At 46.4% G+C, this 576,716-nt stretch overlaps 11 protein-coding genes and 4 long non-coding RNA genes across 21 annotated transcripts; 7 read left to right on the plus strand and 8 right to left on the minus strand.

Moving 5' to 3' along the window:
• Positions 1-36,146: 36,146 nt before the first annotated feature.
• Positions 36,147-40,415, minus strand: fzd10 (frizzled class receptor 10). 3 transcript variants are annotated; one of them, XM_048994340.1, is made up of 2 exons: positions 40,171-40,415; positions 36,147-39,301 (listed from the first exon to the last, which is right to left on the minus strand). In XM_048994340.1, the coding sequence occupies exon 2, from the start codon at positions 38,717-38,719 to the stop codon at positions 36,941-36,943; it is 1,779 nt and encodes a 592-aa protein (XP_048850297.1). In that variant the 5' UTR covers positions 38,720-39,301; positions 40,171-40,415; the 3' UTR covers positions 36,147-36,940. The 3 variants fall into 3 exon arrangements, with proteins under 3 accessions (XP_048850297.1, XP_048850308.1, XP_048850317.1); XM_048994351.1 differs by having other exon boundaries at positions 36,147-39,833; XM_048994360.1 differs by having other exon boundaries at positions 36,147-38,750; positions 39,053-40,415.
• Positions 40,416-58,078: 17,663 nt separating this feature from the next.
• Positions 58,079-58,619, plus strand: LOC125719518 (uncharacterized). The gene is made up of 3 exons (XR_007385102.1): positions 58,079-58,180; positions 58,289-58,449; positions 58,541-58,619. It is a non-coding gene; the product is annotated as an uncharacterized LOC125719518 (long non-coding RNA).
• Positions 58,620-163,265: 104,646 nt separating this feature from the next.
• Positions 163,266-184,497, minus strand: glt1d1 (glycosyltransferase 1 domain containing 1). Its single transcript, XM_048989865.1, has 12 exons — positions 183,939-184,497; positions 183,346-183,497; positions 181,967-182,072; positions 180,738-180,789; positions 179,412-179,448; positions 177,863-177,919; positions 170,769-170,864; positions 170,545-170,594; positions 166,082-166,125; positions 165,657-165,777; positions 165,220-165,318; positions 163,266-164,120 (listed from the first exon to the last, which is right to left on the minus strand). Exons 1-12 carry the CDS (start codon positions 184,004-184,006, stop codon positions 163,884-163,886), a joined length of 1,119 nt encoding a protein of 372 aa, XP_048845822.1. The 5' UTR covers positions 184,007-184,497; the 3' UTR covers positions 163,266-163,883.
• Positions 184,498-184,579: 82 nt separating this feature from the next.
• Positions 184,580-211,999, plus strand: slc15a4 (solute carrier family 15 member 4). Its single transcript, XM_048989852.1, is given in 10 exon segments — positions 184,580-184,770; positions 185,349-185,968; positions 188,005-188,300; positions 189,188-189,329; positions 189,548-189,637; positions 193,723-193,903; positions 197,244-197,402; positions 202,596-202,621; positions 202,623-202,755; positions 211,579-211,999. Coding segments are annotated over 9 exon segments (1,758 nt in total). The 5' UTR covers positions 184,580-184,770; positions 185,349-185,392; the 3' UTR covers positions 211,734-211,999.
• Positions 212,000-212,027: 28 nt separating this feature from the next.
• On the plus strand, positions 212,028-216,870 carry LOC125716977 (uncharacterized). Its single transcript, XR_007384446.1, has 4 exons — positions 212,028-214,322; positions 214,526-214,788; positions 214,858-215,214; positions 215,251-216,870. It is a non-coding gene; the product is annotated as an uncharacterized LOC125716977 (long non-coding RNA).
• An 8,935-nt stretch (positions 216,871-225,805) lies between these two features.
• Positions 225,806-399,313, minus strand: LOC125727716 (transmembrane protein 132C-like). The gene is given in 10 exon segments (XM_049004630.1): positions 225,806-227,308; positions 227,310-228,187; positions 231,314-231,505; positions 236,187-236,460; positions 238,832-239,040; positions 254,167-254,310; positions 270,652-270,838; positions 305,745-305,888; positions 349,812-350,691; positions 398,360-399,313. Coding segments are annotated over 10 exon segments (3,228 nt in total). The 5' UTR covers positions 398,439-399,313; the 3' UTR covers positions 225,806-227,067.
• A 25,524-nt stretch (positions 399,314-424,837) lies between these two features.
• On the plus strand, positions 424,838-425,548 carry LOC125710308 (uncharacterized). The gene is made up of 3 exons (XR_007382958.1): positions 424,838-424,965; positions 425,260-425,353; positions 425,454-425,548. It is a non-coding gene; the product is annotated as an uncharacterized LOC125710308 (long non-coding RNA).
• Positions 425,549-429,784: 4,236 nt separating this feature from the next.
• LOC125720315 (uncharacterized) lies at positions 429,785-435,733 on the minus strand. Its single transcript, XR_007385414.1, has 3 exons — positions 435,675-435,733; positions 430,528-430,596; positions 429,785-429,916 (listed from the first exon to the last, which is right to left on the minus strand). It is a non-coding gene; the product is annotated as an uncharacterized LOC125720315 (long non-coding RNA).
• An 18,360-nt stretch (positions 435,734-454,093) lies between these two features.
• On the plus strand, positions 454,094-465,383 carry klhl22 (kelch-like family member 22). 3 transcript variants are annotated; one of them, XM_048998555.1, is made up of 8 exons: positions 454,094-454,128; positions 454,910-455,165; positions 455,423-455,588; positions 458,461-458,772; positions 459,922-460,328; positions 460,446-460,638; positions 461,795-462,028; positions 462,766-465,383. In XM_048998555.1, exons 2-8 carry the CDS (start codon positions 454,966-454,968, stop codon positions 463,105-463,107), a joined length of 1,854 nt encoding a protein of 617 aa, XP_048854512.1. In that variant the 5' UTR covers positions 454,094-454,128; positions 454,910-454,965; the 3' UTR covers positions 463,108-465,383. The 3 variants fall into 3 exon arrangements, with proteins under 3 accessions (XP_048854512.1, XP_048854506.1, XP_048854507.1); XM_048998549.1 differs by having other exon boundaries at positions 454,107-454,351; XM_048998550.1 differs by having other exon boundaries at positions 454,107-454,222.
• Positions 465,384-469,247: 3,864 nt separating this feature from the next.
• Positions 469,248-478,014, plus strand: LOC125719248 (crk-like protein). Its single transcript, XM_048993845.1, has 3 exons — positions 469,248-469,689; positions 471,513-471,966; positions 476,181-478,014. Exons 1-3 carry the CDS (start codon positions 469,379-469,381, stop codon positions 476,313-476,315), a joined length of 900 nt encoding a protein of 299 aa, XP_048849802.1. The 5' UTR covers positions 469,248-469,378; the 3' UTR covers positions 476,316-478,014.
• Positions 478,015-488,659: 10,645 nt separating this feature from the next.
• tbx16 (T-box transcription factor 16) lies at positions 488,660-492,174 on the minus strand. The gene is made up of 9 exons (XM_048999057.1): positions 492,053-492,174; positions 491,720-491,879; positions 491,452-491,554; positions 490,819-490,983; positions 490,441-490,587; positions 489,975-490,045; positions 489,803-489,891; positions 489,465-489,693; positions 488,660-489,086 (listed from the first exon to the last, which is right to left on the minus strand). The coding sequence occupies exons 1-9, from the start codon at positions 492,066-492,068 to the stop codon at positions 488,660-488,662; spliced, it is 1,407 nt and encodes a 468-aa protein (XP_048855014.1). The 5' UTR covers positions 492,069-492,174.
• A 9,095-nt stretch (positions 492,175-501,269) lies between these two features.
• cabin1 (calcineurin binding protein 1) lies at positions 501,270-552,779 on the minus strand. The gene is given in 39 exon segments (XM_048989839.1): positions 501,270-501,450; positions 502,186-502,403; positions 502,490-502,648; positions 504,162-504,363; positions 508,636-508,710; positions 510,363-510,881; positions 511,526-511,622; positions 511,930-512,093; positions 521,184-521,297; positions 523,078-523,508; positions 524,318-524,500; positions 531,203-531,423; positions 531,932-532,095; positions 532,412-532,501; positions 532,743-532,913; positions 534,079-534,340; positions 535,268-535,413; positions 536,805-537,011; positions 540,355-540,516; positions 541,738-541,853; positions 541,943-542,096; positions 542,233-542,484; positions 543,061-543,252; positions 543,650-543,799; positions 544,320-544,501; positions 545,385-545,457; positions 545,902-546,119; positions 546,418-546,554; positions 547,381-547,552; positions 547,691-547,881; positions 547,883-547,996; positions 548,450-548,602; positions 548,722-548,851; positions 549,526-549,706; positions 549,819-549,953; positions 550,321-550,434; positions 551,284-551,376; positions 552,129-552,186; positions 552,707-552,779. Coding segments are annotated over 38 exon segments (6,489 nt in total). The 5' UTR covers positions 552,132-552,186; positions 552,707-552,779; the 3' UTR covers positions 501,270-501,306.
• On the minus strand, positions 512,057-514,000 carry LOC125716941 (translation initiation factor IF-2-like). 3 transcript variants are annotated; one of them, XM_048989826.1, is made up of 5 exons: positions 513,935-514,000; positions 513,275-513,319; positions 512,990-513,094; positions 512,840-512,884; positions 512,057-512,749 (listed from the first exon to the last, which is right to left on the minus strand). In XM_048989826.1, exons 1-5 carry the CDS (start codon positions 513,987-513,989, stop codon positions 512,115-512,117), a joined length of 885 nt encoding a protein of 294 aa, XP_048845783.1. In that variant the 5' UTR covers positions 513,990-514,000; the 3' UTR covers positions 512,057-512,114. The 3 variants fall into 3 exon arrangements, with proteins under 3 accessions (XP_048845783.1, XP_048845764.1, XP_048845773.1); XM_048989807.1 differs by lacking the exon at positions 513,275-513,319 and having other exon boundaries at positions 513,470-514,000; XM_048989816.1 differs by lacking the exons at positions 512,840-512,884; positions 512,990-513,094; positions 513,275-513,319 and having other exon boundaries at positions 512,057-512,449; positions 513,395-514,000.
• Positions 552,780-554,368: 1,589 nt separating the features above from the next.
• Positions 554,369-562,752, minus strand: ddx51 (DEAD (Asp-Glu-Ala-Asp) box polypeptide 51). Its single transcript, XM_049001205.1, has 16 exons — positions 562,472-562,752; positions 561,939-562,264; positions 561,476-561,696; positions 561,242-561,392; positions 559,494-559,639; positions 559,334-559,405; positions 559,080-559,186; positions 558,176-558,284; positions 557,946-558,082; positions 556,997-557,183; positions 556,313-556,428; positions 556,033-556,149; positions 555,827-555,928; positions 555,455-555,518; positions 555,208-555,342; positions 554,369-554,506 (listed from the first exon to the last, which is right to left on the minus strand). Exons 1-16 carry the CDS (start codon positions 562,492-562,494, stop codon positions 554,477-554,479), a joined length of 2,043 nt encoding a protein of 680 aa, XP_048857162.1. The 5' UTR covers positions 562,495-562,752; the 3' UTR covers positions 554,369-554,476.
• Positions 562,753-563,007: 255 nt separating this feature from the next.
• LOC125727213 (plectin-like) lies at positions 563,008-573,150 on the plus strand. Its single transcript, XM_049003979.1, has 21 exons — positions 563,008-563,174; positions 563,861-563,955; positions 564,280-564,379; positions 564,460-564,592; positions 565,100-565,156; positions 565,258-565,425; positions 565,790-565,864; positions 566,032-566,100; positions 566,551-566,682; positions 566,771-566,948; positions 567,117-567,463; positions 567,677-567,763; positions 568,485-568,559; positions 568,761-568,832; positions 568,934-569,035; positions 569,507-569,677; positions 569,883-569,971; positions 571,794-571,867; positions 571,993-572,110; positions 572,575-572,828; positions 572,951-573,150. The coding sequence occupies exons 1-21, from the start codon at positions 563,119-563,121 to the stop codon at positions 573,031-573,033; spliced, it is 2,535 nt and encodes an 844-aa protein (XP_048859936.1). The 5' UTR covers positions 563,008-563,118; the 3' UTR covers positions 573,034-573,150.
• The last annotated feature ends 3,566 nt before the right edge of the window (positions 573,151-576,716 follow it).

The following is a 576,716-nucleotide window of genomic DNA, read 5'->3' on the forward strand; positions in this document are numbered from 1 at the left end:
GGATTTGTTTATCCACATGGTTTCCATCTCATTACGTTTGCTAATTTTCTTCAGTACATTTCATATTAAATCCAACGTCGGCTGACACTAGCTGGTTATGAAGGAGCAGTTCATATTAGAAATAAATATTGGCGTGCTCCTCATTGATCGACTAGTAAAAGCCTCGCTGGTAACGGTTGCTTTTAGTTATGAAGAGGAAGTAGAAATATGACCTAACAAAAAGTAAAAATTTTCGTGAAAAGCACTTCCTTCTGGGAATAGAATTAAGCACCAAATTTCCCTTAAATACGTACTCAATTTCTCGAAATTTGTTACGTTTTAAGAAGCAGTTTTAACCTTAAAATAAAGTTATTTTGTTTTAAAGTTTTTGTGTGTGTGTGTGTGTGTGTGTGTGTGTTCACTGTCGCAACATTTCCGGCAGTTTCGATGCGGCTTGCGTGTATGTGAGTATGAGACCGGGGTCGAGTCTCGCTTCGGTGGGCACCTATCGAAAGTGCTGCAGCACTTGCGGAAGCTCTTGTTAAATATTATAAACATTTCAGAAATAGGATTAGTTAAAATAAATGTTCCTAATTTTTTTGTGTAATAAAGCAATAAATAATATGATGCGTAACATCTTTTACATTCTTACATTACATTTTGCATACGATTTTGTCCAAAGCGATGTTCAAGTGAAGTCAATATCACAGAGTGGCATCAGGCTAGTAGAGGACTTACTGGAACAGGTGGGTCTTCAGGCGTTTCTTAAAGGTGCAGAGGGAATCTGAGGTGTTTCTCAATACCAAGAACACAAAGATCGGACTTGTGGTTTTGAAAAGACCGTTCTTGTTAACTTGTCTTTAAAGAACGAACTTGGGGCACAATGAATCATGGGATCAGTCTCGTTAGGCAGGTGCAACTGTGTCCTTGATATCTGAGAAGAGGCAAGAATGACATCCGGGGATTTTTGCCATTCTCATGTACTTGTATTCTTAGTAGCGGAACTGGTCTTGGGCAATAGAAGATGATGTAAAAGGGGTACAAGAGAACACAAGTACGGTCAAATACACATATTGAGAAACCCTCCTGATCACTAGGTGTGGGCCAGCAGCTCAATTCCCCATTTGGGGACCATACAAGAGAAACGTCTGGAGTCCTCACGTGATGGAGAAATCATTAAAACAGCATTGTCTTGTTGACCGAAGAAGGTGAAATGGGATGTAGGTCTAAAGGAGCCTCTTGATGGAGATGGGTTCCTGTTCATTAATGTATCTGAAGGCCAGTACTAAGGACTTGAACTTGATGTGAGCACCTGTATGGAGTCAATGGAAAGGGACAAGGAGGGGTGTAAGATCAGAACAAGCAGGCTGATTGAATACCAGAAGTGCTGCTGCATTTTGCATCATCTGCAGTAGAACTAGGCCTGTTGGGGATCGGGCTATTGTGGTGTTGAGGCGTCGCCTACTGCATGGCGTCTCTCGGGTCCCAGGTTGAGGTGACCCATCCAGGTAGGCACGTGGAACGTCTTGACTCTCTGGCAAGATGACCATCATCCTCTGCTGTTGGGGGAGCTTCGTAAACTCTGTATTTCAGTGACATTACTCTCTGAGGTACGCAGACCGGGGAGTGGTCTGATCTCTAGGTGGGTATACCTACTTTTGGTCTGGTTGGTCTGATGACTGCCATACTCAGGGAGTAGCCGTTACTGTAGTGGATTGACAGTGGTGTCTGATGTCACTCCTTTCAACAAGTATATCATGAGACTCAGACTAAGGCATCCCTTGGGTGTCTTGTCTGTTGTCTCAGTGTTTGCTCCGACTGCGGTGAGTGATGTGTCGTTGAGGAAGACATTTCACTCGCAACTTCACTCAGTGGTAGAAGGTTGCCCATGAAGTGACACTCCTCTGGTGGGTGACTTCATTGCGACCACTGGCACTGACAGGGCTGGCTATGAGGATTGTATTAGTCCCCATGGGTCTGATGACTGGGGTGAAAGTGGCTCCATGTTCCTTGACTTTGCAAAAGGTCAGGGACTGCAGGTCGCTGGATCCTGGTTCCAACGTCCAGAGCCGCATCGTTGGACTTGGTACTCCAATACTGGTGGTGCAGCGGAGGAGATCAATCACATCCTCATGGGCAGACTCTGGAGGCTCCTGCAGAACTGCAGGGTCTACAGAAGTGCCCAGTTTGTGAATTCTGACCACAGACTTGTTGTTGCTATTCTGAAGATTCAGCTTAGATCCAGTAGCAGACTTAGGTGCGATTGCTGACTCTAATGGGATGTGGGAGACCTTCTCTGATAAGACCCTGAAGGTTGCAGAGGGCTGTGTTGGTGTTGTCAGTGTTCCCAGAAGGAGGTGATTTATCTCGCAGGGCACCCTGGACATTATCAAGAGGAGTCGCAGCGCATGACTTGGTGGCAACTCCAGTCTGTACCGGGAACTGAGAAGGACGGCTGTGAAGGCACTGAGGGCAGATAAGGAGGCGTTTGTTAGATGAATTTGTGAGCAGGTGACACACCATCTATGGTCTAGTGACCGACATCCTGCTTACAGAGGAATTGAAGCATTACGCACATCTGAATCTGTTCCTCGGAGACTTGCAGTCAGGGCAGGTGATGGGACGGTCCTTACGGATGACACTGCAGTTGTGACCTGTTGGGCTGGCTACTTTGAGTGAATCAGTTGGGTGCAGGGAAAGCTTCAGGGATCTGTGGTATCCAGGGTGAACTTCTCCATGCTGGTGGTAAGGCTGTCCTCCTGGCATTGCAGGCACTCTTTACTTTATTTGGGAGTCAGGCGTCATCCCAACTGGCTGGAAAACAGGACTTGTTGTCCCTATCTGGAAAGGGAAGGGTGATCGCCTGGATTGAGGTATCTACAGGGTGATAACACTGCTTTCAGTGCCGGGTGAGGTCCTTGCTAGGATCATCCTTAACAGGATCCGTGATCATTTGCTTGTCTGTCAGCAACCAGAGCAGTCTGGCATTTAACCATCTCTCTTATTTGACTCTCCCTGCCGGCCCCTGGAGGTTGGGCTCCCCTTTTGAGTCTGGTCCCTCCCAAGGTTTCTTCCTTCTAGGGAGTTTTTCCTTGCCACTGTCGCCTTTGGCTTACTCACTGGGGGCTTTGGGTGGGGATGCTGTAAAGCGCCTTGAGACAATGTAATGTCGTGATGCTGCGCTATATAAAAATAAATTTGTTTGTTGTTGTTGTAGCTGTTCTGTACCAGAGCTGCACAGGACACAAATACTTCTATGGGCACCGCATTGTGAGGGAGTGTCAGTTACTTAAGGCAGCTGATTTCATTTGTGCACAGATCCTACTGTCTGACAAAAAGAGTGAATCTCAATACCAAGAACACAAAGACCGTACTTGTGGTCTTTTTGCCTTCCATGAAAAATGAATAATGGGATTGGTCTCATTCGACGAGGATGTAACCAATGTACTTGTATTGGTAGAGGAGCAAAACCAACATCCGGGCATTTTTACCGTCCTCTGTAGTTAGTATTGGAACTGATCCCCAGCAATTGAAGGTGATGCAAAACAGGTGCATGAGAATACGAGTAAGGTGAAGTACGCGTTCACCCAAAGTGAAATTGGTTTGTAAAGGCCCTTAAAACTTATGGCACCCAGTGGACCGGTTTACACTGTACAAAAATTTCTCGGACCGGCAAGGGGTGGGTGGGGGGGGGGGGTGTTTGCCAACAGATCCAGTAAAACCCCTAGTGTTCTATGGCTTGGTGGGATACTGGACGCGAGCCACTAGCCTATGGATTTCACCTGCCTTGGATTACCCGCGAGGAACATCAACACGGGTGTACTATTTTTTATTGACCACCAGGTGGCAGAAGGGGCAAAGACTTGAGATCTTAAAAACGCATTTTCTTTGCTTAACTGACTACGGTAATATAAAGATAAAGGTGAAACGCACAGAAGTCAGGGACGTACGGGGGACAGGGAGACCTTCTATATTTAATTTCGATTCATTGATCCCCCCGCAATAAATAGCCCCTAGCATTTAAATGATAGATTTAAACTGATTGTTGGTGGTTCGTGTTATATATATATTATGTGACTGGCTTCGCAAATGAAAGTTCATAATGTCTTTACGCAAATGTATTTTTGGCTTACTTGGATTTGGACTTGATCAGTTCAACAAGAGAATTAATCTAAGAGTGCTTGCAGATATCGTTTAGTGAATCTAGATATGATATACATATGTAGACCTCTGCATATTTATAGCGAGGTGTCTGGATGAACAGCGATTAGAACTCGATAAGAAATTAGTCATGACGTTCAGGATGTGAGTGAAGAAAAATCAGAATGAGGAACGGCTGGTGCGTGTTCTTAGGTCGTCACTGCGTTATGAAGAACTCTAGACTGACCCCAGTATCAGCCTCATTTAAACAATATATGCATAGATGAGCTGTGATTTACTGAAACAACTTATATTAAGTACTTTCTCGAAATATCTGTACTTATGCAGTTTGATGCAATTCCCTCTCTGACCGCTAGGAGTGGAGTGGAGCGTGCCGGTACTAGACGTATTATTTTTTCAGTAGGCCTCATTACAGTATGCGTTTAAACTGCATAAATTTTCCTCTAGTAAAAACTTGTACCATTGCTGACCAGTGGCACATTTTTCTACGTTGTGTCGTGCCGAAGGTCACTAATCCACCTCCTTTCATTAACTTATGACCCTGAAATATTAATAAACACAAACTTGGACGGAGTTCAGCATGTTGAACGTTTCTCACCACATCTTTAGTTAATGTATTGAAATCTGAAATATAAATTATTTTTCTAGTCCGCAATAATATGCAGAGCAATACCATGCGTCCGTGACACATAGGTGTATAATTTCCCCAGTTTTGTGAGTTAACCATCTTCACATTTTGTCTGAGTCAAACCCAGGAAAGAAGAGTTTACATTAGTCTAGTCATAGCCAGTTCAGAGCGTACATATTTTATTTATCTCTCTGTGACTCGGAGACAGATGGAGACGATTTACAATTTTTTTGCAATAACTCTGTTTCTTTCACATTGTTTGTCAATAAGTTTAGGTTTCGTCAGACTTAAAGAACGTTACTAAATGTCGCCGTTTTGTCTTAGATGAAAAAAAAATCTTTTTCATTAACGTTTCTCCAGGTCGTTGCGGTGGCTGGTCGGCACCGCTGTGAACCTCTCGGCCCGCCAGAGCGCGTCCTTGGCCGCTCAGGGGCGGACGGATATCCGATCTTTACTCCAAGGCCTCTCTCTCGTTTCGTCACTCTTTCACACTTTGATGAAAGATTAATGATTCAGATGTCGAGCCGCAGAGTCGCATTCACCCCAACGTCTTCCGCGCCGTATTACGCGGTCTAGATTATAAAAAACCGTTTAATCCCCCACCCCCTCTCTCCGGCCGACCCTCACACTGCCTGAACCTTCGTCCAAAAAAAGAAAAAGACCAAAAAGGCTCCTGGCACCTCGGAGGGCATTCTGGGGAAGATGTGCGCAAGTCTTTCATGTCTGAGATCTAAGACTGATTACAGAGACAGACCTTAAGGGACAAGACTGAAAGGAGACGCACCCGTCGCTGTTTGCTGTATCTTCCCAGAAGGGGGGGGGGACGACGACGACGGCAGTTATTGTAATCAGAGGCTCTGCTGGATATTCAGCAAAAATCGTCTGATTTTCTTAAAAGCACTTTAATAAAAGAGTTAATTCCTTTCTATTATTGTTATTGTTATTATTATTATTATTATTATTATTATTATTATAATTATTCGCTGTGCCGGGTTGAAGCCCCATCCTGGGTTGTTTCCACCTTGTGTCTGTGATAGTCTCCAAACCCCCCACTATCCTGACAAGCTATTACAGAATAGGGATTATTATTATTATTATTATCCATCCATCCATCCATTTTCCAAACCGCTTATCCTACTGGGTCGCGGGGGGTCCGGAGCCTGTCCCGGAAGCAATGGGCACGAGGTCTGCATATTTAATGTTACAATATTTTACACAGCATTTTTCTCCTGCCTGATCAGTTAACAGGAATTGATTGATTACATATACTTCTATTGAAAATGATCTTCACAGTGGATGTTGCATATCAGTCTCACCACATATATATGTCGCGCGGGACTTTCAAGCTAAAACTATGCTGCAAGATACCTGCGTGGACTGAGTTTTGATCCTTTTTGCAGAGACGTCTCCCTTAATGGCGCCGACGCGTTTATGACACGGCGATAAAATGCAAATGTGAAAATAAATGCCCCATAGAATGTGCTAATGCAACAGCTGGAGCTGTGAACCCTCAGCCTGTGCCCCGCCCACTTGTGATGATGTCATAAACAACTTTCCCAAATCCTGATTTTATAATAGGGCCCTGTTGTTTTATACTGGAAAAGACTTTTATGACTGCTGACATTAAATTACTGTCGGATAACCAGCAGAGTGAGTGTGTGTGTGTGTGTGTGTGTGTGTGTGTGTGTGTGTGTGTGTGTGTGTGTGTGTGCGTGCGAGCGGGTATACCTATCCTTATGGGGACACAATGTCCCCATAACGCGATAAATATTCCTGGTCTCCATAAGGGAAAACTCTATTTTATAAAAATCAGTGACTGCTATGAAAAAAATAAAAATGCAAAAACTCTTGTATTTTGCTTGGTTATTTATGGTTAGGGCAGGGTGGGGGTTAAGGTTGTCTTAATTAGCATTAGCATTTTTCCCATAGAAGTGAATGAGCAGGCCCCATAAGGATAGGTATACCCTACATGTGCATGTTTGTGTGTGTGTGTGTGTGTGTGTGTGTGTGTGTGTGCACGCGTGCAGGGGGAATACCTCTTCTGTTATCTTGAGTCCCAAACGGGCTCTGGATGGATAACCAGGAAAAATCATCAAATTAGGCATTGTCATTCTCTTTGAGGCTCTCGAGGGCCTTGTGGCCTCATTCCTAGTGGCCCCTCATTTTAATGGCCCTCGACTGAGTGTAAAAAAATGGCGGTTCGGTAGAAGGGTCTCATTATGATGTTCTTTTGCCATTCGTAAGGCCCAGCATGACCTTACTGGAATCCCCAGCATAGGATTCAACCTCCCAGTTTGCGCAGTTAATTCACAGGCCTTCATGAGAGTTGCTGTCTTAGTCTGGCTGATTGGCTTGTGGGGGTATTAAATTACACAAAAATGTACTGAGGGAAAACGATTGATTCAGAGAGAGAAACAATCAGATTATAGAGGAAGTAGATCCAAGCAAGTAGAAGAAGCAGGACCAAGACATCCCACCCACCCCAGCCCCACCATTCGCCACTATTGCTCTCTTCCACCAGCTATAGAACTGACTTTGCCTGTCAGCTACTACTGAAGTCATTAATTATCTGGTTTGAAGGCTGGCTGGGGGGGAGGACCTAAAGAATGCTGTACTAAGGGTGACAGTGACGGGGTCGCCCCCTTTGTATTAACCAGTAACCCTGGGGTTGCAAATCACCATCTTTAACCATCGGCCTACCTAGCTGTAGGGGTACTACGAACCTGTCATTGCACACCTGTACCGTCCTCAGGCGTTCTCTAGAATCTGGAATGTTGCAGAGGAAGGATTTGACAGACGCCGGGTGGCCGTAACCTTCGACCTGAGAGTTGCCTGAGAGGCAAAAATGACTTTTTTGTATTTTTTTTTATTAGAATATTACAATATGGCAAGGTGGTTATTTATCTGCTAATCATGCTGTATCCTAAGGAGCATGTACAGAGTTGATGAATGACGTCCATTTATTTTAAAGCGATGTGTGTATCAGTCACAGAGAGGCTCAATGGGTAGCGCTGTGGCCCCATGCTTCCAGGGAGGGGGGAATGCCGTGCCGGCAATGTCAGTATGCTGCTGCTATCTTCTCTCTGGGGTTTTTTTTGGTCTCCTTCAACAGTCAGATGACATGCATTCAGGCTAACAGGCGTCGCTAAATCACCCATAGTGTATGGATGTGTGTCTGCCCTGCTTTGTGCTCTATGGCAATGGAGGGACCGATGAAACAAATGTTTCTTAAAGCGTATCTAACATTAGGTTTCAATTATTTTACACTTTGTAATATATAGTATAGTTCCAGGATTATGCAACTACATATATAACTATATACAGTAAAACTGCAATGAAAATGAGGTCTTTGAAGTTAGTGATTTCAGACTCTCAGTTGAATTTAACCACTTTCCCATAATCCTCCAGTTTAGAATCTAGCTGATCCCACACAGCGTCTGGCCCTATCACGTCCTGCGATTCTGTGTCACTGTAATGCTGTTCTTCTGCCTCTCTGTACCACTGCATGCTAATTGCCGCGATACGGTGTTTAAACCATCCCCTTAATCTTTTATTAAAGAGCAAAGCGTCACATTATCGGGTCAGAAAAGCCTCGGTCCGAAAAACCATTTGCAGCCTTTCTATCTCTGTGTAGCGCCAGGAGAAACACGAAAGGGTCTTTAAAACAGAAATGAAAGGATTGCTTAGATTGTTTTGTGCACAGATTTAGGCCAGCTGGGTTGTATCTTGTGAAAGATTCCTATCGACGTAGCCTGGACCGTAATTAAAGTAATTACCACAAGTACGATACTGTGTGAAGTGCCTTCAAATGGGAGCTTAGGGGAGGGTCTCACAGTCCCATTTTCCTCTGTCCTGCCTTCAAACTCCTCTTCGCCCCCCTCCCTCCTCCCACCAGTGGGATTTCTCAAGGGCCCCGTTTCCACCTGAACAAGTCCACCATCTTTGTGTCCTGACTGTAAAATTAACAGAACCTCCCCCAGTTCCGCTGCCTAAGTGGATGGAGTCGTACACCACCTTGCCATGCCTGGGTTGATACATACCAAATCCTTGTATTGTGGGGAGGGGGGGGGTGATTGAGTACCAGATACCTGGTCATGGAATCAGTTCAGGCCCTGGGGGAGAGGGATGCAATTTCTCAGCCGATATAATCGAAGTCCTGCATGAGGAAATCAGCACTTATTGATTAATAATAAGCTGGTATTGTCGTTACCAGCAAGAGATACATAAAAGCCCCAGCAAAGGTAAAGAGAGACAGTTACAATGCTAAAAGACCAGAGGAATACACAAGAGCCCTGATTTTTTTTTCTTTGCCTTCCTTTATTTGTCTTCATGCTTTTTATTAAAAGGACGACCCATTAGATACATGACAACCTCTTTGAAAAAGTTTCTTTCTGATGTCCCTGCCATCCCCCTCCAAAAAACACAAAGACAAAGACCCCCTTCTAAAAAAATAAAGAAAGACAGCAAAGGGAAGAATGAATAGAGGAGGGGGTGGGCATGGAGGAAAAGCGAGGCAGCAGTGTGTGGGACGTGGCATAGGGAAGGAGGCCCCCTGCTGGGGCAGATCGGGTTCTACGCTCGTATCACCCAGCTGGCCGAATGCCTCCTGAGCCCATGGGGGCTGTGAGAGGACCAGCCCTCTAGCAAACACACACACACACAGACACACGCATACATACTCACACACACACATACGCAGACAGACAAACAGGCACACTGAGACAGACACACATACACAGATAGACAAACAGACACACACTCACACACACAAGGACAGATAGACAGACAGTCATGCACACACAGACACACTCATACGCACAGACATACACACACAGACAGACACACACAAACACACATATACACACACACACAGACACACTCATACGCACAGACAGACACACATACACCCACATACACACAGACAGACAGACACACAGAAACACACACAAACAGACACAGACATACACACACACACACAGACATACATTTGCACCGCTACACACACACATATTCACATCTTTGTGGAGACTGTCCATTCATTTCTTTGGGCAAAACCCGACCCCCACCCAGCCCAAACCATAACCATAAATAATTTGTTGATGGCATTCATAAATATTTTGTAAAATTGAGTTTCCCCTTGTGAGGACCCAAAAAAAATGTCCCCACAACGTCACAATAACAGGTTTTTATCACATCGTGGGGAATTTGGTCCCCACAAGGTAATATATACCCCTCTCTCTCTCTCTCTCTCTCTCTCTCACACAGACACACACACACACACACACACAGAAAATGGCCCATTCCCCCTCCCGTCCCACCCTGTTTGTGTCTGTTGATGGGGTTGAAGCATTACTTAAGCAAAATCTTATTAATAATCATCACTTATAATCCCCAGTTCAGTAAGTGGCCTGGGAAAGGGTGATCCACATTGGCCTATGAGCGGCAGTTCATCCATTGTTTAATGAAAACAAGTTACTTATTTCTGCATGTTGAAATTGCCGGAATGTGGCATTTATTTCCGGGCTGTTTGTTTCTGGTCTGTGTTTGCCTTTAAATTTTCAGTTTTCCTAGAAAACGGAGAAAAAAAAACCTGGTTTATCTGGAAGTATTGAATGCGGTTATGTTTCACTCCACACTTCTGGGTAAGGTTATGATTCAAAATCAGAAATCCTGGCATTGAGGACACCTTTGGTGGGCCTTGATTTTCACATGTAGCGACAGCGGGCAAACCCAAATAGCCTTGGAATGGCGGGGTTTGTCGGACACCTATGTATGGCTGCGAAAATAGGACAAGCAATTCTGCAGTAAGCCTGAGATGGAGATGAGATTATTCTGGTGCCTGCTGTGGATCACCAAGATCCTTCTGGAAGGGTGCACACTGCTCGCTTTTTCTGCCTGGGTGCTAAAAGTATGGCAGCCTTTGCTTTGCATGGGTAATATATAGCACTGGCTTAACACCGGTTACATGCATATTAGTCACATGAGACTATGTGCTTACCATCAGGCATCAAGGGAGACCAGGTTTCGCCATCAACAGTAGAATACATTCTCTGTTGCCGGGACCCTGATCTCAGATTGATTACAAGCCAATCATGGTTTATTTTGTTGGCATCAGTCGCCAGTTCACACAAGAAGCTGAAAGTCCAGCCTCACAATTAATTTTATTTTATTGATTCGGCTCTTATATGTGTGAAAGTTGTAGCCAAGTAGGTGGTAAATGTTCCAGTCTGGTGGAGTGTGTAGTATGGACAGGTAGTATGTCCTAGTATGGAGAATTCAGCCCCCCCACACACACACACACACACATACACAGTCACACACACAGGTATGTAATTATATCTTTGTGGGGACTCTCCATTCATTTCTATGGGAAAAACTCTAATCACAACATGATGACTTTAACCCCTACCTTTGGCGTTTTTAGTCTTTGTATTCACAGATCTTTGTGGGGACCTGAAAAATGGTCCCCACAATGACAAAATAACAGGTTTTTATTACATTGTGGGGAACATTTGTTCCACACAGACACACACACACAGAAAAAGTATAACGTAATAAAATTCCAAAGTACTTTAAGATGCTGAGATGAGGAAAGTCCATGGAAATGGATCTATCTCCACTGATAAAGTGAATGGTTTCTGCCTTTAATCTTTAAAGACCCTAAATAGTGCCATTATCTCCATTAGTGTAGAGTTGGCCAAAATTAAGGATCTTCTTTGAACTAATAAGTGGAAACAAATGGCCTCTGAGATAAAGATCCTTTTCGGAGGCTGAAGACCATTCTTCGAAAGCCTGTGTGCCCCAGGCGCTCCAACACGCACACGCACATGCGCGGCTACGCTAAGACTTCCCTCCAAGTACTTCCGGTCACTCGCTAATCGCAGTGTCCTCTGCCGACGCTCAGAGCGAAATCGCACAGCGGCTCGGATTTTTAACAAATTAATGGGAACATGAGGGGACCGAAACGATAAGAGATTATTCAAAGGGGTTTCTTTAAAAGGACTGTCAGCCTCGATCTCTACCATCCGATAGCTACAGATCGTTACTGGAATATTCTATAAACATTTTGCTAATGTACGTCACAGACAGTGGGGAAGATGCGTGTACTTATTTACTTCACGGCTATCAAAGCCGGTATCCATGGACAGTCATTACAACCCGAAGGTCAAGGAAGTATTGTTACATTTAGTCATCTCCGAGGAAGAGATTAGGAAGCCATTTTCAAATACGATGTACTTATTCAGAGTCCTATTCAATTAATTCTCTAACATGAAGGGAGGCTTTGAAGTTGGGGCGTTTGAAGGCGCGAATGGGAGCTTGACACTTTTTAATAAAGACACGGCGATGGATTTGGGCACGGTTTTAGTAGGCTCAGGTCAGATTAGCTGAGTTTTTAGCGGTGCTGGGTGTTGCTGGCAGATCACCCCTCTAGCTGGGAAATTTGGGCCAGCCTGACAAAGGAGAAAGTAATGGCATGAGGATGCACCCATCAGCGGATAGAGGGGTATATATGGAAATAACTGATCTGTATAAATGGGTAGCAGTGAGTTCTGAGGCAGAGGAGTGTGACATCATGAAATCATATGAATACGATGATGTCATGACCTTTACCTCTTGCCAGCATTTGAGGACAGACAGTCCCCCCCCCCCCTAAATGGCATGTTAGCTTTCTAATTGAACAGAGAGTTTTGTCACAGCTGGGATGTGGATGCACAGGGGGCCTCCAGATAGGTGGGTCACAAGCTATGCCCCCTCCCATAACCCCGCCCCTTAACTCCACACCTTTCAGGGGGCGACGGCACTCCTTTAAACCCGCCCCCCCCCCTTTTATAGGGAGATGAGACGAGCCCAGCGAGGGATCAACGAGGTATTAGGTTTCAGTTGGTAGGTCATAGCTAAGGATGATGCCTCAGGATTTTCTCATACACCCCTAACTCCTCCCCCCACACACACACACACACAGATACCTTGAATTACATTCTGTCCTGGGTTTTAAGTCAAGGATGTTGTTTACTCTCATTTATGTATTGTATAAAGTTTGTTGCAGTTCATCCCATTTCCCACTTCCCCGGGTCCACTGAAGCACTACCTCTAATGAGCAGTGGGGGCAGGGGGGCAGTCAGCAAGAGAAAGCAAGCATCAAAGGCACAGTGCACGCAGCGGGACAGCCGCGCTCCGCACCCCCACCCCGAGCCACACAGCGGGTTCCTCTGCGATGCCCCCGCCCTGTGGGCCTTCGCTCAAGCACATCCAGCATCTCATTAGATCACGGCATCCTCTCCTTTCAGGTCCCCCCACCACATGTCCGGCGGCTGCCTCGCATCACCGGAGGGGGCCCTAAACTAGACAAAATTTGGCCACATCATGGGGGCATTTAGCACATTTGGTGTCTGGCAGGAGACTTTATCGGAGCAGCTGCCCGCAAACTCAGGGCAAAAAGTCAGCAATGAAAAAAAACAAAAAAGATCCTTGTAGAGGGGGGGTTTCTGGCAGAAACTGAAGACGGGCGACGTGGCGTCTCACCGCACCTGATCGCTGGGCCTCCCTGCAGCCGCTATCGGCATTCAAAGCCTCACAGACGCCGCTTCAAGTTGGCGATCGCCAGCACGTCACAACCAGAATCACACGAGACACACGCCTACATCTCAGCTGAGTCCTGGATGCACCTGTGAGCCTCTTTGCTGCCTCACAGACTCTTTCTGGAGCCTGGGAAGCTTTCTGGCACCGGAAAACTGGCTTGGACAGTGCCGGAACATAAGGAATTGTCAGGTTTGTCTACCTGGATAAATAAAATCAAACAAAAAAAAACGTCTTTCTACGCTCGGTGTGTTACAAACCACTCCCAAGCTCGGCCTAGCGACTGTGCTGGAGGCTCCAGTTTCCATGGCCATACCTCCCCCCATTCGCTACCACCACAGAAATTTTCACGCGGACCATTTGGGCCACCAGTCATGCGTGCATATAGCTGTGATGAAACCTTAATCCGCTGCATGGTATTAACCTACTTGACATAACTGCCAAGCTGTTTGACTGCCTTCAAATGACAACCAGAAAAGGGGGAGGGGTGCCGGGGGGAGGGGGGTGCTAAGGAGCAGACCGTTAGTTTCTGCACTTGCTTCATGTTGCAGGTCACGGTCAAAAACAAGGAGCATTGAAAGGCGGACACCTTAAAAGGGGGTGGTGTGTATCGTCCCGGCCGTCCTCGGCACCTGCCACTCGAGGATCTTATGTGCTGCTGTTGTTTTCTTTTTTGGCTTAATAAAACACACGCTGCATATTCAGTTCCTGTCTTCAGACATGCGGCTGACAGGCTGCTGTCACTACCTGTCATCCAAGCTCGCCGCACTCAGCTCCTTCCCGTCTCCGGATCATGGTGGGTCGCACTGCGTCCTGCAGGATCGGCTAGAGGAATCACCTGGAGAACCATTAGGCTGGACACGCATTCCACGTCGCTCAACTGGCCAAAAAGTTGTCTGTGAAAAGCACTCTGTGGGCAAAGAGAAATGGACTGCATGGTGGGATTGGGAGAGATAGCTTCATGGGGGGGGGGGGGGGGGTAGGAAATATCCTGTTAGGGTTGGGGAGACACAGTAGGGAGGGCATAAAGGTGAGGAAAACCTTCAATAGGCATGTCGATGAGCAAGAATAGTGGCTTCAAATTCACAGCCCAAGTTACCAGGGGAGATAAGAGACACTTCAGTCCAATGTATGTTATCTAGTAGTATGTTATTTATCACACGCAGGGGGTGTGTTTGATGATCTGATGATAGAGAGTGACTCGTGTGGCAGCCACGTGATTGATGACGTCGTTTAGAAGTCACCGTCGGCCCTGTTCCTTTCTTCACGCCGGGGTCAGGAGGTCGCCAGTGCTTTTGTGTGTGCAGAACTTCAGCGGGGACGATCGGACCCCATTCAGGTGCCGGGTAAATGATTACCTCACAAGAGCATTGATTCAACCCGGGGAATCTGGGCTTTTTATTAGTGGAAATATTCAAACGACCAGCCCTCCCCCAAAACATCACAGACACACGGGGGTGCCACAGGATGGTCACTTCCGGGCCGGTCCCTCGCAGCGCCACTAAAGGTGAAGAATCTGGACTGTGGTTGTTGCCATGTGCTGCGCTGCCCCCCCACGGCTAACATAAGGCTACACCACACGTCCCGCTACCTGCCCATCCTCACTGGCTCCGCAACAAAGCGAAGGCTTGATCTGCCTCCTATCTGACCGGCGCAGGTGTGGTCAGATTAAGCAACTCCCCTGTTGCTCCTATCAGCAAAACTAAGCCTGAGATTTCATTTTTTTCCCCCTCCGCCTGGCAGTAACGTACGGCTTCTGCCTACCAGTACTGTGACTTATTCGATTTGCATTTTTAATGATGCAGCGTGGCGGCGATTCAAAAAAAAAAAATGGCGAAACAACCAACTGCCTCCGAATTCCTCTCTCGGCAGAAATCGAGAGCATGCAGTCACATATCAAGCATAAACATGACAATCCCCCCCCGCCCCCGCCAGTCGCCCCACCCCCGCCTCACACGCATGCACGCACACACAAAAGATAAATGGCACCCCGGCTGCGACGAGATGAAAGAGCTTGCGCGGCTCGATGTCGTGAAGAGACACCCGGAGAAGTTCCAGCCCATGTCTCGGTGCAGGCCTGACCGTCGAGACAGAGCTAATTGAAAGCTCCCTCACTTCACTTATGTTGTTTGTTTAACCCTTGTTTTGCTTCTGTACCTTTTATTTTTTTTACCAAGTAGTTCCGCCCTTCCTGAAACCGCGTCGTCCCGGCCTCGGATTTCCTCACCCCCATTACGAGTCAAACAGAATTCAGGCTGAACCACAAGCTGGTATCCAGCCAAATGGTGTTAACTGACTCTCCCTCTCTCTCACGTCTTCTCGGGGAACCCTTTGATGTCAGCAGGGGGCCTTGTGCTCTTGCAGCGATGGTAACGAATGATACTTTAAGCGATTCTTTTTTATCCGGCTACCTTAATGAAAGATTAATGGGTTTGATATTTTTCCTTGTTTATGTTTTATTTAAAAAGTAAGCCGCGGTCCTTGGAACCTGTTAAAAGCTGCTCCGTAACGATTTTACGGATCAGCGGCGTCCTGTTCTCCCCTTGGCCTGTTTAAAAACAAACAAACAAACAAAAAAAAACAAAAAGATACGTTTCGATTGTCTTCTTTGCAGCTGCATGGCCTGTTTTCTCCACGCGCATCAGCGAGGGCCACCAGTCTGTTTGCACACTGCAGGCCGGATCCGCGCGGCTCTGATTCCAAGCACCTTCCCTTGCTATCTTTGGCTGATTTAGTCATTCAATCCGACATGCAGTAGCAGCCAACGACTTCTGAGCAAGAGAAATCTGAAGAATAGACACTTTGGATTGATATGGGAAAGATACCCTTATCCTGAGTAATGTATTGTTAATGGTATTAATAATGTAGGTGAACTTCTCCGATACCATAGAAGGGAGACCTGACAGTATGCAAACTACACACCACTGTATGTCTCTCATATTACATGCCAGTAAGATTATGATTGAGGTCATTCACTGCAGATGGGAGTCCTATGTAGAAACTGAATTGCCTGATGTAAAAGATAGGAAGGCTGAGGAACCTCAATGGGAGACCATGATAGGTAATCAGGGAAAAAAAAGGAAGGAAGGAAGTCAATAGGTGCTTCATTGCATTTCAACTGGGCCTTTTGTTGCATTGACCATGTGAAACTATGGAACGTTCCAGGAAAAATGGCTGCACCTAAGCATCTCAAATCCTCAAGAAATGCTGCTGAAGACAAAATGTAGAGAAACCAAGTGCTTCCTGATTGGTGAACAACTTGGAGAGGGATGCATATCATCGACATGCCTGTTCATATAATAAGAAGCCAGCTAGTGGAAGAAATACGAACAAGCTTCAATATGCTGGCAGCGCAATCAGAAATTAGGTGGAAAATAAGTAAATACTGGTAAAGAATGATACTGAACAGAGTGACTGTAGAAAAATGTGGGGGGGGAACTAAAGGCCATAATTAGAGAAACAGCAGTTAACTGCAGCGTGGAGAGTGATGACAGCGAGGTCATAAACAGCTTTTGAAACCATCATGAAAAGCAGAGGGGTCCCGCAGTGAAAAGTACGTCGCAGACTGGCGGCTGCCAGAGCTGCCATGAAGGCCCGAGAAAAAAGCCTTCAAGAGCACCGACGCATCTCTAAGAACTAAAATCAGAATTGTTTAGAATATGATATATTCCGCGGCTTTTTATGGATGTGAAAGCCGGACAATGGAGAAGCGTGACTGGAAGAGTATTGAGGCCTTTGAACTTTGGCGCTGGTGAGGACTTTTAAGAATAAAGCAAATAAGTGGATTTTTGATCAAATCGGGCCTGAACTTTCCTTTTGAAGCACAAAAAGAGCAGATTAAACCCAATTTTATATGGGCATGTGATTAGAAGACCTAGTGAACTGAAACCAAGACTGTGACACTTGGAAAGGCTGAAGATAAAAGAGGAGGAGGTAACAAGATGGATGAACTCAATCGTGACAATGAGGAACATTGGGGAATTTTGTAGGAATGCCATCTGCGTAGTTCTTAGGACTCAACATTAATAGTACCTATAAGAATGATTATAAAAATAGGTGAATTTAATGTTGGAAACAAAGTCCTCTGTGAAATATCTGGAGGATATATACATCCAGGTGTGAAAAAAATGAATAAATGTTGTCGCTTCTTAAGACACTCAAAGCACTTCACAGAACCAATGGGGAACCTTTTCATCCACCACCGCTGTGTAGCCCCCACCTGGATGATGCCACAGCAGCCATTCTGCACCAGTACGCCCCCCACAGTAGCTGAGGTGGTGAAGGGGCAGGAGAGAATTCACCAGTTGGATACGGGGGATGATTGGGAGGCCAGATTTGATAAGGCCACAGTGGGCGATTTAAGCCAGGACATCAAGGTACCACCCCAACTTTTCTGAAGGCTACCCAGGGATCTTTCATGACTTCAGAGAGACCTTGGTTTTGCGTCTCATCTAAAGGACAGCTCCACTTTTACAGCACCAGGGCATTGGGATCAGCACAGACTACAGGATGGACTAAGCTACTGGCCACGTCAACACCTCTTCCAGCAGCATCCCAACTTTCCCAGTTGGTTTCCCATCCAAGTATTGCCCAGGCCCAAACCTGTGTAACTTCAGGTAGGTTAATAAAACATCAATAAAACATCACAGCATCTCCTCCTGACATCTTCTATAATGTGTTATGCCTTTTTTATAAATATTTATAACCATGTTTATGATGCTTTATGAATGCATTATAATGTGCTATGAATGTGTTCATAGACTCTTATACACATGGCATTCATAGAAAGCGTTACCAGTCAGGCCTCATCAAATGTTACAGTACTGGGTACCAAAACTCACTCAGTCCTCATTTAATCCAATGCAGAACTTTTGTTATATTGCCAGTACTCACTAAGTCCATAGACCTTTTCTTAAAAATGTTTCCTGTGCACTCTACGAATTTTGGAAATTTGCTCTCCGATTGGCAGTTACTAATGAAATAAAATGATCTACTGTTTTCCCTCTCAGCCCCCGGACACCATAGGCACTGTACCCAGGTTCTGTGTCCTGATTTGAAGACCTGACAGCTGTCTTGTATCCCTTGCCCGTCGTTCCCTCCTTTGCTGAAGCTGAAGTGATTCTCTTTTGTGTTTGCGCCCAACTCCCAAAGCTGCAGTACTGTATCCATTCCACCCTCTCATGCCGGTGTCACATGTATCTGTTTGCCACTACAAGTGAAACAAATGTTACCGGCATGTTAAATGAATTGCTGTTGCTGCTAAATTCAGACCAGAGCACTGCTGCGTCCACCCAGATGTGTCCTGGATTTCATCCGATAAAGTCCGTACATGCTCTGTAAAATTCCGAGGGTGGTTACGGACAGATCCATTTTATCTTTGACAGGCAGCAGAGAATTTCACTGAAATTCTGGATCCTTCATGGCTTAACCATTAGAAAAACTCAAGAACAGGGAGGCTTCCATAGCTTAGACTTCAGCTGTGATTGAATGGACTGGGGCGAGGGAGTGTAATTTAGTCAACAGGGGGTGCTGGGCTTGATGCTGTCTTGCCGCTTTGTGACATAATGTCCTTGTGTCGACTTTGTCAGAAAATTGACGGCTGCCCTTGTCGGCAGTGAAAGTTGTACAGCTCCGGTCAGTGCTGATTTTCCTTCGCAGTGGGGTGAGCACTGGGGCATGTAAAGAAGCAGGCAGTTTAGCCACAACCCGCGCAGTGTAAGTAAGAGTGTCGAAGGTGACTTGAAGTATCTGGAGCAAGTAAGAAGTGTACACCGAGGAGTACTGGGGGTGGTATAAAAATGGAAACAGCTATGAATATATTATAGTGAACCTGGGAGCCATTACAAAAATGAACAAATGGTTACCTTTGTTAAACATGGCACAAATGGACCTGGTAGCTATCACTGGATAAACATGAATGTTTAATCACATGTAAATCACGTGCAACAGCCAAAACCTCTGCAGAACAACCAGTATGACATAACAGTTACCTACTATAATAAAACGATTAGATGTAACCATGGACTTATATTGTGGGGGGAGGGATGGGGAGGCCAATAATGAAAACAAGCCAATACAACCCTATGGACCCCCTTAAATGGGTGGGGACCTAAACCCCTTCAATCCCCAACTCAGAGTTATGCCCTGGGATGTGACTAATAAATAGACCGAGCAAACAACACACAAAGTGAACATTCCATTGGGCACACTGCAAAGCATGCTGGGATGGGTATCTAGGAATCACAGCATTCCGGAATGCTGAAACACTACAACATTCATATCTAGGACCTAAAAAGGAGTTGGGCCACGCTTTACCTTCAGGCATTCGTAAAATGCTGACATACAAGTCTTGAATAGCATGTAGTGGGAAAAGAGACCTTTCTTCAGAAAGAAAAGCCTCCATCTCTTTGAAGGGAATGAAGGCAGCGCTCCTGTACTTCCTATGAAGGTTCGATGATGTTTGGATCTGGCAATTGTAGAGGCAACCTAAAACGGGGAAATGAAGGAGGCAGATGGGTACTTTGCACTTCAGGACTTCCCATAAAGCTTCGATAATGTTTTGAGTCCATCCAAGGTGTTCATGAAGCTGCTCTTGAGCTTCTTTGACAGGGTGCATGGGGACATTATCATACTGTAATATGGGAACATCATGAGGGAACCACATTGGCACCATAAGTTGTACCTTGGCTTGTAAAATCACCTCATTTCATGGCTGCCATATGACCATGCAGAAAAAGTACAAGATGGCTGCCTGTACCAACAGACATCGTAGGCGGAAGACATTCTTTGTTTTTTTACTAATGTATGGATGTAAGAGAATGGGTAAAAAATGACTCTTAAGGGGCCCAGGTTTTGTGGATTGGGCTTGGTTACAAACATTAGCGCCCCCCCCCCCTCCCCACCTCAAACATTCCAGCTTTGTGAAAGTCATGACACACAGTTTTGGTTAAAGCTCGGTCACAGAGGCGTGGACTGAGTTCTGTGGCAGGATTTCAGCCTGAAGTTTTGTGGCATTTTGCAACTATCCTGTTAAGCATCCGTCTCTCTCTGTCAGCGAGTATCAGCCTGCGACCACTGTCTCTCTTTGCCAGGGCAGTTAGTCTGTTTGCCACATGCTGATATGGTTTTTTGATTGTTCCCCTTGACAAAATTAGGTAGTCTTGTAGTTTTTGCACCTGCAATTCAAACACTCATGGAAGTCTGTTGAGTACTTTGAAAACTCACATATCAAAGTTGTGATTGTCAGAACTCTTTTATAGTGCATATACTATAAAAGTAAATGCAATGTAAATGGCTAATTGGCATTCAGCCTAATATGACCATTGTCATTATGGATTCGATTTTTTTATTTAGTTTTATGTGTATTATTTTCACTTGAAAACCAGATTAGTTTTAGTTATCACTGTGGTTTTATTGGTTTTTTAAAAGGTATATTTAGTTTTTATATGTTGTAATTGCAGTTTAAGTTTTAGCAATATTATTTATAGGGATCAAATGACTAGTAAATTGTAGATTAATATTTGCAACTGTATTTACAAGTCATTACTCAAATTTTGTTTTTTTCTGTTATTCTGTCCACCTCCTGTAGTGTGTAAATAAAGCAGGCAGGTCTTCAGTGACCTGTAGTGTGTCGAGAAAATAAACGGTTTGGCAGTGGCCTGTAGTGTACAGTGAAAGTAAAAAGTTTGGCGGTGACCAGTAGCATGTCAAGAAAATAAACAGTTTGGCAGTGACCTGTAGCATGTCAAGAAAATAAACAGTTTGGCAGTGACCTGTAGCATGTCAAGAAAATAAACAGTTTGGCAGTGACCTGTAGCATGTCAAGAAAATAAACAGTTTGGCAGTGACCTGTAGCATGTCAAGAAAATAAACAGTTTGGCAGTGACCTGTAGCATGTCAAGAAAATAAACAGTTTGGCAGTGACCTGTAATGTGTCAAGAAAGTAAATAGTTTGGCAGTGACCTGTAGTATGTCAAGAAAGTAAACAGTTTGGCAGTGACCTGTAGTATGTAGAGAAAATTAACAGTTTAGCAGTGACCTGTAGTGTGTCAAGAAAGTAAACAATTTGGCAATAATCTGTAATGTGTTAAGAATGCAAGTGGTTTATCGAGAAATGTATGAATGGTAAACACCTTTTGAGACATTACATCAGGTGTAGAGACAAGTCCAGACATCCCAAACGCCTTGTAACTGAAAATGATTCTCTCTCCCACAGGAAGGTTTGTGGAGGTTCGACATCGTGCTGTTTCTTGGTCTTTTGTGAAGACATGCCCTCAGAGGAATGGAACATCTTGCATGAAACTTTTAGATATACATGCAAGGGGATATACATAAGCTTTGTAAGAGCCATGTATATCTTTTGTATAATATCTCACAGCATTTTGCCTGCATTGGATGTGTTGATTGTTATAAGACATTAAGGCTGACAGTCTACAGATATCCCTGCTTTTTTTCTTAATTTTTTTTAAGGTTATGCTGATACTGCAGCTCACAATCTGTCAAAGATGGTATTTGAGCCAAAATCTAATAGTATTTAATTATTATATACATCTGCCCATTTTACATAGCTTCTTGATGGCGATGGTGAGCCTGGAGCCTATCCTAGAAGAGACAGGGCCCTGAACAGTGTATCCGTCCATCATACTGTATTTTTCTGTATAATGCATCATATAGTATGCTACCCATGCTCTTGCCGGTCCAGATATGTTCCAACATTGATGATATATGTACATACATATGTATTGAAACTGCTGTACCAGAATTGCGTTAATGCAACAAGAATGCAAGTCGCTTCTGTTCCTCTCAGGATCAGCTCAGCGCATTGATTCCTCAGCACACGACGGGAATACTCTGTACATCCCATATGCACAGTGTGGTTAAGGGACAACGTGGCACCAAATTTTCAATTTCACGGTGGGATTATCGCTTGCAAAAGAAAAAGTACCATGCCTCTCTCTCCCTCTCTCTTTTTCCTTCGCTCTCCCTCTCTGTGGTGATACTAATCATGAGCCCCCATCCGGTTGCCCATCCAGCATTTTCAAGCGATTAGGGAAAAAGGGGGGTGGGACAAGACCGCCATCCCACACTGACAGTTCGACCCCCAAGATTTAGTCCTGTGAGCCTTTTCCAATATAAGTGAAAATAAATGGTTGTCAGGGCCTGTTTAGAGAGGCAGAAGTACAGCTGTAGTACTTATCACCCACAATGCAGTTGCGGATAAGCACAGCCAGGGGACCGGCACACGACCTTGGCTAATATCAAAGGAGGCGATAGTACGGGTCTCACGTTCTGCTTCTGCTTACTCTACGTTTCTGCAGCTACCCTGAAGAATGTGCCGATAAGATTGGATACTTAATTTGAGAGAATGTTAAAGAAAAAACAAAAGAAGGACAAAATGGATTCGAGACTTTGTTATTGCGAAAGATTACGCACTTAACCATTTTGGAGCCTGATAATACCCTCTTTCTAAACTATGTTGCACTATTTATCGGAGTAAGTGGCATTTCCTCTGACACGGGAAAGACCATACGGCTCCTGATGAGGATGGTGGTACGAAAGGAGCTTGAAACGTGACTGATGCATCAGATTTGGAGACAACACACACTAGGGGAGAGAAAGAGGGAGCAAGAGTGGGACTGCAAGAGAATCGCTGAGATCATGTAATGAAGGTTCTGAGAATGGCCTGCTTGTGCGCGTGTGCCGTACATGTGCACCAGGGTGGGGTCTGTGAGGTCCACACTCTTCTCCGCTCATAGGCTGGCTATTGGGCACCCATGTTGGCTTCCTGTTCTGCCATGTCTCTGCTGAGAGTGACCTCCCTTTGCTTGAGGGAGCATGTGGTAGCACGGGGAATGCGTTAACGTGGGGAAGGCGCTGCGTGGCTGCCAGGCGATGCCATCACTCCCAGACTGCAGCGGAGCAGCAGATACTGTGGTAGGGTGGCTTCCTAGGGAGCTGGCACTGGGAAAATGGGTCAGTTCTGCTGGGAGATACCTCAGGCCAGCCTGCATGGTGCCATGGGATTGGGGGGGAAGACATACGTATGCAGCACTACCCTGTCTCAGTATCACTTCATCAGCACTCTGTACCATTATGAGTATCATTATTACTCTCTCTCACTATACCTACTCAACATCGCTCTCTGTGTCATATGAGTACCTTATAGTCCATAATTATGCAACACCTCTAGCAGTTAATGGGGGTTTAGGTTGGGAGTCCTCTGAAGCCAGACGGGATGTTGGTATGGCTGTGTCATGGATGAGGCCATTAAGTACACTATATTGCCAAAAGTATTGGGACACCTTTACACACACATGAACTTTAATAACATCCCATTCTTCATATATGGCCTATAATATGGACTTGGCCTACCCACAGCTTCTGGTAAGGCTGTCCACAAGGTTTAGGAGTGTGCTTATGGGAATTTTTGACCATTCTTCCAGGACAGCATTTGTGAGGTCAGGCATTGATATTAGATGAGAAGGCCTGGCTCGCAGTCTTCACACTAATTCATCCCAAAGGTGTTTTATCGGGTCGAGGCCATGGCTCTGTGTGGGCCAGTCAAGTTCCTCCACACCAGACTCGCTCATCCATATCCTTATGGACCTTGCTTTGTGCACTAATGCGCAGTCATGCTGGAACAGGAAGGGGCCATCCCCAAACTGTTCCCACAAAGTTGGGAGCATGAAACTGTCAAAAATGGCTTTGAATGCTGCAGTATTGAGAGTTCACCGGAACTATTTACACTTGGCACAATGCAGTCAGGGAAGTACCGTTCTCCTGGCAACCGCCAAACCCAGACTCATGCATTGGATTGCCAGACAGAGAAGCGTGATTCATCACTACAGAGAGCACGTCTCCACTGCTCTAGAGTCCAGTGGTGGCATGCTTTGCACCAGTGCATCTGACGCTTTGCATGTCATGCATTGGGTGAGGTAAGGCTTGGATGCAGTTGCTCGGCCATGGAACCCCATTTCATGAAGTTCTCTGTGCACTGTTCTTGAGCTAATCTGAAGGCCACACAAAGCTTGGCGGTCTGTAGCTATTGTCTCTGCAGAGAGTTGGCACCTTCTGCACACTGTGCGCCTCAGCCTGCGTTGTCCCCGCTCTGGTTTTTTCATGGCCTCCCACTTTGTGGCTGAGTTGCTGTTGTTCCCAATTGCTTCCACTTTGTTATAACACCACTAACAGTTGACCGTGGAATATTTAGTAGTGAGGAAATTTCACAAATGGACTTATTGCACAGGTGGCATCCTATCATGGTACCAAGCTTGAATTCACTGAGCTCCTGAGAGTGACCCATTCTTTCACAAATGTTTGTAGAAGCAGTCTAGGTGCGTGATTTTATATACCTGTCGTTATGGACGTGATTGGAACACCTGAATTCAATTATTTGTAGGGGTGTTCCAATACTTCTGGCAAAGTAGGGTATGTCTTAAGACAGAACAGCATGGAAAGTATTTAAGAGGGACTGAAATTGGCGGACTGTGGGCCACACATATGCAGGGGGTGTTTAACAAAGCAGGGCACAGATGCCTGTTTGTGAATAAAGCAAGATATAATGTACAGGATCTAACCGACAATGTATTTCAGTTATACAGACTATACTTGACGAGAGAAGTTTAAACCAAAACTATGCACTTAAGCCAAAGTTAAACCAAAACCATGTGCTTATTGAAACTTGAAAAACAATTATCATGTGCCTCGTTTCCACCAACATGGAGCTGGGTGCCTTTTGAGAACCGGTCTGCTTTTCCACTGATTTAAATAAAGAACGGAACAGAAATGTTATGTAGCGGAAGTGAACGTAAAGTAAAGGTCAATCTGTATTTCATATATTTGATTTATTTTGCTGAACCGAAAAAGGTTTCCAAACTATGACTTTTTACTCCTTTTTCTATTGCCTGTATCCACTTTACTCCGTAAAGGGTCCCTGTCTGTGTCCACGTGAGTTTATTCTTTATTCTCGCTCGTTTGTGTTACCACTATCCTTTTAAGGATCACGCAATAAAAGAATATGCTAAAAACTAAACTTTGCAGCACGCCTCATGATCTCTTCGCCCCAATATTTTATTTATTCTAACTGTGACATAATTATACTTTATTGTTAAACATATCTATACTTCATTATTAAATCTGGCCAGCAGATCGATCTTTCGTTTTCACAGATTAAAAGGCGATGTAACCTTATTGTGCTAATAAGCTCTTTCACTGCGAGCACCACCAATATTAGACTAAAGTATATCGGATATAGACTGAATTTTCCGACTGTACGGAAGGTTTGGACGCCGTAGCCCGTCCCACTTTCACTGACATCACGCTAACACATCCTGAGGCCAGCTTTCCATGGTGCCATGCTTAAGCCATGTTTCTCCTGGCCCAGGGCCATTTTCGCGGTGGAAACAGTGCTGGATTGGGAATTAGTCCAGTACCACATTGGTGGAAACGAGTTTCTAGAGCCAGTTAGTATAGGACGCCATATAATGGCACAGCACATGCTCTAAGTAAGTGGGAGACACCAGATGCTTTGTAATGCATTTGAAAGTATGTATAGCGCATTATAGATGAGAACTTATGAAGCTTATGAAGAATTATAATAAACACTGCAATACCTTATGACTGTCAATAGAAGATGCTGTAATAAGTTATTAGTTCTTATACCAGGTTTCCATCATCATCTGTTCCTAGAGGCGAACCTTTGTGTAACTGTAGTGGATTAATGGCAGCAAGGCTGCATGGAGTCTCTGGGTGGAACCAGGCCACGTGGAAAGGCTGTGGGTGAAGCCAGACAGTGTGGAGAGGCCCTGGGCAGAGCCAAGCCATATAGTGAGACTTTGAGTGGAGCCGGGCCGCATGTAGGGGCTGTGGGTGGAGCCAAGCTACATGCCGAGAGGGCCATAGGAGGAGCAGGACTAAGAAGGGAGGCTATAGGTCTGTGATGTCAGTGAAAGTTGGATGGGCTATGGCGTCCAAACCTTCCGTATAGTCAGAAAATTCAGTGTATAACCGATATACTTTAGTCTGATGGGTGGGGCCAGGCCCCATGCACAGGCCATGGGTGGAGCCAATTCATTTGGAAAGATTGTGGATGGAGCCAGGCTGCTGGATAGACCGTGGGTTGAGCCGTGTTGCATTGAGGGGTTGTGGGTGGAACTAGGCTGAGAAGAGAGGCTGTAGGTGGAGCCAGGCTGTGTGGGAAGGCTGTGGGTGGAGCTCTTTAAAGCCCTGTGGCATGCTGGGATTTCCACTCTTGGAGTTTGATGAACCAAAAAGAATCACTATGTATAAAATATATCAGAAATCCATTACATACAAGATACTCTCATACTATACTTCATGTTTATGTCTTATTTTATCAATCTAGTCATCCGTCTACCTTCCATACTGCTTATCCAGTACTTGATTGAGATGCATTATACATTTCCTAATAAATATTCCTCTGCTTACTGGAAATGGTGGTTCAGTGGTTAACAGTGTAATCTCGCTCCTTCAGAGCTGTCCAGCTACTCCAGTTTTACTCCCTAAATAGTGTCTCACTGCCCTGTGATGAGCTGGCATCCCACCTAGGGTGCCTCCCTGGGACCGGCTCCAGGTTCATAACAACGCCGTGCGCCTGAGTTTTGGGGCCCTCAGGTCCATGTAAACCTCAGATGGAAGACCAAGGACTCCTGGTCTCTCCCTCCCACCAGCGAGCGGATACAGGGCCTGGCATGAGAGCCCCCCCCCCCCCCCCCCACCATGACTGTGACAAAGCGCTACCCGCCTGACGTGCTCTCCATGACAACCGGGGTGTGTGTGTTCTGTGAGGCCCCCCCCACACACACACACCACACAATGAGGACAGCAGAGGCCACTCTGACCTCTGTGGCATCCCTGTTGTCACTGGGTCAAATCCCTGAATATCAATGAACTGACTCTCACCCTCCCTCGTCGCCACCCCCACGCCGAGCTGGGCGGCCCCCTGGCTCACGCGTGAGCTCCTCCCCATCCCGCGTGACCTCTCCTGACAAGTTCCTTCCACCAACTTCATTCGGCTGAAAAGGAGGAGGCATTTTCTTTAGAGAATAAGGAACCCTGCATGTGTGCACCTCATACCCCACCCCCCACCCCCCCTCCATGGGCCACAGGAATGGACCCCGCTCTGCGCCCAGCTGTCCCGACGCCTCCCTGTCCCACAGATTCAGTCGTCTCGAAAGTGCTTTCTTCTCCTCTCTTGCTTTGATTAAGCTCCCACCGAGAGCTGTCCGCACGGCTAGACGGCGCCCCCGGCGATGTGCTTTTTTTTTTTTTTAAGTCATGCATGTGAGAGGGAATTATGGGAATTAAGGAGCATCCTCAGCAAACAGATGCATTTCAGAAGGTGAAGTGGCTGTATCGACATCTTCACTGGACGTTTTGAGGGAGGTACTCTGGCTTGCGGAGCCGAGGGAGACTTTGCCGTGTCACACACTGGCGGGGGGGAGATGGCTCGTTCACCCACGAAGGTTCAGGGGGTCCAGATTCCTCACTCCAAGACTAAGAGTAACAGGAGTTATGAGCCTCCAGGAGAGACCAAACAGAGTGGGCATGTGCAAACCGTCGCTGACCTGATAGCCGACTCACTTCCAGGCCTCATTCTGATGTCGCGTTCCGAAGGCTTGCTGCTGCACTTCGTCACAAGATGGCGATGTGTTGGCGTCTCGCACCTGCATCACCATGGATCCCGATGTCATCCTCACCAGGAGATGATGTGAATCGGTCTTGGGTAGCTGCCAGTCTGTGTGAAGAGGACCCACACGCGCTTGCGGGCCGCTTTTCAGCATGATGCATGGCTGAGTGTCCCCTTTGCTGCTCTTCATTTCAACTGCGGAGTTGCTCCAGCTCGCACTAAACATCTGACAGGCGGACCTGTCAATCATACAGGAGGCCCTGCCCACCCACCAACATCACGTTCATGCTGAAAAATGTATCACTTATGAAGCTGCTGGCTTTTTCAGAGCTAGTTCAGTTCAAGGGCCTTGCCTAAGGGTTTATCAGCAGTTTAACTCTTGGGCCTCCTGGGGTAGCCTTTTCAGTAATGGGTTACATCCCACAAAGGATTCAAAGCCCTGGGCTCCACCTCAAATGCCATCAATGGATTTTTTTTAACTCATAAAAAGTAAATTCACACAGGCAAGACAAAAGCCCCTTATCAAAACTGGCGGAGGCAGAGGTGGCTCTTCTGGGCAGACCTGCTGGGGGTGTCGCATTAGTGAGCTTGCGCACGTGTGTGCCCAGGAGTAAGTGTGTGTGCGTGAGAGAGGAGGGGGTGCGTGTGCAGGCCTGCCCCCCCTCCCCCACCAGGCGGTAATGAGATCCCAGCCGCTGGAATCCTGATGGGTATTATTACCTCGGCCCCGCGCTGTGCGGATTAGCACCGCGGCCAATGAGAGAGCCACAATCTGGTGCCGCTGGGTAACCACGGCGATCGCCCAGCTTCCAGATCTGACACAGGCCCATTCACCAACCCCCCCCCACACCACCACCAACACCCCGATCACTCTTTTCTTTGTGGTCTCAGCTAACCCACTTCAGCGCTCGGACCCCCCTGGGTGCCGTTCGCAATCCCATCTCATTTCTTCACGTCACTGTTGTCAATGTAACTTCTAAGCTTACCTTTCAGGCTCGGCACCGGCATCACTGCCGTTTTACCGTCGGCTGGCTGATTCTACGGATTTCATTTAACACACTGAAACGAGCAAGTTTCGCCGCGATTCTCGATCAGGGGAAAACAAACAGGAATCAAACGAAATAAAAAACACGACGGCAGCACCGAAAAGGAAATGAAAATGATCAGCTTTTCCCAAAGCAAAATTTAAGGGGGTTGGGGGTAAAGTCAACGTTGGGGCTGTACCTGTAACACAAAATGCTGCGGCACAGGTTAGCCTGTGCATTAAACCGGTCTTGTCCCTTCCCCTTCAAAAATGGCAAGTGAATAACGCTGCTGTGTGCCCAGGAAAGGGGGCAAATGTGTGCATGTAGAGCACATTAAAAAGTCCTGATGGACAGCAGCAGCTGAGTCTCTGTGGAGCAGAGTGAGACATCAGTCCAGCGTTGGCGGATGGTGGCCTGACTGTGAGCTTGGCGTAGGTGTGTGAAGGTGCGTATTAACTGCTGACCGGGGGGGTGGGTTTCGGCACGCAGCATGCAGGTAACCAGGCGGGCCGTTTACAGGCGTCACTGTCCCTTTCTTATGCCGCTACCTCCCAGCCACCTGCCAATAGTGAGGCTCCCATGAACCTGCCTCGTCTCATCGCCAGCGTGTTTACCCCTTCACTGAAGACAGAGTAATAAACACACCCATCCCTTAAGGGCCAAGCCTAAGCCAGGAATGCGGGGAGAACCCCCTGCCCCCCCCCCTCCACACACACACACACACACACACACACACACACAAAACCTTGTCATCTGTGGCATGTACCTATTGTCACTGGCCAAAGGATCAGATTCTTATGTAATTACTGTCAGCCCTGACAGCCAGAAAAGCACATACAGATCTAACAGCTTAAACGTGAAGGGGGAGTGGCTGTGTGTGTGTGTGTTGGTGGTGGGGGGGGGCACTGGAGGCGGGGCGTTCTGTACAAGCCTGCAGCCAATTGAGGTCATTATCTGATGGGTCTGTTTGTCATTTGCACAGTCCCAGTTTGTCCATGCCTCACTTTTAGCCCAGTCGGCCGGAGATGAATCTTCTCAGATTCAACTTCTTTGGCCGCAGTTCTTGTGCCCTTAAAGGCTCCTTAAAATCTGCGCATATGTGATCCATAACTATTCACTCTTACTGTCCCGCATCAAACAGTGCAGGAAGACTCAAAGTACCTTTGTTATTTTATCCCCCTTCTCCGCCACCCCTGCGACATCAACCTGGATGTCGCTCATTTGCTCGTTCACAGGAGCTCGTACACAGAGCCATGTGGTCAGGATGGGTGTCCGTCTGCACCAGAAGTATGCGAATACACTAGTGATCGCCACCTTGCGTGGTCAAACCCGAGTCCACCTGAGGGTTTTGGGCCTGGTGCCGTGCATTTCTGATTGTCACCTGCGACCCGCGTCGTCGCTAAGAATGGCCGTCTCATAATTTCTAATTTAGATTTTTTTTTTTTCTTTTGCAGATTATTTTATTGGATACGTCTCAGTTCGCACAGGGATGGGAAGGGAGCTGCTTGTCTTGTGTGTGTGATCATGTGACCGTGCCCCATCTTCAGGCTCCTCCACGCTTCCTGGAACTATAATCTTTTGATCTCCAGGATATCAGGAGCCTGATGCCTGGGGGGAGGGGAGAATGGGACTTATATGGCCACTGTGATGTGTGCTTCGTACAGATCGCTGCTTGGTGCCATTAACAGGGCAGGAATAACTTTCTTCCATATTAAACTGTTACCCGAGAGAAGGAGAGGCCTGTTTTGAATCATTTATATGGAATCCACCACTATATGCTACATTTGTTAAACTGATTCATTTTCACTGATCACTAATGCGGGGCGGCATGGTGGTGCAGTGGTTAGCACTGTTGCCTCACACCTCTGGGACCCGGGTTCGAGTCTCCGCCTGGGTCACATGTGTGTGCAGTTTGCATGTTCTCCCCATGTCGTCATGGGGTTTCCTCCGGTTTCCCCCCACAGTCCAAAAAACATGCTGAGGCTAATTGGAGTTACTAAATTGCCCGTAGGTGTGCATGTGTGAGTGAATGGTGTGTGAGTGTGCCCTGCGATGGGCTGGCTCCCCATCTTGGGTTGTTCCCTGCCTTGTGCCCATTGATTCCGGGATAGGCTCCGGACCCCCCGCGACCCAATAGGATAAGCGGTTTGGAAAATGGATGGATGGATGATCACTAATGCCTGTATGTATAGCTTCATCTTTATGTCGAGGGCTTTATAGAATCACTGTGTCGTTGTACGACAGTGTGCGAGAGGTTACTGTCCAGTAAAGGCATCAGCACTGCACTCAGTCACTGCGCCGTTGGCTCCCTGTCGCCTGTTACGTGCACTGAGCCATGCATCGCATGGGGAGAAGCCTCTGCCAAAAAAACCCGTGTTTGGGGACCTGTGCATGCAGTGTGGCTGCAGTGTTGTATCAGGGGACCCATGCACGTGGTGCAGTTGCACTGTTTTTGCGTTAGTGGACCCTAGCAGGCACTGAGGCAACATCGTGTTTGCATCAGGGAACTCGGCATGCAGTGCGGCATTTGCATCAGGGGACCCACGCATGCGGCACAGCTGCACTGTGTTTGCATCACTTTTTGCGTCAGGGAAACCCGTGCATGGCGCCTGCCTTATCTGTGTTTTATGAGCTTGGAGCCATGTGAGCTTGATTGGTGCTGCTGTCAGGGACGTTCTTAGTCATTTCTCACAGCCTGCGCCCCCCGCCATTCATGGAGATGCATGTGGGAGGGGCCACGTGCCTGTGTCACATGCTAAAGAGCAAACAGTCGCAGGGTGGCTGAGACCAGTGTGAGGGGGCAGGGCTCTGGTTCACAAGAGAGGGATGTGGACTCATTCCAGGAGCTAGGAGATGTGACACTTTGCCATTTGTCCTTCTCTGCAGACCCAAAAACTTCCCCAGGTCTGGTGGGAGGTGGGTGGCTGGAGAACAGAGATGGTGGAAGGCTGGACAGTATATGAACAGCAGCAGGGAATTCTGGGAGGATGCAGGGGGACTGGGGGGGACCTACGGAGCAGAGCACTGGGACGTACGGACGGGCAGGCCCAGGCTTGCAAGCAGGTGCTGCCGGCGGAGCCTCAGAAGGGCATGGGCCGTCCTCGCAGGCTCTGATCAAAGCTCCCAGTCGCAGCCAGCTGCCAGTCTGCTCGCCGGCTGATTTGTTACCCCCGGCGGCCCATTTCACAGGCCCCAGAGATGCGCCGGGGAGAGTCGGCGCTCACGCGGCGCACACCCCGCCCCCTGCCAGCCACCCACAGCCAGTAGGACTGCAGATCCTCTTTGCAGTTTCTTCATATTCGTTGCACATGTAAACACACGCTGCATGGAGGAGGTTCCAGGCTGTGGGGGGGGGGGGGGGCATTTCGCCCTCAGTTAAAATCAAACGGAACGAGAACCAGCAGAGCGGGCCTGCCTGCACCCAGATGTTCGAACTGGGATGGCCTTTCATTTTAATGAACCGAGCTGGGGGGGCGGGACAAGGGGGGGTGGCACACTGTGAGAGTGACGGCAGTAGCAGAGTGCAGCAGAAATGGGTGCCCCCAGAAGGACATGAGTCCCGGGTCTCGTCTCCTAAACCCCCGACTGATCTAGGAACAGTCAGTGCCGGATGCTCTCCCAGAGTAAACTAAAAACACAACACCTCCCATGAAGGTGTCATCGGGGTCGCGTTCAACGAGCTCCGTTACCGTCGCCCCGCTTGTGAGACAGGGAGCGAAAAGGTGCAGACACACTATGGCCTGACGATGCTGAGGGACGCGGAAGAGCCAGCGAGAGTCGTGTCGTATCCAGAGCCTCGTCGTTCGCCCCGGTGCCCCTTGGTCTTACACGGGCCGCTCCTTTGCCGCATGCGGTGTCTGCGGTCGCAGCTCGACTTTGATTCAGCCGCGCCGAGTTCCACACACCCGGCTGTTAAAACACGTCGAGCTGATGTTGGGACTTGAACGCCCCGTGGGGAAGAGTGGAGCCTACGGATAGGACACGCCCCCCCCCCCCCCCAATCCCTGCCGCAATGCTGTAAACACAACACCATTTTGCAAGACCCGCACGAGGCACTAAACTTGGTTTCAAAGCATGAGGGATGAGGATCTTCGTCCGAGTTTGGCTATACGCTAGAATACGATTTTGAGTCTCCTTATTACACTTCGGATATCCTTACACCATTCTGATGTTTTACATAGTGCTCGCAGGGTGTCACACTAGCCTCCAGGGGGCGTTAGGAAACTTTTTCAGTTTCAATTACTGAAAATGAATTGTCAAAGAGCTCAACAAAGTCCCCAGAAAACATTACTGAAATGATTCAATATGCCAGTATTTTATAAATGAGTGGGGATTGTTAAGACAGGGTGCCATGTATGAGTACAGGAATAATGCTAGTTAGGCTTTTAAAAATTCAACACGGAGATCTTCATTTGCCTCATTCCTTGGAACAAGTTTTTCCAATTCGTATAACCAATGAAAGGAATTTTAACACATTTAATATGTGATACGTTTATGGACTCTAACGACTTGAGAAGCCCTATATATAAAGATAAAACTCAGTGTTTAGCAATGAGAATATGAGAGATAAAATCATAATGACTCTGATAATGAATTTAGCAAACATAGCATAGAATTAAAAGATTGTGTTTTACATAGCAACAGATACAAAAATGAAGGACGTAAAAAGACAATTTCCTGCTTTGAGTTTGTAGTTAAGTAAGTCTGTAGTGTATTTGCTGTTGAATGCAAATGATTTTTTTTATAAATTTAAATACGGGTAAATACTTTTCGCAGCTTGAGATGAAGTGTGTATGAACCGTGACGAATAGGGGGCCATTACTGCAGAGGCGGCTGGGAAAGATCGCATTAGTGCGCTGTTTCCGCGCCTCTTTGAACAACTGTCAAACTTCACCATTTGCTGTCGGTGTCTTTAGTGTAATAGCGAGGTGTTTGCAGTGTATGAAAGGTATTTTTCTTTGAAATAAAAGCGCGACTGACAGTGAAACCACGGGCTTTGGAGCGCCTTTTCGGAAACTGGTGAAAACAAGCGTGCAAATATCTGAGCAGCGCAGGTGTTTAACAGCAAAGCCCGAAATCTCGTCCGACCCCACGGGACGGACGTGTACATTAAAGCCGGGCTCCCGCACAAGACTGGGCATGTACTTCCCGAGAGCTTCACAGTCCCACGTCGTATGTATATATAACTTTCCAAGGGCTTAGCCCGCTATACAAAATTACCTTTAGTCACATTTCAAAGGCTGCTTCAAAAAGCACGCCCAAATGCATCTTTAGAAACGTCCAACGACGGCAAAGAAAAGGGAGACAAAATAATAGAAATTTCTTTGTAAGTGTCTCAATCTCAAAGCCAGAGATTCAGAAAAGCACCGTAATCCCTTCGTGAATGAGTGCAGGGAATAAATCCACGGAATAAATCCACGCATACGCCCTGTTTTATTTACTGCAGGTAGCAAAGGCATATGTGCCGTTGCGGGACAATGAGAGTCACCCCGGACATCCTAATATCACTGTGTACCTTGGGTGATGCACAAAAAGTCTGTCTCAGTCACGTTTTTTAACATTTGTGTTCATTACATTATATTAGATTGTGAACAAATGCTGTATATATGATGAAGTTCGCCGGTGTATCATGTCAGTGTATCATTATTATTATTAGCTATATTTGAAAAGAGATCGAAAGGTAAAATAAGTTTTTAAATATTACAAGCCTGTCAAACTACAACGATATGGTCGATTGAGGCACAAAAGAGGCCGCTTTCAAGTTGAGCTCTGATATATGACTATTTACTGCTTTCACCCGTCCAAAAGTTATACTAGACTGTTTAGCAAGAAAAACCAAATCACAATATTTTACTGACTGACCAAGGTTATACTTGGTCTAAAACCAACTGCGGCAAGTACGTTCTGCGAAATAGATTTATGTGAACAAGTCGGTAAATGGTGGCTTTCAACACATTTTCAATCTAGACTTAAATCAAATGCTGCGCATCAAATCAGCGCTGTTTTGAAGTCACAAACACATGGGAAGCCTGGAAATCGAAACGCAACTCCAAAGGCTGAGTTTCCGTATTGTTTATATATGGAACATGGAAGTGAATAGATTAATTTTAATAGCAGTGAAATATGAAAGCCCAGTTCTCAAAAGTGGCCTGTTCTAAAATAACAATAAAAAAATCCGCTTTGTTCATAATCTCTTTGATGTCATCAAACTTTTATTAGTCATCTCCCCTCTCACTAATAAACAAGCTGTTTGAGAGGCAGATGCAGTGCTCCCAGAGAGGTGCCCCCACCCCCTACACACACTGAACAATTAAACGCAGCTTTCGGTGATTCGGTCTGCTGTGATCCCGTGTGCGTGCCCTTTTCTGCCTCAAGAGAACTGTGCCCTTACATACACTGACACACAAGCACAAGGACATATACTTTCTCAAACAGGCGCAAGCACAATGGGGACGCCTTTAGACACACAAGCCCCCATCTCCACGACACACCCGCTTTGAACTCTGGCACAGAGGCTCGGGCACACGCATTCGCAAGCGCGCACACGCAGGCACATGCATGCACTCTCGGCGCACCCGATTTCATCCTGCATACTATTTTAAACCGTCCTTCTTCAGAATCGCGTCCCCAAAGCATTTCTCCCTATCGCTTAAGGGAAAAAAAAGAAACAAACAGAAACACGCACTGGGAAAATGACATTTCAGGGCATTTTCACGCTCAACTAGTCACTATTTTTAGGATAACGTCGTGCCTGAAGCTGTTTACGGATTTGTGCTACATTTCCGCTCCTTGTTAAGAACATCAATTTCTCATGATCTATACTGGTTAAGCTGTTTAACAAAGCATCTTAAAGGTTAATGCCACATTTAAAAAATGTGTTAAGTATGTCCTCCTGTTTTTTAAGGACATTTAAAATATTTTACTCCAATATTTCTTGTTATTGAAATAAATGCTCTTCTCGCTTTGTGTTACACGATACTGTCAGCCAGCAAACGGATTAATACATTACATTTAAATATATAAAAATATTCTTAAGCTAATAGGACACGGATTGATATTTGCATTTGGCGCGTAAACGAGCAAAACAACAACAAAAAACGGTCATTCAAGTACCACATTCTTAACACCGTTTAAAACTAGAATGTTTTATTTATTTTCTTTATAAAATAATGAACTTTTGCTTTAGAAATATATACAAATGTTTCATTGTGCTACAAAAGGCACAGGGAAAAAATAAAATACAAAAGCAGAGGAACTGGCCGTACAAATACGTTTTGCCATATATATAGTGCTTGTTGATTTATGGATGGCCAGAGATTCTTTTCTTCCCCACGGGTCGTCCATACACTTTCGGGTCCTTTTCAACTGCAGGCTCTTTCTAAGAATGAGTCCCAGCATGTATGACACTGACTTAATTTCCATTAAAAAGCCAAGGGACGCGTCACTAAAAGGCGTCCGGTCTCACGGGGCCATTCCCCCGCACAGTTTGTGGGATACTCTCATTGTCTTTTTTATCTGCCTCTACAGTACTCGTGTCTCGTTTTTTTATGTAACTAAGGAAAACATCTATTGCACGTCATTTAGCAACCCAGTGGCGCACAGAAGCTGTTCACCCCGTCATCCTCGTCTCGAAACTTCCCCCCCCCCCCACTGTAGTGTTTTTTTTCACTCCGTCAAGTACCGTTTTCAGCGCTGATATCAGTGCTTGACATAAATTGAAATGGGGAAAAAAAGAGTGTTATGTGAACACATTGCATTTTCTTTGTCAATTAAGCTTGCATAAAAAAATAAATATAAACCTTTAACATTTCCTGTCCGCTGTCGATGCGGCTCATGAGTCTGGTTGGTGTTAAGTGTTCGTAGGAGAGAGGGAAAAGTAAACACAAGAGTTTGGGATTTGAGTCAGGGGAGCATGCAGGTCCCTCAGACGCAGGTCGGAGGGGATCCTGCAAGCTCATACTTGGTGCTGTGGCTTTTTACGGGGGGGTGAGGTTTGATGTAGGCCCCGCCACTGCCACCGGTAAACACACTGGCTGGCTTTCTCCTGGCACGCTTCTTCAACTTCCTGCTGAAGACATTCTGCCAGGACTGCAGGGTTTTGGAGGTCCAGATCCACATGCCGCTGGTGATGCCCACCACCAACAGCATGAATATCTTCACCATGAAGATCTCCATGGCTGGGATGGAGCTCTTCATGATGCAGGACTCGGGTTCCAAGCCTCCGTCCTCCACGCACTTCTGCTCGCGGGCCTTGATCTCCCAGTAGCTCATGTTGAGCCTCTCGTAGAAGTAGCAGGCAATGACGCAGGTGGCCGGTACGGTGTAGAGCACAGAGAAGACGCCAATGCGCACCATGAGCTTTTCCAGCTTGTCCGTGTTCTCGCCCTCTGTCTTCATGACCCTGCGGATATGGAAGAGGGCCACGAAACCAGAAAGCAGGAAGGACGTGCCGATGACTAAATAGCATGACAGAGGGATGAGCACAAAGCCTGTGAGGGCCTTCACATCCATGCTGCCCACGTAGCAGACCCCTGTGAGCTCGTCGCCAGCCACCTTCCTCATCACTAGGATCATGATGGTCTTCACGGCCGGTATGGCCCAGGCTGCCAGGTGGAAATAGCTACTGTTGGCCTCAATGGCCTCGTGACCCCACTTCTTCCCTGCAGCCAGGAACCAGGTGAGTGTGAGGACCACCCACCATAGCGAGCTGGCCATGCCGAAGTAGTAGAGGATGAGGAAGACGATGGTGCAACCTGTGCTCTCCAGGCCCTCCTGGATGATGTACTGGACGCCGCTGTCACGGTCACAGGCGATGTTGTGCGCCCCCACGAACAGGCGGATGAGGTAACCCATGGAGTAAACACAGTAGGACATGGACAGGAAGATGATTGGCCTCTCGGGGTAGCGGAAGCGCTGGGGGTCAACCAGGAAGGTGAGGACCGTGAAAGAACTGGACACGAAGCAGAGGATGGACCAGACAGACATCCAGACGAGGGAGAAGCGTTTGTCCGCCTGGCTCCAGTACACATCCACCTGGGGGTAGCAACGAGGCGCACATGACTCGCTCTTCTGCACGTAGTGGAACTTGTCTGGGTTGCTGCATGTCCGGCGACCACTGCTACCAGTGCCAGCTCCACCCCCGCCATCCTTTAGCTGCAGCTCCTGGCCGCCGTTGGGCCGGTGGAGCCGGAAGTCCGGGGCCTGAGTGTGAGGGCCCTTGGGGGACTCGTCGGAGCCATTGCTGGGGGCCTCCATGCATAGGTTGTTGGGGTCGTTCTTGCTGGGCAGCCGGGAACAATCGAGCGAGTCGGGCCAGCGGAAGCTGAACTGCTCCATGATGGGTGAGCAGCGCAGCCGGGCCTGCTCGCACATCACCTTGCAGGCGGGGATGGGCGTGGACACCTGCTCGGTGCACATGGGCGCGTACAGCGAGCACAGGAAGAAGCGCAGGTGACCGTGGCAGCCGTACTCGATCAGCGGCGCAAACTCGTGCAGTTTTATGGCTGCCTCACCCTGGTCCATGTGCCCCATGAGGTTAGGCATCCGCGTCATGTTGTAGCCAATGTCCTTGCACAGCGGGATTTCGATGGGCTGGCACCGCCCGTCATTGGGGCGGTCGGGGTCCATGGAGCTGATGGCGGTGCAGCCAGCAATCACCAAGGTGAGGAGCCATAGCGATCTCGGTGCGGAGGGGCAAGGCATCCCGTCAGCTTTCTCTCATGTAGCACAGCGGCTCAAAACACAAACACAGCAACGTCCGCTTTTAAAATAATTATTATTATCCTCAGATATGCGTTGCGTTTCTTGCAGGCACAACAGCGACTGTGTTCGTGTTCATCTATATGTCCCAGGAGAGCCACGGGGGGTTAAGGGCGAAAGAGATCAAACTCCCAAAACAGTCCATCAAAGTAGCGCAGCGTCCCCCTTTATTCGCCTTATCTGCCGCGTCTGGTAAAAGCACATTAATTCCTGCGGGACTTCGGGGGGGAAAACCGCTCATTCAGACCAGTTTCGTTTAAAAGATCATGCGCTTACCATGTGGGACCATGAAGTGAGATGTGCTCGGACATCCGAGCCTGACGCCGGGAAGGCTCCGATAAAAGTCTCTCTCATTAGGCGGACGATCCGCTCCCCGGGCTGTAGCTTTGGTGCATGGGAGATCGGACTCCGAGGAGCGGCGGGGAAAACGGAGCCTGTCCCAGAGCAGCACGCAAAAACGGACGGAGACTTATCTCTCCCCAAAATCCCGCTATGGTCATACAGTCGGAACGCTGGAAAGCGGTCCTACGAAAAAAAAAATTATAAATAAATTAAAAAAAAACTCACGCAAAGCTTTTAGTCTTTTAGATGCTTGAGCGATTTTTTCTCCATCCCTCTATGCACGTCCGTTTCTTAAATCTTTCTTAGATGTACTGCATCGGGAAACGTTAACTTGTCCCCGGTTACACTCCGCAAGACGACTTGTCGGTTGCGCTGCAGATCTGAGTCTGTCTTCGCCACCGTCCTGGACTAACCTGCCAAATGACCCTCCTTCAAAGACACCTCGTTTGCATAAGAAAGGTAAAACTGACACGGTGATTATTTTCAAATCGTGCGGAACAGCCCGCAGACCTCCTTAAAAAAAACTCGCAGCTTTTTCTTCCTCCCTCATTGTTGATCGCGCTACTCATCGGCCATTTGTCCTCTTTTCCGACTTTTAAAGAAAAGTTTCCAGTGATCACCAAGTGTTAAACTTTAGCGTGTTTCACTCGCAGGTAGGAGCCAAATGTTATCCAAGGCGGCCAAACGGACTGAAAGGCTGATTTATTTTCCTCCTCTGATTCAATTGTTCATTTTCACGGTCCGGGGGTAATAGAAAAAAAAGTTTATTGTTGGGATCCCCGTCTTTCCCACTTCTGTTTAATTATGACAGAACCAAATGAATGAAACGTGAGGTCAAAGTATTATGTATTTGAATGACATATGACTTACAATAAATTAATATTATGAATTCCGTGAAAATATAGGCTATAATGTGGATCATACATTTCAGATGTATGAGTTTCTGTAGACTAGACTGATTTCAAAACGACAGTGCGTGTTATGATATTGCTCATCGTGCAATCAATAAATCAAGTATTAAAAAAAGCTTAAAAATTGTTAAATATTCAAACCTGATTTGCAGGAGAGTCTTTGAAGTGCTTCTGAGTGGGTAATTACACAGGATACTGCTTTGCCGATGTGTTTCATTCCCCGAGTCAAAAAAAGTCGGAAAAAATAACGGTTGGGCGGGGCAACATTTTAAAAGAGCAATCTCTCGTCTAAGAGCTCTTGGGAGTTCGCCAGCTTAGTTTAAGCTCTTAGGATTTCCTTTTCTGTAAAATAAAAGCAGCAAAATTAGATCCTCATCCTGTCCTTTGATTTTCCCCCCTTTTTTGCAGTAGATTTTTTGTTGCTGGCTGTATTGATGCAAGATTGAGATATATATATATATATATTTTTTTTTTTTTGCTTTTAATATTTTCTTTTATAAAATATCAGAAAATATTAATCCCAGTCTAATTGCTAAGGCTGTTCCCTATGCATACGCCTTTGTGGTGAATGGTTACACTCAATCAGCGGAGTCCCCTGTTAATTATGGTTAAAAAAAAAAAAACCCGCTGTCTTCTGTCACGCGGCTGAAAATGTCACCCTTTCTTTTGAAACAGACGGATTCTTGTTTTAGCCTCTCCCTGTGAGACTTACACACTCCTCAGCTGCGAGGAGTGACTCACCATGCGTATTTACCGTTTCCTCCAATATTAATCCGCTAAGCACTTTACATATATCACATTACTCTTCAAAGCTGCGATTTGTTCAGCCTGTAATTTCACCACAATTAAATCCGCCTAGAGTCGGTAGAGACACTATCGGCCCTTGCAGTAACACCGCACCAGGCACTCTGCCGCTGTGCCGATCCTGGAGGGTTGGGTGGGGGGTCCTTACCTGTTTGCAACAGGGAATCCTAGACCCAAAATACTGTTTTGTGTTCATCCAACACAATTTTAACTTATACAGTGCTACGTGAATCTCAAATTTTTTGTAGCGTTAGTTGAACCAGACCCCAGACAGAAGGTTGTTGATTTGAATCCTGGCTTCTGCAAAATGACCTTTTGTAGAATGTCTAGCTGTGTAAAGGTTAAAATTATAATTATGGTCCAGAAAGACTGTTAAATCAAGATTTTCAATTTGTGATGTTTTTGTAATACCCCACAACCCCGACCAGGATAAGAAATGAGAAGATTTATTCACTGATATTTCTTGAAAAGCAGCATAATCTGTATGGTTGGTGTAGTCATGAATAAAATTTTTTGTTTTTCAAATGAGAGGTGTTTTGTGGCATGCGTTATTAGTGGATGATTTGTATAACCTAGTAGTCTAGGTTATATAACTGGTCATTTCAGTTCAGATGGTAGATGGTCATTTCAGTTCATTTCAGGCTAACTGATAAGGCCTCATCTACTGCTGCTGTCAATACTGATTTCTCTGCCTTATACACCCCTGCCTCTTAGACACCAATGCCTCTTATACTTATATACCCCAGCCTCTTATACTTATACACCCCAGCCTCTTATACTCGTACACCCCTGCCTCTTAGACACCAATGCCTCTTATACTTATACACCCCTGCCTCTAATACTTATATACCCCAGGCTCTTATACTCGTACTCCCCTGCCTCTTATACTTATACACCACTGCCTCTTATACTTATTCACCCCTGCCTCTTATACTTATTCACCCCTGCCTCTTATACTTATATACCACTGCCTCTTATACTCGTACACCCCTTGCCTCTTATACTTATACACCACTGCCTCTTATACTTATTCACCCCTGCCTCTTATACTTATACACCACTGCCTCTTATATGTATTCTCCCCTGCCTCTTAAACATCCCTGCCTCACATACTTACTTACCCCTGCCTCATACTTATGCAACCCTGCCTCTTATACTTATATACCCCTGCCTTATTCCAAACAAATGCTGTAATGCTAATTAGCATGATAGCTATTCCATGTGCCTCAGTTTAGATGTCTCCAGTGTGGGGCTAGGGCATAGCTAGATGTTCAGGGCTGATTCCCCAGCCTTTGGGTGACTTGTTTTGGTTTTTGGGCTGGAGTACAAAGATATTTTTGAGGGGACAGAGTGGTAAACAGGAAGCACTTCTGGCCTGGCGTGGTCCAAGATGTGCTGTCACACTGCTGACATGACTATGGGTTCCACCAGCGCACAGAGAAAGGCTTTTCAGTGCCCAGTGGTCGAGGCCTTGTCTCAGCCTGGTGAAGATGTGTCACCTTGCTTATGCACTCTCTCTCTCTCTCTCTGTGTCTCTCTCTCTCTCTCTCTCTCTCTCTCTCTCTCTCTCTGCTTTCTGAAGGCTCTGGGATGATGAGGGTGCTTCCACACAGTTTCCTCGTATGCCCTGGGGGGTAAAGAGCAGGCAGGTGGGGTCGGTGCTTCCAGTGCCTTTGCATAACTGCCGACTTCTGTGTGATTAATATGTTTGTCTTTGTGAAGTGAGCAGCGCCGGGGCCGTGTTTGCGGGTTCCAGGTCTGTCACATCCAGTGCAGCAGATGGTGTCCTGACCCACACACACATTTGTTTTCTTCTTTTCTGTCCCTTTCAATGGGAAGCTGATATACTGAGGTTTGGATTTATCAGCCTACTGGCCTTATCTCTCTCTCACTCTCTCTCACTCTTTCTCTCTCTCTCTCTCTCTCTCTCTGATATCTGCTATTTGCATTGAAAAAGTCAGACCCACCAAGTGAAACAGGGTCATACTATGTGTCTGACTGAGAACATGTTCATGTTCATGAGGTCCATCTGTTCCTCTTCCTGGTCAAAAAGCCACGTACTGGGATTTTTCCACATTCCACATTCAAGCTCGCAACTGTCCAGATCGCATTTGGGAATGTCCCAGCGGTGCCCCCTGCTCCTCCCCACAGGTAGATAGAACCGGCCCCCATGAAGCAGCCTGTGATGTGAGCTTCAGATTATCTCCCTTGGGCTGTGCTCTGCTGTGGCTCTGCAAGTAATATCACAGGCCACACTTCCTCGATTTGCCTCGTAAAAGCCCCCCCCCTTGGGATGATTTATCCCCCCCCTGCTGGCTGGGCTCCTCACAGATGCCGAAACAGGGATCGTGGGTAAACGGAATGCTTTTAGCACGTTTTTACGACTCGAGCCAAATCGCTCCACCAAACATTCCCAAGGTGTGGCTCGATAGGAGAGCAGGTCTGCAGCGATGCAGGGGTGCATTATCTGCAATGTCTCTCAAAAACGTCACATAAGAGGTTGCCGCTTCAGGCCCCCCAGAGAGGTTACTGTGATATTTTAACTTCAATTTAAGAAGACCACTCACAAGCATAACTAGGTAAAAATGCAGAATTATTGTTTCTTTGGATAAGCATGATTGAAACTCAGGTTAACATCCAAGTATTAAATGAGTCTGCAGAAGGCTTCACCCTTCACTGTCACAAAACTTAAATGTCTTCAGGACTCGGTGAACAACTACCCCTCTCCCCCCCACTACTTCCTTAACAATAGTTCCTTCCTGTAACACAGGCTATTTACAGTCTTCAAAAGTGCGACTGCAGATGGATCGTCCCAATGCTGACGCAGTAGAGGGGTGCTGGGCTGGTGTGGAAGCCATTGACTCTCACCATTCCTTCCGCGAATCCATAGTGCTTACTACTCCCCACCCGCCACACCCCATTGTCCAATCACTCCCTGGCTTTTAGGAAACTCCGCCTGACACCTTTAAACACCACACACCCGCCCCCATTATCAGCCTGATTGCTCGTTTAATAAAATGTGCAGAATAATATTGTCACTCTGTCTAATAAAAATACCCAGGCTGTTAGATGTTCCGCCCGAATGCCTTTGTTCTAGTTTCCTGCCTTCGACTTTTTTCCCATCTCTCCCTTCCACTCTTTTTACGGTTGTTTTGCTGGTCGTGATGATCTCTCTTTGAAAAGGAGAAGAAAGAGCAGAAATCATTGCAGCTCAATCTTTAGCATCACTGGCCTCTGTAGCTACTACTGTCTCTTTTATCTGTTTTTTTCTGCCCCCCCCCCCCCCATTTATCACACACCCCCACCTTTGTCCCCCTACCCACCCAGACACACACTCACACACACACAAATCAACTTTATCTCATCTTTCCAACCACAACAACAACGCTATAAATGGAGGGGGTGGGGGTTGCGGGGGGAGGGGGACTGCGCCATCTCTGAGAAATCAGCAACTGTGAGATAATTCTGTAACTAATAAAGTGAAAGGGACCCTTTGATGGCTCGAACTGAAAAGATATTTTATTTTTGTGTGTGGGATTTGAGATGTGCGGCTCTATGGAGCCCGTCGGCTCCCCCGCTGTTCGGCTCTGGCTGGAAGCTGGCCCCCTCTGGTTAATGTTATGGAGAATCGCAGGAATTTTATGGCTGTCTTCTCCCTCAGCCCTCTTTTTTCTTTTGTTCCCCTTTGAAGAATGACTTTAGACATTTTATTTACATATTTAACCATGGATGAAAGAAAAGAGGGATGAAGAAGGAAAAGCACCCAGAGCCCTTGTGGGAATTTTGATAAGTTTAAATTAATGGAAATCTTATTAGCTATTTTCCAAAGCATTTTTCTTAAGCCCGTGTTTTCTGTTTGCTAAATTTTTATTATTATAATTTTTTAAAATGTGTTTAAAGATGGACGTCAAAGTGAGTAAAGACAATGGAGATCATTGTGTAAAGGGGTCCTTTATCCTGCCAGTTTTGAAACTCACCCACATTGGGGCGTCTTTTTCCAAGGGTGTGGGCTGCACCGAACGATTCCCCCCCCCCCCCCCCCAGAAAATGGATCCGGCGTTCTCACAGCAGAGCACATGCCACAATTGCCGCGTCTCAGGCTGCAACAACCGACCACATGGAATGGACTGCTGGAGGAGAGGGCTCCACTCACACTTACAGATGACGGGATGAAAAGGGACGGTCAGTGGGGGGAGGGGGGTCAGCGGGGGTGGGGGGTGCATTTCGGGGACGTATTTGCATTGTTGGTGAAAAAATAAAAGGGCACGTCGACTGAACGGACGGGGCGGGGCGGAGCTATAATCTACTTACAGGAGAGACTCCCTCTGTGACTCAATCATGACCCTCAATGACAAGAAACAACACGCTCGGCTGGGGGCCAGTGTGTTTATACAGATGCGTCCCGCCTCGGCCGGGGCCCCCGCTCCGGCCCCCGCTTTGGCTTATTTAGTCATTTCCCACTGATCATTTGTCAGGGAAATCAGGGGCGATTGGGCTCGGCGATAGCAACACTGTGCATTAGAAGACTCGTTTGTTGCCATTTCTGCTTGTTTCTCGGCCGGCCCAGAGAGCGGTCAGGACGAGTGGGGCGGTTCTGATCACATCCCCGTCGGGCCAATTAAAGCCAGATTTCAAAAACAGGTTTTGGGGGGGAGTTTGATGGGAGGAGTCACAAAAGGGGCGGCACAAACCACCTCTGAGACCATCAGGTGGGGAACACCCACCACGCGATGTGACCATGGCGACCGGGGACATGGAAACCCCGATGTCCGCACCCCCCAGGGCCGTGGTCGGGCATAGCTGTCTGCCAGCAGCGACTCTGAGTCCTGTCACTTAAAAAAAAAAAAATCACCGGTTTTAGCAAACGGTCCGGCAGTTTGAGGAAATGCATATGAACATCCGTGTGAATTATTTAGGGGGGCCTTGCAACATCAAAGACTCCAGTATCCTCGGCACATAAGGTTTTAACAGTTCAATAAAAAATAATTTATTAATAAGTACTAATTGTCTGCTGGTCTGCTTTCTTTCTCATATGACGAAAAAATTGAAGAGAGTGAAATTTAATCCCGGTAACTTTAAAGCCAGAGACCTTTCATGAATGACGTGCGATAGGTACAGGCAAACGAACCCAACACCTGCTGGGGTTGCAGGGGCATCACAGCATCTCCCTGACACTATGAGGTGCCCGCTTTGCAGATCGAGCCAGATCGCAAGCGTGGTGCTTCCTGTAAATGCATAAGATTAGATTAGATTAGATTAGATTAGATTTATTGATCCCAGAGGGAAACCCTTGAGAACAGGTGAACATTCATATACTGCAAAACAAGCAAAGTGCAAAGACAATACACACAGTGCAAAGTAAACAGTGCAAACAAGTTAAAAAGTATACAGAAGCTAAAGACAGTCATGAAAAAGCTAAATATTCTGCAATATTCATGAAATAATAAATGGGGATGGTAACGTGCAATTAGAAACAGACAGTATCAGACTTGTTCTATTGCACAAATGTTACTTGGGATAAAGCCATCTTCTGACTGTTCGCCAAAAAGCAGGGCCACACCCCAGACAAAATTCTCAAAAGTCCAACAAAAGATGGCCGACATTCCACTATCAAGCCCCAGGTTTTCTCAGGGCAGTTGTGTTGGATGCGCGGTACTCGGTCTACGTGCATCACTCCAGATACATAAATAATCCCTCCTATGCAGACCAATCACTCTAGACTCATAACTCTGAAACTGCACCTATTTATTTATTGCATATTCTGCTTCCATAAGAATGTGCGCAATGTTTCTCCATTGCTTAGGTGGTGAAATGTATTTCTTGTCTTATCTTAATGTCCGTGTCTTAAAATTACATGTGTCTGTATTTCAGAATTTATATTATATTTCTTATTTTCTCATGGGCACCGTGACCAGTGAGAACAACCCCATGTATCATGTATCTGAAGCTGACAATAACTGATACTTTGACTTTTGACTTTGGCTATTTAGCGCGGAGAGGTGTCTCTTCACGTGGGGAGAGGAGACTGAGACTGAGTCTTGGATGATGGCAATCAACCTGCATTGTAAATTCGAGTCTGGAGGGGTCATTCAAGGCTCTAGGTGCGGAAGAATGAGATGAGAGGGTCTCCTTTGTTTGGTGCATATTAAATGATTGGGAGTTTTTCTTTCTGTACTAGATTTATTATAGTGAAGAGAGAAAAGGAAGGACAGATGGGAAGGAGAAAACAAGCATTGTCCACCAGTGGAAGGGTACATTTATTGAAATATTACCCAGGGTGCTTGTGGGGGCGCTTCAGTGTGAATAGCAAATCAGGAAGGACTCTCTCTAATTCCCCTTTGAGTGGCCGGCCTTGGATCACGGCGTCTGGGGGGGAGACTTCCCACTGGCTCTGGCTACAGAGGCGCCATTCCCACAGTCCTCCCCCGCCCCCACCGGCGTGGCCCAGTCACGCTCAGAGGCACCCTCCAACCAAATTAGATTAGGCCCCCTGCCTTTCTCCACAGCCCAGCACTGGCCTTTTCTGTGCCAGTGCCATTCCTCAGGGCCTCGGTGACAAGGCAGAGGAAGGGAGACCGTGCAACCTGCAGGAGATGGGGGGTGGGGCAGAGGGTCATTTTAAAATGAAAACAGTCTGATTAATCAAGAGAAATTTCATAATTTAACCCCCCCCCCTCCTCTCCCAAGTCAACCCTGTTGTCACGGTGATGGACAGTCTACAGAGAAGGGCCGGATAGGACCCTGTGAGAACGGGACCAGCTGTGCCGCATGTCAGGCTGCTGCTTTCCCCTGGCTATATGGGAATGTCTTTATATGGGGCCGTCAATCAAGGCGGAAGACCCCGCCCTCCTGCCAGACCCCTGATGCTCCTACAGACAGTGGCCCGCCCTACTGGCCCGCTGGGGCTGTGACTGCGCACTCACCCCGATTGCTGTTAAACTCCACACCTCGCCCCCATGGAGGGAGCAGAACTGCATCTGTGTACCTTCTTATATTTTGCATATATCTGTCCCTAAAGCCAGCATTTTATAAATTAATGCCTTTTTTTAATCTCTAGGTTAAAAAAACAAAAGGACAAAAGAAAAACAACAGGGATTCACATCAAATATATCCTCGCATCTGTAAAAAAAAAAAAAAAAAAAACCTTTTTAAGCTCCAAAGTCACTTACCAGCCTTCAAGGTGGAAGATTGGGGTTCAAATCTCTCGGAGAGTTCATCCCACAGAAGATCGACACAGTACTGCATAACAGGTAGCAGGTGGGATGGTGGTTAAGGACACAGGCTTCAAGCCTTGAGATTGTTAGGCTTTGAAGATGCTCCCTCTTGCATTACCCTTAAGCAAGCCACTTAACCTGAAATGCTTCAGTAAATTATCCAGCTGTAGAGCCCCCAAGTCGCTCTAGACAGAAGCATCAGTTAAGGACTGAAATAGCTATGTTTCATTAGCTCAGTGGACATGCTTACACAGCTGCTGTACTTGTCAGTCCAAGCCGTTCAGGTTAAGCACCTTGTCAAAGGGTGTAACAGCTGTTCCCCTCAGGGAATCTGTAACCAAAGAGTTTCGAAGTCGGGTCCAGATCCTCACCTGACATGCTGATGCTGGGAAAGTGTCTGCACGGTTGCTGCGTGTGAGTGCTGAAACCGCAAAACATGCTCCATTAGTCCCTGGTAGCTAATGCGCAACAATACATTTATCTGTGTAGCAAACGCTGTTGTTGAAAGCAAGGCACACGCAAGGTAGAGAGTGCAGTACAAGCATATGACTGTCAGGCAGCCGACTAGATGCGAGTGCAGCCAGGCCGAGCTTCCAGTGAATGTCCATCATTTGCAAGTTTGCATCAAAGCACAAGCTTCACAATATGTGACAAAAACACTGTGAGAATCTAATGAGAGAGATATTCAGGATCCGGAATATATAAAAATACTGGATACGCAAGCGACCAACCAAGGGACCAAAGATGAAGACAACAAGCCAGCGTTTGGATGAGCTATTTCAGGTGTTCCCAGAATAGATGGGTCTTGAGGTGTTTCTTGAAGGTTGACAGGGATCCTGATGAGTAGATTTTGATGTCCATAGAGCAGGTGGTCACCAACAAAGTCGTTACATCCACCGCAACCCAAGAAGTAACTGATCGATACACCATTCTGCAGGTATCAACGTCTGCTCTCTTAAAGCTTTTCCCGTTTGCCTTGTTCGTTCTGTATTGCATCTTCCATTGTGTCTACTTGAATAACCTGTTTGTTGTTCACGTTTATTATTCAAAAATATATATATTTATTTACCAAAAGCCTTAACTGAAATGCTTATTTAAACATTTAGTGACTGATATCTATCTGCCAGCTTCCAAATACTAAGTCAGTAGGAGGGACTGAAATCTGCTTGTGAGTATTTTCCTGCCATATGTCCTGTGCTGTCTGGAATAGTGATTGATTTCACTTCAACCCGTCAAAACTGACGCGTTATTTATTGGTACTGCTTTGGAAAATTGCCAGATTAGTTAGCTATTCCTTTAAGTCATACCTGTATGGATTGTTGCTTGGTTGTTTTAAACGGTGCTGTAAAAAAAGAACAGCGAAAACATTCACTTGAATTCAATGAAAATTTAACGATAGAATTGATTCTACCAGACAACAGACATTTTAACATGTAAGGCTAATGGCCTAGTAACTTCACTGTAACACTGGACTAATAGCGCCCGTTGCAGGCAGATGGACACTGGAGCCGAAATGCAGGAAGATCTAAGCCATGTTCACGAATCCCAATTGACATGTTATATAGCAGAAGCTCTTGAAGTCCATCCCTAGGCTTTCTCTGCTGCCTTTTTTTTGTCACAGTAGAGATGCAGTTGAGCTTGTTTTGTAGTGAACTTCGCCTGAGCTCTATATACACAACTTTATCTGCTGATGAAATGAGGACATCAGTAGCTCTTTGAAGTTCAGTTGAACATGTCTCTGCGTCATGGCCTAAAGTGGCATCTCCCAGAATGGATCCGGGCCAAAACCTACTGACTTTGTTATCTTTTACCGTAACGTAGCGTTGCCTAATTTCTGGTCATACGTGTAGTTTTCACTCATCGGTTCAAACTAGTTGCTGTAGACTGCAATTAATTGTTTGGAGAAGAGCTGTCAGTGTTTAATAATCCAGTCCTTACCTCTCCCTATTTTTGTGGATGGGTTACTAAACGCTATACTGCAATTAACAGGGCCTTCAGTTCACAGAATCTCCCTGCCTCGTACTCTGAGGTGGCCTGCCTTTAGAAACTGAGGTGGCCTGCCTTCAGACTCTCTGCAGTCCTGTACTGAGTACGTGGGTGGGAGGAATATATGATCCCTAAACACATCCCAGTGATGGTATTTCAGACCGTATTCGAAACGAGTGCTTAGTTCAGCACCTGCAAAAAGACTTTAAAAAACAAATTTTCCTGAAGTTAGCAGTCTGTCCCAGAGTTTAACAGGTTATCTTTGTGAGTCTTTGGGTTGCAATGAATAGGAGATTACACCTAATACATAAATACAAAAATACTTATTACCTGTATTGGCAAGTTCACTTTGCTGTTCAAATCTTATATCACGTGCATTCAGTTAGTCTGCATTGGATTATTATCTAGTGACTGCTCTGTTAATGAAGTCTAATCTATCAGTCCTTCTTTTTAATCAACTGCTTCCTTTACAGAAATCCCTGAGACAGACAAACCTAAATGATCCAGTCCTGTAAATTTGTAATGCAGAATGCCACATGCATACGAGCGTCAGTTATGCAGTTAAGTATGTGTAAGAAGCAGTGGGGAATCTTTCCTGAGAGCCACAAAGTGTCAGATCTCTGTAAAGTATCTAAAGTGGACCGTTTTCCAGCTGTTGGGGCCTTGGTGTTAATGACTTTGTTCCTCTGGCTCCTGAGTGCTTCCTCTTGTCATTTTATGGCCACTGTCAGAAGGACATTCTATCACTAAGCTCACAGATACTCCTCCATATTCATGACTGTCACCCCCCTGGGTTTGTGTAGTGAGCACCAGCGGACGGGCTGAGGAGCCTCCTGACTTTGGACCCACAAAGGTTTTTACCCCCCAGTAATGCTCTATATGAATAAATTTGATTGAATTGAACCGTTTTCCACATGATAAACAAAAATGCAGATCATGTGCTACAGTTCAGAAGAATAATTTTAAAGTAATTTTGGTAACAATTTACTAAAAGCAGCCATCATGCATTGATAAAGTATTATAAACACAGTTATAATTATTTATAAATAAATAAATAAATAATCTATAATACACTATAAATATGGCTATAATATGTTATGCCTTTTTATAAATGGTTATAGCCGTTTTTATAATGCTTTATGAATGCATTCTAATGCCTTATGAAGGTATCTATATTGCATTATTCATGAGTGCTTTAAATACAGTGCTACCATCCATCCCTCCATTTTCCAAACCGCTTATCCTACTGGGTCGTGGGGGGTCCGGAGCCTATCCCGGAAGCAATGGGCACGAGGCAGGGAACAACCCAGGATGGGGGGCCAGCCCATCGCAGGGCACACTCACACACCATGCATTCACACATGCACACCTATGGGCAATTTAGCAACTCCAATTAGCCTCAGCATGTTTTTGGAATGTGGGGGGAAACCGGAGTACCCGGAGGAAACCCCACGACGATATGGGGAGAACATGCAGACTCCACACACATGTGACCCAGGCAGAGACTCGAACCCGGGTCCCAGAGTGCTAACCACTGCACCACCATGCCGCCCCCTACAGTGCTACCATAATTTTTTATTTAAAATGAAAGCTCTCGTGAACTTTCATTAAAAGGATGAGAAGAGCACTTAGTATGAAGGACAGTGTAATGGTCTAAAACTCTAGCTCTTCCTCAAGATGTGTAAACATCTCCCACGTTTACCACCCAGTGACATGCCTTTGCAGCTCTTTGGATCATCCTCTCCCCCGGGATGTTTCCTAACCCTGCTTGACTGATTCCCTTTTCGTGGATAATGGAGTCTAAAATGGAAGGTTCTTTGCCACTGATGTGTATCTCGGGTCCCGAAGCACGAACTCCAGACCAAGGTTTTGCTTCTACCAACCAGGTGAGTAACGCTGTGATTCTTTACGCTCAACTGGTTGGTAGAGAAAAATCTTGGTCTGGATTTATTGCATCTGGAGCTGAAATTCCCAGCACTGCCTATTGCTCTTCAGGATTTACAACATGTTGAAAGATTCCCAGGATGACTGAACTGAAGCAACAATTAGCAGGAGAAGTGACTGTTTCATCGTGAATGTGACCATTGTCTTGTCTTAACTTTGTGTGTATCTGCAGTTTGTGTGTGAGTCACTGACAACTGGAGACAGATTTCCTGCATGTGTAGGTACAAGTTAGCCAAAAGGTACAAATTAGCCAAATTAACCTCATTCTGATTGTAAATTTATCATCGACACAACCAAGCAGAAGTCAGTACACCTAATAGCTGAAACCCAACCGACGAATCCATACGTTACTTCGGCAGGTGAACGTGTACAGTGGATGAACATTGTTGTTTTTCCACCACCGTCCTGCCTTGGCTAAATGGAACAGAAGATCGATGGATGGATGGAATATGAACACCCCGATGGCCCCTGGCTCTGTGCATGTGCCGTTATCTCCCCTCCTTTGTACAGGTTTCCTCTGCGTACTCCAGTTCCTCCCACAATCCAAAAACATATGGCTAGGCTTGATTGTGTGGGCGTGAGCTCCGTGACGGGCTGGCATCCTGTCCAGGGTGTTTCCCGGCTTCGTAGCCTGTGCTGAGACCCAGTCTGGGATAAGCGCTATGGCAGATCGATGAATAAACGTCCTACTGTAATACTTGCCTGAAATAATCTTGGTCGAGCAGGCGATGCTGTTCCCAACCCAGTTATGTATCCCTGCGGAGTAAAACACCCAGCCGTAATGGAAGGCTACGTACGTCTTGTTCTGCTAAGCAGCTGATTAAACCCACTTATGTAAATAATACATAATCCATTAATGCAGAGATTGAATTGGGCCAGACCCTCGTGCTACGCCTTTCACGTGTTATAAACAATGCTAGTCTAACTCTCAGGTAGTATCTTTGTGTGACGTGAGCCTTCCACTGCAGAGACAAGGTTCTGCTACATTCTGGTCCATTCGGCTCTGGTCGGCTGCATCCCCCCCCCCCCCCAAGACTCCCCTGCAGGACACCCCGGCAGCAGATTCGAGCCCCCCTCCCTGGTTTTTCTCCAGCATGTTTGGGCATTTGGAGCATGGTGCCTTCAAAAGGGAGACCAGAGAGGGTGGAGAGGGAGTAGATTAAAAGGAAGTGATTTAGCTGACACCAATGCTAAGCTGCTGTCAACTTAGCCTTGGTCTGAGCGGCGTGTGATATGTCTTCGGGGGGGGGGGGGGGGGGGGGGGGTCGCTCGGAGCATAGCACAAGGTCAGCGCCGAGCCGAAAACCCCTGAGTCTGAGAACCATTACAAAAATGTGACGTTCTGAGACGAAAGAGAATGCTGGAGGTCATCAGTTTTATATTGTGAACTATCACCGCAGTCTGTGCGTTTGCTGTTACTTGTGGTCATAACTGTACTCATCCAGCCATTTCCCGTAACCGCTTATCTGGTACGAGGCCTTGGTGAGCTTGGAGCTCGTCGTAGGAAGCACAGGGCAGTAGGCAGGGGACGCCCTGGATGGGCCATCAGCCCCTCACAGGGCACACACACAATGGGCAATTTAGAGATGCCAAAATATCAGACCATGTGCTTTTAGGCTGTGGGAAAAAACCCATCAGAATAGAGGAAAAATATGCAAACTCTACACATACAGGGGTGGGACTCGCATCCCCGAAGCTGGCTGTGGTACATTCCCACATTGTTACTATGCTGCCAGCTGTACCCTCTCTAGTGGTGCTTTTCCCCTGCCACCAAGAACTGAGCTGTTATCAAGCTTTACCCAAGCTGTGCCCGAGCCGTACCGCTTAGATGGGCGGCTGAAAGCGTGACCAAACCAAACTGGTTGCATCACCATCATCTGATTGGTGATTTGTGTTGATATGCATAAATTATCTGAAAGAAAGAAGCATATACCTATATATTATTCAGTATTATATGTATCGCACATTGCTTCCGTGATAACTTGGAATTTCCAGCCTTCTACGTAAAAAAGCACTAGAGAACAGCTGAACAGAATTGCTTCGTAATGAAAATTTACACAAGCAAATGCTAATTCTGCTACCATGTGATGCTAACATAACATGGTGATTCTCATAGACGTGCTACCAGAAATTAGCATATAGTAAATCATTGTACACCGTGGTGAACAGTAAATAAGATTCTCTTTGGCTTTACTTCACTGTAGCTCTCCAAACCTAGGAACACTTTTACCGAAAACTGAAGCGAATTGCTACTAACTAGCGTCTCTTTGTGGTACGGGTTGGGTCCGGCCTGGTTCCTGTGTGTCAGTGGAAAAGCGTCATAAATGATTAGGTTGGAGCTGCGGTCACATGGTACAAAGGCTGCCTTGTTTTTGTTTACGCATCGGTCCATGTTCACCCCTCCTCCCCTCACACATGCCCCTCCGAGGTCCGACCCAGGCCCAGATTCCCACAGAGAGTCCCGGCACAGGGCGGTATTGCTAGGCGCCCACGTGTGTGGGATCGAGCGAGGGATCCGAATACGCAGCACATGCTAGAAATTGAGACGAAAGGTAAATTAGAGCAGACACACTCAGAGCGTGCCGCAAAGCGCCCGCAGCACTGATTGCAGTATCGATTCCCTCCATTTCCAGCACATCTCCCCAGGCATGCCAAACCTCTCTGTGCTCTCAGGTAGACCGCTGGTACGCCAAGGTGGCAGGACCCTCCCCAGAGCTCGCTGACAAAAACTGTGCAGTAGGTAGTGGGAAGAGAGGCCTCCTTTCTCATTGGCTGCTCCATGACATGTGCTCCATGCTCTGGATGACACCAGGTATTGCACACACAGCTACAGATCTTTGTAATTCCATTCATATTACCATTGTGAGACTAATATGCACCAATGTCTTTCATTGATTTGTTATCTGTGAATTGATTGGTCACAAAGGATACCTTTACACTTCCCCTGCACTCAAAAAAAGAACTTTTCTGCCTGCAGACCTCTTGCTTACCTACCTAACAATCTACCTAGATGGTAAACTAGATCAGTTAGAGAGAATATAAATTAAATTTAAGTCTCTTGCAAGATTTCTGTTTTTCTCTTTGTTTATTTGCTTACTCAAAGCATGCAGATAAATTACACTTTTTCCTCTACTGGACTCCAGTTTCAAGTTGGGCTCCTAACAAAATGTTCAAAGTATGAGCTAAAAGGTAGCGCTCTGTCGTTTGCTGCAAGGAAATAAAATTGGAGGGGGGGGGGGGGTGGCTGGAAGGGTGTCCGGGTGTCTTTTCACTGGAGTCACGGGGGCCGTCTTCTGAGGAACCACATGTGGAGTGTCCTTTATTGAAGTTTGTTTGGATTAGCGAAGAGGCTGAAGTGTGTGCGTGTGTTTCAACATTTTCCTTGGCAGTCGTTATTCACTTAAGCTGCAGCAGAACAAAGAAACCGGTCTTGCGTCAGGTCTTTCTGACAGCCCAGAGATAGGTAATTTTCAAAATGTCACTTTTAATTAAAAAAAAAAAAAAAAAAAAAAAAACTTAAACTTCAAGTTCTAGGAATAGCAGAAAAACAAAACAACAGGCTCCTTTCACCGAGCTGCAATCTGGATAATTACGCGCAATTACGGGCTTTTGCAGAGCTGGGGCAGCCGTGTGTGGGGGGTGGAGGGGGCACAGCATCCTCGTCAGAAGTCCACCGGTGACTGACATGCCCACAGGTGTTCTGTGAACGCCTCTGCTCCGCATAGGGAGGCAAGCTGGAATACGCGGAGTCCCATAATCATCACTGTCGTGCCTGTTGTCCTCCTTCCATTTAGTGGCCTGCAGCAGAGTGTCCCTGGGTACGGAAGAGGCAGAGCTTGAGGTCGGGGACGGGGTCTCAGTGACCATCTTGCCGCCATTTGAGATAGATAGTTTGCATTTGTTTAGCATCATTAATGTTGCTTATGCTGTCCCGGGTCTCTAGTGCTTTGTGCCCTAAGCAGGGGGGGCTCTAAGGGGAGGGGAGGGGGATTAAGAATGATCCCAATGGTCCCTGAGTGCTAGTGGCCTCAAAAGTTCAGAAAATAAACGGATTGGTCTGGCTTGGGAACCAAATATTATATGCTTTCATGGGGCCCGAAATATCTAGCAGTGCCCCTTGGCATTATGCTGCCGGGGAAGGGTTCCACCCCCCCCCGTTTGGTTGGAAGATGGATGGATGGATGTATGGATGGATGAATGGATGGATGGATAATGTTGCTGCTTAGAGACTTCCAGGTCTGTCGTTGGATTTTTTTTTCCATGAGTCATTCATGCAAGGGATCCTATAGTCCAAAAGTATAACCCTCCTTTGGGCTCAATGTAGCACCTTCTAAGTTTCCCTGTTTGTGTGATTTACCACTGTGCTGCACCCTAACAGAGTGACAGTATGAAAGCTCATAACTTTGCAGTCAATTATACAGCGAAATACGAAGGTAAAACTACTTTTTCACAGAAATGAAAGTTCAAAAGCTGCAGACAGGGTCCCTGAGTTTTTCGCTCACACACGCAGACACACGCATACCAGGGGAGATTTAACACCTGGACGAGCTGGAAGGTATACAAATCAAACGAGGGAAAGGGTCTTTTAATCTGCTGCAGGTATTGTTTCGTAGCTGTGAGCGTTTTTGCCTCCGTTATGAAACTTCCTCCTCGGACTGAAGGATTACTGTATCCTTTAGGGCATCTCCATGCTCAGGTTTCAAAACAGTCTCCGAATAAGTTGTCATTCTCCCTACCCAGCATGCAACGCGTTACACATGTTGGAGCGTGTGAGTCATTCTTCACAAAACAAAGGAACAAAACAAGGTGTCCTGACTACCTTTCTTTACGACTCTTTAAAATAAACGGTAATTTAAGCAAAAAGGAAACATTTATTTTCCTTAGAATAGAATATACAAAAATGTTTAAATTTGTTAAGTTGGCCTCATAGCTAAGGTCTTTGTGAAACGGACACCCAATATTTACACCCCAGTCCGTACGGTAAATGCCCCCCCCTCTCTGATGTTCCCAGAGGGAGACCATCCGGTGCTTCCAGAAATGCCAAGAACATGCCGGAAAACTATCTTTTGTTTCCAGTAGCCACACCTCCAGATTCACAGTCAGCTATGTCATATATCTGGAGAAGCTTCTGGAAGATGGACGGAAGGATGGATTCTTCTTCTCAGTGTCTTCCTCAGCCTTTTTCAAATCTTGGTGGCAGGAGGCGGGGGGGGGGGGAGGGGGGGTTGAGCATTCAGAGTCATGATATCAAAAACAAGCCCCCATTCAAACAATCATCAGAGAAGTGTTTTCATTGCTGAGTAGTGGGGTGCTTTCTGGACCAGCCGCGTTGTCATCTTCCCCTCAGTGATTAAATTGCATAACAGAGCAATGTGCACTCATCCATTCCTTCCCCTCATTTATTTCCTCTCCTCTGCTTCTCAAAAGCCCCCACCCCCTTTTTTTTTTGTGGCTGTGATTTCAGCGGCTTCTCCACGAGGACAGCAGAGCGCAGCCCTGTCCTAGTGGGTAACAAGGATTCGAAGGCAGTTTTAAAGATGGAAGACTGTATGAAGTCACGGGGCATGGGGGCGGGCGGGTCAAACTAAATCACAATGCATATTTAAACAACATGTCTGTCATTTGGGGGGGGGGGGACCATTTAAAATAATGAAGTGGTTTGGTGCTGTGGAGTAGAGGCTAGCCGTTGACATCTCTTGCATGACGACCTCTCTGAGATCATGAGAATTACCGGCGTTTGAAATGCTGACAGTGGAATACGCATTCAGTGCGGCAGATTAGTGTCTGCAGTTTGAGGGACAGCAGGGATGCTTTCGTTGCCAGGGTGTTTAATGAAAAAAGGCAGGGATCCTGAAAGCCAGTGTGCGGCATACCTGCTTGCTGTGCCGGCGCCTTGTGGGTCAACTCCCATCAGAGCCCTGGGTAATCACCCTCCATTGAACGTCCGGCTGTTTCTCAAGGCCCCACTCATCAAATCACAATTGCTCTCAGCCCTCTGTGTGTCTGCACTAGTGTGTACGCGTGTGTGTCTTATAAAGACACCAACTTTCAAGTGATTGAACCCAATTACTATTCTGTTTCATCTCCTCTGCAGATGTTGAGGAAACGTGCACTTTCAAGAGCAAGCGAGAGGCCGAACGGGGTAAACAAGCCTCACTGGTGCCCTCTTTGAAAGCTGGTGTCAATTGCTGTTGATCTTCCAGGTACGTGTGGCTGCAGCAGAGCGCTGGGTGTCTGGACGAGGAGAGAGGAGGCCATTGAGGTTAAAACGAGTGAAAGATGACACCTGTCCCCCAAACTGCTTCCTGCAGAATGGAACTGCGCCTAAACACACGTCTGGCGGCGTCCTGGACAAGCACAACAGCTGTGGGAGATGAGTGGGGGTTAGGTGGAGAGTTTTGGTTGGCACCTTTTGGCGTGAGACTTTCATGTGGCAGTTTCGTACGTCCGCTAAGATCCGCACCCGCGACAGGTGAACACCAAAGTGCTGTGATGACACAACAAGCAAGAGGATGTTAAGGGAAGCTGCTCTCGGCATTAATCGATGTTTGTTGTCTTCGTAGTGCTAGCGACATGTGCCTCAAAGCGACCAAGAGGCTCCTGTTACTATAAAGCCACCACCTCCCTCACCAAGAAAATAAAGCCTCAGTACCGAGACTTCAGCACTGCATTCTGGTGTTTCCAATGCCAGGTGAAGATCGGCGGCGAGCGTCACCTGCGAGCGGTCATGCTTTGGTCAGCCTACAATGGGGATTACCATACCATGGCCGATCCAGGAATTAGGCCCATGGATAAACGCAATGCATACTGGGGCCTGCAAAGTCAACACGCCAAAGAGCCATGAATAATTTAACTGATTTAAATTCTGCCTGGTTTTCATGCAGTGCGCTTCGCAAACACGACTTCCCCAGAGTGCCTAATATTGATGTAAGAACAACATAGTAAATCATCTCAAATAAACATTCGCAACATTATTACAAACATAGTAGAAAGCCAACCGGTTGTACGGTTTAATAACCCCTTGGCGATAGAGGAGATCCTGCCCAACATCTCTGCATGAATGTGGCAGGGGGAGGGGGCCAACCAGGCCCTTGAGGCATATTCCCCGAGACCCTAGGGGCTCCGTATGAAGTCATAATCAAGAGTCTACACAAAGTTTAGCCCAGATAGGTATTGCTGTTGTACCTTTGAAAACATGACCCACTAGCCAGCCACACAAATGAGTTCTGCTCTGGACAAAGTGCCAGCTAAACCAAACACACTGCCATGATTCATTTGCTTTCCTTCCTCCCTTTTACTATTCGGTCTTTAACAGTTCCGCCTTTTTAATCCCGTTCTGTTTGCTTTTTGCGTTACCCCTGGTCGACCCTCTCCGGGGCAGGCGCACCTCCCTCATGTTGATGCACACCGTCCCTAACAATTAATGCCATCCTGTTTATCTGAGAGAAAGCCAACCCACCCCCCCCCCCAGCCTGGTGCAGATGTGGCTTGTCAAAACCAAGGCCCGTTACAGCAAGGGAGGGCAGACCAATGGGGAGCCTCAAACAACTAGGAATAGAACAATGTCCCCCCCCCCACTAACATCAACACACACACAGACGGACACACTCCCAGCACAGGCCGAACCCGTGGCTGATGTCACGGGAAATAGCAGGGGCCTCCACTAGGGCGGCGCCGTGCGCTATTACACCCACCACATTCTGTTTATTGCCAGGCTCCTGGGTCAAACCAGCTGGACAGCACACATGGCAAAAGCACCAACCAGCACGTCATTTACAAAGTTTGCACTGGAATGGTGAAAAACACACTACTGTCTGTGTCACGTCTCTGTGACAGGGGCAGGGTATTGGGGTAATGTTACAGCAGGTGTGGCACTTCACGGAGTCACCTGCGAGTGGCGCCAGAGGTTCAAGGGGACCTCAGCATCTAAGGTCACATGACAAGAAGAAGAGCAGCGCTTTCTGGAAAGGGACACCCCTGTTTTACACACTGCCATACGTCAGTAATTTGTGCGCATGGTTCTCTGTTGCCATTAAAACAATGCAAAAAATTTTGAATTCAAAATAGGATCTTTTTTTATTTATTTCTGCAGCAGTCCTGGATCTTGCATTCGAGACATAAAATTAAAACATGATTAAAGACCTTCAGTGACCACAATAAGCATTCCTCCACTATATTTCCAGTGCGGTTCTAACAAACAAACTGGGAGAACAATGTGTGCTGGCTGAATTCCCCTTCAAAATATTTTGTTGGTTTGTTTTCGTTTTTTTTTTTTTTTTTTTTTTTTTAATTTCGTCCCTGTAGGTTTTTGAAGCCAGTCACACTGGCTTAAACTCCACGCTTGGAGCCTCGGGGTGTTAGGATCTGACAGTCGCTCTTGAAGGATGATGTTTCCCGCAGAATGGCCCTTTCTTCCCGCTCGGAGATCCGTGTGCGTGGAACAACCAGCGGCTTCCCACTTTTGCACCGGGGAGCTGTACAATTCAGATACATTTATATACACGTCACCATTTGCTGTGCTTCAGGTATGGCTTCATGCCATTTTTATTTAAATTCACTGCATATTGCAGTGTTTTCCAAGCGATCTCCTCCGCTGAATACGCCTACGCACGGGTGATGGGCAGACAGAACCACCCACCGAATCGCAGAATCGTGTAGAATCTCAAAGAGTATCAGCATCGTCGTATAATTTTAAAAATGAGACGACCGTAAGGCTGACATAATGTGTCTCCTTTCTAGCGCTGAGCTGCGGTCTGCGTGTCATGGCCTGTTCGAGGGATCGCATCCAGGTCTCGTGATCTGCTATGAGCAAAGGTCCTGTTCAGCCGGCCTGATGGGAGAACCGGGGAGCGGAATCCTCTGTACACATTCGGAAGCTTCTGAAGCATATTCCGGGGTGAGGCTGACATGGAAAGACAACATTATGAAATGAATTTAAGTAGCAGATTTTCTCATTCAGGGCAACAGTCTGTATAATGTAACAAAGCGATACAAGAGTAATACACTTATGCACCATTTTGACATTGCCCAGTATAATGTGCTTGCGTTTCGGGTGTTCGACCATTCCCTGCCCCTGACACTTGTCATTCCCAGTGTCATTCTTCATCTGTCTTCTGAGTTGCACGCTAAATCACAATGCGTTCACACGTGACCGTGTGAGTTTCACTCGCGTGCCCAGCTCAGTTGGAGCACCTGGATTAGAGATGAAAAGGACCCAAAATGGGCACCTAACCATGGAAGGAAGAAACAGGGTCCAGCCTCCCGGAGGCTGTATACGGATGGATGAGGCAATATTGTCCATTAGATGTTTGCAGATCATGTGTAACTGTTGCATATAAAAATACTACACAAGTGGATTAAAGGGGAAGTATGTCATCTGAATACACCACATTCGATTACTTAGTAACATCTTCAAATATTTAAATCTAGTTTTTCTCCATTCTTACTCCGAACAAAATGACTCTCCCCACTTATTCAGAACCAGATGTTAATTAGTCCTCCCCAAAACTGAAATTAACAGTCTGACGTAACGCTCATGTGGAGCACAGCTGTGTTAAACTGTGTCGTCGCGTTCGAGAGCACATCTTGCTGCATTTTCAGAAATCCAGCTTTGGCCTACAGGTTTCATGATGCTTGGTGTATTATTTTGTCGTTCTGCGTATCCTGGGGTCAGATCTAAGCCATTCGCTGTCGCCGCCCTACAGGCCAACCTGCTGAAATATTGCCTAATGCTGCCTGGACATCATATTTTTTTTATGATTGAATCCCCTTGCTTGACATCTCAGCATCGGGATCTTTGAACCTGGGGCTGGAGAGATGCCAGGCTGCTGACCACCAGCCTGTCTGTGCCCCCCCCCCCTTTCCCAGCCACGGTGGTGGGGGGGAAGGTTACTGGACGTGAATGAATCAGTCCTGTGTGCGCTAAGTGAGAATGGGACAAAAGATGGCTGTGCACCGGTGGGGGGGCTCCACAAGCTGTGCTCACCGTGCAGTCAACAGTGATAGAAAAGAATGGGTGAGCGAGCGAGTGAGAGAAAACAAAATTGGAAGGCAGCGGGGGAGGGGGGCTGGGGGGGACACGGGTTCCTCTGTAATTAGTACATGGTCTTAAAAACCAAATACCAAGCCCTAGCAACCTCCACGAGGGGGCTGAGAAAAGAGGAGGCGAGACCGACGCAGAGAAAAGGGGAAAAGGGTCTGAGCCTCGCCGTGGAGAGTGACCCCGAGCTGACCCCGGACCCCAAACAATCGGCCACAGCCAGCTGGAGATGGGGGCGCGGGGGGCGGGGGCGGCTGATTCCGCCAGGGCAGTTGGGGCTTGCGGGGAGCCCCTCCGATGAATTAGCGGCTACGAGGCATGTGAAAGAAACCCAATCAGATAGGATTCCCGGCCAGTGGGACGTCCCGTCCCGTGCCGCAGAAAGGGGGTGCTGGAAGGCAGGGTCAGGGGCGGGTGGGCCCAGCCGAGGGGCCGCGCATAATATCATTACCAGGGGACAGGAGGGGTACCGAGCGCGCCAGCCCTGTTACAAAGATATCACCACGGTTACGACACCAAATTCACCATGCTCCACCGCTGATCAGAAAGGTGACTCTTATAAGCTCTGTGATGGGTTTGCACCCCCTCCTGGATTATTCCCTGCCTTGTGCCTATTACTTCTGGGATTGGTTCCGGATCCCCACGACCCTGCGGAGTACAAGTGGGTAATGATGGATGGATGGATAGATGGATGGATGGATGGACTGCGTTATAAATCAGAGGCCAGTTTTGATGTGTAGCAGGCATGGTGAACAGGTCTTGTGTGTGTATGGGGAAGGGGGATTTAGCGGGGGCGGGGGGACTGGAGGCAGCTGTCTATTTTAAGCAGGGTGGGGCACGCTGGGAGCTACTCCCGCTGCTGCATTTACATATCACAATTACCCCCCTACTCCACCCACCTCTATGCTACAAGGTAGCACGTCTGAGGACCCTGCCTCTTGAAAGTGCCAGTAGAGCGGTGGGGAGAGGGGGGGGGCGGCTCGCGCCTCTCTCGCGCGTTTGAAAACCTTAAGACAACTCCGAGTTCCAGAAAATTCTGGTGGAACAGAAGAAAAGCGGGGGGATTCGAGAGAAGAAAGTTCCGTGTTTCTCCCCATCTCTCCCTTTTTTTTTTTGCGGGAGACACAGATTCTCTGAAGCTATTTGAAGCTCGGTCGCTTAATAATTCACCGTGAGGCGCGTGGGCCCGGACGCCACCGCTATCGCTTTGTGCCGCGCTGTTTCGTACTGCCGGCGCGGATAAACCGCCATCACTCACGAGACTGGGAAAAGCGTGTTCCCCAAAACGGACCACCAAGACCCAAAGGTTTCGTCCTACCGATGACCCATCTTACCCGGCATTTTTTTATCCATCCATCCATCCATCCACCTAATTCCTATACCCGCATGTCCACCCTCAACATCTTGCATCTTTCATTGTATTTTTCTGTAAGAAGAAAAAAGAACAGACACCTAAAAAGCACTGCTGGTGTAATTAATAAACGTTGACACTTGATTTGCGACGGCTAACTTGATCGCATAGGTCACATGTGGAGGATCTGAGCTCATCGATCTCAGCACTGTTGGCTACCTGACAGACTCACAGGACTCTTAAGAAATATTAAGCTCTATTAGCCAAAACACACGTCAACCTTTGTGGCATTAAACAGCAGGGAGGATGAGATGGCACACAGGTCTTTACCCATCTGTTACGGGGCAGCCTTCTTGTACCGTGACATTCACCATAGTAACACGAATCCACAATTGTAGGCAGAAGAACGATCTATTAACTGCCGTGAAAAAAAACATCCTGGTCCGATACCAGTTTTGTCGCTGGCTACGAATGCGGTAGGCGGAGGGAACTACACATCCCCCGCTTAGCGGAGACGCCAAACTTTGTCTGGATGCCATCATGCGAAACTGACACTATGAGGTAAACAGAGTGCGCTTCTTTATTTCTTCATCGGGGAGTTTTTATTCAGAACAAGTGTCGCCCTGCCAGTCGCTAGGCAAAACAGCACCGACCCCTTCCAGGGCAGGTATTGATGGTTCCATAATTTGGGCACAGTTGCACAAAGGCTTGCCGCCACCCCCCCCCCCCCCAACCCCCACCCCCAGCGACCCCCGCTGTGCACAGCAGGATAGCAGAGTCAGCAGGGAGGCCTGCATTCATTAGCCCAGGAAGCGGGTGGGGGGCAGGGGCGGCTAGGGGGAGCAGGGTCTCATGAGAAATGGGAGCATATTTGCCCATGGCTCTGATCCCGGCGCCGCACATCGCAGCCCCCCCCCCACACACACACACAAGCCCGCCCCCCCCCCACACACGGGACAGGCTGTTCCTCAACACTTTTGGAGAGAACACCGCAAGTGGGGTGGGGGGGGGGGGGGTATAGCAGGTGATTATCCCACCTTCACCAAAGGCTCTGGCGATACATTACTCTATTTGGCTACACACATCCTGGATTCTTTCATTCCAAGCCAGATTGAAACCACTTTCTCTTTTTTTTAATGCTTTGAAGAAAAAAAATCCTCTTAAGTGCCATCCTGCACTTGGGGGAAAAGAGTGCCATCGCAGGCTTTGACCGGCAGCCTTATGTCTGTGGATGCTGCGGCTTAGCTACTGCATGCCCTGGTCGCCCACCTGACTGGGAACGGAGGAAGGGACAGTGTCCCCTAGCCATCGCACAGATCCAGCTCCTTCCTGGGCCAAGTCCACTCTCTGAATGAAGGCCCAGGTATTTATAGGTATTTATAGGTCGCTTTGGCTGCAGGGTGGATCCCGCACAGGTACCGACATGCACCTTGCTGACATCCTCCCAGGCCCTGTGAAGAACTGGGCAGTCCCAGGGCCCTCGCACCCTGCGTTAGGAACCCAGGCCTTCAGACAGACTTCTTTCATATCTTCTTCATGTGGCCACAGATTCTACACCAAAACTGGTATACTGAGAACACAGTGGTGTATAATGGAAGGACTGGAACTGGTATACAGAGCACATGCTGATTTATAATGGTAGGACAGGAACTGGTATATATAGCACATGCTGATTTATAATGGTAGGACAGGAACTGGTATACGGGGTACACAGTGGTGTATAATGGAACGACAGGAACGGGTATACTGAGAACACAGTGGTGCATAATGGAAGGACAGGAACTGGTATACAGAGCACATGCTGATTTATAATGGTAGGACAGGAACTGGTATACGGGGTACACAGTGGTGTATAATGGAAGGACAGGAACTGGTATACTGAGAACACAGTGGTGCATAATGGAAGGACAGGAACTGGTATACAGAGCACATGCTGATTTATAATGGTAGGACAGGAACTGGTATACGGGGTACACAGTGGTGTATAATGGAAGGACAGGAACTGGTATACTGAGGACACAGTGGTGCATAATAGAAGGACAGGATCTGGTATACAGGGAACATACTGGTTTATATTGGAAGGACAGGAACTGCTATACAGGGCACTTGCTATTTTACAATGGAAGGACAGGAACTGGTATACTGGGTACACAATGGTATATAATGGAAGGACAGGAACTGGTATACAGGGCACATGTTGGTTTATAATGGTAGGACAGGAACTGGTACACTGGGTACACAGTAGTGTATAATGGAAGGACAGGAACTGGTATACAGGGCACATGCTACTTTACAATAGAAGGACAGGAACTGGTATACAGGGCACATGCTGATTTATAATAGAAGGACAGGAACTCGTATACTGGGTACACAGTGGTGTCCAATGATAGGACAGGAACTGGTATACTGGCAACACGGTGGTGTATAATGGAAGGACAGGAACTGGTATACTGGGAACACTGTGGTGTATAATGGTAGGACTGGAACAAGTATACTGGATACACAGTGGTGTATAATGGAAGTACAGGAACTGGTATACTGGGAACATTGTGCTGTATAATGGTAGGACTGGAACTGGTATACTGGTAACACAGTGGTGTATAATGGTGTGACAGGAATTGGTATATTGGGAACACAGTGGCAGTCAATAATGGATGGCCTGGAAGTGGTATATATGAGCCTGGAGAAGTGCTACCATGGCAACAGGCTCACAGACGCTCTCCGGTGTAAGTGACCAGGGACCCCATTCTCCTGCCCTCATTGGAAGTCTTTGTGCAGCACCATCTTTGCTCAATGGGAGGCGCTGTGCCATGAGACAGCACCTCACGATACAGGCTTGGTCGCATTTCAGAGATTCTGTGATGAGGATGTCTTTAATATTTACACCACCAACCCCGACAAAAAAAAGACAAGAGAGGGTCTTGACTGACCAGCATTTTTTGATCATTTAGCATGTGGCTTTAGCTAATAGCAAACCGATGTGGCCCCATTTGTCATTTCAATCACAGCTCGCAAACGTAATTCTGTTGCTCTCTGTGAACTTTATGTTCCTCTACACAGGACTTCCTTTAATCTATTCTTACTCGGGAAGCCTTTCAAACATCTTACATAAATTATGCTCTCAGTATTAAAATCAAAGGCCAGCGCTCACCGTTCTTAGCGCCACGCTAAAACTCTGTGATAGACGGCTGCGGACGGGCCCATGTGGCGGCCGCCGCTGCGAATCTAGGTCTTGGTTGTGCCTTAAAGAGCCGCGATGAACACAGCGGCAGGGCAGCCACTCCGCCACCAATTTTGACTCGTCTTGTTTGCAGCGCCTCCTTGTGGCCCACAGTGGAATGTTGAATTGAGAGCACATGGTTGAGCCCCCTACTCAACAGTGCCTAATCGTGAAGGCCAGTGGCCAGGCGTCCACCTCTCTTCCTTACCACTCCCATAATTCTTTGCTGCTTGTATATACCCAGATTGCGAAGGACCATTCCGCAAACAGTTTGTTTTTCGACCGCCAGCCTTCCCCATTCTTACGATCAGAATTTATATGCAAGCCCCCCCCCCCCCCATTGTGTTCACCTAGCATTGACATTTTCAGTCGTACACTGTGACCATTTTTACGTCTACCTGTGATCATCCCATCAAACCTGTCGGTTTAGTGTCAAGTCGCAATACGGTCGCTAAAGGATGTGTTTGGTTTGTTGCGACCGCAAAGTGACGGACGCAATATGAAAATAAAGAGAATGAAAAGGCGATCAGAACTGAAGGGTGTGTGTGAAGATGAAAGCCCTCCGTTTCAGGAGGGTTAACTGCAGTCGTCTCTCTTCCGCTCAACAGAAGCATTGCCAAAAGTCTATAATCCGGTTCTGCATGGCCTAATTTAGGGTTTTTCAAAGAAAAAATAAAAATCCTATTATTAATGAAACCTTACAGTGAGGCTCGAGGAAGACTCAGTTAATAGCCTGTCTTTCACAGGGAAATCAAAGAAATTTCGATTTTGTTCAAAGTTTTTTTTTTTGGGCGGGGGGGGGGGGGGGTTTACAATGTATCCATGTGAACTTTTTTGTGTCCTCTTGCGAGGATGTCCTAAGCTGCCAGTTGCAGACTTAAATTGTGTGAATGATAAATAGATCACAAGTCGACAAACTGGTCTAACTGTCGTAAGTGTAGCCATTAGGGGGGGTTTGTAAGGAGGACTTGTACCAGGACAGCTGAGTGGGCAAGATGTTGGACAAAAGATATAACGCAGTATTACCCAACCCAGTCCTCGAGGAACCCCGGACAGTTCACATTCTTGCTTCCTCTGAGCTCCTAGCCAATCAGGAACACCAAATACTTGGTAGAGGTGCACTGGGAGCTGAGAGGAAGCAAAAACGTGGTCTGTCCGAGGTTCCCCAAGAACAGGGTTGGGAAACGCTGATCTAATGGACATGTCTGCGCGGATTCAAATCCCACTCTTCTTCATTGCCTTTAGGAGAAAATATGTTTGGACCATTTTTTTGGTCTTGTGTGTGAATTGTCCCTATAATACAATGAGCTTAACGGTGGTGTGTGACTCCAGGTAAACCCCTACACCCATGATCAGTAGATCATTGGTTCAAATCCTGTGGTCAGCAAAGCAAGTTTACTGTTTGGCCCTGCAGGGGCTGCCTGATCCTACCTTCTCAATTGTTTGTCACTTTAGATAAACATGCACACTAAAGAAATGTAACGCAAACGTTTATATATCACTTACACCTACTGTACTAACTGCTTGGCTCCATAAGTCCTGAGATAAAAGTCAGAAGGTCAGTGCAGCTTTCATGGTCGGGGGCGTTACCTGCGAGGCAGGCCAGTCCTGTTTGTCAAAAAGGAGCAGAACTTTATTGCAGTGCAAACACCCCTGGCATGTTATGATGACTGCACAAAGGCAGAGCGGAAACAGAACGCAGGTATGAGATAATGGCAAGGTTAAGTACACTCTCAGATCCTCGGAGCAGGGGCTGCGGGGGGAGGGGGGGTATACAGGGGGCATGACACCTCTCCTCCCAGGTTCATGTCTTGGGGAGGGCAGGGGGGGGGGTGAACTCAGCGGGAGGGTGGCAGTGATTGTACACCAAAGATGCCGGGTAGAGGAAGGGAGAGGCAGCTTTCAGGATGCTCGAGGGAAGAAGGCAGTCATGTGACTCCTGGAGAGGTTATCCGCAGTCTCATCTGCCTCTGTACTTCTTTCAGAAGAAGTGTGCAGTGCGTTACTTTGCATCTGAAAGAATTAAATTCAGGATAACTTTTTTTTTCTGGCGAGAGCCGCGCAGTGAGAATCACTGTCTTCTATCTCCAGGGTTTGGGGGGTTTGAATTCCGTCTCACAAGAAGTTTCTGTGTTTTACCTGAGTTTGCGTGGTTTTTCTCCCAAAGACGAACAATTTAGGTGAACCGGTGACTGTAATTTGCCCTGTGATGCACTGGCATCCCATCCAAGACATTTCATTTTTTTATTTAGCAGATGCTTTTGGATTTACTCAAGGGCCCCAACAGTAAAATTACTCTACTGACAATGGGATCTGAACCAGTAACAGCACCTTAAACTGCGGGGTGATACAAGGCCCTCAAAAAAAAAGGGTATCTGCCTTGTACCCTGTGCTTCCTAGCATAGGGTGCAAACTCACTCTTATTCTGCACTGAGTGGCACATGGCTTTGCAGGTTAGGATTCTGCACCTGAAATGCATTCACCCAAAAAATCTAACTCCCCAAAGCCAAAAAATACCGCTATTGTATTCTGTAACTGCCCATGAAAGGGTATGGAGAAGGAGAGAGCCTCTCAAACAGCTCTGCCATGCATCTGACAACAATGCAGCAATGCTGTGGTCACAGTGCTCTACAGTGCTCTGGGGAAATTATAATGATTTCATTGCTGCAACGCTCCTGTGAAATAGACCCCCAGTGTTTTGGCACAGAACATCAGGGTTAGATACACATTAGGGCTACATCATGAAACAAACATAACCATATTCAACACAGCACAGTGACACAGATACCTATGCTAAACACAGCACAGTGAAATAAATAATTCTCCTCCCTAGCTGACTCTGAGATAAGGCAGCGCAACTGGAAACATTTTTAGTTATTGAAACAGATAACAGCTTCACCATACTGTCCTCAAATTTGAAGAGGAGCCAGCACTTAAGGCTCTGTTTCTTGGTGCAGTGCATGATGGGAAGGGTCTTGTTCGCCAGAATTACCAGGATTGGTTCGTGTAGGAGACACCAGATGATGGAGATATGTAAATTGTGACCACAGCCTTAAACGTCACAAGTCTTCCAGGTTCTCTGCTTTTACAGACTTAAGCACAAAAGGAATAATGACTTCTAAAATATCCGGCTATATGGGTATTTATATGGCTATAAGTATCCAAATGTGATGTGTGGATTGTTTTAGGTATTCAAATCAGTCAACCAAGTCAAAAATATCTCCACACCCGCATACCGTCCCATCTCAGACTCAGCTGGGGACTTTGGTCTGCTTGACAGGGAGAAGAGAATTTAATTAAATCAAGATGATGGGGAATTAGGTTTAACAATTGTTCTAGGGGCCTTAGATGGACCCTGCAAGACAGCCTGGCTAGCAGAAAAAGGGTGAACGTTTCACAATGTAAATACTTTGTATCATTAACAGCTGATCCAGATTAACTTAGAATATAGGAGAACAAACCGATTGGAAACAAGTTGTTCCTCTGGGATGGACCCCTTTGTTAATCGTGTAATACATTTGAGGAATGAATTCCCAGTAAGAATCACCAGCCCTGGTGTCCCCCTCAAGCTGGGAACCGGCTGAAGTAATCTAAGTCTCCTGCCCAAGGCTTGCAACTGGTAAATTCCAACTAGGAACTGAACTGACAGATTTTTTAGATGTGCTTTGCTACCTACGTATCAGTCACAATATGTACTACCTGCTAGACCCAAACCTCCTCCGTAACACAGCTGATCCTGATCTTTCTACATCACATATGCAGTAAAATTTTTAAAATACAGAATCAATCGTCAGCTTTTTTCAGTACCTGCCTTGAACTTGAAATGACATCACTGTGTCAATACCAAATCTGCCTATATTCCAGTACAGTTAGTCACGGTTCCGTGAGTCTGAATTCAGACTGGAAGATCGAGAAGTCCGTTTAGAATATTTGCGTTAATCGTACGCTGTGTATATTTCCTTTTGCTTGTCCGCCATCTGGTGGCTGCACTTATGTATGACCATTTGCAACGTCAGCTAAAGAACGAATTCACTCGGTACTAAAAGGGCTTCGAAACTTCAGGTAGCCCCAGGACTCCAACCATCTGAGCGATGTTAATCTAATCGAAAGGTAAAGGTCTTTGTCATTTCGTTTCAAATTCACAAGAAAATAACTTGCTGGGGAACAAAGCTCATAGGGTGGATCTGCGGATTTTATTCCAGACGGAGACGGTTCACACAGCCTGAACGGATCCTTGGGCGGGAGTCCGGCCCTCCAATAAATAATTTCCTCGGTGGCAATAACCGGTCGCTTCCCAGTTTGCCTCTGCAATCCATCTTCACCTCCTTCCCATATGGTCTGCAGTCTGACTCATAAATTGAGATACCGTTGTGAAGTTGTTCTTCCACTGGCGGAGAACATCGGTGCAATCAGTTCCGGAGAATGTTTTCCCCTCGCTGTTTTCTCTCCTGCAGCCAGGCATGAACCCCCCCTCACACCTCATATCCGTCCCGTATGTGCGGAATTAATCATGCACAGTGCCAGTGATTGGGGTAAGCCGAGGATGAACTCCATAAATCAACACCGGCCGCTTCTCACAGAACCAAATTGACCTGCTTGTGTCGGTGCTCGTGTCGGGGCTCCGAGAGAATAAATCCCAGCAGATGAGCCGTATGTACCCATTAGAAGCGCCGAGGTCGACTCCTCTCCATTCCCACGCGCACCCCCTTCCCCTGGCCGTTCCATTATGCATAGCATTTCCCCCCGAATCACCTAGTAGTACTAAAAAAACTATAAACACGTTAAATTGATAAAGACGTTGCTTTGGAAAAGTAATTAATTCTGCAGGTGTTTTTGCTAACATTACCCATAAGGCCTGTTAAATCTACTGCATTAGTAGCAGAGAAAACCAAATCGGTTTTAAAATTTTCAATTCTATCAGTTCATTCGTTACGTCGGCGGACCCATGGGCCGGCTTTTGCGTTGCAAACAGCGGGATTGCATTACAATCCAGATTTATGGTGCGTTTCACTTTGCAATCCTCGGGCCTCGAACTCAGCAGATGTCCCTAAATTAGGTGTTTGGGAGCTGGCTAAGATCAGTGCGGTCTCGTGTGCTTTCTGGCCCTTTTGAAAGTAATCGACTGAAATAGCAGTTTCCCTTCTTCCAAGGGACATCATTCCTCTCATTACAGTATTTCCTACACTGACTGCTGATTAAACGGTTATTAAAGTGACTTCCTTTGGGGCACAGAAACAATGCGGGATTTTGAATATATGAACATATAACCATGGATTCCTAAAGGACAAACTCTTCGGGAGGATCGAGCGTATGAGACGAACCCCGTGTTGCGGGGGTCAGATCTATACATCAGTCCCTGTTGCTTCTTGAATAACTGATGGGTAAGACCTTCCGGGGGGGGATGCCTGTACTCGATTTGCATGCCATGTCTCGCCTGTATTTTACTTAAAAAGTGTAATAAATTTCAAATGAATCTTTTTCAGGTAACACGCTGAGAGCATAACAAGAGCTTTGATAAGGTGGGTAATGTAATTTTAATTAAGTGGGTTGAGAGAAAATCGTTAATGAATTGAGCAGCAGTATGAACACGCCCCCCTCGGCCCTCTCACTCATTATGCTCTTAGAGATTATTGGTGCCACTATTTTTTAGCGGCGGCGTGGATGATTGCTTCCACTTCTTGGTATCGTTCCTCCGTTATTGTATGTCCTAATCGTTCATCCAGGAAATGGGCAATTAAAGGCGTGCGGCTGCAAATCGAGCCGCTGGAGACATGTTTTGTGAACCTGCCTGTCGACGGCGTTCGGCGGTCTGCAAAAAATGGTTTCTGTTACAGATAATCGGTTGTGTTGTTCTATGCAAGGGCGTAACTTTGGCTGGAACATTGAGGGGGGTTGAGGCCTTCAGCCATTACGGGAGAAACATGATTGGGGGGGGGGGTCTGACTGGACAGGTGGTATTTATTCGTGTGCGCCTGACTGGTCAAGACTAACTACACAGCTAAATAAAAAATAACCCAAGACAAAATTTAGTGCATTAAAACTCCAGGATTCAAAACGTTTTGAATATTTTTATTAATAATCTTTTACTTAGACGAAGACAATGCGCACATAGCAAAAAGCATAAGCTTCTTCGTATTTTTGCAGACAGTGCAGTACCGTGTTTCTTTACTAATTTCTTATGCATTTATGTCCCCTATATTATGTATAGCACTTCATAACTCATCAATAGTTATGACGTAGTGCTTACGCGCATCTGTTTAAAGATGACGTAATCAGTAGCAGAGTTGTGTCAGATCGAAGTTACAAAATTGACCCCCACATAATGGATGAAGAACAGCGCTGCGTGTTGTGTTAGTGATTCACCAGGAGATGGCAGCAGTGACTAGAGTGTTAGGATTACGTGCATATCCCTGATGAAAAGAAACGTGCTATTTCAGTACAAAGACGGACTGCCAGTCCCAGAGGCAAAGATTTGCAGAAAATTAAAAAAAAATAAAATATAGCTTCTTTGACCTGCATATGATCAAGATCTTTAGCTTTTCAGAGCCCACAAGTGTGGTCAGCACTCACCCAAGTGCCTTTGAACACCTTCCCTCAAAAAGTTGCTGCATGTCAAGTGCGTGATTAAAAAAATAGCAGGTTGCCCTTTGCACTACGCTGACTTCACTACAGCCCCTACGAGAGCCGTTACATTTACATGATACGTTGGACTGATACTACAGTTTTTGCTGATGGTAATGGAGCATACATCTTTTTCTTTGGGTTTAATTGTATATGCTTTATTAGGGACAATCACACGCTCAGAACGTTTTCATAGTTTTAAAGAGAGTTTAATAAGTCTGTTAATTTTTATTTGAACCACACCTCCATGGATTCCTGTGGTACCCTACAACACTTCCACCCTGCGCACTGTGCTTACAGCTTAGTCCTTACACGCACGCTACAGGCCACATCCCTTAGACTGTCACTATAGTAACACTGCAATCACTTCTGCCACAGTCATGTCGCTAAAGCGTGTCTCCTTACAGGAGGGACTCCTGTACTTCACCGTATTCGTGAGGCAAACTCGTGCCACTTCTCTTCCAACCCTCCAAAACAGCACCTGGACATATCACAGGGGTCAACGCCCTGGCACGTTCTGATGGTCATTGTGCTCAAAATGCATTTTACACAAACATAGCTTCCATATTTTTCTTCTTTTGAATCGGTCCTTTATTTTTGAGTATGCTAGAATATCTTTCTTTTCATAGCCCACATTACCCCTCCTGTTGGGACACGTGGTTCTGAGAGAAGCTGGTGGTCTGGGTACAGGGTCCAGCCATTTTTCTGGCACCCCTGGGGAATGCAACTCTTCTACAGAGGCTTGAACCAACGACCTTCCGATCACCGGCACAGAGGCTTAACTCGCTGAGCTGCACCCCTCACAGACATGCATGATGCTTGCCAGGGACGTGTTTGTCTGTCTAGGGACAGGCTGATGATCTCTGCATATGAAGCTGCAGGAGATTGAGACCAGGCTGATAAACAGCGACCACGGTTCTTTCCTCTCTGCTTCTACAGTCCATCCTGGAGCAGAAATTCTGTCCAAATGATGATGGATGCCTTCAAAGTCATACAGCTGCCGGGTCCTTCTAGAAACAGTGATGCGTAATTCAAAGACTCAATGACTATCGATCGCGGCTCCAGCCCCTTTACGCTACAGCGTATTGGCTCCCATTTGGGCCCTGCGCATCTGTCAGAGGGCGGGAGGCGTGTGCCAAAGGCCCCTGTCATCCATCTGCTCTCTGCTAGAAGATTTAAGGTCTTTAGTTTTTGCCATAGTGATCAGCCCTGTGATGGACACTGAAACACAGTGCCTTCTGTCTAGGGATTATGACAGGCTGCTCATTAAAAGCCCACATGCTTCCTAACACAGCTCACATTGATGTGTGATATGAGGCACTTCCAGCTTCCGCCATAAATCACTGACTCTTATCTAGAACTACCAACGAACGCAAGGTAATGGCCTGGAGGCCAATTGTACACCCAGTAACCTATACTAATCCATCCGTTGTCTGTGCCTGTTCTGCAGTATGGGGTCACTAAGATCCAAAAGCCCATTCACTTAAACGTCATGTATTTGGACTGTGTGAGATGACTGGAGATCCCAGCGGAGATCCATGTGAGCGCGAGAAGAACATTCAAACTTGACCTACTCTATTGATTTAAAAAAAAAAAAATTCCATTCCCTGCAAGCAAGCAAAGCCCCATTTAAAATGATCCATTTTCCTCTTCCCTGGTTATTAGTACTGCGATTGCAGTTTCACTCATGAGCCATGAAGACTGACTGTGCTCTAGAACGCCGCTTACTTGACGTCTTATGGCATGGCAGCATTCTTTATGATGCTCCAATAGACCTTGTTGCCTTCGAGGGGCCGACCCGTATTGGTGTTATTCCCGCTGTAGTCACCTCAATTTTGAGTTGGCTCTCTATCACCCCCTAGGGCATGAAATAGGCAGCTGCACTATATGTTTGACTTATGGTAAAACTTACAAGCATAAGGCGGGGTTTAAATCCTGGGTATTGCCTAGGGGGATTAAAAAAAGAAAACAGATCGACAGGAAAGAGGATTGAATTGAAGAACCAAAAATGTGTTTACTTTTAATCATGATATCAGTGCGGCAAACTCAAACAGAAAATATAATCTTTATTTGATTTGCTTTTTCTGTGGGCAGGGAGGAGTTTTTTTTGATGTGTCTGTTTCTCCGGCTGACAGTCCTCCCTCCCATATTGAGTCAGGCTCTATCTGCCTTGAGACTGCAGAGGATGGCAATTCGCTCTTTCAGTTGAGACGCAAGCCCTCCAGTCTGCCTTAATGATCCCTACCAGCTGTGTGTGTGTGCTTTGCAGGGGGGGGGGGGGATTAAGTACCTACCCAAAACACTGAACTTTACTGTATGAATGAGTAAACTCTAGTTTAAAAATCTGCCATCATCCGCGGGGGCAGCCACACCAATGAGGCAGACAGGGGTCTCCGCCATTCACACACAGAAACATTGGCGGACCTGTGCCACCACAGGAACGGCCATAGAGGGCAGCATTCAAAGCATTCTGACACTGATAGGTACACATGCGTGTGACTGTTCAGACACACAGACACTCGGGTGACGGTGCAAAGGCACATGGACACTTGTGAGTCTTTGTGTCTGTAATCAGACGATTACTGGTTTGAGCTCCGGCCTCAATGGAACATTCTATGCAGCCTTGAGCAAAGCCCCTATCCCACAGCTTTTGAATGCTTATGTTTTTTGTGCCCACATGTTGGCTGACCCTTCCTTGTAACCCCAATGCTATGGAGAGTGAGAGAGCTCGGTGAAGAGAAGCATTCCAATGTACCTGTGCAAATGACCAAGTAAGAGTTTATCACACTTGTGCGATGGAATGCAGACCCACTCATACGTTGGTACTGGCATGCTGACTGAAACACAGGCACCGACGCCCAAACGATCACATGCACGGATATACGTTCCCTTCTTTTACAAGTTTCTTTTATCCAAAGTGACAGCAGGGTCATTCACTTCCTGGAGAAACTGAGGATTAAGGGCCTTGCTCACAGGCCCAATGGTGACATCAATGGGGCTCAAACCGGCAACCTTCTGATCACAGGCAAGGTAGCCTATCCTGCTGAGCGACACACCACCCCTGCTTAAAAGGGCCCCACACAATGCAAAGACAGATTCAGCTACTGTACAGCTCGTGCCGCGTGCTTGTCACCCACGGCCTGGAGGGGGGCGGGATGGGGCGGGACGGGGGGAGTTCGCTTGGGCTCCATATTGCAGAATTCCCTGCTTGGGTTTCCCGTGTTCAGCCACCATTTCCATCCCTTTCCCACGTCCCATACTGGCTTAAAAGGGGAGAGGCAGGGCGGCTTCTCCCCCACATTGACATTCCCCCATTGGACATCACTTCTGTGCTCCGCGTGGGGACGCTCCGCGCCGTGTGTCGAACACAGCCCCATATCTAGCGCTGCCTCAACACCCGCACAGCTGTCACAGCTCAGCAGCGAAAATAAACACAGACTCTGGCCCAAAATACAAAGACGTCTTTGATCCTTTGTCTCTGCATAACTTTTTCTTTCCTGCAACTGCTGACCTGCACAATTCTTTTGCAAAAATACTCCAGTGGAAATCAGTCCTGAATCTTACATTAAAACAAGTCAGCGGTGACAGAACAGAGGCAACTGGTGGCAATGAGAAATGTTTGCAGGTTTATTACGGGAAATCTGAGGCCATGTTAAAAAAAAAAAAAAAAAAGCATCCCACAGTGACAAACCCACAGTAGGCAGGATTAAAAGTGCTCTGTCAATCAAAGCTCCATTCCTCCCAATGGGAACCAATAAACTAATGAATAAGAAGTGGGATAAACCAATCAGTGACTGCCGTATGAGATAATCCCGCCTGCTGTTGCTTCCAAAGCCTCGCTCTTCTCTTTCAATAATAGTTCATATAACTGACTGCTGCTAATTTTGTATGAATCATGCAGAAGGTTCTAGATGTACAAGGGTTAGAAAAAGTACTTCAGATATGGCTTGCAGGGGCCAGGAAGTGCAGCTGAGATGCTCATAAGTGTAGTGAAGCTGACCTTCTCAAACCACAGAATGTTTCTCACCGGAGTTTCATATCACACAGCGCGTGACTTTTCAATTAAGGGGCTGATGTTCTCTATTTCATCTTACCTGGTGCTGCACCCTTGAGCAGAAATCTATACCATCACTGTCTTTTTGCCAATGTTGCCCACATGCGTGAAACTGAGTGAGCTTCTCCAGTAATAAACCACAATATGAAATATAAATGCATCTTTGGGGGGGGGGGGGGGGGGGGGGGGTTTGCTGTGATCTCTCTCTTAAATGCAACCTGAATCCATCTTGGTAGACCAGTGCTGGATTGATATCTCAAATATAATAGGTTCTAATCCCAAGTGAGGCCCTGCTGATGTCATCCTAAGCAAGACTTCACATGGTTCTAAGAATATCCAGCCGGACACCGCGATCCTGCATGGGATACGTGGTGGGAAAACATGGATAAGTGCATATTCAGATTTATAAATATGTGAAGTAACGTGGTACTGAACAAAGCCTTCTGCCAAACAGTAGAAATAACAGTAATATTAATATCTATGTTGACAGCGACACTGGGCTGGCTCTACATTTTGAAGGACCCCCCAGGCAAAGCTTTAGGCCGCCCTACCTAGAAAACGATCCTTTCACTTTTTCCACAGGGTAGGTAATTAAGGTACGCTAGACAGCTGCCTATTAGCCTATAGGAAGAGTCGACCCTGCAGTGATGACCAGTCAAAGGCAGCCATCTTCAGTCCACTAACACACTTAATTGCAACTGAGTGGAATTCATGGCGTAGAAGCTGCCTCTTTCACCGTTTTACCGATCCAATCAGCCCCTGTGATGATTATGCCACCTCAGTGCCTCAGGCAGAATCACTTCTGATGGGGGCTGTTTTTTTGAGTTTTTTTTTCCCTCCCCCCCGCTTGTGACTTAACTTCCGCCAAACGACGCGAACCTCTGTGGGCTCCTGCACTCTCATATTATTCCCACTCCTGTCAGGGGAAAGAATGAAACACGGTGAGGAGACGCCCCCCCCACTTCAGAGCGGAGCTTCCATCTATCATCCTCTTGCCGACTCTGTTTGCATCACCAAAGATTCCTGTTTAACATCCATCACTGACAGCCTTGTTTTCTTAACTGGCAAATCCTGCTGTCTTTTCGGTCTCTATTTCACCCCCCTCCCATTCTCTCTGACCCCCCCCAGTCCCCCTCCTTCTGGTATGTGATGCTTGAAGCGGTAAATATGTAACTCAGTATAGCCGGCCCACGTCACATATGAAAATGTCACATTCCAGGGGTGTTGGTCACGCACCCCATGCCTCATTTTGTCTCGAAACACGCCGGTATGCGTTTATTTCACATTCTCATATTGCCCCCATTTTATTTAGATTTATTGATTCCCACCCACACCTGAAAGCTGGAATAAATCAGGGAATATCGAGTGTTTTTAATATCCACCTAAAACAGGCACTGCAGCAGAAGGTATTAAGTCCCTGATTGGTTGCTACCAAGATTGATGTAAGCGGTTGGTAAATATGTGAGAAAGCAATGATGTTAAGGGGTATGTTGTAAAATTAGGCGAGCAAGCTACATTTGGCGTAAAAACGACGGATGTAACTATCATCATTGGTTGGGGGGAGCTAACTTTGTGGCCCCCGGAGACTGGTGCCACATTGGTTCAGCCCGTGGCGCTAATCAGGCTAGCATTCTATTAGCTTACTGGCTTCTTATCTGCACTCTTCCCAGAGCAACCTGGAGAGCCGCTGTGTGGGCTGCTGTGGTCAGTCCCCCTCCCGCAGGCCGTGACGTTCGGTTCCACGTTCCAGGTCCTTAATCGCTGCTTGCACAGCAGCTGTTTACAAATAATCAGATTAGGTGAGGAGTGCCCAGTTCATGCCCCCTTCCCTCTCCTCTGCAGTCAGCTGAGAAGTCCGGACCGCCTACCCTTGCTGCTTGTTGGCAGCTCTTGGACATATTTAATATTGATGGGTTCTGGAATCCCCCCCCCACTCCCAGTTTTACCTGTCTCTCTAATTAAGGGCTCACCCACAGGCCTCCCTCGCTGTGCTCCCTTTAAGCAGAACCGCCATCTTGCCAAAAGCTGACATTGGTGTGAATTTGTAAGTGCCGTACATTCAGGGCTGGAATGTAAGAATTTTTCCTACTAGCCAATTGGGATAGTTCAGTTTTAAAAAAATGTAGTCGGATGTATTTTTTTTTTTCTAGTCAGTGGATCCCCCTCCACCCCCCCCCCGATGTGAAACTGTACTTCATACTTCAACACTAACGATTATACTGCGGTCCCCTTGAAGAAATCAGGAACAGGATGCTGTTCCAAAAAGCCAGTAGATCCATAATGGCTGATGCCGTACAGGGTCAGTGAGGCTGAACCAGCGATGTTGCTGGGATCTGGTGACAGGGGCTTAGCCAAGGGACCAAATCCATCTGAGAGTCGTCATATTAAACTCTCTCTCTCTTAAGTTATGATAATCGTGGTACTATAAAGCTTTTGGGAAATGTGCCCATGGACTGGGACTCTTGTGATGTATGAGATTCTCAAACTGTGAGTGAGGTTGTTAAAACATCTGAGCTAAACCAATCATTTTGGGCTCATTTGTATTCATTTGGGGCTTCAGACCCAAATGCCCCAGGCTTGTTATACTGTATATCTGAGTTAAAATGCATGTTTTTGGGCTGTTGCCAGGACGCAGAAAGCCCATACGGGCAGGTCTGGCGGCAGGAATGAGACCCACAACCTTTTCCCAAGATCCCGTTGTGCATCCTGCTCACCTAAAACCCCAGACAGACCCCCCCCCTCCCCTCCCACCTTCCAAACTTGCAGGTTGCGACAGCTTTGTCTTTATGAGGGACTTTAATTCCTGTGGCATCAGCAGAGTGACACTTCGTACTGGCCCGGAATGTTCCTGGGGGTGCCGCTGTCATTAGGATTGCAGCGCTAGTAAAACGCCTCACATGGGAGGCTGTGCCGAGTTTACTTTTCCCCTCTGGGCCAGTGATTCTGCTGAGGGAGTCTGGCGGCCCAGTAAGGGCACAGCAGCCAAACGCTGACTGCACACTCACAGCCGGCCGGACCTGAGTGTCCCATTTAATGAGAAAGTTATCCAGAGTTGCGGTGATGTTCCATGCAGGGATAGTGGAATTTTCCCAGGGATCCGACTCTTTCCTCACCGGCCTGTTGCCATGGTATACGCTCTATAATGGGTATATGCACCGGTCACACAGAGGTCAGAGTGAGGTGTTACATTCCTGTCTGTGGTACAGCGCTTCCATCTGGGGTACCCTGGGTGAGACACGTTTTCCATTACAGAGAAGCGAAAGTGCTGCATTCGTTTGTTTCAGGGTCACGGTGGGCCAATCTCGAGTAGCAGCATACAGAGGGAGTCGAGGAGCCGCTCAGAGCGGTCCGGCTGAAATTTTCCTTACCATGCACCCTGCCTTACTGTCCCACCAGCAATGGTGATGTTCTGGGACCACATCGGCTCTGTAAACACAAGGAAAACTCTAACCCGAAACCGCTGACTTACAGTACATTTTTAATAAGGATTGTTTAAATGGTCAAGGGGGCGACATGGTGGTGCAGTGGTTAGCACTGTTGCCTCACACCTTTGGGTCCCAGGTTCGAGTCTCTGCCTGGGTCACATGTGTGTGGAGTTTGCATGTTCTCCCCATATCATTCCTCCCGGTGCTCCGGTTTCCCCCCCACAGTCCAATAACATGCTGAGGCTAATTGGACTTGCTAAATTGCCCGTAGGAGTGAATGTGTGCATGAATGGTGTGTGAGTGTGCCCTGCGATGGGCTGGCCATTACTTCCGGGATAGGCTCTGGACCCCCCGCGACCCAGTAGGATAACGGTTTGGAAAATGGATGGATGGATAAATGGTCAAGACTCTTGAAATCTGATGGCAGCAAATGGACTCTCTAATTCCCAGCTCTTTGCGTCATCTCTCACTTCAGTGATCCAGGTTGAACCATCCTGCCCAAAAAACATTCATCACCCAGTATAAGACTTTGCAGATGTTATGTTTGCTTTTTGCTTCTACTGGGGCCACCTGCAAGCTTGCCAGAAGGTTCTTAGAGATTGTATCACCAGAGTAGCTGGGTCCAGGAATGGCGGTCCAGACCTCCCTAACCCTTATCACAAAGCACAAGAGGTCTCCGGGTGGCCTGGGTGCAATCCCCCCCCCCCACATCACTCCCCCACTTCTGAAGTCCAGCTCCTCAATCCTTTGGCATGGCAACCAGGAAACATTCTTCTGATTGGCGCTGAAGCCGCCTCCCCTCTCCCCTCATCTATTTGGGCTGCACGGGCTCCCCAGTGAGAGTACGGTACTGTTCTGGAACAATCCAAATCCGACCTGGATGCAGGCGAGACGGAAAAACCGTCACCATAACAGTGTAGCATGGCAAGTGTCGCAGGTGATTAGCATGTGAATAACAGGCTGAGTGATCAGGTGCTTGATGGTGCACTTTTCTGTGACCCATCATCAGTGATCCATCACCAACAATCATCTCGCAGGCACCTCACACATTTAAAGAGCGAGCCTCAAATTGCACAGCTCGTCAAGGATCAATTTCATTGTCTGGGTCCTGCAAGTTTGCTGCAGTCAGACTATTCTGGAAATATCCCCACATTAATTTCATACAGCCAACTAACATTGTACGTAACATTATATAATATCAATGATTTCACTTTCAGTTCTTAGCCGATGACGCCTATCAAGCGATCTGTGTGCCTCCGGGCTGTGTGAGGCCACCTAGCGCTCCAGGAGTAACGCTGCCCGGCTTGTTCACATCCCCTGCGCTTAGGTGACACTTCCACATTCCTATATGCTCCTGCCCCCGGTATCCGGGTATAGTGCGCTCAGCGAGGCGTCTCCACAAATACTTGGGCTCTCTCCTGCGCTACAAATGAATCCCGCGTCTGGACGACTAGCATAACCGTCCAAGTTTCGGCCGTACCGGAACACCGGTACGCGAATTTATTTTTCTAAAAAGAAAAAGTGCAAATCGGCAAGTAGATGTATAACGCAGAGAAGCAAATCAGCTTGATATTTAATGTGCTACACTAGATCGATTGAGAGTCCTTGCAAAATCCACAGTAAGCATGCAGATGAAGAAGGGGGCACGGCCTTCGGTAGGGGGCGCCGGCGCTCCACCGCATCGGGGCATTGGCTTCTCACTGTTCAAAGCAAGTTGTACTGCAGCGCCAAATCACTTTCGGATGATATTTCTTAGCAGCCCAGCCCCTCTGCGTGCTTTCATTTAGATTCAGACTGCGAAAGGGTTGTTTTTATACGATGAGAGGGATTAAAAGAAGGAAATTATTGAAATCCTCCATACAAGCATATTTCCCTGTCGTGAGCGCCGCATAGACCTAATCTACTTATGCACAGTTTAAACAACATGGCTTTTATATTTTAACAAATTAAGTATTTAATACACTTTAATAACATGTTGCCTCACGTGAATGGTTGAAATGTTATGATTATGATCGACTGCGTATCAGTAAGAATAAACTAGGCTAATTTACAAATATTACTAAACCAAGTGCATTTCTGTCAGCTCTCGGTTTCCATTTTAATAAAGAAGGTGTAAAATTTCCATTATTTATTACTCACCTTCTAGCGACACGGGAAGCCTTTGTAAGCAGAATTGGTGATACTTGTTCGTTGAGTCTCCGGAACTCGCACATTTTGGACAAGTGATACCTGCGGCTTGGCTATTATATATAGTGTAATAGTATATTTAGTATATAGCATATATAGTATAGTAGAGGACAGTTTGATAACAAATATATTGTTTACGTCATTAAATGGCGCAGTTTTTATTTGATTATTATTATGGCTAAAATATATCTGGTGCTTTTCTCACGAGGTTATTGCTGTATTGCTGCGATGTTCAGATAGGCCTATTAATTGTAAGTGATAGTTCCCACATTGGCTGATTGTATTGTTAAAATGGGCCACTTTCTGAATATTTGCTTTCTGGAAAAAAATTACAGAATGATCTCAGTGTCTTGAATTCCAACTTGATAACATCCTAAACACATTAATGCCCCTTGAACTCTATATAGAAGACAAAGTAAAGTATTACTAAACACATAAAAAGTTTAACTGTCCCAGTTTGCCAGGTGTCCCATTTTAACAATACTCACCATAGGTTAAGTTTCAATGAAAATCAGTGTGACATTGCATAATGAACACCTTTAAGTGAAAATATTGCTATTTCTGGTTAAAAAAATATAAACGGGTGTTTCTTTTTATCTTATACCTGCCACTCCTCCCTGTCGCAGAGAAGTCCGATGCCGGTGTTCTGACGAGTTGAACTACCTAACGAGACGTGCTATCGAGCCTCTCTGCGCATGTGCAGTTTTGGAATTAGCATTAGGTTTTAGGGGTTAGGATGCGGGTTTTAGAGGATTTAGGGGGGTTAGGGCTGTTGATTAGCACTACAGTAGCCTATCTCGACAAAGTAGCTCAACTCGTCAGAACACCAGCCTCTAGTTGGTAATATTTGCTTATAGCAGCAAATCAGTTTCAGATCTGACGGTAGATTGACGGGCGGCATGCTACGGTATGCATGCTCTCATCCTCAAGTCCAGTTACCAGAGTTCAAAAAAGACTTCCTTCGAAGCTTAATTGATTGTGAATATCAATTTCTTTATTGTTCAAGCACCCTCTGCATAGTGCTTTTTCTGTTTTAATAACAGTGCCTACATAGATGAACTGCAAGCGATGCTGAAAACGCGACTCGTCTTGCTCGTAATACAGCTGTAACATCTGTCTGGGGAAACTGCGATGTCTGACGCGCTCCAAAGGACTGTGGCAGAAAGCGCTTTTCGGCGGCTGCTCGGAAAGGTTGGTCACCCCCAGAAACATGCCTGGAATAATCTGGAGGCCGTTCCGACAGCGAAAATGGATTTATACTGCATTTTCCTGGGGGATTGTGCAAATATGCGTTGCGATGATTCTTGAAATAGTCGTAGAGTTTTTCGAAGAAATGTATACTGTTAGGCAGCGTGGTGGAGCAGTGGTTAGCGCTGTTGCTTCACACCTCTGGGACCCGGGTTCGCTTGGGTTACATGTGTGTGGAGTTTGCATGTTCTCCCCATGTCGTCGTGGGGTTTCTACCGGGTACTCCGGTTTCCCCCCACAGTCCAAAGACATGCTGAGGCTAATTTGAGTTGCTAAATTGCCCGTAGGAGTGCATGTGTGAGTGAATGGTGTGTGAGTGTGCCCTGCGATGGGCTGCCCCCCCCATCCTGGGTTGTTCCCTGCCTCGTGCCCCTAGCTGCTGGACCCCCCCCCCCCCCCCCCCCCCCCCCCCCCCGTGACCCAGCAGGATAAGTGGTTTGGAAAATGTATGGATGGATGTATACTGTTAGAATGAATTATTAGAATATATGTAATTAATTATATAACTGAGTCAGTTTAAGACTTGCAAAACAACTCCATATAAACTGCGTTGGAGCCACAAATAGATTTCTTTGTATAAATGTATGTTCATTTCAATGATATTAAACATAGCAACAGTTCACTTACTTTTCAGTATAAAATAGCATGGTGTCTGTACTCCCTGTATGTACATTGCACATTTATACAGTGTTTTTAAAAGCAGTTTAAGCGGACTGTCGTAGATGAAAGGAAATCACTTTACCATGTTATAAATTGTATTTTGGTCGTGTTGATGAAGAACGCTGCAGTTAGTAACATTTTGTTTTTTAGTTTTGTGAATGCGGGGGTGCCATGAAGGGGGAGGGGGATGATTTCAAGGGGCCCTGAGTGACAGGGGCCCTAAGCAAATTGGAATGTAATTGGATTGGTCTGGGTTTGGGGCCTCGAATGATTTGTTTTCATGGGCCCCAAAATGTCTAGCAGCACCCCTGGGTGAATAATACATATTCTTTGAAACTATTTCATTCATAATATGTGTGGCAAGTTCATTTTGAGGTCCGTCTGCTGCTTACTTTCACATGAGCCACCCTCTCGCGTCCATAACACTCTGAGAGATTGCCAGCGCCAGGCCAGTCTGCTCGTGTTAATTGTCCCATTCTATATCTGCACGGAATCACTCGGTGGCGGCCTGAATTGGGTCTTCGGAAGCCCGGGTCTCCGTGTCTGAGCTGCAGCCTTGCCGTCGGTCAGTGGTGATGCAGTGACCAGTCCTTGGGCCGCAGTGCCTCTTGGCGGATCGCCCAGAGCTGGCAGTGATGGCTTTGCTTCATAATCAGCGCTGTCCTCCCACTGCAGCCGTGTAAAGAAACGGTGCACAGGGTGAGGGAGCCGATGAAATCTGCAACTGGAGGCACTTAAACAGCTTTAGGTGGATCCCCAGCAGGCCTTAGCAGGTTATCGAAGGGTGACACCGAAACAGGGATTTGAAACTCACTTACGTACCAGTCCATTTCCTGAGAATAATTAGTGGTTTGTTTGTTTATTGATGCCATTTAGACCTCTACGTTTCTCCAAAACACTCCCTGAATTAAAGAGTTGCGTTTTTTGAACATTGCTATCTTCAGATGCAGGTTATCATTGGATGGAAACAAATACTAGACCAAAGGGTCAATGGGAACGCTTGTAAAGGTTGGACCTGCTTGGACACCATGGCTTGCAGGTGAGACGATGCTTGATTTTATTTGTGGGTCCAGAAGTCTGACGAGGGACCTGTCACACTCACGCTGGGGTCGGCCATTAACGCTGGAGCATGTCGGCACAAGCACCCAGAAATAAAAGCAGATGATGTCATCAGGGTAGCTTCGCTAACCTGAATTCTACGCTCTGGTAGCGCTAGCCATAGTAACATCAGGTCAGGCAGAGTTTAATGTGCTGCTAAGAGTATGTCTGGAATACTCTGGGTGTTGAAAGCCAGCACAGTTCCGCATGGCCTCAGATGGATCGGCGGGGGGGGGGTTTGGGGTGCTCAGAAAGGCCCCCGTGACATTAAGGAGCGAAAGGGACTCAGAGCTGTGGCTTCTTCAGCCATAGTTTATCTGTTGGGCCCCAGCTTTTCGGGCAATTTAAAAGTTATGTATACTTACTCAGAGTCTCATGTGGTGGCAGGATTGATTTCGGCATCGATATTATTTTTTGTACTCCCCATTCCCCCCCCCCCCCTTTGTTCTAGAAAGGGAATATCTCAGAAGCCGGTATCACAGAGTTGGCTGTTTGTGTGAACGTGCATGGCTGATGTCACCCCCCCTCCCCCACCCGGTGTGCTCAAATAGAAGCATATAAAAGGCTCTGCCCCCTTTTATAAAATGGGGGCTGTCTTGTTGGATTCTCCCCAGCCGAACCCCATGCTCACACATACACACACACACACACACACAAACACGGCGAAGTTTATCCAAAGCGGCAACATGGCGGAATGCCAGTGGGTGACATTTTCTGACATAATATTTGCTTAATATTTACTTAAATGCCTTAAACTGCATCCCAGAGAGCTGTTTCCCGGCGATGTGGCCGCCATGAATCACAATAAAACCACTGGATTATAAGATAGTAAGGGAGAGGATCCTGATCAAACGTGGAACAGCAATCCCTGCAAGGGCCTCGGCGGAATGATTAGAAGGAGATTAAGGGTACAGGTTAAGTTGTATTTTTTTTGTAGACGTGAACCCTCATTGTCTCCCCCCCCCCCCAAGTGCAATCCTTGTAAAAAAGAGGTAGTTGGGGTGGAGTTTCACACCTAGGAGGTGCTTCGGGCATAAGCCGGAGAGTCACCAGCCCCTGTCTGCATCGGCTCTGCTCCTCTGAGAGGCCGCGGTGACGCATTCATGCAGCCTGTGCCCCGCTTAGCAGATGTAACTTTAATACTCTGCTATGCCGGCGCCTGGCTTCCGTCTCGGTGTGTCTCGGATGTCGAACCTCCCCCGATTTCCACGGCGACGCCGTTAAAATATCTGTGCTTGTTTCCATTTGTTGTTATCAAAACAAAGACCTGTTTTCGGGGGACTCTAATCTGCCCGTTGTTCTCAGTGCTGTCCTACAGGGTGTATTTCCCTGATGCTTAGATTATGTGGTGGCGATGGGGTTTATATCATCTGGCGTGTTGTGCTGCTTTGTTATGAAAGTCTGAACTCCAAAACAGGAGCTTGATGTGCTCAGCCTGTTAACGGGCATTGGTTAGGCCCCACCCCTGAGGTGCTTGTCTATGTTAGTAGAGAAGGTCCCGTTGACTGTACTGGTGACGCGTCATAGTGGAGGCAGAACAGGCTGTAAGCCAAGGTTGCCTGAGTCACAGCGAGGGACGTTTAGTGGGCGCTAGCAAATTCCCGGTTCAGCTTGAGTTCGTGCCACTTGGACCAGCCTGAGTGAGTATGTTGGGTGGGAAGGGCTTTTCCGAGGTTCCGGTTGGCGGGAAGTGCGACGACGGCGTTCACGGCATCTGTGTGCTCATGGCGCCCCCTGGGGGTCCAGTAACACTCTGCGGTAGCATTTAGTGAAGGTTGATGGTGGGACTGATGCTGCGGAGAAGAGCGATAGGGCGGGAATTCCACAGAGCTCCACTAGGAGACTAATAATGGACCCGGGCAAGAGAGAAGTCAAATAGTGAGCACCAGAAAACGAGAGACACATCATTATTTTCTGTTGTCCTTGGCAACGGCGGTAAAAATCAGTCAATTCAACCATTGCTAAGACCATGATGTAAGTTAATTACAGTACATTGTTTACACAAAAGACATTGGCCCATGGTAATAAGAGGGATAAACTCATGTTTTTTTTATACATAACCAGGGCCTGTAATACTTCAGGGATTTTGGATAAGTATATCTCCCAGTCACCATGGCGTCTATTTTCCGAGTGTATGTGAAGTTATTTTGGAGTCACACTTTGTGATTTTCCTATTTCATGGGGGTTAGGGGGGAGATCGTTAGAGAATGTTAATCAAGCGAACCTGGAGAATCCTGATGTGCTTTAACCCCCCACATGCACGCCTTAACGTCAAGCAGACAGAGTCTGTGCTGGATTTTTAATGAAGTCTATTCTTATTTTTAAATAGTTCCCCCATAACTGAGTGTCTATGTAAAGATGGGGCCCACGCACTCCAGTACACTAGCGCCTGACGTCTTGCAGTCTAGTAAAAAACCCTGTTTCCTTACTGCGAGACACCGAGAGCCTTCTGCCCCTTAAGGGTATCTCTTTGGCCCACATCTCGACGGCACCTCTTTAAGAGCTGTCCCGGCAGCCCGTGGCCCTGGCTGGGGGCGAGCCGTCCTATCCGGAGCGTGCTGATTGCTCACAGCCTCCCCGGGCTTTCTCTGGGGCTCTGTCGATTTAACCGATCCACCTCGCAGCGGTGCCTGTCATTCACCGCTGCTCCTGCTCTTTAGATAACCAGTTTAGTGACTGTGTGCTTAAGGGACCCGAGAGGTTCCTCTGAGCCAAAGGACGCTTCACGTTAGAGATGCTCCCTCCAAGGAAGGGCTCCCCTAGCTTCTCATTCATGCCGTACCTACCTCCAGAATGGAGACGTGCCGATCCTGTTTGTTTATAAGCTGCGAATCTAGGCCAAAATGTCTCTCAGTTTGCCCTTCAGGGTTTGTCGAGAGGTTGTATCATTAGCATTGGGGGATTTTGTTTTTACAGTGAGTTAGCCATATGTCTGCTTTAATCGTGCTTCATGGTGAGCAGTGCCAAACAGCCAAATGCAGAAAAATACTGGGGAGGAAATGAATTCTCCGAATGAATCAGACGTTCTGTGATTCTGCTCCACTGCACTTCCCAGCACTGCGAAATGATGTTGCTGTTTGTATCCCACCAGACCCAGCCGCACAAAAGCAAACGTTATCACATTATAGTTGCAAACGGCTTAAATGAAATGATCAATATTAACAGTGGCTGATTTTTATCCATCCATCTTCCATAGTCGCTAATCCAGTTTAGGGTTTTGGAGAGCCTGGAGCCTATCCCAGAATGCACAGGGCACTGGACACCTGGGACAGGATGCCAGTCCTTCACATGGCACATACATACACTCAGAGCAATTTCACCTAATGTCATTTTATTGGAGTACTCCTGGGAGTTTTACTTACATAAAAATGTTCTGAGGGCAGAACGAAAAATGACTGGTTCAGAGAGATAACCAATCAGATTGTAGAGGAGGTGAGTCCAAGCAACTAGAGGAAGCGCCACCAACCAATCAGATGTCTTTATCCCGCTTCCTCTATATGCTTGGAGGAGGACATACAAAGACAAAAAGCAGACATGTGATTCAAACCCACAACCTTGGACCTTAGTGTGAGTGAACAACAATGTCCTGTGCATCTATTTATCAGATAAACTTCAAACTTCCAAGTCCTATCAGATTCTAGCAGATGCTAGTACTAGTATTTTGAATCCCATGCCTGTCTGTTGTCTTTGTATGAACTTTCAGCCCACTATTACAGCCTCCTGCCACTTGGGGGTGTGGGCATTGTGGGGTTTTGTCTTCCAGGGAAGGACACCGGACATGCCCTTCCCATCATGCCTTGGTCCAGTCAATCTATCTATGACACCTGTTTCCACCTGGTTATAAAGCCTGGACCAGCTTTAGTGCTGTGGTGATGTAGGCTGCATGCTCAAACCCGAGTTTGGCTTGGTGTTTATTGGCTTATGTTTCTGGTCCTTTTGCCTATTTAGCACTTTGTATTTTTGTTGTCCTCTATTTTCTCATGTTTTCTTAGTCAGGGAAGCAAGTGTTGCAAGTTACGTCAGGGTTTTGGTACATAAGCTGATGTTGATTTCTGTTTGTTTTGTTGTCCTGGATTCGACCAGAGGGTATGTACAGTGCTTTTAGCGTATAACCTGTGTACGTGTTGTAAATATCTCACTGTAAATGAAACGACTTTTGCTTCATGTTGTTGCAGTCTTGACTTCCCATTGCTGGGCCACTGAGTCTTGTAACACCCACACCAATCCAACACTCGATGCGGTGATTAGATCGCATGTCATGCTTGCCATTCTGCAGGTAGCATGCCGCAACAATTCCATCCAGTCGAGCCAGATGCAGGAAGTGAACCACGAAAATATTCTGCAAATAATTCTTCAACAACTTGGCCATTCTTACAAGGTATCCTAGGAGAATCAAAAATGTATTTTATTTAGTCACTGTATAAGCGGTTTGAAGATTGATAGATACATGAATATTTTTAGGCTTTACGATGCTGTTTCAGCCTACTGAAACTAGCTAAACTTTTTATCGACTAAGAACATATTCAGTTACTTTGTCATAGTGGTGGTGTGTTTTTCTCAAAGTTAAATTGCTATACAGGCAGCTAACTAGGTCAGACTCGCAGCAACGTAGGCAGAGTTGTATAAAATAGATGTATTCCGCTACCGTTCGTAGCTGGTGCTTCGCTGTCCAGTGCAGACATATTTACTCGGCCAAAAACAATATTTTATCCTTAAGCCTCTCATTAAATCACAAGCAAAATTAAAATACAAAACTAAGTCAACAAACATGGCATATCAGTTTTAGCCAATTAATTAAAAAACAGCTCAAACATTTTCTCTCGTTGTGAGCTCGACTTCAGAGGGGTCTTGCCGCTCGGACTTGCGGATCTGGAAAAGACGGCTGCTTAATTTCTGGCGTTTGCGTTTCCATGCATTGTTGACTGTTGATGATTTTGTGACTGCTCCAAGCAACATCACGCTAGATCTGTAATAATGTCCACCTCTCCCATTGTACTACCATTCAAACACCAATCAGGTTTAATGTATCCATCCATCCCTCTTACAACTGCTTATCTTATACAGGGTCACATGGGGGGTCTGACGTCTGTCCCAGGCACAAGGAATTGGAACACCTTTGATGGGAATGCCAGTCCATCACAGAGCCCAGAGAGTCACATTAGTGACATGAGTCACTAAGGAGAAGTTAGACTCATCAGCTGCATATTTTTGGACTCTGAAAACCGGAGGGCACAGGGGAGACCCACATGACCAGGGCAGAACGTGTAAACTCCACCCACAAAGAACAGGGCAGAGGTGTGAAACATCATCTCCGAAAGAACCATTTTAAAGTTAAAAAAAATGCAGGAAGAAACTGGCATGATCACTTGCTATTTGTACTGTCAAAAAATAAATTGTACCGAATACAGCCGAAAAGCAATTCTTGATATCCAGCCGTCCATCCATCCATTTTCTATACCCACTTGTGCTATTCACGGTTGTGGGGTCGGGTGGTCTAAGGCAGTATGGTAGAAAATAAATTCTCAGATTTTTTTTTTTACACCCCTGGAAATGGATTCACTTTCTGAGACATTGGCCCCGTCGGCTTGAAGGTGACGTTCGGCAAAGAGGCTTGCATCAGTCCCGGTAAGTAAGTCCCAACTTGTCTATCTTGTCATTTACTACATTTCGTAATAACATATGCTGCTTTTTACCATTGTGTACATATTTATGCCTGCATGCCACAACAGCAGTTAAAACAGCAGTAAAATTAATTCAGGACTTTAACATCATTCTTACCAAAGATGTGGAGCAAAAGCTGCTTTTACTACCAGTGATTCAGGAACATCGACAGATCTGTCCAGACTCCTGTAAGGGACTTTATTAATGACAAAATGGCTGAAGTTGCTTGCTGTTCAAGTTGTTAATGCCATGATTGATTACCAAAGAGGAATTATTTGTAAATTTAATTATGCATTGTCTGAAGACTGATTGTGAAACTTTTAAAGTACTGACTGGAAGTATTAAGTGTTTTTTATGTTTATTTGCCATAAATGTTTTAACTGCACAATACTGCCATTTGCTTTATTGTGTGTTCATTGCATCATTTTCTAATTTAAATTGCCTCGCACAGCTGACTGCTATAATATAAGGAAAGCTGCAACTTCTCATAGCCTTTGTTTGCAAGATAACCTACTTAAATAGTTTGATGGTGGTGGACTAAACTGCATGTAACAGTAGGTTTTAAACTGGAGACATATCGATTTCATGTTCATTGTGCCACCCTTAAATATTAACCAATTTGCTTCAGGTTTTGTAATCCAGTGAAGTAAGAAACCCTGGAAACCCTGTTGCGGGCAACTAAACAAAAATGGGGCACCAATCCATCCCAGGGCACACACAGCATTCAGACACCTGGGGGGAATTTGGCGTGTTTTTAGACTTGGGGGGGAAAACCGGCAATGACACGGGGAGCACATGTAAACTCAACACAGATGGAGCTGGGCGGAGACTCGAACCCTTGTAATACTACGATATGTTAACAGGCCAGCAGAGTCTGTTCCACCGCACAGCCGGCCCCATTCTGGCACTGTTCGGGATCTGTGAGGTTCTGTCCAAGCCCATAAAATGCCCACATAAGACTTCAATGATCCCACTTGCTGGCCATCTGTTTTGGGAGGTTGATGAGCAATAAATGCAGCGGCACGTCGAGGGGGTGGGAAGCGCACCTCCACCAGCATGGGCACAAAAGCCACTTGCGGGGGAACTGCCTGACGCATGGCAACGTGCAGTAACAGCACATGAAGCGCGTTCCCGCTCAACAGTCGTGTCGGGCGCATCTCGTAATTACTACACTGGGGGATTCTGTGCGTTCGTCACGGACATCTGCTATGTGAGCTGCAGTCCTGACTCCGAATTCCCACTGACTCCCCAACACCGTGAAGTTATGTGTCATATATATATATATATATATATATATATATAAAAACTCTATCTAGCTTCCCTCGCGAGAGGGGTTGAACAGTTTTTTTGGTGAAGATCTACTTTAAAATGTATTGCGGCAAATACCAAACTTCTTCCATCTGTGTTTTCACCAACTGCCTGTGAAGTTTGTGAACGATTGACTTCATTTTTAAATAACACCCTGTCTGTCACAGCAGGCCCAAGTTCTTAGCAAAGGTTTGACAACAAAGCAGCAAAACGGATTGACACATTGAACATTTATGTTGCGAAGAATGACAGTTAATGTAGTAGAGGAGCCTGAGCAGGAAAAAGAATCGGAATGCTGCAGAGAAAGGGAAACAACTGCAGTGGCATTTATGGAAGAGAAACAGTACAAAGGGCTTGCTCTATGGAAATTACTGGAGCGCATGGAAAAAAAATCAATTTAATTTAGTTAATTAAATCTTTGCTGCACATACTTTATGATTGAATGAAGTAAAATGCATAGGCAAAGACCTTTGTTTCTTTCTAATATTTTGGCCTGAATCTGATTCCATTATCTTGCCATTTTATGCATGACTGAAAAAGTCTCTCTCTATGTGTAAAATCTGAGAGATGCAGGACACATTGCGATCACCCCTGCGTCCCCAAAACTCGATTTGACTTGGTAGCTGCCTTTATTTAAAGTCACTAGCACATATTCATCTTTCAAACTCATCCCCTCTGACATTTGGATGTACGATATTTCCCTCATGCAGCATAAGATACAAATCTGGGAGCTACACTGCTTCAGTCGCACGTCCGATTTCATAAACGCTGTGCTGCTTTGTCGTGTTTTGGGAATTACTAGGGTTTCTTTTTTATATATATATATGAGTAAAATTCAGCCTGCTGCGGATGGTTATGAAGTTCGTAAAGCACCGCAATGTAAAAGTCGCATTGCTCCAGTGGGTAGGAACGGAGAACAGAGTCTGGCTCTTCATCTCAGCCTGACGGATGCATGTGCCGTCAATATCAGGCATAGTTTGTAACAGTGAGAGTATGTGCCAGTGGTCCAGCCAGTATCATCATAAGTACCTGACAGTCATATCTAACACATATTTAATTTCACATGTACCTACTCTGCCCTTATAGCAGCTTCACGCGTTCGGCTTTCCAGCCTTATAGTCTCATCATGTCCTTTCACAATGGCTCTTCACCACCATGCCACCTAGCTGCAGCTTCCTGGAAATGGCAGACAAATGACTGAGTCAGGTGTTAATCTGGAGAGGACCTGAGTAAACCTGAGTAAAATAATGTGTTTACTCTCCCTCAAACGCAATGCAGTCATAGTTGTGCTTGAGTCATATTTTTGATATGTGAAGGAGATGGGACTGATGTTCATTTGAACGTCTTTGGATCTATCATTTCCCTCTGGGGGTCTCTGCTAAACCTCAAAACATATTTTTGGCCCAAGAAACTGAGTTTCTGATATTTATTGAAAAGAGAAAATTCTTTTTATTTATTTTGAGTCCTCTTGAGCCCGGACACCGATGGCATTTGCGCAGGTACAGCATGTAAGTGCCCACGCTCGCTTCCTGATTGCTTTTATTTAAGATTTATTCCATTCTTCCGCATTGTATATAAACAGCCGCCACAGTACCTTAAGGATTTATGGGAAAGCTGGGGGTCAGTATATCCAGCTGTAAAGGCACCGGGAGTTCATCCATTTTTAATAACCACTTATCCAGTTTGGGTCACAGTGATCTAAAGCCAATCTGCAGAAATGCGGCGTGCGAGTCGCCAATCACCCGCGCAGCATGTCCCACGATTAGGCGGGGTGACATCAGCACTGACCCCCGGGCCAAACCCACACATGGGAGGGGGGAGCTAAAAAACCCAGCCCAGATAGGATCTGAATCATGGGTGATTCTATTATGTTTTAAGGTGGTGGGCATAAAAGGGGTCATAATTCTTACAGAGGGACCAACCTTTGCATTAGCCAATGATGCATTTTGAGTCGGTGACTGACGGGGGAGGGGCACAGTGGGGGCCAATCAGCTTTCATCTGGGGCCAGTACCCCTGTGGCCACGCCCCTATAATATGTGACTGATGTCACTTCCTTTGAGGAGACAAAGATAACCACGTGGCCACTGGACTGTCAGTAAAATGACAGTAAGTAAATTCTTCTAATGTATAACAACATTTTACTTTTATTTGTACAATGCATATATTTTTCATTCGCACTATATCCCTGCTGATACTGTCGAGATCTGTGGAGTCACAGGCCTGGTATGGTGGTTACGTCATCACCTTTACACATACACAAAAGGCATTCATTAGCAATGCTACACGCGCTACGTTCACCTCGCTACTGTAAGAGTGTTTGATAAGTGAATGAAAGGTAACATAAATGGAAATGGCCGTTATTTGGGCCCTTTTTTCATTCCATCCCTGCGGCTCATTGTCTTTATCGGGCCTCAATGCGTTTTTTTTCAGCCCGCCGGACTCTCCCAGAGCCAGTACTGAGGCTTATCGCGTTTCCCGCGGTATCAACTCTGCCCAACTTTTTTTTTTCTTTTTTTTGTCTGAGCTGCAGTGAAATATTCAGCGTGGCGAACGACGCACACCTCAAACTTACAGCCGTTCGGCGAGAATTTAAATCCATTTACCGAGTTGTTTGTTCTAAGTTCGGTGTAACACAGTCCTGCAGAAGATAACCGCTCCTTATTATTTGTCTGTTTAATCTTATTCATGTGTTCCTTTTTTGTTCAATTCAAAGACTCATTCTATTAAAAAAGTCCTCCGTTAGTGCAGACGCCCGTTTTGGTTAGATGTAAGCCACCGGCGAGTTAATAACTTGGCATGTTTACCCGCAGTGCCTCTTAAAAGGCCGCACACCCTGGTCTGGCAGTGCTGCCCTCACCGGCGAGATGTTTATTCTTGCTGCTCGATTCCCAGGAGCACAGAGGGAGCAGAGGCACTTTAAAGAGGGACGCGGCGGGATGGCGGTTCCGACACGCCACGCTCTGGCTTTCAGTCATTTCATCACCATTGCAGCACCATCTAATCCCGCCGAGCTAAACTTGCCACTCCGCTACTTGAGGAGGCTTTGAATGTGCTGACATGCTTAAGTCTTTTTTAATTATGGTGTTGTTTAATATTGAAAGGTAGTGGCTGTTTAGTAATTGTCCAAAGAAACCCTTTGGGGGGGGGGGGGGAGGTGTTAACTGTCCTGTAGAGCAGATTCCAAATCTGTTGTGCATGGAAAGATGAGGGGGCGGTGACAGCTGCTGGACGGGGTCGTGGTAGAGGCTGCAATTGTGGTGGGGGGGGTGGGGTGGGGGGGTCACCGCTGTTTGGTGATGGGCGGTGTCCCCAACGGCAGCTTCCAAGGGGGTTAGCGACGTGCTAACGCTAATAGGGACATGGAATGGCACAGAATGGGTCGCTGTGGGGGGCAGGGGGGTGACTGACAGCTCACAGAAGCGTCACATGCAGACATGCTGCCTTTCTGCGTCCCCAGGGCGGCTCAGTACAGATGCTAACTGACGATGTCGCCCGGTCGCCGGGTGTCGCGTCTCGGTGGCTCCCCGTGGTTCTCTTCCCAGGCCCGCTGACAGATGGCGGCCGTGAATCGGACACGGTCAAACAGGTCCAGGCACACAACTGTTTGGAAAATTTTAAACACTACAAATTCACGCTTTGTGAAGATGGCCGACATTTGTACCACGACCACGACGTTTTGGGAAACAGGAAGAAACCGGAGTCGGCTTATAAATAAACTCCCCACGGTGTCTCCCCCCCTCGCACCTCTACAGCTGACCGTTATCCATCACACTCATTATGGAGAGCAGCTCCAGCTGTTAGCGACCAGCTAATTGGTAAGACACAGGCAGACAGCAGGTGGATGTCACGGTCCTCGTCCACCACCACCCCCCCCCCCGAAACATATTCCTTTTATTTTAAAAGATGCCTTTTAAAAGCTCCATTTGTCTACACATTAATTTGTCACAATTCCCTATGGCTGTTTTTAACCTGTGGTTGTGTTTAGGTTCTGTTTACACAAATACCACGCAGGCCCGAATCAGCCATCCTTAAGGGTTAATGAGATGATGAGAAAAAAAGACTTAAAAAAGGTAAACAGATGTCATCTGTTGCTGCTTATGATTCTGCTGTGCTGTTCAGATATGCCCTCCTTGCTCTCTCTCTGTCTCTCTCTCTCACTCTCTCTCTCTCGCCAAATGCCATTGTGCAGGATTGTTCCTTGCACCTAATTGAGCTTTGATTCATCCCAGCCACCTGGGGGCGCTGTGGGCTGCATCCAAAACATGCGCACACTGCAGAGCGGCACTCAATTCAAAGGGCAGTTTAATATTCGCTCCTGAGCCGTGTGACCCCGGTCATCCTTTGCTTAGCGTTGATGACAGGCGGTTCAGTAATCTTTAGGCCTCTTGACCGTGCACTTTGTCACAGACATAACCGTAGGCTAGCCAGTCAGGGACATTTTCTGTGGATTAGCGTGGGGTATTTTTGGCTGCTCGGATTCTCCATGGTGCTTTGTTACACAAGCTCTGGGAGGGTCTTGCGTAAGTGCCGATTGTACCTGAATGAATTCACATATTTATTTGATATCATTTGTTCAGTGATTAGTCCCTCTCCACTTGTGGTGAGTATTACACCAATTGATGTCAGGAGTTCTGCCAGGTGCCTGTCTTTGAAACGCCAGAGGCAGGATTATCAATTGAGGCACTGCAGGTTTTTAAAGCTGGGATTGAAATAGCAGATCTTCCGTGACCTAATTACACGAGGTTTTTTTTTTTTTTAACATACACAGGTGTTTTCATAATTAGGCTCCGATATATATTTTTCATGAATTCACTGCCAGATAAGCTAATATGCAGCGTGGCAGCAATAATGTGCATTTAGTTGGGTCAGAATGCACAGGTCGCTTCCAGCTACTATGCAATTTATACTGTGACGATGTGGAGAGGTGATGCGGTGGCAGTGTGACATCTGTGTACCTGATATGGTCAGGTGATACGGTGGCAGTGTGACATCTGTGTCCCTAATGTGGCCAGATGATGTGGTGGCAGTGTGACATCTGTGTCCCTGATATGGCCAGATGATGTGGTGGCAGTATGACATCTGTGTCTCTGATATGGCCAGATGATGTGGTGGCAGTGTGACATCTGTGTCCCTGATATGGTCAGGTGATGTGGTGGCAGTATGACATCTGTGTCCCTGATATGGCCAGATGATGTGGTGGCAGTGTGACATCTGTGTCCCTGATATGGCCAGATGATATGGTGGCAGTGTGACATCTGTGTCCCTGATATGGCCAGATGATGTGGTGGCAGTGTGACATCTGTGTCCCTGATATGGCCAGATGATGTGGTGGCAGTGTGACATCTGTGTCCCAGATATGGCCAGATGATGTGGTGGCAGTGTGACATCTGTGTCCCTGATATGGTCAGGTGATGTGGTGGCAGTATGACATCTGTGTCCCTGATATGGTCAGGTGATGTAGAGGCAGTATGACATCTGTGTCCCTGATATGGCCAGATGATGTGGTGGCAGTGTGACATCTGTGTCCCTGATATGGCCAGATGATGTGGTGGCAGTGTGACATCTGCGTCCCTGATATGGCCAGATGATGTGGTGGCAGTGTGACATCTGTGTCCCTGATATGGCCAGATGATGTGGTGGCAGTGTGACATCTGTGTCCCTGATATGGCCAGATGATGTGGTGGCAGTGTGACATCTGTGTCCCTGATATGGCCAGATGATGTGGTGGCAGTGTGACATCTGTGTCCCTGATATGGCCAGATGATGTGGTGGCAGTGTGACATCTGTGTCCCAGATATGGCCAGATGATGTGGTGGCAGTGTGACATCTGTGTCCCTGATATGGCCAGATGATGTGGTGGCAGTATGACATCTGTGTCCCTGATATGGCCAGATGATGTGGTGGCAGTGTGACATCTGTGTCCCTGATATGGCCAGATGATGTGGTGGCAGTGTGACATCTGTGTCCCTGATATGGTCAGGTGATGTGGTGGCAGTATGACATCTGTGTCCCTGATATGGCCAGATGATGTGGTGGCAGTGTGACATCTGTGTCCCTGATATGGCCAGATGATGTGGTGGCAGTGTGACATCTGTGTCCCTGATATGGCCAGATGATGTGGTGGCAGTGTGACATCTGTGTCCCTGATATGGCCAGATGATGTGGTGGCAGTGTGACATTTGTGTCCCTGATATGGCCAGATGATGTGGTGGCAGTGTGACATCTGTGTCCCAGATATGGCCAGATGATGTGGTGGCAGTGTGACATCTGTGTCCCTGATATGGTCAGGTGATGTGGTGGCAGTATGACATCTGTGTCCCTGATATGGTCAGGTGATGTGGTGGCAGTGTGACATCTGTGTCCCTGATATGGCCAGATGATGTGGTGGCAGTGTGACATCTGTGTCCCTGATATGGCCAGATGATGTGGTGGCAGTGTGACATCTGTGTCCCTGATATGGCCAGATGATGTGGTGGCAGTATGACATCTGTGTCCCTGATATGGCCAGATGATGTGGTGGCAGTGTGACATCTGTGTCCCTGATATGGCCAGATGATGTGGTGGCAGTGTGACATCTGTGTCCCTGATATGGTCAGGTGATGTGGTGGCAGTATGACATCTGTGTCCCTGATATGGCCAGATGATGTGGTGGCAGTGTGACATCTGTGTCCCTGATATGGCCAGATGATGTGGTGGCAGTGTGACATCTGTGTCCCTGATATGGCCAGATGATGTGGTGGCAGTGTGACATCTGTGTCGCAGATATGGCCAGATGATGTGGTGGCAGTGTGACATCTGTGTCCCAGATGTGGTCAGATGATGTGGTGGCAGTGTGACATCTGTGTCGCAGATATGGTCAGGTGATGTGGTGGCAGTGTGACATCTGTGTCCCAGATGTGGTCAGATGATGTGGTGGCAGTGTGACATCTGTGTCGCAGATATGGTCAGGTGATACGGTGGCAGTGTGACATCTGTGTCCCTGATAAGGCCAGATGATGTGGTAGCAGTGTGACATCTGTGTCCCAGATGTGGTCAGATGATGCGGTAGCAGTGTGACATCTGTGTCCCAGATGTGGTCAAATGATGTGGTGGCAGTGTGACATCTGTGTCGCAGATATGGTCAGGTGATGTGGTGGCAGTGTGACATCTGTGTCCCAGATGTGGTCAGATGATGTGGTGGCAGTATGACATCTGTGTCCCAGATGTGGTCAGATGATGTGGTGGCAGTGTGACATCTGTGTCCCTGATATGGCCAGATGATGTGGTGGCAGTGTGACATCTGTGTCCCTGATATGGCCAGATGATGTGGTGGCAGTGTGACATCTGTGTTCCTGATATGGCCAGATGATGTGGTGGCAGTGTGACATCTGTGTCCCTGATATGGTCAGGTGATGTGGTGGCAGTGTGACATCTGTGTCCCAGATGTGGTCAAATGATGCGGTGGCAGTGTGACATCTGTGTCCCAGATGTGGTCAAATGATGTGGTGGCAGTGTGACATCTGTGTCCCAGATGTGGTCAGATGATGCGGTGGCAGTGTGACATCTGTAGGAAAAATTAGAATAAGTAAATTTTAATGTATCCACCAATGTGCAGGGAAATCAATTAAATCTTAATTAATTATTATTTAGCGATGATTATTAACTAATTGTTATGCTGAATGGTTGGTTCCTCCAAACTCAATTACAGAATTCCTGTGAGTCTGTTAATGTGAGACTTAAATGGGATTCACTAATTACCAGTATGGCTTAGTAACCTGGGTTAAAATGCTCGTCCGCCGAGCTACTTCACCAGATAATGTAAACAATCAGTAACGAAGTTCTTCTCATGGTCATTGTGAGAGAGTATAACGATATTTCATGTGAGCTTGAGGTTTCAGAGCTTAGGGCCCAGTTCGCACAGAGGCAGTGACTATTGTGAGCACTCAGTGAACGAAGGCTGAAGTTGTATGAAAGGTATGCATTTATTTCTAAGTAACACTCTAATAGCATAAGACAGACATTCCACTTAACATAAACAACAAAGGCAAAATAAAAGAACAGAACCAAACAGAATGTAATATGAAAATGCAGTGACCAGATTTAAATGGGTAACCTTAAAAGGGAAATACTGTTCTGCAAAGCAAGCACAGTTTGTGGAAACACGACCCTAAAGTCATAAAGCAGGCTAACAGAACAGTTTAGGTTGTTAGAAGGAATAGAAGCTGGTTTACTTGGTTGCAGAGTGGGGGGGACTTGGCAGTAGGTTGCAGAGGTGATGAGCTGTGGGAATGGTGGCACTCAGGAAGGCGCAGCGTTGGAGCGGTTGTTGGAGTGGAGCCCCTTGGATTCTCTCTCCTTTTGAAGCTTTAAGGTGAAAGGCTTCGTCTTAGTGCTGCAGTTCTCTGCTGGGTGGCAGGCCTTCAACGGCAGACTTCAGGACGGGCTCCTTTGCTGGGCTTCGCGGTGGTCTGCTGATTCTTTTTTGGAGGGCTTCTCGTGCAGTCAGTCTGAGGTACCAGGTTTTATGGTTTAGAGCAGGGATGACCAGGAACCCGACATATGAACCAATGGCTGGCCATCTCCTTTCGGAGGAGTGTCTGCAGCAGACCATTTTGGTATTTACAACTAGACTAATGCCACTTTACTGATGATTTTCATTAATCTGGTGTAACTTTTGATACATACACTTTCATGATAATCACTGATTTTAATTCAGGAGTGATTTTCCATCAGTTTGACACCAAACATGCCATACCAGCCGGGAGATTCTCACCTCATGCCATCTTTATTAATTAATTAGCAATTTCTTACATTGTGTATGTTTCTGACTCACATCAGTATACAGTATAGGTGTTTGCACATCAAGAGATGTTGCCACTTTGGGTAAATTGTACAGACACTACATTGCATACTCACATCCAAATAGCACATCTTAAGCTGAGAGAGGCGTGGCTGTAAGTTTGTTGTAATATCAATTTCAATTAAACATCTGTAAACGATATATTATGGTTGGTGCGGCTTATTCCAATGATCTGCTCTCCCGGATTGATAATATACACATTGATTCAGTCTTTTAACACAGAGTAGTAGAGGACAAAGAAGTGCTAACGGACCACAAAGATAAGATAAGGGCCGACAAAGGGATGTGAAAAGCGGGTGTTAAAGAAAGGAAGAACCTCTGTTAGTTAGGAGACCCATTGAGATACCTGGTTACATTATTTAACTTTCACGATTCCTCTGGGATAATCATGAGATCATGGATGCAGGGGTAGCTATACATATATATTTATCCATATTTATATAATGGTTCAAGTGAGAAGGGTAACATAGGTGATATTCTGTGAAGACACGGTTATAAGGGTGGCAGACAAAACACTAAGATTGTTTAAGGCAGGAGTCTCCAACTCCGGTCCTGGAAAGCTATTATCCAGTAGGTTTTCTATCCTACCTGGCTGCTGATGAATCACACTAGTTTTCAGGTAAATACCAGGAGCAGGTGTGACTCATCAGAAACCAGGTAGGATAGAAAACTTACTGGATAGTAGCTCTCCAGGACCGGAGTTGGAGACCCCTGATCTAAGGACACAAACACCTATATGGATATTGAGGCTAGCACTAATAAGTAAGCACATATACAGGATATACACAGGCCAAAGTTAAAAGAGAGCTTTCTTTAGGGTGTTGGTGAGTCTGTGGTTTGTATGACAGAACTGAAAGGGGGGGAGGGATGCATGCCAAGTTGAGGGAATCTTTGGGCCATAAAAACTGGAACGCTGGCCTGCCTTGTTGTCTGTGTGTGTGTCTGGGGGGGGGTTTGCATAGATCACATTTGGGGATTAGGGTTTTCCCGATAGAGATGAATGGACGGTCCCCATTTAGATAGGAAGACCAACTTGTTTGTATGTGTGTGTGTGTGTGTGGGAGGGGGGACTTTTGTGCCTAAGCCAATGAGTACCTCTCATACCAGGCTGGGCCTTGTCTCAGGCAACCTTGAATCTCAGCCCTGTCAATTGCATGTATGATCCTACACATCTGTATCCCAGATGTGGTCAGGTGACATGGTGGCAGTGTGATACCTGTATCCCAGATGTGGTCAGGTGACATGGTGGCAGTGTGACACCTGTATCCCAGATGTGGTCATGTGACAGGGACCTGAAAGATCTGTATTCCAGGTCTCCTGTTACTTAAGATAAGATACAATAAACTTTATTGATCCTGGGAGAAATTCTGGTGCATGCAGCAGCAAAAGTACATAATGTGCAGACGAAGAGGACACAGTGCAATGACAGCACACATAGTACAGACACATTTTAAGAAGTACACAGCATACGGACAGAACACTGTAAAAAGAAAGAAAAAGGTTGATTCAGGTCAGCTGGACCAGTGGTGACCTCTGTGATAATGATCCATTCTGGCATGGCCCTGAGCAGCTCGAGTCTCTCCTGAATGTCTGTTTTTGATGTTAGCGAATCTACGTCTAACAACTACAGAAATGGAGACTCCTGCACAGTGACTGTGGAATGCAGCAAAGGGCATTCCTGGGCTTTTTAGAGTAAGAAAATGGACGACATGTCAGCCGTGACTGAGAGCAGGAGGAATGCAGCAACCGCAGCCCCAGGAAACACCCACCTTGTACCAGTGACGTCCAGCGCTATCAGTTCCTAATAGCACATATATCATCCGAAAATGTATTGTTATTATCTTTGAGTATTTATTTACCAATCCATCACAGACTCCCAGCCTTCCTCAGTAAATGATTGTAAAACTTATGACAGGCAAGAATATTCCTACAGATTCCCTAACAACAAGCCACTTACCATGAATGCTGTGAAGAACTTTTTGGAGAAAAAGAGGAGGGAATTTTGTTCTGGAAATAGGGAACTGCGGAACATAGAGCTGAGGAGGGACCATGCAAACGTGCCGGCAGGGCCTGATTGGATAAACCCTGAGATGCTTCAGCCCTGTACCAATCAGCTGTATGGATTCCTCCAGCCTGCTCTTCACTCTCTCCTTTAATCTACACCCAGCTCCCATGCCGTGGAAGGCATCCTGTGTACGCCGGCATGCCCCAGTTACACGACGGATTACAGGCTAGTAGCTCTCAGTTCACACATCATGATGACTGGTACTGAAGCTACCCTGTCCTCTGATGAGTGACCACAGGTCAGTTTGCCTACCAGAGTCGCATAAGGGTAGATGCTATTATCCTTTACATGCTCCACAAGACTTCCTCACACCTGAAAAGGACTGAAAGCACTGCGAGGATTATGTTCTTTGATTTCCCCAGTGCCTTCACCAAAATCCAGCATTACCCATTGGGAGATAAGCACAGGAACATGCCCTTATGGTGTCCTGGATCCCCTGTTATCTGATTGGCAGACGACAGTTTGTGAGAGAACAGAATTGCCTCTCAGATACGGTTATCAGCAGCCTCAGAAGTAACTGTCCTGCCCCCCTTCCTGTTTACCCCCCCCGGCACCTTAGGTTTGAAATACAACTCTCAAGCCCGTCATCTGCAGAAGTTTCCGGATGACTCGTCCATTGCGGACCCAGAGTAAAGGAACTTTGTTGCATGTCGCTGTGACAACCACCTGCAACAAAACATATGGAAGACTAAGGAAATATCCTACTGCTCTGCCAGTAAAGCCCTCTGCCCAGTCACTGTACTAGCGGAAGTGATGGAGATGGTGCAGACCTACAAAAACCATCTGTCACCACAGCTACAAAAGGGACACAAAACTCAGAGGCACCCTACAGGAGAGGACAGAGCAGATTATCTCCTCAGGAGAGTTCTGGTCCTGCACTTCAACAAACTTTCCGCAACATCTCACCGTTTTCCATGGTGGTCCGAGAACATCATGTCAGCTCTGGGAATGTCTTTTGACTGAATTCGAAAGGCTGAATCAGTGTTGAGGCTGTCCTTAGACATGCTGGAGATGCAGGCAGAAACGAAGGCACGGGGAAAGCTGGACATCATTACAAACAACGACATTCACCCTCTCCACCATGCAGCCCTCCTCCCGGTGATCTGACTCCAACCCAATCAAAGATTTTTCTGACCTAATCCTGTTCATCACAATGAATTATACCTTTAGTTTTCCCTGATCACAGGTGTTATTTATTGAGTAACTGACATGGAGAAAATTATCATTTTTAAAACTGATCAGATATCTCGGTTTTCATAGCACTGTATATCAAAGGCGCCTCCCCCACAATATGAAGTATCGGGATGACTTATGCCTGTAGCATTGCCTGCTAGCGTTACAATTTTAATCAATGGACTCTCAAAGAGCTCTGGAATGACTAAAATGCTAAACTGAGTAATTCAACGCAAAATACACACAGGATTTGAAAAATCCCTAAATCCCCAAACTAATATTTTGATAAAGAATGTACAAAATTTGATTTTTCTGGTAAAAGAAGGATTTAGAGAAATGGTTCTCCACCGTTATGACAAGCTGCTAACGCGAGCTTTCACTTTGCGTTTTAAATTATGACGGTTAGAGATTTTAGGGCTTTTATAAAATTAAACTCCGTAGGCAAAGGGGTATATTGAGTCGCAAACTCGTCTTTAAGACATTAAGTTTGTTTTTCCTTTCCCAACAACAGCAACACAGATCTGTACATAACAGAATTTGAATTGACAGAAAATCAGTTATATATGCAAAAAGATGTAACGGAGGCAGCCCATTTATTGAAGCGTTTATTAAAAATTGCATTGTCTCTTTGTATTTAAAACAAAACTCAAGTTGTGATCGGATACCTGTATATGTTTTTAAACATGTATACTGTATTATAAATAGGTGCTTTCTGACAAACACTAGTTTGTCATTACAACACTGCTACATTAAAATTTTTTTTTAGCAGATGGTTTTACCCAGAGCTACGTATATTGTGAGAGAGCAGATTAAGGGGACCCTGGAGCAGTTGGGGGTTAAAGGCCCAATCATGAAATCACTCAGCTGACTCTGAGAATTGAACCAGTAATCTTATCATCGCTGACACAACAGCTGAACCCACTAAGCCATACCCCCCCCCCAACTAGTTGCTAGGCTGTTTTAATCAAAAATTGTACGTACAAGCATAGTCACAGAATCAAAATTAAACACTTGGTTTAGGCCACAGTTTGGTCAGAGCATTGCTTTCTTTTTGTGATAACAGCATTGTTGGGTATCAGTTTGCAATTACATGATGTTATAAGGTTATTGTACAATACAACTGCTCAGTTATTTTCACCATTCTCATTTAAGCCAAGACCTTGCTTATAGCCAAGAAACACTCAAACAAAAAAAATAGAACACCTCAACAATGTATAATAAATGCATAAAATTCACATTTTTAAATAAGATAAAAAAAAGAAGATAATTGTGGGATCTACTGCCATTCAGTTTGGATACTGATGGCGAGTGACCAAGTCCTTTTCTGTGAGCTTGTGCAGCCGACCACCTCACACCTGAATGTAATCGGTCCCAGATGTTTCCACTTTTCAGTTACCTCACTTGCAGTTGGCCAGCGCAGCTCTAGCAAGGCAGAAATGTGGCGAACTAACTTTTTGGAAAGATGGCTTTCCTGTGTGAGTGCCATGGGGAGGTCACTCACCTCTTCAGTACAGCCATCCATTCTGCTGCCGGTGTTTGTAGCTAAAGATTGCATGGCTGCATGCTGAATTTCACACCTGTCTCAGCAGTGGGCGTGGCTTAATTACAGTGGAGGCCTAATGGTTAGGAAAGCGCACTTGTAATTGAAAGATTGCTGGTTTGAATCCCTGACCAGCAAGGCACCGCTGAGGTGCCCTGAGCAAGGTACCACGCCCGAGTGCTGCTTGTTATGGTACGAGCCGGGGAATCAGGCACAGGAGTCACGACGTCGGGTAAACACAAGGTTTAATACAGACAAACACACTTAGAAACATTCAGCGTTAATGAGCAGATGGGGAAACATGCTCGAACAAAGACTTAAATATACAGGACTAATTAACAAGACAGGAAACAGCTGGTGACATCGGGATTCCACACGAGGTAAATGAGGGGGCGTGGCACATGGGAGGAGCGGACAGAACCCCCCCCCCCCCCCCCAAAGGCGTACACTTCAGGTACACCCAAAGGGGAGCGACAGACGAGACCAGGAACCGCGCAAGACCTGGGGAAACAAAACCAAGAACATCAATGGGACACCGGGAACAGGACCTACACACTGAACAGGTACAGGAACAACAAGCCGGACAACGACTGACAAACCCCAGGGAAGGCAAACAGGCACAGGGGCACCAAGAAAGGAGATACAGGGGGTACACCAATGGGAGAAACGAAGGGACCAAGCGTGAACACAGGAGAAACAGAGGGATGCGAAGCTGACATAGGAGGCCGGAAGGTAAAGGATGGGGGACAATGGGGAGCCCGAGGGAACCCCAGTGAGTGAGAGGCCGCAGGGGCAGCAGGCAACCACGTGGTGGAAGCCAGAGGGAGCAGGAGGGGTGAGGAGGAAGGCGGAGGGACTGGCAAAAGAGACGAGAAGGGAGATGAAGGGGAGACTGGCGGAGGGGATGAGGGAGCATCGCCAGAGCCGGCAAAGGCGTAGGCAACTGACGAGTCGGAGTGGGGAAACCTGCAGGCGACCATGGAGGCGGCGGAGGCTGGACCGTAGCCAAAGCCAGGGGGACTGCAGGAGCCAGGGGAACCGAGGGTGAGCCAGGGCGGGAGGCACCCAAACCTGGTGCAGGTGTCCCCTCCCTTTCTGGGAGACCGAGAGGCGGGGACCTGGATGGGATCTGCCCTGCTGTGGTGGTGGCGGAGGAGTCACTCCCCCGGAGGGGTCTAGTGGTGCCATCAGGGAGATCCCCGAGGGGTCTCATTCGAGCTCCTCCACCCCCAAGGGGATAGAAGCGGTGATTGAGCAGTCCCAGACCTTCTCGGGGACATTAACTGGGTTCATGGGAGCTGGTGTTGTGGGAGCAGGGTCAGGAACCGGGGGTACTGGAGGCGGAGGGTCAAGATCAGGATCCGGGGGAACTGGAGGCGGAGGGTCAGGATCAAGGATCACGGGCAGAGCAGGAATCATGGACTGAGCAGGGACTGGCAGAGCAGAAGCCTTAGGGATGGGCAGAGCAGGAGCCACGGGTGGAGCATCAACTGTCGGCACAGGAACCACGGGGGATGGAGTCGGAGCCGCCAGGGTGGGAAACATGGAGGGCGGAGCTTCCACCATCGGCGCCGGAACTTGGGAGGGTGTAGCTGGGGATTGTATCTTGGCAACGGGCACTGTCCGTTTGGGGATCTTGGGGACCTACGGGATAGCATTCCTAACTGACCTGGCCTCTTTAAGAGCCAGGCGCGTCCCGGAAATGGTGCAAGCTGCTGATCGCAGCGGGGATGCAGACGTTGGGCGCACATGAAGCAGCAGGCAGGTGCGCGTCGGGTGCAGGTGAAGTGAATACCGCTGGGTCGAGTATCGGGTGGGGCTCCACCCGACACGCTGTAGTGGAAACAGTGGAGACAAAGATGGAGCCCAGGAAAATGCCTTGCATGTCCTTCTGTCTACAGTCTCTCCGCTTCGTACGAGCTGATGCTGCGGGGGCAGCAGACACATCAGGCAGGAAGGTGAGGCATGAGGCATCCCACAGCCCACATGCACCTGCCTCATCATAGCCTCCACGAATCCGCCTCTCAGCTGCCATAAGTTTTCCGTGCACCTCCCCCGCGAGGTGCAAGTCCTCGGACAGGGACATCCCCTCCAGGATGTCCCTCGATCAGTGAGCGAGAGCGCTAGCTGCAGGGTCCTCCCAAACCTCAGGCTGAGGCAGCCAGCACATCACCTCATCGGTAAGGTCGACCTACTCCACCTCACTAATGGAAGCCGTATTCTTCTTGGTTCCGGTCATTCTGTTACTGTACGAGCCGGGGAATCAGGCACAGGAGTCACGACGTCGGGTAAACACAAGGTTTAATACAGACAAATACACTTAGAAACATTCATCATTAATGACCGGAACAAACTGGAACGCGGACTTAAACAAACAGGACTAATTAACAAGACAGGAAACAGCCGGTGACATCGGGATTCCACACGATGAGGGGGCGTGGCACAGGGGAGGAGCGGACGATTGGTTCATGACACTGCTCCCCTGGCGCTGAACTAGCTGCCCCCTGCTATGTCACATATGGGTTAAATGCAGAGGACACATTTCATTATGGTGTGTCAACAATGACCACTGATCATCAAATTTTATTCAATTCCTCTAACTAGTAGGGGTGTCCACATTCTGCTGGCCATATAGCGTATGTACAAAGCACGCACAATCACTTATTATTACTGCATGTATGGGTAGATTCTGAAGCAGCACTCCTCTTTCCCCTTTGAGACTCCAGCAAGCCCACACTCCCGAGGGTACTAGCAGACTGAACATAGGGTGAGACCCTAAAAATACATCCTCCTTTAAAGCGGGGAGATCCCTGACCTACGAACAAAACTGGGTGGCTTTAGAACATGCTGGTGGAATTTGGAAAATAAGCACATTTCATGTATCAACGCAGGAGCTGGGTCTAAGGAGAGCTTGCAAATTAAGCAAATAAATTAAAATCCTTCATGTTACCCACAGTTACAAACTCCTTATCTGATTGGCCCTTGCCTCCAGCCTCAGTCGCCTGCCAAACAAACAACTTTGTTCTTCCTGATTCTGCCTTGTGAACATCCATTGAAAACCCATGTAACAGAATGCTGACATAATTGAAATACAATAATGAATAATAAATAAAAAATAATGTCTTTTGGAGAAGCATGAGCCAACAATGGCCGTGCAACAATGCAAGTTATTTAAAATATAATGAGTTGGACACAAGAAACCAAAGAGTCCTTAAACAAGCCTGGCTCCATGGGGGTGGAGGAGGGGGCAGCTGGAGGGCAAGGTCAGCCTGGCTTACCCAATCATAAGCTTTGCCCACCCAGTGGTGAGCTTTCCCCACCCATTCGTAAGCTAAGCTCACCCAATCATAAGCTTGGCCAGCCCAGGTATAAGCTAGGCTCACCCAATCATATAAGCTAGGCTCACCCAATCATATAAGCTAGGCTCACCCAATCATAAGCTTGCCCCATCCATTCATAAGCTAGTCTCACCCAATCATAAGCTTGCCCCAACCATTCATAAGCTAGTCTCACCCAATCATAAGCTTGCCCCAACCATTCATAAGCTAGGCTCACCCAATCATAAGTTTTGCCTGCCCTGTTTTGGGAAAAATATAACAGTCTAACTTATTACATCTAGTCTGCAGATTGATCCACCAGCACCCCACGCCCTACTGCTCGGCAAACTTTACCACACTTTACCCCCCCCCCCCAAGTAATTCCATAGCCCACCCAGCAACTCGAAGCTGGTCTCCTGTAAACATTTTCCTCATCACTGCCACACAACACGTTCTACCTGGTTTTTTGGACCAGTTTTGTCTGGTCTGTATTTTACGTAACCAACACTGGTGGCTTGTAGACCTCGGAATAACAATGAACTATTGTTATATGACAGATGAGATGGTACTTTATTGATCTCCAGGGAGAAATAAAGATTCAGATTCACATAGTGACAATGGAGATAGATATAGTGAAAGGGGCAGAATGAATAACAATATAAATAAAGCACTACGAAAAATGTACAAACATGAATAATGTACAAATACAAAAACAAAACCAGATGTAAGTGAATAAAATCTAAAGATATAAGCAAATATAATGAACAAATGTGCAATCTTCTTAATCTTTGCCACAAAGTGCATAAAAGGCCTCAAATAGTCACACATTTTCCGTATTAATGTGGGATATGTAAGTGCAGAGCAGAGAAAACGGAAGCCGTCGCAGACGTCAGGCCCGCTCACACAGGGCGGCAGCGAACCCCTGGACACTAAACGCCCTCTTTTATTTGCAGATTTCGTGCTCTTATGTCACTTTAAACGATCACAATACTCAAAACCTCCAGGTTCTCACCTTGCAGCAAAATCTTATCCATCTTTCTTACATTTTCTCAATTGCTTTGGCACATCACACCTAACATTCTCAAGTCTATAAGAGCATTTCTCAAAACAGTTCATGTATGTAGCACAGAACTATGGTTTAGCTGCAAAAGCCTGTTACCCAAAACTATTAACTGACGAGTCAAAAAAAAACCCACCAATGAATTAGTCAGTGCCACCAAAATGAAAAGTACAGTCAGCATCGTTTCAACCACGAGCATCAAAATGCTTAGATATACTGTCAGTATGTCAGTGTAAGTCTGCTCCTGAACTCCACAATGCCGAATCATAGTCGGTTCCCACTTTCTCATTGTCACTGACTGATCATTCTTCTTTACAAACTGATACTTATTCATGTCAAAGACACCAGTTTCATCTTTGCCAGCTCCATATTACAGTATGTACAGTGCACTGTTGAAAGAAAGCACTCGCACGTATTTCTCAGATCTCAAGACACAGTGCAATAGCAAACAAAGAAGTCACACAGCATCGTATAGCACAAAGTCAACGAAATGGGAATACAAGAAAAACAAGACGACGAGAAAATGTTATACTGTGGGAAGCAAAAACACAACAGCACCATATCACTGCAATTATGGAATATATTTTCAAATCATTCTGAAAGCTTGGTGAACTGTTCTGCATGCGGTGGTCACATACATATATTGCAAAATTATTACAGTGGGAAACTGCAAAATCTATTTTGATCAATGACACTGCAACAATTGAAAATTGTGCCGAATGATGACAATTGTACAAAACCATTTACATATATGTACTAAAACGTTTGGAAGTTTGTGTGAAGCGATGAGAAATGGTGTTCTGCCATGCAGAAGTGACATTGTGGTGCGGGGATTACACTTCTTGTTTTGCCAATGTAAATTGTCATTTGTGAAATGCTCCAAAGCAATTGTGAAAAACTGTAAGTTATGGTCAGAGTGAATATTTCCATTTCGGAATCTCTTGCATACAACATTTTGCTCAATTGCTCGTCGTATGACGAAATTCTCCAGAAGGTTGGACTGGTCTTCTGATATAAAGTACTTCTTTCTAGTCAAGAGGCCAATTATTACAGTTTTTCTCCATTGCTTTTTAGCTCTTTGCCAAACAGCGTTACTGTATGCAGCATGCCGTGGTAAATAATCACATCCTTTTAGGTTTGAAAGCTTACAAAAATAATATTAATTCCATCCGTCCATCCATCCATCCATCCATCCATTTTCTATACCTGCTTGTCCTTTGCAGAGTCATGGGGCTTGGATCCCATCCCGGAAGCTACAGGCAGATGGCAGGGAATAACTCAGGATGGGGCGCCAGCTATCCCGGAAAATTCATTTCACATTACGTAAAATATTTTAAAGTCCTTAAAAAAATACAATTTAAATAGTTACCTAAAATATATAATATGTTGTAAATGCGGTGTTATGTGTATATGTTATATAACTACAATGAGTAGAAGATTAGTTCACTACAGAAATTTATCAGACTGTCACTTTTTATCTGTGGTGTGGAGGTGCAACGGTATGGTATATGGAAGACTGTGAACATGTCACCTTAACATAAGCCAAGTCAAGGTGTTCATAAGTTACCAATAAAATCTATAAAAAAAACTCTCAACACTTCACATGAACCACAAACGTGCACTCATCCACCGTAATACCTAAGCTCAGCTTAAAATAGCATCAAGATGTGCAATGTTTGTCTGAATATGAAAGGAACAGTAGAGAATAGATACTCCGATTTAACCAAAGCAGGTATTGCAAAGGTCAAGTTGTTAGATTTAAATCTGGGTTATTTTTTCATGGTGAAAAGCTCTCATGTTTGTTCAAGGGCTGTGTTTGTGTGTCCCCCAGAAGGATGACAGTACAAGCAAGGCTCTGAAATCTTAACCCATCATTGCATGATCCCAGAATCACAGCAGGGAGATATTTGTTATCCTACACCCAGGAAAGTCCAGACCACAAAAAATAAACATACAAAATTACTGGTTCCAGAGCAGAGTAAATTCTTTTATTGTCATAGAGAAGATGGTAAAGATCCACAAGGCCATCCAGGTGAGTGTCCCTGTGACCTCCATGTCCCATGCTGGCTAATTCTAATTCTATTCCCCTCGGTCCTTACATCAGCTTAGAAAACCCTGGGGACAAACACCATGGTGGTCTGTACCTGTTAGCTATAGCATTTCATGCATTATTCATGGTGTTTTAAATTACAGCCAAATATGCAGAAATAATCACAACATTTGTGCTACAGCCTTTTTGTTGTGGTTTTTGATGGTTTAGCACACAATGTCCAGTGAATCAGGGGAATTAGAATCATCAGTCAATCTGTTTATTCTATTAAAATGCAGTTTTTCTAGTAACGTTATTTCATGAACATTCAGTCCAGAAAATAACCTGCATTTCGTATGCACGTTGTTTGATACAGGCGCTGTATAATATTCTACAGCTATTGTATTCACGGTTATTATCTCCAGACCTATGTTCATCCAGGCTCGTGAGCATCCAGAACCTACAGCAGGAACCTCACGGTAGAAGGCCTGCACATATCCAGGGTGACAGCAGCCTTCTGCAGGTCACTCACCCATGACACATATACGTGGATAAAAAAATAAAGTCTGATTTATCCAGCAATCCATGCATTTCCAAGTTTTGAGTTTTTGTTAAATACAGCGGCATCCTTGTCCCACAGTTATGGGGGATGCGTGGGGGAGCACAGGACACAGAGCAGTGTAACACAGGACAAACAGCAGCACAGTCAAAGAACAGGCTGCATTGTAAGAATAAAACAGTAAAAATAAGTAAATAATAGTTTGATATTGGAATGACGTGGGATGTGCAAATTGACAATAACACAGTATTAAGTGTTGAAAAAGTGCAGGAAGTACTTTTCGTGTCCATCCATTTCTAATAAGTGGCAGTGGCATCCCATCCAGGGTGTGCTGTAGCCTTGTGCACCCTGCTTCCTGGGATAGGCCCAAGACCCCCATGACCTTGACCATCTATCCATCCATCCATCCATTTTCCAAACCACTTATCCTTCTAGGTCATGGGGGGTCCAGAGCCTATCCCGGAAGCAATGGGCACGAGGCAGGGAACAACCCAGGATGGGGGGCCAGCCCATCGCAGGGCACACTCACACACCAGTCACTCACACATGCACTCCTATGGGCAATTTAGCAACTCCAATTAGCCTCAGCATGTCTTTGGACTGTGGGGGGAAACCGGAGTACCTGGAGGAAACCCCACGACGACATGGGGAGAACATGCAAACTCCACATACATGTTACCCAAGCAGAGACTCGAACCTGGGACCCAGAGGTGTGACGCAACAGTGCTAACCACTGCACCACCATGCCGCCCCATACAGTGCTAACCACTGCACCACCATGCCGCCCCATACAGTGCTAACCACTGCAGCACCATGCCGCCCCATACAGTACTAACCACTGCTGCACCATGCCGCCCCATACAGTGCTAACCACTGCACCACCATGCCGCCCTATACAGTGCTAACCACTGCACCACCATGCCTCCCTGACCCTGATATTCAGTGCAGGGCTGAAATAAGCTTAGACCCAAAAAGCACAGGCTAGGGGAAATCCTGGACGAGTTGCCGCTCAATTACAGTTTGTACACTTACACTATGAGAATTCAATAGACCCGATTCACCTAAAATGCCTTTAGACTGGGGGTATAATCCCTTGTGAATATGGAGCACATTCGAACTTCCGAGACACAGAAACAAGCATGTGAATGAAACCCACAACCCCAGAGAGATGAAACCACAGTAGTACCCACTGAGTCACCACACTATGCAAAGCCAATTTCGAGTCATCAATTTGTGATTTTATTCAGCTCGGATCAGTGAGCTGAACTAACGTTTTGTTTATATTGTTATAAATGGCTACATATATTCAGAGGAGAAATTAATTAAGAGACTCAAATGACTTTTAAAGTGGCCAGAGAGCAACTAAATCTTTGACAAATGAACCAAATGATACGGTGCGATACATTCCCATATTTCTTTTAAGTCAGCACAATGGATCTTGTTTTGACAGTACTTTAAAAAGACGATTTGACTTTTCTTTAATGGCTCCTCTGCAAACTGATGGATCACTTGAACTTCGACGCAGGTTATATGATATTTGAAATGTCAGTTTACATCACAGCTCCTGTCTTTTATGAATCGGATATGTTCATTAAATGTTGAATATTTGTTCACACTAAAGAGTCTCCGAAGAAGTGAAAGAAATGAATGGCATTCAAGAAATCTGAAATGGAAAGACATGTAAACTGAAATGAATGTTGTCTTCGGCCGGCGAGGATTAATCCAGTAATATGCCAGATAGCATTCAATCTCCTCTCAGGGCTGAGTGCTACGCATTTTCCTATCGTGACCTTAAAATGAAACTCCGCATAGTAATATTATGGTGTAATATTTTACCTGATCAACAAGGCCTCACAGTGGTCTAGTGGGTAAACATTGGCGTGTCACACTTCTGAGGCTGTGTGTGTGTGTGTGTGTGTGTGTGCATGCAAGTGGGTATACCTTACCTTATGGGGACACAATGTACCTACAATGTGATAAATATCTGTTTTTTTCCCTTATGGGGACCAATTTCCCCATAAGGATAAGTTTACCCGACATGTGTGTGTGTGTGTGTGTGTGTGTGTGTGTGTGTGTGTGTGTGTCTGATTTCATGGGTCTCCTCTGTGGGGTTCTGAATTCTCCCTCAGCTTAATGACATGCCCTTCAGAGGCTGAGCACGCGTGGGACAGAGATCTGCAATGGATTAATGTTCTGTCCAGAATGTACCTCATGTTTCTCCCTCTACCTCTAGGAACTGACTCTATCCATCCATTTTCCAAACCGCTTATCCTACTGGGTCAAGAGGGTCCGGATCCTATCCTGGAAGCAATGGGCACGAGGCAGGGAACAACCCAGGATGGGGGGCCAGCCCATCGCAGGGTACACTCACACACTATTCACTCACACATGCACCCACCTATGGGCAATTTAGCAAGTCCAATTATCTCAGCATGTCTTTGGACTGTAGGGGGAAACCGGAGTACCCGGAGGAAACCCCATGACGACATGGGGAGAACATGCAAACTCCACACACATGTGACCCAGGCGGAGAGGAACTGACTCTCCATTGGTGATTGAAAATACAGTAAACGAGATTAAGTTGTATATGAATTTCCTCTGAAGTCTGCCAACTGATTTTGGACTTTCAACCCTTAAAATGGACCAGTTAAGCCTGGTTCATTGAATTCAGGATTCAGGCTGATCTCAGCTCATACCCTGATCTCCCTGTGATGGGCTGCAGGCTCACTGCAACCGAGCAGCACTGAAAACAGGCAGATGGATGTTCAACGTTTACACTGAGAAATAAATGTGTTTTAGAAACCCCACTTGATCGTATTGGCAGAAAATGTTTTTCTTTATGCACTCATAGAACATTCAGTGCATCTTCATAATGTATTCATACTGCATTCATAGAAACATTCATAAGCTGCATGTAAGTACACCTTAACATCATAACATACCTTAAAAGGTTTAATATACATTAATAACAAACATTATGTGATAGTAACAAACATTATAATCGTATAATCATATAATTTTATGGGGCTACTTTTGCATTTGCAGTCTGTTGTTGACATAATTATTTTTCATTATACAATGCATGAGTGTAATTAGATTGCATGTAAAAAAAGCCCATTGCACAAATACCCGTGACATCACAGGAAATCCTGCACAGTTGAGCATGCAACAGCACATGCAGAACCAGGCAGAACAGGAGGGGGAATGACCCAAACTGCCGGCTTTTCGGATCACATGGTTTTGAAGGGGAATTTAAAGGTGAACGCAAATTGAGATGTGCCTTAATGTGCCTAAATCAAATAGCAATCAGACAGAGGATTTATTATTCTCTCTGCATGCTTCCAGATCATTCCAGCCTCTCAATATGAAGACTCACGTCACCTAGCATGTTCTCTGTGTTAGAAATGTAATAAGGAAAAAAATTGTAGTGGGACTTCTTTTATTGTCACTTGAATGGTCACAACAAATGTGTCATCATGTAATGCTGCAGACATCTTGTATCTTATATTATCCTCACACTGTGCTCCATTTACCCCTCCTCTGTGCATGTGGGGCTTGCGTGTTCCCCCGTGCTACACGGTTTTATTCTGCAACCTTCATTTTCCTCTCGCAGTCTAAGCATATATGTGCAGGAAAATTACCATCTCGACCATCTCTCAAAATTGTCCACCGCGTGTAATTTGTGTGTGTAATGGAGTGGTGTCCCATTCAGGATCTTCCCTGCATTGTGCATGTGGTTGGAAAGTGGATGGATGGATGAATGGATGCGACTGCTCTGACACTGACATCATCTCAGACAATAAAAATGTGCAAGAAGGAGACAACAGGAAAAAGAAACAAAAAAAAGCAATTGTGCTCAAGCCATATATGAAAGTCTGGTAACCATAACAGACGAGTTTAACGGCAGTGTTTTTATTGCACTGGGAAATCAGGGAGCTTGCTACTCTGGTCCAAATACCACAACATCAAAAGAGCAAACAGCGGTGGTTTTTTATTTAAATCCATTTGAGATCTCTCCTGAACTCACAGTCTTCAAAAAACAAATCAGTCAAATAAATAATCAACAGAATTCAATATCCGTCCAAACAGTGAAGTTGTTAACAACGGATTAATCTTTCGATGCGCATCATGCTGGAGGTGGGGTTGATAGTGCAATGAGAGAGGCCGGGGGAAGCGACAGATGTGACACACTATCAGAATCTCGCCCGCCCATTTGGAAAATGGATGGATGGATGAGTGTGCCCTGTGAGGCACCAGGACCTTGGAGGGAACAGCTTATTTTGCTTCATCATTCAAACCAACAACTTTATCGATCGTCTCCCATGACCTTACGCAGTGTAGGGTCCCGTGAGCCTGTCCTCAGAAGCAAGGCAGAGGGACTCTGTGGATGGGATGCCAGTCAGTCACAGATCATACACTCACATACGGTGGACAATTTACAGGCACTAGTTCATATGACTGCACCTGACTGTTTTAGAACTGTGGGAGAAAACTGAAGTTTTTCAGAGGAGAACGAGCAAATTCCACATATACAGAGCTAGGGGCAGGATTCAAACACCCAACCCTGGAGGTGCAAGACTAAGGGGCACGTCACTGCATTCAAGCTTCATAAAAGAGCTGTAGGCTTTTGGCTTCTGACCCAGACTCCAGGCACAATAAGTGGACAATGTTTCTCAATATATTTGAAATGCAAAAGTAAAGGATTTCGCAGTTGTTTGGGCGTGACGAGGAGAGTATTGCCTGGGATGGCCAGGTGATGCGTGAATCTCAGAAGTGGCCTGCAGGAGGCGTGACAGAACCGCACTCTGGCTATCAAACGGGGCTCGTTTCAGCAGCCGCCCGTTTGGCTGGCTGTGATGAGCGATGAGGCATTATTGTTGCTCTCCGTACTTACATGTGAACCGCCCCCCGCCACCCCCCCCAGCCCGCAGCTGACTGATGTTTATGATAAAAGGCACCCCCTCATGTGTAATCTGCTCAGACGTGTGGGAAAAGCCACCACTGACCTCTCCACTTTAATGATTCCGTCGTCTTATCCGCGGCATGTCTACCATTATGCCTATTGTTTTTTGCTATCTGTAATGCAAATTGTTCTAGAAACCGCTGCGGCTCCTGATGTTTGTGCTCACAGCTGGAACCTTCACATCACCAGAAAGCTGTTCGGTTTTGCAGAATTTTTCCAGAAGGTTGAGTGTAATTCCTGGCTGGTGGTGGTGCTGCTGCAGCCCACCTAGGTCATTTCCTTCCAGCTGGGCGGTACAGACCTTCTCACTGGCCTGTCCTTGGTGCCCTTCTATTGGGGGGGCATGGGTCAGGCCCACAAAGGACCAGGCCCCCATGATGAGAAACCTCTCCGGCCTGCCCCCCTCCCCTCCCTGGAGTCGAGTCCAGGACGACTTCCCCAGTAATCCCCTCAAGATGGCAGAGCAGCTAAGAACTGGGCCTTCCCTATGCTCTGTCGGGCGAGCAGGGCACCTGCATGGCGAAGCTGGACCCCCCAGCCAGTAGGTTCAGTCCCCAGCCAGGGATGGAGAGCCACGAACAGGCAGAGGATAATTCCCTGGAGCTGTACTACCACACGGAGTCATGCTCCAGTCCAGGTGGGGTCTCAGCAGATTGTGGGGGGGGGACACTTCCTATTCAGCATGCGGGCACCGTCTGTCTCCTCCAGCTTCCAGCTCAAACTGGACGACCCCGTCATCATCAAGGTGCTGGAAAATTCCAGATTGCTGTCCATAGTGTTTGGCTGTGCCTCCCTGGATAGGTTCACCTTAAGGTGAGCTTCAGACCAGCTACGTCTGTTCAGACAGCCTCAGATTTACCGATAGCTCATCAAAAGCCCATCAGAACAACAGCCCACGTATTTTGTGCTATTATTTATTGATAATATGTCTAGTATAATTCATAAGTAGAGTGATGTGCTATGTAATAGGGCTCCACAAAACAAATCTGTCCTGTTATTTAGAGCTATCATCACCATCATTCCTCAGACGATATGGGATGGATTGGTGATGCCTTGCTCACATGCAACTAGTAATGCTTTGCACACTTAACTCAGGGACACAGCTGTTGTGTTTTTGGGCCCGTTGGATCCGCATCCCCTGAGCTGTGTGTGTTTGCTCCTAAATCCTGCCCCATCCCACTACAGCACGGAATCAAAACAAGCAAATGGAATTCAGACCGGATTACAGCAGTGCCCTGAAAATGCGATAAAAACTTTCTGGGAATTTCAACGGATTGTCCATCTTAAAATGAAAAAGACACAGGGATAGGTGGATGGCAAGAGGATTTCAAGGCTGCTATTTCATCGTGAAAAGCCGCAGCAGCCCCTTGCCGGAAAGCCAGTGGCATAAACCCCCTTTTTGCACCAGATGAGGTCCACCCACGGCCCAAGATGGCCGCCGCCAGGCCGTGTCACAGTGCTCACCTGCGGTAGGCCTGGACGAGTGGAGATACGGGCCCTTTTGCATTGCCTGCCTTCCGAGGACTTAATCTGACTTGCAGCTCTGAGGAAGAGCACGTTTCAGCTTAGCAGGGTTTAGCTTTGCCATTTGCCTTCGGCTTCAGACGTCAACCCACTTTCTGCGCCGTTTCGCAGTGTTTGTTTAGTTAATGCTTTATTTAAACTGGATTACGTCGCTCACTGTCTTACACATTTACTCAGGAATTTCACATGCAGTCGGTTACTGTATGTGGGGCTTACACTGCCTTATACCAGCACACCTTCTGCTGTTAAGTTAGTTTTCCAAAAAACGTTAGTCAAATTAATGTTATATGTTAGACAAATTTCTGAAACTCGGTTTCTCTTTGCTGTTTTTGAGATGAAACCACCAATGAGCTAAAGTTAGGCTTCCTCATCTTATAGGCACCAAATCTCAGCCAGTCCTCATGTAATCCAATGAAGAACTTTCATAAAATTTCCACAAGTGGTGTTAAATTCTTAAAATTTCCAAAAGTCCATAGAATTTTTTTTTTTTGGAAACATAATCTGTGGACTGAACAAGCATTGCAAAATTGCTCTTCAATTATGTGTGTACAACACACATTTCAGGAGATGGGGAAAAAAATGAACACTCAGAACCACATGCCTTTCTGGAGCCTGTTGGATCTGTTAGGAAGCGGGTTCTGGTTCGAGATCGTGGTCCAAACAAACACGGAATACGCTGACACATGGTGGCACTTGGAAAGAGGAACGGAAGAATGAAACTGCAGACAGTAGTCACCTGACTTCCTAATTCCCAATCCAGTTGAACCCCCTCACCCTTAACTCTTTACAAGGGTAGTCCATACTTCAATGAGTGTGTAGCTAGCTGTGTGAAAAATAAGTAAGATATCTTTCATTTGGTAATGAAAGCCCGGCTGTATCTGTACCGCACAGCACATTAGAAGATAATAAAAGTGAGATTAAATCGGCTGGCCTCTTGCCCCGAGCATATTGTTCGAATAAGATGCAGACTCAGAAAAGTCAGAAAGGAGCAATCGGATGTCAGAGTGATGCAGTGCTGGAAGCCGTGGTCTCTAATGCCCCCAAAGGTCTGCGATGAAAGCAGCGCGCCAAGGAATGCAGACTCCGCTCCAGGATGGCATATTGAGTGTGACACCTCACCTGAAGTGCTTCAGGAAATTTCAGCTGCATAAATCGACAGTAGCATAAGTCTGCCGAGAGCCTAAGCCAAAGTGTTATCTTTTGATAAATGAGGAAAACTTGGCAGAGTACAACCGCATTTTACTTTTTATAATCTTACCTCATGCACATAGCAGGCTTTTTTTAAATGCTTACAGTTAGCTTAGTATTGAGTGGTGTTCACTGGAAAAACAGTGGGATTTACAGTTAACGCAGTGTTAAGTAGTGTTCAGCGGATAAACAAACATACTTTAATTTCCATTTGCATAAGTATGGCAGAATGCTTCTCTTCACCAACCCTATCTTGCTCTTCATAGCTTGGGGGTAACAGCACAGGGTCAGCTATTGTGCAGTGCCCCTGGAGCTGGGGGGGGGGGTTTAAAGGCTTTGCTCAAGGGCCCACAGACACATCAGGGGCTTCAACCAGCAAAATTCTGATAGGATGCACAGAGACGCAGTGCGCTGAACCACTCACCAGTTTACAGTGCACATAGTTTTAAGTATTGTTTAATGGACTAACAAGACTTACAGTTAAGCTGTGTTCAGTGGAAAAAACAGTGGGTTCTATATCTCCTGCAATGTTAAGTAGAACTTGAATAATGAACAAACAGAGCTTATAGTTAAAACGGTGTTAAGAATTGTTCAGTGGTGTTCAACAGGAAAACAGCAAGGTTTACCTCTAACACAGTGTTAAGTAGCATTCAGTGGACAAGTAGGATTTTCAGTTAACACAGTATTGAGTGGTGTTCAGTAGATCAGTGAGGTTTACATCTTATATAGTGTTAAGCAGCATTGCATGAACAAACAGAGCTTATAATTAACACAGTGTTGAGTAATGTTCAGCAGAAAATAGGCCTCACAGTTAAGAGTGCTGAGTGGTGGTCAGTGGAAAAACAGCAAGGTTCACATCTAACACAGTGTTAAGTGGACTCAGGTGACCAGCTCCCTGCTGCTTCACTGACCTCGTCGTCACATAAATACCACTTGGATGATGAACAGAGAGGGCGTTGGGAGGCATGGCACCCGGACAGGCCGCCCCCACACCAGCTGATCCGAATCGCTAATCAGTGACCTGATTACCGAATCGAGCCCCAAGGGGTTGAAGAGGAGGGAAGAGCTGTGTCCTTCCTTTGACTCAACTGTGCTGTGCTTTTCAAGGTCAGGGGTCATATTTTGTTTTTCTAGCAGAGTCAGGCATGGTAAGTTATAGTGAACCACTGTAAAATGCCATCGCAATCTCACCACAACCAATTACAAATTATGCATAGACTTAAATTGATGCTATAAAAAAAACATGCTTTTTATCAATACCAACATATTGCTATGTTTTTTACACTACATAGTCACGTCGGGGCAATAGACACATTCAATATTAAGAAAGCAAATGATGTAGCTTCTGTGTATATTTACTGCAGTGAGTTTCCTGAGTATTCAAGTTGTTTTACGCTAATGTCTTAACTATTGCTTCCGCTGATTCCAGTGCTGGCTACTGGCACTTCTTCAGTTCACAATGAATATTCAACTGACCTGATCCAATTATGTAGGGACCGTTCGTGGCACTCTGCAATTAGTGGTGGAAATTTGAAACCGTATTTATTCATTAAATTTTAATTACGAACGTCTTTATGGTGTTTGTATGAATAACCAGATGCCGCCTTTGAAGAAGTGTAATGTCTGCGTGAAATGTGGGTCCTACTGCCAGGAGGAATGACCTCAGTCTCCAGAGTTACCTTCTAAACAGCAGCGTGTTAAATCTATGTTAATGGGCTATTCAACCATTATCCTTTTCAAAACATTCCTGTCATTTTCGCCAATATTTTGCCACTATTATGGCTCATATTCACTTTGTTCATACTAGACTGCTTTTATCTGCATAAAGGATTTTGCTGGATAATTGTTAACGAGCGATTAACGCTTAACACGTCTAAAAGAGAACTCTTGGAGCACATTTAAGATGTTTATATTGCAATTGGCGTACATCATGCGCAAATTAAAACCTTGTGATCTGGCTGAAAATGCACAATGCAGTTAATATGTGCAGCCAGTTGTAAGTTATTTCCTCTCAGGAAATTTTCTTTAAAACATGGAAAGTCTAGGGCATTACGTTTGGGGTGGGAGGGCTGAGGTCTTCACCCATTGAAGGGGATTTAGGGGGGTTGTATTGCATTACAACCCCCTACCCCCTATAATTTATGCTCATGCATAACCTGATCATGTGATGGACCTGTAATTTAAAGAATTATTGCAGTATCTACAGTCTAAATACTCTGGAGACATGTACTCCGGTCATTCATGCATTCATTCTCTACCTCCTCCGACTCCTCCTGGAATATTAAATATATTTATCAGTTTTTCGCATTTAGAAAATCTTAATGGCACTTATTTTAACGGTCATTCAAATTATTTGAAAATTGTCTGTACTAATTTGTTTGCATTTTATGTAATCTTTGCAGTTTTATTTTTTTCTGAATGAAATGTAATTTTATTATAAATATCACAAAGTTTTAATAATTGATCCCCTTGGCCGTATTTAAGATAAGCAGTTAGGTGTTCAATGGATGTGTTTATTTATCTATGGGCGAATGAATAGATGGATATAACTTTAATTGTTCTGCGAAAAATATTTGCCATTAATATCGACTGTTGTATGCTTTCATCTAGTTAAAGTTATCAATCAAGACAAAAATATATAAATGCGAAAGCCTGGTATTGATTAACTTCAAAACTTTTATTTCTGATATTCATTGTCAAGACCATTATTTTGATCTGTGTGTATAACAATATTTCACGGCAACAGATAATTAAGGATATTTAATTTAATGACAGGACTGAATGGTTCAACTCACTGAGCCAATGACATTCATCACTGCATAACTCTGGGATTGGGTAACAAAAATATGAAGTGGACCGGTGGTCCTCCAGCACCAGCAGGGGGCGAACAAGGTTTACAAAGGATTTCTCCTTTCTTCCAGTCTGGAATCTCATAATGTGGAATATAATGTGTGTGTTTAGCTGAATAATATACTGTAACACAAACTGTACATGCATTCCTCATATTCATGAAATCAGAGTGTAGCAGATAGTCTGGATATTTTGAAGGAGGATAACAGAAATAGATAATTGAAACATTAATGTAAAAGATTTAATTAAGATTCTGAAGACTCATAATATCATAATGACATTTCAATTTGCTGGTAGGAAAAAGAAAGCTAACCTCCCAGGTCCCCGAATCTATCAGCACAGAATTTTACTTTTTATGATTGCACCAATGAACAAATATTTCGAGGGAAGAGCTACAAGTCGCTTGTCAGAGGAGAGATTCTTGGGCTGAGACCGCCAACAGTGAGCCTCGAGATTCTTGCAGCCATATGGGTCTGGCCCGCTGCACAAGCCTGGGCCCTTTCGCAAGCTGAAGACTGGCAGCTAAAACCCAGGGATGCATTATTCATCCATTCAGTGCGGCCCTTGTTCCTTTATTCATTCACATATCCGTCTGGGGATGTGCAAGCCGGCCCCTGCAATGAGCATTTATTGCATCGCACCGCACTTCCTATGGGAAAATATAAAATTCATGGCCGAGCTGGAAGCCACACTTTGCCAATTTCATTCCTCTGCTTGACAGAATCTGTCGTCTCTGTGCAAGGCTTGGGGTGGCAATCCAGCTTCTACGCAGAAGCCATGGAAGTTAATGAAGTTCCAGAACTCACCATGATGCTTCCCCAGGATAGTGGGTAAAGTCCCCTCTCCTCAACTGTGTTAGTCTATTCTTTAATCTGACCATATGATTGGAGATGTGGGGACAGTTTCTCATGGCTTCAGATCAGCCTGTTTCCTGTCAGGATCTGCAAATGTCTCCCTGCGACATCCTCCTGACTTTGCGTGTCTCCAATGTGTTGGCCAACCTACATTCGGAACTCGAACATACACCCTTTCACACTTATTTGCAAAAGGGGATTTATTCAGTCCAGCTATCCCGGTGTGGATCCCCCGTCACACCCCCGACCAGGCATGCTTAGACAGCCTGTGGTTATTTAGACAACAAATCCAAAAAATGAGCCTTTTCCACACTCGTATCCGAGTTCCTCTCCATCTACAGTGCCCATGTCCTTAATCACTGTGAGTTTAAATCTGTTTCTGTTGAGCTACCCTGGCGGACACAGAGGATCTCTTCAAAGAAAAAGATGCAGGATGGGAGGAAGGAATGGAGAAGGCCAGCTCCCCCACCCTGCTGGAGCTAGCCTGGAAGGGATCCAAGGCTTGCTGGAGTTTTTATAGAAGACCAGACCTCTTTTGGTTTATCTTCTCCATACTGCCACGGTATGCATGAGCCCAAACTCAATATTCTACAACCATGAACTGCAGCAGAGAAGCTTTATGTGTAACGCTGGGTCTGTTTCACTTGGAGTGATTTATTTCCAATGACGAACTGACTTTTTGGTGAGTTTTAGCAGTGCCTCTCTCCATCAGCTTGGTTAAGTGCGTATGGCGATGTTCGGTTCCTGCAACGGGCACCACTAACGCCTTGTTGGCACGCCTCATTTGGTCAACCCAGCTCCCTCCCTGGCATCATTAGGCTTCCCTTCCAGATGGCAACGCGGGTGCCAGTTTGTGCCGGATGACAGTTTGCCTCTCGTCACAGGCGGGTGATCATCTGGCTTTTATTTGGGTCTCAGTCATCATCGACTCCATCAGCCTCGTTGACAGAAATAAAAAATAACACCAGAGTTTGTAAATACAGAACAATAGTACTGGAAAGTAATTATACACCCATGCTGGAAATGACTGGCTTGCTCTGGAGCGTCACAGAATTATACACATATTTATGCACTTATTAATGTGGGGAATTAATACTGACTCCTACTTTAATATTATGTATATTTAATGTATAACTCCTGAAGTGAAAGTCCAAAAAAACTCAAACACAAATGAAAGTATGACAGACAAAACTACTTCAGAACGAGCGAACTGTCATGCAATGGGAGAACAAGAATAACTCATTTTTATTTACGCCCATAGCCGATAAAATATGACGGAACACACTGAACCGGACCATTCAACTGCAGTGCCAGGTTTTCTGGTCCCTGAACCCATCGTACAGAACACGGCAAGAAATGGTCAACCATCAGAACCTGAGTCCACAGACAAGAAGACTGACTGCAGGATGAAGCACAGCAGAAGCAGGACTCAAATGCAGACACCCGGAAGAATGAAGATGAGAAACCTGGACACAGGGACCAAGGAACAGGGATGAAAAGCCTGGATCTTCGAAAGCGAAGCTTGGTGTTCTGTCTAAATAGACCTTGGAGTCCCTTACTTCTGGTTCAGAGCGAAGTCACACAGACAAGTTTCCTTGTGAGAACATTCCCAAAAGTTTGGATATTTTCGCTATAAAAATAAGTGCAAAATCCCACAAAAATGTCCCCAGTTCAGAAGACATGTACATATGCACATACACCCACAATATCTGTGACAATGTGCTTGAGCTTATCTGAATCGGGTAAGACAATGTCACGTGATCTAGACTTAAGGTTGTCTTGTAAGGTATCAAGGCTTGGGCTTGACACACAACCGTCACCTATTTGCGTTTGACACCAGGTCAAGCCGTAGCTGTTAAGTTAAAAATTAGTTGTTTTTTATTGGACTAAGGGATTTGGGTAATGTTAGTGTGGAACCCTCCTGTGACAGAAAAGTAAGTGAACGTCGAGTGAGGTCATTAGCATGCTGGGTCTGAGGTGTTTCTGGAGTGAACATCATTAGCAAGATCGACAAGCTGTCCTGTCTAATACCTATGCAAATCACAGCCTTTTCTCTGTCGCAAAACAATGATTAGGCCATGATGGTGCTTAATAGGATCCCTTAGTCATTAAAGGCAAATTTGTTGTTTATAATGAACCCTGTGAGATATGTTAGCTTTAGTTAAACAAAGTGAGGCTTTGGCTTTAAAGTAGGTGAACTCAGCTTACAGCATGATTTCACATTGTGGGATGGCTCCATTGATCTCTAGGATTGGCCTGCTGACCTCTGAGGTTTCCCTGCTGATCTCTGGGATGACTCCTCTGTTCTCTGGGATGGGCCCACTGATCTCTGGGATGGGCCCACTGATTTCTGGGATGGGCCCACTGATCTCTGGGATGGCCCCACTGATCTCTGGGATGGGCCCACTGATCTCTGGGATGGGCCCCCTGATATCTGGGATGGGCCCACTGATCTCTGGGATGGCCCCCCTGATATCTGGGATGGGCCCACTGATCTCTGGGATGACTCCTCTGTTCTCTGGGATGGGCCCACTGATCTCTGGGATGACTCCTCTGTTCTCTGGGATGGGCCCACTGATCTCTGGGATGGCCCCACTGATCTCTGGGTTGGGCCCCCTGATATCTGGGATGGGCCCACTGATCTCTGGGATGGCCCCACTGATCTCTGGGATGGGCCCCCTGATATCTGGGATGGGCCCACTGATCTCTGGGATGGCCCCACTGATCTCTGGGATGGGCCCCCTGATATCTGGGATGGGCCCACTGATCTCTGGGATGGCCCCACTGATCTCTGGGATGGGCCCCCTGATATCTGGGATGGGCCCACTGATCTCTGGGATGGGCCCCCTGATATCTGGGATGGGCCCACTGATCTCTGGGATGGCCCCACTGATCTCTGGGATGGGACCCCTGATATCTGGGATGGGGACACTGATCTCTGGGATGGGCCCACTGATCTCTGGGATGGCCCCACTGATCTCTGGGATGGGCCCCCTGATATCTGGGATGGCCCCAGTAATTTCTGGGATTGTCCCGCGATCTCTGCAATGGCCCCCTGAGCTCTATACATCATTTGCAACAGCATCTTTATTTCATGCCTATTACCTTTGCTCCCAAAATTACCCATCTGGCCTAGAAGCTACCAAAAACATCTAACAGATTTCTGGGTGAATACAAAAATATCTATGTTGCCCTTAACAGCATCAGTGATATAAAAAAACACAAGATGAGCAGTGAGGATAGCTAATGGATGCTTCTGTTTGCAGAGATGACGAATTTGGAAAACTGGAGTTTGGAAAATCTTATATGACATACAGAAATTGGGATTTTGGTAACTCATTTCTCTAAGCCTGTCAATTTCCTGAGAACCATACATGAATATTTGCTATTTACAAATCTGGATCTGAAGATATGAGACTAGCTGTTGAGCATGAGGCTTGAACACTCGGTGTTTCAACACCTGCTGTCAACATCTGATGCAGCAGTAAATCTGAGATCCTCACACAGGCAGAGCCATGTTTAGGGAGGTGTGGCCGTTGCAACTGCATCAGGCCCCGCACTCCAGGGGCCGCCACACTCCAGGGGCCCCCACACTTTGGGGGACCCCACTCAAAAGGGAAAACTTTCTAGGTAATGATACCTAGGCCAAATAATGATAAGTAATACATTTTTTTCATAGATTGCATATATCATCTGAATACATTATTTTGCCGAAATATTATAGCGGTAGCACTATACATATTTGTCATGTACAGTTCGTACATAATTTTCTGTTCAGTACACAGAATAAAACAAATTAATACATTTATTGACATGTAGAGAACTTAAATTCAGAAGTAGATGTTCCACATGGGGGGTGGCATGTGGTGCAGTGGTTAGCACTGTTTCCTCACACCTCTGGGACCCAGGTTCGAGTCTCCACCTGGGTCACATGTGTGTGGAGTTTGCATGTTCTCCCCATGTCGTCGTGGGGTTTCCTCCGGGTACTCCGGTTTCCCCCCACAGTCCAAAAACATGCTGAGGCTAATTGGAGTTGCTAAATTGCCCGTAGGTGTGCATGTGTGAGTGACTGGTGTGTGAGTGTGCCCTGCGATGGGCTGGCCCCCCATCCTGGGTTGTTCCCTGCCTCGTGCCCATTGCTTCCGGGATAGGCTCCGGATCCCCCGCAACCCAGTAGGATAAGCGGTTTGGAAAATGGATGGATGGATGGATGTTCCACATGGAACATATTATGCTAATTCTGGCTGTGAATTGGTTATGGCTAATGCTGAAATGCACCAGCGATGGAGGGAGAGTAGTTAAGACTAAGAATGGCTTTCGCTCCTGTTATACCGAATTTGGCTATGCTGCTGAAAACACATCCAACGTGCCAACGCATTTGGTACGACGTCATCCAGCTGCATTCATGACCAGAGCAATTATGAAACAGAAAGTTATTCTCTCCATGGTGTTTAAAGGCCTCTTTTCAAGGAAATTGTACATCTACAGATATGAGACCATACTCAGTAGCAGAGAGCATGCAATTTATTTGTGATAGATATTATATTATTATTATTATTTTTCTATTATTATAGATTGCTATAATATTAGATTTTGAAATTTAGATTTTATTTTGCATAGTTGTTTTTACAATGTGCAAAGAAGCATCTCTTAGATTTTGTTATTCAGACACATCAACAGACACAAAGCCTTTTGGGGGCTTTACAACTGTTCCCAATAGTGTTTGCAGTTTGCGTGAACCCAAAACTGAGATTTTTACTGAAACGTGAGTTTTACTGATCCGTTCCTTCTAAATACATACCGGAAATACGCTTAATCTAAATCTTGTCTTGGACATGTGATCCCCTGTGTGGCAGGGTGACAGCGTAGACTGTCAGCAACCGGTGGGTTAATATCCTGAGTTATCGTTGCATCTGTATTACAATGACCAACAAGCAGGCACAGTGACTTCCATTACTTGGTTTATGTTGGTCTCAGCTGGGACCCCGGATAAGCTGAATCACCCTGAGCCCTGTCCCTCCTCAGAAACAGGCCTGCACTCGCTTGTTTTAGAATGGTGAAGGATGGAAAAGGCCTTGAAGGAAACTGCATGCTTGAGGCATTTACATTTGTTCTATTTTTAATTGATGACCAATAATGCAGTTGCAGTTCTAGGCCGTTCCGACTGAAGGGCCACACTGGAGCCAGTCGTCCTGTTAGAGGGGGGCAGATGCTTTATACCTTAATGCCCACCAAGTATTATTTATGCAATTCAGTTATTAGTACAAATATGTAACTCATTCTGATTTCTAGTTTAGACTGTCTTGCTTCCACGAGCTTGATTATTTCTTTCGTTCGTTAACTTTGCTTTTCAGGAACTGAAGTGACTCGACCACCGGGGCACCTGCGTTAAGAGTCCGTCGAGAAAATGTGCTTACGTTTGTTTCGCCTGTTACCACCGCACCCACATATATCAATGTAAATAATAATAATAATAATAATTCATTTATTTCAGACCCAAGTAGCACACGTATTTAGGGGGGGTCATGCCAGTTGACATGGAGGCACTGCCCCCCCCCCCACCCCCACCCCCCCAGACCTGCCCCTGCAAAAATAACAAACTAAACACAAACCTAAACGTAAAAGCAAGCAAAATGTGTACAGTGTGATACTAAGCAAAACACAGTGGCATTTACCAGAGCTTACACCATCTACCAAGGTGTTTATTCCCTGCTTCTCGTTAGTTGCTGGGAGGTCTCACCCCATGTCATCCGAGCAGCTGTAATTAGAGATATGATCGTCATTAATCAGAAGTGAGATGTGCAGGTACAGGTGGTGGCAAAAGCTCACCCTCACCTCTCTCTGTGACCTTTCCCTGATTCACAAGAACAACAGGGGAACTTGAATCGGAAACAGCAGACACATGCAAGAGTGCATCACGCGGAGAACCTGCAGCCAAGGCTGGTCATTGTCTAGGTGTAGGAGAAAATGATCGAATTTAAATTCAAAGAACCTAGTGCAGTAAGGTCACTCAGAAGCACTACTGGGCACTTCCTCCAAGTGCAAATCCATAATATAACACCATAGTCAAGACTTACTGTTTCCTCATACTCAGCACTTAGGACAATGTAATTTTTCATGTCTTCATTGAGCACATTGATCCAACATTCACTGTCTCTGTTGTTGAAAGTATCTGACCCTCTAGGATAATAAGCTTTATTGATGGGGCAATTTGAGTCAGATATTCCAGTCAATTAGATGACAGTCGGGAGTGAGTTTTATTGTACCATCCCAATAAAAAAAAATGTAACTGGTTGTCGATATCTGGGTCCACTCTTCACAACATTGTTTTGTGGTAGTTAATCATGTTCTGATTAGAAGAGTTTCTGATGACCTCAGAAAAAGAATTGCTGAGACTCATAAGTCTAGAATGGGGTGCAGATGTAAAATACCATATCTAAGGACCATAGTCTCCATCAGCCATTGTCAGCAAGAAAGTAAAATAATGAAGAAAATCCAATACCATTATTAATCCTTACAGAAATCACTGCAAAAGCAAGGCAATACAACACTACGAGAGCAGAAGACTCAAAAGTAATATCTGTGGGTTTGGTTAATGTCAGGATTCATGAGTTGACTGTAAAGAAAACACTAAAGAAACAACATGGTACGCAAGGGGAGGCCTTAGCTTTCTAAAAAGCACATTTCGGAACATCTCAAATTTTCAGAAGACCACTTCATTAATAGGTGGTAACTTGTTGCAAGGTACAACCTGACATTTCCCCTCTATCCTTAAAGACCCCTGGTCTCCATCTCCACCTACAGCTAAATGTGCTATTATGACTTACATGAGAATCACATTTAGTCTTAGAACAATTCAGGTATACAGATTGTAGATGATTCGCAAGCATTCTCACACCGCTCTCTGGAATGAAGGGTCATTTTCATCTAGGAAGGATGTAATCGCGCTCCTGGCCATATGGACTGTGGATGCCTTTCAAAGAACTCTTTTGTCAATGTCTTGGACCTGTCTACAAATCTCATTTACGTGGAAATGGCAGCTCTGGGACACCTGCATAGAACCTGTGACTTTATTCTAGAAAGGTTAATGGAGGTTGATCTCCTGCTATTGTGGCTGCTCATTTAACTTAAAAGGTTATAATCTTTATGTTAGCACAAGGTAAACTTAAAAGCAGAACTGAGGGAAAATAAAACTGTACTGTAGTTATCCTGGGTAGGGCTGCAGGGGGCCTAAAGTCTGTTCCAGATAGCAGAAGGTAGATGGATGGGAAGCCAGTCCATAGCAGGGCACAGAGACACTAAATCATACATTATATGCAATTTAGAGACACCAATTAACCTAACCACATGTCTTTGTACTGCAGATGGAAGTTAGAGTGTCCAGGGGAAATCCTGGGTGTGTTTCCATTAAACTCCCATTAGCAGCTACATGGTTGGGCCCATTCAGTTGCATGGTTCCAACTATGAAAGCGTTGTAAGCAACTATGCTTTTGGAAAACGCACCCGCCGGGAATGTAACTGCAAGCTCCCCATACACAGAACAGGGGTGAGCCTCAAGTCCCCAGTCCTGAAGGTGTGAGGCAACAGCACTGCTCACTGAGTCAACATACTTCTCCATAAATATACAAATTCCAGAGCAGCACTTCATCATGACAAGTATCTGAGGGCATCAGTTACTTTAAATATTGTATCCATTTTAGCTTCTACCTAAGAATTCAAACTACATGAACAAAAACCAAGACTATGAAAGGGGGGGGGGGAAGGAGTAAGATTATGTCAGGTTTGTGGAGATAGGTATGGGGAGCCCAGGGCTACCCATGACAGGGGTCAGCAGTTGGCCTTCAGGCGTGTACCCCACCACCACCACCACCACCACCACCTCCGATCGGACGGAGCAGCATGTGAGACGGATGGCAGGTGTAGTGGAGCCAAGGAACGAAGAGCCTCACAAGCTGCCAGATCCACTCACCATCCGTCACCTCCATCTCGGTGCTCTCGTCCAGCGGAAGCCGAGCCATTAGCCGAACGTGAAAAGACTTCACCTTGTCAGGACAGCCTGGCCTTATTTCTCCCCTCCACCTTGCCATCCAGGTCACCCCAGGGATGGCCCCGTAAACAGCTTGACACAGAATGACCCAGAACATCGCTCCTCTTACATTTTACGCTCAACAGTGTTGCGTTTCCCTCCCTCTCAACAAGATACTGGCTGAGCATTTAGATTGTTCTTTTTAAAATGGTTTCATTATTAAAAATCACAGTTTATTGTTCAGAATTATAGTGTGTGTAATGTCCTGCCTGTCTTGTCCGCCTAACCCTCCTGTCTCCTCCTTGATGTGAGCCTGATGAGCCATGCCTGTTACCCCTCAGTAGTCTTACAGTAGTCTGTATTTAAGTGCCTGTCTGTCTCGTCAGTCCCAGTTGGATCACTGACATCTACCTTCCTCTTATCTGTGCCCTTCCCTGTATCAGTCTTTCCGCCTTGACCCCTCATGGTCCCATTTGTTTTCCAGCCCCTGTTTAGTTTTGATTTAATAAAGCCCCTTTCATTCATCTTACACCTGCCTTGGAGTCCTTCATCTCACCAACCATGACAGAATGACCGGACTCCTGACAAAACCTCGTGGCTTGTACTTCAGTCCTGGCTTTCAGGCTGCTCTGCATCCAATGGACTGGATACCCCAATTTCCCCCAGATCCAGATACCACTAAGGTCACCAGAGCCATGGGACCCGTCAGAGTCATCCTGCCTGTGACCCAAGGACTTCTCTCTCCCTCCTGGATGTCCTCGTAGAGTTGAGGCAAAATCCCGTCGTGTAGAAAGTGCCTGAGGCCAGAGCGCTCTTCATGCAAGCTGGGAAGATACTGGCTTGGCTCACCCCAGGGCAGGGAAGGTCTGGCACTGTATGTGGGAGATGCAGTGGCCAATCAAGTGTGAACCCACTCTTCGCACCGCTTCCCCACAGCATGAAGCTGCTCTGCCCACCGCTTCCCACAACTAGGCACAGCTCCGCCCTCTATCTCCAGTCACAGGAGAACAACGAGGAGGGATCCCCACCTGAGCCGGGGCATCAAGAACGCTGCTTTTGAATGAACCTGCTCTTCCCGCCGTGACCATGGTTGGTGTGGTGTGTGTGTGTGGTGTCTATCCCATGTACCCTGTCGGTCCTGCTGTGCCCTATCCTATCCGGTGCCCTATCTGTCCCTGGCTGTGTCTGCCCCGGTGCCCGGTCCCCTTGGTCCCCTTTCCTGTTTGTCCCTCGTGCCTGGAGGACATGCTTTTGGGGGGGGGGGGGGGGGGGGGTACATTAATGTCCTTCCCATCATGTCCACCTGAGCCTCCGTGATGTGACCCTGATGACCCAAGTCTGTTACTTGTTGCCTCTCATTGGTCCTTAAGTAACTATTTTTTTTGTCAGTCCCAGTTCAATCCTTAACGTCTACCTTTGGTTCAATAAAGCCCTTTTCTGTTTTTCTTTGACCTGCCTTTGAGTCCTTTGTCTCGTATATCATGACAGTGTGTCTATAATTATTATATATAAGTACGGCAAAAGTTCTTGGTGAGCCAATGTGCAGATTATAGCCTAATACCCAGATAAATCTGCATTCCTTGCACTAACTAAATTCCCCGGTGCCATTTACATGTTAATCACCGACTGTCTTCAGGGAGGGACCCAGCCGCATCTTGCCAAACCCAATCCAAGTCTGAGGCCAAATATCCCATAACCCCGCATTGCTCCTAAAAGGGACGTCGTGAGTGCAGATTATTTAAAAATTTTGACATATTGCTTTATTGATCAAAGCTTGAAAAATATTTTTCTTCAATAATCGGTACCTATTTATGAGCATGCGGTAGCAGCGCATACGTTTCCACGGCTACTTGTATGATGCGTGAAAACACTTAGGTTGCGAATTTTTATTTCATTTAGCTTAACCCACTGGCTCCTGTCTCGCGTCCATTGTGTGCAGGAGCCTTGGAGTTTTTCTGCAGTTGCTAAGCATCCTTTCAACCAATCAGACTACACATGGTTTATCCTGGTCACTGTAGGAAGGTTTCTGTTGCACAGGGACTGAAACGAACGTCTTCTCTCGCCCTGACCTTATCTCACACGTGTCACAGCTGAATGTCCCTGGCCAGCGGGCTGCTCCATGCCATGACAGTGAGGGACTGTGGGAAAGAAACGTCTTGGTAACTACGGGTCCTACCAAACCTCTGGGGTAGTATGGCTGAAAAAAACTTGAAGGGGCTGTCTGTGAAGATGTTTGTGTGTGGGGGGGGGGGGGGATATACTCCAACAATTCAAACTACCTCTCAGACCTCGGAAGACTTTTTAAAATATGCGATTTCAGAATGTGTTGATCCATCCATCCATTTTCCAAACCGCTTATCCTACTGGGTCGCGGGGGGTCCGGAGCCTATCCCGGAAGCAACGGGCACGAGGCAGGGAACAACCCAGGATGGGGGGGCCCAGCCCATCGCAGTAATCTGCTTGACGCTCTAACATTTTATTGAGATAAACTAACCCACAGTTTGGAGTGATTAAATGGGAAATGCTATCCTAACACTGTTTTCCGCTTCTGGGTACTTGTGATACTGTATATCACCGTGTTCTTCAGAGCATTTCAAGGAGCGTTCATCTCTCTTAATTGCCCTGGAACTGTCCTGATGCAGATTGCTGTATGCCATTGCTGTGACAGGTGTATATTAGTGGCAGGAGGATATAAGAATTACACTATTGAGACAATTCTAGAAAAGTCTCCATTCTCAGGGCCACCAGAGAACAGCTGCCATTTACCGTATTCAACAGAAATGAGACCTGTTGGTGACTACAAGCCCAAGTGACTGACACCTCCATTTGACCCTGCCGACACCAGATAACGGGGGTTATCTGGGGTTAACACTGAAGTGCATTCTGAAGGACGGGGGGAGCTCCAATGTCCAGTCGCTCTTGCCTCGATTGCACCCTCTCCTTCTGAAGTGTCCTGATTGGCTGTAGAGGAAGTAGGTGAGGCTTTATTGGACTTAAAACACTTTAGCATCCTCCTGTTCCCCTTAGGGCTGTGCTCCAGTCAGGTTTTTTCACAGTTCACCTTTGGAGGCTAATAGTCATTAGCCGCTACTGCTGCTTCTCGCGGGAGCAGCCCAGCAGCATAATGCCGGCAGGGCGGCCAATCATTAGCGTAAATAAATTGTCTTTGTGACAAGAAACAAAGAAGGGCAACCTGTGTAATGAATACCAAGAGATGTTCTCAAAGAGCTTACTTTTTTCCCCCTCCCCCCCATCTTTGCATCCTTCATGGATCTGGTCTATAACGAGCAGAGGTCTGCGATTTATCCTGGTAGCTCTTTTAACACAGTCACGTCCATGGGGGATTTGTGACAGGCTTCCATGGAGCCTGCCGGAACTGCTGATTGCCTTTACCGCAGAGAGCGGTCTGTCCGTTGTTGCGGTGTTTCTGCCAGGATCTTGTCACCTGGCCATATGAATATGGGCCCAACTGATGCTGGTGCACAAGGCCTTCAAAGTGAGCCCCGCAGATTGGCGGCCTCAGCCATGACCGCATCAAGGTTTATATGTCAGTGCCTCACCCCCTGCAGCTCAGCCGCAAGAGGGTGATCGGTCCATGCCAGCTAGTTGTCACCTCAGCACAACTGCCCCTTTTAGGTACTTCTCATCCGCATGGTGCCTTGTCCATATTGACCTACCTTGCCACTGCTGACTGTTCAGTGCATGTCACCATGAAGAGATGACATGAAGAAGCACAGCTGCAGGGGGCTTTCCTCATTGGCTGAGAGGAATCCCGTGCAGAATCTGGTGCAGAAAGCAGCAGAGCACCTAGTTTGGTGCCACGTCTTCGTTATCGAAATTGTTAGCGTCAGCATTTAGGCTGCAGGATTATCTGCAGGCATTGTTTGTTGACGTGGAGAAAAGCTTACCACCGTGCTTAGTACATCACATGACGCAAAGAAAAGCTACCCCAAAGGGAGAATGCTCAATGAGAGGGGACGCCATGCCTGCGATTAGATGTTCACAACTTCGGATCCCAGCATTAACTGCGCGGTTTTGCTGAGAAAAGCCCTTAACTTGTAATTTTGCTCCAGGGACTGACCCTTTGTTCAATTGTATGGTGCTTTGGGAAAAATAATCAGCCAAAGAAATAAAAAGTAAGGCTTCAGCTTCAGCCAGATTCGAATCAGTTTCTTCTGTGCTTTGGTTTAAAGGTGATTTTTAATCAGACAAGTGTCCCTTAAAGTGTGACTGTTTGTGTGCGTGTGCATGTATGTGTGTGTGTGTAGGTGAGATATACATTACATTGTGGGGACCATTTTTTTCAGTCCCCACAAGGGGAAATTCACTAAAAATGTTAAAAGTCTTGTATTTTGTTTGGTTAGAGTTTTCCCCATACAAATAATTGGAGAGTTTCCACAAAGGTATAGATACCTAATCTCTGTGTGTGTGTGTGTGTGTGTGTGCATTTTTTGATGGACCTGATGGAATGTTCACCTGCCTTGTGCCCTTTTTCCTAGGATAAGATCCAGGCCCCCGGTAATCAGTTCTGGGATAATTGCGGGTTGGTAACCGAGTATGTCTGAAAGGTGTAACCAGGAAATAAAGCAGAAAGGGGTGACACTTTTTGACTATCCTCCCATCCAGCTATTCATTTCCATATTTTACCCATATGTGTGATTAAGGTGGGTGCAACAGCTTGCTTGGCTGTTCCGATGTCTTTTGGTAATATGGTCTGACATTTGCTGGGTCGGGATGCACAGCTTTCTTCTTAGAAGTGTATTTAGCCTGAGGGCTTGACTTTGGACTTTTCATTCTTTTTTTTGCAGGGTGAGATAAAAGTGACCATTAATAATTTATAATTAAGCCATTTAGCAAGCAATTGTGATGAATGAATTCCTTTTAGTTAACCGTACAATTATTTGGCAGTACATGGCTTTTCTGAGTTTTTAGCATATTATTTTATTTGTAACTTGCTTAAATTTTCCTACAGTTCTTCATGGCTCAGTGTGACATTATTGTTTAACCCTAACTCTAACCCCGCCCCTGATTTTTCAACAGGACCGTTGAATTGGGGGTGTGTCTGTCTGCTTAGCCACATCCAACAAACTGTGCGACCCCATGTATTGGGAGGGGCCCCCAGACCGAGAAACGGCAGGTGTCCTGGAGCAAACCAGAAACGATAAACTTCACCTCTGCACATATCTGAAATGACATCGCTTATATTTTATAGCCATATACATTTCAGGAGCAGCACAGTAACTCAGTGGGCAGTACCCTTGCTTCACACCACCCAGGTGGGCTTGTGGAGTTTGCATGTTTTTCCTGTGTTGGCTTTTCCTCTGGCTATTTCAGTGTCCTCCTGCAGTACAAGGACATGCACTTAAGCTAATGGGTGTCTGAGAATTATATGTGTGAATGTATATGAGTTTGTGTCCTACAATGGAATGGCATCCTGTCCAAAAGGTACCCCGCCTCAAGCCCTACGCTCAGGGTCCCTTCTAGATGGTCCACATTTTTGCTCCCTCCCAGCACCCAACATACCTGTAGCAGGTATTCAGTGGTCTTCCTTGGCTGGGAGCAAAAATGTAGCCTATATCGGGGTCCCTGAGGACCCGGTTGTGAAACACTGGTCTAACCTCCCCACAACCCTGATCTGGGTAAGTGGTTGAAATGGAAGATGGACATACATGTCATTTTATTAGACATTTCTGTAAGTCTACATAGTTGCTGTCATCTGCTTTTCTGCCATGCCCAACCTACTCAATATGTGAATGTGTGTGTGTGTGTGTGTGTTTGTGGAGTTTGCATGTTCTTCCCATGACGCATGCGTTTTCTCCAAAGGGTCCATGCATTTCCTTCTGGACATTGTACAATATATTCCACTCAGAATTGCCACATTATGCCCTGCAAAGGAATCCGGTGCAGGGTGTCACCTGCCTTGTGCTCTGTGCTTAATGGGATACGCTCCAGGCCAGCACCAGTGTCTCTGTACTGGGTAACTGGTGGGAAGATGGATGGATGAATTTCATGTTTGACAGCAAATGCACCGCAGCTAATGTACCTGGGAGAAAAAAGCTGATTGCGATTTAGTTGCATAGGTGATATTTTTTTTGTCCAGGGACATGAACAGTTTCATTTCTTTTAAAAGTTGGATGATTTTCTTTCTTTTTTTTTTTTTTTTTTGCTGAGGCTGTGCGGGCCAAATATTTATGGGTTTTAACAGCAGGGTTTAAACTTTTACCACCAGCTGTGTAGTCGGGTGTGTTGCGCAGTCAGACATCTGCCTGCAGCTGGCCAGATGGACTCACAGGCGGAGAGGTAGAAGCAATTTGTTATCCAGCTGTCAGCATATGGGTTCTGGACAGGCAGAAAGTGTTTCAGACATGCTGTCGGGGTCTCTCGAGTTCTGGATTGGGCCTCTTGCTACAGATAACTATCCTTTTTTCCCCCGGAAGCTTCACAAGAGGCAGTTTGGTGTGAATAGCCAACCAGTGGTTGCGGAAATCAGTGTTAGCGGCCTAGATGTGTGAATGTGGCTGTGTCATCAAAGAATGTGAATGCCAGAATAAAACGCCAGGGATAATCCTGTTATGGCTTGCTCAACTTGGTTGTTCTTTTAATATCTGAGGAAAGCTATTTGAGGGAAGGATCCTGACAGAGGTCCACAGGGAGGGATCTGCGATTCAGGGCTTAACCTGAGCCACATCCACACGTTTTACCACGAGTCCCAGGTGGGGCATCTATGAGTAAGTGCAGGGGTCCTGCTGTGGGAGACCTCCCCCTAGTGCCGCTGGGAGATTTGGGCTCCATTCGGCGGCATCGGAGGAGAAAAAATCCGGATTTGGTGACATAAGCGTCGGAACGGTAATGTAAGAAAATAAATGACGAAATTGACATCAGTCCGCAACGAAAAGCACACGCATAACCTTAAGTTTAACGACAAATGACTGCACAAACACCAAAATGGCGTTCCGTCTCCTCCCTGTTTGGTTTCAGGTATAAACTGCATGATCCATTACAAGGCTCAATTATCTTATTTCTTAAATTATTTTTCTGGGAATGCCTGCCATTCTCAGTACCTCAGTTGGGGGTGTCACCCTCTGTCACATTGTTTATTCCTGAGTCATCCGTGCTGATTCCTAGATCCACTCCGCATACGTCAAGAGAGCCATGTGTTGAAGATGCAACAGGTGTTGCATACAGTGGCGATTAGAGTAAAAATAAAGTAAATCAGAACCGAACAAAACCAAACGTGAAAAAAGGGACGGATTTGTAAAAAGAATTTGTTAACTCGTCGCAATTGCGCATTGTGTGCATGTTCTGGTTGGGCTGCTGTTATGCACCTGTTGTTAGCATATAGACTGCTGGGTTATGTGGATACTTGCATCGATAGTAAAATTGTTTCGTTTAAGTATTAATGGCATCCTTTTTCAGTTTAGTACTTTCCTATTTGACGCAGTTTTCATCTGACATGCGTTATAGGATTGGCAATCGTATTATTTTCTTTAATCCAGATCACACACACCCACATTCAGGTGTTACCTGGCTCAGTGCTGTTTTGGAGAGTTGTCTGATTCATGCATCCTCAGAGGAGTTCTCTCTCTATGTTGGTCTGTTCCTTGTGCTATGACTGGTATCCCAGGTTGAACATGACCCACATCCATCCAGACCAACATAGTCCGCACCGCAGCTCGCCAACAAAAACCAAAAACACACTGGCAGTTATGTAGGTGGATAAATTTTACCCCATAATTGCTTTATAACTCTCATTTTGATCTCACAGTTTTACAGCACATCCCGCCAGTGTTTGTCTATGGACAATTTGGAACATTATGTTGTCAATACGTTTTCCTTTTACAGAAACATGGGCAACATAAAACAGGAAACACAAAACTTACATTTTTCGGGAAGCTGAAAATGTGGCACGTTTGACAAAAAAAAAATGCATCAAAATTATGCTGTAGAAGTATTTTCCCTCCAAATTGCTTTGATAAACTATGCATACTGATTAGTGGCTAAAATGCACTCTTTGCAGATGACAGAGAATCACTCAGAACATTCTGGTAACATTGTCTCATTAAATCCAAAAAATATTTCTCTCAGATGACAGGATTTCATCATAAACCCAGATGCAGGAATTTGTTACTGGCAAGTATGACATACAGCCAGTTTTGTATTCTTGACATCTAATACCTAATTCTGAATGCGATACAGTAAAAATTGTTTGGCATGCTTTGAATTAATTCTCCAATTACACAAGGCCCCAGTGAATCGTTTTTTTTTTTTGAGGTCCTTGGCAAATTAAAAAATGCAACATTTGCATTAATGTGGTTTAAATTCTTTGTATAAGCCATGCTCTGTTTAGTGGTACTTGTTCTACATGATTGTTAACCGGTAGAAAGAAAAAAGTAATTAGATTGCCAGTCTAACTACCATGACCACGGATTTGTTATTTTTTTCTGAAGCACTGAAGCCTCTTTCAGTTTCAAGGGCAGAAAAACAAGTGGCTTGCGAGTCTGTGTTAAAGTGTAAGCGCCGGGTTAAATAAAGCCATTTAATATGTTGCTTTTCCAGACATATTTGAAGATTTATGACAGCAATTTTTGTTGTTACCTGGTATCCACCCCCCCCCCCCCCCCCCCCGCCATGGGCCGTCCTCTTCGAGGGTCATTCAGCTGGCTGTGGCCACATAGCAGGTCACATGACTCAATGGGGGGAGAGGTTGGAGATGACACGCCGGTTTTGGTGGGAGGGGTGTATCACAAAATATTTCGGTTTCCCCCTTCGTTCTAGATGTATCCTTTTCGTGTGACCCTTTCCATTTACAGTCAAGAGCCAAGATAAGAACAAGAACAGAAGCAGCTGGGATGATCACTTGGCATAACAATAGTGCCCCCCCCCCCCCCCCCCCCCCCCCCCCAGAGGTGCTATTGTTCACCTAAAACAGTCCGTAAAGCATCTGAAGGGAGAATCTGGATGAAACCTGACAATTTTTACAGAATGGCTTATTTGTTTAGCAATTCTTTGTATATAACATTTACGGTATTTTTTTTATTGTTTGTTATTCCCTTTGCCTCTTTATTGACTTCATAAACACCTGTGACGTGACTGGCGGACATAAATGATTTTGTTGGCAGGCTCCCTGGCTGAGATTAACGGCTGGCCAGGCGGTGGCAGATCTAACGCCGGCCTGCGTATCGCTGCGTGGAAATCGCTGTGTTCTCCCGGTGCTGCATTCACGGTGAGCGGCACGGAAACCGAGCGCAGAAACTCGGCGAACATCAGACTTCAGTTCGCATTATTCGGGACCGTGCATGCAGATGCTTCCTCTGATGTTATTTCTAAGCACACAAAACAGAAAAGGACAGGCATGAAAAGAGAAGCAGAGACAGCTGTAAAACTATGAATCGCACAGACAGTAGATATTGTCCAGTTAGCCTGTTGTTCACAATTTACAGTAATTATTACTTTTTCCCTAATCAGAATGACATTGCATAATTCCGTCCAAATAATTAATCTTTTAAAAAAACCAGTAAAATGTACTGGGCTTCCCATCACACCGAATGCAATGTAATTCTGAAACGGCATATCAGCCATTCTTGCTGAATCCTAAGGCCCCATCTGCAGCCACAAGGGACTGACTCTCACAGCAGTTATGAGGCCAGCAGGAGCGGTTTTCTGGCACATTGCGGGGCAAAATCTTTAAACCAGGAGGGACAGCAACCAGCCCATTTAGCCAGACGCTTATTCTAACGATGTCTCGGTGGGATAACGAGAAAACTAATATTTGTTTATTGAAATGAAATAAATGGGTAAGATTGAGAGCGTGTCGCTGCGGCTGGGATCTGAGCGGCAGGTGAAACGTGCAGCTTGTCTGGTTTCACGCCGCGGATACCGATGCGAGGCGCCTCGCAACACGATTCCAGGCTTTTGGAGATAAATCCTGGGGCTTTACCCCAGCAGATGTAGTTGTAAGACACCGACAGCAGGAGCCGCAACACGGCAACTCGTGAGAGGGGGCTCAGATAGGCTGTTTATTGCGGGAGAGAAAGCGGGCGTTTTTGTGTAGCTGTGCCGAAGCGCAGGAAGCCGGCACAGCATCCACGATCGCGCAGGCAGGGGGACGCGGCCGCCAAGCAGACGGATAATTCGCCGACCGATTTGCTTGCACCGCACGTACGTCTCTCTGCACTGCTGCGTGTGGCTTCCAGGCAGCGCTGCGACGCTGCTCTGATCCCGCCGACACATGTCAGTGGTCGCAGTTAGTACTGTGACCCACACTTTCTCCCTCTCTCAGAAATGAGATGTTTTAGGTTAATAAACCCAACAGGTTGGCAGAAACTATGAGCTAGAATGGGCCGTCGATTGGACCTGCATGTTTATGCTTTTGTAAATCCATCCATTTTATAACCTCTTACCCCGATCGGTGGGCTGGAGCCCACCAGATAAAATAAGACATAAGGCTGGGGTATTCCCTGGGTGGGGATGCCAGTATATCACAGGGCACAACTAAGGGACACCTGTTAACCTAATTGCATGCCTTGGATTGCCCAGGGAATCCCATGTGACATAGGGAGGGCACACAGACACCAAACAAGGTGGTCCTCAAATCCCTCCAGCCCTGGGGGCGCGAGGCATCAGCACTGGCCACCAAGTCACCCTGCTTCTGCTTTTGCCTCCACTTAGGTACTCTCGCAGCCGCTCATTTTAAATGCTGCTTAATCCACATGCATTTTTGCTCGAAGTCCTGCATCTGGATGGGAGATTAGATAATAAACTCTGGCTGGGGAAGCTTTGAGTCTGATCCCTCAAATCAGTCCCAGAAAATGCATGCTTAATCTCCTCCCTGTCGAAGATGAGACAATACTTTGGTAACAGTTACTGGAAATCATGAATATATACTAAGTAAAAGCAGTGTGGGGGGTGGTTATAATGATCGAAAGGGAAAATATCTGAATTATCTGCACCGCTAACATACTGAAATGGTAACAGTATTCATTTCTGATTTGGACTAATTACATTTAGCATTATAGGAGTGTCTGTTTTGAGCCACTCTTCACTGGTAAACAGACATGTGACTGGCTAATCCTACCCCACCACCTAACGGGCCTGGTGGCTGCACTGGAGAGCAAAGACACTGTGTGTCAACTGGAGCCACACTGGCGCCCTGGGGGCAGTATATGGATAAACGCCAGCCAAAGGGATGTTGTGGGCCAGTTTCCCATGGTCAGTAACGGTCCTAGCCGATGAGGTGCCCTAGACGAGCATCAGCGCCGGCACCCTCCCTCCCAGGCATAGAGAAATTGGCTGCCAAGTCGGCGTCCTCTAAGAAGTTGGCGCCCTAAGCGGCCGCCTATGTCTCCTGTAAGATCGACCGCCCTTGAGTTTAATTAATTTAAGTATAAGAATAATTTAAACATAACTGAAATAACAGCATTACTTGATTTTAATGAAGAATTTAGCAATTAACATAATTATAATTAAAAGCATATGTTTGTAAGGATCTTTCTAGTATTTCTATGGCGGAACTAATCTTGCGTTTGGGTTGGGGTTTGTTCAGTTTTGTTGGTAACATTTTCGTTTTGCTCAGTTGAGTGCAGCACTTGTTATGCGGCTGAGAAAGTGTTTTAATTTATAAATGTCAATATGCATGGAGATTGGAGTTATTGTATAAGCTGCAGTCATAAGTTTTCTTCAACTCCTCCTGAATTAACGCGGCCAATGAGGTACGAGATTTTATGTCCATTTTGCAATTTGAAAGTTAATGGCGTAAGCGAGCTGTATTTATGTTTGTGTTTGGTTATTTTTAGGAAAATGCCTGTTTTTACCGATTCATTTTATGATTTATGTGCTTTATTTCATCTAGTTCTCACGGCATGCTAGACCGGATGGATATGCGAATAAATGCCAGTGATCGGAGATCAATCTTGTGTTCGTGTTCGTTATTGAGGGGAGTTACAAGGGGGGCGGCGCGGTGGCCTCATAAGAAAGTTACTTATCATTATTATTACTACTACCACTACTACGTAATAGGCTTTGCTGAGCAGGTAAATTCATGTAGACTTGTTCTTTTCATATTAAGACACATTAATACCAACTAGTTTTAAGAATAGTGGAATGTTACACTTTTTTTTCTTCCTCCGTTTGTGGCGTCCCCAGAATGGATGGATGATTGGCGCCCTTAGCATTTGCCTAGATTGCCTATGCCACGGGCTGGTTACAGTAGCTTCCTCTGTGTCTCTGCTGTTAGGACACATGTTGTTAGCATCCATCCATTGCCTAATGCACAGTCTGTTGTACTTACATCTTATATGCATTCCTACAGTTAGTGTGCATATGGTGAAGATATATGCTTCAATGCACATATGTCAGCCTACTTATGCATGTAGTTTTCATGCGTACAATTAACGTACAAATGGAGAGCTCATGTATTATTAGCGTTTAACGTTTAACTGCATCCTCAAACACAGTGGGATTGACCCGTTTGCCAAATCAGTAGCTTAATTTAGCAGGGGTCTGTTTGCAATACCCCATTTGGTTCAAATAGCATGCCGCGTCACTGCCCTTTTACTCGACGCTTCCACGATTGGCCTGATCAATTCCTGTTTATTTTTATTGCTTTATTTTATTTGGTAGCCTATATCAGTATGTGAAATAATCTTAGCTGCTAAGAAAAAAATGTGCTACATTAGCCACCTCTGAAACACCGCAAATTGGTTTATTGAACACGGAAAACAGATGCATTTGAAATATTGGGTATTATGGGAATTCAGTAGTATAATATGCTCCTTATTTATTACAAGAATAATCTATAAAGTAGAAAGCTCGTGCTTTCGCATTTTGTCTTCTGTTTCTGCCGTTTCAATTAAAGCACGTAAATTGTAATTTTATGCGGTTTCCAGTGTCTCACGTAGATACCATTCTCCTTTTCAGAGCACAAACTGAAAATTGGGTACCTCATCTTTTCAGGCAAATTTCACAATGTCGAAAGAGTTGTTTTGAAGAAAGAAACTGGGTGACAGATAGGAGGCGATCAGCACACACGGGCGCAGACGCGCAGCTGCTGCTGACAATAAGAAGGAAAAAATGCGGATGTTTTTCGGAGCACATTCATTTCACTCGCTGTCTGGGACAAAATGAAAAACAGGAAGGTTTCAGCTTCAAGATGTCTGTTCATGCTACATGTATAACAATTTTCCTTTAGGATGGGTATCCAGTACAATTTTTTTTCCACAGAATTATCTCTTAACATGGTTTTATCTTTTAATATTTCCATTTTCTATCTAGATTCCATTTTCCATTTTATGTATTTACATTTCTTATTTTTAAGATATGCTTTCACATGCGGTAGCCCCGCACCGGGGTCCTGCCCCCTCTGTGTGTGTGTGCAGCTTGCATGTCTTCGCTATATGAGTTTCCTTCTCCCATAGTGGTTACGTGTTCAAGGGTGACGCCAGAGATTTTTGTTTGTTGGTGCTATGGGGCCTCTTGACTTTACAGCTTGTGGGAGTTTTACTTACACAAATGTCCTGAGGGCAGAAAGAAAAACGATTGGTTCAGAGAGATGACTAATCAGATTGTAGAAGAGGTGGGCCCAAACAAAACAGGATGTGTGACAAGCCAATCAGATGTCTGGTTCCCACCTCCTCTAGTTGCTTAGGCCCACCTCCTCTACAATCTGATTGGTTATCTCTGAACCAATATTTTTTCCTTCTGCCCTCAGAACATTTTTATGTAATTAAAACTCCCATTATAGGGCTCTGAAATTTAGGGTTTCCCTTTAATGTGCCAGTTGCCACAGTTTCATTTCTATTGCAACATCCGCTGACACACACATGTTTTATCAATGTATTTATTTTTCATAGTATAAATATAGTATTCACACATGAAGAAAAAATAAGTCAAAATAAACCACAGAAATTTCTTAGGGATGCTAAAGGGGTACTATAGCTACTATAGGGGCAGCTAAAGCACCCCAAAACCCCTCCCCAGTGTCACCTCTGGGTGTGGTTTATAGTGATCCCTATACAGGAAGGGATACCATTAAAGGAGGAAGCTAGGATGTTTCTAAGGGTCCTTGAGTGACAGGGCCCCTAAAATATTTGGAACATAACTGGATTGTTCTGAGTTGGGGTCCCAATCTGATTTGCTTTCAAGGGGGGCAAAATTTGTATCAGCGCACCTCTGTACAGATGAGAACAAAGCTTAGGATCAGAGCACAGGGTCGACCATTTATCCAGTATCCCTGGGGCTTTGTTTGGGGGTTAATTAAGGACCAAAGGATTCAAACTGCCGACCTTCTGATCACAGGCATAGAGCCGTGCATCACCACCTGGAGGGAATGAGTCTGTGCGCTGATGGACACGCACCCTATGAAGATTCAATCCTCTATTGTTTTAATACACAACAGCATGATGAGTTGAGTTAGCAACTCCCTGAAAACACAAGAAAAAGCATGTAATATGGAAATAACATGTACAAATTGTCAATAAAAATGTGCAAACCGCAATGATAATAGTATAGTGTGAGGAGTGCTGACTTTTTGCTTTTCTCACTAACGAAGGAAGCCTGTACCCGCGATTGCAAAGATGACTTAATCTTTCTAGCTAATAATATCCACATGGCCAAAAAAGAAAGATTGCAACTGGTAAAACAGGGAAATACAATTAACGCCGCATTTTGAGACTCCTGAGGTAATAAGAGCAAGGTCATGAGAAAATCAAAATTACCATCATCAGTGTCGGGCATTTCAGGTCCCGACAGATTTTGTTTATACGAAACCAGATGAGCATTAAGAGTCACAGTCACAGATGCCCTTTGGTCCATCATCCATCGTGAGCAAATGTCCGTTCTGGTGCCCAAGGGTCACCAGCACTACTGGGTGTGGTTGGGCACCAATGCAGACCTGCTGCTGCTGGCCTGGTGAGCCACCACTTTTGTTGGCATCAGAAAAGTGGTGGATGGTTTAGTGGTTCAGGGCAAGAAGGTCAGCCGCCCATTCGGGAGCGTGTCTTCCACAGGATCTCCAGAGACACCCCGTAACCTGTCCTAGGATCCCCCACCAGTAGGGGGAAGAGAGTACACCTCGGCTTCTGGTCCATCCAAGCAGAGCAGTGATCCGGACCCAACTCCGGCGGGACAGAATGGGAGTTCTGCAGAAGCCGAAGTGACTGTCAGAAAATTTCTGGATCATCTGTGCACCTTCTTCTTCTGCATCTGTAGTACAACCCACCGATGTGGTTAAATTTAGGGTTAGGGTTAGGCTTTAGTGGTAGGGTTAGGGTTAAGGTTAGACTTTAGTGGTAGGGTTAGCTGTCACAAATCCTATACTAAGAAATGTCCAACACTGACCATCATATGTTAGAAAGGTCAGAAGGGTGTATAACTAGCCAATGGAAATAAAATAAAACAACCAAGGGAGATTGTGGAGAAAGCAGCCGCCTGACAAAAACTGTCGTAAGTGTGTATAAATGAGGGAGTGCCCTTCTCTCTTTTGGAGATACTTGATGACTTGTCTGAATGTGCTCTCTGGTAACTGCAGTATCGATTAATAATGAAGCAGAGCCTCTCACTGGTGTAAGTCTCGTATCTTTAGCTTGCACTCCCTGTGAAGACAATGAGAGTTATAGATTTCATGCATGGAAGCTAGCAGAGTGCCAGCAATCTTCCCTGCATTCCTCGTGATTTGCTGCAGAGTAGTATTATCTGACACAGGGCACTTTCCAAAGCAGGTGGTGCAGTTATAAGTCGAAACGCTCTTGATGGAGCAACGATAAGGACACTAATAGCGGGAAGTATGGAGTCCGTTGAGCTTTCTGGTCAGTGCTCTGGTGTTATTGGCCCATCAGAGATCTTCCGTGATATGAGTCCCTAGGAGTTTGAAACTTTCCACTGTGACATCGTTGCTATAGAAGAGAGTGGGCTTGGTGCATCTTCTCCTGAAGTCGATAACGAGCTCTTTGGTCTTGTATGTGTTTAGAGCCGCATCGTTCTATGATCGCCGTGTCAGCCTATGGACCCCGTCTCAGTGATGAGTGCCACCACTGTTGTGCTGTCTGAAGACTTCATAATGGTGTCTGTGACATGGGCTGCATATCAGTGTTGGGTGCAGAGGGCATAGAGGAGGGAGCTACACTGGTGCCATTCGTGAGGGTGGATGAAAGGCGGGGGCACTGTGTCACTGTCTGGGGGCGGTTGGTTAAAAAGTCATAGATCCATGCACAGATGGTCTGGATAAGACCCAAGTCACAGAGCTTGGTGTAGATCCGGTAGGGTATAGTGGTGTTATAATCATGAAAAGCGTCCGCATGTGTCCCTGAGTGCTCGAGGTGGGTGAGAGCAGTGTGTAGTATGGTTGTATGGTTGTGATGGCATCTTTTGTACCACCTTGTTCTATTCAGGGTCTATTCAGGAACCTATCCTGGAAGCAATGGGCACAAGGCAGGGAACAACCCAGGACCAACCATCAAGCACATACACGTACCAATTGATTGTTTATTGTTGGTTCCATGAAATAAATGACAGCAATTTTAAAACATATTACCTATTTGATCTCAAAACTGCTCATGGTAATGAAGTTTTAGGCTACGTATTTGGGGGAAATTGTTCAAAAAAATTATTAAATCAAAACAACAAACCACATAATTTTAGCATAACTAAAAAGTTAAAGTGATGTCAATTGCTTTGCACGACAAACAAACAATATTCTAGTGTAACTTTTTTTTTTTTTAATTCTCAAGTTTGTGAGAATGACCCATATATTCACACAAACAATCAAACTGTGAGCAATTTGGTGGCACTAATGAAACTAAGTGCATGTCTTTGGACTGCAGGGGCCAACCAAGGTACTTGTAGAACACCCGCAGAAACTGCAGGGAGAAAATGCAAACTGCGCACACACACACACACACACACACACACACACACACACACACACACATTTGTATTCATGCCTTTTTGTGGATTTTCCATTCATTTCTATGAGAAAAATCCTTATCCCAACAATGACAACCTTAACCCCTAACCAGCCCTAACCTTAAGCAACCAAATAAAATACAATTCTTTTAGAATTTTAATTTTTTTTGATTGCAGTCACAGAATTTTATACAATTGACTTTCCCCAAGTGGGGACTGGAAAAATGGTCCTCACAAAGTCAAAGTCATAATATTTTGGAGACATTTAGTTCCCACAATGTAATGTGTACCAGGACCACACCTGCACACTGACACACACACATGCGTACACACAAAGAGTGGAGGAAGAGATCAAACCACAGCCCTAGAGGTGACATGCAACAGTGCTGCACTTGTTTACAGTATATTCATACAGTCTTGAATCTGCAGGAAGACAGGTTATGAACTGATCATAAACCGGTGCTGTGGAATGGCTGTCATCTCCTGCGTTCAGTATAGTTTTCTCACCTGAAGGACCTGTGATACTTTTTCATACCTGAGTATTTAATCTGGGAATAGATAAGAAATTCTTCCATTTGTATTTACTTCATTGTGTGTATTGCAATGCCCATTTTCTGAAGGAAATTTTGATTCACGACAGGCTCTTTGGACGAGCTGCTAATCTTCATCTTCAGAATCTACATTTACTTGATTTGTTGAATTGTATGTCTATAAGAGCACTTGGCTGGACAGAATTCAGGGTGGGACCTTCCACGGAACTTTCCTCCAGAACTCTGGGATCGGTTCCTTTCTCAATAAACACTGAAATCTTTCTGAAGGAAAGCGTTTTATTTGCCTCCCTAATTTGTATTCAGTTATATATTTCAAACTCATTTACAGATTGTGCTGATGCATCCATCAAAATATAGTATCCGAGCACCACGCAGAATGCTTCTCGCGCCCTTTCCAGGTGTCATTCGTCAAGGTATACCGTGAAAGAGAAAGTAAAATATATATATCATCAAAATAGAACTATATAAATAACAGGAAATATACAATTAATTTATTGCTGATATATTTGTGGATTAATGAGATTCTAGTTTATTTATGGATCATTTCCCTTAATGTATTACTTTGAAAACATTTTTCGTTTGTTCCCATTGTCTCTTTATCATAATATTCATTTTTATATGCGGCAAAATACATTTATTTGTTAAAGGTTAACTCTGGCAAATAGCGGTAAATCTTTCGTATAGCACGTTGAATCTTTTAAGAAATAACTGTCGCGCGTAATTGTAGTTCTCTTGATATTTTAATTAGTTGGTTGTTGCAGTGCATGTTTGCAACATTCCTCGGTTAAGCTACCATGGACCTCGGGGGATATTAGAAAACGTTCACGGGCAGCCTGGAACAGGAGCCTTTCATCCGTTTGTCCAACTGCTAAACCAGAACAAATATTTCTGCTCGAATGTTAATGTGTTCTGCTCTGTGCCGGAAGAAAATGACTCACTCAAATCAATAGAAACATCTATCCATTCATTTTCGGCTTCTTTTATCCAGCTGCGAGTCACTGACAGCTAAAATATAGCTGTTCGTGAAACATGAATATACAATATAACAACAGGAATACATTCACCCCTGTGATGCGGAGACGCAGTGGGACAGAAGCTCACTTTTAGCAGGAAGCTATTTGCGAAATTGGGAATCTGCATAATGTGGTGACCTTAAGGTAAATGTGCTGCATTGTGTACTTCAATGTTGTCATGCGAGATACTGAAAGCCAGCAGTTTACCTGATTATGATAAGTAAAGTTGGTGAGCATCAACGCAGCTTAGGGGCCTCCTACCTCAAGGCTGTGACCTATTAATACTCCCTCCCCACATTGCGTGGGCTACTCTGGCTTCCTCCCAGTCTAAAGACATGCAGTTAGGTAAATTCATGTCTCTAAATTGCCTGTTTTGTGTCTTTCTGCCAGGGCTGAGGCAGGGCAATGGATTCCCTGGAGATTCGGGGGGGGCAGCACATTGTAGGGGCCCTCGAATACAAATCATATGCAAAATTGCGTGGCAGGTGACATTTTATGAGAGGGTCCAGAATTACTCGCTACGCCCGGACGGATGGTTGGATGGAAAGGTTGTGCTAATTTTTCTTTTCAACAAATAGCACTGGTTTGATTGCAGCTCTGATTGTTGAAGACTTATCTATGGATCTGAGGTTACCGCTCAGTGCCCGGCCACTCACATGGGGTTGTTTCAGCCTAGTGAAGAATGCGGATGTTTTGGGAACGTTCCAGGGTGTGTCTAGAGATCCCTCATGCTGGAAAACCGCCATGCCCTCTGCAGGACATGACGGTGCTCACTGGGAAGAGGGTCGCAGTGCCAGTGAGGACGGTGGAACGGCTTCATCAGCAATGTTTTCCATTTCACAGACTGCTGATCCATGGATGAGGATGTACTAAAGGTAAGCCTCATTCATTTTCAGTGGTCACATTGTGACGAGCGCCCTAGACACCTTATTAGCGCCACCTTGAGACATGGAAGACCAAATGCAGGCCAACTGTGACAGGGCCTTGTGATAAACTTTGCTGTCATGCTGAGGTTCATAATCCTGGGTAGATCTACGAGGAACGTCTGCTGAAACCTCCAGGCTGTCATCCTCTGAAGATCTTATGGCTGAGTGCACGTTATGATAGAAACCCACTGGGACAGGCGGGGTTATGGGTCGGGGGGGGGGGGGGGGGGGGGGCTTGTATCTGAAAGCACAGATGGGAGGGTGCTTGAAAACCTTCACAGCAGAACGTCGCAAGCACGCAAGTGTCTGACAAATTGTCCCCCCCCCTGCTCCCCCGCCCATGGGGCTATGAGAGTGCAGGTTAATTGCATTCTCTGACGATTCATCAGGAATGGCTGCATCAGAGACAGTATGTGGGTTTGGTCAGGCTGCAAAAAAATTTTAAGCTAAACAGCTGACCCATCACTGTGCGTAAATAATATAGACTAATCATGTGGTTTATGCATGTTCCTGTGTGATTCCAATAAATTCCACAGCTGGCAGTTCACTTTCAACATTATTAATATTTTTATAAAATGCACCAGATGTGATGTGCACTAATGCATATAATTTATGTCACTGCTGCAACTTCAGAGTTATTAATGTGGATTGAGGAGCAACAATGTTTGTTAAAACAACAAGGGTGGCATTTTGAGGCTGGGAACCTACCGTTTGCTTGAGTCCAGGCTCCAAAAGAGGTAGCTGTCTGGGAAAACGTGGCACGGAGCTCTGATGCCTGATGTCCGCCTGCTTAGACCTGTGCTCTGAATGTCTTGGGTTTTTTTTTTTAACAACTGACTAAGGGTTACTTCTATGCGTTCAAGAGCTTTTATGGGTGGTCAGTAACTTTAAAGAGGTTTATTGTGACTGTTTGATACTGAAAATGTTGACCTTCCAACCCTGTTCTACTTCCTGGACACATTTGCTGTTCAGAGTGATGTTTTCTTTCTTTTACATCATCAAGAGTAGTATGTTTGCAAAGCAACGTGGTTTTTTGTAAATAAAAATGCAAATTAGATCACTGTAATCCGAAAAAGCATCTAATAAATAAATAAATGGAATTTATGTACAGTTACATTCAAATATGAATAAAGTGAAAACCAAGTTTTCTGGTTCTTGTTGAGGGGTTTAGTTTTGAATTCTGTCAGGGACATAAAAGCGCTTAGGTTTGTGAAGGCAGATCTGTTAGCTGTTACTGATAAGGCTTTTTGGAGAGGCAAGCGGGGGCAGGGGGACCCACCAAGTGTGATGAATGGGGAGCAGCTCAGAAGCGCGTTTACTGGCAGGGCAGCATGGGAGTCGAAGGTGAGCGCTCTGAATCGATAAAGACCAGCCACATCACGAGTGACCATCAGGGAAACAGAGAGGGGGCGTGGCTTCTGGGTGTGTGCACATGGAGCGCTGATGTTGTGTGTTTGCCTGTTTATAGTATATTTGCATGAGTTTGTGGGGTTTTTGGGATTTAGGTGTGTGTGATCCAGGTATACCTTACCTTGTGGAGACCAAATGTCCCCACAAAGTGATGAATAACCATAACAGGAATAACAGGAAACTCCTGTGTGGGAAACTCTATTTTATAAAAATCCGTGACTGCAATGAAAAAACTAAAAATGCAAAAACTGTATTTTCCCTGGTTGCTTATGGTTATGTTTAGGGCTGGGTAGGGGTTAAGTTTGTCATAGTTAGCATTAGCCTTTTTCCCAAAGAAATGAATGAGAGGTCCCCAAAATGATATGATTACACGACTGTGTGTGTGTGTGTGTGTGTGTGCACGCAGGTCCACATGCTATTCTCAGGATAACAAGCTCTGGAGAAACACTTATTGGTCTTTAATCAGTGATACAGCCAGGGCACAACAATACTCAAGAGCCCCCCCCCCCAGGTTTTTGGCTGTAGGAAAGCTGAGTAATGAGCCGTCCACACCGTGGGACCAAGCGAGACAGGTGCTAACTCTTCGATAGGGAAACTGACTCTACGATAAGTGGCGTGATTGCACCCTAAGCAGTTCCCACAGCCTTGTGCTGCAGAGTAATTATCCAGGCACTTTTTCCCCAACAGATGGGACAGTCATTGCTTGCGCACAGTGTCTTTGTTCAAATTTCGTACATTTACAAATAGTTGCTTGGCTGGCACTTTTGTAAAGCGTGACTGCCCATTTGCAGAACTGGGGCAATTCAGGTTAAGCACCCTGATCAGGGGTACTACTAAAAAGTCCACTTCTGGGACTTGAATGGGCGACCGTCAGACTGCATGCATACATCTGCTGCTCCATGTGACTCTAAGTTCCATTTTTAAAAGGACAGAGTAATGAAGGTGTAATTTCATCACTGCAATGCAGCCCAGTGATACTGGCAGCCAAAGGGAAACACTCAAACAATCACAGGCAGGGGGGAATTAAATAACTCTGGCTCACCAGTCCCTCATCTTTGCCTCACGGCACCCTCTCGGTCGCAAAAGGACCAGACTTCCCACTCTCGAACACCTCTATGTAATCGAGACGCAGTCACTTTATTAAGATTTTTAACCAAAGCACTTCTCTACAATAGCAGAATGTGAAATTGTGAAATAGATATCGACAGTTTTAAAAATATGTCATATTAGGCATCGATGAATGGTGATAGGCTGTATGGTTAGTGCAGGAATGCCAGCTAAATGTAAAGGGAATTCACTCTGGGAGATACTGAACCAAACATGGAGGCCCGATCCCAAACCGGTCCCTACACACTCCGCCTCACCACTCTGCCTTCGTTTGCGCCTGCCCGAGACCCGTCGCCATGTTGAAGTGTGTCTCAAAGCAACAATGGCTAAGGGGGAGTGGTCCATTATACCACCATGAAGCTCACATAATTCCACTACCGCTTTCATATCCCACAATGCTTTGCACATTGGAAACAGACCAGGGCAAAGCAAATTAATGAATACAATTTTTTTGATTTTCTTAACTCATATCATCCATCCATCCATTTTCCAAACCGCTTATCCTACTGGGTCGCGGGGGGTCCGGAGCCCATCCTGGAAGCATCCTGGAGGCAGGGTAACTCATATCATTCATACATTATTAAATAAAGGACAATGTGGCTTCTTTCAGTAGCCATTTCGTCATGTCACAACATGACTAATTTAATTTCCTGTACAGAAGACTGAACAAGGCCGAGCGAGTCTTAAATCTTTCTTGCATATGTTCCCTGGTTGCATATTTACCTGGTTGGGATGTTGCTGGTGATCTCAAGCATTAGGCTTATCTGCTAGGCTCTGCGCACGTGTGCCTGAAACCAGAAAGCCTGCAGGACAGGGAAGAGGGTGACCGTGCCGGTGAGGAGGGCGGCTGCGCAGCAGAATCGGTCCATCACCAAAGCTTCTCATTTTGCAGACTGTCAATCCTCAGATGACGCCCTAAAGATAAGTCTCAGTAGAAGCCTCACGCATTATGAGCGCCACCTTTGGACATGGAGGACCAAGTGCAGATGAGGGTTTCACATGAGCTTCCAAAAGACAATGTGGAGGAGTGTGCTTTATACCCTGACCAGCTAGAGCGTCCCTCTCCAGGAGGGCGTATGGGAGACCCTGTAGCAGAAAGTGTCAGAATTCACAGTGAAACCGCATCCACTTTCACTCACACATTGTATGATCACTTTAAAGAGCTCTTCTTCCCAAACCCCCACTGAGAATAAATTTTTTTTTATAAGCAGGTCAGCCCCAGGAACGAGGCGATCTGGGAGAATCATAATTGTATCCCCAGTACAACATCAGCTGTCAGGGAAGCACCATAATGAGGGTCCCAAGTGACAGGCCATTTTTAGGGTGACGTTAAGCCCGCTGCGGAGCTCTCCTTCCGGAGTCCTCTGTCAGTGTCGCGGCCGGTTCATTGCCGTGCTTAAGGACGGCCACGGGAGCCGAGAGCCAGCGGTCCGTAAATTATCATATTGATTAAGTGGCGGAGCGCGGAGAGGCCAAGGCAGAGTCGCACGCAGCCCGTCAAAAAAATAAAGAAATAAAACAGCCTGAAACTCCGCAAGGTTACATTAGAAATTCAAATGTGCAGAACGATCTTGGAAGTCACAGCGAAGGATTGATGCTTAATGTGGCGCGGTTGCTTATTAAATTAACATAAATTTGCTAAGCTATAACTCATTATGGAGGATTAGCCTTGCATTCAATGCCTTCCAGTTTATTATGCCTCTTTGACTGTGTTTCCGCACTTATCTGTCAGCGGTGGAGCCATTCGTTAAGTATATTAAAACATTTAGGACTATTTGTCCAGTCGTGAGTTACAAAACAGTTTAGCATTGCCAATTTTTTTTTTATTTTATAGCAGATTCATATCTCCTGGACTAAATTCTGTGCATTATTTGAAGGTCGCAATCATTTTGTTAAAACTTGCCAGCAGTGCAATTTACAGACATAACTGTCTAATTTTAGAATATAGGCAGATGTGCCAATAAAACATTCATTAGTGGCACAGATTTAGAGTATGAAATGCTTTTTTAAACACTGAAATCACCTTGCATATTAGACACAGATATTACATTTGATCTGCTTGGCGCAGGCGTCAGACAAGTAAGTCTGAAGGGCGGGGTGGAGATGGTCATGAATTCAGGGGTGGGGGCTCGGTAAAATTGGCCGACCTAACGAGGGGGTGTTGTTAGTAAGTTGTTGCGATTTTTTTCTGTTATTAATGGGGGCATTCAGAAACATTTTCTGGCTGAGGGGGGTCCACTTGGTAAATTTTGCAGTGGGCCCCCCGCCATGATGGGGGCTTGGGGCCCAGGGCCAGATGCTCCTCCACCAGCCTCCTCCGCCACTGCATGAACTTCACTTGCAGCCACCTGAGTGCTCAGCTGGATATTACTGTGCGTCTGGCGCATTAACATGGTCAGAGGCTTCTTTGACTCATCAGAGGCCCCCCTACTACTTTGACAATGTTAAAAGTTGGAGGGGGGGGGGGGGGAGCAGTAAAATGTGTTTACCGGGGAGATGTGGCCACAGTAGAAGTCTGCTCCCTTTTTGAAGCCCTGTTTTAGCAGAGGACACTGGATTCAGCCTTTATAAAGCCGTGTATTAAAGGGCTTCCACCCCCAGCTGACCCTGCAGATCGTGGTGTCCGACACCGAGCTCAGCCAGACCACCTGGAGAATGACCGCCATCTCCCCAGCCTCTCCCTGCCCCTTCCCCTTAGGCGAAGCAGCCTACTTTTCACAAGGAACACAGTATCAGTTACACATGTTTGTCCTGAAACCCTGTTAAAAAGGGATTTATTAGATGAAAACTTTGAAAGTCGTGGGTGTTAAAAAGTTATGCCATATCATTTTCCATAAAGCAGAATTCAACTCATGATCCATGTATTTATAAGATCCCTCCTTTTAACTTTATCTTTATGTTTTTAGCTGCTTTGCTACTTTACCCAAGAGGACTCTGACAGAGTTTTAGGATAGAGCTGGTCCAAGCTGAATGCTGCTGCGCCAGCCCGCCATATTGCTTTTTTTTACTCAAGCAGGCGGGCAAACCGGGCCAGCCGGCCTACTTTCTGTGAACAGACTGGCAGGTTGGCATCACCTTGCAGGGGCACTACTGGTAGAAGCTGGAAGACCCACATGTAACCACGCTTCACCTGGAGAGGGGGCTGGTAGGCAGGGATGTCACGGCCGTCCAGGTTAGCGCCTAAAATGCACAGCACCCATCAATCCTGCTGATTGGGGTCATAGCTGTCCAGGTCAGTGCCTGAATGCACAGCACCAGTCAGTCCTGCTGATTGGAGTCACGGCCGTCCAGGTCAGTGCCTGAATGCACAGCACTAGTCAGTCCTGCTGATTGGAGTCATGGCCGTCCAGGTCAGTGCCTGAATGCACAGCACTAGTCAGTCCTGCTGATTGGAGCCATGGCTGTCCCGGTCAGTGCCTGAATTCACAGCACTAGTCAGTCCCGCTGATTGGAGTCAGCCGCCCAGATCAGTGCCTGAAACTGTTAGTCCCACTGATTGGTTGCACTTAGATTTGTTGCCCTGCCAACATGCCACAGCTATATCAGCATAAGTTACTGATGTGGCAATGCAGTTAGACACTAATAATTATCCCAGCTACAAGTTTTCTCAAAGCTCAGCTTGTGGAGGCATGCGGGAAATGAAAATGGACAGGACGTAATCTTCAGCATGAGTAAGCTAGCGAGAAAGCCATGGGGCGTGCGTCACGGACCAGATTGGGTATTTATCCAGAGATCACATGGTGAGTCACCGCCCAGGAAATACGGGGAGCAAAGCTCCAGGGTTCCACTATCTCGCGGTGACCAGACGCTAATTCACAGAGACACGTTTGCGGGGGCAGTGTCCGGACGGTGCCATACCACTGAGCGACGCTCCCTCAATCGTACCGTGACGAGTCTTGGTTCGCTGACACCGTGACAGAGGGGTATGCCCGTCACATGGCATCAGCGCTGCACGACAATGATTCCCACCCACCCCCCTTGCCCCGGCAGCCTAGTGTGACCAAGCGGGTGCTTTTACCCCCCAGCGGAGAAGACGGTGATGGTGCTGGAGGACAAGGTGACCATCACGGAGCTGGACATGCAACTTGTCACAGGGCTTCTCCCTCTCCCTGCATCTCAGCCTTGGGAATAATAGGACCACCTGCGCCATGGCAACCGCACAGGAAGTACTTTAGGGTCCCAAGCAGGTACTTCCCCAGCGATTCACCCATATATATTTGTTAAATGGAAAACGTTAAAAATATTCTAAAATAAATGGGATGTTTCATAAGCAGATAATGTTAATGTAAATATAAATGTAGCTAGAAGGACTGCTCTTCATGAGCATTTTGGGTGCTAATCAGCACTGGGGCTCTTCACTGTACCAACACATAGGGTCTCTTCTTTTTTTCTTCTAGAACATCCTGATATTGATCGTTACCATTTAAGTAGCCCTGGTGCTCTCAAAAAGCCATGAAGTTGCATGATGTCCTGGAAATGTATTAAAGGTGCTCATTTTTAAGAAGCAATTATGCTGTAGAGTCTGCTGCTGCTTCCCTGTGAACACAAGGAGAAGGTCAAGCGGCGGGGTCTAAGAGACTGTCTGTTATGAAAGGGGCTTTTAAGACCCTTGAGTCACACGCTCCTCCTGCTCCCACTTCAGTCTGATGCGCTTCCTGTCATTTAGGAAGCTGTGATAAGCTTCTATATCCAGTTTAGCAATGGTTCTCCTGACACTCCTGGACATGTGTGACCCTGACCATTACCCCCTGACTACAACATTCCGTGGTGTCCGTCTGGATGTCTCCAGCCACTGTAGTGGCAGAGGGCAAGAGCCGTGGGGAGCTGGACGAGGTAGAGGTGACAGTCCGCAAGGAGAGCCTGAAGTCCTTAAGGTGGTGGTTCTGGGTTGAAGTCCGGCAGACTTGTGGGGCTGCAGCCAGCAGATGGCGCCATGGACATCATCGAAGACAGCAGCAAGGTGGGCAGCAGCACTGACCATGGCAATGACTGGGGGGACCTGAGGGACTGAGCGCAAAATACTGATCCTACGGTGGGTGCTGACCAGCAACTTTACACCTAACTATGAGCAGGGTGCCACACACGAGTTCTCCACAGTCGAAACCACCATGCAGGATAAGATGGCACCTGGTATCTCACGGGCAGAAGCACCAGGGATCTGATGCACAAAAATGCCCCAGGACTGGGCACTGTGACAGTCTGTCGCAGGCCTCCTGTCCCCTCAGGGAAATGGAGGTGGTTGTGTATGTCCTACTGTCCATCATCCATCGTGAGCAAATGTCCGTCCTGGTGCCCAAGGGTCACCAGCACTGCTTTTGTTGGCATCAGAAAAGTGATGGATGGTTTTGTGGTTCAGAGCTAGATGGTCAGCTTCGCATTCAGGAGCATTTCTTCGACAGGATCTCCAGAGATCCCCCACAAGGACCCTCCTCTGGCAGGACAGAAACCAAAAGTGCTGTCACAGAATCGTTGAGTCCTGTGATGCTTGTTGTTCTGCATCTGTAGTACAACCAGTCGATGTGGTTAAGTTTAGGGTTAGTCCTATGTTAGGGTTAGTCCTATGTTAGGGTTAGTCATATGCTGGCTGAAGTTGCAACCTGTGGAGAGGAAGTCATAGGATCATTCAAGCAAGAACTTCTGCTGAATTGAAGAGACGAACCCCAAGGAAAAACCTCCAAGCTGTTAACACTGGTAAGAAGGACAAAAATGGATGAGCCAGTGAGTGGTGAGATGGATTCTGCCAAGCCCTGAGCAGGAGTCTGGAAGCAAAAGCCCAGGAAAAACACTCATGCTAATGGATGAGCATATTTAGACATCCGCGGGCTTAAGGCCAAATTCCGGTGTCATCCGGTGTTTTGTTCTGCTGGGTTTAATAAGATTTTGTGGCGTGTCTACCCTGGAGAATGCAGGATACCAGAGGGAGGGTCAAGGGTAATGACTGTGTGAGCTGTGTTCCTGCTGTCTTACCGCACACAGGAAACACACAGCCAGGTCCTGGAGAAATTTGGCACATTGAAGCAGTGGGAGGAGTCAGTCGGCTGTCAATCAAACAGCAACAAGAAACCAGGGAGCTTGAGGATCATTTGATTGCTCATAAAAATAAACTGGAGAAAAGATCCTTTTGTAAGGATACACTGGAGCATACCTAGAAATATCACTTTAGCCCCCCTGCCCAATTTTACAAATATATTTACATATTTAAGGCTCCCTGGCAACTGCTGGCCCCCTAGAATCCGCCAGGTTATTGAAGACATATTGTACATTACTCTGCTGATTTCACGTCCTCTATATTGTCGCTCTTTTGAATCTCATCTTTGATATACTGTCAGATTTCCCCCCTAAAGTCAGGACTTTGTAATGCTGATTGTTTCCTTTTTCCCCCCGATTTTGCAACACGGGTTGTGCACTCTTGAAACAAGACAAGAAATGTAACACGACCCAAAGCCTTCCTCGGGGCCTTCGGAGATGCATCGGAGTTTTGCTGAGTTTCGCTTCACCAAAGATTAGCTGGATATGAACGGGAGGCGCGAGGATGTTCATGCGCTGAAGACACCGGGGCGGAACTCTGCAGAACACCCAGCAAAGGCTGATCTCTCAGCTCCATTTTAACCAGCAGACCTTCATGAGCGGTGTGGAGGAGGTGGCTGAGCATATCCAGTTTTCCCAAGTCTTCAGTGAGGCAGTGACAGCACTCAGTGACATGAGCGCCAGGGACGAGCTCACTGGCAACTGTAATGCCTTAAACTCCTTTTTCATTACACATTCAGGCCAGGCAATTACCACACATTTCATTTTGTCATTTTTTTAATAGACAGCTTCTTTATGAGCCATTTTATGAAGCCACCGCTAAGTGAATTATCACGGGCGCCCCCCCCAGAGCTATGGGGGCAGGCTGAAGCACAGGACCGCCTAGGGGGAGGGGCTGCTGGAGGGATGGCCCCGATTGGCCCCTAATCTAATCGCGAATCACGTGTTTGTTGGTGGTTGATGACTCGTGAAGCCTTGCCTTTTCCTTCATCGATGCGTGTGAGTGCATCTCTGTGAACACTGTGCCACTGGCATCGAATTTGACCACGAGTCCAATGAGAGACCGTTGCAGTGATGATGCTCACGTTTGGATCCAACATAAAACCGTGATTGGTCCTCAGAGCTGAGCCTCAGCAAGGACATCCAATGCCTGCCCTGATTTTAGGCCGTGACCTCCAAGGTTCTAGGTGTGATCCGCAGTCACGCAACATTTACTGCACAGGTGTGCTGGAGTCATGAATTAGCTACCATGTCGCATTCGAAATTGAGTCATTTGTCGCCGGGTAAAATCAACCCTCCCAAAGAGACTGAGGCAGACTCGCTCAAGTTTGTAATCACATCTTTTAAAAAAGCCAATCTCCACAATCTACTCACTCCTGTGCGTCAACAAACAGATCTAATTAAATCTGTGAATGTGAGGAATATTTCTCAGACTTAAAAAATCATATGCCAGTGAAATGGCCTGGGAGACCTAAAATATTTAGCATTATAAACGGCGAGATGCGGTCCATATCACTCCAAGGTGAGGCCACATCCATCCCAGAATCCTCCTTTCACAGCAGACCTCATTGCTTTCGCATGTCATTACAAAAGAAGCCAGAATTAGATTATTAACAAATAAATAAAATAACATGAAAAAGGACGTGAGCAGGAGAGGAATATAAGCATAAGGGTTAACCATGGGGGGCTGTTTTTAGCTGGAGAAAATGCAGAGTTTTCTCATGTGCATGGAAGAACAGAGGGGGAGTAGCAGAATATGAAACAGCACGCAGTACGGAACGCTACAGGTTCTCATCTCTTTGGTATATTCTGCTGTCCCATGCCTTGCCGTTCGTCTGATTTACCCCCCCAGTGTCCGGTCCTTCTCACAGCTAGTAAGCGGTCTGTCATTTCACTCCCCCCCCGAGCCCCCCAGCCAGGCTTAGACCCTGCGTATCGCTTGTCATTCGTTTGATTCCAACACACAGTAACATAAAAGTTCTGATGTCGGTCCATTCTGCCAGTTAGAGAGACCATCATGAAGGCTTCATTCTTAATTAACCCGGGTGCTCTTTGATGTAGAAGCGTAAAGGTTTTTCGTTTTTTAAAATAATGTATTTCTTCATCTTCCAGAGCATCCTGATATCGATCATTACCATTTAAGACGCCACGCTGCCCTCAAAATGTCACAAAGTTGCGTGGTGTACTAATGTGCTCCTTTTTAATGAAAAGAAAACATAGAATGGAATCAGGAAGCATCCAATATCACAGGCTATTGTCACACCATGACCTGGATAATGGTATGAATGGATGGATGGATGGATGGATGGATGGACCGACGGACCTTTCCTTCACCTTACATGGCTGCTGGTGTGAATGCTGTTCTCATCCATCCAGCCCAAACAGCAAACGCATGATGGACCACTTTAAATCTGGACACCACTGGTATTTCTGATCCATATAAACGCACGTACTGTGTAAGAACAACCGAACACAAGAAATCCCTGCACACGATCTAGTCGATTTAAACATTTATAAACTGCAGAATAGAAATAGCTGATAAACCATGAAGACCGAATAACGAAGTTCAGTTCAAAATAAGGAAAAGAGTGATTCACCAGAGTGTCACTTAAATCTGCTGTTTAAAAGTAAACAGTGATATCTTGATGTCTGCAAAAATATACACATACTCCCTAGTTCTGTAGAGATGTTCGTAATCATTAAAATCGCCACTGTCCAATTCCCCTCCCTGCTGTTCAGATTTATATGCTATAGTAGCATTCCATTTTCCAAACTGAAATATCATTTTGAGTTGCTCAGTGGAAAATGTGTATAACAGATCAAATTTATTAGGGGGTGGGGTGGGTGTCATTAATGTTGCTACAGAGTCCCCCTGAGATAAGATAACCTTCAGGATGAAGTCGTCACAGTTTAGCGATCCCGTGTGTGTGTGCATCCAATCTTCTCATGTTGGACCTTAAGGTTTAGATGCTCTTTGTGTGTGTAAACTCTTCCCAAGATTAAACAAAACAGCTGGACAATCAGCAGTCAGGCCCCCACCCTAAGTAAGGCTTGGCTTAAGGAGACTGGGGATTTTGGGGGGGGGGGGGGTGGGAGGGTTAAATGAGGTTAAAAGGTCAGTCATATGGGCAGCTGATTTTCCCACACTCCTGTAGCTCTGGGTCTTGATGGCCAATGGGCAAGGGGGGGTCGTCGGTGTCTCTGACTCGGTGGAGAAGGTCCACCAGCCTCCGGTAGGCCTTCCTCTCGGCGAGCGAGCTGTGGCACTCCGCCACGTAATGCTTCGCGTTCCGCACCATGTGCTCCGCCAGCCGCCGGTCTCCCAGAAGCCTCCGCGACAGGGCCACAAACTCCTGGGGAGGAAGGAAGTGCAGAGCAACAGGTATCCTGCATCACAGACGGCCTGCGTGTGCTGATGTGCATTGCTCGGCCCTCAGGGACCCACGGAGAGTCCAACATTTTGCTCACACCAGGCTCCCTGCCACACAGTCCACATTTTTTGCTTCCTCGCCACTCCTGCAAAAACATGGACTGTCTGTGGGGTCCCCGAGGACCGGATTAGGATTCTCTACAGGAAGCACATGTCCGTTGTCAGGCAGCTCACTTGCCCCGCATTCTGGCTCGGGGCCCTTCCCCTACCCTGGGCCTGCTGCTGTACACGAGGAAGCATCACGCAGGCTAAATGAGCTAAATGCAACCCCTGGAGAACATTTACATTAGCAGTCGGGATGGCACAGTGAGTAGGGCACGTCAGACGAAAGGCTTCTGGATATAAATCGCAAGTGAGCGACCAGCTGCTCCCTGGGGTGGGTGCCAAATCACTTCAGTGATTGTCAGGGTGTATGAATGCTGTAAGTGTAAGGATGACAGATGCAGGGCTTACTGAGGGCAAACTCGCCTGTCAGTATACACACACAAACTGACCGTGATGTCCAGGGCAAATTCAGGGGTTTACCTGGAGTCTATCATGTGACAGATGCTGCCTCTGAAGCGTCTAGATAGTTAAAGCCACAAAAGGAAGTTGTTCTCTTGAAGTTTTTAGGCTTTATTTTAGTATTCAGGCTTTATACAGTCCTGCAATCACATAAATCCGGAGTATTGTATAACCCGACAAAATTTGGCAAAGGATGTTCCCTGAATCTGAGGCGTGTCAAAAAATAAACTCTGAGTCTCAGTGGTACAAAACTGATGACAGACTGCACGAGTCACTGCAGTGTAAAAATGAAGACTCAGACTACATGAGTCACAGCAGCAAAAAATAGACAGAGACTGTGTGAGTCACAGCAGCATAAAAACGAAGGCTATGTGAGGCACAACAATGTGAAAATGAAGCGCAAGTCAATAAGCCCCGATGATGCATGTTCATTGTCCTGCAGAATGGTATAGGTTGTCTCCTCTCGCGTGTGGGTGTCAGAGGCTGGTAGTACGTGACACACAGGACACCCATCATACCTGGGGGGTGGAGTAAAGCAGGCCGGTGTCCTCATGGCGCACGATGGTGGCGTTTCCCGGCACGTCCCTGGCTACCACGGGCACCTCCAGGTCCATGGCCTAGAGGGGACAGCACAGGACGTGGTACGGGAGGCGCCTCAGATACCCGCGGCATCAAACACGCGCCAGGGCTGATAAACCCGAACAGAAAGGCTCACTGGCTGCTAATTCCCATAATAAACAACGACCAGACAGTGGGGACGTGGCTCAAGTAGAGCGCATTTCCCATCAGCCCCGGGGACGTCCGCGGCAAAGGATTTAGACCAAACCGATAAGACCCTTTCTGGGCAGCTTTGAGGACACGTAGGGGCTGCTGATATGAGAGGGCGTCGGCACATCTCCCTCAAGGCAGTATGAGAAAAAGAGGCGAGAAAAACGAACAGCGAGAGAGAAGGAACCTCCAAGATGACTGCCGACATTCCCTCGGAGACGGAGCTGTTGACCAGGGCGAAGGATCTCCTCATGGCGGCATGCAGCTCCTCCTGACTCCTCTCCTCAGCCAGGAAGACGCCCGTGGGCCTGAGACATGTGTGACGTCAGAGACACGGGTGTTTCTGTGTGCGTGGGGGCTGGGGGGGGCGGCTCTGGCTATTGTTACCCATGAGCTCGCGACTCTATAACGAAATCGAGGCCAAACACCGAATGCTGTTCCATATCTGCCTCGCCACCCACGGAACGGAGCTCGCGGTAAGCCGGCATGGTGCCTCCCCTGGTGGATCTCACACAGCCTAAAAATACACCCTGCTGGGAACATGGACTTTCTCTCGGACCGGCAACCTTTGGTGGCGCAAACCGATGAAGAGAACAAATGGGGTGTGCTTACCTCCTGAGGCTCTCTTCTACTTCCCCAGCAAACACAGGATCGACCTGAAAGGAGATGGGGGGGGGGGTCACTTATCACACATGTGGCTGGTGTGACTTTCATCTCTGGCCCCCTGTGACTCGGCACCTCAGGGGGGATGTGACCCATCAGGCTGTGATTTTTCCTAACTCCCATGCCCCCCCCCCCCCATTCTTCCGGGTGCAATTTCCGCTCTCTGCAGCAGTGGCAGTCGAAGTCCAACCAAGTATCACTTCCGGCGATAGTAATCAAACAATTATCAATTGCAGGAGGGGGCTTCTTTGCTAGGTCAGGGCCCCCACAGAAGATGCCACCCCAGGCATCTGTCCTTGCCAGGAACCGCCACTCCTCTGGTGTCTCCCAGGACCACGTCACCCACCGCGGTGCTACCTGCAGATCTGCGGGTCGCCCGCAGGGAGGCGGGTGGTTGTGAGAGACAGTACCACGCCCGCAAGCCAGCGGTTTCCTTCACTAATTTACTCAGCTGGGGCACAAACCTCAGCCAAGGGAACATCCGACGCTGCACACTGAGTAACATTCACCCTTGCATAGATGCATAGATGACCATTAGATCCTGGACTTCCTGTGGCTGCCAGGAGGTGCTGTGATTGCAGTGGTAAATAAAACCTGCCAGCCGGGCCGCCTGAGAAACGCGCAGGCAGCACAGGGACGTTCAGCCCACCAGGCTGCTGTTTCTCACTTCCGGTCGATGGCGCCCTGTGCTATGCGGCTTGTTAAAACAGCAGAGATCTGCCTCCAAGCCTCGGTAATGCCACTGTATGTCGACGCGCGGCAATCCAGTTACCTCCCCTGATCTATTATCATTCACGAGCCGCAACCTCTGCGGCGTTGCCGTTCCAGTCACATGCCCAGATCTGCACTCGCCGAGCCGACAAAAGGGCCGTCAGCATAGCCACACCCCCAAAGCCCACATCCACCCACTCGCCCCTGCTGGACATTAACAAAAATCGCTGCGACGATGATATGATTTTTTCCCACTTACGTGTAATTTTGATCTTCGCTGAATGTCCCACGCATGCCGTTTTCAGTCTTAAAATGTGTGAAAAGGTTTTCTTTCCGCCTATTATTTTAGCAGATAATACCTGATACCTTTGACTGCACTTAAAGATCACGGCTCGGCTATTTTTTCTTGTTAAAGCCTCTCAGAAAAGCTAAGCAGGCTGAGAGGGAAATGTTACAAAAGGTAATTCTCAGAAAAATACTAAAAAAAAAAAAACGGCAGCATGACCTGTGGGGGTCTGAATCATGTAAATTTGCAGCAGAGGAAAATGCCACGACTTCTTCAGAAGAGTTTGCCGTTAGTGATTTTTAGGTTTTTTTTTTTTAAACCGTTGATGTTACACCTTTGTAAACCATCCGCCGCTGCACTTTGGGGTCAATCATCCTCCCTGTCTCGCCTTGGGGGGGGGAGGCGGAGGGCATCTTTCCTGCTTCCCCCCCCCAAGTCTCTATTCTCAAAAATTAGGGTCAGGGAGCTGCTTCCCAATCAGATTCATTGCAGTGCGAGATTTCCATCCTTTAACAGAAAAGCCCTATCTGTGCTCCTTGCTGGGTTTATCTGGACTTTCTCTGCACTGTGTAATCTGACATCACACTGCACACTGCACAGCTCAGCTCCTGTATTACTATGGTGTTTTACAACACAACCATGGTTATAAATGGCCAGACACCCACACCTGGGAAAAGGCTCAGAAAGATGATTTCATTTCAACCAGAAATAAACAGTATTTTTTTTCCAGATAACAAAACATTAAAATGAGCATGAGGAAAAAATGGACTAAAAATATCATTAAAAACTGAAATAGTTACATGCCCTTTTATACATTCAGTTACATATATTCTGAAATTGTATATGTAGATTTTTATTGGCAATATGGTGGTTCACTGGGTAGCACTGCCCCCCCCCCCCGCCGCCATGAGCTCCTCACACAGAGCAAATATATCCAAGTGGGAAAACTGGAGTCTGTAACACCAAGCAGGATTTGTTGCTTAGCTGGATAACTTGTCGGATTTCAGGTAGTCCAGGTTAAATGTAAGTGAAGAAAAATAAATCCCACTGAAACTGGGGTACCTTAAATCTGACAAGTTATCCAGCTAAGTAACAAATCCTGCTTCGTGATATATGCCCCTGGTGTCTCTCTATCTGTGTCTTTGGTTGTGTGTGTGTGTGTGTGTCCTGTGATGCACTGACATCACATCAGTAGATCCTAGACCTGATTTCTATGAATGGTCACCTTCTCTGGACAGAGGAATTATACCAACGTAGCACTGGAGGGGGACCCATGGGAGATGATGTCAGTTTGGCATCGTCATGGCGACGAGCAGCACAGAATGCAGTGAGCACAGAAAGAGTGGGGAGACGCAGACATAGCGTGGGGATGAGGCATGGGGTGGGTGTGTGTCCCATATTCCTGAATTCACAGACAGTAAATAAAAAGACGCTACTCCAAACGAAAGAATCAATCTAAGTAAACAAATAAACAAAAAAAGCCATGCATTAACGAAAGTGCAGAGGGAGCAGCACAGACCCAGAGTCTCCGCTCAGACGAACTCCCACCCTGCATCGGAGCCATTTGGGGGATCGATGTGTAAGCAGGAAAGGCGAATCCAATACTTTAAATGGAAAGCAGGCTGTTTCTCCGAGTGCTCAGCATGCAGAAGCCATCATTCCGGCAGGCGCGGCATCTGTCTCCTTCGTTTTTTTGTCCAGTTACTTTGGAAGGTTTTTTTTTTTTATGGGGCAGGGTGGGGGAATCATATACAAGAAAGAATCTGGGAAAGGGATCTCGGGACACACCGAGGAATCAGAGCATGCCGGGCCTCCGGGTTTTTCCGAGGAGCGAGTTGAATTCGTGACCTACGCAAAAACGCCGGGGAAATTCACAAACTCCTTGTCATTCTGGGCGAGCTGTAAGTCAGCGTTTGTGAAAGGGCCGTTTCAGGCCTCGGTGACAGGCCCCGACAACGTCTCTGCTTTCCCGGTGGTTTGTTGATCTTTTCCACTCAAGGCATCAAAAGCGATTCACCGGTTTTCAACACCCATCCATACCCCCCCAGAACAGCTAAAGGGAGATATTCTCCATATTCCACTGATCTCACTATCACCTGCATCACCTGCCGGTTGAAAATGATATAAAACAGTCGTGTGTTTTATCCTTTACTCTTATGCCAGGCAGGGGCCTGGTGTGTGACTCAGCAAGTTGGGATGCTGGCTGGGATCAGAAGGTCGTCGGCTTAAATCTCATTGTTGGCAGAGTGATTTCACCACGGGGTCCTTAAGCAAGGCCCATAACCCCCAACTGCTCAAGGGACTGACCGACCCTACCTTCTCAAACGTACAACAGGTTGCTAAATAAGCATAATTGCCCCAGCCTCAGTTGTTACGACCCATTTGCAGACCCGATTCGTGCTGTTTCCCACCTGCTGTCCTCTCTGTTTGTTAAAGCACAAAAAAGTCCTTGTTCCACCCCCCATCCCTGTATCATGTGGATCTGTGCCGGCCAAATTAAATACAAATATATAACCCTATTATAATAGTGCCTTATGCATTACTTGGGGCGGTGTGTGTCTCAGTGGGGAGACCCACTGTTCCTGTGATCAGAAGGTCACTGGCCCTTAACCCCTAACTACTGCAGTGCTGTCTAAAAAAAAGCACAAAAGTGTTAGCTAAATAAATACAAATGTAAAATGAAGAATGTACATGTGTTCTAAACTAGCGTTTCTCAAACAAGTCCTTGGGGACCACCAGCCGGTGCAGGTTTTTGCTCCCTCCTAACTCCCAGGGAATTGGGGGAGAGCAAAAACCTAGAACTTCTGGAGGTCCCTGAGGACCGGTTTGAGAAACACTGCTCTAAATGACAGTGTCAGCTTAGCAAACAGAAAGCAGCGTGATCATTTGTTCCTGTTCCAGCCACTTATTCTGGTCAGGGTCGCTGTGGGGGGGCAGGGGAGGGGGGGGGGGATCTGGAGCCTGTCCCAGACAGCACACATCACAGGGCCAGGGTTACACCCTGGACCGGATGACAGTGTGAACATGCTTTGATCAAACACAGAGCTGGCAGACATGTGCCCGTTCTCTGCTTTCCCCTGACCCGTCTAGAGCGTGGAAATCATGCAGCAGTGTGGGCCAGCCACACAGGCCTGAAACAGCCCTTGCAGGCCCCACCTCCTCGTTATCGTTGACCAGCAGGCCACCGGGATCCGCCCGTGGCCTTTCCGGGGAGGTGGGGGCCGCGTGCGTCGGCGCTTCGCTGGACCGGCTCTCCCAGATGCGCCGAGGCCTCGTTATCGTGCGCAAACATCTGCCGCGCGTAAGAATCGCGCCACCCTTCTGCCCTCCCACCCACGTCGGGCCCAGTCCAATAAGCACGCCCCATGTTTGGACCACACCCCCAGGTGGGAGACGGCCTTCGACTGCGGCTCACCTTTGGTCCGATGATGATGAGGATCACCGACTGATCCTGGGCGTGCCACTCTGTGAAAGAAAAAGAAAAAAAATAATGAATAAAAATGAAATCCAGAGCCTGTGGGAGCCTCAGGTCCATTTCAGGCCTCCTCATCAGGCCATCTGTTCCTCATACGATCACAGGCTACCCAGGCACGGCCAAGGGACCCCTGCAGACCTACACCGCTGGGATGGCGACCTCACCGGAGAAGGCTTCCAGCAGGTAGAGTGGGTCCTTCACCCTCCGCAGGCCGCAGACGAGCAGGAAGACATGCAGGTCCTCGGCGATGGCGTTCACCCCTGAACACAGCGGGGAAGCAAACTCAGCGGCAGCAGATGGAGCATCGCCTCTGCTATGCAGGGGAGGGCGATAACTACATCCTGTATGTAAATGAAGCCGCTTATCAGCCACGCTCACAGCGAGGAAGTTACAGCGATCGTCGTTTTTTAGCGTGCCCCTTCAGACACCTGGGCGACTGAAAAATACGCGTGCAGCAGATGGGCTCTACCGGGATTCAAAACCAGCGATTTTCCAGGCATATCACTGGCGCAGTGTGGCACGGTGGCTCCGAGGGTGTCACTGCAGTTGTATGTGTCCAGGACCGGCGATTCGCACACTGCGTGTGTGCAGTTTGCATATTCTTTGTGCAAATTACATGGGCCTCCATCGACAGTCCAGCAATACCGTGTGCGAGTGCACTGGAGAGCTGCCCTCTTTCCCCAGCTCCAAGCTCATTGTAACCCCTGGATAAACAGTTATGAAAAATGGTTAAAAGGATGAATGGATGGAATGACAAACTCCTTAAACATACCGCCCGCTTCTATCTGCCAAAAGTAATTAACTTTTTGTACCTTGGGGGTAGCCCCCTGTATCACAAACGAATGCACAGTTCCCGCTGATTCACGGCAAAATTCTCGCAGCAGACCGAGAAATGCTCCTCACAAACAGCCTCGATCTCAACTCGCTGGACCACTGACAGAGAAATATGCACTTTTACCGATCATCCGGTTCTGTGTGAAATCCCTTCCTGGATGAGGCGGGACCCTGGGTGGGCCCCTACGTGGCCCCTGCAGCCAGTCACGTCTGCCAAGCAGATAAGACCCTGTCACTAACAGCTTCAGCAGGGGTACGATTTAGAGGGTCAAGGCCGCTTAGGGGCCCGATCCTCTTTCCGGGGGGATTATCAGAAACAGAGCTGCATGCCCTGTAGCTCCAAATGCACCAAAAATGTAAGAAAAATGGAGTGGAAGTGCTGCCGGATATGGAGAGTACCGACTACCGGCCGAACATCAGGTGAGTTCACCTCTAACATCGCTCATGAGCCCATTAGAGGAGAAAGGCACATCTTTCAGCAGGACATCCTGATTTTATGGAGTTCCATGTGTCCCTAGATCAACAAGGGAGAGGCATGCGTTTCACTTCTTTAACCAATCACAGTCTTCATTGTATGACGTCACCACATCGGCGTATTTTGAAGTTACGGCCCCTGCACGGAGGGGGAGTGGGATTCGAACCCACAACCCCAGTGGAATGAGGCAATGTGCTGCCCACCACATAAGGACCGTGACAATCATTCTCTTATGACGCAGACATGGATGTCGCACTTAGCACCAAAATGCCGCGCTGGCAGGTGGGTGACGTGTGAAACAGCGCATTTAAAGACCACTTAAGGAGAGAGATGGACTAAACGGCTAGATGCGAACACAGGAGACAGGAAGCACACAGGGCTGACGGTGTGAATTACCAGCCCCACTCTCACTGGCCTCGTCAACTGATCCATTTTCTAAAGCCTTTTCTGGTGACACTTTCTATTGCTCTTTGAGAGGCGCTGTTTCGGTATAATTTACTACTCAGCCAGTTTAAGTTCTGCAGCACTGTTAATACAACAGTATTGGCGGGACAGAGATGCACCTTTCCTTGTTTTTCAGGGGACTGTATTGGACATCCGTCACCCCAAGATCCAATCCCACTTTTCCCCTATGCGGTGACTGAGGGCATGAACCTACAGAACTACTGATGCTTATCTGAGCAGAGGCACCTTAGGCTTGAATTAGTTCCGCAAAAACACACTGTAACACCTTAGGGCTGTCAGACTGTCAGGATGAAAGTTTGGTAAACAAGTCAAATTTAGAAACATTCTCTAAAAGTAGACTGAGCTATGGACTGGACACATGGTGTTCATGAGGGGGCGGGGCAAATGATGTCATATTTTTAATAGGTCCACCTGTTATGAGGGCCAGCTGGGCCTAACGGCCATTCCCAATGCCTTCACCGTCACACACAAAGTTCAGCTCCCATTCCGACCCGCAGGCTAACTCACGACAGCCACACACTAACGCTAGCGAAGCGAAAACTGGCTTTCTCGAAAGGACAAGAGTAGGCGTAGCAATAAGGAGCCATGTTTAAAATTCTGGATGTATCCCAACTGCACCAGTCAGCTCACATGCGTTTAATCTCATTACCGGTCTATTAAACTATATGCTGCTTGCGGGGATCTTCAGCAAGGGCCTGCAGAGCAGCGCTGACTCATGCTCAGCCCAGAACGGCCGACGGTGGTCAAACGATGATCCGTAAGGCCTGGTTTGTCACAGACCGCTTTGGAGACAGATATACCTGTGTGTATAATGGCGACCATTATAGAGATTAATTTGGCTAAATACCTTTCGTTCCAGAAATCAAAGAGCTTTTGTTTTCTAACAATGCAAAGCAGCCAAAAATGTCAGGAAAGAGATTATAATACGCAGCTTGAACTGATCTGACAGTTGCTTTCATATACGCGTAAAGCCGAAGTTATTAAAACCATCATGTTTTACATTGTATCCTTCCTAAAATGACTAAAAAAGGAATTTTGTCTGCTAATAAATCAAATGGTGATACATAGTAACAACTGGCTTGTAGTATTTAATTAGTACCGAGTCATCAACTAGGTATGTACACCGTATCAGCACAGATGAGTCCAGTCATCAATGGGCAGATATTGTGTCAGTAGCGAAACGGGAAGTTCTATTACCGATACAAGAAGTAATGTTTTTGCGGTGATACATGCATCATGAATGAGCCACAGAGCCCATTCTTCGTAATGTCAAGAGGAATGGGGCCCGGAGTCATGTGCTAGGTTTCATGTCTGTGTCCCACAGTAGAGCTGCACAATACACATCGTTTCAGCATCGTCGTCACCATGTCTGCACGTGCAATAATCACATGGTAGGACGCATGATGTTAAGTAAGGCAAATTAAATCTGACACATAATGCTACAACTTTTTTGCTGCTTGATACAAAAGAAAAAATGTCACGTGGTTCTCATTTTTCATCACTGATCCGCAAGCAGAGTCTGTCTGATATTTACTCTGATTTAAGGGGTTTTGGATACATGGAGTTTGTTGCCAGTGCATCCAGCTTCCAACCCAGCACAGGATAGGAGCCCATGAAGCACAGGCCACAAGGCAGGAGTAAGACTGCAAGCAGGATGCCAGTCTGTCACATGACACCACCTCAGCATGACCCACCTTGGGCATTTCAGAGCATGCTTTCCTGCCTGTCTCTGGATTGAGGCATAAATTGCACAGCATAGGGAGAACATGCATGGCTACAAAGCGTGAGCTGGCATGCAAACAGCACTGCCCACCACCCATAAATTAATCATATAGGTGGTAATCATATTAATGACCCCCAAAGCCTTGTAATACCGAGTGGATAAGGATGCTCAAGTGAATAATCTCACACCGTCAAGCCGGCACCTTGAGTAGGGAGTGGAAAATCCTGCAAAAAGCCAAAGACTCAGCTTCCCACCGAGGTCTCCTGTTTCATTCAGTTACGACGTGGTTCCTGCAGTTCCTGTTCTCTCCATTTATGCCAGCATGTCAGACTCGGTTTCCTGGCAACCTTGCATCATACGCACACATTTCTACTGTAATCTTCCCTCCTAATTTCTTACTCTACCTAATCACTTTTTATGCCAAAGCATGCCTTTAGATTGCAGCTACTCTGGCTAACTTTCGAACAGATACTACAGTACTTTAGAGAAACGTAGGAATAAAGTGCATTAAATAACTGGGCCACTTAAGCAAAGGGCAGTGCTTTGCAGTGGGGAGGGGGAGTGGTCCATGAGTGACATGGATCCTAAAAAATTGGAAATGAAGACTGATCTGTGTTGGGGATCTGAGTGGCAACCCCCACATAAGTGAAATAAGCAGCTGCTTAGGACCCAGTGGTCATCAGGCCCCCACCCTCCGATTAGCCGGTCAATGTGAAGAAAGATAAATGACAGCTAGGTTAATAAAATTTTGATTAGCCCCCCAAAAAGGGTTGGGCTCTACACTGGCAGGTCACAAGATCCTGGCTTGGTTGCTTATCCCAAGGACTCTTAAAAAAAAAAAATAGCCCCCTGGATTACAAACTCCTGAAAACTTTTGAGATTCTTTTTCTTCCGCAATTTTTTTGGAGAATGGATGGGTGCTCGTAAATGCAATAGTATTATTCGATATGTATAAAGAGAAAGTGAAAATTCACCTGAAAGGGAGCGACATGCAGCGTAATTCGGGGTGAGTAATTACCAATGCTCTGCCTTACATCCAAAAGCTATGAACATAAAGCCCATCAAAGGGGCTGAGAAATCCAGAACGAATGGAATAGGAGAGCAAGGACAAAGGAGAGAGCGAGCGAGCTGGAAATGATACCCCTCTGTCTGCTGAAAAACTTGATTGGGACGAAGTACCCTTCCCTCCCACACCCCCGTATACCACCAACCTCTCTTTTGTTCCTGAATGTTTGATCTCAGAGAGGCACGTCTCCTGAACTAACAAGAACACCACCCTCCACCGGTGTGTCCGCCTCAGCACGCCCACCGGGCGTTTTCCCATCATCCCCGGTGTCTCGCCCACGCCCTGAGGAACAAACCATGAGCACCAGGGCGGGGGGACGCCAGCCCTCACCAAGCTGGCATTACTAATAATTAGCTAATTAATGTGACCTGTCACTGTTCGGAAGAATTCTCAAGGAATTGAAATAGACCAGACTTGCAAGCAGTAGCCGTTTGTTTAAAATGGGGGACAAAAGATGTGCGACAAGATAACCAGGGTCCTTTGTGTTTTAAGAGAGAAACTGTAAACCTCTTTAGTTTTTCTTAAAAAAAAAAAAACAAATTATATTATTGTAATTAGATAATAAATCAGGACACTCGGGACGCAATCCCTGCCAGAAATAAATGAATAAATGAATACTAAAACACAAAGGCCCGTAAATAATTAACAACAAAAATAACCACGCCTTGAGCAAAACAGACGTGAGTATGTGTGCGAGTCCGTGCCCTCCGTGACCTGCGGTCGGAAATGGGATCCTGGCCCGGATCCTGTGGTGCCCCGAAGACTGAAAATCCGGGACGAATCCCTGATGCGTGTGGGAAGGAGAGCGGCCGAGGACAGCGGGCAAATCGGGGAGCGGAAGTTCAGTATCTGGCGATGGAGGGGCCATTGCATGCGCGGTGTTTTCGCGAACATGAAGCAAAAGTTAAATGGAAGCTGTGAGTGCTGTCGCAGTGACTGACAGGCAGACAGCAACAGGGCAAATTGCTTCAACTCTGTGGTGATGTGACACGAAGCAGCCTGCCTTTGACCCTGTCCACCAGCTTCAGTGATCATTATTACGTGCGATAAACGTGGCATACGCACATCCACGCGTCGGTCTCCAGCTGAGAGCTTCCTGAGAAACAGCTGAACAGCTGGCGGTTGTTGCTGTGACAATGATTGTGCATCGCCCTGCCAACCTGGTCCTGCTCGGCACGATTTGCAAACCCCAAATGATCTGTCTCACATCCTTTCAGAGGATTTTGGTGTGCCTGTATACCTACACATCCTAATGGAAGGAATTCCTAATCAAACAACTAGCTCAGGTGCTGGTGGTTGTCACAGTAGATAGAAAAATATTACAAACATGACACAACGGGGTCAAATTACAGGCTTATTTTTCCACCTGCAGTCTTGCAAAGAGAGCTTCTTAATTTCATGGTCTCTGGAGTCAAATTCTTAAAAATTACTATGCATTACCCAACTTGCACACATTACCTTCTAGTCAAGACAGAACCTCTGGCAACGACAGCCTCATTTGAAATATGATTGGTTCAACTGTGTAATTCCCTGCAGGGTTCTGTCCTGGAACTCAATCAGTCGTCAACCTTATAGTTACCGTGGTAATGCAGGGTCCCCCATGCACTCAGCCACTGCAGGACAAGCAAGTACACATTGTGGACAAATCTGCAGCTGTCATTAGTCAATCGTGCCTGGGGGGGGCGATTCAAAAAAGATTTACGACAGAGTGGCAGACGGAATAAACAACAAAAATATAAAGGAGAGCAGCTCTACTGCAATTAAAGAAATGGTTTTGTTAAAAAAAAAAAAAAAAAAAAGGTATAAGGCAGGTGGAAGACTACATAGTGAACCACGAAATAAAGGAACCTGGGGAAGAGGTCGCTGTTCATCATGCCTGCCGACAAGGCCGACACGCGTAAAGAAAGCAACTCAAAGGGGGCTGAATATTAACAATTTCTGCCCGGCTGGGTGGGTGGCTGGCTCACTGGCTGGCTTGGGGGGGGGGTCTCTGCTTTGGGGCCATTCTCGACAGTAAATACCGCAACTAATCTGGAGAGCGATACAGAACGTCAGCCACCAATAAAAACTAATCATGTAAGACTGGATAAAAAGCTCTGTCTCTGTCTGGGGAAGCGGAAAGAACGCGATGGAAGACGATGTCGTCAGCACTCTGTCCCGCCAAATCCTCACTTGTGATTCCAAAGAGGAAGTGGAAGGTCTGCCAGTTCCCACGGTGAATTATTTTACACTTTTTCTATGAAACCAGAACAATAACAAAGTGAGTGTGTCTGGTGGGGGGGGGGGGGGGGGAGCATTTTTAAGGCCCCATCACAAAGAGCTTTTTATCATGGGGTGTCTGTCCACAGGCAGAGATGAGAATTATTTGCACTGGGAAGACGGACGTTCCAGCATTAATCCCAGGATTCTCTGCACTTTCACGCTGTGATATAACGACACCTCTTTGGTGCTCGATTCAATAATCAAAGATGAGGGAGGTTTTTGAATGATGAACCGGGACATGTGTCGACATCCAAGTCTAACAAGGAAATTATACATCCCAGAAAAGAGCTGCTGGTATGGATCCCAACAGCAGCATCTGATCAAGACACAGGTCAGCAGGCCATCTGCATTCCAACCCATCAGTGGGGGAGTGTGGCAGACCAGCCTGAACTGGATGGTACACCCAACAGACGGCGTGATGGCCTCATGGTACCTGCACTCCTCAGGAAGTCGTCCCAGTCGAACCCCATGGCCACCCTGGTCTCCACCCCTGGAACGACGAGAGAAACAGGGTTTAGCAGGTGGTGTCCTCGGCCACAAGCCACGAGTCCCATCATGCAGCTGGGGTCGCACCACCACCGGGGCACCATCACGTCAGCTGATGGAATAGACACACCACCAGAATGGGGCAGTTTATGCAATTACCATGTCCTGACATTTCTAGATCTCGCCAGAAGGTCATCCCATCTATCATCTGTGACCCCGACCTTGAGGAGAAGCAAATGGGCCCTATTGCCCCGGGGCAGTATCAGATCTACCCCATGGGGGGCAACTGGATCATGCATTCAGTCGCACATTTCCCGGAACACAGCCCAGCTTAGTGTTAGGATTAGTGTGCAAAGGGCTGCCATCATCATGGTAGGTGTCATGCCCATCACTGATGTACCCAATTAACTGCACTAAAAACGTGCAGCTAGACCAGCACCCCACATAACCAAGGCCCCTGCGTGCACTGGGTCTGAGACCCCATTTTAAAGAGCTTATTGCTCCATGCCCATGAAGTGCCTTAGCCTGCCTCCTGTCTTTGGGTGTTTCTCAATATGTGTACTTGCCTGTACTTGTTTTACGTCATTTTCCATTGCCAAGGACCAGTTCCAATACTAAGAACAGAAGTACAGAGGACGGTAAAAATCCCCAGATGTTATTCTTGCTCTGCCCCAAATATCAAGGATACATCGGTTGCAGTCTCTCCGAAAGAGACCAATCCCATGATTCATTGTGCCCCAAGTTCGTTCATATGAGGCAATTTAGTAAGATCGGTCTTGCTAAGACCACAAGTACAATGTTTGTGTTCTGGGTATTGAGAAACACCCACTATGTTGACTCGCCAGCATCTCTATGTTGGAACGGTTTCAGCTCAAAGGGCACCAGTTCGTGATGCTCACACAGCACTCCGTGGTCAAGGACTGTTGTCCTTGGACTGTTGTCCATGTGACATCCAAGACCCAAGCACAAAGGCAAGCAGCTTCAGGTCTTCCTACGACCAGTGTAGAGGTAAGCAAGCAGAGGTCTAAAGCAGTGGGCAGCAGTGGCACAGAGGTGTGCAGGTCAAAATGTCCTCCGCACAGGTAGGGGGCAGCACCGAGACACAGTAGGCTGACAAGAAAATGTCAGCAAGCCAAGTGGGATTATTTACATTCCATTTCATTCAATTCAATTTTAAATAGCGCTTTTCACCCCAAGGCACTTTACATGGGTGTGATGCAACACGTTACATCATTATTACATGCATACAATATTTACATGCTTGTTACACGAGGACCTTCGTCCACATGCTCGCCCACTGCCTTTAAGAACCACTTGCAATGCTGCAGTCCCCCAGCCAGCAATACAGTGAATCACATCAATATCGCAAACTACAAAGCGGTTTCAGACCCTGCCCTGCTCCCCCCCCCCCATACCACAGCAGAAAGACCCCCATGCAGAGACTCGGTCATTCCCAGCCAGAGGCGAGCAGCAGAAACAGCAGTTGATGTGGTTACCTTGTGGGTGGACATGGACTTTACTGCTCTGGGTTGGCTTGAAAGATACAAGACGGTTGCAAAACAGTGGTTAACATTCCCATGGTGCACACTGCAAGGGGCAGAGGCTTTCCTTCTCTGCACTTTCACGAAAAGTACGGAGCTTTTTAAAACTCAACTGTACAATCCTTAAAGTCTGTCTATCAATTCTTTGTCTAGGGCTGAAAAGTAAGCCCTTAGAAAAATCCCTTTCCACTTGTCCATGTTATATCAGCTGACGTATTTATACTCTATTAGAAAATATATTTACAAAATCACTGTCTTGAACGCCGAGTGCCACACACACTTAAATATGTGAAAATAGTCTTAGAGATTTACGATATGCTTTACTTCCCCACAATAAAAGTATATTGGGCGAGGTAAACGGCTCCTGTTTTATTGATACTATTAAACGATTACCCACAAAATAATTGTTTAAATCAATTTAAGTTGGTCGTATTTTATAGATTCACTACTGCACTGCTATCTTTGGAGAGAATATTGAATAACGGTCCGTTTTTCTTGCAAAGTGTACTTTATTTTTCCAGAAACTTCTCCGAGGAAATGACACTGCAACTTGCTCATACAGATGCTCTTTAATAAGTAAAATCTGACTGACGGAATGACTGAAAGATCGTTTGATCAAATAAAAGCGCCGGCGTGGTGACAGCGGAGATGGACGGGAAGCGATTCCCTCGAGCGCAGAAATGTGATCGGCACCATTTTAATGCCTCGCTGTTATGGGACTTAGCGGGACGTAGCGATTTCCGATGCGGTGCCCGTCCACGCTGTTTACAGCCGCCGCCGCAGCCTGCTGTCTTTACATGCCGCCGCCGTGTCTTCACGGCCTCGCATGACCGAGCCGCCACTCGGTTTGCAATCATATTTCCATCTGAAGGACTTCCCGCTCTCCTTAAAGCACTTTCCCGGCTCGTTTTCCAGTTTGTCAGGGGATGCTTCAACAGATCCAACTGCAATTTTCTTAAATTGCTGGAATAACCGATTGATTTTTAGATCAGAGCTTAGTGCAAAATCTAAGGCTGGGATTTTTATTTCCTTTTGGTCAGGTTCACAAGTCCACAATTTCTGTTCCACTCTGAATGAACTTATTAACTGGCGCAATTTGTTGGCGGGCTGCAAGACTTAAATGAAGAGGATGCTACCAAGACCTACTGTGATATTTTAATCGATCGTTTGGTTGTGAATAAAACTAAGAATGTTTGCCTTGAGCTAGCAATCGAAATGTTTACAGTGCTCAGCATTAACGTTATCACAGAAATGTCACAAAAAAAGATAAACAGGTCCTACCCAAAGCAATTCAGCCACTTCTTTTAGCTTGTGAGAGAATGCAACAGCAAACCTGCATTTAAAAACAGAAAAAGGGTCTGAAAATGGGGCACAGCAGCTGGGTGACCCCCGCCCCCCCCCCCTCCTCCACCATTCAGGCAAGCTGTGATTCTGCGACACAGACAGCATCTGAGTCTGGTGGCCTGCTTTCTCACCCAAACAACTACGGCAACAAGATGGGAATCGGTGCAGAAAATCAAAAGACAGATGAAAGGTGGTTTCACTGGGTCCTCACTGCAGTCTGATATTTGGATGTGTTTGTGGTGGGGGGGGGGGGGTGGTGGTGGTGGTGGGGGGGGTGACAGATTTCTCAGAGGTTGAGATTTTGAGGCAAGTTGGAGTCCTGAATGAAAAAGTGAGTGAACCCCCCCCCCCCCCCCCCCAGCCTACAGTGAGGGTGGACAAGATGCACATTCTGAGGACAGATTTCAGGTATGTGCTGAAGATATGGGGGGGTAGAGCTGGGGGGAGATGACAGCCATTTGATGTTAAGACACCATACCCAAAGACCTCTTCCCAGTTATACTCGAAGACATGGACATGTGCCCATGACTGGCTGGAAACAGTGCTAACACACTGGCGGGCTAGGAAACGGGATGGGGAGCTCAGTGCAGACCTGTCTGGAGAAAGGCCCCAATGCCAGAATGGCTGCAGGAGGGCAGGGCTTGGCCAGGACAGAGTCATGGATGGCGGTGGCATTGACGGTATCACTACCTCATTCCATTTCACGCTGTGTAATCCGGCCACCGTGAGACCCATTCGCGGAGGTTCCCTTTAATCCGCCGTTTTCATCTTCCCAGCAATACCCTGTGCCTCTAGGACACTCCTTCACCCTGCATACAGCAGCTACCCAAGCTCTGCTTTTTATTAATGTCAACACAGGCATTACTGTTTGAGGGGATCGTACTACTGACAAAAAGGACCCCAGTGTGCAACACATCTAGAAATCTAGAGGAATCTGTGCTTTGTTATCATCAATTAAAAAAAATAAAAACAATACCATCCACCCATTTATCTCGTATCCAGTACAATGTTCCAAAATAATGATGTGGAGAATCGTGGCAGGATGTTCCATGTATTTACATGTGATTTGTTTATGCTTGAATTCTTTTCCCATATCATCCTTTTAAATGAATGGTTGTGGGTATATCGAGTCATAACAAGCATGGTGGGATGGCTGGTATCATCACCTGGCATTTTTCAGAACCTGCTCCATAACAGCTAGCTTCTTCTTGTCCTTTACGTCCTCGTTGAGGTCCGTCCCACCAAAAATGACCCCGTAGGGCGCCCGGCATCCTGGTGTGACAGGAACAGGCCGTGAGTTCACATGACTGCCCTCTAGCTGCCAGTAAAAGAGCTGTAACACTGGCATCAGAAGATGAATAGTGTGAATCACATATATTTTTCTTCCGGACTGAATCATCATTATTTAGCAGAAGTTTTTATCTGAAGTGACACACAATTGCAAAATCGCAGTCAGCAGGTCTCTGGAGCTATGGGATTGGTTCAAGGACCCAATCACTCTGCCGGCCATGGGATTTGAACCAGCGACCTTCCGATTATGGGCACGAATTCCTAACCCACCGAGTGACACACTGTCCCAATCATTGTAATGTTATACAGGGGACCAGATGGAAACATCACCCAATCTACTCACAATGTCCCGATTTACTTTCTGGAAAAGGAGGCATCGAACTGACACAGCCTCCTTTGCCAAAGGGTGCTTGCTTTTCCTATTCTACGCAGCACAGTTTAACCCCCCCCCCCCCCACACTCCCAGCTGAATTCAGTCAGGCTTCACAGCGACAGAGACACATCGTCATAGTACCATCACCATCAAGGGCGTCGATTTGGTTTCAAGATTGACAGACACCAAATCAGTCCCAACCCCCCCCCCCCCTATATATCTGTGTGTGTGTGTGTGACTATACTCACTCCTAGACATATACACACATACCTGGCCAGTGACATGGGAAGAAGTTCATATATTTGCATTGTCTGAATCCTGATATATTGCACTTGTTGTTTATTCTGGAAGAGTCATGGTCATGGATATTTCAGCATCTTATTATTATGATGCTGCTAGTTTTCCCGCATTAATTCTACTGCTTATGAGAGTTTCTGACTTACAACAAGCCAACATTTTATATGAGAATGGTGTAAACATGGAATATGTATGAGGCACTGCTTACTGCTAAGAGCTTTTTATCCCTTTGTTGAACACAGAACTTAATATCGTGCAAGTTTCTTTCATTAGAAGAGTTTGCTGAGTTGTTGCTAATGACTCATATTCATATGATATCCATACAAATAAAAGTCTTTCTGAAAATGAAAACAAAATATTGCTAGAACATCACAAATTGGCATGCAAATGACTTACACTGGTTGAAACTTCACATACCGCCCAATGTTTTTTTACAATCGTAAAAAATTAAAACACAGCACACTAAAATAAGGGGATTAAGCATAAGAAGTACGAAGTTGCAAAGGTGTCTGTTTTGCCTCTGAGAGCGTAAAGATCAAACGGCTGAAGAGGAGATGAAGTGAAGGGGACGGGGCGAGATTTCACCTAAGAGAAGCTGGCCTCCTTTATACAGGTGAATGGCCAGCACGCCCTCGCAAGGTGGCTCCCGTTTCATCAGCGCCGCCACATCGCCCGGGGACTTGAAATCTGCGACATCTCGCAGAACACAGGTGTGCCCTGCCGACTCTATGTGTCCTCTGAAATGCAGATATGAGTTACGAAGAGATTTAAATAAAAATGCGAATGGTTCAGAGTCAGTGTCACAGACGCTCTACCTCTGCCCTACCCCCACAAATCGACAGACACAACTGATGCGTCGCTCATTTGCTTTTGATCTCTCTGTTTGCTTTCAGGCTCCACGGATCTGAATAACTTAATCTGTCAGTAGTATTCCGGCCATCAGTCAGGACCAAAAGCTGTAGCCGAACCAGACTTTAATTACTGTTGAAGGCACATACATCCTGCAAAATTTGCCTTGTCTAATACGAATCGATGTACAATATTTCATATCGATTTATGGGATATATCTTAGTTGGGGTGGTGCGGGGGCATTAAGCTTTAAGATAACGCAAACAGGATAGGATTTTATAAGTCCAACTACTCAACGACAATCTATAAGAAACGATTACTGTTCGTACCTGATCCTTTCCGCAGTGGTACAGTTTCCCGTTTGTGGACTAAGACAGGCCAGAAAAAGCAGTTTCATATCGATACACACAGAAAGAATTAAAAGCAGCTAATATGCCTTCAATCTGTTTAAAGGTATGTGAATTAATGCGGTTCTGAGCGACCACCGGTAACTTTCGCCCTCATGATGTTTGCTTTGCGACGTTAAAAGTCCTCCCCAGGAAACATGGACGGAGCAAGTAGCATTTCCTTCAAATATCGTTTCTGCTTTCCGACTAGTGCACATATTACTTAGAAACAACAGCAGCTGAATCTGAATGCAGCTGTACCATAGCACATTACTGGGTACCGCCACTGTTAAGCCGATTCTGTGGAGTTATTGTTGTACAGCTACAGGCATTTACCTAGTAATATGGCAAAAACGCATCTACTTAACGTGTTAAAATTAATAAACAATGCTTAATCTAAAATCATGCAAAACACAAGGCTTGTCGGTTCAGATTGTTAGCTATATACACAATTCATGCCATTCCTTTTGTAATTGTCAATGTTGTTGGTCTATCCAGGAAGTATTCGCAATGGCTGATTGACTTATGATTTGCCCAATTGAAACCATCGATGTAGGCGCCTCTGTCCAATCGGATGCCAGGAGGATAGGGGCTGTTATCGAAGTCACGCGGCAGTACTGTGACTAACTGTAAGTTTTTATTTCAGGAGTGTGTTGTGTGGAAGTGAGGAAACTTTGCTTTGACTTCTGGAGGATAAGCTGATAATTATTCCCGTACCCTCAGGAATGGTCGGGAAACGACGGTGAATAGCTGAGGAGGAGACGCTGAATAAAAGGTAACCAACCTTCGGTGTTTATTTAGTAGATTAGCCTGTCTGCTTTTGGTAGCTTACAAGCTAACATCAACGTTTTAGTTAATATATATACTTTGTCAGCATGCGTTACTTTTGCGGGCATGTTTATATTAAACTTTGGCAATACCCTGCACACTAGATGTTCAGTTGTTGCATTAAACATTCATGAAGCGTTATGATCAACTGTTTGTACCTGTCAGACATCATATGCCTCTTGAAAATGGATCTGTTTACTATTACCATATAATATCACTTAAAAGGCAAGTCACATACGTAATTAAAGCTATATGTGCGGTATCGCTCCATTATGGAAATGTTTTATTTTATTTTATTTTGAATTTTCAACAATTAAGACGGGGAAAGTAAAGGGGGGGGGGCGGGAATATTGGCTCCCAAGGTACATCACAAACGCGTTATCGAAATGTTTTGAGTTTTGTGGACCATCATTGAAGTTTTCCGCTGGGTGGAAAGGGTTGTTGAAATTAAATGACTGACTTAGTTTTGTGTGTTTTTTTTCCTCATTTAGACAATACCATTGCTAATCCTTCTCTCTTTTGTAGGGTTTAATATTCTCCTCAGGGTTGTTGCATAAGCCTGGTTTCTCATGGCAAGTAGGGAGGTGGGCGAGACGACTCCCCTCTTGGAGAGTTCAGGGACTGCCAGCAGAGCTCCTGTGTCCATTTTCCAAGGCAGGAGGCTGGCCTGTGCTGCCATCCTGCTGGCTGAGTCCCTGGAGCGTGTGGCCTTCTACAGCATCACCTCAAACTTGGTGCTCTTCCTAAACAGCAAGCCCTTCTACTGGGAGGGTACGCAAGCGAGCCAGGCACCCCTAGTCTTCATGGGGGTCACCTATCTGATCTCTCCGTTTGGGGGTTGGTTGGCGGATGCCTGCCTCAGCAAGTTTTGGACCATTGCAGTCAGCCTGGTTCTGTACCTGGCTGGCATCCTCTTCTTCCCCTTTGTGGCGGATGAAGGATCCCAGACTGCCCTGTGCGGGGAAGAAATGGCCTTCCCTGTGCAGCCCCCGGAGTGCCTGAGTTTCAACAGCACGCCACCCAGCAATGTGTCATGTCCCACTCGCGTTCCTTACTGTGGGACCGTGATATACAGCAGCCTGGCCCTCATCGCCTTGGGCGTTGGAACGGTGAAATCCAACATCACTCCATTTGGGGCTGATCAGGTAGGACTTCTCCCTCATTGGGGGGTGGGTGGGTTTGTGAGTGAGTGAGTGAGTGAGTGGGGGGGGGGACACTTGTACCTATAATGGTTCAGGGTTGATGATTAAGGATGCAGACTTGAAGATTTCAGTTCCTGGACTGGGTACTGTTCTTATTCCTTTGAGAAATACTTTAACATTAAAATATTGGACTGTGACTATGTAAAGTCTCTTGGTCAAAAGCAGCATCTAAACACCAAAATAACAACAACAATAAAAGAGGACTGGACGTACAGCTGCTGTGGCTCAGATTGTATAACTGCAGGCTCTCACTACCTGCACTTCCAGGCTTTTAGTATGATTGAGGCCTTGAGTTTTTGTTTTTATTTATCAATGTAGTGAAGAAGCCCCAGAAAGACTTGCACCAAACCTTGTGTATGACATACAGCAGATTGAAGAGACAAACGACTATGGCTTTAATATACTAATATACCGTTTTAGGGAAATCTAGGCCTGATGGCTATTTTTTTGGGCCTGTGCGTGTGGACTTTTGTACTTGAGTGTTTGAATATAGTATACATTTCCCTAACTGGATTTGATTGGCCTTATATTGCTGTACTTGGGTCACTGTACTTTCAGTAACCCGACATTGCCAGGATGGGGCATCTGTCGTCTTCTGTTCTGCTTCACAAGGCAGATGATACTATCTCTGGAAATGAAATTTAATTCAGAATGGGTGTAGAAGTGACGTAAATTTTATAAATTACTTCTGTCCAAAGGCTTGCAGGAATCTATTGATTTGACAGTTCTTAGAAACACAATAATGGTCCACAACTTAGTCATGCTTTGTTCCATATGGGTCTTGGGGCCTAGATGATAACCCAGTCTGTGAATTCATGAAAGCTGTCAATAAAAGGGCATCTGCCTCCACCGCAGAACTCGCTGCATCCGGCTCTCGTTTCAGTGGGCATGCTTCAGAACCTCAATCTCACACTTTTAAATGAAGAACAAGTCAGTGTTGATCTCCATATTTGACACTCTGAGAACTTTGCTTCACATTTGTTGCAGCTAACATATTTTCAGAAGGCTTATGTTAAACTAAATCACAAATATGCCAGGCTTTGTTAATTAGGGGGCATTTTGAAAGCCCTCTGTGTTTTTTGATGAGTCAGAAAGCATTAGGAGAGATGATGACTCGTTTGTTATTTAACCCCACAAGATGTCAGAATTACCCATCCATCTTCCAACCACTTATCTAAGACAGGATTTGATGTCTGTGGGAGGGAGTCTATGCAACACTAGGAAAACATTCAACATGCACAAGTTAAGCTGTGTCCTAATCTGCAGAATTTGCTTTAAACTGTTGTTATGTATTTGCAAACTGAAATTTTCAGAATTCAGTATTTGCTTGAAGTTTTTCCAGAATTTGAGGTAATTACAGACAGTATAGGGAAGGACAATAAGGGCCTAGGTTGTCAAATTCTTTTACTGAGAATTGGTTAACTCAAAATCATCCTCTTGATTACTGTTGAGTTTACTCCTGGGTCGGAAATTTTTTGCATGTCTTTGTCCATCTCGTGGTCCTATTTTTAAAGCAGTCTTTTACTTTGCAGTACAATACGATGAGATGAGTTCTTTGTGAACATTCTTCATCTAAGTCATATTTTTCTGATTAATTATTTGTCATTATTGATAGTAACTGTAAACATTTGATTCCCTTGTGCCTTTTTTCCCCCAGGATTGTACATTGTTGGCATTTGAACCATATTTAATAGCTGAATCAGTCGATCATTCCCAGTTAATTGCAACATCTTCTGTTGCAGGGACATCCCCACCTCGTCCCTCAGAAATTTACCAAGCTCCCCCCCCCCACCACCACCACCTTGACTTGTTGTAACAGTAACTTGAATCTAAAAATGATTGGAGACCTGTGATGTACTGGGTTTGTTCAAATAACAGTTTTGGGGGCTGTGGCATTAGAAATCATGCCATAGATGATGCTGATGGTGGTGGTGATGATGATGATGATGATGATGGTGGTAATCTTTGTGGACTGGCAGGTAAAAGACAGAGGACCGGAGGCAACACGGCGGTTCTTCAACTGGTTCTACTGGTGCATCAACCTGGGGGCCATCATGGCTCTGGGTGGCGTGGCCTACATCCAGCAAAACATTAGTTTCAAGTTGGGCTATGTCATCCCAGCTGTATGTTTGGGCGTGTCCCTCCTAGTCTTCCTCCTGGGGCGCACCGTCTTCATCACCAAGCCGGCTGACGGCAGTGCCTTCACCGACATGTTCAAGATCCTCAGTTTCGTTTGCTGCTCCTCCCGCAGGCCCAAGGAGCCACATCTACTCCGGTGCGTAAGATAATCCAGCCCCAGGCTTGTCGCATCAGTTACCCTGGGCCACCATTAAAGATACTGTTATAATAATTTTACTGTCGATTTGAACTTAACTCTGTGTAGCACAGTTTTTTTTTTATATCATTATACCTGGTATATGCTGTTTCATGTTTTGTGTGGTACCTTATTTTTTGGAAATGTTCTTTCATATATATCCTATTAGTTGTTAGTGTCATCCTCAGACAGGAATACAGGAGGATCAGAGCATGTAACTAGGTGGGCCATGAGCTGTAGACTGTCAGACACGTAGCAGGGAGCGAGAGGAGTTGCCTGAAAGTGTGGCTTTTGCCACATCTCTTCTATGACTCTATGATCTTATGCCCCTGAAACTGAACGGAGATTAAGTGGGACACATTTTCACTAGTTAGCTGGGCATTGCCAGTAGGCTTTGAATGTTCCACAGGTTTAGCTCCCACCTTGACCCCTTTGCTGTGTTCTGCGTTTGGTTCCCCCTCCCCCAACTCAGAAAGTAAGTTATTTTTGAGTGTCATTGTTTGACTCTGAACCTGAGTAACTGAACTCTTTTGAAAACCTGACTTTGAATACTTTAACTTGTCCAATCCTGGAACCGATTGAATAGGCTTTTCCTCCAGAGAGGAGACTTTGACACAGAGTTTTTGTGCTGGGGCCGAGGGTGCATATTTTAAAGTCAGGGCTTTCTGAAACACATAGATTAAATCGATCATTTTATCTTGCTGCACGGTCTAAAATGGCTGTATTTTTTAGCGGAAGCACACAGACTTTTATTACCCCCAATTACAACTGCAGCAGGGGGCTGCAGCTCAATCACAGTTGCTGGGTGGAGGAAATGACATTGATTTGCTACTTTCATCCACATGAAGTCCTAGACCACGGCTACTGGACACTGCTAAAGTGACCTACGGGGGGGCATTCTCGGAGGAGAAGGTGGAGGAGTTTAAGGCCCTGGTAAAAATCATCCCCGTCTTCTTGGCACTCATTCCCTACTGGACTGTGTACTTCCAGGTGAGTTTCCATTAGGCATGTGCTGTGTGCACTTGCAGGGAGCAAGCTTACAAAGCTGAAATGACTGTGTGCCTAGGAGAGCTGCATGTGTCCGGCTGATGGCTTAAAAGCATATGATTCATAGTTGGAGGGGGGGAAGTGAAAAGGTTTTTTGGAGTCTGTTGAAAGGACTGATGTGATGGCCCTTTAATTTTTTTATCCCATTCTTGCATCTACAGATGCAGACAACGTATATCCTCCAAAGCCTGCACTTGAGAATCCCAGAGTTTTCCTGGAATGTTTCATCGAACAGCAGTACCCCAAACCAGGTAGGAGGCGATCAGCTTTTCTGATCTACTCCAGGACTTCTGTGACTCGGGTAGCTGCTCGCACACTACCTCCCTGTCCCCCTCTTCCCTAGATTGTGCTTTACAAGCTTTCGTTTTTTTTTTTTTTTTTGCCGTGGTGACTCCAGCCGGCGCGACAGCTGGAAGGAGGGGCGTAAACCTGAGGGATTAAAGCTTTATCCTGCCTTGCAGATTGTGCCAATAATCACAGGTCAGAAACCTGCTGCTGATTGTCCTGCTTCTGTGTGGGTTAGGGTGGGTAAGATTCACAGATTTGCATCGGTGCACCTGCATAAAAGTTCGCTATGCGATTTCACTGATTTAAAAACGTGTGCACCAGATATTATTTGGGATGAACACAAAATCCATCGTTTATGACATCTTTGCGTCATTAAAATCTGATTTAAAAATTATTAGTAGAGGCCCTGTTCCTTTATTATTTAGAAATTTCTCTGAAGCATTTCTCAAGCGCGCTCTGTCATCTCCGGTTCTCCACTGCTGTTAGTGGCCAGTTCTCATAACGTCTCACCGCCAAATCTCGCGTGAGTTAGAGGTGTGTGCATCATATCGCATTGAATCAAACTGAGTCAAATGGGCTGAATCATACACTATCTGGACTGAAGTACTGGTTATTATACCTGGCTATTCCAGGAACTCTTTTATGACATGTCATTCTAAAGCCATAGGCATCAATATAAGTTGGTCATCCTTTTGTAGCTATAACAGCTGCCTGTCTTCTGGAAAGGCTTTCCACATGATTTTGGAGTGTCTGTGGGAATTTTTGCCCATTCATCCAGAAGAGCATTTTTGAGGTCACAGTTTCCGTTCTTGTCCATCCTAAAGGTCTTCAGTGGAGTTGATGTCAGAGCTCTGTGTGGGCCGGTGAAGTTCTTCCCCACGAAATTTACCCATCCATGTCTTTATGGACCTTTCATGCTGGAACAAGAAACAGCCTTCTCTAAACTGTTGTCAGAAGCATAGAATTGACCAAAAATGTCTTGGTGTGCTGAAGCATTAAGAGTACCCTTCATTGGAGCTAAGGGCCCCAGCCCAACCCCTGATAAATAACCCCATACCGTTAACCCTCCTCCATCAAACTTTACACTTGGCACAAAGCAGGCAGGCAGGTAGGTAACGTTCTCCTGGCATCCGCCAAACCCAGACTCATCCATCAGACTGCTAGACAGAGAAGCGTGATTCGTCACTCCACAGAACACGTTTCCACTGCTCCAGAGTCCAGTGGTGGCGTGCTTTACACCACTCCATCTGACTTTTGGAATGGCGCTTGGTGATGTGAGGCTTGTACGCAGCTGCTCGGCCATGGAAGCCCATTCCATGAAGCTCCCGGCGGCCAGTTTGTGTTGGGGTTAATGGCAGAGGAAGTTTGGAACTCTGCAGTTATTGAGTCAACAACAGAGCGTTGGAGATTTTTATTTTTTTTTTTTACACTATGCGCCTCAGCACTCTGTAACCCCACTTTATTTTATGTGGTCTGCCACTTCGTAGCTGAGTTTCTGTTATTCCTAAACGCTTCCACTTTTCAATAATACCGCTTATTGTCTGTGGAATATCCAGGAGGGAAGAAATTTTACAAACCCCACTTAAATCTGCTGAGCTTTTCAGAATGTCCAATTCTTTCACAAATGTTTATAAACCTGACTGCATGGCTGGGTACTTGATTTTATACATCTGTGCCAATGGGTCTGAATGAAATACCTGAATTCAGTGATCAGGAGGTATGTCCCAATAATTTTGTACATATGGTTTATTTGGTTATTAGTTTCTTCATCTGTATTTCTAATGTATCGGATCGTAGGCAGTGCATCGAGATGTGTGTCGTGTCGCCTCAGTGATGGAAATGCACATCATTAGTGCGTGTGCGTAAAAGCTTATATGTGTGCAGTTTGTAAAGGAAGTGACCAGTTTTGAAAGTGAACCGAAACATTCTCACTTTTGCCCCATCACTTTTCTATAGAACTCTTACTTCTCTTTGTCTAGTTAACATTTTGTGCTCAATTTAAAAAAAATTAATAAAAAAATTGGCTCATGTATTCCCGTTGAAAATGATGCTCGTGCTCACATGAGCCCAACGGCTTCAACGTATGCGCTGCAGCCATAGCTGTGTTACGCCGACCCCCCCTCCCCCATATCTTCTTCCTCAAATGTGTAATTTGCTCGCCTGATTTCTGCCGCTAGGGATTTTATTTCTCTCAGTCCGTGAAGACCTCTTGGGTGCCACCCCAAAGGCACTCGCTCAGCATTAGCTGCTGCAGCGTAGTGATCTTCAGTGTGTGGAAACTCACACAAGCCCCTTTTATCTATTTGTTTTAATCGCTTTGCCTGCTGTAATGCTGGACAGTGCTGTTTTTTTTTTTTCTTTTTTTATTTCTTCCTAGTGGCTTTGTAGTTTTTCCGAATCACTCAGCTCAAGGACAAAGCAGAACCCAGAATAGGTATTCCGCATTTTGGTAAAGGTCTCCGCTGTAATCCGTAAAGCCACATTTTAGTTCTAGCCAAAAATACTTTAAGCAGAAACTGTAAAAAAGTGAAGTCAGTCATTGCTCAGTGCCGTGAAAGGGCAATGTTCAATCACACACAGAGTGATGCCAAGGGTAGCCGAAGTGTGTTTTTTAGAGTGGGTTTCAAATTAAGACTGGTTTGTCTGGATTTTAACTTTGTTAATTTAGTAGATTCTTTTATCCAGAGCAAAATACAGTTTTTGTGAAGACAGGGTCAAACAGTCTCTGGAGCAATTTAAGGTTCATGGCTTTAATCAAAGGCCCAGTGGTGAGTTCCTTATGCTGATCCTGGGATTCAAACCCGCGACCTTTCGATCAAAGGCACAGCGCACTAACCCGCACTAACAAAGTCTATGACGGGAACTGCATGGTAACCTGGAGTCTGTTTTCTGTGCTGTGCTGTTCTAGAAACACACACTAAATGCTGTCCCACTCGCTGCTCACACTCACCATTTCACTCACGATTTCTTCAGTGCCGCCTTCGGCATTGTCACTTAACTCGTGATGTCACCCCGGCTGACTGTGCCTCTGAGGCAGTGTAATCTGGCCTCCCTTCAGAGCACTGTGTCCGGTTCGCTCTGTTGGAGGTTGATAATAAATCACGTCATCATCCTTCTATTTCTGGTTCTCTCATCATTAGTGCTGTAAGTGGGGTGCACTTTAATTTCCCTGACCCCCGTCTGCTCACCAGCTGTGATTATGGTTTGAAAAGACTAGTGCCTAGTCAGCCTTCACCTACCTCCACAAGGCTGTGGGATCTGTGCTGTAATACAACCAAACCTAAACATTATCTGCAGATCTGCTCAGTTATGAGTTTTTTTTAACCCAGTTTTGCATTTTGCAGTTGGGGGGGGGGATTGGCCCCCCTCTGCTCATTCAGCCCATTCAGCTCATCAAGTGGGGGCCTGGATATTTTCAACTCTTGAATTATAAAATTAACTCTGTGCGTTGAAAAGTTTAATTCTCTCGGCTCGAGATTGTGAACTCACACATGGCATTTTAAACTTTGAATTACAAGAGTGGATTGAGTTAAAGAGATGTACAGCCTGAAATTGCTATTTTGTTTTTCTCGTGTTGAAATGGAAAGCCTTAATTTTAAACATCGCTGCATTTCAAAAAGAATCATGGAAGTAATTTGGCATCCTTTAAGTTGAAATTCAGTTCATTTTGCTTCTCATCTCATTCCATAAAGTATTTATCAACCAGTTTTTATTCATTAGTGAATTACCTCCAGTGCTTTTAATTGGATGTTTATAATATTCATTTAGTTTATGAGTGACTTTCAGAATAAGAGCTGCAATCCTTCTTGTTACTCCATTGTTTAGTGTTTGTTTGTATATCACAGTTGGCTTTTTCCTCTCCCTGGATATATCAGGCTTTGACCAGAGGTGGCGCTAGCATTGTGCTTAGTTCAGTGAGGTCACCCGCTCGTCTTCTGTCTGAATCTCATGTGCCAGGCCTCTCCCTGCCCTCTTTGTGCCCCACTCACAGTGGCACCCTCTTGCCGTTTGACCAGCTTGGTAATCTGTCTTCCCATCCGTCTCACAGGTGTCGTTCCGCTTCCCGGCAGCCTGGCTCACCATGTTCGACGCCGTGCTCATCCTCCTGCTGATCCCACTGAAGGACAAGGTGGTGGACCCCATGCTGCGCCGTCGGGGTCTGCTGCCCTCCCCGCTCAAGAGAATTTCCGTGGGAATGTTCTTCGTCATGGGGTCCGCCGTGGCAGCTGGTAGGCCGGCCGTCTATACGGAACAGAGCTGACTCCGGCTGGGCCTTGTCCATGCTGATGTAGCCGCAGCGAGCGCCGCATCAGTGTTGTGTTGCCAAAACTGATATTATTTTTAGAGCTCTTTTAGGTGCCGAGTTTGAATCGAAACCATTTCCGCTTTGGACTGGTGTCGTAGCAGTCATGCTGTGTTGTGTGTCAGAAGGGGGTATGTGAGCTGCCAAATTATATATTATTATATATTATTAGCAAATATTTAAGAAGTCGACAACTTGTTGCAAAGAAGAATTGTCAGGTGGGTGTAAGATCTTGGCTGTGCTGGATAAGCAGTGATGGAGGGGTGGAGAACCTTGGGTTTGTTCCAAAACTGAGTGCTGGCAGTCAGCCCTGTGGTCCTTGGTAGAGCTGAGCGGACCTTCTCGCCTTACACTGAGCTTCAACACTCTCCACAAAGACATTAATATTCTGTACATCAGAAAAGGTCCAGCTCATAAGTGACATCTGGCACAACACCTCCAAAACAAGGGTGTTTGTTTTGTATTCTGACGATCCATGGGGATCTGTGAGAGGAACTCTGCATCGTTTGGATAAATGCCAAGGGTTTTAAAATGTCAGGGAGCATAGTGACCCCTCACCGCCTGGGCTGATACAGGAGCGATTTGAGAAGTGAAAGGGGAAGGTCGACAGTGTGGAAACCTCAGTGCGCTCCTGCTGTTTGGCTATGAGGCTGTTTTTGAATCACCGCCTCCATCTGTGCAACCGGAGCATGGTACAGCATGTGTGGTCTTCACTGAGCAGGTCTAAGCCCCCCCCCCCAGCTGTTGGGGAATCCCAGACTTCACTTCAAGAAGAAGTGAGAAAAAGGGGTTGTAGCTTGAAATCTGCACTTCCTGTGCCTGGTAGGGCTGTGTGGCTCCACAGCTGTGAACTTCATGCAGTGGTCTGGGACCCAGATCTGCCTCCCTGTAATTCGCTGTGCAGCAGACCCAACAAACCCTTTTTCTGGAGGTTGCTTTGTTTAATTTTCCGCTTTCTTCCGGTACTGGTTGTCCCCTCCCTCCTACCCTGTCCCTCCTGGGATTGGTTCCAGGTGGAAGATGAATGAACCTGTGAAATACCAGTCAAAGCAGAACCAACTACAACAAGCATTCTCATATACACAAGCAGACATGACTGCATACGGAGATGTGTAGTGCTTTGTATGTATGTATATATTGTGATCTATCTTTGCTGAATAGGAATTTATCTGTACTGCTGCCTTAGGTGTAAATGAGCTACGAATGGGTGGTCAGTATGACAGAGTCCAGGTTAATGTTTGCACCAGGCTCTCATCCTTCATTAGTATGAATGAAGATGCTAAATGAATGTAGTGAAGGTGTAAGCGGTCTGCTGTGTCATGTCATGTTCCCGGTGTCATTGGACCTTGTGAGCTGACCTTTGGGCTGTTTGCATCTGGGGACCTCCTGGTTGGTGAGGCTGCCCGCTTTGCTGCAGGAACGCTATCGGTCATATTTAAACGTCGGATGAGAATAGCCGCGGTGTTTCAGGGCTTCAGCCATGCCACAGCCACTGATTCGCACAGGAAGCCATCCCTCAGAGAATGTCATACATCATCATTACACTTATTATGCTTCTCGTTGTTGTCCTTTTATAGGTTTTATTTTCCCTGGGAAAAAAAAAATCCCAATTAGCACTTTTTCTCTGCTGGCTACAATATTAATATGAGTTTGTTCCCAAGAACAGAAATGACAGAGAAGCCATATTTTATTTTCAATGTTTTATTTATTAGAAGGTGACAGGCTTATAAAGGCAGTGAGAGTGAAAGTGGAATATTGCATGAAGCAGTAGGAAATCACAGTGGTGGAGAGGAAATGTTTTACAGCTGAGGTTTGCTGCTGTGGGTCACGGGGTGGGGGTGGGGTGGGGGGGTCACCAGGTGCTCCTCTCTCGCAGGTGAAATCGGGACACCCCAGCAGCAGCTGGGACAGGGCGCTCATGCTGCCACCCTACTGACGCCCCCCCCCCCCCAACCTTGTCTTGGGTGACCGTTCAAAGTCATACTACGATTAATTTAACAGCTGGGAATTTTTTTTTAAAACACAGTTGTTCAGGTTCCCGGCTCAAGGGTACAGCAGCTGAATACCTCCATGGATTTGCAGCTGTAGCCTTTTATAGCTCGGTGCTGGTAAGCGGCTGCCAATATGTGATTATTCTTATATCTAGCTTTGGTTGGTCACTAGTCTGGGTCAGTCTGTGTGGGGTCATGTGCCTTCCTGTGAAATTATATGGACCAGGTCACGTCCCAGTTTGGACTTCCCGATTGCTGTCTGCTAATGTGTGCCGGAACGTTGTCGGGACTCACTCCATCTGCCTTCAGGTCAGCGCTCTTTTAAAGGATACATGAATAAGTACAGTACAGCTTAAAGCAGTATGTTGTCAGTAAGGGGACAAACAGCCCAGCTGAGCTTGTTCCTTGGATCTTGGGTGTTGTGAGAGGGGCTTATTTTGTTCCCCTTGGTCACTTGGTGCTTTTGCCAGAGCCGTGGTGTTGCTAGGTGATTTCTTTATCTATCTTATCTATTTTTGTCATAGTTCTGGGTCCTTTATAAATGATCTGTTATCCATGATTGTTTTTGGTACTGTTTTTTGTCCTTTACAACATATAAATCACAGAAGCATTACTAATAAGTAGCTTAGGAAAACTGGCATTTAATTCAGTGCACAGGTCAGAGATAGCGTAACATTTTGGGGTGCAGCACAAATTTGTACTGGATACACACCCCCCGCTCCCACCGCCGGAATAATGCCTGTCTGTCGTTTGCGTCTTTTTTGTTCTGGGTCCCTCCGGTCTTGAATGTCTAATAATCCTTCTAGTGTGCCTTTGATCTTAAGGATGGTGCTAGAGGGCTTTGGGTCTGTGTGGGTCTGTGTATGTGTGTGTGTGTCTGGGGGGGGGGTCCATTGGGTCTTCTTCTTGGGAGCTTAGTTGCATTAGTTGCAAGTGCAGTACAAATTTTGATCAGTGAGCCCTGCTCACTGGTATTTTCTATTTAAAAAAGAAGCCCTGGAGGTAGCTAAATGCAGGCCGCCTCCCTGATCGAGAAGTTTGCATGGCCGGAGATTGGTGCATTGCTATGGGACCGGTGCCTTCTGAATGAACCGTGTGTGCCTTTTCCCTTGAGGGGCAGGTGGGGTGGGATTTAGCTGACTTTCCTCCCTGGACTTTCCTCCCTGGACTTTCCTCCCTGGACTTTCCTCCCTGGACGCACCGTATGAATGCCGCCTGGGACAGACTGCTGCCATGTGGGTGGCTGGGTTCTGACCACGTACGCTTTTATTGTAGGCATCCTGGAGACCAAGAGACTGGAGGACATCAGAGTTCATGGCACCATTGACCAGATAATCAGTGGGGTGACCTTCCATGCCTCTGGCCTGCCTGTGTGGTGGCAGGTACCCCAGTACGTCTTAATTGGCATCAGCGAGATCTTCGCCAGCATCGCGGGTGAGTGCTGCATGACTGGGCCTGGGCGAAGGGGTGGGCATCCCATGTAACCTGGCGCGTTACCCGTTTGTCTCCTTGACCTGGTGTATGTCTTCTTTGGTAGAAATAGCCATCAATGTATAGGGATAAAACCCATCTGGGGTGTTTCCTGCCTTGTGCCGTGTGCTTCCTGGGATAGACTCCAACCCACCCGTGAGCCTGTACTGGATAAGTGGGTGGATGGGTGGATGTGTATGGAGGACCGGGAAGGGGAAGCAAACGCTGGCTGTGAGATTTTATTACCGTAGAAGCAGGTAAAGCCGAGCTGGAGTGGCAGGAGAGGTCTGGAGGAGCCACAGAGCGTACATCTCCTTGGCAGTACAGAGCCGCTCCGTGGTTTTATTTGTGGTTTAAAGGGAGCGAGGCAGGCAGGCAGGCAGGCAGGTAGGCCTCTGGCGGTGAGGACCCCCTCCGGAATAACCCGGGGCTCTCCGCAGCATGAGCCTCAGGCAGGAAGGAGTGCCAGTCATCTTCTGAATTTTTCCTGTATTTAGACACGATGCCCCTCACCCCAGCTCGGTCCGATGTTCCAGAATCAGGGAAAATGCTGACTCTGAACTTGAGGGGAGGGGGTGGCCAATATGGCCTATTGAGAACAGAGCGAGTCAGCTCCTATGTGTAACACCCTTCAAAAAATAATAATAACGATGATGATGATGATGATCTTCAGCTACCTTAATAATAAACCACAGGCATAATAATTATCATTATAATTGTGAGAGCTGCTCTGAGTGTACCTTTCATTGGATTTCAGTTTCTGTTTGTACTCTGCAAAGCCCCCTGATTTGTAGCCCCGCGTTCTGAAGCCTTCTCACATGCAAGCTCCTGTCTCTTGCCTTGCCTACTGCCTAAGAAAAGGGGAGAGATCTAGGGCAGAGTGGCAGGCGCAAGAGCATTCACTGGAGAGGCTGCCACAAAACAGCTACTTGTGTGTGTCCGCGCGTGTGCCCTTCACAGCGCTACCAGATCACCCGTGTGGAAGAGCACGATTTCCCTTTCCTGTCTGCATTGCTTTTGCCTTACTGCTCCGCCCCTGTCTGTGTCTGTACATTCCCTTTCATTATCCATGTCACCCTCCTGATCTGGGCCCCACCTGTTGTTCCCCGTCCTGCCACTGGGTCTCCCTGTTGTTCAGCGAGCGGCGCCTTGGAGGGCAACAAAAGGCTTGGAATATGTTCCGCCGTGTTCGTACGCGGCTCGTCTGGCACTAATAAGTGTCTTGTGGCAGCACCAGTGGCCGCGGGCTGCACACGTTTTACTCCCCCAGACAGGGTGACTGATTACTGTGGTTTCCTCCACTGTAATTCTCCGGGACACTGGCAGCAAGGTCATTGCGGGAGACCTTTAAAAAAAAAAACTCATTGTCTGTGTGAGCTTTTAACCTCACTTGTGGTGAGGATGAGTGTGGTCTAATCGACGGTCCTGTCTGCCACGACCCCTGACACAGTTTGGGCCGCCAAACTTTTTAATGGACAAACGAGAGATGTCTTAAACTGCTCAAATAATACCAGCACCCCACTTTCATCGTTATATCCTGTCAATGTTGTGGTTGCTAGGCTACCTTGGTTCTTATGCAGGGTTTTGCAATCTCTGCTTTCTGCCCAATGGTTTGGCTCTTCTTGACCTTTGACGTGACATATTTTTACAATCGTGTGCTTCCATGTGTGTTTGATTTTCCAAAAGCAAATTTACTCTCTTCTGGAATGTAGGCAGAATCTCTCCTAAATAAAACACCTGTAGTACTATATATTACAGTATGCGAATGCATAATGTATATATATAATATATATGACATACATATGCAGGTTGTCATAAAGTGTATAACAGTGATGTCGCAGCCACCCCCGTCTCTATGTGTGAGACAGTTCCTCGTGACACATTAAGCAATTTCAGCCGCTTCCGTTACGGGCCCTGTGAACCACAGTCTGACAGACGTTCGGATTTGGGAAGCAATGACACCCCCACCACCTGCACAGGCGCAGAAGGGGAAGGGAGACTGGCTGCTTTTCCCTGCGAATGCGTCCGCGGAGGTTCTTGTCAGAGGAGGGTATCTGTGAAGGTCACGGCGAGTGGCCGGCCTTGCTGCCCCCAGTGCCCTTAGAGAAGTAGGCAATGTAGCAGAGGGTCACTCTGCTCCGCCTGCTGGCTTTAGCAGTCTCCTGTCTTTCTATGTTCTATTTTTATTTTTTAATGCTATTCTGTCCATACAGTTGCACAGTCTTTGTTGATCGCTGTGTTAAAATACAGTGGATTGTATTGAAAGGGACAGCTGTATAAATGGGAGGCGATGTTTACGTAAGTACCGGAGCAGTTCCGAGGGTACATGTGAATTTCAGGCGTGACTGCCAGTGTTGGTATATTTACCCCGTACTGATGAGAAGTGTTTCTGTCCTGGTTTTACCTCTGTCAGCACATTTGTGCCTCTGGGTCCTTGCGACAGAGTGGAAATAATGGCACTGAGGTACCCAGGATGAAGCCTCCCTCGCTCTCCGTCTCCAGCCCAAGTCTCGCAGCACTTCGATCGCCGGCTAACAGGTTGTAAGTGCCGCTCTGAGAAGGCTGACGAGGCAGGGGGTGCCACCCGGAGACTGCGGGCTCGTTACAGGTCTGGGCCGCACCAGGCCGGCCAGTTTGTCTGGGATACTGAAGCCCTTCTTTGATGCTCTGGGGTTGTGTGGGACCTTATCTGTCACATGCCTCCAAGGTGGCTGACATTTCGTGGCTGGATCTGGTGCCTCTTCCTCCTGTTGACTTTGACAGTGACACGCACCATGGAGGAAGTGGACTGAGACTGCTGGTTGTGGGGGAGGGAGGGGTATAATTTTGTTGTTTTTTTTTTTTTTTTGTTTTTTTTTAAGAAAATGTACATTGACTCAGGGCGGCATGGTGGTGCAGTGGTTAGCACTGTTGCCTTGCATCTCTGGGACCCGGGTTCAAGTCTCCGCCTGGGTCACGTGTGTGGAGTTTGTGTGTTCTCCTCATGTCGTTGTGGGGTTTCCTCCGGGTACTCCGGTTTTCCCCCACAGTCCAAAAACATGCTAAGGCTAATTGGACTTGCTAAATTGCCTGTAGGTGTGCATGTGTGAGTGACTGGTGTGTGAGTGTGCCCTGCGATGGGCTGGCCCCCCATCCTGGGTTGTTCCCTGCCTCGTGCCCATAGGCTCCGGACCCCCCCGCGACCCAATAGGATAAGCGGTTTGGAAATTGGATGGATGGATGTACATTGACTCCCCACTGGGTCCCTTGAAGTGAGAGTAGTACTCTTGAAGTAGTGGTGTCAAACAGAAAGTGCCAAACAACATTGAATCAGCGCAAAAAATAGACACTTCCTCTGGTCTTCTGCACACCCTGATGGAAACGAGGTGACAGACATGTGATCAGGACTGTGCTGAGAGGGGCTGTGCAGGCTGTGCCCTGGCTCCCTGGGAGCACACCGCCGTGTGTATCACTGACCCCCCCAAGGAGCTTTTACTTATATATATTGCTCTTTTGCAAGCGTTAAAGGCTAGTGTTATATCCAGGGAAAGAAAAATCACATCCTCGCACTCACTGGGGAGTGAGAGAGAGGGGAAAATTAAATATTTCAGCTGCTAGCTCTAAATAATTCACTGTCGTGGGTGGGGAAAGGTCACCTCCCCTCCTTCCCCATGTTTTATTAGACTGCTACAGTCACTTCAGGGCCCTTTGGGCCCCAGTCTCTACTGGACTTGCCCCGTGTACCAGTATCCAGAGGAAAGGTCTGCTTGTCAGCCTAATCGCGTCACCTGCATCAGCCTCTCTGCGGGCTCCCAGTGGGCCCCCGGCCTATAGCAGCCAGACCATTGGACCGTGACTGTGAACCTACCAGTTATTATCAGCTGGGTCCTTTACCATGGTGTTTGTGATTTGATCTGTAGTTATATATTTTCTAGGTGTTATTTTCCAGGGGTGCTACTTGATCACCTTCTCTGAAGCGATCAAGAAACAATTATCAGCTTCCCCTTTCCTGGAAAAACTGGCACTTCTGTGTTTTGTTTGGTCTGTGCGTATATGCTGTATGATTTCTGCCTTTAGTCGTGCGAGTTGAGTCCAGTGTGATGGCGAGATCAGTCTCAGTGTCTCAGATGGGTCCTGCTTTGGAGTTCATTGGCTGTGTTTTTAAGGGGGTTGGCCAGAAGGATCGGAGATGAAGATCTCATACTGTTTGGTCACCCGGCAGGTACCTTTATCCAAAATGGTTTCTCTGCCTAACGTTCAGAGCTCTTTACGTAAAATCCCTCTTGGTCTCCAGACACTGAGTAGTCTAGTTAATTCATTTTACCGAGGGTCCTTCCCGGTTATATGCAGAGGTCAAAAGTCACAGTGGCAGCTGAGTGCAAACTGCAGACGCAAGAGCTGGGTCAGGAGGAGGGGCAGCCCTGTGTGTGTTCTCTCCCCCTCCCCGCTTTTCCCTGTGCAGGTGCTCGCGAATGTCGCGCTAATTCATGGTAATATTCTCTTGTGAGAAATGAGTCCGGAAGCTTCCATACCCGATGTGCCTCAGTAATCTGTCTTAACAGCTGTGGCTGCGACTGGACAGCAGAGTGGCATAACGTTGAAATACCGTGAAGCTGCCAGTGTCTGGCAGCAGGCAGATGATTGGCCGGGGGGGGGGGTCATCTGTTTATTAATTTTATTGATTTATTGCATTTATAGCATATTTGAAGAGTCTGGAGACCAGAAAATGTTCTTGGTCCACCCCCCCCCCCCCCCACCGTCACCTCCCTTCGTCTTCCCAACCAAATCAGTGGGTTGGAACTTCATAGATTAATTATGGTCCAGCCCAACCTGGAAAAAAACCCCTTCTGACCCAAACACCCACTAAATGCATTAGCCGAGACTGAGGACAGCAAACTCGGGGAATAATACGCTCTCTTCTGCCCTCCTTCTGACTTCTGCTGTCTGACACTCACTACTTTAGATGATGCGTCATGGAAACCCCCCCCCCCCCCCCCCCCCAACGCCAGCCTTGCCAATGTGCACAGTTCCTGTGTGTGGGTTATGTATATATTACAATGTCCCCACAAGGGGAATTTTTAGGTTCCCACGAGGGGAAGCTCAGTTTTATAAAAATCTATGACTACGATTGCAAAGCTACAAATTTCAAAATGCCTCTCCTGCCGTCGCCCCCTACAGGTCTGGAGTTTGCTTACTCTGCTGCCCCCCAAGTCCATGCAGAGCGCCATCATGGGACTCTTCTTCTTCTTCTCCGGGATTGGCTCCTTTGTGGGCTCCGGCCTGCTGGCCCTCGTCTCGCTCAGGGGTATTGGCTGGATGTCTTCACACAAGGATTTCGGTAAGGCCCATGGCGCTTGGGGGCGAGGGCACGACCACATTCGTCTTATTTATCTGGCAAACACTTTTGCAGTATGAATGGATAAGAACTAAGGAGGGTGTTTTTTTATTAGTATCACTTTTGTTCTTCTGGCCATTGTGCTTAATTGGTTTTATACTGTATCATGCCACATAGCTTCTTACTGGTTAATTATTCTGTCCTCTGAATTGTATTATTAATCTGAATTAGATGCCAAGGAAGCGTTACACTGATCCCCCCCTTTATGACCAGGCTTTCTGGACATACGGCATTGGGCAAAATGGATGGCACCCCCCTCCCTACCCCCCATGATAAGCAGCCTGTCTGTTTTATTGGCCCTCCACTGCTTACCTGTCCCGCCTTCACAGGGGAGACCACAAACTACCAGACGGGTGTGTGAGGGCACGTCAGCATGGAGTTGGCTAGGAGGGAATGGTTATGAGAACCGCGAGTCTCAGTACAGATCGTGAGTCCCTCCGGCCCAGGATAGACTCATGGCCTTGTGAGCAAAGGAAAAGGCCTCTGTCTGTCTACAGGGAAGGCCTTTATAATCCCCCATTCCCAAATATCACCCAAGCTGTTGGTCTTATCTTGCATCCAGAGAGTTTGTGAGTAGGCAGTTTTAATTGTCCTGGGTTCCTGACAGCACCAGGCATTTAAGGAGTTAATGTTTGACAATCTGTCATCTGTATTGACTTTTGATTTAAATTCCACTTAAGTTTATACAGTTTATCTGGCTGTTGTGAACAGGCCGGGAAAAACCTGAACAGAAATGCCTCTAGCAGTCAGTTTTGTTTTAAGAGTAAGTACTGATAAATAGTGCTGTCAAGCTAAGGACGCAGGTGTGTGTAAATCTGTCCGAGCGGTGAACGGTGGGCTTTCCGGCGTCAGACGGATGGCTCTCGCCTGCTGAGCTTGGGATGGGGGCTCTGATTCCCCGTACGGCGGGTGTGTGGTAAGTACTGGTGCTTCTCTGTCGCGCCCCTAATGGCTCGTTAATGCACCACGCCATTGGACCCTTGGCGGTTTTTTATTAGCTGGGAGAAGCTCGATGCGGCTCCATTACTCTGCTCATCGGGCCCAAGGGAGCATTTTGTTTACTAAATGTTGCCAGCTTGTTTATTCCCCTTGGCGGGGGGGGGGGGGGGGGGGGGTTTTAAGCACCCAGATGTGCTGATGATCAGTGTTTTGGACCTGTCACTCCTGTTTCATCCTTTTGACCCAGTCCATAGATTCCAGTACAGCAAAATCATTTGATAGTCTGTCAGATTTGGAGTGAAAGCATTTATCCATCCGCTTTTTTGTAAGCGCTAATAGAGCTGTCTGTTTTCACGGGGCCCCTAGCAGCCTCCCCCTTCATATACCTGAGCGCTTGCAGTCCATGGTCGGGCTCCTGTTTGTGGAGGGGAACAGCAGAGGGAAACTGCAGGCCCCCAGCAGTAGCCTCTTCTCGGCGCCAGTAAAGGGGTGTCCTTGGGTCTGGGGTCTCTGCATTTTGCATTGTCATTAGCTGGCGTATTTGTTCCACTACATTTGAGAGATCGCCAGTACCTGGAGTAATTGGGGTTAAGGGCCTCAACAATAAAACAGTAAAAACTCTGCCGATAATGGGATTTGAAACAGCATCCTTCCTATCACGGGCACAGAGCCCTGACCCGCCGAGCCAAACACTGTCTGCCTTCCTGTTCGTGCTCTTAGGGCAAAACATTGTCCGAGGCCGAATGAACCTGACTCTATGGTTCAGGCACCATGGAATGCCTTAGCCCTCAGTCACATTCCAGCAATATCATTAAATTCATTTTTAGTAAAATGTAGCTGCTTTCTTTTCCTGTGTGTTTTTAGGAATAATTCCACACTGACTTTTTATAGAAAATACATTTGTGTATTTGGACAAACAAGTTCTGCCTTTACAAACGTATAACAGAAAACTCCTTATGGAAATGAGCATTAAGCTATGGGGTCTCGGATCTACAGTAATTTCCATGATGGCTGCTGCTGTTATTTATTACCTAGGGTTAGGTGCCTTACTACTACACTTCCATAAAACTCAATCCGGGTTTCTTTTTTTAAAATTACATGGCTTCACGACTAGTACTACATTCAGTATAAATGATTTATCCAAAATGGCTCCTCTAAGGATTTAGCCTCCTAACCACTGGACAGGATGATTAAAATTTTGTAATGCCTCTACTACTTACATTTACCAGGATCGATGTGTTTTAGTTTCTTTGTAAATCCGGATCTAGTAGCTGATAGACTTCAGTTGTGCTTGTTTTAGTATATACTTGATTTCCCTCGAGTAAGGAATGCCAAACGCAGTAGCAGCAAGTAAACATGAGATTATCTACATGGCTGCTGTACAGTTATGCTACACTGGTCATACAGTTGATTGCAGAGTCTTGTATAAAGGGTCATGAAATGCATTTTATGCCTCCTTTATTAATATCACTGCCGTAATTCCTGTATGTTTACCAGACGTCCTGATATGCTTCTGATGTCTGAGTGAGCCTTTGACATCAAGGGTGTAACTTTGGTTTGAACTTTGGTGAGGTTGACGTCTCTACCCATTTAAGGGGAGACATGATTACTGGGGGGTTGTATTGGTGGGTTTTGATTATTGGGCAGGTTACAACCCCCCTCACCACCCCCTGTAATTTATGCCCATGCTTGACATGCAGATTGTTTTACTGTTGTTTTATGTTTATCTGTTTGGACAGTGAGTGGGAGGCTTTTCCACCGCACAATGTACGGTACTTTTAGTACTTTCGCGTTTCAGTTGACTTACGGTAGAGTACCAGTACCAAAATTTCAGTACCCAAAGTGCCAAACTAGCTGAGGTACTTCTTTGGTACTTTGGGGTGGGACTGGGAAACGTATTTGCTGTTGATTGGTTATGCAAATAGCCTGCCTTAGAAAAACAAACTACAACCGGCATCTTTTGAAACACACAGCGAACAGCGAGAAACAAAATAAAAAGCAGTAGAAACACAAAGATCAAAAAAGTAAAATGGAAGGATGGACAAACACAGGCTGGTCGGACGAACAGATCCAGCGGGATTTGGACGGCACGACTCGAAATAAAAAATTGCTATTTGCCGTAATAGCAAGCCGCTTGGAAGAAATGGGGCTCACATGAAACACCGAACAATGCCGCTTGAAAATCAAAAAACTTAAGCAGGACTACGGTAAAGTGAAGGACCATAATAACAGGAGTGGCGCCGGCAGGAAAACCAACACATACCGGTACCAGTTTTTAACGCTGGTGGAAAACCGACACAAAAGAAGTACCATACTTTTGGTACTTTATGGAAGTACTGAAAGTACAATACCTGTTGTGGTGGAAAAGTGCCCTAATTCATAAAACTCTTTAGCTTTAGCAGTTCTGATGTGCTATTATATGGAGAGCAAAAAGACTAATATGGTCAGCTTATTTAGACCTGCATAGCTATTAGTTACTGCACAAGCCGAGACAGTATGTCCAATATCTCATTTTTCATACCATCATACAATCTAAAAATCATACCATGATATTTTATCGCCAAGATTTCAAAATACCACGGTATACCGTAATGCAGCGGCATACCATAATGCAGCCTCATACCGTAATGCAGCGGCATACCTTAATGCAGCCGCATACCGTAATGCAGCCTCATACAATAATGCAGCGGCATGCCGTAATGCAGCCTCATACCATGATACAGCAGCATATTGTAGTGCAGCAGCATACCGTAATGCAACCTCATACCATAATACAGCGGCGTACCATAATGCAGCCTCATACTGTAATGCAGTGGCATACCATAATGCAGCCTCATACCGTAATGCAGCCTCATACTGTAATGCAGTGGCATACCATAATGCAGCCTCATACTGTAATGCAGTGGCATACTGTAATGCAGCCTCATACCGTAATGCAGCCTCATACCGTAATGCAGCCTCATACCGTAATGCAGCCTCATACCGTAATGCACTGCTCAAGCCTGGGGGTGTTTCAGCGACAGCTCCTCATGTGCTTTGGGCTGAGCTGCATTGTAAATTTTTAAGGCTCATATATTTTACATCCAGCGGACACAGCAGATATATAATGGTCTTGTCAGTGGGGCGCCCACAACAGCTTCCGCTAAATGCCAAGGTGTGACGAGAGGCTGTTATGGAGCTTATTAATGGTCCTGGCGCTCATTCAGCTGCCCCCCCCCCCCCCAGGGTTATGTGGGCGGGCTGTGCCAGGCTGAATCCACATAGAGGTACCGCCCAGCGCTGCTGCTCTGGGGATTAATTCCCTCTCGACCCCCAGTGATGCACATTCGCAGGTCTGACACGGGTCAAAGGAAGGTGACACGGGGAGAAAATAAGATTCTTCCTCTCACCCCCATCTGTACGCCACACTCTCCTGTATTGATTCAGTTCTGCCGCCCCCCCCCCCCTTCCTCCAGCATTTGCCTCTTAAATACTTGCCACATATTTATGGGCTCCTTTAATGGATTTTATAGCAAGTCCTCGTTATGCCTTTCGGGGTTGTTAAGTGGGTGAGGAGGGGCTCCAAACAGTCGTGCAGCCCCCGCCGCTAAAATGTAATGAGCTCGGTAGTGAGCGGCCGGCCGCTCCGCATGCTCCCCCAGCCCTGTTCCTCAGCGCCGCTCGTGATGCTGCCTCGCTTCTTAATTGTCTTGCTGCCATTTGGGGTCTGCGCCGGGCGATTACCAAGCAGTTATGGCCGCTGCCTGTTTCTCACAATTTTTCTCCGTACCACTAAATCGCGGTTAAGCAGTAACAGTCCCACCCTCCATCCCCGAATCTGCGTCCTCCCTGTTAATTAAGACCACCACGGCGCTCTCCCCTGCGACACACCAGTTTCAGGGCGTTATCGATTTGAAATACAAGCAGGCCCGCGGCGTGTTTATCGGCGTCCCGCTGAGCACGCTGTTTTATTCCTTATGCATTATTCAGGTGGTAGAGGGGGGGTGGGGGGGGGGTCCTTCACATTTTTGCTTTGGTCTCCTACTTAAATCTTAATCATATCCTGGTTATGGGAGATGAATTTGAAGTGGCGTAGTGAGCTTGCCAGGCGTGTCGGGAAATTGGATAAAATATTTCCGGGTCCATGTTAATCGGGCCCCGTAGCACGTGGCGGCCCCGCATGTGGCGTGTGTCGGGGCCCTGGGGGAGCGCACACCTGCTGCCACGTGAGCCCAGGCTGCATTTGATGTGCGCCTGACGCATGTATGCAGCATATTTCCCAGTTGACAAGCAGCCTCCTCAAGAGAAATCTTTCATATTATTATTCATTTATAAGCAGCAGTCGTAAAAACATATGAGCATCTGATATCAATCCTTCCCATCACATCCATTTTCAGACCAACTCAACAGCTACTTTCCTTGTCATTTTTATCATTATCGTTATTATTTTTCGGCAGTTTAATAAGCTCGTATTTGTCTTTGCAGACATGTTAGACGTTATAGCCGGATTCCTGTACAGACAAGACTCGGCTGTCACAGTGTAATAAAGTTATTGGATTCTTAAGCGGTTGTCCTCTATGACACTTTTCCAGGGCAGAGGGTGTTTTTCCCCACCATATATCACTCTTTATAGGATTCACAAAAAACCTGTAGGATAGTGACACCCGCCCTGTTGCTGTACGTGGCCCAGGTTGCTAACAGAGCAGCCAGGGTGACTTTTATCACTGTCAGTCATCGGTTGTTGCGTCAATGCTGTAGTTACACCAGTGTTTCTGTAACGCAGCTCATGCCTCCACAGTCCCGCCAGGGACCAAGGACCTGTGGACGTTTTGAAGACGAAAATCAAATCCTTTCTGGTGCGGTCCGATAAAACAGGTTTATCCCTCAGAGAGGCCTATATAAATATATATGCGTGCTTCTCTGGGGGCTTCGTGGCTGTTTTTTCTTTTCTTCACTGAGGAAGCAGCGAGCCGTGGAGTCGTCCTGCGAAATAAGGCTTTATTGAGGAGGTAATTATGGTAGCGCTGTGGCGGAGTGCCTGCTGTAGACAGCAGCCCAAGGATTATGCAGATGAACTTTTCATCGTTTCAGAGTGCATTGTTTCTCAGAGTGTCCAGATATCATTTCAGGCCGCAAGTCCGCTGGCTCTACACTGAATCAAATTAGCGTACAAGTGAGCGGCCAGTAGTGTGACATTAAGGTTTATTAGTGATGCATGTTAGCGTTAGCTTATGGGGCGTACCCTGAGGGGGTATTAGTGACTCCTCCTGGAAAGTGCTTTGTTACATAAAGGGTTTGTCTCAGTCCAGTGCTTCCTCGGATTCCTGGGTGCCCTGTGAGCATTGTGGTTCTGCTGTGGGATTCTATGCCTGTCCTTAACTGGAGTCTCTTTGGCCAAATATAGAATGGAAAAGAGCAGATTGTCTCTAAGGCTACGACCATGTTGAGTTACTCGCTGCATTAATAAAGAGCAAAAATTAAGTATAATTATTTTGGGGGGGGGGGGGGGGGGTGATAGGTCACCATCGTCATAAGAACCTAAAAAGCTTTGTGACCTGAAGGAGAGAGCCTGCAGAACTAAATGAGTGGCCTGATTTAGAATGTCCTGGTACTGCCTGAACGGTGCTAGTCTGGGTCATGGGGACAGTCTTTGTTTGACTGTGATGCTCGCTGGGACATGAGCATGTGGCACAGTCCCCGGGTAGGGCACACTGTGAGGGTGGGGGGTGTTATTAGTGAAGGGTCCATCCTGAGTTGCCTCTCCTGCGGTGATTAGGTATAATTAGGAATTAGAAAAAGCATAATTAACAATTGCGAATTTTTGATCCCCTTCTTGCCAGCCGGGCGATTCCATTCCTTCTCTGGGGATTGCCAATTAAACCACCCCCCCAGTATGCTGCACGCAGGCTTGCTAATCCCTTGAGTGGGCTTTAATAGACAGGCCCTGTTGACAGTGTGCTTCTCGAGCTTCTCATCATTTTGAAGGCTCCTACTGCACCTGCAAACAAATGCTTCTTTTTCCCTGTTCTACTTTAAGGTGTGATGGGTCCCTCTACCTTCTAGATGGAGCCCTTCAGTAAAACACAGCATCAGCTCTGTGATGGACCAGTCACCCTGTTCCTAGACTCCGCTTCAGTAAAACTGAGAGTAAACATGGTGACGGCTGAGTGATGGAGTAGTGGATCTGTTCCTAAACTCTGCTTCAGTAAAACTGAGAGTAAACACGGCGACGGCTGAGTGATGGAGTAGTGGATCTGTTCCTAAACTCCGCTTCAGTAAAACTGAGAGTAAATGCGATGACGGCTGAGTGATGGAGTAGTGGATCTGTTCCTAAACTCCGCTTCAGTAAAACTGAGAGTAAACACGGCGACGGCTGAGTGATGGAGTAGTGGATCTGTTCCTAAACTCTGCTTCAGTAAAACTGAGAGTAAATGTGATGACGGCTGAGTGATGGAGTAGTGGATCTGTTCCTAAACTCCGCTTCAGTAAAACTGAGAGTAAACACGGCGACGGCTGAGTGATGGAGTAGTGGATCTGTTCCTAAACTCTGCTTCAGTAAAACTGAGAGTAAATGCGATAACGGATGAGTGATGGAGTAGTGGATCTGTTCCTAAACTTCGCTTCAGTAAAACTGAGAGTAAACACGGTGACGGCTGAGTGATGGAGTAGTGGATCTGTTCCTAAACTCTGCTTCAGTAAAACTGAGAGTAAACACGGCGACGGCTGAGTGATGGAGTAGTGGATCTGTTCCTAAACTCCGCTTCAGTAAAACTGAGAGTAAACACGGCGACGGCTGAGTGATGGAGTAGTGGATCTGTTCCTAAACTCTGCTTCAGTAAAACTGAGAGTAATGCGATGACGGCTGAGTGATGGAGTAGTGGATCTGTTCCTAAACTCCGCTTCAGTAAAACTGAGAGTAAACACGGCGACGGCTGAGTGATGGAGTAGTGGATCTGTTCCTAAACTCCGCTTCAGTAAAACTGAGAGTAAACACGGGCGACGGCTGAGTGATGGAGTAGTGGATCTGTTCCTAAACTTCGCTTCAGTAAAACTGAGAGTAAACGCGATGACGGCTGAGTGATGAACTAGTGGATCTGTTCCTAAACTCTGCTTCAGTAAAACTGAGAGTAAATGCTATGACGGCTGAGTGATGGAGTAGTGGATCTGTTCCTAAACTTCGCTTTGGTTCCAGTTTCAAGGGACTCGGACATGCAATCACAACAACAAATCCAGCCGTAGCTCTCTGCGTGTCTGGCATCTTATGGTGGGAGATTCAGCTCCGCCCACATTTTAAATTCTGTTCAGGGCAAGGAAGGATAGCACTGCTAGCTTTAAAATTCAATACCAGCGTGGCAGGACTCTCTCATCCACCCTCCACCTTCAGTCTAATGAAGGCCTGTCTTGTCGGGGCCAAATCCGCACACTTAAGGATTTCTTGCACTGTTGCTTCACTGGAGCATTTTTTTTTTGTATTCCAAAAGCATGGAAAAGGTGTTTGCTGGGATGACGGTCCTTTTTGGAGTCTGAATGTTATTGAGGCTTTTGGGGCGGATGCCATAAAGTGCTCGCTGTCACTCCGACATGCAATAAATATCACAAAATGAGAGGAGGCTCTTAATCCGTCATGGCTCTTGAGATGTTTGGGCGCTTGAAGCATTTATACATGTTTCTGTTAGTGAACCCCCATAGTTTTCTGTGAAGTCTTAATTTCTCAAGACGGGCTTATGGTACTTTCCCCTTCCTAGTGTTAGAACCCAGCTCAGTCTGACACCGACGCCCGGTTCGTTGATTTGACTGAAGCTGCTCAGCCCCCTTCATTTACCCTCTTATCTCTTCTTCCTCCCTCAGGCAACATCAACGACTGCTCCCTGCATTACTATTTCTTCCTGCTGGCTGGCATCCAGGGGGTGACGCTGCTCCTCTTCTTCATCGTGTCTGTGAGGTATGAGCAGCAGAGAGCTCGTTCCGGAAGCCTGAGGCATGGAGCAGCCACGCCCTCCTGACCCAGCCAAACATCTCCCTCGCGGATTGGGGGCTTCCACTGTGCTTTTTTTTTCTCCTGTTGTTTTTTTTTTTTTTTTTTGGGGGGGGGGGGGGGGGTGGATTCTTCGGTACTTCAGTTTTTGTTTCTTTTACGCTTCTCCTGCAGTCCTGCTTCTTTGTGTAACACCAGAATTAATGATTAAGGTATGACTATTTATCCTGAGAGCAAATATGAGAACAGCGTGATTTATGTTCTTGAATATTATACATATTACGAGTATGAATACCTCATTTTATATTACGAGTATGAATACCTCATTTTAGGATGGCTCCCCTAAATTTTACTCTTGGCTTTTAATGAATTACAGAATTTTAGATAATTCGTTTTACCATATTAATTCTTGGAGAACAGGCATCTTAAATATTATTGCACACTTGATGTATTTTTTAATGAGATTTTTTATATTTATATGTATTATTTAAGAATATGGGGCCTGGATTTTCTCATATTAATGTAGGTGGGTGTGACAGTGTGTAACGCTGGCGGTGGGTTAGACCACTCCTTTGGTAAATCTCATGGTTTGTTGTGTGTCCCTGGTCTCCTCTGATAAATTAAGCACTGCGACTGAAGGGTACCTTAGTTTGTACAACTAATACACTTAAGTATCTGCTTCCTTTCTCAGTTAACACAATCAAAACAGCCAAATACCACCTATCTTATGTAATTTAATCGTAGATGGTGGTTTACCATGGAATACCTGTAACTTTTTGTGTAAAGAAATGTTTTGTGTATATATACGATTTTATTTAAGGGGAATATGTTTTATTTCATGCTACTAGTGGCTTATACAGAGTGTGTGTTCAGGAAAGTGGATACCCTGACATCTAATGTCAGAACTAGCCTGACTGGTTTTTTTTTTTGTACAGTTTTTGCATATGTTCGATTTTGTGTACATCATCTCCGTTCTGTTTGAATTGAGCTGCTTTTAAGGACATCGGAGGACTTGGTTCTTGTTGCTGTTCCTCAGTGCAGCACCAACACGCAGCTTTGATCTGCTAGATGGCTTTTCCTTTTCTTCCGCTCCTGCCTGCATCTGCCTGGTGGTTTTTCATGCACCTGAGTTCAGGGCTTTAACAAATGAATGTGTCACCATAGTGATAATCAGCACTGTTTACAATGGAGACACCTGCACTTTGTAAAGGATTAATTATCTGTCTAAAAAGCCCGGTCTGGATAGAGCGTTTAAAATGCAAACATTAATAGCAGAATAAAAAAACTATAATTTCAAGGTTAAAAATTTTAATTATGAAAGCAGATAATGATCTAACATAAGTACATTAATGGTGGAATTTGTCGTTTAACATTATTCATTGTCAGTCATCATCAGCATCGTATGAGTCATTCTTGCTTGTCAGTAGGAATAGGGTCTATTGAGTTTGTGAACTCATTACATCTTCATTGTTTTGGCACTTTAGCCTGTGGTTTGTAGTATGACTCAAGGGAGAGTCCCATACTTTTATGCATCTTCTAATAAAGGTGTTAATGTTGTGATTGATCACAATATAGACTTTCTAGTGGGGCGTTTGAATTTGAACAGTGACTGTGTGGAGAGTGTGCTCAGATTTACTTGCATCCCCAAGATCAGAAGCTCATCTTCTGTTTGCACATTAGTCCAGAAGCTTAGCACTCCGCAAGTGAGAGGGGTCATGGCACCTGCACGGTGCTTGACATTAAATACAGAGCACGGCTGTGTTTGCCAGTAAGCATTTATTTTTCCCTAAGCAGGTGTGGCTCTATTAATCTATGCTGAATTGGCATGTACTCATGAAGCTGAAAAGCCCCATTTATATGCAGACGTCAGTTGGGGCAGACTCTTCAGTTACTGTGATTCTCATGTAACCACTGAAGCCTGCGTGTCTTCCACGGTTTACAGAAGCTCAGGGCCTTGTTACAGGAGCCCCGTGTGGGAGTTCTGATCATGCCTGTGAGCAGTGGGACGCGTCTGGCTCTTAACCGTCAAATAGGGTGATCTCCAGCTGAAGCCTTCCTAAGATTTCTCAAGTGCGTCTTTCACAGCATCCACATTTACATCCTTGTGACAGCCATGGCCATAAACGCTCCATGTCTGTAATTTGCAGTGGCATTAATGTTTTTGCGATGCTTCTGAGATAACTGCTGAAGTGATTGACATTTGTATTGTATCCTTTTCTATTAAAATGCAATCCGTGCCTTTAATATCTGGAATGTTTTGTATTCCTTGGATTTTAACCTTTAATTTTACAGTTTTTTCAGTCCCGATTGTAGATCTTTAACCATGCTGTTTATGATGATTTTTGGTTAGCATTTGTTTGTGTGGATGTGGGGGGGGGGGATTAAAGTCAGAGTGACACTTGCCCTAAGTTGGTGTTACAACTATAACAAGCCTAGTAAACATCTAACAGGCCCTCAGCCTAGAAAATGGCACTACAGTCTGGAAATGTAGCTGGCAAATGGTCCCAACAGGCCAGGGATGTAGTTGGCAAATGGTTCCAACAGGCCAGGGATGTAGTTGGCAAACGGGTCCAACAGGCCAGGGATGTAGCTGGCAAATGGTCCTGCCAGGCCAGAGGTGTAGCTGGCAAACGGTCCTGCCAAGCCAGAGGTGGTAGCTGGCAAACGGTCCCTGCCAGGCCAGAGGGTGTAGCTGGCAAACGTTCCTGCCAAGGCCGGAGGTGTAGCTGGCAAACGTTCCTGCCAGGCCGGAGGTGTAGCCTGGCAAACGTTCCTGCCAGGACGGTGGTGTAGCTGGCAAACGGTCCTGCCAAGCCAGAGGTGTAGCTGGCAAACGGTCCTGCCAAGCCAGAGGTGTAGCTGGCAAACGGTCCTGCCAGGCCAGAGGTGTAGCTGGCAAACGTTCCTGCCAGGCCGGAGATGTAGCTGGAAAACGGTCCTGCCAGACCGGAGGTGTAGTTGGCAAGCGGTCCTTCCAGACCGGAGGTGTAGCTGACAACCGGTCCTTCAGACCGGAGGTGTAGCTGGCAAACGGTCCTGCCAGGCCGGAGGTGTAGCTGGCAAACGGTCCTGCCAGGCCGCAGGTGTAGCTGGGCAAACGGTCCTACAAGGCCGCAGGTGTAGCTGGCAAACGGTCCCTGCCAGGGCCGCAGGTGTAGCTGGCAAACGGTCCTTCAGACCGGAGGTGTAGCTGGAAAACGGTCCTGCCAGACCGGAGGTGTAGCTGGCAAGCGGTCCTTCCAGACCGGAGGTGTAGCTGGCAAGCGGTCCTGCCAGGGCGAGAGGTGTAGCTGGCAAACGGTCATACGGGCGAGAGGTGTAGCTGGCAAACGGTCATACGGGCCGGAGGCGTAGCTGGCAAGCGGTCATACGGGCCGGAGGTGTAGCTGGCAAGCGGTCATACGGGCGGACGAGTGTAGCTGGCAAGCGGTCATACGGGCCGGAGGTGTAGCTGGCAAGCGGTCATACGGGCCGGAGGTGTAGCTGGCAAGCGGTCATACGGGCCGGAGGTGTAGCTGGGCAAACTCGGTCCCTACGGGCCAGAGGTGTAGCTGGCAAATGGTCCTACAGGCCAGGTCCCAACATATAACATCATGGATGAGCATTTTAGATGAAAGAACTTGACCTGTGAGTTGAATCCCCTGTCCATTACTCTAAATTGCATCTTCGGGGAAAAAAGTGATTCACACACTTCTTAAACCTGCGAGCCCCCCACCCCCCCATACTGAGAGAGCCTGCAAAACCGATTCCAGCTTGACCTTGATCTCCTGGCGTCCTGCTTCAGATGGCAGCAGTTCATCCATGAACAAGGTCGCTGTGGGGGGGCCTTGTGTCGATTAGGCCCCGCAGGGTAGCTGGCAGCCCCGCAACAGGGCACTCGCCTGTCCGAACCGCGCTCCAAGCGTCTGGGCTGACAGCCTGCGGCATGACAGCGAGTCTCTCACATTATTGCCGATTTTCAGGCTGACTGGGAGTGCTTATAAATGGGGGGGCGGCGGGAAGCGACCCAGAGCCTCTGCCTTGAACTTGGTGAAGCTTCCGGAAGAGCTTTGCCTGATGGGGGAGCCTTAAGCAGGACTGCCGAAAAAAGGTAACATTAACTCACTTCTATGAAAATCTTTTAAAAAAAAAAAAAATAACAGGGCACTTGTAACCTAAGTAATAGTTACCATGGTACCTTTTAGCTATTCGCAAACCATATATTCTTTAAAGGTTACAAAGCTAATTTATCCTCATATGTAATCAGAAGAATAAGAATCAGGATGGTGTCCTGGTGGACTGTCTTCAGGGGGGCAGTACATAGTACCAGTTTTGGAGTTTTTGGAGCTTAATTATTAAGAGATATAAATGTAGACCATTAATGCCTATATGTTCCTTCTGTCTTCCCCAGGCTAGTGGGTGGAGTTTGCATGATCTCCCTGTGCCTGGTATATTTCCTCCACAACTCTGTTTTCCCCCTGCTGTCCAAAACACTCTTAGGTTAGAATGCCGTCTCTAAATTGTCCATAGAGTATGATTGTGTGTGAGAGTGTGTTCCTGTGGCCTGTGGTGGACTGACATCCTGAATGTACCTGGGATAGACTCTGGGCCTTAACCAAGATATTTGGTTTGATGATGGGAGATGTATACATATTACTTTGTATGAAACTTCCTCTGTATGCTTATTATTTTCTGTCTCTCTTTTGTTGTTAGGTGGAAGTCTTGAAAAGGGCCAGAACTAACTGGTACACAGTGCCGGCACCTCATAGTTTTTCTCTTCAGGGTACCATGAATGTTTCATGCTTACCGGCACCTCTAATAATCTGCCGGTACTGAATAACGAGGGGGGGGCGATAGACACCTGCTTTTCTCACTTCAGGCACTGCTAGACGCTCCCTGTACTTGGGACCCCTGCAACATGATGCTGTATTCATGCTAATTAAAAGAAAAGAAAAGAGAGAGAGAAAGAAAGAAAGTAGAACTAAGAAAGGACCACAGACACACATGGAAGAATAATTGAAAAGTCAAACGTTGCTAATTACCAGGCAGAGGCCGGCTTATCCCTTGTCCTGCCGGCTGATGTTAATTTAGATAAGCCTCGCTACTGTCTGCTTAGTCACCCCCTCGGCCGTTTTGTCAGCGCCGTCCTGCCGACTTGCCGATGTTACATGCCAATCGATTTGCGAGCGGGGGTTTGTTTTCGCGTCGGGTGTGAGTGGCAGGGGTCTCGATTAGTTTGTTTATCTCTGATAGAGAGGAGGTTAGAGTGTGAGAGTGTGCTGCCTGTCCTTTCTTCTCCTCCCCTTCCACTTTTCCTACACCCACACACACACACAAACGCTTACGCGCGCCCATGCATGCACGGTCACCATAGCTCAGGGGTGAGGAGGGGCCTCCACTACGAACTTTCCGCTGTGTGTTAATGGCAGAATGAGCCCTGGAGGAATTTACACCCCCATGACCCTGCGTGGCCTGTCACTCCTAATCGCCCACCTGCTTTAATGCAACACCAAGTTACTTTTTCTGCTGTAATTAGAGCCACATCAGTGCCATACCGGGCAGCCGTGCTGACGACTCCCTGTGGGCACTCACTCCCTGTGCATTCTGGGGGCAAAAAAATCCTCCTGCCGTACTCCGTCATTCTCTGACATTAGTTTCATGTATGGTACTCATACATAAAATACTTAAGAAATCCAGACGGATCACACGATAGGAGCACTGGGGTCACGTAGAAGCCATGAACCGTTAACCCCTGGAGGTCACAGATTTGAATCCCTGGGAGGGACCCTAGTGTTGAAAACGAGGTAAACTGAAGCAATTCTTTTGAAATCTGAATTGCTCCAGTTTATCCAGTCAAAAGTGCTAAAGCAAAGTAATTGTGAATAACTAAATATAAGCTGGTGATTCAGATTGCAAAGCTAAGGGAGGCCGCTATCTGCAGGTAAGGTGAATGTGAAACCAGTGGTATAGCATCAAGGACTATGAGCATGTCAGTCCACACCTTGAGGTGGTAGCTCTGTCCTCCCCCCCAAAATAACCGATCCTTCCTACATGGACGATTCCGCCCTGGATGCCTGGGATGTTCGTTATGTGTGATTAAAGAGACAGGTGCCTTAAAGGAACAAAATGTATCACGGTACTCCAGATGGTCATTGTTTTGCAGTTCTCGGGGGCGGGGGAATTCAGAACATCACAGCCTGGTGATACTCTTACCCCACCTCCGAAGCCCCAGCATTGATTATGTCTGTTCACAGCGCTCAGGTGTGATGAGAGGATCGGGCAAAAAGCATGAGTCATCTGGGCAGCAAGGTCACATGGTTCCTGTGCCACCACTCCCCGCTGCATCGGTGGGGAAGGTCCTCCGGGGGGCAGCCAGCCATGTCTATTTCTTAAATTCTTCGCACGTTTTTGTACACCACCATCTGCTGGAGGTCTCAGACGACACCTTGTCAGCACCCTGAGAGCAGCGCTGCTGAAATGAGCTCCGGTGCGTTATACGCTAGCAAAGAAAGGGTAGCGTTTCAATGCACTTTATTACGAATTAAAAAATGTGCGTCCCATGTGTGATGCCCTTTTCGCCAAACTGGCTCCTTCGGAGGGTCAAAAAAGCCCAGTCGATTAGTGTAGATTTCAGCGGGGATTCCAAGAACTACATTATGAATCACGGGGGGAGGGAATGTGTTGACAATTACTCGTCTCACAACGTGACACGCAACAGCATGAAAAGCAGCATCAGTGTTAACATGAGTTAATTCACAAAGGGCAACTTAATTATAGTAGCTTAATAACCATTCCCTTGGTGGCAGCGCTACTAATATAATTTTTAATGAACAAAACTATGCAGAGAAAATAATATTTTAATATTCTTTGAATGAAAGGCCAGCAGATCGCAGACATGCAGCATGTTTGAGTTCAGACTGACCAGATGATTGGAAGTAATGCGTTTTACTCCATTGTTCTGGTTCTAACAAGTTTCATCAGAAGCTGTTTCTGCATGAGGACAGATCACAGGACACCTACGGATGGTGCTCTCTGTGTTTCCAGGTAAGAACGGAGGTTGTGAGTCTGGCTGTCAGACTCTCAGTTCTGTGTTAATTACAGCTGGGACCCATCAATCAAGGCCTCTTCCAGTGGCTGACAGTTAAGTTCCTTCCAGGCCAGTAACCCCCTCCATATCCTTCACAGTTCATCGGCTCCTCATACAGCTCATAGTCCTCCTTCCAGAGTCCGTCTCCCCCCCCCCCCCCACAACACCCAATCTCTATCCAATGGCATCACTCCCTCTCCGACTCGAAATAAGCAATGTAGCCAGCATCACATGATCATGGAGGAAGAAAACGAACAAACAAAAAGCTAAAGATCATTTATCAGGATGGACAATGGCATAAACTCAGGAAGAAGGGAAGAAACGAAAGTCAGGCTGGGGCGGGCAGTACAAGGCAGAGAGACTTTTATTTAATCTGCTGTTTTCATTAAACATAAAGCTAGGGATCAATAGGATAACAGTGGGGGCACCAGCAACCATGTAGACAAGCAGTTTGGGCTGATTAATAAGGAAACGGCCAGGCTGCTGCGCTTAGCTAGGCTGGCAGAGGAAATCATTCCCTAGTGCTCAGCTCAGAGGACATGGCCACTTCGGGCCGCCCCACGTCACATCCTCCCCATTCCAGCTTCAAGCTGGACCTTACTCCGGGAAACTCCGAGTTTATATCCCGAATCCCTGAAGCCCTCCAGGGGGCCAAAAAACTCCCAGTGAGCCAAGCAGAGAGACCACCAAAATATTATACTTTAGTGATTTAGTGGAACTTTTAAGTTACGGGTGAAAAAAGGCCCTTTCTGCTTTACACTGACTAAACATGACTTCACTTTTATGGCTTTATCCTACAGTTCCACACATACCTTAGGCGATTCAGCTATTGTTCTTCCACAACAAAAAGGCCTTTATCCCTCCTTTGGTACCTCCAATCATGAATAGGAAATATCATTTTCGAAAGAGGAAATGAAAATATCAGCAGCGCTATCTTCAAAAAAACCCCCTTTGTCTGCATGTGATCTGCCAGCTAATGAGCCCATAATTGGCATTTTACTTGTAAAAGCTGGCAATATATTTTTTCGACAGGTTACAGAGGAAATGTCACATTAACATTAATGTTGTAAAATCATTATTTAATTATTAAATTAATCTGGCCTTTTCACTCAGCTTACTGTGTGTGTCATCCCTTCCCAGTGGCTTGCGGGGCGCTTGCGAGCAGAAGGTGCGAGTCGAGATCCAATCTCTCGCCGCAGTCTGTTCGCATCCCATTCGTCCTGAGGATAATGTGCCCCATCATCTTTAGGAAATGACACAATATTATGCACTAAGAGCCATTTTCATTCTGCTCTGCTGTCATTTAGTGACAAACGCTTTAATGTAATTACTGCTTTAGCCTTCTGCTTCCCCTAAGATTTAGTTGTTCCATCTTTCTGATATATAGTTTGATGCCCCGAATTTGCAAGCTATGGTTTAAGGTCCAGGTACCATCTCTTTGCCCCAAGATGGTGCTCAGTGGTGGTTGAGGATTGGTGCCTCTGGTAGTTGGATGAGATGTTTGCCTCTTAACGAGTGGCCCTTCACTGACAATCACATAATATGACAAAGCAGATATCTACAGAGGACAAAAATGACTGCCGCCAGTCAAACACTATAGCAATGCACGTTTGCCATTAAAGTGGAGCTCAAGAATCACATGACGTAAAGGGGATGTCACAGCTGGAGCTTATGAATTCCGACATAGAAGGTCTAGAGAAACCTCATCTCACTCATGTTTCTATGGAAATTACTTGGAGGGGGTCACAGCATCCACTAGGTTCACTATGATTTGCTTATTTCTTTGGACAAGTGTTTTGCTGTTTTTTCTCCTTCATTGAAGTAACCTTTTGTCTTGAAATTCCTTGTTTTGCTTTTTGTATTTAATTATTCAATGTAAACATGAATACTCTACTACTTCCTCAAAGCAATATCCTGCTATTTGTGAATTAATATTATAAACTGTATACTTTTATCTCCAGTATCTGTCGGGATCGCCAGTTGGCGAACAGGTGGGAAGCAGGGAAGGACGAGGCAGGCAGGCGAGGATGCTGGATACGAGGGTTTATTAAGACGAACAGGGCAGACGGCGACGAACATCAATGACAGATCAGGGCAACAGAGGAAGACGTGGACTGATATACACAAGACTAGCCGAAATAACAGGACACAGGTGATCACAATCGGGAATTCACATGAGGTAATTGAGGGGGCATGGCACACATGAGGATCAGACGAGCGGATCATGACAGAACACACCCCCCCCCCCCCAAGGTGCGCACTCCGGGCACGCCTCAGGGGAGGCGAAGGACGAGTCAGAACTGGGGAAACAGGACCTAAAAGACAAAAGCAAGACCATCAACGGGGAACAGGAAATAGAACGGAAACACAAAACAGCAACCAAGACAACACCTGACAGAGGACAGGGAACGCCGACAGACAGACCAGAAAAGGAGGTGACACAGAGGGAACAGAGAACGGAGGAACAAAAGGACCAGGAGTGAACAGAGGAAGCACAGGGAGATGAGGAGCAGAGACAGGAAGGACAGAGGGCCGAGGAGCAAACACAGGAGGGACAGAGGGACAAGGAGGAAACAGAGGAGGCCAGAAGGAAAAGGCCAGGGTGACAAAGGGGAGCCCGAGGGAGCCGCAGCGGGCGACGGACGGCAGCTTGAAGGGCCACAGGCGACCGGGAGGCCTGAGCCGGAGGGGACCACACAGGGGACGAGGAGGCAGATGAAGGGAGCGCCGAAGGAGGCGAGGAAGAAGATGGAGGGGGCAGTGGGAGAGGCGAAGAGGAAGGCGGAGGGGACCACGGCACAGGTGAGAAGGAGGGGGAAGCCACAGCAGGTGACGGCGCAGCCAAAGCCGAGCCGCAGTGGGGGGACCCGCAGGCCACCTAGGAGTCGAGGCAGGGGAACCCGGAGGCAGCCGACGAGGCATCAGAGGAGGGACCGTCAGCAAACGACGAGCCCCCAGAATGAGACCCGTAGGCGACAGCCAGACCGGAGCCAGAGGACCAGCAGGCAGCCACCGAGCCACAGCCGGGGAGAGCGAGAGCGAACCGGGGGGCAGGGCGGGCCTGACCCCTGCGGAGGTGTCCCCTGCCCTTTTGGGACACTGAAAGTTGGGTTCAGGCCGGGATGAGGGCAGAGGAGTCATGAGGGAGGTCCCTGAGGGGTCCCACTCGAGCTCCTCCAAGAAGGAAAGAGTGGTGGTCAGACTGTCTGGAATCTACTCGGGGACTGGGACCAGTGCTGGGGGGACTGAAGCAGGGTCAGGGCCCGGGACTGGCAGAGCCTAAGGGATGGGCGGAGCAAGGACGGGCGGAGGCAGCGCCTCAGGCGGTGCAGCAGGCAGAGGTGGCGCCTCGGGCAGTGCAGCAGGCGGAGGCGTAGCAGGAGGCGAGGCTGTAGCAGGCTAGAACGCGGGTGGTGCTGTAGCAGGGACCGCAGCCGTAGCTGGGACCATTGGCGTGGGCGGAGCTGCAGGTGGAAGTGGTGCCGGGACCTCGGGCGGTGCAGCAGGTGGTGCCATAGCAGGCGTCGGCGGGAAAAGCACGTCATGCGCCTCAGGTGTGGGAATCGTGGGGAGCGTTGCAAGGACCACAGGACTGGGAACCTCGGGGAGCACTGTCGAGGGGGTCCGCTTTGTCCTCAACAGAAGCAGTTACTTTAAGGACATGGCGATCTTGTCCAACTCGTGCGGAGATGAAATTGGGGTGAATGCTGCGAAGGCAACCTGGAGCTACGTGCACAGTTGGGCAGCTTCTGGGGCCTTGCACGCCGTTGGGTCCTCCATCACCCTCCAGAAGAGACCCTGGACGCTGAAATACGTCCCAGCTAGGGACGACGCGGCAGGCACCTGTGGAAGCTGGTCCGGAACCTCAGGAACCGGCTGCACAGGAACTGACAGGACTAGAACAGGCTGGTCAAGAACAGGCAGGGCTGGAACAGGCTGGTCAGGAATATAAGGTGAGTTAGGGACAGTAGAAGTACTAGTGCAAACCCCACGTGGCCGGGAGCCGGGGTGAGTGTCTCCCCAGCCAGTGCTACCCCTTTAAGGATCCGTGGGGCCCGCGGGATCATGTCCCAAACTGACCTGGCCCCTTTAAGGGCCAGGTGTGTTACCGGGAAGGGGCAGGTCGTGGGTGTGGGCTGGAAAGCAGCTGCGAGGCGAGAGTCAGGCTGTTGCTGTGCAGAAGTGGTGGTTGTGCAGGGGGAAAACACCGGCGGATCCAGGATAGGAAGAGGTTCCTTCCAGTATCCCTTGGGGAGTGAAGCGCTGGAGAGGGAGATGGCTCCTAAGGAGATCGCCGGTTCCGCTGTCGATCTCTTGTTCCATCTGCCGCTTCTCTGCATTTTTTTTCCTTCTTCTTGTGAAGGTGAGGGCAGCGCAGGGATTTCGGAGGCCAAATCCAGAGCTACCAGCGGGGTCCGTACCTCCCTCAGTCTCCATCGCAGCTGCTGATGATTATCACGCACCTTCTTCGCGAGGTACGCGTCCTCTTTTAGGGGACGTCCCGGCTCTCGATCGAGAGATCCCATGCCAGGGGATCTTTCCGGACGTCGGGTTGGGCAATCCAGTGAAGCACCGCGTCAATGAGACCGAGGTAACACTCCTCGGTCACGGGGGGTGCTTTGTTCGGGAGATCTGTCATTTTGTCGGGATCGCCGGTCGGCGAACAGGTGGGAAGCAGGGAAGGACGAGGCAGGCAGGTGAGGATGCTGGATACGAGGCTTTATTAAGACGAACAGGGCAGATGGCGACGAACATCAATGACAGATCGGGGCAACAGAGGAAGACGTGGACTGATATACAAAAGACTAGCCGAAATAACAGGACACAGGTGATAACAATCAGGAATTCACGAGGTAAATGAGGGGGGCGTGGCACACATGAGGATCGGACGAGTGGATCATAACAGAATCATATCAGTTGTGCTAGAAAAGCTATTTACACCAGGTGTCTTGAATAGAAAGGCAATACAATAGTAAAGCAAAATTAAGGAATGTGTAAGGAGTTTGGCCAGCTCCCTCGATGCTACTACAGGTGGCTACCCTTCACAGACAACTTACTCTACAAAAAAAGAGCAAGTTGAGGGAGACATAAAGACAATTTCCCCACAGGGATCAATAAAGTATCGCTTATTATTATTAAGACTATGATTTGCCCGTACTTTGACTGTGTCAGTGCACTGTCCAGTTAATCTCAAGCTGTCTGATCGATATATACTTCGAATCCTAGCAAGCCTTCCTTGGAGCTCTATACCCATGGACCTCTGCGGAGCACAGATCCATGAATCACAGCCCAGGCCAGATCAGTCATAGGGATATGTCTGACACATCACTAGTGAACAGAAAGAATTGCCAACTTCCGGTTCTCGAGGTAATAGCACGTTTGCCGTTGGCTTCATAAGATGACACTAGTGAGCCCAGGATCATCGTTGTGAAGAGCGTTATTACCTCTGAGTGCTTCGCTGTGTCAACAGGACCCACCCTGTACTACCCGCCGCGTTGACAGTGACACTTTGCCAGGTCAAGTTTGACAAGGAGAGTCCTTGAGATGGGTGCTGTGCCTCCAAACAGCCTCAGGGAACATCCAGCCGTACAGCTGCATCAAATGACAAACATTTCGAAAGTGCCTCTGAAGCCTTTGCACCCTCCTGAGATCCCATCAGCATGGGTGGACCAGGGGCTGGTGGGGTTCAGGCTGTTCTCAGAGCCCTGATCCAACACTGGTATTCAGTCAATGATCCAGTCTGCTAACAAATCAATATCCACAAATCGGTACGGTCACAGTCAGCGGCGGGGGGGGGGGGGGGGGGGGGGGTGTAAACGTCTGCTGTAAACGTGGCAAACGTCCTGTAAATTGCCAACCTGAGGGTGTCACTGAGCTCCAAAATGATGCCCCAGAGAAAGCAAAGCTGAGCAGAGGTCCAAGACAGAGCAATATTACATACAGAGAGAACAAAGTTGTGGACAGGGGGCCCTGGAGAGACCAAAGTCATGTACTGGGGTCCTGGAGAGACCAAAGTCAGATATAAGGGCCCCTGACAGAACAAAACCGCACACAAAGAGAACAAAGTCATGTGCAGAGGCCCCAGAGAGAGTAACGCCACGGAAAAGGGCCCCTGACAGAGCCAAGTTACAGAGAAAGACAATAAAGTTTAGGGCAGGAGGCGCCAGGGAGAGCAAAGTCTGATTACAGTGGCCCCAGAGAGGGCAAAGTCACATACAGGGCCCCCAGAAAGAGCACAGCTGCACACAGGGGCCCTGACAGAGCAAAACTACATATATAGAGAACAAAGTTGTTGACGGAGGGCCCCAAAGAGACCAAAGTCAAGTACAGTGGGTCCCAGAGAGAGCAAAGTCACATACAGGGGCCCCAGAGAGAGCAGAGTCACGTATAGGGGCCCCACAGAGAGCAGAGTCACGTATAGGGGCCCCAGAGAGAGCAAAATCACGTATAGGGGGCCCCAGAGAGAGCAAAGTCACGTATAGGGGGCCCCAGAGAGAGCAGAGTCACGTATAGGGGCCCCAGAGAGAGCAAAATCACGTATAGGGGGCCCCAGAGAGAGCAAAGTCACGTACAGGGGGCCCCAGAGAGAGCAAAGTCACGTACAGGGGCCCCAGAGAGAGCAGAGTCACGTATAGGGGCCCCAGAGAGAGCAAAATCACGTATAGGGGGCCCCAGAGAGAGCAAAGTCACGTACAGGGGGCCCCAGAGAGAGCAAAGTCACGTACAGGGGCCCCAGAGAGAGCAAAGTCACGTACAGGGGGCCCCAGAGAGCAAAGTCACGTACAGGGGGCCCCAGAGAGAGCAAAGTCACATGTAGGGGCCCCAGAGAGTGCAAAGTCGCACACAGCGGGCCCCAGAGAGTGCAAAGTCACACACAGCGGGCCCCAGAGAGAGCAAAGTTGAGTACAGGGGCCCGAGAGAGACCAGGGAGCAAATCTTCATTAAATGGCACTGAAGCACTGTGTGAACATTAACTGCACACCAAGTTAATAACCTCGAAACGCTGGACTCATAATGAAAATAGTAATGTTTAATGAACACTGTCAGAGTCTGAGCCAGTACACCATTTTCTCTCTGTCTTCCCCTGAACAGGTTAAATTTTGAAAATTGTATCACATTGTGGAATTTACTATATATGTATCCAGCCATCTTTCATAAAAGCTTCTCTGGAACCAGGGCACAGAGGGCCTGGAGCACGGAGGAAGCACGGGGCACGAGGCTGGGGAGGAAGGGTACATATACACACTCACACACTGAGGGTCATTTAGACTCTCCAGTCCACCTAAGTGCATGTCTGTGGGCTGCGGGGGGAACCTGCACAAACTCCACATAAGGAGCTGGAACTCACACAAATACCGCATTTATACTGCATAGACCCATTGTCTTTATGATAGTCAAATACAGGTGGCATCTTAATTGAAAATAATGGGTACCACAAGAAGCCAAGGATGTCAAGACGGGGCTGAATTAACGCCTCCTGTTGACATATTTCCTTTAAATGTTGCATATGAAAATACAATTTACAGCACATCAATGCAGTGTCATTTTGTATTCTGTCCCTGCACCCCAATCCCCCCCACCCCCCATCTGCGATCTTGAGACACTGCTGGATACTATTTACAGAGCTGTGGGCTGGATTGTTTCTCCAGTTATAATGAGACCTGTGACTTCTGCTTTTCTCTTCAGCAGCATGCAAGAAGAACAGCTTTTATGGGAGAAAAACAGCTTTGAAAAAGCAGATAACCAGAGGGGTAAAAAACAGAATATAAATATGAAAAAAAAAATCTGAATGCTACAAAACGTGGAAACATTCCCAAACCATTCTATGTGCATTTTATTTACAACTCAAATATTCATCAATATTACATTCTTAATTCTACAAGGTCTGCTGCACATTGTTAGACAGTACATACTGAAATGTTGGAATAGGGACACAAAAAAGAATATTAATAAAATCAAAATGTCATTAAAAAACATACTCAAACATTAAAAGAAAAAAAGTACTATTGGAACAGAAAAATAGACATCCTTACTCCTGTTTGTCATTTCCCTTCTGGTAACTGTATGTTCCTTAATAACAGTTTTAGTCCTCTGTGGGATTCAGTGGGATATTTTCCTTTTCTTTTAAATTATGATGAATGGCCTTTTTGTAGTTCCCATGACAACAAGTCACAATGAAGATTCCGTCCCGTTGTCATGACAAGGCGCCGCCTGTACGAGGTCCAGCAGGACCGTGTTGCTGTTCTCTCGGAAAGGCATAAGGGTGAGTGTTCCGCCAGTCTGCCAGCAGGGGGCGTTACGCGGCATCCTTCAGGGCGTTGCCGTTTAGTCTCTCCATGTAATCCCGCAGCTCCTTGGAATCCGCGAGCTCGATGTCCTGGCAGACCCACTTGATGTCGTCGCTGTGACCAGCGACGACGGGGCTAAGGGATGGGCAGCCGTTGTCCAGCGGGATGGTGGTGAATGTGGTGAACTTGACGCGCTTGCGCCTGCTGGTGGGCGAGTCGCCCTTGTGGGCCACGCCGCCGGGACCCCCCCCCCGCCTCCCGGTGCACCTGGCCCTGCACGTTCTTCCTGCTCGAACCGCCGTTCAGCAGGTGGCTGCCTTCCTCGAAGGCCACGCCCGCGTCCGTCACCGAGCCACGCTCTTCCTGCTGTGGGGAGGAGCAGGAGTGACCCTCCGAAGGCTCCGCCTCATGGCCCAGCCACACCCAGTCGTGGGCGTGGCCCAGGGTCTCCGGACCCTCCTCAGATAGCTCCTTATGCCGATACTTGAGAGCATAAGAGACGCAGTTGATGAGAAAGACCAGGATGGCCAGGCAGAAGACCCCCAGCAGGGCATACATGCCGATCTCCAGATCGGAGAGCCCACGATGCGCCTGGACCAGGTCGTCCTCCGTGTCCCCGGGCAGGTCCACCTGGGCTGGGAAATCAGAGAAGTCAATGGGGCCATTCTGGCCCAGCCCACCATCGTCCGTGAGCCTCCCTCCCCCTGGCCGCCTGAGGATGGCGCTCCTGGTGGTGGTGGACCGCCGTGCGACGCCGTCCTCCATGCCGGCAACAGAGCTGCCGTAGAAATGGCCGTCGGGCCGCGGCTGGCGCCGGTCGCCGGGATGGTTCTCCAGCTCCTCCCCTGAGCCGAAACGGACCCTGATGATGCCGCTGCCGGCCACCAGCACGCTGCGCCGCTTCGACTTCTGGCATGTCTCGCTGACAGTGATCTCTGCCCTCAGCAGCGCCCCCTGGCCCTCAGCCTGTGCCACGACGATGGGCCACCTCCAAGCCGGGTCCTGCCGCACAGTGACCACGCCTTCGTCCAGAGAGGTGACTGACAGCACGAAGAGGCCCGGCTCATACAGATCCAGGGGCACGATGGAGCCATCGCTGAACTGGAGCCACGCACTGATCGGCGCCTCCTAGTAGGGAAACAGACAAGGGCTGTGACTTAAAGAAAGACACACATATCATCCCTATCTGCTCTTTATCTCTACCAAAAAAGCGGACTTCAAACAAGTTACAAGAGAAGCATTAACCATGGGAAAATACATTTTATAAATATATAAATGAACACCAGGGGCTGACAAAAACATGAAAACCACGGCATACATTAGATTCCTATTCATGGCAAAAATATAAAACCCATATTAATAATTGTACCTTGTTTACAATGAAATAGGGGAGCAGCCCAGACTGCTGAATTTGTTAGTTTCATTCACCCTGATGAGCTGAGATGGTTTTTGTTACATTATTTCATCAAGCAAATCAGGCTTCACAAAAAGCGCTTGCAGGGCAGAAGATACCAAGAATCCTGAATCGGGGGGGGCGGGGGGGGGGGGGGGGGGTAACCTGAATCCGGCATAATTGTCAGCAGCATAAAGAACCTCTTTCACTCCCATCGTGGGACCATTAATCACTAAATTATTACACATTTAGATAACGAGGATACAGCAAAGGGCCGTCATCCAGCTGGGATGATCGGAAGCATGAGCTGCATTGATGGCGAATCCGCAGTCAGAGAGACGCGTCAGGTCTTTGGGCGAGGATACGGAACGCTGGGACTCCATTCCCGCACGAAGTCACGGTGTCCAGCAAAATACTGCGCGAGATCTTACACTAGACGCACACTACAATTGAGAATACAGATATTCTTTTCCCTATTTCACGACCAGCCATCCATCTTCCGTAACTTTTTCCAGTACTGTGTTGTAGTGAGCCTGGAGCCTACCCCAGGAAGCACGTGGAACATTCCGGACGGGATACCAGTCCATCACGCAATCCCACAAGCCGCAGCCCCGGTTGGTGTGAGGCTGGTGTTACCCAATGAGCCGCTGCGCCTCCCTCTGTGATTCCCATTCATCTACATTACTTGACACCGAGACACATGCTTCCCTTTCTAAACACATTTTTAGTTAGCTTTCGTCCTTAACGTCACACATCCGCACTGTAAACAGCTTCTGGAGGGTACTGTCAGCAGCGCAGGGTCAGGCAGGACAAATCGGCTGATTTCTATTGTCAGTAGACATGGAAGTGTCAAAGTTGCATATATTATTTAGTGAATTTGGTTTGATTCACACTTGTTTTTTTGTTGATTTAGATTGGTGCTTATCCTGTAGTTAAGAGCAGTACATTCTCAGTCTTCACCAAGCAGAAATTTATGCAAGCTTTATATATATATATATATATATATATATATATATATATATATATATATATTACATTAATAAATATATGTTAAACAATATTTGAAAGATTTTGAGGCACACATCAGTCTTCGTGGGTCACAATTTCTTTTTTTTTCTTTTTTTAGCAAGCAGCCCTATATTATTATCATTCAAAAATTGCCAGGACTCACAGTTTCACCACAGCTCTCATGAATTTATTTAAATACCCACAGTGTATCGGGTGCCGGCTGTGACATGTTGAAGTTGTGACACCGCGGTACTGGTGGTACGCTGGCCCAAAATGACAGTCCACAGTGTGGTGAGGATTCCTGCTTTCGGCTGTTGCTTCCTAATTGTGCATGCAACTGCATGGAAATGGAGAGAGCCCGTCTAATGCAATGCCCCCCTCCCAGCCAAACACCATATCTAAAATGCATCACATGCTATCAATACCGGCCACTATTAATCTTGCTGGTGGGATTCAGAAGTCAGCTGCCAGAGAAATGACCTGCTTCATACGCAGACCCCGTGCGACGGCCGAATATTAAACACGCTCATGCTAATTTACCTCATATAGTGCTAATTATATAGATGGTGAAAGAGCTGTTATTTCTGAGCCTGATAAAAGAACGCGGGGGTGGGCAGCCGGTGACTTTGTGATTAGGGTTTTAAGGAGTTATTTTTAATTACGGGAATTTTGCATTCCGTTCATCTTCCAACCGTTTATCTGCGGGGGCGTGCGGGCCTGGAGTGTATCCCAGGAAGGATCAAGCACAAGGCTGGGGTAACACACTGGGGTAGCCTGTGAGAATGTTTGTGAGCCCTGTGATGGATTGGTCTCCAGGATGTACCCCTGCCTTGTGCCCTCGCTGCCAGGAACAGGCTCCACCTCCTCGGCATTCCTGAAAGTGGCTTGAAGACGGATGATGCTACTACTACTACCACCACTACTACTAATAATAATTATTGTTATTATTAGTCTTTAATGCACGGGTTGCGGGTTCCCATGGGAAAATGAGGGACAGCATATCCCTGATCCGCTCCAGACACCACACAGGCTCCCAGGCCTGTTGTCCCTGTGATTAGGGAGTAAATGGATGCAAGCTGCTCCTCCAGAGTGCTGCCGGGACAGTCTATGGAACTGGGGCACTGTGCTTTTTTTATGTTTACTTTTCAAAATAGAAAATGTGGTAATACTGCATAATAGATGCTTGCAGAAATGCCCTGATTCGTCAGCCTTTGAATGGAAAATGGAAAAGAAAATGTATATTATGTAAAATACAAAAAAAACAGTAAACATACATACTGTAAGTATACAATGTATGTTTCTCATTTATTACTTTTCTTTTTTTTAATATTCTGTTAGATATGATAATATCTGCCACTGTCTGGGTACGGGTTGTGGATTTAACGTACATGTTATATTCTTAATAGACTGGCACCAGATTCTTCAGCTCCTCTCTGCATCCTCGGTCAGGCTACTGGAGAGTGATTACGTTTGCTAACTAAATATTGCTACATAAGGACTCAGCTAAAAGGAGCTTAATTTAAAGGTTAGCTAAAAGTAGGCCGCTCCCTCATGCTGTTGTATGTTACACCGCATATACACCCCTCACCCCGGCCCAGTTGCTCCCAGCTGACTGTTTGGGGCTAAGCTTGCTTGAGGCTCTCACCGGCCTGAAACATAGACTGTTTTCCTCAGACATTCTATTTACAGGCCGATAATTACATTGTACATCTGATAAGAACACTCTTCTTATCTGGTGTAACAGACATAGCTTTCTGTTTTAAACTTACTAATTAACCAGTCTGGAAATTTGCTAAACGTCAAAGTGAATCCATAGAGGTCCATCCCTGGCCATAGTGTGCGTGAGGCAGTACCTGCTTAGGGCTCTGCAGCACTTCCTGTGCGGTCGCCGTGGCGACGATGGCCCGGTTACTCCCAGGGCTGAGCTGCAGCGAGAGCGAGAGGCCTGTGACCAGCTGCACGCCCAGCTCCGTGATGGTCACCTTGTCCTCCAGCACTGTCACCGTCTTCTCAGCCAGGATGGCGTCAGACAGGGGAGAGAGCACCTGTTTGGGCACATGAGACCGAGTGGTGGTGAGGGGGGGTCACTGCGATGGGGTGTGCAAACACGGCAAACATCCAGTGTGATGAACGAGTGTCAGCTGATAGAACAAATGTCCCAACACCTTATCTCCTAACTAGCACAAGGTAATGTGACTGATTTCCCATTGTCTTGGAGACGTATGGTGTGATCTGAGATGTGGGTGTTCAATCTGATTCTCGGCACATGGCCGTAAGCTTGGCATTACAAGAGGAGTGGTGTGTGGCTCAGTGGGTAAAGTCTCTGTGCCTTTGATCCGAAGGGTGTCGGTTGAGCAGAGCAGCCACATGTCCGTGGGCCCCTGAGCAAGGCCCTTAACCCCCAGCTGCAGGGGTGCTGCATGCAGGCAGACCCTGTGCTGTGACCTCAAGCTTGCTCTTACTGTACCTGTTTGTGTGTCTCATGGAGAACAAGACAGGGTAGGTGAAATCCCACCTCAATTAATCACTAATATTCTAATATGGTACAGTTTCCCTTAAAAGCCACAGGCAGCTCGCAGAAAGTGCTGTTTCAGTGTGTGAAACCATGTAAATTTCAACATACACTAAACCCAAAGTCTTCTGAAAGGAACGTGCACTACAGGACTCAAGTGAACCGGAGCCTTCAAGTGGCACTGCGATGCATGAGATGTCTGCAGAGGGCTAATCCAGCCAACCTGCACAGGAACGCCAAACTTGTTTAGAAGATCAACTGAACCCCACTTTGAACTGTGGGAACGCCGAGAAAAAAAAAGCAATAGGTGACATAACGTAACAAATGATCTTACAGTCAAAGAGCATTTGTTCAACCACTGTACGTGAAAACTTAGTATTAGACATTTATTAGGCTACGCAGCTCCTAACTGGACACGCGTAATCAATTATCAATCAATTATTCATCTGGTCTGCCAGTGAGTGGCAGAAGCAATTAGGGATCCCACAATAAAAAAAATACTGAGGCCTGAAGCATCAGCCTTGGAAGCTGAATGGGAAGTTTTGCTGGCACTAGAGAAATTTCAGAGCACTGCAGTACATTAAGGTTCATATTCCGCCTCAGAATGCATCCTTCACAGTTATATTTATAATGGTTCTTTCATGCACATAATTGACACATATAACACAGGCGTAAACTGATGATTAAAAGGCAGATTAATTTGCACATTGCTCCATTGCGCTGCTGGGTCAAAGGTCATAATATTGTTTGTAACATAACAGTGTAGCTTCCTGTCATCTCAAAAAAAAAACCTCTTAAATACCCCATTGAAGGTATTTCATTGTACTGTATATACAAAATGTGGAGTTCTATTGGAAGTACACTAATGCTACTGCTACAGGCCCATTTCAAGGTAAATGTTACCACTATTCTGCCATAGGAAGTACACTGACATTATTTTTACATGCCCATTTAAAGAGGGTAAATGTTTAGGGCTGCACAATTAATTGGAAAAAAAAAAAACACAATCTCAATCCATAACTCTATAAGATCTCATTTGTAAATTACCACAGTTTCATCAGCCGAATCAAAACAAGCACTCCTACTTTTCCCCAGGGAATCTGACGCATCCCACAGTTCAGTATTATCGTTAAAGGGCGCTTTTCCACCGCACCAGGTACCTTACTTTTGGTACTTCAAGAAAGTACCAAAAGTATAGTACTTCAAGGTGGTCTTCCACTGGTGTAAAAACCGGTACTGGCACTGAATGACATCACAGCGCAAGGCGGGTATTTTGTAGGGAATTCGAAAAACAGTAGTGTATTATATGGCTTGGCGATGTGGGATATTAATACCAACACCGTATGTTGTGCACATGCAGTTCTTACTCCTGTCAGCTAGATTAAGATCAGGCTTTTTCTTACTTTCAATTCTGTACTGAACCCATTGTAAGTTAAAAATATTGAATATGAATATGATATGAGAGATCAGTGACCGTATGAGATGTATGTATGTACACTCGCCATGGTTACAGAGACTGGAAGCGTGGCTGCATAGAAGTCGCCATCGCCCGGGGATGCGTAGTATCGTAAAGTATAGTACGTCATATTAATCAAAACTCAGTTTGGTCTGGTGACTACTGAGAGTGGATCGCTATCGCACCATCGTAAAGTTGAAATATCGTATGTTGAACCATCGTAAAGCGAGAATAATCTGTATATGTTTAAAAATAAGTTTACCTCCGCTGCTTTTGCACGATCACTGTATCTGTTCTCCAAGGCAATCGTAATCAATTTTCATCCTTGCTGTTTAAATCAGTCCTAGATGGATTTTTGAGATGTCAAACTCCTTTTTCTTTAATAAATACCCCTCTCCGTTTCTGCCCACCAGATCGCAATTAAAGCTTGGGTCGCTTCATTTGTCCAAGCATCCATTATTATTATTATTATTATTATTTACCTCATTTATGGTTGTTTTCTGTTTTGCATTTCAGAAGCAGGGTATTTGCATAACCATTCGACAAAGAAAACATTTCAAGTCCCACACCAGAGTACCAAAGTATCAAAAAAGTTCTCCATTGGCACTTTCGGTACTGGAACTTTTGGTATGGCTGTTTCAGTTACCCTAAATGAATGGCTAATTGAGTGTTTCCTTTCTGTTGTCAGAAGGTAATATGCTGGTCCTGGATCAATCATATGTTTGGCACAGTCATGTTTTGTTGTGTTTCCATTGAGTGCAATAAACTTTTACATTTTAGAAAAAAAAGTCATCATAGAGAATCGTGATCTCAATTCTAAGCAAAAGTATCGCGATTCACATTGTTTTTTCAGAATGCAGCCTTGAAAATGTTAATGTTATTGTAACAGGCCCATTTAAAGAGGGTAAATGTTACCTCTATTCTGCAATTGAAACTACGCTAACACTGTTGTTACAGGCCCATTTACAGAGGGTAAATGTTACCACTATTCTGCAATTGAAACTACGCTAACACTGTTGTTACAGGCCCATTTACAGAGGGTAAATGTTACCGTTATTCTGCCATTGAAACTACGCTAACGCTATTGTTACAGGCCCATTTACAGAGGGTAAATGTTACCGCTATTCTGCAATTGAAACTACGCTAACGCTATTGTTACAGGCCCATTTACAGAGGGTAAATGTTACCGCTATTCTGCAATTGAAACTACGCTAACGCTATTGTTACAGGCCCATTTACAGAGGGTAAATGTTACCGCTATTCTGCAATTGAAACTACGCTAACGCTGTTGTTACAGGCCCATTTACAGAGGGTAAATGTTACCGCTATTCTGCCATTGAAACTACGCTAACGCTATTGTTACAGGCCCATTTACAGAGGGTAAATGTTACCGCTATTCTCCCATTGAAACTATGCTAACACTATTGTTACAGGCCCATTTACAGAGGGTAAATGTTACCGCTATTTGCCATTGAAACTACGCTAATGCTATTGTTACAGGCCCATTTACAGAGGGTAAATGTTACCACTATTCTGTCATTGAAAGTACGTTAATGTTATTGTTACAGTCCCATTTAAAGAGGGTAAATGTTACTGCTATTCTCCCATTATAAGTACCCAGTAACGTTACTGTTACAAGGCCATTTAAACACCACCATGGTGACTGTGATTTATCTAGGCTGTTTTGCTGTCAGCAGGCAGCTAGACGGACCAGGAATGGTGTGTGATCCGCTTTCCCAAACCCCCGTGGTGTGACAGCATGACAGATATGGATTTGCCCAGATGGAGAAGAGTGTCCAGCATCAGACAGATGAATCGTGGCCTTGTGCCGACATGCCACACCGGCCTAACGCAGGTGCTAACGATTTTTTAACTAACGACTTTTTTCCTGCTCTTCCAGGGGACACAGACAGATGAGGGTGCACATGCAGGATAAATTGCACGTCGCACCTCCCCGCCTCTTGAGATTCACAAGTGTGTCCACTGGAGACGAACATATAAATAACACTCTTGTTCAGGCATGAGAATTTGATCCGCACTGGCCACCGCTGAGGCAGGACCGGAAACCTGACCCAAGCGAGAGATTTAACATTTCATCCGCCATCGCTTTTGCTTTTTTTCCCTTCTTGTCCGTGTCCTTCATCTTTCCGGCCCGGTTCCCAAGGCCGGATCCAGGCACAGGCCAACTAGGCAGCTGTGTCGAGTCCGACTGGCATAACGGGGCCCAGAGGAAGTCATGAAAAAATATATACAAGGCCAACTCTGGCTATAAGCAGAATGGGCAGCTGCCTAGGGCCCCTGTATTACCTACGTTTTGGAGGAAATTAAAAGAGCGTCAGTTTCCTTGGTCGGGGGGCCTCCCAAATAAAAGCTTTGCCTAAGGCCCCTGAAAAGGTAGATCTTCCCGCTTCCCATCGGCAATTTTATCTGGATGGTCCAGGATTAGAGAAACACCCTCAAAGCACCTCACTTCACTTCGTATGTGTTAGATAAGTATCCAGAAACAACAATATATTCTTAAATTGGCAGATACCCAGAGGTTCTAGCCATGCTCTCGATACTTAGTCAACAACTTTTACTATCGCTACCCCATCAGGGGGCAACTTTTAATGTCACAACCATGGGGTACATGGTGAAATAGGGGGGTGAAGTTTGCGGGGCAGTGTTGAAGCGTGACTAGGGCATTGCATGGACTTTGATCACTACTGCTGGCTATAATGAATAGTTTATGTCATCTCTGTCCCCCAAATCGACGTACCTGGATGGCGGTCATGCCCACGTCCATCCCGACCAGCACACGGCCGTCCCTGAGTCGGGCCACGCGAGGGTTCTCCACCTTCAGGAAGTCACGCACCAGCTCTGTGACGTCGGCCTGCCAGTCGCTGCCCAGCATGAAGGCAGCGGGCGAGCGGGCATCGGGTGCCTCCGCCACAAAGTGTGCCAGGACGCGCAGCGCCGTCTGCTGGTACTGCAGCCCGCAGGAGCGCCCCCGCCGCTCATCCTCATCCTCTTCCTCGCTGTCCCGCGCAGATCTGTGGAGCAGACACCGTCAGGGGAGAGCCGCTGCTCGCGAAGCATCGCCGGCGGCGACACGAACATCAATGTCGGTAACCTGCCGTGTTTTCAGCGCGTGGAGGAATTCACCCGCTCAAAGCGAAACTGGGCTGTCAGATCTTGCATTTATTTTATATTATTCTTTCTGACTAAATGACTGCCAAAAAAGACAGGTCAGAAGGAAAGCTTCGCAGCTCGTGGAAGAGGGCTGCATAAGCAATGATGTCACAGCAGATCCCTCTGGCAGACCTGGAAACGTTGCCACGTGACCAGAGGGCTGTGGCCACTCTCAGCACGTCAGGCTGCAGAGGAAATGGAGGTGACAGCATTCCCGAGCTTTTAATGAGACCCTGCAACCGAGGTGGAAAGGAAAAAAAAACAGGCAGAGGTGAAAATCATGGCTACCTAACAGTGCAACGAGACTACTTTACGACAGACGGCCAAGATGGGAGATTACATCACTCCCGTGGTGGGATGATTGTCACCGTGCAGTAAAGCTGTTAGGTCTTCTACTGCAATCATTTGACACCTTGGGTGGAGCTTTGGGGCCCGAAAGAGACCACGGGATTCCTCTATGGGCTATAACCAAAGTCCCAGGGGCGTCTGAGGAAAAGGGTTCGAGAGGCCTGCAGTATAAAGAGTCAGTACCGAGAGTGACTCAGGAATGCTAGGATACAGGCACTGGGGGCGGATCGACGTGATGTAAGGATCCACTTTTAGCCATGTGGGTGACTGGAAAAAACGAGTGTGCGACTGTGTGACTGTGTTCCTGTGTGTACATGGCTTCTTTTAGTGTCCCAATAGTGTCCCAGGAAGTCATCTAAAAATCAGCTGTAACGTTTTTTCCTAATTTCATTTGCGGTGGTGTTAGGAATTGTCTACCGTGTGCATAAAATTCCCTGCAAGGACAAGGATGAAGAAATGTGTATCTGAAGGGATTAAGGCCAGGTTGTGGAAATATCTGAGAACAGAACCGGGGAATGGGTTCTGGTGAATCCAAGACGACCAGGGGGTCCACTGGGAGCAATTGTAGGATTTGTTTAAGATTGGGGGCATAAGAGAGGCTGTAGTTCATATGGAGATGCCAACCTCATCATTCGTTGATGATATTTTTTGTATCATTGAGTGAGAGGAGAGGGAGTACTCCAGGGGCCAATCAGCTTTCAGCTGGCCCCTGTAGCCCCGCCCCCCCATCTCTTTCCTGGATCCCACGAATCCTACCCTTCCATTAGCCTCCCTTCCTGCCAGAAGCCCGCCCCCCACAAGGGAGAACCCAGCAGGCTTGCATTAATTGTAATCAGCACATGCTGTGTGCACTGGACCTGAATCAGGTGACAAAACAGACATAATCATGGTTGTATGTAAAGAGGTACGACCTGCCTCGCTGTTTATGTTATGCAAGGAACACAGCCAGGGATCGGTTGGGGGAGGGGGGGTCTAAAAAGTAACAACCCTGTGCTGATACTGTGATGCACCCCCCAGCCCCCTGCCGCCAATAATTATCTACGCCAATTTACAGCAATGCTCAGCTACTGACCAAGTGGTCCTGAGTCTGGCACCTTGATCAATTCAATACAGTCACCATTAAGGCCAAAAGACATGTGAGGAAAGGTAACAGCTAACTGCCCCCTTCAGGAGGAGAAACCCGGGTTATGGCAATAGAAAGAGAGACAGGCAGAGCTTGGACAAGTGCGGCGGCGAGGGCACTGTGATGTGCGCGCTGTCAGGCGCCCCATCCGCTCCCGCTAGTCAAACAGCATTGAGTGATGTAACTTGCCAGGAGCACAGCACCGCGTCCCAGGCCCAGGTAGCGTCGCTAATGTCACTTTCTGTTACATTTCTATAAAATCTGCATGGAAACAGACCTCACCGTGCCACGGCCAGGCTGGGAGCCGCACCGTGTGTACCGGATCAGCGCTAAAAGCTCGTCGGAGCTTAGATGATGCTAAAACTCCGTACGAGTGCTGCCTGAATAGGAGAAAGCTCCAATCAACCTTATTAGCTTAGCCTGAAGTCAATGCTACTCCTATTCAATGCAGAGTAACCAGGCTACAGTAATACAGTAATAAATGGATGCTCCTGCTTTGCACCTCATTCGTATGGTCCTCTGCAAAGAAGCTCACCCCACTGGGACAAAGGACTGGATATATGTTAGACTCCGCAAACATGAAACTGGTGGATCAAAAGAACAACCCCCTTAGCTGGTTTCAGCTGCCTTATAATAGCGGATATATGCTTGTTTAAAGACATATAAGTAGGGTTTTATGAAGTGCTAACCTTATAGAAAGTGACATATTCTTTTTTCTCATGGAGTGTCTCCAACTGGGAGGGAGAGAACTGGCAACCAACCTCTGCCCTGTGGTCACGATGGGCACCCTCCAGCCCTTGATCTGGCTGAGCTCGGTGTCGGACACCTCGATCTGCAGGGGCAGGCGGGGGATCCACACCGTCATCTCCAGCTGGGCGCTCAAGTGGCCGTAGGTGAAGTTCACCGCCATCTTCACCTTGCCCTTCATCTCCTTCCCGTTGACGAAGACGTAGTCGCACCTGTCTGACACCTGAGAGGAAGACAAACGGAGGGCTACTGTGATATGTGACGACAATTTGTCAGTGACACTCAGGAGTTTGGAAAAGCTGTGAGAATATCCAGGATCCATTCCCATTTGGGGTAACCCGGGTGAGCATTTCAGGAACAATCAATTAGTTGGATTGTTATCGTTTTCATTGGGTCAAACTCAGTAGCTGAAAAAAATAAATAAAATGATGCTTTATTTGCCATTTGCACAGGTACAGCTACATTGGAATGCTTCTTTTCACATGTCCCATCTTGCTGTCCCTTGACAAATATACACACATAGCTGAATGGAGAGCAAAGCTTGGGATCTGTGCACAAGGTCAGCCATTTATCAGGTGCCCCTGGAGCATTTTGGTGGGTTTTGGGGCCTCGCTTAAGGGCCCAATGGACATGTGACTTTTCTGCTGAGGACACGATTTGAAGCAGTGACCTTCCAATAACAGACAGAGATGCCCCCAACCCACTGAGCCACATACCAGCCCCCTAGTTGGCTTGGTGTTCACATGTTTGCTGTAATGTAGAGGGAAAGTTGGCACTCGCAGGAATGGAAACCATCCCTCAAAGAAGATTGTTGAAGCAACTGAGGCCTGACATGACAAGGGATTTTGATATGTTTTAAATAACCAAACCAGTCAGACCCCTCCAAGCCTGGGCACTTTCCTACTAAGGTTTAGGAATGACTTGAAAACAACACAGGATCAGAATGGAATATTTATGACCTAAGCACACCAGCTTGCTGATCCCATAGAGGACAGCAGTAAAATACATCTGTACAGAAACACCACATTGCTATTATTATTATTTCTTTTATTATCTAGTCAAATTAACTCTGAAGTCCATAACATCTTGCATTTGACTATATATTCTGGGTACAGCTATCAGAATTGAAATAGAAGCCAACAGTCATCTTTGCTAGCAAAACCAAGTCTAGAATCTCCTTATGATTTTAAGCCTGGAGGCCGAATGACTGGGTGTCTGACTGACTGAGTGTCTGAGAGGGACAAACAGGCCACCAGCTTCAGATGCAGCAGACCAGATCCTGCACAGGCCTTCTGTGGTGCCAGTTGTTTGTGTCGCCAGTAGCGATTTGAGCGTGTGTGTGGTTCTCACATAAAGCAATAATCCGGCTTTGGTCCGTGCCATCGTATGTAGGCCGAGGCTCGTATCCACACGGATCGGCAGTGTGTAGCTTTGTTGTTTCGCGTTCTGAAGGGACATGAAGAGCTTGCCCCCCCCCACCCCCCCCACAACTGCAGCCTGCAGATGTTTATCCGGAGCTACAAAAAGCCAAAGAGCTGAGGCTCGAGGGGAGAGAGCTTCAGAAGATCCGAATCGGGGTCACCCCATCGGCAGGAGTTTGGGCTCTGCTCGCCATGGTATGAGAGGAGGAGAAGTTTGTGGGCCGAAGAACATGCATGGAGGTTCCAGCCCGGAAACCATCTGTTTTGCCCGGCGTCGTTTCACAGAGATGCTTTTGCTCGGCGCCATAGTTGTCTGAAGGCACCCAGCACTTGGACGGCTCTGTCTTGGCGCCGATTCGGCCCACTTCTGACGTCTCTGGCAGACTGCTTCTGAGGTCTCTCTGGTGAGACGGTGCTAATGGAGACCATGAAAAGCTATAAGACGGCGGCCAGCAGATAACAGCGCGCGACATGTTTGAGACGAGCTTCAAAACCCATCATATGTACACACAGGCCCATTCGCCTATGTGCAAAGGGGTTGTGGCCGATGTTGAAAGCTGTTGTATGAGGAGGGTAGAGATGTTTAAGCCTTTTATTAACACCCAGTTGCGAGAGTCGATCCGTCTACAGTTTGTTATTTCAAAAAAACAAAATTTTGATCTGATCCTTCTTCAAGCACGTTTCGTTGTGAGGTATGAAAAAAGCAATAAATAGCCATTTATCTGCACCCACAGCCCCTGTGCGTGAAGAATCCTTTGTAAGTCTCCGCATCCCCTCCAGGAACAGTCACAGTGGTCCCTCTGAAGTGTTTTTGAATTCCCACTCTTTTTTCCCCCACAAAAAAGGCTCATTGATGGCTGTAAGCTTCTGCCTTCCCATTGTCCTTCACTGTTTTCTGTCTGTCTATTTTTCTTTCATGCGAAGCGAGCGAGCCGCCTCTCCCGGAGTGGCGGGCCTTTGTCGAGGGTCATTATGGGCCCTCCGTGCCTTTCCTGCAGCAGGGAAGGCGCCTGCAGACGCGGCTCAGCGTCCGGCGGACGCCCAACGGCAATGGGCCGTATTGTGGGGGCCCTCCCACCGCGAGGGCTTCAGTGAAGCGCTGTCTGAGGCGTTCAGCGCACTTTGATATTCTCGCCACGCGGGCTGCCGCACCGAGCCTCCGGCAGATGAGTGCTGCTGTTGGCAGAGGTGCGCTTCTTAAAAGCACTCGCATTGATCCCCGTCTTGGTCCCCAGAAAAGTTTCATGGTTCAGCAGCGTTCGGTTCGGTTTCTGACGTGCCGTGTGTTCCTAACACCCTCTAACACAGAAACGCGTTCATCCAGAACTGCCATCCATTTGTGTCTTTAATGCTTCCCTCTGAAGATAAGTACTATTGTACAGCTTTTATCCCACAGCAGCAAGTTCCAAGCATCCTTGGACAGTTACATGAAACTTAAAGAAGATCTGAACCTCATTCCTATTATTCCTCTGATTGTCTCATGACAGTCATTTGGCGATGTCACAATGGGAGCCTATGATTCCAGATTGTCAGGGTCCTATCAAAATATCCTACAGCCTGTTTTCCATACATCTCCCTGGAAATAGAGGGTATCTGACAGTCCAGTGTCGGAGTTACTTAAATCATGTGGTGACCGGGCTTTAACTGAGTGTCCTTAGGGTCAGTGGAGACACCGGCTGGGAAAGCAGCACCTTGTACACCTGGCACGGGGCCATTCATGAACTCATCAATTCCAATTTAAAATCTGGAAACGAAATTTAAAAAATACCCCTACAGAAATTACAAGTGGGATTTCTTGGAATTTAATTGATTTCAATTCTGTTTCCTGTGCCAGTTCAATTCCAGTTTTGTTTCCCTAGAGCAGGGAGCAATTCCGATTTCAGTTCCAACTCCAGGGCCGTGGAATTTACAATACATTCTCAATTCAGTTCGTGAAAAGCTCCATCCTTGGTGTACAGCCGCTTGCTGGTCATTTCACGAGGCTCTCTGTAGGTTTGGTTGCCCTGCGCTAGATTATAATAAAACCTCTTGCTAAAAAGCTGTGAACTGCAGCCAGGCCGCGCAGTCATCGATGATACTGTACGCAGAAGCTGCCTTGTCCTCCGCGCCAGACAATGCTAGCTGTGGATGTTCCCTGGCTACACTGTAACGTCTGTCTTACGGCACCATTGATGTTTTAATGCACTTCCTCGTGTAGGTTTTCCGCGCTCTCTGCCTGACCGGGGCGATCTCGCTTTCATGAGGAAACACGCAGCTCCTGGAAAAAAACGGCTCCTGCGTGAGTTATAAAGTCTTTGTCACATCCATTCCTCAAGGCATCATAAACGTCACAGAGAATTCCGGCACACATTAATCAGATGCTTCAGGCAGCTAACAGGAGAATACTTACTGGGGACATTAAGGCTTGTCTTTGGAGCCTGTCCAGGAAATTAAGGATACGCCAGACAGATACAATCAAGTGCAGATATGAGAGACAGGATTATGCAGCATGAAGGTGGGTCCGCCCGCCTGGTAAGCGAGGAGCCAGCTTGACAGAAGCAATTAAGCGGGCTGCAGCCTGACTCTACTGTTCCTTCACTTGGGGGGCTCATCACCCCTTCTTGGTCCAATACTCACTTAGCAAAGATCACCAGTCAGTGTGGCCTGTATTAATTGCACCTCACGTGTGTGTGTGTGTGTGTAACTGAATATACCTGAACATATATACACACACACTTCCACACACACACACACACACACACACACACATATGAATGGTGGGTGTGTGAGTGTGCCCTGTGATGGGTTGACATCCCATCCTGGGTTGCTCCCTGCCTTGCACCCGTAGCCTCTGAACCCCCTGCAACATCAAATAGGATAAGTGATTACAGAAAATGGATGGATACATACACACACACACACACATATACACACAGTATTGTGCAAAAACCTTTGGTAGTCTAAGAAAATGTTTATAGGGGTAGTAAGTGTATGTTTGCTCAGAAAAAAACATTAGAACAAATGATTCTAATCAGATTAGAACAAATGCAAATTAGCAGTAACAATGGAAAATTAATCGAGAATTTCTTCAGTTCTTCAAAAAGTTACTGATATCTTGTTGGACAGCTATATGAACACCGATGTGATTCCCAAACCTCTCCTCAGCAGCACCTCAGTCATTCCAGCCATTTACATTTCACCACCAGCACACACTCAATTAATTTAATTAGTTAAATAACTCAATGAGGCATTGAATAGCCAAACAAGGCAGAGTAGTGGTTGAGTATATAAAAATGTATACCGAGGAATCAAAGCACTCTTCACTGGCTTGCAGCTACGTAGCCCCACAGGCAACAGGGCTTGATGCTTTGTGTCGCAACACATTAATGCCAAGATCATGTGATCCTTATCAAAATTACCTACCATTTGTGCCACAGTAGCCTTTCTATTGGTTTATACCGGGTGGGAATATTCCCATCCCGCACCGACACCCTGTCGGCGATTCTTGGTTTTCCCTCCTCAGACCACTCTCAGTGGGTACTGACCACGGAAATTCAGCATTTCGTCTGCATTTAACATGTCAACTATAAGTACTAAATGTTAGTATACCATAGAATATACTATACTGTGGGCAGTGGTGGCTTAATGGTTAGGCAAGTACACTTGTAATTGAAAGATTTCTGGTTCAAATCCCTGACCAACAAGGCACCACTGAGCAAGGTATCTCCCCCAAGCACTGCTCCCCGGGTGCTGAATTAGCTGCTCCCTGCTATGTCATGATATCACATGAGGAGAATATAAAAACCCCAAAGCAAGATTATATTTAAAAACAGAAAATCCTTATTCTCTATATCCTATTCTGATAATGAACAATGGATCTATTCTCTGAGTCTTCAAAAAAGTGAAAACATCCTCTATGGAAAAAAAAGAATCAAATAAAATCACCCCCACGATATTGGTTTACTACTTCAAAAAGCTGCGTATAATTAACAAAAGAGAAATTTTACGTTCATCTTCACGTATATTCGATTGTGGTGTCTTGCTGAGTAACTAATGTAGAATTGTGTTTATTTCGTCAGCGGTTTTTCAGACAGGAGTAACTGTGCTCGGCTGGGAGCGGCTGCTTTGGGGGCGGGACGGGGGACGTGATGTTAGATGCCGGAGAAGAGGTGAGAAGGAGGAGCAGAGATAAACTAGAAGAACATCCTGCAGCTGGCTCCTTGGTGCCCTGCGACAGTATCCTGTCTACTTACTGACAGGCAGATCCCACACGTGAATCACGCCCTGCCACAAGGGGGGGGGGGATAATAAATAAACAAAACAAACAAGTAAATAAGTGAGTAAACAAACTCCTCCCTAATGCTGTAGATGTTGAGGCCTTGCAGGGACTGATTGTGTCTGTGACAGGGATGCTGACAAAATTATGGGGGGGCAGGAACCTACCATCCCAGGAGGGGGATGAAAGCACCCAGTGCAAGGAAAGTGGTGGTGAGGCACATTCCCAGTAATGACACCCCTAAGGTACCCTGAGTGCTCTGCTGAGCAGACGGTACAGCACATACCCAGGAGAGGGAGAGAGAGACTGTCGACCAGCCAGATGCATTCAGCAGACACATGGTAATAATATGCAATAAAAGTCATATGTAATTCAATATGATAAGTAGTTCAAAGTCAAATGCAAAAAAAAACACAGAAACAAACATACTGTTTTGGACTATCGGTACTATTTACACTGCCTTGTATTGTCTTACAATAAGTCGTTGGATATTTGTAACTGGGTGTGGCCGAGTATCTTAGCACGCCTATTGCACATGGCTAATAAAGATCTTCAGACTTGAAGAGGTTCAGCGTTGATATGCCTCAACAGTGGATACATCGTCTGTATTTGTGAGAACCAAATCACTTGAATGTGTTTGTGTGGGGAAGTTTGTTGTGACAGAAATGTGGGGAAAAAAATAGAAGACGGCCGAATGAATTTATGCATCTTGGGCTCCTTTCCCTTAAAGGGTGAAGTTCATCCCAAAAAGTAGACAGGGCCTCCTCCATCTGATGGGCCCCTTCATGTTCAGCTACAACCGTCAGAGGAAAGTTCTGGCAACCCACTTTGCAGAGATAATGAAAGGGCGCGAGTGCATAACCCTGTCCAGCAGCAATGTAATTCAACACACGCTGGACACTGAGGACCATGTGGCCACTGCAGTGCCCCATCCATATACACCAACGCTAAATTGGTGTAGGAGATGGCCTGACAGATGGATAGGGGGACATGCTCAGGCTTGAAACCATCCCATTAATGCCCCAGGTTCCAGAGGCGAGGGATTGGGCCTCCTTTGTCCAGCCTCTAACAAGGAGGACAAGCCGCCAGGAATGCGAGCCAGCTTCGGTATGTGATGTAGCTGACAGCTCGGAGACATCCCTCTGAGGGTCTACCTCATCTTCAAGTAGTCCCCGGCCTGCTGAGGTGTGCGGCGGATAATTAAACCCAGAAGCGAGCAGAAAAAGCCGCTCGTGTGGCAGTCACCAGAGCCGACGCTGGCCGCCCCGGCCAGCTGGCCGTCTTAATTATGACTTGAGTGATGGTGGCCCAGACTCTCTCCCTTTGTTTAAACGGGACAAGAAAAGCAGCAAGAGAACTTCAGCAAGGCTGTCAGCACCAATCTGATCTCTGCTACACTCCCTTATTATTTGTTCTTTGCCAGCCCCTCTAGCTAGACATTTTAAAATAAACACTCTAAAAATAGTGCAATGCTTACATCAGGTTCTTAATTTAAAATGGGCACTCAGACAAATGTACCTGTGCCATGTAACTTTTCATTCAATCATGGCAGGAAAAGTGAGACAGGTCCCATTCGTGCTGAGCACAGCATCATCGCAATACTTTTTTTCTCCAGGCAGGGACATGCTCTGTCTTATTGTCAACCTCCCTCTCCACCCCCCCCCCCAAAAAAAAAATGTGCTGTATAAGTAGAACGACATGCTAAAGATCTAATTATTTATTTTACCTGCCAGCACTAATTTAGTTCTGTTCTCAATAAGCGCGTGTCCAATCATGTCAGCATATCCCGCAGCTTATTCTGGGATGTGTAGGGTGTTAAGAGGCCGCGCGAGTGCTAGACAATTGCAGCGAAATGCATAATAGGGATACTTCAGTATCTGTGGGCTGCAACTGTGACTGTGCGATAGCATCCACAAAGCCCCCAACATGGCTTTTCCTTTGTTTGGCTGCACTGCGATGTGCTTTTGCTTTCATTACAATCTGCTATGTGGCGAAGTTTTATAATGTGGTGGTACGGCTCAGTGGGTTAGGCCAGTGATCCTAAGGACATCAGTTTGGGCCTCGGCAGGATAGTCACATCTCCACTGGAGCCTTCAGAAAGATCCTTAACCTGCCAGAATGGTCCAGAGATGCTGGATAAATGGCCTGACCCTGTGCTTTAACCCCAAGCTTTAGTCTCAGTTCAACTGTATGTGTTTATGTCTGAAAGAAGAGTAGGATGGGGTGTGTGAAAAGCAGCATTCCAATGTACTTGTGCCAATGGCAGATAAAGCATCATTTCACAAGTGACGATCTTTGAATGTTTCAGGCCTGCATCGCATTGGGACCCAGCAGGGTCAGAGATTGCCGTCAGCATTCTCAGGGTCAGGGAAAGCCACACAGACGGCTTCTCAGCACAGTGTTGTGCATAAAACGGGTGGCTTGGAGTTAAAACTGCCAAAGCAAAAAACAGCCTCAAGTGAACCAGTTAAGAAGTGCCACTTATTGTTGCTTCACGAAGTCTCTGTCTGGTGGGACGTGGGGTCGTCAGCCCGAAGCGTAAAATGTTTGCAGCCTGCAGATCGCCAGTGCTGCCGCTATCTGACGATATTCTCGTCTTGTGCTGTGTTTGGAGTTTAGCTTAAAAGGAAATGTACAAAGTCTGTCACTATTCCACTACTGCTACCCGGTTCCTGACTGCGGAAAAATGTTTGTCCATCCTCATTCCTAATTGGCACAACGGCATAAAAATGGCTGGACTTTACTCAGCGATGCGGAAAATACCACGAGTCATCGGTAAGCCTGTTAAATGCCAGCTCCATCACGTACTTTCTTAAATTACATTTACTATATGCAAAAACTGTGGCTGCGGAAACAGGAAATGTTATCAGCACCTTGACTGCAACTGATAGCGGTTTTACAATTGTACTGTAGGTATTTTTTAAATAAGTATCTGTATTAGAATTCTTGTACGTGACCATGTGCTGCTGAATACACATAACTGTACCATATACATGGTTATAATAATGTATATTGCTGAACTAAATGTAAAATCCATATATCAACCATCTATGCATCCATCCATCCATCCATCCATCCAACTGCTTACCCAGCAATGGAGTGTGAGAAGCCTAGAGGCTATCTCAAGCAGCACAGGACACAAGGAAGGACACACACACACACACACACACACACACACACACACACACACACACAGTCGTGCAATCATATCATTTTGGGGACCTCTCATTCATTTCTATGGGAAAAATGTTAATGCTGACTATGACGACCCTAACCCCTACCCAGCCCTATCCATAACCATAAGTAACCAAACAAAATGCAAGTGTTTTTGCATTTTTAGTCTTTTTACTTTGTTTTTTTTTCAGGAAACTGGTCCCTACAATGCAATATAAACCTAATCCACACACACACACACACACACACACACACACATCAGAGATTCCAATTCAGCGAAATGCATGGCTTTGGACTGAGCGATATTTTAGCCCATGTGAAGAGCATGTCCGGAGCAGCCAAATGAAGCCACACAAACAACTGGAGCACATGCTTACACACACAGAGGGGCGTATTATTCAGACCTGTTAAGGTCTCAGGCGACATTCTTACTCATAAAGACACAGTGCTGAATATAACCATGTGTGTAAAAATGATTTCTGTCCATAGTGCCAATCCTGAGAAACCTCACAGACCTTACCAGGGTGCTGCTGTGCAGGTGGTGCAGAGGCAACATCCTAACAGAAAGGCGGAGAAAGAGCTTCTGTCCACAGCCAACTTGGATCCTGAATGAGGGCCACGTGTAGGAACTGCACACCAGCGTTCTCAGCAGCCAACCCAACGCACACATGTACATATGCAAATACTTATTTATTCCCGGACTTGTGTGCTTCCTCCATTCACTGCCAATTCCGCACACCATGGACATTTATGATAATTAATGTTTAATGTTTGTTAATAGGTTGTGTCTTGTCTCGTCGTCTTTTTGCACATTCTGGTGCTGGGTAATCATGCATTTCCCTGCAGATTGTACTGAGAATAACTGTGCATGTAACATAAAACTTCGATACTCTGAAACAGACATAAAACATGCATTACATATTTGACCTCCACCTTAAATGGCAGCGATTTACCGTCACGCTCCTTGTAGTCTGTCTGCCTTACAGATGCTGCAAAAAGTAGCATAATCCTGTATGAGGATGAAGCATTGTACATTATTCTGCATGCATTCAAACCACTGAATGTGAAACTGTTAGGTTCCTTTAAGTTGTAATGTTAGGTACACAAGTACCATTTTATGTTGCAATGTTATTACCACCTAATTACAGGTGCTTTCAACATTCAAACTGAAAAGTATGCAGGGGACCAATGGCAGAAATTAATTTGATGGATGACACCCCCTTGAGTCAATAAAACCTGCAAGTTACGTGTGCCGTTTAATACAGCACAAGTCAATTCTCTATTATGTGCAGACTGTCAGTTTGTGTAAAAAATAGCATCTAGCTTCTTTTCTTTTTCTAATCAAAAATTCTATTCAAAAATAATTCTCAACCCATGAACAAATTACAGCATTCAAAGTAAAAATACTATTCCTATTGTTTTTTTTTTCATTTTTATTTTCTTCTTTCTGTGCAGACCAGTTACATCCTTGTGCAAATTAATTGATTTCTTTGTACATGCACAGGTTGTACACGTACACGTGAATGAATATTTTAAGTCAAGACTGCATCAGGCATGTTTCGGTTAGTGTGTCAGCTGCTCGTTAGTTGTGATTCAGTCGTTGTGTGAGATGGATGCGACGCCCAGAAAGTGCACGAAGATCGTGACCCTAAACAAACACACAGGCAAGACCTACAGGGACAGAGAACAGTATGTGTCAGTCTGGTTACCATCAGCCATGTGATTGAAAACACTGCTCAAAGGCCAAGGTCATATTATGCATTAATGTGAGTATATAAGTGATTCTTAATTGTTATTTTCAATTAATTTGCACAAGAATGTTGACGTGAAATTTTCTGAGGATGAAGTACGTTTCAGTTGTAGCATATTTGAATGATTTATGTATATGCTATATAGAGGATTTTATTTAATTGTTCATCATCAATGGTTATTTGCCAAAGCAACTAAACAACTTAAATTATGTAAAATTACTGTTGATGCAATGTTAGAATTTAAATGTGTCGACTGCCTTGTATCTGCAGGTTTATTAGCAATATGGGGAATTTTAATGGATTTAAAGTAAAAAACGATTTTCACATGATCAGATTTCTTCAGTATTTGGCAAAATTTTAGGAGGGCGGCCCCCCCCCCCCAAAAGGCTCCTATGTGTGTTTGTGTTTCAAAGGACAGAAATATGCAAAAACGTGTTTCAGTGTACCAGTACTTGTGTAAATAGCAAATAAAGCATCGCTTCATTATTTCAAATCACCAGCTAAACATCTACATCTGATCCAATAATGCCAAAGATGTTTCAAGTAAATTTACAAACATGGCTCCTCATAAAATTAACAGCAGATAAACCTTATTTGATACCAGGGGAATCTGCACCTTCTTCCACTTTCCATCCTCAACTGGTGCAGTTCCTTGAATAGACTCGACCCTTTGACGTGATTCGTGCACAGCAGTAACCGAGGGAGTACTCACCAATTTTAATACTAAAATCGATATACCCCGCTGTTATTTTCATTCTTGTTATCCTCGCTAAATTATTAACATGCTGAGCATTATATTTACGTATGAATGCTCCTGTCTCTTGCTGCCGTTGAGGATCCTTTACGTGCCCCATTAGTGAGTCTTTCCTCTTTTTCACTCACCATCTATTCTATTCCTGTTACACACAGGAATTCCATTGTAGGGGAAAGTACTGTATATGCAATTATAATGGTTACTGGGTAAAACTACGCGATTGTTTAGGAACTACTTCCTAAAGAACTGTTTTCGCATAAGATGGCAACACGAGTATAGATTTCTATATTTAAAGAATGCAATGTAAATCATACCTATGAAGATTTTGCGTCAAAGTGCGCGCATGCGATTGCTAATAATACTGAGAATGTTTCCGACGACTTGCAATGACGATCGCAGTGGTGCAATATAGATGAAGCATAAATCATTCCAAATACCATCCACACATATGTTCAGTTTGGCACCTGCAATTAGCCTCAGCATGTTGCTACAGGAGTACCTGGAGGAAACCCCGTGATGACGTGGACAAAACACGCAGACTCCACACAAACAGAGCTGAAGTGGAGCTGTGCACCCCGATCCCAGAAGTGCGAAGAAGCAGTACTAACCACCGCGCCCACTCACTCAACACCGAATTCCCCTTATCTGAATCATTCAGAAGGTAAATTTAACCCTATGACAGCAGGAGGCCAGAAATAAAACAATTAATTATCCCTTCGTCAAATACTAAATATCACGTATAATCACAAGTCACATTCATATCCTCATACTTATAATAAAAGGTAGGCCAATAAATAATAATTAATAATAAAGTGCTTTACAAAAAAAAAATCCATATACAAAACACAATAGATATGAGAAAAAATATCGTTGTTAGAACTGGTGCATAAATTTCTTCAAATAAATGACCTAAAGAGTAAAAAAACGATTTAACATAAAAGTCATCTTCGTTAATGAATATCACTGCTAACTCACACGAAGCTGCTGCACGTGTAAACACGCCGAGATGACAGATCTGTGCTGGAGAGCAATGCGGACGACGAGAAAGCCCGAGGTAAAAGCCTGCCAGCCCATAATCTGAGTGTCCTGTTATTGTTTACGGTGTTGTCAAACTTTGCTGCTGAAAACAAAACATGACACAATTCTACAAAGAAAGCAGGAGATTTTAACAGCGTAATGTGCACATTAAGGTAATAACAGAGACACTTCGGTGACACTCCAGCTCCTGACACGCTCTGTAAAGCGTGAGCTGTCACGCGCACGGCGTCTGGGCATGTATCTGAACACGTGACGCCTGCCGTTTTTGCGTCCGTACGACTGCAGCTGGAACAAGAAATATATATACTGAATTATTGGCAAATATGACTATGATGTAGAACCAAGCACGACGCATATGCTCCCTGGTTTTAGACGATTTTAAAGAAGCGGCCAAAAGTGTTGGTAGAATTTCATCTGTCCACCCATTATAGTAACCGCTTAATCCCCACTGTGGTCGCGGGGGGCCCGGAGCCTATCCCGGGAACAACGAGTGCAGGCAGGAACCAACCCTGGGTGGGCGCCAAAACACCACAAGGTGCACACACTCACACAGCCAATTTAGACACGCCAGTCAGCCTACCCTGCACACTTTTGGACTATGGGAGGAAACCAGAGCCCCTGGCAAAAACCCACGCGAACACGGGGAAAGCGTGTGAACTCCACACAGAAAGGCCTCGGGACCGAACCCAGGAACTTCTAGCTGTGAGGCAGCAGTGCTAACCACTGCTTCAGTCTGGTGTGGTTTCACTTGTTTTAAAAAAAAAGAATACAAATTTTCTGTGAAATTAGTTGAAATTGACGAAATTGTTATCCACTATTCTTTATTCCATAGAGCAGACACTTTGCAGGACAGAAATTATTGACACTCCTAATATTTTGCAGCAGTCTTTTGAGGCTGCACCTGCAGTTAAGGACTTTCTGAATTAGACTTCTACACTTCTCAGCTGGTAATTCAGTCACTGACTCTTCGTGTGAAAACTATTCTAGTCCTCTAAGGTTTAATGGGTTCCTTCCCCCAGCTGTGAGTTTCAAATCTTTCCATAGATGTACAAATGGATAGATGAGGACTCATAGAAGGCCACTTCAAAACAGTGCAGTGTTTTATTTTCAACCATTCTTGGGTGCTCTTAGATATTTTGGGTTATTATACTTCTGAAGGACCCATAACCTGTGACTGAAACAGAGCTTTCTAAAGCGGGGGAGTGGGTTTCACTCCAGAATGCCTTGAAAATCTTCTGACTTCATTTGGCTCTGCACGCCTTCAAGATACACAGTGGCAGAAGCAGCACAACAACTACATAACTTCATTGAGCCTCCTCCATGTGTCACAGTAGGAATGATATTCTTCTCTTCGAAAGCATCGTTTTGTCTTCTGTGAACATCGAGCTGCTGTGACTCATCAAGAAGCTCTAATTTAGTTTCATCTACAACTTCGTTTTCCTAGAAGGACTGTGGCTTCGTCAACATGCATTTTGGCAAACTCCAGTCGGGCCTTCTGTGTATATCTAAGAGAAGAGGGGTCTTCTACAATGCAGCCAACCATCATTCAAGCAGCGACTGCTGTTCCTTGATCTTGAAGTTCAGCCTGGATCTGTTTTGAAGTTTTCCTTGGTACACCATCCCAACTACCCTTTGGTTCAGTCTGCAAATGGTGTAAGAGAAACTATACTAGGAGGGATACACCTTAATACCTGAAATGCAAAGGTCCATGTACTGGGGGAAGGAACGAGTCCGAATTCAATATTGGGGGTACACACCCACCCCAAGACCCTACACCCTTCCAATTTGGGGTCAGTTTTCCACTTGCAGCTGCATCCCAGGGGGTTCCTGTGGTCCCACGGACCTTAAACTTCTTGAAGATATTAGTAACCATGGTCACAAGAACATGGGAAGCACTCTGGAGATGGTCTTGTAAGCTTTACCCTGGCCATTCTTAGCCATTATGTTCTTCCTTTTCCCTGTCAGATAGCTCTCGGCCTTCTCTTGTCCATGTTCAGTTTGATGCACACAGTGGCACAGAACAGCCAAACGAGTGCTTTACCAAAATAGACTGAGCGGCTGATTATACGATTGAAGACATCTGTGATACTAATTAAAGTGCTTGAGAAATCATAAACTTCAATAATTTTTTAACTTCTAAGGTGTCCTAGTAATTTTGTCTGGCCATTTTTATTTTATTATTTACAATAATACGTTAAGCCATAAATCAAAAGCAAAGTGTCGGCTCTTTAGAATATGGAATAAAGAATGCTGGATGCCAATTTATTATTTATTTTACAAAAAAAATTATATAACAAAATTGCAAAAAATTGTGATTCATTTTTTTGGATAAGTGGAAGGCTACCAGTATTTGTGGCTGCATCTGTATAACATTAAGCTAGTGACTTAACATTTGTCTAGCAGCCGCTCTAAAATTTACATGAAAGTACTGTGAATACAAATATTCTAAGTGTATTCAGATCAGTAAAATAAATAAAGATTTGCTTTCGATTTCTGTGTTAACCATTTCTAGGTTTAGGGTTAGCTTTTGACTATATCATCACTAAATTAATCTCTCCAATTTTGTTATGCATGCACATTGATTGAAGTATCTGAAGTTTTTGAAATATTTGACAGGTAGTAGTTTGTGTCATTCAGCAGAACACCAATGCTAATGTCCACTTTAGACACTTCCATCGCATCGATTCTACACAAAACTGCCTTAAAAATATACAGCACATGAAAAACTTGCTCTCAGAAGGGAATTTATTTCCATTCTTCACTGAACTGATGAAACAGCCTAGGAGATCCATGATGTGTGAATTTTCAAAAATTAATACTGTTTTTTTCTCTCTCACTACCAGTCCAATTTTGGTAATTGCTCTAGTTGAGGTGATCTGGAATTAAAAGCATATCGTATAAAACTGGGCACAGGCCAGGGACAATGAATACATGTGCGTGTCTAGGCTCCACCCACCTTAACCACGTCCTCGTCCAGCGTGCGACACTTCACGGCGTCGGACACGTCGGTCACCTTGCCATCCGCGCCCACTGTCACCACCTTCACAGGCACGGCCACCGTCCGTCCTGTCAGCACGGCCGTGTTAAGGATCTCCGTGTCCTGCGGAGGTAGTGTGGAGCATCGCAGGTCAGATTTCGGATTCACACCTCTGTCCCGACATGGTGGGAGAGCTAACATGGGAGGGAGGTGCAATGTTGATGGAGACTCAACACAGAGGAGGACTCTTCTGGCTGTGAAGAAAGGTTGAATTGGATGGAGATCAAAGCTGAGAACATGGAGACAGATGGAATGGATGAAGTTCTCAGCACTGGGGAGAACCCTACATTGAGACATTAAAGCTGAAATGACATCTGAATGCCTGCTGTATTTTTCACTGGATAAACTCAATAAAGGCTGAATATATATTAAGATATTTTATTTTTAAATACTCCACAGCACACAATCCTGCACAAAAAAGACATCTGACACAATATTGTTTTCCAGAATGGTCATATTTGTTACAAGCACACAATGAAAATCTGTTTACACTGTCAGAGTTTTATACCCCAAGGTATAAACAACATTACTTTACTCTCAATGGTACAAAAATGTCGGTTTCTGTAGCTTAAAAGGTCCATTTAGCTACACCTAGGATACAACTGACAGGCCCTTGAGGGTACAGTCCCAGTGACAAGTAATTGTACCCTCAAAAGGTAAAAATTGGTACTTTTTTCTGACAGTGTAGAATATGTCTATATTCAGTTCATTTTAAGTAAATGTCTAATAGATGTTTTGAGACTTTTGGTTCTAACCTGCATACTTCCCAACTCTGGACTGTAATGGCATGTTGCTGTGTTTAATTAAGCCACATTTTCCGATGCCATATGGAAAACCAGTCATTCAAAGCCTGGCCACCAGCTGAATGTGATGCACAAGAGAGCATTACTAAACTCCCCTGGCAATTGTGCTTTCCAGAATGGTGTCGAGGGTAAAAACCAGAAAGAATCCTACAGTCTGGTTAATTTAACGTATTAAAGATGAAATACAAATCTGCCAGTATTTTGAGGATTGTGTGGTAGAGCAGGGAAGCTTCTGAAACCTTCGTATGTGCCACACCTAAGATCACGTTCAGGAAAAGGATGATGGCACCTTAGCGCTCCTATCTCCGCACTTCCAGCCTAGTGGCCTCTGCCCCATCACACACGCTGCGATACCGGGAGTGACTGAGATTCTGTACCTTGTATGAACATCCAACAGCCCTGTAATCTGATTTCTCATTTGCTGCTCAGTGGTCACATGATTCTCAATTTAGTGACACAGATTCCTCAGTGAAGACAGGGAGACCAAAACACTGTTGCCAACACTTTCCCTCTACTGACCGTAACCATTTTCCACCACCTTTCCCAGTAGGCAAAGTACACTAGGCAGGATAGACACTGGATGGAATATCAGTCCATCACTGGCCACAAACACTCACCTATAGTGGACAATTTAGTCACGCCAGTTCATCGAAACGCAATCCATGTAAAACACGAGAATGCCAGAGACACACAGACGCACACACAGTTTTCTAAGGTTTGTGGGGACTCTCCATGTCTATGAGGGAAAACGCTAATCCCAACATGACAACCTTAACCCCTACCCAGCCCTAACCACAACCATAAGTAACCAAACAAAATGCAAGTGTTTTTGAATTTTCAGTTTTTTGACTAGAGTCATGCATTTTTAGAAAACTGAGTTTCCCTTATGGTAACCAGGAAACTGGTAAAAAAAAAATTGCTATTTATCACGTTGTGGGGACAATCCAGACCACACACACATGCACACACACTCTGCTGAGGTCCTGTCACTCCTGCACATTTAAATCCTTTCAGCTTAAAAATATCTATTTTTAAGATGTGCCTTTGTATGTAAGAAGGTAACAACAGAAGCAGGGTTAGGTTCTATGACATTCGAAAGGATACGTTTATAGGGTTCGTGAGTCAATTGTCAGGGATTCATTACCGCAGATCTGGCAGTGTCCATAACCTCTCATTACACCGACAAGACGGATAATTAGGACAATTAAGATGGCTATAAGTAAGGCTTCATTGTCCTGAAAATGAATACGGCATAGCTTAATTACGGAGTCAATTTTGTTCATTACAGCTCATTTCAATTAAACAGTTAAGTAGCCTAACCCTTCTTTACAGCCTTGAGGAGAAAGGGCTCAGTCTTTTACATAAGGTGCATTTTTACCGTTTTCTTCTTCCTCACTCTGTTCTCTTTGAAAAAAACTTAAAATAAAAAAAAAAAAACATTTTATTTAACCATGAACGATGGCATTGCATGTTTGGTAAAACAGCCTTTCATATTGTTGTTGTCACTTGGGGCTCCATATAGAAGTTGATTTTTACTTTAGTCTGTATTCCTTTAAAGACGTTTCAGCATCTAAATTTCAACACTTTTGTCACAGTATTACAGAATTCCAACCCCCCCCCCCCACTTTGATTTTTTTGAAACTTATGTTAATGTAAAGCTCCTGAGCGGCCCGCCGATGCCGGGTGAAGGCGACTTATCTCACGTATTTCATTTGCTTTCATAACATTAATTCGCCAGTTAAATATTCATGATGCATCATTTTTTTCTGCCCAGTGTGTGACACAGAAAGAATATGTTCCTGGTCTATAGGGGCAAAAACAAGCATTCAGAAAGGTGCTCGGGGGGGGGGGCTTCACGCAACGGCTTCACTGAGGGCCAAAACACATGATTCTCTCGAGCCTAAAAATAGTAGCGGGCCCAGAGAAACGCTTCAAACAGCCACCGTCAAACGGCCTTTATTACATTTTTACAGACTGAAGAAGCCTCACGTCCCGCATAACGCTGCAACCTCGGCCTGACTTTGATTTAATTCCTTTTAAAGATGGCTGAGGTAAATTAATTCTAGCTCTAGGAGCCCCCATCCCCCACTCCACCCGCCCGCCTCTCTATCCAAGGCATCCTTTATAATAGATGATAGGGTAAATGGCTGAGACCCAGGGAAAGGCGAGGACGTGTTACATTATAAGAGTCTGAAATGACCTGCCGGGCTCAGAGCAGCGGGGTATTAAAGAGCGGACCCTGGCAGTAATGGGTCTCACTGGGACATTAGAGTGAGGCTCTAACGGAGCCCCGGCCAGACGGTGACGCCGCAATTAAAGACGCCGGGAGACTGACGGAGGCCGCCGCGGTGGGCCGAATGCTCCTCTGGCTCCCGAAGCCAGCCGAACCACCGCCGCTGGTGTAATTGAGCCGCTTCGGTGGAAGGTCATCCATGGGCTTTTACTGCCGCAAGAATGGCAATAAACCAAGGAGGCCATTCTGAGGCGTGTCGGAGACGACAAACCACGACGGTTAACTCACCACAGCCACGGTTACGGAAAGGTGGCAGAACCCCGAGAGTAACCGGAAATGTGCCCTGAGGCCGGGAGAACCGTCATTATAACATCAACCGGAGCTCATTGATTTCATTTGGGTACTGTTACGTGCACCAGCTAAAGCTGTTAAACGTTATTGATTTAAAGAGCTGGACAATTTACTGGAGACAATTTAAGTTAAGTGTCATACCCGATAGGTAAAACAGGAGCCAGCATATACAAGTCTGCAGGTTCAGATATTTGAAATATTAATCTCAGTCCTTACAGATCCAGATAAAATATACGAATTGTCTGTATCTGAGGGAACGGTACATGTGTCTCTGATCAGAGAGAGGTACACATCTTTATGATTAATATTTCCAAACTTGAGGGACGGGTCCACATCTCTCTTTAATTTCTCGACACCTGAGTGGTATGCTTTTCTGACTAATATCGCTACACTGGAGAGGTACACATCTCTGATTAATATCGTTACACTTGAGTGGTACACATCTCTGATTAATATCACTATACCCGAGTAGCACACATCTCTCATTAATATTGTTACACTTGAGTGGTACACATCTCTGATTAATATTGTTACACCTGAGTGGTACACATTTCTGATTAATATCATTACACCTGAGTGGTACACATGCTATGATTCCTAAGGTAGTGGTTCCTTAGAATTCCTGCCATGCTTGTAGAACTTGCATAGCAATTGCGGTTCCCCTGCATCCTGTGCCCAGCCAGGAGTGGGACTGCCGCTCTTAGCATTCAGGGCTTAGCCGACAGCAGCGCCCTGGCTCCTACCGGGCCAGCCTGCCTCTGAAATTAAGTGGGATTTATGGTGTGGGAGGGAACAGCACCAGCATGGCCTCTGAAGGCCGCTGATGGCTGCCGCTAACGCCGGCTGCCCCAGCAGCGCCTCCTTGGGTGCAGCCGTGCCGAGGTCCTGCATTATTCATGCGTGGGAACCACCATAAATATGCTGCCGGCATAGTGGCTGTTTATTAATGCAGCCGGTCCCAGGCGTCCCCTGTGTCCCCTCCGCCACCGCCTCATGAGCATTCTTCCGTGCGGTTGCCCCATCCGATGCGCGAATACCTTAACGTCTCTGTTTCCTGTCTGAGGGGAAAGGAACAGAGGCACAGAGTTCCTCAATTGCCCCAGTACCGGCTCCTGGGGTAATACCTACAGCACCCGGGGTGATCCTCCACACAGGGGCGGACGCACACCCCCTTAGTCAAGACAAACTCAGGTGTCAGCATCACTTTCGCTCTAGGAGTAGGAGTAGCAGTAACAGTAAATGACCAAAACTGTTCAAGCAGGGAACCATTTACATCTCTGATTCAGTAAAGTCAGCAGACAGCATAACGAAGGCGGAAATCGAACCGTATAGTAAGTAAGTAGAAAGAAAACCTCTGTGAATCCGCTCTCACAAACCCATCTCCCCCAGGACACACAAATCATATAAAATTCACAAAGGAGAGTGTGGGGATCGTGTCAGCAAAATCAGCAGCTATAACTAACACAGTCGCACTTATTAATAACTGTTTTCTGATCTGCACATTCTACATGATTTGGAACTTGGAACTTGGACCTGGAAACAGTCAGAAACAGCCTAATAATATCCTACTCATGTTTGAGACAAAAGTTTGAGAATGTGTGTTCTCAAGCATAACATTGGACGGACGGACGGACGGACGGACGGACGGACGGACGGACAGACAGACAGACAGACAGACAGACAGACAGACAGACAGACAGACAGACAGACAGACAGACAGACAGACAGACAGACAGATAGATAGATAGATAGATAGATAGATAGATAGATAGATAGATAGATAGATAGATAGATAGATAGATAGATAGATACTTTATTAATTCCAGAAGGGACATTTGGGGGGAAAATTGTTTGTTTCCTTCTAAAAAGTGTCATCATAGAACACTTTCAAATACCCCAGAATGACATGTTGGATATATGTACACTAACACAACTATAAAGTAAGTTAAAGGTAAAAGAAAAACACGTTATTATACAAAAACAATGTAAACTACACACAGCTGCTGCATGGTAAAGCACCGGAAAATTAGCAGTGCGAGAAGAAAACTGGCTTGAGAGTTTAATTGCCTCCCTCTTAGGAACTTAGCCTCACCTCTGACCCATGCGTAATTCCTGATTATTAATATTCCATGGTCCCTTGTGACAAAGATGAGGTAACAAGAATATCTGTCTCTAGAATATGTCATTGTTCTGCCCTTGAATTAGGTACCCAACAGTGGCAGGGAAGCACAGACGCACACACCTCAGTCCCGACTCGAGCATAATTGGACGAAGGGGAGTGAGGGGAACGAGAGAGACCAAAGTCTGGAGACACCTCAGAAGTGTGAGCTCTCTCGGTGTGGCACAGGCACCCCGGCTTAGTCAAACGCGCTCACCCTACCGGAGGCCGGACCGTGGGACCCAAGGCCTCAGATCCAGAGATGGAGAGAAAGGAGACGACTATGCAAGACACCATGACAGGTCAAGCCTTTGTCAAGCCATCCATGGTGAAGGACTCATTATATCCCAAGACCCCTGGCACGATTTCAGATGACTGTCTTCCTCCAGCTGACTAAAAAGATGTCTGCCATACGAAGGTGCAGAATGAGAAGAACATTCTTTAAATAACCAGCATAAAAAGGAAGAAGCATCTATGGCAGGCGAAGATTAGCCCTAATCGTGAAGGATACGTTGTTGGTGGCTTACTGAATCCGTGGGCCCTGGGTCGAGGGAGAGAAGGTTATAGGAGCGGCTCATTACTTCTTAGAAAACATCAGTGAAGAGGCTGCTTTCCCACTTCATTCCCAGCCTGCAAGGTGTTTATCCCGCCTGTCACTCCTATGAGACATTCGCAGGAAGGTGAGCCAACTTAGTGCCCAGGAGAAAAACGGCTTGACAGATCTTTCGGAGTAGAAATTGCATTTGAAGACAACATGCCTCCCCCCCTCTGCCAACAGCGCCCCCACCTCAAATGAGCCAGTGTCAGGCTTATTGAGCGTTATTTTTAAAGGGTTCAGCATTGCCGAGTGGAATTTCATTTAAAAATGCACAAACTCACTTCAAAATGCAAATGCTTTCATTCAAAACACAATGAAAATGCAGTAATTGATGAATCATGGCTTGTGGACCTGTAGCTGTCCACAAAAGAATAGATTACTACCATAAAACCTAATTCCTACCAGAGTCTATATAAATTCTAACAAACAAAAGAAATGAATATATTTTGTTTGCCTATATTTGAAGATGTGACTTTCTCTTTTTCCTTCATTAGTATTTTATTTGTATATTTTTGTAGTACAGCGAGACACAAGATGATTTTTAAGCTGCCTGTCCTTATTGGTCAGTTTCGTAACTCCTGTTTTCCTATTCGCTAACTGGGGGGAAGTTTGTTTTTATTTCACTTGTTTACGTGAAGCAGCCTATGGCTGTCGGACTCGTTTGTGTCCCGACCACAGACATTGGTTTGGATACACAGGGTACCCCGCAAACACTGGCAAACAGTGTTTGAAGCTTCCACAATGTTCAAGACACAAATACGTTGCTATATATAGTGATTCTACAGCCAAATTCATTATAATAACTACAGGTTGGCTAATTACATGTTTACTATCTTATCAAAATAGCTGTTAAGATTTCCTGTTGATAGCGATTAGCAATCGCTTCCATTAAAATGGCCACAGGGATTCCCCTCCTCTGTACTTATATCAACTAAAAATATACATAAAATGAAGAGTGGGAAATCACTGAAAGAGCAGACATACGCCGACGGGAAGTCAGGAGACTCCGCTGGAGATCTTAGGAGAGAAGGCAATGTTTTGAGAAAGCAGGTAAAATATAAGCAGGCATTCCACTTCATGCTCATCAACGACTGTCTGGCTTCGCCGGCGAATTGCGCAGGAACTGAGGGCCAGGCGTTGCATCTCAGGACATATCTACACACGCACCCTGTGTGCGCACGAGGAAAGTTTGCTCTTTTGACATATAAGGTTGCCGCAGAAGGATGGATCAGGGGAGGGGGCGGGTGTCTCAGGGAGACATGTGAGGATGGAACAGAGGAAGGTGGGACTGAAAGGAAGAACAGGTTCAGTCTGCGTGAAATGGGTGCTGACAGCCTCTTGTCATCATCTTTACAAGCCCCAATCTCACTGCACATCCCATGGCTTGGCTGGGACCTACAACAGCACAGTTTCCAATCGCCTTCATATGTATGAAGGGGACACTGAAAAACTATGAATGCATTTAAAATCTTCACTCATTTGGCCAGTCAGGTTATACTCTATATGGAGACCTAAGGACTCAAGTTGGGTAACGTTAAAGGAGAGGAAACTCTAACTGATTCGGGGGGTAGGGGGCAGACATGGACAGGGGCCCTGGGACAAGCCATAAGTCTGGGGGAGGGGGTCATTTAAACCACATATTTGTGTGGGCCTCCCCAGATTTGGGGCCCCCTGTAGACTACAAGCAGTCATTTCACGTGACTTTTTGAGTAATGCCCCATAAAGAAAGGGGTCCAGGCTTTCCAGGCTCATCCTGGATGTACTAAGCGACAGCTAACCACTGTCTATCTGAAGCAGATTCTGTGCCACTTTTTCAGGACAATTTTAGTTTTTTTCCCCTTTTCTATAAGAAAGGCACACAGAACTGGAACCTTCTATTAAACTCAAATGGCCATGAATTGCTGTTTTCCACAGAGACCCCAGAGTGCATGAATAAAACATGGGGGAGGGGGACCATACATTAACTTCCTTAAATAGGAAGGAGCCCCCCCCCGACGTTCATGAATAACACACCTGGGGCAGGGCAGCATGCCTCCATCCCACCCCCCCCCAAGGGAATTCAAACAGCAACAGGATTCTCCAATACCCCCCACCCGTCCCCCTGCCACCCAAGTCCTTGCAAGGTCATACACAGGAGGGCATGAGGCTTCAAAGTCAGATACTTCCAGACATCAGGGTGACACATCACTACCCAACGGGGACGAGAGACCAAGCCCCCATCCCCCCACCCAACATGGAGTCCCACCCCCCCCGGACAGGCTAAAATCCCCCTTGATCGATCTCCCTCCTCTGCTGTCCTCCCCTTCCCCCACCGCCACGACTGAGCCAGGCTGAGTCACAGTATGGATGAGGAGCCTGCGGAGTTTAAAGGCCCCGGCGCCCACAGCTGGCACAGGGGGACTCACCGCAGGAGCACTGCTCTTTTAACTTTATATTGGATTTAGGAGGAAACAACAAACAACAAGCAGCAGCATCATCGCTGAGCCTGCGGGGGGGGGGGGGGGGGGGGCTCCGAGCGCTGTGATCATCCTCGCGTCGCTCAGGTCAGCCTTTGGAGATCTATGCACACGACTTGGTGTCCCCCTCCAGATCACCCAATCAGAGACCTCCTTACGAACACCATGTGACACGTCACCAAAGACAAGCCACTAAAAAATAAAGAGGCACGTTACAAAGATGGGGGGGTAGGGGGTGAAGAGGAACACACCCCCAACCCACACACCCACTGGATGAATCCCCACTGATCTTTCAATGACTATGAAAACTCATCCTTTACATTTTGTTTTGTTGTCAAACATCATTTAATGCCACAAGTTAGCAAATTAGATCACTGATTACACCGAGACCATTGGCATGACTGTGAAACCAGACAATAGTGTCTTGATTTCCTCCAAAAATAGCCGAATCATTACAGAAACAATATGTACATTTTATACATGCATCCCATCCAGTACATCTGGGGAACCCCCCCTTCAGGGAATTACTCCCAAAGATTCCCCTCATATTTCCATTCAATGTCCTGATTACGAATCTTGTGTTTAGTGAAAAAAATTGTCTTTGCATGGACAGGAAGTGTGTATTTGCGGTCTGATCTATCACAATCGTCACACGTTAATCAGAATCACACGCATAATGACATGCATGAACGCTGTAAGTGAATTTAATTCAGTGTCATGCAATTTGCTTCATAATGCGAATTAATGACCAAGTCAGCAACAACTGATCATCCTCTGGAGACCCATGCAAGAGCTCCCAGCACAGGCTGCACCAACCCCACCATGCCACAAGGGGGCAGAATGTGTTAATGGCAGATGGACCGGAGCAAGAAACCAGACCGGCTCTGTAGAGAAGAAGAGTGACAAGAGAGGCCATGCCTTCTTCAGTGCATGTGGAAGTTACCTCATGAGTTTTACTGGATTTTACAGTGCCTTTACGTGACATTACATCCAGGTGACGGTGGGCCTGCAATCAATCCCATAAGGCACAGAGATGCCCAGAAAGGGATGCCAGTCCATCATAGGATAAACAAACAATCACACTTTAAGGGCAACTTGTGTCTCTTCACACTTTCGCTGGGAGAATAAGCAAAGACCAGATAAATAGCCATCGGGCGGGACTGAACCTGGAGATTTAAGGGCATAACGTTACCCACTGCACCACCGCAAAACAACACACAAGCAGCGCAAAATGGAAACACTGAATTCAGACGTTTCCATTTATTGTGCAAATGAAAGCACATGGATCAAAACATTAAACGTTGTCAGTTTTACTTTTGGATGATTTGACTGAAATGAGAAGCATATTCACATTCAAATTGGCCTGTCAGGCTGATATCTGCTGCGAAATGCTGGGCACGAGTGCTGATTTCACGCAGGTAACTCGAAGGACGTCTCCGAAGACCGCGGCCCTGATGCTGCAGCCCAAAAACAAAGACAGGTACAAACGCAAATCAGGATCTCCCAGTAATCATGTCTGATCTCGCCGTACAGCTGGAAGGGGATTCTGATTGCCCTCAGAGTCAAATGTTGCGCTCTGATTTCCAGGGCACCTTGAGAACAGTAGTTGATCAAGTCTTTCCCGCAGCTGAAAATACAATGCTGTTACGACAAGCACGTTTGACCCATGGCATGGATGGGGGTGTCCTACTCAAAATGGGAGATGGATTTCCCTCCTCTAGGAAGGACACTGGTCACGCTTTACAGCAGCGCCTCATACCTTACAGCAGTGCCTCTCACTTTACAGCAGTGTGTCACACTTTACAGCAGTGCCTCATACCTTACAGCAGTGCCTCATACCTTACAGCAGTGCCTCATACCTTATAGCAGTGCCTCTCACTTTACAGCAGCGTGTCACATTTTACAGCAGTGCCTCATACCTTACAGCAGTGCCTCTCACTTTACAGCAGTGTGTCACACTTTACAGCAGTGCCTCATACCTTACCGCAGTGCCTCTCACTTTACAGCAGTGTGTCACACTTTACAGCAGTGCCTCACACTTTACAGCAGTGCCTTTTATAGAACTATGGCATACTTTACAACTCTGCCCTGCCAAATTTTATCCACTCATTTTCCATAACCACTTATCCAGTACAGATGAGTCTTTTACAAAAACCATCAGACAGGAGCCTGAGTAGATAGTGGACAGGAAGTTTGCAGTCTACTTTATGGCGTGCCGTCTGTTTTACAGAGCAGACTCTCGCGCTTTACGGCATTCGGTGCTGTCACTATGGAATATTACAGACACTCTCTGATTGTTCAGACGCTTGATCCAGCCTCAGAGCTTACATCAAACACACCACACTGCTGGAATTAACTACATCCGGAATGTAAGATGTATGAATTAAATCTTTTTTAATCACACTTCAAACACTAATATATGTCATCGGGGGCGTACCTAGCAATTCTGGGCCCCCTGACAAAATGTCACCTTGGGCCTCCTCACAAAATTTTACATATCATTTTATGTATTAAAGGGCCCCGATCGAATACTGGGCCGCCTGAATCTGCCAGGGAATACACACCCCTCACACATGGTAGGTCACATATTCCAGCATAGCTATACAATACATCCATTCACTTATCAAATACAGAAGTACAGGATCAGGACTATGCATGCAACACAGGAAATAAGAGACCCCTATTGCAGGGCACACTCACACACCCTTCACACATATGATAATTTTTGAACGGAATAAGAAACATATTCAAATTGGCTTATCAGGCCAGAGTCGATCTGGTAACTCCAAGTAACCAGCATGTTTTTGGGCTATGGGGAGAAACTGGAGGAAAAGCCATTAGGGAGAACATGCAAACTCCACACACATGGAACCCTGAGCAGAAGCTCGAACCCTGTTCCCAGGGGTGCAAGGCAACAGTGCTAACCACTGCACCACAGTGCCACCCGGGCCAAGAAGAGCCCCATGTAAAAAGCAGTCAAGAAGGGCAGAGGTGTCTCCGACATCTGGTAGCTGGACTTGACAGAAAAGAGACCATGAGAATGGTTATGTTAGCATGCGGCCGAAGGTTCCCCATCTGGTTGCCGCGGGGACCTGGGCCTGGTCCAGAAGCCGGTCGTATGGGAGAGGAACCTTTCATTCATTTCCTGTCTCCCATTAGACAGCTTGTAATTTCAGGAGTCTTTGGGCCGGCAGACGCAGCGGAGGTGCTGAGAGAATATACATGGATGTTTACCCCCGCCCCCCCCCCCCCCAGAGTTGTGCTGGTTGGCTGGTTGGAAAGAAGCCGGAGTTGAGGAATTGGCCTGACGCGGGACCCCGGCTTTCATCTCCATTTCACGGGTCACAGAGCTTCACTCAGGCTACGCGGGAGAGTGGAAAATAAACACAGAAATGCCATGTCCTGCTGTCAGATAAACTCTCCCCCTCCTTCGCCGCCTCGTGCCCAATTGTCCGCTCATCTGTGCCTCTTTAATTGGTCTGCTGGAATAAGCGCCACGCTGCCCCTCAGACATATTAAACAGACATAAAGTAACACGCATTATCGGCATGGCAGAACATTAGCCATCTCCTTATATCTCCTTCCATTCAAAACAATTACCATGACCCTCTCGCGCTGTCATTTTCAGCTGGACTTTTATTTTGAAACTGGGTGGATCAATGGAGACGGTCAATGTCCCGTTTCGATGAATAGTTTACACATCCTGGAGTTGAGTAAGTGCAGCCGAGGCCAGCACCATCGATCTATATACTATGTGAGCCCACATCCCAGCATCCTCAGCACATCCACCTGACCTTCCCGTTTCGAACTGTAATCACGGCGATATGCTCCATACACTGCTATGATTGCTATAAGCTAGAGGTAAAAGACAATTCAAGATGACACACTTTCAAGCAAAAAGTTGCTTATAGATGCATCAGACGTACGGAGGCTCATCGACAGTGGAAAATTCCCCAATAAACGTGGAATTATTAAAGCTAAGTCGGTGCCACCGTGATAAAACGTTTCGCAAAGCTGGATCAATTGCTGCATTGATGGAGGAAGGGGAGAGCGGTGTGGGGTGGGGGCTGGTCGCTCTCCCGACCTGAATGCACGTGTGTTTCGATGCATGCCTCTCAGCTGGCCGTCCTCTCCATCATCACAGTCCCCATTTCCCCGCGATGCTATGCAGGTGCTTCCCAAATGCTAACAAGGCTACGCCGATCCATTTCGGAACACCGGACGATAATGGCCCCATCTCACATCGAGCCAGCGAATCACACCTGCTGCCAAATCCTGCGGTTTATATGCATCGGGAGCCTGGAAACTGCATCGGCATAATGCTGGACGTTAATGTACAAGCTCAACATCCAGCGGGGACACTGACAGTGTGGGAGAGAGAGGAAATGCAAGGTGGAAGGCTTCACTTCATATATGTGACACCCATCCATTTCCATTTAACCAATGGAGTTTTCCTCGAACCCAGAGCCTACACAGCACAGGGGGGCAAAATACAAAAAGAACACCCATAACAGAACATTGCGGGGTTCACATTATACACTGAAACACCAATTCGCCTAAATGCACCAACCCAAAAAGCTGGAGATGGGGTTTGAACTCACAACACATTACATTAAGTAAAGCAACGTAAAACTGAGAAAGCTCAGCCAGTCCCTGCAGCAAATCGGGGGTTACGGGCCTTACTTAGGAGCCCAATGGCGAATTCTCTCTGGGATAGGAACCAGCAACCTTCTGATCATGGAACCCATTGTACTATCAATACAGTCACCACAAGATCACTCTCTGGCAACCTCATAATGAGACAGACAGGAATCAAGGAACAGTGAAGGGACCCTTCTGGCAGAAATTCCTATTCATGTGCATGACCATCATCACCAAACCTGGCCCCCATGGGTTAAAAATGCTCTGAGTAAGTGCAATATTAACCGGCAGAGGGGAGGAGTTTGATGGAGAGATCCATCTTGTTCCCGGTGCTGCACAAAGACTTCCTTACATTCACATCTTATTTCCGTCGTTACATCTTGTTTTTGTCCAGTAATTGGCATGCTTACATAAATGTAGCCTAGCGGATCTAAAAAGGGAACCGGCATAGCAAGTCCCGTGTCCGCAAGTCTCTCCTGTAACTGCTGGTAACGAGGCGGGGGAGAGTTTGCAGAAAGATGGAGATCAGCCTGACGGTTACCGACTGGCCTTCTGCTCCCAATTTTCACCCGGCGCAGATGTTGCAATAACGTGCCGAATTTAATAACCGCGACGTATAAATTTCCCCTTTTGTTCTGGCCGGGCCCCTCCAACCGAATGAAGAGGGAGCAAATTGAACAGGAGAGGATTCGGGGCTGAGGGCTATAAACATGATCAGACCTCGGAGAGGCATTTCCTTATTAATAATCATTATCCTTATTACATAAAAGCCTTCAAGCAGAAGCACTTATGGATTCCTTCCTCCGTTTAAAAGGATTATTTAGGCCGCAAACCCAATTACCTTTTCAATCACAGTAAAAGACAATACAGTCAATTAGTCTAATTAGAACTAATTACACATGAAAGCTTCTCCTTCGCCAAAAGCCACAGCTAACACTGTTGTGTCAACACATGCCATTAAGCTCTCCACGCTCCTCGTACCCCCATTCCGTTAACGCGCCAGGGAGACCGAGAGGCGGCGTTTCCGACGGCCAGTGCCCACCTCCTGCACAATCAAAGATGTCACTTGTCACTTTCTAAAGTCCTTCAGACTTTGAATGACACCGCAGTGAGAAGTGCGCCGGCTTGAAAGGTGTTCAGCCCGGTTAAGCTCGGCCCCCCAGGTGGCTTAACAGGCCTCCCGGGGAGGGTAAAAGCCAGCAAAGACAGCGCATAAGCAGGGGCTGAGCCACAATACAGGGGGTCTTGCTGCGGAGGAAGTGTGACCTTCTTCAATCACTGAGGAGGGAGCGTGACCTTCCTCATCAAACTGAGTGAGTGCGACCTTCATCATCAGACTCAGGAGTGAACATGCAATGTGTTTTTTTTTTTCCTAATCTGATAACGTATTTAATTTTTTGTCTTTCTGCCTCTCCTAATTCAGCAAAGTTTGTCGCTACAAGGAGGTCAAATATGTGTATGATCACAAACACACAGATGTCCGCTTCACACATTCTGCTGCATGTAACCACAAACACACACACACACACACACACAATATGCAAAAAGGGAGGGTCCATAGTTACACTCCCACATAGTCACAGGGAGGAGGTAGCCGAGATTGAAAGGTCCACTTAAAGGATGTCCGCAACAGGCACAAACCTACTGAGCTTCCCACAGCCAGGTGAAAGACAGTATCAATGATCAATAGTATAAATGCCTGCTTGGAGTCCGATATCCTGAGTTTGAAAACACAATTCATCATAGTGTAGAAGTTCCTCACCGAAATGATTCTTATTTGTAAAGTAATTCATTTGAATAGGCTCAGGAAATCGTTTTAATCACTGATAAATGATGATGGATCTCTGTGTGTATTAAACGAATCATATATCCTCCCCCCATTTTGCCCAATCTGAGAATCCATATCAAACTAAATGCATGCAACAATTCCTCTGTTGAAGCTGCTATGGCAGGAACTTCTGGTGAAGCAGGGAGGGCTGGAAATAGACCGTAGGAGTAGATGAGCTCAGATCTTAGACGCTGCAGTCCTCAGGGCTGGCCCAGAGATAAGCCTCACTGATAGAGTGCCGTGGTATTCATTTTAGCCCGGAAAGCACAGCAGTAATTTACCTGCCCTTTCACGTTAATGTGAACAAATAGCAGGAAATGAAAACGTCCCGTCCTGCATCCCCCCCAACCCCCCCGAGCAAGTATGCAGGTTGTTAAGGTGGATATTTCCTGAGAGCACCAGGTGTTCCCATTTGTTCAAGATTTTTATTTAAAGCAGAGTGCACAACTCAGAACTGCCGGGCATTTTTTTTGTGATTTGGAATAGTTACATTGGCAGGTTTGCCACATGTGATGCACGGAGCCCGTGGACAGCAGGGCTCACTCAGGCAAGAGGTCTCTACTCGGGGGGGGAATGGAATCAAAAAGGAACAACACGAGTTGGTAATCAAAGCCAACCCAAAAAGAGACCTCAACTAAAAGCGGACAAAAGAATCACCTCAAAAAAACATTCTCCAAACGAAGCCTTTGAGTAAGACTCTGAGACACCTTCCCAAAACCAGCCTGCCGTCCCTATTTAAACCCTAACAAGGACAGTGGTACAGCTGAGGTCAGCTAGGTGTTCATTACCTGAGGCATCGAGATAGTAATCAATCAACACGGTGACAAAAAAGATCATCCAGACCTACAGTCTTTGCCTTTGCTCTACCTCCAGACATTCAGGCCAACAAACCCCTCTGTTCTGACGGAAAAATTACAAGCCCTACTCTAACTTCTACGAAAAATCAGGCCTACAGCTTCTAAGCAGGAAGAGATGTTGCCTTCACAGCTAAACCAAAGCAGAAGTGAAGTCAACCCCAATCTTGGTAAATGTAAGGTTTGTTTATAGTTTACGGAACACAACTTACACATCAGGTAAGAAGTTTATTTAAGTCATGCACTGGTACTCATCTACTTCATCCATCCATCCATCCATCCATCTTCCAGCTAGTTACCCACTAGTGCTTATGACTATCTTGTGTAATTCAGCTGTTATTAAATGATAAGACAGCTTTTTATGTTTTGCTAAGAATGGTCAACAATTTGGCGTGAGTTTAATGCCCTTTTTTAATGATGCCCCCCCCCCCAAGCTTTCTGCGCTGATGCAAAGCATTGTGGGAGGCCTACTGCACACTCACCATGGCCAATGGCACGACGCCTCTCAGCTCCTGTTGAGCCAAGCGCACCTCGGTCTCGACCTCCTCGGTGAACCTGCGGCTGCCCGGATACTCCACCTGCCAGGTGAGTGACCGGCCGCCCAGCTGACCTAGAAAACCCTCCACCTCTAGGTCCACCTGCAGAATCTTCTGGAATCCAGTTTCCGTCCTGCCGGGGCACAGAGAAAGAGAACGTGACACGGTCAGCTAGGAAATAAAAATGGCGTCCGAGCAGGAAAAAGAAAGAACAGAAAAACAAGCTGCACCTTTTCCATAGAGTAAGGCCTCATCAGTAAGACTGACACAGACGAATAAACAGTTATTTTTATGTCATCAACATAAGGCTGTTTTAAAACTATTTCAATTAAAATGGCAAAATGAAGACTAAAGATCAGGAGAACATCTACTGCAGATGGCAGGTTCTTTAAGGTGCAGTGAAATGCAGTGACGACACCGAGAAAAAATCCCCCCCCGCACCTGAAGTGAGAGCCAAAAACAAGATGCAAGGAACAACAACAGTTGGGGGAGTTGGGTTAAGGTCTTGCAGTACTGAAAGTTGGCACAGTGAAATCTGTCAGGCGGCCATACCCAGGCAGGGACTCGTTAGCAAAAATGGACACAGGTGTGGCCAATTAAGACCAATTCAGACTCTTTGAACTGTAAGGAAGGAGACACAGACTAAATGTTTTTTTTTACAGGAAAGAAAAATTATGAATCTGAACTGTGCTGTTCCATGCCTGATTACTCTGAATCCAAACGTGCTTCAGTGCATCAAAAAGCTTCACACAAACACACATACACACACAGTCGGGTAAACATATCTTTATGGGGACCGCTCATTCATTTCTATGGCAAAAATGCTAACGCTAACTATAACAACCTTAACCCCTACCCAGCTCTAACCATAACCATAAGAGTTTTTGCATACAAGAGTTTTTGCTTTTAAAATTTTTTTCATTGCAGTCACAGATTTTTATTAAATTGAGTTTGAAAAAAAAACAGGCTTTCATCACATTGTGGGGAAATTGTGTCCCCATAAGGTAAGGTTTACCCACTCACACACACAGATACACACAGACACACATTAAATCACACAAATCACACAAATTCTCATTTCTAACACGCAACCATGTTCACACCCTTTCCCTTCTCCTGCAGTCTGTCAACTTCAGGAGATAAAATTCCATCCCAGCATGCATTGCAGTTAGCTTGCAAGCAAGAAGGAAAACAAAGCCTATTCGTGGAATGTTTTTACACCCATAGCCAGTTGAAATTATTACCAAACCATTGAACAGATCACTCACTTATGAATGTGAAACCGACAGACAGCAGGAAAACAACAAAGGAACAGCACAGGAGATGGTATCTGTAGATGCACCTTATTTTTTGTTGTTGTTTACTTTTCCAGAGGGTGAGGGTCTGACCTCTCGAAGTTACCTGGGATCTGTCAGTATAATATGTAGAATGATAAGCAGCTGATTCCAAGTGCTGTGTCCGGAGTCTACTGGGATGAAGGTGAACTTCCATAGCTAAGCACTCACTCGTCTTCAGCTCCAATGGAAGCCATGCCAATGGGGGGGAAAGGTGGTATGGGTCTCAGCTGGTTATGACTGGTTCATACCATGGACATCATAGGCGCCAGCCACAGCGACAAGAGATGGAAACAACCCTAGATGGTGGTTCAATGACACAAATGTGCCTCGATTGTTCGAAAGTCAGAAAGTAGACCATATCAAAGATGCTATATAAACACCTTTCATACCCTCTCTGATCACACTGAAATCAAGCATGATGAGCAGATTCGAAAAAAATGGCACTTCTGGAAACACCGGTACTTATATGACTCCTCTGTACAAGATCATGAAGACTCCCAGGTGGCTGAAGACTAAAACAAAATTTTAACAAATAAATGTAATAAAATCAAAATAAAATACAATTTGTAACAGCAGCACCAGTTAGTTTCAGAAGCAATATTTTTTTCATTTAGTTGTAGTTTTTGAATTAGCTAATGCTAATAAACATTCTCTTGTGGATTCTAAGTACATCATGCATGGTAAGTTTTAGTAAAATTCTTATTTTTAATATAAAATCCACACCACACTTAAGTAACTTAAGGGCAGATCTGCTCTACAGCGCCACTTGGAGGGGTAGCATGCAATTGCCTGTGTGTTGGCGCTAGAAGTATGAACATTCGGGATTGTGGATTCGGGATGATCCAGCACTACAGCACACGCTCTGTGGCACAAGACTGCAGAAAGTATGAAACAGGCCTTAGGTCCCTATGCCAGTGACTGGAAGGTACTGGACTGAGCAATGGCTTTGGTAGAATAGTCACATCTCCGGTGCACCCTTGAGCAAAGCCCTTAAGTCCCGAAATGCCGCAGAGGTGCCAGATGAATGGCATGACCCTGTTCTTGGACCCCGAGCTTCACTCTCAGCCCTATGCATGTGTGTGTACATGTCACAGGAGAGCGAGACGGGACGTGCAAAAGGAAACATTCCAGTGGGTCTAACTTACGCAAATGACAAATACTAGCATTTTTAAAGTTTCAGTTTTTAGATGATTAGTCATTCAGGTCAGCCTTTATTACCCTGTGCACGGACACCACTGAATCAGGGACAAACCGTAGTGGGGCAGAATGTCTGAAGGCACCATGGGTTTGGCATGTAGGTGAATATCTCAGGAGGCCAGCATCCTGCTAAAGAGAAGCTCTCGGGGTAAGAGGAAGAAAGTGTAAACACTAAGGAGTACAGACAGACAGCAGAGGCTAAAGCCGCCTGCCTCAGGCAACACTTGTTTGTGTTTATTTACACGACTGTAAACATATTTGGGCTTTTTTCCCCCCCAGAAGCCCCCTTTGGTATAAAACAAATGGTGGAGTGGAGGTTACAAAAAATAGCTTTTGGCAGCGTGTATTGTGAGTACAGGTGCTACTGATAGGCGTTCAGGACGCCCATGCGGCCCGGCACCTAATACCCGCCACGGGGACCTCGGCGGGAATCACAGGTCTAACGTTCCGCGGGAATTAAGGCGAGGAAGCCGCCCGCCGGTGTCTCGGCAGACAGGAGCGCAGTGTGGCGGGCGCTGGTGGTCGTGCTCTTCGAGCGGGACCTGTGCCGTCAGCCGTGCTGCCGTCGCCACATTTGGGGAGGGGGGCCACAAGGAGGGGCGTGGGAAAGGTGGGAGGAAATGAGTGAAGAAAACAGACAGAGCAAGGAGGATATATAGGGGAGCTGAGCTGGTTTCACGCGAGAAGATGCGGGACGCAGGGAGCATGTGGCCTCTGCGCTGGGGGGGGGGTGCATGGGCGGGCTGCACAAGGGCCACCAGCCGGTGACCTCGCCAGTGTCCTGGGAGGCCAGGTGACCCTCACTGGAGGGTGGGAGTATATTACTGATATTAGCATGAATTATCTATTTAGATAACCCTGTGCTGACTGGGATAGGCTAGAGCATCCCCCCAAGACCAGGATAAGCTATTAGTAAATGGATGGATGGATGGATGGAGGGATGGATGGATGGATGATGTTACCCTATATTGAGGAGACAATTATGGAAGTTGGAGGGACGGCTGTACAGTTTAACAGATGTACAGCAGTGAAAAGTCCATCTGTACTCCACTACTGTACCTGAGACATTTGCCATTACACCGCTTCAGAAAGGGGCTTTGGCTGATGTGACGCAGCGAGAGGACCACGACCCGGCAGGCTGGTAAGGATTCGGGGTTTATAGGGACTTTGCAGAAAGGGCTTCAATATAACGTGGCAAAAAAGATCAATTTTGGTTAAAAAAAGGGGGAACAGAAAAATAGAAATGTGGGTGTTTGTGTGGGGGGGGGATAACAAATAGTAACAAGATGAGCATCAGGGGCTGGTCAGGTTTACTGCAGGGTGAGAAGGAACAAAGAACGTCTGCTTCTGTCAGACACCTGCAGACATCAATGAGTGAGTCCAAGAGCAGATTGGCTCAGTCTACACACCCTCACAAAAGTATCATAATGAAGTTTCCAAACAGGAATAAGGACATCCATCCATCCATCCATCCATCCATCCATCCATCCATCCATCCATCCATCCATCAGTTTTCCATAACTACTTATCTAATACAGGCTCACAGTGAACCAAGAGCACGATCCACAAAGCAGGATTTCTCCAGTAGCTGAGTTAAATCAAGCTGGAAGTCATGATTGTCCAGTGAGTGTTTAGGTAAGGAGCATTCTTATTGGACAATCATAACAAACCCAGCTAACTGATAAATCCTGCTTTGTGAAGCCCCCCCCACCCCCCCCAGAAGGAACCCTAAACATCATGGACAGCCAATCTCAGGCTGTCACATACGCACTATGGTGACGGGAAAAACTGCATGCAAACCCAGCACAACTGGGTCAAACCCGCAGTCCTGGAAGTCAGCGGCCACACTGTTACCCACTGAGCCCCTGCCCCCCACCAAGAAACAATGAAAAGGAAAAAAAATACCAGTTCCTTAACAACAGCACCACCTGCAGGGACCTCGATGAGAATCACATTGACCCAAACTGCCAGTCTTTACTGACCATGCTGAAATAACCGAATGGAGACGCTATTAAACTGTCAGACCTGGAGCACAAGTGAATTTATACAGCGCAGATGTTTCAGTGCATTTTCAATGCGTAGTGGCTTTGGGAGTGTGCATTTTCCTGTCATGACTGACACTCCTCACTCCATTTAGAAATGATTGCTTGTTTAGTCCCCAAGTCTGTTCAAAGGGCAATAATGCAAGAATCCCAGGATTTGAAATTTCAGAGCAGCGCCAAGCAGTAATGAAACTCTTCACCCAATGTGAATGTGCGCATGCTGAATAGGTTCATTTTTTTTTCTTAGTGTCTCTACTTGGTTTTTGCAGTATTTAGTGTTAAAAAAATTACAATAATGAGCCATTTCGAAAATCATAGCAATCTGCCATTGTGAAAGCAAGTGAATTAGAGTAATTCTGTAATTCAACATCACCAGAAGGAAGCGTCTCATTTTGTTGCCTATGTGTGTGGTAAATATATTTTCAAAAAACGATTTGAAAAGAAAAAAAAAAATTAAAAAGAACTGCTAGAATTTCACAGTGACAGTTGCCACGGCAACTGTAAAACTTCATGGCAACTGGATTAGGTAAAGCAGTGGCTGACAGGTCGACTAGCTCGAAGTTTGAGAGCGAGGCTGGAGTCGGGGCTGAACAATTAAAAGTGCGAATGAATCACTGCCAGCCGCCGAGGCCCAGAACGTCTGGACAGGGGCAAACATCGAGCTGGCATCGGTGCATGAAAATGACTGTGAGTTAATATATGTAGTGTCATTTAGGGTATGTAAACCATCTCGGCAGGCCAAGCGCTGAGTCAATATGCACTAATGACCATGACAGACACAGAGGTAAGTCAATGCATGTAAGCGATCATGACAGACTCAGCACCGAGTCGATGTATAGAGGCCTTCACTACTTGCCAGGCACCGAGTCAATGAGTGCGAACGATCTCGACAGACCCTGCAGACAGTCAACGCGCACAAATGATCAAGACAGATACTGTGCTGAATCGTGGTAGGTACATAACCGAGATAAGACCATTTGCTAATCACCCTTTGCAGAGAGATCAGGGCTGAGCCCCGTCATATGGGTTACCCAGGGGTGATACTGGATCGCTGGGCACCTGTAAGACGTAAACAAGGAGGCAGATGATGACACGTGCTTTGGGAAGACCTACAGACCGCGGGGGAATTCTAGCCAAGTGTGCAGTTCATTTAGCGGCCAGACGCTCACTCCATTGGCAGGGACCAATACACGTGTTTCTTAAGCCGCTCGGCCCATATCTGCACAGAGCTTCCAAGACACACTTTGCCCTCCCACACAGCTGGAGACCCATCTTGATACTAGACGGCACCTCTGCTGTGCACCAGCCAGCAGCTTAGCTGCCACGTCCTCTGCTGACCCCGCCTGTCCATTGCTATTCCCTGATGTCTCCATTTGCTCTAAGAGACATGCCTACACAATCACGCGAACTGCGTACACATAGAGGTCGGGGCAGCATTCCGGGCCCCCAGACCCACCATCCAGCTCTACGCAGCCCCCAGTCCGTATAATATTTAAGCGATCTCATCTTCTTATGATAAAGATCGACTCCGTGATGCTGAATTCCCCTAAAATCCATTTTTTTATCTATTTGATTTTGTTGAATCTGACGCATAACTCTACATATCACCTCTAAATAGAACATCTTTTTCTTTCCTCTACCTACCTGCCCATCTCTACGATTTTTACTGACACACAGCTCTGCTGACAAATTTTGCTGCTGTGGGGAGAAGTGGTGAAAATTAGGAGACAGGAGCACATTAAGCTGCCAAAGAGGACAGGAGTTGATAGGAAAACCTGTCCTGGGTCTCTACCTGCGACAGCACAGGCTATAACGAGGGCCTCCCTGTTTCGCAGGGCCTCTAAGTTCTGATCCGAGGGCCTCCCTGTTTCGCAGGGCCTCTAAGTTCTGATCCGAGGGCCTCCCTGTTTCGCAGGGCCTCTAGGTTCTGATCCGAGGGCCTCCCTGTTTCGCAGGGCCTCTAGGTTCTGATCCGAGGGCCTCCCTGTTTCGCAGGGCCTCTAGGTTCTGATCGGAGGGCCTCCCTGTTTCGCAGGGGCTCTAGGTTCTGATCCGAGGGCCTCCCAGTTTCGCAAGGCCTCTAGGTTCTGAAACGAGGGCCTCCCTGTTTCGCAGGACCTCTAGGTTCTGATCCGAGGGGCTCCCAGTTTCGCAGGGCCTCTAGGTTCTGAAACGAGGGCCTCCCTGTTTCGCAGAGTCTCTAGGTTCTGATCCGAGGGCCTCCCTGTTTCGCAGGGCCTTTAAGTTCTGATCCGAGGGCCTCCCTGTTTCGCAGGGCCTCTAGGTTCTGATCCGAGGGCCGTTTCTGTTTTTTTCTTTCCCTTGCCTGGAGTCATTATACATGCGACGGGCCAGTCGCATTTTCCATGCCGGCTCTTTAATTACCTCTCCAAACCCATTCAACTGAAATACTTCAACTGCCTCTCACCAGCGGCCTGGCCTTCAAAGACAAGCCATTGCGATGGAATTTAAGTTGCAACCTCACTGGCAGCCCTGGTGCACCCAGGCACCCCTTCTGCCCTCGGGCCAGGGTAAAAAAAGATTTAAATGTCACAAAGAATAAACTGACAGAAAAAATAAACAATTTCCCGACCAAGGTAATTTATTTCTCCCCGTCTTCTCTGGGGGAAGCCATAATTGAAACTGGCTGTATTGTCCTGTTATCAGACCCAATGTTTCACTGTGACACTTTCATTTAATCTTGCGGAGAGATGCGATAGGCCCACGGGGTGTCCTTCTATTGGCTGTCTGGCTTCATTGGGGAGGAGGACCCACACTGTACCTCACACCCCAGAGCTCATCTCCATTACACCCCACCCCCACTGCTAATACAGCAGAAGAAAGACCTTATCTTCCATCTGACCATGTTCTTCAAATGCATCCCCCCCACCTTAACCCCAATAAAGCCCCCACCCCCCCCCTCCATCCTTCCCAGTCCAAAACGATCCTGCCTAAGGGTGCAGGCAGTGGGGTTACAATGCTGTCCCCTGTGCCAAACTGACATGGCGGCGTGAGGAACGTGGCAACCAGGCTATAAAAACAGCCTGACCCAGAGTGCCGGCTGCAGAGGCAAGGGGTCGCGACTCCACTGCGAGGGGCAGCCCAAAGCATGCACAGAATCGAGAAGACAGCTCCCAAATACCTGCTCCCTGTTCCTGTGGGGATGGTTGACACGCGCAAGAAGCAGCCAACCGTTATTTTGGAGGGGGCTCAGTGGGTTAGGATCATCAAAAGGTCGTTGGTTCAAATCCCACAATCTGCAAAGTGATTCCACTATAGGGCTCTTACATCCCACTTTCTCCAGAGACTATTTGACATTGCTTTCAATCGTATGTCGCTTTGGATAAAAGCGTCTACTAAATAAATAAATTGTAACTGTTGCACAAGCTATTCCTTTGTCAGCTAATGCTGGATTTAAGCCTTAAAGGTATAATTAAAGATCGAAACAGCCTTTGATCCTACAGCCTTTTACCATAAAATAGCGCAGACAAACTACAGCGTCGACAGCCAGGTTCTCCAGCTCAAAGTGTAACCCTCACTGAGTCACTTACATGCCACTGGTCCCCAGAAACCAGGTGGGCACCGAGAGTGTCTCTCGTCCGCGGCTCTTTGCGCAAAAATTAAAATTCTTACACTGCTGCCGCGGGAGGATGGCAATTTGGTTATCCAAGAGGAGCAGAGCTCATGAGAGACGGAATCGATTTCACAGCAAAGGGCCCCAACACACCAGGAGGCGGAATAACGGTGGCAGAGCCCGCAGCGGACATGGGCCCTTGGGGGGGGGGGGAGGCTTTGCAAACACATTAGCAGGAGGGGCCCAGGTGGCTCACGGCAGGTGGGTGTGACACCCAATCACAGAGTGGCCGAGGTTCTGGGAGACGCTTTGGGCTTTCAATCCACGGCCCGTTGCCGCCAAGCAGCATGTGGGCCAGGAGGAGGAAGGAGGTTTTGCACAGGAAAAGGGGAGGAGCCGCAAGTGTGTGTGGATTATGTTTATATTACATTGTGGCGACCAAATATTCCCTGCAATGTGATAGAAACCTATTATTTTGATGTTGTAGGGACCATTTTCCAGGCTCCCGCAAAGATCTGTGAATGCAGTCAAAAAACTAAAAATGCCAAAAGTCTAGTGTTTTGTTTGGTTCCTTGTGGTTAAGGTTAAGGCTGGTTGGGGGTTATGGTCGTCATATTTGGGATAAGGGTTATGCCCATAATAAAATAACGAATGGGGAGTCCCTACAAAGATAAGAGTACATGGACTGTGCATGTATGTGTGTGTGTGTGTGTGCGCGCGCAGTGTATTTCGGTGTTATGTAGGTGTGCGTTCCGGCATGCGTGTGGAAGCGATGTTGAGGTGTGCTTTTTATATACCTTTCTGATAGGTGTGTGATGGGCCGGCTGAGGTCTGGGCTTCAGACGTGGTTATGTCATGTAATGTCAGGGACAGGCACCGCCGAAATTAGGCAGAAAAGGTGTTCCAAAAGAAGGATGGGGCGAGAAAGGATGAAGACTGGAGAGCAAGACACAGAGATCCTGAGCGAGTGGAGAGAAGCGATAAAACGGTGGTGCTGTGGGTGGGGGGGGGGGGGTGACAGGTTTGTCAGGTCCCCTCACCTGGCAGCAGACGGGTGATTGGACAGGGCAGTGAGGAGTGATTTGGGGGGGGGGCACCACTTACCACTAATGCCTGTTCTGTTCTGCTCGGTCTTCCTGACCAATGCTTAAAGCATTTTGGTGAGAGAAGGAATGAGAGAGAGCAAGAAAAAGAGAGAGAGAGGAAAACAAGAGACCCATCAGAGTACTGTACCCCAATTTAGCTTTTCGATAGGGCAAACCCAGAGGAGAAAGAGAGGGGCAGTGAGGAATGAGGTGTGGACTCCCTCTGGAACACAGAGACATACAGCAAACGACAGTGGACAGTGGCAAATGTCACACGCATGTTTGCTAGGGGCAAAAGATAAGACTTTTATGTTCCTCTTATGCGAAGGGACCTCGTTCATTGTTATACAAAGGCACGCATTATTACCGCGGTGATCTTGGCACAGCTATAGGGGAGAGCGAGTCTTTGTCCCCACATATAAATACATAAAATAGTGCTCGTAGACACAGTGTCAACCCGGACCAAAAACACCAGGGAAGACGTAATAAATGCATATACAAATACAATAGTCAGTGATTGATGCAAGGCGGCCAATCAGCTCGATGCCAGAACAATACGCTCCGCAAGTCAGGCCGAAACACCCTTCAAAATCGAAACTTTTAAAGACCCTGCAAATTACACTGAAACACTCAGAGAGCAAGCCAAAAAAAAACTAATCCAAAACACCCCTCAAAACCAAAATGCCTGAAAGACTCTACTAAAACACTCTATAAATCATACCGACCTCCAAACCCAAACAATGCCCCAGTTAAAAGGTCTGACAGGCACTGAAAACATCATCCGGTGATCCTACACAAACAGAAAAGCCATACAATGAGAAGTCGGACAGCGTTAGCCTATTGCAAATTTCTCCAGTCAAGTAAAATTCCTCCTTAGCTAACATCGAAATAGTGCTGCCCGGCTTATAAGTGTGCGTGATTCAGCCCGTCATTCTCTATGCGTTCGGGCTGACTGTCGTCGTTCCACGCACAGTTAGTTATCTGGCAGTTTGAAAGCTGCATGACAGATCACAGCAAAGGAAGCCCTCATGATGCTACTATTTTATACAAGACACTAGAATAATACCTGTGATTTATAACTTGTCTGTTGCCATTCAGTTAGGGTATTCGCTTTCGGCACAGCAACAAACGTGGAATCCTCAGATCAAAAGGCACAGCGAAGGTTGTCTTGACGATGGCGGCGACGTCGGGCCCGCGTGAATACCCCAACCTAAGGCACAGGAGCGACATCCATCGTGCACGTGGCATCGTATGAAGGCGGCGCGCACAAGAGCAGAAGGGGGACGGCGCGCGCGAATGGCTTCTGCCGCCTGGTTTCTGCCGCGTGGTAACGAGGACGCCGGTGCCGGACTCGCGCGTGCAATTAGCGCCGCGCTTCTGCCGCGATCCATACTTGAAAGTACAATTTCCATATCACACGGTGCCGAGCAGCGCATTAAACGGACATCAACCGAGCTACCGCACGGCTAGGGTGGTTCGAGTAATGCTTTACTACTCGGGAAAAGAGGAGATGAATTGAATTCCGATCTATCTTGCACTCCTAAACATGTAAAACAGATCAAGCAATTAGGCTCTGAATGTTACGATGCCAAAATTAAAGTACGGTATTAATATGCATTAGATTCTCTTCAATTAATCATTTATTTTTCAGGCTTTTTTTTAGTACAGCTTATGAAGAAAAGGGCTGTGAGGTATTAATTATACTGCTATAATGAAGCAGGACATATTTCTAAGGGGTTTTCAATGGTGTGCATTAGACGCAGGCATGGAATGAGATTGCTTATTAGCTGTGTGCCGCGGTGAGTAGCTATCCTGCAGACAGGAACTCTGACACATATGCAGCTACATGCGGGGTCACACACGTAAACAGGCACGCGCGCAGAGAGGCACGCGCAAACGTCCGCGCGCATAGCCATACACGGAGCGACTAGGCGACACGCGGAGCCAGAAACAAAACCGTACAGCTGTGCGCATATTTACCTGATGTGATTCACCCGGACACCCGGGGTAATGTGATCTACACCCGCTGAGGTACACCGTCGACATGACAATGCCGAGGAGGGCCGGGAGGAAATGTCACCGGGGGAGAAGCTGTGCTGACAAGTCCGAGGGAGACCTCTCAGAGGGGGGGTAGGTGGCATCCTGACCGCACCAAAGGATAGGAATCCGTGTGTATTTGTAATTGAACGCAAGCCCCCTTAGGACACTGCTAAAAAAATGTGACGGCTTCGCAAACCCAGGTTTGAAGTTTATCACGAGCGGACCCCCCCCCCCGACTGCTGCTCCCACCGCCTCCTTTTCTCTCCTTCCCCCGCCCTGAGTACACAGAGCGCCGCTCGCCCCGGGTATGCAACACATATCAAAGCGGCGAAGGAGACACTTAAAGCGATACAGTACGGAAGGAGTGTGCATTATCACAGGCCCCCGTACAGGTATGAAATATTCATGCCCCCCGCCCCCACTGCCGCCGCTGTTTGGTGATAAGGTAATCGGGAGCGAGCCCTGGTTATTGATGTCGGCTGGCAGCCGGAAAAAAAAAACAAGCGCACGTTTCGCCGCCGTCACTTAATCCCATTAGCCGGACGACCCCGCTGTCTGAGCGCCGGCCGGCCTCGGCGACAGCGGGGATTACCGTAGGCCACGATCTACAGGCTTCCCCTTACCGCTTTATGGTGGCCCTACGCAAGAAATTGGGGTTAGAACTCACTAACCATCCTTAGGATGCTGTCGACTTTGATCAACCGCTATCTCCTGCTATAGGTCCAGGAGTATCAGTGTAGAAAATGCACAAAAGGTGCTTTTCTGGAACGGAAAGCCTTGGATAGAGAGCTGTTATTGCTGTCAGGGGCAGTGACTTTTGGATATACTACGGTCTTACGGCTGTGGTGTTCATTTCGCCGAAATGCCAAATAAAAGAAAAACAAGCCTGCAAACAAACAGGTCACCTCTTTTTACATGCATCAAAGGCACGCCCACCGTAAGGTGTTATATACCGTTTGTAGGACCACATTTCGTTTTCAGTCGTGACATAAACTCAATTATTTAAAAGATGACCTTTTCACAGGGGTTTGGCTTTGAGAATTCATAGTGCTGCGGCTCTTTGGGAAACATCTCCCACTGGCCGATCAGAGTTATGAATCAGATTTTGACTTTCAGGCCAAACTTTATCCCTCAGTGTGGCTTAAGTTTTACACTATCACAAATGCTGTTATTTAATAACTGATTTTTGAAGCGAGCCTTTGAATCGATAGGGCTGATTATAATTTATCAAGCTGTCATTTAATAATGTCTTTCATTAGCTACTTGCTACAGTTGTGTTATTGTTTTATGTTTGGTTATCTGTCAGTGGTTTTACTGGGAAGAATTCGGAATTACTGATCACATTCTCATTCTTTTAATCTCTGGTGCTGTTTTAATTATTCAGCTATGAATATTCGTCTTTATTGCTCATTGCAGTTATTATGTATCTTCAACTGATACTCAGTTCTCATGAAATCCAGCTGCTTTTATGTGTAATAATAGAGGGACATTCAGAAATGTATAACATGGATAGTGGATAGTGTTCACAACCTCTAAAGGCCATGAGAAGTTTCACTCTGCTATTTCGTTGTTAGGTAGCCTAGACGTGTGGAGCTTCTTTCATGTTAAGCATTGCAGAATGTCCCTTGCTTGCTCACAAAGATCGTGGACTCTTAGACCTTAACAAGCACTACAGATGAAGGCCATCATTTATTTTTTTATGTGTTATACATAAATATATAGATATTTGATTACTAAGTGTCGGTAGAACATTTTTAAACAGCACTTTTAAACTGGAGATTATTTTAAATAATTACTGCCCTTCATGGAAAGAAAAACTGGCTGCTGTTTATGTTTATCTGGGTAACACTGCATTCTCGATGCTAAAGTACGTAAACGCTACCGCAGTCCTAGTGACCGCTGTAAGTGTAGAGGAGTCCTCGTGATTAAGTTTGTCTCTGTCACTCAGGATGAAGCAACGCTGGGCAGGAATCAGTCTTGTCCATCTGAACCTGGTCGATCTGCGTTTTTCACTTTGATGTACTACTTTCATAATGTGTGTTTCCAGGCTGTGGCATCTGAGAATTCATGGAAAAAAATTTTAATGACTAGACAGTCTAATCTGCAGTAAGAGATTGGGGAATACTGCAAAATCTGGTGTTTTGTTTTAAGATCAGTTCCTGTTCAATGTTTCAACAGCAGAATATACAGAAAACCATAGTAATTACGTGTGACTGCTTTAGCAAATGTCTGTGCAAAATAGCATTTAAATTCTTGCCAAATCCGCGCTGCAAACGAGCATCATGCTTTTTTCATCGCATAACCCACCAGCTTCAGATTTTTTTATGACATCTGATTATTGTCATTCTGAATAATGCTTTTAATATTGCCTTTAGATTCTACGGCTACATTGTTCTCTATCTTGTTTTCTTCCATTTAGAATATGAATTTGTATCATTTTGGCAAATTTTATTCTGCATACCAATAAGCATGTTATTACAATGTTTCTTTCAGTCGCAGCAATGGGAGAGAAGAAATTATAAACATATTGTTCATAGATGACAAAAAGATGACAGTAGCTGAAAGAAAGTAGGACAAGTTAATCTAACAGTTAATAGAAAATAGTCATAGGTTTCAAGTTCTTCAAGTCCTATTATTTCAGTTTTTCAACAATGAAGCCTGAAGTTGGTAATTATTATTATTATTATGTTAGACGTTTTTTATATTTTTCTTTGGCAATTTCCAATTAAAAATCTGAATTTCTGATCCTTTTTTGCTAAGATAGTCATTGCTCTCAGCTTGGGGCACCGTCAACACTAACAATGCTAGACTTCCTACATACTCGAAATATTGTCCTCGAGCAGTATTTGCTCTGTTAAAAGACATCAAGTTAAAAACCAGGCCACAAAGGAAGAACTCTGAAAGAATGCAAGTTCCGCTGGGAAAAAAAGAAAGAAAAGCTGCCTATTTTCTTTAAACTTAGACCGCAGGTCCAAATTGATAGATAGAGTATGTGATCTCCGTAGGTTCCTTCAGTGCGTCAGTCTCGCAGAAAGCAATCCATTGTGTGGAGCCACACAACGGGAATCCAGGACGCTGCAGTGAAGCACTGTGCTGTGTCTCATTTAGCATTGTTAATGAATCATTTAAATACAGGAACACAGCAGGAACACATCTGAACTCCAATGGAAGAGTGATGCTAAGACAAAAGTCCTCATCTCTTTGTAGTCACTCATTTAATGTCTATTTTTTACTCTATTCAGACTAAAGACTTAATGAAAGAAGATTTGGGGTAGAAAAGTTCGTACTGTTTTTGCGGAGTGATGTGTGCTATGTTCTTTGTGGTCGTTATCAAAGAGAATGCACGTAGCTTTGAGATCGGAAGGGTAGGTGTGACTCATAAGGACCGGCTGCTTTTGGGATCTGCTGGAGGGTCAATATTCCTCCACCAGGGGGCTCCAAAGAAAGGCCGCCGCTTTGGCACCCATATACCTGCCAATTACTCTTGTTCCTGCATGCCTAGCGACAGGCGCCGGTCAGCTGCCACATGTGCGTCTATGCAGACCCGTAGCTTTGAAGCTGAGGGAGCTTGTCATCTCCGCTGTCGACAAACCTGAGCTTCACAATTTGGGAAACCATCAGTGTCAGCACCAAGTCTGGAGCCAAGTGCTAACAAGGTGGCTGAATCCTCCGAAAGTGAAGTCGATGGGATGTGTCACCAAAAGTAAGCTGTGTGAGTCAGGATGACACATCACGAACATGCAATTGGACCATTCTGAAGGGCAATGTGTTGTTACACATCAGGTAGATGTCTAAGTTCTATGCACTGCAGAAACACACATGTTTTTTAAGCAGAGGAAGGATCCAGAGATGTTGTACCAAGTAGCCTGCAATATGTTGGTGCAAATCCTGAATGCCAAATCAGCCTGTGTGAAATGCTGACATAATTTTCTACTTGGTTCACGCTTCTGTGGTTATAGAAAACAATCGAAACAGTTTGCCTTCACTTGCTTAAGTGTTTTGATCTAGAGGCAGAAGAGGCTGTTCAGCATCTCACTCTCAAAAGTGAGGGTCACTGTATTCAGCCCATTTAGCAACTGCTGGGAAGGGGAGAACAGTGGAGAAAATAGATATAATCTTGGGGGGGGGTACAAAGGGGAGGAGCTTGTTGGGGGAACATAAAGGGGAGGAGTTTGCAATGCGTTAGGTTTATTCACACTGTGAGCCTGTATTCTGTGAAATAGCTTGAGATGGGTCTATTCGGTCATCATCGAAATTATCAGGCTGACATCAGGCCACCCAGCAGGCAGTGAGAAAACACCACCATTTAGGGTGGTACTGTAAAGCTGAAACCTACCTGCGGTTAACAGTGTAAGCTTCCACAGTACTAATGCACAGTCTGGTTTACAGATCTTTTTATAGTACTAACACAGAGTCTGGTGTTGCATGTGGTCTATAGGTCTTCGAAAGTAGCAATGTAAAATTCAGTGCTGTGTGCGGTTTACGAGCCTTCTGTGGGACAAATGCGGGTTTCAGAGCCGGTTACAGTTTATAGACCTCCTATAGTTCTAATGTATAGTTCAGTGTCGCTAATGGTCTGGGTGACCTTTAACGATGTGAGCGAGATCAAGAAAAAAACTTAAATGCACTGTCCAAGATGAACCTCGCCTTACATCCTTAGCTTCCCCTGATATCTTCTAATTGAATAAATGGCTAACAGAAATCAATAGATACATTCCCCTAATGTATTACTATAAATTTCAGTGAACGGAAATGACTATCGTTGATATTAACACTTTTCCAAACTGTCATACATTCAGCGCCTGTATTCAGTGGAGGTTAGCTAGTGCTTTGCCTAATGCGTTCTACTAAGTATAACGATTCAGTGCCTGAAGGTAAGTATTACTGCTGGCCATTGTGGATAATGGTGATTCTTTAAGAGGAACATTGTGAATAAACTTAACGATTCAGCGCCAAAAGGTAAGCATTACTGCCAGTCACTGTCTAAGACCGATGGAGCACAATTAAATCCATTGGTATGACCACAGACTTGCCATGATGGCTTCTCCATCTCTCTTCATGTCTGAAGATAATAAAACACAACAAGAGCTAACAATTTGCACACCCCATCCCCAGCATTGCTGGGATGAGTAAGACATACATCATGGGGCGAGTTTGCTAAGTTGGGTAGGTTAATGGGTGGGGGGAGGGGGGGTTCAAACTGTGGACAAGGAACTCTGACAGATTTCATATCTGCCAAACCACCTGCACTCACCCGGCATTTCCATCTGCAGAAATTGACCCATAATTAGAAGCACCCAGTCATGAAATCTGCGGACTAATTAAAGAAAGGGATTACGATGACCGGCATTTAGACATTCTTCTTCCTCGTTAACACCGCCCATAAGTGTCCACAAGAGCCCAAATTAATCACCCAGCAGGCGGGCGGGTGATAACGCGCAAGTAGCCTTGCGCCCAGCGCCCTCTGGGTCTCCAAAATGTCAGTGGGTGTGACATCTCGAATGATGCTCCATTTGTTTCAAGAGGTTTCCGAACACCGTCGCCTTCAAATAAAAACAAATTCAGAATCTCTGGAGATAAACAGTAAAGGTCCATATGGGTAGAGAGTCCTTGGTCAATGAGTAATCTGTCTTCAAACACTTTCGCTCAAACGTCTCGTGTATATATCCAGACAAGTTGACGGGGAAAAAAATGGCACATACATATTTTCTAGCTGCTGACTCAAGTATTAGAATCTTAATAGAACCATTATTAAAAGATAATGACAAACACCAGATCCATTAAACTAATACAACACTGCATTGTAGGAATACAATATGGAAAGATGTTTAATCTCAATGGTACAACAGCAGGACCTCCTGCCAGGGGTGGAACCCACCACACTGTGGTCACATCCAGCTCCCGGGAAACCATCAATCATTCGACTGCCGCCTCAGCCACAAAAGTGCTGATTTACCGAGTGAAACACTGAGCACACACAAAGTGCCTCTGTAATTAAATCCTCGTTCACTCAAGTTCATGAATGCCTGTCACTTTGTGCCACTTCTGACAATCAAAAGTGCGGCAATTTATAAGCATTCGCCTTTGCACTGACCCTCCGATGGAAATAATTCAAAAAACATTAACAAAGATTTTTATAATCCCCTCGCATTCTGGCAAAGTGTGTCTTCTTTGACATCGTCGTCTTTAAACAGAGACAGTCATGGTTAAGCTGTATTATTGGCCACTGGCCAATCAGAAACATGTAAGGTCACACTTTGGTCACACTTCCTCCAGGACTCCAGTTCAACCTGTTAACCCCGACTGTCCGGAGGGAGAGAGACTGTTAGTTCTTCAAAATAGCAAGTAAGGTTTGCTGTATGATAGCTAAGCTTATCAAGCACTCCTGCAGTGGAAAAAGCTCAAATTTTCTCTCAAGTTCCTGTGCCCCCTCTCCCACCTTCAGAAACATCCTTGACCCCCCCTGTGTGTGTGTCAGAAATGCCGATGGTTCTCAAAAATCTGTCCCCCCCCTGGGGCTGATGGTTTTCATCATAAACAATCTGTGAGCGAGCTGGGTTTGAGTCAGCTTCTGTATTGCCATGGCGACCGACCAGCAGCCCTTACACCACCAGTAATGTGATTAATGAAACCCAGTCTGATTGGTCCAGTAATCCAGGGTGCTGGAGATGAAATGTGGGTGGCCTGTAGGCAAGTTCGGTGTGCACAGTGCTTGGGGGTCATATTCACTCACTGCAATTTTTCGATTGTTTTCTTAAAGGGCCCTTGACCTTTTTTCATATTGCAACTCCAGTCAATAAACTAATTTTGATTTGGTTAACATGGCTGTCCCAAGCCACTGCAAACCCCTTGATGCAATTGGCCTATTGCACAATAATTATGTGGGTGTTGCGACTATGAAATTTTATAAAGTATGGAATATTAGTATATAGCTACGAGACAAAAAAATGAAAAATGTTTCCCTAACTTGGTTCATTTCACAGCTTCAAGAATAATACAAATTAATCAGGACGATTTCATCATTTAGCAAGTGAATTGTTCCCAACTATTCAAAAATTATCTAATATTGTTTTTATAATTATTGCTCAAGTCTGTATTATAATTGTCAAACTCATTTAGACCTAAAACATTACACTTAGAATGGTGCTGTATTTTATGGAAAAAAAATAAACATCATTTAATACCATAATTTTTATCTTTTTTAACTATTGCAAACAATCCAAATAACAATTGAGATGCTAGCCTTAACGTAATGAACGACTCAGTCGCATTGTTATTTAAGAGTTCAGCCGGGACAAAGGCAGGCACAGTGATCCCCTAGGTCTGCTTCTGTGAACAAAATGTCCTGAAAGAACATTTTCTGGATCAATGGCACCTATTACTCTGACACTCTCCACCCCAAAACAACTCCCCTTGCCGTTTCCTGTATTAACTTCTCTCTTTCAGTTGCCCCTTCTCCTTTGCCCTCTCTTTCCCCTGTCGTGAAGTCCTCCTGTTGCCCACATGATAGGCGGTGGACCTCACAGACGCATATATGCCTCCCGGCCAGCTTCAGCCCTTCCAATCCAGCTTTGCTCTGACACAGAGCTCATTTCAACTTGGATCTCACTGCAATGCGCCTGATAGTCCTGGCCAGAGGAAGAAGAGGCATCCTGGTACTGGACAAACGGATCTTTGATGCATTCCTAGGAGTCGGCACACTGTCTCTTATCAGACCATCCTCTCTGAAAGTAATATCACCTACTGTACATCAAATAAACCTCAGTCCTGCTGTTCTGATTCCATAAATTCTGCTCCACCTGCAGAATATAGATCCCGCAGTCATATTTTTCCAAAAGCAGAGTGATTAAGTTATTAGGTCAGCTTACATGTAAATTCACTATCTTCATCAGATGTGATTTGATTGTGCATTTTCCCTCCAGAAATCGCACATACAATTAAATGCAAATTGTAACAGGATTTGTTCCCCTAAAACAGGAATATCCTTTTGCCTCCGGAAGCGTTATGAAAACGAATGAATCGCCATGTAATCTGTCATTTATTAGTCTCGGTTATGTTTTCAAATTTTCAAGTGTTGATAATGGCTAATTTGGAAGACCAGATTTGTTAATTAGGCAATAGCCCTTTGTCCCTAAATGGCTTTAACTGAAACTTGCAAAATGGAGCAGTTATTTTTCAGTATGGCCATGCTTCCTTGCCAGCTCGACTGTAAGAGATAATACTCAGCGATAGATAACATCCCATTGTCAATGCTCGTCTTTAGACAGCAAGATTATTCAATATAAATTTAGCACAATAAAACCGGCAGTAAAATTAAATGTGATCTACTAAAGCTGAAGCACTGTGATGTTTTTTGGGAAAGACTGCAGTAAGATCAATGCACCCATGGTGGTGTTCGCTAAATTACTGCGTGAAACTGTCACTCTGGGATCTGAAAGCATGTGCTGGATCAGGCAGTGGAGGGAATAATGAGCCAGGAAACACTCATTAAACACAGTATAATAACTTGCCGAAATTATGTAACTCGCATGTACATCGTGTATTTAAATTAGTTATATAATTACAGCTTAGATAAATGTCATTTTAAGCATCATGAAGTATGTTGATGCCAGACGTCACACCAGAAAACAGTAGATGTAGTTGTTTGTGTTTGTGTGTATTGATGATTTGCACTTTGGTGACCTTGGATAGCCTTCATTTTGCCTTAATTTTCATTAATGCCTATAATGGATTGGACTGCTGTCTGGAATGTTCCTTGAGCCTGTGCTTCCTGGGACACGCTCCAGCAGGGGTGGCAAACCTGATCCATGGAGGGCCAATAACAGCGGGTCCCCAGGACTGGAGTTGACAACCACTGCTTTGTTATTGGCTGACTGAGAGGTCATCCCAAAAACCCGCACCCACACCGGCCCTCCATGGATCAGGTTCCCCTCCCCTGAGCTCCAGGGTCACATCACCCTATACTGGGTAAACCAATATGGATGGATGGATGTACGTCACATTTGATAACAGAATCAAATAGTTGCAATGTTTATAACCATTTGAGAATTTGAATCTCTATTCACTACACTCCCATCAATACAGAACTTTTACTTCAAAAGACGCAAATAAGCAGACTAATTCTGATAATTATTCTAACTACACAGCGATGTATCTTTTGCTGGCAACAAATTAAGGTATTAGTTTTGACAGAAATGTTATTTAGCATTGTTTGCAAACTGACCATGCTGTGCCGCCAACATTTATGACCCAAAAATGATATAAGGAGAGAAAGGCCATAAAATGAACGCAGAATAATTATGGTCAGCGGAATTTATGTGTTTTGTGGCATAAATAGACCACTATTGCATTCCAGTGTGCTTTGTGAGGAAGTCTCTTTATTCATGATAAATGTGTCACTCATCATGTGTAATCATTTAAAGCATCGATCCATCTTCCACAGCCAATTATCCAGCACGGGGTACTGCTGAGCCTGGGGTATATCCCAGGATGCACAGGGTACAAGGCAGAGGACACCATGGATGGGATGCCAGTCTGGCAGAGGGTACAAATAGGCTAACACAGCTTTGAGATGCCAGCCCATTTAAATGCATGTTTTTTGGACCGCTGGAGGAAACTGGTATACCTGGAAAACATGGGAAAACATGCTAAATATACACACAGAGCCAGGGTGTTAATCTAACTCATTACCCTGAAGTGCCATGACATCAGCCTCATGTGACTGTACCAGGGGGCTGAGCACCTGCCCATCTTGCCCAAACTAATGTGAACTTGGTATGAACTTTTTAAGCTATTGACTATCACTTTTTTAACCTTTAACATAACAAAAAGTCTGTACAACCCTGAGCTGGATATAAGATATTTTATATTTTCATAGCATTTGCATGGACTGGTCAAGAATTTCGTGCTTGCAGCAGATGCCTTCAGCACAAACATACAATGCACCATAACAATGCTTCATCCCATCTTCATCCAATTAGCCAGGAGCTCCCTGGGATCCTCCATTAGCTAAGCAGCAGTGTCGGAGAACACACCTCAGAGATGTCTGTGCTGTCATCTACCAGATCTCACAGCAGCATTCCCAAGTAAGCGCCATTGGGAAGCGAGCTCCTGTAGACGGCGGACTATCAGGCCTCTCGCTCTCGCCGATTGACCGCCGCACAAGCATGTTCACTCCCGCTTCTGTCACTCTGTCACCCGCGGTTACAGCATCTACCTTCTGAAAAGCCCCAGGGTTCATCCAATCGCAACGGCGTGTGTTTTCCAATCTGTGCAATGCTCCACGAAGAAAACTATTCAGCTACCTGAGGGGAATAGCCGGGAACAAATCTGTTTATGAAACAAATGCACCGCCATTATGGCTCAGCGGGCACTCGCTAGGCATGCTAGGAATGGCCTTTTATTCTTCTGTATTAGTTGGCAGCCCAATAAAAGCAAAGCGAACAAACTCTATTTGCTTCATGCTTCTGCTTACAGTATCTTTCCCAGCATACACATAGTGAGCCCTCTAGGGCCCCAGCCCACTTCTTGTTTATGCGCAGATGCATATGAACAGTTTTGTGCATCTCAGAACACAGCTGTGCATGGAGAATATGGAACTCCATGATGGGAAAGACTATTACATCGACCATCTCCACCACCAGTAATAATGTTTTATTATTAATACTGTTGGGAAGGTTACTTTTGAAATGTAATAGGTTACAGATTACTAGTTACCCCGCTAAAATGTAATGTAACCATTTTGAGTACTTTGTCAAAGTAATGTAACTTATTACATTTGATTACTTTTCTAACAAATCTTTTAAACTGGGCGACTGAAAAATCCCAAACGGCTTTGCTGACCAGTGTTGTCTGTAAATGTGCCAAAGGCGGCATTTCTGCATGGCAAAAAGATGCAAAGCCACAACATGAATGTCATATTGCACATAGAAGCTTTTTACCGAAAATAATATATTCAGATTCTTGATTAGTAACCATAATTTAACATGTTTTTTTCTCTGTAACTGTAACAGATTACAGTTACATTAATTTTGTAATTTAATTGCATAACGCCATTGCATATAACTAGTTACTCCCCAACACTGATTACTAATGAATGCAGCTCCATAGTTAGCAGTCAAACCCAGGATCTTCTAGCACCTATAGCATTAACGTGGATTCCAAAGGGAACAATGCTTCTTCAACACCCACCCCACTCCAAAGGGGGCATTGTCCCCATCGCACCACTAGAGGTCAACAATGAACACTTTGGAAACAGAACAATTCTGCTTCATCACGGCCTTTTGTTCTCCTGATGACTGCAGCCACCGAATTTGTTCTTGGGAATAACAGCATTATTACACGTCTGGCATCCCCTCCAGGGGCCTTGAGAACCCTCGTGTCGCTTGACATCACCACAAGGTAATATGTGCTGTTTCCGTGGTCACGGTCACCCACGGGAACACTGCAGCAGGCAGTGCCAGCTCACTGTGATTGGTATAATCAATGTGCTGTGGAAGGTGGATGAGGGGTAGGTCTGGAGGTGGGGTGGTACTGGCCCCAGATCCTGCCTCAACTCGGACATTTCGTCTGATCAATCAGCATTGTTTTTTCACTGTTATTCTTGCATTCAGTTATAAGCGTTGACCTACTTCGATGTTAAGCATATGGGACATAATTATTTACAATCATAAGCATTTGCTCGTATCGCACTTGTTACTTGGGGAGTTGCGGTGCTGAGCTGGGCTGGAGTGACATTGCTCTGAACTTGATATGGGCCCCTCCAACATCTATTTACACAGCAGCAAGCTTTGCTCAGAACGTTGCTACTCGTTGAGCAAAAGGCTGAGCGTTCTGTCTGCCTTGAGGCCCATTGTTGGGTTTGCGGAGCGGTTTTGTCTACTGTAGCTTCATCTCGGGGTTTCTGTCTTGTGTTTGCCGATGTCTCTGCTCTGCCTGTCTGGCTGTGTTTGCCTGAGTCTTGTTTCAAATTCCATTGTTTTGCTTAGTCAGAGTTCTGCAGCTGTGCTGCAGGTCTGCTTGAGTCTTGTTTATGGGTTAGTAGTGCTGTTCCAGTTTCCTTGTGTTTGTTTTTCATCCCCATTTCAGACTCCCTGTGACTTGGTTCACATTCCTGGCTTCTGTTCCTGGTTACTCCAGTTCCCTGAATCCTGCTCATCCCTTAGCCACCCGGCCAGGCAGCTGCCCCAGTTGTTACTGTCCAATGGACTGTTGGGTGGATAACCTGGCATGTTGGGAGGGAAACTCCAGATCAGGATGCAACTTCTTTGTACTTTGTCAGCTGTGCGAGCCAATAAAATGACTTATAATAAAACAATTAGTGGATTGTGATGTTTAAGAGACTTGTACTTTCACCAGTTTTACTCGGATTGCTTCTTTTGTTTTTGTTTTACGTTCCTTTTATTTTGCAGACGCCTTTGTCGAAAGCGATGGACGGGTGAGGCAAAAAATACAGTACAGACACGCAGCTGTCGGAGAGTCGACTAGGTACAAGTGCAGCTAGGTTGAGCTTCCAGTTAACGCCCAGGAAGCTGTTTCAGAGCAGGAACTACACAACAACTTCCAACAAAGCAAGAACCTAATAAGACGATTCTGTGACCAGAAGTGCAACATTAAGAACATTCATGGAACAAAGAGAGTCCTCAACAAAACATTTTGGGACAATTTGGATATGCGTCTCAGTTGAAGTTACAGCAGCCCCTTTCTGACTTAACTGAGCAGCCCCTAAGTTGTAGCCTATGCGTGTCTTCATATCCGTGTAGCTGTCAGGGTGGTGGAGTTTATTGCTTTGCTGGGGCCAATTGATGTGAGTGCAACTTCATTGCCATTTACAGGCTTTGAGTGATTTTAATTTTATAGAATATACCCGCAGACAGGATAAATCAATGAACAGGAGGAGAAAAAAAAGACAAAAGAAAGAAAATAGCAACCCGATTGAACCTTATGTTATCGTTGGTGTAAAGCAGCTACCACTTCAGTCTGCCAGTCCTTCGTTGAATTCAAATACCGGCCGTTTGCTCAAGACGACAGTCTGCCGAAAAAGAACCAGAGATGTGGCCATCTCTGCACACGTGGACCGCGTGGGTTTATGGCATAAAACCACAGGGCTTTCGGTGCGTAGGACACGACGGCCCGAAACGTCAGATTTCTGCGTACCGAACAGAAGTCGGCCTTGTATTCTATTTCAGAGAGAATTCCTACCTGCAGCTTATCTCAGGTGGGCTTAGAGCAGCTTGGTATGTGAATAAAAAAAGGAATATGACAGCCGCGAAAGAAGCCTTTTAATAGGCCCGAGTGTGGCTGAAACAGCCTAGTTAGTGAGCATTAATTTTGTGTATTTGAAGTCTGCCGGAAACTAAGGGGGCATGCTTCTAGAAAATGCCAGCTGCCTGTTGTGAAGCAGTCAGGTGTCATTAAAGGTTAAAAGGAGAAACAGGAGGAAGCACAATATAACCTCTGTTGGTCTGTAGAGCAGAGAGAGGCGTCGACAAGGTGGAGCCATTATGATTTAATGGCACGAGTGTGTGTGCGCATGTGTGTGTGTGTCAGGCACGCAGTTCATCAAGCCACTAATTTCAGCTTTCACCCTCACTTGCCAGTGTTATGCTGTGTTGCTTTTATCCTGCTTATTGAAAGCACATGCACTCTGTCAGTCACTGGTGTAACAAGCATAAAGAATCAACAAGAGTCCTTCTTGTAGAGATCACAGAGGACATTCTGCTTCAAAAACGGTCATGAAAGGCATCTACCTGTTTCGTTCCAAGACCTGTCAGCACCGGAGTGTGAGGCCAGGCTCCTTAAGTTAAACTGGTGCAGCGCCTCCGCATACAGATCCTCTCCATTAAGGGGGATTTATTTCCCCTCATTGGGGGGGGGGGTTGCGGGCGGGGGGTGAATTCATCAGATTAAGATGATTCATGTGCAGAGAGTTACAGCGGCCCTGAAATACAAGGGGGGGGGGGGGGGGCTAATTTACTGCTGGAAGCATATTAATTAAACTCCGACGCCCTCGTAGTGGGACTTGCTGCGGAATTCGCTCTACCGCCGTGAGGAAATCCAATCAAAGCGCGCTTAATGAACACAAGGCTCTGTAAGGCGGCGTTGGAGGCAGAGATCGGTGAGAGCGCCCTGAAACAGCACCCCCCCAAAGATGCTAAACACTCACCATGGTTAGGGCCACCCTTAGTGACCCTCTGCTGAATCTCACCAAACCTCTACTCCACTCTCTGGCTGCTGTATGAATAGAGAGCCCCAGGTATTATTATTATTATTATTATTATTATTAATATTATTAATAATAATAATCAACATCATTGTCATCATCTGTACTGTATGTGCTGGGGTTACTAGCAGTTTGAGCCCTGACTTTATAATCCAGTACTTACTATAACAACATTATTCCATCCATCTTCCAACTACTTTGTTGGGGGGGTTGGGTCGATGCATGGTTGAGGTGCCCCCTGTACAGGATGCCGGTCCATCGCAGGGCACGTACACATACATAGTCACACGCTAATCCCACTTAACTTATCTATAAGCTTTTGGATTGCAGGAGGACCCACGCACTAAAGGGAGAACAGGCAAACACACACACACACACAGACGCAAGCAATAAGGGAAGAACAGGCAAACGCACACAGACACATCACAAAGACACACACAGACACAAGCAATAAGGGGAGAACAGGCAAACACACACAGACACATCACACAGAAACACACAGACACAAACACAAGCAATAAGGGGAGAACAGGCAAATTCCACACAGACACAGACACAGACACACACACACACAAGCAATAAGGGCAGAACAGGCAAACTTCACAGACACACAGAAGTGGAGGTGTGAGTTATATCCACTGAGCCACTAGTTACAGTTGTTGCCTGGATTTTATCTAATCAACAGTTTTTTAGACATACAAATGCAGCCAGCTCAATTGTCCTCTCCAAGCCAGCTGCCAGCCGACTGCCAGTCAAAGGGAGTAGCCCCCCTCCTTCTGGGGGTGTGCCTAAATTCTCATCTAAACCTGCCCATTTATTCACTTGCAGGATGTTATCATGAGATGGCACTTTCTTTACAAAAACATATTTTAGTTGTGGTCACAAGTTTACATACACAAGTACAACAGGTATCAACCAGAATCTTTTGGTAGCCATTAGCAAGCTTCTGGCATAATTCTGGCTGAATATTTGACCACTCTTCTTTGCAGAATTTCTAGTTCATTTAAACTCGTTGGGTTCCTGACACGGACCTGGCTTTTAAGTATAATCCACAAGCCAATCAAGCTCATCGGCCCATCAAGCTTGTTTGGGGAGAACTTAACTAATAGCTCAGCCAGTAATAGCTAACTAATTTGTTGTTCTAATATTCATTTATTGTTTTGTATTATTCCTGTAATACAATGTGATTGCACATTTTATACATCAACGTTTAATCTGTTGCATGTTATAAACTGTAAAAAGGCTAGTATTGTGTCTTTTCTTACAGTTTTTTTCAATTGCTAAGACAGGGTACTATCTAGGGTAGTATCTCTTCACATCCATGATCCATCCTTGGCATTGCTCTGGAGAAATATCTTGGCACCCAGGATTCATTGTTTGATCTTGTGTCAATTGACATGATTTGTTTATATTATGTGGTTTTTACAATCTATTTTAGAAAGGGTCTTGATAGTAATTTAGCAAAATGACATATTTCAGTTCTGACTGTTGTATTGGCAGTTTTAGGGTCAGTGTGTACTTATGTTCAAAATGGCCTCTGAAAATGTAATGTTGTGAGTGAGACAGGAATCCATGACTTTTGAAGCGTTTAGTCATTGATTGCATTTTGTATGAAAGCAAAGCGAAATGCTTAACAGTTTAGCCCACATAAGCTAATGTTGTGGTGACTGTATGAAGAGTTTTGAGAAAGCAACTTCAGTATTGCAGTATCTGTCTTAGCAATTGAAAAAAACTGTAAAATTCACACTGCTTTCCCAAACTGATTAGTGTGAGGAGCAGTGACAGACATTCCAGACTGATGGGCCATTGACAGTATGCAAAGGTGTGGTGACTCCAAAGTCACTCCAAAGTAAACACTTTAGTAATCAACCTCATGCAATTCTATGAATGTCTCATTCACCTTTGTGTAGCCAGCCCCTATGTCTATAAGCTTCAGGGCTCAAAAGTCTTGGCTAGAAATGTTTATAATGTGATTTTTTTTACAATTTATCAGGACCACTGAAAATAGGTTTTCGAAAAGTGTATGTTTAAAGTAGATTTTAACAAAAAAATTGAATAATCACATTCTAAATGATCTCAGATTATTGATGCTGAGTTTGTGCTGAATAAAAGCATTTGTAGCACGTTAGGATAAATGTGTTTTAGATAGTCAAATATTTCACAGTTTTTCCTAATTACTGAAATATTAAAAATTGTTTTGGGAACAAAATTGCCAGTTGCCAAAAGTCATTTATTGAATCAGCTACTTGTTTGGCGAAACTTTAAAACATAATCACCTACTTAGACACAATTTGCAGATCTGAGTCACCTTTTTTGCAAAACTTGAAACACATTCTCATTCATCAAAACACATTTTGCGCTATGGTGAACTTTGAATATTGAAAATAGAAAATACAGGCCACAGAGGTTAAGCGCAGCCAGCACACAGTAGTCATTTAAACACAATGACTCAAAACTGTTCACACACATTTCTAAACATTTGAAGAAGCCAAAGAGTGACTAGAACATAGAATATGTGCCATAGGTGAATAGGAGTTGAATTTCAACGTCAAGGTACAAATGGGTCACACAAAGGATTCTTTCTGCATCGCCCAACAAGGGATAGCATCGCTAGTCCCAGCCCTGAGACATGGTGATGAGGCATAATGAATATACTTCCATGACTCTGGCTTGGCAGTTGCACAACATTTTACTGTAATATGCCTCTCATTTGTTTACTTTCTGGCTTTGTCTTTTACAGTAACATTTCTGGATTACTGAATATGGCAAACATTACATATTAGTTATCAGTCATAACTGTACAGTATACAAATATTTTTGGTAGACGACCATACTTTTTTTTTTACTATAGTCTTGCGGTTTCTAATTTACATGCCAACAGCAGTTTTGACTGGTAGTGTTTTAAATTTTTTTGTGAGTTTAGCTTGAATTTTAGGGTTTGTGCTTAGTGGTTTGATTAAAGGAGAGGAGATTTTAGGAAATGTGTTTTAGCAATTCAGAAAAACCGTTAAATGTCAAGGCATGTCAGATTACTTTGAAAGTGGATGAGAGGCCTCAGACTCCAAAGGGCTACAGTAAATACTTATTATGCTGTGTTTCTTTTATGTTCCTCTTTTTGTGTCTGGTACTATGACAAAAATATCCAAACTATCTATATGTTGCTACTTTATTATTCCATCCTCTTTGTGTAATATACTGATGTACAGTACAGTACTGTCAGAAAAACTGCATCATAATACCACCACTATGCTTGACTGTTGTTTCAGTGTTCTTAGGTTAAGAAAACAACCTCACCTTGATCCCCTGCAAACATATCTCTTCTCATTGTGGCCAAGCAGAGAAGTGACACATTCAGACGTCATTGTGACTGTTCCCCATCCCCACCCTGTGAATATGCAGCCATCAGCAGCCTTTCAGACTGTTAGCCAGACAGAACACACTAAGGAATGTGTCTGTTTTATTCAAGCACAGTACAGAACCATATGTTTTTTATTTTTCATTTTCCACTCTGTCCACCTTTATTCTCCACAATCAACCTTATTACTTTGTTTAGGCCTGTAATTAGTCTGTTACACACATCTTGGGTCACTCTCCTCTCCCAAAAAAACTCTATTGCTTGGACACGCTGCTGCTTTGTATCTGGCTTGGCCTCCTTACGGATGAAGTCTTTCATCATGTGGCAAAAAAGCTCGATGGGCTACTAATCTGTTTAATTTTCATATACCACACTGTCCCTCATTGCTTGACAATATCAGTCTTATTACTTTGTTTAGGTCTGTAATTATGATACTGCACACATCTTGGGTCCGCCTCATCTCCAAAAGGTGAAGTAAAATACAAAATTCCAATTTCATCAATAAACTGACTAAAACACATTTTGCTAGTTTTAGGCCATCTTTGCCTCACAACAGAAACTATTTCTTAAATTTCACAGGCCATTTATTGCAATGCAGTCAGTTTATTAATGAAATTGAAATTTTGTCAAAATATAAGAAAATTATACTTGCTTAGATTTTCATTTTTTGCAGTGGAGTTACAATATCTGATTTCAGGTATCTCACCTGATTTCAGGTAAGTCACTTCAGCTTTCATAATCACTGCTCCCCCTGGTGGATGGATATATTATTGCAAGTACTTTACACACAGAGAGTTAAAGGGTAGATCATGCCAGTCCCCTTGCTCTTGTCATTGTGGGGGATCTCATTATAGTCAAGGTCCCACCCAGGACCCAGCAGGGACCTGTCATTGACCAGCCAAGGACCAGCCAATGCCCCATCATGGAAATAGGGGAAAATTCAAGTGGCTACATCTGTAAAGGCAGTAGATAATGTTTAGGCTGCGACAGTTTCTGTTCTGTTTCACACAATGGTTCAACCTCCTTTTTACATTACAGGTCAGTTGACCCCCTGAGGGGGGGGGGGGGGGTCCAACCTCAGCTGGATTCTTCATTTTGGAAACAACACTAATGGCTACCCCCAGCCACAAATGCTGAATGGGACCGTCCAGATTGGAACTGGTGATCTCTGCAACAAGACTTCGACAGCGCCTTGGGAGAGTGTTAATCAACCGAGCCCCTTGTCAGCTTGTCAGAACTGTAATTAAATCACAGAACAAGGAAAACCTGAGAACATGAATACAGGCTGAACAGATTATGCATTCGCGCGAAAGGCAGATTACTGTCCTACAATCCGCTCAAATGTGATTCCACACATACAAATAAGTTTCCTGGTTTCCATGGTGTCAAGTGGCTGCAATATGCATATGAACTAATGTAATGACACTTAAATATATAGAGAATAACACAGCTGTGGTTGTGCTTCTAGATCTAAGGATACATCAAAGCCACATGGACATCTAAGACTCCTCGAGAGATTTGTATTTTTTTGTGTATGTGTGTCTCAAAGGCAGTAAAGTTGTTGACTTTTGGTTGAGCGAAACTCGCAATGAGTCGGTGATGTTACAGTATGCTGCCCGACACGTTCAGCGATCAGCTACCCCCTCAAACTCAGACGCGCGCCATCGTTGGAGCATCCCGCAGCAGCGAGGAAAGGGGCGATGGGTCAGCATGTGGGAATGCTGAGACCGGATCCATCCAACCAAATCCCAATAAACATGGAATGTGGTGATGGGGTGACGTTCAAGAAAAAGAAAGTATCATATATCAAGTTAAGCCCTGATCCTCATGAGACTTCCTGCTCCAGCCCTGACAGTTGGAGATCAGGGCAGCCTTCTCCAGCAAAGGATCAGGCTCACTGTCCAGCCCCCAAACTCAGATACCCACAAGCCTGTGTCATGTGACGACTCAGATTATGGGATGATGAGAATGCACCCCCCCCTTCTGCCTCCCACCCAATGCCAGCTCCCACATTTTGTTTTGATTTCTGGTTAGCTGGTTAATCCTGACGGTAGGACTGCGATGGCGGGAGACCAAAGCGCGTCATTTTCCTAGTAACTTTCTTACCCAGAATTTATTGCAATGCAGGGAACTTTATGGAAGTATGAAAAAAATACATGTTGTACCGTCATAAATAGCCATTGTGAATCATTTCAAAGAACAAAAGCAACCTTTAAAACACCCTTTTTACGTTCTGAGTAAAACTAACAGCACATTTTATTACTCTAACATAATATTGATTTTTTTTTTGGTTTCCCATTCCTGCGGAAATGAAGTTTGCCAGTAATATAGATGGCTCGCAGCTGAATGGTGGCCCCTTGGTATGAAATGGAAACAAAGTCTACCAAGCCAAGCTGGTTCCCATTCACCAGGCTCACAGACACGTTTGTCTGTCCAGGCCAGTCACACTGCTACATGGCGGATCCTAACAAGCCACATCACCGCGACGCCCCACCGAACGATCTCTGCCAGGCCCTTTGTAGGAAGAACAGCACTAGCTGGGCTTGCTCTTTAGATTACTCCTTACCTCATGGGGGTAACTATAAATGAGCAGTAACACTGGCCATATCTGAACTGCGCCGACACCTCTTACAAATAAGTATGCTATGTGACTGATCCTATTTACAGTTATTCTTACTGGCAGTAATTATGCTCTACACCAGTTCACATAGACAGTAATTATGCTGTAGGACAGTTTCTATACACAGTAATTAAGCCGGATAACACTCCTTACAGACTGTGGCTTTACTGGAAAACCATGCACACCGCTATTCAGGAATCTGTATAACAGCACTTGCTGATGGAAATCAAACTTACGAAAAAACCTCCAACAGACAGCAGTTACTAGGGGCATTGTGTAGGTCAATTTAGGTAGGCATGTGTCTATCCAATGTTTCGTAAAATTGTAACATATAAATGAATTATTCAGTCAAACAATAATTTGCCTATGTTGATTTGAAAAACACATTGTTAGACTTGCAGCAAACTTGCAGTCAGGGTAATCTGGCCAATTGATTGAGTTTCCTTCGTCAGATCTCATCTCTTAATCCACTCTCCCCTGCCCCATCCCTCATCATTCCCGTCTTCTACCGATAACTCTATACATCATCAACGAGTTGTCAGACCGTGACATTCACAGCTCACATCCCAGCGGCAGTAAGCAAGGTTAGCTAGCTGTTTACAATTGCCAGCCACACATGTAAATGTGCTACTGCAAGTATAAGAAGGATGCTGAATCGTTTCTGTGTTGCTGTTCCACAGACATATGCTGCATTAGCCTAAAACTGTCAAAATATATCACACACATGTCTGCTTGGGTAACTATGAAATCAATCTCCTAGCACAAACATACTGTGAAGCTGCATCATGAACTCATGTTAATGTTGGTTAGCTAACGTTAGCCAGCAAGCTAGATGGCAGACCAGTTGTCCTTCAGTATTTGCTAGCAAGCCACAAACACCAAAACAACGCAGCCTTCTCCTGTGTCACATGTTTTGAACACAGCTAGACGTTTCGCTGACATTAACTAGCTAGTCGTCTGGCTAAATGTAACAATGCCACGGCTTTCTTCATTTCCAGATCACTGCACAATGCACTGCACCCACCGTAAATAGGTGTACTTACATGGAGTGTTTTTGTCGAGATCTTTGGGCATTAGCTGATATGAGATAAGTAGCTGTTGTCATTTTCTGGACATGTTCGAATGTATAATAGTTACATAAAGACCATTAATATCTGCATATGTCTATTTTTTATCTCTTGCGTGTGGTTTTGAAATGGTGCCGACCCAGAAATTTGCTTCCCACAACGCCACTGGCAGTTACAATGTCTGGCAGCTGATGAACTTCGACTATAAAACAGCATTCGTGCATAGCAGTGACACCGTAAGAAAAGAAAAAAAAAACACAGACAGCACATATACCAGGAGACAAAAACATCAGACAGCATTTATACTGTAAGACAAATCACACAGACAGTAGTTATAGCTTACTATGTTTCAAATGGTTCACACACACATCTGTTACACTGTAAGAAAACCCCCAGAGACAAGTATGTACCATAACTCCTGCAGGTAGTGATTATGCTGCATGACAGCTGGTAAAAGACAAGCGTGAGCCATCATTTCTACTTCATTCCCCCTTTCTGTTTCACCTTCTTCATCCAGTGTCCTTCTTTTGTTTATCTAGGACCGGCACCCTCGTCTCGATTGACGCGTGAGGCCATCATGCAAGGCAAGTGGCAACATGTAAAATGAATGGTCCGAGCGGGTGCTGGAAATGCAACATGTACCGTGCTGTCATTAACTGCCACAGGCTTGGGGTTTTCTGCACTGTTAATTATCAGCGTTTAAATGCATGGAGGGAAACGCTATGACGCTTTCTGAAGTGCTCCCGGAAAAAAAAAATCAGAGGAAAACAAGATGAAGATCGTATTCGAATTACACACCATGCCTGAACAGCGTACTCATTATTCGTTAGTCCACCCCTTAAACCCACTGCACACCTGCACTGCATTCACATCACTCCAGCGTGTGCAGTGCACTGTCACCGGAGCGAACCACATTGGACTGGCAAAGCATAGCCGCAAGTTTAGAGAACTACAACAAGTTGCATTTCAACTAAAGTACCAAAAGCAGATATAGGCCTAGAAAGCAACATGCAATCATAAGGAAAAAACATGGACATTTATGACAAATTACTTGACGTGTCAAATTATATGTTCACCCAAGGAAATGCCAAGGCTGCTGAAAGGGAAGCCATTTAAACGTATGAACAATAAACATCTCCAAACCAAACTCTACCGTATTTATGTTTATTTTCAAAGTTAATAAGTAAGAATAAGCGCATGGTAGCGCCGGTTAGCAAACCCGCCTGCAATCGTTCTTTAATCCGTAAAAAATTACACCTGCCACTGGAAGTTAGATTAATTATGGCAATTTCCTGATCCATGCAAAGACCATTAAAAGTATTAAAGCACATAGTCAACCTCAACTTAATTAACGACGTATCCTCCTGTCAGCCCTGAGACTTATTTCCTCATGCACCAGATTACTCTAAGCTTGTAAATTTTGACAGGAAACGACCAAAACAATTTTGCGGGCATTTAAGAGCAGGGAGGGTACATAATTATCAAATGGGGGGAGAGGGGGTGGTTCTGCAAGCCATCCCACCCAACAAAACTCCTGACTCCATATCCATACCCACCGAAACCGTGTGTGTTCAAGGACTGCCTGGTACTTAGGCTGGGGGGGCAGGACCCAGCCCTGGTACCCTTACTCCGGTGGCAGGCATCACCACCATCGCAGCCCGTGATCACCGGGCAGGCAAGGTGAAGGGAATTCCGGACAGGGACGGTTTAGCAAGCCACCCTGCGGATTTTCACCTGTCCGAGCCTTTAACCAGACTGCTGATTGGATCCCGAGAGCCTGCCCGCCATGTTGACATTTTTCCAGTGGAACGTGCTTCCTCACCCAAGGCTGAAATATCACTGGGGCTCTGTTTGTTCCTCTTTGATGGATCTTTGAAAGAAATATTTGAAAAATAGCAGCCTTCCTCTAAGGGGCTGCTTTCCAGGGACATTAACCGAAGACGACAATTTGTATTGGCCTTTCAAAATCTTGCCACAGGTGCTGCAAAGAGCTCTGTGATGTTGACATTGGCCAGTATGCCATTTATTGGGTAGAGCCAGACAATGATTGATTGATTAAATGGTTGGATCTCCTGACAAACGAGAATGTAATACTTATGATAAAACTATTTTACATCTGTTTTTTTACCCAATTAGAGAGCATGATAGAGATAAGCAGGCCCTGCCCACTGGCTTGAATAATCATTGAACATACTATTACAATGTCCGGAGACCACCCCCACCAAAACCACTGGCTTCCCAACCTCTTTTGATACAGTTAAATTCGGCGACTAGGAAGTTCCCCACAAAAATTCTGCCATATTCAGAAAACCCCCCTCGCGACCGCTTACATTTATTCGACCGCCCTACTGCATCATTGCGCAGGACCCAACAAGCTAGACATTGTCAGCTATCTAAAGCTATCAATCAAGGAATCTGAGGAATGCAGCACTTGGCACAGTTTGTCAAGACGAGTTTAAAGACGAGTGCAGTGTGGCACTGGGGCCCGAGACGCTGCTGACCTTTGGATGAAGCCGGATTCCTTGCGGCGGCAGTGCAGAGTGACGACGCGCCGGCTGTTGCTCGGCATGTCCTGGCTCACCGCCCACAGCATCGCCGCCGTTGGTTTCGCCCCCAGGAACACCACGCCCTCTTTTAATTTCACCCTGTTTACAAGCAAAGGGGAAAAAAATGGCATGTCATGGGTAAAATATACAGGTCATCTGAGGAAGGCACCGCGGGTCAGAGGAGAAAAGCTACTTCAGCGTAATGGTGGAATAACCGTTTCAGAGAAGAGATAATAAAAAGCGTATTATGTCTCGTAGGAACGTCAACCGAGCAAATGCTTTTATCTGCAGCAATGCTGCACTATACCCATTTATAAAGATGTAACTAAACTGGCCAGAGTGAAGTGCCTCGTTCAGAGAATCAACAGTGGGGCCCCTAAGGGACGCGACCCCACAACCTTATTCAGTTGTCCGCTCCTTTAATACCAGGTGCTGCCCACGCTCACCTCCTGTGAAAAACAGCTAAGTGGACTCATAACACCTTCGGTGTTAATCTTTCCCTCACCGGTGGAAAAACCTGCCAACATGACCTCCTTTAAGAAGTCAGACCCTCCCTCCATCCTAGTCCATTGAAATGTTCATGCACGACAACAAATGTAATGTGCACTTTAGTTAGTACAGATAATTAAAGCAGTTACTGACACGTGGCCAGGCTTTGTCCTCATGTAGCCACTGAACTTTGAAATCGGTGTGCCTTCGAGCAAAATCTACAGTGACGGAATCAAGGGATCGATGATTTCCTCACAAGCCACTGGTTTTTCTTTCAGTTTCCAGAACAGTCTGCTTGTAAATCAATTCAGTTCAATTGTATGTCGTGTTCATCCCAAAGCACAAATTAACGACACCAACGGGGTTAGAAATACCAGTTGGTAAGTCCTATAATTAAGGATGCCGACACCCCCATGCTGGGCCCACAAACCCCCACTCCCAACACTGTGGCCCATAGGTTGGCTGCGCTCCCTGAACTCCATAAAGGCTGACATGGAGGATGAAGCGTTATCGAATTTCAACACAGGCAAGGTGCAGGACACTGCACGCCATCCACGTCACACAATGGAGATGTGAGTTTCTCACTGTGACCTTTGACTCTTGTCAAGCTGCCGTAGGCTGAAACTAAGCTGGATGCAGGAATATGAGCTTCTCTCAACCCCACCCCCCCCCCCCCCCCCCCCCCCGTGACCATGTTTTGCTCTCCTTCATCTCATCCCGACATTATTGCATTAATAAACTCATGGTGCTGTTTCATCCAAAGCTGTTATTTTTTAACTGCTATTTGTCCTGTCCATGAGAAATTACCTTGCCTGCCCATGCAGGCCCATCCCTCGTGCACCTCTAGTCCAAAAGGCCTATATTAAGGGAAGGAAATGTTCTGGGGAAAAACAACCGCCACTGAAATCTCATGATAGTAATGAACACTCTGGACACAGGATGAGGAGATTTAAATAGAGAGAGACTTTTTTCAAGCACACTTTGAATAGATTGTCCCCTTTGAAGTACAAATCTGCATGTGATCTGTCCCACACGAATGGTCACTAACAGACAGCCTAACCCTCACATATAAATTCACATTTGTTAATTTAGCGAACGCTGTTATCGCCGCCACAGGCAATGGCCTCCTGTCACGTGACATTAACGGTGAATAGCCAGGCAGGTTTGAATAGCAAAAATGTGAGCTGCACGTTCTCAGAGGGGCACGGAAGAGTGGCATTAGAGTGTTTCCTCAAAGACATGACCTTCGCAGAACAACTGTATGAGTGTAATGAGCAGACTCAGGCCACAGGAAGTACCGGCCATCTGTTCTGAGGTCAGAATCTTCGGGGAGAGGGTGCAAAAAAACAGTATTAGGAAACATCGTTAAGCGACCTAAGTAAGGGACGGCTCTCCACCACATCAGTGCAGGCTTCTAGGGTGCGCTGAGGATATGGAACTGTGCAAAAATCATAGACAGTCAGAGAAAATGGTGCTTAAATAATCTTCATGTCAGCGTAGAACTATGAGATTATGTCTGTCAAAGTGTGTCAGATAAACCGTTTCAAGACGTTGTGCTTTATTATCCAACACACCCATGTATTTATTGATTTGACCACTAGCACACCCTGTTCGGCTAATCAATACCTCATCGACTTTTAAAACTAATCAAATTAATTAATTAATGGCGAAAAATAGCAAATACATGGAATGGCTGAGACGCCCCTGAGGAGAGATTTGGGAACTGAAGTGGTGATTTGCTTCACCGAAGAGATATCAGTGTCACTCTTTGGGGAGCAGGCGAAGTACCTCTTAGTTTTTATCGCGTTATTGTCAATTTCCATTTGCTCTCATGTTAAATTGTGTTTTTTTTTTTTGCTTACTACCCAGATAAATATCCTTTTTAAACAGGGACACACTGTGCCAAGTGCTGCATTCCCCAAATTCCTTGATTGATAGCTATAGATGGCTGACAATAACATTTTCTTTGATTGCCTACGACTTTTGCAGAGAACTGTATGTTCGGCATCCAGCGGCTGAAACACCCCCATCAAACACATACATCTGGCGCTTACCTTTCTGTACATCAGAGCGACAGGCAGACCTAGGAGGTGGGGGCACTGAAGAGTTAATCGAGGAGTGCCGCCCTTGAAACTGGATCGGCCGTCATTTCTGAAACCCACGCAGGCGTGGCCCCCTTCCAGGCAGCCCGCACCGAGCAGCCCATTTAACAAGGTGCTCTACATCCAGTGCATCAGCATATCGATGCAATCTAATTCACTCGTTACCTAAAGAGCCATTAATAAAAGTATTATTTACAGCTACCGGGGGAGAAGCTGGCGTCTGGCACCTGAGCAGAAGGCTGTCTTCCCTGACACGCAGGGGTTTCTGGGCCAAGGTTGAGATCTCTGTGGACTATTAGTCAAACTCCCAATCAGAAACACACGGTCTGTGTGGATGTGGATCTCAACACCATCTATGTGATGCTTCTTTAGCCCCAGTGGCTCACAGACAGGAGGTGGGAGGAGGGGTTTACCAGTTCAAAGCTTCATGCCGTTCAAGGTGATTGAAGATGCATCTGTATTGATTATAACAGAAGACGGCTTGCGCAATCAATCGAAATGAAACTGATCTTATTCATTTTTGACAGTGTTTAATTTCCCATCCTCTTCATTGATTGCACAAATAAATACATTTAACAGAAGATGCATACACACCAACCACTTTTAAGAAGTCGTTAATGGGGTAAATTTCAATGTATCTGGAGATGAAACAAATTCCAAAGCAAAAAACGACCTCAAGGTGACAATGGATATTGTGGTCTTAGCTAAGTATCTCTACAGAACCTGAAATCTGCTGATTCTGTTTGGATCAGGCGGGAATGACTGGGGAGACTGGATGTGGCCTTTTGAAGAACCCATCCACACCCCAGCCGAGGTGTGTCACGGGTGGCCCTGCGGCCCATCCCAGGCAGCACAGGGCCAGTCGAAATGAGATGTCAGTAAAGGGCCAAACCAGCCCTATAAGCCAGCTAGCCTCACTGGAATGTGGAAGACCTATAAGGAGCCTTCACAATATAGGAAGGACATGCAAATTCCACATGCTCTCACACACAGGTAGGATTCAACCCCCCAAACCTGAAAGTGTCAGTAAGCAGTACTACATATTGAGTCACCATACTGTACCATCCACTTCTGAAAACTGCAGGAGTCTCTTTCACACTACAGCAGCAAGCGCAGTCCTTATAAGAACTCCTGCATCCTTTAAAGACCCGTGTCAATTAGATACAGACCAAGCAAAAAACAGTTAGCTGAACAGGCAGATAGATAAAGGGAGCGCAGTGAGCAAGGCCTTGGCAGCTGTAGAGAAAGGCGGTGTTACTAAACGTTTACCGAATGCGATTTTAGCATGCTTCTGCTAATTTGCCCAGGTGGCGGTAGTATTAGCAAGCACCTGTTAATGTTAGCAAATAGATACAGCATTAGCTGGCCGCTGCCAAAATGTGAAGGTCAGTATTAAAGAGCCGCCACTAGCATCTACAGGAACAAAGAGGCAGAGTTGAAGACTCTTTAGCTAGCTACGTGCATCCGCTATGTGAGTAAATGGGTATGAGCTGATGTAACCCCAGGGCGTAGCTGGAGCTAAATAGGCAGTGAATTGGACGACAGCCGAAAAGCCCTCAAAGACCCTTCTCAATCTGAGGCTTGTCACAACACTTCAAAATTCTCTCGCATGATAGAGGGGATTGGCAATCCCACCCCCTTTTACCCCCCCCCCCCAGTGATCATTGGGATCCAGAAAGAGGCCCCTCAGCCATTTTCTCAATAAATAATGATTAGATAACTGGAAATGGAAAGCTGTCTCTCAGCGACTCCGAGGGAAATAAATATCTTTAGATGGAATCCAATAAATCAGAGGCGGAGAGCTGGTGGGAATTCCCGGGCCAGCGTGACTCCGTGGAGTGGGGGGGGACAGTTTGAGGACAAGCCTGTTTGTCGTTTCTTCGCCGGGGGCCACTGGGCCATGGCAACATCGTCACCGGGCTCTTTGACCAACGGTAATCGCATAAAAAATCCGAAATGGGTGATTGAGACACTGGAGGAGGATGCCCTACCAGCCAAACTACCGAGGAAGTAAGAAGCACAGTTCTGGATAATAACTCTTGCCCTATGTTTGCCTCCCAAGGCACAGCAGCAGACGAAACTGCTACAGGAACAAGAGAACTGTAATAATAACAAGAGAAACAAAAGCAATATCGACAACACTGAGGACAAAACAAAGAGAAACAACAAAAACTACAACAGACGAAAGGACATCAACGATAGTCACGACATTAACCACAACAAAAACAAACAAACAAGAACACAAAAACAAACGACAGAAGCAGCAGTAGCTAAATAACAATCGATAATAAAAATGACAAATGAATGGGACAACAATTAAACAATGATAACAGAAGTTTCAAGTGATTCATCGAGCAAATTAAAAGTTTATTTGCCTTGCTAGTTTGCACTCAGGTGGCCGGTGAACCTGCCCGGATTAGATCCTTCTGCAACCTCGAAGGAGGAGCATTACCTGATTTCTGCCTAAACAGATAATGTTTAATTAAAAGCTTTCCATTTGGGTTCTGCTGCTCTCCTCATGAGAGTGTAGAAAGCGACATGCGAGCACTGTGCTTTACCCAAAGCGACACATTTTCTCCCGTTCCAGTAGTTTCTTCTATATTGTACCCAGCCAGAATGAACCTTGGGACTTCAAGTCTATCCATCATTGTCTTTCAAATGCTGAGCCATGATGCTCCATGACAATATCAATCTTGATCTGTGACTCAAGCTGTTGCACATCCCCGTCAGAAGGTCTGTTATGATATACAGTATATATTTGAAGATGTATTTGTTTTGATTCATAGGTATATATATATTTTAATTATAATCGATATATTGATTTCAGCAATAATAAAAATATGCTCCCTTTTCACATTTTATTGTGCTGCTGGTTTGGACAAAGTTCTCTGGCTTAAAATTTGTGGTTTTCAATATGCAAGATGTATAATTAGGACAGGGGACATGGATCATGGATAGATTTCTAAAATTCTGCATGAGCTAAGTGAAGTAAAATTACACTGCAACTTGAAATGTACAAAACGTTGCATGAAAATTATTAAGCATTGAACCCTGTTAGGTATGATGGATATTTTAGGTTAAGTACCATGGGTCGGCCCACCAACGCATGACATTCAGACAGCATGTCAGGTTTTTAAAGCTAAGTGCCATTATTGCCTAGCTAACATAAATAGTTGGGACAAGTGACCACCTAGTATTTCGCTGAGTTTACTGCAGTGATCTATCAGTGTTTTTACTGACTCTGAAATGCATGTGTACAGCAAAGAGCAGTCAGCTTCGGTTATTCATTTACTTTTGCTTATTTCTTGGGGCATTTTAATTTTTATTCATTGGAAGTAAATGACAAATGATATAACAATATGGCCTTGTGAAGATGTACGTAGCACCTTTAATACAGCATGACACATCTCTCTTCTAACCACTTAAGATCACAAAGGGCCTGGAGCCTCTCCATGAGGTTGAGGTACGCCTTGAATAGAGGTAAATACTCCGCTGTAAACAATGTGCAATTCAGAGACTTTAATTAGTCCAAGTGGATCTGTCCGAACTGTGGGAACAAGCCTGCATACTACAGGAAGACCATGCAAACTCGACACACACAGAACAGAGGTGAGGTTCGAATCCCTAACCGTGGGGGTGTGAAATAACTGCGGTGCTGACTGAGGCACGCCAGTACAGATGGGTGTGCAGTTTATGGTGGAATATTCACATCAGGGACCAAAGAATGGGAAGAATATGATTCGGATTCTAATCCCTGAAAATGCTCTTGCTAGCTTCTATCTTTGACAATGTACCAGACAGGTCTACAAATTAATTACTTCTGTGAGGAATGGGGTCTAGGCCCATGTGCGGGATCCATAACGATTAATTGAGACCGAGCCAAAACAAAGTCCGGAATCCAAATCCGCTGGCAGGGGTCGAAATACGGTATCTGAGAGCAAACCAAACCCGAATCGCAATCCGCAAGTCGAAGTTGGACAACAGGCAGGAGGGTCGATATACGCACAGGACTTTCAAAGGTAATCACTAGGACAACGCTCAGCAAGGAGTAAACCTCAAAGCGGCATATTGCACATCACTGCTATTTAAAGATAACATTCTCTAGTGGAACAATTTATCCGGGTTTATGCAAAATGTGGAGTGGATCCAGGAGCCGGGTGATGTGGTTTAGTGAGCCTGACAAATTCAAATTCATCCATTGCACCATCCTAACTGATACATATTATCATAAAGCAAATTATAGCTGAAACCTGCATAAAAATTTCCCACAACCCTGTCCAGAATAAGGAGGTTGAACATGGGGGCGGGAGGCGGGAGGATGGAAAACAGTAAAATGAAACAAAAAGATATTAAAAAATATGTTAAACTTGTTAAAACTGGCTGAAATTGAAATAAAACCAGAAAATAAAATCTGAATTCAATTCCATCCAATTAATTTATATATAGTGCCTTTCAGAAGAGAGTCGCCCCAAGATGCTTTACATGTGTATGGTGTAGTACAATACCCCCCCCCCCTCCATGCATGGTAACATTGTAGAAAACCAAGAAAATGGGCCTGCTTGCTAAAAGCAAGGTAAATAAATGGGAACCAAAATAAGCTTGGGAATGACAGCTGATATTTATAAAGTTTTCGGGGTCCGGAGAGCCAGTAAAGGAAACGTTTATCCTTTTACTTTTATAAACTGGTGCATGTTCTATTTTTGGATAAAAAGCACGTGCCGAGCCTGGTTACCACTCCCCACTCCTCTTCCGCTTCATCGTCCTCCATCTAGAGGTTTCTGGCCCCTTTTAATCGCGCTTGCAGTTGCCTCCGTATAAATCATTGCTCCTAATGTTGGCGTTTCGCTGATGACAATCAGACAGCTGTCAGAATTGTACCTTTGCCCCCCCCCGAGTCAATATGCCAATTTATCGCTGCGCTACATGCATTTTTATGCAGGGCTGAGGCTCACGCAAAGGCCACGAGAGTCATGAGATTGAGAGCGGCGGAATGTGAAGGATTTCTTCCGAAGGAATGCCTGGGAAGCCAGCATGTCGCTTAACTCTACAACTGCTCATATTGAGAATGATTTACGTGTCTCACGGTCACGAGGCACTTGCATTGCTCTGCAATGGGAAATTCACGGAAATATACAGCATTTTGACAGCAGTGTCTCACACTTGGCGGGAGCCTGGCACCTCCTGGGCCCGAGTCCCGCCCCTCACGCACAGCATGCTGGGTACAGGGGACTGTCACCTGCCACCTGACACTCAGTGTCACTTTGCCCGCCTGTCTGTGAGGTCATGACTCATTAACTCCCGGTGCGTCGAATACACTCTCTCCTTTTCTCTCCCAGTTTCGTTCTTTTCATCTCAACACCATTGTCTTCCTCTCTGTCTCTGCTTCTCTCTCTCATGCCCTCCATCTTGCTGTCCTTACATCTCTCTCTACCTCTCTTTTTGTTCCTCTCCCTCATCCTCTCCTTCCCTCTTTCTCTCTCCCTCTTGCTTTATCTCTCTGCCTCTCATTTTCTCTCCCCCCCTGTAAAAATGGAGGGCATTCTACAGTGTTTTTTCTGTCTGTGGAACGAGGTGGGCGGGGGGGGGCGTACATGGGGATCTCGTCGCTTATGCATTTTTATTTAGAGAAGAATGTGCTTCTCATAATTGGATTTGAAGACGATGACAGGTGAACAATGCTTGCCGCTATTAATACTCGTCCGCTTAGACGAAGCATAATACGCCCCGGAGTGTGTAAATAGTGTCGTGTCTCATCTGATATTTGGCCGAGCGGCTTAGACTGATTCTCAGCTCAAATGAAATTTAAGAATTCACAGGCTACACTACGTAAGCCGTGATGGCCAGTCAAATCCAAACCAGAATTATTCAACAACAAGCCTGTGTCGTTTCTCAGATCAATCTGACTGGCAAAAAAAAATGATTTGCATTTTTTATCAAGTGTTAACGCAGCAGTTGGGCATTACAGTTTGACATAAGAATCGAACATAACGATCAACATTTAAAAGTACCAGCTAAAAGAAATGTTAACAGGAGCAGCCTTTGACACCTTGGACAGTTGTGTGACAAGTGTCTCAAGGGTACAACAGCTTTATCCATGCATGGGATTTCGAGAGCATTGCTTGAGTTTTGCTTTGTTTCTGTGGAGTGTCTGTGAACCCCTCAGGCGTCTGTGGAGGAAACAGGGTGACTACGGTTCTGAGGGCATTTCTCAGAGGCTGAGCTGCTCCTCACAGAGCTCGGTGATGTTTGCTACCTGTTAACCGGCACAGGCTGCAGTCAAAGGGTCTCATGCTTACTGCCAGCAGGGATACTGAGTGAGATGCAACCTTATCCTTACCACAGCAAAGCCCAACATGACCTCATGAGTTACTCAACGCCAACAGGCAGGCCGAGCCCACAGACTTTCACAGCGCTAGAAAGACACAGGTGCATCTCCAGGTCCAAGGTGGTATAGTGGTTAGAGAACGTCTCTCGTTATCTGACAGGAACTGGCTGGCATTTCAACAGAGTACCCCAGGGAAAGGTCATTAAACTGCGCTGACATGATAAACTCCCACCTGGTAAGTGGACACATAGGTTTTGTAAAAAAAAAAAAGAATTTAAATAAAAGCATTGTTGCCAAAAATTCGGTAATACGGAGATGCGATCGCGAGGAAGAGGGCAGCTTGATGCTTTGAAAAGCCAGTGCTGCCTCTGTAACCAAGAGGCCAGCGGATTCCCCGCGGTGACACAAAGGAGCTGAGCCGCTCGGCATTTTGGGCCTGAAACTCGGCCGTGTCACATCGCTGTCACCAGCTGAAGTTAATTACACCACAGCATCCCTTCCCGACGCGGCTGCGACAACCAGCCCAGGCTGGGGACCCGTAACAGATAAGCCTGGTGGCTCCGTGGTAAGTACCCGCACGGTGACAGTGGGAGCATTTTGGCCGCTAATGCCCAGGAACGTGACGGAAACAGCCAGTAACATGGGCTGCTGCAGTAGGTCTTAGTAGGACCGGGCCCACGAAGAGGAAGCCGAATCAGGGGATGAGGATAAATCGATGTAAACCCTGCATCTTGAAGCGTATGGGCAGGCTGGAGCTAAAGTACAGCAGCATACGCTGTGGATCTGTTAGCTTCTGTGCTACTTCACTAACGGCTAAGCCCATTTGTTAGGATGGAAAGGGAACTACAGGGAGATAAATTATTTTTGCAGCGGTTAATGTGTGCTGCTGTTCCACACAGGATTGTCCCAGCTCCAAGAGGAGCATGAAGAGGCCAGTAAGAAAACGGGACGAAGTAAGACAGGCGGTCATTTCATAAGATGGGATATAAAGCCACATTCTTCCAGCAAAAGGTGCTATTCATGTAATGCCTGTGGAACATTATGATGCTATTAGCATGCTATATACTGCAGATATCATCATTCCACAAATGATCCAAAAAATTACTTCTGCGGACATTGAGACCTTGCGGTGAGTCGGGAAAAAAATCTTCTCGGGCTTCCCGGCGTAACCCAGAAAAGTAAAACAGAATCTTCCGAAAGGCACTGGAAAAAGAAAATAAAGAAAGGAGAAGAAGTTGTTGAAGAAGAGTTTTTGTGTCCACAGAAAATGTATAGTAGTGTACAGAGAGCAAAAAACATTACATTAAACATGCATCAGTGCAAACAAAATAATAATAATAATAATAATAATAATAATAATAACACCACAAAAAACATTCAGTAGGAAAGAGATGCTGAGTTCACCCAGGAGAAGGTAGCAGTGTGATTGCCTGGACTTGAAAATAAGTGTGAAGGCCAGTGTTCTCCTTTTACAAGGGCTACAGAGCAAGGCTGGCTCTGTGGAGAGGTATCTCTTTCAGAAACCTCCATACACCAGTGCCCCTCATATGTACAAGGTGGCGGCGGGGAGAGAGAAGCGAAAAAGTCCAGAAGACCTGACCTTTGGAAAAGATAAACGGACGGCAAATGGACATCACCTTAAAGCGGATGCTTGTATGTGTGCGTGTGTATCCGTGTGAGTGTGTATCCGTGTACGTGTGTATCCGTGTGCGTGTCTACCCGTGTGTGTGTGTATCCGTGTGCGTGTGTATCCATGTACGTGTTTATCCGTGTGCGTGTGTATCTGTGTACGTGTCTATTCGTGTACGTGTGTATCCGTGTACGTGTCTATCCGTGTGTGTGTCTATTCGTGTACGTGTGTATCCGTGTACGTGTCTATCCGTGTGTGTGTGTATCCATGCACATGACAGAGGCATGAAGAGATAATAAAGCCAGCAGCAAAACATGCACATGTGAAAGAGCAGCTGGAAAGTCCTTTAAGGAGAAGGGGGCAAATGGAAGAAAATGACTCGCCTGTGGAGTCGCCGCACGGTCGAATGCCACGGCTGAAATCGTATCTCCATGAGGCATCTAGCTTCTGTCAACAAAACAGGATTAAAAATACCGCGCCTAACGTGATACTAATGTAGCTGGGTGCCAGTTCCTGCTCGGAAAGCCGGCATGGTGTCTCCCAGCTTGTGCTGTCCAACCACAGCAGCATGTCTGGTATTCAATCAACCTAAAGGTTCCCATGTCACACCCCCCCTTTCTCCCTTCACTGGCTCCCTATTTGCGCTCATATAGAACATCAGGTTCTCGGCGCTGGCTTACAGGTCCATCAATGGACAGGCACCCATCTCCATCAAGATGCTCCTCAAGACCTATATCCCATCTCGCCCCTTTTGGTCAGCAAACCAACTCTGCTTCAGAGATCCTGCCACCACGTGAGAAGTGTCACTCCAGAAGGTTCTTCTGTGCGGTTCCCCGATGGTGGAATGTTCTGCTGAACCGAATTCGGTCATCGGATTCCCTCACCAATCTGTTCCACGAATTCCTCTACTAGCGTGATGCCCCTTTACGCTCCCTGAATGTTCTTATGTTGCACTTCTGATCCTTGAACATATTAGGTTCTTACATAGGTAGATGTTGTGTAGCTCCTGCTCCAATACCGCTTACACTCGTACCTGGGCTTTCATTGGAAGCTCAGTCTAGCTGCTCTTATATCTAATGGACTCTATAGCATGTGTGATACAATGTGCTCTCTGCCTCACTTGTATATTGCTTTGGACAAAAGCATGAAATAAATATATAAACCTTAAATGTAATTTATGAAAAATATCATAGGAAAGAGTTGATTCCGAGCAGGTTACTTGCAGTATGAATTGACCAGGTCACACCCGCTAAATTTGCGGTTTCCAGGTCCCATCTGATACAATCAAGTGCTCATGCTTCTTTTAAGTGCCGTCTCCCCCCCTGTTTGCTGTATCCCCCCCCCCCCCCCCCCACTGTGTCCCGGCGTACTTTTTAAATCACGTAACAGGCCGAGGGCCTAAATTCCATAGTATGTTCGGCTCAATTAAAGCTCATTTAATCTCGCCTAAAGCAACGAGGTAAGATTCAGTTTGCCGCACAGCAACAAAGTGAATTTAATTAATGAGCTTGATGCAATTCTTCTACGCTCCATTTCTGGAAAGGGTGCCACCAGCCTTGACGCCCCCCCCCCCCACCACCACCACCACCACCATGAGTGAATTCCTCTGAACATGAAGGTAAAGGGATTGGGGCGGGTGGACATAAAAGATTAACGTTGTTACATTCCTAATCGACACCAAGGCTAATCCCATCACTGGCCAAGCGCCGAGATTTCCCTTCATTAGCTAAAGTATGAGCCCCAGGAGGTACTGTGATCTCTGGTGTGCACCAGCTACTTTGTGCTGCTAAACACAAGTCTGGGAACATAACAACTCATTACAGTAATGTAAATAATTAAACAGGCCTCAGATTTTCTGTTAATGGCATAGCTCCTCAGCTTTCATTTCACTTGACTCTCTCAAGCAACAAATGAAGGGCAGTTTGGAGTCAACGCTGCTGGGGGAAATCCAACGTGAGATGCGCAACTGAACAGATGACCCAATGTGAAGTTGTGTGATTCAATTCGCAGTCCAATGAGAAACACAGAACTGAGCCAACCCGCCTATTAATAGTTGCAGAATTTAGGGAGTAGTCCAATGGGAAGTGCCGGAACTGAGCGAACCACCCAATAGGACTGCAGTATATTGGGGAACTGACAAACAGCCAGCATGGTGGTAAACTGCTGTACCTTGAAACTGAAAAACAGGAAACAGGCTTACACTGATTTCTCAGCTGAATTGAATTGCATTACTGGTCTTTGCTCTTTAATCTGCAGCCATTTGGTGGGGCATTGCCGAAAGTGCTTAATGATGAAAACTGTGAGAAATAGCTTGCTTTGTGGGCCACCACAAAGACAACTGGGAATCCCTCCAAATCTGCACAGTCCATGCAGATGCCAGCAAATAAAACCTAGCCCCTCCCCAGCAAAGTCTGAAATTTACTGGCCGAATGCTTCATATTCTGAATGTATTTTACGGTGTTACGATTTCCCTCCCCGGAGGAGTTTTTTTTAAAGGCTACTGCAGTTTAAGTCTGGCAGCACTTCACAGTGTCGCTGCTGCTCACTGACCAGCAATGAGTGGCTGTAAGAGCTGGGATTCACAGGCCGAAAGGTGCCATGGAGTCGAGGAAGGTACCAGAAGGGAGGCTCCTGCGCTAAAGCCGGACGCGGCATCCGATAGATAAAGCCTAATGCAACATAAGCAGACACTTACAAAGGAGAAAAGCATAGCTAAGTGTCCAGTATCCTCGGGAACGGTACCAGTTACTGGAATTAACTGGTTCCACCATATGGAATATTCACTTCTGAGTCATATTCGTACTCCCGTTTAAGAATGCATAATCCATCCATCCACACTCGATTATCGCTTTGCATAATCACCCACTGGGTCGTAGTGAGTGGGGAGCCTATCAAAGCAAGCATTGGTGGTGAGGCAGGGGACGCCCTGGGCAGAATGACAGTCTACGGCAGGGCATCCTCTGGGCGAAGGGCACGCATACAGAAGGGTGGAGGGGCTGCAAGGTTCGGGGCCTCAGTGCAAACTGTACTGCCCACAAAAAAAAACTGTTACTCACCATTATGCACCTTCTGTAAGGGCTGATCTGTTCTGCATTCAAATTAACGGCATATTGGGATTAATCCAATAATTTAGAGGCAGATGCCTTCACCAGAGTAATCCATACATCCACCCATCTTGTATCCTCTACACCAGGTTAACACCAGGTTAACACCTACACCAGGTTACACCTGGAGCATCCTGCACACACACACACACACACACACACACACACACATATATATATATATATATATGCACACACACACATACACACACACACACACACACACACACACATATATATATATATATATATATATGCATACACACACATATACACACACACACACATATATATATATATGCATACACACACATATACACACACACACATATACACACACACCTTCTCCGCTGCTTCTTGGCTGCGTGTTTCAGGTCTGCTGTGGCTCCCCTCCAAACAACCTGCTCATTACCAGCCTTTCACGCCAGCAAGAGAGTAAAACCCGCAAGGCCACCATCTTGGATGGAGGCCTCCTGTCTGTCCAATTAGAGGGGGCCATGGACAGGAGGGGTGGGACAGCGTGGGGCTCAGAGGACAGATGTTTTCCAACCTACCCCCCCCCCAGGCAGGGGGCAGATACCACAAGAACAAAAACGTCAGCACAGTGCGGGTGACACCCCCTGTGACCGCCACTCCAGAGGTGAGCAGAAGGGCTGTTTATCCCCCAGCACAAAGAACTGGAACTGCCCCCCCCCAGCCTCCCCCCACCCCCGCCCTTCTCGCTGGTCTGTCAGCTGAAACAATAGGTCCTCCGGGGGCATGAGAACCTGCAGATGTATGGCAAAGCAGAAAATGACCCGTGTTTCAGGGAGAGGCACAGGGGCCGAGGTCGTGCATTAGCACCATCATTCTGGACACCTGCAGCCTGCTGGGGTGGGGGGGGGCACATTTACGCACTGTCCGTGGACTATTAATTTTTCATGGCCGTTTTTCGCAAACAGCTGAGCCACAACCTTCCCCCCCTCCCCATGTTCTCGAACATTCCTTTGTGCAACTATAATGTGGGAAAATGCATGTAAGACTGATAACACTGGCAGGCATAACAGATCAATTAATTACAAACCATTAATTATGATTTCCTGATTAAGTCTGCTGGGGATGATGGGTGCTTTCCCCTTTTTTAATTTTCTGACATTACATATTCACATTTTGTGCCTATCAGCCACTGCATGGCACACCTGTGATGGACTGGCACCCCATCCAGGGTGTGCCCTATGCTGCCTGAGATACGCTCCAGCCCCCACTGTGACCCTAACCAGGAAAAATGGCTGCAAGATGAATTAATGGGTTTATGTATAACAAACATCCTTCTCCTCCCCAGGGCAAGTTCGGTGCTAAAAGTGAAAACTTTTCAGAGTTTAAAAAGGTTACCACAGAACTTTGTGGTCTCTGGAAGCATAAGAGTAAGAGGTCAGGGAGATCACTATGGATACAGCAAACAGCAGGGGGTGGGTGGTCGTAAACACCTGTCAGAGGGCGTCCACAAAGTGCATTCTGTGGTCACACTGGCCAGTCTCGCTGCAAGATCAATGGCTGCTCCAGCCAGGCGCACTGCAGGCCTTCCTCCAGTCATGGTATGGAAAGTTCCAGCAGTTATGGAAGTATCGGCTGTGGGTGGGGCTGTGTGCAAGCAAATGAAACGCCACTGTGCAGTGTGGTTGTCTGTACCATTGATATTACTGCGGCCACAGACTGCACCGGTAGCTAAACATGCTAACGGCAGGCCTCAGGGGGCGTGACCCTCTTAAAGGGCCAGCACACCTTTTCCCCATATCTCCATAGCTGCATCAGTCCCAGGTGAACTTCGCAAAGAAAAGCATGAATCGCTCAAATGACTTTTTGCCGGTATCTAGTAAGACTTATCTTCAGCTGAAACTACAGCCCGCCCTGGCTTACCTGCATCGAGATCTGCAGGCTCCGTTCATATACTATAAATCCTTTTTATTTAAAAGCAGGTTTTCGGTTAACCTCTTGTTTCTGATGTGGCGTACAGAGGCCATGCCAAAGCCACGCTTTCCCGCTACGGCGGGTCTGTGTGCGTGTTTGTTTACGTGTTTACGGTACGCGTCGTTGGCTGTGGGGTGAACAGGAATTGCTGTTTACCAACTCGCTCTAAGTTAATGTAGTAAATGGGGAAGTCAGTCGCACCCGCAGAGGTGGGGGCGATCCCTCCACTGCTGGATTTCCGCGGACCATTAACTCTGCGCCGTTTGGTCTTGGCAACATATTTCTCCCCCCCCCCCCCCCCCCACTGAAGCACGGAGCTTGTTCTCTCCATGAGTGGATTCGCAGCACCGGCGTTCACCGGGCCCCCGTGTCTCGCCTGGGAGAGCGAGGAGAGGCCCCCAGCCTGCCCCCGTGCAGCCCCCCCAGCACCAGCCATCTCCAGGGCTCAGTTAGCGTATCGCTCAGCTGGGCTACGCAAACCTAACAAGCCCCCTTGTTTGGATCTCTCGCGGTATTTACTAGGTAATCATTATTAATGTAAGCTTTGACTAATTACAGTTTCCAGCCTCAAGCTCTGTCTTTCTTTAATTCTTCCCTGCAGTCACTCACCTGGCACTTTCCCTGGTTCTTGTCCCAGAGTTAATATCAAGGGCCAAGCTGCGTTAGTAAGTATTTAACCTTAACCTTTCACATAACCACCATGACTGGAATTTGCCTACAAAATTACGACATTGGTTCCTATCATCGAACCTGTATGTAGGGACATGTCAAGAAATTCTAGACCCCTTGACAAAATGCCACCTTGGGGCCTCCAACTGACCGGGGGCGAGGGGGGGCTTCAGGAGATTAGCCTGACCAGGACCCTATCGTTACATTTTCGGGCCCTTATAATGTGCTGGGCTTCTCCAACACTTGTGCCAGTATATTGATATTCTATATATTCTCTTACGGTCCCTAGACAAACACAACAGTTTTCATTTTGCATCCACCTGACTTCCATAACTGCTTACTGAGCCTGGAATCTGTCCCTGGAGTCACGAGGCACACTCTGGATGGGATGCCAGTTCATCACAGGACACATACGCTCAAAGACAGCTTAGAGGCGCCGGTTCACCCAGTTGCAAGATGGGGAGGCTATGCAAATCATAGGCAGCCCAGGGGGTGGGGGCACAACGCAATACATTATATTTTCATTCATTTGTTTAATAGTCACTTCAGTTGAACTTTTGGTCACTCTTACCACTGGATATTTACTGAGGCTGTTCAAGTGAAGGACTCCCCTCAAGGGTACAACAGAAGGTCCCCTCTTTCGTCGGGTATACCGCTTACAGCCCACGCACCACGTCTTCTTTTTTCATGCTCTCACAGAAGCACGAAGGATGAAGGCAGGGTCGCCTGATCTCCTGCTCACTAACTCACCGCTTTGCTTGATGATGTAATCATTACATTACATTAATATACTCAGCAGATGCTTTTGACTTTAGGGGTTAAGCCTACTCTGTCTGCGGCAGGATTTGAACTCATGACATTCTGGAAAATGGGACAAATCCCCAACCTGCTGAGTTATACACCACCACGTGTAGCTCAAGTTTTGCTAAATCCCAGGCCAACATGTGTGAAATACCAATACAAGGCATGAATGAAAGTCCTGCCACAGCCTTTTTGCTCCTAACACTCAGAGCTGCCCGATTCTCATTCCTAACTGTCACTCATAAAGGCATAATAAGCAGAACCCACGCCTGGGAACCGGCTTATGAAATATGGGCAGGGAGCCTCACTGCCACACCCTGTCAGCCAATCAGATCCCCGGGAGCTTCTGCGGTCACGATGTCCCCAAAGCCAATCAGGCTCGTCTTTCATCCTCGCCCGGCTCCATTCTTCAGGCTCACCGGAGAAGTCGTTTTTCTTTTGTGCGTGTGTGCGTCTCCAGACTCAGATGGAAACAAATTATGCAATTAGAGCAGATCACCTTCTGTAAATAGAGCCTCTCACAACTCCATCCAGACATTATCTCTCAGCTTCACAGCTTGGTCGCTTCCTGTTAGGTAAACGATCAAACGGGCCAAGCTCGCCTTGTTTTCCCAGCAGGGCATCATTATCAGTCGACAAACACATCATGCACGGCTCTTCACATGAACCCCAACTCGAGGTCCAGGCCTTTCCCCTTCTGACAAAATCCTCCTAAATCGATGTTAAAACCCCAAAGCACACATGCACTCACAATGATCCAGCCACCCCTGAAAATGTTTGCCTACCCACACCTCTGCAAGCCTCAGATCCTGGAAAGGGACCAGCTGTTGTACGTTTCAGGTACAGGGTTAGTGAACTTGAATTGTATTAAGTAAATTTAACTTTTTGACAGGAAGGGTGATATATAAGCAATTCAAATTCGATGCTCACTTTGTGGGGGGCTGTGAGTATGCAAGGGAGGGTCATGTGACTGGAACGGCCATCACTGATTAGTTCTGCTCATTACTTACTTATATGTTTTGTTGCACAATCTCCAAAACTTTTATCAGCACAGGATATACATGACATGTGAACTTGGCAGGTGCTTCTATTCTGACTGACCTGCAGAGCTCGCAGTTTTACTCCTCTTCAAGTAAAAGCCCCATAAGGTTGTACCTGGACACAGTTGGGTATGAGGGGTATATATAGGGGTGGGAATGCAAAAGCACTGGCCCCAACTGTCAGCTGATTCGCCCTGAGACTGCCCCATCCCCTGTCACTCACCGATTCAAAACATACCATTGGCTAATGATTAGTTTAACCCCTCTGTATCAATGACGTCGCCTCTTAAGCTTCCCATGTGAGATGATGGCCCGTTCCCTACGGATGTGCAAAGGCCGGGTTCAGTCCCTGTCTTGGGGGGATGGTGGTAGTGCTCCTTCACCCCCATTTCCCAAAAACAACACACTCCCGCTGAATTTACACCAGGGCACCTTCTGTTATTTTGTGTGGTTCATATTTTATATCTAAACCTGCGCTCAGGCACACGCACGTCTTAATGGTCCAGCAATCAGGAAAATGAAAATACAAACAGGGTGGTGTGATAGATGACAGGTGCGGTGCCAACGAGGGAGCCTTCAGTGCGGGTCTGCCACCCCCCCCATTACTCTTTCTATTTACTCGGCCAGGCCCCACAGCCCTGGGCCGAGACACTTTTACTTCCCGCCCAGTGATGGATCCTTAACTGCGGTCCAGGGCAGGAGGGTGTCTGCCCCTTCTTTACAGGGCAGCATTAGACCGGGGGGCTGCAGGAAGGGCTCCGCCTATCTTTCTCAGGGCTTTGACAGTTCATGCTGTGGGCACTAACGGGGTTCCAGAAACTTCTGTTTGGATTTTTCGGAACACAGTATAGATGGGCTTTAGTCCTGTTTGGGCTCTGGGGCAGGGGGGAGCGGGGCATATAGCAGTGTTTACAAATTCACTGTTTCTTCGAGGAGAATAACGGGTGTAAGGTTATGATATTTGTCGAGATGAAAAAGAGGAAGTGTCAGAGGATAGCAATATTAATGACCTTTCATGCTCACTGACCAATCAAGTAGCTCTTCTCTTATGAATATTAATGAGCTTCCCCTAACCACCCTGTAAAAAGAAATTTTGCGTCCAGGGACATCCGGACATATGATAACCTTACAGTTAACTCTTATTTTATAATCTATAAGGCTTTTTCAAAGAAAGCTACAAAATGCTAAGCTAAAGTGTATTAAACTTCAAGCAAACAACATGATTCACTGTTCACACAAAAACAAAAATAAAGTGTTAAAGTGCCAATGGTTTCCAGAGGCTGACATCACTCATGAGCAGCGTGACACGTAGGGATGTGCGTATCGTTTCATTTTTAAGGCAAAATGTGTGCAAGCCTTGCAAACACTGTGTGATGATATTGAGTGGCTGCCAGGTATTCCAGTGTAATTTGCAACACTGGCTTCTAACGGTTGCAGTGCTAAACCTGGACAAACGGCCGAGTTTTGAAAAATCACCCGGACAGCCAGACAGCGGCCCAAAAAGAGGATGTGTCTGGGGAACTCCAGACATATGGTAACCCTAGACAGACCACCATCGATCGCTTGCCTCTTTCCAGCTTGCAGGTAAGGTACACGGCAGAACCCCAGGACAAGGTTCAAACAGGGGCACGGCAGGGTCCCGGTAAGATCAAGAATCGATCTCCAGCAAGGCTGAGGCAGCAGAATCGGACGTCCCAGGAAAAAAAGAGCCACCATTCCACAGGCAGTCAGAAGGCTCCGGATGAACGGGGAAAGGCCACGACCTTTCTAAATGCCAGCCCATTAAATAACCCAACAAATTTCAGGAATGCATACAGAGCGAAATACCACAGCACTGTAAAGGATGCCTCATTTAGAAAATTCCCAGGGCATTGAATCCGTGGGGGTCTTCTTCATTCAGTCACAATGTGATTTCACACATTTCGCCACCTAATATCGGTAGTTAGCTGGTATTATTTATCATGACTGTCATTGGGCCAACGGCAGCCTGTCCCACAAATAAATTTCCCCGACGTGAGGCTGTTCTTAAGTCACCTGCGTCGGTTCAATAAAACAATTTAGCCTCTGCAGTAATGGATGACACATTTGTGGAACTGTGGGGGATCAATGAATCATTTAGCTGCCCATTGTAGCTTAAAATGTTCAAATGAAGGAAGTTTGCACACTGTATCAACACAAAAAATTTACTGTGCAAAGAGAGAATTTGTTGGATCAACAGAGTTTTTGTGCTACCTTCATTTGGACATTTTCGAGTCAGAGTGTGAGTATGAACCCTACTCTTCTATATACTGGTACCACAGTACTGTGAGTATAAATTTTCTAGGTACTGATATCATAAAACTTTGAGGATGGGCCTTATTCTTCTATGTACTGATACCACAGTGCTCTGAATATGAGCCTTACTCTACTACCTACCACAGTTTTGTGAGTAGGGGCCTTACTGTTCTATGTACTGATACCGCAGTGTTGTGAGTATGGCTCTTACTGTTCTATATACTGATACCCAGTGTTGTGAGTATGGCTCTTGCTGTTCTATATATTGATACCGCAGTGTTGTGAGTATGGCTCTTACTGTTCTATGTACTGAAACCACAGTGTTGTGAGTATGGGTCTTACTCTTCCATATACTGATACCGCAGTGTTGTGAGTATGGCTCTTACTGTTCTATGTACTGATACCGCAGTGTTGTGAGTATGGCTCTTACTGTTCTATGTACTGATACCACAGTGTTGTGAGTATGGTTCTTATACTTCCATATACTGATACCACAGTGTTGTGAGTATGGGTCTTACTCTTGTATGTACTGATACCACATTGCTGTGAGAAGGGGTCTTACTCTTCCATATACTCATACCACATTGCTGTGAGTATGGGTCTTAATCTTCTATATACTGATGCCACAGTGTTTTGAGTATGGGTCTTACATTTCTATGTACTGATACCACATTGCTGTGAGTATGGGTCTTACTCTTCCATATACTGATACCACATTGTTGTGAGTATGGGTCTTACTCTTCCATATACTGATACCATAGTGCTGTGAGTATGGCTCTTACTCTTCTATGTACTGATGCCGCAGTCTTGTGACTATGGCTCTTACTCTCGTATGTACTGATACCACAGTGCTGTGAGTATGGCTCTTACTCTTGTACGTACTGATGCCGCAGTCTTGTGAGTATGGGTCATACTCTTGTACGTACTGATATCACATTGCTGTGAGTATGGCCCTTATTCTTCTATGTACTGATACTACAATCTTTCTGCATGAACAGAAAATGTACTCATTTATACACATGGAATTTTTTTTATTAAATCATATTAATTAAATCATATTAGTGATACAACAGCAGCTTCCCTGTTGTGATTTAACCGTAGGAATATTGCCCACATCTCCCTTTCCATCAAAACAATGGAATGTGTGCCACACCATCTTTATATCTGGATTTGTTTCCTAGAACTTACTCTTCAGAAATGTTTCAAAGACTTCAAAGTGATATATAATCTAAATTCAAATCAACAAAAAAAATCCATCAACGAAAAAAAACGATTCAATCAAAAAAGGTGACTTGATTCCAGCTCCAGCCATAAAGCAATTATATAAAAGACTCGTTGAACTTACATCTTACATTTTTCTGCCCAATTTTACAGACATGAGGGGCTCTTGACCTGCTGAGGTTTTATAAGCAAGACAGTGGAAGAGTGAACCTTGAAGATCAAAAGCAGAAACCTCATGCATGGTGGACAGGAGGTCCATCGTCATTTCATTCAGTACATTTATTTTTAAACTAAAAAAATAAATAAAAAGAAGTCATTTTCTTGGAAAAATAAGGGGAGGATAGTGATCCCGTGAGAGATTGTTTCTCCCATTTTTTATTTTTTGGAGGAGGGGGGAGGAGGGGAGGGGGTGGCTTTCTGGTCTTGGCTCATTGACTTGGAGCAGATCCGGCAGAATTGTGAGGCATCTGGACCCTCCTTTGGAGACACACCTCGTTGACTCGCTATTCTCATTTTCCAACATGGCCATCACCTTCTGCGAAAACTCATCTGCTCATGATGGAGCGCTCAATCCCTCGCAAACTTCTCAGCCGTGGTGCCCCCTCGGACAGTAAGTCATGGGGGAGGGGGGACAGCATGGCGTGCAAGTGGCAGACAGGCATGTTTGGTGCAAGCTGCAGCTCTCCTTCCACGAGACCCTCTCCCCAAATGAAAATTAAGGCCCAGCATACTGACTCAGAGCCCCCAGAACCCCACAAGCCCCCCTGCCCCTTGTAAGACACCACGAAGACCATCACTGCCTGGTGTCACATGACGATTGCATTGCCGTCTGGGGAGAGACCTCTTTTATTTTTTGAATACAAATCCGATCCAAAGGAGACCGTCTTATTGCCTGTGATGGTTTTGCGGCGGGTCGGTATCTATGGAAACCAGAAATCTAATGAAAGAAGACAGAGCAACATCTGCTTGGGCAAATACGAAAATGCATTATTAAAAAAAAGCCGCGCGCGGCAAGCTGAGACAGCGTCCGCGGGAAATTTTAATTATCCGCGCTACCTTTCACAATTGAATTTTCCATAACAAAGAGTACATAATTGTGAGCCTCTCTGGTTTTTTTTTTGGCCCGAATGATGTTTTGAAGGGACGGCAAAATGTTCAAACCCGGCTTTGACACAACCTCTGACAGCCATGCGAATGTTTTGGCCTCGCCCCAGATGTTTAGGATCCGCAGCGATGTTTCTGGATGTTTGCGGAATAACACACGGAGCTGGACGTGCTTGATACGTTTCACATTTTAAAGGGCTTCACCCCGCACAGTCAGAAAGCCCTACAAAAGGTTGCCTAATGAGTATATGCGATGCCAGACGTAACGGTAATCCGGTCAGCCCACCTGGGTGATGACTAAGAAGAACACAGACCAAAGGAAGGAGCCAGACATGGGGGCGGTCTGTCGTCCACCATCAGGAGAGGCGCCCCGACGCTAAGCTGATGCCATGGCAGGAATAGCATGAATAGAATCTTTGACAAAACTCTGAGATATCGGCCTCTACGTGATGAGCAGTCACAGTGATCAGTACGTCTATCCACAATGCCGTGCTGTCTTTATGCCAGTCATTGGTAAGAAATCACAAAAAGGCAAAACGCTGAAAAACAAAACACTAAGCATGCATCTGAAATTAGCGAAGGAGCACTATAGCCCTCCCGCCCCCCCACAGTCTTGAACTGACTGACAGAGGTCAGGTCGTGTCAGGTTGGATAGCATACACTGGTACAGTGCTTCTTCGGGATGCCGATTGACTCCACCCCAGGCCAACACTCGGTCCAGTCCCACCTTCTGGAAATGGTCGTCTATTGTCAATGTTATGTGGTTGCCCTCTTGGCCTGGTCCAGCCACTTGGGTCCTCAGTACTTGGGTCCGGATCACTCTCAGGGAAGCGCGCCACATGGCCGTAGTGCCATAACTGATGCTCACTCACAAAGCAGGTAATGTGCCTCTTTCAGGGCCCCCTAAGCAACTGTTCATTCAACACAAAGTCAAACCAGTGGTACCCAAAGATTCTCCAAAGCAACACAGTGCCAAAGGAGTCCAGTCTTCATCTCAGCTCACTGGATAGCGTCTATGGCTCGCAGCCATACAGCAAGACAGGGAGGACTCTAAAGACTTGGACCTGCATACTCTTACGAAGACATCATGAACGCCACACACCCATTTCCGGTGACCTCATGACCCCCCATGTTCTCCCAATCCATTGGCTGACTTCATAGGAAGAGTCACCAGGGACATGAATGTCGCTGCACTGGTAAATGAACCTCGGAGGGTGCACATTTTTAGTTTGAGGGGGCCGTGTACCCTTAAACACCCTAGTGAAGCCTGGTCAGTACAAAGGATGCTGTGATTTCATCTTTCTTCCCACTCTGTTTGCACAGATTTCCTCCAGGTACGCCAGCTTCACCCTACAGTCTAAAAACAAATCGCCCGTAGCTGCGTGAGAGCGTGTGTGTCTCTCTGCCTCATGCCCTGTGCTTCCTGGGACAGGATCCAGACTCACCACGACCCTGCGCTAGGTAAGCGATTATGGAAAAGAGACAGACAGATGGATGGTCCCGGGAATTCCCAAGAGGCAAGCACAGGTCGACGCTGACTGGGAAACGACACATCTCTGCTGTCCCTTTTTGTAATTTAGATAAAGGTGAAGTAAGGTGTGCCTTAAACAATCAATCAGATCTGCGTGCCCTCACAGGAACGGCGCAGACATGTAATGTCGCACTTTCCAAGCTTACAAACCGAGGACCTCGTAACTTTTCGAGAATTATGATTGAATAAGTGAGCCATTAGTGGGGGGGGGGGGGGCATTCCCAGGCTTCACACGTCTCCCTCCATAAAACCCGGACACTAAAGGCGTTAAAATAGTGTCTCCCCTCTGCCACTTGAAGGATATCATCAAAGAGCATAAAGCTAAAGACATGGGAGGCAGATATGGTCACTGACCATGCAGTGACTTTCCTTTGTCCACGTGTCAATCAGTCGCCCCCCCCCCGCTCGGTGAGAAGAGGAAGAATTATCAGCTCCCTTTCTCATTCAGAGATGTCAGTAAGATAAGGAGATATTTCCATTTTGGGGGCAGTACGGGGGGACGAAAGGGTTTTTGAGGAAAGGCAGCTTAGAGGTGAAAAGAAAAAAAAATGCCGGTGGAAGGTCATCGAGATCAGCAGCATAACCAGCTTTTAAGTGCCACTTTTTGCCAGCGAGCCGGACCTGCGCTGATGCGGACAGCCGACGTCCAGTGGCACGGCGGTTTGACTTTGGGCATGTGGCCAATTAGGCAACTGCTTGCGATTCAACCGATCCTAAGAAAGGGACCGTAGTTGGACCTTTAGGTGAAGGTGCATAACCATAACTGAGTCAAATATCAGGGTGAGTACATGGGTACCGGCTGAGATAATGTCTATAATGTAAGCAGTTGGAAGATGGATGGACTTTTCCTATAACTGCTACTACTACTAATAACAATAATAATAATAAAGATGATGATGATGATGATGATGAGTCAGGGAAACTGCTCACAGCTGCAGAGGTACTAATGTCGCTCCTGCCTCCGTGTATGTAGAGCTTGCATGTCCTCCCCATGTCGCACAGCTTTCTGATGGGTGCCCTGTTTTCCTGCCATGGTCATGTGACTGGTGTCTCCATGTGACCCATGACGTGTGACTATACACACGTCTGCCCTGTGCTGGCCTGGCATCCCATCCTCAGCGATCTGAGGCCCATCTGCAAACAGACCTTCCTGGCAATTGTGCTGTGAGCTGGAGGTCAGACCATGAGCCCAAAGAATCAACGGATTCCATTCACACTGTTTCCAAGCAACTCATTTCATATTCGTTAGTGTTTGCAGATGAAACGTATACAGCTGTAATACCGCTGGGCTTCCGCTATCAATCCGAAACCTGTACATTCTGAATATGCAGAATTACTTTTTCTACCTCTTGATTTTTCCACTGCGATAGGAATCAACTTTAATCATATATTATTATTTCTGCTTAACACTTGGCGTGATTTAATTATGAAGGAAGCTTTTTAAAAATCGCAATTAAGTTTATCTAACTGCTTTGACAAAGTAATTTAAAATGAAACAAACTTTTTTAAAATGTTCCCATGTGTGTCTTTAACAAAAACTTGACATGATTCATGCAGAGGTTTGTGCTTTGAGCAGGTGTTCAATGCTGAACGTAATAAAAATCTGCATTAAAAAAGCCAGGAGAAAAAAAACAACGCAAGCTAAAGTTATTGTTACAAAGTCTCAAGTTGCCAGCGTGTCTGGGGGGGGGGGGGGGGGGGGGGGAAATCCCCTGCGATGTGCCATATGCTCCTGTCAGAGGGTCCAGGGTTATGTGATGGATGGATGGATGGATGGACAGACATATGTACAAGAACCTCACAAATGATTCTCAGAAATAAACTGCAACTTTGCCCCCCCCCCCCAGCCCCAGATTGTGTCTTTCCTCCAGTAGACACACCCTACTCACACCCCACAGGACGTTCCTCACATGGCCACAGGTGGCAGCCAAGTCCATACGGTTTTGTTTTGCCTTGGATCATAAGAAAGGAAACATGGCGGTTCGCGACAGCAGCCGCAGGCCTCCGGAAGAAAGGGCGTCATCGGAACGCCAACCTGTTGGCGAGCGTCGCGCACATTTGCGGAGTTGGCAGGGGGTGGCGCTGGAACGGCAGATGGCGAGCACACCTGGTGTCATAGACGCGCGTGCGGGCGCAGAGCGTACACACACACACACACACACACACACACACACACACACACACACACACACACACACACACACACACGGAGGCTGGGCCTTCACATAATCGCCGCCTTGGCTGAACACCCGGAGCTGCAGAAATGGACCTGAATGCACCCAGAGCCGGTGCTGTTTCCAAACCAACACAGAGAGGCAGTGAAGATCATACGAAACGCTACCTTGGTTCTCATCCACACTAAATCATCCATCCACTGTTTTTATGACACCGTTTCACAGTTAAATCTTTTCATTTTCAAAAACAAAACGTCAAATATATCGTGCGGTTTTGGTTCAGTCCAATAAGGGCAATTTCTTCCATCCATACCCCTCAACCAGCTAACAAATGCCCCCCCCAAAAAAAAAATATTTCCCAGTATTTACAGGGGACCTTGGGGCCCCCAGCCATACTGGGGCCCGGCAGGCGCGTCCTCCTGGATAAGCCCAGCCCTCCCGAGTCCTGCAAACCTGTCACGCCTTCGGCCCGCAGCCAGCCCATGGGAGATCAGACCCGGGGACACGAGCGGTCTCAGGTCAAGGCGGGACATCTGAGGAAAAATGAAACCATGGGGTGGCCTTGCTGAGTGACCGCTGCGACCGTCGCTGGGGAGGCCTGAGCGGATCAGAGAGACGGTGTCATGCTGAGGTGACCAGAATCTGACCCCAAAATGACAACCAGACCTCCAAAAGAGAACCAGACACCTTGCTTTGGATTATCATACATAAATTTACAAACCTGGCTGCATAGATATTCAACCCTTTCTGGCATCCTTCGAAGGTGATGCAGGATGCCTCTGGATGGATGAGCTGTTAACGAGATGCACCTTTTGCTGAAAACATGCCGATTTGATAACATGCTGAATAGGTGCCCTTTTGTGAAAAGCAGAACATTGTTAAACGTTTTTATTGTGAGAATGTAAGTCAATAAATATTACAGAAAAGAAACCAAGCAAAAAGAATCTTATTATTAAATCTAATCAAATATTTCTAGCTCAGATCTAATCATCTAATACAATACTCCTTCCCTATAGTTCTTCAGTAACCATACCAAGTAATTTTGCTGTAGTAATTCTATGGCACCTGAAATGCACAAACTAATATACATGACCGCAGGTACGTGCACCTGTCAGCTCCACATGACAAAACTGCCCAGCGAGTCAGGCACAGCGGAAGGACGATTTTAAAGGTGTTTAAGCACTGATTTCAAGTGACAGATAACATGAATAATGCAGCACGCAGGTGCTCCCACGAAGGCGCGGAAACATTAATTACACTTCGTCCGTGACTTCGCGGACCCCAGACTGTAAACAGGCAGATAGTGAAATAAACGGCCGCCCTGTCGGAGGGGCGGGGGGTCGTGCCGGTGCCGCGGCGCGTGCCAGGCGAGACGCGCCTGATTAAGCGGGGCGACCTTCTTTCATTGCGCCAAAGGTCCGCTAACTCGTTAGACTATATTATTAAAGAATTTCACTTCATTCCCCCGGCGCTGCATATGACATCCTGAACGCCATCGGGGGGGAAATGTGTCAGCATGAACCAGCTTGGCCTTGAAACAAAAATATAACGAGAAAAGATATTTAATCAGGATAGCGACTGGAATTTTATCATCGGATAAACTCTAAAATAAATTAAGTTTCTTTATGCAACTTCAAGGTGTGTTACAACAGATTTATTGCATGCTGCACTTTATCGGAAGCTTTCGCAGTAAATTCAAACATAATATAAAAATTTCGGTAAAAGCTTTCCGGTGGTCTGTTTTACATTTGGTGTTTCCATTTTTTTGGTGCAGTTTTTATTGTGTTTGGGGGACTTGCTTTATAAGAATGGAAAAATATATAGCCTATATAGGCTATTGCAATGTAAACGTACGACAGGCCAAGATAAAAAAAAATGGTTTAAGGAAGGTTATAGAGGATCGATTAATTTCGTTTTTCACCATGCACCATTTCACCATATGAGTGCATCACCTCAGTTTACACCAAATAATGAATAATTTCCCGAGATTTTATTGGAAATTTTCAGATCTTTACTAGATTCTTTGATTATGAAATTATCTAGCCTTAATAATCAGGCCTGCATCTGAACATCTTTATATTGTAATTTGGGATTTTCAGGAAATCGGGTTTCTACACGTTCATTTTTTAGATCAGCGCATACAAATCAACAGTAAATATAAATAAATTACGCCAGAATTATGCGTGCTGTCATGAGAACGGGGTTTGGGGGTTGAAATGAGGTTGACACTTTATACATTCATACTCCATCCATCCTGCAGGCGATCTCTCTCCAGTCACACGGGTTGAAGCTAATGGACGCCTTTGCGCCGTGTTAACAAAACAGAAAATGGGACGCAAGTCCGTGTTTGGTCATAGCATTATGAGCAAAGTAAATAGGGGTATTATGGCAAACTGGGGGCTCCGCTTGTTAAAACCTTAGGTCCAGAAAGACGCCCTGTAGCGAAGCTTTGGCTGAATAACGTTTTTTTTTTTTTTTGTTTTTGTTTTTTTTTTGGGGGGGTGGGGACAGATGATAATGAGAAAAGCTTTCTGGATGCTAAAATGTTTTCCCTCGGTGCCTCGATGCCAGCAATGTCTTAGTCATATTAGCCTATGAGGTAGTGGCATTATATGATTAGGGGTATTTGCGTTGGTGTATTTATTCCCGGTTTCACTATAAGCAGGCTATCATCTCGGTTGGGGTAATAACTGCAGGAATCGGCAAAACAAATTCACATTATCGCGTGGTGAACAAGTGAGTAGCAAAGATAATTTTCCTTTGGAAAAAAAAAATGTTTATTATGCTATACGTTAACGCGTGGCGTGTCCCGGCAGTTAATGAAAATGAATGCTAAGCACCGTGACAGCACCTCCCTCTGCTATGCAATTATATGGCGTCCCACAGGTGATCCTCGTCTACAGTCTGTTTTGAAGTCTTGCAACTGCTCTCGTACATTTTAACTACGTGTCTTTAATGCTCACTATGACCTTTTCCCCATAATTGGTTCGTCGGGTTTTCTTAACGACTTTAGGGTGGGAGACTGCTTTTTTTAATGAGTAGGTGCTCGTTTTGGGCACGATGATGCACCTCTTATTCGATAATAAGACCCTTATGACTTATTATTTTGGCCACAGTACTGATGTCCACCGCCAGCTTCATCTGTTACTCTTCGCATGACGGGACGAAGCCCCCGCACGCGAGCCCACCAGGGGAGCCTCCGCGGTTCTGACACCTCCCGCAGTGCCGTTACTGAACACGTGGGGAGATCCGCAGCGGCGCGAGCAAGTCAATCCCCTTCGGCGCGCGCATCAAGCGACAGCCGCGGCGTGGTGCGAAGAGACTGACTGTCAGATCGCTGTCACGCACAAAACTGAGGAGGCGAGATATGGCTGTATTATGAATCATCGTGCAAGCTGAACAATCGGCATTGCCAGAACCACGCAAGTCGAGGATTTTCTTTTGATCGAGGCTTTTCTTTTGAACATGTTAATCCAGGTGCTGTGTCAGTCCCACTATAGAGCACTGGCATTTCCAAGCTTCTCCACAGGTGGTAAATGTAATGTCTGCTGATTCAGCATTTATTTGTTGTTGGAACTAACCGAGGACAAATAGCTGCAAAGCGAAAGTAGAGAATTTCCAGATTTGAGTTTTAACAATGACGGCGCGGTGGATTCGTGGGAAATGTCACGGTCACCTTGCCAGGACCGCAACTTTGAATCTGGCCCCAGATGTCACGTGAGCGTGTCCTTCTGCGTTGAAATGATGAATGTTCACGTGAGCCCAGAGCTGCATTAAGATCTGAATCACTGGAACCCTGAATAATTGGTCTGGGAAACGTAAAAATACTTATATTACTTACTAATATTTTTTTTTTATAATTTTAATAATGTCAACTCATTTGGTTTTAAGTTCGTCTTATCTATATACTGGCTTATTTTGTCACACAGTACTTGACTATCATAAATTAGGTGACCAAATTGACCAGTTGGTGTTCCTTCTCTGCATCACAGGTGTTCCTGTGGGGCTCGATTATCGCAGAGAAACAAAGGCCACTGTTTTGCTCGAGTCACTGCCCCCCCCCCGCTCGCCACACTGTGGTGAAATGACCGAGTCACAGCCCCATCACGCAGCACGGACACATCTGAACTGGCGCCGGCTCCACATTTGAGCTCGGCGCTTCGCATTGGCTTCTTGCTCCGCTTCACTTGGCCTGAGCGGGAGAAGAATCAAACTGGGTCTCTGTGCCGGGATGTAGCATGCCCAGGGCCCTGCTAAGCTCTTAACTCCTTTTTTTGTTCTGTCCACCTCAATATATCCTGTGGTAAGCGGCTCCCAGGCACTCCTCTGGGCCTTTCCGTCATTTGCTGCATGATGCAGGCTTCCTCATATTTCCACTGTCTGTTGTATGTCTGACAAACCCCAAATTTTACTCGACACTCACATGGACCCTGACTCTGAGAGTCCTGGGAGCTGTCAGAGCAGAAACTCAACCCCCCCCCCCCCCAACTCGAGGGGCCACAACATGAACCAGATTACAGACACAATCGAGCCAAGTCAGCTGAGTGGCAGTATTATTATAATAAAGACACGATAGATGTACTCCTCTTTGGCACAAAACAGAAAGGGGTGAAAGGTCTAGTGAATGAAAACTGCGACCTACCCCTTCTCTCCTTCAAATTTACGTCTGGCATTTGCGGCGGATGGACGAGCACAGGAGGACCGTGATCATGTGACAGAAGCTTTAAAAATAACTAAAACACACTGAAATTAAATCTTAAAGGGCAGAGGCAGCTTGCACGGTTCTCGCACGACAGAGGAAATGTGCAGGCTTCATCAAGACTTTATTAAATTTGAAGTTACCGTTATGTGTTAAAGAAGAAGTACTTCAAAACTCACAAATAAGAACAAGCAATTATAGCTGGGGATTATATGTTCGAAGCCTCGATTAAAATTAACTAAATGAGTTTCCTCCTTAAGCCGTGCAGTAATTGTACATTGACTCATCTTGCTTCAATTGTAGAAAACTCTGAGATGTCTATAAATCTCCCACACATATGACTGTAGTAGAACCATAATCCTTTGGAGACACAGAGATATACTGTTCTTGTTATTATTAGTATCATTATGAATGTGGAGCATTATTGCTGCTGGTATAAAAAAAAAAAAAAAAAACATAAAAATAAATCACACATCAGAACACAACAGAAAAGAATCCACAGCCTCTATCTGTTTAATTAAAATTCAAAAAGGAAAAACAACTTGGAAAAAAAAAACTTCAGGCTTTTTCATGCGTAGTTGCGTTTCTATAATTTAAAAAAATAATAATATTTGCCCTATTCCAGATTGGCATAGAGAAGGAACAGCTGCAGTATCCATCTGGGGTTGATGTCGCAGCCCAGCAGCCACTAATCTAGAAGCCCCACTTTCCGTATCATGCTATTGGTCGGCTGCCAGCAGTGAGAGACACCATTCCTCCAATCAGCACCAGCAGGTCACATGGGCTGCCGTGTGTAAAGAAGGCAGTCGACTTGGCAGGGAGCGAACTTGAGGATCACGCGCTCTGCTTACAGGCATGTGGCGGGAATTCTTCAGATCGTTGACTCTGTTACTGAATCAGAAGACGCTTAAACTAATAGTTAAAATATGCAAATGAATGCTAAAAATACGCCGATCTTGGAATACCGCAAAGTCACTGAACCATGGAGCAAAATATGCTAAGAAGCAAGCTCCTTTTTCTGTTTCATCAGAAAATTATAGACTGTAGGTGCGTCTGACCTACCACACGTTTGTACATTCATTACATGTGCAGCGGACACACATGTAGGCAAATACCGCTCCCGTCATACTTTAAAAAAAGCAATTGGTAAGCCTTTGTTTAAAAATACAGAGATAAAGAACAAAATAACAGAAATAGTTGTGCAACCTCAATTTGAATTTGTGTGTGACATTATAATAGAAAAAGAGGGAAGTATGGTGACACAACTATAATAAAAAAGAAGGAAAATACATTTAAAATGTTTCCGCTAAGAAAAAAAAGCGAATTCAAGTTTCACTACAGGATAACTCAATAAAACATGTCTCTTGGCAGCTAGAAGAATGTCAAGGAATCAAATCTTTCCATCTCTGATACGAAGCCCAAGAGAAGTTGTATGGTACAGTAATATTTTCAGCTATTTTGACACAGAGCTGGACATCCCGTTTCACCAAGTTTCCTGTCGGACACCAGACTGCCAAGTCAGCACAGCTATTGGTGAAATGGACCCACTTAGAGAACAATAGCACTGCGGGGATTCGCGAGAAGTTCCGGAAAAGTCAGCACCTTCAATCATCTCTTCATAATGTCCTCCTTTATTAAGTGCCTGTCGTCCACACACTTCATTGTGTTCACAGGCCCCTAGCGACCACACACATTTAGTCATTTCTGCTTATTTTATTTTATTTATTTGTCGCACAGCAGGCACACTTATCCAAGGCAACTTGCCAAGCTTACGGCTTTTACTGATTTATAGAGCTGAAGGATTTTTTTAATAAATATTGTTATTGAAAATAATCTATTTAAGTGACTCCTTCTTTCTGTCCTTACCAATATCGTCGCGGTAAAATGTGTATCTAGGGTAGCAGTGAGGTTCTGGGCTGACCCCTATCAACACTGAAACCATACCTGCAGCCCTCATTCAACCACCATACTCATTTAAGGTTGTAATTTCAAACCACTATGCCCCCTGCTGGCCATACTGTGTCCTATGGCTGATCAGTTCTAAAGTCCTTGAGTCCTACAGCTGCCCAGGGCATCTCCAAACCCCCATTTACTACTCTAAGTAAATAAATTTAATTATTTGCATAGAGTTTAATACAGAGGTCAGTTTGTACTTTCATGAACAGCTGAATTGAAAACTAAAAAAAGAACCGATTCCTTAGTAGTTAATAGTTTATTTATAATCAGTTCTAAAATGTCCTGAGGATAATATTTTTCTATGTTTCAATTCTTTATAATTTAATTTGCATATAAAATTGTAGAAATCAGAGGCATATTGGATTATCAGTTTGCTTAGTAACAATCTAAACTGCAGAGTTACAATGATGGCTCAAACAAATTACCTTAATCAGTTTATAATAGTATTATTTGCATATTTACACATGCTAATTTTTATTTGCTTCTGTTTGGATGGCATCATATTTAATTCGGGGTGCTGATTGCAGTGTGAAATTCCACCCTACATATAAATTAGTATATTATAACTCACAAGGCTAAATTAGCACTGTACCAGCCCATTGCATAAGTATGTAATGTGGGACCATTATTAAACCATTGTTAAAGTCTCCCTGCTCCCATTCCCACAGCCCTGTTTTGTTGCATTTGAACCAAGTCATGCAAATGTATCACGCAGATTGTAATAGAACTAGCACTGTAATAGCAAAAAGTGACCATTTTTTAGGATGTTTTATTTAATTTGTAAAAATTACATTAGAAATTCTATTCAGTGAAAGAGATTGTTCCTTTGAGGTATTACAGTCTGTAATAAATGTTATTTCATAATGACGGAAACAACACATTTGCGGCAGCATGACGCTGTGTTATGCAGTGTCTAGTTAGCTGGTGAGTATCTTTTAGGTGTTATATAATATACTGCCAGAACCTCTGTATTCTAATACTTTCCATTTAACTTTCAATCAGTTTTCGATCATATATGTGTGAATCTTTGATATACATGAAGCTGGAAGGTAAATAGGAAAATAAACAGAAATTACAAAGTCATTTTCTACATTAACTTCAGCTGTACTGGAAGAGAACAATCTAATGTACTGTTTATAAAACGCAAAGCAGACAGGGCACGATGCTTAGCCTTCAGCGGAAATGCCTCTGAAGATACTCTGTGGCAAATAGCAGTGAGTCACGGTATGTAGCAGATGAAGCCTCTCAAATATTAGATCCGGCACTCTGAATGTGCCATCAGAGGTCACATGACTGACCCCGAAGGCATCAGTAACCAGTGGTGGAAGCATCACCAGCTCACCAGCACCAATATTTGCTTTATATCAGAGAACAAGAGGCCTTGACCTCTTCTGAATGATGCAGGATGAACTGCTCACACAGGAAAATGGGTGACACCCACAATGATCTAGAGCTGGACTTCAGGCGGGGCTCTGAACAAGCTCTCAGGTACGTGTAGATGATACACCACATTTTAAGGCTAAATGGGGGACTTCCTTTAAAAGCAAATGCCTAATAACACAGACGGATCAATCACATGGGCGTGATTAGCTGTACTGTTTCGTTTAGGGCTGCAGCTATTGACTACTTTAGTAATCGAGTATTCTGTCGATAATCCCACCGATAAATTGAGTAATCGGATAAAAGCAATGGTAACTATTCTCTTAAAATGAACAACTACTCAGTTTCCTTTTAAGAAAGTTTTTAATGGGTAAACTGCATACAGTATCTCTCAAAGAACTAAACCCGTTTATGTACATATATATTATTTTTTTTTTAAAAAAAAGAAAAGACTTTCTCAACTCTTTGATATGGGACTTTCAGCAAAACACTATTACATACCTCGGATCTTCAGTGACCCAGCATATACAGAATATATTTCAAAGTCAAGCCACAAATAACCATAACTGTGCAGAAGCTGGAAGTTGCGATTTTTGTATGCAGCATGCTAAAACTTAATTCATCAATTTTTAAGGGAAAAATCATTTGAATAATTAACATAGAAATGCTACACTTTCAAGCTATTTTGAACTATTTTCCTATTGAAATAATGTACAAATAATGTTTCATAAAGGCTGCCAGGCAAAATATGCCTTCCAGTTTACTTGTATAGAAACCACCCACCTCTAAAAGTATCCAGTGACAAGCTAAACTGGGCAAATTGGGCAAACATTGCAAATACTACCACTTTATATAATGTGCCATTCACTTTCTGGACAAAGAGTATGGGTGAGGGTAATAAGGGTAAATAATATAGGTCAATATGGACAAACATGTTTTTAATTTATTTCAATGATATAAATATATATATCCATCCATCCATCCATTTTCCAAACCGCTTATCCTATTGGGTCGCGGGGGGTCCGGAGCCTATCCCGGAAACAATGGGCACGAGGCAGGGAACAACCCAGGATGGGGGGCCAGCCCATCGCAGGGCACACTCACACACCATTCACTCACACATGCACACCTACGGGCAATTTAGCGACTCCAATTAGCCTCAGCATGTCTTTGGACTGTGGGGGGAAACCGGAGTACCCGGAGGAAACCCCACGACGACATGGGGAGAACATGCAAACTCCACACACATGTGACCCAGGCGGACACTCGAACCCGGGTCCCAGAGGTGTGAGGCAACAGTGCTAACCACTGCACCACCATGCCGCCCACAAATATATATAATAAATATAATTTTTTGGCAAATAAATTACGACAAAATAATTTAAGCTATTTTGCCATAAATTTGGCAGCAAATTCACACTGCACCATGTGATCCGAGGATACCTCTAAACGGATATTTTAATCAGGTGTATTAACATGGTAGCAGTGCAGCTAACTGTAATCAAGAAGCCGTTGATAACCAGCTTTACAACTTTATATGTCACGTTACCCTGCATCTCATCAGTAAATTTGAACGTTGGCCTTGATAGCTGCTAAGCTACCTTCGGTCTTAAGTATTAATTATGATAAGCATTAACAGCTAATGCTATGCACATATAAAAACAAAATAATAATTAGTATATTAATGACAACTAATTTATTAATGTTTTTTTTTTATTAACATATCGCTTAAAGTGCTTGGTAAGCAAAGGAAATGAATGTGATTCTATGCCGTGAATGGCTGGAACTTTTCACCGTCCCCATGACCTGGAAATATTTTACAATGGATCCCTATGGGAGTGTCACCACTCTGTTTCTTCTACCGCTCTGCTACACGTAATGCAACGTAAGCACTCTGTGCGACAGTAATAATCCTCCGTGTGGAACACGGTGATCACTGAGCAGTACATAGTCGTGGGGATTAAATGAAGCATCAATGAAATGGATTTGCATTGAGAATTTTTAGTAGTCGAGTTATTCGAGTTACTCGACAAATCATTGCAGGCCTGGTTTAAGTACAACCAATGATGTCACAGCCCAGCTCTCTCTGAATTATTGCTACAAAAATTATAGCATATTAGTCTGAGTAGATTAATGGCTGGTTTAGGGGACAACTCAGAGGGAACCAGGTCTTATGATTTATTACTGAAGGTGTTCCCCAGGATTCCATCCTTGGTCCTGATTTTTTCCCTCAGTGATTAAACTGGGAAAAGAAACATCTATATTTCAACTGAATGCTTAGGTCATTGTTGGGTGGCTCCAGGCACTGCTAACTGCTATGGATGATCTGGGTGATTTGAAACCTGTCTCCATTACCCATAAATCCAATACCTCTACATCTTGTGCTCAATAAATCTAATTTAAATTTTTTATAACTGATGTTAACTCAATTAAATGAATATCGCCTTACAACTATCTGGGTAGATGAATGCATAACTGAATGAAAGCAAATTTTTGTAACTAGTCTTGTATTTTGGGTGCGAGGTCATTGTGCTTATGATAGTTTTATATGAATTCACAGTTAATAACATATCACTTTGTGCTGTATCCAATGGTGATAGGTACCTATTTCAGCATTTTCACACCACTACAATGTATCCTGGATACACGTACACCAGCCTGTGAAATTTGTTAATATAGCTACTACTCGTTTCTCTGAATTATTCTCTGAATTATTTAAAATCCACTATACACATACTATGGCGATGTAGTCGTTTTAAATCATATGTTATATGACTTAAATACTGATCATTTCGGCATACAAATCAAATACTATAAACATATAAAAGTAAAAATGGGTACTGCAATATAGACAGAATGAAAAATATTTTATACTTGTAATGCAAGTTTTTTGCAGATGGATTTCAAAGGAAGCAATTAGATTTTCAAAGGGACGTTAATTCCAATTATACGTAATGTGATTATGTTACTTACTGAGGGAAACAGGAAACTTTCTACAGAGAGACAGATTACAGTATTGCCTGCTTATACAGCTGGATATTTCACAAGTGGCTCATGTATTTTATGAGTAGTGAGATGCTAACAGTGCACTCCATTTGCTCTAAAGACTCGCCCCTGCCTACGATTCACAATATTTAATCAAAACGCCTGGCAGACAGCCGTTTGTCGTCCTTCTGTTTTTCTTTAGGAACGTTCCTTCACCTGTGAGGAAAAAAACATGTTTGTGTGCCCTTGCTGTGCATAATTAATGAGATTGTTCGGTTGAAATACCCCGAGCACTTATTATTCTTTTTTGCCCTAACAGCTATGGCAGGATGGTGCTGCTCCTGCTGGACGTGGCACGACCACCAACGCATCCAGACTGGCTGCTTCAAAAGTGCGTCTCTCTCCTTTTACTGATCAGTCATTCGTTTGTGAATTTTGACAAAATGTGGAAAGAACACAGTGGCCACCTTTTTTTCCTGCATTTCATGATTTACAACAGGCCAGCTTCTACTTTTCTATTGTGTGTCCATCTTCTGTAACCACTTGTCCTATTCAGGGTCACAGTGGGGCCCAAGCTTATGGGCACAACCCAGGATGGGGGCACCAACCCATTGCAGGGCACACTACCACATCATTCACATGTTCTTGGACCGTGGGGGGAGTGGGAGGGGGGACTCCAGAATCACATGGGGAGAAGAAAATACAGACTCCACGCAGGGAGCCAAGGCAGAGACCCAAACCCTGGTCCCACAGGTGTGAGGCAACAGTGCTACCTACTGTGCCACCGAACCACCTATTGTACATGCGTAACTTTGTAAAGATACTAAAATTATTAAAACACATAGATGCAATTTTTTATAGTCTATATGCCCATCTATTCATCCATTTTATGTTCCCTCTAGGAATGTCGGGGTTCGAGGCATGTGCTGTAAGTTATTGGCACAATTTGCAGAATAGCATTAATAGCATCTTGTTATTCACTGAGGTAAACGGGAAGCGTTCTGCCATCACGGAGCAGACCCTACAGAGCCATGTACACTCCTACAGACAATCTGGTAACTCACATTAACCTCAGCATGTTTCTGGACTGTGACGGGGGAAGCCCACGATGACATGGGGAGAACATGCAAACTCTGCACACACACAGCCAGGCAGAGACTCGAAACCTGCTCTTAGAGGTGGGAAAGCAACAACGCTACTCACAGCACTGGAACATATGATAACATACTCCTAGTGCCGAACTGATGTGTTTAAGCAGCAACATTTTGGTTATGTTTTTCCAAGATTGAGACATCTTCTGAAGGGGCGTTGACTTATAGCCAAAGGGCGGGGGGGTGTTAAGAGCTTGCCTTGGGTGCCACATGGGACCTGTATCATATATTAAAATGCTTGTTGTAAATATAAATATTGTTGTAAATATCAAACAGTGTTCAGCCCCCTGCAGGATTATGTTGTGTTTTTCATTTCAGGGTCATTGTTTGTTTCCAGCATTAATTCCAGCACGCTTGTGTTCCCAGGATGCAAATACTAATTTAGATAAAATAAACAAAAGTAATAATTTAACACGCCTCAGCAAGGCTTATTTATTACCACAGTCCCTCTAAAAAACCCATTCCGATGTGATAACTCAGTCAAGTCCTTATTTACCCGGCTTTAGCTTGCATCTAGCAGACCAGCATTCGCAGTGCATCTAGCAGACCAGCATTCGCAGTGCATCTAGCAGACCAGCATTCACATTGCATCTAGCAGACCAGCATTCGCAGTGCATCTAACAGACCAGCATTCGCAGTGCATCTAGCAGACCAGCATTCGTAGTGCATCTAGCAGACCAGCATTCACAATGCATCTACCAGACCAGCATTTGCAGTGCATCTAGCAGACCAGCATTCGCAGTGCATCTAGCAGACCACAATTAACATTGCATTTACCAGACCAGCATTCACACTGTATCTTACAGACCAGAATTGGACTGGAGTTGGGCACCCCGACTTACATTGCATTCAGCAGACATTTTGCAGACCCTCATCCAAAACTACATGCATTTTTAAAGAACTGTATATTTAAACAGGATTTATTCAGGTTAAATTCCTAGCCCAAGGGTACAACACCAGCACCTTTTTTATTCATGACAAATGCTACATAAATGTTCCTTGCTGCCCCCTACAGGCCCACTTGTGTCACTGACTGATATCAGTGGAATTTCCCATGGGCCCTCATACACAGACGCACTTACAGCCATAATGTTGCCTGCCAGCCTCTGCCCCATCCCAGTGACCTGGAGTCATTGGGTGGCATGCCACCATCAGCCCGGAAGATTGCCCTATTGGTCTTCGGCACCATTAATTCTTGCTGTCAGCCTCCATCATGGTACGGCGCCGATCTCTCTATACACATAAATCCGAGCAGGAAAAGCACCTGGAAGTCGGAGCGGGGACAGAAAAGTAAGATTGTTCTCCGCAGGGGGGCCCCTGTGATTGCTTTCCTTGACAGCCCGCATGGGGCTAAATCAAAATGCTATCAGCCAGCGAGGCACCCTGCTCCGTAAAGCACTAATTATTTATCGATGGGGGGAGGCGAAAGGAAGGCGGGTCTGCAAAGTCAACACTGCCTCACATATTCAGGGGCCTGGAAGGAAGATTGAGGGGAGGGGCCCCCACTGTATACTCCATGACTTCCTGTTCACAGAGGAAAAGCGGTTACGTTTTCCCAAAGGGGGGTTTGGAATAAGATTCTCAAGAGGGGATGAACGTGCATGTGTGGGGGTGTGTTCCCGTGTGCGTTTACCATACGGAGCCCATTTTCGAGTAGACGGATACCATCTACATTATCCTGCGCTATAAATTGCAGTATGTGTCCGCCGCATTATTTTCTGGCCGGCGTCGAGTGTTAGCGAGTAAGGGATGACTGCCAGTTCCCATTCGTGTGGCAGGATATCCGCATATGTCTCACCTCAGACACTGATGCGCTGCTGTAATCAGTATTCAAACAAAAACAGTCGCCTTATCATCCATCCGAGAGTGCCTACCTTAGAAATTAGCCGGGTAATAGTTTTACAGATTCGCTTCTAGATTTGTCACACCGGGGTTCCATCTTGGCTCAGAAATAAAATTCTCTCATAGTTGTTCTTATAGACAAACACTGTTTGTGGGCAAAACAAGAAACAGGAGTCCTTCCTGGAAAAGGAACGCGCTGCAAATTGTTAGGCATGTAATTGCCTGTTTTTTTTTATTTATAAACTCATCTTGTTAGGCATGTTCTCCGGGGAATAATCTCCCTGACGTATTTGCGCCCGTTTGTTTAACTGGGGCCATGGTGTCCATGGTGTTGTGGCATATCGCTGAGCTGTACTGTAGCTGAGCTGAGCTGTATGTGTTTAGAATGCAAGGATGCAAAATAATAATAATCCAATTTCAGGTATTTGACTTCTGATATCAGAGAAACTTTTCATTAGAAAGAACCTGCGGTTTTGAAATTAAACGACAGAAACCGAAAATAGGTAATGTAATGTATCTCACTTGGGGAAGGTTTATCAAAAATGGTAAGAAAAACTAAAATACTAATATAAAATGCTTATACTCACAAACAGGGGTGAGATATTGTTTCTGGCTATCTGATTCAGCACCTTTCTGAGATAAAATTATATTCACACAGAAATCATCTTAGTATCTTCTAATATACAGCATGACATGCAATATATTTCATAAATATGCATTCGGGTACAGGATAATCAATACCATAATACCGAAAAATTATCTTGTGCAGTCCTTGAGCAGCTAAGGAATTGTGACTTGGCTTAAATAACAGTTTTCTAAATCTAAGAACGTGGTGGGCTACCCACCTATCTAGACAAAACCTGACATTTTTAAATATTTGCTATGTAAATAGCAAAACTTGTTTATATTTTGGTGCTACAACTGGAATTTAAAAAATGTTTAATATACAGTTGACTGATTTAACTTAAGCTTGCAGTTCGATAGAGATTAAGTGGTGGGAAGATGGATGGATGATTTAATTTCATGCAATAATATAAATTTTATATGTATGCAACAGTATTACATTACTGCAAAATCCTCCAGACCACCACAAAAGGACAGTCTAGTTTTCATGTTGAGCCCAACAAAAGAACTCGGTTACCTGCGTATAGAACACAATTTGTATCAAAAGAATGAGTTCCAAAAAGAAACAACAGACGAGACGAAGTCTAAAACAGAAGCGGGTTCCCTTCTGTTATCCGCAGAGACTCTGTGGACTGAAATGCTTCCAGATCAAAGCAGGGTGAGGGCAAGCCGCTCCCAAAAATGACCGCTCCACTTTGAGGAAGGAAAAAGGAAAAACTTTGGGGCTTCATAAACTACTGAAGACAGTGATGAGCTCTTCGTGAGACAGAAAACAGGAGCACTGAGATAATGAGAACCCTTATAGGTTGTGCTTATCACATGACCAGGGCCGTGAGGCTCACCAGAGAGAGAGACAGCACGTAACTGGACATTAATGAGGTAAAAAGCTAGTAATCACTATAAAATCAGCATATCCTTATTTTTAATAAACATGTTGGACTTCAAAGTGCAAAAAGTCCACCGCAGACATCGTCTTACCATGTTTATCCCACAAGATCTCCTCTTTTGAAAGATGTTGTAGCTGCTGAGCTGTTCCTCTCTTCACCGCGACTTCAGTGCATATCGCATGTCGCACTGAAGTACACCAAACCATAATATACCAAAACGGTATTATGTGGTGTGTTCCGCTACAGTGCATATCGCAATGAAGTATACCGAACCATAGCATACCAAAACAGTATTATGGGGTGTGCTCAGCCAACAGTGCATATCACACTGAAGTATAAGAAACTTTAGTATGCCAGAACAGTATTATGTGGTGTGCTCTGCCTACAGTGCATATCACACTGAAGTATACCAAACTTTAGTATGCCAGAACAGTATTATGTGGTGTGCTCTGCCTACAGTGCATATCACACTGAAGTATACCGAACTTTAGTATGCCAGAATATCATTATGTGGGCTGCTAAGAGAATTTAATAAACATAAAGATACGCCAACTTTATACAGTTTTATCATGTTTGGGTCTCATCAATATTTTAGCCATACCATCAACCTGCTTACGAAATTATGGGTGTAAATAAACGTCCATATAGTATCGAACAGCTAGCGTGTGGCAAAATGGTTCGCCTGTCATCTGAAGCCCTGGTGATTATTGCACACGTGTGATATAATATCGATCACCCCTAACCTAGAGTATTATATGGCAATACATGCCAGATGAATGTCCATAATGAATTTCCACATCCTGGAGTGTCGGTGGTGTGTGGTTTAGTGCGATTGGCTGCAGTGCCTATGCTCTGAAGGTCATTGGTTCAAATCCCAGGCTAGACAGAGTGATTTCACTATTGGGCCCTTGAACAAGGCCTTGTGCCCCTAATTGCTTCAGAGACTGTCTGACCCTGAGTTCTCAGTTATACATCATTACCTTGGATAAAAGCATATGTTAAATGTAATGACTGCTGGGAGCGATATTTGCCAAAATGAGAAATGGAAAAGCTTTGAAAAAAAATTCTAAACACCGTCCAAGTCATGTATCATATTCCAAGTGAAATATCTGTATTTTCAAAATATATATTTTTTTAATTGTTTCAGAAGCCAGCATCTCCAGCCGAACCCTTTGGTGCACGTGTCTACGATTGCAGGCTATTGCCACTTGTGCATGATGGTGGAAAATATTTGCAAATTAGTAACCAGGTGGAAGACGTCATCTTTGGCTGGCTGCCACCTCCAGGCATCTAAGCACTTAACGGGAAACACAAACAGACTTAATGCAAAATCACCTCCGGAGTTTACTCACTCCCCGGAGCAGAAAGCACCCACGGATCTGCTTCCTGGCCAGTCTGCCGTCGTACAGGTTAGTGCAGTGGCATGACCCCCCCTGCCACATACCTTCTTAAGGATTATAAATGTTTTTACCCACTGTGATTAAGATCAGGCTCGCAGCCATTACGCTAATGGAAATGCATTTTAATTAATTACGTACTCATTTGCATTGTGTGTTAATTATCCGAATCACTTAGTCTCATCCGCACATTCTAATTACTACCCAGAGCTCAATGAATCAGATGATTTCCCTTAAATAAAGACGTTTGTTTTTTGATTCGGCAAACATGGGAATCTCTTAAAAATGGAGTTATGTGGACTGTAGATAGTTAACTGGATTGGTTTGGTTGCACGGATAAGAATGAGTGAGTAACGGCGAGAATTGAACAAACTACTACACATTTTAACGATTGCTAGTAATAAAAGAAACATTTTAAAAATAAATATATAACGCAGAGCAAATCTAGGTTATGGCACTGAACGAACACGGATTTCAGAAATTGAATTTTTAACAGCGGGAGCCATCGTACTTTTATTGAGGCCTGTCTCAAATTTGGGTGCTTCCTCATAAACAGGACGCTGCCTGAAATGCTTGGGTGCAGGTTTGGCGGGGGAGATGTGCCACCGTTAATGTTTAAGTGGCGTCACCAATCCGTCCGTCAAAGCACACAGACACGAACGAGACCAGCGCCTTCGCTCGGCCACTAACCTGAGGATGAAGGAGTCCACAGGAAAAAACGACGGGGTTGAGAGGTATGCACTGAAGACGTCCCGCTGCCTTACGGGTCCCGATGGCACCTGTACCACAAAGTTCTTGTCCAGACGGTGATCGGCCAGCGGTAGAACCGGGGATCCCTGACAGAGCCTCACATTGCCGATCCTCCGCATGGGCGAGCTGAAAGGCCCTGCCTGTTCCAAGCGGATGCCGTTGCCCTTACGTGGGTCTTCGGTGCCACACTGCCCCCCCTCGGCAGACTGCAGAAGGTAGTACAGCTCCACTGGGGTGCCCTCGGGCTGCCCGGGAGCCCTCTGTCTGCCTGGCACCACGCTGGGTGGGCTGAACCAGCCAGCCAGGGGCTCCAGCTCGGCCACGCAGAGGCCCAGCTCCCCACGGAGCCGGCACGTGCCCCGCACCTCCTGGGTCTCGTGGAAGGCAAACATCTGGACGCAGGGCAGGCGATCGGCCACACTGTAGTCGTCCCAGTCACGGCCCGCCACATAGAACAGCACCTGCACCTTGGGCCAGCCCGGGTAGATCCTGTCGCCTAGGATGAAGGCCTGCACCTTCCAGTTGAAGGTGAACATGGAGGAGGGCACGAGAGGGCCTGGCGGCTGCAGCAGCTCCAGGGGCACGGGCCGCTCCACGGAGAGCGGCCCATAGCTGGCGTTGACCGACGGGACATGGCGCGCTTGATACACAAAGAAAGCCTCGGTCCGCAACTGCAGGCTTGAGTTCCGCATGAAGTCCTGGTTAGCCTCCTTGAGGAAGAAAGCCAGATCGGCGTTCAACACCTGGTAGTCAACCGGCAGGTAGGTGGGGGTGGACGAGAACCTTGGCAAGGTCTCCAGGATACCTCGACAGTCGACTGCTGCAAGAGAAGGGCCAATGTCAGACTTCTAGGCATAAAACAAACCTAAGCTCATACAAAAATACCTTCTCACAATACCAGAAGCCTATTATTGCCAGGTTCTAGGACACTGGAGGCTTCTCAGACATGTAGAACAACTTCCAGAAGATATCTAGAACATGCAATTTTTGCGCTGATGGGAAGTATGTAAAGTTTGCATCTCGTGTCAATTCAGAGTTAGAATCCTTTTATTCACCACGCAGAAAAACTACCAGGAATTAGTCTTGGTCATGGCATGAGTATACAATTTAAACAACATCAAGACAAAAATATACAAAACAATAAATAGAATAAAAATAAAAAAGATAGAAAATATGAATGGGGCGGCATGGTGGTGCAGTGGTTAGCACTGTTGCCTCACACCTCTGGGACCCAGGTTCGAGTCTCCGCCTGGGTTACATGTGTGTGGAGTTGTGTGTGCATGTTTTCCCCGTGTCGTCGTGGGGTTTCCTCCAGGTACTCCGGTTTCCCCCACAGTCCAAAAACATGCTGAGGCTAATTGGAGTTGCTAAATTGCCCACATGTGTGCGTGAATGGTGTGTGAGTGTGCCCTGCGATGGGCTGGCCCCCCCATCCTGGGTTGTTCCCTGCCTCGTGCCCATTGCTTCCGGGATAGACTCCGGACCTAAGCTGCGCATTTTGCTTTTGGATAACAACAGCTGCCGAAAGGAGACCCAGGTAAGCCATGAGATTAGATTGGATCGGGTTTCCCTCTCTGTCAGCTGGCGGGAAACCTCCTCCAGCTCCAGCAGATGTTGACATTTTGCAGTCTTCTTCAACACATCTGCGCAGTTTAGCATCTTTGGTCTGTTAGGCCGATCCGGTTACATTGTTTTTCATATGATGCTATTTAAGACACCTTATTTTGTCTCCTTCCACCTCCTCCATTGTTACCGGCACACAACAAGTGGCAAGTGTACTTTAAAGAAGAAGAAATAGAAGGAAAACCGGGACAGGATCCAGTCACAGGGAAACCGGAGAATTAATCTCCCGGCTTGTTGTCCAGATGGATGATTAATTTCCCCGTTCTTGAGCGCTGGGACGCAAAGTGAATTAATGCGCTCGGCGGGGGATGTTCCATCACAGAAAACAAGTAATGACACACAGCGCTGTTCTCCGCTGCACAGAGTCCATCTGATTTTGCACGCGTCAGAGTCCTCTCTTATATGTAAATGGGGCTCAGCGCACACGGAGCTGCGCTCACGTTCTCTCGCTCCATCTCCTAATCTGTCCGATGCAACATCAAGCGCTTCTTCCTGCTGGCTGGCCAGTCAGTCGGATCTTTTTCCTCTTGCTCCTCCAGCTCTCCCACCGTAAGCCTCTTTCCTCTATGCTGACTTTTTCAGTTCTGTAACTTTAAATGAGACCCTCGCTATTAATTTTATTTGTTTGTGTCAACTTGTAATGCTTCTGGATGATATTTTAAGCACCGTGTTGGAAAGCCGTATAAAATTGAATTAAACTGAACTACTGAGGAATTTAATTAAACTGAAGCTATTTCACAGCTTTGAACTGTGATTTCTGCATTTCCTCCTCATCCCCCACCTTTGCTCGAGACAACATTACAGGGTTAGTTAAATAAAAATAAAAATTTAAATGGAAAAAACAAATCAAACTGACTGATACCTGTCCCAGAATTACGTGCCGCAGGCTGAGCATAGATCAGTGTAACTTCCAGTAAGAGTATAATCAAGCCATTAGGACAATCAGCTACGGAAAATAGGAAATCAATGAGCGGGAACTAGTTTGATGGCAACGCCGGGTGTGGGAAGGGACAGGGAGGCCGCGAGTGGGTTTGCTGGAAGGATAGCAACAGAGACGAGCAATCCGTCGGGACTGATCCATCCAGACGAGGCAGCGCCATGCTCACAAGTTACAAGAAAGCACCGGATTCATTAGGAAATCCACAATCAGCCTCGTAGGAGGCTCTGACCTTCTCCTGGAGAACAGTCAGGCCTCGTAATGGGACCGCCCGCATCCTCCTGTCCACCCTCCGCTGACTACAGGGCGATTTCATTTCCTTTTGCCGGTGCACTAAATCATCGCCATGACCATTTTACAAATCAATGAAGTAGCTGTGATTCACAGCGCCCACTCGACCCCGTGCTGGTCACTCGTACCCGCCAACCCATGAGAGGAGCCAAGAACACCCCACCAACAACACCTTTAACATCCTGCTAATTTTGAAGGACAAACACAAAGTCTTTCATTGACAGAATGTTTTTCTGTAAGCTGGCGAGGCTGGATGGCACAGTGACTCACTGGGTAGTACTGTAGCCTCACAGCACTGTGACTCGCTGGATAGCACTGTATTGTACTGGATAGCAATCACACAATACTGTGACACACTGGGTAGTATTGTAGCCTCACACAGTACTGTGACTTGCTGGGTAGTACTGTAGCATTACACAATACTGTGACTAACTGGATAGTACTGTAGCCTCACACAGTACTGTGACTTGCTGGATAGTGCTGTAGCCTCACACAATACTGTGACTAACTGGATAGTACTGTAGCCTCACACAGTACTGTAACTTGCTGGGTAGTACTGTAGCCTCACACAGTACTGTGACTTGCTGGGTAGTACTATAGCCTCACACAGTACTGTGACTTGCTAGGTAGTACTGTAGCCTGACACAGTACTGTGACTTGCTGGGTAGTACTGTAGCCTGACACAGTACTGTGACTTGCTGGGTAGTACTGTAGCCTCACACAGTACTGTGACTTGCTAGGTAGTACTGTAGCCTGACACAGCACTGTGACTCGCTGGATAGCACTGTATTGTACTGGATAGCACTCACACAATACTGTGACACACTGGGTAGTATTGTAGCCTCACACAGTACTGTAGCTTGCTGGGTATTACTGTAGCCTCACACAGTACTGTGACTTGCTGGGTATTAATGTAGCCTCACACAGTACTGTGACTTGACTTGCTGTGTAGTACTATAGCCTCACACAGTATTGTGAATTGCTGGGCATTAATGTAGCCTCACACAGTACTGTGACTTGCTGGGTAGTACTGTAGCCTCACACAGTACTGTGACTTGCTGGGTAGTACTGTAGCCTCACACAGTATTGTGAATTGCTGGGCATTAATGTAACCTCACACAGTACTGTGACTTGCTGGGTAGTACTGTAGCCTCACACAGTACTGTGACTTGCTGGGTAGTACTACAGCCTCACACAATACTGTGACTTGCTGGGTATTAATGTAGCCTCACACAGTACTGTGACTTGCTGGGTAGTACTATAGCCTCACACAGTACTGTGACTTTCTGGGTAGTACTATAGCCTCACACAGTACTGTGACTTGCTGGGTAGTACTACAGCCTCACACAGTACTGTGACTTGCTGGATATTAATGTAGCCTCACACAGTACTGTGACTTGCTGGGTAGTACTATAGCCTCACACAGTACTGTGACTTGCTGGGTAGTACTACAGCCTCACACAGTACTGTGACTTGCTGGGTATTAATGTAGCCTCACACAGTACTGTGACTTGCTGGGTAGTACTATAGCCTCACACAGTACTGTGACTTGCTGGGTAGTACTACAGCCTCACACAGTACTGTGACTTGCTGGGTATTAATGTAGCCTCACACAGTACTGTGACTTGCTGGGTAGTACTACAGCCTCACACAATACTGTGACTTGCTGGGTATTAATGTAGCCTCACACAGTACTGTGACTTGCTGGGTAGTACTATAGCCTCACACAGTACTGTGACTTTCTGGGTAGTACTATAGCCTCACACAGTACTGTGACTTGCTGGGTAGTACTACAGCCTCACACAGTACTGTGACTTGCTGGATATTAATGTAGCCTCACACAGTACTGTGACTTGCTGGGTAGTACTATAGCCTCACACAGTACTGTGACTTGCTGGGTAGTACTACAGCCTCACACAGTACTGTGACTTGCTGGGTATTAATGTAGCCTCACACAATACTGTGACTTGCTGGGTAGTACTACAGCCTCACACAATACTGTGACTTGCTGGGTATTAATGTAGCCTCACACAGTACTGTGACTTGCTGGGTAGTACTATAGCCTCACACAGTACTGTGACTTACTGGGTAGTACTATAGCCTCACACAGTACTGTGACTTGCTGGGTAGTACTACAGCCTCACACAGTACTGTGACTTGCTGGGTAGTACTACAGCCTCACACAGTATTGTGAATTGCTGGGCATTAATGTAGCCTCACACAGTACTGTGACTTGCTGGGTAGTACTATAGCCTCACACAGTACTGTGACTTGCTGGGTAGTACTGTAGCCTCACACAGTACTGTGACTTGCTGGGTAGTACTATAGCCTCACACAATACTGTGACTTGCTGGGTATTAATGTAGCCTCACACAGTACTGTGACTTGCTGGGTAGTACTATAGCCTCACACAGTACTGTGACTTTCTGGGTAGTACTATAGCCTCACACAGTACTGTGACTTGCTGGGTAGTACTACAGCCTCACACAGTACTGTGACTTGCTGGATATTAATGTAGCCTCACACAGTACTGTGACTTGCTGGATATTAATGTAGCCTCACACAGTACTGTGACTTGCTGGGTAGTACTATAGCCTCACACAGTACTGTGACTTGTTGGGTAGTACTACAGCCTCACACAGTACTGTGACTTGCTGGGTATTAATGTAGCCTCACACAGTATTGTGACTTGCTGGGTAGTACTATAGCCTCACACAGTACTGTGACTTGCTGGGTAGTACTACAGCCTCACACAGTACTGTGACTTGCTGGATATTAATGTAGCCTCACACAGTACTGTGACTTGCTGGGTAGTACTATAGCCTCACACAGTACTGTGACTTGCTGGGTATTAATGTAGCCTCACACAATACTGTGACTTGCTGGGTAGTACTACAGCCTCACACAATACTGTGACTTGCTGGGTATTAATGTAGCCTCACACAGTACTGTGACTTGCTGGGTAGTACTACAGCCTCACACAGTACTGTGACTTACTGGGTAGTACTATAGCCTCACACAGTACTGTGACTTGCTGGGTAGTACTACAGCCTCACACAGTACTGTGACTTGCTGGGTAGTACTACAGCCTAACGCCTCCAGGGCTGAGGACTGGTTACTCTAGTTACAGCAGCTTCCTCCTACGGTCAAAAAACATGAATTGGGGCGACTGAATTTCCTGTAGTGTGTGTACCTACAGCATGTGTTCTGCAATAGACATCCCACCCACAGTGCCTTCTTCCTAGTACTTCCTGGGCTAGGCTCCAGCCTGCCCCTGTACTGCGTAAGCATTTATGGAAGACGGAGAGATCTTTCAGAGTGATGTCTGTGAGGCTGTTTCAAGTCAGATCTGCAGGGTTCTTTCGGGTAAACGTGCAAAGCCCAAAAAACATAGCATTTCAAAAATGGCATGAGGCCTTTGCGGGCTCCCAGTGTACGCTGATGCTGGGATGTTGCCTGTGCTCACAGAGATCAGCAGGCTCTCAGGTACTTGCTCTCTACTTGGTTTGCCCGAGGTAAAGAAAAAAAAAAAAAGAAGGAGTTTGATTTTTGGGCTTGACTTTCAGAGATCAAAGTCGTCCTGTGTGTCCCATGATAGCAAAATGTCTGTTCCCATCTCCCTGGCTGTCTTTAACCATTAACCAAGACAGACAGACCAAAGGACTCTCTCTGTAGACAAAAGCACAGCTAAATTAATCACTGCTTTATGTGCCTTCTTTTCTAACTGCATGTGGCATTAAATACTTCAGCTTAAATGCAGCATTAAATACTCTATAGGTTAAATATACATGTAAACGTGCGCCTTCAACATGCATAGACCTCCATGTTGGTTTCCTAGCGGCTCCATTAACACTAACTCCCATTGACGGAAAATGCTTAACAAGTCGAGACGTTATTAAGACGTAATGTGTGCTTCTATGTGCAAAACAAAGCATCCGGCATGGACAGCGGACGCTGGCATCGGTGTTAGCAATTCAGCTAATGAGCTTAATGGACAGGAAACAACAGAGTGTATTATAGCAAGCTAGGCTGAGCTTGCTTAATTTCTGCAGGCGAGTCCGAGACAGTTCTGAACACTTAGCACAAAGGAAAGCAGAAACAATTATGATTAAATAAATGAGCTGGATTTTTATCACAATGATTAGCACAGTGGAAGCTTTTATACATCAAAAAAATAAAACGGATTTTTCAAACTCATATTCCTCTGCTGTTAGGGGGCATTATAGTCATAGAAAATGAGAAGTAAAACCAGAAGCTAGATAGCTGTTATTTGATGTAATAGGTTGCCTGGAATGGACATTGGGGGGAGATTTGATCTACAGTGCAGAAACCAGGAACAGGAGTGTGGCTACATGCAGGTTCACCCTGCAACCGGGAAAAAAAAGCATACATATTATCATTATTTCAGCTGTATGAGGGAAACCAAATGACACTTTGAAATGTTCAGCATTCGCAAATGCATGGGAGGGGGCGGATTTTACAGCAGCCGAAGGGAAGAGGAGAAGGCCTCGGGAAATAAGATGGGACCAGCATGAAAGATTAAGAAGCAACAAATATTTGGGCTGAGATTTGTCAAGATGGTAGAGAAAACCGTGCTAGGCTCCAGGTGAGGACATGGGTTAGCAAACGGGGGGCGACCCATCTGACAGCGGGTCGCTGTGTCCCATAGCTCCTTCGGAGAAATCCATGCAAGAGTAACTATCTGGGCCTTTGTTTTGAGAAAATGACGTTTCATCCGAAGAACGACAGCTGACAGATCCGCAATGCATTTTTAATGAACATCCCAAGCAAGTTCTTAACAGCTTTTAAGGTCTTTCTACATATTTCTCCACATTTTTGAACGACCGTGCCAGAGATATGTGAACAGGCCCAGAGGTACCTCCGCAGTACATATATAAGCCTAAACAGAAAGACAACTGTCTGATTCCTGTTCCCTCAGCAGGGACTGTATGTATGTAAATCTCAGATTGCCTCAGAATCTGGGAATTGGTTCTGAATTTATAACCTTCAGATGACGAGTGCATCAAGCATGTGAGAGCAAAATAGAACGGAGAGGGAAAAAATATAAGTCAGTTTGAAATATGATTAAATTCAGACAGGCTTCAGGGGGAATGAAAGTGTTATATATCGACCAGAGCCCAAGTTATCTTCCTCTTCTTGGGAGCCCTGAGGAAAAATACTTTCTTTTAACCCGCTTTTTGTGCCAAGCCATGAAGGAAAAGTTAGCAGTGGTATTCTTCGAGATTTATTAGCAACAGACATACATTTTTAAATAGTTTCCAGGTCCCAGCAGCTAGCAAGGTAACGTCTTCAGCTATACAGCTAGCTGAAAATTAAAGATTTGTTCTCAGCGATTTGCTTGGGACAAATGCTTTCTTAACCAGCAGAGTAATGCGATGCAATATCGCTAGCAGGAGATGTTATGCGTGTGTGTGACAGGCTTGTAGGTTCTAGATTAAACACAACGGACACAGATAATGGGGTAGAAAGGAGTCTCAGCCCGGGCCAGTTAGTCGGATAAAAACTCCTGGAAACTTCAGTTTCAGAAATACGGAGATGGTTTGCAGACACCCTCTGCAAGTATGATGCTGACTTTTACAATGACGACTCCATAAAGGTCCCAGATTCTGCTTACAGGCACGGACTATAACACTAAAATTTGCTGGCTTTGTTTTTGACTTACCTAATTGCGAAATAATTATCTGGCATGGTAGTAATTTATATTTCCCTGAAAAATTAAAGGTCAACGGGCGAAATAAAGCAGCCAGCATTGTGCCGGTCATGCCTGGCTGCTTGAATCTATGTGAGCATTTATTCAACATACATTTATAGAAAGAGGTAATAATCGGCAGGCGACGGACAAATGAATCGGTCGAGAATACATAGAAAACAAACAAACATCGTAAACAGATATAGCCTATCCTGCAGCCAATGGGAGATCATTCTGGGGCTTTGAACCAACATGAGGCCAACTGGCGTCTCAGCTCTGCGAGGCTGAGGAAAACGGAGGTATGTTTCGGGGAGTCTCTTATTCCCATGGAATAGTTTGGCCGATTTCCAGAGCATTAACCGGTGACCATACTGCTACGACAGCATCATTTCGGTACCATCCGCTTGTGAGAGACGGTTCGCTGTGACTGCTGGCTTCAGCTGCAGTACCACGGAATGAAGTTTTCTGCAAGCCTGCCTCCTAATGCTGAAAGTACGCTGGCAATCCGCCGAGGCAGCCTCTCCAGCGGAAGACACGCCTCTCCCGGGGCAGCGTGAGTCACACGGACCTTCTGTCGTTATATTTAAACCCCGATGAGAGTTAATGGGAGAACGGGGCTTAATTACACTTTTCCTGCCCTCTGAAGCTCACACTCTGAGCTGTCTTAGGTCTGTCGAAGTGACTCAGCATCCCAGTTGCCTCTCTAAACTGTGCTGAAATCAAGCCAGCGAGGTGGAGAAGGGATTTACTCTCAGAGACACGGCAGAGTTAAGGTCGAAGGGCTGGTTTCAGCCAAAGGGTGCTGGAAGGACAGGCTGTGAGAAAGGTGACGGAGGTTGAAGAGGCTAATTATGCCTGAAAATGGACAGGTGTGGGGTTTAGCAGGTGGTGGTGGGAGCGTTTGTGTGCCGGGGGAGGGGGGGGGCGGTTGGGTTGAGGTTAGGAGGTGTCGGCTTCTCAGGTTGGCTCCGGCATAGGAAACAAGCCCAGATCAGTCCAGCAGAATCTCAGCGAGGAGAGAAGTAGCCAGTCAGAGACATTCTCCACGTCATCAACGCACCAAATGGATTCTTATTAACAGCTAAATCTGGCTGCTTCACTTTATGCTGCACGTAGAAGCTTCATTGTCACCTTTTTTTTTTTTTTTAATTTCCACTGTCTTACAATACCTACTAACAAAATGGAAATGTCAGAAATTCATAACTCCTGGCAAGATTCCATTACCGTGCTTCTCAGATGTGAGCACAAATGCACCCATTCGCTCTGATGCTGTAATGGCATATAACAGAACACAGGGCCTAATATAATCACTCTGGCACAAAGTCCGCAGTAAATATCGCAAACGCATTAAAATGTTTCCCCTGTATTACGGCAAATAAACCCCGACTCGGGAGGAAACAGTGCGACATCTCTTAAAGCGGCTTCTGAAACTGCGCAGAACTGAAAAGAAAGGGAATATCAAACAGCACGGTGGATGAAGTGAGACGGGGCGGGGAGGAAAGCAGCTAGCTTTCAGAAATGCTCTCACTTAGAACAACTGAACAATTTAGGTAATTTAGCCCCCCCCAGGCTTGCTGTTGGGATTTAATGCACCTTCAGCTGTGGATTGGGCACTCAGAGAGGTTAGGTGAGCACCTTAAAAATAACATGTTGACAGCCCACTAACTCAAAATGAACTGGCACTGAGAGGTAAGCAAAGGCACGGTGCAAACACTTCTGGCCCTTATGAGCGCAGAAAATCCCTCTTCATTGTTACCCGGCCACAGCTGCTGCCGCCCTTCAGGATCCCATGCGGGTGCCAGTTCCAAGGGCTGCTGGGTAATTTGCTAGGCTGCCCAGGCAAGACAGCTCCAGGTCCAGGGCATGGCACCTACTACCTAATCAGTGGCACCCTTCAGACATAGCGGGGGGAGATTCTCGGAGAAGCGGCTAACTGCCTGGTGACGGGATACCAGGCGGAGGGAAGCTGAGCTCACGGGCCTGGTCTGAAAGATCTGAGACACTGTGGTTTTCAGGAGCCAGGGCCTGGACTCTGCAGGGTGGACAGGATGACGGTGGACAAAACGCCCAAGAAAGTGAGAAGCATAGCCAGGGAGAGCGCGAAAGGCAGTGAAACTGAATCATAACCAACAGGGGAGCTCCACCTACAGAGACATGACTGCTACCATCAGAGGGTTCCAACGATGGAAGCCAGCGAACGATTCTGGCTCTGCCTCCCTTGCAGTCCATTTTCCCTCACAAACAACCATTTCCTTAAATCTCTACATGCATATTTCCTAACATCCATTACTCAAATCATTATTAAATCTAATTTTTTTTTTAATAATGGGCAAATACATTTGCCCTCAAAAAACATCTAACAACTGGAGAAATATTTATTTTCTAGAACATGTACAGTACATTCACTACAGAAAAAGAATGTTGATGTTCTCAGCTAATGCTGAGGGTACAGTAGGAAGAATCAATAATTCAGCAAAACATTTGTGCCTATTTGCAATTCCAGGAAGAAATACATAATATGCATATATGGTTTCTGGTTGCTTTAGTCCCCAGGCTAATGTGCATATCTCGGCGCTCTGATACAATGCAGACCAAGCCATAATAAGAGCTTTCAAGCCTGTTTATGTTAGCTCTTCTTCCTTACCTTCTCATTTGTTTCTTGATTATCGCCATTGAAACCGATGGATTAATCTGTGGCAATTGCTTGTGATCAAGGACACGGATTTCTAGAAGATCCTAGGCATTGGAATACCTGAGGTACAGCACTATTTCACCTCTAATAGATTATGGCATCTGTGGACTCTGGAGATAATCGTGAGTAATCAGCATATGGCTCAAGTAAAGTACAAATCCATTTTTGTGTTTAAGAAATCGTCATCCCTTGGTTATAAAGGTCGAGAGACAGTCATGATTTTATGTCCAGTTCCGCATTTTGGAGAAGGGAACAGGTGATCTCAGAGAAAGACTGTCTGGGCACCTACTACAAGAAGCTGGAGACTCATAAAGTCCGAATGGCGTGAGAGTCGAAGGAAAAATCCCAGCTTGGAAGCAGCTCCAGTGCTGTGTATGTGTGTCGAGACTAAAGGCTCTGTGAACTTTCAGCATCATGTGAAATATGGATCCCCACCATCCTAGGCGATGGAGGGATTCGGACGTTGTGGAATCTGCAGAGACACGACAGGCACCGTTTCCCCCCAGCGGTCCCAGGGCGCCTCTAGGCGCGCCGCCACATAAACTGTCCGCTTAATGAATCTCCTCCCCTCGCACTGCCCTTTATGGCCAGAGCAATATCGTAAATCAGCGCCGATGCGGAGCCCGCGGTCTGGGCCGCGCCTCCGTCTAGCTGTTGCCGATCACTACGGGGACATTTAAAACGTCAAAGAGGCCAGTCTGGAGGAGACGGGGAGATGGATTGAAACAAACGGCCCCGTTAACACTATTACGTGGGACTCGCGAGCCAGCGTAGTAAAACATTAGCGCAAAACAGGAGGGAGCAGGCGGGTCCTGATAAACTGCGCGGTACCACACGTGGATAGCTGCATCCGGAGTTGACCTACATGCCCGTTGGGAATTCTGAACCACGTGCTGCTTCCACGCATCCCGTGATCACTTAACCGTGTGATAGACCAAGCTTCCGAAACCGGAAAAGGCAGACCGGCCCATCAACGCAGATAACGCCGGAGGCGACGAATTTCCATTAAGCAAAACAAAGGAAGCAAAGCCTGCAGGGCGACCGCAAATGCACCTGCGATGATACCACGCAGCATCATGAAAGAGGAAATATCCAGTGCAGAAGAGAGCCAACCCAGCCAGGGGGCAAATCAATTCTGTTGCATGTAACTGCCGCAGAGTGAATTAACCATTCCATGCTATACCTTCGCCTGGCAGAGGGAAATTAATAGCTCAACCTCTTGAATTCTCAAGCCCACAATCACAACATGTGAAAGGAATACTCAACAATTCGCTTGCCGGGAGTCCAGATAGATTCAAAGCAAATAAAGACCCTTTAGAAAAATCCCTTTCATTTGTAACCCAGGTAGGAGATTTTGGTTGGACTAAAGGCAAAAATCTCTCCTTAGCTCATCATCTCCTTGGCATGGCTAAGAGACTGAGGTGGACATATATTCATTTCACAATTTCCAGGGCAGACATTTTCTCATCTGATTCGAAGCTGCCCTAAGCAGATATTCATTAACGTCACTGAATATCTCTATGTTGCGTAAAACAGCTTTTCCTATTGTAGCCTTTTTACAGTGTATCCTGTTTCCAAGGCTCTGTTGCCTTAACCATCGTCCACCTGCTTCCACAGACCTCTTCTCACTAAGCGTAGCTTTGAGTCGCTCAACTATGTTCGACTTTCCACCCGACCTATGGTGTATTATGTATCATAATAATGAGTTCATCACCCAGTATTTCATATTTCATACAGATAATTGCTTTTTTTAATCTGCAAAATAACAGATGCACTACAATACATATAGAGCTTATCAAAAAATTAGCATGTCGGGTTCCTTAACAACAAAAGACAACACATAAACCACTTGATCCAAAATTACAGACCCAGTCATGAAAACAGAGTCAAATTCGACAGACTGGATCTGATTCCCACGCCATGCTGTTTCTAACCACTTAATTTGTCAATATTGTTTGATTCGCTTCTGTGTGAGCATCCGTCCATTTTCGTTAGCTGTATATCCGCTGCAGGAGTCACACATGCACAACACACACAACTTACAGCTCATCGTTCGCTTCCATGATGTGGAAGGCAAACGAGAGACGAACGTATGTACAGGCACCGCCAGGGCTGAGATGCACAGGGAGGCAATCGGCTGTCTTCAGTCTTTAATTTGTAAGCATGAAGAACAGAGACCTACTGCGGCCACCATTATATGAGGAGTCGGATAACATAACGCACACAGATTGGTCTTTAGCGACAATAATGCACTATTAATCACTTAAATACGTCACAATACTCCAGTGCTCTTTGGCTCAGAGCAGTATGCACACCAGCGCCTCGAACACTATACCCGATATAATATATAACTTTGGAAAGAATGCAAATTGAACTCAAGAAATGTATGTTTATAAAAAAATTTACATTCACCGTCCTAAATTAATATGTTTCGTTTATTAGACGTTTCATTTCAAAGGGGAAAACTGTGCCACATGTGCGCAGAAAAATCCACTTTTTGGCCACTAAAATAGAAGGCATTACCTTCCAGACCATTAAACTCATCATCTAACAGGGTAGGTGTTTCGTACAGTGTGATGTAACTAACAGGTGTCGATAGAAAATGATGTCTGCCAAGCTCGGACACAAATTAACCACCGAGTGTCTTACTATAAGTAACATCCCTCCATCTTTCATACCAATTATGCTTTTGGGATAATGATGCACCCAGAACTCTGCCTAGGAAGTACAGCATATAAGGCAGGTTACACCCTGGGTGAGATGCTGGTGCTATCACAGGACAAACACACACCAGACGTAATTTAGAGTGACTAATTTAAATAATCAGACATATTGAAATGGCAAGAGTAAACTGAACTTACAGAGCCAGAGGCAGGATTTAAACCCCAAAGTGTAGCAGCGTGAAGCCACAGTCCTTCCCACCCATGCAGCATCACTATCAGAAAACCTTGAATTTCTCAAAATATGTATACTGAGAATATAGCTTCCTGTTCCTTGGCTGTCTGGCTGCCATTTCTGAGCCAAGGTTACGTCTTGTGAAAGCTGAAATCACTGTTTCCATGGAAGAAAATCACTGCCAAGATGCAAGATGCTCAGTACTGGGTGCGAATGCAGACAATGGAGCATACACACACACACACACACACACACACTCAACCCCCATTCAGATTAAAAAAAAATCTAACCAAGATTACTTTAAAGACAACACATCTAACACATCTGATCGAGTCCTGCGCTTGCCATTTATAGCATGTGCAGGCCAGACGTACTGCATCGACAAATTAATGCCAGTTTCACTACCATATGCTGCTCCCTTCTGTACCAAAAAGTGTTAGCTGCTTTCAGCCTGGACATTTCTAATTGAGTCAGTCGCAGAGTTTTCCTCATCTCGATTGATCATGAACCATGCCGGAACACAATAAGATGCCCCTCCAAACACTTATATTCTCCAGGTGCATATTCCTCTCCCCAAGGGTGCCATAAAGGTGGGGGAACTGAGAATGAGTCTATTGGCCCCCGAATGATAGTGGCCCTAAAATTATTTTTTTAGATTATTTGGAGCATAATTAAAGTGGTCTGGGTTGGAAATCAGATATGATATGCTTTGATGGGGCCCAAAATCTGTAGCTGAGCCCCTACCTCTTCCAGCTGGCACCTGCCCCCCGCGTGTTCAAACGTATGCCCCCCAAGGAACACAGTCATGAGCCCTTCTCACTCAGCATGACCCCCGTCATTATTCAGGAGCCTGGAGCCAAGCAAGACGGAAGACATCGTCTTACCACGCTGCCGTTTTTTTTTTGCCGGTGTGTCCATAGATATCAGGCCTTGTAGAAGGACTCGCGGGAGGGGGCAGGGGGTCACTCCGCCATGATCCCCTGCCTCTGACAAAAGTCCACCAAGCCTGAAATATCGGCGGGCTGCCTCAAGGTCAGCCCACTGCCTGGATAGTAAATTGTACTTTGGAGATCACCTGACATGGTGGTTTGCTCCACTGCACAGTACGAGGGGCCGTGATGTGGCGGTGAGGGGGGGTGGGAGGCTGTGCTTCTTCCATCACTGAAACCCCCCCATACTCCCCCCCCCCCCCCCCACCACCACCTGCCTCGGACAGGGCAGACCCAGGGAAGCTGTCTGGCTCCTGGACGAGCGGAAGCTGTTCCAAGCATTAGGACAAGAAACATTGGGGGGGGTGGAGACTGCTGTTCCAGCAAGCTCATCAATTACCAAGAGGCAGCAATAAGGACAGCGCGCATGCACCGCCCTCCGTGACTCGCCCTTATATCTGCAGCGAGGTTGCTTTCGTTTAAAAGGAGAGGAAGGTCTGCGTTCACCGAGCGGCTCATTTTTTTGATACGTAAAGCTTTTCTTTTTGCTCCTGCTCCAGATGGACTGCCTGTAAATCTGGGGTTTAACCCCCAAGACTGTCGTGGCAGGAGCTACCTCTGCTGTCAAGTGGCTCCATTTCGGTCTTTTGGAAATAAAAGCGCATCGAGCTGGTGAGACACAGAAGCGATGATGCAGGAATCCATTTCTAAGCAGAGCATGAGGATGCAGAGGTCTCTCCCCTCTTCTGACAATGTGTCTCGGCTGAAAAGCAGGGCTTTCTATTCGAGAGCGCCATGAGAAAGATTGCCGCATTGTTTTGGGTGAATGTACGGGGTGGTCTGATGGCAGGTTAGCTGGCCACTGAGAAAGTCTTTTCTAATGTGCTTTTTAAGCCAAAACATTGATTCAAAGCTGCATTGTTTTCCGATGTGACCCCACAGCTAAGCTTGCAAGAGACAGATGGTAAAAGCACACTTATAATCAGGAAGCTTCCCATAACTGCTGTGACACCTAGTGGCCAATTTACTGGCCAGTTAATGGCACCAATTAAAATTACAGGGAGACTATAATAGCAGATCATATAAAGACAAACACACTCTCAGTTTGTTGTCTCATTGAGATTATTTACATTGGTTATATAAAACACTACTAGTATTTTATTTGTTTCATTCATCATTCTATAAAATACCTGATGATACTAAAGTGAGTGTAGCATCACTGGGTTGTTAAATCGAGCCCACCCCCATCCCCTGCCAAATCCACTACTAGTTCACCCTTCCCACAGCTCGCCTCCCCCCCCACCCCCCGCACCCCACCCCACATACACGCACGGTCTTCAATGGCTGCCAGTGAAAGTCATGAAATGTTTCCTGTTCGGTTTTTGTTGGTCTGGTTCCTTCAGCTCCCGCTCTCCAGGATTGATGTGACCGTTCTGGCCGTACCGCGGTACACGGTGCGGCTGTGCCGGAACAGAGCGGTGCCCATCATTCACCGCCGCACCGCCCCTCGCCAACACAAGAGGGCATTTATTCCACGCACAGCTGTAGGCTGCATACCACACTTGCGCCTTTATGTAAGTCCCAACCCCCCACCCCCACGTCTGTGCAGTTCACGCCACGTTCACGTCTAAACACTGGCCCCTGAAATGTTTACAGGTTCTCAGCTGTGGTAGGTCACCATGACAGCCTCCTGTCTAGCCACAAGGAGGCACCGCAAAGCCTTATACCCTCTAGTTCCTGCTTTTTCCTTAAGTGAAGGCCTGGGCCATAGCGGCGGCTCAGCACCACCGTCCGTGGTTGACACGACAGGAGGTAATTACATTCCTTACCCAGAATCCCGCAGTAAGCGCCTGATTTTATTTACCCTGAGAACAATGTGTTTTCCCTCGCGTCTCCATTCATCTTGTTGATAGTGTTTTGTGGTTTTTTATGTTTGTTTTTCAGCGAATGACCAGAGTAACTGTGAAATTGGTTTGGTGCCAAATACGTCTCACAACACAGCCATTTTAATGCAATTCCCAGTTCATTATCACTCACCGATCCTTCAGCATTTAACGCATTCATTAAGCTCCATTGTTCTGGGGAATTACACGTTTTATTATTTATAGCTTTCCATACAATCCATCCATCCACCTCGCTTTGCTTATCCAGCGCTGGGTCACTAAATATAAACATAATGTTTATATTGTGTCTGTGTTCTTTATATTTTATTTAAATTTGAAATCGTTAATGGGGTGACAATGAACTGGACAGGTTTAATCAGTCATACCCTCCAACCTTCCAACCTGTACGAATTGCCAGCCCGAGACATCTTTGGGGGAATATGGAATACACTAAATATGGGGAAAAATGAAATACTATTTTAATATCTTTCCTTTAAAGATCAAAAAGTTAGCATTATGGTAAAGTCAAATTCCCAGGAGAAAACATGGTGTATCTCTGAGAGAAAGGAAGGGTTAGGGTTAGGGTTAGCTAGACCGGAACGTCTTCAGTGAAGCTGCTTTAAATAAAAGCCTCACTTCTAGCAGTGTGTCTGTCCGTGTGTGTGTGTGTGTGTGTGTGCAGGAATAGTGTGGTACAGCCTGTTTCTTTTTGGTTTTATTATTATTATTAATATTGTTTTTTTTGAGGGCGGCATGGTGGTGCAGTGGTTAGCACTGTTGCCTCACACCTCTGGGACCCGGGTTCGAGTCTCCGCCTGGGTTACATGTGTGTGGAGTTTGCATGTTCTCCCCATATCGTTGTGGGGTTTCCTCCGGGTACTCCGGTCTCCCCCCGCAGTCCAAAAACATGCTGAGGCTAATTGGAGTTGCTAAATTGCCCGTAGGTGTGCATGTGTGAGTGAATGGGGTGTGAGTGTGCCCTGCAATGGGCTGGCCCCCCATCCTGGGTTGTTCCCTGCCTTGAGCCCATTGCTTCCGGGATAGGCTCCGGACCCCCCACGCCCCAGTAGGATAAGCGGTTTGGAAAATGGATGGATGGATTATTTTGTTCGCTTACCTATGGTTACGGTTAGGGCTGGGTAGGGGTTAAGATTATCATAGTTAGGGTTAGGGTTATGCCCAAAGAAATGAAAAGATCTCTCCACAATAACAGTAGCAGATGAACTGTGCATACGCAGATGTGTGTCAGTGTATGCTCGTGTGTGTGTGGCACTTGCATATTTGCATGCACATGTATGGCAGTCGCATGATTACATGTGCACGTGGTGTGACTCTTGCATGTTTGCATGCTTGCGTGTGGCACTCGCATGTCTGCATGTACGTGTGTTGCACTTACATGTTTGCATGGACCTGTGTGTTTAGCAACTGAATGTTTGTATACATCGGTTTTGGTATCCTGCTGTCTCTGATCTGCCCACGGCGCGTGCGTGCATGTGCTTCCCCCACGTGCTCTGACGGAGTGCCACCCCTAGACTCGTAGCCTGTGCTTCCTGGGACTGGCATCAGGTTGACAATGACCCTGTGCTGGATAAGCACTCATAGAAGGTAGATTATATACACACTCACAACTGCCTCATCTGGTGGCTACCAGCAGGACCCACGGCAAATCCCACCTCTTCTGTTCCTGGCTGATAAATCATGGCAAAACACATGTATGTTTTGTCATGGTGCTTTGTGGTTGTGGCTGGAACTGTTAGACGACTGTAATATCGGGACACTCCACTCATAAAGGTTATTTTATGTAGCACATTGTCTGCTGTCTCCACAAAATAGCTAAACGTGTCTCTATATAAGACATTTGCTGTAACACCTGGGAGGAAAAAAGGACATGCTAATGTGAAATATGCTAAAGTCAGAATTTTATGGGGAAAGTATTGTTGAAATGCCCCAAGTAAAGCCATATAAGCCGTGTCCATGCTTCGAAAGGCACACGCAGGCCAACACGCCTTGCGGCACATCACGCGTTGCACGGATGCAGCGTTGCATAGACACGGGGGCGCTCGTGTGCAGGTCACTGCACACACAGGGGGAGGGGGCGGTTTCACACCTGCTGTCTTCCATTTCAGGAAAGCCAAAAACATCCTCACGTCCGCATCTGTTGGGGCTGTCGGAAGTTCAGCGGGGAGGGGGCTATCCCTCCATGAAATCGTCCTCTCCGGAGGGCGCCGGTGAGCATGCTGCAGCTTACGAATATCAAGAGCACCCATCTGCCGACAGAAAAAGGCAGCCTGTGCCTCGTCATTGAGGCTGAAGGGATAGCAGAGTGCCTCCACCAGGCGCGATTGCTTCTTCCAGCGATGATGGGGGGGGGCGGGGCCACGATCCTGAGGCGAGCTGGAGAAAGACGGGTTCCCTGCTTCTTTGCAAAGCCCATCGAGTGTCTTTCAGAGGTGAGCGTGGCAGGGGAGGATGGAGGGTGGAGATTAAGTGCGTCTCACTTGTTCCTAAGTAGATTTTTCCAACAGGCGAGAAAAAAAACGTGCGGCTGGTCCTATCCGCAGGGTCCATCTGGCACGGCCTTTAGCGGGCGCTGTCAGGTGCCAGTTTGACGGAGTCGCTCCGGCAGGAAGCCAAGACGGTGGGGGGTGGGGGGGGAGGGGGCTGCAGCACGGACGCGGGACGGAACGCGCTCATTACCGAAGCACGTGAGTGACACGCTCGCTGGCCCGTCTCCCCCGATTTAATTAGCGTGCTTCAAAGCCCACTGCCAAAAAGGGAAGCAGGAGAGGGCAACAGGCATGGCAGTCCATGTAAATATAATTACGGCATGTGCACACGTTAAAGAGAAATATGCACTCACAAACATTAGCGAAATGATGCAGATTATATACAGGTATTACATATATACTATATGCAACACACTACATGGACAGTGCCTTGTTAAAATATTCATTTCCCCTCACATTTTGCAAATTTAAAATAATGCAGATCCATCCATCTCTCCGTCTTCCATAACTGCTTTGCAAGTGTTAGGTCACAGGGAGCCAGGGCTCCTGCCATCCATCACAGGACAGGGACACACACACACACACACACACACACACACACGGAGACAAGCACAGGTTTGTAATTATGTTTTGTGGGGACTCTCCATTCAAACTCTAATCCCAACATGACGACCTTAGCTCCTATCCAGCCCTAACCCTATCCATAACTAACAACTTTTGGCAATTTTAGTTTTTTGATTACATCCAGAGATCTTTGTGGGGACCTGAAAATTGGCCCCCGCAATGTAAAAAAAACAACAGGCTTTTATTATATTGTGGAGGACTTTTGGTCCCCACATTGTAATTTAAACATAATCCACACACAGAGACACAGAGGCAGACACACACACACACACACACACACACACACACACACACACACACAAACACAAGTTGGTCTTCCTATCTAAATGGGGACCGTCCATTCATTTCCATGGGAAAATCCCTAATCCCAATCACGACACCCTTAACCCCTACACAGCCCTAACCTTAATCATACACAACCAACCAAAATACAAGACTTTTGGCACTTTTACTTTTTTGATTGCATACACAGATTTTTATAAAACTGAGGTTATCAAATGGGGACCTGAAGAAGTGTCCCCAAAAGTAGGAAGTTTCAGGTTTTACCGCACTTAGGGAAAATTTTGGTCCCCAAATGTGATCTATGCAAACCCACACACACACACACACACACATAGGGTATACCTATCCTTATGGGGACCGCTCATTCACTTCTAGTCACCAATTTTTATAAAATAGAGTTTTCCCATAAGGGAAACCGGTCCCCATAAGGGAAAAAAAACGGATATTTATCACGTTATGGGGACATTGTGTCCCAATAAGGATAGGTATACCCGCTCACACACACACACAAACAATGAGAAACTGGAATTCCTGGAAACAGAAACAGCTCTGGTAGAAAATGTATTTCCTTAAACATACCGTATTCAAGTCCTGAATGGTCAAACCGATTGCCTCTGGCTACAAGATTAATTTGGCTGGTGTTCACTGTACATTAAGACTCTAATATCATATATATAAGTTTCGCGGCCAGAGCTCATTATTCAGTTGAACCACCTTCCACATCACTTAACGCCTCAGGTCTTTCCTGCTAAGTCTCTAACATCTTTGATTTTTCTTTCTCTCTTTGGAGGTTTACATAAAGCAGGATGGCACTCGCGATTGTCGACACTTACAGTTTGCACAGATTCCCTCAAGGGCTTCAAGTCAAGACAAGGCCAATCCAAAGCAGATTTTCCTTCCTATTCGGATAATTTTCCTCACTTCTGGCTTCTATCAGCACCATTCAGCACCAAAGCACGCATTCACTCTCTAGATCCTAGCCTCTCTGGACAACCAGGCACACGAAGGGGAAATTGATACGTACATAAACCCTTAACATTTAAATGATAACCCTCTTTTTTTCCTGGCAACAGAAGGAAAAGGTCACACAGCAGTAGGCACGCTTCAGGAAGCATCTCACGATGTGCTGTTCTTCACGGGATTCTCATTATGTGCTGTGTGGATTTTTTTTTTGTAGTGGCTCTGTAAGACTGGAGAGGTTGTTTCTGATTTTTATCGCAGCACATGCATCACAGCTCTGCCTTACAGCGCCTGTGAAGAGTCTCTTCATTCCGCCGAGACGGGCCAGGAACCTAATCAGCTCCGGCGGACCAGGTAACAACACGTCCCGCCAGTCGCATCACACTGCCAGCCTTGCTCGTGCCATCGGTCATTAGGCTGACGGACGTGCATGCAGACAGAGCGATGGGGAGGGGGCGACGGGCCATGAACCCTTATAACGCAATGAAAAAGAGGGGGCGTGCTGTAAGACTGGATCAGACGAACCATTCTGCATAATGTGACGAAAACCTACGTCCTCCTGGTTAACTTGCTAACTGGTGAAGCGTTGAGTCCAAAAGGAGACTCCAGGACTGTGAACTGCAAGCGTTATGCTGTTTGGTGATAGGAGACAGGAAGCTTGTTCCACTGGCATATTTTTACCAGCATCTTTCCAGGGCCCAAGCTGGAAGGACTGGGATGAAATATTGATATATGCCCAAACAGAGAGCCTACATGCATGCCTTATTTATTCTATCCATCCATCTTCTAACCGATTATCCTGGTCAGGGCTGCAGGAGGGCCTGGAGCCTGTCCCAGGTAGCATAGGGGGGCAAGGCTGATGTTATGCCCTGGAAGGGATGCCAGTCCATCACAGGGCGGGAGCGCTCACACTCCATCACGCACCATGGGACATTTAGAGGCACCAGTTAGTCTAATTGCATTAGTCTTAGCCAGAGCATTCAGAGGAAAGTCAAAGGACATAGGGATGTCGTGCAGATATGCAGAGGTGGGATTCAAACCTACCTACCCACTGAGCCACCCCAGATCTTATTAAATTCCAATGGTATTCATTCATCCATCCAAACGTTTCACCAACAAAGGGCTGCAAAATCCCATGATGCACAGAAAACAAGCAGGTAGGGCCCAGAATCATTCTGCGCAATAGTACTTGACAGGAGAAGATGATCCAAGAGGATGTAACTGGGGGCACTGGAGGGTGTCTCACCATCATGATAAGTGGATGGTGTGCTAAGTGACCGTTAAGGTGCTGTTAGATTGGAGAGCACACATCTACTATCACTCATTTTTGAAAGCTTACAAGATGTCTACAGCAGTGGTTCCCAACCTTTTTGCACCGTAACCCCATTTTTACCCTGCCAGGTCAGTCGCGACCCTATATCAAATATACGTCTAAATGAATGCTATGATCACGCGCGCAGTGCACTCCGCAATTTACACCAATCAATGCGTATCGAACAAATCTGATTGGATGCGCCAGTGAATCTTAAAATAAGCATCTGTAGCTTGACTTCTTGGATCGGCGGAGTGTTGGCTAGCCTCGTGAACCGTGCAGAAGTTGCTGCGACCTAAATTTGGGTCGCGACCTACGGGTTGAGAATCACTGGTCTACAGGAAGCTTGAAGCTTACGTAGCTAAAAATAGCCAAAGCATACTTCACATTTATATATAAATTTGTCAGAACTGCTGACTTCCTGTGTTAGCATTACCATCTATGGACACTAGAGCAGTCTGCTCAGTATCTTGCTGTTAGGAGTCAACTAAGTTCCAGTGTTGCTGAGCTGTCCTTCCAATGAATGTCCAGAAACAAGTGCAATATAGTCTGGGGAAATAAGCAACAGGAACATTGCTTAAAATCCCACCTTATGTTACATAACCTGTCAACATGGACACAATACACCTGATTTAATTCATACTCAGTTGCTACTTGATTAGGTACACCTGCTCCTTCACGCAGTGAATCATGTTGCTGAAAATTAATATATACAGCATGCAGGTGGGGTCAAGAGGTTCAGCTTCTGTGCGGCTAAGCATTACAACGGCTAATATGCCTGATCTAAGCAATTTACACTGGGGTCATCGCTGGTGCCAGACGTGGGGGGTTCCAGCCGTCCTCTTGGGGTTTTCACACTCTACCGTGTCAATATTTTACACAAGATGGTGCCATAAACAAAAGAAATCTCCGATCAGGAGCAGTCAGAGGCTGAAAACACCTTGCTAATGAGTGAGGTCAGAGGAGAACGGCCAGACGCGCTAAAGCTAACAGGAAGGCCACGAATGAAGACGTAACGGCTTGATACTACAGTGGTGACCACAATGGTTTGTCTGAGCACAGGAGTTACCCTTAAAGCAGATCTGGAGACAGAAGGGGGTTAAGTCTGGTCTTGTGTAGGTGTACTTAGCAAAGTGACTACATTAACATTTTACCCGTTACCTTAATTCAAATTCTAGAGTATTTTTGGGAGCAGCGTGTGGCTCTGTGGGTTAAGCCTGTGTGCCTGTAATCAAAAGGTCACAGGTTCAAACCCCGCCTCAGACTGTGGGTCCTTGAGCAAAGCCCTTAACTCCCAGCTCTCTGGGCACCGCTACGGGTGGCAGCCCTTCGCAGACAACTTCCTCTATGAAAAAAGAACAAGCTGTGGGAGGCGTAAAGACAATTTCCCTACGGGGACAATAAAAGTATCGATTATTATTATATCTAAAGCAACTTTAACTAAATTTGATGCCACTTTCTGCAGTGTTACTCTTTATTATTTTGTATTGTTTATTGTTCCAGTTCATTACTTGTGTCTTTACTTGAACACAACCACAAACCTGCAATTTCCTTCAGGGATAATGATTTGTCTGTCTGTCTATCATCTGTCTAAAGTAGCTAAAGTAAACTAACAAGCAACTAAATTGACATCCCATAATTACGGAAGAGGACTAGGGCCACCATGAAAATATTATTTGAATTCTGAGTTTTTTCTCAGAATTCTGACTTTAATCTCAGAATTCTTTTTTTTTTTCTAAAGTCAGAATTCTGAGATTAAAGTCAGAATTCAAATAATATTTTCATGGTGGCCCTAATGCTCTTCCGTACATAATAGACTCTCTTCTGGGTAGGCAGCATTTGCGACTCAGTGCTAATGTAGCTGTTTCATCGCTGCTGTCTACTTGTTTCTGGTCACTCGTTGGAAGCCAAGCAGCATGTGTGTCTCGTTGCCTGCTTGACAGCTACACACTTATTATGTGTCGTTTGCCTCACTTATACCTCACTTTGGGAGACAAGAGTATGTTTCAGGTAAGTGTGAATGTAAACTTAATCAGCAGGTCTCCAAACGGGGTGAGTATCCCTCTCAAGAGGACAAGAGGAGTAATTCTCAGACCAGTAGCTCCTATGTCACACATCTCACATATACTGCTTTACTCACTGAGCTATTAAACATGGAGCATGTTGTCTGTGACTTTCATCTCATGGGTGTCCTTCATTTCCATTCAGCACACTCACATTGTTGACCATTATGAGCTGTAATAGCGTGTCCTGAAAGCGCTCTCGCGTCTCAATCTCAATATTCAGCAGAAGCACCTTTGGCAGCAATTACAAGCCGCACACGTCTCTGTGGGTGAGTCTGCCAGCCTCTGTGAGGTTTCTGCTCATTTTCCCTCCATCTTGCCACCAATTTACAGACGCTCTCCCAAGCCCTGACTGTTCAGCACTCTCTCAGAAGCGGGATCCCCCTCTTTGGTGTTGGGTTTCATTCCCGCTGGTCACGCCTGTGTTTAAACATCCTGGTTTATTAATTTACGGAGCAGACGGCGGGTTATTGCTTATCTGCAGCCCAGGCTTTTAGAGAATATCTCCCTCATATCCATCAGTTTCTGCTCATTACTGGATGCCTTCAGGTTACTGGTGAATAGACCATTTTACACCAGTTATGGTAAATGCTAATTGTATCATGTTCACTCACAGTACAGTTGAATACTGCAACCAGAGACAAGACAAAACCTATTTTTTTTTTATAACTAATGACAGTATTACACAAATTCTCCTGCACAGCAGAGTAGGAATCAGACATGAGAACTAGATGACTAGTTAACAGACAAATCCAAAATGTCTATATGTACTGCCTATATACACTGTATACAATGCCACTTGTACAGTCTTCTGAATACTATTTTTATATTGCCTTTTATTTATCTTTGTCTTTTTTTAACCTGCTAACCCATTTTAACTTAGTGTAATTTAATTTAACATTTATTTATCTAAATAAATAAAATCTTATCTAAATAAAATGCAGAATCATGAAATGCATTCTGGGATTTAACGTATTGCTGAGAGATGCCCTTCCATTCACCAGACCCATGCATATGGTGGTTTGCGCATAACAATTCAATCGAGATGCCAAATTGTGCACTGGTCAACTGTGCCGGTCCGCTGTTTTTCTCTCGCCCAGTAGCTGTGCTGTGGGGAAGCCTCTTCGGGGGCGCGGGGGGGGGGGCATTTCCAGCAGAGAAACAGTGATATACGACAGACAGCATGTGGCCACTCAGCCATGACAGCTCATGCTCCAAGAAAAAGAGAGCTGTTCAGAGACTACTCACAATCAACCCATTCATTTTCCAGGATTTTATTTGCATTACATTATTTTCTTCTGTCTGACTTCCGTCTGACCTCTCCTGACATACACACACACACATATACACATAAACACACACACACACCTATCAAATCGGGACCTTCGATTCACTTCTATGGCGAAAAACCCTAATCCCACTGTGACACTCTCTCCGGAAACTGTACAAGATATGAACCATGCAAAGCACGAGATGGTGAGAATACATACAGTAACTGTACGAAATGTTTAAGGGTGACATTCCTAGTCCATTCATGTCAAATCGCATCTCAGAAAATGTAATTACATTTCAGGAAAACGCCGGGGCCTCAGGTAAAAAAAAAAGTGAAGGTTGTCTGATTTTCTCCTCCACATTTCAATAAAAGTTTTAATCTAATTTGAGTCTTTATTCTGAGCAGTCCTCTGTGATCGTGAGACTTGTTCTCATTGGTCACGATGCAAACCTCGGTCCCCCACCCCGCTGGTGATAGCCAGTGATAGCTCAGCACTTGCAGACATGATAGCAGCATGAATAGTCAAGTGGGATGCTCTTCCCCCTAAGCCAGCTTCACCGCCCTTGGGGGGCTGGGGGTGTCCAGAATAGGGCATTATTCTGGTACCACTGGGGATAAGATGTAGGGTTGTGAGATGTGGAAGACCAAATCACACCCCCTATTGGCTTAAAATGGGACATAATTTTTTTCTTTTTAAAACGAGATGGGTGGCAACTCTACTGCCATGCCAAGAGAATAGAGTTGCAGTGAACAGCTGGAGATTGCAGACATACAGTGTAGAAGTCGAATGTGATTGGCTCCATGTGATCACACAATATCACGGTTACCGGCTGCTAGCATCTCTGGACGCATGTGTCTTTCATCCAACAATCCAACAATCTGCTTTATATCTACTGAGGCTGTTCTGTACATGTCAACAGTCTGTTCTATATCTGCTATTTGTTCTGTACGTGCTAACAGTCTGTTCTGTATGTGCTAGTTGTTTTGTACGTGATAACAGTCTGTTCTGTATGTGCTGGTTGTTCTGTACGTGCTAACAGTCTGTTCTGTATGTGCTGGTTGTTCTGTACGTGCTAACAGTCTGTTCTGTATGTGCTGGTTGTTCTGTACATGCTAACAGTCTGTTCTGTATGTGCTGGTTGTTTTGTACGTGCTAACAGTCTGTTCTGTATGTGCTAGTTGTTCTGTACGTGCTAACAGTCTGTTATGTATGTGCTAGTTGTTTTGTACGTGATAACAGTCTGTTCTGTATGTGCTAGTTGTTTTGTACGTGCGAACAATCTGTTCTGTATGCGCTGGTTGTTCTGTACGTGCTAACAATCTGTTCTGTATGTGCTGGTTGTTCTGTACGTGCCAACAGTCTGTTCTGTATGTGCTAGTTGTTCTGTACGTGCTAACAGTCTGTTCTGTATGTGCTGGTTGTTCTGTACGTGCTAACAGTCTGTTCTGTATGTGCTGGTTGTTTTGTACGTGCTAACAATCTGTTCTGTATGTGCTGGTTGTTCTGTACGTGCTAACAGTCTGTTCTGTATGTGCTGGTTGTTCTGTACGTGATAACAGTATGTTCTGTATGTGCTGGTTGTTTTATACGTGCTAACAATCTGTTCTGTATGTGCTGGTTGTTCTGTACGTGCTAGCAGTATGTTCTGTATGTGCTGGTTGTTCTGTACGTGCTAGCAGTATGTTCTGTATGTGCTGGTTGTTCTGTAAGTGCCAACAGTCTGTTCTGTATGTGCTGGTTGTTCTGTACGTGCTAACAGTCTGTTCTGTATGTACTAGTTGTTCTGTACGTGCCAACAGTCTGTTCTGTATGTGCTAGTTGTTCTGTACGTGCTAACAGTCTGTTCTGTATGTGCTAGTTGTTCTGTACGTGCCAACAGTCTGTTCTGTATGTGCTGGTTGTTCTGTATGTGCCAACAGTCTGTTCTGTATGTGCTGGTTGTTCTGTACGTGCCAACAGTCTGTTCTGTATGTGCTAGTTGTTCTGTACGTGCCAACAGTCTGTTCTGTATGTGCTGGTTGTTCTGTACGTGCTAACAGTCTGTTCTGTATGTGCTGGTTGTTCTGTACGTGCTAACAGTCTGTTCTGTATGTGCTGGTTGTTCTGTACGTGTCAACAGTCTCTTCTGTATGTGCTGGTTGTTCTGTACGTGCCAGCAGTATGTTCTGTATGTGCTGGTTGTTCTGTACGTGCTAGCAGTATGTTCTGTATGTGCTGGTTGTTCTGTACGTGCCAACAGTCTGTTCTGTATGTGCTGGTTGTTCTGTACGTGCTAACAGTCTGTTCTGTATGTACTAGTTGTTCTGTACGTGCCAACAGTCTGTTCTGTATGTGCTGGTTGTTCTGTACGTGCTAACAGTCTGTTCTGTATGTGCTAGTTGTTCTGTATGTGCTAACAGTCTGTTCTGTATGTGCTGGTTGTTCTGTACATGCTAACAGTATGTTCTGTATGTGCTGGTTGTTCTGTACGTGCCAACAGTCGGTTCTGTATGTGCTGGTTGTTCTGTACGTGATAACAGTCTGTTCTGTATGTGCTGGTTGTTCTGTACGTGATAACAGTCTGTTCTGTATGTGCTGGTTGTTCTGTATGTGCTAACAGTATTTTATATATGTACTTTTATGTTTATTCTGTGCCTGCTTTTTGTTCTCTATGTATCTTTTGTTCTGTATGTCAATAACAATATGTTCTGTATGTGCTGTTTGTGCTAGCAGTCTGTTCAATACATTGTTAGTCTGCAGTGTACATGATAAAAGTCTGTTCTGCATATACTAACAAGTCAGTTCTGGTTGTGGTAGCAATTTGTTCTGAATGTAATGTAATTATTCTCTATGTACTATTCTATATGTAACAATTCTGTAGTTTATATCCTAAGTCTGATATCTGTACAGTATATCTTACATTGGTTCTGTATAAGTCTGCTCTTTATGTACTAACAGGGAACTTTGTATCTCCTACCAGTGTATTCTGTATTTTCCGTTTCTGCTCAGTACGCAATAAGCCTGTTCTGTACATATTAACACTCTTGTGTTTGTCCTAACAGTCTATATGTCTGTATATTAGTCTGTTCTGTACGCACCATCACCCCATTCTGTACCGGGTCCATTCCCTTTCTGCTCCCTTTGCAGTCGCACTGGAGCGTCGTGCTTGTCCTGTCTGTGCTAACACTGCACTCTCACTGCACTAATGGGCTGTCTAGTATGTGCTGCGGCCCAGTGCCACAGGCCCGTGGGGGGCCCACAAGCAGGCGCTTTAGATGAAAAGCTCTTTGAGGCGAAGCTCATCGAAACAGGGAGATAATCGATTTCTTCAGCAGCCCATGGCAGTCCGGCGACGCTGCTGCCTCTCTCTGAGTAGCCATGACGGGGAAACAGTGAGGCGAGTGCCACCCCCCCCAACTGTCTTCCCCCAACCGTAACCCGTCCTTCCCAGACGAGGCCCCTAGGAGGGTGTGCCAGCTGCAGTTAATTAAGATTAAACCGTGTAATTCCCAAAAAAGGCATGCATGCCGTCGGCATTCCGGGGTGCTCGTTACTGGCGGCCTGAATGAGGAGCCCCACCAATACGGGCTGCTATTTTTACGGCCTTCCCATTATTCGAGAAAGCAGGCGGGCGGGCAGCCACTGGGACCCGAGCCTGCACTCCGCTTGCGTGCCATTTATACGACGGAAATGTAATTAGAGCAAGGAGCGAACGTAACAGCTCTTTGACCTTTATTTATTGCATGTCAGCTCCCACGACATTTCACCACTCAGAACTCGGCGCGCTGGGCAGTAGGCGGCCGAAGGTAGCCGACAGGAGCAACAGGCAAGTTCCTTATTAAAGGAAATAATTATAAAAATGTAAAGAGAAAAGGGTTTAAAAATCGAGTAATGCCACAGCAAGCTGCTTTTCTTTTTTAATCCTCTCCCGCTCGGATTTCTTGTGTAAACACTGCCGCAGAACTGTCTTAATCCAAATCAAATAATGAAACAAGAGGATGGTAACAGCTCGCTACGAGGGGAGATATTATTGTCTGTCCTGTAACTTTGGGAAGAAAAAAACAGGGAAATGCTGCTTAATATGCACAGCTGTGATAACTCCAACAAGCTGCCGGAAGCTTGTCACAGGTGGTGGGAAGGTGCAGAACTGGTGCTTACAATTTGAAGGTTGCAGGTTCCAATCCCCCCAGTGGCTGCTTTTGTTGTACTGAATAATGGTCTTAATTCAGGTAGTTAAATAGGGGGAAAAGCTTACAATTACTTATTCAGAGGACACTTTCGTCCAAAGCAACATACAAGTGGAGCAATTAGCACTAAAGGCCTACCTCAAGGGCCAAGTGGTGAAATCGTTCTGCCAAACAGGGGGTTTGAAGTGGCAACCTTCCAGTCTCAGGTACACAACCCAAACCGGCAGAACTACATCACCGCTACATAATAGTAGGTTATATAAGTCACTATTAAATGATCAGCTGGCCAAGAGACCGAATAATGTGTGACTAACTGGAAACTCATTGGACAGTTGAACAGCCAATCAGAGTTGCTCTTTGGATTGCTCGATTCAGCCACAGGCGGTCTGCGATCAAAGGAAGGCACTGCGGTTTCTCCTCTGATCAGTTTAGCAGCAAGGAGGCATATATGAATACAATGAATATGTATTAAAATCCCCCCCCTCTCGTTCACATCTTTGTGCGGTACAGCATTGATGCCCATTCTATAAAACAACGGGAGGCGACGAGTCAGGTTTCTAAGGTGTCGCCGTCAAGGATGTGCCACAGAATCGCTTCCTTGGTATTATGTCAGTCACCCGTAGGTATAATGACTTAAAAAAAGGCATTTGGTCAAACAGATTTTGCAGATTTAAATGAATCAGCCCATGTCTGTTGACGCACAGGCCTTGAGCGCGTTGCCAAAATTCAAGATTGCAAAACCCTCCTCAAACCACCAGCAATAAACATTTCCCTTCCCGAACCCTGGAAGACAAGTCTTCCTCAATCGGATTTAAATCACATAAACAAAAGGTGTCTGAATGCAAAACTGATTTTCCCACTGCCATGACTTCTGAAGTGCTCCCAAAAACAACCAGATTCGACAGAGCTTGAAAACACACATGGCAGCTAATCTCCTGCTCAGCGGAAGGGGACTCCGGCAAGACAAATGCGCACGTTCTCACACCCTTTGGCCAACCACCAGGGGGAGCGGAAGGTCACATGACCACGACGAGGCCCACATCTGAAGTACGCAGATGCTCTTGCTGGTAGCCCCTAAAGGTTGCCGAACATCAAACTACTGTTTGTTTTCAGTGTCTTCATAATGAATTACAGCCATTCTGAGATTCATATATCACTATTTGCTAGTACGGAATCCATTAAAAAAAAAGTTTTATTCATTTATTGCTTTTCATTTAATATTTATGATGCTTAATATTTCTTCATGTGAAAATGTTCAACAACAATAACTTTCATACTAATGTAGTTATGAAAAATAATTGGTTTGGTCTCTCTGAAGTCATTTTTGAAATTTTCTTTGGACAAGACACTCCAGATTGGCTCCTAGACAACCAATCCACTACAGACACTCTTAAATATCTTAAAGATCGCAGAGCTCAACCGATGGTTCGAGTGTAAACTGTCTGTCATCTGCCAACTGGCTTGCATGAAAATGATGTTTAGCAAAGTGGGTGGGGCGAGCAGTGAATAACACTACTCTTATCCAATCAGCAGAGCCATGTGGACAGTGTAAGGGAAGTAAGCGTCTTGCCAGGAAGCATCTCTAAGCAGCATGCTGCCTCCATATGGTCAGGTACTGTACAAGCGGCACAGGGAAATCACCGGGTCTGCGCAGGTGTTCCATGACACATCGCATTACATTTTGTTGCTTAGCTAATGTCTTTGTCCTAAGTGACTTACAGTTTTGCCCATTTACAGCAGTGCATGTATTTAATGGAGCCATTCAGGTTAAATACTTCGCTCAAGGGCAGAGACGTGGTAGCAGTTAACAGAAAGGTTTTCTATTCAAGTCTGTCAAAGGGCACTGCTGTGATAGCATCCATTCATTTTCCATAACTGTTTATCCAGTACTGGGTCACCAAGAGCCTGGAGCCTATGCCAGGCAGCACAGGGCACATGGCGGGGGCGTCCTGGATAGGATGCCAGTCCAGAAGTCATATTTCTACTCACTGAGCCACCCATCAAACCTCTGAGAAAAATGGAAGCTTTAACACAGTCTTTCTAAGCGTCGAAGATACAATTCACTGTATCACCTCTGTCCACTAACTAATCACCTAATTTTGAGCTGGCCATTAGATGTGATTCCCTTTCTCCAATGTGCGACCTGGTGCACTCGCCACACGTAAGGCCATGAGTGTGCAAAACTCACACCCAACAGCTATGAGACTAGTGTTAGCTCACTTGACTTAGCACCAAATTGCTAACTCAACTGCATCGGAGTTAAGATTGAGGGGTTTGTTTGGGGAGCAAGTGTTCATGGGGGTGTGTGTGGATATGGTGAGGATAGGACGGCAAAATGCCACATTTTGAAATGCGATAAGCGAGTCTGGCGCTAAACATTGCACTTGTTCTCAGCGCACGTGTTGAGGTTCGCTGGGGAGAAGAGAGCGACTAACTAGATCAGTGGTTCTCAAACTCGGTCCTCGGGCCCCACTGCCCTGCTTGTTTTCCTGCTATCCCTGCCCCACACACAAGTCCCAGCTGTCTTTCAGCTTCTGATTGACTGAACACACCTGATCCAGGCAATCTGCAGTCTGTAGGGCAGGGATATCTGGAAAACAAGCAGGGCAGTGGGACCCAAGGACCGAATTTGAGAACCACTGGACTAGACCATGCTGCATATAAACGTGGAATGGCGCCACCTGTGTCCAATATTCTTCAATCAAGCGAAACTAAACCAGGTTTCATCCTGACCTTGGGTTTAGTGAATTCTTTGTTCTGCTGCACAGTGAGAGGACGCAATACAGTTAGCATTTAGCCTAACTGGTTTAAAGTAAGTCTGATCACCTGTATCTTAAGGACATCTGGTAATGAGCAGAAACTGACGGATACGAGGGAGATATTCTCTAAAAGCCTGGGATACAGATAATATAACCGGCCTTCTGCTCCTTAAATGAATAAACCAGGATGTTTAAACATAGGCGTGACCAGCAGGAATGAAACCCAACACCAAAGAGGGGGATCCCGCTTCCGAGAGAGTGCTGAACAGTCAGGGCTTAGGAGAGCGTCCGTAAATCGGTGGCAAGATGGAGGGAAAATGAGCAGAAACCTCACAGAGGCTGGCAGACTCACCCACAGAGACGTGTGCGGCTTGTAATTGCTGCCAAAGGTGCTTCTGCTGAATATTGAGATTGAGACGCGAGAGCGCTTTCAGGACACGCTATTACAGCTCATAATGGTCAACAATGTGAGTGTGCTGAATGGAGATAAATAAGCGAAGCCGGAGCATATGAATAAAAAAAGATAACTAAAAATGCTTATACCCTGGCCAGCAGCACAGAAGTAGACTTCTGACTGACATTTTCTGGGTGTAAGTCCTAGAAGGGGGTGGCGCGGTGGTGCAGTAGTTAGTACTGTTGCTTCACGTCTCTAGGTCCAGGGTTTGAGCCTCCACCATGGCTCCATGTGCATGGAGTTTACAAGGTCTCCCCATGTCATCGTGAGGTTTTCTCTGCATACTCCTAAAGTTAACTGGAGTTACCAGTAGGTGTGAATGGTGTATGAGTGTGTCCTGCAATGGGTCAGCATGGCCTCCTGGGTTGTACCCTTGTGCCCACAGGCTCCAGACCCCCCACAATCCTGAAAAGGATAAGCGGTTATGGACGTTATTGTACTTCTAAAAACATTTAAGCTAAATGTCTTCAGTAATATCTCTGGCAGAACAAACACGAAGTTTTCCATTAGTATGAATATTAAGCAGCTAATTAATGTAACAGTGCAGAATGAGAAATGCCTAAATTTGGGATGTACTCAGTTCATAACACTGCCGCTATCAGAACACTCTCACTCTCTTAATTTTCTTTCTTAAATCCACATTAAAAAATTCAGTTTTAATTTTAGACCAGAGTTTTTTTCCTGCTCAAAAATGTATCAGCGCTGTTTTATTCTGCCTTCCGTAATATAAATGTTCCACATCTACAGAGGTTGTGGGGGAAATCACAGGAGATGTCTCCATTCATCACTAAACTGGCTATAATACTGTAACGACATTGCCTAACATCACCCCATTGGCTCACATTCAAACGAGACCCTGCTGTTAACAGGGGAGTGAATTGTTATGCTTAAACAAACTCCCGTACTAACGGCTGAATAGTAGACACATCTGCCGTTCCCTTTTCTTTAACACCTTGTCGTCGTTTGCATTGTTCCCCTCTAAAATGTGCACTGTGTTTTATACATTTGGCCAATTCAGCTAAAAAAAAAAAAAACAAGATATGAGAGCTGGCATGTGATTCACTACACTGTTATGCTTTTATTCTGCTGTTTCAGCACCCCCATCCTGACACCCACAGGTAAACACATTTTTATAGACCAGTTCACTCATAAACGGCATTTAGGAGACGTTCACAGCTTAGCTGGCCCTTCATCAAAACAAAGAAAAGTTCAATGAAGTGGAAGGGAAGAAGAAACCCTCAGAACACAATCTGTCCCGGAAATTGGGAAGCCCTGTTTCCAGTTTAACATGAAATAAAGCTGATCATTCATCCATCGATTTTCTGTAATTATTTATTCACTAAAGGACTGGGTTGACCAGGAGCCCGTGGTTGGAAACACAGGGCAAAAGGCCGCCTACTGGCCGAACACTGTAGATGGGATGTAAAGCTAACCACTTATATACTTATTCTTGGAGTCTTTAGAGGTACAGCTCTCATTCACCGTTCAGGGACTTGCCTTTGACTAAGCAAGGCCATTCTTCATTGGAGCTTTCATTAGCTCCGCTCATGAAGATAAATGACCAGAAGGACAGGATCTGCACCTGCCACCCCACCCCCCTCCCCAAGGTATGCACGCACGCACCCACGCACGCACACACACACACACACACACACACACACACACATCAATGACCTCCCCCACTGTTTATGTTGCTGTCTGACAGCCGTGAGAATAACAACAAACAGGCAACAGCTGTGTCGAGTCAGGACAGCCCCGAGTTCCGACCAACATGCCAGAACAGGAAGTACTGTTCTAGGTTGCATCTAGTAACACCTCTGTCGAATGCCTATGTCCCCTCTAGCCAGTGTTAATTCAAGTGTGCAACCACTTCAGTAATAAAGCAAAGGAATATACTGTGGAATACGCTACTTACTGTAGCATCGCTGTAGTAAGGTTCCCGCTAATATACTGCATTACTCCTACAATACACATGCTTAAATCTCACATTACCATAGCAAAGTGGTGCAACGGTACATGGTATATCATCAAACTGTTTGGTACGCCATCTGTGTTGTATAACGACATTTAAATTCTAGCCCTTGAATATAAGACGATAAAACACCATCTTATATTCATGCCAGTATGTATATGAAAATACCAGGCATATCGTAACCGTGCATGCACACTACGAACAGCGAGTGTCAAAGTGACCAGAAGTCGTTCATTCTCTACCGAAGGGCGTGGTCACGATTTGGGCGGCAAGAGCGTCAAAATGAAGTTGAAGCCTGGTCAACTTTATGATAATGAGCTATGATGCGGTTCGGCGGCAACCAATCAGAATGTAGATAAAAAGAGTTTGACAGAACATGAGCCTGTAAACTTGTTCCAACCAAACAGTTCCTAAGCACCGTCGGGGTATAAACTGTGAGACACAACATTTTATCCACTAGACATGGTAAAAAAAATATATCTGTGTTTAGGCAACATAAAACTATGCTTTCATAAAACCCATGTAGACATGCATTTTTATATCCTGTCAACACAGTACAAATGGACACGTTAAAACTGTCTTTCAGTGCTGAGGTACACTAAACTAAGACTGTTATATTCAAGGGCAAAGTGCATTATATCGGTTGACATATTATAATGGGCTTTTAATCATAGCCACTGAAAGTAACATTTTGTGAAAATTCCAACGAAGAGGTTCATTCTTTTGTCTGATACGCTGAATTAATATGTCTGACTTGTAATGAAGTAAAAGGTGAAGAATAATCAGGGGGGTTCAATACCTGAACAGCCCAATATAAAACTATATAAACAACACTATATTAACTAGAAGCTGCTATTAACATATCTATTATCTAATCTATTGAAGGCACATTCATACCTACACGCTTTAATTTTAGGTGCATGTATTTTTCACCGGCATGCGTCACTATTTTCATTACAGCGCATTTCATAGCGGGACAAAAAAAACATTTTTAATGAGGCATAGGCCAAGATGTTTGAAATTATTTGGTAACCAGGTGAGTTGGTTAAGCGCATAATATTTTTTGTGGGGGGAAAATTCGCTTAAACTTTTGGCGCCATAGAATGAAAAATAATGCGAATGGCTGGTAACTTCATCGTCATTGATTTATAGCAGTAGTGTTTGTCTTCGACAGATTATATCCTACTGGCAGTCAGTACAAAAATAAAGTACACGTGTGTTTGATTTGCTGCCGCATTAAGTTCGCCAGACCCAACATCGTGAACAACCGTGTTCAAAGTTAAACTTTTTCGGAAAATAATCGGTTTCAGAGCACAGCTCTGCTACGGAACGGTTCGATAATATACCATGTACCATTGCAGGGTTAAGTAAACATGTTATTACGAAGCTAAATATACGGTTATTTTTGGAAGAAAAAAAAACACAAAAAGAATTCATTGTATAATTAAAGGGTGATGTGTTTTTTTATTTTTTTTTTTATGTGATGCCGGAACTAGAATTAAAACATTTTTGCAAATATACTGTGTTTATAGAGGTAGGAATATCTATTGCCTCTCTTACCTATATTTGTCCAGACGCAGAAGCACTCAGTCTGGACTCCTTTACCAGCTGCTGTCCCTTTCTGCGTTAAATATATGCTTTTTTACTTTAACCAGTAAATACATATTTTATAAATACATACAGATTATAATATATTATAAAACCTAACCCTAATATGTCCGAAAGTATACTGCTTGTCACGCCTCCCCGGGAGTGGATAGCCGGCGAACTACCAATTAGGCTCCACACGGGAGCACTATAAAGGCGGAAAGCACGCAACACCAGTCGCGAAGTATTTGTCAATGTTACATTGCGGAACCAAGCGTTTTCTTGTCTTGTGCCATTCCCTCATTCCTTGCCCTATCCGTCTGCCTTTTGTGTGCTCCTCACCCTGCCTTCCTTCCTTCCCCAGACCAACCCTCGTTCCTGAGTCTCCCGTCCTGCCCGCCCCTGGATTTCGCGTCTCCCCTTCCGTGTCCCGTGCCTCCGTGTAGGACTGACCACCCCCGGCTTTCAACCCCGGCTTTCGACCCCAGCTTTCGCCCACGACTACTCTCTTCGTCTTGCCCCTTTAACTACCGTTTCCAGGCCGATCTAATAAAGATCGTTCTGTCCCGCAATTCTGGGTCCCTTCGGGGGGTCGCCTGACGCTGCCTTTAGCAGTAAAAGCATTATACGTATTATAATAAATTATAAGCAACCTTTTAATTTAATGAATTTGAACAACCTAACGGACATTTCTCACCTCTTTTCCATGTGTATTTCTCCTTCCCTTTTTGCTGTCTGCAGAAGTCTCTGCTGTCCTTCAATGAATGCTTTAAACTCTAAGTACAGCAATTTAAAGTTTAATTAATTAATCAAGCTATTAATTAATTTTAGTAACTTTTGGCAGGACACCAACTTTGAGTGGTGGAGAAGGAGGGGTGGTATTCCACAATTCAGTCTTTTTTCATTAGCCAGATAACTTAAGCCAAATCTAAGGATTGTTCGAAAGGAAGACCGCGTACCTCTCCTCGTGTTGGACAGTTTTCACGTTTGGCTTGAGTTATCCAGCAACTGGGAAATTATGCTTTGTTGAATACCTCATTCAAAAGAGTTTTCTCTTTTCGTCCACTCTGAGGTGTACCTTGTACTTTGTTTTTTATTTGACGTCCGTGGCTCGTCCGATACTGTTTGGTCATTCTCTTCGCCCGTCACTCCCCCCATTTTACCAAACCGACAAAATAATTTCTGCTACCAATCAAATAAAATATGGACATGGCCCATCCTCTTGTTATACCCGTTTTTAACCATTTTCGGACACACTTTGCAGCACTGCATTTACAAACGTAACCAGAAGAAACAGAATAGTGGTAGAAGGAAACCAAGTGAGAGTTTATTTGCAATAGCGAAATTCTAAATTAGACGTACATTTTCACAAAAACCAGGACAATTTGTCTCCCGGGAAAAAATATAAATTTTCCAGGACAGTTGCTCAAAAAAAGAGGACAATCCCGGGAAATCCAGGACAGGTGGCAAACCTACACAGCAGCATTTTTGTTTCTTTACCATGCTCATTCATAGCGATATACAATATGTGACACAACACTGAAACAACCTGTTTTTTTCCCTCCTCTGTCACCAGCCATTTATATGTGAAGTTCTGGGGGCACAGGAAGTCAATACAGAATTTGTATTTCAGGTCCAAGATGGCCGCCGTGTGTGTCAATGTGAGCGTGTGCAGGCTCACATCTACATACTCAGGGTGGCGCACTGCATTTTACACAGACGGTGATTACATAGTGGCCTGGCAGCTAATGGATCCTGGTCTGAGGTTTATACAGTCAGAGAATTCAGCCCACCGACAGCTCAGCAGAAACAAAATTTCAAAAAGGCCCAAATACAGAAATAAACATTTTCTATTTATTGAAGTACAGCCAAATAAACATTTTCTATTTATTGAAATACAGCTCTTCCCTGTCTCTCATTAATGAAGGGCTTCTTCCTTGCTTTATTGGACTTCAATCCTACTTCTACGACCCTGACGAGCTGTCCTAGCAGTGCACTTCTCACCTGTGCAGACATGTTCCATATTCTTTTTGAAGGTCACTTGATGTCATCCTCTGATTCCTGAGAAACTGTCAGGTAAGTAAACGGTCATCTCTGCCATTAGAAAGTCGTTTCTGACCTTTACCTGACTGCTTTCTGGTCATTCCCAGTGTTGCTGTTCAGTGTAGCCTTCTGTCAGAAAAACCAGGATTTTTTTTTAATACAGAGTGGTCTCTTAATTTTTTCCAGAGCTATGTATTACATTATGGTGACCTAATGTCCCTACAATGTGATAAAAAAAAAAAAAAAAATATATATATATATATATATATATATATATATATATATATATATATTTTTTTTTATTTTTATTTTTTTTTTTTTTTGACATTGTGAGGACCATTTTTTTCGGTCCCCAGGAAGGGGAAACTCAGTTTTCTAAAAATCTGTGAACGTAATCGAATGACTGAACGAATGGACAGTCCCCACAAAGATATGAATACAAATGTATATGTGTCTGTGTCTGTGTGTGTGCATGTGGGTGGAGTTTGCGTGCTGTCCCAGCCTCTTGTGATTTCCAAGGTCATACAGACTGACTGGCAGCTGTAAATTGCCAGTAACGTGTGAGTGTGTGCATTTATATGCCCTGTGATGGACTGGCATCCCAAATACCTCTGAATACCTGAACTTATAGCTTCCAAATTTGGCAAACATGTAATTCTCAGATCAGATCATGTGTTTAACACTGAGGGTGTGGGAGGTGGAGTGTGACCCAGTGGGTTGGACCACTATGCCAGCGATCAGAGGGCTACTGGTGTAAACCCCATTGTCAACTGAATGATTTCACCTCTGGGTCCTCAACCCCAATGATCCCAGGGACCGGCTAAACTTGCTTTTCCTTTGCTTGCATTTCGCCTTGCCTTGTTAATTGTACATTGCACTGGATAAAAATGTGTGCTTAATAAATTTAAATGAGACGTTGTCATTTTTCAGGTGTCACACGAAAAAAAATAGAAATGGATTTAATGAGTAGCTGAGGTGACATCTGATGACATCTGTCAAATGACAAGCCATTCAGTCAGAGAAATCTTAACAAACAAAAGCGGGAAGGTATGCAGACAGCCGGTGAAACTCCTACCAATCAAAGACTCTCATTAATTACTACTAGTCCAAATTACTCTCATTTGCAGGACTTGGTTTTTGTCATGAATCGTATTCTTAATCACTTCATTAATTTCATAAACGCCCATGCAAGTACAAACCACATAAGTAGAATTAAACAAACATTTCACTCTCCCTCAAGACCGCCACCGGCTTTTATTACGATGCCTAATTAATGGACTTTTCATGTCAAACCCCATTGACACAAAAAAAAGCACCGTCTCCTGGCTAAATAACCTCCCTGTCAGTATCTCTGCACAAAAATCCTGCAGCCCTGAATGCCTACAGTACGACCTTGGGGTGGTATTGATTCAGACACCTGCATATGTATCAGCTAACGTGGCAGAAGATGCGCAAGGACACAGGTTTGTAACCTGAAGGCTGCTAGTTCAGGTCTCAGAAGCACTGCTAGAGGGGGTGTCGGGCGTCTGCAAACCACATTACTCTAGTAAAACTGTCAAGGTGTCATTGGAAACCAAAAGAACAAGAAAAAAAAGTCTGCTTGATCACTGTCATCTGCAAGATGGCAAAAAAAGTGCATACATTTTTAAGTACTACATGTTTATACAGTGGATTACATTTATTACTTTGGTTGAAAGCTGCTTGAATCTATAATCTATAACATCAAACAAAACTACTGTATATATCACCCTTATACATGGAAGCATTATTGTGGCACCAAGAATAGCCAAAGTATATTCTGACTCCAGTGACCACAGCAATCTTCCTGCGAGAGGCATGATTAACTCTCTCAGATAAGGACCATAGCTTCCAGCCAAAGAGACTAATCAAATTGCTGCCTTGACTACGGGACTGACGTCACTGTCATCACGAGCTAACGAAGGCACAGTGGCTGCCCCACGTGAATTGGAAAATCACTGGAAATCAACTGGGCATCCCCCCCAGAGCCAGTTACGACTCCCTAGCAGAAAGACATCATTTGAGTTTTCCAGAACTTGTTCTTCAACACCCCCCATGCCATCAGTTGTGGCAGCATGGGAAAGAAAAGAGGCAGAGGGAAACTATTAATTCTTCTTCAGAGGAAAAACCAGCGAGTGCCCTTGCAGGGAGACCAAGGAGATTGCTGTGCGACAAATTTGTAACCCGCTCCCATCACAACCCTTTCAAGCCAGGGATCGAGTGCTTGTCACACGCCCAAGCACTGAATCATTCAGCGACTCAATTAAAATCAAGGTGGGGGTCCACATCTTGCAGAGAGCGGCCTCGTTAGTCTAGTTTGCTGATTTGTTTGCCACTACCAGTTCCCGCCCCCACTTCCACAGGGTGAGGAAGTTCAGGAGACAGTGGATGTGGACCTCATTAGGAAAACACGCCATGGAGTGACTTCCGTGCGACACACCCCCTCCCCCCCTGCCCATATTGTGGTGTGGTCTGTGCTGCTTCTTAAAGTCACATGACCATTGGCTCTAATTCAATCTTTGACGGAAACACTCAATCACTTGGCAACTTTAAATGAATGATGTTATCAATCCATTATCACCATTAATCTGTTTCTTAATGATCATTCATAGGTTAAGAAGAGCTAAATTAGAGTCACATCTCATTACAGTTATTATTAGTGGGTAGGCCCAAAGTTCTAAGTCTTGATTATAAGTTTGTCATCTTCATATTCCTAAGGGCACTAAAATACAACAATGTGAATTACCCCATCTGGTCGATTTACAAAGGTGAAATTACGGAAAATAAATATCTGATTCTTAACAGCGTTAAATGACATGCAAAGATACCATGACCACAAACTGAACAAAAAAAAAATCACAGTAATTATTATAATCATGGCTGTTAAACGACAATGGAATTGATAAACCTAATGAATGAAGACAGCGATTTAAATTCACTGCCTGTTACTAAGTGAGAAATTAGCGTTCTGGTACTGGAAAGAAAGTAATATGAAAAAAGCAACAAGATACCACATTCAACGCATATTTTCACAGTGACTGAATACATCATCAAGGGACGATGGCTAAAATTCAACACTCAGAATCCATATCCATGAAGAAGAGAAGCCGACATGGAGGAATAGGTGCCATTCAATCGCGGCATTCACGCTATCTCCATGACAACTCTTTGATGGACTCATGTAACCAGCTGCCGTGGTTACATGAATCATGACAGCCAGCTCAATAAACATTAAATGGAGCAGTTGATGTAACTTTCGGTTTTATTTATCTAGCCTCATGTGAGGTTTGCAGAGTTGCCATATGTGTAGAGATGTGTGGTACACTGACTTCATTAGTCATAGGAGAACTGTGAACCCCCCCTGCCCGCCCCCCACCCCCATATGGCACTAATGTGGCATCCAGTACACTCACATTACAGTAAATCACTGACCTCCAATCACTGCCCTAGAATAACCCTCATATCTCAAGCCTAGCAAAGCTGGTCCTCTGAGGCCAAGCATAAACCTTCTAGAACCAGCCTCCTATCTCGAACCTAGCAAGGCCGGTTCTGACAGGCCCAGCAGAAGCTTCTGAGTGCAATCTTAACACCAGCCACCCAGAAAAAGCCGGGAACAGGCCTAGCACTAACACAGTGGTTCTCAAACTCGGTCCTCGGGCCCCACTGCCCTGCTTGTTTCCCAGCTGTCCCTGCCCTACGCACTGCTGATTACCTGGATCAGGTGTGTTCAGTCAATCAGAAGCTGAAAGACAGCTGAGACTTGTGTGTGGGGCAGGGATAGCAGGAAAACAAGCAGGGCAGTGGGGACCGAGTTTGAGAACCACTGCACTAACCCAAGGCACGACATGGTCCTGCACCTTCGAAGTAACCGCAGAGGAATTGTTTTGATTATCCTGGTCCAGAAGACATGCCAAATCTTTACAACAGTCTGAAGAGGAGTGTTCTTAATTATTCTAAAATAAAAAAGCATTGGATGACAATATTCAAACTGCCAAAAACTAAAGAACCCCAACAATGAACAGCCAGGTCAGGTGGAAAACAAATTCTGCAAAACATCTCTTCTTTGGACCAGAAAAGAAATATTAGGCAAAAAAAGAGAATAAACTTTCTGTATTTAACATCAACACTATTGTTAGTACTAATACATTTGTGTTCTTATTTGACAAACGGAGCTACTTCTCGCACGGAATACCCGTGGCGAAACCCCAATTACATCCAGCAGACATTTGGAGCCAAAATCAGGTCAGAGCCTAAAAAAGCGACAAACAAAAAAAACATGGATTTGTGGGGAACATTTTAATCCAGCTGTTTCAGCCACATCTCCAAAAATAAAGGCGTGTGCATGTAGAAGCCACACAGAAGTGCTGAACCTGACGGCTGCAGAGGAGGCTGGACGGCCGTCTTGGCAGCTGGTGAGATCAGACCCATATTCCTCCTGGATATGGAACATGATCATATCATGGCCTGGTGCCCATATCATGACATTTCTCAAAAGGGAATGCGTTGATTTCAAAGAAAAAGAAATACCATGCTATTCCAGCAGAGAAAGCTACACACTGAAGATGGACTGAGGGGAAAGCTATAGAATGAGAAAGCATCCACTGATAATGGAGAAACCTACAGACAAGGGGGGACAACCACTGACAGGAGAAACTGAGTTAAAGAATGAAGAGTGAGATACACACTGAAGAGTGAGCTATAGATTGAATCAAGGTACAGATTGAAGAGTGAGCTATAGATTGAATCAAGGTACAGACTGAAGAGTGAGCTACAGACAGAAGAGTCAGCTATAGACTGAATCAAGCTACATACTGAAGAGTGAACTACGGACTGAATCAAGCTACAAACTGAAGAGTGAGCTAAAGACTGAATCAAGCTACAGACTGAAGAGTAAGCTACAGACTTTTAGAGTGAGCTATAGACTGAATCAAGCTACAGACTGAAGAGTGAGCTACAGAATGAATCAAGCTACAGACTGAATCAAGTTACAGATTGAAGGGTGAGCTACAGATTGGAGTGAGCTACAGACTGACTGAAGCTACAGTCTGGCTAAAGCTACAGACTGAAGAGTGAGCTACAGATTGAATCAAGCTACAAACTGGGGTGAAAGTGTTACTGATTTCAGGGAAAACTGCAATTCATGGTGATTGAGTTACTGATGACTGAACATCCACAAACTGATGAACCTTATTTAGTATCACTGAGTGAGATGCAGGATGTGAGTCACAGCGAAATAATCATTTGTCTGGTCATAAAACTTTCTAGAGACATCTATTTATACTGCCAGTGTTGTCAGTTCCTGTAATGAAGCTACACTCTGCACTAGACACTTTCTAAAAAATGTCATGTGAAACATCCTCATTTTGACAATTTCTTCTCTTATGTTTGCAAATGAACAGCAAAATGCAGGACCACAGCTGCTTTTATATATTTATATATGTACTGTCACAAAGAATAAAAGTCTTTTGAAGATGGATGATTTCGAGGTAAATACCTTTCGGTTATCAAATCATGTCTTCCATATGGCCAAATATTTGGTTTCCAAAACAACAACATCACAGTGATTCCAGTTCCAATTCCAGTTGACTGTAAATAGCCACATGGACCAAATGGTCAAAATCGGCCATTGCCAAGATCCTTTCAGGATGTTTTCAATACAAATATCTTTTGATGCCAGTGCAAACACAACAACTTTTTATATACACATAATGCTCTTGGCTGGCAGATGCACACAGTCCCCAATAACACTGACCATAGGATGCGCTATTCATTTCCAGTGGGATGCTCTTCTCCTAAAGCCTGCAATTTTGGGCTAAAATAAGAGAAAATCGCAGCTTCCTGCAGATGGCGGGCCAGCAGCAGCACAGGGAAAAGCATCATGAAGTGCAGGGCACCCCACAAACGAGGCTTGAAGAATATCTTCTGAACATATCTGTCTGGAAAGTTTTGATTCATACCAGCCAACGGTCCCCACGCCTCGACCAACCGATGGTATCATCATGGGTCACAGATGCAGCCCAAAATGCAAACTGGGCATTACTGCGCGGTTTCCAGATGGGTTTCCCATGTGCCAGTTTGGGTTGTGACTTGAACCCCTACTGAGATTCCACCTGATGCTTCTCTCATGACTGGAAATTGATCATGAATATTTTAGGAATTCTCATAAGTTCCGCGAGGTTGGGGTTTCTCTTAACTGCCCACAAACGGGCGAGTGATTAAAAAAAAAAAAGAGAGAGAGAGGCGCGCGAAAATTACTTTTCCCGCCGACAGTTTCGCCGAACATTAAACTGTCATATAAACCTGAAATATTATGTTAATTCTCTTCAGGATATTCAGCTGAGACCCCTGGTGAAGTTTGCACGTCAAAACACCCCTGGAGGTACAAAGGAAGACAGAAGCTTGCCATGGCGATGCTGAAAGCCGTGGTTTCCGGAGCTGCTTTTCATAATTGATCTGCTGTCAAATTGCATAAACTTTCCTAGATGAGGAAGCAGCACACGGCTCCCCCGGAACTCAATATTCAACTGGGACACGAGAATGCAAGCGTGTCGTGGCGTTGGAGGCCCATAAAACTCTGCTTTAACTACTTGGAAAGCAAAGCATGGACATTACATCCCCGCCATCCTGCCGTAAATACATTATATGGATTCCTGCTCCCATATAAATTGAAAATGTGCCCTAAACGTCTCCATCTCTTACCCTCTCCTGGGAATGGTAATGCCACAGACGTGCATCTTGGGAGGCGATGAACTGTTCTGTGTCCTTACTGAACTCCATATAAGGTACTTACCAAAAGGCATAGTCCCAGATCAGTCTGGATGCAAAACAGTTCTCTGCCTCCACCCACTGATCCAGTGCTTCCCGACCCGGTCCTCAGGAACCCAAAGACGCTCCACATTTTTCCTCCCTCCCAGCTCGCAGGAGGTAGCAAAAACATGAACTGTCTGTGGGTCCCTGAGGACCAGACTGGGAAACACTAATCAAGCATTAATCAATTAACAGATGTATTAATAATTTAATTACCACCCTGAGTCACCTCTGTGTAAAGACACGCAGCTGTAGTTTTTACATTTTAACCTATCAATACAGATACATGCTGAACTAGTCAGGCCCACGAGGGCCCTTCCCATTCCAAGGTATTAACACATCTCAGTTTTGGCCGCTAGGCCATTTAAAGGAGAGGGTGGTGAGGACTGGTGTTGACACAGAGGGAGCTAAACAGCCCCGGAGGGCAGCCTCGTGGCGGCATCACCGGGGGCTGGAGGAGCCAGCAAAAAGCCGGGAGGAGCCACCTCCACGCACCTCCACGCACCTCCATCACGCTCAATAGAGCATAAAGGGACACATTGCCCTGTCTGGAAAAGGGAGGCTTCCAAGAAGGGGAAGCCATCCATTTATAAACAAGGTCTGAATCAGTGACTGGATGAGCATTCCTGTAACAACACTTCAGATATGACCAGCGCATTAAAGTTAAAAAAGCACATCTGTGTCTGTTCCAGCCTGGGAATTATCATAATTCGGGTCATGTGCTGAGGCTCACACTTGGGGGGCGGGCGGGGGGGGGGGGGAAGGAGGGTTGTGGCATTGCTGCTGTCCCCAATCTCGCTCTGAGTAAAGTGTCACTCAGAAGTGCCACTAAGCATATTGGATGCAAAACATGCCATCTATATTCAGGAAGAAACCTTCCAGCTATGAGCGAAATGGCACTAATCCTGTGTTGAAAGGAGATTTTCATCCCACCGACAGGCCTCTGTAATAAACTGGTCACACCTGAGATAAACAAACCATGTGACTCCTCCCAGGACCTTAGTAGGAATATGGGAATGCTCCCTCCGTGAAAAACACTAATCCTAACCCTAATTCTAACCCTAATCCTAACCTTAATCCTAAATTCACCCAGGCTTGCACAGGGAACCCCAAGTTAACCCCCGGATGAAATCGCTTTCTGCAGATTGTTATATTTTATTGCTAGTCAAACGAGGGGAATCATCCACATTTTCTCAGATCATTAAACAAAAGCAGACTTGCAGTCATTCCCGGAGAGTGTCTGCAGCTGGACTCCTAAGAAGAGCCTCTACCCTGCATACCTCCAGCAAACATTCAACAGCGAGAATGAGAGGGATTGTGGGAAATGCCCACATCTGTGAATAAAGGTGTCTAGGAAGAATGCCGGGTGAGGATCTCATGTCAATATATCATCATCGGGTAAGATTAGCAGGCAACACCACGGCAAATTCCGACAGGCATGTTCATCCAAACGCAATTTTTACCATGGACATGGAATCTAAAAAACTTAGTCTTGTCATTGACACGTTTGTCCATGTAGACAATTTCTGGTCAAGATGGTGCCTGTGTGGGCAATGCCCAGTCCCCATGCACTGACATCAGCCTAGAAACTTCTTGGTTGGTTGGCACACCCTGCATCCCAGGACCAGTAAAGACAGCTCTGCTTTCCCTGCCCTAACTGTGGATCTCCGCAGAGGTCGCTGATTCCAGGGGGACAACAGCAACTCTCATATTTGCAGATACGTGACCAAAGGAGGGGGGGTAGGGGTGTGCGGGGTGGGGGGTGGAGGCTTTGGCTAGGGACACGCAACTAAGGCTGCATTATTCTGTGATTTTGGGGCTGGGGTGGGCTGATCACACAAGCCGGTGTGATCACAGAAGCTACTGGACCAGATGAGCATTAGAATTCACCACTGGTGTCCCGCTACACCATTGTACTGGGACCATTCATCTTCCCGGCCACCCCAATGGCCGCTGCCAGACCTTCCTGACAGGCAGCGCTTAAGAAGGACCGTGGACCCACAGCAACAGAGAGGCTCTTTCTCCCTGAAGAAAGCATCTGCCGCGCGCGGACCACCTCCTGAGTACAGCGGCCACCGCAGTGACTACGGCGATTAAAGTGATTTGACTGTTGGATACTCCTTCGCTTGCTAAAAGAAAAATAATGCATCATTTTTCCCGGATATTCCAGCGGTCATGCGAAATGTGTTCATTATTTTTAATTGGAAGGATGAAATCAAACTCGTACATGGGATCGATCAGTTGTGTGTTGAACACAAATAATAAAATAATAATAATAAAAGATTTGATGTAATTTCTAGTGAAAATAATAAAGCGATTCGGCACGGAAGCAGCATGTCTGCATGCGTTTGGGATGCCGAAGCCAGCGCAGAAAGTGCCGCTATAATGAGTGATGATCCACGGTCGTTACTGAGCACCGGTACCAGCAAGTTTAGTAGTAACTGCATCAGAGAGCCCACCACCGAGTAAAATACGCCACAAACCAGCTTAAAACGATGATTCATCAGAAAATTGCAGGTTTAGGCGATCTATAAATTAAACTATTATTATTTAGAATTATACAAACAATGTATTTTAACTAATAGCGCGTTTATCTCATATACAATTATTAGTAATTGAATGAGCGATAACAATAATAACAGCATCGTCTGCTACCTGAACAGAATAGTATGCATCACATATGATCGCCGCGCTACTTACCTGTGAAAAGTACAGCCATGACTAATTGACGAGTGCGAAGAAGCAACATGTTTCCTTTCGCTGTCTCACAAACTTCCATTAGGCTTAAGAAGAGAAAGTGAAGGCTGTTTATCTCAGGGGGAAATAGCTTTTTTCTGCTCTGCGATTGCCACCCTGATCGGTCTTTTTAACGTCGGGTGATGACCAAGAAAATGTGCAAAGTTCCCATCGCTCTTTCTAAAGAGGGCATTATTGTGATCTGTCTGCTTGTTATCCGGTGTAGTCAGAAAAACATTAGGTTTCCGTTTTGAGGTTCGGCTGGGATGAGATGACTTCTGGAAAACCCTGCCTGAGTGCGCCGTGGTGGATGAGCAAGTTTTCCCAACAAAGCGTGTATATATCCTCGCAGCGGTCTTTTCTTTAATTATATAAGCGCTGTCCTTGCATGGAAGAGGACAGCAAGGGAGCCCCGATGTCCGTTTGCGCTCCCTGGGTCACTGTCAACAGCCGTTTACCGTGAAATTGTGCCCATTTTGGGCGAGATGACGGCGTGCGCAAGGTGTCTCACCCCCCTTTTCCCCTGTATAACTGGAGATGTTGCTCTTGCCGCAGGGTGATCTCTGTTCTTCGGAAGCCCTTTTCGGGATTTTGCCGATAACGGCCACTCTTGTCCTTTTATTCTCCCCTTCCGCTGAACGCAGCGTTTAGCTCCGCAGTTTGCACATTTAAATTTCCTGTTTTTCCCCGCATCACTGCTCGACCCCGAGGGAATGAGCGGGACTCCTTCACCAACAGTGTCCACCGCTTCCCTGTTTGCAGGCAAGGGGCTGATCTGACTGCTACCAGTGAGCCCCAGCTAAGATGCTGTATCCACTGAGATCGCCGTCCGAGTTGTGGGTCGCGCATTTGCGCATTTTCACTCCTCAGGTCATTCGCGTTATTTTTAATAGTGCCGAGAATAACTTGCTCCCAAAGAGTAACTCCGGCGACAAAATTAGCAGGAGGCACAGGATACCGATTATGCATATCGTTTGAATAACGTCATCTTAATTTCATTTCCTTTTATATCCAGGTATTTTATAGGCAAATAATTACATATGGGAAAATAGTAATCTAAATAAATTATTGTCAGATTATTTGTTAGTGGCGCATTTGCCAGAGAAAATCGATATTAGAAGTGAGTATAAATCTAACCATTGCATCCTTGTCGTGTCTAAAGTTATTTTGCTTTCACACTTTCTCCCCTGAAGATGCTGACAAGATGACGAAACCGCTCCGACGTGCCTAAGTGCTTTCCTGCTGAGTGCCACTTAAACGCGCACCAAAGATCGGCATCTGTTTTAATACCAACGATGGTCCCCCAGCCCCCACCCCCAGATCTACGCTTTGCAGAGGCGGCAACGGCAGTTTCCAAGTCTAACGCAGAAAAAAAGTACGGAGGAACTATGCGCACTGTCAACCTGGACAAGAAAAATCGGGACTTGATAGCGTGTTTTGGTGAACCTCACGCTGCATGTAGCAGTACATATAGGCTAATCAGAACCCTGCTCAATTGCATCTACGTTTGTACAAAAATACACACACATATAAGCTGAAGCTAACGTCTGCACTTTAAAAAGGCATAAATGATCAAAATCTATTACACCTTTACTAGCCTGTTCCTACAGGAAATATGTCATTTTTAAGTAGTGAGACGTATGATTTAATCTTAACGAAGCCGTCGTATTCAGTATTATAATTATTACGTGGTTAACTGGTCGCCACGTTGACAGCCATGCAGATGGGCCGCTGTTGTAGAGTATATGCGCTTACGATTAATTGGCATCTCTAGAACCTTAGTGCAGACCTGCAATTAATCACAATCACTCAGGAACTTTATACCTGTCAGCATAACGACTGTAAACATAATTTATGTCAAACCAGAGCATATTATATTTGTAGTTTAGTCCTAGCATAAGAATTTGTTCCACATAAATGTAATACTTCAAAAAAAAAATACTACGACGTAACTAGTTATTACCACTTTGTACTTTCACCAAATTCCGTAAACAATGTTAATATTTATTTTGTAATAAGTCATTACGGATTGTTTTTCTTCAATCAATAACCAAGATCTGGCAACTGCGCACATAAACTAGAACAAATAAACGAAATGCTTTACACGACAGCATGTTTATATATGTGCTGTCTTTTTTACCGATGTGGTTTGCACATTATTTTATAACAACGTTATAATTCTAAAACTATGAGAACTGCAACTGACAAAGGAATGTCTGCAACAATTTAGAAAAAAAACCTTCCGAGACCTGTTGGTTATTGATGTTGCGTTTGCGCGTGCTTCGCCATCCACAGAAAAGCAACGGCGACCCCTAGTGGTCAGTAAGCGCAATGTGAGGGAAGAACAACGAATAATATCATTTTAATCATTCTCCCGAAGCAAGATAAATGTGTTTCTGAAGGACTTAAAAAAAAAAAAAAATAATAAAAAAAAACATGTGCGTAGTCAATACAAAACATGTTGCCTTCGAATAATGTATTACACGTATGATTATAGGTGGCCGACATTCAGGAGGATCCGTTTATTGAGATGAACATCTTATGCGTTCCTTGTAATTGTGACTATTATTGTGTAATAAGGAGTAGCTTAGCAACGATGCTTTTCAAGATACCATGCCGGTTTAAAAACAGACTGTTCAAAACCATTTAATGGTCATTTATAAAATATGGATTATATCTCCTAGGATATATATTACAATAAAAACCCTTAGGACTATGAAAATGTTAGTGCTGGGAGAGTCATTAGTCTGTTTTTGAATCAGTATCGATTAATTATTATACTTAAAAGTGAATATTTTTCATATTTTCTAGACGATTGAGTAGGCCTATCTACACAGACTTCCGTCTTAGTTTGTATCCGATGTTATTGTACTTTGCTGATATCTCGACTGCATTTACATATTTGTATCAATATATACATGCAGATGTATTACATCCAATCGTTAGAGACACAATTGACTGTGCTGGCGAACATCGACGGGTTCCTAATGCCGCAGTAGTGACAAAGTTTGCGACGATGCCCGGATGGTGATGCAGAGATCTGCTCGCTTTCATCTGAAAGCTGCCGACCTATTCTTTGCAGAATGAACATGCATCTGAAATTTACGTATTACGCGACGAAATCCCTGTTCGTGGTCCAGTAGCTTCTTATTTTAAAAATGTAGAATGAAAGGTAGAAACAATTAGCTATGAGGCGAAATCACTGACACTATTACGATATGAGTTGACAGGAAAGCGAAACAAAATTAAGCCTTTTAGACATGGCACGAATTAGAATGTTCAGTCACGGGCCGTGTACATCTCTTATAACTGAAGAGCAAAGTAAACAAACAAATAAATAACGGATTAGATAGATAGATAGATAGATAGATAGATAGATAGATAGATAGATAGATAGATAGATAGATAGATAGATAGATGAGAACAACCTTTAGGTTTGTTGTTTGAACTCTACAGGTTAAAGCTGTTTTAAAGAAATACCCCAACAAGATAAGACTTTGCAGTAAGGCGCACCTACGTACTTTTGCGAAAGATCAAAAAGACAACAACAAAATATTCTAACAATCCTTAGAAATACCATGAAATTCTATGAATTAGCCGTCAGTATTCAAAGCAGTCAAATAAAGGTGGGGGGTCGTGTAAGATTACACGGCGGTGACACATTAAAGAGATGTACCAAGACAAGTTCCCCCCCCCCAAACACGTTTCTCATATTTCTGAATATCAATTACTATCCGTCATTTTCACGATACATGCTAGACCGAGGAAATGTACATGTTCAAAAAGCCGCCATCGGAAACGCTGGAAACATTTTCCATAATTTTTAAAACACTAATATATACTGTCAGGCTTTTTTGCATGCTTTGTACCGCTCAAATAAAACTTGTGCTGCCTTTGACCTGAATCTGCCATTGAATAGACTTGGAATTACAAATAACGGAAGAGCTGAAACGAATACTTTGGTGCGTCTTTGGGGCATCCAATGCAGCTCAACTAATTACAGAAGCACAGTCGTAAGTACAAACCAGCAGCTGCACAGCCTGACTGTCATCCTTTGTTAGTTTGTGCTGTTTTATAAGGTGCAAAGAACTGGCTTTGACTTGAGATAAAGCTTATTTAATGCCTTATCAGACCACAGTGCATTGCCTGGAAGGTATTGTCATTAATTGGCTGCGCAACAAAAAAAGTCTGCTTGTTTCATGTTGTTTACGCAAAACTACAGATTGTTGGCTTGAAAACTAGGAAGCCAGTTCCTCCCTTCAGCAGTCCTAAGAGGGGCTTCCTCAATAGCCCTTTCAACAAAGGTCAAAGGTCACTTACACCTATAACATCTCATAGGGGGAAGGGGGCAGCACTAGTGCATAATTACAAAATCAAAATATTATTTTCACCTGCATATGCACTCAAATGCAACTCTTATCTATAGCCAAGTTTTAACAGGTTGGTTCAATGGGCCAAGGGAAGCGATATCGCGCGGCTAACGAGCGCAGGGAAGGCGCACCTTCACACCACACAGGCTCTCTGATCGTTTGTCTTTTTGTTCTGCTCCGCCTTCCCATCTAAAATTGATCGTTGTTGTTTGTAATCCATGTTATCTGCCTCTATCCAGTTTTCTAAGCCATCGTGAAAAAGCGCAGAATGATTCCCTGCAGTGTAATGAGCTTGTTGTTTTTGAACCTGTTAATTTATCTTTTTAAAAACCGTTCGATTTTTATTTCATCCCAATAAAGAAAGCATTCCCAAAGCAACTTCTTTAGTCGTAATATATATATATAAGTATATATATATATATATATACTTGCAGTTTGCAAATTAAATTCAAAATATCTTGTGTTGTAATTATGTTTTGCTTCTTTGCTGTAGTAGAATCACTCGTGCCTTTGTGACTCGTAAATAAAACTCGAGAATGGAAAGTGATCACCGACGGAAACATCATAAAAGAAAGACAAATCTGAACAAGGTGGAAAAAAATCACTTGTTGCTTCATATGATGTAGCGGGTTCTGCCAGCAATGCTGCACTGTGTCAGACTGCTATAACTTGCATTGAAAACGAGTGACATTTCACCGCAAACATAAAAAGACGCACAACACTTAAATACTTAAGTAGAGATAATAATAATTGATTAAGGCTATGCACATGCCCATCCCCCCCCCCCCCACCACCACCCACAATGCCAACCAACTGGGGGATTTTCCATTGTCATAAGGTCATAATACCAGGCAAGCTGGGAGCCCGCCCGCATGTCGACATGGTACCAGGGGCGAGGCCCCCAGCTGCACAGTGCCCCCAGCTGGTTCCCCCCCCCCCCCCCCTCCGCGCCTGTCTTTGTTTTTGATTTATACCAGGCTTTTATCGCTGGCAGGTAATTAACATTTATCAGGTTGTGAGAGGAGCTTCCTGCATGACAGCCGTGTGATACCCGAACCAGGAGCTCGGCGGAGGCCCGTGTGACACCGAACTCGTTATCGTTAGAGGACCCTTACAGTGAGAGCGCCGGGTTATTACGGAGAAGGTCGTCCTGGCTAACGACCAGCGGGAACATTAGGGAAGATAATTCCGTAGCTTTTTCCAATCCATGCTTCATAGGCCACAGTACATAATTAGCCAGAAGGCAATTTGGGAAACCCATCCATTTAACACTAACTATATTTTCTGCATACGGCCCACTTATACAGCTGTTTTAATGATTCATTACACGTAAAATGCATTATTTCCTGAGTGAAAGGTGTGCGTGACTAAAGATAAAACAGGCCTCGTGTGCGTTCACTTCCTGCACTTTTATGAAGTGAATCTACAGAATCTCTTGAGCTGTGCTGTTTTTTTCCGGATTTGAATTTGGGTCTCTAATGTTGTCTAAATGACCGATGCATCACGGGCAGAGACCCCCTTTGACGGTTCTCCTCCGAGCTCCGCATCAAGTCAGGAACACGAAACCCGTTTGGTGCGACACATCATGTAATTGCCGGTCGGCATCTGGGAGAGATTTCTGACCTGATACTGCTGCTGATACCACCAGCTACAGAATTTGCTTTGCTGAGGAAACTTTCAAAAGATTTTGTATGTGCTCTCTCTCTTCATATGGCTTTCCTCCTAGGACTGCAGTTACCTTCTTCAATTTAAAAATGCTCGTGAGAGTGTTACTTACACAAAAATGTTCTGAGGGCAGAATAAAAAATGATTGGTTCAGAGAGATAACCAATCAGATTTTAGAGAAGGTGGGTCCCAGCAACTAGAGGAGGTAGGACCAAGACGTTTGATTGGTTGGTCCCTAATCCTTTAGTTGATTGGACCCACCTCTTCTACAATCTGATTGGTGATCTCCCTTAGAAAAACATCCGGTTAGCTGAACTTTTATCTTTAAGTTGCCCATGTTGTATGAGTCTGTGCCCTATGTTGGACAAGCAAGCCAATTTAATTGAACCTACGTTCGGTTATGAAACCAGCCTTCGTTCAACCCTAAACATTCATAAAACCAGCCTGGACTTAGAACCTGCAGAAGTCCAGATCTGCAAATCCATTGCACCCACAATCTGAGGAACTTAAGAGCAGAAACAATAAAAAAAAAAAACAAGAGGTAAATCACCACCGAAAATAAGGCAGCATCAGTTACATTCCGTACGTGTTCATGCTGAATCATCATGACAAGACAACAGATATAAGCAATGGAAAGACGGAAGTGCAACTTACTTCCTTACCTGTAAGTCACTTTGAATTGTGCCTTTTGCAAGCGTCACACTGCTGGCCAGTTTTCCCCGCTAGCTTCTCAACGGCAAAACCGTAAGTGTCTAGGAATGGTGCTACGTACCACATTTGAATAAAATGTCCTCATCAAACAAAGTGGAATGTGGTGCCTTTTACAGCTTTCCAGCGCACCTACAGTACCCAATTTCCCTCCCATACTGGAATGCAAAACATAATTTATAATATAGTGCGAAGGTATAAAGAAAGCAGGGGTAATGTCATATTCATCAGAAGGATTGATTTTTCCAAAAGCTGGGAGAATCACTCACTTGCCTAATATGCAGGAGAATTGAAATATCAGAATGCACTGAGTGGTAATTGAAATCAATGTGATTTACCATTACGCATTTCCAAGTGTGCTTATTTCATTAAGCGCGATATTAAAGCAGAGGATGGTGATTTGATAAGCTTATTCATGTGGAGCTTGTTCCAGTTTCAAATTTGCATATCGGCGCCTTTGGCCCCTCGGTTTTCACAGACAGAGGAGGCAAATCTGCATCTGTGCAGCATCATTACTCTGCGCCTGAGCTGCGCCTGAGCTGCGCCTGCATGCCCAGTCCCCTTACTGATCTCAAATAATAACAATAATAATAATAAATAGTGTTGTCATTATTATTATTATTATTATTGTTATATGTGTAAATGTTCTTTTTCTCTGTACATATGTCTCGTATTTTGTTTGGTTACTTATGGTTAAGGTTAGGGCTGGGTAGGGGTTAAGGTCGTCATGTTGGGATTGCAGTTTTCCCTATAGTAATGAAAGGAGAGTCCCCACAAAGATACAATTACAAACCCATTTATGTGCATTTGTGTGTGCGTGTGTGTGTCCCGAGTTATTCCCTGCCTTGTGTACGTAGCTTCCGGAATAGGTTCTATACTCCTGCAACCCTGGATAGGACAAGAAGGTATAGAAAATGGATGGTGAGATGGATATATTTTATTAGTAAATACACCAATATTTTGTTTCCTTCGATTTTAGTTTAAGTGTATTATGGGAGATGCTGACTATTTAAATCGCGAACAGTATTTTTAATCATCCTGACTAGACGATGGCATTATTAGGACTATATTTCTAGGTCCCACATAAAATCTGTCCTTGCTCCTTGACATCACAAAACACAGGACATTTGTAGCCACATAAAAGAAGCCATTTTGACTTTAGACTCCATTAAATTAAAAACATATTTTAAAAAACACGGAACGATCCAGGCCTGTGAGCCCCGGCGGCAAAAATGGGCCACAAAAAGAATGTGGATGAAGAGGACGATTTCGTCTCGGTGTCCTCGGATAATTAGGCAGTGAGATTTGAGCGATCATGCCGGGATTCTCCCATGAAGTAAGAGTGAGCATTCTGCTTGCCAGGTGAGCGAGGTGTCAGGAAGGATGCCTTTCATTCCGCATCTGTCCGATGGCCACCGGTTCGCCTTGACTGATTGCCTGGGTAACTTTTGCCGCGTCAGCAGGATCTTCGCTGTCACTGCACACACACCTCCTTCAGAAGCCACCCTTCCTGGGTTCACCACAGTAATCCACACCAGGTGCAACCCCCACACATGTCATTCTCACTCCCCCCCCCCTGTGAATCTCTCAACTCCTAATTCTCTATTACACACCTTGCTTGCATGAGAGGATGACTGCAGGACGACACCTTTGCTAGTCTGGTACGCTCCCCGACTCAGCTTTCCTTACACACAACAGGTCGTACAGAATAACGTAGAGACCAGCTCGTTCCAGAAAACACTTAATTATCAAACCTGCAGCCATAATTACCAAGTAACCTAAGCTTATTAGTGTTTCGTGCTTTTTTGAGCTGGAAATGCGTATTATCTTGCCCAGAAGGCAAACAATATTTTTACATCCGTCATAGGTGATTCTTGACCCTATTTACGTGAACTCTAGACTTCCCACCCCTCACCTCCCCTGCAAAATTGGTGTCCTGTATTTCTTCAGATTGAAAGTGGCAAGCCTACTTACTGGGAGGGGGGGGGGGGATTCCCTTAGGGTCGAATCCCAGAATCGACCATACTGTTCATTGATTTTCCATAACTTCTCAGTACTGGGTCAATCAGCCTGGAGCTTATGCTGGGAAGCATACAGCACAAGTCAGAGGATTCCCAGGATGGGATCCCAGTGCATCATGGGAAGTACACTCCCACAAACAGTCTACTTTCCACTGAGTGGCCAGGAGATCTTTAGGTGCGTTACCCAATATCGGTGTTAATTCTCAAAAAAAAAAAAAAAAACAGGCAATACGCTGATTCAGTATCTGTGGTGGATAAACAAATTAGTAAACAATAATATGAAAACAAAACAGGGAGAACAGTTGTGGTGATATTAACATGCAAATAGAAAAGATTAAGTATTCCACAATTATTTTGATTTCCTACTGTCGCTGTTGATTTATGACTCTCTAAATGTGCAGTTAAATCCTGAATGAGTTTATCCAGCTGTGCTGTCTACCAGTGTTTATATGAAAGAGGTAAGAAGAGCTTTAAAATGCATCTAGCTCCCCCCGCACCCACCCTCCCATCCCCAGCCCCCCCCCCCCCCCCCCCCCACACACACACACACAGAAGCTGGGCCCGGGAAGCCTCAGGTATTCATGTCGGGGCATCTTTAGTGAAGATGCCAGCTCCTCACCCTCTTCCACACACCAGTGACATTTGCGAGCCACTCTGTCGCCCTGTTCCTCGCCCTGCCTCCTCCACCGAGCTTCAAAGGTGAATGATTTCAGTGTAACTTCAACACGCAGGATGCCAGCACAGCGATGCGGGAGGGGGGGGGGTTTGTAAGTGCTCCATGTCATGTTAGGTGTTTCAGTTTGAACCTCGCCACGAAGATACGCGAGGGACAACATCGGTCATCATTCTGATTTTGTTTCTCCTGAAAGATGGTACAAAGAGGCGGGTTCTTTATGGCCTTTGCATCATTAAGGGAAGAACTTCAGAAGGCAGGTCCTGCCCGGTAGCTGCCAGGCTTGGGGCCCACAAGTCACAGCTCCTTTCCCGAATTACGGAAAGACTCTTCTCCGAGGAGTGGCCAAACTGAGCCAATCAGGAATCGGAGCTGCGAATCAGCCACTGATCAGTGCCATCACAGATGTTCGCGCAGACCAGTTGCACTGGCATTCAGTGTCTCCCCTTTCTGTCTGCATATTAAATTATCATATCGCTCCAGTAGATCAACAAACAGAGCATCGTGTTAACTATGCAAAGGTCATTGGTTCAAATCCCTGAAAACACACATGATCACTAACTTTTCTGTCTGGACCACTTTGTATAAAAGCACCAGATGAAAGAATATCATATAAAACTAACCATTAACAACTCACCACATACGTGCCACTCAACATCCCAGGGCAGTAATGTCATTTCAGTGGACCTAAGGATGTAGTTAGCAGGGCAGAAGTGTAACTACTCGCAGCTGGAACAGCACTGTAAATGCTCGCAATCTTTCCCCCAGTTAAATAAACATCAGTGGATAAATAATAAAATAACACCAAATCAAGTTTAAAAAAAATGCGTTCTGATAAGGACATTAACTCTCAAATTATCTTCAGGTTTTGCTACATTTGTACTGATGCAGGTCTGATGGATTTTGAAATCCTCAGGCGCCATAAAATAACAATAAAATAATAATTTACTTTAATTGGAGAGATTGTCTTTTAGGTAAACCTTGACAATGGCTCCCAGAGACCCGAACTTTGATGTGAAATGGCAGAAACGGGAGGTACCGGCCAGGACGCACACCGGAACGGCTCCTGCTCGAGTCGCTCCACAGAGGGCTCCTGGAACCTCGGCTAGATGCAGCGCGGACTTGACTCACACTGCCCCAAAATAGAACAAAATGAGGTTGTACCTGGAAGAGGACAATGCTCTGTTCTTGCACAGACACACACCAGCATTTCAGATTTTAGCCGGACAATTATGGTGGAATAGGTGAATTGCGGTACATTGCTGAGGCAGCCTTTTGTTAAGAGTCACCACTTGCGGGTGCATACTGTGTTCCTCAGGGGGTAAAACCCGGTGCTGTTCTGTGGTATAGCAGTTTGAAAAGCCTTAAATAAAGCACAGATCAAAAGACCAGTTTCATAGTCCTGTTCTCTGTAGTTGCGGGTTTAAAAAACAAAACACACGCAGTCGTGTCCTCAACCCCAGCAGGCATTGTTAATTACATTAATAATTAAGAGCAGAGGGTGCATGACGTCCCCCCACCATTATGAACCACCGATGGAGGGATTTCCCTGCTGGAAGGGGGCATTAATCAGTGTGTCAGCCTTCCGATGAGACACGCAGCTATTGCATGATGCTGGGAAACTAGGCTTTCCAGGAAATTCCCAAAGAAGAGACAAATACCGCAGCTGGATAAGATGCCCCAGGATCGAAGTGGGAGGTACTTAACAAGATGATCACATCACGTCACCTATCTAATTTTATCGGCTTAGAAGTGATCGGCATGAAGTCCACCCGCACTCACCGGTGACCTCGTAAATCAGTCCATCCTGTTCCCACGTGCTACATCAGAGGGTGACGCTGCCATGGCAACAGAAGCGTCTGTCGCCGTGACTGTTAAACGGTATGCCGCGACTCCTCGACATAAGCCTCCATGCTCCAGGTGTGTGCTTAATTAAGTTCAAAAGCAATCAGTCTACAATGATACAAATTTGTAACGGCGAAAAGACGCGCCTACTTTGAATGACAAGAGGATGCCCAGACGAATAAAAAAAAGCCTTTCAAAAAATGAAAACAAAATACAATTAAAATCAGAAGCTCCATTTGCATTTGTTTTTTCCAATTTTTTTTTTTTTTTTTTTGCAGTTGTGTTTATTTGCTGGGACTTTGATGTCTAGGGTTTGACCACTACGAGACAAGCGAACCGTGAAGCTCAGGGCGAAGTAATGCAGTGGCATTCAAACCGCACTGCAGATACACCCGGCGGTCTAATGGATTAGCGGCGAGCGTACCCAACATGCAGTTCCTAACAATGCGGCCGGCTAAATAAGATTTGCATGCAATTTAATACGCCGATAAACAAAACATTTTGATGATGCACAAAAGAATTTAAAAAATGACTTACAAGCTCGACACATCCTGCGCCACTCGTTTAATCACGAGTTTAGCACGTTGTAATTTATTATTAATACGATCATTTACATGAAGAATTATATTATACACCGTTTGGCACATAGGACCTCATTGTTAGTTTTACCAGATCCGCATAATTGTCTGAGTAAGCCGTAGTAAGAAATTGATAAATTGCTAACAAAACATGCACAGGTAGAAAGGTGAAATTAGAAAGATTATATGGGGCACAGACCCTGTATAAGAGGAAGGCTGCCTTCCAGCATGGTCACGGAGGTCGCCTGGCCTACTGTCTTGGACTCGAGCCACGTGAGACTCATAATCGACCCTAAGATACACAAATACACAAACATAAATTTGCATAAATAAGACCAAGCTTTCATTTTTCACTCAGAGACATCAACCTGAAATCTTCATGTAAAATAATCAGGCAAAAGATATGCTCAGAATATTAAAGTAACATATGGTTTAGGTAGGAAAAAACACATCCTGGCTGTTTAGCTGTTTGCTTTGTGAACTGCATTAAACATATTCCAGGATTGTGACTCATCATTTTGACGTACATCTATTTTCCTGTGGAGACAGTGAGTCACGAGTCAGTGTGGTGACTCTATGGCTATCACTGTAGGTTCAGTTGAGGTCAGGGGTGTAGCTAGGTATTCACAGCCTCCTGATAGAACGTCACCTTGCGCCCTGCACCCCTTATGTAATTATATGTTTCCAAGGACTCCTGAAAGCACTGCCCCCCCGAATCTGCCAGGGTATCCATGCACCTGAGGCACCCTAATTCAGGTTTTTAATCCTGCCTTTTCTTTGCGTGTGGGGTTTGCATGCTCTTCTACTGTAGTGCAAGTTACCTCCATGTACTCCAAGTGACATAAACAAGTAAAGAAATGGCAGAATTTCATTAAAGAAACTGACACGGCACCCGGTGAGTCAGAGCGCAAAAAATATTTGCACCCTTCGGTTCAGTAACTGGTTATGTCACCTTCCACTCCTTTGTGGAAGCGTCGATCTCAGGCTGAAGGGCCAGGTTCTACTTCACAGGGAAAGACCAGACTGGCCAGCTTCTCCTAAAACTGACACCCAATCTCCAGCCACAAATTTCAGCTTCGTGAAATACGCACAAATAGTTTTGCCCTTCATACAATAAATGTGTGTATAGAATAATACTGAGCTCTGAATTTTTATAATAGGTCCCAACCTTCTGGGACATCGTGGGCCGTTCTTTATTTAAAGGCTTTTCAGTTACTAGCATTCGCGAATAACACAATTCATGGTATTTGCAAATATAATACATGGCATCCATAAAGTGCTAAATAGATTTTAAAAATATGGCCTATTCTTTCAGTTGCGGCCAGGCATGTAAAGTACTCCGTGGGCTTATTTAAGCTGGCCTTTTGAAGCATTTGTTTACACTTAATTGCTTTCGTATTTTGTTGTGCATATCAGCTGGCGGGGTGCCCTGTGATGGACCGGCATCCTGTCCAGGGTGTCCCCTGCCTTGCGTTTCCTGGGACAGGCTCCAGGCTCACTGCGGTCCTATTCTGGATAAGCAGCTTTGGAGGATGGAGAGACAGATGGTATCAGCTGGTGAGGTTGGTCCTCTGCACTAACTGGAATGTTCTTATTTAGCGTTACGTTAGGTTCATACGTAGGAACTGCATTTTCAAAGTTCTGCTTTACAGGTCATGTCAAGTCACATGCACAACTTTTTGGGAAAAAAAGAGGCTAACATGGTTTTTAAAAAGACCAACGGCTTGATCAGAATTAAACATATTAACATTCACATTAAACTTCTCTATCAGGTTTTTAAAACCCAGTCAGGAAGGATCTGTGCTGTTTGCCTTGGATTCAGGCATGAGAGTACATCCTCATGTAAAATGCTGCAAAGAAAATTCCAGAAGATCCTAAATGAAGCAAAAATATATAAGTAAAGGTAATGACCTCAAAGTTATATAATACAAAGCCAAAGAGAACACAGCTGTGTGGTTTCTGACTGAAAGGTTTCAGTTTGAAAATCCTGAGTACAGTTTGAACACTCAGCTGAAAAACTTTGGTCAAATATGCATCAATCTAGTAAGCAATAGGGGTCACAATGGGGCCTGGGCCCCATCCCAGGCAGTGCGGGGCAAGGGGGGAAGTCCTTGGAGTGTGAGGTAGCAGTGTTAACCTGTGAGTCAACCCCCCCCCCCCCCCCCCCTTAGAGATACTGAGTCACTGAATCTTACTGTCCCTTTTTCCTCAGGGTGGGACATAGATATGAAGAAAAGTGGTGTGTGCCAATATGAGGTGGTGGGGGGCAGGGGGGGGGGGGGTAACTGGAATGATCACCACAACAGGACTATCGATGAGCAACTCGGATCATGCAGACACAGGCAAATATTTCAGTATACATTCAGCCTGATTGCTGCGTTTGACACTCAGCCGTACCAAAGCACAAGCTCATCAGTAGGCATGCTAATCAGCTAATGGCTAAAGATTCGTTTTCACTATTCAGAAAGATGAGTCTGCTGGATTCTGCTACAGTGAACACACTAATCCCGGCCCTGACTATATTATTTCAGAACGGTTCTCTAACCCTTGTACGCCGCTGCACACTCCATCCTCACAACAATAAGGGTTATGATTAGGGTCAACTAATTTACAACCTATGCAGTATGTACAATTTCTTTCTTGCCTTAAAGCTTTGATGAGTAACAGTTTTGAACAATGACAACAATCTGGACCAAATTAACATTTACCAGGGAGTAAATCCTTTTATATCGCAATGGGAAACACACTACAGAGGTCTACCACCCTTTGGGTGAGCTTTTTATAAATCTGTGACTGCTTGCACTTAGAGTTGCCTGGTAATACAGCATAGCAACCTCACCTCCTACCGACTTAATGAAGTGGAGAGCGGCTGCCTGTAGCATGAGAAAATTCATCTGCACGCATCAGTCCGTGTTATGTTAATGCAAGGAACCTGATTCACAAGCTAATTCGTACCAGCAGCCCAAAGGCACATTTGTTCAAAAAAGGTTTCCTGGGAAATATTGGGGTTTGTTAATTATGGATTAGAGAATAAGGGTTTTGTGTGTAGGTCCCCCCCCCCCCCCCCCCCCCCCACACACACACACCTCTTTTTTTTTTTTTTACTACAATTACATCAAATGATATTTCGGTTGTGTGCACGCAATTACCCCAGCGCCTCTATAGCCGCGGTGATTTATTACAGTAGGCTGTTGGCACCCTTCCATCCCACAAAAACAAAGAACATTACACATTTGGGCTGTTAGGGACGTTACCGCCCCCGGTCCTTTGCATACGGTCGTATTTTATAACAATTTAAATATCCGTATGGCTGAAAAACAAACAACGCTAAAATAAACTCTCAGAAATATATTAGGAAACAATGCGCTGAGAAAGTGACCCGTCTTACCAGACGCTACTCAGCGGACCTGTTGCCCTTAAAGATCCAGGAACATTTGGCATTTTTTGACAGCATTGCGAGTAAGCGGACGGATAAAATGATCCATATGTTTCAACACACAGGTTCCGTTTAAAAGCCCCCATGCATGAAAAGGGGTTTGTTCATCCGGGCGATTTTGTTAAAAGTGATTATTAGCGGTGTCATTTCTGTATTGCACAACCACGGCACTCACTGAATGTTCTCCATCGTTTTTTGTCATTCAATTGGAGAAGTAATGTAATTTCTACAATTTTCAGGAGATTAAAGAAGAAGCAATCAAATAAGGTTATCAGAACTCCACTGAGAGCCTTTTTTCATGCATAAATGAAAGAATATGCACGCTTTCAGGATTTGCTAGATAATGCTGGTTTATAACTATAGTTAACATTCTTGGGATTAACGTCAAAATAATTTTGCAAAGCAAGGCGCAGTTACCAAGATACAAGGCAAGTGAAAATTTTGCGGTGTATCACGTACCATAGCGGTTTTAGGAACTAGTTTCACTCCCAGTACATGTAAACACACGATGAGGAATCTGAAGCATATAACTCAAAACATCAATGACTTTAATATACAGTGAAAATGGTAAATTTAAATTCCATCTGCCATCCTCGCCTGACTGTTCAATAATAATGGTTTCCCAGTTTAAAAGGCACGAAAATCCAATCTACCGTTTCTCTCAGTTTAATCACAAATTTAAACGGAATTTAATGGGAGAAACTATATTTTCCTCAAAGTTTGATGATTAGCAGCATAGTTCCAGCCTTATGCCTGGCATGCAACAAGGCTAATTTGAAAAGGAGTCTCTTTTTATAGGTTATAATTAATTGCTTTCAAACATATCTGTTGCTAAAACAGTAAAGCAATCCGGGGATAAAATGCTAGCTAACTGGATAAAGCATCTTTTGCATTTCAATTCCCTCCAACACAAGGTGTATTGGATGCTATTGAGCATCAGTCGAATCAACATGAGCTGTTTGCTGAATGAGAGTTTAAATAGATAGAAATATAGACAGACAGACAGACAAGCAGACATACAGGCAGACAGAGACAGGCAGGCAAACATACAGGCATATAGACAGACAGTGTATATGGGTTTATATAGCAAAATGACTTTTAGACATTAATAGACTGTATCAATAAATAATAGGCAACAATAACAGTGTATGGAAGGTCAAGGGAAGTATTACACTGGACACTGAATTCTGTAGTAACGGCTGCGAAATAAATACTATTGCATAATGAATGAATAAATGTTCAGGAAGGAAATGGATTAGATGTACAGAGGAATTAATAAGGATCACTCTCTAGGTTTCCAATCCAGCTTTATTTATAAAGCACTTTAAACAACCAGCACAGGACCAAAGGGCTGCAAAGTAAATAAGGAATAAGAAAAATAGATAAAACGAAACAGCATCATAAACATAAGAAAATAAAACACATAATACATAACAGCTCTATGTTAAAACAATAAAAAAACAACATATAATTAACTAAAACAATCAAAATTAAAAAGTGCTAAAACAAACATCTCACAAGGGGTCAGGCCAGGGTATAGAGATGGGTTCCACCGTTTGGGAACTGCTACAGCAGAAGGTTTCCACAAAGAATGATTTATTTGAGTATAAGAACAAGTGTATGTGAGGTAACAATCTGTGGGCGTTCTGTCTGTCCATGTGACCCCAACGTGGGGTGGCAGTTCTGGGCCAGAGGAGGGGCGAATCGGCCTTCGTGCTCAAACGGGAACGCTCAATTCCGGAAGCAGATGGAGGGAGGGCGTACGTGTCAAGATGGGGAGACCGGCCAAAAAGATGGCAGAATCAAAGGAATGGGTCCTTAGATGAATGAAAGCAGCCCTTTCAGAGTGGGGGACTCAGAAACGCTGGACAGCCAGAAGCTCACATTAAAGGTCAGATACAGATACTCAGTGAGATCTGTGACAAAATGAGAGGTGTAGCTAGAGAAAAAAGGCATTTTTAAATAAGTTCCCTAAACTCTACAATGAATCTGAGCTGCTTTATTCTGTAAGTAGCAGCCCAATAAGATGTAATGATACAAACTTACAAACTTAACGGGAAATGCCAGCTATATCTTTAGCAATCGCGCTGCAGCTCCGTGGATTAAGCTCGCGGAATTCTGCCTGAGGGAAGGAACGCTGCCAACATGTTACGGTCTGATGGTCTTTACAGGAGCTGCAGTGGAAAATGTTGTCGCTTAGTCTGTCGTCACGTTTCATCTCGCTGTCCGGACTTGTAGTCTGTGCAAGGAGAGGCACCCTTTCGTAGGTAGGAAACCCACCCCCCCACCCCTCCAAAAAAAAAAACAAAAAAACTTTTTAGCAGACTTTATCGTTAGCACCGAATATCAGTGTCAGGATACCCACCTACCCAGATCGAAAAGAAAATCAGTAGTATTGTCCATACCTACCTTTTAGTCAAAATGTAACTCTTTTGGCTACGTTTTTAGTTCATGGCCGCCGTTAGGTCCAACCGCTCGGGGCTGTAGCCTTGAGTATTTTAGCTGCGATGCCAATCTTCCTTCAAAAACAAAAAAAGTCAAGCCTCAGGTAAACCTGACTTAGCCCCAGTTCAACATTTTCGTTGAAGGGGCTTGTTTTAATCCGAAAGCCTGCACTTCAGCCTGCTGAGAGCAGGTTAGATGTACAGCATAAATGGCCGCGGCCTGGTGTAAACACACTCACCAGGCTACTGGTACCAGAGCCTGCAGTTCTGTACAGCTCGCGGGAACCATCCTGAACAGCAAACCTCACTGTCGGAGAGCTGCGTTTCTTAATAGGTGAAGTACAGTAATTACACATTGTGTGTCTAACTGCATTATTACAATGCTATCTAAAAGCCAGACCTAAAGGCCTTCTGCACTCATACAGCAATTACATAATTATTCAATTTAGCCCATGAAAGAAACCAGTATTTAAAATCTGAAAACCATTGAAGACCAAAATAACCACATTATATTGACAGCATATGACATTCAAGCGCTTTAATTACGTCACTGTGTTTCATAATATAGCGTGCATTCTTACAGTGAACATTTCCAGTAGGACAGGCAGTGTGAAAGTCACAAGTTAAATGGTCCGAGGAGGGTGTTGGGGGGTGTCAGGGAGCCTGGAAAACTGGAAACACTATGATGAGGGTTGGAGGTAGAGACAGTGAAGACAAGAGTATGGACTACTGGTACTCAGGCCATGTTCTGGTTGGAGGACGTGGTTCCACTGAACACAGCACCACTACCAACCACAGCAGGAATTAGCTAATGGACCCGGTCATCAGACTTCCTCTCCACCTTCAAGAAACAGCTCAGGAAACATCCCCTTTCAGGAGGACCTCCACTAGCCTGGTGCCTCTCTGTTCCCTCAATGTTTTTAACTTGTACCTGGGTCTTCATCAGGAGCTCAGTCTAGCGACACTTACATCTCATCGACTCCTTGTAAAATGTTTGTCGCTTTGGAAAAAAGTGTCAATTAAATGCATAAATTCCATCCATTATCCAAACCGCTTTTTCCTACTAGGTCGCGGGGGGTCCGGAGCCTATGAAATGCATAAATTATGCATGTTAAATGTAATAATAAGAAGAATGTCCCGTGTCTGCAGGGTGGGGGCGTGAACCCCGTCTGCACTCTGCGTGTCTGTCTACATGCTCTCCTCGCATTGTGCAGATTTCCTCCGGGTCTCTCCAGCAGCCCAAAGACTTGAAGCTCGGCGTCTCTAACATGCCCGTAGTGTATGATAGTGTATGATGTCTGACCCTGGGGCCTGTGCTGCCTGGCAATAGGCTCCAGGGTTCCTGCAGCCCTGATCACGAGAAGCGCTTGTCCAATGAATGGATGGATAGTGGTAGTAATAATGATGGCCCGTTCTGGAGAAGCTGGTCTCTTCATGAGCTCCCTCTGCTGCTGGAGGTTTAGGTGTCGAACCCGAACACTGCCTTGCCCCTGTGCTGCTGTCACAAACAGCACGATGCCTAAGGGTGTCACATTGAGCTGCCAGTTTCCGGCTGACTTCCGCTGCAGCCAATGCTGCTGTGTAGCCTGGGTCCAGACCATCAAATCTGTTCTTCATTCCAGCCGCAGTCTGCTGATCTACGACACCCCTAATATTAACTGGAGCCCAATCAGCCCCATCTCGCCAAGCCCCTCCAGCGCACCAACCGCCCACAAACCCCCCCCCCACAGACTCCCGCCCAGAGGCTGGGCAGATTGCATCTCTCAATCTGGGTCTGTTAAATTCATATTTACCCATTATTTCAGCCAAGGTTACCACTGTGTTTGCCTGCCAGGGGCCTGTGACAGGACATCCATGACCTTGTTAGGGCTGGTAGAGGTCACCCGAATTTCCTCTCCGCTCCCCCCTTTGCAGCCGTCCAGCTCACTCCTTCTATCAGTAAGACTTGATGTGACAGTTAAACATTAGAAAGACGCACAGTAAGCCAGCAAGGTTTTGGTGTTTAAAATGTCTCTGTCCTCTCCGTATGAGGAAAGGTCTACAGGTGAGCCTGTAACCGTGCTCAAAATACGCTTATTTTGAAAACGTGCGGTTTGCTAAATGATCTGAGTTACTTACTCGTTATTTCATATTGCGATACGTATAAAAACTACGTGAGTATTGCTGTGATCAGATTTTTATAGATTGAATACAGTGCTTAGTTGGAGCAACGCAAAAAATGTTCACGGCGAATCTCTCATCTCTCGCCATAATGCACAATATTTCTAGAGAAGCTGTCTTTTATAGACACAAGTTATGTTGTCATGCTGTGTCTGACCTGTCAAAAGGAACAGCAACAGAAGTACTCCAGATTCACTGCAAAATATGACACCATCGGGGTGTATCCCAGAGGGCGGTTGGGGGTTAGGCGTTTTATCAAGAATCATAACACCCCTGAATCTCAGAGAGCTGACGCCTCTGGGTAATCCTTCAGTGACTCCAATCTCCTTCAGCATTACTGACTGTAAAGCCCCAGAGATCACGACCAGGGCAGGAGGAGTCAAAGAGACAGGCGTTACGACGCAGACCAAACTTTCAGACTTACATCTTCCTGGGGTGCAGCTTGCTCCCCCAGCTCCACTTTTCTATAACCCACATTTTGACATGACTGGAGAAAACACAAAGATATATAAGTGTGCTTGTCAGTCCTCTTCGGAGACAGGTTGTAGATCTGGGACTACACAACAAGAGTTGAAATGGTAAGACTGCATTCAGCAAAGTGTGTCACTTTTTCCATGTCCCATATTTTTTTTAAAAAGGCCACGGTTAATTGTGGGCTCTTCTGTGGCTCACGGTGCCCTAAGTACAGAGACGGATTTTAGTGACTGACCAACATCACTCTCATTCCTAACCCTTCCTCCAAAAAACAAAAGATTAATCTAAAGACCACAAACATCGCTCTTGGGCTAAATTTCCATGTAAATCCTCACCCAGCGCCATAGTCCACCCCCCCCCCAAAGTCATTGTATAACCATTGTCGTATTGTCGTGTCACTGAACGAGTAACGTATCCCATAATACCCTTGAAGTAAACACAGCCCATACCCCATAATGACCACTTAACCAGCTCATTTGATTGATAGGCCTTCAACACATATCGTATTGGTTCAGTTTAGCCTGTTAAAGCAATTATTAATGTTTATGACCTGTTGTTCAGTCTAGCTGTCTTTAAATGCAAATATCTAAACTGGGTTCTTTCTTTTAATGACTGAATTTGTGACTTGCTGCTCTGTAATTCGTCATCCGTCTTTTAAAAAAATCTGCCGTCACGTGAACTACCTGTTAACATCTTTACATTTAATAACTTATACCTCCTGTCCTTTGAGGTTGTCATGCTCATAGTCAAATGACTGTTAATTGAATATATATATATATATATATATATATATATATATTTTTCTCTCTCTTCAGTAACAGCATTGTTCTACTTTTCATGGAAATATTGATTTTTTGCGGCTCCGTTCGCCGCAGAGATGATTCACTCATTTGCTTTTGAATGACAAAAAAAAAAACACACAGAGATATGCAGAGGACCTGAAAAATAACATATTTAAAACATGACCTCATTTAAGGAATGAAAAAAACTGTCCCCATTTACCTGGAGGCCTCATCTCTGACAGACTCTACACTAATGAGCATCTTCCCATTCAGAAGTTAATTCACAGGCAGTATCTTCACTATGGTGCTATGCATCGGCAAAAACACCGTAACTGCATGTTTTATCGGAATTGCGTAATGACTGAAATGGGGTCTCTTTGGCTCTTTATTAATATGTTACAAAATATCTTAGTTCAGATACTCTTGGTCATTTACCTGTCCACCACACAGAAGGGAAGACAAGGGTCTCAGTGTCAACATAGTCCCTGCATTTTGCCCTTATGCTGTAGGGCAGTATATGTGTTGCACACTTTATTCTTGGGATTACATGTATGGTTTATTTTAAGAGTTACAAGGAAGTAGCCAGATAACTACAGAGCTGCTCTTTACAGGGTAATAGGAACAGCATCGCGAGTGCTGCGTCTTCTGGCTGGGAAACCAGGTGTTTAATAACTAGGCTGGTACACGCTGAAAAATGGCTTCCATTTGCGGACAAACAGCTGCATACCTAGACCAGCAGAACGCCAAAAATAAACTCTTCTCAAAGAGGCAATGAACAGGTGGACTGACAATTATTTTGACTGGCAGCTGAGCAATTTTGATAGCGGGAATGGAAGAAGGCGATCTCTTCCATCCACCCTTCAGCTCACAGACGGTTTCCCTTATCGCCGATGAGAAGTCATGGCCCGTTTAGGTTCTGTTTAGTTTTCTCTGACCCTTCACCGTCTGTGATAATTTGCCTACAGAATTGTCCTTTTTCTTTTTTTTCCCCTTGACGCCCGGTCAGCCCTGGAGACAAGGGCCGATAAGGACCGGCAGTTAAAGGGAAAAGTGGGAAGAGGAGAATTTCACATGTCGTATTATCTTTCGATTGTAATTTTAGTGCCACCCCTGTGCGTTAAGGGCAGAGCCTGCCATTCTTACTGTCACTGCGCCTGGCAATATGTTTGTGTTTTCAGCGAGTTCAAATCTAAATCCATTTCATCCAAAATCCAAGCTCAACAGATAATAGCAAAGCACATTCTATGGTTAAATTAGGGTTCTTAACTAGATTTCATATGCTGGTGCTTTATTTAGGTGTCTTTGGGAAACCCTGTCGCTCCACATCTTTAGGGCTGTGGAATTAGTTCCGTTATTTATGTGTCTGTGTGGGTTTCTGCCCCTGCTTAAGTGCACCGTTGTCTCTTACTTGCCTATAGTGTGTGAGTGTGTGTCCTGCAGTGGAAAATTGCTTCATTCAGGGTATCTCTGCTTCTTGGGACAGGCTCCAGGTTCACAGCGACCCTGCAATAAACAAGCAGATCTATGAAAATTGAACTAATGGATGGATTTTTCACACCAGATTCATTTGTTCATTCATTCAACGATATATAGAGCTTTGGGGGAAAATGCTACATAAATGCAACATTCATTCATTTCGAATTCCAAGTTAACACAAGTTAAAGCAAAGGAAATGCGTTCATCGTTTTGTTGGATGGACTATGCACCTTATCAGCAATAGGCATTTTGCTTTATTTTATTTTTATGTACGTAACTAATTCATTATATCGTCTTCATTGTCCTTGAGTTTTGCATGACAGCCAAAGTAAATTCCTTGTATCTAAAACTGTTTAGTGATAAAGAAACAATTCCGATTCCAATTCTGCTAATCTTCCTTAAATTTCTCCCGGTTTCTTTTAGCTGAGCACTACATCTTGCCGGGAAGTGTTTCTAAGAAAATGTGCAGCTGAAACATCACATTCCTCATTTCCCAGAATCCCATGGGAGTGCGCCTGCTATCCGTGGCAGGGAGGGGGGGGGGGGTGAGAAAATCCCCAGCAGCAGTCGATGCTCTAATGGATTCCTGTATTACTCCAGGTAATCCGGTAATCAGAGGTTTTGGAGGAACGGGGGGCATCTATTATCTAGAGAACAAATAAGAGTCACAGACAACAAGTGACCCAGATTAATGGCAGTCTTGTTTCAAATAAGACCAGATCCATTGCAGACAATTTGCGTCACCTGTACTGATAGATGGGGGCCTAAATTTAATAAAAGGCCAATTTACTGGCAGGGGGTATAGGAATGGAATTGCACTCATCTTCTTTTCTGGTCCTCGCTACGCTGTTCAAAATTGGGGGTGGGGGGGGGGGGAAGGCAGTCCGGCTGTGCAGGAGGAATCTTAAGCGGCCTTTGGTCTCCACGACACTGGACACCACCCCTGCTGCATGACAGGACACCTCTTCGCTAAGATCACTAATCAGGTCAAAGGGGCTGCTATGACACCCAAGGAAAGGTCAGCTGAAAAGAATGTGCATTAAAAATAAACATGACAGGGTTTACTGTCTCATTCTCACATTCAGCATTCTTGAAAATTACCTCAAAGAGAGATGACAGTCTCCAAACCACATAATGGCCTAACTTAAAACTAACATCAGAGAAGCAATTGAATTTCTGCATTCTGCCTGACTTTGGAATTTAGGACTCAAAACACCACATTTACAAACAGGTGCACTACGTGACAAAGCTGGGATGAGTACGTTAAGTAGATATTTAGGCTTTGTAATTTTTTACAAATAAAAGGTCTTTTTCATCCATACCTCCATATCCCATTTCAATAGAATAGTGATACATTTTTAAACCGTGTGATGAAATTCTCTTTTCACTCACCTACCCATTTTGTTCTCCATGAAACACAGAAAATAAGCTTTGGGGTCACAGTGCAGGGACCCACAGACACGCAGCTGTCCTGCAGAGGCTTGAACCAGCAACCTTCTGGTAATATCCTTCTAGAGTTGTAAAGGGGCCTGGAATCTATCCCAGGAAGCATCGAACACAAGCTGGGGTTCACCCTGGACAGAAAGCCAGCCCATCACCGGGCACATGGACACACAATCACACACTTACGGCAAACTTGGAGACTTTGATGAGCCTAACCGCATGTCTCTGGGGTTTGGGAGGAAACTGGGCTAACCACAGGTAACCAGCAAGATATGGGGAGAACATGCAGAGTGCAGGCACCTCAGAGCCATGAGACAGCATCAGACAGCGCTACACACTGTGCTGTCCGGCTCACTCTCATTGTAATATAAAAATTATGTAAATTGGTCAGGCTCTCTCATGATCACAGGTGTTCTGCGCTTAATCGCTTTTGCCTGAATACTTCCGACAGCGGTAAAATTCATCACAGTTAGCTCTGTTTTTGTGGCTAAGAAGGACAGGGTGAGAAATCCGCCCTGTTCCAACGCCTCTCCGATGGACACGGTCGCAGTTAAGCTGTCCGATCGCTTCATTTCTGCGGACCTTTCATCTGGGTTCAGTTAGCGTGTCACTCATGAGCAGCTCGCATCTGCATAAAAACCTCCCAAACGTCTGTGGCACAGTTCCGAACTCTATATATGGTTGTTCACAATTTCGTACAAATCACTTCCATTTTTTATGTTAAACTCTACTCAAATTGCATCACTCCGAAATGGGCTAATCGATTACTCAACTGCAAGGGAAATGCTTGAAAAAAATGTCGATGTTACGTTTGAAATTATACAAATATACTTAATAAAGCATAGGGTCTTCAGACATAAGGCATTCCATAAATTAGCACCTTTAAATTAAAATGCTATCGACTAATAAAAGCGGACCGTTATAACGGTGCAATTGGTATGCCTGGAGCAGCCTTCAGGAGCTCTCTTCTGGCAAGCGCACCATAAGAAAGTAATTGAAACGAGGCGTTTTTCATTTTAAATCACTTCATCACACTTCATCAGTTTACAGCATGAGGGCACTGCAGTGAGCTACTCTACAGGTGTCTGGAAGCAGCGGGTCTAAGAAAGTCTGCCCGCATTCCAGGGCGGTATCGCCGGCGCGAAAGGCACCCGCTCCCGCAGCCTCTCTGTGTTACTCTCCATCTGACCGTTAATTGCTTTTTCAGAAAATCGGTTTAGAGCATGTGAAAACTGCAGCAGTGCTGCCAACGCTCACACAAGAAATCTTATGGCAAATCCGTATTATTCCATTATAAGGCTAGAATTAAATATATCGAATGCGTTGCATTGTCACCAACTATGGTCCGCTGGTTGGCGTGAGATTTTCAATTCGAGACAAGTCTGCATACACATTTACATGTATGTGACGGTTTTATTAACTTGTAAGGAGTCTATAGAGTTTGTAGAGCGTGGTTGTCGCGCCAGATGCATGACAGTTGGCAACCCTGCGTTGGGGTAGTTTGCAAACCCTATGCAGACTATTTACAAAGTAATAAAACTGTTTCATGCATGTAAATTCGTGTGCATGAGAAAGGTTGCCCGCATTTCAGGCTGATATTAATCGGCTTAACTGCCCGCTCCGGTGTGAGCCTGTATCTGACTGCTAATTGCTTTGCAGAAAATACGATCTGAATCTTCACGGGGAATCTGTCGGTGTTCCTGGGTAGCATGTGGTACTTTTTCAGCTGACAGCTGTGAGAATATTCATGCAATTATCCCTATTGTTATGATGCGCCATTTAGTCCGTTTGCTGATTGACAGACTGCCTCCCTTGTGCTGTTGAAATGATTGGAAAGACCATTGTTAATTATTTCAGTACTTTTCCCTCTTTACCATTTTGTGCATTAGGCACATTCGTAAAACCGTTTGTCTAACCAATTCCTGTCTTTCTTAATGTTTACAAACCACGTTTTAGCAATGTGTTAAGTTAAAGTTAGTTATGTGTTGTCATGATGCACCTATCTTAGGAGCTGTCTGCAACAACACCGGCTGCAGATCTTTTATGATCTAGTTAATGAGCAATAAAACCCGCTTATAGACAGTTTTGATTGTAATTCCTTCACTGAAATTTGGTGAGGGGTTTATCGACAGTAAAGACCACCGGAAATCCATTAGACATATCTGCTTTAGAAATAACTTCAATGTGAAACATAAATTAAGTTAATTATCATTTCGAAAGGGGGGACTTTATCTGCATTCCGTCATCAGCAACTAAATGACACACTAACGCTGTAGGCCTGCAGTGCACTAGCGTCATTACTGTGTTGCGGGCGACTGAATAGCCTTGCCACTTATTATAATTCGTAGCATGGCTGCTAATTGCAGGCTGAAATTTTCCTTTCAACCAGCTGCACATCTGCAGAATCGCCGGGCCCGTCATTATGTACTCCACCGCTTGTTGTATGCTTAAAATGTCACTTTATTCTGCAAAAGAAACGTGACACCGAAGCGAAAGTAAGTTCCCTAAATAAATTGGGGGTTCGGTTTTGATATTATCTGGATATTGCAAGCTTTGCGTTTGATGCCAAGTGATAGTATGTAACATGTTTGCGGGTTTGGCGAACAGCTTTCCGGACGGTCCCTCCTTATTGTTCGTAAAAGTTAACAGTTATAAACGTCAATCACATTTCACTGATCAACGCTCTGGTGGAATCTGCATCATAAGCAATATCGTATCCTTGTGTACCGTAATCGGACACATTTTGCGTCATTTTAGCCATCAGAATCATCATTCTTTTGCGTCATCAGAATGGGGAATTGTCCTGCGCTACAGTACACGCACGTGCAGTCCAGCTCAGGTGTACCTCCGGACCGTGCTTAGAGAATGCAAAATGTGTCTAGGGTGAGTATTGTTAAAATGGCACACCTGGCAAAATGCGACGGTTAAACTTCGCAATTGACATATGTGTTTAGTAATACTTTATTTTCTCTTGTGTATTTAGCATGGCATCAAGTTGGGATTCAAGACATTGAGATGATTCTATACATTTTTCCAGAAAGCAACTTTTCAGAAAGTGTCCCCTATAACAACACTCGCCCTATATATGCTTAAGACGGTAGTCTTTGTCGATCCCTGTTCTACAGAAGTGCGCCCGACGTGTTTTTTTTTTTTTTATCCTGAAATTAATTTAAAAACACACAAGGAGCATGTGACTTATAACTGCAGTGTGATGGACCCTTTTTGAGACGCACATTGTCAGGTTCGATTGAGTAGGTTTGAAGCCGACTTCCAGTGCGGGTTTGAAGGAAGGGGAGTTAGGGGGAGAGAGAGAAGAAGAGATGGAGTAAAGGAAAGCAGGCTACTCTCCAGGGAGCGACGAGCCTTGTTTTCTCCAGGATCAAGCATAGTATGTGTCGCACCCCTCGCTGTTATATTTCGTCTGACAAAAAAGCCTCGCCCCCCTCCCCACCAACTCACACATGCTGCCAATTCCAAACAAATCAGCCCCAGACTCCTCGGATAGGTGTGGATCTAACAAAAAAAGGACTGATGTGTTCAGGGAAGAAATAAAAAGAACAAAGGAAGGCGGGGGGAAGGAGTATTCAGGCACAGACGCATGATGGCATAAGGATGGGGGGGGCAAATTGATTTTTAGTTGGCAGAAGGTGGCGGGACAACGCTGCTGCCTCAGATGGATTTAAAAACTCCATCCCCTTTGCTCCCCCCATTGAGAACAATGGCTTTATTGACTGCCCGGGTGGAATGCGATTACAATAACGCTCAGCCTGAAAATGATGAAATTAAAATTATTAATCAGGCATTGATTAAATGGCCTGGCTGCCTGTGAGATTCCCCAGGAGGCGTGGCCTGTGGGCCTTTCCGATAACTTGTGACAGATGAACACCATTTCCATTTTTAAAAAACAACAGTGATGCAACCTGCTGGGTGTCCGGCAGACTGGGCTCTCTGGGGGATTTTTGATGCTGCATTTACCAGATGTTGCTCCTCATCCCCCCTCCCCCCCGTCACTGATGAATGTTTGCCGGAATGGTCAAGTGCGCCCACAGTCATCATAACAATGGTTCGACTTGTGTAGCTACGTCTCATCTGCATGTGCCGCTCGAAACCCTGCCCTGCATCCCTATCCAGTGTCACGCAGTGCCAATCGGATAAAGCGTTACTATTTTTTTTTTTATGTAACTCCCACTGTATATCAGCCAGGTTTCCAAGACAGCAGGCCACCAGCCATTCACTGGGTCAGATTCTCAGGTGAATTTGCACGCTGCTACCTTTTGCTAGGTGCACTAAATTAAAATGACAAAAGGACGGAGAATAGCATTTGCTGTAAATAAGAATTAAAAAGAAGGATTAATGATAGTATATATCATAAATCGTATATAAATACGTACGCTGTTCCTATATGTATGGTAATAAATATATATGAAACAAGCATAGCAGTCTCACACCTCCAGTGCAGGGATTAGATTGCTGTCCCCAGCTGTGTGTGCAGAGTTTGCATTATATCTCTGTGCTTGTGTGGATTTCCTCCAGGTACCACAATCTAAAAATATTCAGTTCAGCAAATGAATGTCTTTAAATAGCCCTTAGTGTGAGTGTGTGCTCTGTGATGGCCTGGCATCCTATACTGGCTGTGTGCCACATCACGCCTCGTATAGTATCACTGCAGCCCCGGTTATTATAGATCGATGGAAATTGTATGAGACTTGGACATTAATAAGCTGAAAGATTAAAGGGCAGCATGAGGCAAAAGGTTAAATGAGTCTATTATGTATATAGTGGCACCCTTTGTACTTGACTCTACATATAGTGTTAAGCGCAGTGCTTGAATATGTTTGGCGGGGGGGCTCTCCCTCTGGGTGTCCTGCTTGAAAGGTAAGCTAGTTACACTGCATGTGATTCAGTCTGATGAGATTAGTCTAAACATCTAAGACTTGGGAGAAGGTCCCTAGGTCACCTTGTCGCTGCAGATTTTCGGCGAAAATTCGCGATAAAGACCAACAACACGTCTCCCAAATTCTAATCGTCATGCTAATTGCCTGTCAGCTTATTAGAGCCACTGTTTGTTTTCTTTGGAGTAAATTTACATGCGGAGGTAAATAACGTCATGTGGCGGTCGAGGTTGTGGCTGTCCCTCCCCCACAGAAGAGTGAGACAGGTATTCCGGTGAATGACAGGAGGGCACAAACTTTCCGGTTCCGGCTGAGATAAAGAGAAATAAACCAGAGAAGAGAGAGAACTCACAGATTCACATGCACGCCAGCAAAAACAACAAAAGGAAAAACAAAACAAATGCATATTTTTAGACATCTGGCATTGTTTATGTGGCTTAATTACTTGTTATGGTGGGAAGCAGAGGCACTATCTATATAAGAAAACTTTGCTTGCTTGTTTCGTATTATACATATTTTTTTATAAAAGGGTAAAAAAAATACAATATGGTGACATCAAGTCGTTGGAAATGAGAGACAGAACAGAAGGAAGACAGGAAAAAATAATAACTCAAAAAATTACAATGACAGACCATTAAAGGTTATTATGCGGTGACTATCTGTAGACTCTGTTGTAGAGCATTTACCTTTTTGTTTTTTAATTGCTCTTATATTACTTTGGCCTTCTGCTTGGGATCATTTTCCTGCTAAAGGGTTAGCTTTTCCCTAAACTTGAACCTTTTTGCAAACCGAAGCAGGTTTTCTTGCGATATCTACATGCATTTTGCTCCATCAATTCTCCCTTCGATTTTGACAAGATGCCCAGTTCCCGAAGTTAAGAAGAATCCCCACAGCATCATTCTGACACCACCACTTCACTGCAGGAATGGTGTTAACTGAGGCGGGGGCCATGTTATGTTTTGCGACACATAGTGCTCTGACTTTTGGCCAAAATTTTCGATCTTGGTGCGATCAGACCACAAAATCGTGCCCCGTATGTAAACTGGGTCACTCTCACACCTTCTGGCAAACTCTAAGCACACTTTCATGTACCCCTTCCTGAGTAATGTCATCTTTCCAGTCACCCTCCTATGCAGGCCAGCAGAATGTACTGCTGCAGTATGTTCTTGAAATAGCCGACTGGTGACTGGGACACCTTCACTCTACTCTCAGCCACTGGACTCTGTAGCTCCTTCAGAGTCAATGTTGGCCTCATTTTGGCTGCCAGTCTCCTTTTTATGTGGTTGCTGAGTTTTGAGAGATGGACTGTTCTAGGCAGGTAAAGATACTTTATCTGCCATTTTTTACAAGAATGCACGCAGCTACGTCGGAATGCTTCTTCACACATATCCCGTCTTGCTCTCCTTCGAGACAAACATAGATGAGAACAAGACCTGGGGTCAGACCACAGGATCAGCTCGACGAGCAACCTTGTAGTCGCAGACACAAGGCCCAACACCCCAAGGGAGATGCTCCTACCAGCCAGGAGTGGAACCTTCGGATTCATAGTCAGATCTGTTATCCATCGCACATCTGTGGTAGGTTCTACTTCATAATTAATGATCCATGTGCTTTTTTAGAATTTCCAACCTCATGGATATTTTTTGTACCCTGTTCTGAATTTACGATATTTGATTGCTTTATCTCTAACTTCTTTAACATACTCTTTAGTCTTCATTCTCACTCTTTACCTTCAGACTGACATTCTTTCCAATGGTAGTGAAAATTGGGGGGGGGGGGGGGGATTTTACAGATGGAGGCCAATTGTGAGACAATTGTGTCCTCGATAAGGCAATGCTCTTCATCTATGCCTATTACCTCTTTCATCTGGAGCTTCCAGGCCATGGATAATTATACAAGCAGCATTTTTCAGGTTTTTATTTTCTTTAAAAGATTTGTTGATAAATGATTGATTTTCTGTGAGAGACTACGGCAATAGAAATAGAAAGGAAGATTCCGATCGCGTTTTAAAGGGGGGTGTGGGTTGGAAAGGCACTGTATATTTTTAGTTCAGCTGCAGCATTGATTCATAATTTTATATAGTATTTCATCAACTTACAAATACAATCCACACGCTAAAAATCTCAATCAAACAATTTCACACAGTCCCTAATTCTGCATTTAAATTCAGACCATGAATGATTTGAATGAAAAAGTGACACCGTAGGTTACAGAAATCTCCCGCTGACATTGGCTGTGTAAAATGTCTTGGAGTAATACTGCCTCTTGTGGACGATGTGGGGAGCGCACACGACTCTTTTTTTTTGTTTGTTTCGTTTGTTGCACAGTTCCGCCGGTCAGCTGCCTTCCAAAACGCCATCCTCAATGCAGCTTCCAGTTCTTTATATATCCCAGTTATGATTTTGTCGTTGTCTTTATGTAATGGTAAACCATTTACTCTTTTGTAGATGGATATCGAACAGGCTGCTCTCTTCCATGACGATAAGATCTGGGGAAAGGAGGCTGAGGATCGGGTGTCTTGGAGGTGAGACGAACCAGGTGATTTGAGTACAGTCTGAGAAAGAGAAAGGTGATGTAAGAAGTTAGACAAAAATACTTCGTTACTTTTACTCATATAACGCATTGTATGCAAATTCTTGTCAAACATTTTATGGCTCACAGGTCGATATACACTTTGTACAAATCACAAAGTTACGCCTTTTAAAATATATATTTTATTTCATGTCTCAGGTAGAGCAGAGAAATTGCTTAAAATAGGTGAGATGCATTTTCAGAAAACACTGAACCCTGACATGATCTCTCTCTTTCTTTCGGAAGGGGGGGGGGGGGAGGTGCTGCTTCTATCATATTTTCTAAAAAAAAAATGGAAGACGGAAGAAACTTTGGTCAGAATTTTAAACCTGAAAGCAGTTTTGGTTCCACAAAAAAAACGTTTCAAACTTGAAATCCAAACCTAGATCATATTAAGCTTTAATTTTGATTGAATAACTGCCGGAACGGTAAAGGAGGCTGCAGGTGTTTCTGTTGCAGTGCTGCTCGTGAAATTTCCTGCTCTGCCTCCCCGAGGAAGCGGATCGGACAGGCGCTACCGCTGGGGGTGTAAACGTCATGTCACCGTGACCGAACCGACGGGACGCTGTAGTCAGGCACCTGCTGGGGACCCACCTTGTGCTGAGAGCGCTGGATGGCCTGCCGTAGAGTGGTGGGGGCGCCGTGGGAGTTCTGCTGCCGTATCTGCATGGGGGTGTATTAGGTCAGTCATAAACATCATGCAATAACCATGAAGTTCAATGCTGTTATTCCTGGTAGTTAATGTTAACATGCTGACTGGAAAACGCATATTGTCCATTAAATGGTTATTTATTGGTATTTCAGAACACAATGTAACATCCAACTGCTTATCCTAGTCTTGATCATGGAGGGGGGGGGGGGGGGGCAAGCCTATCCTATCCTATCCTATCCTATCCAACCCCAGGAAGCACTGGGAACAAGGCAGAGCTGCACCCTGGAGAGGATGCCAGTCCCTTTCAGGGAGCACACAACCACGTCATACACTATTAGGAAATTCTGAGATAGCAGTAAACTGCAGGGGTGCACCATAGGGAGGACATGCAGAATTCATAAACACACACACACACACACACACACACACACACACACACGCAAATGTAGGGTATACCTATCCTTATGGGGCCCGCTCATTCACTTCTATGGGAAAAATGCTAACGCTAACTATGACAACCTTAACCCCCACCTTGCCCTAACCATAACCATAAGTAACCGAGCAAAATGCAAGAGTTTTTGCATTTTTAGTTTTTTCATAACAGTGACCGATTTTTATAAAATAGAGTTTTCCCTTATGGGGACCAGGACTTTGTCCCTGACAAAGAGCGCGGTCTGACCGGCCTGCTTGCGGCGTCCCTGACAAAGAGCGCGGTCTGACCGGCCTGTATGCGGCGTCCCTGACAAAGAGCGCGGTCTGACCGGCCTGCTTGCGGCGTCCCTGACAAAGAGCGCGGTCTGACCGGCCTGCTTGCGGCGTCCCTGACAAAGAGCGCGGTCTGACCGGCCTGCTTGCGGCGTCCCTGACAAAGAGCGCGGTCTGACCGGCCTGCTTGCGGCGTCCCTGACAAAGAGCGCGGTCTGACCGGCCTGCTTGCGGCGTCCCTGACAAAGAGCGCGGTCTGACCGGCCTGCTTGCGGCGTCCCTGACAAAGAGCGCGGTCTGACCGGCCTGTATGCGGCGTCCCTGACAAAGAGCGCGGTCTGACCGGCCTGTTTGCAGCGTCCCTGACAAAGAGCGCGGTCTGACCGGCCTGTTTGCGGCGTCCCTGACAAAGAGCGCGGTCTGACCGGCCTGCTTGCGGCGTCCCTGACAAAGAGCGCGGTCTGACCGGCCTGCTTGCGGCGTCCCTGACAAAGAGCGCGGTCTGACCGGCCTGCTTGCGGCGTCCCTGACAAAGAGCGCGGTCTGACCGGCCTGTATGCGGCGTCCCTGACAAAGAGCGCGGTCTGACCGGCCTGTTTGCGGCGTCCCTGACAAAGAGCGCGGTCTGACCGGCCTGTTTGCGGCGTCCCTGACAAAGAGCGCGGTCTGACCGGCCTGCTTGCGGCGTCCCTGACAAAGAGCGCGGTCTGACCGGCCTGCTTGCGGCGTCCCTGACAAAGAGCGCGGTCTGACCGGCCTGCTTGCGGCGTCCCTGACAAAGAGCGCGGTCTGACCGGCCTGCTTGCGGCGTCCCTGACAAAGAGCGCGGTCTGACCGGCCTGCTTGCGGCGTCCCTGACAAAGAGCGCGGTCTGACCGGCCTGCTTGCGGCGTCCTTGACAAAGAGCGCGGTCTGACCGGCCTGCTTGCGGCGTCCCTGACAAAGAGCGCGGTCTGACCGGCCTGTTTGCAGCGTCCCTGAAAAATATAAAATGGCATTATACTAAGTGTTATGTTTCAGCTTTAGATGTACATTCTGGAAATACATTTGATAAAACGAAAAGCAAACAAGCCACTTTCGGTGAAGAATTTGATTCATCAAGGAAACATCCATCCATCCTCTGACCGCTTACAGGTATCACAGATGGTGTTAATTTGTGCGTAATTATATCTTTCTATGCCTGGAATGTAGCTCAGTGCAAGGGGATTTAACAGTGCCAGAAGGTTACATAAGTGTGAAGCCAGTGAGTGAAAATCCAAAAGCCTATCAGTCCTGGTCCCAGTGTTACTGCCGTACACTTTCAAAAGTTACGCATCCACTGTCCCCGGTAAAAAATATCCCAGTGTGCAAAGTGCTACCTGTATAAGGTACGTAGCCTAAAGGATCGTGCTGACTGAATTTAATAAATATTGCTGAAATAGCAACGGATTAGCGATTAGCTTCCCAAGCTTTGCGATGAAATTTGCGTTCCTCATTTGGCTATATATGTAGTTGCATCTTTCACCTGCAATTTGGCGTCTATGGCCATGAATGTGATGACAGCTGTCGCAGAGCACGCACAGCCAAGCAGGGATGTGGTGACAGTGAGGTTACATAATCTTACCCAGCAAAGACATTTGGGTTCTTGATTTTAGCATCTAAGTACATCCCACTGCCAAGCTATCCTAAGCGATCACCCCAGAGCATTTACATGTCTCCATAAGTATATATAGTATATACTGTATGTCTGTGTGTTTATATATAAAAACAGTAGAAGTTGAGCAGTTTTCCATGTCCCAGGCCCTGCGTTCCAAAATCCTCCATTGACTTTGCAGACAATTAAATAATAACTATAGTCCCTCGCTCATCTCTTGTACTGCTACTATAGTTTCAGTATCATTATATTATCGCCTCCATGTGCTTAACCCTTTTAAGAAAGCTTTACACTAAGCTTGCAATTGCGGCTACGTCCGAATGTGGCTGTGTCTGAATTCAGGGGCTGCGTCCTTCGACGGACAGGGTCTATGTAGTCTTTACAGGCGGTGTCCTTCAAAGGTCCGCGCAGTGAATCTTGGGATAGGTTGGCTGCAAAGGATCCACCTGGCAAAAGAAAGATGGATTCTTAGACCGAAGGAGCCTTCGAAATGCGACGGCCTTGTCGAGTCGCCGAGACGCATTCGGTCTTCGAATGCAGCCCCTGAATTCAGACACAGCTAATGACTGTGACTCTTTATGCTCAATTAGTCGGTTGAAACAAAATCTTGGTCTGAATTTACTTTCCGGATCTGAATTAACCACCTCTGGCTGTTTGTAATTATTAGCCTAACTATACGGACTTATCCGTGCCATGCATTTCCTACTCATTTCGCTAAATCACAGAAGGACTTTCAAGCCCAAGTGATACAAGCATTAAATGTTAAAAATAAGGAGAAGGTGGGTACAGTTATGCTTATTGGCCTGAGTTAAGCTTACTGTTCCTGCTGTTCCCGATGTAGGTCACAGTCGTTACTTTGTTCCACTCACACTGTAGTGTGTGCTGCAGTCTGTACCACAGAAAGCCGTTGTTATTAAGATGACTTGAGTGTGGATGATAGCTACACAGGTGCACTGTCATAGCTCACGCTTTGGGTGAAGTTTAACGTCGAATGACAGCTGATGTAGCCTAGCCAAAGGGACTTGAAAACATAACTGGGAATTGCACGTCCTTAATTTGGTCACATGATGGAACTCGGACAACGACAGTCAACTTGCATAGTAATGGTATGTTTATGAATTTAGCTTTTAACTAAAGGTACAAGGAAGTAATGACACAGCTGTGCGTGGCCAACAGGGTAACCGATGTCAATTACTGAGGCAATGTACTGTTTGCCTGAGTCCAATTGGGTCTCAGGTCAGGTCAGGCAGATTCATTCTGAGTGCCAACTCAATAACACAGCGCTCCCCAGTGGTAGGACCAGACAGATCACTCTGTGCACTAACAAACTATCCATCCATCTATTTTCCAAATCGCTTATCCGACTGGGTCGCAGGGAGTCCGGAGCCTATCCCGGAAGCTATGGGCACGAGGCAGAGAACAACCCCACTAACAAACTATACATCATTAATAGACAATAATTATACTCTATATATTACTCAATTGGAATCTGAAAAGTGTGTTTCCTGGCACCGGGTCCTTGCCACTCTGTAACCTTGACTACAATAATGTGGTTATATAACTGATATTATCAGGCCAATTATCCTGTATTTTGCAGTTATGTAAAGAATTTGATGTGTTGTAGAGTGTGGGGCAGTGGATCAGGCCTCCTTGCCCATGGTGGGAAGGTTGCCAGTTTGAATCCCGTAGTACGTAGAGCGATGTCACTGTCAGACCATTGGGCGAGGACCTTAAACCCTAGTTGCTCTAGGGATGCTGGCTGACCCTGGCTGACTCTGTGATCCTCGCTTGTACATCAATTTGGCAAAAGTGTCGTCTAAGTAAATGTGCAGGTCCTAGGAGAGAGTTTGCTGCCGGCTGTGCCCTTAAGCAAGGCAGTCTCCATATCTGGCATCCAGTGGTGGAAAGACGCTGGAGGGTTAAATCTTTGACATTCAGTGAACATCAATTATGTATAATACGTCACGGCGCCGGAGTCACAAAATGACTAAATGATTCAAAACCACTTTGCTGAGAGCAATATGTGAAATGTTTCTGACAAAATAACCCATTATCGCATGGCTTTCGGCTAAAGCAGCAGCCCGCGTTTCAAGTTGGCATGTCATTAATCGCCACTTCATCAAGAAATATTGTGGAGTCCCTTCGCAAGAGAACAGTGTTTTTTCTGCCTGTTTAGAAAGGAAAATCTTTTACTAAATGTCTATCAAAAAGATATTGACCTTTTTCAACAGTATTTCTCTTTGGGGAACCTTTCCAACACGTAGCGAAAGTGCTTCCATGTAAAATTAATGTAAAATAATTTAAAAATAATTGCATAAATTGACAATCACGTTATGTTCCATTAAACACATTTGAATCCTGGCTTTTTGCCACGCCTTTTGCAAATCTGACAGCAGGACTCTGACCCAAATGAAGGCTGCTGACTTGTTTTGAAACGATTGCGTGCGGTCAGTGTGATTATACACGTCCCTCCGAGACAGAGACAATGTCTCATGCGGCGAAGCAGCCACGCATCAGCAGTGACATGAAATAAACTGTCGCTATGATATTAAAGGCTCTGCCTGACACGCTGGCGTGTTAAATTCATTGAAGTGTTGAAAGGCTGGGTATTTGCATAGCAGCGGGGCACCCGTTCAATTAAGCGCTAGCAAACAAGAGAGTCGAAGTTTTAGACCATTACGAATTCAGGTCAGCGCTGCGCATTACAGACTGATCAAGCAGAGACTGTGGGGCAGGGGTAGCCAAACTTACCCTCAAGGGCCAGTGTGTGTGTAGGTTTTCGGGATAACCCTTAGGTCTGCTGTTCAAACCCAGGTGTGAGAACTCTTCAGCCAATCAGTCCTCTAATTAGTAATCTAATTAGGGAGTTGTAGTGAGAACCTGCACACACAGCGACCCTTTCTGGATAAGCTTGACCAATCCTGCTATAGGGTACATATACAGTACTGTGGAAAAGACATAAGGCAACCAAAGAAAACTATGTTTGAAGTTATTTTATCTGCACAGTTAGTGTATTTTTTTCTCAGGAAAAAAATGAATTAACATTAGAATATAAAGTAATAATAATACAATAAGGAGGAATAATAATGTCTTCTGTTCTCTAGACAGTTACTGACATTGTGTTAGATTGGTAGCAGAACATGTCTTCGGTTCTCAATTCTATCCTAGGAGGCACCTCAGCCATTCCGTGTATTTCTTAAGTTTCACCACCAATTCACATAATTAACTTAACCAGTTAATAAACTCCATGAGGTATTGATTAGCCAAACAAGGTGTGCTAGTGACTGACTTCAAGAACTATATGGAGATACTGGCTGGGCACCAGCCAGTGCTGGTCACTCGTGGAGAGGTTTTGAAATTGCTAAGCTAACGAATTTTCACAGACATAAAATCATAGTTTTACGGCAACATAAACGTTATTTTCTGTGGCAGCCTAATACATTTGTGCATTATACACTCACCGGCCACTTTATTAGGCACACCTGTCCAACTGCTCATTGACGCAAATTACTGATCAGCCAATCACATGGTGGCAACTCAATGCATTTAGGCATGTTGACATGGTCAAGACAAACCGCTGCAGTTCAAACCGAGCTTCAGAATGGGGAATAAAGGTGATTTAAGTGACTTTGAACGTGGCATGGTTGTTGGTGCCAGACGGGCTGGTCTGAGTATTGCAGAAACTGCTGATGTTCTGGGATTGTCACACACAACCATCTCTAGGGTTTACAGAGAATGGTCCGAAAAAGGAAAACATTCAGTGAGCGGCAGTTCTGTGGGCAAAAATGCCTTGTTGATGCCAGAGGTCAGAGGAGAATGGCCAGAGTGGTTCGAGCTGATAGAAAGGCAACAGTAACTCAAATAACCACTCGTTACAACCAAGGTATGCAGAAGAGCATCTCCGAATGCACAACACATCGAACCTTGAGGAAGATGGGCTACAGCAGTAGAAGACCACACCGGGTGCCACTCCTGTCAGCAAAGAACAAGAAACTGAGGCTACAATTCGCACAGGCTCACTGAAATTGGACAATAGAAGATTGGAAAAATGTTGCCTGGTCTGAGTCTTAATTTCTGCTGCAACATTTGGATGGTAGGGTCAGAATTTGACGTCAACAACATGAAAGCATGGATCCATCCTGCCTTGTATCAAAGGTTCAAGCTGGTGGTGGTGGTGTAATGGTGTGGGGGACATTTTCTTGGCACACTTTAGGCCCCTTAGTACTAATTGATCATCGTTGCAACGCCACAGACTACCTGAGATAATGCACCATGTCATAAAGCTCGAATCATCTCAGACTGGTTTCTTGAACATGACAATGAGTTCACTGCACTCAAATGGCCTCCACAGTCACCAGATCTCAATCCAATAGAGCACCTTTGGGATGTGGTGGAACGGGGGATTCGCATCATGGATGTGCAGCCGACAAATCTGCAGCAACTGCATGATGCTATAATGTCAATATGGACCAATATCTCTGAGGAATGTTTGCAGTACCTTGTTGAATCTATGCCAAGAAAGGATTAAGGCAGTTCTGAAGGCAAAAGGGGCTCCAACCTGATACTAGCAAGTTGTACCTAATAAAGTGGCTGATGAGTGTATGTGCAATATGTGTATATATTCATTTATATCACTGTACTGTGTCATCGCTAATGTTGTTATATATGAACAGTTGAAGATGACAATTATTGGAAGAGACAGAAGGCAACTCATCTTATCTTCCTCATTTGGATGTGTACGCATTACGTGGCATTAACGTTTTTCTTTCTACTGATGTATTTAATTTGAGGACTGTCTGTTATACCGTATTATGTTGAACAGACCAAACGCACCAAGACACATTACATGCGCATTGCAGTGTATCTGCTGAATAAAGCTGACTTCTGATTCGGGGCCTCAGTTTCACTACAAAGAAACTTATTTCAAAGCCCACCAACCCTTTCGATACGTAAACATGCTTTTTGTTTATTCTGATGTAAAGTGGGCCCAACTTACTTTTCGTCAGAAAGTAACCAGGATGGTGTGTGACTCTGCAGATTAGGGCGCTGTGGCCGTGATTGGAAGGTTTGAATTCCATGGCAGGCAGAGTGATGTCACCGCTGGTCCCTTGAGCAAGGCCCCTAACCCCCAGTCTGCATGAACCCGCTTTTTAAATTGCATGTCGCTTCTTGTTAAGACACCTGCTAAATATATAAATAAATATCTAATCATTGGAGTTCAACGTTATCATTGTCCATCTGTCTTGTACACTGAAATCATGCCCCTCCCCATCCAGCCTTTCTCTAAATGAATTTGGGGCTTTCATCCCATCCCATAATAGAACTCAGTAAATGCCAGAGATCACTCTCACTGCTTTTCACTAAACCCTTCCCAAAGAAGGAACATCTGTTTCAAAGCTGGGTGTAGCAACAAAGTCCACAGCATGCTATGCCTGGCTTCACTTGTGCGTTAAACAGCCTAACTGTAACTCCCTCATACTTAAAGCCATGTCTTTGTCCTTTTGATGAGCTCATCTCAGTCATGTGACATAGACATGCAGCATTTGTGTAAGTGCCCAAATCTCTCGCAAAGACCCTTTCCTGTTGTCTCGGAGGCCCTCATACAGTGTACATTTCAACTTCCCCCAAGTGCTACTCTACATTTATATTTCTTGAATAACATCTCCAAAGTTTCTGTCCATTTCGTAATCATGTAGCTGTTCCCCTGCTGTGAAATTTGCCTGAATCTGCCATAGATACATCTGAGTTTCATGGTGTTCAGACTGCCAAATATAGTCATATCTAAACGTAAGCATTTTGCTTGGGAACATCGGTCGGCCCGACCATCTAAGATGTGCCTTCCTGCTAGGGTTTCCAGGAAAGACGATGAACAAAAAGGAATTTAATTAAACTATTTTCCTTTTAGTTCAAAGCCATTGTAAATCCCCTGGACCGCATTGTTTATATTTTTTTGTGAATTATTCATGCCCCTTCAGCCATGGACACTCAATGCTAGGGATGTAACGTCTGCCACCAATCAACACTCCCGGCTGCCACACCCAGTCAGCCCATGACGAATCCCACCACGCTGGGCCTCGCCTGAATATTACACACCTAATTAGCCCGAGGGTAATATAAGGACCTCTTCAAAGTAAAACCTTTGCAAAATATTGATTAATCTGCTCTTTGCTCAGTTGTCGACTTGAAGGGGCTTAAGCCATTTTGCACTTGACTTTTGTTTTGACCCTGCCTTCCGGATGGTATTTTAGTGCTTGTGTAGCCTTTGTGCGAATCCTTAAAGCAGCTTGCTCATTTCTCTAATCTCAGAACTCTGACATTATAAGCAATAGCAGCATTTCAAACAATAAGTCAAGCTCAACAAGTGTGACAACATAATAATACTTCAGTACGAATGAATAAACATTCAGTATTTTGCATAATTGCAAAAAATGTTTTCATGCCATTTTGCAGCTAAACATTATAATATTGCAATGGACAAAAAGTCATATCAGATTGATACACGATATGAATTTTGATGAATTTTGCAAATCATAATAAATATAGTAAAATCTTGCTGGAATTTACGCTTAAGGATAAGGAGATTGTGGTATTAGACACTAAAATATCATTCTTGTAGGTGTTACTTCTACTTTTTATATTATGAATCTTTTCAAGACATGTAACCAAGAATCATAATTCTGCACGGAACTCAAGTCTGTGATATTTTTTCCTTTTTAGGATGGGTACAGATATCGATGAGCACCTTTTATGTCTGATAATTGAAAATTAAATAATTTTATTGATGGGCACTTTATAGTGGCTGTAGTCTCTCAACTAGACATAATTATTTTGAATAGAGTATCAGAAAGAGAGAAGGACTCGGCTCGGAGGTCTGTGCTCATACGTTTTGCTTCGGTTTCAAAAAAATGCAAAGAAAATATTAACGTTAAAAGTTGAGCAAAAGTCAAAGGCCCTACATTCTCAGGTTTTACTTTCTCATGCACGGAGTACTAGTATATAGTAAGATAAATGAAATATTGTGTCTACAGCAATGCAAAGCACAGCCAATGATATGTTATTTTTAGCTGTTTCCATTTTAATTGGCATTCAGTGATCCTTTGAAACAGCACTTGGGAAGTTTATATGACTGCTGTTGCGTAACAGAAGCTTAAATTGATAGTAGAGCAGCTCAAATCATCAGTAAAAGACGCAGATGCCCCCTAAACTCAATGGATGATATATTGCAGTGCTATACCTTTTGCTATATGCTTAATATTGGGGCCATTAACTCATTTCTTTTAACAAAGAAGACAAAGAGAAAATGGAGGGTATATAGTCGACTTGACCAGTGCTTAGTAGTACATTTTACCAGGCCCTTAGGCAACCCTACCGTTAGATTCCCCTCAATATGTTTTTTGTTGCCCAAGGGTTGTGAACAAATTCTGGGAGCTGGGGGGAGGGGGGGGGGTTGAAACCCATCATTTTAACACCTGTTCTCGTGCCAGGATTTCACTCTGTGTTCACAGGGATTTCCACCCAAATAGAAACAATGTAAATTAACAGGAGAACATGTTTTTTGTGGGAGTATTCAGCAGCCAACTCCCTGCCTTGTTCAGATTAGCAACAGCATGCATATTCAGACAGTGTTCTCTGTTCTCACTGGTGCTGGTGTGATCTCCAGGTTAGCAGCGACAGAACTCAGCTGCCAAGAGGTAAGCTAAATAAAATCATTAGAGATTACCTAAGTTACATATCTATCTATCTATCTATCTATCTATCTATCTATCTATCTATCTATCTATCTATCTATCTATCTATCTATCTATCTATCTATCTATCTATCTATCTGCCTGTCCATCCATCTGCCTCTTAGACACTGTATATAATTGATATGCTATATTCTCATGTCAGGTGCTGCTTTATAAATAGAAAGGACTACTGCGTCGATACACAGCTGCTCAGCAACGTGTTCAAGTGAACTAACAAAAACTTTAATTTCTGTTTAAAAGTTTTCAAAAACCTGGTTGAGGTTCGTGACATTCGTGCCACAGCATTTAAAAGATCTCAGGAAGGTAAAGTTAATTATTTTAATAATGTTAAGTAATGAGGTCGGACAGGATTAAGTTTTTTTCTTTGGCTTGTGACAGAATTGAGATGGAATGCTCTGTACTAACGTGGCAGGCAGTGTGCAGAAACAGTCCATTTCATACTTATCAGACACTTTTACCAAACGTGATTTACAGTTGAGGTAAACTTTGCCCTTATTTACTTCATGTCATGTTGCTTTTGTATACCTGCATCTTTAGCCAACAGCAACCGCCGGTGGAATATAACCGAATAACAGGCATCTCTGCAGCAGGAGTCAGATTTATAATCAGTCGATCAAATTTGATTTGTAATATAGCGGCCTTTCGAGGTGCTTCTCCCTGGCTCAAAACATTTTCCAGCTAAAATCAATAAATCATAAAACCCTGAAACCAGCTAGCAGCATAATGGAAAATTATTGGTGATCGCAGAAACAGCCAATGCACAAGGACTGCGAAGAGGTGATGCTCAAGAAAATCATCAGAATAAAGTAGATATTGGTAATTATGTTCCACACAGCACATCTAGAAACAGGTTTACAGATTTTATTGTGGCGTCAACCCTTCCTAGAATTACATCAAACACCTGTGGGTCTGTCTTCAGGGATGACAGACGCGTCACTTATCCAATCAACACCGTACACAACATGCAATGAGAGTAAATGGCCACTGGGTGGAAGCAAAAATAACACAGGGCTGTTAGCCATAAGCAGCAACGTCGCCTTGCTTTAAGTCACAGAATGGGCTCAGCCAAAAGGCGCCCCCTGCTGACTGAACAATATTGTCACATGTGTTGAGAAATGTCATTCACGATACCATGAAATCTTTCTATTTGGATACAGTGGTATGCATCCCACGAAATAAAATTTTACCGCAGCCTTTCCTAACAGAAACTTTTCATTGTAGGCTCTGCTTGAGTGCTTAGATACACAGATAACCATAATGGATTTTGAAACAAGCTACTAGTTTCTTCATGGGGTTTGAAGACAAATTATACAAACTCAAAGAACCAGCTCAGTGGTTCATAATAGCTTATAATCAAAACATTTTATATAAAATAATAATAAAAAAAAAATCCTTTGAAATCTCTAGTGAATATTTTCCTGCAAAGATTTTCATGCTGCAGCTTATGCACAAAGCAAAAGGCAGGTATTGCACAAGAGGGTTAACATTTCAGCTGAGGAAAAACGCATTTTCCAAAGCGGGAGTGAATCTGGCCTGGGGCTGGAAGCTTTGGCCGGGGGTGGGGGCCGGACCTGGAGCAGGAAGGCTGTCCCGGGAGACATAAACCCATCCAAAGGATCATTTACGACTGCCTGTCCGCCCTGTAAATCTGAGGGCTGCTGTAGCAGTGCCACTTGCCAGTTGTGCTTTCACAGAAAGATGTGCTGCTTATTTAAAAATAAAAAGAGAAATAATGGCTTACATTTCTATTTCAGAAATCCGGGAGAGTATGAAGTGCATTGATGTGTTATCTACCAGTTTGCCATTTTAGCACGTTACAGCAGTTAGTTGCATATGCTTTCTGTTTATGTTCCCTTACCTGTTCCTTGTCTGTACTACAGTCTAATTCGTGCTGCTTAAACATTTGTATGCCTTCAGCATGAAGAGAAGATGAAGGACCACTTACCCAGCATGCTCCAGGGCTCCCTTTGCTATATACTCCGCTAGGAGTGGGAAACATGTTGCCTTGGCCAGACACAAAGTGCCACGTGCCAGCAGGGTAGATGGGAAAGGAGCCGTTAAGAAGGTTCAAGGAGGATCCCCATCCTGACAGATACACGGTCAGCCCCGCTGGCTCTGCAGTGGAAGGCATCTGCCCGTGGTGGAGGAGGGAGCGGTTGCTATGTCAACAGCGAACACAGCCAGCCTCTCAGCGGTGGAAACGGTGTGCACTTAGTTCAAGAAGCAATAAAGCTTCGCAACTCTAAATGTGATTGGTCGCAAACTAAAATAGAATTTACTCATGATGATATCTTTACAGCCACGTTTACGGAAGTAACTTAAAACTCTTTCTAAACATCGCAACATACTTACATATATACATATACACTGTATATGAACGTGTGTCCTGTGCTGGTCCGAGCCTGTGTTGTACATGCTTGTGTCACATGTCCTGTATTGAATGAACTGGGTGAGAGGGCCCAACACACGGATTTTCATGTATCTGCACTCAGCTACCTCTTGTATAAGTTTGACACCCTCCTTAGACCAAGGTGAAAAAGTTTTCTTAAAGTTTGATTGAATATTTGAGTTTACAGGAAGTGGAGGTTGGTATGGTCGCACCCCTTCATGTTTTGAAGGTAAAAATAAATAAATAAATTTTATATACATTTGTTCAGTTCCTGTTAGTTCAGCTGTGACAATATGCCTGATATTTGCCTTCTTTTCTGTTGGAAAATGCTGTACTAATCTGTGTCTCTGGAAGATCGACATGTTAAAATCTCAGGAATTGCTGCATGCAGTGTTGAGCGGGCTATGCTAACCCTCCCAAAATGCGTCATGACAGAGAATATGAAAAATATCATAATCAACCTGAAAACTAATGCAAAAATTATTATTATTATTTTTTTTAAACAGAGTAGTTTTATATTGATTTCAAATTTCAGTTATTCTGTTTTTGGCACACAGCAAATCTCCATTCTCTGGTACCACCCGAAGGCATCCTGAGGACGCTTGGAGGTACGTGCAACACAGGCTGTGAACCACTGGTCTAGGTGTGAAGCAACTTGTGAAGCATGAAGCGTTGTGGCGATATGAATCAGACACAGCAGCACTGAGAACTGGGTGCATCTGCTCTAATAATGTGGTCTCTCTGCAGGAGGGGAAGCCCCCAGTGTATCAGTTTCTTGGGGTTTTAGTCACAACGGAAGGTTTAAATGTTGCATTAGGTAGAATCAGATGCCTGTCACTCTATCAGTCTGTACGATTGTACGTGAACAAAGCATGTTGCTAACGAGTCATGTTGTAATCCTCATCTATAGTATTACAGTCTTTCTCGATTGCTTTGACACATTATATGAAACACATTTATATGAAACCCAAGACTATAAGAGCATTTCTCATGAAATGTTTATGCATATAGCACAACACTATGGTTTATGGTAACTGGTGGAATTACTTGCTTTTGATACAGGAGTTAAGAGTTTGGGGTACGTTACAGGCATTTGCAGTTAAACCATGGTGTTGTGCTATATGCATGAACTAAACTAAAATACATCCATTTTGACCAACTAAATTAAAGCGATTGAAAGTTATGCTAAATGTTGACAGTTGCACAAAACTATTTGCTTATATGTGCTAAAACATTTGGAAATGTGAAGCAATGAGAAGTGATGTTCTGCCGTGCAGAAGTGACGTCGTGGTGCGGGGATTACACTCTCATTGTTTTGCAGATGTTAATTGTCATTTGAGAAATGCTCCAAAGCAATCAAGAAAGACTGTAAGAGCCACAATTACAAACCGTGTCCTCAGTCATGGCATAGCAATGGCTGAGGCTGGTCAAAGGATATAGCCGAATGTTGGTAGAACAACAGTCTGTTATTCAAACATTTCATAGAGACAACAAGTATGTAATCCAACACTGTACTCTGCACTGTAATACTATATACTTACTGCAATGCTCCATGTTACAATATTCCACTTGCATTTTATAGTATACAGTAAATATACTTTGTACAGTTATATAGCATACGTACACTGTAACTGACAAATCCATATATACAGTGTGTACATGTATGTGTATGTGTATGTGTGTGTTACAATATACGTACAATATGTGTAACTTTCAAACTGTTAAAATTGATATATGTCACACAGAAAAAGTCCAGCCTTGTGCATTTCAGTCATTGTCACCAAAACCAAAGCCACAGCTTACCACAGAAATAATAATAATAATAATAATAATAGATACTTTATTGATCCTTCTAGGGAAATTGTCTTTACGCCTCCCTGAACTTGCTCTTTGTAGAGTAAGCTGTCCGCGAAGGGCAGTCACCCGTTGGGGCGCCCAGGGAGCTGGGGGTTAAGGGCCTCGCTCAAGGACCCACAGACGTGTTGAGGCTGGATTTGAACCGGCGACCTTCTGATTACAAGCAACATGACTTATCAGTTGGACTTGGATCTTGTTTGTAAACAATGACACAAAGACTTGTCAATGTGATAGTACTGTCAATGTTCATTGACATAAATATTTATGCGTGAGAGATAAACTAAGGGTTTTGAGCAAGTTACTGGCTTTTGCAGGTAAACCATTGCGCGGTGCTGTTTGTAATAATTGTTTCGAGGAACTCATTTCTTGTTTTGCAAATGTTAAGGATGATTTGAGGCCTGCATGAAAGCCTCTGAGAAAAACTGAGAACATGTTGCTTAAACATAATACTGTTGCCCTGTGTTCAGAGCCCTTTGCTGGCCTTGACTTTTTGAGTCCTACTCCGTGTACCAGAAACTCCAGATTACTTCCTCCCCGGGGGTCCCCTAATACCAGTATAAGCTGCACAGTTGTCTCTCTCCTGCCGCAGCTCAGCTGTAATCTACATGGCTTGTCCCACCAGGTTCTCCTGTTTGCAGATATGGATTCTTCACATCCATCAGTTTATCTCTGTCAAGACGAACATTATTCTCCTGCTTCGATTCTTTTGTCTTCTGGAGTTTTCTGTCAGTTTTCCGGCTGTGGCAGTGATGTAGCCAGTTGCCCATGTGAAAGATCAATGAGCCCCTGTTCTCATGGATGATGAACTTGCTCATAATATATTTATATATTGGCTTTTTTTGACACATAGTGATTACACTAGATGTCAGAGCGGAGGTTGCTTGTATAGTTTTACCCACATGATCATGCGTGTGAGCTTCCTCTCTAACGTGTCTGTGTCCACACTGCAGGGAGACATCACTCAGGATTGGGTGTTAAAATGAGAGCTTCATGATAAACCACATCCTCTTGGTCTTCTGCTGAAGAATAAATTTGCTTGACACTAGGAAGTATGTAATATGGAAAATGGCTGTATGTCATGTAACAAATCATGAATATACAGTGAAGACTTTCTGCAAACAGAAACAGAAAGCCTTTTATTGTCATTGCAGTGGAGCACGGATGCTACTTGTAAAATGAAATTGCAGTGACGAAATTGCAGTGGTCACTTCTGAAGTACAGACATATACAGACATTACATTTGCAGTACAGACAGCATAGATGGAGTAGTGGATGCAATAACACATAGTGTTAAGTATTGTATTATACTATATTCGTGTATAGTATATTATAATAATAGAAAATTATTGCACATTTTCCTTATGTGGGGGTGGTGTGTGTTGTATGTGTGTGTTCATTGCAGTGATGGCTTGTGGGAAGAAACTGTCTCTGAGCCTATTGGCCCTGGTCCTAATGGCCTTGTAGCTCCTTCCTGGAAGGCAACAGGTGAAGATCTTTATGAAATGCTACAATATAGCAGGGGAACCTCAGAAGAAAATTAACAGGATTTCAGTGCACTGCCTTTATTCAAGAATGAGGTGTATCTGAATGTGGAAGTTTCAGTTTTTCAGTTTGAGAATGTTAAGTATGTTACATGAAATGTGCTAAAGCAATTGGGATTAATTGTAGTATCACTATTAATTTCATTCTAAGCACATTATTGCGTAACATATGACAATCATGTTCTGCTTAATGTATACTAATTATTAAATAACTGTCGTAGCTTTTGAAGTAATTTTCTGTTTTTATACCAATACTAGCAAAAGTATGGACCACAAATCAAATAAATACAACTCACTCACTCATTCATTCATTCATTAAATGTATTTGAAGCACAATAATGTAGTTTAATATCTTAGACAATAGAGAATAAGAGATTACATTTTAATGCACTGCAAGCTTTTATTTGAGTGGTGGAAGCTGGTAGAAACTGCCAAAGACACATGAACACAACTAAGTGAAGAGTGACACATCACGCTGATGGTCTCCTTCCGATTTACATGAAAAGCCATGAACCAAGGTGCTGTGCTATACTGATTTCTGCATTATTATAGGGGGGCAGCTTTATAGAGCTGACATAGGAATTCTGCCAATTTCCATGCAGCAGAATATTTCATTTGCAAATGTCACCATGTATAGCCCATCAATATGAAATACTCGAGACCACTGACTGAAACAGGTTTATTTCTGTGTATTAACACTAAATTACATGGGTTAAGATAAAAAGAAAAAAACAAAACTAGCCCTGTTTTTAAAAAAACTCTCAATATTATCTGTTATTATATATGAAATATCAATTCAATTTACAGTTGTTAAAATGAAAGATATTTTATTTGCCATTTGTACCAGTAGAGCTACAGCTGGATTCTCAAATGATCCCTGCCCTGTTACGAGGACAGCAAACAGAACTAAAGGCTAATGGAATATGTGATGGATGCTAATGTGATAAAAAAATATGCATCCCTCAATTTTCCTTAATGTCTCCCGCAACGCATGGTCAGGACAAGCCTGGAGGCGATGTCAGGAAGTACAGGTCATGAGGCACGGATGGAGCGTCAGTATATCTCAAGGCGCAGACACACAGAACCAGTAACTTAGAACCACTAAATCATATAAGCCATGTGTCTCTGCACTCATAAGAAACTGGATTATCCAGTGGAGACCCATGCAAACGCAAGAGGATTATGCAAACTGCACTGAGCCAGGGCAGGAATTAAACCTGCAACCCTGACAGTGGGAGGTCACAGTGTAAGAAATAATTATTATGCAACGTTGCCTTTTGGAATAGCACCATTGTGGAATAACCAGAAGATGCTCCAGACACATGGCACTTGATGAACTCACCTTTGGGACCATCGGCAGGTGGCTCTCTTGAAGAGGCTGCAGGACAGAGGACCGCAGAGAATCTAAACGTATGCAAGCATGGTTGAAAATGTAGTATATAAAGTAAAACACAGAGACCTATGCAGAGAAGCAGGTAGATATAGTTTAATAAATATGCACACATACTGTTTCCACAAAAAGCAGTATGAGTTGAAGCAAATGTCTGGATTATAGGTGTCAGAGTAATAACTGCCACATAATTACAATAATCTCACATATAAGTTACATAAAATCTTACTGGGTAACAATTTACTTGATAGGGCGCAAAAAATATAGTATTATGCGATTACTTATGTATTAATTACCCACAAACTAAGTCTTAGGTACTGATCTGATGCCAGTTCATCATTAATGAATCGTGATGCATGTTTGATGTGTTTATAGTGTTCCTTTTAAGATTCAGAAATGGACTATGAGGAATGCTTTTTGTACATTGATGTTGTTTGTACCTTGGGGATGCTCCTGAGTCCATTTCTGTACCTTAAATCAGACTAAAAGGTACATTAACCTACAGCTAAGGTACAATTGGCTGACCCTTGAGGGTACAGGCCCAGTGATAAGCAAAGGTACAAATTGGCATTCTTTTTCTGATGGTGTGTCACAGCGTGCTGTGTATGAGGCTGCGTAACTGCAGACCAGTCAGAGTGCCCATGCTGACCCCTGTCCACCGCTGAAAGCACCTGCAATGGGCACGTGAACATCAGAACTGGACCATGGAGCAGTGGAAGAAGGTGACCTAATCAGATGAATCACATTTTCTGTTAAGGTGGACGGCTTGGTGTCAGATACCACATGAGACCTCCAGAGGTCTTGTGGAATCCATGTCTCCACGGCTCAGAGCTGTTTTGGTGGCATGAGGGGAACATACTCAATATTACGCAGGTGGTTTTAATGTTATGGCTGATGAATGTACCATGCATTTGTCTTACATATTGCGAAAGATCTCCTCGTGCAAAATTAAAGCCCTGTATCACTCAGTGCCATGAATAAATTAAATGCCGAATATTCCTTTCGAAGGCACAATATGGTATTATTTTTTGTTTTCTGTCGTAATAATTTAAATGTCACTAGATGGCAGTGTTAAACTACCATAGTATTTTTTTCTTAATGATTATAATCACAAAACTATAATAAATAGAATAGAATTTCTGCATTTCATGAGTTAAAATTCACTTAGAAAAATGTTTAGATTTCTCAAAGACCACCGATACCACTGCTGAATACATCTAAACATTTGTGGGTGTTAGAATTCTTGGGGTAGAAATATTCAAATATTGCATAGCTATAGTTTCATTATGTCCCCAACATTATTTAGGTACCATCCTCCTAAAGCCTAAAAAAGATAAACTGGAGACCTGTTACACACATCTCAAGTAATGAGGAATAAACATGACATTGCTTCACTATATGTTTACGTCATGAAATTCAAAAGCTGATATCGACAATGTTTGACAGAAAGATGGCATTCATTAAAGGGAGGGATCAGTGCTGGCTGGTGTTCTTTCAATCAGGAGAAGCCGGCTAATCCCCCCTCCCCACACACACACACAGTAAGATATGTACAAATTAAAATCGAAAAAGGAAGACTTCACTTGCCGAAAATCCGCATGGGACTGAACTTGAAATACTCTGGTGTAGTGTTGTCCAGCAAAAATCTCCAGCCCAAGGTTTACTTAAAATCCACCCAAACAGAAGCTAAAACTAGCTCAATATTTGAAATCCCAGTATACTGTACCTCTAAGAAATAAACCAGTATTTTGCATACTGATCACATTCAAATGAACAACATTTTAAAAGCACAACTACTGACTACAGACCTATTGCTTTGATGCCAGTAGTTATGAAGTCCTTTGAGCGCCTCGTACTCCGCCACCTCAAAGCCACCACTGACCACCTGCTGGATCCCATGCAGTTTGTCTACAGAGCCAATAGATCTGTAGATGATGTTCTCAACATGGCTCTTCACTTCATCCTCCAGCACCTCGACTTCCCAGGAACATACGTAAGAACCCTTTTCATGGATTTTAGCTCCGCCTTCAACACCATTATCCCAGCCCTCCTGCACGACAAGCTCTCCTACCTGCATGTACCCGACTCCACCTGCAGATGGATCACAGACTTCCTGATCAACAGTTTGCCTACAGACAGGAGATTGATCACCTGGTGTCCTGGTGCAATGGGAACAACCTTGAGCTCAACGCCCTGATGACAGTGGAGATGATTGTGGACTTCAGGAAAAGCTCACCTCACTTCCACCCATCTTCCTGCTTGGCTCACCAGTCACGCTGTGGAGTACTTCTGCTTCCTGAGCACCACGATCAGCAAGAACCTTAAGTGGGAGATGAACATCTGCTCTCTCACCATTAAAGCTCAACAGAGGATGCTCTTCTTGAGGCAGCTGAAGAAGTTCAGTCTGCCAAAGACTATGATGGTGCACTTCTACACTGCCATCATTGAGTCCATCCTCACCACCTCCATCACCGTCTGGTGCCCTGCTGCCACTGACAAAGACAAGAGCAGACTACAGCGCATCATCCACTCTACTGGGAAGACGATCGGCTGCAACCTTCCATCCTAAAAGGACCTGTACGAGTCCAGGACTTAGGAAGGAGCAGGATGGATTATGGCTGATTCCTCTCACCTTGGTCACAAACTCCTTCGGACTCTCCCCTCTGGCAGTAGGTTGTGGTCCATTGGGACCCAAACATCACGCCATAGGGACAGTTCCTTCCCCACCGCAGCCCACCTCATCAATAAGGCCAGGAACACTTGCTGAAATACTATTTCCCTATCCTAGTACAAGCTTAAACATGTAGATATTTCCACTACTGTATCATATTTCACATTCTCTAACTATTTATATTAGTACCTGTACATACTCTTACATACTCTTACATACTCTTATATATATTAACCCACCTTATCTCTCGATGTCTGCCACCAACCACCAAAGCAAATTCCTTATATGTGTGAACGTACTTGGCAATAAACTCTATTCTGATTCTGATTAAACTCAATGACGCCCCGGTAGACGGACGCAGTTTTTTCCCTGGGTTGCCAACTTTGATCGTCTGGCTAGAGTGAGATTTCCAATTCGAGACAAGTCTGCACACACATGCTCACACATTTACACGTATATAACAGTTTTATTGCCTTGTAAATATTTTTAGGTTTATATTGGAATATAGACTTGCCATAAGGTTGCTTGCATGTTAGTCTGAAAGCCTGAGTGTCACGCCAGATGCGTGAGAGTTGCGAACGCTGCTTTCTGTGTGCGCCTGTCTCTGATTTTGGGTGGCTAGCGATTCAGTATTACTCAGAATTAGCCCATTTGCATTCATAAAAGTTAATTTTTTAATCCTTGCAGTCCGCTACCGCGGAACATTATAAAAGCAGCTCAACAAATGAAGCATTTGTACAATAAACGTCTAGCTTTACTGCACTGAAAACAGAAGCACCATTGAAGTCCAGTGAACCTGCACTTCGATGGGATTTATTGGATCGTGACGCCCAGGGAATGTAATGTATGAGAAAAAATATCACATTATACGACTTATTAATCAGAATTACTGCTGATTCTGAACAAAGTAACCATGAAATTGAGCACACTCTAGCGCGCTCTTTGCAGTAGCTATGTAAATACAGTTACATATTTGACGAAATTTTTCGTGAAATGTTAGAGAAGTGAGGGCTGAGTGATGACTCTTAGGTTAGGGATCTGCACTGATAATTGGAAATTTTCTGGTTCGAATTCCATGAATGCTAGGAGCGATTCTACTCCGTTGGGCTCTTGAGCAAGGCCCTTCATCCTGGCCTTGGTTTGACGTTAACCTACATCCAGCCCTGTAAGGAAGTCCTCCAACTTCCAGGGAAATCTGGGGAGTTGGTGGCAGGATTGGCACTGCAACCGCCAGAAAAAAAACTCACAGTGCTCCATTCTATTCGAACTAGGGTGGTGCTGAGGTATCACCCATCACACAGCTGTGCTTCTTTTCTCTGAGGTGGTTTTTCATGTAGTGGGTGTAGCAACAACCTCGAATAGGCCTACTGTACATTTTTAGCTGTAGAATTAATACACAATTTATTTAAAAAGACAGAGGAAATACAAAATCTAGACAATTTAAGTCCATTTGTAAGTAACAATGATTTATTATTGAAAATAGTGAAAGGATTTGAATAATTTTGATAAATTGCATACTTGTTTCTAAGGCATCTGGACTAACCCTAAATTTGGGGGAAAATCGAGCTCCTAACATTGATCAAATCATAGAATTAATTTTTAGCCGAATAATCTCAAAAGAATTGATTCACTAAAAAGAATTATGATTTCCATCTCTAACAGCACATTGATTATACGGGGAGGGTTTTAAATGGGCCCTTGGTGGTTCTTTGGTGTGTTCGTTAATTGCGTGATTATACTGTTAATGAGTGATTATGTTTGTTCACTGAATTATTCATCGGTCAATAAATGGTCTTTCAGTTTTTTCAGTGAGTCCTGATTTGTGTCGGGCTGTTGGGTGTGAAGAAAATCATTTGAAATCATGAACGCAAGAACTATTGTTAAACAAATTGTGAACATTTCTGACTATTTACATCTTGCAAGTACTTTTCCGTGTGCTGGTTATTGTAAAATCTCAACAGAGAAATGTTGAAGAGACCTCCATAATGATTTCCATTCGGTTTTTAAACGAATATTTTAATGAATGGAATGATCTCGGTGGTGAACGGGATGATCTAGTTCACTGATCCAAAAACACAAATTGACAGAACAGAGGGGGAAGTAATAGATTATGAACGGGGGGCAGAAAAAACCTGGTTCACACATGCGCACAGCTGCAATTCGTGACTTGCTCAATTTATAGTCGTGGAAAACACTGAACATACAGCCTAAACATCCATCCATCTTCCAAACCGCTTATCCTACTGGGTCGCGGGGGGTCCGGAGCCTATCCCGGAAGCAATGGGCACGAGGCAGGAAACAACCCATGATGGGGGGCCAGCCCATCGCAGGGCACACTCACACACCAGTCACTCACACACACATTCCTATGGGCAATTTAGCAAGTCCAATTAGCCTCAGCATGTTTTTGGACTGTGGGGGGAAACCGGAGTACCCGGAGGAAACCCCACAACGATATGGGGAGAACATGCAAACTCCACACACATGTAACCCAGGCGAAGACTCGAACCCGGGTCCCAGAGGTGTGAGGCAACAGTGCTAACCACTGCACCACCATGCCGCCCCTCAGCCTAAACATAGCAGTGCTTAAATGTAAAGGCGATTCATTACTGAAATTGCCCTTCAAAAACATAAAAAAAAAAAATTATTGCCAAGAAATGTCTCAAAAACCACGTAATCTTGGAAAATTTCAACTAATTCATCGTACCACTGAACTTCTGTCTTCATTAACTATTCCTTGATCATTGTTTCTTGAAGGCAGGGTTCCTGTATTTTACACGTGCTTATTAGAACCTAATCCTTGTGTTTTTGATTTGACTAGGTTTTCTGAGGTATATGGCTCAAACAACGTTTTGTATAGTTCTTATTTCAGCGCTTACGTACACAAGCGCAAACTAAGGACACTTGTAACTAGCTGTCTCCCTGACAACTGTATGTTTGTGGTACATTATCTGTATCCCATGTATGTCGCTTTGGACAAAAGTATATACCAGGTAAGGTAATGTAACTTGGAAACTAAGGAAACAACATGGATTCCCCATTCATTTAAGTTTTTTCATTGTGAATGAAAACAAAATTATTATTTTCTCTGAGAATAGAGTGAATGAACAGAAAAATATGTGCAATAAAATGTGCAAATACATAAGTGCCTGTATTAACGGGTAAGTTAAAACAAGATAAAATACAACATCAACGAAAAGACACACATGCTTAACATTGTCATGCCAAGTCTTCGGCAGGGTCTTGGAGTTCACATTTTTTTTCAGCGAACTTTCGCATAAGTAGATCCCGCAAAGGTCAGAAAAATAGATTGTTGTTCATCTGTGTGGTTCTAATACTATGATAAATCTTGGTGAATGTCAATACAATGACAATAAATAATAAAAGAGCATTAAAGAAAAAATAAAATACTTTAATTGAAGAGATCCTCTGCAACGGAATGCCAGCAGTGAAGGCATTTGCAAATCGATTCTGAATTTTGATCATTCGGGTGAATGACGTTAAAAAACTCGATTTACTGAAGCGTAAATCAGCAGGATTCTCAGAGCGGATGTGACGATCGTGACCCGGAAGCGATTTGAGCAGCTTGGAACGTAAACATTGGAACAGGTGGGAGGGAAGAACCGAAAGGAAAACAAGACGTATTGTCACTACGCATAACGGATTTTAGGCGACAGACTAGTTACGAAAATCTTAAAATTCGGTGGGATTTTATTGTTTTTTTGCTTATAGTCATCGATCGTTTCGGACTGTTGTTTCTGTTTACTGTATTTTGAAAAAGGTGATTGGCTTGTGGGTTGTAATAACAGGTGCAGCAGTCGAGTATTACTTGGTAGGTCGCTGATATCTCTGAAAGAAGTAATTATAATAATTGTAATAAGTGTGTCTGCGGGAAATCTTGTTTGTTTTCGTTTCGTTTTATTTTACGCAGTAGTCACAGAGACGATATATTTATATGTATATTTGTATATATAATATTGTGCATTTAATAAATACACACATTCCATACATATATTTGTACATATACTTTTGCTACGGACTGATATGGGTTAAGTAATCCTTGTGAATATATTTGGAATGTTTTGCTTTCTGCTGTCGGTATTGTTTAAACTTTTAATGCTGACTATGTGCTGGCGACACTCGCACTTTACGATTTTTTTGATGGTATTTTTAATCATTAGGTGGTTTTCGCAACTGTTATCTTGTTACCCCTTATCGTTCTTTTGCAATACACTGGGGAAAATGTGCCAGTGAGATAAATACATGGAGAACTCCCCATTAAGTCATGCCTAGCTGCAGTAATCATGCTCACTTAATACAGTTACAAAGTTTTCAGAACTATAGATGCCCTGGCGAGTATTTGTTTGTTTACCTGTCATTTTCCAATTAGGAAATGTTATGAGAGGCACCGTGGGCAGTGGGGCAGTTCGACTGATGTGACGAACGATGGCGGAGGGTGCGGAGGCCGCCCAAGCAGGCCGGTGCAGCCGGCAGGTGTACCGGAGCCAAGCCCACTCACAGGGTGTGCTGACCGGACTGCTGTCACTCAGGGATGCGGGCGCCCTGTTTGACGTCACGCTTCTGGTGGATGGGCAGCCTATCCAGGCCCATCGGCTACTGCTGGCGGCTTCCTGTGACTACTTCAGGTAACTGGCAGGCCTTTTTTACTTCCTTGTCCTTGGCTCATTCCTTCACACTTAAGCCAGGTGACTTAAATCTACTTACTATTCCATCTCACCACTATATCCTATGTGTCCGTTTGATGCAGACAAGTGTCACAATTTGTTTCCCTCTGTTTCTGTTTCACCTTCATCCTAACAAAGCTGTATGTCGCACTTGTGTATCATGCTTTGTTGTTCATTGTGGGCAGGAACTCTCCTTACATGAGTTTTGTTTCCTTCAGAGGCATGTTTGCTGGAGGACTACGGGAGATGCATGAGCCGGAAGTGCCCGTGCTTGGGGTATCGTACGCAGCCATGACCAAACTTCTGGACTTCATCTACACTGCCGAGCTTCAGCTTGACCTGGACAGCGTGCAGGAGGTCCTTTGTGCAGCTAGCCTGCTACAGGTAGAATCTGCGCTCTAGGAGCAAAGAGAAGTAATTTAAGAGTTGGACCAGTAAACAAAAACTTTCTGGAGTGTGAGCTAGATCAGTCAGACGTGGTCACATCCGAGTCACATTTATGTGCCAAGCACTTTGCATGGAATGTGCAAGGAAATTTGTCCTGGTGTTGAATTGAAAATGAAATGAAAATTAAAATACATTTGGCTGAATGTTTAGTTCTGGCACCTTCCAAACACATAGTGCCGAGTTGAAGTCCTCCCTCTCAGCATCTTCTCTAAAAGTTATTAATTGGGGGTGTTTGGCTCTACACACACAGACACATTTATACATTCATATAAGTGAACATAAAGATGACAGTTAAGGAGATATGGATAAGTAGAGTCAATAATCGGTCAGCATTGATGTCGTCTGGGAATTGGAGTGGATGATTTGTCCATGGTGCTCAAACAGACAAAATTCAAATGGTGTTTAGTTTTAGTTTAAACAGCTTGCAGCCCACTGCCAGAGCAGGGCTCAGCAGTGATCTTTTCAGTCTGTGTCTTTTCCCCAGCCTTGTGCAAATCAGGAACTGACGGAAGGCAACTGATATTCTTCTCTGCAAACCATAACTTTTCAAAGCTTGTGGTGGTTGGTAGATGCCATCTAATGACATTCTTGTCCCACTTGAGGACCCATGATATGGTGGTCCCTGGGAATTTAGACTATTCATCTATGCTTACAGTATGGTACATTTATTTCTGAGGTGGATGCGGAGAGTTTTGTTTTCTGTCGATAGCCATTTCCAGGTTCCCCAGAGAGTCCTGAGTTCCGTGTTACGACAGCTGTTCCAGGACACAAGACGGTTCACCTCCACCCTGTGTGACTCATCATAACTGGAGGTGAACCCAGTCCAAAGTGTCGTCTGCAAATCTGAGAAATTTCACAGATGGCATCTTTTAAGATGCAGTCATTATTATATATGGAGTAGGGCACTCATCCCTGTGGTACACTGGGTGGTCTGGGAATAGTTAACCCAGCCAAACACACTGTTTCCTGTTAATCAGGAACTTCTAGATCCACCTGCAGATAGGTTTGCATACATTGACTCGGCCTAGTTTAGTTAACAGTAGTTCCTTGATACTGTTAAATGCAGAGCTAAATTCCATAGAAACACAGGTAGCTGGGCTGTCCAGATGCTGGACTTCGTGGACTGCACTGTCTGTGGATCTGATTTTTGGAAGGCACACTGCAGAAGCACAAGAAGGTCTTAGAGGCTGGATTAGGCCCTAATTCAGATTAGAAATACCTATTCGTTGGTAAATTGGCGTCTTCTTCTTAGCGCAAAGTAGCTGCAATGCAGTAATGGTGATGTTGGTGGTTTGGGACTTGCAGCAGTCAGCCACTGTGCTGCCCGCAAGCATACGGTTTACAGGAACCACGACATTGGGTTCTTCTGGGTTGGCTGCCTATTATTAACCTTGGTAGCGAAGAACGTAATGAAATGGCATTACTCACATATGCTGCTAGCATTTTACTAATCAAATGCTCCCCTGGATGTTTATAGCGTTTCGTCTTTGTTAAGGATCAGCTAAGCCCTTAGCTTATTTGCATCACTATAATTATATGCATAATATTAAAGTCACTTTTCTTGTGGACCGTTGAAAAACATTATTTGCACGCACATGCTAAGTCCAACAGGGTACCAACTAGCCTGATGGGACTGGCGTGATAGGGAGGAATATTTGAGATGTTAGCTGTGCAACGATATACAATACATGAATATATTAGGTCAGTGTTTCCCAATCCGGTTCTCGAGGACCCACATTCGGTCCATGTTTTGCTCACTACCAGACATCAAGGGAGGGAGGGAGCAAAAATGTGGATTGTCTGTGGGTCCCCAAGAACTGGGTTGGGAAATGCTGTCTTGGGGTAATACAACAAAATGGCGATAGGATGTCAAGTATTCGAAGGGGAAGTTTTTGTGAGTGACTAAACACTGCTAAGGAGGGGTCGAGTCCCACAGCTCTCATTAGACCTAGCCACGAGGAAGAAGCATAAAGCCTTTTTTAGTTTAATCTAGTTCTCTGGAACATATTGGTCCTCTTTGTTATTAATCACTGTTCCTGATTCTTAGACATAATTTGCATATTGTTTGTCATAATCAAGCTATGGTCCATGTTTATGAGAACAGTCAATAACTGCTGCTATTACGAGTTACAGAAAACAGATCTTAGAAATGCATGACCCTTTGATGAGGCGGCTTGCGGGAACTGCGTGTAGTTTCTGTGAAGCCCAAAGCAGGAAGTGTGACACCAGAGGCAGTTCAGGGCTCCAGTTTGTACCCGAGCGGAAATGCACTCGTCTCTGTTTTAGTCACAGACTCTTTGGGGTGTGACTGACTGATTTGTGTTTGTATTTGACTGTTGACCGACTGTCCAATTTAAGAGTGACTCTGTTGATAAAGGAGATTGTATTTATGGAGAAACACATTTTTTTTGGGGGGGGAGGGGGTTGAATAAATTCACTAGCCAGTGTTAGTTTTTTTTTTTGGGGAGGGTGATTAAACATTAAATAACAGTGGAGCACACTTGGGGATTAATCATATTTGTGGCTGTGGATCAGTAACTGTTGCATTAAGATCCATTTTCTGTGTTACTTCTCTGCATTCATGAGGTAACTGGATTCTGCCGCATTTGGTCAGTGACCCGTACCTTAACACCAGTTGTCACGCATTGATTTTCTACATTCAGCAAGTTCTTGGTTTCACCTTTGCTTGGCCAGGAATCTTTAACACCTGTCATTTGGATTAATTCTCTAGTTTTAGGAGTTACTGGCTGTTTCTGCGTCTGGTCAGTGACCCCCACTTTAAGACCAGTTTTCTGGATTGATTTCCTAGATTCAGGAGGTTATTGGCTTCTGCTGTGACTTCCTCTTCTCCTGGTTGGATGATGACAACATCCTGGAGGTGTACAAGCTGGCTGACATGTACAATCTGGAGCAGCTGGGGGCCAGGGTGCACTCTTACCTCCTGAAGAACATCCAGACCTTTTCCCGGACGTCCGTCTACCGCCAGCTCCCTTCAGAGAAGGTCTTCGGTGTGCTCTCCAGTGACGACCTTGAGGTCGACTCTGAGAACGAGGTGTACGAGGCAGCTCTGCACTACCATTACAGCCCTGAGCAGGTGGAGACGGACCAGGTGTGCTTACAGGTACAGCCACCTGGGGGAGCCCCACTCTTTTTCAGAGCAGTATTATTTCATATAGTCCTTGTTCGTACTGAGATCAGACAGCTAAATGTGCTGGTGTAAGCAAGACTTATGTTCTGCCCATGTAAATAAATACCACCTATAGGCTAATTCATTGCATTATACTAGAATATATTAGAATGAGGGGTAGCATGGTGGTGCAGTGGTTAACACTGTTGCCTCACACCTCTGGGACCCGGGTTCAAGTCTCCACCTGGGTCACATGTGTGTGGAGTTTGCATGTTCTCCCCATGTCGTCGTGGGGTTTCTTCCGGGTACTCCGGTTTCCCCCCTCAGTCCAAAAACATGCTGAGGCTAATTGGAGTTGCTAAATTGCCCATAGGTGTGCATGTGTGAGTGGATGGTGTGTGAGTGTGCCCTGCGATGGGTTGTTCCCTGCCTCGTGCCCATTGCTTCCGGGATAGGCTCCGGACCCCCCGCGACCCAATAGGATAAGCGGTTTGGAAAATGGATGGATGGATGGATATTAGAATGAACTTTTATTAAGTAGAATCCTGTTTCTGTTATAGTTGTGCTTTTGTCATAGCTTCTCTGTTTAGGTTTAGCCTGGGAATGTGTGTATTGCAGTTTTTAGTTCCCTTTAGTTCCTCATTTGAGGAAATACGTGTTACACCATCTTCGCAGGATCCCCAGAAAACCCAAAAAAATACAATAGGTGTGATGTAAAGTTAAGGAAATATTTGTTAACTTCCGCTGTCCTACTTGCGGCTTTTTGTGTACATTTTAAAAATGTTCGTGACTTCATTTGAAAATCCTGATGCGATCATAGCTGCTACTGATGCAGGAAACAAGCCGTCGAGTCTAGTAAGTCAAGTGAAGGCCACTGATGTAGGATTTACTGTGAACTGCCAAGAATTCCCTGTATTAACCCAGTCAGTGCATGAAAACTCCATCTCCTGTGGAAATTATTTGCACCATAACTTATAGTAATAATAATAATAATGAGTTGATATTGTTATTGAATGATCATTGATCATTGTTAAGATCGTAATCTGGAGTGAGCAGGGTGCCACAGTAGTTAGGAATCTTTCAGCGTAGCACGGCCAATGGGTGGCGGGGTGACTCAGAAGCTCCGCCCTCCTGCCTCCCCAGGACCCACTTCCGATGCTAGAGGCGGTGCGCTTCTGCCTGATGGAACGTCCAGTGCTGCAGCGCCTCCACGAGCGACTGAGGAACTGCGTACTGCGGGAGCGCGTGGCGGCGGCGCTGCGCTACCATGCGCAGGAGCTGTGGCAGCCCGTCCTGCAGGGGGCGCTAACCCAGCCGCGCTCCCGCTCACATTGCGTCCTGGGCTTCGGTGGCATGTATTCGCCAGATTCCGTCGCCCACGGCGATGAGCTCCAGGTCTTCCATCCATCCTGGGGCGAGTGGAGGACCCTGGCCGCCCCTCAGGCTCCCCGCATGTCTAACCAGGGCATCGCTGTGCTCAACAACTTTGTCTATCTTATCGGTGGGGACAAGAACACCAGCAGTTTCCGTGCTGAGACTCGTTGCTGGAGGTGAGGGCCTCTTTCATCTAAAGAAGTGATATGTTCCACGGTTGACTGTCTAATCAGATTTCGTGTAGCGCCTGCCTTATCCTCTTATCTCTTAACTCCTCCCCCCACCCACCCAAGGTACGACCCCCGTCACAACAGCTGGTGCATCATCAAGCCACTGCAGCAGCAGCACGCAGACCACTGCGTCTGCGTGGAGGGGGGGTACATTTACGCCATAGGAGGACGTGACTACAGCACCGAGCTGGACTGCGTGGAGCGCTATAGCCCCAGCACCAACACCTGGGAGTACGTGGCTGGCCTCCGGCGAGAGGTCAGCTGGGTGCTTGGCTCGCAAATTGTTTAGCGGATGAGGTTGAAATCTGGAGATAGATGTTCCATCCATTCATACAGCAGTAAAATTCCGCGTTCTGTTTCTAGATTACTGCATTGATAGAGAGACACTGTGCCGCAGTGAATTTTTAACATCAGGTAATTAGGGCACAGCATGGCTGACCATGGCATCACTTGTTCTGGGGAAGTCAGTGGTTTCCTGCATTGGTTTTTGTGAACTCAGGGGTAAATAGTCTCATGGTTTTTGCATCTGACGAAATGACAGTAAAAATGTGTCTAAATGGACAGAACCCTGTGGATGATAGAGAGGATCCCTTGTTCTTCTCTACCTCCACTAGATGGTGTTGGAATTGTGCAGACAGCTGCTTTGTCACTGTCCCCCGATGGAATACGTGGTTTTTGTGAAGTATAGGCTGAAACAAAGGCCACTCACAGAGTGTTTTCGTGTGGGAAACATAGCCGTGTCTGGCAGCTTCTGAGACCACAGCACAATATTTCCCATAACACTCAAGATATACAGCTAAAGAAAAATACCAAGAGGTCGCCCTGTACTTAAAAACAAGTCTGCATTTTTAATCCTGGTCCTGCTAGCAGAGGACCAGGTTGCTTCCAGGTTCAAAATTTCTAACACAGCATTGCACAAGAATAAGGTGAAGCAGGAGACACTGGGAAGGACAGTAAAACAGCCGGGTAGAGGGCAGAAGCAACATTGTGATGGCAGCGATGACCGTTAACTTATCCGACAGTTGTGAAGTGCACTGCTAGGACAGTTTGTATCAGGCTCCTAGAGGCAGTCCCATAAAGCAAGGAAGAGGCCCTTCATTAATGACAGACAGAGAAGAACCAGGCTGCAGTTTGCTCTCTCTCTCTCTCTCTCTCTCTATATATATATATATATATATATATATATATAATGTATATATGTTGTGTGTATGTGTATAAAAAAAAATTCAGACGCACAACCATAAAAATGCATGAAACAATCGTGCGTCTCTTACATTTTTCTGCTGCTGTAGAGTGATCTGGAAATTAATCGTTTTTATTATGAGGCTGAAATCATGGAAACCTGAATCTGGAGATAAAAAAAACCCACCTTTGTCTTTTCACCCAAATGCTGTGACTTTCGCTTGGTTCAGGTGTACGCGCACGCAGGGGCCGTGGTGGACGGGAAGATCTATATCACATGTGGCCGCCGCAGGCTGTCCTACCTCAAGGAGACGTACTGTTACGACCCCCAGGCCAACAACTGGACAAGCCGCGCCGAGGGCCCCGTGGAGAGGGCATGGCACGGCATGGCAGCTGTGGGAGGGCGGGCGTATGTCATCGGGGGCAGCAATGATGAGCGAGGCTATCGCCGTGATGTCCTCAAGGTACCCCGGCACTTTACTGCGAGAATGATCAGTTCATAGTCTGCGACTAACGGAGCTTTTCTACTGCCACCAAGAACCGAGCCGTTCTGCAAAATAACGACCACAAGTTTGACAAAACCAAGGTGGTTGCATTACCACTGATTGGTCGAAATACTGGTGATCTGTGTCAATATGCATGGATTACCTAAAGGATTAAAGGGCATATTCTGTATACTATTCATTATTGGTAGTATTGCACATTGTGATGTACTGATGCACTCTTGATAACTCAGAACTTGAGCATAGCATTACATGCTAACATGAGATAGTGATTCTCACCGAAATGCTAGCAGAAATTAGCATAGTAAATCATGATGTACACCATGTGAACAGTGGATAAGTGTCTCTTCAGTTTCCCATCACTGTCTCTATCCAAACACTGAGCCAGCCCTTCTGCACTTTGAAACCAAAGCGAGCTGGAACTGTGCTGTAACTATTCGCTTTTTGCAGTACGTCTCGGTTCTTGTTTGCCAGTGGAAAACCGCCTTAATTGTGAGTGGTTTAACCTGTGTGTGGGAGGGTAAGCTCATTGTGAGAATGTCATGTGACCTTAGGGTGTTGTATCAGTGGGTAGTATCAGTTCGTAGCAGTATGGTTCATTGAGAGGAATAATCTCACTCTTTCATTACCGGTTATAGTATCTTTGTACAATTGCGGGGGAAATCTTTGCATATGCCTGTGTCCTCTTCCCCCACCAGGTGGCATGCTACAACGCAAACGCGGACAGCTGGTCGTTGGTGAGCCCGCTGCCAGCAGGGCACGGGGAGCCGGGCATCGCGGTGCTGGATGGCTGCATCTACGTGTTGGGAGGCCGCTCGCATGACAAAGGCAGCCGCATGAAGCACGTGCACCTGTATGAGCCCTCGACCGACCACTGGGAGAGCGGTACTGCCTTCGAGGAGCGTGTGTCGGGCCTGGCCGCCTGCGAGCTGCTGGTGCCTCGCTCCACCCTGGCCCAGGCCCGTGGCTGGGGGCAGCGTGCCAAGGCATCGTGGGAAGACCCAGACTTTGACAATTCCGACGACTCCAGTGATGACTGATGTGGTGTTGCGCCAGTGGACGGAGACTCGAGTGCTCGTGCTTCAGCCATAAGTAATGAGGGGCTGTCATGGGAAGGTCCAGGCAGCTCAGGCAGTACAGCTTGCAGGGGGAAGTTTGTTACATTGCATTAAAAGATATTATTATAATTATTACAGCACAGACATTATAGCCCATAATTTTATTATTATACCATGTAAATCCATGTCCCTACTGCTGTTTCGTTTCAGAAGATTGATACTACTTAAGGAAACACTGGCTTCGTACAAAAGTCCCAGCAAATGCACCAAAAAACAGGGGCTGCTGCCTTTCCCTGTGCCCTCTCCCGTTAGTGGTAAGGCAGGCCGGAAGCTGGCACAGATCTCCCGCATGCTGACCTCTCTGGATCTTGCAAGGCCCAAACCCACATCTGCCTCGCTCCTGCTTCTTGGCTTGCTCTCTATCTTCTTTTCAGCATGTCCTTTTCCCCTTTCTTTTTTTTTGAGGAAATCTCTCCCTGCTTGTCTCTTCCAGGCTGTGTGCCCATCCCTCTATGTTCAAAGCCAGGCTCGGTCCTGGGGGAGGATGAGGTTGTTTGTGTCGGGTTGGGGGAAATCAAGGAAACTTCTAGAAAGGCCAAGACATCGTCATTGGTGCAGGTTTTGAGAATTTCTCAGAAAATCCGCTTTGCCGTTGATGTGGGGACGGCCACCTACACAACGTCTTACACAAATAAGGGATGATGCCAAAGGGCCCTTGTGTCAAAGTACTGGAAAGGGGGGGGGGGGGGGGGGGGGTCGGAGTAGAATCGGTGCTTTTGTGGGATTTTCCAAAGCAAGCACTTGGGGAAGAAAAATGTAGTCTACAACGCTCAGATCTTTAGATGTTATCCTTCTGCATTAGATTCTGCAGAGCTGTGGTACTAGTTGTAGTCAACTTGGGTGGGGAGGGAGGGCTGGAATCAGTTTATTGAGCTGTCATAGATAGAATACTGCTGAGTCACTTCATCAGCAAAGTTCTGACTGCTCCAGCCGAAAGCAGCTGCAATTAACACCACTGACAACTAACTGGATGACATGACCTTCCGCGGCAGAGCTGTAAGTGCTGTTTGTTGGTTCCCTATATATTCCCTGTCCCTGGAGTCACCATGGGCCTTCCGACTCCGGCAGGATGTGGCTCTAGAACAGGCAGCTATGGGCAGATAGGGATTGAGGATTTGATGTACATTTTATGAATGGTTTTTCATTTATTTTCTCGTGCCTTATTTTCAGAGTTGTTCCCCAGAATGCCACACTTCAAAGTTTTCATGTTACAGTATATACACTTTGACTTTTCTTAACGTCAGTTTGCCACAGGTGAGGCATAGTTAAATTGCTGCGTTCCGTTGCATTTTCTGTGCACCGATGGCAACCCCGCACAGGCGTTAAATGAACTCCCGGGATCGTCTAGACCCAGCCAAATCTGAGGCGGCTAACCTCACGAAATGGCAGGCTAGCTCCAGTCAGCTGTGGCTACCGTGCAGCCGGCGATGATATAGAGTGGCCTTCAGCAGTCTGCTCTTTTGTGAGTCTGAGCATCTGTGTTTGGAGAGTGAACTGGTCTCGTGGATGGTGGGTGGACGTGGGTGACCCACGAGAGCACTGATAGGGCTGTGTACAGGTTAAGGAACCACATTTAATTTGATCTCCCAAGCCACTCATCTATTTTCACATAAAAGCTATAGGGAATCTGAAATCTAGGTCATTGTGGCCTACTTTTTTTTTTTTTTTTTCGGTCTATCCCAGGCTGCCCTACAGCCTCCCATCCCCACACATCCAAAGCAGTCTCCAGTTGAACTAGAAGCTTAATCTTCCAGAACTTTTCCTGTTTCACAAGCAGCTGTTGAGGGCACAGCAACATCACATTAGCCATTCACTGTGAATGGCTTTATTTTATTGTTTTTGATGGCTAGGGGTTCTCATTGCAGCCTTTCAATCCCCCTCTTTGAAGGCCTTTATTTCTTTCAACTTTAAAATTGCTTTTATACAAGTCCTGCCCTGAAAATGCATTTTATATCAGGTAAAAAATTAAACGTTATTGATTTTATGTCTCAAATTGTCAATGTTGATTTTTGAAATGAGGCTGTTAATAAAGAAGGTTGATTATCTGATAGGCAATTGCCTGCCCTCATCCACAGATCAAAATCTGAAATGGAAAAAAACAACAAAAAAAAAACACTGTGCTTAAGTTGCTTTGCTTACTTTTACACCGTTTATTAATGTTTTAAATAATAAAAAGGTTTATCCTACTGCAAATTGCACACCTGTGTGAATCCTGCTTTAAAAAGAGTCCTAACAAGAGCCAGAACCATGGATTCATCATGCAGAATATTCTGGAATGAACTAGGTTCCATGTCCAAGTTGAAGAGGAGAAAAGAAACTCCTGCGCTTTAGAGCATCCACTTCAGTCTGAAACCTCGTGTGATTGCAAGGAGTTCCAGGTCACACAAATTAGTTTTGCTCTGTTCAGTCCATTAAAAGTATATTAGTCTAAATCTCATCTGTTACCTTTACTCTAAACGAGAATCGAAGGTGTCATTTTGCAACCCTAAATGTTTCCTTATAGTGTAAAATGTACGAGTTCCAGTTCTTTTGTTGCTCTTCTGTTTTTTTATCGCCTTGAATGCAGTAACCTAATTCTAGGAAAACAAAATGAACATCTTAAATCTGGCGTATGGCTGATACTATACTGCCCGTTCTGGGCTATGTGCTCCTTTGTCATGCATGTAGTCCATGTAGCGCATTAGCATCAGTCTCTTAAACATCATTAATGTAATAGGCAGCCTTTGCTGGAAGGTGGATCCCCTCAGACTGATGCGTGGAGTGCTGTCTGCGACGTGACGTGCGCTGTGAGTAATGGGGAGCCATTCGCCCTTCGCAATATGCTACCAGTTGGAACCACCGCGATGGCACTCGAGTCGCCGGAAGGATGCCGAGAGCGATTCTCTTATATTTCCTGACCATACGGATTAATATTGTATTTCACTTGGCTTCTTCTTCTCTTGGCCTTATTGCTCGCTGTTTTTTGATTCCCCTTCTGGAAAATGTGGCTCCTACATGCTAATAGAACACTAATGAATACATGCAGTACACTGACGAAGGATCGAACCGCAACTTTCCATTCATTTATCCAAGTGATATTCATAATTAAAAATGTCTTTACAAGCACCTCCGTGCAAATGTTACTCATGTGACAGTGCGCTTCTTCTTTTTTATTATTTCTCTTTAATTCTTTAATCCTAAATGCCAGAGTGGAAATCAGCTCCACAAATAAACAAATGAAAACCATGTTAAATTATATAACTGGCAGCACTGTTTATAGTGCTGTGTTAGATAAATAACCTATCGAGGTTCAACTAGATGCTGTTGAATTAAATTCCACATCCTTTCTCTTAAATCCGAAATGTTGCAGGGAATTTCAATCCTGACGCAGTCAACTGGCAGATTTCAGATCAGTGCAGAACTGAACAGCAGCAAAAAGATAAGGATAGTCCACCATGATATGAATCAGTGCTGCGATGAGTAAGGGCTTATAGATACACAAGAAGGAAGCAGGCTGTCCGAAAACGGCAGCTCAGTCATGCAATCGAGCTTTTGAAACAATTGTGAAAGAAAACTAGTGAACCAGTTTCCTGAAACCATTTACGGTGTGCCTCATTCATTGTGCTGAGGATATTATTCAAAAAGACCCATCAAAAGTTAATACACTCATCTATCTTGCATGGCCTGGAGCTTATCCCAAGAAGGACAAAGCACAAGCCAGGGGACACCCTGGATGCCATGCCAGTTCACAGAAGATCAAACCCACTGCTAACTTACAACAGCATGCGTTGTAGTGTATAGCATACGGTGAACATACTCTGCTCTGTGAAAAACACATCGGGGGCAGGATGCAAAGCAATGCAAATATGCGCACAAAGTATTCTGACTGTAGAAAACAAATAAACAAGAAGTAAAGCTAAATCCCGGACATTTCAGACATGTTTAGGTCCTAAAAAAAGACAAAGCCAGGAAAAGGAGGAAGTATGGTCAGCCTAGTATTGCAAAGTACACCAATGTTTTTGGAATGAAATACTGCCCCAGAATTTCTGAACTGAGGGTGCTGATGGCTCCCATAGTCGTTTTAATCCCATCACTCTATATGTGCCCTTGAGAGGTAAAGTGGGCTATCCCACAAAAACAAAGTTTTGAGAAAATGAGCTCCAAAACTGAAATTAAAAAAATATATATCAGTGTGCCTATACCCTACAATTGATATATATCATAGGTAGCACGGAGGTATGACTTAGATAATAACAACTTATCCAACTGAAAATATTCAATAAAAAGGGGGTATGGGTCAAAAATGTGGGATAGTCCACTTTACCTTTAAGGCACATATAGTTTCCACCAAATTCATATGAAGAAACTAGCAGATTCTGCCAATTTCATATCACTCCGTGGAACCATTAAGGATTACTCAATACTGTGTCACTATCCGAGCCTAATGATTTTACACAAGTCAAAATTTTCCGTATACAGTTAAAACGTTAGCCGGCATAGGGCTACACCTTTAGAGGGGGCGCCAATTTAGCAAGTCAATTTCACGTACTCTCGGAGGACGGGGCGCCTCATGAACTTCGATCGACACCCAACACACGGTGCAAAACGCCAGAAAAAGTGCAAATACAATATTGTATTCATTATTGAACAAATCTGGGTTACGCATGCTCCTCAAATGTACGAAAGGAGATCCCTTCTGAAACTTGCATCGTAATGGGGTCAAGTTCAGTCGTACGATCGGATCCGCAGCTCGCCTCCTTGCGACTTATTACTCCTAATAGGAAAACTGGATTTAGGGCTTTGCACTCTGGCTCGGAAGGTCACAATAAGAGGTGTTGAATTTAAACTCAAGCATATCTGCTTAACTAAAATCATATCTAAGAGCACCAGTTTCCTGTTTTAATTCATAATAATTTTTAATACAACCAGTGCATGGAATTGGGCTACATAACATATTACAGCAATAGTACGGATTAATTTACACGGGCTATAAAGAAAAAAACATACTGTAAGTGGAGATTTAGGGTGGGAAAGTAGTTAAGTTAGACTGATGAGCAAGTGAAGCTGACGAGGAAGATTAACTTTCTCCTGAGTAAAATAATGCGTATTAACCTAAAAAAAATTATTCGTAAAGCCAAAGTGCCTTCCGCCCGGTCTGTACGATTTCTGCGTACAGTGCCCCTCCGTAACGCCGCCGGCGTAGGGACCGGAGCAGGGTCGTGCCAGGCCCCCTCCGGGCGCGCCATCCCAAACCTGCTCTGCCCTGCTCCGGCTGGCCCGGCGTCGGCGCTCTTCGGTTTAGAGTAAGAGCGCACGGCCCCGCCCTCCATCCGCCATTTCTACGCTTCCAGCTCGGTCCCAGGAGGGCTACGCGATATCAACAAGGCGGGCGACCAGCGGGAGCCCGATCTGCCGACATTAAACCGTCCTCCGGCGAAAATAATGCGGACAGGAGCGGGAATAAATCCCGGGAAAGCACTGCCAGGTTAATAAGTCACAGATCACGGAGGGGGACCATTATCTGCACTATCCGCTCGCTTGTTTTGCGAAGACGCATCGAAGGCCGCCATTTTTGATCACTTCTTTTTTAAAGTCTGTAAGTGTGCGGGAACAAAGCTGCTGATACATCTGTACCGCGGATACGACGGTGTAACTCAGATCCGCCGGGGCCGTCGCTGCGAGTAGCCGCGGAGCAATGCGACACCGGGGTCGCTTCGCCGGAGTGGTCTTTCTCCTAACGCACCGCCCGGTTGACTGTACACGGCTGGCCAGTTAGTTTTACGGGTTGATTATTTTTGTTCTGTAATAGCTCGTTTATGGGCGGCCCGTTATGCTTTAGTTAGTCTCTAAAGGGAAAGCCGCGAAGGTCTGCCGGGAAACTGAGCCCGGAGTTGCCGTTAGTACGGAAGCTGCCGCTCGTTCGTTGCCTGGCTGGGCTGCGTGGGTAGCTGGCCGGACCGCGCGGTTCGAGGCGGCCTCAGGGTATCGCTAAGTGCGAACCACCCTAAAAATAAAGAGTCGAGTTATAATTTTTGGAAGTAAATTACAGGGAAACTGATCTGCGGTTGGCTGATCTGCTGCTGATTCTGTTGGACTGCGGGCTGCAGCGAGCTCCGGTGCATCGGCGCTCATATCCCGTCAGGGTTTTTTTTTATTTTACTTATCCGGTATATATATATATATATTGGAAATACGCGTGCTGCGTTTGCGAAGCATGTCATCTGCGCGCTTCGACTCTTCGGACCGGTCCAGTTGGTACTTCGGTCCCGTCTCGCGCCAGGAGGCGCAGAGCCGGCTGCAGGGACATAGGCACGGCGTCTTCCTGGTCCGGGACTCCTCCACCTGCCCCGGCGATTACGTGCTGTCGGTGTCGGAGAACTCCAAGGTTTCTCACTACATTATAAACTCTCTGCCCACCAAGCGGTTTAAGATCGGCGACCAGGAGTTCGACAGTCTGCCCGCCCTGCTGGACTTCTACAAGATCCATTACCTGGACACGACGACGCTCATAGAGCCGGCTGCCAGGTACATTTAGGTCCGGCTTTAGCAGGCCCCCGTTGGCTGCTTGACATATTGCAATCGTGCGGGTATCGTCCACCTGCTGCGCTTGCAGCTAAACCGTTTCGTGTTGCTGGCAGGACTGAACATCTTTTAAACCGATGCGAAAGTTTCCAGAAACGGTTGTTGCTAACGAACGTGCATCAGGATTAGCTAATTTTTTAAATCTCAATTTACAAAACATATGTATGTAGGAAAAATGTGTGTGTATGTCTTCGTCAGGTGTAACAATGACAGCTGGCATAGTTAGAACGTTGAATGCAATTTTCTTTAGAAAATCTACTTGTGGTCTTTAGAGTTTACCAGAAAAGATAAATGACAGCTGATTGTTCAGATGTGCATGTCTCTGTGCATGGGTGTAATGCACACATTAACATCCTGTTTTGAAACAGACTTAAAGATGAAGCCTACGGAAAAAAAACATATCACTTGTTACATTGCATTATGCTTCAGCCAGCGATTGCAGCATGTTTGTGGGGCAGGAAGCATAGTGGCATCTCATTCATTAATGGCACTGGCTGAGGGGAAAAGGAAGAGCGGGAGAGGCACCAGCTGCTCTCGCGGGTTTCCTGTGCCCAAGGAAACTGCACGACTTGTTTTGTACTTCATATGAATACCCATTTAGGCTTACACAGATGAGTTCCGGGTTTTAAAAGAAACAAGTCATATTAATATGTAGATGATGAGGGGAGCGGTTGGATCAGAAGACACTCCCCACTCAGGGATAAGTTGGAGCAAATATCCCAATATCCTAGACCAGGGGTCTCCAACTCCGGTCCTGGAGAGCCACTATCCAGTAGGTTTTTTTTCCTACTTGGCTTCTGATGAGCCACACTTGTTACTGGTATTAACCTGAGAGCAGGTGTGGCTCATCAGAAGCCAGGTAGGATAGAAAACCTACTAGACCGTAGCTCTCCAGGACTGGGGTTGGAAACCCCTGTCCTAGTTTATTGGGTCACTTAATGCGAATGAATCGTGCAGTTTACAATATGAACAAGCAATGTGTGCTTTAGATTAACATCACATGGCTACCGACAACAAGGCAAGCTAGAAAAGCTGAGTGTTTGGTAAGGGATTGACAACTGCCTTGTCTGGCCTTTATTGTGATGTGCAGGGTGTTAGGATGTAAGGAGATGTGAAATGAGAATGGCACTGGCAGGGCGGATGCCATGAGTCCGTGGCACGTCAAAGCCTGGCTTCCTGTGTCACGGTGGGCCTGCCCCCCACGAGCCTGTGATGTCATTCCCCTCTGCTGCCAAGTCATCCTTGGTCGGCCTCAATTCTCGTCACCTGTGAACTTGTGTTGGTGCCCATATGGTGTTAACGTCTGTAAACTGCAGTCGCTGGTTCTTACTGAAGTAGGAAGAAGATTTCCTGAGCAGTCTGGAATTTCAGTGGTCTTTTTCTATGTATTTCTAGCCGATCATGTGTGTCTGTATTGGTTTGCAGGCCTCTAGCAGATTTAGCTCAGTTCTGTTCAGCCGTACTCACCTTCCTGTCTGTTTGAATGATGCTTTATTTGCCATTTGCACAAGTACAGGTACATTGGAATGCTTCTTTTCACATGTCCTATCTTGCTGTCCTTTGAGGTGAGTCTGAGTGCAAGGTGAGGGTATTTATCCCACACCCCTGGCACATTTTGGGGGATTAACTGGCTTTGTTCAAGAGCCCAACGGCGATGTGACTATTCGGCGTAGACCGAGGTTCAGACCAGCAACCTTCTGATCACAGGCACAATAACTAAGCCACACACTGCCCATGTATTCACTAACCCTTTTGTACCCTCCCAGGTATGTTAACCCTGCAGTGAGCAGCAGTCCAGCGATGCCGCTGACTGGCTTGGATGAGAACCTGGAGTATGTGCGGACTCTGTACGACTTCTTGGGCAATGATGCCGAGGACCTACCCTTCCGGAAGGGCGAGATCCTGGTAATCTTGGACAAGCCGGAGGAGCAGTGGTGGAGCGCCCGGAACAAAGAGGGCCGTGTGGGCATGATCCCTGTGCCCTATGTGGAGAGGCTGGTGCGCTCCAGTGCCCACTCAGGCACCTTGCCCCATGGCAGCCGTAATTCCAACAGCTATGGGTTCCCTGAGCCAGCCCATGCGTACGCACAGCCCCAGACATCCTCACCCCTGCCGACTGGGCCCGGTCCCCTGCCATCCACGCAGAACGGTCCCGTCATGGCCAAGGCCATCCAGAAAAGAGTGCCCTGTGCCTACGACAGGACTGCCCTGGCGCTAGAGGTAGGGATGACCCACCTTAGGTTACTGTAAAGTAGCGACAGTTTCCGTAAAGTCACTGTGTATTTTTAGGATACACTGGGGGATTCATATACTAGCTGTCCCTGGGCATTCAAAGCCCTTGGGTTTTTACCTTTATGTGTTGGTGTGAGGATTTTTACTGGGGTAGGGGTAACTTATCTGATTGCAGTTAGCTAAAAATACATTGCTGGCTGCAAGTTATTAAGCCGGGGCCCCTAGACAGATTATTCATAGCTGCGTAGCTGCAGGATTGTGCAGCGAAGCCACTCGACCATCAGCCCGCTGTCAGAAAAGCGCTACATGCTCAGAGCTTGAAGGTGTTTGCAGGTCTGCGCCTCTGTTTACAAAGTGCTTGTGGTTTAGTCATGCCTGCCTTTGGTCAGCCAGGGGACACATTAAGTTAAAAAAAAAAAAATGAATGAAAACTATAAAGTTGGGATAGTTCACTTTGCCTGTAATGTACCGTGCAAGTTCACATCATCTGGGTGAAGTTCTTTTTTATATATTATATATAATATGCATGCAAAGACATGGAAGTAGTGTGTCTCACTTTGTGCAACTTCACATAACTTGCACATGTGTGTGTGCGTGGGCTGGGTTTTGTCTTCCCAGAGACACTCGTGTTTTGCACTTTTTCGTGAAGTCGAGGTAGGCGGTTGCCATTAAGCTGTGGATTTGAAATCTTCACTTTGCTGGTTTTACTAATCAGGCTTCATGTTTGTTTTTGGGGGGGGGGGGGGGGATAGGGGAGGGTTGTGCACTCATAAAGATCTTTTTGTTGCTGACTCATAAGTTTTTCTTCCCTCCGCGTGGTTACAACTTAGTTAAGATGTGCATGTCTAATTGTTACTTTTAGAGTATGTAAATTATGTATAGAACATATACATTACATTTTTGTTTCTTTTCCCCCCGAATGAAACACATTTACATGTGTGGGTGTAACGGGGGGCTGTTGACTTTTTTTCTGCCCCCGGAAAGTGCACATCACTTTCCAACTAGAGTGCTTAACTGCTCCTCATGCAGCAGTGGGTAGCCGCCACGGTAACTTCATAAGTGATGACGTTGCTGGTAAAATTAGCTGCGCTGGAAACGAACCTGTGGCTGTTCTTGAAATGGAACTGGGGCTCTGGACGGGTTGGGAAACAACCTATGAAAATGTCAGCAATTTAGCCGCTTGCCTCGTGATCAGTGGCAGATGGGGATCATAAACAAGGACGGATGGGCTTTTTTTTCCCCACCATCGCCTGTGGGTCTGGACAGACCCGACCAAACGATCGGAGGTGCCGAGAGAGCAGGTGGCGCAGTGGTTATTGGCGTGGAGTGGTGACCCCCCAGGCACTGGTGATGATCCTGCTTAATGGGAGCGCTTATCATGGATATTGTAAGAAAATTTGGATATTTGCCGTGTGACACACAGCCGTGCAAGTATTACAGCGCTAGAACATGTGCTAAGAAGCATTAGAGCGCTGCGGCGTAAACGCACTGAGGATGCCAGCGTAGCCTGTTAGTCACAGCCCAGTGTGACTCCCACAGAGGACTGTTGTCCCCTCCAGGTTTTGATCACTTCTGCTCCGCGACAGATTTTAGTCCTAAAAAAATCAGTGTGCCGCCGGGAATGTGATATTTAGTCCGAGGCTGGTCGGCTGACCTCAAATCAAATTAGTGTCTTTATCTGCAGGTGATCCTATGAGCTGTTCAGCATTGGGATGTCTTCAGACATGCCTGTTTCTTCATCGTGTTTACTTTCATCTGAAGCCAATAATTCTAAGTTAACTGCAGTCCGTGCGTCTGTACTTTCTTGGCAAGTTCAGATTTTTTTATTTTTTTTTTGCAAGTGTGACCTGCCGATTCCGATTTTCTTTCTAAAAACTATAATTGACTTGATATACAGACAAAAAATTCTTCAGTGCAAAAAATTTTATTTTCATAATAAATGAAATTGTTATACTTTTACAATTTCCCCCACACTGCACTTACAGGATCTTCTCTCACTTAAACAAGTCTCAGAATAAAGTGCTCTGGTTTGGAAAATTCTACACGTAAAAATTAACTGAAAATAATGCTGGGTGCACAGCAGCTCATCTGACATATTTTACTTTACCAAACAAGAGCAGGTGCAACAGATTTAAATAACCAATGTCAGTTACTTATAACATTTTCCAATATGTTTAAATTCACCATATAACACATTGACCTTTTTCTTCTCTTTTTACTCATCTTAAAATGCACAAGTCCATAGGTTACAAACCTCCAAATAAAACTGAAGTGTGCCTTCGAAATAACAATATTAATGCCAGCATTGCACATTACGCACATACAATTCTTACATCGCTAGTAAACTAGATTGTCAGGTTTTTTTCATACTATATGGACAATATAGCACATTTTTACTCTCATAGGAAAAAACCTTTGCTAGCTTTGCAGTTTTACTGATTATCCCTTTGCAAGATTATCTAGTATATGTTTGAAAATCAGTTTGAAGTTTACCTCCGATGTTTCACCATATTCTCATGGCAGTTCCCCCACAGTTTACTTTGGCTTTAGATGTATTACAGATTGCAGTCTTTGTGTCGTCAGTGGAGAACTTCCACGCTGACGACATTTTAGCATGTGGCTACGATTGTGTACGGGGCCATCAGGCTATCACCTGCACCGGACGTGAGGTACATGCATAAAATGGACCGGTTTAGTATCGGAAATACACGTAATACATAATATGGAAATACATGAAACTGATCGGCTGGTCTGCGGTCTGGGCCAGGCTGATTCCGGTCCTCAGCCGGTTCATCTCTGCAAGTTAGCTTTTTTTATTATTATTATTTTGACTTCCTTTTGACAGAAAAGATGAGTAAACAAAATTATGAAAGCCTGGTCTAATTTGTAAATTATACCAGGTGATTGTTTTATTGGCACTGTCTTTAGGATCCGTAGGAACCTTTGAAGTTGCAAGAATTGTGGTGTAATTGGGCTCTAAGCAGATTGCATTTCTCATAGATCAATATCTGCCGGGCTCCTAAGTTTTTCTAGATGTGCATATTTTACTCGCCATATAGTTCTAAAACATACTGAAATGACTACAGATGGTTTTAGAGGTATAAGTAACTTTGATGGTGAAAAAAATGGTGTGTTTGTTGTCCGGGTGTCTAAAACATGATTTCATTTGTGGTTTGAACGTAGTTATTTCATATTTTCAGGAGAGGTTTCCCATTAAGTGAGGGTGATGGTCTAGTGATGGTGCAGCAAGATTAATCCATGTATACATAATTTTAGTGCTGTACGTTGACTGTACAGGGATCTGTGACACATTACTAGCAAATTAAATGACATTAATCTGCCACATACGGCAGGTGGATGACTGCTGGATTTTGCCGATTCCAGTTCTAAAGGCTGATAGAAAATTACACACCAGAACACAGGACAGGGCCCAATGTCAATGCACAGAATAGTTGTAGATACTATGGTTAAGAAGGTGGTTCATCCAAAGCAAGCCTCGGCTATTGCATTACATTTATACTGACTCCTGTAAATTACCAAAATGCTGGACTTTTGACTGCATAATTTCTGGTAGTGGTAGACTGCATTCTCAGTCTCCCCCTGACTTATCCCCAGCCAGAATTTCCTGCTTGGGATCAGTGAAGTATTTCAGTCTCATATACGAGACTGACCTGATATTCAGGAGGGGGGAAAGCCTCCAAATCCCATGGTCTCATCTCTTCAGACCGCTGTTAAGTGTGTCTGTTGGGGTGAGTAATCATGGGAGTATTTAGTCTTCTAAATTGTCCCATTGAAGTCAGGTGTCTATGTATTGCTGGGTATGGATTCACAGAGATCCTAATCACAGGCTCATGTGCCATAGTGATCAGCCTACTTTTTAAAATAGCTTATTACATTGGTAACACATTGTTTTAACAGCATCAAATGACCTTCCAGAAAGATATAGATGGGTGTCCTACCCTTATTATCCATGCAAAACCTTTTTTTTTTTTTTTTTTTTTTTTTTTTTTGGGGGGGGGGGGGGGTCCAGGCTAATCTTAAGTCACATTTTCCATGCAAGCAAAACACTGGATGATGCAAAAATGGTGTTTAGTGGTATTGTGCATCCTTTCATTGAAATATTTGAATTAAAGTATTTAAGTGGTTTTTAGATTTTCATGAAATGTGACCCACACCTTTATATTTTGCTGTCCTCTCCTCAGGTGGGGGACGTGGTCAAAGTGACCCGGATGAACATTAGCGGCCAGTGGGAAGGCGAGGTCAATGGCCGCAAAGGGCTCTTCCCCTTCACCCATGTGAAAATAATCGACCCGCAGAATCCGGACGAGAACGAATGAGACGACGCCCCTTGCCCTCCCGACTCCCTCCGCCACCGGCCGTGGCGTGCCGTATCGCTGTGGGGAACGCAGCTGTTTACATGACGTTCATGGAAATCAGTGTTCGCTAGCCGCTGCTCCCAAGCTCCGCTCCTCAAAACAGCCGTTTACCTGTTGCCTAGCAACAGGTTCACCCACCCACCAGTAACAGGTGAGGTGTGGACTGTTGCTCTGGTGCAATGTTTTGTTATTTCTTTTTGTTCTTCCTTCAAGCTGCCTGAGCTTTTGCAGGTAAGATGGCAAGTCTGGCTTCGCTAGTCAAACGGAAGCTTTTAAACAGTGAAAGTTAAAGAGAAAAAAAACTCGAAATAAAGTAACTGTCCTATAGTCTCGTGCAGCACCGGGGATGCTAAAGCACGTGAGAGCGCGTATGTGGGCACATGATGCGGGTGATTGTTATATATGGGGGGAATTCGTCCCAAAGTGTGGCGTTGATGGAGTCGAAAGTGGGGGAGGGTCTAGGTTTAATGGAGGCCCCTCTGTCCGGACTGAAAACGCTGAAACTTGGAAGCACATAAATTATGAAACCGCAGAAACCACGCTCACGAACTTTAATTCCCACCCCAGACTACATGGCCTTATAATTAGTTGCGCGAATATTCTCACCAATTGGACGTTACTGCTTTCAAAAGACCGCTGGTCGCCGTAAAAGCAGAACTAGCGGCATTTAAGCACGGAACTAGTCTTAAAGCATGTCCTACTCGGTGACGCTATTTTTCTTCCCTTTCCGGTGCCGATTTGGTTTTAGTAGCGAAACGATGAATTGAAACAATCCAGTCGGTTTAAACCGCGCGGGGGAATAAGCGCTAAGATGCGCCGTACTCACGGCTGCTTATGCACTGCTTCGGGTTAAAGCAGGCGTGTCAACCTCCCCTTCTGCCTAAAAACCCCTGCTTGTTTTAAGATTTACGCGTTCATATCAGATATAAACCCGCAACAATGTGGGGGCGACTTGCTGTGAAAATACGAATATCTTTACAGGCAGGCTACCGGAGCGCTGAAGTCTAATTCGGGCCTTGACCTGATGTAAAGTGAACAGGCGTCATGTCCCATCTGACTGAAGTCGTTTTTGTAGGCTGTCACGTTATGCTCTTCATGATAAAAAAAAACGCCCTGTGCCATCAGTCTCCCGAGCTTTCCCCTGTTTTCCCGCTATATCCTTACTGCAGGATGCGATGTCCCATCCTTAACCCACCAGCTTCTTGTATCGTGCACTAAACTAACGGCGACGAACCCGCAGCGGCGTCAGCCTGAGGATGCCGCTTTTAATTCTTAAAAAATGGAAAGAATGGAGATCGCCTGCAAGTGGCTGGCTTGCATGATGCTCTGACCCGCTTTTTAAAACCAAGCTACGTGTTCCGTCTGCCGGGAATCGCCTTATCGTTACTTGTGCAGTTCCTCATCTCTTTAGTCCTTCAGATCAAGCAATATTACAGTTTCTAGTTTTAAAAAAATAGGTCTTTTCTTTTAAAAACATTGAGGTTGCCCTTAAACAATATGCCTTGACATTAACAGTATTACTGTGCTTTTTGTTTATATTTTATTAAAAAGAAAAACTAAATTGTGCCTTTTATTTTCTTACATTTACATGCATCACATGGTGGTAACGTGTGTGTGTAAACTCATGTACAGTGCAAGTAAATAAAAGTGTTAACTTGTAGTTTGTGTGTACTTTTGTTCATTTGTGCGTCGTTTCAACAGATGGGGGACTTTGAAATGGAGCACAGCGGTTATAAACACTTATTATAACACAAATTAGAACACAACTGCTGCTTTGTGGACTTGCCCTGAGGGGGAATGGCGAGCAATTAAGGATTTCTAATGAGAATCTATAAACGGAGCTGAGGAGACTGACGAGCGTCAGCGAAAAACTTTTCAAGGTCGAGGCTCCTTCTAGTCGAATGCCCGAGCAACGCCAAGCCTGAACGTTCCAGAAAGACAGTGGCCGTCAGTTTGTGGGTGCCTTTCCGTGCAGCACAGGTGACTCGGCTCATCTCACATCAGGAAAACGACTCTAACTACTAGCATGGTACTTAATCAGGTCGATGAATTTGAGACGAAGATTGCAGTTACGTATCTCGGCACACTTGTTCTTTTCCTTTCTATGAAGACCCATAGTCTAGTTCAGCAAACATCTGGCTTTTGAACAGAGAATAGAATAGAATGCCTTTATTGTCATTGTAAAATTGTCAACAAAATCATGGGTGCATGAAAAAAATCAGATGACACAACAGTACGGAGTAACAAAATCACATCTCACAAGGAAAAACAAATAGAAACGGTTTAAATTGAAATTGCACTGGCCCACATCACTGCACTACAGATACATATTTGGCTCAGTTCAAAACGAGAATATATAAAGGAGATTGGATAAAAAGAAAAACCAAACATAACATTGCAAGATGCAGTTCCACGGAAGGTATTGCACGAATATAGCAGGAGGATGTATGCATATATATTATTGCACAGTAGTAACCAAGAGTTGTTTAGTCAGACAGTGTACTAATGGCCATTGGAAAAAGACTGTTCCCGAGTATGAACAATACACTCAAAGTCGTCCTAGATCAATATATCTGCATAGTATACAATAAGAAATAGACATGCAGTGTTCTGCATAGAGATGCGAGTCTCTTTACTTTCACTATTTGTGTCAGTAGCTGTGCCCCTAGCGGCCGACTCGCGCTTTTTCATGGGCTGCATTTGAGGTGGAGCTGCCGGGGCATTAATAAGACCTCCGCTGTTTGGTTTTGATCCGGGTTAATTTCACAGAGGAGTATTATATATTATATGACCCAGACTATTATAAATTATGCGATGCATAGTGATTATTTTTTTAAGTAACTAGACTGATAATACCACGTAACTACGTTGCTTAGCTTGGCTGTTTTCTTGAATGTGTTGGTTACACCGTTTACGTAACAGGTAAAATAAGGTTGAGACGATATGTCAACCACATTTCATAATGCTTGTTCCATTATTATTTAAATTTTACTAGATGTGTTGCAGATACAAAGTTATGAAGTTCATAATAAGTAAAAGTCCCATGAGTTGATCTGACAGCCGGGCCCACGATTCTGGGGAGGGCCTGGGGCGGTGTTTTTTGTAATGGACGCGAAGCAACTCAAGGCATTGGCGTTAACAATTGTCGACGGTGGGTACTGACTCCAAAATGACCTGTAACATAACTTATTCATTATGTTTTTGTTTGTTTTAAGATAAACGTTTTAAGTAAAAAAACTAAAATTAAAGATTTATGGGCCGCTGATGCCCCCCAGAACTCCAACCCTCTAGCTGATGTCCTGCCTGTTGCCCTCATCCAATTTTCGGCAATGCAGCCATCTGACCACAAGGGGGGGTGTATGTCACCCAACAGTTTACCTGGAGAGAACGTATATTTAGCAAGATCGGATTTTATGTATAAATGAATTACGAAGGTTCATTTCCATTAGTCTTAGGATGCAACTTGTAAATGTGTTTTTTTTTTTAAATACCAATAACTACTTAAACTTATGAATAGTTAGCCTTAAACTAGACATTCGAGTTGGCGATAATAGTTAGATTTCCCAAATAATACAACTTACATATGAAACACGAGGAAAGTGACACAGAATAACAAAATGCTTATCAGTGGTTCTCTGCATTCCCTAAAACCAATAACTGGTTAACATTATGCGTTTCCTTTACTTTTCAATAGCATCACTTTGACACTTTTACTCACTGTGCAGCTGTGGCCATGCTCTAGTGACAACAGTGACCTTTTAACTTGAGTCAGTTGCAAATGACTTATTGTTTTTATACATCCAAGCACTGATCACTCACAGTTATGCATCTACCTCTTCGCTGTGATCCTCCTTAAATTTAGGGTGTAACAGCTGGTTAATCTCCCAGCACTTCACCCTGCAACCTTTTGTTCACAAGTCCAGCTCTTCAGCCTTATTTACAGCAATGGTTTTTGGAGCTGGGGGGTGGTCGATTGATTAGAGTGGTAGTGCTGAGTGGCCGATTGGTGGGGGGGGGGGGGGGGGGGGGGGGTGTTCTGCTTACTTCTGTTCTCTCCCCCCTGCCCTGTCTCCAGCAGTTCCTCCCCATTTGGCCGTATGCACCACTAAGTTTATGAAGGTTGACTTCCTCTGCATTAAGAGCCCCCCCCCCCCCCCCCCAACCCCAACTCCACCCCACCGCTGAGGCTCATCTGTTTTATCTGCAGCTGTCTGGACCCCCCCCCCCCCCCCCCAAAAAAAAAAAAAAAAAAAAAAAACAACTGGGCCAGTCTCTGCCATGTGCTCATATGTGGCCTCCCTCTCCAGTTCCTGTTTTTATATTACCTAGTTTGAATTTCATTTATATTTTCTCATGATATTATCTGATGCCTTGAGATAGATAGAGTTCTTATGGGTGGGTCTTCATAACCCCAGGAGCAGTGCTACAGTTGTACTGTAGATAATGAGGCAGAATGTGGTTTGTTTCAGGTACTTTAATATATAAAATGTTCATCTCTGGGCAAGCGGTTAAAGGTTGACCACTGTGTCTCGCCGAATCATCACTGCCGCTTTGCAGACTGTGAGCTTTGTGCTTCGCACTCTGCCCTTTGCTTGCTGGACGGTTCAGTCCACGGTGTCTGGACGTGACGTGGCACGTTCTTCCACGCTGAGGTACAGGGACGCAAACGCCGTTAGCCGTTTGTTAGTGTGAAGTGCTGTTCGCTAAATGACCCCCCCAAAGCAGACCACAGACACCTCCACACCCTCTTGTGTTACTAACAGTGGTGTAGTAGCAACAGTTAAAAGCTTTTTTTTTCCCTCTAAACAGGCATTAGAGAGGTGCCATTAAACAGTGAGGCCAATTCATTGGCAGACCACCACCCTGGGACTCATGAAATGGATCCGATTCATTCGTTATGCTACCGGGTCGATTCAGGCCGCTTTGTTGGCCATTATCAGGCCACTTGGAGGCTCGTTGGTTTCATTGTGACCCTGCCATCTCCCCCCCACCTGGGACATGTACAATGGACACCAGCCACCGAGGACCCTGGGGTGTCATTACAGCGATGTTGGTTTTACTGATGCAATATGTCAGTAGCTCCGTGGGCTGCGGTGTTGTGGCTTGACCTGCAGGTCTGGAGGATCCTGGAGATTTGATACCTTTAGTTATCACCTTGGAAGGCTGTCACATGTGACAACTGTCCATAAGGTCTCATGCTTGACTTCTCTGCAACATAACTTCCATTTGGAAACTTGTAGCTCTCACCAGCATGCAGTGACTCAGTGGCCTCCAGGGATGTGGGTTTGATTCCTGTCCTGATATATTTGCATGTTCTCCTCAGTGTTCATGTGGATATTCTTTTAGGAAATTTGCTTCTTCACTGCAGTCCAGGACATGTATCTTAGACTGATGTTGGTGTCTCTGAGTTGCCGTTCTGGGATGTACCCTGTTATGGACTGGCATTCCTTCCTGCCTGGTACCCCGTGCATCCTGGGTTAAGTTCCAGGCTGCCTGTGACCTTGCACTGGATAATCACTTATGGAAGATGGAAGATTTTCCCATAGACTCTTGGTTTTAGCGCTAGTTGTTTTTTAGCTCTTTGTTTTGGCTGATTACCCTGGTTACAGTCAAACCCTCTTCACTTTATCCCATCTTCGCAGCTCCATTACTTTGCATATCTTATATTACTGCACTGAATTTTAATGCATTTATACATTCATTCTTGATGCTTGGGCCGTGTCCACTAATCAACCTTCTGCTCTGCTGACATAAACACGTGTTGATGCTCTGAAGTGAGCAGCACCATGTTTAGTAGTTAAGAGGCTGGGAATTTGAAAGGGTGCAAATCCACATCCCAAGAGAGGTTGTTCTTTTCTTTTTATTATTAGATATTATTAGTGTCATATTATGAAGAAACTGATTTTTACCTGAATTGTTTGGTCAGATATACAGTTGTGTGAATTTTGGTAAATTTTTAAGGTATTAAAATAGTGAGGTTTGCTACACTACTGGATAAATAAACCGTACAAAGAACTGTGAGATACTCTGAAGAAACACAAACAGAAGAAGCCACTTGATGTATTATTGCGCTGTAACATTGTCCTTGTGAAAGGTCGGCTTCCCGGCTTGGTGTTGGGAGAGGTGTGGCAGCCCGTAATGACATGTGGGGCGTGTGAGCGGGCAGGCCTATCTCTCTGTCAGGGTGGGAGCAGAAGGCCGGCCGCCTGCTCATTATTAGCGTGCTGGTGAGAAGGCATTGTCTGCACTTACCTGGCGCGGCTGCCCTCCACTTGAAAAGAGACCCGCCAGCCATGTGACCTTTCCACAAAAGCTCCTCACCCCCCCCCCACTTCTAACAGGATGAACTGCATTCATTTTAAACCCCCTTATACATGCTTGACCATGCTTAGCTTTCCTCCAGCTGCCCCGTTGCGCCCACCCTTGTCCGCCTTCTTCCAGCTCAGCGCAGGATTGCTCTCTGCCTTCGCTGGATTATCCACATGCCCCTCGAATGCAGCTCACATACTGAAGATAGATACCCTAACCCGGGGGTGTCAAACTCCAGTCCTGGAGGGCCGGAGTCCTGGACATTTTTGGGTCTTTTTGGTTTTCTCTCATTTAACATGCCTAATTTAACTCCTTAGACTCTTAGCTCTTGAACTGAATCATTTGTGGTGAAACAGGTAAAGAACTAAACTACACAGGGCTCTGGCCCCCCAGGACTGCAGTTTGACACCCCTTTCCTAATCCTTCGAACTGTTGGCCCATTGGAAAGTGCGCCCGATAAAACATTTATCTTATTTTATGTGCACAGAATAGTTGCCTAAATGAAGCCAAATTGGATTTTGATATATTTACCATTTGATGGATTTGCCAGAATATAGATCAGAAGTGTCAACTCATGTACTTTTACTGTCAAAGTACTTTGGGTTCAAGTGTCATGTATCGGCTGACTGCTTACCTGCTTTCCTTTTCATTGTATTGTAACGGATAACACCTCTCTTGGCATCTGAAGTGAAACTGTCTCCATGGATACATCTGGAGATGTCGCGGTCTAAGGTATATCTAAGTTCTCCGTGGACTGAGCTGTTTATTCCAGGGAGACGATTGTCATCAAAGGTTTGGTTGTTTTCTCCTTGGATACCATTGTCATCCAAGGTACAGCTTGTTTCCTCCAAGGAGATGCTACCTTTGATGTTGTTTGTCCGCTGGTGGCTCTTAAGCACTTGATAAACATGCTTTCTTGTCTCACCCCCCCCCCCCCCCCCCCCCCCCCGGGTAGAGAAAGTCAAATAAGCCATGCTACACTGTTTAGACAACCTAGGTATGTGGTTTTCTACTGTAACCTGGATTTTTCAGTCTCATGGATTTCAAAATTTTGTTCATGCTGTTACAGGTATAGCCACACAAATGCTGTATTTGTACATTTCTGAGCTGTAAATTTGGTTTAATAATTAATCATCGATACTTTATTGATCCTTGTAGGGAAATTGTCTTTACGCCTCCCTCAGCTTACTTTTTGCAGAGTAAGCTCTCCGCGAAGGGCAGCCACCAGCATGCATGATTTTTTTTTAATAAATCATGTAGGATCCACTAGGTTTTGTAAGTGAGGATTTACACAGTGTGGCACAGTGACTCAGCGGGAAGTACTGTCTTCTCACACCTTCACAGTTCAGTGTTTCAGTCTCACCTCTGTATGCGTGGACCACATATTGTCCAAAGACGTGAATTTGTCTAACTGGAATCTCTAAACTGCCTGCAGTGTATGACTGCGTGTGTCCCGCGATGGTCTGTGTGTACCCCAGCCTCGTGCCGTACGCTGCCTGGGATAGACTCCAGGCCGCCAGTGACACAGACCAAGGTGACGACTGATTTATACTTCTGTGTAAATTCTGCGTCATAAGTGACCACGTAGAGGTGCAGGTCAGGCTACCCATAGATTTTACACAGAAGTGTAAATGAGCCTTAAGAAGGTGGATGTCTTCACAAAGACCAGCTGAGACATTGCTGATATTTAAGTCTTTGTGCCAGGAACTGATATTGAAATTCCTCTATTCTATTGTTTTGTCTTTCCGTCACTAAGAAGCCTATTCGCCTGTCCCCAGAACGATACTCTTGATCAGCATTCATGTTTGGCTGCTTGTTTGTCTTTCTGCATACAAAGGGATCCCGAGAGGCTCAGCAAAAGCACAGGAGAGGGGAGTGTAAAGCTATCAGCCGTTATGAGCCAGATCGCCGCCCAGAACGTGTTTCTCGGCAGCCCTAAGTGTACGTGTCACATCCATTCGCACATCCTTACATCACCAGCCATGACTATAGCTGTTTCGCAAGTGGGAGAAGCATGTTTTTTTAAGATTTCCTGCTGTGGTGTGGCTCTTGCCTGCGCTTTTAATTACGAAGGGATGGGCCTGGCCTTGTCCGCCACGTGGATGTAATCCATCCATTTTGTTTATTCGTCTGGTGCACTATTGTCAGCTATACCTCTGTATGTTTACATTAACTTGTTCACACGTTTACAGCCAGGAAAATAACGTCTGACCCCTTGAAGCCCAGTCACTCCCTCTTCCAGCATCCCCCAGGGAGTGTAAGGGCCCTGAGTATAAGGGCCGACTGCCCCCCCATTAATTCCACTGGTCCCAGTACATGACGTGTCCCTTTTCTCAGCATGCGGTTATTCTATATGGACACAAGCTCTGTGGAAACAAACACAGGATGTGGGCTCTATGAATCATCCCCCCTCCCTCCATTATCCTTCACCAGTCAGCCGTTCAAACCCCCAAGACCCCACCCCACCCTCGCAAAAGACAGCTTTTAGGATGTCCATTTAAATTATGAATGGGGGTTCTGTCTGTTTAGCATACACACCTTTGCACACCTTTACACTCCCATACTTCTTTACCGGCACATTTTTTGATGTGGGTCTGGTTTTGTTCCCTCTCTAATCAATAAATATATAATTAATCATCCGGCTTTGCATCTGTGGACTGTACCTGAGAGCCTGAAGCAGTCCAAAGACCTCCCTAGTTCAGAGTTCCTCTTGTGGTCTCTCTGTTCTCCTTTCTACTTCTCATACGGTGGGTCAGCAGGTTGGAGATGATCAGGGTTGGTCATGTTATGATGCGTTCCATTTGCCTTCGGATCTGAGTTTCGGTTGCCGAGATTGTGTCACATCCACCAAAAACTCAGGGAAAATCAAGGCAGATGCGTTCCATGCGTGCCAAGTAGCAATACCATAGACCAATAACAAAAAGCAAGATTTTTTGCTTAGCCGGACAACTTGTCGGATTTAAGGTACCTCAGTTTAAATGGCCTTTATCTTCCTTCACTTACAATTAACCCGAACTACCTTAAATCAAACAAATAATCCAACTAATCGTGAAATCCAATTCTAGCCCGGTTAATTGTTTGGCATTGTTAGCAATATCAGTTGATGACACATTACGCGCGGTGCTTTACGTATAAAACTCCGCAGCAACATGTCCACAGATAAGTTGGACAGTATAGTGTGTGCAACCGATTTAATGAGCCACAAATGAGAAGTGGTGCTTAAACAGTATAAAACTACAACTTTCACTTCTGTTGATAAAGGGTGCAGCCATCTTGGATTCTGAACTCGCATGTCGTTTGGGTTTCAAAACTCGGAATCCGAGTTCCGAGGGTAAATGCACCATTAGACCATGATGCTTTCCATTTGTTTAGGAAACACATTTATCCTGAGTGGCATACAGTTGGGAAAGCAGGTTCAGTCAGTTCCTGGACATGGGGGGGGGGGGGGGGGGGGGGCTTGTTCTGAGCCCTGTGTCTTGAGCTTGTCATGAGATGTTCACATCCATGCAGGAGAGGACAACTATATCCCGCCTGATGGCTCTGTGTGGCCCTCCACGTACACCCCCTGGCCTGAAGACCACAAACTTTAACCACTTTTACATCAGCCTGTCATACATGTGGAAAACAAAGATCTCACATAAAGATCTTACATTCAGGACATGATGGCTTATGGATTTGATTGTCGATGTCTATGGTCTTATTATTGATCTTGCTAGTTAGTCTGTGGGGCTGAAAATTTCCCTTCACTTTCCCTTCCCCTTACAATGCCCCATGTCGGACACTAATATCGATAAAATAAATCAAATGTGTTGATAATTTATCTGTTTAACACAGAGTCAGTAGTCAAGATGTAATTGTGAATTGCTGAGTATATTTGATCAATTCCTCAAACAATTCCTGAGTATATTTAAGATGTGTTTATTAGTCGTATGTGCAGTAAACAATCAGTTCACTATGCAAGGAAAATCTTTATGTCCTTCGAAACACAAATTAACACGAAACGCAGACAAAAAGTACAGATTATTTAAGGTGCACGTGTAAATTAAAATGGATGTGCAGTAACAAAAAATACAATTACAATTATCACAATAAATACATAGATGCAGTGCTATGCAGTATGTAGTACACCGTAAGCATCGTGAACAATTGCGACAATCCAAAATGATTTGTACACAAGGAATTGAAGTCTCAATTCACCCCCATTCATCCATTTTCTGAAACCACTTATTCTCTTCAGGGTCACATGGGGTCTGGAGTCTACAGACATGAGGCAGGGAACAACCCAGGATGGGGCACCAACCCATTCACACACCCCTATAGGTAATCTGGTAACTCCAATTAACCTCAGCATGTTTTTTGGACTGTGGGGGGGGGGGGGGGGGCGGGGAACCAAAGTACCCAGAGAAAACCCCATAACAACATGGGGAGAACATGCAAACTCATAGAACCCTGGCAGAGACTTGAACCCAGGTTCTAGTGGTAAGACGACAGTGCTAACCACTGCACCACTGACCTTTATTCAGCAGATTGGTTGGCAAACATTGTTTACATACATATACTGATTTACTGTAGAGTCTGTGAGGTACAGTGGGGAATCTGCCAGTGAGGCATGACCAGACCGTCATGTGAATCCTCTGGCTGTTCCAATGCTTTGGTGCAGGACATCCACTAGGCTGAATCAGTATGAGGTGGGTGGGGGGTTGGACACAGGGCACTATGTGTCCCCCCCCCCAGTACGCATTTCACAACTATTCCCGAGGAGGAAACAAGACACAAACTCATTTAGGATCTGACACCGCCTTCCTAATTACGCTCATCAGCTAAGCCAGTTAACACATCAGGTCTGCCGTCCCCCCCCCACCCCCAAATAGTCCAAAGGTTCCTGCTCCTTCCACTAAATGGAAACACAGCAGTCTGTAGAGTAGCAGCAAAGAGAGGTTAAGGTCATCCGTTCCAAGTCTCATGAGTTTACACTTTTACAATCCTGATCTGGCCGATAACCTAAATTACTTCAGCAAAAAATTCACCCATCTTCCTACTTCTTAGCCATTTAATTCTAAGGGTTGTGGGGACCTGAATCCTATCACATGCAGCACAGTGCAGGAGGCCGGGATAAACTCTGGACAAGATGACAGCCCATTGCAGGGCACACAGTCATACACTATAGACAATTTAGAGATGCAACTTAACCCCCAATTCACTCTGCAGGATGAAACCTACGCAACATGGGAAGAACATATAAACTCGACACACAAGGAAGAGGCAGGATTCAAACCCCTCAGTCCTTCAACAAAACATCCTGGCAAATTGCTAACAGCTTTTTTATTCACCGTATCTCTTATGAGACAAAGCTTAATCCAGTGCAGCAGGAGGAAGCTTCATATGCGAAGATGGTCTCCTAAATCCTGGAGAATTCCAGAAACTAAATTAATCATTGCCTTTGGAGAAGACAAATGTGAACGATGAATAAGTTACATGGGAGCTTTTCGCACAATAGAAATGACACATCATGTGACCTCTTCAAGGTGAAAACACAGTTTTAATTACCTCTTCATATTATTACAATCTCAAATAAAACAATGTACACTAAAATTTACACCAAACAAATATTGTTGGTTCTCTTTACAAAATAGTACTATTTAACAGGATGAACACAAATGGGAGTCACTAAATAAATAAACTGAAGAGACAAAGTCCCCTTCGATACTGATTTGTCTCCATTAGAACCCATTTTTGTTGTCTTTGGAAGAAAGGTGCCAGAGCTGACCAGAGTGCATGGACCATGGAAGAGGTGCAGAGGTCTCCTCAGAAAAGCATCGGTCCTTGGGGAGAACCATCATGCCGAAGATTGTTTGGGTGGTCAGCAGCAATTGGGCAGAGTTCTCGTTGTCAAGTCAGCCATGGCTTCAGCCCCGGTAGACGAGTCTGTATCTCGGCCCAGACACCTGAAACACACCTCACGGCTGGAGGGCTTGCATCCTTCATCTGGGCGGCAGTCACCAGCATGAGTAGGAGAAGAGCGGGTATTGGCTCCAGTCAGCTATGTTGCCATGGTGATAGCCATGGTGCATGGCAGGGGCACTGTACTCTGCAGGGAGGTGGTGGGCAGTTGGAGCAGGGTACTGCCCAGGGGTGGGGCCGGCCCACTGACCAAGCGCCTGTTCAGCACCATAAGGGGTGTACAAGGTGTGGCCCAGCATTGCTGGTTTCCCTGTCGGGGTCATAGCCACGTTAAGGGCACCAGTGTAGTCCTGGGGAGAGCCGGTAGGGAGCTGTGAGCTACTGACGGCGGATCCCATGTCCAGGCTGGGGTGAGCCTTGGGTGTTTCATCCACATCAGGAACCCGGGACTCGTACCCAGGGCGGGCGGTGATACTGCCCACACTGGAGGAAGATGAGGGTGACCTCCCATAACCATGGACCCTGTGCATTAGAGATAGAGATGGTCATATAGTTGGCTGAGCTGTCTACTTGCGCTCGGTTTGCCGATATTATGGTCATCAAGGTCCCAGCTTCACATCATCTTGGATGCAAGATGAATGAGTCATGGTTGTCCCACAGCCCAGTTTTACTGATGACTTGTGATCAGGGTCGTGTAAAGAGGTTCTGAGCTCATTGACATGAATTATGGGAGGGATAGGGGAGTTGTAACCCCCCCCCAGTAATCAAAACCAGCCAATACAACCTCTTGGACCACTTTAAACAGGTGGAGACCTCAAATCCACCCCCCCACCCCCCGCAATGCTCAACCCAAAGTTATGCCTTTGTGTGAACCTGTTGAGTTTGTGGTGAGGTGCATACCTGTATGGCTGGTAGGAAGCCACTGCGGGCACTAGTTGTTCCGTGCCATAGACGTCTCGGGTATCGGTGCCGACTGGAGATTCGGTGCGCAGACCCAACTGGGTATCCTGCTCAGCCCCCCAGGGAGAGTAGCGCTCCTCCTTCACTGTGGTTCCGTCTTTACTCTTGGTCATCTCTGAGGGACGGTGCTGATCCTCCTCAAAGGCCTCGTAGGGCGAGCCACGAAAATCTGTGTGGGGAAATAGGTGGACAGTACTGCGGGTGAGTTTCAGGTTCGTGGAAAGGCAAGGAGAGCCAGTAGCAGCTGGAGCTGCTCTCGGGGCTGCCAAGAGCTGTACCTGCAGAGCTTCCGTGTTCCGAATCCTTGTTCGCAGTATTTGGTTTTTTGGCAGGCCTCTCTGGGTAAGAGTGACTCCTGTGTGCACGTCTGTACAAGTGACAAAGAAGCACAGTCATGTAACCCACAGAAAAGTATAAACAATCACCAGAGCACTAGAGAACTCATCTTACCTTTTTGTGTTGGTGCCTTCATCTCTGAATCCTTTGGCAAAAGGGTTGTGGTCTATTTTCAGTTTGGTTATCTAAACATCAAAAGAGAGAAAAATCACCATACAGCACATATTGCTCACATTTACAACTATTGTACTCAGAAAAAATATACCAGATACAAGCTACAACGACAAGATTACAAAATCATTGTAAAGATTTTAGGTTTTGATTCTTTTTGCTGATTTTTTGACCAGTACTAAATATTACAATAAGAATTTGAACACACTATGGTATCTTTTGTAACAGTTTTTATAGGTTGCCTTGGGTAAAAGGTTCAGATAAGTATAGAATATTATACATACAGTTTGTCCGCCTTAGGTTTGCTCTAGCGGGGTGCTATGTGTTGATTGTGACATAAAGAACACACTGGGGCTTGGAACTACATCGCACACGCATAAGTGAAGAACAGAACAGAGTGGGGTCTCACCTTGGTGTTTTGGTAGGCTGTGACAGCCGTGAAGGTCGTTTCGGGGAAAGTTAAGGTCTGGAAGACACTCCAGCGGACGCTGAAGAGGTCATCGGCCTGGACGATGTGGAAACGTGGGTGATATCTGTGCATGGAATGAAGGATGATCTGCAGAGTAGAATGAGACAAGTAAGCGGGTGCTAACCTCTGGGCAAATTGTCTAGCTGAAACATGAAAGTGAGTTCTTATTCACTGTCAAACATTGAGATAATTTCAGTTGTCGACAACAGTCTTGCCTACCAAGACCGGGAAAGTTCTTCTGATCTAAGAGTCCTTTGTGGTCGCTATAGGGGTCATGGATGGAAGGGGGATGGTGAAGGATGGCGCAGAGGCACTCACATGGCCATGCTGGTCTAGCGTATTGTTGGTCAGCTTGAGCTTCAGGAAGGACACAGGTTGCTTCATCCAATGGCTGCCAGGCGCCGGTGAGTCTGGATGGACATAGGTCCGGCACGGGGGCTGTGGCTCAGCCTTCCCGGCTACTTCCCACTTGTCCTTGTTCCACTTTTTTGGGGTAAAAACACTGTTAGCATTCACAGGTCAAATGAAGATGTGTTTTTCTCAACCAGAACTATATGTAATATAAATTTCATTGGCAGACATGTTAAGGAGATAAAGGTAGATTCTGAGTGATGGTGGTCCCTTGTTTATTTAGGCTTGTACCACCCATGGAAAGGGGCAGGGAAGAAAAGGCATGTGATGTGGCACCCAGCAGGGGTTAGTAAAAACAGGAAGAGACAATGTCCTTTGATGTTCCATGACGAATAGTGGCAGCTAGCATGAGGACTAGGCAGGAGACGTAGTGGAGACAGAAGCTGAAGGCCCACTGGTCCTGCTGGTTTTTATAATTTTGCCCATTTAAACAGGCAGTGTTGGACTGAATGTATTAATCTCACTGGCTCTTTCTGGACAATGAGAATCTGAACCAAGGCTTTACAACCCGTCGATGGTCTTCAGCAATTCACTACTCACCTTATATCTGAAGGAATCGACGGGAAACATATCGACCAACATTATGTACTTGGCGTATGGCAGAAGTCCAGTGAGGCTGATCTTGCAGTGGGGGAACATCCTCCTGAAAGAGACACACATTTCCAGTTTGGTTACCCACTCTGCTCATTCAAGAACAAATAGCCTCGGTATGCATTAACATTTCTAACTGGCCTCATAATGGATTATCTTCCCGACAACAAATAGTTGTGGTTGGGGGATGTTATGCAGGGTCGGCTCACTCCCTTACCTGCCCGGCTTAGTAATGATCATTTCCGTTCCAATCTCATGGAAGGACTTCCAGAGCTCGGGATCTTCCAGTGTCATTCGGACGTTGCTCTGGTGATAGGCATCCGGACCCCCCGTCATGGAAGAAGTCGGTGGGGGGACACTGAAATTTGGCTTCAAATCTAGGAAACAGAAGTAAGGGTTTAGGGAGCGTATTCCTGTTACCAAAACCAAAGAGAGGTGACTAGTCAGCAGAAACATTAGCAGACACCAATGGCATTTATATTTAATGTCTTACAAGAGATGAAGGTTTATGACAGTATATCAAAAGGCAGAAACAAGCCAATACACTCACCTCGAATGGGCTGCATCCCTTATTATTACAGAAAGAAGGGAAATCCAAAATGTCTGTTTTCCTGGGAAGGCCAAGTAGCAGAGGCCAGACAGGTATGGATGAAGTCCAGTGATCAATTCCAGTGGTCAGAATCCCAAGCTTCATACATCCCACCTTTACAATGGTTGAGGGGGTCAGTCTAGTCCTCAAGGTGTGCCAGGAAGGGAGCGTGAGCTGATTAAGGTTTGTAGAGTTCTCTGGACCTAGAGGAAAGTACGCCCCCTGCTTTTAAGGAGAGTCCCGCAGGGGGCGGAGCCTGCAGGGCCATTCCCAGCCTTTGAAGTGGCACAGTAGGGGGGGGGGAGGAGGTCCAAGGTTGTGCCTCATTGGACGGAGGGCAAAATCAAAGGGACTTAGCAGAGCCTTGATACCGATCCCCACAGGAAGGGTCCCGGAGGAAGTACACCTTTATGAACTGCTAGGAGAGTTTTAAACAAATGTGGATGGGGAGTGGATGGGCCTTGGACTGTTCCAGGAGCGGCCCAAGATGGACACAGAGAGTGCTAATTAGTTATTCATGCAAACACCACCGTACCCAGTAGGGGGCTAAAACACAGGCACTATAATCCCATAGGCATGATCTATTAGCTAACCATATACCCACTAAGTAAGTATAGTTAGCTCAGTGTTTTCATGGCTTAATATCCATTCCAGTCCATGAAAGCCATATGCGAGATGACCCTGATCGAAAGGATTAAATAAGCTGAAATCGGTCAGGAACTGCTGTGTCGTCTGCTTCAGTTTTGACAAAAATCACACGGCTGCCAATGACCAACTCCTTTCGCGCTGAGTCAGCTCAGGGGGCCACAATTTATCAAATTTATCTTCTTACAAAAAATCTCAAATGCTGTTACTCATCTGTGTTCCATGGCCAATGGAAGGAAGCCCGGAGTTGTCGGGTACAGTGGCGATTGCAGCTCCACCACGCATCACGCCGCCTTAACATGCAACTCAGCTGCTAGACTTTGGGCTACGTTCTTCTCCAAAGCCATGTGCTCTCTTTGGATAAATGTGGGAAATAAACAGCTTGTTTGTATCCGAAAAGCCAACAGTGATACATCTGCTTCTCAGGGTCAATGCAAACATCACCCTTAGCCAGAAATTCAAGCGAGCGGAGCGTGTGAAATGTTGTGAACGCCACTATGAAATGACATGCAAACAGGCAACGTGGCGGCTCCTTGTCACTCAGCGCTGTGTAGGTGGCGAGACGCTGGCAGTTAGGGAGAGTGACCGGCGCGTAAATCCATAACGTGCGTCATTACCTGCGGCGAGCCAGGGGGGCTCCCTCCAGGTGAGGCTCACCTGAGAGGGGGAGTGGAGGCGGGGTCTTGAAGTGGCAGCTTTGTGTATTGGGGGTGTCTGGACAGAACAATGGGCCCCTGCTAATCTCATTAGGGCTGGTTTCCCCTGCAGGGCCCTGCTTTCTCCAGGCGGGGGGGGGGTCTGTACGGTCACCACTTAGCGCTTAGTTAGCACAACGCCTCTGTGTCGGAGCGCAGACAGACGGATTGGGGGGGGAGCTCAAAGGCTGGGGGTCCCCCAGCGGGCCCCTCCCCTCCCAAACCAAATCCACAGGCTGAAATCCACAACCTGCCCCCCCCCCCCCCCCCGCCCCGTCTCCTACCCTGACTGGGCAATGCTCATCCCTCAGATGTGCTCAGGCTATGTGGCTTGTCCATAGCCCAGTGTGACTGTAATGCATCCTTTTAACACTTTCCCACACTTTCATTCAGCCCTGCAGAGTCTGACGTTGGTTATGAGGCAGCCCAGGTTAGGCCTCCGTCTCACTACCACTCCAGCAGGGACTTCACCCGTAATCAACGCCCTTCACTGCATTCGCTGCGAGCCCCATCCAGATTCGAGATTCATGTGCATCAGAGCCATAAGAGCCTGGTGTTCTCACTGCAAAGGTCATCGAGCCTCATCTGAGATTGCACCCTCGCATTTGGTGCATTTTCTCTTGCATCACAGTGTGAGAGCACCGGAATGATCTGGGGTTGATGCATGTAATTTATCAGAACAGTTGTATTCTCACCAGGGGTGGCGCTAGTACTGTTCCCCCCCCACCAAATTATTGTACATTAATTGATGTAAATAATGCACACCATCTTCATCAGAACACCTGGTATAGTGATTCTCAAACCGGTCCTCGGGGATCATTAACGTAGACCTCCAGGCGGTCTATGTTAATGATCCCTCCTAAATAAATGGTAAATGGGCTGCATTTATATAGCACTTTTCTACTCGTACGAGTACTCAAAGCCCTATACATTTCATGCCTCACATTCACCCATCCACACACGCATTCATACACCGGTGGCAGAGGCTGCCATGCAAGGCACCAATTTGGGGTTCAGTGTCTTGCTCAAGGACACTTTAATGAGGACAGGAGGAATCAGGGCTCGAACCTACAACCCGCCGGTTGCCGAACGATAGCACTACCTCCTGTGCCACCATCTTCCCAAACTCTCAGGGAATCACAATCTGAAGGCTCAGCCCCCCCCCCCCCCCTCCCATTTCATAAATCTCTAGTGATGCTCCTGTTTCTGATTCACTGATAATGAAAACTTTAAAAAAAAGTTTTTATCTTTTCTAGCCTGAGCCGGAATGTTCCTGTCGAAGTTGAGGCAAACTTTCCGAATGGCCGCTCATGAGACCTCCACCCCCGCTCTGCTTCGTGAGCCGATCTTCAGCGATCGATACAGCCTGTTCTCGCTAACAGGGGATCTATTAAGGTGGATATCTGTGGGGGGGGGGGGGGTGGTGGTGGTGGTGGTGGGCACGAAAAGAGTCCCCAGGGCAAGCGTAAGTGGCGGGAGGAGAGAGTGCTGGCGGTGTTTACGAGCAGGGGGGTATGGAGTGCAGGGTCGCTCGATGGCGGTGGCGGCCAGTGGCTGTACACTCAGTCCTTCCCTCATAAAAGCCATTTCAGCTTTTCACACCTTTCTGCTCCAGCCCCTGTATCTGTATCAACATTAAAAGGCTGTTTCTAATGAGGAGAAGAACAAAGAACAGAGGAAAGTGGCAGCACTGGCTCTCTCTACCGTGGGTGGGGGACATTAGCAGGGTATCACCCCCCCCCATGCTTCCCCCAAGCGTGCGATGTGACTTCAGCCTCCGCGCGAAACCAATTGTTGTCAAGGAGTTATTAATCACAAGTCTAGTGCTATTCCCCTCACTTTGCACTTCAGAGGGTGGTTGCAAAGACCCCCCCCCCCCCCACCCGACCCCCCAAGAAAACACCCTCAATACATACCCGAAGGCGTCTGTTCCGGGTAGCAAACCTAGTCGGGGTCACCAGGCCTCAAATATAAGTGAGGTTTAGGGTTAAGATGATAGGACTATAGGCCATTTTCTATACAGATTGCTTCCACAATGTGACCTACCTCAGAACATTCAACAGTAAATATTTTTCACAGCTCCACTGACTGCCAGCAGGTGGTGTATTAGTTAAAGAACTGGATCTGCTATTTTCTGAGCAGTTCCAGTAAACATCTTTATAAGCTGTAAAAAACCAAGCAATGAATGTAGCTAAGAATATAAGCATCTGCTCCATCCCAGAGGGAGCAAAGATTTGAGGGATGCAGGGGCGGGGGGGGATCAGCTCATGAGGGGATCAGGACCTGTTGAGGGAGGTGTCTGTTTTGGCAGTAGCAACGTTAAACCTTTACATAGGCGGCAGGGTGTGTTGAGGTGCTTACGTGTCTAGGAGAGAGGGTTGCCTCCCTTCCAATAGGAGAGCATCTTAGATCAAGAGCTGAGCAGCAAAACATCAACATCGACGGTAGTGTGGCTGAGAAAAGTACAGATAGACAGACAGGCAGGTGGACAGGTGAGCAAACAGACAGAGTCAGGCAGACAGACAGATAGATGGACAGGTGGCCAGAAAAACAGATAGGTGAGCAGGTGGACAGACAGATGGAGAGGTAGACAGACAGACAAACTGGCAGGTGGACAGACAGAGTCAGGCAGACAGACAGATAGATAGACAGGTGACCAGAAAAACAGATAGGTGAGCAGGTAGACAGACAGATGGGCAGAAAAACAGACAGATAGGTGAGCTGGCAGACAGACAGAGGGAAAGGTGGGCAGACAGACAGGTAGGCTGTGTAAATTTGGGTTTTACCATCTTGTTCATTTGATTACCTTGGGAAGATGGGCTCTTCCTTTGAGTCTGGTTCCTCCCAATGTTTCTTCCTATGAGTTTGTACTTGTCACTGTAGCCTCTGGAACCTGTGGCTTGCTCGCTGAAGATTTTGGGCAGGGACAATGTAATGCTGTGAAAATGTGCTATACACAATAAAACTGAATTGACAGGCAGACAGGCAGGCAGACAGACAGGTATAGTGTTCATCTCCGCCACTAAAACATGTCCTGTAGTACCACATCAGTTGACACAGAGGTTGTTGGGTTACATCTTAAGAGAGTTTCCTGCTGTACCCTTTAAGCCCAATTCATACTTCAGCTGTCTGCAAGCTGTAGTTCTGGGCAAAGGGCAAGTGACGAAAATTTCATCATCTGGGGTGTCCATGCAGACTGTGCGTGTGCAGCCCGGATTTCGAGTGTAGTGGCCTTTTTCGCACGTCGGAATGCATGAAATGTGCATGTGCATGGAACTGATATTCTGTTGGTCTGTTGGAATGTCACTGCTATACACAGCATGCGCTGACCGCAACTGCGTCTGCAGACACTGATTAATCTTGCAGTGCTGGGCAGAGACTTTTTGACCAGGGGTGGTGGTGGTGGTGGTGGGAGGGGGGGGGGGGGTTCCCCATAATTTCACGTGAGGGGGGGTTTTAAAACTTCAAACATGGGACACTTCCACCCATTTGCATTAAAAGGTCAGCCATTTGTGAACCTGATTTAATTCCAGTGGATGCGGCCGTTCGGCATCTCAGCACACCCATAATTGGAGTTGTGCATCTAAGGGGCCTTCCGACTGAAGGCAGGCTTGAGGGACTCCATCTCACCAGCCAGGGCCTCAACTAGCCTGCTTTCAGGACATCTCACGATAAACGCCAGGTCCTTGTGCTCCGGTGCACCTGTCACGCGGGTACGAGTGCTTAGGAGATCAGCCAGGGGGGGGTGGGAGTACATCAAAAGCCAGGTGCACAGCGTACACTGTCCCCGTGTCACGAGTCTGCACACCTTTGCTGGAATTTAACTTTACTGGCGGCTTTATACTGCATGATTCAGCATCACCTCCAAGGTCAAAAGCAAACCAAAGTGCAGAGTTGGGAAACAGGGAATTAAGTGGTTCAGGAACCACACTGGTGAGTTAATGGGTACTGGCTTTATTGGTATTCATTGTTATGTGTTAAGTCTGCAGGGAGGTACGCAAGGAAGTATTTCATTCTGCGTGTACAAATGACAATAAAGCTTTTCAGTCGTTAAATATGTGAATCCTAAAAGCTCAGGAAGGGTTTCAGTCCTTCTGTAGACAAGCAACTTGGGTAATTAACATTGAATCAGCTCAGAACTAGTAGCTATGGATGTGATTTTGAATCAACACCATTTAGACAGTAAGTGAATGCAGCTGAGATGACATACACACAGGGAAGGCTTTCCACATCCTGACTTACTGCTTGATTATATGGATTGAAGTTTAAGTGCACTATACTCCCACCCCCAGCTTTAGTGATGAGACGTTAGGGCCATTGCTGTTTGGAATTGGGGGGGGGGGGGGGTTCATTGATCCCCTGTGCTCTGCTCAGCAACCACCCCCCTCCCCACCACTAAGGGTGTCAGTCTGTGGCCATTTGCCCTAAGTGCACAGATCCCCTGCTTTGAATGGTCAGCAGCTGCTAATACACAGCCTGCTGCCGGGATCAGACGGCCACTAAAAAGCCCCCCCCCCGGGCCCCGACGAGAAACGTCACACCTCTGGCCCCCATTAGCCATGCGGCGCGCCTTTTTGATGCCTTAATTGGCCACTTTGAGAGAGGGAGCAGAGGGGCCTTAAACCACAGCAGAGTCGTACCAAACTGGGCCAAACTGGGCCGAACGGTGATGAACCAAGGCTGAATCAGGCCCAGGCAAGACGAAACAACAGGCTCGTTTATAAAAAAAAAATAAAAAAAACGCCGGTTTGGTAACGGAGCCATTATGAATAGCTTTCCAAAGACAAAAGAGTGGGGGGCACTTTGTGTCACCAGAATCGGCAACCCCGAAACCCTCAGAGTAACAGTGTCCTGTCCAGCCACATCAAAAGGCTGGCCCTCTCTGCACTGTTAACTGTTTTCATTACACATTTTAATATATGCAAACACTGCAAGAGCAAAACAAAAAAGAAAACACAACTGGAAAAATTAGAGAATATATAAGGCTATTTGTCCCCCTGAAGTCCCCCCCGAGCAGGCGTCTGTCAGGCCAGATTTATTTTCATGCAAATACACGCGTCTCCACATCAGATTAGGAACGGGGCCGTTTAAGCCCTTCACAGAGACCTGCGTCTGCATGCCGCTTTGAAGGAGGACGTCCGCACCGATCATCTTCCCTTTTCTCCTCGGCCTTTATTCCGTTGAAGAATCTATCCGCTCTACTAATGCTATTTTCTTTTCCTCTGCGTTTCCGCTTAGGCTGGGCCATCTTATGGCCCCTTATGAAGCAATTTATAAATACACTTGTATAAATTTATATCAATCACTAGAGAAATAAGAAATTTCAGTAACCACTGCTTCATTTGTATTTCTGCATTTTTGGGTATTAAGGGACAAGCATAGGGGGATTTGCACACTGTGCTGATCTATGAGCTGTAACTAGGGGAATTACCACTGCCCAACACACACACACACATACACACACACACACACTTTTCAGAGCCACACAGCTGACAAAAGTCATGGGTTCTAAATGCGGTGGACAAGGACACATTTGGTCCCGACTATAAAAAAAAAAAAAAAAAACACCCTGAAACATAGGCCGCCTAGCCAGCGAGGGGGTGGGGAGGATGGGGCACTTCATAAGCAACTGCTGCTTGCTAATGAGGTGTAATAGCCCCCCTCCTGTCAGAGGCTGGGGGACACTGTGTCGGGCTGTTGGGCTGAGCTCAGCGTACACGTAGCGCCTCACAGACCCCACATGTCGGTATGTCGTCACAGGCATAGGGTCCCCTACCATAGAAAGCCACTCACAGCTTTTTCCTAATTAACCAGCCCCGTATTCATGGTGGCAAAACAAATTAAGGGCTGAACCCATGTGGGATTTGAACCAGCGATCTCTCACTTATGGTCTCTCCCTCCGCCGTTACCCTACTGGGTCCACAGATGGTAAACTAGAGCATCGCTTTCTTATTTATGCGGCACAAGAACAGGATTTTTAAAAATAGCCTCTGAGACTGACGTTTAAGTTTTGAGTCGGTTTAGATTCCCGTGTGGTTAAGCACTGTGTTGCCTTATCATACTTGGCTGCCCTCAAATACCCCAGTGTCTCATGGGTACCCAGGCTTATTAAGGATGCAGAGAGCCCCCACTGAATACAAAGAACAGCCCCTGGCTCCTTGTCAAGGTGGGAACTAAGCGCGACAAGGTGTTACAACACCAGGCACCCTGGGTGAGGATAAGTGTAAAGAGACACGAGAAAAACCCCTATTCCCAAACTTTTTACATACACAAAAATAAAAATATAAGTGACACATCTGGGAAGGTGATGTGTGGTGATGTAGAAAGAAGCAGTCCAACCAGAAAAGGATGTGCTATCGAGTGTATTTTTGGTTTGTAACATTTTAAATGCAGCAAATCAGTATTAAGAGAATAACACTGCCCCCTGGCGACCGAGTGCTGTAATGCTCAGTCTTATTAAACAATGTACCAAGTGAAAGTCTTACATAAGCTTCAGACCCAAAAATTCAATATCAGCCATGATACATTCCCATTTATAGCGCGGCAGAATACAAAACAGTATATTACACCAAAAATACAAACATACATTTATAGGATGTTTAGCGGCACACTCCCCTTTTTTTTTGGCTGACGACCCTTATAAATATTTACAAAGGTTTTCTTGGTTTTTTAAAAATGCTGCTCTCACAGTATCAACAAGAAAAATACTGCAAATTACCATCTTCAAATAGAAAACAATCTGTAGAAAAACATTCCTTTGTCTGCAGATGATATTTTGTGTAGTATTTCAGGTTTTAAATATATATTTTATACACACTTAAAGATGAATCTTTAAAAAAAAAAAAAAACTGCGCAGTGAAACCGCACGGTGCAGTGAAATCCCACGGCGCCCCCTTGTGGTTCACGCTGAAATAAAGAAGCCCAATGTGGAAACAGGCTGATCGAATTTACACCTCACGTGCATATTAGATATGTACAAAACCAAAGAGATGTATTCTGCTCATGCCAACATAAACTCCTTCTCCACACCATATATATGATAATGCTGGTGCCAAAATGTGTTGTGCAGACGAAAGAGAGCATCATCTAACAGATCATCTAAGTAATGCTTACTCCCGGCATGTGCGGCTCAAACACAAGGTATGATCTTTTCTTACACTTAAGCATGGAAAACATTTAAAACAGGAGAATTGATACCTGTAAACCCATTCGATCGGCAACAGGTCATGTGGTCTGGTTGCCAAGTGCAGCTGTCGCTGCTGCATTACCTTAGGAACCGTCGGCAAAGCCCATGTTGGTCGTCTGCTACAGATAGTATGGGTGACACCAGGGTGGTGGAGGTGGGGGGGGGGGAGTGGGGGCAGATGCCGACAGTCTGTATTGGTGAAGGCAGATGCTAATGGTTAGCATGCATCATACGCCAGGTGTTAAACTCAATATCCAGGATGCAGATGCTATCGTCCAGGAAAAGGCTCTGTCAACCGGCTGGGGTGGGGCTGCGTCACCATGGCAGGTGTGAGAGCCTGAGCTCAGTGGGTGTGGAGCCCCCCCCGCCAGTGCGGGCTGCATAGGACGTTGGTAGAGGAGTCTCTTAAAAACGAAGCGCTTGAAGGTCCAGTCCGCTGTTTTTGTTACATGCAGGCGGTCGTGACGGCGAGTGTAAAATGGCACTTTTCCGTCACCGGAGAGCAGGGAGCAGAATTCGGGGGGGGGATGGGGGGGGTGGGCTGCTGCTACTAACCACCAGGAGGCGCTGTGGAGTAGGATGCAGCCCTCGAGCTAAACAAACGTGCGGAGAGCTCTGAATTAATAATAAAGAGGCCACGCCCCCGCCCCGCCCCGCCCCCACAGCATGGGGGACAGCTGTCTCCCACATCAGATGTCCATGTAGTCCTCTTCCTCATCGGTGTCGCTCTCCAGCGACGACTCCTGGCTGGACGTCTCCTGCACCTCCAGCGCCGGCTGGCACAGCGTCTCCTTCTTCACGTTCGCCGCTGACTGGGAGGACAGGATGACGTTCTGTTGGGGAAGGGGGGGTGTGGGGGGCACCTATCAGTGAACTCTGTCATAATGTTGAGACAGAAGAGACAGGATAGATAGACTAGACAACACAGACAGACAGACAGACAGACAGACAGGTCTCGATAGAAATTGCAGGTATACAATAGCACAACACACACATTTATACAGTAAATGACATTTACACACTTATAGACAGTAACAAATTATACACAACAATCAACAGTAACAGAGAAAAGAATGTAAGGGGATGGAATTCCATAGAAACAGCTCAGAAAGTAACCCTATTACAGAGTGGGCATTGTACAGTGAACAAATGAATGCTCTGCAAATGTGCCTCAGCGGTTCTGGTCCATTCAGCTGTTGGCCTCTCTCTCCCCCCCCCCTCGCTGGAGAGCTTGATGGGCATAAGCAGGAGGAAGAGACAGTGGTGGAATAGGAAGATGGGGAGGGATAGAGAAGCAGACTGGATAGGTGTGCAGGAGGGTTCGAAGCACACAGACACCAGGAAAAAGGAGGAAAAGCAAGCGAGAGGGGAGAGAGAGAGACAGAGAGAGAGAGAGAGAGACAGACAGAGAGAGAGGAAGAGAGAGAGAGAGAGAGAGAGACAGACAGAGAGAGAGAGAAAGAGAGAGAGAGAGAGAGAGACAGACAGAGAGAGAGAGAGAGAGAGAGAGAGAGAGAGACAGACAGAGAGAGAGAAAGAGAGAGAGAGAGACAGAGAGATGGTTGCACCTTGAGCTTCTGCTTGGTCTCCTCGGAGATGCTCCCCTTGGGCGAGAGCAGGGTGGGTGTGGGCGGGGTCACCGTGATCTCGGGTGGGAATTTGGTGACCGTGGATGGGATGAAGAGCTTTGGCACGTGGGGCGGGACACGGGAACGGACGCGGGCGGCGTCCGACTGCCTGGAACCGGTCGTGTCGGTGGGCGAGCTTAGGGATGATCCCGCGGGCACTGGGGAGTGAGCAGGAGGGCGTGAGTAGCGTTCACACGCGAGTGGGCACACGCACGCCGTCGGGCACACGCACAAATACACAGACCGGAGCAGAGCGGCTGCGTAGTGCTGCAGGACGCCGCCTCCTCGCTCAGCCAGCCTGACGCCTCCTGGCCCGGCGACACAGTGGCCATCTTCATCTGCTGACACAGCCGGCTCTCTTGCTGCCTGAACCCCAAGCCCTCCAGGAGCTCCTCCCGTTCCTCTGGAGACCGGGACAGAGACAGCCGATGTGATACAGGACAAGCAAACGGCACGGGAGCTACACGGCGGTTTGGGGGTGTTTAGCACAAGACCTCGCTTAAACAGGCCCATTAATCAAAAAGCATGGAGCAATTACACTGACTCACCACAACGGGGCGACAAATTCACACAATTAATGATGTACGCTCACGCTCAAAAATATGCACAAGCACCCTCACAAACACAAACGCAGACCAGCCAAAACAAACCCTGAAGTCTCAAACTGTCCGAATTACGATTGATATGTAGCTACAGAGAAGTAGTCACCTTAGGTACAGGTTAATTAAAACAGCTGCCCAGAGTCACGACTGTTTTTTCCAGCTTGCGGAAATGGAAGACAAAAAACAAAAAACAGGCTGTACGGTGGAGTAGGACTACAGCTTCGTGAAGGTGTCCTGTGCCGGTAACCGAGGGCGAGCCACAAGCCGGTCGGACGGCGTGAATCAGGTCCCCCGGGGCAGTAATACTTCGAGTAACCGCCGAGAGAGTCAGAGGACACCTGTTGGTTACCGGGGGATTAACACGCTAGAGCAGTGGGTAGCCGGTCAGCGTTCGCTATACGTACCAATCCCAGCTCCTCATTAGGCTCACAGACGGCCCACAGGCAATGGGACGGCTCTTTCCTCGCGGAAAAAGAGACTGAGAAAAGCAGCTCTGGGTGGTCCGATTCGACGTGGACACAGAGGAAAGACCGATGGATGAAAAGGATGGGCAGGTCCCTGGCAGGCGGCGGCAGTGGGCGCCGTGCTCTCCCTCCGAGCGCTGCTAGCTAATGCGGAGAGCCTTCCCTCTCCGCGACCTCTTCGTTTGGGTTGCCTGGGCAACCATTTTGTATAGATTTCAGCGCCGAGTGTCCAGATGCTCAGCAACGGGCTGAAACTCCCACCTGCGTGTGCGCGGGGACGTTTGTGTGTCTCCCTCCCGCGGCTATATTTTCGCACGCGTTTTTTAAAGTGCGTACAAACACGTGTTACGTAACACGTACACCGCCTCACCTGGCGACAACCTCGCTCCAAAGCAGCGTTTCGTAACATTTCCCTCCCGTTTACAAGGCTGGAGGTTTTTACTGCAGCCATCCGAGCTAATTGACCCGCAAAAAGGTACAAATTTGGGTTTCCCAGCTGGGATTTGAGCCTGAAGGCTTCACTTGCAGCCCAGTGCCTTAATACGAGATTCCGATCAGCCTCGCTTCCTGGGATCCTCTGAGACAGAGATAGAGGGAACAGGCTTTTTGTTTTCCTCTGTTCCTGAGTAGCCAGGACCGGCCCGACGGTGACAGCAGGGCCACACGGTTAAGTTTGACCCGAACGCATGCAGTCTGATAATCACTGAAACTTCCCGGACAGGGCACCACAGTTCCGGCAAAGGGCTGCTTAGTCGTTTGTGTACTCTACCAAACTGCATCCGGGGACAATTCGACAAAAAAAGACTGTTAGAAAATGCCAATCAGGCAGGATCTTTTGCCAGATACTCACCTGACTGGGGTAGGAAGGCCATGCCAGCTGCCTGGGCAGCCGACTGCTTCCGGAGCTGCGACTGGTCCGGGGGCCCGCTGGGTGGACCCTGGGGGGCGGAGCTGTCTGGTGGCTGTGGGGCCGAGTTAGGCAGCGAGGAGGGGAAGAAGATGTCACGGTGCTCTTTCGTGGGCTTGGGTGTGGTGGGCGTGTCACTGCTGCACTGTAATCAGAAAGGTGGGGGGGTCATGAGAAGTGCCGCTACAGCCAGCGAGGAAAGCAAAGCTGTGTTTGAAGAGCAAGTCCTGGCACTGGATTACACTGCACGGCAAGCAGGGGACAAACAGGCCGACAAACAGACGTGGGCGAGCCTACAGACAAAGAAAACAAACATGCCTAAAAACAAACAAACAAACAAAAACAAATAAATTCCAGAGATTCACAACCCAAACAGCAAGCGGGCCGACCTGGAGGACGAGCAGCACCAGCAGTGGGCCTGAGACAGCGGGTTTGGACTCGTGGTGGAGCTCCTGGCACAGAGTCCCGGAGTGGAGCCGAGCTCCACGCTGCCAATGCCACTACACCCACCACCCTGCTCCCCCCCCGCACCCCGCCAAGGACCCGGCACTGCGCTTTCACCCGCCTTTTTCCAAGGGCCACTCGTAAGCAGAAGAGCCGCGCAAACAACCCGTGACAGTCCCAGAGCCGCTGCCATGGCAACGGGGGAGAACGCAGCCAATGGCCGACGGGAAACACAAACTCCAGGTTCGCCGTCTGTTCCCGGAGAGCAGACTTCTGTGAGTTTCCCCCCCCCTCCGAATCAGGTAACACCATGGGGGAAGGAAGACAAGGACAGCCACTGGAGCAATAAGACAAATAGAAAAAAAAAACCTACAAAGGCTTATAGATGAATAAGCATAATGGATCCGGCCTGCCTCCATCGGGACAGCAGACCCAGATCCTACCAGGGCTACTAAAGGACAGACAGAGGGATGGATGGATGGATGGCTGCACACTGACCTGGAATTATATCTACAATGGGGCAAGGAATACTGGTCCGTAACAGCAGCGTGCAGAAACACCAGCCAGGCAAGAGAAGGATGTAACCACCTTGGGGTTGCCAGTACCAGGGAGAGAAGACACGACCCATGTGACATGTGCTTAGTAAAGCCGGATAGTTAACGGTTCAGGGTGTCGTGGCCCCTGGTCAGTACCGCGGCAGCTCCAGGTCATGTGCTTACAGGACACGGCGTGTCTCAGAGCAGAGGGAGGTTAAACGGGAGGAGATATGGGAAGAGAAAGCAACAGGGGTCTCAGTGAGCAGGGAATCAGGCGTGGGGGTGGCGACCGGTGAGCAAAGCACCATGGGTACTCTGTTCAGGTCAACGTCACACGTCTGGAGATGGGTGACAGTAAGTATATGTAAGCAACCTCACAGCGCATAAGAAACAGCTACACACAACGGAAGAACAGCAGGAGAGGCTACAGCCTGCTCACTTGAGCAGATGCGGCCAATCATCAAGAAGAGCGCAAAGCTGAAACATGCTGAAGTCTTCCTTATATACTTTTTTAATTAGTTCTACATTTCTAAGATTTAATTGACAGTTTAAAAATATCCCAGTTTACTCCGGATATTTACCACTAAATTGCAGGTTCAGCATGCGCAAACCCAGGTGTTTACTACAGCTGGGACGAGACCCTGCAACCTTCTGGTGAAGTGCAGTCCCTGAAGCAGTGCATGAATGACAACGCGGGGGCGGAGCCTCACGGCTCAGTGCTCCTGACTCATCCTGCTCCTCAGCACCCAGGGGAGAGCGGCTCAGGGGATGTAAGGTGGGGGCGTGAGGCAGGCGGGTGGGCAGACCCGCATGCGCGTGCGCGCACACACACATGCACACAAACGGATCGCCGCGCGCTCGCTCGCACACGCTCACGGCGAAGCATGCACACGACGCCTCGACTCCCCGTTGCCATGGAAACTCCCGCTCACTCTGCACACAGCCGGTGAAAAGAAGAAAAAAAAAAAAAAAGGGGCAGGGGAGCCCGTCGGGGTCGTGCAGCAGGATGCGCAGCGGCTGCGTCGGTTTGCTCCTGTTTTGCGAAGCGACATGCGGTGCAAGGCGTCGGTTGAGACCAAGTGGTGGTGACGCGGCCGGCGGAGGGGGCGTCCGGTGCGGGGGCCCGTGTCGATGTCAGACGGAAGGAGCTGGCTGCTCTCACAAGCACCGCGTCCCACCAAGACGCAGGATAAAAGCGCAGCAATGGCGCTGGGCATTACGGAGCACCTGCTTTTTTGGCAAACTGCCCCGGTTTTAAAGTGTGGGTCCAGGGGCCACATGAATCCCAGGGGCCACATGAATCCCAGGGGCCACATGACAGAGCGCTGGATGCGGCGTTGAAACTAAAACACACTCGATGAGCTCTACCCGATGAGCAATTCTCCTGATCACTTAGGAAACGCTGAAAGCTGAAATTTTACGTGGAAATGATCGACCGCGAGACCAGCCCCGCCGTTCTGGCCCGGCCGTCTGCACACCAACTGTTTTCTTTAAAATCATCTCCCACAGTTGCTCATTCCAGTCCGCACATTGACTAATCCGTCTTCCCACACTTTCGATCACAAGTTTGCACTGAAACACCCTCAAGTTTTTTTTTTTTGACTGGTTGAAAGCAGACCCGGCGGCCTGCCCTCCGAGCAAGACAGCTCATTACACAGGACTCAGGCCAGCAGGGGGCGTGGCGCTCAAAGGACCCCATTGCCGATCGAAAAGGCCACAGCCTGCTTTGGAGCTTGAAGCCACCTGACACTTTTGCATCTTCCTGCCCGCGTCACCATGACGATGAGGCATGGAAGAACCATGATCAGAATGTGTGCATGTACGTATATTCCGGGGCAACCTGACATGTCACCTGTCTGTCACCCATCAAACGGAGGGATTCCGGCTGTCAGGAACAACGGGACCAAGAAGGAGCCTCACAGCGATCATCTCAGTTAAATCCGTACATGGGGGGGGATCTCGGGAGTGCAGCAATGGCAGCAAAGAAAAAAGCCTGCGAATGTGCCGCAGAGGAAGTGCGGAGCGTGTTAGAGAACAGGATGGTGTGACATACCACACCCGCACCGCGGAAAAAGTCCCTGCACCCAAAAAGCCCCGTGCGGGGACTTCCTAACACCATCCGGGGTTATTCCGACCCCACGAAAAGGCTCCCGCAGTCTGGGATCACCCAGGCCCCAGAGCTTCAGGCAGTGCGGCTCTGCACTGCTCCCTCGATGTTTAAGGGACTCCCTGTTTCAGGCTCACACACTTCCCCCGCCAGTCTTTATGACAGAGGCAGCAGTGATATTTGTGCCACCCTTCTCTCCTCTGCTTTCCTCCCGATTTTTGTTGTAACCGGCCGATCACCAGGTACACCTCCATCTACCGAGGCGTCCGTGCCTGCAGATGCTCCCCGTTGCCATGGCGTCACAAAACAAACCTGCTCTGGGCCTCCTGCCTCATCCTGGCACCCACCCCCCCCCCCCCCCCCCCAGCCCACACTAAACCGTCGGGCACGCCGATGCCCACAGCGACGGACAGTCGCTGCCTTGGAAACGGCAGAGTGCCAGCGGTTTACGGAATGGATGTCGGGCAGCAAAGGGGGGGGGGGGCGGGAGACCGTGGGAAAGAAATAGGGAGTGTGTGAGAGGGAGAGAGAGAGTGAGGTGTCAGCAAATGCGAGACGCCCACAGCTGAGGAACGAGAGGGGCTTGTTATAACCACGGAGAGGCCTGAGAGAGAAGCTTCTGCCACCTGACCTCTGACCTTTGACCTCCAACCTCCAGCACGACTGACCAGGTTCGTTAGGAGGGTGAGGGGCCACGCAAAGGCCTGAAACATGTCAGGAATGCTAAGAGGGTGGGGAAAGGCATGTGAAGCGAGGGATGAAGAACAAAAACGCACCAAAAAAAAAAAAGATAAAGAGCAACCCTGTGAATGTGCGTGGGGGTGAAAAATGAGTCTGTTCGTGAATAATGTGACCGCAGGCTCTCGAGGCCTCCAGCAGGGGGGGTGCCTGGGCCAGCCCGACCCACAGCTCAGTCCCAGAACCTGCGTAAAACAGCTGCAAGGCCCGGCTGTGAGCTCGTCAAGTCTTTTCTGGGGACCTTCTTGTTCGCAAACCTGCATCCCATCAATGACATGTTCATCACGCTACCATCCAGGGAGGGGGGCGCACTGATCGGCCTCCTGACTCCCGCCCCCAACTGGCCCCTTTCCGCAGATGCTGCCCCTCCCCCCTGCACACACTCATAAGGGGGTGGAGTTGCAAGGGGCATGAGGAAGGGCCAGGCTTATAAACAGATTTAAAAAATAAGAAAGAAACACGATCAGCACGATCAGCACACAGAAAGACGGCACTAGCAGAACCCAAACTGACCAGCAGGTGGGGATGTGGAGAGGAGCTGGACTCCCCAGTGTGGGGTGGGGGGCGGTGGGCTGGGGTACATAGGGCTTACCTGTCTCTGTGCGGATGTGGCCAGCTGGACCTGGCAGAACTTCACAGCCTGATCCAGTGCTGCTTCTTCATCGACCTGAGGTAGAGAGAGAAGAGGAGGATGACGAGGGTGAGGATGAAGAGCTCTGATCACACCCACCCCGGCAGTGTCCCTGCTGACTAGAACGGTACGCCGGTGGTGGGAGTCGTACTTGTGCTGAGTAATGGGGGCGCCTTTGAAGAAGGCGTGAGCCAGGGACTAGAGCAGGCGGCAATGATCAGCAAAGCCACCAGGGGGCGCCCCGCCACATCAAACACGGGAGGAGAGGCACCAGTGCTGCAGGGACCCGGCTGCCCACCCTCCCACCTACCTGAGTGTCATGCACATGCTCTCCTGTGTTATCACAGGGGGCTCTCACGCCATTGCCCGTCACTGCGAGGGCGGGGCCACTACCCCCCCCCCCCCATAATCCTGGGCTGAAACCTTGGATCATCGCTCTGCCACACAGGGTATGTACACAGAGTGTCCCTCCACCCAAACAGCAAGCCTCACAGAGCCATCTTGTCCACTGTTTGTCCCTCTGAGTACTGAACGCCGCGAAAGGCACTATATAATATAAATATAACCCAACGCGGAAGGCACTATATAAATATAACCCAACGCGGAAGGAAGCGCCGGGGGGTGAGGAAGAGAGTTTTTCTTAAGGAGGAAATGGCGCCTGGGGTGAAGCACGAGTGCTTCCTCTCCCACACGGTCCACGAGCCCCAGCGCAGCGTGGGGGGGCTCGGCGACCAAAAGCAGCCCCTAAAATGCGCTCGCCAGATGGTGCTGCATCTCGAACCCTAACTCGATACCCCCAGCGCCCACTGGGGGGGGGCTCTCTCAGCAAAGCAGCGGGAGGTGGTCACTGCACACCGGCATGTCGCTCAGAGAGGGGGGCGCTATTTCTAGAGGCGCCGGGTCCTCGAGACCCAAAACACCGTCTGATAAAATCATTATGCCGACTGATTTTGTTTTATAAATATCTAACGGTTTTATTCTAAAAAGCCGACACCGATCCCCTAATTACCGCTAATAACAAACGGAAGGAAAGTTATTTGGCTTGATGTGATTAAACACACCAGACAGTGGGCAGTCAGCAGCCAGAATGACAGTCTGGGGTTCGGAAACTGGACAGAAAAGCCTTCAAAGGGGACTTTGGTCTAGGTGTTATTTATTATTGACATCACTGTCATTAGCTCTCCTACGGATCGGCATCCCTTCCAGAGCATTACCTCACACCCTGTGCTGCCACGTCTCCCCAGGACAGAGACCACGGTAAGAGGCTGGAAGAGACTGCCTGCATGTATGCGTTTGTGCGTTTACAGTGTGTATTTACATAATTGTACTATAAACGCGTCTCTGTAGCCCGATCACCCCAGAGCCGGGTTGCAGTCACAGACATGACATTTTATGCTAAAGCTGGAAACAAAACTGGTATTTTTCCAGCTTGCTGATTGCTGTTTTTCTGTTGTTGATTATGCCAGAGTGCCAGAGCGATCAGGGCAGGGGTAACTTTAGACTTCAGAAGGGAGTGGAGGAGGGACCTAATGGAGGATGATGAGGATGAGATGATGGAGGCGCTAAGAAGAGGGGGACGAACTCCTGACAGCCGCTTCTGTCCAATCATGCCCTGCCCTGCCCCGCCCTGCCCCGCCCTGCCCCCCCCGCCCTGCCCTGCCCCGACCTGCCCCACCCGCCCCACTTGCCTGTTTCATGAGCATGTACGTCTCTGACATGATCTTCTCGATGCGGCCCAGGTCGTAGGTCATGACCTTCTGGCCCTGCTGCCACACCCTGTAGGCGTCCAGCAGCAGCGTCTTGCCCGTCTCCACATCTTCCAGAAGCTTCCGCTTGCGACTGGGCCTGCGCTGCTGCTCGCCGGCCTCGGGGGGACTGAGGGAAGCTGGCCGCTTAACCCCCCCGGTGTGCTGCTGCTGCTGGCGGGAGCTGATGCTGAGCTCCTCCAGGGACAGCTCCGGGGGGGCCCTTTCTAGGGGCCGCGCACCCCCGCCGCCCTCCCAGGTCCCACCCTCCAACTCCATGGGCTCCTCCCGCCGCTCTGCTGTGTCCATAGCCTGCGGTGGGGGGCGCTCCTGGGGGGCCTCGGGCTGCCTGGCCTCCGTGCCAGGCTTGCTGGGGGCCGCCCGCTTGCCGTCTTCGGCGCTGGGCCTCGGGGGCGTGTCAGTGGTGGTCATGTCCCCCCCACTGAGGGAAGGCTCTGATACCTGGTGCAGCCAAGACACACAAACACAAACACACACAAACACAGACACATATACGTTTGTTTTCATATCTTTGTGGGGACTCTTCATATCTATGGGGGAAACTCTAATCCCAACATGACGACCTTAACCCCTACCCAACCCTAACATTAACCATAAGTGACCACACAAAATGCAAGACTTCTGGCATTTTTAGTTTTTGGATTACAGTCTCAGATTTTTTTCATCTTTTTTGGGGACTGGAAAAAATGGTCCCCACAACATCAAAATAACAGACTTGTATCACATTGTGGAGACACAGAGACATTGTGGGGACCAAATGACCCCATAATATGATAAAAACCTGTTATGTCGATGTTGTGGGGACCAGATATAGACAGACAGAGCGACTCTTCTGCACTAGTGCCCTCTTCCCCTCAGCTGGTGAACAGTAATGCACTCGTAATAATAATGTAAGTGATAAGTGAACATCACAGCTCCGTTTGCAAGGAGGACAGACCCAAGCGGCCCTCAGAATAACCAGCGATCCAGCAAGTCATTGCCTGGTCGTTAGTGACAAGCAACTACGGGGGCAGCACTCCGTGCCACTGGGTGGCGCTGGTGGGCATGTGTGGCCGCACATGTGCGAGTGTTCCGTGAGTCCATACCCCAGTGAGTTTGTTCAGATTATCCTCCAGTACTTTCACGGTTAAGAAAAACGCTCGCTTGGCCAAAACCTGTCGGTCCACATCCCGCAGATACTTCCTATTAAGAGAGAAGGAGGAAGGGAGGGAGAGATACAGATCGGGAAGGAGAGGAGGAGGGAGAGGAGGAGGGAGAGATACAGATCGGTAGGGAGAGGAGGAGGGAGAGGAGGAGGGAGAGATACAGATCGGTAGGGAGAGGAGGAGGGAGGGAGGGAGAGATACAGATCGGGAGGGAGAGGAGGAGGGAGAGGAGGAGGGAGAGGAGGAGGGAGAGGAGGGAGGTCCATTATGGTGACGCTCTAAGCGACGTAAGAGAACTGCCCCTGGGACAAAATCATGTAAAGAAGAGTCAGCTGGGGACTCACTTTCCCTGTTCCGGGGTCCTCTGGAGCATGCAGGAGACCTTCAGCAGGGTGTCCCGGTCCTTGAGCTCAGACAGAACGTCCAGCAGAAGCACGATGGAGCGGTTCATGTGAGAGGCGAAGCTGCCGGGCCGATCAATCTCATCCACCGGGATACGCCAGACGCCCTGCAGGGCAGAGTTCAGGGTTCAGAGCGCTGGCACACCACCTAGAGGCATGTCAACTAGAGGAACACTACCTAGAGGCATGTCAACTAGAGGAACACCACCTAGAGGCATGTCAACTAGAGGCACGTCAACTAGAGGCACGTCAACTAGAGGAACACCACCTAGAGGCACGTCAACTAGAGGAACACCACCTAGAGGCACGTCAACTAGAGGAACACCACCTAGAGGCACGTCAACTAGAGGAACACCACCTAGAGGCACGTCAACTAGAGGAACACCACCTAGAGGAACACCACCTAGAGGCACGTCAACTAGAGGAACACCACCTAGAGGAACACCACCTAGAGGCACGCCACCTAGAGACATGTCAACTAGAGGCACACCACCTAGAGGCACACCACCTAGAGACACGTCAACTAGAGGAACACCACCTAGAGGCACACCACCTAGAGGAACGCCATCTAGAGGCACGTCAACTAGAGGAACACCACCTAGAGGAACACCACCTAGAGGCACGTCAACTAGAGGAACACCACCTAGAGGCACGCCACCTAGAGACATGTCAACTAGAGGCACACCACCTAGAGACACGTCAACTAGAGGAACACCACCTAGAGGCACACCACCTAGAGGAACACCACCTAGAGGCACGCCACCTAGAGGCATGTCAACTAGAGGAACACCACCTAGAGGAACACCACCTAGAGGAACACCACCTAGAGGCACGCCACCTAGAGGAACACCACCTAGAGGAACACCACCTAGAGGCACACCACCTAGAGACATGTCAACTAGAGGAACACCACCTAGAGGCACGCCACCTAGAGGAACACCACCTAGAGGCACGTCAAGTAGAGGAACACCACCTAGAGGAACACCACCTAGAGGCACGCCACCTAGAGGAACACCACCTAGAGGAACACCACCTAGAGGCACGTCAAGTAGAGGAACACCACCTAGAGGAACACCACCTAGAGGCACGCCACCTAGAGGAACACCACCTAGAGGCACACCACCTAGAGACATGTCAACTAGAGGAACACCACCTAGAGGCACGCCACCTAGAGGAACACCACCTAGAGGCACGTCAACTAGAGGAACACCACCTAGAGGCATACCACCTAGAGGCACGCCACATAGAGGAACACCACCTAGAGACATGTCAACTAGAGGCACACCACCTAGAGGCACACCACCTAGAGACACGTCAACTAGAGGAACACCACCTAGAGGCACACCACCTAGAGGAACACCACCTAGAGGCACGCCACCTAGAGGCATGTCAACTAGAGGAACACCACCTAGAGGAACACCACCTAGAGGAACACCACCTAGAGGCACGCCACCTAGAGGAACACCACCTAGAGGCACACCACCTAGAGGAACACCACCTAGAGGCACGTCAAGTAGAGGAACACCACCTAGAGGAACACCACCTAGAGGCACGCCACCTAGAGGAACACCACCTAGAGGAACACCACCTAGAGGCACGTCAAGTAGAGGAACACCACCTAGAGGAACACCACCTAGAGGCACGCCACCTAGAGGAACACCACCTAGAGGCACACCACCTAGAGACATGTCAACTAGAGGAACACCACCTAGAGGCACGCCACCTAGAGGAACACCACCTAGAGGCACGTCAACTAGAGGAACACCACCTAGAGGCACACCACCTAGAGGCACGCCACCTAGAGGCACGCCACCTAGAGGCACGCCACCTAGAGGAACACCACCTAGAGACATGTCAACTAGAGGAACACCACCTAGAGGCACGCCACCTAGAGGAACACCACCTAGAGGCACGTCAACTAGAGGAACACCACCTAGAGGCACACCACCTAGAGGCACGCCACCTAGAGGAACACCACCAAGAGGCACACCACCTAGAGACATGTCAACTAGAGGAACACCACCTAGAGGCACGCCACCTAGAGGAACACCACCTAGAGCAGGGGTAGGGAACCTGATCCATGGAGAGCCGGTGCGGGTTTTTGGGATGACCTCTCAGTCAGCCAGTAATAAAGCAGCGATTCTCAACTCCACTTCTTGGAATCCACTGTTATTGGCTGATTGAGAGGCCATCCCAAAAACCCGCACCCACACCAGCTCTCCATGGATTAGGTTCCCTAGCCCTGACCTAGAGGCATGCCACCAAGAGGAACCCCACCTAGAGGAACCCCACCTAGAGGAACCCCACCTAGAGGAACACCACCTAGAGGCACGTCACCTAGAGGCACACGACCCCGCAGCATACCAGCAGTAAGCTCACTTCCCTGCTCTCCTGCACTCCCATTTCAAAAAGGAAGTGCGCACACACACACGCACACACACACACACACGCACACGCCAGCGGGCTCACACTCTTTTCCTGGCACCAGACGCGGGACACAGGGGCTGCCAAATACAGCAGGAATTAACCTAGCAGCTGGGGGGGGACCCTAACCCCAGCCCATCACTTACCAGCCAACACACTGATCCCTGCAGGACAGAGTGGCTCCCTCATTCTCACACAAACACACAGGTCCCTCAATCCACTCCCGACAGAGACGACGAGGAAAACACAAAGCACACTTCAAGCAAATTCGTAAGCAAATAGTGAGCTGACTCGGTGCCCCCGGCTCCTGCTCTGAGCGTGTGGAGTTTGCATGTTCTCCCCAAGTCTGGTTCACTCCGGTCCTCCTCCATGTAGCCCTGTGCTACTTGGGAAAGGCTACAGGCGACGACCCTAGGCTCCTCCCGCCCTCACGGCCACATTCTGCACAGCCCCCCAACCCAGAATCGCTTCGCTATGGCGCTTATCTGAGCGCTGTCTTCTGCAGGGGTTACAGGGATAAGCTGCAGCTGCCCACTGCCCCATGCAGGTCTAAGATGGACTAACTGATCTCTGCCAATCAGAAAGCTCCCCCAAAAACTTATGGACCAACCTCAGACGAAGTAGAGCGACCTCAAATGGGGACATTCCTCTAGAGGGCGCTGCGAATCCGAGGCTGTTTCTCTGTACCGTCTTACCCCTGACTGTCTGTGACCGTAGCGATGGTCCATGGGAACCTGACGTTCTCGGGGTAAGGCGGGGGCCAATGAGATCCGTCCATGAACAACCCGACAGTCTCACTAAGCAGCCCCCCTCCCACCCTAACATGACTGTGTTGCACAGGTTACAGGAACAGGCCTCCAAACAGGGCAAAGGAGGGTGTCTTCACTTCGGCTTGAAATCCTCTGGCTACAGATTCCCGCGAGCCCAGGTTCTGGCGAACCCTATCTCCTGAGAAGCATTGACAGGATCCTATCACAGATGAGTCTGCAGCAGCTGGATGGCTGGCACACCAACACCCCCCCCCCCCAACCCCCCACTCCCCGCTATTAAATATTAAAAAGAAAAAACCAAATTAACACCAGGGTCTCAACAAAAGACATTAAAAATAGAAAGCGTGTGCGATGTGTGAGCCTCCCCGTACAGCCCACCGGGGTCAGCGAGGTCGGGGATGTCCCACAGAGGGATATGGGGATTCCCCTGCGTGGCCCCATGCAGGGGAAGGACCCACGGGCAAAGCGCGAGTCGGGCAGGGGAGCACTGCTCTGTTGGCATGGAAACTGCTAACACACCCGCATGGAGAAGAGGCTAGGGTTTGAGGGTCAGCAGCACTGGGTGGGGGGCTACAGATCCAGCAGGACGGGGAAGAGCAGAAATCCTGGCAGGCAGAAGCGGGCTGGTGATGCACAGAGATGTTTCTCCCCAGGACCTGCGGATCATCCGGCCAGCGTGATCCATAGGGGTACTCAGCTCATCAGACAACTTCCAGTGGCTACATCCACATCGTGCAGACCGGCATGGAGGCATTACGGCAAACCATCCCAAACACCCCCTTTAGCTTTCATGTCAGAGAAGGTGTCCGCATACTGCACACGGGCCTCCGGCCGCTTCCAGCACCCCCCACCTGATAGCTGGGTCACACCCGCTGCCAGATCGCTCTCAGACCGGCAGCCCCCAAGATGCAGCGGATTCAGACCCCAGGGCAGCTGATCACAGTGCTCTAAAACATGCAGGAACTTCTCCGCCGAGACTTCAAAAGGCAATACAGTGCCGGGGAGGGACGGGGGGGTGGGGTGAGGAGACGGATTTAAATGAAGGTAGAAGGGCGAGGGAACACAGTGGAGCATTTAGACCTCCCGCCAAAAACTCCTCGGGCCTCCGGAGATACATCAGGTTCCCCTCCGATGCGTATTTTTAAAGTTTGCTTTCTGTTTTCTCCACCCCCTTCCCCCACATTTCATCCACGTGGTCCCCCCCGCCCCCCCCCAACACACACACACACACACACACACACACACACACACACACACACACACTACACCAACAGTGACACAACGGAGCGGGACTGACTGGAGATCCTGGAGCTCTTGAAAAAACACAGACGGGAGTTTGGCTCCGAGCTCTGGGGTGAGGTCCCCCCCCCAGCGCCGGCAGAAACCCCCCCCCCCCCCCCACCCCAGATTCACTATTCCTCTCCACCCCCCCCCCCCAACCAACCTAATGAAATAAACTGGAAGCCGAAGAAGCCACAGGCACACTAGCAACGGCAGGGACGAAACTTTCACTGCGAGCGAGCGAGCGAGAGACTCACCATCACAAACGAGGTCCGTTCCACACGGGCCGCGCCACTCGTCCTCCTGGAGGCTGTCCCCCCCCACGGGGGGGAGCGAGAGTGAGCGAGCGGGCAGCTCAGCGCGGGCTGGGAAGCGTGGCGGTGGCAGTGGTGGGGCGGACAGGAGCAGCACCGCGCTCCACACAGACAGCCTGACTCGCCGCTCGCTCCCTCTCAGAGCCTGCCATCACACAACAAAACACCCACGCACCCCCCCCCCCCCCCCAACACCCAGCCCCAACCCCAACCCCCGCCTTCCCTGCCGACGCCCACCCCTCTACGGCACGGCCAGCCAATGGGGGGGAGCGCGGAATCCGGCGCACGCCCACACGCGCTGTACACAAACAGAGGAGATGGGGAGGGTGCAAAGAGAGCGAGAGGCGGGGGGTGGAGAGAGGGAAGAGAGGGAAAGGAGAGAGAGTGAGAGAGACGGGGGGGGGGGGGAGACAGAGCGACCTGCAGATGGGGAGAAACGAAGAGATCTGTGCAGAGCTGGCCACCTCACTTCCTGTTGTTTGTGCAGAAGAAGACAGGGAAGGTAGCGAGCGGCACTCTCCGCTCCGGCGGAGGCCCCCTGCCTGCCCTCACCCCCACCCCACAAGCAGCTCTCCGGCTCTCAACTTCCCCCTCTGCTAAACCTCACTCTCTACCCAGCGGATCCGGCCTTGCACTCAGCCTCCCCCACATACACACGCGTGCACAGAGACATGCACGCAACGCTGTGCTCAAACCCACCGGGCCGCTACAGCCCCGAGTCGGTTCCGCCTCACAGGCAGTAGGACGCAAACACACACACTGCCCCCAAACACGTGGGGAAATTCAGCCCAATGAGGTAGCAACTAGCAAGCCGGGGGTGGGGGCACCTATATACACACTTATATCAGTGATGACCACAGCCAGTACGGGCCACTGCTTAAGCAGGGGGCATGTGATGCAATCAAAACAATCCACATGGGTGGGACCTTGACCAGTTAGGAAAGAGATTTTTAAAAACCACAGCAGAAAAGCCCTGAAAGACATCAAATCATAACACGACAGTAACTAGGGGTGATGCTCAAACATCGAGGCTCATCGCCCATGTCCTGGAGTGTTTCCAGCCTGCCATGTCCTGAAAAGGATTAGTCTAACTAAGAGCATGCTGCCCCCCAGAGGAAGGGTGAGGGACTGCAAAAACACACACAGGTTGTAGCACGGGACCTAACCTTACAGCATAAACTCTAAGATTATACTCCAGCATAAAACGGAAGCCTATAGCTATGAAATGAACGTACTCGGTGCAGGCGCCATGAATCTGTGAGCACGGCGAGTCTCGCACAGGTGCCGGCAGAAGCAGGCCAGCGTAGTATAACCGGCTGGTTAGCAGTTAGCTCCTCAGTGTGTGAAGCGAAGCCAGGGCGTGCTGCTATTTACGGGAGCGAAGTTCCACAGCCAGAAAAGCGGGCGGACGGCGCTCGGCACAGCCAGCAGCCACGCTCCCCTCCCTCCCTTTAAGCCATTTAAATTTAAACAGCATCTGAAGTGCGCCGCGATTTCCTCGCCAGATAATAAGCGAGTCCCGTCGAAGGGAAGGTGATGGTGAACGTGGGGGGGGGCAGTCTCCACCTTGTGGCCGGCTGTCATGGAAACAACAATTAGGGTCTGAAGCAAAAACATGTGACCTGAAGCAAGTGGTCAGGGGGAAGGCCTCACACCATAATCAGCTTGCATAGCGAATGGCGTTGAGTGCGGAGCAGAGGGTCTGAAGGGCACCCGCCCCACCAGCCAAGAGGGCTTGCCTGGGCTCACATTCCCCTCATGAAAAACAGCAGGAAGCTCTCAGACGTAGAAACATTAGCCGGGGTGTTTTCGGAAGGCTGTGAAAGGGACAGGGTTGGCGTAGACTACCAGCCGAGAGCAACAAAAACTCATCGGATGTAGGAATGAGGAGAGAAAGAAGAAACTGAGATTCTGGATCTGTCAGGGAGACGGGATATGAGTCGAGCTCGCACAGCTCGCCTGACCCAAGGACGGAAGCAGGGCAGGGCGACCCACATAGCCACCACCGTGGGGAGTCCTCGGAGGGAGAATCCTCCGGAAAGACACCTGTGCCAGCCACCCCCCTCCCCCCCAAGACCGACCTGGGATGGCACAGAGACCGCGACCCTCGCAGAACATGAATAGCCGAGGCCACGAGGATGAGCAACAGGACGCCCGCCCGCCCGGCACAGGACGCCCGCCTGGCACAGGACGCTCGCCCGCTACGCACAGGACGCCCACTATGCACAGGACACCCGCTCCACACAGGAATGCTCGCTCCGCACAGGATGCCCGTCCGGCACAGGACGCCCACTATGCACAGGACGCCCGCTCCGCACAGGACGCCCACTATGCACAGGACGCCCGCTCCGCACAGGATGCCCACTCCGCACAGGAATGCTCGCTCCGCACAGGACGCCCGCTAAGCACAGGAACGCCCGCTCCGCACAGGAATGCCCTCTTTGCACAGGACGCCCGCTAAGCACAGGACGCCCGCTAAGCACAGGACGCCCGCTCTGCACAGGATGCCCGCTCCGCACAGGAATGCCTGCTCGGCACAGGACGCCCGCTAAGCACAGGACGCCCGCTAAGCACAAGACGCTCGCTCCGCACAGGACGCCCACTATGCACAGGACGCCCGCTCCGCACAGGATGCCCACTCCGCACAGGAATGCTCGCTCCGCACAGGACGCCCGCTCCGCACAGGAATGCCCTCTTTGCACAGGACGCCCGCTCCGCACAGGAATGCCCTCTTTGCACAGGACGCCCGCTAAGCACAGGACGCCCGCTCCACACAGGAATGCCTGCTCCGCACAGGACGCCCGCTAAGCACAGGACACACGCTAGGAACATGACGGCCGCTTGGCACAGGACGCCCGCTCAGGACAGGACGCCCGCTCAGGACAGGACGCCCGCTCCGCACAGGAACGCCCGCTCCGCACAGGAACGCCTGCTGTGGTGATCTGACAAATGTATGCTGAGTGCCCAGGCCGACTTCTCTGGCCAAGCAGCAGCTGAGGAGGAGATGCCCCGGACACCTTCAGTCTGGCCGCACCGAGCTACGTTTTGTCTATAACCACGACCAGCAAAAAACACGCAAACATTTGAAAGGCTTATAATGCTGCCATTAGTCACTGGGAGTGACTGGGAGCCTAAGCACTTTGATATTGTAATGAAAACAGACAGAACAAACAAATAGGTATTTACACATGTATGTATATATGAAGAAGTCCTTCCTGTGCCGCTTTTCGGGGGGGGGGAGAGGATTTCTGAACGTATATGAACAATTTCTCACACCAGAAGGGCCACTTACCACAACTCACTCAAAGCCAGAGAAATGCCTGGTTTACTGTACAAACCAGAAGCAGAACTCATAATACAGGCACAAAAAAACATGTGCCTGAAATAGGCACCTCATAGAAATGGAGAAATGACACTGTCCGGCACAGTAATCAGCCACTAAATAACCCTTAAAGAAAACGCTGCCACAGCTCAGAACGAAGCCTATTCTTTGGAAAACAAATTAAATCTCCCAGGGGAACAGGGGCCCGACACACTGCACATCCTGACCAAACCCAGGAGGCCCCAGGCTCCCCCTGCAGGCAGCTGATGGAAATACCTTTCATGATTCATGAAGCCCCAGGCAGGAATGTCCAAATCAGCCCTACGTCAAGATCCCAAACAACTCTCAGCTAACTGAGGTGCCCCACACCACCCAGTCGTGTCGTGTGCCGGGGCTCCCAGTTGACAGTCCCTCTCGTGGAATTCCGGGTCAGGGAGGCACAGGAAAATGCGACCGGGCACTTGTGGACCGGAGACTCGTATACGGCATGTGCATCCTGCTGGAGGAGTGCTCGCCTCAAATATTACCTGGTGTGAAGGCTGAGACACACGGGTGTGAGCACACGCGCGCGCACACACACGCGCGCACACACACACACACACACACACACACACACACACACACACACACACACACACACACACACACACACACACACACACACACAACTAATACCAGGAAAAACTCAGCAGCACAGAGGAATCTTAAAGAAAAGAATCCTTCTAGACTCTCAGAAGGCTTCAAGATGAAGAGGACTGGAGCTCAGCGAGTTAGTGTGCGCCTGGGCTGAACACTGTCCTGGCAGCTTCTCCACAGCAGGGGAACATGTGACCCATCAGTCACGCCCACTCCTGAGAGAGAAACGGCTGCACCCACCCGAAACAGCAGCGCAACTGCCCTCCCCCTCAGGGACCCGGACATCTACCTCTCACCCGCGGTGCAGACGTGTCACCCGCGGTGCAGACGTGTGACACTGGCTGAGATAATGGCAATAACCCCATTAACCTCACCTCACCCCCCCCCCCCCCAACCCCCCAGGCCCCTCCCCCCGGCGGCAGGGCCGCTCTGGCAGAGCCGCGGACTCACGTTGAACAGATTGGTCTTGTTCCTCTCGCAGAACAGCCCCTGTGCTGGCATGTGCTTCAGCTGTTGCCATGGGACACTGCTTCCTAGCAACACGTCCCGAGCCCACTGCAGGTTCTGTGGAGGCAAAGCGTGGAATGAGGAAGTCGTGGGTTTGGGATGCGTGCGTGCGTGCAGGCGGGCGGGCACATGCGCGCACATACACACGCAAGAGCGCACACACACACACACACACACACACATACACATGCGCGCGCGAGCGGGAAGACGGGTCGGCTCACGGAGGGGAAGCCGCTCCTCACAGAATTCCCCTCAGCGTAGCACCTCCACCCTCCCCGACGTCAGGTGTCTGAGATCATCTCCGGAGTGGAACTTCCCATGAAAGCGTGGCGCTAATTACCGAAGCCACGTGACTATCCAGCAGCAAGCGAGGCGGGATCCCGCCACTCCCGTTTACCCATTTTCATTTATTATTGATTGTTTTTGAATCAGACTTACGAGGAGCGGCTCCGCTGTCCCCACGCACGGATCGGCTGATCACACGCCTCATACTGTCAGCCCCCCAGAGGCTTCTCATCCAGGCCTCTGGGTAATTTCGGTACCTCAGTTAGGCACCTTCCCTTAAGAGCTGGGTGGCTATAATTTTACATGCACTTCCCTCAGATAGCTCCTGCAGGACATCGCCCTCCTCCGCAGCTGTCCTGGGTCCAAATGCATCAGTACCTTGGTTTTGGGGGGGTGGGACGTGCGCCTTAACATTTCTGGGGGGCAGCACCTTAGACTTGTATCCAAGTGGGGAAAATTTCAACTGCTTTGAATATCAGCTGCTTTCAACTACAAACATAAAAACATGCCAACCAAGCGAAATGAGAAAGGATATCTTGAACCAATCACAGAAGGCTGTACAGGCTCCTCCCCCCAGGACCGGCTGACTGTTCTTTTTCAAAGCGCCCTCCTCTGAGGCCGTGCGAGTTGTCGCCGTGCCGGCGAGCTAAGCAAGGGATCAGAACCAAGCAAACAGAACCACATCCTGGGCCATTCTGGGTCTTGGCAGCTAGTCTCAGCACAGATGGGGACAGGCCTTGTCATGGGGTACCAGACAGAGGGCTCCCTCCATCCCGAAACTTTCCCGGGACCTGCAGTATTCTTAATGCATCCCCAGCAATGCAGATTCGGGAAAAGCCATAGGTTGCCCTTTATTGGGTAATTATCTTTATCTGGACACAGCTTCACTCAGGGTCAAACTCCCCTTACCACCATCGCGTCTGTGGCCCGCCCCAGAGCTGTCCTGTGAAGGCCGCGGGTAGTGTGCCGGGAGTGTGGAGTTACCGCTGGCTGATGTGACGGCATCAGACAGCGATCAGAGGCATCAGAGGAGAAGCAGAAGGGAGGAAGAGCTAGCGAGCGGATGGGAGACGAGTCCGGGAGGCTGCTCGGGCGCCTGACACGTCCCAGAGGTTCACGTGCCGAGACGGAAGCCCTCTGAGGGACACCGGTGACATTCCGAACGCGCTCTCTCCCTCTCGCCTCCGTGCTCTGCTCAGACGACCACATCGTCCGCACTGCGTGGCAGTTCCAGGTAAGGGTAGTCCCATCCCATATCGTCATGATCTGCCAGGGATCATGTCAAGGATCCCCCTTCGAGATGTACCGGCATTCTGTACCGACACGCCAACGCATTCTCCTCCCTCACGACAGGCTGCCGTGACCTGGTAACGACAGACATGGCCCCCCCATCTCTGAAAGGCCGCGACCCCACCCGTTTGGGGGGGCTCTGATATGACGACGCAAAGGATGGAGCTATGAGGCCCAGCCCGGACAAACAGGGTGCTGACATGACAGCCGTCGCGTTACATGATGTCATATTATATGACATAAGAGGAGTCACATGACTCACCCGGTGACTGTTGCCCTTGGCGTAGAGGTAGGCCAGTCGGTACAGGCTCTTGTAGTGCTGAGGGAATCGGCCCAGGCAGAGGAAGAGAGCGCGTACGCACATCTCCACCAGCAGGCGGTGCTGTTCCTCAGGGGAGGCAGGCAGCGTCCCGGGGACGTCAGACCCTGGGGCCGATACCACTGGCGTTTCAGCCCCAGACTCGGTCTTCCGCTTAGCCTCGCCGACGGGGGTCTGGGGCAGCATCCCCGGGGACAGCGCCACTTTGGGCGGGGGAGTTGTGGGTGGCTGGGGGGATGGGTCTGCGGCTGGTTGCTCCGGTGCCATCATGTCAGCCGGTGTCAGCTGCAAGGTGTCCAGCGTGTCCTGCACGCTCTGCTCTTCTTGTGGGAGGCTGGAGGCCCCAGTCTCATAGGGGGGTTCCTGCGGAGGCCCTAGGGTAACAAGAGCCCCCCAAAAGCATCACTCACTCCCAGCCGGGACTTCCTTCTCAGTCCATCCGCACGTTTGGACCGGTTTGTCTGCGCTTTGCATACATCAGCTTCAATTACGTCAGATGGTCACTGGTTCACATCCCAGCAGAAACACTCAAGAATTCAAGGATTCAAGGATCCCGCAGAGTCCTGGGGAAAACGGCGGATGAAGAGCCACACACTGACAGATAATTACGCCCAATTCATTCTGGGAAGGCGGGACTTTACGCTCCACGTTCCCAGAGCCAAGTGTGCAGCTAGACCTGAAGTGTTCCACAGAGACAGCGGGCTGCGATTAGACAAACAGCCTGAGATAAAATATGGCGCTTTTTAATAAGAAAGATTAAAACACTATCACCACGACGGATTTAATATTCAATATTAATTAAACCAAAAAGCCTGTAAATTAAATCAACACGTACGAGGTGATTTTACAGTGTTCTAGAGAGAAAAATGGCACAGAATAAAGTTCAAATTTCACTGACCCTTCCATAAATTTTTAAGCACATGCACATTACTAATATTAATGCTATTACTGTTATTGCTTTCATTTTACTAAGATGATGCTTACAGCTCCAGTACCACAAAGCTGTGGAGGCAATTCTAGGATGATTTAAGGTGGGGGGCATAAGAGGGGCCATGATTCATACAGAGGGGGGCAACTTTATCATTAACCAATGATGTTTTGAATCAGAGACTGATGGAGAGGGATCTGCAGCTTTTCCCAATATTTCTGAGTCACTGTATGACTATGACAACATGCCCGTTACCTTGAGGGGCCTCCGGTAGTGGCTCAGCCTGCTTCAGGGGAGCGGCCTGCTCTGCTGGGGGAGCAGCCACCTTCCCAGCATGTACCTTGTGGCTGCTGTCCTGAGAGCTGGCGGGATCGGGGAAAGGGTCCTGGGTGGAGCTGGAGTCGGACAGCATCACCGTCACGCTGTCCTGGCTACGCTCTGGACACACGCATACAAACAGAGACACGGATCGTGTGGCCAGCCATTTCGGGGGTTAGGGAGAGGGAGGAGGGAGACGGGTGCGTCCCAGCAAACCTCAGCTATTAAAGACGGCCCAGGAAGAGATCAACCTGGAAATCACCACTCGGCACAGGACACAAACAGAAGAGAGATGAAACCCCCCCCCCCCAGCTGAAGGAGAAGCCCGTGCTGTCAGGGGGGGCAAAGCGGAGCTTAGGTGCAGGGAGCTGGAGGACAGAGAGCCTCTGTCCACGGGCAGGCGGGGAGACAGGCGGCGGTGAGGGCGGATGGGACCGGGGAGCTTCGGACAGGAGGGCCGGACCCCACAGCCGAACCGGAGACTGAAGGGGCCGGACCCCACGGCCGAACCGGAGAGTGAAGGGCCAGACACCACAGGAGAACCGGAGACTGAGGGGCCAGACACCACAGGAGAACCGGAAACTGAAGGGTCGGACCCCACAGCAGAACCGGAGACTGAAGGGCCGGACCCCACGGCCGAACCGGAGACTGAAGGGGCCGGACCCCACAGCAGAACCGGAGACTGAGGGGCCGGACCCCACGGCCGAACCGGAAACTGAAGGGTCGGACCCCACAGCAGAACCGGAGACTGAAGGGTCGGATGCCACAACTGACCCGGAGACTGAAGGGTCGGACCTCACAGCAGAACCAGAGAATAAATGGCTGGACCTTACAGCAGAACCGGAGACAGAAGGGCCGGACCCCGCAGCCGGACTCCACAGCAGAACCTGAGACCGAAGGGCTGGACTCACCAGCAGAACCTGAGACCGAAGGGTCAGATTCCACAGCAGAACCGGAGACTGAAGGGCCGGACACCACAAGAGAACCGGAAACCGAGGGCAGGACCCCACAGCAGAACCAGAGACTGAAGGGGCAGACCCCCCAGCCGAAACTGAGACTGCAGGGCCCTACAGTGTGGTTGGCAGACAGCTGCCGTCCTGGTCAGCACAAAGCCCTGCTGAGTGTCCGGCAGACTCTGGCACCACAGTGCTGCATAAGGGACTTTTAGTGAGCAGAGAGGCAAGGCTTGGTGGGTAGATGGGCTCCCGTCTCCCTATGGAGTCCTGGGATGGGGCTTGGAGAAGGTGCCAGCGCTCGTCTAGGTGGGGGAGGGGCACCCAGGGCCTCAGAACGCAGCTTCAGCACAAGCTGTCGGCATTCTGCAGACAGTGGCAGAATGGGCAGCGAGACGGGTGGCCGGTGGGGGGCGAGGGGGCACGAGGGAATTAAAACAAGAAAAAATAAAAACCAATTAAGGAAGTGCTGGCAAGTCCCTTTTCCCGGCGGTGCAGCAAGATGAGGAGGGTGAGGAGGGGCAACAACTGGATTGGTCTGGGAAAAGCAGGGGGGGGGTCAGGCACTACGAGGGTCCAGGGAGTAAATGATAGCATGTCCAAATGTTACATAAACGCCGCGTGCTGTACAGTGAACAGGAGCACGGACAATGGGGCAGCTCCCCCCCCCGTCCCGTGATACTTGAAATGCGGGAAAAGCCCGTCCGACCTGTCACGGATCAGGCACGCTAATCATTCAAACTCGCCTCCCCGCTGCCGGGTAAATCGGACGGGAGAAACGGGAGCGAAAAGGACGGAACGCCATGTTTAATCTGACGAGCCTCACTCTCACTCAGGAATCCAGCTGGAACCTAAGCCTGGCCAAAAAAACAACCCCCCCCCCCCTCGCCAGCCCTAACCTCGAGCCCCCAGGGAAATGTGGAACCCAAATGCACCAGACTCCCGAAGAAAGCCCAGTTTCCAATGGTTGTGCCAAGTGGGGGTACAGACAACAGCTGAAGAATTTGATTTTTAAAAAAAAAACAAAACAAAAAAAAAAAAAACAACAATCGACACCCCTGGCACCCAGGAAAAAAGTGACTGAGAGGAAGGAGGAGCATAAGCAGAGGAACGGCAGGAGGTGTACCGTCAGTGGGGGCTGCTCGGAATGGGGACCCCGGCAGGGAGTAATTGTGCTCATAGGTTGGGGCCGCTGAGGGAGAGACCAGGAGCCAACTTCAGCATGTGCCAAAAAGCCCGGCCCCCCACCCAGGTGTACCTGCCCAGCCCCCCGCCCAGACTTACCTGGCCCACCCCACCCACACTCCTTCACCACCAATTGGAGGAGAGCACATGACACGTAAAACACTGAACAGACAGACAGACAGACAGACAGACGTACTGCAACAGCATGACCTGAGGCGCCAAGGAGGGCTTTGGGGGCAAGCTGTGTTATAAGACACACCCACCCCCCAGTGCATTTAAGTGACCTTGTATGTCAGGTGGTTCTCAGGCTGGCTGGCTGGCATCCCATCCCCCCCCCCCCCCCCCCCCCCCAAGCCCCAGGGTCCAAAAGCATACATCGATGACAAAGCGAGTTATGTCAGAAGCAGGCAGGCAGAGGAGGAGCAGGCAGGCAGGTAGGCAGGAAGGAATCTGGAGAGGGTGGCGGGCGAGCCGGTCATGTGGACAACATGGCTGCAGTAACCGTGACGATGGGGTCGCGCGCCAGTTCTGGTGGGGAAGCTACACCGGCTCCACCAGCAAAACTACAAACACCGCACACGAAGGACGTAACGCCACGTTTTTAAAACTCTCCATCCAGGTATCTTACTGTAGGACAAAACAGCGCTGGCAGCTGAACAAACACAGCTACGGGAAATGCGGAAATGCGGCGTATGTGAATGCGACTGATTAAATGACAACCAGCCGCGGGAAATGTCTAAACAAGATCATGCGGGATTGCTGAGAACAAAGAAAGCGGCGCGACTCAGCGGATACGACGCGCGATGCAGCCGTCCTCAAACTCCACATTATTCAGAAACGGCACAAACATTTGCACCATATCAATGCTGTCTGTTCTCCAGGCGGCCGGGGAGAACTTTTACCGAGGCAAAACATATTCAGAATTGAGCTTCCAATCCTCTCAGGTTACCTGACTTCACAACATCATAAGGTTCTGTGTGTGTTCTCCGTACCACAGCAAAAAAGCTCATTTTGATAGTTTTTCAGAACTTTGTTGACTGTTTGGCCAACAAAGATAGAATTATATTGTGGACAGGTTCCCACCTGGTACAAAGGATGAGAAGAATGTTCTGCATTTTCACAGTGTGGATCATTCATGAGCCAGTAACGCTTACAGACCTAATGCTGATCACATGGCCATGTCCTCATGCGGACAGAGTTCTGGATCATCCAAACGTTCCTTCAGACTGAGCCGGGTCCTGTTTCCAAACCCACCCGCCCACACAAAGACGTCACACAGTGAAGTCACCTGTCGCAGCTTCGCGACCAACACTGTCAGGAGGAAATTTCGCAAACAAACCATTCACGGTTGACTAGCCCTTTGCTGGCTAGAGGCACAGAAAGAGACCAAGAGCACAAACGAACGAAGAAATAACACAAATTAATACGATTTCGTTTGGAGGGTTTAGAGATATGCTTTCAGGTTGATTCGGACCTCACACAGGAACCCCCTGGCCAATCAGACACGCATCTGACCATTAACTGGAAAGGCAGAGATGTGTATGTCGCTGCCAAGAAGGGCCAGAACCCCCCCCCAGAGCCGCAGTCCAAACGGGGAACCAGCCGCTCACCAAGGAGGCCCGTGTTGAAAAGGCAAAAGCACCAAGTACACTGACTCCGAAAAAATATTACAGCAAACGGGCAAACTGCATGCCCACGCACGCCACAGGACAGAGCACACATAAAGCCCCCCCCTGCGGGAGAATTCCCCGGGAAGGATGCGGAACAGCGGTTAAGGAGTGCCGTGAGACGCTGTTTACATTCCCGAGGAGCAGTGAGCAGAGCCCCTCCTGGGGGACGATGACTTCTTACGAAACAGCAAGGAAGCAGCGTCACTGTGTGCCGAGGTCCAGAGCGGGTAACTCGCAAACCCCCCCCAAGAGAAGCACAGTGCCGGCACCTAATGCACACATTCTCCAAGTTCACATGTAGCCCCCTCTGGCTGCAGGATGGGGGTCATGACTCGGGAATAAGGCTTGATTAGGAGCCACAGAAAATACCACAGCTGAGGGTTGGGTTCTAATCCCATGTAGTGAAGGGTACAGGAGAGTAGCCTGCTAAAGCATCCCGGAGGAGGGGAACTGAACACAACTAATTTAGGTTCCAGACATGCACAGATCTCAGCTGCCTCCGAGAAGGAGGGCCTTCAGTGCAACCCCCTCCTCACGTCAGGTTGTCCCCCTACCCTCAATAATAAACACGACAGCAGAGCAAACACAAAGGTCCTCTGGCTTCTTTGGAAAATAAAACAGCCGCTGAACTATGGGAACAAAGCAAAGTTCCTAGGAAGTGTTCCGTTTGCCCTGCGTTCACTCGCAGAGGCAGATTTAAACTCTGCTGTTTTATAACTAGCCGACGTGCAAAATGGAGAGGAGGGGAATGGAATGGATTGGCATGGAAAGGAATGTAGCAGAGCAGAATGGATGGGAATGAGATGAGTTCCTACAGATTGACTGCAACCCCGTTCTGGAAAAGACAGATGGATGGAATATAATGAAGGGTGGGGCAAGTAAAACACTGATGCGGGGGGACAAGGTGGGTGAGATGCTGACTCGGGAAAACGAGGTTGGCGAGACACTAATGTGGGGGGGGGGCAGTGCGGGCGAGACACTGACACAGGGGGACTGGGCACATTAGCCTGACGCAGGGGTCGGGCCTGATATCACTGACACAGGGGGACTGGGCACATTAGCCTGACGCAGGGGTCGGGCCTGATATCACTGACACAGGGGGACTGGGCACATTAGCCTGACGCAGGGGTCGGGCCTGATATCACTGACACAGGGGGACTGGGCACATTAGCCTGACGCAGGGGTCGGGCCTGATATCACTGACACAGGGGGACTGGGCACATTAGCCTGACGCAGGGGTCGGGCCTGATATCACTGACACAGGGGGGCGGGTAAGACACTGACAAGGCGGGGCAGTTAAGACATTTGGGCATCAGGTAATGCATTAAAGGGGTTTCAGAAAAGTAAGGAAAACAGCAGAAAAGGTGGTTACAGGCAATAGGAGACAGAGCTGCTGACTGTCTCTGCTGGGCGCAGCAGCAGCCGCTGAAGATGGCAAGATGGAGCAGAACCTGAAGCTCACTCAGCAACCGCGAAATGCGAAGTCTGCGGGCTGTGGGGGGAACAGCGCAACATCCGATGAGAGCCCCCAACTTCAACGGGTCGTCTCATAAAGAGAGACAAACATCACGGCACCCCGTAATACTACAGGGTGACGACCGGCAATTATGGGCCTTGATGCAGCCAAGGCATGACAGTCCAAGGCAACATAGACTGTGGAAATAATTAATATTGGGGACTCAAAATGTCAGGTCAAACGGTGGCGAACAAAGGAGCCGCATGAGGAGGTGGGAGGGAATCTAAGAGATGTGGGAGACCATGTATTATTATTAAAAACCGCCTGTGCTTCAGGCTTACAGAGAATTACAGCAGCAGGAGGGCGGTGGAGGTAGAAAGTGCAGGACATGGGGAGGATCAGGCCTGGGGACAGGAATAACAAACACCAGCCAGGCCTACTGAGTGTCCGTACACACACACACACACACACACACACACACACACACACACACACACACACACACACACACACACACACACACGCATACGCATACGCGCACACACACACACACGCGCATACGCGCACACACACACACACATGCATACGCGCACACACATGCATACGCGCACACACATGTATACGCGCACACATACACACACACACATATATGTACACGCATGCACACACACACACACACACAAGAGGAGGAGGAGAATGAGGAAAACCGAAGAAGGAGAAGAAGAGAGAGGAGTAGAAAGAGAAGGAGAATGGGGAGAATGAGAAGAAGAATAAGGCAGAGGAGAAGAAGATGACGACAAAGGAGAGGAGGAGAAGAAAGAGCAAAAGAAGAAGGTAGAGAAGAAGGGTAGAAGGAAGAGGAGGAGTAGAAGTTGGAGGAGAAGGAGAAGGAGAAGGAGGTCATAATAATGTTTAAAACCAGAATATGAGATGCTGCAGATCTGGACATAAGGTTACGTTAATGTTTGCTGTTTCTCCGTAACGCACTGACAGTAATAGAGCAGAAGGACACATTTTTGTGTGAAACTTCCAACTTGGCCAGACGGCATAAAACTACTGCAAACCCCCATAAAAATGCAACGGCCTGAAACACAGCCATTCTGATGCTGCTATATTTTTCCTTTTACTTATTTAAGGAACAAAAAAACATTAGGATTATGATAAATCCGAAATAGAAAGGATGGAACAAATGTTGGGAAAAAATGTCACCCGGCCAGATGTTCCAGGTGTCCATCAGGAGACCATTTTGCTGCATAACACATGGCAGTGGGCCCCGGGTACGAGGATGGGGCGCCACGTCTCGCCACGAAAAGAACAGCGGATGTGTTACTGGCAGCCACGTTGTCCACCCGCCCAGCTCCCCGCCGCCCTCTGCAGGAGGGGGTCAGAACTGGACTTGTGACGGTCATCAGCACTCTCATCATCAGCATCACCATCACCCCATCACCACCACCACCACCAGTGCCGGCACCAGCACCACCCCACTCCCCCGCTGTGATTTCCAGTCCCCGTGAAGCGAGGGCCCCTCCCCAGCTGGAGCCCGGGACCGGGACTGTACCATCGGCCTGCGGCTGGTCCTGCTGCTGCTGCCCCTGCTGCTGCTGCCACTGCTGCTGCTGAAGGGCTTTACGTTTGGCGTAATCGTGGTCGACCGGGGCGGCCGTGTACGGTGGGGATGTCAGACCTGGCCCGCTGGAGGGGGGGTGCGTCCCGAGGCCCAAGGCCACGCCCGCCGATGAGGAGTGAGAGTCGTCGTCATTGACAGATGAAGCCTTCTCCCTGAAGGATGGAAGCCAGGGGTCACAGAAGCCACGCCCAGTACCAAACATACAGGTCAGAGGTCACAGAGGACACAGAGGTCATGTCCAGCAGCAGACATACAGGTCAGAGGTCACAGAGGTCGCGCCCAGCAGCAGACACACAGGTCAGGGGTCACAGAAGTTACAGCCAACAGAAACTCAGGCTTATAAACAGACTGAAGCCCCCAGAGGCTCCTGCATGTCCCTGGCGGCCATCTTCCCTGCTCCTAAATGACACCCATCAAAGCGCCTCCGTCTTCGTTTCCTGCTGGCAGTGATTTAAGGGAAACGCTCCCATCCGCACGCAACCTTCACATCCCACCTTTGTTTCTGGAGGTCAGGCTCTTCTCAGTGGACTGCAGGCTAAACATAATCAAGCGATGCCTCCCCGGCCCGTTTGGGGTGAAGGCCAGGCTGACGGCCGTGACGATGAGGCAGCAACTCGCTAAAGCCCCCCCCCCCCCCCCCCCAGCCCCCCAAGCACGCACTTCTCGCTGGACTTCGGCATGTGCTTCTCTTCCCCGCGGGCGAAGGGTCCACAGGCAGCCTCCGCCAGGATGCTGAAGAAGAGCTCATGGTCCATCTGGGTGTCGGCGCCGGGGGGGGGGGACTCCAGCAGCTTCAGGATGGTGGCGCTGATCCGGAAGTGGAGCTGGGGAGACGCGCACACACACACACACACACAGACTCACACACATATGCAATGAGACACCCCCAAGTCTCCCACAACCCCACAAACCACCCTGTTGTACATGATGACTCTCATTCCAAACCCCCCACCCCCCAAATTTAAACGGTAATTGGAACAATCATCCCCCCTATTTATAGCAACACTGTCCCCCCCCCTTGATGCAGAGGCACAGCAAGAGGCAGCATCTGAATGTGCAAACAGGCCCAATCCACAGGCATCTGTGACATTCCTCTAAAGAAGGGGAGGGGGGCGGGCGGTTTTGGGGCCCGTTACCTACCTCCAGGGCCTCCATGGCCAGCTCGGGAGGGTTGTGGTAGTGAATCTTACGCGGGTAGCGAGCTGCCTCCTCGTGCAGGTAGTGGGCGGCCTGGGGGGGGGGGGGGGGGAGCGAGGATAAATAAAAAAAAAGATTTAAATAAGCCTATAGATGTGAAATGAACATTGGATTTAAACTCCGGCCAAGAAGGAGAAAAACACAATAGTGAGACAGAAGGATGGCTAAGGGCCTTTAAGGGATTTGAGGCCGTTTCCACCAGAGAGGGGAGGAAGGAGCTGGCTGTTCATGAAAGACGCCTCTATTCTCGGAGCAGGCGCCCCCTACAGCCCACCTGCTTGTAGAGCAGCAGGTATTCCCGCGGCGGCCGTCGGTGCTTCTCAGCGATCTTGCCCAGCATGTAGTGGATGAGCCATTCCTCCTCCTCGGCATCGCCCTCGCAGCGAGACGCGCCCTGGAAGCACTGCGAGGCCGTTTCCAGCATGGAGTCCCTGCGCTCCTCCATCTCGGGACAGACACACAGGACAAGGTCACTCAGACGGGCGAGTAAACGCCGTCATGGCAGGTAGGAGCCCCGCCGTGGCGGGTCAGGGGTGGAAACTCTGGGCGGGATCCCCTCCGAAGCCGGTCTCGGGTCAGAGCAGAGGCACGATTCAGCCAGCGTGACACAGCGAATAGGATGGGCTGGCAGGTGGCGAGCAGGTGGAGGATTTCCAGGACTGCCCCTGAGGTGGGGGAAGGGCCTGGGGAACAGAGTAGGCAGGGTGGTGGAGGCGTGAAGCCTGGCTGGAGCTGAAGCCCCACCCGAACACGGTGGGGCCCCGAAAAGTGGTGTGCGAGTGACAACAGGGGCGCGTCACGGCCGCCCTGCGAACACGATGACTGCGCTTTGCACAAAAAAAATACATAAAAACACATTTTGCCCGAAAGCTGAAACTAGCAAAGCTGATAAACAAACAAACAGATGGCCGCTTAATCACAGTGACGCCGGGAATCTGAAAGGGGGGGCGCAGAGTGGCCCTTGCTGCGCCCCCCCTGGCCACCACACACACGCACCACCCCTACAACCCAGGCCTTCGCCTCACGTGTTTGCATGCCACGCACAGATGGGGTCGTGACCTGAAGACGCACTGTCCTGCACGGGCTGTTAGGGGCAATGCGAGGGGCATGATATGGCATGGCAAGGGGCACAGCGAGGGGGCGCTGTGAGAGGCGTAGCAAGGGGTGTTGTGGGGGGAGCTGAGAGAGGCACAGTGAGGGGCACGGCATTACAAGGGGGCACAGCAAGGGGGCGTTGTGGGGGGCATGGCTTTACAAGGGGGCACTGTGAGGGGCACAGCGATTGGCACGGCAAGGGGATAACCTTTAGGTCAACAGTTCACACCCAGGTGTGAGAACTCTTCAGCCAATCAGTCCTCTAATTAGTAATCTAATTAGGGAGTCGCAGTGAAAACCTGCACACACAGTGGCCCTTTCTGGGTAAGATTACCCAGACCTATCCTTTCTCCTAACCACACCCTTCCTCCTACCCCCGCCCTCTAACCACACCCTTCCTCCTTCCCCTGCCCTCTAACCACACCTTTCCCCTTTCACCCACCCTTCTTCCTACCCCCTGCCCCCACCCTTCCTCCTTCTCCACACCCTCTGCCACCCCCCTCCCCAGCTCTCACCTGCTTGACCACCTCGGGCGGCAGCTCGCTCCTCCACTGCTTCAGCTGGCGGGAAGCGAAGGAGTGCAGGGCGTAGGACATGGTGCCGTACTCGATCCACAGCGACAGGTTGGAGCCGTCGATCTCCAGGGCGCGCCGGAAGCAGCTCAGCACGGCCATGGAGTGCTTCCAGACGGGCCCGTCGCTCTTCAGCTCGTTGGAGTTCAGCTTATCCTGGATGCGGCTGGCGCGGGCCAGCGCCATACCGGCCCACGAGTCAAACCTGGGGGCGCCATACACACGTTCTAGAACAAAAGTACTCATTTACATCTTCTCCCTGTATCAGGGTGTAACTCCCTAGAGTGTAATGATCCAGTCCTGGGTGACCCACCCTGCCTCCACTTGGCTTTCTTGGTTAGGCCTCAGGGTCCCAGCTACCATGTACAGGTTAGGGAAAGACGGACGGATGGATGGATGGATGATCACTTGATAATGAATAAAGTTCTACATCTCATAAGTGTTTTGACTACAATAAAAAAATACCCAGACCTTGCAAAAACTAAAAAGCTACTAATACCATCACATACAGTTCGAGAAAAAATTAAGAGACCACAGCACAATAATTCTTTCACTTATCTCTCAATTTATGGGTGTCCATCTGCGAATAACATATGCATTTCTTTTGCAAACTGTCCTAGCGGCGCACTGCATGCCTGCACTCGATGTTTCCCGCTGCTTTTGAAGGTCACCTGATGACATCCCACGATTCACGAGAAACTGTCAGGCAAGTTAACGGCCATCTCTGGCATTAGGAAGCCGCTTCCGCCCTTTACCTGGCTGCTGTCTGGTCGTTCCCAGTGTCTCCTGCTTCACCTTATTCTTATGTCCTGCTGTCTTAGAAATTTCGAACCAGGAAGCAACCTGCTGCTCAGTGCAGCCTCTCCCAGCAGAACCCGGATTAAACCAGGATGTAAAAATGGATATTTGTTTACTAATACAGACTGGTCTCTTAATTTTTTCCTTGGCTGTATACTTTCAATATTTGCTACACGCTAATTACTTAAGAGTTACGTGCTACAGCCCTATAGCAGTGCAGCATAAATGCAGCTACATGCTGCAGCTCATCCCGAGCCGTACTGCACTGCCAGCACGCCAGACCAGTTTCCCGCTCGTCACGGTAGCGTCAATTAGGGGAAGCTGAGCCGCCAACCTGTTTGGGCACACGCAGATGTCGTGCATGTAGAATTTTATGGCCTTGGACTGCTCCTTGTTCTTGAAGTGATAGTCAGCCAGAAGGTAGTACAGCTCGTTCACCAGAGGGGGCGCCGGAGCAGCTCCCTGGGGGAGGCACGGAACCTGGTGGGCGGGGGGGGGGGGGGAGAGGATTAAGAGATTCACTCAAAGTCACCGATGTACACGCAGCACCGTCAGTCCGCATGTTGTAATAACTGCCGCCTGCTATTTCGGATCGACGCCGGATTCTGGAACCTCGAAGGCCGACGAAGGCGAGGAAAAAAAGCGACCAATGAAATGGCTCTCTAACCTCCATTTAGCGGCGGAATACTGAGGACGAACTGGTGGCTTCCGGCTCGGCCGCTCACTGCCGGCCACACCGGCACCAGCACACGCGTGGCCAAACTGAACCTTAACCAAGCACTTCGCAGGTCTGCCCGTTTCGAAAAAGGTAAAATATACCAGCCCTGTAGGGGGCTGTCAAGCTACAGGCAGAATCTAATCCAGTCCCATCCCCGGAACCGGGACAGACGCACACGCACGGCTCTCACAGGGACGAGGGAATCGGAACTGTCGGCGGGACCCATCCTGCACACGTTCCAGCTCCTTAGATAGATATTCTATCTGACACTCTGGGGGGGGGGGTTATGTGCGTGTGTGTGTGTGTGTGTGTGTGGGGGGGGGGTGCTGTGTCAGACCCCTAACAGAGATATTCTGCTCAAGTCACTTACAAAGGTGAAATGGACATGGGATGACGCCGACAATAAAGAGGAACAGCGATTATCCTAATAAAAACGCATGTTGCTGCCTGCTTACAGCCGGACGCAAATCTGCAAATTCATATGAGATCGAAGCTCGTCTCATCGCACGCCAGCCACTTCACGGGGGGGGGGTCACGTCAACCAGGCCTCTGGCCTGCCGCCATGCCGATCTGACCCAGAACAAACTCCCCAGGGAGAGCGGCCCTCGCCATCTGCTCTCCTCTGCTGCTCCTCCGCCTCCTCCTACCGGGGGAGTGGGGGGGTCCAACCCCAAACCTGTGCCCTTTACTCCTCAACCCTGTTTACCTGCTGCCCCCCCCCACAGGGATTAGGGTCATAAACTCCGGGAGGCAACTGTACCCCCCCCCCCCCCCCCCCACCCTCACCCCATTATCCCCGGAGAATGCGGACGCGGCTCTGAGCTGTAAAAGTGAGGCGCCGCCAGGAAGGGAAGGTGTCTGGGCTGTTCGGGGCCCCATGATGCCGTGCAAAGGGAGGACGGGAGCGGGGGGTGGAGGGGAGGGGGTGTCAGAATCTCATAGTCACTGACAGCCAGCACCATACAAATGAAAACAGCTTTAAGAGGAAAATTGGCATGAGATCCCAGGTCCTGTAACACTGTAAGGTAGGAAAAATCCAGCTTTAAGCCCCCCCCCCGGCCCAAGAAGGACTGACTGCTAGCGAGGGGGGAGGCGGCCCTAACAACCGAGTCAGTGTCAAAGGCAGTGATAAGGTGTGGGGGTTCTCTCTAACCTTGTCCGTGCTGCCCTCGATGTAGGCGGACACTTCATCGACGGTGAGGGCGGGGCCTTCGCCACGCGGCACGATGGTGGATATGCGCTTCAGCAGGTTGGACAGGTCTGCCGACACCGTGCTCGTCTTGTAGCTGTCGAACTCCGGCAGCGTCTTGGGCTTGAAGTACTCGAACATGAAGAGCGCATCGGCCCACTGCAGCTCCACCTGCTGGACGAGGGCGGGAGCGCCGACCCCCAGGAGCAGAGCGTGAGTCAAGAGGAGACGAGAGCATGAAACTGGTCCGGACGTCCACCCGACCGTGATGGAAAAGCTGGCGTCCGACATGCGAGAAGTGAAATCTGGGTAACATACCTCAGTGAGTCATTAATAACCAAGGACTTACATACAGGAAGATTAAACTTAGAGTTAGACACGAGGCAGAAACGTTCGAAGAAAGAGTTGAAAAACCGTAACTATGCCCCCCATACAGATGTGAACCGCAACACAACATGTCACAGCAACATACTGTCACGCAGCACCAGCTGTATCCCAAACACACAGACATTTACTGTGGCACATGCGACTCTCTCTCAATTCTTATAAATAGTTTTGGTCAACGGATTTTTACTTTCTTTTTGTTTCACAGATCAAAACGTGAATCTTACAATATTGTCCGTGCTGAATTCATATATCCGAACAGAATTGACTTATTACACAAGGATTTTGAGTGACACACCATTAAACCTCATGCTGCACATATTTACAGTATATGTGCTTGGTGAATGTGATTTATCTAAAGGGTAGAAGTGTATGATTTTCTGCTGCTGCTGGCCTCAGGAACGTCCCTTAAGGGTCCAGAAGTCAGCCAGCACACTGGGATTCCTCCTGCCTTGATATCGGTTTTCCATATCAGAGACAGAGCAGCCCCCCTGTCTCAATGTGTTCAAACATGATACAGCCTGTAAACTCTGGCAAGACACACTTACAGCACTTTGCGCCCTTCTGTAAAGTGCTAAAAATGTTCAGAAACAGAATTCAACTCATTTTTCCTAAATCGTGCCCATACAGTCTTCATAAGGAATTACATACTACAAATAGAGCCTAAAAATGACGTCACTGAAAACTATGGGTGAGAGCAAAATTCTGATTGCATTTGTTAAACCTGCACCAAAAGGTTTAGAAAAGACCACCCTTACTCGTTTCATACTCAGATTTTCGTTGACAAATGTTGCTTGAAATACCCATGTTTGACACATTTTATAATAGTTGTAACAAAATTGGCAGTTTCTCAAAAACCTTATGGGATCTGTTAGTATTTCTGCGATCAAAAAAAAAACATCCATTCATCCGTGTTCCAGAAGTGCTAATCTGATTCACAAAATAAATAAAAACATGAGATTACAAACAAAAACATAGATTTAAAAAATGTAGATTTAAATGTGACAAGGATTCCAAAGGCAGACCGTTGAATACTGTGAAGGAGGCCATGCAGCAGGCCGGGGGAGAGGGGAGCTAATGGCCATCAGTAAATTCCTCATTGACCTGCAGACATCCCAACAGGGCTGCTGTAACATCAGGCTAGCAGCCCCAGTGGCTGACAGCTGCCTCCTATTTCCCCAACCGCCCTCAATGCCTGCCCAGTCGGAGGCTGCTGTATCCTCGCACTGTCTTTTAGAGAGACACACATCTTCCCACATAAGTGTAAGGGTCACATGTCCAGGTAGGAGGTGATGTCATGGGGTCAGCTGATCCCCCAGCCCCCGCCCATTCCTGCTACTGCCTGCTTTGTTCCTCTGTTTATTCTCTTGCCGTTCTCTTCTTATTTTAACCACTAAATGTGCTCCAGTGCTGAATTATTAACAGCGGAATGCAGCGGCACTGAGACGGTGCCTCAGTGTGCCCGCCCATCCCTTCCGGAACCTTCTCCTTCTTGAGAGATTTGATCCATTTGCTTTATGTGTGGTCTAGTGTTTTCCGCACGACCGGCATCTCCGCGACGGACTACGTGCCCACAGAAAGGGTCAGCTGGTCACCAGCGGCGCGTGGCTGCCTACCAACCCCAACGCCGGCTGCTTCTACACGTTTCCTAAACCTGAACAAACAAGTGGTGATATTTTTATGCAGAAAAGGTCTGATTTTCCAGCTTATTCTGACGCTGTCTTTCCAGAACACTGCCAACATTTCCTCACAATGCTTCCCCTTCGCCAGATGACTCTATCTTCATCCACCAACAGATCACGAGGCAGTAACTTTACAAGCGTGTTCAAGACCCGAAATATTCGGATCCCATCACGTCCTCCGTCTCGCACCGCAGGTGTGCGACAGCCGGATGGACAAACTTTCCACTAGAGGAGACAGGGGGTGAAAATGTGGAGGTCAGACGGGCACAAACAAAGACCAGAAAACTCGAGTTGCCAAGGTCACTGCCATGGGGCCACACAGCGCCCCCTTTTGGCCACAGAGACTACTGGTCTCTCTTTAACCCCTCCTTGGCATTTGGAAGCTGGTGGAAGCTCTTCACCCGCCTGTGGTGGTATGACACCGTCATCGACAGGAAGCGAGAGGAGTACAGACTACGGGGTCGGGCCAGACCTTCCAGAAACAGGGAGGCGGGTCACGCCGTTGCATCCCGCCATGCTGCACCGCTGAGCCGTGCCCCTGTCTCTGCCCCCCCCTCTTATCCTCTGCTGCTGAGGGGGTCGCAGGGTGATGAATTCAGCATTTTCTGGCACCATAAGCACCTTTTCCATGACATAACCCCACCCCATAAACAAAGGGCAGAAAGGTTGTGCCAGAACACGCTGTCGGATGGTGCAAATAGGGCACAGGGGCTCACTCATGGCAGAGCTAATGCATCCATCACCCTGCTGCGGGCACAGAGACACAAACACACACACACACACACACACTCAAAGAATGAGACGACCATTCCAGTTCTTCCCTTTCTCAATAAAACACGGGTCCCTCCACTAAATGCTTGTTCAGAGAGGCCTGCAGATAATTAATCTCATTCAGGTTCCCTGAGAGAAAATCAATCACACTCCTATTGACTTGTTTGTTAGTCCAACCCCCGGTGTTGCTCTCGCGGGGTAGCCATCGCCTAATGGCTAAGCACTCAGTGTTTGTTACCTAATAAACTCCCCCATCAGCTCCTCAGAGACCCTCGGACCCCCTGCGCAAATCAAATCACTAACTCAGGGTTCCCTCTGGTGGCCCATCTAAAGCACTACACCTCATACATTGAAAACCAGCAAATTTAGGTGAGCGGCTGGGATGGGGTCTGGACTGGCGGGGGGGGGTACAGACAGGAATGGGATTTGTGGGACCTACATTTACATACAGATCTTTCGCATGATTACTTCGTAACTCTTATCTCTCAAAGGAGAAGAAACGCATTCCTGGATTTCCCTAGATTAAAAAATAATGGTTTTTTCATTCCTATAATTAAAGAAACACTGGCAGCTAGCAGTTTATATGAAAGCATCATACTAAATACAGTAGTAGCATGTAGTACAGGGATGACTGAGCATCCTAGCTGTGCAGCGCCCCCTGGTGTCGGTGTGGGCACCTGCTGGGCCGAATGCTCCTCCAGGTAGCGCGCCTTGCTCTTCTTGCTAGGGTAGGCATACAGGCAGTAGAAGCACTGCTCCAGGGCCGTCTCCAGCTCCTCCTTGTAGGGGTGAGTGTCCTCGCCCATGGAGGCTGCCAGCTCTTTCTGTAGCACCCGCACCTGGGTGGGGCGGGCGGGTAACATGGGAGTGAGGAGACAGACAAGAGAAGGGGAGAGACCCAGAGGGAATCTGGGAGTTGGAGGAGCAGAGGAGGGACCCAGAGGGAAACTGGGAGATGGAGGAGCAAGGAGAGGAACTCAGAGGGAAACGGGAAGATAGAGGAGCAAGTGGTGGAACTCAGAGGGAACCAGGAAGATAGAGGAGCAAGGGGAGGAACTCAGAGGGAACCAGGAAGATAGAGGAGCAAGGGGAGGAACTCAGAGGGAACCAGGAAGATAGAGGAGCAAGTGGAGGAACTCAGAGGGAACCAGGAAGATAGAGGAGCAAGGGGAGGAACTCAGAGGGAACCAGGAAGATAGAGGAGCAAGGGGAGGAACTCAGAGGGAACCAGGAAGATAGAGGAGCAAGGGGAGGAACTCAGAGGGAACCAGGAAGATAGAGGAGCAAGGGGAGGAACTCAGAGGGAACCAGGAAGATAGAGGAGCAAGGAGAGGAACTCAGAGGGAAACGGGAAGATAGAGGAGCAAGTGGTGGAACTCAGAGGGAACCAGGAAGATAGAGGAGCAAGGGGAGGAACTCAGAGGGAACCAGGAAGATAGAGGAGCAAGGGGAGGAACTCAGAGGGAACCAGGAAGATAGAGGAGCAAGGCGAGGAACTCAGAGGGAACCAGGAAGATAGAGGAGCAAGGGGAGGAACTCAGAGGGAACCAGGAAGATAGAGGAGCAAGGGGAGGAACTCAGAGGGAACCAGGAAGATAGAGGAGCAAGGGGAGGAACTCAGAGGGAACCAGGAAGATAGAGGAGCAAGGAGAGGAACTCAGAGGGAAACGGGAAGATAGAGGAGCAAGTGGTGGAACTCAGAGGGAACCGGGAAGATAGAGGAGCAAGGGGAGGAACTCAGAGGGAACCAGGAAGATAGAGGAGCAAGGGGAGGAACTCAGAGGGAACCAGGAAGATAGAGGAGCAAGGCGAGGAACTCAGAGGGAACCAGGAAGATAGAGGAGCAAGGGGAGGAACTCAGAGGGAACCAGGAAGATAGAGGAGCAAGGGGAGGAACTCAGAGGGAACCAGGAAGATAGAGGAGCAAGGGGAGGAACTCAGAGGGAACCAGGAAGATAGAGGGGCAAGGGGAGGAACTCAGAGGGAACCAGGAAGATAGAGGAGCAAGTGGTGGAACTCAGAGGGAAACGGGCAGATAGAGGAACAGAGGAGAGACTCACATAGAACTTGAGAAGCGCCCCGTCCGAGTTGCAGCACCAGGAGCGTCGGCCCAGGTATTCATGGGCCGTGTTGAGCAGCATCAGGGAGGAGGGCAGCATGGGCCGGTCGGGGTCGTCTGTGAAGACAGAGCGCGTTTAGGTGGGGGGGGGGGGGGGGGTACACTCAGGGAGACATACAGGCACACAATCTCATGCAAGCACCCACCGTCCTCGTCTTGAGCAGGAATGTGCTGCCGCAGCAAGGAGTCGAAGGCGGCCTCCTCCTGCTTGATGATGCGGTACAGAATGATCCAGGGCAGCACGGAGGAGAAGTGCGCCTCCTTGAGGTCATCCAGCTGCGACATGCTGTAGTCAATCAGCTGGGGGGGTTACAGGGACATGTTAATGTCATCATCAGCGTCATCATCATCAGGTCACATTCATATCTATTCACACAGAAAGATCTGAGCTGGGTTCAGTGACTGTGTGATCCAGCTGGGATTGTCGCGCTCACACCTGAATGAGGTTCCCCGTTAGCCGAGCCAGGCTGGCGGCCCGCGGCGGGGTGCTGAGCAGCTGGGGGTCCCGTGAGAAGCAGAGCTCGATGCCCTCCAGCATGTGCGTGATGGCTGCTGCCCACTCGTCCCGGGCGGAGGAGGAAGAGGAGGAAGGTGGGGAGAAACTGCTGAGCTGCTGCACGGCCTCGTGCAGCGCCACCTCTGAGCACTCCAAGCACTGCGCCAGGTCCTCTTGTCGCAGCAGGGAGTTCTGCCACCAGCGTCCACGGAGGGGGGCGCCAAAGAGGACCAAGAGATTTAAAGAAAATGGAATTTGTTTTAGTAATAGACACCTTGGCCGCACTGCCAACCTTGTATTGGATAGAGGGTGTAGAAGAGGTAGGGAGGGATGGATGGAGGGATGGACGAACAAATAAAAAAAGGACAAAAATAAACTGGCATAACCAGAGAAGCAGGATTCTGATTAATAATGCAAATGTCACACACTCCAGCGCACCACTGGTGCGGCTGATTCCTCCACTGACATCCATACTGTCGCAGGAAACCAGCAGGCCATTCACGCATGAATGAGACTGCAATTAAAAAAAAATCCTGATGCCGGGGGTTTAGCTGGCGCTAAACACCTACAGACTCAGGATACATTTCAGCATTTTGGTCACTGATATCTTGGTCTGTAAATAAGCGTTCAGGATAAGCTTTGGATGCATATACATGTAATGTGTGGGTACATATAAGCAAAGGGTTGGTGCACCGAATGGGAGAAGGGATATGGTGAGCAAGTCTCTCCCCCCCAGTACCCGCCCCCCACCCCCGACATCCCCTGTACCTGCAACAGCAGCAACTGAGCGGGTCTCTCGGGGACGGAGCTAGCGAACTCCAGGGCCTTGACCCGGGCGGAGACTGAGCTCAGCGTCGGCCGCAGCAGACGCACGACAGAACCATAGTCACCGGCTTCGAAGAGCCGCTGAATCTCCTCCAGGGACTGGCAGCGCTCCAGGGACTTCAGCTTCTTGTCGATCTGGGGGGGGGGGGGGTAGCGATGCATTTCAAACCAGAGCTGAAAGTCCGCAGAGGTCAGCCTCCCATTTTGTAGGCATGCAGTTTAGCCTGGAGCATGACTGTCTGGGAGTGATGACTTCGCATTTTAGCTCTGATTGGCTAATGGCAATCCAACCTGATATGCTATTGGTGCGTTCGTAGCAAGTCCTACCCAACCGAGACTGCTGAACCCAGACCTATATTTCAATAAGGAATATCTCCAAACCTCAGTATAATACAAGTAAAAGCCCAGAAAGACCTCAATTTTGACTGGACTGAAAGAAACATGTACTAAACATGTAATGACAATATAGTATAGCTAGACAGTTATGCCTGCCCTGCCCACTGCCCCCCCCCTTCCTATCTCGCCAACTAACCTCATCCACAGAGATGGTCCCATCCATGTGCAGATTGGGCAGGTAGATGGTGTACTTGCGGCCCTCGCCGCCTGCTGCCTGTCTGGCCGATGGACTCTGCAGCATCTCAGCACAGGTGTCGTAGCTGTCCACCGCCTGCTCCATGTCGCCCTGCAGTGGAAATCACAGGTAACACACAGCGACCGGTAATCCAATAGTTCAATGAAAGAAAAGGTCCTTCACAGAAACACACGCCAGACACTGCAGCACGTGGCCATCCCATAAACAGTAACCATGGGACTGAAAGCCTGTCAAAAATGTGCAATGTTTGCCAAGTGACTCAAGGGCGGAGTTTATTCTGTATTGGGCTCCAAGAGCTGCAATCAAGTATCGTAGGCCGAACATCCAAAAATATTACATCATCCACCCTTTGTGCTTTAAGAGAGGCTGCAGTTCACCCACATCCCACTAGGGGCAGAGTGAGACATGCCCTGAACACAAGCATGAAGCATGAATCAACCACAATTCTTTATAATTGTTTGCAGCAATTAACCTCCTAGTGAAAGTCTTTTCTTCCACTTTTATAGGTTTTAACCTTCAGTCTATTACCAGGGTCACACCCGTGGCTTCAACCTGCAACCCTCTGCTAATTCGGGTGCTTCTTGGAGGAAAGTATAATACCAGAACTCACCTGTAGGGCCAGAAAGCGAGCTTTGAGCCAGTAGACTCGCACCAGGTAGGCCAGCCACCTGTCCCCGAAGAGGTCCCGCTGCGAGGAAGCCAGCGCCAGCTGCAGCAGGTCCCCCTGGAAGCTGGGCCCCGGGAAGAGGACCTGCTCGCCGTCGGGGCCTACCGGACCCTTCCGCGGGGACACTGGAAACGAGGCACGCATTTGAAATTGTGTCGTCTAGCAACAACTGCCACTGCACGTCAAACAAAGGCTGCTGTGTCATTGACACAGGGACTCGCATTGACAGCGGGCTGGGACCCCCGAACTTCAATTTGAGGGACATGCAGATCCGCGCTGCGAGTCCCTTACAGCATTTCAGCCAGTCGCCCACCGACAGTGACGCAGAAAGCAATTAACGCAGCTAATAGCATAAACATCTTGGGAGAAAGGGAAACCGTTTCATGTCTAAAAACTAGTAATGGGTCTCATTTAAACTTCACACATTCGCAACAATAACGACGTGCTTAAGCAAATAAAATTGCTCAGTGCTTCCAGAAATTTTGGATTTCCAATCTACACGTACAGATGCTGCTTGAGTTACGATGGGGTTACGTTCCAACGAACCCATCCTAAGTGGAAAATAACGCAAGTCGAATAGGAATATCATATGATAAGTAAATGAATAACCACTGTCACTGAATAAGTATATAATTATAGTAACCAAATAGCAGTAACTGAAAAGCTAATGGATACAAGTTGATTTGGTTAAATACAGAAAAAAAACACCATGTGATATGTTGTTAGTCACTGTATGAGATGTTTTCGCTTACGATCACTACAGAGGCTAGAAGCGTGGCTGCTGCCATCGCCTGGCATATCGCTAAGCCCAGGAGCAGATCAAAGTTGACTACTGGATGTGCATCACTATCAAAATATTGCAAAACAAACCATCATCAAGCAAGTTATGTAAATAAAGGGCCGGCATGGTGAATTCAGTGCCGCCTGAAAGCTCCCGGACTGAAGGGGCCCTGCTGTGTGTGTGAAGCTCGAGAAAGAAACAGACAGACACACTGCTCAGACTCCTACCAGTTTTGCCCTTGGTCAGTGACCATCGCTCCAACTGCAGCTCCATGCACGAGAGGCTCATCACCATCATATCCTGCACAGGGAGAACCAATCAGCACTCAGGAAACATCAGCCAACTAATAAAAAAAAGCATCAACCTTTTAGCCAACCGATAAAAAAAAGCACCAACTTTTTAGCCAACCAATAAAAAAGCACCAACCTTTCGACCAACATTTTTGGGTGACAGACATAAATTCCTCTTTGCTGAAATTTGTGGAAAGCCCCCCCCCTCCACCCCCACAAAGTAACAAAGGCCCCACTGACTTTAACAGCAGAAAACGACACATTTCACAGCAATAGCTGGAGTATCAGATATCCAACCCTGATTCAACAGGTACTCTGCATTCCAACTCAGAACACCATCCCACACAATGCAGCCCCACTCCTAGTTACAACCCTATCATTTACACATCCAGCTCCACTAACAAGACCACACCCCCAAACTCCACCCCTACTGTCATAGCCACGCCCTCCTTACTCGGATGTGCTGGTCACTGCAGTCCCTGAGTAGTGGGTTGGGCAGCCCAATGCTGTGGCTCCTCCAGCAGTAGTATACATCGAGCACCACGGTGGATAGCCCGGGGGGCCACTCCTGCAGGTACCGCCGGCCCACTGCCTTGAGGTAGCGCATCATCAGCTCCAGGATGCCGCCGTTTTGCTGGTTGTCAAGGAGGAAGCCGTGCACATCCTGGCGCTCTGCAGGTGAGCAATCAAAGTACAGTAAGTGACACATTATTTGCCCGCTCAGCCACGGCATTAATAGAGAATTAACCCACTGAAGCGATTCTAGCTAAGTCTCCCCTCCCAGTTGTACAGCAGGGCCCCACCTTGAGCCATTTGTGCATCCTCCGCAGCACCCACTGTACAAGAACATTATTATTTTAGATTTGCTCAAAATGTTTCCCTACAAGTAATCATGCTGTTCTGTGGGCGGTACGGAACAGCAACCAACCAACACATGACGGGTTGTGAGAGGCATCTGCAAACCGCCCACCTGACTCCATGACCATCACAGCGTCAAAGTGCAGGCTGCCGACGCCGCTGGTCAGCTGGGAGTCTGGCTTCACCTCCGACTGGGTCTCATAGGTGCCCAGGCTCTCCTCGTCGTCCTCCAGCTCAAACTTTTTCAGCCTGAGGAAGACATGCCGTCAGACCTTTACACTCCATTCCAGATGGTGGGGCTGCCCAACCACAAAAATATCCTCTTACCTTCTAAAAGCAGGTGGTTATATTCAGAATGGCGAACCCCTCCAGCATTCATTTACAAAGCTAAACTTACTGATCCAAAGGATCTGGCTAAGAAATCTTGTTTAAGAGCTGAGCAGGGCCTTATGCCATTTGGGGATTAATCCTGTCCCTTATCCACTGCTCCATCCTCACAGACACTAATACTGAACTTAGACAGTGGCATCTCTCCATGCCTTCATCCCTCTCTTCCTTCATTCCTCCATCTATCTCTACTTTGCACCTGTACCACTGCATGCCGTCATATTTCCTAACACAATCACTCTCACTGCACTGCCCATCCAGACTTTATGCTACCTCATACATATTTTGTGCAGAACCATTTTACACATATTTATAATTGATCTATAAATGTCTAAAGTATTATATCTGTATATATTTCTTTTGCATGCGGTTAGATGCTAATTGCGTTTCATTGGCTCTGTACCTGAACAATATCATTAAAGTTGAATCTAATCCATCTTCCATAAATGCTTATCCAGTACAGAGTCATGGTGAGCTTGGAGCCCATCCCAGGAAGTACTGGGCACGAGGCAGGGGACACCCTGGAAGGCATGCCAGTCTGGGGAATCCCTGTGCTCTGATCAATTAGGAAACCTTGTAATTACAGATGTGGTTATATAATCAGCGCATCCTGCCGTCTCTCACAGGGGAAGGAGGGTTGCCAGGTCTGTCGGACCTGGAGCGGCGAATCCCCATTCCGCTTGCGTACCTGGAGGGTAGGAACTTGAGCAGCAGCTCTTGGAAGTCGATCTTCTCCTCCTTCTTGCACTTGGTGTTCCTGACGCGTGCCGAGCGCCGCTTGGCTGTCTCCCCGCTATCCTCCACCACGCGCTTCCGCTTGGGGGGCTTCTTCGCCTTGTCACACAGGGAGGGGTCCAGTCCTGGAGGGGGGAGGGCACGAAGGAGAGGCCCGTCACGAGCCATACACCATCATAGACACCCGGACATGCAGAACTAGTTACTGTCACAGCAAAATAAACCATGGACACTCGGGAAAGATGGCAGCAGCAGCTACAGACCTAGTGGGGGCGCTGTGGGTGCCGCCTCTAGCGGTGTTTGACTCTGGCCATTGTGAGGGAAGGTGGGGATGTGGGTGGGGACCAGCTGGTCCACGGTGGGTGGGGGTGGCAGGGACGGGCTGGTGGTGGCGCTGGACAGCGTCTGAATCACGCTGACTGGGGTGAAGGCCGGAGGAAGGGCGGGGGGGGTGCTCAGGGTCGCGGTACTCCGACAGGTCGATCCTGCGGCCCAGGCTGGGTCGGGGCGGCTCGCAGGTGGTCTGGTACCGGTACATGGCCAGCAGGCTCTCTCCCACACACATCCACCTAAGTGACCCAAATGAGCTGTCGTTATTATGCACTCCTCTTACCTCACTCATGGGAGTTTTACTTACACAAAAATCTTCCGAGGGCAGAATGAAAAATGATCAGACATCTTGGTCCCACCTCCTCTAGTTACTTGGACCACCTCCTCTACAATCTGATTGGTTATCTCTCTGAGCCAATCATATTTGTGCGGTTCTTGTTCAAGTACAACTTCCACGAGCCATTTCCTTCGTCATCTCTCCCTTCCATGCCACATCTAACATCTTGTTTAACCCATCCAGTGCTTTGGTTCCATCCTGTAAAGTTCACTATCAAGGGCCCATTACAGATCACAGGATTCAGATTTAGAATCATCAGCCAATCAGAAGTGGAAACCATGCTCTTATCTCTGACAGTCTAGGCAATACAAGTAGACCCCCCCAGTCAGGTCTGATGTGACCTGGCGACGCCTACGTGTAGGACGTGATAGGCTGGACCAGGGTCAAGTCTGGCTTGGGCTCCTGCATGGACAGCGCCTGTTGCCGCCGGCGACGCAGCTCAAGCCCCTCTTCCACGATGGCACTGGCCTCCTCCTCATCCACCTCCGCCGAGTGAATGGACATATCACTGCCAGAAAAGGGGCAGAAGCGGGACAGTCAGCCCTCCTCACATCCACAACGGTTTGCTGGGTAGCCTGAAGTGCCAAAATCTGCCCCCATCTGATGCAGCTGAGGGCCCAAACTCACCACTTGAGGAACATCTGGAACGAGTCCCTCCGGAGGCAAGGCTGCTCTTGGAAGATCCTCTCCTTCAGCACCAGGCCCTTGCTGTAGCAGGGATCCTTCTCCAGGGCCTTGCAGATGAAGTACAGACAGCCTGGCAGGCAGGGCCAGGAACCACCATTAAAGATCTCCCAGTCTCTTCCATAAAACCCGCGAGGCCACACAAGAGCCTCGGAAGGCAAAGTCGTCCACCTTCTAGCTCATGTTCCATCGTAACTGCTGAGCTGATGTAACGGAACGTCTGCGGGTTTCTGGCTCTCAGAGTCCTCGAGCACCGCGACATTAGAAAAACAAGCCTTTTCTGTACCAGGCTTGTTCCTTCTGTTCTCTACACCTGTTCTAGCACAGATGACGAAAATGCGGAACATCTGCGGATGCCGGTTCCCCGCAGACGCGGAGGGAGGGCCGCAGCTGCTACCTCTTCCTGAGGATATCAGAGAGCGGAATCCACATAGGCTTGCTGTCATGGCACCTCAATGGGAGGCGTAATGAAGGCAGCCCACCCGCCCCCACACCCTTCTGTCTCGGGGGGGGGGGGGGGGGGGGGGTGCTGCTTATCCATCACATGGGAGAATGAGACGGAGGCTCCTCTCCCATCTCCCCACACACTGCCCATCTCTCATTTACCTCCCTGTACTGTGCAATACGGCTGCACCAAAAGTACAGGATCTCAAAGTATTGCAAGAGCTCTTTGACAACATTCCAGCACCGTTCTGGGTGGGGGTGTAGCTTAGCAGTGGTGAGTGGGTGAGGTTCTGCGTGACTCACAGTTGTAGTCGCTAAGCGTGTAGAGCACGGTGATGAGGTTATCCAGGCAGGGCCAGTGATCCGGATTGCAGCGTAGACCTTCCTCGAAGGCGTGCCGGGCCAGCGAGACCCGCACCAGACGCACCGCCACCAGGCCGATCTTGTGCCACATGTTGACATCCGTGGAGTCCAGCAGCACGGCCTACGGTGACCCAGGACGTCACATGGTTCCAAGTTAGGTTCACAGAGCCCCTTTCCCAGAATAGGACACCTTTTGAACAGCCTCCTCACACAGCATAATGGGCAGAAGCTACCTCTAGATAGAACTCCATGGCGATCTCCAGGTCGCCCCGCTGCGCGGCCAGGTTGCCCAGGTTCTTGTAGGTGGAGTACTTGAGCATAAGGCCGGTGTGTCTCAGGCCTGCCTGCTCATCCTCTGAGGGAACAGCCTTAAAGAAAAGGCAGGTGACTTCACCGTGCTACTCCAAGCACAGGGAGAGTCTGCCACCTTTCTGACACATGTGCAGGGTCATATCTCTCAGGATCCGGTTTACAGTCACTTATAATCAGCTTGGTACCACAGGCACAAAAAGCTACATTTCCATTAGTCCTTCATTTGCATAACAAGTCTAAATTTAAACATTTTTCTTATAAATCAAACAAAAAAAAATAAACTCGTTATATAGAATATTAAGCAAAACACCTCACTATGGTATACCTACTGCTCCTGACCACAACAGGCATGCAAGCGATTCTGGAAATAAAGGCCAGACTGAGTCAAACGATCAAAGATTTTCAAGAATCTTTTCTGCGCACCTCCTTGAGCAGCGGAGTTTGGAGGAGCTCATGATACGCCTTGGCTGATTCCTCAAACCGGTCATGTTTCTGCAGATCCAAGGCTTTGTGGTACAGGGCAAATGCCTCCGCTTCCTATCAGGGATGGGGGGGGGGGGGGGGGGGGGGGGCACAAGTGTTACCTTCCATCGAATCCTGGATGGAGTCGTAGGGGAAGAGCTACAGGAAGCACAGGCCATTAGGCAAGAGTGTACCTCACGTTACGGGCAATTTAGAACTGTCAACTAGCGTAACTGCTACACAGAGAGAGCATAGAAAATCCACATATACATAGTTCAACTGGGATTCAAGCTGTCAACCTCAGCGGTACCAGGGAACAGTGCGGCCCACAAAAAGCAATACAACCACAAAAAATGTTATTGCCTGAACTTTTTGACAGGAGGTTTCTGCAGGCTTGTTTCATAATTATAATTATTATTATTTTGTCAGATTACAGACAGTCTCTGGAACAAAGCATGGGTTAAAGGCCTTGCTCAGTCATTCTGTTGAGACTGGGATTTGAACCTGTGACCTTCCGCTCGCAAGCACAATGTTCCAACCAGCTCTGCCACATCACCCTGCAAGGCACTTATGAGGTGACTAATTTTCAATAATTACTTAATTAAAACAATCACAACCACAGTTATGATTAAAAACAGAATTCCCTGTGACTCAAAACCTGAAGATCACCTGTAATATTTAAGCAAGGAGACCTGCCCCAAAGAACAGAGAAAATTACAAATGCAAGCTGGGCCTCACGATACTTCTGGCTTTTTGGGTTTTAAGCAGGTGGTGTCAGAAAAGTTACCACAGGGATATTTTACCACAGCTGACTTTACTCATAATAAACAGCAGTGACAGAAACCTAGTAACAACTCATCAGAAAAAAAAAAATGCTTTCTCATCTGCATAGTCATGCCTCCATGCAGATGTGTCAGATGTTACCTGAGCTTCCTTGGTCTGGCTTTTGTAGCTGGTCAGGGGGTCCCCATGGTCGTCAGGGGTAACCGATGAGGCGTTCAGTGCAGCGATTCGAATCTGCAGTTAAACATTCATACACAGTTCACATGATGAGCATTGGACCTCTTAATGATAAAACCGAAAATAAGTTGTTATATCTCATTCCATCAGTTTACCCTCATGGAGTACCAGTCAAAAGTTTGGACACACCTACCCATAGAGAGGTTTATCTGTACTATTTTCAACAATTCAACAATAATTATAAAGAAATCAAAACTGTAAAATAACTTACATTAAATTCTGCACTGACCGACAAAGTATTAAACGAAAACAATTTGTTTTTTGGGGGGGGGGGGCAGCTTTGTGGGTTGGAACTCAGAAGGTTGCTGGGTCAAATCCCATGGTCAGCATTGTGATGCCACGAAAAGGCCCTGGAAGGAGACCCTTATCCCCAACTGCTCCAGCGACTGGCTGATGCTACCTCCTGGGATGCTTTCCCAGCTGTTCAGGAGTTCCCACATATGCTGAGCATTCATTGGCTGCTTTTCCTTCACTTTCTGTCAAATCCTCCAAAACCAACCCCACTGTGTTTAGGTCAGGTGCCATGGTCATGTGATACAACACACTATCACTCTCCTTTGTAGGTGGCTTGGCACTTTACATGCATCTTTATTATTTGGGTGAGGCATGGTGGCCTGGTAAGTTTATTTGCAGAAAAACTGAAGGACTACATTTGACACTCTGAGAATTTATCATCGAGGTTAACTATTCAGGTTAATTTCATTGATGTGCCAAGAAAAGGGGGAGAGTAAAAATGGCAAAAAAATTACCATAGTTTAATTTTGTACCAGCATCGGTTCCGGTCTCGACAGTTCCCGATGTAAAAGCCTGTATGCAAGTAGAACAACAAAAAGATGGCAGGAGACAATAACAGTATTAACACAACGTGATTCTGCAAGTTCCATGGTTTTAGGTATATGCACATGTGAAACTGAACAGTCCGTTATGAAGTGAAATGCACTTCAGTAATAAAAAAGACAATGCAGGCTCAAAAAAGAAAAGAAAACACATTTTAATCTCTGCCTATAACACTCCGCTGCAACAAGGGATGCTATTTTACAGTCGCAACGGCAAAACAGGCAGACGGATACATAGTCCGTTTGCTATTGCTATAGCTACGTTGGCCCAAAATGAAAAAGTCATCCCATTCATTTAAAAAGCAGGCTTGAATTGTATCAATGGCTCTTGTTATAACCGCTGGTTGGCAACTAGACTGATACTGGCAAGTTACAAAACGGTAATACAACAAGGAAAAGTGACATGATACATTAATGTTTATGCAGTTTTTACAAAGGTGTAAACACAATAATTTACCAAACTTACAAAGAAAGAATATAATCTGCAGTACCTGCACCGTGAGCTAGTGCACACACAGGACAATAACACCGACAGATAGCGCACGACCACTGGTTGTCGATGTCAGCAACGAGGAAAATCATTGGCTGCCGCTCTTGCTGCATGGTCCGATGTAGCCAATCAGATATTCAGATACTCAACTATGCGTTTCTACTACAGAAAGCACTCGATCTTCTCATACACTTCGACGTACATGCGTCATAATGAGATGTATTGTTGGCTACTCTTTAGATATATTCTGTTTATATTATGGGTAAACTTTAGTTTTTAATCGAACAGCTTTATTTTATTAATATGACTATTTCAGTATCAAATTGTTCACTGTACCCCTGTTCTGGATAAGCAGTCATAGAAAATGGGTGGATGAATAGATGTTTATAATTAACTATGTTATGTGATTGTAAACTGTTTAACATGAAATATTATCAACAAATTAATCTTTCAAAAAATGAGCAGGATGCAATAAAGTACAGCACGCTCGCTGGTCATCCTTACTCAAGCGAGCGTGCCAATAAACCCTCCACCACAACCATACCAGCTTGAAGCTCCACAAGAAGCAGGTGTAGATCCCACACTGGGGGAGACACAGTGCATCACATTCACGAGAGGGGTATGGTCAGAGGTCAGAGTTCAACTGAGTTTTCTACAGAGTTCACAGATCCTTTTTACATTTAATTATTCAGCAGTTTCCAGTGTCCTTACATACAGTGGCATACATTTGAGAGAGCAAGATCTGCCAGTGCTGGAGCACTGGGGGCTTAAGGGCCTTCCTCAAGGGCACAATAATAATATCACTGCCAGTTATAAGATTTGAACTTTCAGGTACAAGCAGATAATTTTGTCAATTATTAATCAAAATGTCGCTTAATTTAGTGAATTACTAAATTAGTGAATTAGTAATGCAGAGTCGGATGATTTTAATGCAGTTTGTTACACTGTGTCCTCATATGCTCTATATCTTGGGAATACTAAAACATTCATTTTCCAATATATACAAATTATAAAGGATAATTTCCTGACTGGGGCGGTATGGTGATGCAGTGGTTAGCACTGTTGCCTCACACCTCTGGGTCCCAGGTTCGAGTTTCCACCTGGGTTACACGTGTGCGGAGTTTGCATGTTCTCCCCCTGTCGTCCTGGGGTTTCCTCCGGGTACTCTGGTTTCCAGCCACATTCCAAAAACATGCTGAGGCTAATTGGACTTGCTAAATTACCTGTAGGAGTGCATGTGTGTGTGAATGGTGTGTGTGTGTGCTCTGCGATGGGCTGGCCCCCCATCTTGGGTTGTTCCTTGCCTCGTGCCCATTGCTTCCGGGATAGGCTCCAGACCCCCCGCGACCCAGTAGGATAAGCGGTTTGGAAAATGGATGGATGAATTTCCTGACTTTAAATCCTGTGCCACACTGTACCTGTGCTTGGGTGCCTCCTACCTGCTTCTTATGTGCTGCCCTTCGATGCAAGCTGTCTAATATTCCTGATCCACAAACTACCTTCCCACACAAGCAGGCCCTGGGTGCTACTGGTGCAGTGCTCAGCTGGCTCTGCTTAATGCTGAGGTGTCTGTATTCTATGCGGTGCTTTCAGGTATTTTGGAACGAGCCTCTTGGGAGGCCTCAGAACAGCTAATATCAGCAATAACAGGGTGCACACTCCATTTTCAGGGCATGAAATATATGTGGGTTTATGTTTTTAATAAAAATATGAGGTAAGACAAATGCAATATTTCTTGGGTTTTATCGGCCAACTATAAATATTCTTGGTCTTAAATTTGCTTCTTCTTGGCTCTTTCATCCTGTTTAAAGACAAGAAGTAAAGATTAACATTATAAAACAACCTGCACACAATAATCTAATATGAGAGAGCTGAAATCAGATTTGAAATCTCACCAGAGGAAAGATCTCACATTCATTGATGCTTCACAAAGAAGCTAAGGGTTACCGACAGTGCTCACAGAAATTCTTGGGACAGTTGCTTAGTTCAGTAAAAATAAAATCTATTTTCAATACAACAAAAATCATTACTTCATTCATTTGTTTACAAAAAAATATATATCACATTAGAAACAACCAGACGTTTTAAAGTAAAACATTAATTTTAAGTACTAATAAATTGAAAACCAAATTATAGTTCTAATAGTTAGAGTTCTGAGTTAGAAAGTCAATTGACTCACAACACTGGAATCTTTAACACCTTTGCAATAACAAAAAACACAAAACAGCAATAACTAGAACTGCAGTTAGTAGCAAAATGGAAAGAACAAAACTGAATGTCAGTCAAAAAAATGACATTTAATAAAAATAAAATGTCTGTGTAGAAGATATGTGCATATGTTACACATTGCTGAAACCAGTAAATCTGCAACATTATTACTTTCTGTTCTAAGCAAGTGTTCGAAGACTTTCTGTGAGCACTGTAAGTTAAAAGAAAAACCCATCTTGCTATAAATAATAAATACGCCACAGTGCCCTCCGTGTCTCTCCTTGCAGATCTTACCTTGATGACCTTCTTCAGTTCCAGCAGCGTCCTCTCAAAGTGCGACTCCATCGCCTTCAAGTTCTCAGGCTTAATTATCTGCTTCTGAATTCCCGGGCTCCCGGCATCGCTTAACATTTGCAGGAACCTCCTCTCCTACACAGAACCAGAGTAAAGAATCATTCGGCTCCGCAGTGAGCACATGACGAACGGGAGAATGTCCACAGAGTACGTGAGCGGGCCCATGCTGTAGGGATTCGGGTCTCACCTGGATTCCCAGCAGGAATGTGAAGGCCAGTCCTGCTTTGCCTGCCCTGGCAGTCCTCCCCACCCTGAGGCAGAAAAGATAACGTCATCATTTAGACCAGTGTTTCTCAACTCAGTCCTTCGGGACCCCCAGACAGTCTAAGTTTTTGCACGTTTTAACAAAAATGTAGATTTGTCTAGCAGGAGGCAGGGAAGGATCAAAAGCATAGACTGTCTGTGGGACCCTGAGGAACGGATTGAGAAACACTGATCAAGACTGATCTTACACCATCCCTGCCTCTAAAGACAGTCCTAAGGTAGTGGAACTGGGCTGGCACCCCCGAGTCACCACTAGGGGCAGCCCAGCATCCAGCCCCACCCCCACACAACCCACCTGTGAACATAAGTCCTGATGAACTGCGGTGCGTCGTAATTGATCACATACTTCACCCCCACCATGTCGATGCCCCGTGCTGCGGCGTCCGTGCTGATTAACCTTTGAACCAACAAAGTGCTTCAGAACATTCTTTTAATAAACATCTCAGAAATGTCTTTCATAATGCACAGTGGACACACACATACGTAGCAGTGCACGCTTACAGCTGGATTTTGCCCTGTTCAAACCCCTTCAGGGCTCTCTTCCTCTCGCTGGGGCTCAGCTGTGAGGAGAACTCTGCTACCTGGACCCCCCCGAACAGCTGCACCAGCAGACACAGCCTGTAGCGGAGAAACGGATGAGCAGTGGTGACTGACAATTGGTTCAAAAAGTCAACACTAAGAGCAGGATGCTCAACAAAGAGCCCCGAAAGCCAACGGTCAATGAACGGAGACTCAATGAAGCTGCCCAAAATGCAGGGTATGCGAGTCCTCCCATGCTTACCTGTGGGCTGCCTCCCTGGAGTTGGTGAAGCACAGGACAGGGCTGAACTTCAGGTGTAGGATGAAGTGGAGGATTAGGAGTGGCTTTTTGCTCAGGGTACAGGGCACATAGAATTCCTGGTGTGTGAGGGGGTTAGCTGTTAGCATTTAAATACTATCAAACAGGAGGACCTTGCAGTCAAACATCACACATACACAAGTATATCGCAACACTGTTTCCCAACCCCTAGAAAATCCATTTTTTGGAAGGGAGCAGAAATGTGGACTCTCTGGGGGTTCCCCAGGGATTCGGTTGGTAAATAGAGTATTACAGGGTCGCGGTGAGCCTACAGCCTGTTCCCACGAAACACAGGGCGACAGGCAAGGCACAATGTTGGCCATGTAGCAAAGCCAGTTCTTTCAAACGCCACATTTTTGAACAATGGGCAGCAACTGGGGGAAAAAAATGCAAGAAGAACATGCAAGCTACTCACCACAGGGTGGGAATTGAACCCCCAACCCTGGAGGTCAGCAACTCACTGAACCACTACAGAGAAGAGCAACTACTAAACAAGAAAATTACATTTAATTAAGTTTAACACTAAACCACTAGAGCAAATGTAGAATGAGATTGGTGGAGATAAGCTAGACACGGCCCAGTCAGAGGCACAGAGCAGCCAGCAAGGGGTCCCGCACAGGCACGCACCGTCAGGCCTGGAGGAAAGATAAACTTCTCCTCGGGCTGGGCGGAGCCATTATCAGAGGCCGGCCCCCTGTGGGCGGAGCTGAAGAGGCGTGGCCGGTACAGGCCCAGCTGCTGCAGCTTCTCAGGGTTCTGGGTGAGCGTTGCGGAGAAGAGCAGCTTCTGCAGGGGCATCTGGGGCTGTATCAGGCTGCGGAGGGGGCGACGGAGGGGGGGGCATCACGGCACATGGGAGGAGGAGAGAAATCCCATGGATTAAAATGCCCCCGACTCCTACACACAAAGCACCAAGGTGGTGTTGTACATCATAATTACAGTTCATTTTTGTCATATGTATTGTATAACACCGGCACCTAAATTGGAAAATGGTGGCAGGCAGCAAGTGGCATATTCATGCTAATGACTTTACTTCCTAATTACTTTATTGCAGTGATTACTGGGGTAGAAAGTTCCCCCATCCAGGGGCTGAGCTATCGAACTGGTGATACTGCATGACTGAAGCTTCTGAAGATCCAGACAGCAACTGCGGGGTGGGCACCATCTGAGCTGGAGTCCTGGTTCAGTCCCGTGGAAGGCTGGCATCGTGGATGTGACCTATGAACTGTAATATTCGGGGTGCAGCCTTCAATCTGACACCCTGCACAGGCTGGCATGGAGAACTGACTCACTGATGGACTTTGGCTTTGACCTTGACAACAGTTTGCACTGTTCTTTCAGCAAGCAAGCCCACTCCCTTTTTCTACTATGTTAACATGCTTGTGGGGGGGGGGGGTCATTTGGCTTTTTATCTGTCATTTCCATCTTCCCCTTTCCTGGTTTTTGAATAATTCTGCGTAGATGATACAGGAATGTATCACGACACATGCAAAGAGCCTTGGGTGACTCGCTACATAAAAATAAAATGAACTGAACTGAGTTTCATACCCTTGCTCACCCTGCAGTCCATTCTCACCTTAATGCTGTGATCGGACCGGGCTCTTTCCTCCCAAAGACTGAGGAACCGTCCGACCCGCTGTACACAGCCTTCGTCACCTGACTTAGCCAGGACTGGTGCATGCTGTCAATCATCCGGTCTGCCTCGTCGATCACCTATGGCGGCACAGAAGGGATGACGTGCAAGGGCAGGGAGGGAGGAACACGACATCAACCTCTGCGGGGCTCATGGTGCTCAACTGCACTCACAAGGAAGCGAAGGTGCTGCAGACTGAAGCCTGAGGTCATGTTGATGTGGTCGACCAGTCGTCCTGGGGTTGCCACTACGATGTCCGCCAAGCTCCGGTACCTGGAACCACTGTGGTAGAGAGACCAGACCAGAGATTAGCTGCAACACTTCTCTCTGTTGTTTCCAATATTATACAGTGCAAAGCTTTTAAGCAGTTAAAAATTATATATGTGTATTAACACCCAAGATAATTGGAGTATGGTGCAGGGGAATGTCACGGAGAGGGAATGAAGAGATAAAATATACAGCTGGACAGCAAAAGGTAAAAATAAATGGGTCCAGTAACTTAGATGGGAAGCCCCCCCCCTCTTGCCCTGCCCCCGCCCCCACCACTCAACCCCCTTAAATCTTTAGGGGTGATTTGCTAAGGGGCTCCCTAACCCTAATTCCCATCTGCACCAGGTTACCCTCCCCCCAGCTACATGGTATCCCACCCAGACCCCAGTCATGATCTTCACGTTGGTGTCAAACTATGATGTCTGGCAAAGTTTGTAAGCTTAGCTGTTTCAAAGCCTCCCCTAAGGACTCCCCAGTATTCGCAACAACCACCCAATAGACCATGCAATATATTTTTTGACTCAACCACTACCCCACCCTCTTTGGCTAACCAATACCTCAATGAAGTTGAATAATTGAGCTGGTGGTGAAATTTAACGAATACATGGATTGGCTGAGGCGCCAGGAACGAGAGGTTTGGGAACCAAAGCGGTGTTGTTCTATGCATCCAACAAGACAAGAACTTTTGTTTATATTGTATGGTAGTACCGTTAATCTGCCTGTGCTCTATCATATATCCCGAACATGTCCATCACTGTTGGGGCCTCCTGCCAGCAATGTCCTAGGACTGCATCTCTCGCGACTTACCTTTGCTCCACGAGGGAAGCCTGTTCTGCAGCTAGAGATTTCTGGCCGATGAGCATGACCACTTTCAGGTTCGTGCCGTCCACGTAGGAGTGGAACACCTTACCGACCTGCCCAGAAGGAAGAACGAGTGTCATCCGAGAGAAGACCTTGCTGGAGAACAATGGAGAACAACGGCCGCACGGTGCCCCCGTGAATTTAATGAGGGGGATCTGAGGGGGCTGTGATGCCCCCAGCCCCGGAGAGATGCTCAGCACCTGCTGCGCCAGCTCCTTGGTGGGCAGCACCACCAGCACCCGCACTTCACACAGCACCCGCTTCAGGAGAGCCTGATGAGATGGAGCACAGGGTCAAAGGTCAATATATGTGCGACCTCCAGCCTCTGCACTGAAAAGGGCCCGGGGCATTCAACTCTACCTGGACGACTGGGACCACGAAGGCCAGCGTCTTGCCGCTCCCAGTCGGGGCAGACACGCAGATGTCTCTCGGCTTGTACCCACCCCGGCCCACCAGCAGGCCGTTGCTGACTCCCTCGAGGATGGCGGGGATCACCTCTGCTTGCACTGCGGATATTGAGAAAGATACAGACTCAGGTTTCCTCACCACAGTCGTTTACTCACAATGCCAAGTACTCACGTCAAGGGACCGATCTTTGATTACTCTCAAAACAGCAACTGATTTTCCATATGGATCAGGAAATGACAGCATTTCAACCATACAACTCGACATGTTGGTGCGCACTTGTCTGTCTTGTTTTGTTAATTCAGTGTCTTGTGGAAACAATGTTGTCATTTTCACTAGAGAAGAGATCATGAACTTCAGAGAAACAATGCCAGTGGATTTGCTTTCTATATTTCTCACTTCATCTGTGGGTTTACTGGACATTGTCATCGCAGGTGCTCTTGCTCTTGGGTGTGCAGTGAAACACAAGCGAAGAGGAAGGAACGGCAGCACGCTGGTCCGTCTCCGAAAGCGCTGTTTACAAACATCGCTACCGGGAATATTCCTCTCCAACATGCATTCAATGAGTAATAAAATGGACAGATCACAACTAATGATGAAGAAAAACGGAGACACCCCCATGTCCTGAATATTGTGCTTCACGCAATCATGGCTATGTGGTACCGTACTGGACTGGGGCCCACCACAGTGAACTCTGCACTGTATAATACTGGAAACAACAGAGAGAAGTGTTGCAGCTAATCTCTGTCTGGTCTCTCTACCACAGTGGTTCCAGGTATCGGAGTTTGGCGGACCTCGTTGTGGCAACCCCACTGCAGCTGCCTGGCTTCCAACTCAGGATTGGAACATTTTCAGGGCTGCAAATAATAGCCTGGATAAGTACAGTGATGCTGTGATGTCGTACACCAGCTTTTGTGAAGACTGCTGTATTCCAACACGCAGCAGGGTGAGCTATAATAATGACAAACCCTGGTTCACAGCTAAACTCAAAGGGTTACATTTGGAGAAGGAAAAGGATTTTAGAATCAGAGACCGGAAGGTGTACAAGGAAGCAAAACACAGGCTCAGCAAGGCGGTGAAGGAGACCAAACATCTGTATTCTGAGAGACTGAAGCAGTAATTCACCCCCCCCCCCCCAGCCATCAGCTGCAGCCCACTGGTACCGCTATTCAACCACCCATCAACACAGGCGGCTGGGGGCCACTGCATATCCAACCACTCTAAATGACCCCCTCCCTCTACCATCATTCTTTCTGAACGGGAAGTTAACAAGATGCTCAAACATCAGAACACCCGCAAAGGAGCCAGCCCAGTCTCCCCTGCCACGCTGAAGCATTGTGCTCACAGAAGCGAGTCTGTGCTGAAGTCTCCGACGCTCACAGGTTCCCCAACTTCCTGTCCAACAGGAAGCAGCACGATAAGCTGGGGAAGGACATCTCTGACCATAAGCACCGGTTTCCCCTCAAGGCTGCGTCCTGTCACCCCTGCTGTTCTATCTGCATACTAACAGCTACACCTCCGCTCATGAGTGCGTCAAGCTGCTGAAGTCTGCGGACGACACCACCCTCACTGGACTCACCTCTGCGGGGATGATTCCATCTACTGGAGGGATATTCACCATCTAGTAACCTGGTACAGCCACAACAATCTAGAGCTCAAGACAGTCAAGATGGCAGTGGACTTCAGACATGTTGTTCTCTCACCTGGGAAAAAATGCTGTATCCCATTGCTGTCTAGCTTCTTCAGCAGATGGGGGCATATTCCTTGCACCTCATTGATTGGGACCAGGTTCTGGCTGATGTCTCTTTGAAACATATCTGGCTTAGCGAGCCACTGGGGCAGAACCATTTGAACCTGGGTGTGGATGATAAACAAAGCTAAGCTCTTCGAAACTGGACAGTGATTAAAGCTTAACCTGAACGGAGATGCATGGATACCTTCTGTACTGGTTTGCTCTCAAATCCACCCAAAATGGTAAACCCTGAATCAGACATCTTCCGGTCAGAACTGCTGAGCTGCTCGGCATGTTCTTCTGTCCCTTTGATAGCGTCTTCGTCATCTTTCTCCTCCTCTTCCTCATCCACTAACTTCTCCGTGGTCTCAGGTGTGGTAACTTTCTGTTTTTGTTTCTTCTTCACCAAACTCTCCTTTATCTTCTCTGTAACATCGACAGTGTGTCTAAATGCCTTACAAACTTGTGAATAGATATGCATACTTTTGGAAATTCTCTAGAATACTGTAAAACATGCATCAATGCGGCGATCTTTTAGTACTGATACTATTATTAACCAACAATATACGTCCACAGTTATTCCTACTTCCACATCCAAATCTATCAAGTATCAGACAGAGTAATTATAAGAGCTAAGCAGCTACTGCGTCATGTACGTTCATACTCACCTGGTTTTTCTTTCCTCTTCTTCTTCTTGCTTGGCAGGCTGTCCTCTACTTTGGTGGTCTCTACACTCAAACTTTCATCCCCAAGTGGCTGATCTGCCTTTCTCTTACTCTTCTTTTTTGTGGCTCTTTCATCAGTTGCTGCTTCCTCATCTTGGTTTCTTTTTGTTCTTGTCCCAGGTGAGACACCAGTAGTTTCCAATTCTTCCTGTTTGGCTGAAGCCTGCAGTTGCTGTCTCGCTCTGGCCTGCTCCTGGAGTTTTGCCAGCAGGGATTTAGATCGAGACTCGCTTGTAGATTGGATACTGTCATCTTCATCTCCCAGATACCTGAAAACCAGCCAGAACATTGTAGTAACTGTAACTGAACAGACAGACATGCGATTTGTTTGTATTTAACGCAACTACTCTGTACAGCAACAGGCAGCTGGTGTTTATTGCAGATATAAAAACGAAATATTCCCCACATGACAACCCATTGAACCATAAATGATTACACAACACTATATTCGCAAAAGGAAAACTACGCAGACATACCTATTTATCAGGAAAAGTGACATCGTCCTAAATTCTCTAGTAGAATTAAATCAGACACCCGGTTGTCAAGAGATAGTATTTTCAGAAAACAGAGAGCCCAGCCACATATTAAAACCTCTCGAAATTTTTCTGACTTTCGATTATTTTAAATTAAAACGTGACGTGCCGTTTGCATTTTGTACACACTCAGTAAAAGCGTCCATAACTGACTACAGGACCTAACTAGACACACGGGATACTATAAACATGCAGAATACCATGTGTCGATAACTGGCACCGAGTGATGACGTAACGGCGTCTCGCGTTTATGACACTGGCAGTGAAGAAAAGAAAACGCAATCCAATAAGAAAACTTTTTATAATTATTTGAAAAAGTGCATATATATCTCCAATATCATTAAAATGTTTATATAAATCGAATATACTTATATTGATAAAAGCTGTATTATATTCCCACACAGTTTACTAATGTGTGGCGTTCCTCTTTACTTGGTACAGTCCACGCCACTCAGTGACGCTATCCAATGAACGTAAAGTACCAAAATTTAAACACTGAGCAGAAGTTATGTTAGCCTACTAGTTCATTAGCAAACAGTCTTTGTACTGTATACGAAATAAAGTGCTACTGGCTAATTACATCGCCGAAAATGACAGATGAATCTACATTTCGGTTTGATCTTCCTTTTGGAACATTGGTACAGAGGTGAGATTGTACTTTCTCGTAAAATCCAAATAACATGGCTGGTTATGTAACTGTATAGCCCGGTTATCGATCTTAAAGTTAGAATATTCGATAGTGAATACTGTAGAAATACTCAACATGGTGATCAATTTTGCGAAAACTGTTGGAGAGGGAAAGTAGCTATTTTGTAATATATTGGAATACTGAGGGGTGTCGCTGATACAGATGAGGAACTGTGCCAGTCGGCTGTAAACAGATAAGTTACGGTCGTGCCCATGTTCGCCAAACCGTAAGGGTTTTAACACCCGACACATATATCATAGGGTCGTTTGGTGCACTGGTTCATTTTCATTTCCGGTGCCGAGAAATGAAATCTCCCAGTTTTATATAGATTTACGGTGTGTGTACAGTTCTTTTCGCACACTGTAGTGAGAAGCATAATTCGATTAATCCTAATCCGGAAAGATCGATTTTATGAGTGATGCTCAGGATCTGTTTTACAGCTCATATGTCTATCTCAATTACAGTAACCAGCATATAATATTTCTCCTGAACTGGTCTGACAATCTGTTATTCCTGCACATGTTCTGTTACGGTGATTAGGGCTATTCACTGTAAAGAGCCTTATTTTCACTGCCCTTTGTGTGGAGCTCATAGTTGTTACTGTAAGAATATGAGCGAATGCTTTTACTCTATGTATCATGCAGGGAAGATGTTGCTGAGGGTGGCTCTTTGCGTATGGAAAACGCGCAAAGTGTCGATCACGTGGACGATGGCTATAACACCAAGACCTTCAGTTTGGGTGAGTTGTCAGTTACTGCTGAATCAGCTGTGAGAGAGAGATTCCATTTGTTATTAATGTTGGTGTTTTGGCGCTTGTACATAATTGGATGCTGAAGATGCTGATTTGGTGGACTTTAAAATCCTCGGAAGGTAGCTTGTCTTGTACCTTTTAAAATGTAAAACCTCGGTACAATTAACATAGTAAAACAACATTGTGTTGTGTAATTCTGACAAGCAAGTATGTTAGCTTGAAATTACTGTTTTAAATGAATCGACCCTTTGTGATATTTTATTTATATTTCTGTTTTGGGTTGTAATTCAGTGGTGGTTTTTGTCCACACAGAGGGTGAGAGCACTGGATGCCACAGTGACATCATGGACGAGCTCTTGGGTGACGTGGAGTTGGTCAGCACCGACGGGACTCTGGACGGCTTCCCCCTCAGGTGAGTCTGCCTCTCCCTCGCCTGGCTCACTGCAGCCATGTTTCAGTTTCCTTGAGCTGCTGTTTGTTTTGCCACCGCAGCCTTGAGTCATTGGTGGGGGAGGCTAGGCTGAGCCTACAGTTGCACATGGAGACCCCTGGGAAGAGGGAGGCTGAGCCGGAGAAGAGGCTGGAGGCCAGAGGACAGACTGCAGACCTGGAGATTCAGGAAGAGGTAGGCTGACTACAGAATGCCAACCTGAGATGTGGGTTTGATTAGTGTGTTTAACAAGCCGAAGAGCTGATCTCTGGTTGCAATGATCCTGAGGGGACAATTCTTGAAAAATTTAATATGGCGGTCATGGGGGAGGAATATAGATAATATGTTGCTACAATACATTCCTAGTCCCATATTAGAATTAAGAATTCAGAGGCAGTGTGTGACTTAGTGGGTTAGGCCTTTGTGATGATAAGGTTGCTGGTTCGAGTCTCATCCTTGGTAGAACAGCCACATCTCCGTTGGGCCCTTATATATAAGGCATATATATCAGGCATATAGCCTGACCCGGCAAATTGTACTCATTCCAGTGTACCTGTATTCATTCCTGTGTGAATAGTAAATGAATACCATCGTTTGATGATATCATATATCGTACAGACATTTAATTGACCACTGAGCATGTATGTTTGGTTATTGCTTTGTACAGAATGCCCAATTTACGAAATATTTTGAAACTTGTAGTGCAAGAGGGATCTGAAAGAAACCATCCAGCTTTGTGAAGTTCTGATGTCTGAGAAGGTTAGTGATTCTCTTCAAGCCATGTTGATCCTGGGGCCCCTTTTGCGGGTCCTAACCCTCACCCCACCCTCGTTATTGCCACGGGTCACGCCCTTTAACAGGCGGCGGTGGTTGCTGAGTGCGACTTCATCGCCAGGAAGCTGCGTGCCCTGCAGGAGGAGAATCAGACCCTGAGGCAGGAGAAGGAGCACCTCCTGAAGGATATCGAGGAGAGGCGGGAGATGGAGGAGTTCAGGGCCCTGGAGCAGGAGAGCACCAGGCAGAGTGAGGTACAGTACACTTGCCAGCTGTGTAACCATTAGCGTTTGAAAGCTTCAATTCATTCCTTTCCCGGAGCTAAATGTGGGCCAAATGTTTCAACTCTGAAACGATCGTCTTTGCAGCTGTTTTCTGATGTGACTGTTGGATGGAGAAAGGCAGCTTTGCAAAAACGTTCCTACCGTGTGCAGTAATCCAGCCACGTTTGCTGAAGCCTGACTCATAGACACTCCTGTGTCGATAACGTGGACATATTTCATACATCCTCCGTTAAGGATTGTCAGAGTGGCTGCTAGTCGATTTGGCCGCAGTGTTGAGGTTTAAGGGTGACCTGTCAACCCAACGTGAAATGGTGCCTGTTTGTCTGCCCTTCAGAAAGAGCTGCTCGAAGAAATCGCCTCTCTGAAGAAGGCCGCGGACGCATCTGGGGCACATGTCCAGAACCTGGAGGTGAGTCTACAGATCCCTGCTTGTGTTTGGGAAGCAGACAAGGCTTTCAGATGTGTAGTTTGTGACTGTTTCGTGTTGTCAGGTCATTCCTCAACCCCAGTAAATGTGCTTAGTTTAATCCGACCGAGGCCTCACTGATGGTTGTTTTCTGTCTTTTTTTTCTTCAGATGGATCTGGCAGCCATGGTAGCAGAGCTGAAAAGGAAGGAGGACAGTATAACAGAGCTGCAGGCCCTTGTCAGTCGTCTTTCTGCATTTTTTTATCTGTGATCTTGGTGGGATCCTCTCTGGGGTTTATTTGTTCTTGCCATGTTTATTTAGGTTTCCTTCAGGGAATCTGGTTTTCCGCCACAGTCCTAACGCTCGTGTTTGGGTGCACTGGCATATCTAAAATTGGTCATGGTGTGCGTTACTGTTTGGGTGCCCTGCTCTGGATGGAATGCCAGTCCAGCGTGTGCCCTGCCTCATGCCATGTCCTTCCTGGCACGAGCTTCTGGTTTCCCACAATCCTTTGCTTGATAAGCAATGCGGAAGGTGGACCAATGGATGAATGTTTTGGTCTTATCAGTTGTGTAACTTGAGCAGTGATGGTGTTTGAGGTGCTCCTTGAGGTGGCTGTGATCGTCCCTTTACGGAATCGCGCCGCTATCCTGACTGTGCGCTGACCGCTTCCTCTCCGCTCCGCAGCGGCATAAGGACTCGGCCCAGGAGATCAGACAGCTGAAGCGCTCCCTACAGGACGCGGAGACGCTGAGCCGTGACACCCGGAAGGAGTGGGCCGTGCTGCGCTCGGAGGCGCAGGCTCTGCGAGAGAGCGAGGTGTGCGGCAGGGCGGGGCGCCTTGGCATGTTTGGTGGCATGCGTGCGTGCAGGTTTAAAGTCTCTCGCTCTCTGCGCCTCCCACCAGTTTACGATGGCCGAAGCCCACGCGAAGATGGAGGAGGAGGTGCGGAGTCTAAATGGTCGGCTGGAGGTGGAGAGGAGGCGATTTAAGGAGATGGAGGCTGATCTGCTGAAGGAGCTACAGCGGACTTTTCAGGAGAATGATAGGCTGATGGCCATGCAGGCTGCGACGTGTCCTAAAGGTGGGTGCTTACTTCAGCAGGGTGTACCTGACTGACTCTCAGGAGGGGCTTGGAGGGAGAAGCAGATTAGTTATTAAACTTCTTTAGAGTTTTTTGTAAATATCAACTGCTTCACTGCTGGTGTCTCTTCAGTCATGTCTTTAAGTAGCTGAATTTTTTCCCCCTCAGATGTTGAAGTTGGCTTGAGGGCTGAGTTGGAGCTGTCCCAGGAGAGGGAGAGAGCCCTGCAGGCCAGAGTAGCCGAACTGGAGCTGTCCCAGGAGAGGGAGACAGCCCTGCAGGCCAGAGTAGCCGAAATGGAGCTGTCCCAGGAGAGGGAGAGAGCCCTGCAGGCCAGAGTAGCCGAAATGGAGCTGTCCCAGGAGATGGGGAGAGCCCTGCAGGCCAGAGTAGCCGAACTGGAGCTGTCCCAGGAGAGGGAGAGAGCCCTGCAGGCCAGAGTAGCCGAACTGGAGTGGTCCCAGGAGAGGGTGGTAACCAACCAGGCCAAAGAAGCCGAACTGGAGCTGTTCCAGGTAAGAGAGAGAGCCCTCCAGGCCAGATTAATAGAACTGGGGAAGCCACAGACAGCTATAGTCTCTGAACCTCATTTGTTCTGGTTTGTTTGTTCGTGAAGCTCTGACTGGAGATTTGCGCTGCTCTGGCATTTCTGCCCTGTTCATTCGGCATTGTTACTCAGACTCACCATCTGTGTTATGGCCCTTAAAACATCTCTTGGGTTTTCCAAGGTTGAGCAGAGTAGGAAGAACAACAGCCTGGGTGACCACCATGTACCATCTAGGAGGAGTGAAGAGCTTAATGAAGAAAATGAGCAGGTGAAGTATTTGTACAGAAGTAAGTTAAATAAGTAAAGATTAGCGTTGGTGCTGGAGGGCCTAAGGAAGGGGAAGACACGGCTCATGAGAGGTCTGCAGGAAAACACGGTCCTGGGTAAGGCCTGAAAGGTGGTGTGTGTGTGTGTGTGTGTGTGTGTGTGTGTGTGTGTGTGTGTGTGTGTGTGTGTGTGTGTGTGTGTGTGTGTGTGTGTTGCTCCTGAAGAAACCAATAACATGACCAATGAGAAGCAGGTTAAGCCAGTCGGTGATTGGACCCTAAAAACAGCAGGTTTGATCAGTCGGTCCAGTCCGTCTTGTATCTGTTCTTCCGACCAGATCGCAAGTAATTTTTACTTTATCGTTGTTTAACGTTTTTTTTTTCTTTCTTTCAAGATGGCAGTTGTACTGTATTTAGAGTCGGGCTATTTGCATAACCATTAGACAGAGCATTGCCAGTCCCACCCCAACTTGCCGAAATACCAAAAAAGTACCCCAGCTGGTTTGGCATTTTAGTTACTGGTACTCGGCTGCAAGTCAACAGAAAAGGGGAAAGTACGGAAGGTACCGTACCGAAAGTGCGGCGCCCAGTGCAGTGGAAAAACACCCAAAGTTCCCTCATTCTGAGTTATGATTTTTTTTTTTTGTCGGTTGTATTAGAGCTTGGGGAGTTTGGCCACCGTCTCTGCTTTTTCTAAAGGGTCTGCTGGGTGTGTGTCTCCAGGTCACCCACACGCAGCAGGTTCCGAACCAGCAGGGACGAGTTTGGAAAAAGGAGCAGGATGAGCTTCAGGGACGAGTGAGTTGGATGCCCTTCATGGGGGGATTAGGGATTCGGGGAAATCCCAGAGGATCTTTATTTATACACGAGGATATTGCAGTAAAGCAGTTCAGTTCTGCTGTCTGAAATGGTGGGGATGCGGGTTGGGGGTTTATCATCTGTTCAATTCCTTACATCACTGTGCCACCTAGAGGCTGATTGTGGCACCTGCATCTTTAGACACAGCAGGTGGCTGAGGAGCTGGAGGAAGTGAGGAAGAAGAGTGGAGGCCTGAGGGATGCCGGGCAGTGGGTGTGTGGCATCGCAAGCGGAATATACATTGGGATCACGTTGCTCACCACACACACACACCTGATGTTTCATAGTGATTCATTTAGGCTACCTTCCCTTAGTTGGATGACAATGGTGAAGAAGAAGAGCTGAGGAAGAGTGATGCTGACAGGTCACTCCGGCAGCAGTCGTGTGGGCAGGAGGCATCGCAGTTGCAGATTCAGGTATTTAGTTTACCTGTGAACCATCTGCGGTTCTGCATCCCTGTTCTCTTCAGGATCCTCTCTGAATTTCCAGCAGCTTGGGGCTGTGGGGCTGGGCTCTCCTGGCTTTGGTGTTTTCTTTTCACTCACTGTGATCTTTCAAAGCCTGCAGCCCAGGTGGAGCTGTGTATGTGGAAGGCCTTTGGATTCCTCCCTCTAGGCTTTGGTGCAGATTTGCCCTTGTTTGTTAAACTCTTTCTCAGCCTGCTTCTCGGGTACCCCCCCCCCCCCCCCCCCCCCGCCCTCCCCAGACAGTTCACATTTTTTCTCAAGAGCTGGGAGGGAGCAAATATTTGGATACACCATCAGGCAGTTTGGCAGGAGCTGTGGACCTGGTAGAGAGATGCTGCTTTAATGAGCCAGTCAGCCTCCACAGGGAGTGATCCTGGATCTCCGTGTGAGGGTTAACCCCCTCTCCCCTCTTTCGAGCAGGAGATGAGGATAACAGGGCTGGAGGAGGCCCTGGCCAAAGCGGAACACAGTGTCGCCGTCCACAAAGAGGCCACGCAGCTCCTGCAGACAGAGCTGCAGGACGTTTACGCCCAAGTGAGCGAGCGGGACGATGCCATTCAGGCACTACAGTGCAGACTCGAGGAATATGAGGTATACGTGTTTCTAATTGGAGGACTAATCCCTTTCTGGGTAGGTCATGTGGTATAGAAAGAGGCTTTTGATTGGTTAGTTGTTTGTTCGGGTTTGGTTTGTGGGATATAAAATAGCCTAATTATGGCAGGTCATGAACCCACAGAGAAACCCTGCTTCTGTACGCCTGTATTCGGGGTATTTAGGCTTTATTGTTTTTCCTTAGTTTAACAGCATGATGGAACTACAGAGAAAGGACACGACATTCAGGGGTGATCCGAAGGGGGTGGTGCTGTCTGCCTGGAACCGAGAGGAGTAAGTGCTCTATTCAATGCGGTTTTTTTGGGGGGTGGGGGGATTGTTAAAAATTTTTCTATACCTGTTTCCTGAGCAATACTTTTTTTCCGATACTAATGTTTAAAATCAGTTTCAACAACTAGAATACATAGATTAGTGCTGTGATGTTTAATTTGAGCAAGTCATTTTGTTAGTTACTGGGGGGGTCGATCGCTGTCATGAATAATGGGACACAGCTTTTTATATCATTTCATGCCACCCTGACCTTTTGTCCACGAATCATCTATCTTGTTCGTTTTGTTTGTTTTTGTTAGTTTATCGTTTTCTGAGTTCTTTTTTAAAGATTGCAGCTGTGTCGTGTTTGGTGATGCAAATACCCTGCCTCGATCGACAAAGAAAGCATTTGCACGTCCCACCCTAAAGTACCAACAAAATACACTAGCTGGTCTGGCAGTTTAAGTACTAGGACTTTTGGTACTGGTTCTGGAAGGGAGGTCAATGGAAAAGGCAAAGTACCAAAAGTGCTGTACTTGGTGCAGTGGAAAAGCGCCCTTTGTTCACTGTCAAAGTTCCCTCATCTTGCGCAGTCGATTACTTCTGCACCCCACCACGATGCTCCGAACCCGTGTATGTTCATGACCCTCATAAAAGCGCATATGTACTTTGCATGTACACCTGTTCCCAGCCTGTCGTATATTTTAAATCGTACCCCGACCACAGAACTGTACATTGTAAATACCGTTCAGTATATATGTTTACGGAAAATTGCAAAAATCGTGCATGCATAGTACGGTACGCATTGCTTATCAAGCAAAGGATTGTGGGAAACCAGAAGCTCGTGCCAGGAAGGACATGGCATGAGGCAGGGCACACGCTGGACTGGCATTCCATCCAGAGCAGGGCACCCACACAGTAACGCACACCATGACCAATTTTAGATATGCCAGCGCACCCAAACACGAGCGTTAGGACTGTGGCGGAAAACCAGATTCCCTGAAGGAAACCTAAATAAACATGGCAAGAACAAATAAACCCCAGAGAGGATCCGACCAAGATCACAGATGAAAAATGCAGAGAGATGACTGACAAGGACCTGCAGCTCTGTAACACAAACTTTTAGGACCCGTATGTTACGCAAGAGGGCGGCATGGTGGTGCAGTGGTTAGACTGGTTAGCACTGTCGCCTCATGCCTCTGGGACCCGGGTTCGATTCTCCACCTGGGTTACATGTGTGTGGAGTTTGCATGTTCTCCCCGTGTCGTCGTGGGGTTTCCTCCGGGTACTCCGGCTTCCCCCCACAGTCCAAAAACATGCTGAGGCTAATTGGAGTTGCTGAATTGCCCGTAGGTGTGCATGTGTGAGTGAATGGTGTGTGAGTGTGCCCTGCGATGGACTGGCCCCCCATCCTGGGTTGTTCCCTGCCTCGTGCCCATTGCTTCCGGGATAGGCTCCGGACCCCCCGCGACCCAATAGGATAAGCGGTTTGGAAGATGGATGGATGTTACACAAGAGTGACAACACACAGCAAATGTTATAATATAGCACATGACACCAGCTCTGACAACAACCAGTGCTGGGCAACTGAGTTAGGATGCCGGCCAGTGGATGTTTGATCAGACAGTGTGCTGACACACACCTGCGCTCAATCCACGCTTGCGCATTTTTCTCACAATTTTGAAGTTGTGCGTTTATTTTTAATTTTCGAAATGATCTATCAAAGCCATGTGAAATGTGGGCTGACTATCTCAGCTGGGTCAAGGGCACAGTAGCTGTGGGCTGCCCTGATCGCTTCCAGGTCAGGAATCTGTCCTAAATGCCTCTTATGTTGTGCCTCCTCAAGTGTGGAACCTATAGAAGAGCCCTTACAGAAAGTAAAGGAGACCTGCAGAACGCCAGTACATAGTGACCAATCAGGTAAGGCTTCAGCTAAAACACCAATGGTGGAGAAGCCTTCTCGTGTCCCAGCCAATGGCAATAAAGCCTGGTCTATTGCATTCTGTGCAATTGATTGAGACATTTATCCCTCTGATTCCATGTAGTCGTGATCGATTCAGGAATGTCACGCAATATGTTGGACGCCACAAGGGGGTGCTCTTTCCAGAGCCCTCTAATGGATAAAGAGGCCATGCGGCAGCTGAAGAATGCTCATCCTGAGAGGTAAATTCAGCTTCTGGGTCTCCTACCTACCAGGATGTCGTACGTTTTAGGCCATTGCTCGAATTACTGCTTGTGTACAGTTGTGGTCTCAGGGCTGGTGTGAGATAGCAGTTCCTGAAATATTAAATGGCTGATCATTTAGATCACCTGCTTTTTGGGAAGATGTGTGTTTTAATGTTTTCCTTATTTTAAGAGTTTTGTCTCTCTTCTGATTATTTCTCAAGCTTAAGATTATTCAGCTACAAGGGATAGAAAAAACAGCTGTCCTCTAGAACCTGTTCACCCCCCACCTGCATTATTACAAAAACACCACCTTTCTAAATGTACTTTACTCTGAACGGACAATGCCTAGTGTGTAGAAAAGTCTGTGTGTCTTCTATGTCCGGGGATGTTCTTGAAGCTGAAATTACCATTGAGTGGGGATCTAGCTTGTCATTAAAGTCTGTGGTGTGGGGGGGGTGCAGTAAAGTGACCAGTCATCAGGAGGCTGTGAAGTGGAGGCGCAGAGCCACGCAGCTGAAGGAGAATCGGAGAGATACGCACCCCCCGCGGCTGCAGTCGCCGCACACTCCCACAAGGGGGCGCCGGCTGGTCGCTGCTTCTGATGGCCGGATGTTCGACTCTCCAAAGAGCAAGTTCTTCGACACCCACTCGGAGGGGGTGCGCCTCGATCGCCCTCGGCAGTTCTTCGACAACTCCAGCCTGGGGGCAGTTTCCGGTATGGGGGGGGGGGGGCATGCCTGTCGTGCTTAATGCCACCTTACAAAGCCTGGAAAGGGGGGGGGGGGTTGTGACCTCTTAACCCCAAAATGCTCATAACTGTCTCCCTGTATCCTTCAGATGTCAGTCTTTCATTGGAGCACTGGAATGGCACAATGCAGCCTTCGTCACCCAGGCAGGACGACAACTGCAAAGCGCAGTGAGGCTGACCTGTGGGGTACCTTTTTTTTTTTTTTTTTTAAGTGTCAGTTATGTGTGGTTTTTTTTTTTTTTTTTTGAGAACTTTTTTGATATCACTGGAATAGTATGCTGTAAGCAGAAATCTGTAGTAAATGTACATATTCCATTATTCCATTATATTCCATTAAATTGATTCCACCCAGAGTTTGGTCCGTCTGCTTTATCCTGCTTGTCACAGTACTTAATACGGCCAGCAGAGGGGACTCTTGTTCCACCAAGAGCCCCGTGTGCCTCTTGAGTTTGTGTATTACACGTGAGTGGATGGTATACCCTTCTCGTTCCTGATTTGAGGGATTAAAAATTTGCCCATTTCTGTCGCCGTGTCTATCTGTTTTCTGGACCCCCTGGGGGCAGGGGGTGTTGCTAAAGGTGTCAGGCACTGCACTGTTTTCCCCCCTGTAACTGAATGATTTGGGGACTGATTATGCTTTTTACTCTGCTTAAGTCAGTCCTTAGGTTCCTCAGGCAGCCTCTTTGTGCATTAATGGCTTTATTTCATATGGTTTTGTTTGTTATAACTCAAAACGTACAGCGCCAGTCAGTTTGAATATGCCGAGCCGCCTACAAAGGACAGTGATAGCTGCATCATAAGGCCTGGCCACCTCACCTAAACACAGAAGACATGGTTTTGGAGGAGTCCGACCAGATGGTGAGGATAAAGCAGGAGGCCACCTCATGAAACTGGTGTGGAGGAGAAAGTAGGATCAGCCAGTGCCTGGAGAAATTGGGGTTTAGGGCCTTGCTCAAAAGCCCAATGGTAGCATCACTCTGCTGACCCAGGGATTTGAACCGGCGACCTTCTGAATACCAACAAATGATTTATTTTTTTTTGGGGTTTTTTTGTCAGTTCTTAAACCCAAATACAGGTTTGGAAAAAAGTGAGACCACAACAAAATTTTCAGTTTCACTCATTTCTCAATGCATGCAAATTCCAGTCTGGCTCTTCCCTACTTCTTACTGATGAAGGACTTCTTCCTTGCTTCATGGAACTTCAGTCCCTGTTCTATGTTCAATTTACACCACTTAATGTTTCCCATTCCCTTTGAAGGTCACTTGATGTCATCCTCCGATTCGTGAGAAGCTGTCGGATAAGTTGGCGGTCATCTCTGGCATTAGAAAGTTGCTTCCAGCCTCTACCTGGCTGGTTTTTGGTCGTTCCCAGTGTCTCCTGCTTCACTTTGCTCATGTGTGCTGCTGTTTTAAAACTTCTAGCCTGGAAGCAGCCCGCCTCTGTGTGGCCTTGTGCCAGCAGAACCAGGCTTTTTAAAGTTTTGATACATCTGTATTATCTAATTAATGATACTAAAGTATGGATGGTAGTTCATATAAACCATTCTATGGGGAGAACGTGGAGGGTAGCAACTGTAGAGGTTATGGAAGGAAGGGGTGGTGAGGGGACTGGACTCTCCAGGGATTGCATTGTCCTAACAGTATGTAGTCGCTAAAGCTTTGTTGGTGTCACAGAACTGAATGTGACGAGCACATGTGCATGTTTCCGTGCCTGCTGGTGTAAATCACCTTGCCGAGCTCATGGTTGTGTCCTTCGGATTCGCGCTTATTGGGAATGCCTGCACGATACCGTCTCCTTTTATAGCAGCCCATCTCTGTATCCTGCGGGAGGGTAATCGATGCTTGGCGGCCCGTCCTCGTCTGCACCGGTTCTGCCTCTGGGGAAGTGCTTTTGGGGGGGGGGGGGATCATGCCAGCCGCTCTGCGGTGAGATGGGAGGGTGGGTGGGGTCTGTAAAATTGGGACCGCCCCCAACATCACACCATCTACCCTGCGTGACTTTGGGAGCTAGCATCTATCTGGCGCTGTAAGTGGCCTTACACACTCGTGCTCAGGAGGAAAATCACCTCGTTTTGTCCTGATGTGACTCATCGCTGTGCTGGGACCCATCTTCCCTATAAGCTATCGCATTGCCGCTCTGCATCGGGCAGCAGTGTCCTCCTCGTAGCCCCCTGGTCCGCATCAGCGCGCACCGGGCTTTCGGCCAATGTGAACCCGCTGCCCTGCCTCGCTCTGCTGGCTTGCTTTGCCTTCCCAGGGGTGGGGGCTGAGACGGCAGGGGGAGGGTTTTGACCTGTCAGGTCACTCGCTAGTCTCTGCAGGTTTTAGGCATGATGTGCTGCTGTTGTGCTTTTAGGCCGTTTTCAAGAGTCAGGACCCTTTCCCTTCTGTGATGCCCAAGTAAGGAACTGGACACACCCATGGCTGATTCAGCCAATCAGCTGTTCATGCACACAAGTAACTCTCCAGTCACCCCTCCTCCTTGCCCCAGTCCCCATCCCCACTGCGCAGTGTACCTCTGGGCAGTGCTAGAGTTACAGTTTAAACCTCCACACTTTGCAGCTGGATAAAATGCCATTTACAGGACTTGCGAGTTGCTTCGGTTCTGGGGCGTATACAGTGACAGGACCACGGGGACACTATCCCGAGCTGGAAGCTGATTGGCCTCTTCCTCTGTCACTCATCGATTTTAAACATTTCATTGGCTAATGAAATAGTTGGGTCCTCTGTATGAATTATGCCTGCCCAGCTTAAAAAGAAACATCCCCTGTTCAGGTTAAAACCTTCTTTTTCTTTAGGTAATTATCTGGACCGGGAAACTACAAAATACAATGCAAAATTTATGCACACCTACAATTACCGCATATAAAACAAAAGTAATAAGCCCAGCATGAAGGTGGCACTCATCATAAAACATGCTATCTGGGTGCCTGGGTCTATTTCTAATGGCAGTCATGAAACAGACCCGAAAGCCAAAGCCCGCCATCAGCTTGGGCCCTGGAACGGCTCCCATTACTGTTACCCATGCATCTCCAGCTGCCACAGGCCCATCTCTCCTGTAAAGCAAATATGTATTTTCTTGCAAATTCCTGCTGATGTCAGCTGAGTCCCTGGGATTAATCTGGCAAATTGAGGCAGGAGGGGGGAGTGAAACCCAGGCCTCAGTGAAGAAGCACTGAGCACCTGAGCCATTTATGCAGCGAGGCACCTGGGTTGCCCCAATCTGCACTCCTGCTTCGGGGGTTTAAAGGAGGATGGAAACTGCTGTCTGCCAGAGACCAGGCTGAGGGGGGTCCGTTAACGGGTCTGTATCCACAGACATCCTGCCCGGGAGTGAGAATGGGAGGCGGGTGGGGGTTAGGGTCACGACGCTAATGGGATCGTGGGCAAGGAGCCAAATGGGAATGAGAAGCGTGTCTAGGTTCTACCCAAAGATGGAGGGACTACAAGGAAAAGCAGGAGACGAATGGTTACGTGTCATTAGACGGAGGAGGACAGGAATACGGGGCGTCCTCAGGACGAGTGGGGAGTGACTGTGTGAGCGTATGTTCGTTCCTTCTTATATGTTTTAATGGGCAGCACCCTCAGAACTGTAGATCCCCCCAGAAAAGGCTGTAAAGGCTCCCTGTGACCTCTTGCTACTTTTATGTATCGTGCTTTTCTTTAGGGCTTCATGTATTTTATAACCTTCTTTATTAGATGTGCTATATATAGGAAGTGATGCTGCACAAAGTGTGGTTGTTCTTGCTGATGACGGTTTCTGTTTGTCCTTCATAGCTGTCGCTGTACTTGCATGTCCTCCCTCAAGAAGATCAGTGGTATTAAGAAATGTGCAGGGGAAGGGGGCACGAGAATG

This window comes from Brienomyrus brachyistius, chromosome 2 (assembly GCF_023856365.1).
Source record: "Brienomyrus brachyistius isolate T26 chromosome 2, BBRACH_0.4, whole genome shotgun sequence".
Lineage (NCBI taxonomy): Eukaryota > Metazoa > Chordata > Actinopteri > Osteoglossiformes > Mormyridae > Brienomyrus > Brienomyrus brachyistius.

Excerpts from the sequence above, each read along its gene's own strand:
- fzd10 (XM_048994340.1), bottom strand. The coding sequence starts at position 38,719 with ATGCCTTGCCCCTCCGCACCGAGATCGCTATGGCTCCTCACCTTGGTG.
- glt1d1 (XM_048989865.1), bottom strand. The coding sequence starts at position 184,006 with ATGAAACTGCTTTTTCTGGCCTGTCTTAGTCCACAAACGGGAAACTGT. Across the intron at positions 177,920-179,411 it reads AGTCCATGTCCACCCACAAG|GGGTGGAGACCAGGGTGGCC; the intron begins GTAACCACATCA and ends TCGTCGTTCCAG. Across the intron at positions 165,778-166,081 it reads GTAGAAGAGAGCCTCAGGAG|GCCCACGGGCGTCTTCCTGG; the intron begins GTAAGCACACCC and ends CACATGTCTCAG.
- klhl22 (XM_048998555.1), top strand. The coding sequence starts at position 454,966 with ATGGCGGAGGGTGCGGAGGCCGCCCAAGCAGGCCGGTGCAGCCGGCAG. Across the intron at positions 458,773-459,921 it reads CGGACCAGGTGTGCTTACAG|GACCCACTTCCGATGCTAGA; the intron begins GTACAGCCACCT and ends CTGCCTCCCCAG. Across the intron at positions 460,639-461,794 it reads TGGCTGGCCTCCGGCGAGAG|GTGTACGCGCACGCAGGGGC; the intron begins GTCAGCTGGGTG and ends CGCTTGGTTCAG.
- LOC125719248 (XM_048993845.1), top strand. The coding sequence starts at position 469,379 with ATGTCATCTGCGCGCTTCGACTCTTCGGACCGGTCCAGTTGGTACTTC. Across the intron at positions 469,690-471,512 it reads CTCATAGAGCCGGCTGCCAG|GTATGTTAACCCTGCAGTGA; the intron begins GTACATTTAGGT and ends GTACCCTCCCAG. Across the intron at positions 471,967-476,180 it reads GGACTGCCCTGGCGCTAGAG|GTGGGGGACGTGGTCAAAGT; the intron begins GTAGGGATGACC and ends TCCTCTCCTCAG.
- tbx16 (XM_048999057.1), bottom strand. Across the intron at positions 489,892-489,974 it reads GAAGGCACCAACACAAAAAG|ACGTGCACACAGGAGTCACT; the intron begins GTAAGATGAGTT and ends TCACTTGTACAG. Across the intron at positions 489,694-489,802 it reads GGAACACGGAAGCTCTGCAG|ATTTTCGTGGCTCGCCCTAC; the intron begins GTACAGCTCTTG and ends TTCCCCACACAG.
- LOC125716941 (XM_048989807.1), bottom strand. The coding sequence starts at position 513,989 with ATGTCTCTAGGTGGTGTGCCTCTTGGTGGTGTTCCTCTAGGTGGCGTG. Across the intron at positions 512,885-512,989 it reads TCTAGGTGGTGTTCCTCTAG|TTGACATGTCTCTAGGTGGT; the intron begins GTGGCGTGCCTC and ends GTGTTCCTCTAG. Across the intron at positions 512,750-512,839 it reads TCTAGGTGGTGTTCCTCTAG|GTGGCGTGCCTCTAGGTGGT; the intron begins GTGGTGTTCCTC and ends ACATGCCTCTAG.
- ddx51 (XM_049001205.1), bottom strand. The coding sequence starts at position 562,494 with ATGTCACTTTTCCTGATAAATAG. Across the intron at positions 558,083-558,175 it reads TGCAGCACCTTCGCTTCCTT|GTGATCGACGAGGCAGACCG; the intron begins GTGAGTGCAGTT and ends GTGCCGCCATAG. Across the intron at positions 555,929-556,032 it reads GAACAGGGCAAAATCCAGCT|GTTAATCAGCACGGACGCCG; the intron begins GTAAGCGTGCAC and ends GTTGGTTCAAAG.
- LOC125727213 (XM_049003979.1), top strand. The coding sequence starts at position 563,119 with ATGACAGATGAATCTACATTTCGGTTTGATCTTCCTTTTGGAACATTG. Across the intron at positions 563,175-563,860 it reads TTTGGAACATTGGTACAGAG|GGAAGATGTTGCTGAGGGTG; the intron begins GTGAGATTGTAC and ends TGTATCATGCAG. Across the intron at positions 568,833-568,933 it reads TGAGGGATGCCGGGCAGTGG|TTGGATGACAATGGTGAAGA; the intron begins GTGTGTGGCATC and ends ACCTTCCCTTAG.